Source organism: Chelonia mydas, chromosome 1 (genome assembly GCF_015237465.2).
Source record: "Chelonia mydas isolate rCheMyd1 chromosome 1, rCheMyd1.pri.v2, whole genome shotgun sequence".
Taxonomy (NCBI): domain Eukaryota; kingdom Metazoa; phylum Chordata; order Testudines; family Cheloniidae; genus Chelonia; species Chelonia mydas.
In genome coordinates, this window is record NC_057849.1 from 140,170,371 (window position 1) to 140,727,111 (window position 556,741).

General features: G+C 42.6%; 8 protein-coding genes and 3 long non-coding RNA genes across 39 annotated transcripts; 7 read left to right on the forward strand and 4 right to left on the reverse strand.

The window, feature by feature from the left end:
- Positions 1–138,241: 138,241 nt before the first annotated feature.
- On the forward strand, positions 138,242–156,292 carry PRDX4 (peroxiredoxin 4). Of its 3 annotated transcripts, XM_037901681.2 has the most exons (8): positions 138,244–138,517; positions 145,091–145,208; positions 146,379–146,495; positions 147,118–147,240; positions 151,603–151,733; positions 153,728–153,762; positions 155,818–155,864; positions 156,170–156,292. In XM_037901681.2, the coding sequence occupies exons 1-8, from the start codon at positions 138,334–138,336 to the stop codon at positions 156,171–156,173; spliced, it is 759 nt and encodes a 252-aa protein (XP_037757609.1). In that variant the 5' UTR covers positions 138,244–138,333; the 3' UTR covers positions 156,174–156,292. The 3 variants fall into 3 exon arrangements, with proteins under 3 accessions (XP_037757601.1, XP_037757609.1, XP_043393913.1); XM_037901673.2 differs by lacking the exon at positions 155,818–155,864 and having other exon boundaries at positions 138,242–138,517; XM_043537978.1 differs by lacking the exons at positions 153,728–153,762; positions 155,818–155,864.
- A 7,705-nt stretch (positions 156,293–163,997) lies between these two features.
- On the reverse strand, positions 163,998–205,942 carry ACOT9 (acyl-CoA thioesterase 9). 7 transcript variants are annotated; one of them, XM_043537979.1, is made up of 16 exons: positions 205,600–205,942; positions 202,705–202,796; positions 197,167–197,193; positions 193,465–193,510; positions 190,004–190,174; positions 189,874–189,911; positions 183,793–183,876; positions 182,552–182,661; positions 179,846–179,919; positions 177,738–177,805; positions 175,827–175,938; positions 173,884–173,974; positions 172,571–172,656; positions 171,537–171,624; positions 171,186–171,336; positions 163,998–170,892 (listed from the first exon to the last, which is right to left on the reverse strand). In XM_043537979.1, exons 1-16 carry the CDS (start codon positions 205,611–205,613, stop codon positions 170,804–170,806), a joined length of 1,341 nt encoding a protein of 446 aa, XP_043393914.1. In that variant the 5' UTR covers positions 205,614–205,942; the 3' UTR covers positions 163,998–170,803. The 7 variants fall into 7 exon arrangements, with proteins under 7 accessions (XP_043393914.1, XP_027688488.1, XP_043393915.1 ...); XM_027832687.3 differs by having other exon boundaries at positions 182,558–182,661; positions 205,600–205,937; XM_043537980.1 differs by lacking the exon at positions 197,167–197,193.
- Positions 205,943–211,600: 5,658 nt separating this feature from the next.
- Positions 211,601–216,391, reverse strand: LOC122464039. Its single transcript, XR_006287881.1, has 3 exons — positions 216,331–216,391; positions 213,144–213,230; positions 211,601–212,097 (listed from the first exon to the last, which is right to left on the reverse strand). It is a non-coding gene; the product is annotated as an uncharacterized LOC122464039 (long non-coding RNA).
- An 857-nt stretch (positions 216,392–217,248) lies between these two features.
- On the forward strand, positions 217,249–220,714 carry SAT1 (spermidine/spermine N1-acetyltransferase 1). Of its 2 annotated transcripts, none has more exons than XM_043537991.1 (6): positions 217,249–217,531; positions 217,985–218,036; positions 218,107–218,208; positions 219,531–219,632; positions 219,718–219,758; positions 220,168–220,714. In XM_043537991.1, exons 1-6 carry the CDS (start codon positions 217,466–217,468, stop codon positions 220,336–220,338), a joined length of 534 nt encoding a protein of 177 aa, XP_043393926.1. In that variant the 5' UTR covers positions 217,249–217,465; the 3' UTR covers positions 220,339–220,714. The 2 variants fall into 2 exon arrangements, with proteins under 2 accessions (XP_043393926.1, XP_037757678.1); XM_037901750.2 differs by having other exon boundaries at positions 218,125–218,208.
- Positions 220,715–226,456: 5,742 nt separating this feature from the next.
- APOO (apolipoprotein O) lies at positions 226,457–321,884 on the reverse strand. 6 transcript variants are annotated; one of them, XM_043537988.1, is made up of 9 exons: positions 321,751–321,884; positions 305,588–305,698; positions 301,336–301,455; positions 292,082–292,136; positions 285,697–285,792; positions 282,101–282,192; positions 263,434–263,544; positions 246,348–246,443; positions 226,457–227,665 (listed from the first exon to the last, which is right to left on the reverse strand). In XM_043537988.1, the coding sequence occupies exons 1-8, from the start codon at positions 321,757–321,759 to the stop codon at positions 246,375–246,377; spliced, it is 663 nt and encodes a 220-aa protein (XP_043393923.1). In that variant the 5' UTR covers positions 321,760–321,884; the 3' UTR covers positions 226,457–227,665; positions 246,348–246,374. The 6 variants fall into 6 exon arrangements, with proteins under 6 accessions (XP_043393923.1, XP_007070532.2, XP_037757712.1 ...); XM_007070470.4 differs by lacking the exon at positions 226,457–227,665 and adding an exon at positions 241,867–242,225; XM_037901784.2 differs by lacking the exons at positions 226,457–227,665; positions 321,751–321,884 and adding exons at positions 241,867–242,225; positions 321,651–321,675.
- On the forward strand, positions 293,112–316,480 carry LOC122464041. Its single transcript, XR_006287883.1, has 3 exons — positions 293,112–294,010; positions 311,716–311,719; positions 316,469–316,480. It is a non-coding gene; the product is annotated as an uncharacterized LOC122464041 (long non-coding RNA).
- Positions 321,865–352,257, forward strand: C1HXorf58 (chromosome 1 CXorf58 homolog). 2 transcript variants are annotated; one of them, XM_037901847.2, is made up of 8 exons: positions 321,865–321,992; positions 322,639–322,738; positions 327,821–327,915; positions 332,153–332,264; positions 336,782–336,913; positions 338,003–338,232; positions 348,655–348,805; positions 349,995–350,921. In XM_037901847.2, exons 1-8 carry the CDS (start codon positions 321,949–321,951, stop codon positions 350,103–350,105), a joined length of 975 nt encoding a protein of 324 aa, XP_037757775.1. In that variant the 5' UTR covers positions 321,865–321,948; the 3' UTR covers positions 350,106–350,921. The 2 variants fall into 2 exon arrangements, with proteins under 2 accessions (XP_037757775.1, XP_037757767.1); XM_037901839.2 differs by lacking the exon at positions 349,995–350,921 and adding an exon at positions 350,928–352,257 and having other exon boundaries at positions 321,867–321,992.
- An 8,570-nt stretch (positions 352,258–360,827) lies between these two features.
- On the reverse strand, positions 360,828–415,747 carry KLHL15 (kelch like family member 15). Of its 10 annotated transcripts, none has more exons than XR_006287880.1 (5): positions 396,008–396,231; positions 383,576–384,287; positions 376,088–376,171; positions 364,381–368,209; positions 360,828–364,235 (listed from the first exon to the last, which is right to left on the reverse strand). XR_006287880.1 is itself a non-coding variant. In XM_037901795.2 (5 exons), exons 3-5 carry the CDS (start codon positions 384,278–384,280, stop codon positions 367,100–367,102), a joined length of 1,899 nt encoding a protein of 632 aa, XP_037757723.1. In that variant the 5' UTR covers positions 384,281–384,287; positions 396,319–396,401; positions 415,463–415,747; the 3' UTR covers positions 360,828–367,099. The 10 variants fall into 10 exon arrangements, 9 of the variants coding, with proteins under 9 accessions (XP_037757723.1, XP_043393921.1, XP_037757754.1 ...); XM_037901795.2 differs by lacking the exon at positions 396,008–396,231 and adding exons at positions 396,319–396,401; positions 415,463–415,747 and having other exon boundaries at positions 360,828–368,209; XM_043537986.1 differs by lacking the exons at positions 376,088–376,171; positions 396,008–396,231 and adding exons at positions 396,319–396,401; positions 415,463–415,745 and having other exon boundaries at positions 360,828–365,099; positions 367,453–368,209.
- On the forward strand, positions 399,027–403,898 carry LOC122464040. The gene is made up of 2 exons (XR_006287882.1): positions 399,027–401,750; positions 403,487–403,898. It is a non-coding gene; the product is annotated as an uncharacterized LOC122464040 (long non-coding RNA).
- Positions 415,748–418,131: 2,384 nt separating the features above from the next.
- EIF2S3 (eukaryotic translation initiation factor 2 subunit gamma) lies at positions 418,132–440,532 on the forward strand. Its single transcript, XM_037901832.2, has 12 exons — positions 418,132–420,856; positions 424,172–424,235; positions 424,896–425,023; positions 425,143–425,264; positions 426,861–426,955; positions 428,700–428,858; positions 432,087–432,221; positions 433,773–433,867; positions 435,018–435,162; positions 435,684–435,853; positions 437,392–437,564; positions 440,112–440,532. Exons 1-12 carry the CDS (start codon positions 420,788–420,790, stop codon positions 440,173–440,175), a joined length of 1,419 nt encoding a protein of 472 aa, XP_037757760.1. The 5' UTR covers positions 418,132–420,787; the 3' UTR covers positions 440,176–440,532.
- Positions 440,533–478,571: 38,039 nt separating this feature from the next.
- Positions 478,572–505,157, forward strand: ZFX (zinc finger protein X-linked). Of its 5 annotated transcripts, XM_037901866.2 has the most exons (9): positions 478,572–478,708; positions 484,193–484,281; positions 484,810–485,376; positions 489,229–489,288; positions 497,218–497,367; positions 497,580–497,720; positions 497,817–497,951; positions 501,586–501,726; positions 503,704–505,157. In XM_037901866.2, the coding sequence occupies exons 2-9, from the start codon at positions 484,221–484,223 to the stop codon at positions 504,888–504,890; spliced, it is 2,442 nt and encodes an 813-aa protein (XP_037757794.1). In that variant the 5' UTR covers positions 478,572–478,708; positions 484,193–484,220; the 3' UTR covers positions 504,891–505,157. The 5 variants fall into 5 exon arrangements, with proteins under 5 accessions (XP_037757794.1, XP_037757799.1, XP_043393927.1 ...); XM_037901871.2 differs by lacking the exon at positions 489,229–489,288; XM_043537992.1 differs by lacking the exons at positions 478,572–478,708; positions 484,193–484,281 and adding an exon at positions 487,206–487,402 and having other exon boundaries at positions 485,244–485,376.
- Positions 505,158–556,741: the final 51,584 nt, after the last annotated feature.

The following is a 556,741-nucleotide window of genomic DNA, read 5'->3' on the forward strand; positions in this document are numbered from 1 at the left end:
CTGGTGTGAATGTGACAAGAGAGAACTGAATGCAGACAGCCAATAAATCTAGGTTACAGCTTTCTCTATTCCTCAGTAAGGAAAGAGTCCAGCTATTTAAAAATCTGGGCTCCACCATTTGTTACCAAATATTCATACTTGTGCAAAAAAGGACAAGAAAAGCTTTTCAAAGTCCTAAAATTTCTTAGACTTGTTTACCTCCTGCTACTGTCTCTCTCACTGAAGTAGCTCCAACTAACTCTCTTTCTCTGTCTCAAATCCTCAGTTATTTCTTTAGGTACTACCATAGCTCCTATTGATACGTTAGGTCATCCAATAAGCAAACATAAACCATAGCACATGATCTAGCTGACCATGCACAGAGCTCAAATAGCAAATACCAAAAACCAAAAACTGATTGCTTGAAAGAGCACTTGCTACATACAGCTTGCAAACATTCCAGAGGTCCACGTTTGCTCATAAAACTGTTCTTTTAACAATTATGAATAATGAACAAATCTGTAGAAATGAGAATCTATTTGTGGGCAATTTGCTTATAAAAAATAGGCCAAATAAAATGAACAAATAATTTTCCCAACAAATAATTTCACTATGTCTAATTGTGAAGATAAAGTATCTCTGTTCAGATCCATCTAAAGAGAATGCTGGCAAGATGTACAGAATACATAAAGAAGAAAGAAAGAATGCATATGATCCCAGCGTACCTCTTTAGAACCTGGCAGTTGACCTTCCCGGGCTGAGAATAATGAGCTGTTTGGATGACTAGTACTGCATACAGTGGCTGATTGTATTTTCCCCCCACAAAAAATGTAATCCAACTCTGCTAAAGAGTGCCAAAGATAAATATTGGCCATGGGAGTCTTCGCCATTAGCATCCTTTCAAGGAGCATGAAAAAGAATCAGAACATTGTAATCAAATGAATTTATGATAGCTCTTCACTTTGAATTTCTTTAGAGGAGGTTTTTTAAACCATTGCCGGGGGGGGGGGGGGTGGAAGGATCAGAAATAAAAATGTTTCAAAGCCCAGAATTTACTTTAATATATTTTTCCTTACAGACAAACTGTCCCCAGCCCCTTCTTCTTTTTCTCTTATGAAATTCCCAGTCTTCAGCTATTGTGGCTCAATAGCTCCCCTAACACACTTTTGCAATTGTAAGCACTCAGGGGTTCCACTAAAAGGGTGGCTGGATGCAGCTTCAGGACTAATTGTATCCTACAAGGTATAGAATTATGCACCAACAGCTAAAAGGACACAATTACAAGTTGAACTATTGTGACACACACTGTGTAATGTCATACAATCAAATGCAATGTTTAGTAAACATAAACCTCTTTGTCATTTTGTATTTATTTATACAGGTTTAAAAAATAAAGCACACATTTAAAAAATATAATTTCTCTACTGTATCTCTGTAATAATATGCACTTTTCTGAGAGGCTGAAAGATGGGGCAAAGATGAGTTTGAGAAATAGGGAATGACTATTAGATTGCATTAAACTGCAAAGAGAATATTTTCATTCAGCACCCTGCCATACCTTCTTTGGGGGCTGTTTCAACCTACCATGCCGAATAAGAATTGGCTTGTTGAGGCATCAAAATTCTACTGATTAGCGAGACCCTTAACTAGGTCATCACATAGAAGAGTGAAATGCTCCAAAGAAGCTGTTATGGTCCATTGGGTTGATAAAAAAAAATACTGAAGAGCTTATAAAGTTAGATTCCCCCTTCTGCTACACAGCACATGTGGGAGTAAAAGGAAAAGAAAATGGATTGAAAAGCTGTGAAGCTAGTGGACAAGGAGACACATCATGACACACTCCTTCCCCTTCCCATAAGCCAGTGGAAGTCACTCTGCAAGGACACCAAATGGTGGGCCGCCTGGAGGTTTGAGGGAATATTATGGCTTCATGAGGATGAACTTGGGGAAGATCTGCTATCTGCAGCAGGCTCCTTTCCAACTCAGCAGATTTCCAAGAGGAAATTTCCAGGGGGGTTAATACTGTTCTAAGCAGCAAACCTTCCAACCTGAGTCTTTCGCACGGCAGAGAGGATGATAAAGCACTGGGACAGCCAAGCAGCACAGGTCCTCAAAGCAGGAGGAAGACAGGGACCAGTATGGAGAGCCAGGGACTCAAAAAGTTGTCTCAGGATCCAGGGATTTAGAGCATGATATTCCTCCATAAACTCAGATTCCATGGAATTTAAAGGGGGTGCCTCTCATTCATATGAAGATTTTTTCCTATCTGTATCTTCCCACTCCCTTTCCCTTCTCTTCTCCCCCTCCCCCGCACCTGCCCCCAGCTAGCCCACCACATCTCCTTGTGGGATATACCACAGCAAAGGGAGCACATAGGTCAATTTCTACATTTACACAACAGGCCTTTCAGGCCAAATACAGCTCTGACTGAAATGGGCATAACGTCCATTGATTTCAATGGAAGGTCAATGATGTTTTTCATGCAATAGGACTGACTACATGCTCCTCTTTCCATGTGAAAAACACAAGAAAGAGTAGGGGAGCATATGCCCCAAACAATAGTATCTTAAGCACCAGTAAGAAAGCTATCACGCATGACATTTTTATTAGTACTTTTAAAAGGAGACTTACTACCTTAAAAACAAATTAAGGCCTCAATCCTGCAAACACAATGGATTCAATGGGACTACACACAGGCTTAAAGTTAAGCATGTATGTAAGTGTTTGCAGGAATCTGGCCTTAACTAAAATAAAATTAACCACAAAGAAAGGAAATTTAGAGTTGACTCCTTTATAAATCTCCTTCCATTACTCATCCCTTCAAATGCAAACACTGGCATGGGATTTGATATATAGTGGTCACCACTAAACAAAATAAACCATTATTTGCCAGTGGTTGCCATGCAGTTTTTGAGAAGCCAGTTTTTTTACCTATTCTTAGAATAAGGCCATGTCTACACTACTACTTATGTCAGCAAAACGTATGTCATTCAGGGGTGTGAAAAAACACCCCCCAAGCAACATAACTTACAGTGACATAAGGGCCGGTTTGGACAGTGCTATGTTCACTATCTATGTTGGCTTAATAAGACTAAAATAAAGAGCTCTTTCGTAGCTGGTATTTTCTCCCTGCAAAGATACTTACGGTAATGAAGTCACCTCTCAGTCTTCTTTCTGATAAACTAAATCAATTAAGTTCACTATCAGCCATTTTCTCCAGCCCTCACATTATTTGTGTGGCTCTTTTCTGTACTCTCTCCAATTTTTCAACATCCTTTTAAAAATATGGACGCCAGAACTTATGCAGTATTCCAGTATTTGTCTGGACAATGCTATATACAGAGGTAAAATCACCTCACTACTCCTACCCTATTTGTATATCCACGAATCATATCAGCTCTTTTTGCCACAGCATTGCACTAGGAGCTCATCTTGTGTTGATTGTCCACTCTGACCCCTAAATCCTTTCCAGAGGAACTGCTTTCCTGGAGAACGGCCATTGTTCTGTAGGCATGGCCTGCATTCCTTGTTTCTTGACTTATAACTTTGGATTTGGCTTCATCAAAATGCATCTTGTTTGAATGGGCCCAGCTTACCAAGTGATCCAGATTGCGCTCTGTAACTGCCCTGTCTTCATCAGTAGTTACTGCTCTGCCAATCTTTGTGTCATCTGCAAATTTTATCAGTAGTGATTTTATATTTACTTCCAGATCATTGATGGAAATAGCATTGGGCCTGGTATGGACTCCTGCAGAACCCCAATAACACCACCCCCATTTAATGATGATTCGCCACTGACAACTATTTTTAGATTCATCTGTTAACCAGTTCTTAATCCATACAACATGTGTTTTGTTGATATTGCATAATGCTATTTTTTTTTCAGAATGGCATGCTGTACTATGGCAGGTGCCTTTCATAAGTCTATCAACCAAACTTACAGTCTCATCAAAGAATGAAATCAGATTAGTTTGACAAGATCTATTTTCAGTGTTGACTGGCATTAATCATATTCCTATCCTTTAATTCTTTATTAATTGAATCTCATATAAGCTTTTCCATTATTTTGCTAGGATGACCTACAGTTACCCAGCTCACCCTGCTTGCCCTTTCTCAATATTGGCACAACATTGCAACTCTTCTAGTCTTCTGGAATTTCTCCCAGTAATCCAAGATATTAAACATTAATAACACTGGGCCAGAGAGCTCCTCAGACAGATTTCAGGAGCTCTTGGGTGCAAGTTATTGGGGACTTTTGATTTAAAAAATGATTATCCATAGCAGATTTTGTCTAACATCCTCCTCGGTTACTAATGGACTGGAAAGTACTACATCAGATACGAGTATATCATCCTGATTCTTTCCAAATACAGAACAGAAATATTTATTGAATATTTCTGCCTTTTCAGCATCATTATTCACAGTACTACCACATCCATCTAGTAATGGTCTATACCACTGTTATTTCCTTTGTTTCTGATATACTTTAAAAAAACTTGTCCTTGGCCCTGCCAAATATGGATTATTCCCTGCTGTCTTTAGCTTCCCTTATCAATTTTCTATACCTCGTTACTTCTAATTTATTCTGATTGCAGTCTGCTTCCTCTTTTTTCCATATGTTATTTTTTTTCCACTTTCCTTCTTAATCAGGATGGGCTTTCAACCAAAGTTATTTCTCTTTTTCAACTGTGGATAGACCAAAGACCTATCTATTATCAGAAATCCCTTCCACATGTAGGTACTTTTAGATAAGGATGTTGAGAAAAGGGGGTTCTGTGCAAGGATCAGGGGGTGAGGCTAAGAAGAGAAAATGAGGATTGCGTGCAAGGAAGCCCTGTGTTAGGGAGACTGGGCTCTGCCTCTGGGACTGGAATGGGGAGCACAAAACATTAGAGCTTGAACAACTCCCCACAGAGCTGCTGAGGGAGAACAGACAGGTATGCAGGAGGAGTCATTAAAGTCCAGAAACATCAGTGCTTATAAGTGACCCCCCCGACTCCATCCATCCACCTATTTATCTAGCCCCAGTCTTTCCAATATAGTCCTTCTCCCCACTCTGGACAGTGCACCTACTGTTTCCCCATCTGCCCCTTCCCAATCATCTCTATCCCTTCACAGCTCTGCTCACCCTCCTCCCAAGTTGCCTCAACCCCAGAAAGAAGCACTGTGGGAAGTCACCATTGTGTCGTGACGCTTGAGGAGACACTTGACATGTGTGAGGAGAGCACGGAGATGTGAGGGGTCACAGAAGAGTCAGTGGGTAAGTGAGAAGTTGAGGCCGAGAGCAGGGAATGGGGGAGGGGAACATCTGTATTCCTCTATCCATCATCTCCTCAATTCTAGAAGAAAAACAACGAGGAGTCCCTGTGGCACCTGAGAGACTAGCACATTTATTTGGGCATAAGCTTTCGTGGGCTAAAACCCACTTAATCAGATGCATGGAGTGAAAAATACGGTAAGCAGTATAAATATTACAGCACATGAAAAGATGGGAGTTGCCTTACCAGTGCTAACGAGGCCAATGCAATCAAGGTGGACGTCACCCATTTCCCAACAGCTGACAAAAAGGTGTGAGTATCAGCAGAGGGAAAATTACTTTTTGTAGTGACCCATCCACTCCCAGTCTTTATGCAGGTCTAATTTGATGGTGTCCAGTTTGCAAATTAATTCCAGTTCTGCAGTTTCTCACTGAAATCTGTTTTGGAAGTTTTTTGTTGAAAAAATGCAACTTTTAAGTCTGTTATTGAGTGTCCAGGGAGACTGAAGTGCTCTCTTACTGGTTTTTGAAAGTTACAATTCTTGACATCTGATTTGTGTCCATTTATTCTTTTACATAGGGACTGTCCGGTCTGGCCTGTGTACATGGCAGAGGGGCATTGCTGGCACATGATGGCATATATCACATTGGTAGATGTGCAGGTGAACGAGCCCCTGATGGTGTGGTTGATGTGGTTAGGTCCTATGATGGTGTCCCTTGAATAGATATGCGGACACAGTTGGCAACAGGGTTTGTTGCAGGGATTGGTTTCTCGGTTAGTGTTTTTGTTGTGTGGTGTGTAGTTGCTGGTGAGTATTTGCTTCAGGCTGGGGGGCTGTCTGTAAGAAAGGACTGGCCTGTCTCCCAAGGTCTGTGAGAGTGAGGGATCCTCCTTCAGGATAGGTTGTAGATCCTTGATGATGCGCTGGAGAGGTTTTAGGTGGGGCCACTTCCACCTTAATTGAATTGGCCTCGTTAGCACTGACTTAGTAAGGCAACTCCCATCTTTTCATGTGCTTTAATATTTATACTGCTTACTGTATTTTTCACTCCATGCATCTGATTCAGTGGTTTTAGCCCACGAAAGTTTATGCCCAAATAAATTTGTTAGTCTCTAAGGTGCCACAAGGACTCCTCATTGTTTTTGCTGATACAGACTAACATGGCTACCACTCTGAAATCAGTTCTAGAGGGAGGTTTGACCTTGTGGAGCAGGAGTCTGCGTGAATGCATCCGATGAAGTGAGCTGTAGCTTACGAAAACTTATGCTTAAATAAATTTGTTAGTCTCTAAGGTGCCACAAGTCCTCCTTTTCTTTTTGCGGATACAGACTAACCCGGCTGCTACTCTGAAACCTGTCAATAGTTAAGGCTGTAGCAGGGTTTCTGTTTAAAGCCTAATTTTCAAACCTCTTTGAAATCCACATGCATCATTAGATTGCCTTTAAATCTGGCATGGCAATTCAGGGTCTGGGATAGTTTTTGTGAGCCAAGTCTGCGGTCATTTTCTCAAGGACCCACCAAACATTGTGTGATTTTAAAATTAAAACCTTTGCACACGGGTAGGAGGAAGAACCTAAAACTGACAGGACTGGTCTGCCCCGTGTATGAGCTAATATCCAGCATAAGCTCTAAAATTTACAAAAAGAAGCTAGTTATCGGAGCTGGTTTTGTGTTCTGGAGAGCGCAACACCACAATGACTGAATATCTGGGTTCTACTGGGCCTAAGCACATAGTCATAATGAATAATTTATCTAATGAGTTTGGACTCTTTTCCTGTTCATAGAATATCTACAAGCAGATCAGTTTTCTCAAATATACTCAAATTATTTAATATTATTTAACAAAATTTTGATGAATTTTTTAACTCTATGGATTAACCACAGTCATTCTTTCCAATGCTTGTGCTTGTGAAATTCACTGCAGTGAAGAGATGTATACCACTTACAAGGCTTAAGTAGGACATACATGGTGCATAGGTCTGGTGGGGGGTTACTGCATAAAGGTGAAATTTACATCCAATTTTACATCTACTTGAGCTGTGTTGTGTAGTTATGATTGGTCAGGTAAGACACAAGGTTTTGTTTCTGTTCTCTGTCTGGGACCCCAGTCCTGCAAGGGTCTGAGCTTTCTGGGGCCCGTCCAGCAAAGCCCTTAAGCATGTGTTTAACTTGATGCATAAGTAGTGTCACTGCACTCAATGGGATTACTCATATGTTTAAAGTTAAGCTAATGCAGAAGTACTTCGCTGGATCATAAACAGGCGCTCAGTACCTAGAAGGACTGAGCCCTGAATGCACGTGAACATTTCTAGTGCAAATACCCACATATTTGAATTTCCACAAGTACTTGCACATGAGACTTGGAAACTGACTTTTCTGGACCGTTCATAGCAGTTCACTTCAATTTCACTAATGTTCACAAATATTAAAAGGGACATGAACATGATCCGGGGGGATACGTTTTAAAATTAATTTGCACAGAAAATGTTTAATGTTGAATTTTTTCTTCCAATCACCTCCTGCAAGGATCCAAATTTCAGTTCTCTTTCCCCACAGCTGACGTCTTATCCTACTCCCATTAGAGTCAATGGGCCTAATTTACCATTGCACTGCATCATGTGTAGTCATTTGCACTTGCTCTGTACAGGAGTAAATGAGGACAAAAAGCTCAGGGCAATGGTGAATCTGGCCCAATGGGAGTTTTTCTGTTGACTTCAGCAGAAATAATGTAAGGCTCCTGCCTGTAAAATAAAGGGCTAGTCCAAAGGGGCTTATAAGGTTTCCGGCCATTTCATTCTAGCATAAAAAATCCATCTTTATATTCTCCATGTAATGTACAGATAATTGCACTATTCCTTTAGTAGAAGGTTAGTGAGCACTTTCCCTTGAGGTTGATGGTAATCTATACACTAGCCAACAGGAGGAGCTTTCATTCGACTCTCTCCTTTAGAATTGTCTGAGATGAGAAAAATCAAAGTTGTCTCTTCCAGGAGATTTTGGGTGGCCAGTGAACATTATAAAGGTAAACATTATGAAATACATGTGCTGCAATTAGTACTTCACAGCAGCACCTGCTGTATTATATGCTTAATATATATCAGTCCATTAAACACCTCATCATATTCTTTCAGAATATCTTTTGCAACCTTTTCAGTAGATAAGTTAGATACCCTGTATTCAGGAGTTAACGTTACACAAGCTGCATTACCTGCATTTGCAGAATGCTCTTCAACCCAAGCACACTTGGGACCACCTTCTTTCTCTATTTCAACCTGCCAGAAAAAGTCATTTCCAAATGTCAAGAACACATTGATCCAGGGAAGAATGTCACTGGGAAAAGGCATGCTTTCTTTACAAGAAACCAGATGTCAGCTGAGACCACTGATCATTCTGTTACCAACCTATCTATTAAAGTTAAGTCATGTAAATCTGAATAGTGATTAGTTGGCCTAATTACAGTCAGGAGTTTGTTTGTGGGAGGAGGGGTGTCTCGGACAAAAAAAGGAGGGAAGGATGGGGAAGATCAGAGAAAAGGAAGAAGAGATTGAGGGGAGAAAAGATACTAAAAGAACACAACAGAAATAAAAAGACAAGATGGGAAACAGGTGCGATAGAGGGAAAGAAAAAGACAGAAATTACATTAGAGACAAATGTTTGGGGAAAACCAGAAAGAAAGAAAAAAGAGAAAAGATGTACCACAATATACTCTCAATGGAAAGAAAATAAGAGTGAAGGAAAGGAAAAAGGAAGAAGAAGGAAGAAAATACAAAGGAAAAATGGTAAGTTCAAAAACAATTACCACTTAAAAGAAAGTGTAATGTCAAAATCCCAGGGGTGAAATCCTGGCCCTATTGATGTCCATGGGAGGTTTGCGCTAACATTTAAATCGCTACCTGAAATCAAAGCTATGGGTCCTTGCATGTGTGTATGTCTCACCGAAGTCAATAAGAGTTGTGCGCAAAAGGACAAAATGTGAACATATGCCTTTTTTTGGCATAGAAAATGTAAACATACTGTTCTTTCCTCACCTGTACTGCTTTGCTGTCTGATTATTTGTGGCCTACGATACCCATTGGTAGTCCCTCTCCAAGAGGAAGAGAAGGCAGAAAGCACATATTGTCTGTGCTGAGCACAGTCATTAATAGACCCAGCAGCAGCACCACAGCAATCTCAGACAACTGGTCCACTAGCCTTGAGTCAGCTCTTCTGTGCTTTTTGCCTGCTGCTTGCATAATTGACCACATTTTACTTATTTATTTTGTCCATAAATACTGTTCTCAGCTGAAAAGTGTTGCAAACTCATTCACATTTCATGAATTCACAATGGGTCTTCTGCAATGTATCTGTGAAGAAAAAAAAAAACTAAAACAAAACTCTTTTTCCCCTAATTTTCAAAGGACAGTGACAAATGTCTGAATAACTGAAAATGATTCAACTATTTCATCCTTCAGATTTGCAGCTTTACCCACGTACAATGTCCATTCAAATGGCTGGAATATTACACCATGACCCCTAGAGCTAATGCATATCCAGCACATCCACTAGATCAGTGTCTTTCAACCTGTGGTCCATGGACCCCTGGAGGTCCGCAAACTATGTTTAAGGGGTCCACAAAAGGCTGTCATTACTATAGAACAGTTATTTTCAACCTATGGTCTAAGGACAGGTTTCAGAGTAGCAGCCGTGTTAGTCTGTATCCGTAAAAAGAAAAGGAGGACTTGTGGCACCTTAGAGACTAACAAATTTGTTAGTCTCTAAGGTGCCACAAGTCCTCCTTTTCTTTCTATGGTCTAAGGACTCCCTGGGAATCCGCAGACTATGACTAAGATTTCCAAGAAGGCCCATACCTCCCTTTGAAATATTTTAGGAGTCTACAAATGAAAAAAGGTTGAAAACCAGTGCCTTAGATGTCTCTGGTCTGATGAGTCGCAGTGTGGTAAGGAACAATATTGCAAAGTGTGTTAAGAACAAGGATTCAAAGTTACTGTTGCATTGACATAAATTAGAGACAATAACACCTCTCAGTGTAACCCTTTCTAAGTGTATTACCAATATACTCAAAAACACAACAGTTTAGATTTTCAAGGCTGATTTGTTAATGAGAAGGGCTAGAAACTTTTTTTTATTTTTATAGTAGGTTAGTTCTGCGGCAACCCAGCAAAATCTGCAGGAAGTCTCCAAATCTGTGAACTTTACTATTTTTTCCCTGTTTGGGGTGATGATAAGATAGATAAAATGCATACATATCAACTGGTGGAGAAGACTGGTTTTCACCTTCTTATATAGTGGGCACAGTTTTACACTTACAATTAGTTGTGACTACAAATATTTGAGGGTGCAAATTATAGTATTGAGGTATGTACCTATCTGCCTATGCAATCAGGTAGTTAGATATATAAATAACCCAGTTTGTGCCTTGTGTTGAGAAGGCAGTGTTGAGGTCCCTTTAAAATCAAGGCTTTCAAGCACAAATTAATGAAAGGAGGAGGACTTGACTCTATGCTTACACTATAATATCCTCAATGATATTTCACAAAGATGCTCACTAAGTAGAGCGACCATTCATATTTAAAGAAAATAAATAGCAACTGAATGAAAAATACAGAACAAGATTTATTTTTTCCTAATACAAATTCATATATTTGAACCACATTGTATCCTGTCATGATTACTACATAAAAACCTATTTTTATCTAATCAACTTCATAGTATCTCCTTAATAAATACGGGTTATGGGACCTTAAGTAGCAAATAAGAGATAGCCATTAAAAAAATCAGAGCAAGTGGTCATCTTATTAAGAGAAATACAGTTAATCAAAACAATTAATAAGGGTGAGGTAAGTGGAATTCCAGTTAAATGAATAAACTAAATGCCATACTCCTCCTAAGGGCACCATGATTGCACTCAAAAACCCCTCAGAGTTTCCATGCATGTTTCAATCATGATTTTACAACGCAGCAGATTCTCCGAGGTGTCACACTCAGGAAGTAGAATGTAATAATTGTGGTGAACATGAATGTGATACTAGAGTGTGCCACTTTGCAAGAAAGAACACTATGAAACATTAGTGCCAGATTTCACTGTACTGAATATTATATACTATCCATAACGTCCCATCTGCAAAATGTATAATTATTTGCACTGTGAGGAGCTCCTGGAGAGTTTGCTATCTCTCTGATCTAAACATCTTTTCTATTCCTGTCTTCTCCTTTTAATGGAGATTTCCTTCGCCAGCCTGCCCCTTTGACAATAATAATATACCATTTCCCACCAGATTTAAATGGAGAGCAGCCAAATCCCGACTGCCTTACTCATGCAAGATGACTTCAGTAGGACTACTTCTATGATTAAGGCAAGCAGGATTTGGACCCAGTCTTTAACATTTCTCTGACAGATTTCTCTTATGGAAAAATTATTTGTTGGGATTTCATTCCTTAACACCAACAAGTCCCATTCCTGCTCCTCTCTGCATGATTACAACTACAAACCTTATTACAATGTGTCTTTTTGATGCATAATAGTCCTTTCATGTACACCTGCCAGATGGGACTGTATATTAGCTCTGAAGATGGAAACGAACAAGAATCTCTGCTTGCTACCAAATTGGATTAGGAACAGCTTCTGATGCATTCCCAAGTATTCACTCTTTGTCTGGGGCTCCCTAGACATTCCAATGCAAACTATTTTCAGATTTCAGGGGAAGTGACATTTCAAAATAAGAAATTCATTTCAGAGTAAATGAGGCAAATGATCATTTGTGACAGAAATGCATTATTGTGGCACTCAAGATCTTGCTCAAACATTTCCAAATAATGAAATGTATCTAACTCAGTAACTACATTAGTTACTTTTCAAATTTAATCCTGCCACTGAACACCTACAGGTACATACTAAACAAACACACACACATGCTGTCATTCTGTCTATGTTCTCCCACTGTCTCTGTGGCACATGGGTGCTTTTCCATATACTAGTGTATACTGCACATGGTGGAGCACCCTAAAATATTTACCCGAAAACTATTAGTCATTGGACATTCTCTCAATCTTGAAAGAACATATGACGACACCGAGAGACAGCTGACAGTATCCAAGCCAGGGAGCAACTATTACATCTAAATAACACATTAAAGGAATGCTAAGGTTCCAAAGTCAAGTGAACCAAAATTAGAGAACACCAAAATTAAGCTTGCCCATACAACCTTAATTCAACCCTCTTGTGCATACGCATTATGATATCACTTTTAATTACATGATCACTTGTGATTTTTTCCACAGAACCCCTGTTTCATTCAGTGCACGAGAGGGATGGTGCTCACTAAAGAAGCAGCTACTCAATATTTTCTTTTAACCTCATTGTGCAACATATTTTATCAAACTAACAGGAGTGTTTTTAGGAGTCTTAATTAATGTTTGTAAATTGCTTTGAGATCCTTGAATGAAAGGTGCCAAACACGTATAAAAAACCCATGATTTATTATTAGATACTCCAGAACATATTAAAGATGTCTTAATATGGCCAGCTGTTTTCTCCCAAGAGGTTAATAAAAATGTATTTGTTTTAGTCCCCTTTTAAAAGTTATTTTCTAATTGGATACAGTACTGTCAATTATTCTACAGCTTATGATGTGAAAAATAAAAGGAAATATGGCTGATGCCTTTGGTGAAGTAATTATCTTTTTTGACATGTCATTAGATACGTGCTTCTTGTGTATCTGTCTTGCAGGTTAATAAAATCAGGACCAAGATGCCTTTGAGACAGGGTAGCTATTTCCTATCAATAAAATGTAATGTTGCACAGTTAATTTATAGGAAACATGGACTTTGTTAAGTGGTCTGGGCTACTCATCTCGCAATAAAGGGTTATCCAGCAACAGAAGCCGCCTTGTTGTTACGGCTCTGCTACCACAGGGTGTTTGTCCCTAAGCACTGAAAATGCATTTTATCTGAATAAAAGTTATGACCAATTTGAGGTTGTTCTGCACCAAAACGACCCACAGGATTTTGTATTTGCTTAATTATTCTCCAATTCATTTTTCATTTACAGGACTGATCATATACATCCCCAAACCCAGGAAGGATAGTGTTTGAATAATGACAGGTTTTGGTATTGCAAGCAAACTGGTATTTGTTTCTGTAAAGATTCCTCTGGTCAGCCTAAATACTCTCTTGAAGGATGATACACCTGTTAATGGACAATCTAGGAATTACAAAGACAAATGGTTTAAAGAAAAAAAAATCTGACCTCCTCAACTTCCTTGCCATCCTCGTGTATTTATATGAAGCACTGCATCCCTCTACACTTTCACTGTAGTCTGTTTGCGGAAGATGTTTATGACCCAGTCTAGCCTGTATTAAAACTAAGGGCATGTTTTAGACTGCAATCTCTGGGTGGCATTGCAGTTCACGTAGACATACCTGAGCTAGCTTTAATCTATCTAGCTTGGTTACTGGAGCAATGAAGCTGTGGAAGCACTAACTTCAGTGCAGGCTAGCCCCATAAGTCATTACCCAGGGTTCCAGGTGGGTATGTATAGCCCATGCTCGCACTGCCATGACTTCACTGTTCCGGGACCTGTGCTAGCTAGGTTAAAGCTAGCTTGGGTATGTCAGTGTGGAGTGGTTAGAGAGTCCCACAGTTACCAGAGAGGACCAGGACATACTGCAGCAGGGATCTTAGTGAACAGGGGAACTTCCTGGTTAGGGAGCTCTCTAGTCGCTACTTACAGCATGGCTCTTTGTGATTATGTTTTCGCTCTACATGGTGTCAGAAGTAAGTGAATCCCTCTCTCTTAAGAAGGAGTAAAGGAAAAGAAAGAGACACCACCACACATAGATTGCCAGCATGGTGAGTGAATGAGGAAAGTGGAAAATCAGACAGGAGACCTGTGAAAGCTGCATCAGGAAGGAGGCAGAACCTTGTCTCAGCACAGCAATGGAGCCCATAGTACAAATGCCTCAGTTAGAGAAGTTTGATTTTTGGCAAGGCAGACAAGTGGCCTTGATGGAGTTGTAGATTTGAGCAATTATGATGGGGTGTGCTCCCCACACTAGCCCTGCAAGAGCTGAATTAGACCTAGTGGGCCCAATCAGCTAATTAGGCTGCAAACAGGGAAGCTATTGGCTGGAGGCAACTAATTAGAGAGAGGCTCACCTGTGCAGGAACGGGGGGGCCTATAAAGCCAGAAAGCTGGCTGCAGTAGGGGTCTGCTGGGAATGGCTGGAGGAAGGCAGGCAGCAGCCACTCCCTAGAGTGGGAGGAAGGGAGGAAAGTTTGGAGCTGCTATGCCCAAAGAAAGGAGGGGAATCAGAAGTGTAGGAAGCAGTCCAGGGAAGGAGCAGTGAGGGCAGAAAGAGGAAGCCCAGAACTGCTGAGCTGAGGTTCCCTGGACTGGAACCCAGAGAATAGGGCAGGACCCGGATTCCCTACCAGCCATCGAGGGTGTGGTGTAGACCTGAGGCAGTGAATGGGAAGACTGCCTAGGACTGGTGATAGATTGAACCCCAAAAGGGAGAATGCTGAGTGACCTGCCGGAGGGCTAAGTCATGAAGGAGACGCTGAAGGTCCTGGAGCAAGAAGAGATGCAGACCAGAGTCGGAGTGACAGCGTGCAAACCGTGGAAGGAGGCGTCTACCTCACTAGCTAATTCCCACAGTGACCAGGAGGAGGAGGTGCCAGCCCAGCAGTGAGTATTGCAACCCTGTTACACAGATAGTTTCTGGTTTAACAGAGAAAGCACAAGAATACCAGGTGAACCTCCTGATATTTGCCCTGGGTGATGCTAATGATGGTATCCTATGTGCCTACTGCTCATTGATGAGGGAAAAGAAAGAATACTCCAAACTGAAAGAGGCTTTTGATGCCCATTTCATATTCAAGCAGAATATTCTATATGAAAGGGCCAAACTGAACAGGAGGTGCCAGCAACAAGGAGAAATAGCTGACACTCTTATTATTGCAGTTCATCGCCTTACTGAACGCTGCAAATACGGAATGTTTAAAGAATTAATACGAGTCAGAATGGTTGTTGGTATAAAAGACACCAATTTATTGGCACAGCTTCAGTTAGACTCAGCTATCACACTAGCAAAAACTATAGCAAAAGTAGAAGGCAAGAAACCATAACGAAACAGCGGTGTGACTTACATGATAGCAGCGTAGGACAGACTGCATCAGACAATAATGACACAGCAAAGAGAAAAGACACAAATGTGGAAGGAGCAGACAGATCAAATTTACAGCGTCGGAATAGCTCACAATTAGAGAGTGGGAAACCAAAGAACCTTAATAGAAGGGAAGCTTGGAAAATCTGTGGAAGATGTGGCAAGACCCCAAGCCACAGCTGGCAACAGTGTCCAGATAAAGAAACAAGATGCAGGAGATGCCACAAAACAGGACATTTAGCAATAGCAAATTGGTCATTGGGACTTGTCGAAACATTCCACGAGGGAGTGTTATCATCAGATGATGATAAGTCCATACTTCTAGGGACTCTAACCTCAATAGCACAGACAGCACTTGGTACACAAATAGGAATCTACATGGTTGAAACTTTACATTTAGAATTGATACTAGGGCAGCAATTCCAAAAAATAATTATAAATGATCTCAGGATGGAGAGCTGCAAAGATTCTACATGGGGCTAACAACACTACATTGGATGTCTGCCACCAGTTCCTTGGGAAACTGGAGAAAAGATGGAAAGGTCTTCAACAAATGATATCCGTAAGACAAGGACTGACAACTCCCCTACTAGGGTTGCCAGCAAGACAAGAACTACACCTAGCAGAGAAACTGGAATTCATTAATGGCAAAAAAAAAAAAAAAAAAAAGAACTATGCAAGAGATATATCCATCCATCTTCACAGGGCCAGGAAAGGTGTCAGGAGAGTACAAACAAAACTGACTCCCTTTGCTGTCATGGACCCATACCACTTCCCTATTTCCTTGCTAGGGAAAATCAAAGAAGAATTAAAGAGAATGGATGGCATGGGATTATTTCCCATATGGAAGAACCAACTGACTGGTGTGGGGGATGGTTGTAGCACCAAAGCCCAATGGCAAAACCTGGATTTGTGTGGCCTTTATACAACTGAATAAAAGCATCTGCAGAGAAAGACCTGCTTCCTGCAGTTGACCAGACATTAGCTCAGTTATCAAAAGTCAAAGTCTTCGCAAAGTTAGATGCTACAGCAGACTTCTGGCAAATGCCCCTTGCTAAAGAATCTATACCATTAACTATATTCATACGCCATTTGGCAGGTACCATTTCAATCTTTTTCCATTTGACATATCTTGAGCACCATAACATTTCCAGATGAACAGCTCTTGGATCTTTTGGCATGCAGGCGTGTTGGTAGATAGAGGGCAAAGATAAGAATGATCATGATGAGCGACTACATGCAGTATTGAGACACTGCCAACAAACTGGGCTCACTCTGAATGAGAAATGTGAATTTGGAAAGGAGAGGATAAAATGTGTAGGTCACATAATTAGCAAACAGGGAATTTAGCCAGATTCAGACAAACTGAAGGCATTACTTGCTTTACCTAACCCAAAGATATTCTTGCTGTAAGGATATTCCTGGGTAAAACAAATTATTTTGGGAAATTCTTACCAACTGTGGCTCATCTAATAAAATCTTTACAAGATTGCCTTAATAGTCTCCATGTGTAGATCTAGGCTAGCCCACAACAAAAATCATTTAATACAGTAAAAGAACTAATGACATCTCCACCTGTTTGTCAAATTTTGTCACAATTGTCACATTTTGACAATGTTCAGTAAGTATCGCATAACAGTAACAGCAGATGCATCTTCATATGGCTTAGGAGCAGTGCTCACACAAAAGCAGCAAGCAGGAGACCAGAGACCTGTTGCATACCCAGAAGCCTCACAGAAACTAAGCAGCAGTATGCTCAGTCCAAAAGGAAGCTCTAGCAGTCACTTGGGCCTGTGAACAGCTCAGTCCATGTCTGTTTGGCTTGAATATTAACCCAGAAACAGATCACAAGCACTTAGGGGCATTATTGGGTTCAAAACCACTGGATGTCTTTCCACTTACGATTCAAAAACGTTGCCTGTGGCTGATGCAATTTTCTTTCAACATTGAACACATACCAGGGAAAAGCAAGCATAGTTCCCCAACTGAAGAGCCACCAATGGAAGAAGATAAGGCTCTAGAGCAGTGATGGGAAATCTGCGGCCCGTCAGGGTAATCCGCTGGTGTGCCGCGAGACAGTTTGTTTACATTGACTGTCCGCAGACACGGCCCCCCGTAGCTCCCAGTGGCCGCAGTTCACCACTCCCGGCCAATGGGAGCTGCAGGAAGCAGCAGCCAGCACGTTCCTGAGGCCCACACCGCTTCCCGCAGCTCCCATTGGCCGGGAGTGGTGAACTGCAGCCACTGGGAGCTATGGGCAGCCGTGCTTGCGGATGGTCAATATAAACAAACTATCCACCACTGCTCTAGAGAGAGATGTCAAAATCTACACTGACCTTTTCTGGCAACAATTCCAGTAACTGCCATCTAACTTCAGCAATGAAATGAAATGAAATGAGAGATGAAAAACTAAAGGATGAGACTTGCCAGAAACTCAGCCAAAGAAGGTGGGTTTGAAGGCATCAACTTCCAACAGACCTACTACCATATTTGCAGGACTGAAATGACCCTCATGTGGCCAATGGCCTGGTTCTGAAAGGATAGTGCGTTCTGATCCCTACAGTACTTCAGAAAGAGATATTCTCCAAAATCCATGAGGGACACCAAGAAGTAAACAAGTGCAGGGCACAAACACAACAATCTGTATGGTGGCCTGGTCTGAGTAGGTGAAGTAATACCTTAGTAGAAGGCTGTGAGCTATTTAACAAGGGGGAGAGGGGCAATTGCCAGAACCGTTACTCTCGACATAGCTACCTGACAGACCTTGGCAGGAGATAGCAACATATTTGTATTTCGGGAAGGGACACACAGACATTATTGTAGTTAATTACTTCTCCAAATATATTGACTTGTCTATACTTACACAGCTTTCAACTGCACAGGTCATCCAGAAACCAATGTGAATACTTGCAAGACATGGAGTTCCTGAAATCTTTATAACTGATAACGGGACTCAGTTTACCTCTATAACATTCCTAGCATTTGCACAGGTCTTTGATTTTGAACTTCGTATGAGTAGTCCATGTTACTCCCAGAGCAATGGGGAGGTGGAGAGAGCAGTGCAGACTTTGTTTTTGCTAAAAACCACATCAAGCACACTTTGCATTTTAGTCAACACCACTTGGGTTTCAACTATCTCCAGAAAAATTATTACTGGGACGACAACTAAGGACACCTTTACCTGTGGCACCTATACAGCTGAAACCAAAAATTTCATGCTTTGAGTCTTATGATTTTTTGAGCCCCTTTATCTCAAAAAAGACAAAATATAGGAAGTCAAAAATATGTACCTATTGAGAGTTTGGTGGGCTCTCTGTGGTTATGTAATTTTCTAATTAACCGAAAGAAAGACATTGCATTCTTCATCATAACTGAATTCTTATGTGCCATGCTCAGCTAACTGAGAAAAGATTTACTACAGCTTCTTTAGTTCTATAACACAGTACAAGGAAGCTTTTTTAAACAGGAGAGAAATACAAAATGGCCTTTTGACATATGCTCTCAGTAATGTTCCCTTCATCCAAAACTGGGCACTTAGGGAATGGATTTTGCTAGTCCTTGGCCATTTCTGTTGCATCAGAGAAGTTCTACACAGTACCTGCTTGTTTGACGAACAAGGGCTTCTGTGAAACTAGAGGTCGTGAACTGGCTGACTGTGACCAAATTTGTGACAACCAGGATCTTCTATTGATTTGTCCAAGACTATGATCTCAATGAAACTATTCAGTCTGTTCTTGAAAAGTTTCATGAATAATTGGATCTTTGACATGGTTGCTTTAATAAAGATCTGGGTCGTTGAATTCTACTCCTGAATCAGCTGAATAGTAAAAAGTGTAGTGGGTTAGTGGTCGTCCCTCCCCTTCTGGGTCAGTGGGAGGTCACTCCACCCAGGGCTGGATTACCCAATAGGCAAACTAAACACGTGCTTAGGGCACCAGCAAAGCAGGGGGCACCAAAAAAAATGAGTTTTTTTTTAAATTTGATATTTGATATTTCAAAAAAGGAACCAAAGTGGTCATCATGGGAAAAATCAGAACTTTGTTAGACTTCCTTACATTCCACTACACACTCTTCCCCCGTTTTTCTGTTCTCTTTTCTAAACCAGGGGGGCATCCTACTAACGTAGATCGAAATAATGCAAGGAAATCAGATCCTGTCATGTATTGCAATAAATTTATGTTTTATTATTGGTATATTCTTCTGAGTTATACGTACTTGATTTGTTTTCTTTCTTTCTGATATATATATTATATACATATATACATAAAATAGTGTATGTTGCGTAATTTGGGGGGGGGGGTTAAGTTCAGATAACTGAGATAAGGGGCAGGATGAAATGTAACCAACTGAGTGGAGCACAGAAATACAAACTGGTGGAAGAAACAAAGAACTACTGAAATTTTCCAAAATCTTCCAAACCTGACTTTTTCAAAGTGAATCCATCAGAAGCAACATCTTCTCTCAGTAGCACAGACATCATTCCAAAACCTGTAGGTGTTTCAGAGACTGACCCTTCTTCTATTGGTGAAACAAACACCATTCCAGAACATATGGATGTGTCAGAGACTGTAACTGATCATCCTACTCCTGGTGGTAAAACAGACATTGTTAAGAAGGTGTGGATGTGTCAGACTGAACCTGCTCATGCTGTAAATAACAGGAGAAAAAATCCTGGTATGTGGGTTGACTTCAGTACCGATGATGTAGCTTACTGGATAGATCGTGGACCAAATGACTGTCAACACCACACTGGGCCATTTGAGAAATAATGTCGGACTTTTACCAATGGCAAACAAACAAGATATTGTTCACAAAAAATATTTTTTGCATGAAAGCGAATAGTGAGAAATACACTTGAGAATGGCTACTGTATTCACCATCAACAGGGTTTGTGTACTGTTTTGTTTGCAAATTTTTTGTATATAAACCTTCAACATCCTGGTTTGCTGCAGATGGATTTAGTGACTGGCAAAATACTGTTTTAATTGAACAACATGAAAATAGCACTACTCACAGAGATTCTATGTTGACATATTTAAATTGAAGACAGGGCTTTGCATTGACACAAAAATTGGAAGAGCAAATTAAAGGGGAGCGTGAATACTGACAACACGCCTGGCAGTGTGTTGTAGCTATTATTCAAACACTAGCTGAACGTGGTCTGCGTTTCCGGCCATCAAATGACACATTTGGATCATTGCAGAGTGGAAATTTCTTGGGATTGTTGGAGCTTGTGGCTCAGTTTGACCCATTTTTAGCAGGCCATATCTCAAAATATGGAAACGCTGGCAAAGGTAACCCATCATACTTATCCAAGACAATATGTGATGAACTCATTGGTCTAATGAATGACAAAGTTCGTTCAGCTATTGTGGATGAAATAAGTATTGCTGGGTACTTCAGTTTATCTGTCGTCTCTACACTTGATCTTTCACATATTGATCAATTGAGTATTGTACTAAGGTATGTGTCTCCCACAGATGGAAAACCAGTTGAACGATTTATAACATTCCTCAATTTGAAAAGCCACACTGGTGAAGAAATGGCAAATCAAGTACTGCATTATCCCTGCCAAGTTTGCAGAATGCAGAAGAAGCTTTTAGAACAGAACAAATATGCCATATTCATACCATGTGCTGCACACTCTCTCAATCTTGTTGGCCGCAGTGCTGTTGATGTTGTCTGGTGGCAGTACGTTTTTTCTCAACAGTCCAGTTACTTTATCCATTTTTCTCTGCCTCAACACACCGATGGGCAGTTCTTAAAACATATTTGGGCAATGATCGTGTGTTGAAATCTCTTTCTAATACTTGCTGGGAGGCACATGCAGTGGCAACAAGTGCAATTCTGGAGTCCTACTCAAAGATTGTGGATTCATTAGAAAGTACAGCTGAAGACCAATCACAAAAGGGAGAAACTATATCAGAGGCAGAAAACATTGCAAACAAGATGCAAGAACTAGAGTTTGTATTCATGTTGACCATGTGGAATGAAATTTTACAACACTTTTACCACCCAAGCTCTCCAAGAAAAAGAATTGCATTTGAAAACATATGCAGACCTCTGTCAATCATTAGCAGACCACTTACACACTTTGAGGAATGATTTCGAAAGATCTGAAGACATATCAAAAGATATCTTGCCTCATACTAACTACAAAGAAGCCCAGTCCCACAAGCGAATCAGGAAAAAACAAGCAAATGATAGCTGTGCAGCATTGAAATCCTAGAGACAAATTTCGCGTATCTACTTACTACGCTATAATTGATACACTTGAAGCTCATATGAAGAGGACAGGTGAAGCGTACAAAGAAGTATCAAGTAGATTTTCTTTTCTAAACTGTATGGACTTATCTGACAAACAATATTCACAAGTTCCCAAAAGCTAGTTGACTCGTACCCTGTTGACTTGAACATGAATCTCTGTGGAGAAGTACGGCAGTTCCACTATTATATGCGCACAAAGTTTAATGAAACAGGAAAAATGAAATTCAGTCACATTGATCTTCATAACACAATATTGAAAGATGGAATACAATGTGTATTTCCAAATGTAGAGATAGCACTATCTATTTTTCTAACATTATGATTACTAACTGCTCCACAGAACACTCTTTTTCTCAGCTGAAAAGAATAAAAAACCCTCAGAACAACAGTGTGTCAGGACAGACTTGATTCACTTTCCCTATTGTGTATGGAAGTGGACATGCTTCATTGAGTCAGCTTCAATGAACTTATCCAGAATTTTGCAATCAGAAAATCTAGAAAGAAGCTATTTTAATTTCAGCATACATGTAAGTTTTGTGTCATTTCAAAAAATAAAATTTTATTTTACGGTATAGTATTGTTTTTATTTTGAATTACATATGAATTACATAATCTTTTCAGTGCTTAGAGCCTCTAAAGGTCTTAATCCGGTCCTGACTCCGCCTCACTACATTGCTGGGCGTCGCTGGGAATTAGCTGGGCAATACACAGTCTGTGGCTCTGGCTGGCAGTCTGGTCAGAGCGGCAGTCAGTTAGGGTCTCTAGCCTGCAATCAGGGCAGAGGAGCAAACAGTTACAAATCCAAGCCCTTAGTCGGGGAGGGGACAGTAAAGAGTCTGTGGCTCAGGCCTGTATTCAGAGGTGAGGAGAAAGAGGGTCAGGCTCTGCTGCGCAGCTGATTTAGAAGTGGAGCTCTTGAGCCACCTGACGAGTTTAATGAAGACCAGAATCTTTGACAAAGCAATGGCTACTTTCATGGAGAACAAGAGCGCTGCTGCTAATCCAGCTGGTCTCTTTGAGGAAGATCCTGTTGTGTGTGAAATTGCTTTGTGAAGGATGCTATTTTTTTAAAAATGGGAAACATACACAAAAACACTGTGTTGCTTGACAGTTAAGATTGCTCTCTTGAAGTTGACCTTATTTAAGTCAATGGATCAATGCCAATTTAAACCAGCAAAGAATCAGGTCTATATTTTTTTTAAAGTGAAGTATATGGTTATATTCAAATTAGCTTATTAAATGATGCCAGGCTACAGTGACTAATTGCTTTTAACTTTCTTTCCCAAAAAAGCTGGCAATCCCAGGTAAAAACTATAGCAGACAGAGAACCCCTTCTCCTCCCACTTCCACTCACTGACCCAACTATTCACCCCCAACTCCTTCCTGTTTCCACACACAAAAAGACCTCCTAAGTTATGCAACAGGTCTCCTTCTCAACACATTAACTTTTGCCTTTAAAAAGAAAAGGGGTGGGGGGCAATAAGGGTGGTGGGGTGGAATGGAAACAGGTATAGAAATTGTCCAAGGAATTGACAAAGCATAAGAATTTTTATATTCATTTGCAGCCAGACAGCATTTGCCTGTTTTGTATAAAAAAGAAAAACTCCTGAAAACTGGGTTAATATAGATAGAAACTTAACTCTAGTTATCAACTTTGCAAATATACTTTTGGTCCATTTATATGTAGCTTCCTAGCCAGCTGTATTTTTATAGACCATCATTTAATTTTATGCACAATTATAAAGCTCTAAAGGCAAATTTAGTTGTAGCAAATAGACTCTGAACAGAAAGGAAAATACTTTCTAATATTCCATGGAAAATGATTTCCTGGTGTTTTAAAGCAGGATTCATCTAGTCAGCACCAATGTATTATGCATGAGTTACAGATTGATAGATTTTGTCTGATAGGTTGTGCTTTCTATTATATTTATATCCTCGGGGTTATTGGAGGAGTGGGGAAAGCTTAACATCACTCCACCAAAAAACTGTTTATGTAAATGGGCTTATTACATAATCTATTTGCACCAGCCAGTTCTCAGTGGAAAGAGCATTTATGCAGCCCAGTAGATTGGTTTCAAAAGGCCATGAAAATACACTCCAGGACATAATGCAGTATAATGAAAAAAAATGTCATCTTTGCTGCAAGCTATCGCAGTGGTCAACTTGTTTGTAATTAGACTTTCCATCTTTAAAAAACTACAGTGGGTTATTAACGCAACAGCCTTTGCAGCAAGTGTTTTATGCTTCATAGTTTGGCATTTTTCATGCCACTGCTAAAACGAGTCAGTATTGCCCAATTCCATCACTAAAGAAAATGTCATCAAGGTCAAATGACATTTTTGGAATTCACAAGTGGTTGTTTTTATCCCAAGAGGCAGAGAAACTACTCAAAAAACTAGAAAGAAAATCTCAAAGTGATAAATTAAGCAACTTTTTTGATTTAGTAGCTCCTCAATTCCTTTCTGGATTTTTTTTTTGGTGTGGGGGGGGAATTGTCTGGATTTTGTTCGCTTTTTTTTTTTTTTGCAGAACCTAGTAACAACTACACTGTGCCTCCATGAATTACATTTCTGCAAGTAAATGTGAACTGAACACTCAATATGATATAAAAGTGTTTTTGTCTGCAGATACTGACGTCGTAATGAAGGTTAAACTGACTGATACTTCAAGCCAGCATCTACACTTTGGGTGTCAGAGCTTTGTGAATCAATCAAAATGTGATAAGTTTTTTATTATGGATAGAAACTAGATTCTTAACATTATAATGAAATAGGATCTTTCCTTCTACTTTCCTGTTTTAACAGCAGTTGTTTATATTAGAAATATGTAGTCAAAATTGGATTTTTATGAAAAATCCCAATATTTTACTAATCTTCTGTTGGTATCAGACTGACTCCTTGGGTTTTTCATTTGCTTCTCATGAGTAATGCTGCTTACAAGGCAAGTTGTCATGTTTACCATCTTCAGTTTCCAGATTGATTTAACCATCATGTAGGGCATATTGCAGTAGTCTACGCTTGAGGCAATACAATTATAGATGATGATAGCAGGGTCTGCGACCTGAAATCATGGTAACAACAATCTGACCCACAAAAGATGGAAGAAAAGGACTGGCCTGCCTCCCAAGGTCTGTGAGAGTGAGGGATCGTTTTCCAGGATAGGATGTCGATCCTTGATAATGTGCTGGAGAGGTTTTAGCTGGGGGCTGTACGTGATGGCCAGTGGTGTTCTGTTATTTTCCTTGTTTGGGCCTGTCCTGTAGTAGGTGATTTCTGGGTCCCTGCCTCACTCTGTCAATCTGTTTCCTCACTTCCCCAGGTGGGTATTGTAGTTTTAAGAATGCTTGATAAAGATCTTGTAGGTGTTTGTCTCTGTCTGAGGGATGGGAGCAAATTCGGTTGTATCTTAGGGCTTGGCTGTAGACAGTGGATCATGTGATGTGTCCTGGATGGAAGCTGGAGGCATGTAGGTAAGTATAGCGGTCAGTAGGTTTCTGGTATAGGGTGGTGTTTATGTGACGATCACTTATTTGCACTGTAGTGTCCAGGAAGTGGATCTCTTGGGTGGACTGGTCCAGGCTGAGGTTGATGGTGGGCTGGAAGTTGTTGAAATCCAGGTGGAATTCTTCAAGGGCCTCCTTCCCGTGAGTCCATATGATGAAGATGTCATCAATGTAGCGCAAGTAGAGGAGGGGCACTAGGGGATAAGAGCTGAGGAAGCGTTGTTCTAAGTCAGCCATAAAAATGTTGGCATACTGTGGGGCCATGCGGGTACCCATAGCAGTGCCACTGACTTGAAGGTATAAGTTGTCCCCAAATCTGAAATGGTTGTGAGTGAGGACAAAGTCACAAAGCTCAGCCACCAGGTGTGCCGTGGCCTCATCAGGGATACTGTTCTTGGCAGCTTGTAGTCCATCCTCAGCCGATGCCTGAGATGATGGTTTCAGGGTTTCCAGGTTTATGGATCTTGGGTAGCAGATAGAATACCCCTAGTCAGGGCTCTGGGGGTGTGTCTATGTGGATTTGTTCCCATGCTGACGCACGGAGTTTCTTGAGCAGCTGGTGTAGTTTCTTTTGGTACTCCTCAGTGGGATCAGAGGATAGTGGCCTGTAGAAAGTGGTGTTGGAGAGTTGCCTGGCAGCCTCCTGTTCATAATCTGACCTGTTCAAAAGGAGGTGCTGTAGTCATAAACCTGGAAACCCTGGACGCCCCATCATCTCAGGCATCAGCACTCTTACAGCAGGATTATCTGGCTATTTGGACTCTCTCCTCAGACCCTACACTACCAGCACTCCTCGCTAACTTCGAGACACCACTGACTTCCTGAGGAAACTACAATGCCTTGTTGATCTTCCTGAAAACACCATCCTGGCCACTATGGATGTAGAAGCTCTTTACACCAATATTCCACATGAGGATGGACTACAAGCTGTCAGGAACAGTATCCCTGATAAGGCCACGGCACACCTGGTGGCTTAGCTTTGTGACTTTGTCCTCACTCACAACCATTTCAGATTTGGGGACAACTTATACCTTCAAGTCAGTGGCACTGCTATGGGTACCCACATGGCCCCACAGTATGCCAACATTTTTATGGCTGACTTAGAACAACGCTTCCTCAGCTCTCATCCCCTAGTGCCCCTCCTCTACTTGCACTACATTGATGACATCTTCATCATATGGACTCACGGGAAGGAGGCCCTTGAAGAATTCCACCTGGATTTCAACAACTTGCAGCCCACCATCAACCTCAGCCTGGACCAGTCCACCCAAGAGATCCACTTCCTGGACACTACAGTGCAAATAAGTGATCGTCACATAAACACCACCCTATACTGGAAACCTACTGACCACTATACTTACCTACATGCCTCCAGCTTCCATCCAGGACACATCACATGATCCACTGTCTACAGCCAAGCCCTAAGATACAACCGAATTTGCTCCCATCCCTCAGACAGAGACAAACACCTACAAGATCTTTATCAAGCATTCTTAAAACTACAATACCCACCTGGGGAAGTGAGGAAACAGATTGACAGAGCGAGGCAGGGACCCAGAAATCACCTACTACAGGACAGGCCCAAACAAGGAAAATAACAGAACACCATTGGCCATCACGTACAGCCCCCAGCTAAAACCTCTCCAGCACGATTATCAGCAATCTACAACCTATCCTGGAAAACAATCCCTCACTCTCACAGAGCTTGGGAGGCAGGCCAGCCGTCGCTTACAGACAGCCCCCCAACCTGAAGCAAATACTCACCAGCAACTACACACCAAACCACAGAAACACTAACCCAGGGACCAATCCCTGTAGCAAACCTTGTTGCCTACTCTGTCCCCATATCTACTCTAGCGATACCATAAGAGGACCCAACCACATCAACCACACCATCAGAGGCTCATTCACCTGCATGTCTACTGTTATATATGCTATCATGTGCCAGCAATACCCCTCTGCCATGTACATTGGCCAAACCGGACATTCCCTACGTAAAAGAATAAATGGACACAAATCGGACATCAGGAATGGTAACATACAAAAGCCAGTAGGAGAATACTTCAATCTTCCTGGACATTCTATAACAGATTTAAAAGTAGCTATACTTGAACAAAAAAACTTCAGAAACAGACTTCAAAGAGAAACAGCAGAACTAAAATTCATTTGCAAATTTAACACCATTAATTTGGGCCTGAATAGGGATTGGGAATGGCTGGCTCATTACAAAAGGAGCTTTGCCTCTCCTGGAATTGACACCTCCTCATCTATTGTTGGGCGTGGACTACATCCACCCTGATCGAATTGGCCCTGTCAACTCTGGTTCTCCACTTGTGAGTTAACTCCCTTCTCTTCATGTGTCAGGATAATAATGCCTGCATCTGTAATTTTCACTCCATGCATCCAATGAACTGGGTTCTAGCCCACGAAAGCTTATACCCAAATAAATCTGTTAGTCTTTAGGCGCCACCGGACTCCTTGTTGTTCCTTTTGCCTTCAAGGAATGAGGTGGACTTCCTCCACGACATAAAACTTAATCTGTTAATTCCCCATGTACTGTCTGCTCACCATAAACTATTTAGTCTAATGGATAAAGTGACGTATTTTAAAAGTACCTAGTTCAAACCCTGTAAAGATTGTAATTTTATTTTTTAAAATCTATATGCATTTTTCTCTGGTCAAATGTATTCCCATTCTTTCACTGCAACACCTGCCTTGAACAGGTTTTTGACATATATTAGAAAAATGTATATTAGCTAAATAGCTCCATATCTGTCATCACTCTTTTTCTTTCCCCTCGTCATTATGATCTGCGGATTTGGAGATTCTACACTGGATAGTAATGTCATTCTCCAAGTCACTTCTAGAATAATAAAAGCTGCAGACCTAACAACAATGCCTATACTGCGTCATTAGTACCTTTGTCTAGTCAGAATATTACTGTGTGTATTGCAGTAGTGCCTACCGACATAAGTCATAGGCCAGACAGCTTTCAGAGTAACAGCCGTGTTAGTCTGTATTCGTAAAAAGAAAAGGAGTACTTGTGGCACCTTAGAGACTAACCAGTTTATTTGAGCATGAGCTTTCGTGAGCTACAGCTCACTTCATCGGATGCATATTGTTCTAGGACTGTACGAACACAGAACAAAAAGAAAGCCAGGAATAACAACCCTGATTACTGATGGTTTCTTCCCCTGTAGTCATTAATACATGAGCCAAATTTTTCTCTCTCCACTGTCTTCTTCCCCAGTTAAATTATATATTTACACTTCTATTGCGTTTTTAATAAAATTAGCAAAAAGCTGTTAACGGTATTTAAGGCCCATTTTAACTCCAGCTGAGCCAATGGAAGGATGGATTGATTTCAGTGGGAGTTGGAGCCAGTCTACATACAGCAAGGTTTGGCAATTTAAAAAGTTAAGGTTCACCTCACAGCAATTTCAGCTTTCTACCTCCCCGTGGATAACCTGTTCTGTGTTTTCACACAAAATGTCCATCCGTCTCCTCAAGGGCCTAAAAAGGCTATACCCACAAATACGAGGGCCCATCCCTCCGTGGGACCTAAACCTGGTCTTATCAAGGCTTATGGGTCCCCCGTTTGAGCTGCTGGTAATGTGGCCTTGGTCATACCTTTCCTGGAAGGTGGCCTTTCTGGTGGCTATTACTTCAGCAAGACAGGTATTGGAGATACGTGCCCTTATGTCAGAGCCCCCGTACACAATCTTTTTTAAGGATAAGGTTCAGCTATACCCTGATCCTGCCTTTCTCCCAAACATGGTTTTGCAGTTCCACAGAAATCAGGCAAGTTTCTTGACAGTTTTCTACCCAAAACCACATGGAAACAGGAAGGAGCAATGTCTCCATACCTTGGACGTTAGACAGGCCCTAGCGTTCTACATAGAGAGGACCAAACTGTTCCAAAGATCCATCCAACTCTTCATAGCAATTGCTGACAGGATGAAAGGCCTTCCCATGTTGGCCCAGAGTATCTCGTCCTGGATCACATCATTCATTTGTACATGATATGAACAGGTGGTTGTTCCATCACCTGCTATTCTGACGACCCATTCAATTACTCTACCCTGCTGTAGCGGGGTGGTTACCCTGCTCCGCCCCTGAAGGGGTTAAAACAGCCCTGGAGAGGGCTGCAGTTGGGGAAAAGCTAGGTTGATTGGGGGAAGTAGCCACAGCTGGGGCCATGCCCCAATCAGGCCACAGCTGGCCCTATACGAGGGCTGAGGGCCAGAAGCTGGAGGAGTCTCAGTTTAGCCCTGGAGTGGGAAGGGCTAGCTGCCTGAGAGCGAGGTACCATAAGTGGAGCAGTGCTGGGGAAGGCCAAAGGGAGCTGGGGAGCTGGTAAACCCCCAGGCTGCAGGCCTTGGTAAAGGCCCAGAAAGGTACTGGGGCTGTAGAGGGGCAGCCTGGGAATAGGCAGAAGCAGCTGGTCCTAACCCCTTGCCAATGATGAGTGGCCATTACACTGCAGTCTGTCCCAGTGAGCGGGATTTAGATGATGACTGGCAGTAGCCACTGAGGCAAGGTGGGTTTAGAGGGTTTGGGGTTCCCCTGGGAGGGGAGACCCAGAGTGGGGGTACTGCTGGGGCAGAACCCCGAGGGAAAGGGGCACCGGGGTCCGGGAAGGACACGGGGCCAGCAGCAGGCGAGACACCAGCCTGCAGAGGGTGCTCCAGACTGGCAGAGCTAATTCCCGAGATAACCAGCAGGAGGCGCCACGCTGGTGAGTCATCGCCCCGCTACACATGCATACCCCACTCAATCCACCTCAAGGCTTCTCACCATCAGGGAGCAAAAAGCGAACTGGTAGATCACCTCAGCAGGTCTTTCTTCAGTCACCATGAGTGATCCCTTCACCCAGACTCAAGGCTCAAGCATCATCAGCGGCATTCCTGGCTCAAGTCCCTATCCAGGACATCTGCAGAGCAGCAACATGGTCATCTGTGCACGCATTTTTTACTCACTACACCATCACGCAACAGACCAGGGAAAATGCCAGTTTTGGTCAAGCTGATTTACAGTCAACATGTCCATGAACTCTGATGCTACCATCCTTTGTTACTGGTTGGGAGTCACCTACAGTGGAATGGACATGTGCAAGCACTCAAAAAAGAAAAAATGGTTACTAACCATTCTGTAACTGTTGTTGTTCGATATATGTTGCACATTTCCATTCCATGACCCGTCCTCCTACCCCCCCTCAGAATTGGCCAGAAAGAAGGAACTTAAAGAGGTATGGCGTCGGTCGAGCCCTTTATACTGGTGCTATGAGCGCAACACATATCAAAGAACAACCATTATGGAAAGGTTAGTAACAGTTTTATTTGTGACATACAGTGAACCGCAAATCTCCATTCCCAAATTACAGCATGGCACTGGCCACTTGCCAAGCCCCTCTCGCTTCTTCCTGAATTCACAATCTCAGCCACAGATTTTCTATTTCCTTTTGTTTACATTCCCCGTAAGTGGTCTTTTCTTAGTACCTTATTCAGTAAAGAATTTTTTGTAATAACAATTGTGGGCTCTTGTGGAGATTGCTTAATTCATCTTCAACCCTGTAAATCTGATTTCAGAAAGGTTGCTTCCTGTCCTTTTAAAGACAAATGAAAAATAATCACTTGATTTCATTGCTATAATTTTTCTTTTGCTTCTGCTTCTCTGCTACCTCTTGTGCAAAGGCCAAACATTTCCATTTTGACATCACACTGTAATATGAGAAAGGTGGTGTCCTATGACTTTTTTTTTTTATGTTTGCATATTCTAAGATGCATCTTGTTAGATCCTTTGCAATGTGGCTACTAAAGCAGGGAGAAGTCTAAAAAACATCTCTGGAAAAGTACATATTAAAATATATTTGTTCATTTTACTTTCTTTTAAAGACTTGTCAACAAATCTTCACATAGGCCTTGATTCAGGAAAGCATCCATGGGACACCTTCTTCTACCCAAAAAACCCTAACCAACCAACCAACAAAAAACCCTGAAACAAATGAACCTTAAAAAAAAAAAAAGTAAGAACATTTTAAAACCAAAAAAAAAACCCTATCCCAAGCAGAGTTTTACCCCAAAAAGGAAGAAGTCTTAGGGTATCTCTACACTGCAACTAGACACCTGTGGCTGGCCGATGCCAACTGACTCAGGCTTGTGGGGCTCCAGCTGAAGGGCTGTTTAATTGCAGGGTAGACTTCCAGCCTCGGGATGCAGCCTGGGCTCTGGGACCCTCCCACTTCACAGAGTCCTGCCAGTCTCATGATCAATAACAGGGTCAATCTGTGAATTATTTCCATTTTGCAATGGTGCATGCAATACAGCAGATCAGGAAGGTTGCGGGAATGCCCAAAGAGACTGATGGAGACATGTTAAACTATAAATAATAACATGGGGCCAGATTGCATGGAACAAGTGAATGAGAAACCTGTCCCCCTTCTTCGTATGCCTATGCAAGGGCCGTTCACAACAGCAGTCCTGTTGTCTAGGGCATGCAGGGACTACTTACGCTTGTACCCTTCGCAGAGGGCAGGACTCCACAAAGGAAAAGAGGAGGTACTGGCAGGAAACAGGGCCATCACAAGGTTCCCCTCCACACTGGCCACAGCGTGAGGTCAGCATACTGAGGGAAGCAATCTTCTCCATTGCCCCTATGTGTATGAAGCAGCACTGGGAGAACTCTCTCTGCCAGAGACACAATCCATCACCATGCTCCTCCTGGCGGGGAACAGCTCTGCACTGCACCTTCCAAAGATTTAAAAGCCACATGCTAACATAATGGTGTCCTGAAACAGTTAAATGCAACGCAGAATCATTTTAAAGTTTCAATTAGTAACTCGCACTGAGTTATCCTCAATTACTTATTAAAGGAAGAACATCATCCATATTATAAATGTTACATGAGTAAACTAGGCATATAAAAAAGTGAAATGTATTCATTGCTTTATGAACACAAACCTTCCAGAGATTGATACAAATCCACAGGATGTCCCAGAGTGCCAGAATTTGCTGTCTCATCTCCAAGATGAAAGACATGCAAAAGCATGTGTATCTAGATTGCTTCTGTTCTTAGTTACTCTGTCTCTGAGGAGATGCATGTCTGTTGCTTATTCCAGGGAAAGCCTGTGCTAGGTTGTGCCCAAGATACTTACCACTTAAAGGGCAATTTTGATTTTCTGCAAAGTACTTTAAAAGCATCAGCTATCAGTCATCAGAGTGAGATAATAAGTATTGTTATCCCAATGGTACAGCTGGGGAACTGGGACATAACAGTTAAGGCCCAGATTGATACCCTTACATTGAGTGGTATCTTATTCTGCAACCAGCCCCTTGGAAACCATTGAGACTAGCTGTGAAGAAAGGCACTCCTCCATCAGAACAAGGCTTGCTCTATCTAGCCCTGAAGGACTTTCCCAGATGACAGGAGTCACTGTGAGAACTAGGATTATATCTTTGCAGTTCCTATCTCTCAGTTTTGTGTTCAGACCACTTCTCTCTATATCAATTGCTTGTTCCTCATATGTTTCTGTGGGCTGATAGCCTGGGATGCTACAGGACGTAGGGCTAAAACATCATAATTTTGAGGTAAAGCATGTTCCAGTCTATTGTCTTTGAACACAGGCATATTTGGCATCTGCATCTAACCTAATACAGTTTTTCTAAGATGGAAAATTTCCCAGATCACCACACTTCTCAAACTTTCTTTTGCATTAACAAAAATTTTTGCTGTGGGAGTTTTTTATTTTCTTAAAATAATTATTTAGCATTTGGTTTCTTTAACATACTTCCTACTTCGGTAGAGCAGGCAAAAAAAAGAATAGCACTTTATTATGCAATTGTTTACTGCAGAGGTGAGAACTGCAGTGCGGCAATACTTTTCATAGCAACTTTGAATTCTTCTCCACAGACTCACAGAGCCAGATCTTCACATTTACTTTGCTACCATAGAGCTGCAAGTCCCGGCTAACCCTTGAATAGCTGTGCGGAGCTGGAGGGAAGGGGTGAGTAAGGAGCCTCTCCCCCTGCATGACCCATATAAGGGCTGTACAGAACTTCAGACCCTCCCAACTAGACTATTGGAGGGGGCAGCTGCTTCAACCCTCAGTTTGCACCATTCTAGTCCTTGAACTGGGAGTTATGATAAAAAGGGAGCTCTCTTTCTCTGGTCTAGAAACTCACCGCCATCACAGTATTGTGGCTACAGAGGGGCAGGGGCGGCGAGTTGTATGGACCCGTGGTGCCTGGGCTTCAGCAAATTCAGGGCCCCAGCAGGCCTGGATCCACTAATGTTCGGGGCCAGGTCTCTCCCTAAGCCCCGTCTGCTGCCTCCGCGCGCCTTCCCTGGAGCATCCCCCGGCCGTGCCTGCTAACCCGCCCGCCTCCCCGAAGGGTCCCTGCCTGCTCTGGGCAGTGGGAGGCTGCCCCCTGCAGCTCCATGCTGTGCTCCCTCAACGGCCACTGCCAGCTACAAGGGAGCAGCGCTGGGGACAGGCTGAGGCAGCTGCTGTGCCTGAGGAGGGAGGAAGCGCATGGCAGCCCCTCCTGGCAAGCAACTCCGAGGGGGGGTTAACCTGGCTGGACCTTCTGAGCAGCAGCCTGGGGGGGCTTGGGTGAGTGTCATGCTGGGGGGGCCGGGGAGGGCTCCCCCTCCCCCAGAGCTCGCTGCTGCCAGCTGGGAGGAGTCCTCCTCTCTGACCCCCTGCCCCAGCCCCAGGAAGTCTGCCTGATGCACCCCAAACTCCTCATCCCCGGCCCAGCCCCACACTCCCTGCTGCACCCCAACCCTCTGTCCCAGCCCAGAGCCCGCAACCAGCATCCAAACCCCCTCCCAGAGCCCGCACCCAGCACCCCAAACCCCCTTGCACACCCCCTCCTGCACCCCAACCCCCTGTCCCAGCCCAGAGCCCACACCCAGTACCCAAACTCCGTCCCAGAGCCCGCACCCCTCCCGCACATAAACTCTCTCCCAGAGCCTTCATCCCAAACCCCTTCCTGCACCCAAACTCCCTCTCAGAGCCTTAGGCAGGTGTGGGGGGTGCGGGCGGGACTTGGACCCGTTCTGGGCACCACCAAAAATTATACAAACCTGCCACCCCTACAGAAAGGGTAAATGAAAGCTTTCAATCACAGTGATTCAATTTCAGACAAATGCATCTTTTTCTCTGAGCTGCTTTCTTAACCCTTTCTTAGACTTTAGCATGGGAAGAGAGGTGACAAAGGAAGTATAGAAACACATCCCACCTATACCATTGCTGCACAGCCAGTCACATAAAACCTTTGACAGCCAATTACTAAGCACTCCTACAATACACATTTTATTTAATTAATCTCTCGTATATCCTGTATTCCTGACCTGAAGAAGAGCTCTGTGAAGCTTGAAAGACTGTAACTTCCACCAGTAGAAATTAGTCCAATAAAAGATATTCCGTCACCCACCTTGTCTCTCTCTTATACCCTATCCTTATCTTTTGCGATTGAACACTTACACATTCCAACGGGTTGTTTTAGCCTGTGGCAACCTGGAATTTCTGCACTGTGCTTAGGCAGGCCATTCATCTGGACAGTCCTGTTTTTGTGTGGTTTGTCCCTGCCTGGTACTGATATAAAACTGGACGTTGTTTTGTTCAGTATCACAGACTGAGGATGCCATTTTGAGAAGCGCATCCCTTTGCCCTGGGAAGGTTCCATTCACTTCTCACGTGGGGTGACGCTCTCTGCAAATGGCATCCTCTGTGCCCCATGGTGCATGCGAGATCACGGCAGTGGGGGTGCAGTCGGCGAGGGCAGGCCCACACTGTTCCCAGAAGTATCAAAATGTTGGGTATTCTGAGGATGCATCAGTGACCACCCTAACTGTGATATTATGAATATTTCCAAAGGATTCCAGTATCTAGAATGAAAAGATTTGTACTACAAACTCTGTTCTGTCCAAATTAGTTTTACAGTTTCAAAACTGAAATCCAATGTTTGAAATGGAAATATCCATCTTAAAATCTTGAAGAGTAATTGATTGATTTCTTACTAGTCTATAAACATTGGAAATCAACTTCATTTTTTTCTAAAATTAACCCCCTTTTTTTAACAGTACTCTTCGGTCCTGCAGCTACGCACGGTGACAAGATTCCCTGCCTCAGTACCATGGTAACTGGCATTTTCTACCTGACCAGACTAGGTAGATATGGGAAAGGAGAGCCATTTTCCTCTACACAGGAATAACCTAAGTAGGACAGAGGAAACTCCACGAGTTTCAGCTGACAAAGTTTCCTCTCAGTTCTTCCATCGAAAGGATGGGACATGGCTTGCTCCTCCATAGAGGAAGTGGAGGTTCTCTGATGGATTAGGATTGAGTTGGTGGAGGGAGTACGGAGACATCCCCCCTGTAGGGAGCTAGGGTGGCTTCCGTCCGAACCAGAGGGTAAAGAGCCACCCTCTCAGCCTGAATGGACAGGGCCAGACCAAGCTTACGCCAACCCCCGGAAGGGGCGGGGTGGAATAGGAAGTTCAAAGGGCAGGGCCCTTTGCCCAGTAAGGGCAGCACCAGGGTGGGAGACAGACCCAGGCTGCTGGCTGTTCCCTCCAGACCCTGCTGCCGACCCAGGGGAGGCCCTGGGCCAGGAGAAACCTGACCTGGAGGAAGGATTGAGGCGACCAGGACTGCCAGCCGCCTAGGACCTGGAGGGGCCCGGCTGTAGCCCAGGCCGGCGTGAGCCCGACACAGAGGGGGAGCTGGAGCTGCCAGCAGCGGAATACCCGGACGAGCTGGAGGGACCAGAGGGGCCCTCTTGAGAGGCCGGGCAGGAAGTAGCCCAGGGGCAGAACTGCACCGTGTGGTGGGTGTATTTGATCAGGATGGTTCCCCGCTGACCCAGCGGCGGGACCCTCTCCTCCCGCCACTGTCAGGCCCCTGGGCTGGAACGCGGTGGAGTTGGGTGGGCCTGCGTTCCCCTACCCCGGCCAGCCTGCCTCGGGGAGCAGAATACCGAACGCCGCGGACTCGGGCCGGCGCACCTTCTCCGCTAATTCCCCAGTGCCCAAAAGGTGTGACTTAGGCCTGCCAGTGGGACAGTAGCTCCCCATCGCCCCCTAGAGGATCGGTGGACCGATTGAAACCTGTCACACCCCTTTACATAGTCCAAGAAGGGCCAGCCAAAAATGCAGTTCCTGTATTCAGGAGAGTGCAGAGGCCATGATTAGTTACGCCCAGGGGTGGGAAAGAAAGGGTTAGAAAAATAAACACAGTCACGGCCCTACTGTGGGGTTCCCTGTGTACATAGCAGGAGAGACAGGATGAGAGTGAGGTAGCTGCATTCCCTCCTGGCCTGCTGGTACATGGGAAAGCCAGGTGGAAGGAGTAAGTTGCACTCTTAAAGAGGTGTAGCAGCTTGTGCCCTATTCAGAGTGCACAGTCAAGCCTTTATCCTGCAGGGAAACCACTGGAGGCAAAAGGCATCTTTCCTTGCTTCTGGCCTGCTCCTGCAAACAAGGCTCCTACAGGAACCCTACTTCTTGGATCTTCCCCTACAACAGCTTCCTCTAGAAACCTCCCTAAATTGGGTTTCCAGCACAGGTTAATACATCCTGAGAATCTGGAGGGAATGCAGCTACCTCACTCTCATCCTGTCTCTCCTGCTATGTACACAGGGAACCCCACAGTATTCCCTAGTGAGGACTTCCACAGGTCTCATATGGAACTCCCCCACACACCCCTCTTATTTTGCAGGGGGCTAATCAAATTGATAGACACATAGATTAGGTTGAGGATTTGTTGGTTTGTTTTTGAATATTTGTGAAGCCTTCTCACAAAATGCTTTAATTAGAAGTCTTGTGTCAGAGTATGTGACTCCGGCGGGCATGTCAGAATCTACAGCAGTATGTTAACTGTAACTGTTAATGGACATTGACACAAAGCCCCTATCAGTTAAAAGCTTGCCATCCACTGCATGAATTGTCACATGGTCCTCAGCATGGTTTTGGATAGAAATCTATGAGATTCAAGAAGTCGGGAACTTTATGAGACATTAAACTGGTCTGTTTCTGAAATGTACTGCCATATATGATGCTACTGCAAAAGAAAACACCACATGCAGTTAATGTAGTCTCTGTAAAACTCCCCTGTTACTAATTAATATAATAAATTACCAAGCAATCTGAATTGTGCCTGCTGGCATCAAACCCAGGACAAAGCCTCCAGTGCTGTTAATTCCCAAATTTATATTTTAATCCAGTATTGATTTGTGAGTTTCTCTCCAGTATGCTAGAATTAAAAATGGTTTTGCCTCCCACTGCTTTCTCTTGATCCCCAGCAACAAAATAATCTTAATTCATTAATAAAATCATATACAAACTATAATATGCACACACACATGCACACACAAACATACTGCATAGTAATATACACAATATGTATTTATACTCTGAACTCATCTATTTTAAATAGATAAATACTATGTATATATGTAAAGTGTGTGTATATACATATGTATGGCATCTAGACACATACTTAGTCTTTCATTAGTGGGGGGGAAACACTTATAATTAAAATGTAGGAACTGCACTTCAATTTAATTACAAAATAAGACCAATTTAAATTGGCAGGTGACAAGTGGCAATGATGAAATGAATTAGATTATTCTAAAGCATAGTACAACAAGAATAGCAGGAGCGTTGCCCTCCTGTTTGGTTCCATTTTCTCCTGTAAGAACAGAGTGTGGTATTTGGGAGGGTGATGGGGATTGTTAAAACCAACACACGTGCGCGCACACACACGCACACACGTGCGCGCGCACACACACACACACACTTTTGCTTCTCACAGTGCTGCAGAAGCTTTCCAAATGAAGAAGCTGTTTCCATGACACCAAACCCTTAATTTGAAGCCTACATATAAACAGCCTAGGAATGTGATCGCACAATGCACCATTTCATATTTATTTTATTCTTTCTAGGTTCAGCTTTGGACAGAGACAGAGAATCCACATGAAATCTAACATAAAAGTTACTCATTATAACTGGCAAACAGTCTCACCTTTACAATTCTACAAATACCTTGATTTTGTTCCCTATTAAATTTTCTGTCATGGTTAATAAATCTTTGGCAATACGAAACAAGACTAGTAGATTAATTTGACTGCTTTGTATATATGCCTCGTTCCTTTAGTCAAATTAGTCTATCCAGTGCTTATGGCTTTTTTTCTGTGTAGTCTTAGCTCAATTTATCCTTTTCCTTAATATTTGTTTTTCTTTAGGAAGCTATTTTCCCTTCTTTTTTTCCTCCTAGCAAGCTATTTTCTAGTCTTCTATCATTGCAAACATATAGTAGGAAATAGGAAATGTAAATATATATCCTCACTCATCTGAAAAGTAAATAAAGGCAAATCCTCCTCTGTACAACATTTGTAATCATAAATATGCCATCATAGGAAAGACATAATCTGAACTGAAGTACTGGCAACTGAATGACATTAATGCCAGCTCACTAAGATATGGATCACATCCTATGCCCCCAAGTCTGTCTTATTCTGTATTTCTTCAGCTTGATTTAATTTATAGTTTTGGGTTTTTTTAAAGAAAACGTAGTGTAAATATCCTCTGTTTTAAAACACTGTAACCATTTGTTTTATAAATGGACAGAATTAAGACATAAAGAATAGGAATGAAGGTATGGGTAGGATTTCCTGCACACATAGTATGCTGAGTATCACACAACTACAGATACAAATGTACTGCATTGTCAGAAACATCACGCAATAGCAGTCAAATATTATTCATGGCCTTAGCTTCATCAGCAAAGACACTTCCAGTATATACGCCCACACACACCAAGTAAACTGCTAGAGAAAGAATTTATTTCCTGAATGCATTATTCTAAATTGCTTCGAGCAGCTATGGTGGTTGAATATAGGATCCAGTGCACTCAGCTCACTGTTCTTAAGAAAAGTACAGTAGTTCAATTTCCAGCATTGCAGAGTATGTACCATACTGTAGCTGTAGTTCACCTTGCATTTCTAAACGTACATGGAGTATTTAGGTGAAAGTGGCATATTTATATCTGGACTTCATTCATAGGTTACCGAGTAACAGCCGTGTTAGTCTGTATTCGCAAAAAGAAAAGGAGGACTTGTGGCACCTTAGAGACTAACCAATTTATTTGAGCATGAGCTTTCGTGAGCTACAGCTCACTTCATCGGATGCATTCAGTGGAAATTGCTGAAGAGCAGCTATTACCTTTAGCCCAGATGTTTCTCTGCCCTGGAAACCATGGAGCAATGAAAATAATAATATTAGGAACTCATGTTAATATGAATGTTTGCAAATTGTTGCCAAAAAACTAGTGCTCAGGCTATGCGGTATCAGATCTGACCCTCAAAGGTTTCAGTAAATAATCCACAAATTCCTACAGGCATGAGAAAGGGTCATGGTCTGTGTCTCTGGGGGCGGAAACTTGTGATGACAGCTGATTGACTAATATTCAGATAACCGAGTCAATGAATTTCAGGGCTGATTAAAAATAAATTATTTGATGAATATCTGCTCATTATCCACTCAGCTCTCCTTGTGACATGCCTCCCCCAGAAATGGGGCTTGATCCAAAGGCCATTGAAGTCAATGAGAGTCTTTCTACTGATATCAATGGGCTTTGGATCATGCTATGAATGGCACAGATGCAGTTGCACACTCACCAGCAATGCATTCACAGTACCTTACCGGAAACAGCCAGGCTAGGAGTGTTTGAGACTCCTGAATGCTGCTGAAGGAGCCCCAGGTTGTAGAGATAAAACACAAACGCAACCAGCAAAATATAATGAAGGGCAGTACAAAGCTGAGCAATGTTTGCTCTTGGGAAGGTGAAGCCTTGGTGCATTCACTCCTGTACTAACACCTTTCTGTGGTAGCTCCCCAGGTCTCCTCTCTCACAGGTCTCCGAACAGCCCAAATTCACAAACCTGGCCACGCTGCAATCACCTATGTCACCTTTGCATTTCCCCTACTCCCAGGGCTGTTAAGGCAGGTTCAGCCCCCAGCCACTTGCAATTTTTCACCCAAAATATTTTTTATGCCACAAAATGCAGATTCTGGTCCATGGAAACAATATGAGAACTCAGGTTGAATTGGCCAGATTGTTCAGGTTGGGGGAAAAAAACCCTAGAAAAATTCAAAAAATTTCAAAATATTTTGATATTTTCAAAAACATTCTGATTTTGCAATGTGAAATGCCTTTTCATTTCAAAGCTGACTGCAGTTTCATGTTTTTATTTTTAAAAAGCATTTAAAAAAACAGGAAACAAAACATTTGGTTTGACTGCAAGTGAAATTTTTTTTTAGATTTTTCATTTTGGCCACTGGACCAAAAAAATCAGTTATTCGTACAACTCTAGTTGTGAGGACAAATGCCTTAAAAACCTGAGTGGGGCTCAAATGCTCCAGGAATGGGAGCCACGTAAGCACTTTAGATAGAAAGTATCAATTTGAAAATGTTTCTGTTTGTAGTCACCATTCCAAAAAGGCCATATTAATACTGGGGCAAATCTCACAGATAACCTGAACTGAAACCGGTGCCAGCAGGCGCCTGCAGAGCCCCAGTGTGGGGTCAGGGCCTCCAAATGGAAGTCCTCACTCACCACACTTGTTGGAGGTGGGAGAGAAAGGCAAGTCACAGAACAGTGGCTTCGGGTGGGAGAAGGAAATGCCCAAACTTAATTTTAAATTGAAATTGAAAACCAGCCTGTAAGAAAGAGCAGTAGTAACTAAAACAAAGAGCAGACACACCTGCTGCAGCACACAAATGGAAAGAGGCTAGCTACTGATGGATTTGAACTGTGAGGGCGACAAAGGACTTTGTAACTACACAGCAGGTTACACATAGGCTTGGCAGAATTTGATCTATTTTTTTTATTTCAAAGGAAGATATCTATCTATTTTTAAGCTTTTTTTTTTTCAATTTTTATCAGTTTTTATTTTCACAGTTGCAGGAAATTATGGGGAGTCAGACAATGGGAGAGGTCAGACAATGATTTAATGATAATAGACACTTAGAGGCAAAAAGATTCAAAAAGTCTTGTAACTGTTGAAACACAAATTGTCAATATCACGTCAGCTTTTACAAAGTAAATATCCTTAAATCAAACTCGAAGAAGTTTTCAAGCAGCATTTTTCTTACTTTGCCAGTCTGTAAATTTTGATTATCCCTGGAAATATTTTTTCATTGGCTTGTGTGTGTGCGGTGAAATCAACATTTATCTACATTTACCGATAAAAATCTAATCTTTCCAAACCTAGTTATATACCATTAGGCTCCTGCCTAGCTATTTTTAGCAACATTATTCTGAAGGGTGTTTGTGGTTTGTTATCTTCTATTTGAATGATTGTGTCTATTTTTCCTAACAAACCTGCTTGCTATATGACACAATCACCCTTGAGGAGAAATTCTGGTTTAATGTACATGTCCTGCTTATCTGCTTTAAGCCCTATTACATATTTGTTGCTCCCTTTTCCCTACCCATTGTCAGTGTGCTTACTTATCTGTCATTAGACTGAACCCCTTGAGGCAAGGATGGTACCTTCTCCTATTTTTGGAAACCACCTACAGGGACTAAATTATGGCAATTAAGTCAACCAGAATTGGCTGGTGGTGACTGTCAGATTTGAAATAATCATTGTCAGATATTCTCATCCTGGGATTTAGATATCCAGTTTTACAATTTCATAGGAGAAAGAAACAAAGAAGAGGTAAGGAGCATTAGGTCAAAGCTAGGGAACTGTGAATCCATTCTGTGAAAAAGTGCATAGAGCAGGGATCGGCAACCTTTGGCACGTAGCCCGCCAGGGTAAGCACTCAGCTTACCAATTGATCCAGATTGCTCTGTGTCATTACCTGTCCTCTTCATTATTTATCACTCCCCTAATTTTTGTGTCATCTGCAAACTTTATCAGTTGTGATTTTATGTTCTCTTCCAAGTCTTTAAGAAAACTATTAAATAGTGTAGGCCCAAGAACCCATCCCTGCAGGACTCTAGTAGAAATACACCTGTTCCATGTTCTAAGGTGCCACAAGTCCTCCTTTTCTTTTTACCTGTTCCATGGTAATTCTCATATACAATTACATTTTGAGACCAATCCAAATCTTTACCCGCTCCCCGTGTTTACTTACCTGTAAGCAGGTTTCAGAGTAGCAGCCGTGTTAGTCTGTATCCGCAAAAAGAAAAGGAGTACTTGTGGCACCTTAGAGACTAACAAATTTATTTGAGCATAAGCTTTTGTAAGCTACAGCTCACTTCATTGGATGCATTCAGTGGAAAATACAGTGGGGAAATTTATATACACAGACAACATGAAACAATGGGTGTTACCATACACACTGTAATGAGAGTGATCAGGTAAGGTGAGCTATTACCAGCGGCGGGGGGTGGGGGGGGGACCTTTTGTAGTGATATTCACGGTGGGCCATTTCCAGCAGTTGACAAGAACATCTGAGGAACAGTGCCAGGGAGGGGAATAAACATGAGGAAATAGTTTTACTTTGTGTAATGACCCATCCACTCCCAGTCTTTATTCAAGCCTAAGTTAATTGTATCCAGTTTGCAAATTAATTCCAATTCAGCAGTCTCTCATTGGAGTCTGTTTTTGAGGTTTTTTGTTGAAGAATTGCCACTTTTAGGTCTGTAATCGAGTGACCAAAGAGATTGAAGTGTTCTCCGACTGGTTTTTGAATGTTATAATTCTTGACGTCTGATTTGTGTCCATTTATTCTTTTACGTAGAGACTGTCCAGTTTGACCAATGTATATGGCAGAGGGGCATTGCTGGCAGATGATGGCATACATCACATTGGTAGATGTGCAGGTGAACGAGCCTCTGATAGTGTGGCTGATGTGATTAGGCCCTATGATGGTGTCCCCTGAATAGATATGTGGACACAGTTGGCAAAGGGCTTTGTTGCAAGGATAGGTTCCTGGGTTAGTGGCTCTGTTGTGTGGTGTGTGGTTGCTGGTGAGTATTTGCTTCAGGTTGGGGGACTGTCTGTAAGCAAGGACTGGCCTGTCTCCTAAGATCTGTGAGAGTGATGCGTCGTCCTTCAGGATAGGTTGTAAATCCTTGATGATGCTTTGGAGAGGTTTTAAATGGGGGCTGAAGGTGATGGCTTGTGGCGTTCTATTATTTTCTTTGTTGGGCCTGTCCTGTAGTAGGTAACTTCTGGGTACTCTTCTGGCTCTGTCAATCTGTTTCTTCACTTCAGCAGGTGGGTATTGTAGTTGTAAGAATGCTTGATAGAGATCTTGTAGGTATTTGTCTCTGTCTGAGGGGTTGGAGCAAATGTGGTTGTATCGCAGAGCTTGGCTGTAGACAATGGATCCTGTGGTGTGGTCTGGATGAAAGCTGGAGGCATGTAGGTAGGCATAGCGGTTAGTAGGTTTCCGGTATAGGATGGTGTTTATGCGACCATCGCTTACTAGCATCGTAGTATCCAGGAAGTGGATCTCTTGTGTGGACTAGTCCAGGCTGAGGTTGATGGTGGGATGGAAATTGTTGAAATCATGGTGGGATTCCTCAAGGGCTTCTTTTCCATGGGTCCAGATGATGAAGATGTCATCAATGTAGCGCAAGTAGAGTAGGGGCATTAGGGAACGAGAGCTGAGGAAGCATTGTTCTAAGTCAGCCATAAAAATATTGGCATACTGTGGGGCCATGCGGGTACCCATAGCAGTGCCGCTGATTTGAAGATATACATTGTCCCCAAATGTAAAATAGTTATGGGTAAGGACAAAGTCACAAAGTTCAGCCACCAGGTTTGCCGTGACATTATCGGGGATACTGTTCCTGAAGGCTTGTAGTCCATCTTTGTGTGGAATATTGGTGTAGAGGGCTTCTACATCCATAGTGGCCAGGATGGTGTTTTCAGGAAGATCACCGATGGATTGTAGTTTCCTCAGGAAGTCAGTGGTGTCTCGAAGATAGGTGGGAGTGCTGGTAGCGTAGGCCCTGAGGAGGGAGTCTACATAGCCAGACAATCCTGCTGTTGGGGTGCCAATGCCTGAGATGATGGGGCATCCAGGATTTCCAGGTTTATGGATCTTGCGTAGCAGATAGAATACCCCTGGTCAGGGTTCCAGGGGTGTATCTGTGTGGATTTGTTCTTGTGCTTTTTCAGAGAGTTTCTTGAGCAAATGGTGTAGTTTCTTTTGGTAATTCTCAGTGAGATCAGAGGGTAATGGCTTGTAGAAAGTGGTGTTGGAGATTTGCAAACTGAATACAATTAACTTCGGCTTGAATAAAGACTGGGAGTGGATGGGTCATTACACAAAGTAAAACTATTTCCCATTTTGGTCAATTTCACAGCCATGGGGTGTTAAAATGAGTCAATTTCATATTTTCATGTTTCAATCTGAAATTTTGTGCTGTTGTAACCATGTGGGTCCCGACCCTAAAGGCAGTCAGGATGAGAGAGTCACAAGGCGATGGTTTGAAGGTCATGTGTTTGCCACCTTTACTTCTGCCCTGCTGTTGGCAGGGGCACTGTCTTCAGACCTGGACAGCCAGAGAGGAAGGCTGCTGGCCCAGCGCCCAGCTCTAAAATCAGCGCCACCACCACCACCAACGCAGAAGTGAGGGTCACAGGGTATGGGGGGGGGAGTTTTACCATATGTCCGGTTTTCCCGGAAGTCTCTCACCCAAGTGGGGGGCTGACAGTTGGGCCGCAGCCTCTCCGCGCGGGGAAGTGGCAGCTGGAGCCGCCGAGCTTCCTGCAGCCGGGGAGATCCTGGAGGTCGTCTGATCCATCCCGGGAGTGGCCCCTTCAGGGGAAGAGGAAGTCTTCTCCCTCCCCATCCCCAGCTGGGATGAGCAGCTGGAGCCCTGTGCCAGGTAGGAGCCCCTGGCTGTGAGTCAGATTTCATGGGGGAGATTAGATTTCACAGTCTGTGATGTGTTTTTCATGCCCATGAATTTGGTAGGGCCCTAAATATGGCTAAATGTAAAACTATACGTCTAGGAACAAAGAATAGAGGCCATACTGCCAGGATGGGGGAATCTGTCCTGAGAAGCAGGGACTGAAGATTTAGAAGTCATGGTGAATAATCAGCTAAACATGTGTTCCGAGTGCAACGCTGTAGCCAAAAGGGCTAATGTGATCCTTGGCTGCATAAACAGGGGAATGTTGAGTAGAACTAGCAAGGTTATCTATATTTGGCACTGGTGCGATGGCTGCTGGAATACTGTGACCCGTTCTGGTGCCCACAATTCAAGAAGGATGTTGATAAATTGGTGAGGGTTCAGAGAAGAGCCATGAGAACGATTAAAAGATTAGGAAACATGCCTTATAGTGACAGACTAGGAGCTCAAATTCTTTAGCTTACCAAAGAGAAGGTGAAGGGGTGATTTCCCCTTTCTTCCTTTTTTTTTTTATTTTTGAGATAGATATAGAGACACACGACGAGGGTGAATTGAGGCAGCAGTTTCACAAGATGCCCCAAAAGCCACAATCAAGGAAGAAAGCTACATTGGTTGAAAAACTGACCTTATTTAGAGGGGAAGTGAAGGAAGCTATATATAAAAAACAGGCCATTTTTTAAACCCATATAGCTCTTCTTTGGCCAGTTGGCTGTCAATGTCGGTCAATTAGTCATCAATCAATAAAGTCTATCAACTGGTCAATTCAGTCTGTAATCTAGGAGTAACTCTTGGATGCCTCACTGAGTTCTCACATAGCAGCATCTCTGAGTAACGCTTCCTACCACCTCTGCTTGCCTAGGAAACTCCATCCCCTGCTGACAGCTGAAGACCTGGCCTCAGTTATCCATGCCTACATGATCTCTCCACTGGATTACAGCAATATACCCAGTCATGAAGACTTCAGCAATTCGGAAACTACAATGAGTTCAGAAACTGCAGCTCATCTGCTCAGCAACATAGGCAACCGCAAACACGTCAAACCTGTCCTCTGCTCTCCACATTGGATTCCCATCGAATTTCAAATCAAGTTCAAAGTGTCAGTCTTATCTGCAAAGCACTATATGGCCTGGGCCTTGGGTTTCTAAAAGATCATCTAAAATTCAGGGACTGTGGTCAGCAGCTTTGCTCCTCCCGTTCCATGGAACTCTCAGCAATAAGAGTCAAGCTGGTCTGTGTGAGCCACCTCCTCTGGGGGTGGTTCAAGAATGTGGAATGACCTCCCTCAGGAACAAAGGTCGATCACAAACCTCACCACTTTCCACTCCAAGTGCAATGTTCATTTGTTTGGCCTTGCCATCTCTAATATAAACATACAGCAATGGGTATATTTATATTCAGGGGGAGGGGAGCACACCCTACCCAAACAAGACACTATACTGCGTACATTTCTCCCTCTGGGGAGAGGAGATGTATAGTCACCTTGCTTGATGCACTAATGAAATAGATAGGGCTTAGATACTATAGTGATGAGCATGGTATAAAAACCCGAATGGAATAGATAGGCTTGGTAGAATTCAATTTTTATTTTTTTAATATAATTTCAATTGAAAATATCAATGTTTATTTGTAAGCATTTTTTTCAAAGTTTATCAATTTACATTTTTACAGTTGTGCACAATTTTGGGGTTTAAGCATTCTTTTTCTCTGTTTTTTATGCTTTTAAAGTTCCCACATTTGTGGGAACTTAAGGGAGGGAGGGTGTCCAAATAATTATTTAAGGACAGTAGACACTGAGATTCAAAAAGTTAAAGTTTTATAACCATTTAAAACACAAATTGTTAACATCATTTGACAAAATATGCAAAGTAAATAGACTTAAATCAAACTCTAATAGGTTCTCAAGCAGCATTTTTCTTATTACGGCCTATCTGTAAATTTTGATCATCATCAATGGAAATATGTTTTTCATCAGTTTGTGTGTACAACAAAATCAACATTTATCATTATTTACTGATAAAAATCTAATCCTTCCAAGCCTAAGAATAGACTAGAATAGCTTCCTCCAGCCACCATTTCTACTACACAGATGCCTTCTGCATCCTTTTCACAGTCCCTGTCAGGCTCCTTACTCAGTTCCCTCTGAGCTGAGACTCCTCCTGCTAATCTCTCAGTTGCTCACTGGAGAGACCCACCAGCAACCCTTCTCTCCAGGTCTCCTCAGTAGAGACACACCCAAACAGTTACCTTCTCACTCCAGATGTCTCTTCACTGTGGGAAAAGAAGCTACCGGACCCCCTTTCCCAGCATTCCCTGCTCTCCCAGCCTCAGTTCTGAGCTGAAAACAGTAACAGGCCTGTGCTCAATATGAGGTTGTCCTAAAAGGGCCAGCGCCTCCTGTTACAGGGCTATCGTTTGTAATGTGTTTTGGGATGAAGGGCTATTGGAAATGTAAGATAATTATTAAACCATTAACGGCCTCCTCTCAGCACAGATGACTTCAAAAAATGGAAATATTTGAGATTCCGTCTTGTAAGTAACATATGTCTTAGTCACCATCGGAGAGGAGTGAGAAAATCTATTTCCTCCAAGATACTGATACAATATCATTGCTACATCTCCATTTGCTTTGCACAAAGGAGTTGTGGAGTTTGAGTTGTAGCTATTTGCTAACCAGGATTGGACTATTTATATCAAGTTTGGTCACAACACAAATTTTCATAGCCAAGGCATAAACTTCAGAACAAAGAGATTTGTGATAGAAATGTTGACAGGCCTTTGACTATAACATCACAAACAGCAGCACTATAGCAACCTCTGTAGAAGTTCCTGCGCCCACAGAATTTCAATACAGCGCTGTCTTTTGGGAATGGTGTATTCCAGTCCCACTTGTCCACGCATGTATTGTTTTGAAGTTTAAGTGGCAACTGTCTGAATACTGAAGGATGAACCTGGACAATTACATGAACATTTTAATTAGAAGCATATCTTGCTGAAAGATTGAGAGGGGAGAAGCATAAACTTATTTGAGGATGTGGAGAGAAGTTTAAAATATTTTCCAGTCATAGAAAAGGTAATTGAATGAAGTGAAGGGGAAACAAATTCAATGTGATAATGTAATAGATATTTATTGCTGCAACCAATTGGCTTCAAGTATGAGCTTGATGCTAGAAAAGATAATTTGATAACTGGAACCTGATTTTCCCTTTTTTATTATATCAACCTCTGTTATTATGACATACCATAAAAGGAAAAAAAATCACATTATGTATTTGCTGGCCTGTGTAATAATCTTGAAAGTATGCCACAGAATTTCTACATCTCTTTTTAGTTCTCCATGATTGTCGTAGTAATGAAAGTATGCAGAAGATTAGACTGATACAGAACGTGGGGTAAACACAGTATGTGACCTTTTCTTCATGACCAGAATGCCTCTGTGACCACAGCCAGTAGGAATTCAAAGGGAAAAGGTCAAACCAGTCAAAATGTCAGAGGTAAAAAAAACAAAACAGTGCTCAGAAATAAAACTTTACCAAGTGTGAACATTCCTTACTGGATTAAAACTTGTTCTTTTAAGCTATCTGTCATATACATATGTATATGTAAATACCAGTAACACACATTCACTTCATTCCTATACAGAGATCTTGCAACAGGTTGTGGTGAAGCTAATTACTTTTTTTCCATTGTAAATAATGACTCATGCTGTCTATATTAAACTGAGCAGAGGGGGAAAGTGTGAAAGCTACTATAAAAATAAAGTACAAGGACAGACTCTGATTTACTGTGTGGGGATTTTTTTAAAATGAGTTTTTAAGTTTCTCTCTTCTTCTTGCCATAACTTTTTAGGGCCCTGTTCTGCAATCCTTCAGACAAAATTGTAGTTACAGTTGTTTTTGCCTGAGTAAGAAGTGTTGAATAGGGCAATCTACATTGTTCTCTGTGACATAGACCTGCTATTGTCTGTAGCCTTGTAATGTAAATATGTTACCACAGTACTAGTAACAAATAATATGTATGCATGGGGGTAAGCATGTGTATACCCACGCACACAAGCACGCATGTATTTACAGTAGAGGAAATGGATGATGCTCTAAAACATGCTCTGTTCTGTTTGTGTCGGACTCTCATTCTTCTATATTTTCTCCATTGTACTTCAGATCAGTGAGACCTATTGATACACTTGGGTTCATCTACACTTGTAAATTTGCTGAAATAGCTTTCTGGAATAATTATTTCTTTATAAACCCTCATATAGCCCCTCTTATTCCAGAATAAGTGCGCCTTTTTCCAATTCAACTTAACCCACTTCTCAAGTATCTACCCTGGGGTTTACTACTGAATAACTATTCCAGAATATATATACTCCAGAATAAACTATTTCAGTAAATGTACAAGGGTAGAGAAGCCCTGAATCATGGAATGGACACACATGCCTGCTAAGGAGATAAATCTTTTTCCTGAGTGTTTTCAATAGGACTCCATAGCAAGATATGAACCAATTTGAAGAATAAAACTTAGTACATGCGAATGAAGCAGACCTGTTTAAAATAATTGTGCTGGGACTTTCAAAAATACACAAGATTGGCTTAACTAGTGTAACCCTTCTGCTTGCCAGAGTTGGCAGCAACAAGGGCCGGGTTCAATATCTAGGTGTTCCGTTTCAATAACACAATGCAAAACCGGCTCGAGCCCCCACCCAGTGACCTGGGACAATTATATACCACCCCCCGGGCACCTCTAAGAGACAATACTTCCCCTCTCACAAGCACAGAGTCTGAATGTAGCAAAAGCCTTTTAATAAAGGAGGGAAACAATACAGCATTATGTTGGAGAAATACCACAAACAGGATTCATAACACAAAACCATGAGCAAAAGATCCACCCCCAAGTGGGTACTCAATGCTTTTTTTGCCTCTGTTTTCACTAACAAAGTCAGCTCGCAGACTGCTGCGCTGGGCATCACAAAATGGGGAAGAGATGGCCAGCCCTCTGTGGAGATAGAGGTGGTTAGGGACTATTTAGAAAAGCTGGACGTGCACAAGTCCATGGGGCCGGACGAGTTGCATCCGAGAGTGCTGAAGGAATTGGCGGCTGTGATTGCAGAGCCCTTGGCCATTATCTTTGAAAACTTGTGGCGAACGGGGGAAGTCCCGGATGACTGGAAAAAGGCTAATGTAGTGCCAATCTTTAAAAAAGGGAAGAAGGAGGATCCTGGGAACTACAGGCCAGTCAGCCTCACCTCAGTCCCTGGAAAAATCATGGAGCAGGTCCTCAAAGAATCAATCCTGAAGCACTTACATGAGAGGAAAGTGATCAGGAACAGTCAGCATGGATTCACCAAGGGAAGGTCATGCCTGACTAATCTAATCGCCTTTTATGATGAGATTACTGGTTCTGTGGATGAAGGGAAAGCAGTGGATGTATTGTTTCTTGACTTTAGCAAAGCTTTTGACACGGTCTCCCACAGTATTCTTGTCAGCAAGTTAAGGAAGTATGGGCTGGATGAATGCACTATAAGGTGGGTAGAAAGCTGGCTAGATTGTCGGGCTCAACGGGCAGTGATCAATGGCTCCATGTCTAGTTGGCAGCCGGTGTCAAGTGGAGTGCCCCAGGGGTCGGTCCTGGGGCCGGTTTTGTTCAATATCTTCATAAATGATCTGGAGGATGGTGTGGATTGCACTCTCAGCAAATTTGCAGATGATACTAAACTGGGAGGAGTGGTAGATACGCTGGAGGGCAGGGATAGGATACAGAAGGACCTAGACAAATTGGAGGATTGGGCCAAAAGAAATCTGATGAGGTTCAATAAGGATAAGTGCAGGGTCCTGCACTTAGGACGGAAGAATCCAATGCACCGCTACAGACTAGGGACCGAATGGCTAGGCAGCAGTTCTGCGGAAAAGGACCTAGGGGTGACAGTGGACGACAAGCTGGATATGAGTCAGCAGTGTGCCCTTGTTGCCAAGAAGGCCAATGGCATTTTGGGATGTATAAGTAGGGGCATAGCGAGCAGATCGAGGGATGTGATCGTTCCCCTCTATTCGACACTGGTGAGGCCTCATCTGGAGTACTGTGTCCAGTTTTGGGCCCCACACTACAAGAAGGATGTGGATAAATTGGAGAGAGTCCAGCGAAGGGCAACAAGAATGATTAGGGGTCTAGAGCACATGACTTATGAGGAGAGGCTGAGGGAGCTGGGATTGTTTAGTCTGCGGAAGAGAAGAATGAGGGGGGATTTGATAGCTGCTTTCAACTACCTGAAAGGGGGTTCCAAAGAGGATGGCTCTAGACTGTTCTCAATGGTAGCAGATGACAGAACGAGGAGTAATGGTCTCAAGTTGCAATGGGGGAGGTTTAGATTGGATATTAGGAAAAACTTTTTCACTAAGAGGGTGGTGAAACACTGGAATGCGTTACCTAGGGAGGTGGTAGAATCTCCTTCCTTAGAGGTTTTTAAGGTCAGGCTTGACAAAGCCCTGGCTGGGATGATTTAACTGGGACTTGGTCCTGCTTCGAGCAGGGGGTTGGACTAGATGACCTTCTGGGGTCCCTTCCAACCCTGATATTCTATGATTCTATGATTCTAAGTAAGTTTGGCAGTGTCCTTTTCCCCTCAGGGTCTTAAGTCCATCAACCCAATAACCACCCCACACACACACAGTTTCTGTCCTTGGTCAATGCAGCCCCCAGAGTTCAGAAGTTCATCTGCAGAGTTTACCTCCTGGTCTGGGTGGAAGTGGAGGGAGGTATGGGGGCCATCTTACATGCTCCGCTGCATGGGTCGACGGCCAATTGCCACACCTCTCCACAGTACTCTGCTGCAGTCTTCACCACCAGCTGCGCCTCTCCGCTAGCCATCCTGCTAGCCGCTCACCAATATGTCTTCAGGCCCCCCCACTTAACACAGCTCTCAGTGATTTCAGCTCTTAGCAACTTCAGCTCTTTCATGATTTCAGCTGTTAATAGAGGGGCCCCAGTGCTGGCACACTCAGACCACTACCCCAAAGTAGGTCTAATGCTTAGATCTAGGTATCAGTGATTTCAGCTCTGTAGTATATAACAACACCCCTAATGGAGTCAAAATCAGCTCTGTTATTACACAGTGGATTGAGGAAGAATTAAAGCAGTGTTTAGGACCCTCAAAATGGACCCATACTACCAAGCATGCATGCATACCTATCCCCAACCCCTCTCAATTTACTGGGCTTTGGAGCCCATGTCCCTTGCTAGCGAGTGCTACTTAGTTGAGGGCACATCCCTCCGTCATAAAATGCCAAGTACAGTTCTACTGTCCTTGATTCACATAACCAGGATAACAACACTTATTACTCCTGCCCCAATCACAAAGAGACTGGGGATCCCACAGCAGCCAAAGTGACCATTTGGGCAAGCAGTCCCACCATGCTAGGCGGGATGGGTGTGCCCATGCAAACGAGATCAGCCCCTGAAGTTCTTTTCCACAACTCACCACCAGATGTCAGGGTAGAGCTCATTCTGACTCTGCTTACATCAGTTTTACCAATAAAAAGCCTTTCCATTATGAGAATGACACTCACAATCCTGATTTTCTCCTCCTACCTCTAAACTTCTACCAACTGAAAGAAAAAAACCAGACAAAATTAACAAAATCTAAGAACACAAGGAAACACACTGTCCCAAGCAGACTTTTGACCCTTAAAAGGGAGAAAGGCCAAAAACTTCATGAAGTCCACCCAGGACTTGACTATTGCCATGGATTTTACATGGAAGGAGCTTGGATTCTGTGGTGATGGGCAGCAGTATAAAACCATTAGGTAGCTGGATAGATTTCAACAGGAATAGACAACCCAGAGTTTCTATATGGGAAAAAGTTAGGCCAACACTTAGTGCTTTGAAAATCCTACCCTATTACCAGAACTCCGGCTCCCTTTAAAACTCTGAGAAGAAAAAATTATTATAAAATACCCAACTTTCTACATCAGGGACAACTTTTTCCCCAGCTTCAGACCTCATGCAACCCCAATAAAGTCAGAGGAAAGTCACAGAATGTTAAGCCATGTATCTGATCCTTTATCTCCACTAAATGTATGAGCATTTACAGGATTCCCACTACAATATACTGTATCATCATTTAAATAAAATCCCAATAAATGCTGTTTATAAATCACTATATTTAGACATCATCTTTTCACTTTAGTGCTTGATACAATTCTCATTAAAGCTATTGGAGCCACCCCAAAGTTGCCAAGGGCCATACTCTACCCTGTATGGATTTCTCCCGTCTAGGACAGGAAATGCCTCAAGTTTTGACTCAGTGTTTCCTGCTCACCATTCCACAGGGAATAAGTAAGTCAGGGCTTTCACGCTCTTCCATTGAGTGAGCAATGGGCTTGGGGCCAAAGCCCTCCAGAGAGGTGGAGGCACTGTCCTCTGCCAAACTACATTTGAGCCCACCTCTCTTGGCAGCACAGTTCCTCATGGGTTCTTACTTCACTGGCTGACTCCCCCTGTAGCTGTCTCATAACAGTTATGTAGAGGGATTCCAGATATGTTAATGATATCCCATCAAAGAGCATCAAAGGGGTATGGAGGGAAGCATAGTGTGGAGAGCGGCTGCTGCCCTGCGTGACCCGTTCTGAAGAACCCCCATCTCCCTAAAAAACACAGATGACTCTTGAAACAGAAGAGCTTCTGCTGGGTACATGGAAGGGAAGGATCATGACACACAGTGTTGGGTCTCCCTCTCCCATAAGCTCCGATCAGGATTCAAGTATTTTTCCTCCGCTTGCAGAGCAGAAGTATCACCCCACAATATTAAATTCTATTTCAGAACAAGAAAACTAAAAGTTCATTTACCAGCGCACTCCTGTTTGGTTTTGTAGGGGATTCAAATGTATCCATAGTTCTAGTGTTGTAGCTATGTTAACCAAAGCCATAAGTTACTCTATTAATATTGCATGGTCAAATATATGATCTCAACTGTGTCATGTTTTCATCCTTAGGATGCAGTCATTCTTCCTAAGGATAGCTGCCATCCTAGCCGATGCCATGCCACTGCATCTCTCATTTGTGACATGACTGTTTCACAAACATCAGTCAGTCAGCACCATGTTGGACCTAGTTTTTATCTGAATACTTCCTATGCGGTCAGATGTTGCTTAGGGCATGAATAAGGTTCCACCATTCCTGCCTATCCTGGATCATTATTTGCCTGTGTCTTTGCTATAAGACCTGAAGAAGAGCTCTATGTAAGCTGAAACCTAGGGTTGCCAACTTTCTAATTGCACAAAACCAAACACCCTAGCTCCACCCCTTCCCTGAGGCCTCTCCCCCTGCCCCTTCTCTTCCCTGAGGCCCCGCCCCCTGCTCACTACATTCCCGCTCCCTCAGTGGCTCACTCTCCCCTACTTTCACTCACTTTCACTGGGCTGGGGCAGGGGTGCAGGAAAGGGTGAGAGCTTCAGCAGAAGCTGCAGGCTCTGGGGTGGGGCTGGAGATGAGGGGTTTGGGGTGTATGAGGGGGCAGGCTGGGGTGTGGGGCCAAGGAATTCAGAATGTGGGAGGGGGCTGTAGGTTGAGGTAGGGGGTTGGGGTGTGGGAGGGGGTATGGATTCTGGGCTGGGAGTGCAGGCTCTGGGGTGGGGGTGAGGATGGGGATGAGGGGTTTGGGGTGCAGAAGGGGGCTCTGGGTTGGGGGGGCTCAGGGCTGGGGCAGAGGGATAGGGTTTGGGGTTGGGGCACCCACTTACCTCAGTCAGCGGTGCAATAGGGCTAAGTCAGACTCCCTGCCTGTCCTGCACCCCAGAAGTGGCCAACAGGTCCAGCTCCTAGGCGGGGGGAGGCAGGAGGCTCTGCACACTGCTCTCGCCCACAGGCACTGCCCCCTCCCAACTCCCATTGGCTGTGGTACCCAGCCAATGGGAGTGCAGAGCCTGTGTTCCGGGCAGGGGCAGCGTGTGGAGCCCCGTGTCCCTCCTCCCCCCCGCGCCTAGGACCCGGACCTACTGCTGGCCACTTCCAGGGTGCGACAGGGTGCCAGGACAGGTAGGGACTAGCCTGCCTTAGCCCTGCAGCACCATTGACCAGACTTTTAACGGCCCGGTCGGCGGTGCTGACCGGAGCCACCAGGGTCCCTTTTTGACCTAGTCTTCCAGTCAAAAAACGGACACCTGGCAACCCTATTGAAAGCTTGTCTCTGTCCGCAACTGAAGTTGGTCCAGTAAAAGATATTACCTCACCCGCTTTGTCTTTGAAATAAAGCATTTTAAAGCGAGCAAATAGCCCCATCTAGTGTACTCATGTATTAAAGGCCCTATTCTGATCTTTTGAGTTCATGTATCCCTTCAATTATGCTGGGGGGGAAAGTGAGTGAATGTTGCTGCTCATCAAAGTAAGAGACTAGTAAATAGCCCTGTTTGAGCCAGAGTAACATTGTGCAAGCTTCATTCATGCAAACAGCTCTGTCAGTGCACCAGAACTATTGTTATTCCAGTCCTGGGTTTCTCTTGAGCAGAGACAGTTAATGGTGCCAAATTATTTCATGCTTTATGGTAATTCTGCAAGGTTTATGTCATGGCTCTTTCTTCAAACCCCACACCAGTAGTAGCAAGAGGGCTTTGGCAGATTATCTCCAGAGGGTAAATTATCGACAGATTATTTCTAGAGAGTAAATTGAACATGCTGCTACCAACCCCCTACTTAGCATAAAATACTCCAGGTGAATGGTTGTCTCCCTGGTCCTTCTAGATTAGATATACATAAAAATTGTGTGCTTCTTGAGCATGACACACATAACCCTCTCTCTGCTCCAAATTTAATTCATTTATTTTTTTAAATTTAATACACCATCCATCACTGTTAGAGCTAGGTGAATTGAATACAAAAAAAGGATTTAAAGACACATGGTTTCAATAAACTACCCTTTCGAACTACCACTCCCATGACTGTCACTCACCAGGACTTAATTACACCACATATTCATCCCAAACTGATCAAATTAACAAAAAAATAAAATAAGCCTAAAATGAAACTAAACTAAATGCAAACAGCCACAAAATCACTAACCATCACACACAGCCTTAAATCTTGTTCTCACACTCCCCATGCTCAGGTTCCTGCAGGTCACAAAGGGGAGCAAATTCCAAAGCCTTGCCACCAGCCTCAGGGTCCTATGCTAGGACCTGACAGGAAGAGCATCCCTGCCAAACTCAGCTACCTCTGTGGCGGTTACGGTGACAGGTGGTCTCTCAGGCTTGTTTAAATTAGAGTTTTTTGTCATGTTGTAATGTGTCTTCACTAACACCATTGTAAATACTAATGTAGATACTTCACAATTGTCACCAGGGCCATCCTTAGGCATACGCAGCAGAAAATTTGGGGCAACCCTGGATCTTAGTGTCCACCCTCCCGCCACTTCCTATCCCTGTTCTAATCTGACCCTTCCTGCAGGCTCCCACCACAGCTGGCTGCTGCAGCCTGGTGAGTCTTCCTCCAGAGGGGATCTAGTACTTAAAAGTGAAAAAGCCTCCAGCCTGCCAGACCTATTAGCACCACACTGAAACTGTTAAAGAGCCATTCAAGGGGTAATGAAGCCATTTCAAAGGCATTTGAAAACCCCCAGGTATAGACTGTCAGTTTTTGAATTTACTGACAAAAACAGGGCTAGTCTACACTGGTAACGCTCAAGCACTGCCGCAGCAGCACTTTACTGTGGGTTGTGTAGTCCCTGCACCAGCACTGGGAGGGAGCTCTCCCAGCGCTCTAAAAAAAACCCACCTCCACGAGGGGCGTGGCTCCCAGCGCTGCTGCACTGTCTACACTGGTGCTTTACAGCACTGAAACTTTCTGCACTCAGGGGGGTGTTTTTTCACACATCTCAGCAAGAAAGTTGGAGCACTGTAAAGTGCCAGTGTGGACAAGCCCACAGTTTACTCAGAACACGTTAGTCTACAGGACCTTAGTTTAAAATTTTCTATAAAAATATTTCATTAGTGTGTTGCTGAAGATTATAAAATCACATCTCTAAAAAATCCTTGCATAGATTTTTAGATGCACAATCTGAGTATTCATCTTTAGCCTTAAATGTTTGGATCTTTAGACATATTGTTTTTTAAATAAATCCTTCAAAATAAATCCTTATCTAAAATACACATGCGAGCCCGGGCTGCTGTCGGGCATAGGGGCACCAGTTTAATAATACTGGATAGGGTCCCATAAATCCTAAGGACGGCCCTGATTGTCATAGTTCACTCTAGACTCGGCCTTGGCAATCAGTTAGCATGTTCAACATAACCAATAACTCTACTCTACACGAGGCCTCAGGTAACCAGTTTCATCAGCAAGCAAGACTTTAAAGGATAATAGGCAGCAAGGTCTTCAATTGCTCCCAGAAACAAATAAGAGACAGAGCAGAGACTTGAGCCTAGAGGTTATGTTGTAACAATATCTGCCACACTCAGGAGGCAGGAGGGTACTTTCTGCACCAGCGGAAGTGTCTCTGTAGTCTTCAAGGGTAGCCCTAAATAGAAAACATTGCATTTGCTTAGCCTGGAGGTAACAAATGAGTGATGGACACCAAGAGGTGTGGGTCAGGGAGATGGCCATCCTGGCCAGCTATCAAAGATGAAAGGCATTATAGGCCACCACTGCCACCTAAGGATATAAGTGTAGCGATGGATCCAAAGAGGTGTAAGGAAACAAACTATTTTGACAAAAGGCATCTATCAGCCCTCAATATGTAGTGCTGTCACCACCCTACCTTGCAACTATATAATCTGCCGTCTGCCATTAAATATCATCTCTATCTTGTGACTATGACTGAGCTGCAACCTATTAGCTTTCATCAAAGTCACCATGTCAGCCAGGGAGGATGAGGTGTTACCGAGCTGTGGGACCTCTCTAAGAAGCAGTGAATCTATTCAGATGTCACACCATCAACCCCCCCAGGATCCTAGAAGCAAATCAACAATACAGTACTTTATAGTCAACAGTATCAAGTAGTCCAAGTCCACTGCCAGGGGTAGATTATTAGATGGACAATATCACTCAGCAAAGCACCTTAGAGAGGATTTCATTTTTGTAGGTTAGAAGATGGTGTACATCAGTGGGTCTCAACCAGGGGTACACATAAGCAAGTAGTGTTTAAGTGAGGGTGAAAATTGGCGGGTAAGCAAGACAAATCAGACGCCTGAAGGAGGAACAGTAGTTTGGAAAGGTTGAGAGCCACTGGTGTACATAACAAGAAAACAAAATCAATACTGTCCATCCAACTCCCATTGAGGTCAATGGAAAGACTCCCATTCATCTCAGTGGGAGTTGGATTGGGCCCTGGGTTCCATACCTAGGATTGAAACCAGACTGACAAGGATTCAGGAAGTTTGTGGATTCCAGGTGTTGCTGGAGTTGCCCATTATCAATTTCCAGTTAACCTTTAGAACTCAGTAAATTTCGGGGGGGAAATCTCTGATTCTGGATGAAGTTTGACAATTTTGTATTTGGATAAACTCATTTTGACAAATTAATAAAAATAGCTCATCTAACTGTATAATTATAATTATTAGTGTGCCCATACAACGTACCATATTCTCAGTAGGTGTACACTGTGATTTTGAAACCACCAAATGATTACTCTTATTTCCCTCAAATAGCATCAGGCGGAGTTGCTGTAAACTTCAGACTCCAGTTTCCATTCTTTAGAATTACCAAATTATCCCAGATCCTTTTCACACATTTCTCCCACCAGTCCAGTGAGCCATAACACACCTCCTATATGTGGTTGCCAGGCGTCTGGTTTTCGACTGAAACACTCAGTTGAAAAGGGACCCTGACGGCTCCGGTCATTAAAAGTCCATGCAGTGGCACAGCGGGGCTAAGGCAGGCTCTGTGCCTGGCCCCATGCAGCTCCCAGAATCGGCCAGCATGTCCCTGTGGCCCCTAGGCACAGAGGCGATCAGGAAAGCTTTGCGCACTGCCCCCGCCCCGAGCACCGCCTCTGCAGCTCCCATTGTCCGGGAACTGTGGCCAGTGGGAGCTGCAGGAGTGGCCCCTGCAGGCATGGGAAGCACACAGAGCCCCCTGGCCCCTCCGCCTAGGAGCTGGACATGCCGGCCACTTCCAGGAACTGCACGGAGCCAGGCAGGGAGCCTGCCTTAGCCCTGCTGTGCCACTGACCTGGCTGGAGCCTGCACCCTGAACCCCCTCCCGCACCCCAACCCCAAGCCCCAGTCGGAACCCCCTTGCACACTCTAACTCCCTCCCAGAGCCCACACCCCAACCCCCTGCCCCAGCCCTAAGCCTCCTCCTGGAGCCTGCACCCCACACCTCCTCCATCACCCCAACCCCCTGCCCCAGCCCTGAGCCCCCTCCCACATCCAAACTCCCTCTTTGAGCCTGAACCCCACACCCTCTCCTGCACCTCCTCCCTCACCCCAACCCCCTCCCCCAGCCCAGAGCCCCTTCTGCACCCCAAGCCCCTCATCCCCTGCTCCACCCCAGAGCTCACACCGCCAACTGGAGCCCACACCCCCTCGCACACCTCAACCCCCTGCCTCTGCCCCAGCCCTGAGCCCCCTCCCGCACTCCGAATCCCTTGGCTCCAGCCCAGAGCCCATATCTATTCAGGGGACACCATCACAGGGCCTAATAACATCAGCCACACTATCAGAGGCTCGTTCACCTGCACATCCACCAATGTGATATATGCCATCATGTGCCAGCAATGCCCCTCTAACATGTACATTGGTCAAACTGGACAGTCTCTACGTAAAAGAATAAATGGACACAAATCAGATGTCAAGAATTATAACATTCATAAACCAGTCGGAGAACACTTCAATCTCTCTGGTCACGCGATTACAGACATGAAAGTTGCAATATTACAACAAAAAAACTTCAAAACCAGACTCCAGCGAGAGACTGTTGAATTGGAATTCATTTGCAAATTGGATACAGTTAACTTAGGCTTGAATAGAGACTGGGAGTGGCTAAGTCATTATGCAAGGTAACCTATTTCCCCTTGTTTTTTCCTACCCCCCCCCCCAGACGTTCTTGTTAAACCCTGGATTTGTGCTGGAAATGGCCCACCTTGATTATCATACACATTGTAAGGAGAGTGATCACTTTAGAAAGCTATTACCAGCAGGAGAGTGGGGTGGGGGGAGGTATTTTTTCATGCTTTGTGTGTATAAAAAGATCTTTTACACTTTCCACAGTATGCATCCGATGAAGTGAGCTGTAGCTCACGAAAGCTTATGCTCAAATAAATTGGTTAGTCTCTAAGGTACCACAAGTACTCCTTTTCTTTTTGCGAATACAGACTAACACGGCTGTTACTCTGAAACCTGTCATTATACAAGGCACTGCATTTAGCCGTATGAAGTGGAAATCTATCAACTGCATGAAAAAACGTGTACAGATACAGACAGACATCATCTTCCTTTCCAAATGCAAACAGATGGACATCGTACCAAAAGGACTGAAGGTAAAAAATCCATTACAATCTACATACCACGCAGACTATGCTGACAGCTTGTGCCACGCGCTCTCAAAGAAATTGCGGAACCACCTGATCAACATCCTCTAGAGCAAACAGGGAAAGATAAAGAATGAGCTCTCAAAAATGGATATTCTCATAAAAAACTAACCTTCCACACAAACTTCCTCGTGGCTGGACTTTACTAAAACTAGACAAGCCATTTACAACACACACTTTGCTTCTCTACAAAAGAAAAAGGACACTAAACTTTCTAAACTACTACATGCCACAAGGGGCCATAGCAATGGTTCCCTCAACCCACCCAGCAATATTGTTAACCTATCCAACTATACTCTTAGCCCAGCAGAAGCAGCTGTCCTATCTCGGGGCCTCTCCTTCTGCCCCTCCACCCCCACGAACATGATACAGTTCTGTGGTGACCTAGAATCCTATTTTCGACGTCTCCAACTCAAGGAATATTTCCAACACACCTCTGAACAACATACTAATCCACAGAGACCTCCCTACCAACACTACAAAAAGAAGGATTCTAGGCGGACTGCTCCTGAAGGTCGAGACAGCAGACTGGACTTCTACATAGAGTGCTTCCGCCGATGTGCACGGGCTGAAATTGTGGAAAAGCAGCATCACTTGCCCCACAACCTCAGCCGTGCAGAACGCAATGCCATCCACAGCCTCAGAAACAACTCTGACATCATAATCAAAAAGGCTGACAAAGGAGGTGCTGTTGTCATCATGAATAGGTTGGAATATGAACAAGAGGCTGCTTGGCAGCTCTCCAACACCACTTTCTACAAGCCATTACCCTCTGATCCCACTGAGAGTTACCAAAAGAAACTACAGCATTTGCTCAAGAAACTCCCTGAAAAAGCACAAGATCAAATCCTCACAGACACACCCCTGGAATCCCGACCTGGGATATTCTATCTACTACCCAAGATCCATAAACCTAGAAATCCTGGGCACCCCATCATCTCAGGCATTGGCAGGCTATGTAGACTCCCTCCTCAGGCCCTATGCTACCAGCACTCCCACCTATCTTCGAGACACCACTGACTTCCTGAGGAAACTACAGTCCATCGGTGATCTTCCTGATAACACCATCCTGGCCACTATGGATGTAGAAGCCCTCTACACCAACATTCCACACAAAGATGGACTACAAGCCGTCAAGAACACTATCCCCGATAATGTCACGGCTAACCTGGTGGCTGAACTTTGTGACTTTGTCCTTACCCATAACTATTTTACATTTGGGGACAATGTATACCTTCAAATCAGCGGCACTGCTATGGGTACCCGCATGGCCCCACAGTATGCCAACATTTTTATGGCTGATTTAGAACAACGCTTCCTCAGCTCTCGTTCCCTAACGCCCCTGCTCTACTTGCGCTATATTGATGATATCTTCATCATCTGGACCCATGGAAAAGAAGCCCTTGAGGAATTCCACCATGATTTCAACAATTTCCATCCCACCATCAACCTCAGCCTGGTCCAGTCCACACAAGAGATCCACTTCCTGGACACTACAGTGCTAATAAACGATGGTCACATAAACACCACCCTATACCGGAAACCTACTGACCGCTATTCCTACCTACATGCCTCCAGCTTTCACCCTGACCACACCACACGATCCATTGTCTTCAGCCAAGCTCTGTGATACAACCACATTTGCTCCAACCCCTCAGACAGAGACAAACACCTACAAGATCTCTATCAAGCATTCTTACAACTACAATACCCACCTGCGGAGGTGAAGAAACAGATTGACAGAGCCAGAAGAGTTCCCAGAAGTCACATACTACAGGACAGGCCTAACAAAGAAAATAACAGAACGCCACTAGCCGTCACCTTCAGCCCCCAACTAAAACCCCTCCAACACATTATTAAGGATCTACAACCTATCCTGAAGGATGACCCAACACTCTCACAAATCTTGGGAGACAGGCCAGTCCTTGCTTACAGACAGCCCCCCAACCTGAAGCGAATACTCACCAGCAACCACACACCACACAACAGAAAGACTAACCCAGGAACCTATCCTTGCAACAAAGCCCTTTGCCAACTGTGTCCACATATCTATTCAGGGGACACCATCACAGGGCCTAACAACATCAGCCACACCATCAGAGGCTCGTAAGGAGAGTGATCACTTTAGATAAGCTATTACCAACAGGAGAGTGGGTTTGGGGTGGGGGGGGGGAGGGAGAGAAAACCTGGATTTGTGCTGGAAATGGCCCAACTTGATTATCATACACATTGTAAGGAGAGTGATCACTTTAGATAAGCTATTACCAGCAGGAGAGTGGGGTGGGGGAAGGTATTTTTTCATGCTTTGAGTGTATAAAAAGATCTTCTACACTTTCCACAGTTTGCATCTGATGAAGTGAGCTGTAGCTCATGAAAGCTTATGCTCAAATAAATTGGTTAGTCTCTAAGGTGCCACAAGTACTCCTTTTCTTTCTTCTGCACTCCAAATCCCTCATCCCTGGCCCCACCCTAGAGCCCACAACCCCAGCCGGAGCCCTCATCCCTCCCACACTGCAACCCCCTGCCCCAGCCCAGAGCGCCCTGCCACACCCTGAACCCCTCATTTCTGACCCCACCCAAGAGTCCGCACCCCCAGCCCAGTGAAATTGAGTGAGGGTGGAGGAGAGCAAATGGTGGAGGGAAGGGGGATGGAGTGACCGGGGGTGGGGCCTGGGAGAAGGGGCAGGGCAAGGGTGTTCCGTTTTGTGCAATTAGAAAGTTGCCAACGCTACTGCTACACAATGGCCATGACTGCTGTCCCTTACACATAGAACAGCCTCTTTCCTCCTTCAAGTTTCTTCTAAAAAATCACTTCTCCCAGTGAGCCTCTGACCCGAACCATCCCTCCCACAGTCTTGCTTACAAAAATATTTTTTTCTAACATGAAATATAAACCAATTCCCCCCAACCCTGAAACTGGAACTCTTGGAGCCCTGCCATTACCAACAGTGCAAATTCACATGACTTCATATTTACATCCTTCCACCAAATGTTACCCAATATATAAGGTAAGATCTTCAGGAGAGGACCTTGCCTTCTGGAATTTGTCTATAATTTACAATATCATATCTAAAGTGCTGCATTAAAACCAGTTCATGATATACACAGGCAATGCTATAAAGGTGTTAAACAGATACAGTTGAATTCAAAGGAGAGGTGAGCAAAGGAAAATAGCACCCTATTAATATGCTACACATGTGCAAAACAGCAGATGATTCCCTAAAATATGAATGAATAGTAAACTCAAACCCTTCATCCTCTATTCTAAGCAGTCATTAATACTAGTATTCTTTGTCCCCTTTCTCATTAGATTTTTAAATCCATAGATTTTAATGTCTTATGTAGTGGATTGTTACAGTGGTAGTGAACATAGTAATCTACATTTCTAAATGTCCATGACCATTAGTATATATTTCCCATCTTAGCATTGGAGTAATTATTTATATACAACTTGTAGTTTGCAAAATGTTTACAGAATTGTTTTGGGCCTGCCTCAGTGTGAGAGTCTGGACGTTTATTGGGACCGAAATTGAGAGAGTAAATTAAAGTGATGCAGATTCAGCTTTAATTTATCTGCTTTTATTTGTCAGCACATTCTTTTTCTCAAGAAGATTTAATTTAGGTGAATTCCACCCTCATTTTTAGGTGCCTCTGGATCATTAATGCTTTCCTTCTAATATCCTTCCTTCCTGTATAACCAAAAATCTTCCCATGATGTACACAACCAAGCACTCATTTTAAGAGTATAAGGAGAGAGGATCTCAACTGAGTAATGTGAAAATAAGAGTTATGAAATCTATAAATCATGGCAAAGGAGGGTCATAAATAAAGAATTACACAAAACAGGACTCCAAGCAAATAACTCACACTTTATTAGGACTCCTACTCTGTCAGCTAAGCATATCCATCACACAGCACTTCTGTTCCAGATATAGGATATAGACATTCCTTTGCAGAATCTAGATAGATAGATAGATAGATAGATAGGCTCCTCGGTGAGCTCCTCCTGCAAAATGTTTGTCCATCTCTTTAAAAAAAAAAACTAAGGGTAAAATTGGAGTTTTACCATTGACTTCACAGGGGGTAGGATGTCATCAAAGTTCTTTATGGTTCAGGAAAGTGGAGTTAAGGACTCTCATATGCTCAAATCAACCTCTTTGAAGCTAAGAGATTGCAGGTATCTCCAGGTACTGTACCCAGTAGCCTGAAGCAGTCAAGAAAACCTGTTTAGAAGAGCAGATTTCAATTCACTTTGTGCTATCCAGCTCTACTAATGCTCTTCAAATAATCTCTCAAAATCTCTAGTTACATAACTGGTGCTAACCAAGCTCTGCCAATTCTAAACAACTAAAAACAAATTATGAATCTAGCATGCACTCTGCTATGTATTAGTGTAACTACAGAGCTCACAGGAGGGCACAACTACTTGAGTGCCACTTGAGATGTGTTGAACACAGGGGCACAGTTGAGTATAGAAAAGCCAATTATCACGACTTGTTAATACTGGAAGTTCAACATTGACTTTCTAAGCCTCGCCTTTCAACAGAACATTGTTGTCTGATGCAAGGTTGTTTGAAATTCAGTACCCACCAGATTAGCCGCCAGCAGGAATGCCAAAAAGGAAATGGATACCTATAACCAGGAAAATGCCTACAACAAACATTATAATGTAGAGAATCATAGAATATCAGGGTTGGAAGGGACCTCAGGATGTCATTTAGTCCGACCCCCTGCTCAAAGCAGGACCAATCCCCAACTAAATCAGAATAGAGAATTGGCAGCATTAGAAACTCTAATCTCCTTCACCTAGAGACTTCATAGGAATGGAATAAGGCTCAAAATGGGTACATGGCACAAGTTCAATGAGAGAGAGATACACAGACAGGTCAGACAGCAGTGTAAGCTTCCCCACTACACAACATGCACAAATTCTGTTCTGGAGGGTCCACCTCTACTAGTCCCTTCTCCATGTCTAGTAGTTCCTGCTTCCTCGGACGAAAACGTGAACAAGGATGCTGATGCATGCCAATTATCATCAGTTAATTCTGAGTCTGTCTTTTCTGATTGAAAAAAAAAATCTCATTTAAAAATGATGTTGAAAATAAATTGCTCCTCTGTGGGAAACACATTCCCACTAAAATCTTCTTAACCATATGTAAATTACTAAAATTAGCATTTATATTATGGCCAACCTGTACTTTCTTCTGAATTATTTGTATGATAGAACAATCATCTTCTTCTGTATACTGGCTCCCCCCATTTCCTGTGGATATGTGGATACTAGCATGTGTGTGCGTGCATATGTGTGTGTGCATGTGAGAGAGAGAGAGAGAGAGTTAGGAATACAATTGCACAAAATATTCAGTGCAAAATTTAAAAAACGCAAACACATTTTAAAACAAGCTAGCCTATGTTTGCATTAGCAGAATTCCCAGGAACATGCAGTGTTTTCTGCTAACATTTTTTAATCAGCAACATTTTTATTGAAATTGGGCACAACTTTTTTTTCTTTTTGTGCTATCTGGCGGTCCACAAAAATTTCAAGGTGACTTTTTGTTGTGTATTTTTTTAATATTGAGCTGAAAATGGTTACTATGCATTGTGGAAATCAATTAGATGAAATCACTTTAATATATATACATATAGTCCCCTGGTTTGCTCAGCCCACTGTAACGTAGTCAGGTTTAGGACCCAGTGGAGTCCCATTTGGAGTTAGTTTTGTTTGTTTGTTTACTTTCCCTGGGGATGGGAGAATCAGCTTGTCTACTGTTCACTTGATAAGGGCTCCTTCCTAAATCAATGGGAGTCTTTCCATTGTCTCACACGCACATGGAATCAGGCCCTTGGTTTGGAGACAGTACTAGAGCCACAGTTGGAGTCTCAGAAGAGAGAGCGTAATTAATGCTTTGAGTACATTTTGAGAGCCGATGCAGAACAGACAAGCTTAGCTACTGCTAAAGATGCTGTGCAGAGTGTGCATTGGTGCATACCCTTTCAAATCTAATCTCTGCCTATTCTTTTAATTCATGCTGCTGTTGCTAAATCAATATCAGTTTTGATGTTCGGCTTCTGCTATGAACAACCTCTCCCTCTGTTCCATAATGCAAAACTAGTAAAATTTGTGGTGCAAGAATTACTGACACACTCACTTGTTGACTTGTAGATATTTGGCTAAAACAGACTCAAAGGCCACATGCCCAAGTGGTCAGTCCAGTGACTGTGTGTAGGAATGCCATCTGGGGCAGTTTTGGGAAACGAAAGACAACTAGAAGGAAGCACAGGAGCAGACGTACATCATATTTTTTCTCTGTGTCTTTTGGTCATTCCCATCTTTTCTCCTTGCAAACCAAAATGACGGGAGCTATTCCAATTTCATGTCCATTCCAGATTTCATGTACAAAAGGAGGTTTTCATGTCCACAGCTCACAGTTACATCAAGAGTATAAATATATGGCATCTCAACATACTTGTATGGCCTGGAGAACACATGCCAATTGTCCAGTATCTCAGCTTTCATTTTTTTTATATATAAGTTTCTAGCCCTCATGCTTGTGAAGAAAAGCTTCTAACTTTGAACTGAGCATAATAGATGCAGTGATGATTGCCTGAATCTGCAGGCAGCCTGAAACAATGACTGAGAAGCATGAATTGCCCTGCCTCCTTTTATGCTGATCTGACGTCAGCTCTAAAATCCAGTTGTGACATTTCAGTGCCAACATTATCAACTTTGGTGCTGATCATTTTTATAGATGGATTGAGGCATGGAGTGGGAGTGAAGATCACAAGGAGGGAAATTGCAGAGGGAACAACAGAGGAGATACAAACAGAGAAGAGGGAGAGACAGGAAGCTGGAAAAAGAAGAGAAACAGAAGGCAACAATACCAATGACCCTAAAGGGGACAATATTTTCCCACCAAGAGATGCTGAATGTGACAGTAAAATAAACATCAATAAACCATACCTAAAAGTTTAGTTACTACATTAAGACCAAATTCTCCCCTTAAAGTTTCTCTGACCTCCCACCAACATCAGTGAATTCAGGGATATACACAGTCCTAATTTGTAACCTAGCCCCAGGGCAATAATTTAACATGGGATTCAGGCCTTGACACTGAGTGAGTTTGACACCTCCTCATGGAACAGTACCATTGCAGAGACATTAAATGGCCTGAAACAAAGGTGTGAAAAATTGTGAACAAAGTTTTGAGAAAGTGTTTTTACCCACTTTCAAGCAGCTCTAGATAGAAACTAAATTACAAGATGTGAACATAAGAACAGTGATTTGTCTTAATTCTCCTTTCATTCCCAAGGTACAGCTCAGCCAGAGGCATGAGAAGTGATAGCAAAGCAGTGAGAGAGCTGAGAGTGAAGGACATGTGTGGGAAAGTGAGGTCATAGGGCGAGGTCTCAGGAATAGAGCAGGAAGTGGCAAAGCACCCAGACTGGGAAGATACTGTCTGTTGAGAGCAAGCTATGGCATGTGTTAAGGACAAGAGAGAAGTTTAATCTTGTAGTTAAAGCATAGGGCATGTCATCTGGAGATCTGGGGTCAAGACTGGATGTTTTTCTAAAAGATGCTTTAGGAATTATTTTGGGGAAGGTCCATGGCCCGTATTATACAGGAGGTCAGACTAGATAATCCCATCTGGCCTTAGAATCTAGGAAAGACAGGAAGAAGGATAGGTACTAGCAGGGAGAGATCAAGAGAAGAAAAAGGCTAAAGAGAAGAGAGGGGTAGGGAAGACAAAGGGTCTGAAACAAACCAGTGGACCTAACACCAGAGAGAAGAAAGACCCGACAGAAGGGAGGTAAGAAACAATTGTGTTTCCCCATATAATTCTTTGTAAATTAAAAGCAAGATTTTATAACCTGTTCTAAATTGAATATGTAACCCACGTAATGGAGCTAACATTTCAGTAATATATTGATTCATACTAGGAGCCAGGGTTCTGTCAGCTGGATTGTGAACCAATTATAATCTACATGGCATATTAATAAGAGGACCGGCCAACTAAAAATTGCAATAGCCTACCCTCAATATTATAAATGTGTACACTTGCAACTCCACATCAATGCATAATGAAATTCTGTAGGTCTCTGGAGTTTCTGGCCTAGTAAGGAAGATCTATAAGAGAAAATTCTGCAGTGACTGGGCAGAGAGAGAGAGAGACAGATTAGCAACAGGAAAGGAAAGGTCCAGTCCAGCAAGCTGCTGGGTGCCATTCACTATAATGACATCAAATCATATCAGATCTGTTCTGGGCATTGTGCATCACCAAAAATGGAAGCTGAAGGTGCTCTGCATCTCACAAGAAATACACATCATCACATTTCAGGATCATACCCAAAAATCTAAAGGCTTGTCTACAAAGGAAAGTTGTATTTGTTTAACTCAAAATCAGTTAAAAAACCAATTTAGTTATCTAGTGCAAAACCGTGTGTATATGTTCTTTTTTAGGTTTGAAAGGATTGGATTTTTATCAGTAAATGATTGATTTATGTGTATTTAGCTAAATACACATAAATCAATTAAAAATATTTCCATCGATAACTGAAATGTACAGATAAGCAAAGTGAGAAAAATTCTTCTTGAAAACTTACTGGAGTTTGACTTAAGAATATTTACTTCATGCATTTTGACATGTGATGTTGACAGTTTGTGTTTTAATGGTTATCAAATTTTATCTTTTTGAATCTTAACATCTACTGTATTGCCCAACCCCGCTCATAATTTTGTGCAACTATTGCAATTTAAATCAACAAAAAATTGGAAAAAAAATGTTTAAAAATAAACATCATTATCCATCAAAATTATAAAAAAGAAAAATCGAATTCTGCCATTTCAGTTTAAGAGTGTCTTATTTCAGTTTAGATTAAGTTGATAGGTAATAGACTTAAATTCAATTGATATAAGCCTCTCTTGAACTGAAATAAGAGTGTCCACACAGAGTTCTGAAGTGGCTTAATTAAATCAGTTTAAAAATACACTATTATGCCAGGTCTACACTACAGACCTGTAACAATGTTGCTCAGGGGTGTGAAAAATCCACACCTCTGTGTGATGTAGTTATACCAACCTTAACCCCCACACATGCGCACACACACACACAATTCCCACCCCTCCCATTTAGGCAGTGCTATGTCGACAGGAGAGCGTCTCCTGTCCACATAGCTACTGCCTCTTGGGAGGTAGATGAACTATGCTGACGGGAGAAGCTCTCTCATCGGCATAGTAGCATCTTCACTAAAGCACTATAATGGTGCAGCTGCACCAGAGTGGCTGTGCTGCTGTGGCACTGTATGTGAAGACAAGCCCTTAGTTAAACTGGTATAAGTTTGTGCGTAGAAAAGGCCGAAAAAAAGGTCATCTTCCCAGTGGGTTGTGTAAAGGTGGAAAGACTGTTTTTGTTTATTCTGAGCAAACTTTTGATTTCTGGAATGCATTTCTAAAAGAAAAGGAGGACTTGTGGCACCTTAGAGACTAACAAATTTATTTGAGCATAAGCTTTCGTGAGCTACAGCTCACTTCATCGGATGCGTTCAGTGGGAAGATTTATATACACAGAGCACATGAAACAATGGGTGTTACCATACACACTGTAACAAGAGAATGATCACTTAAGGTGCGCTATTACCAGCGGGGGGGGAAAAAACTTTTTGTAGTGATGATCAAGGTGGGCCATTTCCAGCAGTTGACAAGAACGTCTGAGGAACAGTGGAGGGTGAAGGGGGGGAATAAACATGGGGAAATAGTTTTACTTTGTGTAATGACCCATCCACTCCCAGTCTCTATTCAAGCCTAAGTTAATTGTATCCAGTTTGCAAATTAATGCCAATTCAGCAGTCTCTCGTTGGAGTCTGTTTCTGAAGTTTTCTTGTTGAAGAATTGCCACTTTTAGGTCTGTAATCGAGTGACCAAAGAGATTGAAGTGTTCTCCGACTGGTTTTTGAATGTTATAATTCTTGACGTCTGATTTGTGTCCATTTATTCCTTTAGGTAGAGACTGTCCAGTTTGACCAACATACATGGCAGAGGGGCATTGCTGTCATTATTTCTAAAATAGGCCTTTATAAGAGTTTTATTTAGCCTGATGGGTCCTTTCTTTGATTTCTGTGAAGCAAATTGTTTGAATATTAAAGTTTTCTGCTGATAAAAGCCCTTGAGAATTTACTCCCATTGTAAGATTTGGTTGTTGAACTGCCCATGAGGATCTACCCGCTTTCAAACACATTTTGGGTAAATATTGTGTGCATTTACTTTATAGCTGCATGTGGCCTTTTAAAAACTTTTATGAGGATTGTTTTTATATTAAAAAAAGCTACAGAAGAAAAAACCCACTAAGAACATTAAGCTACAAAAACACTGGGATAATCTTGCATAGGCCAGCAAATGCAAAAATACTGAGTTAGTTGCTACAATGTTCAACATCCCTGATTGCATCTCTAAAAGTTTCAGATTTAACTCTGGATTTTCTGGCTTTGTGAGTTTCCATAAGACTTTTACATTGGTTTGGGTGTATTTGAATACACACAAATTCCTAGCAAAAGAAGAGCATTGGAGTCCAACTTCCCAGTGGAAATACCCATTGGATGGTGCATTATCTACCTTAGGTTTTTCTCACCACATTATCTGGGGCCAGGTCTGCATTAGACATTTTTTCTAGTATAATGATGGTTAAGGGAATGATTTTCATGAAACTTTATACCAGCAAAAGCCCGAGTTTAGACACGGTTATACCAGCAAAAAAAGGTTTTTTTGTATAGCTTATTTTGTTCAGGGGACTGATACAAACTATACCAGCAAAAGCACTTTTTTTGCTGGTAGAAGTTGCATCTACACTAGGAGGGTTTGCTGGTATAGTTATAGTGGTATAACTCTATCAGCAAACTGTTTCTAGTGTAGTTGAGGGTGTCCAGTGAGTCCAGAGGATGGGGGAGAACAGGGGAAATAACACACGTGCCCCTCAGCCAGTGCAAACAGATTTCCATACACCCACATACAACAGCTTAATCTTTAGTAGCCCTGTAGAATTACGTGATTGCTCAGTTCCATAAGTTGAGTAAGTTTTTCTAGGTCAAGAATAAAAAAAAAAAAAAAGGTATAAAGGATTAAGATTTCCTCCATGGCAAATGGTGGTTGAAAGTAGAGCTGGTCAAAAATTGGATTGTTTTTCTGTAGAAAAATTTGAATTGGCCAAAAACATGTTGATTTGGAAATGCTGCCATGATGCCTCATGGGAGTTTTAGTTCAGTTGCTCTTGCTCCCGTTCTTCTCTGTTCACTGGGCTTCCTCACTGAACATAATGTTTTGGAGATAGGAAGAGGTATATCATGGGTGTCCCTGGCCATGGTGCAGCAAGAGAAACATAGTCCGACGGGGAACCCCTCTCATAGAGGAGAATGGGGACACGAGGTAATCAAACTACAACTCCCATAAGGCACCAGAGTAGCATTTCCAAATCAAACTATTAGCTTTCAGCTGAAATTTTTCAGTATCTGACTTTCCCCTGAAAACTCATAAAGTTTCAGTGGTTATTTTGCTACTTTGGTATATGCTTAAATGTATATTAACAACCATAAAAGTTACTTCCTTAATTATATGGAACAATGATGGAATAATCTCTCTTCTAATATTAAACAACAACAAAAAAGGAGTGCCAAAAGATTTATCTAATTTTGCTCAGGCTTGGAATTTAATAATAGCCTTCTTTATCATTTAATCTTCTTCAGTTCCAATTAAGTCAAGCTAAGTTTCTCCTTTAATTAAATTGCAACATATTGTATAACTTTCAGTAAAAAAAATTGGTCATTTCGATCCTGCTTGTATTAAAAAATATTAGTACTATGCAAGGTGAACAGTTTAATTATTCATTTTATGCCTTTGTTTTTCCCACAGTATTCTTTACAAGTGTTGCTGACAGAAATGTTATGTTGCTATGTTTTATAGTGTTATGAAATAATTTTAGTGATAGCATTGTAATTCCCAAAATGCAGAAATATGTATTAAATATTTATAAATGTTTAAAACTTTGATTCTTCCTAAGTCTTAAGAATTTATCTTATAATTTTGAATTCATCAGCTTTAAGATTTCATTCACATCACTGCTGAGATATTTGCCAGAGTTAATGTGATGGATGGTGCTCAGTGGTGGTGCTGCCTAGTGGGTTAGGCCTCTGCACTATACCTCTACTCTTTCCCCAAGGCCATTTTCATGCCTGTTAGCAGCCTTTTGTTTGGGGTTTGACTCAAGCATCCAGTTAGGTTGCTCCTCAGTCTTATCTCCCCCTGGTGTGACAGAGTTCCTAGGAAGATATGGGGTTAATCTATTGACTCCCATGGGTGTCCAATCCCTGCTGGGGGTTTCAAAAGGCATTTATCCTTTCTCTCCTTCTCCCGGAGGAGGAAGTCTAGAAGATGAGGGTTTTTGTGCCCTCATTAATTGGGGGAGGGAATTGGTAGGGGAGCCCTGGCCCTCCCACTCCACCAGGATCCAGCCCAAGGCCTTGTAAGGGTTACCAGACATCCAAAACCCTGGAGTTCCTACTACCCACTCTCGTGTCAAAGTCTTTCAGTCTGTCTCTGAGCTGTAAGAGACAAATTCAGCCTCTCTGGGCTCAGCAGGCAGACTCCTCTTCTCCAGGGGAAGGTTCCTGCATCACCCTTCCTCGGGAGCTCTCAGGGTAGGTGCCTCTCCCTGCCTTGTCAGGCCTCTTCTGAGCTATCTGGCTACCTCTTATGCTCCAGCTGGAGCATGCTTTGTAGGTGAGGCTGGGCAGAGTTGCCTGGGCCCAGAGTTGCTCCTTAACCCCTTCAGTTTCAGTGCAGCGTGTATACACCCCATCACAAAGCACTTACTAGCTCTTCTTTAGCCATAGTTTCAGTGACCCTGATTTTGCCCTTTTCAGACAGAAGGTATATTATAGTCAAATGGTTGTGCATCTTTCTGCATTAAAAAAGACCCAGGCTGATAGTCAAAATTGTCCTTTGATTTGCATGGATCTAAGTGTGCAGATCCTGCTGTGGAAAGGGTTTTCAGAACCATATTTTTGTCAAACATGGACTGCATTTAACTCTGACCATATCTCGGTTCTTCCTGACACACTTCAGGCCAAGTTTTCAAAAAGTTCTGCATAATAGACAAGTTGCCCAAAAGGTGTAATTCACCCATGATGCAGAGAGCCAGCGCAAGGCTTTCAGTACCATTTAATCCCTGTAGAGGGGCTGCAGTGGCGGACTGTAGAAGAAGCTGTATAATACATGGATGTCTGTATATCCTCTCCCTACCACAGAAAGAGTGTGCACGGATGGGCCAGAGGAGGGGCTGTGGATCTGTATTATTGCCAACTCATACAACAAGCTCGGAAGGCCTGACAGCTATTGTTCCATGCACAGCAGCCCTGTATCATGGCCTCCATCAGGGCAGGGGTAGATTTCACCTCACCTGTCCATTCCACTCCATACTTCACCCAGATGGAGCTCGGTTACTCAGGCTTTATGGACGTAGAATGAATTTGAACTGTGGTGCACTAAATAATCCCATCTGTGTGTGCAACTACAGGGGCAGATGGGTACCTGTGCACGCAATGTGCTGGTTGCTTTGCACATGTAGGACTGCGTGGCTCACCCCACTGCACAGGGCTTTGAAAACTTGGCACTTCATATCTCATTTTGGCTGTCTATTCCAGATCAGTTTCTTTATCAGATATAGCACAGACCAGTGTAATAGCAGATTACTATTATGGATTCAATCTCGCTGAAAACAGCATGGCCTTGTGTTTCATGCAATCCCTTCAAGTGCATGCATGGTAGTGTTATGATGGACATAACTGTCTAGAAGGGGAAGAACCCTCTGTGGAATGGCAAACAATATTCCAGTTACACAGTGAAAAGTTGCAAAGCTGCACAGACTGGAGAAAAAGAGCTAGCATGCCAAACCACCTGGCTGTTCTACAACATACCATTTTCAGGAGCTGCCCCTCCCAAACTGGGGCCTACAGCTAATTCCCTTGCACAGGCAAAAGTAAGTAGAGGGTTAAGAATGACTACTATCCTCATCACATTCAGAACTGAATGCAAAACTCATATTTTTGCCTTAGCTTTTCCTCAATAATTCTTTACATCCACATACTTGCATACAAAAACAATAATTCAAAAAACCCTCTAGAAACGAAGTTGTTTCTTCTCCTGTCTGCAAAGAAAGAGAGAGAAATTGTTTCAATTTTTTAATCTTCAGGAGGTGCTCAGATACTGTGGTGAGGTGGCTTATCGGTAGGTAAGTACGTACATAGCGGAAGGATGACGAAAATGGTCAAGGATTAACCTAACAGGAGAAAGGAAATCATTTGCCCAGATGAGAGCTCTCTCAGTGAGCATTTTCAGGAAAGCAAGCACACACACCCCAGATTCTGTGAGAGATCCCCTTTACTACACTCCATTTATATGGGGTGAGAATGGATGACCTTTGGCCATATCACTTCTGTCTTCAACCTCTTTGGCTGACAGGTACATCATGGAGTTCAGTCAGAGAGAGACTGCTTCAGGTCCTCTACATTTCTTCTCTAGTTACTACACAGAATGGTCACTGAGGAAGCCTAGTTATATATTCACATACACAAAGATACATAGTAAAATGCGGGAGAGGGCACCAGATGGGGGGGAAAAGATAGCACCCATTCAGAGATAGATACAGTACTCAGAATGCATCTTTTTTGGCAGTACCTATTCCGCACCAGACAAGTATAATTTCTGACCTGTCTCTAACTCAAATGACACTGGTGTTTGGGCTTCAGTGACCTTTATGGTAGACCATTGCATGGATTTATCATTTTAGAAATAAAAATAGTACTTCCTGTTGTTGGACAGGAACAATTTGTTCCTATCCAATACATTGTTGGGTTTATTTATTTATTTTTCTGCTCCTTTGTCTAACCATCCTTGCTGCTTTGATAACAATAACTCAAGCTGACATTATTCACACTATGTAAGATTTTCTATAATTCAATAAATTCGACTCAGCTGATTTTTCCCCTATGCCATGTAAATTCACGTGTTTTTAATCACGACTATACACCTAGGACGAGGGTTAACTTCTTTACCTTCCACCAGAGAATGTAAATGTTGCAACCAGATTTGAAACTTGTATTTCAAAAAGACATCTTAATCAGATAATTGAATAAAATCAAACAAATTTATATTTCACTTTTTTATGCATGTAAAAACAACTCCCCAATATTTGGAAGGATCCTTGGGTTTCCATATTGCCTGAGCCATTCTAGGTAAAGCCTTTATTCTTGCCATTTATATTTATCCAATTGTATCTGTATCAATATCTATCTGTATCCATTCCTTGCTCCCTGAATTTTTGCAACTCTACCTGATCTGTCACGTAGAACTTTAGTATAAGTTTTCTGAATTCTAAATCAATCACTTTATAATGGTACATGTTGCCATTTCCATCCTTGGATGTAACCATCTTAAAAAAAAAAAAAGTTGAGAAAGTCAAACACTACTGTACTATATCTACTCTTGTAAATTGTCCCGAAGTATCATTTCCATTATTATCTGGCAGATGCTATGAATGAACATCAATGATTTCTCTTAAAAATGACAGTAGCTTAATAAATTATGGAACAAGATTTATGTCACTGAGGGGCCAGTTCACTCAAAATGGCTTGTGTGTCTCAATGTGACTGGAGTTACATGCTTTTTCGATTAGAAGTCAGACTGTTCTCTGACTGCCCTTTCAGAAAGGACGTACAGTCTGTAGCTCAGACACATACAAAATGTAAATGGTTATTGTGACACAATAAGGGATGTTGAATGCTCTAATGCAAACTCTGAATGTTCTTGCATTTGATGGCTGATACAAGAATACCCCAGGGTTCTGTGGCTTAATGTTCTTAGTCTGTTTTTAACTCTGTAGTTTTAAAAAAAGAAATAATACACAAACAATCCTCATAAACATTTTTTAAAAGCTACATGCAGCCATAATGGGCTAGCTTATAAATGCGCACAATATTTACCCAGAAATGTGTTTGAAAGCTAGTAGATCCTCACGGGCAGTTTAACAAACACAACTTGCATTGGGAGTACATTCTCAGGGTCTTTTATCAACAGACTGTGCATCAAAAACTTTAATATTCAAACAATTTGCTTCACAGAAATCAAGGAAAGGACCCTCTGCTAAACAAAACTCTTACAAAGGCCTGTTTAGAAATATATTCCAAAAGTCAAAAAGGTTTGCTCGGACTAAACAAAAACTGTCTTTATGCTTTTACACAACCCACTGGGAAGAGGCATTTTCTTCAGGCCTTGTCAACACAAAAACTTACTCCAGTTTAACTAATAATGTGTTTTTAAACTAATTTAGTTAAACCACTTCAAAACTAAGTGTGGTCACTCTTATTTCAGTTCAAGAGAGGTTTATATAAATTTAATTTAAGTCTATTATTTACTAACTTAATCTACATTGAAATAAGACACTCTGAAACTGAAATGAGTGGCTACCCAGGGATTTGCATTTGTTTAATTAGGGCATGTTTACACTACAAACTTTTGAAGCTGCAAGTTACATCTCGATAAAGCTGCCACAGTTTATACATCACTTCTGCACATGCACACTTGGCTCCTTGCATCGGCGCTGCACGTACTCACCAGGAGTGCTTGTTTCCATGGGCGTGGATGGAGCCCCACTTCAGGGAAGCTAGCCCCGGCTCGTCCACTTCCACCCATCCACCCCCTGTGGCCGGAGCCCTGAGATGCCCTCACACACACACACACACACACACACACCACAGAAGGTGTAGTGCAAGAAACTGCTATCTGTAGGAATTTGCTACATCAGATAGCAGTTTTTTACAATAGCAGTTTTTTTAAATCCTTTACATATGAGTAACTGCTACATGTAGACAGGTTTCAGAGTAGCAGCCGTGTTAGTCTGTATCCGAAAAAAGAAAAGGAGGACTTGTGGCACCTTAGAGACTAACCAATTTATTTGAGCATAAGCTTTCATAAGCTTTCGTGAACTATAGCTCACTGCATCGGAATTCATCCGATGAAGTGAGCTGTAGCTCACGAAAGCTTATGCTCAAATAAATTGGTTAGTCTCTAAGGTGCCACAAGTCCTCCTTTTCTTTTTGTGGATACAGACTAACACGGCTGCTACTCTGAAACCTTACAGGTAGCAGTTTCTCATACTACGCCAGAGCCCCCACCGCCACCACTACCCAGAGGAGCCCCGAGACCCCGATCCCCAGGCCGGCCGAAGTCCCAAGCCCCTCCTACCACCACCTGCCCAAAGGAGCCCCGGGCCGGCTGAAGCCCCAAGCTCCCCCCACACACACACGCACACACACATGCCTGGAGGAGTCCAGGGCCAGCTGCAGCCGCGCCGTGCCTCCCCTCCCCTTCCCAGACCCCAAGTCGCCTGGAGAAAAGCGTCTCTCAGACTCTCCTCCAGAAGAAGCTTTTGATATGCCCCATACAGGTCCTAGGGCAGCTAAGGAGGCAGTATTTGCTGCTCAGCTTCCTGGGTTCATCAATGATCTCCCTATTACTGATGAACCCGGGAAGCTGAATAGCACATACCACCTCGTCAGCCACCCCAGAACCTGCATGGGGCATAATAAATCTAAAAAACTTCCCCCCAAAACCCTGCAACTGGGGGTCCGGCGGCCTATTACACCCACTGCCCATGCTTGTTTCTATTCACAGTGTGATGCACCATGGGTAGGTATCCCAGTGTGCAACTCGCCATGATCCAGTGCACCGTCTTTTGGAAAGTTTTGGCAATGCATGATGTGGCAAAAATGAGTCACGTAGGAATGACTGGGACTGCAGGGTCAAGTTCCCATCATGCAACTTTCTCCCCCCCCATAAGGCCATCTCTATCCCATAATTGTTGGACTATTTTTAAAATCCCACAAACCCATGCAGGACTTGTGACTGTCCACTATCTCTGACAGAAGCCTGGAGCCTGCATAGGTCTGCACTATTGTCATGAACATTGCAAGCACAGGATGTGGGATCCTCTGGCATTTGCAGAGCTGCAAGAAGAGCCACAGGGAACATGACAATTTCCTGGGAGGCAGATTGCTGTGAGACATAGTGAGAACCAATTCAAGGTTGCTGGCATTCATGGAGCAACTGCAAGTGGTGGAGCTCTGTTTCTGGGCCTGAGAAATGAACTCTGATGGTGGGATCGCACCATAATGCAGGCTTCAGATGACGAGCAGTGGCTGCAGAATTTTGGGATGCACAAGGCCACATTCCTGGACCTGTGCACTGAGCTTGCCCCAGCCCTTCATGCAGAGACGCTAAAATGAGAACTGCACAGACAGTGGAAAAGAGAGTGGCAATCGCACTGTGGAAACCTGCAACACCAGATTACTACCAGTCAGTGGGAAATTGTTTTGGAGCTGGAAAATCCACCAAATTTTAGGCCTTGAGCTTTCACCTCTCTGATGTGGAATCCTGCAATTCTCCCACCCTCAGACCAGGTCTCAGGCTATTGTACTCTGTGTACCAACTGGGATTCCTCAGCAGGACTGACTGGGTTCAAGACCCGAAAGCCTTCCCTTTAGGAGCATGGACCACTGCATGAATACAGTGACCCAAAACAGCCTTTTCCAGATGAGCAGTAGGAACACATCATAACAAGAATAAAGGGTTTATAACACAAACAGTCTTCAAGCAGATCTGTTTTACCTAAAGAATAGGGAGGCCTGGTTTCTCCCAGATACTGCACCGCTAGGGGCTGGAGGTTCACTCTGCTCCCGAGCAGAAGTCCCTGCCTCTCTCTCTCCCTTGTTCCTCATTTATTACCTACAGATTTAAAAACTAATTTTAGATATTTGTATGTCAGTACAGGGGAGGGAGGTGGTAGTCGCTAGAAAGGTACAATGATTGATGAGCTGTCTACTTATACCATTATCAATTCATTAATGACCAGATCCTCAGCAGTGGAGCTTTACCAACCGAGGATCTGTTCTTAACACCTGAAAAACATTTAACAAAGATGATTTAAATGATGAGACTACATAAAAATTTCTGGAGGTTATTCAATTCCCAGGCTTAAGTGAGGAAGGGTTTTTCTCTCTGGTTAATTAGAGCTGAGTCTAGGGGTATGTCTACACTACGGAATAAGGTCGAATTTATAGAAGTCGGTTTTTTAGAAATCGGTTTTATATATTCGAGTGTGTGTGTCCCCACAGAAGTGCATTAAGTGCATTAACTCGGCGGAGTGCTTCCACAGTACCGAGGCTAGAGTCGACTTCCGGAGCGTTGCACTGTGGGTAGCTATCCCACAGTTCCCGCAGTCTCCGCTGCCCATTGGAATTCTGGGTTGAGATCCCAATGCCTGATGGGGCTGAAACATTGTCGCGGGTGGTTCTGGGTACATATCGTCAGTCCCCCCTTCCCTCCCTCCCTCCGTGAAAGCAAGGGCAGACAATCGTTTCGCGCCTTTTTTCCTGAGTTACCTGTGCGGACGCCATACCACCGCAAGCATGGAGCCCGCTCAGGTAACCGTCACCGTATGTCTCCTGGGTGCTGGCAGACGTGGTTCTGCGTTGCTACACAGTAGCAGCAACCCCTTGCCTTCTGGCAGCAGACAGTACAATACGACTGGTAGCCGTCCTCGTCATGTCCAAGGTGCTCCTGGCCACGTCGGCTGGGAGCGCCTGGGCAGACATGGGCTCAGGGACTAAATTTTTGGTGACTTGACCAGGTCATTCTCTTAAGTCCGGCAGTCAGTCCTATTGAACCATCTTATGGTGAGCAGGTAGGCAATATGTCCTTCTGCACCGTCTGCTGCCAGCCAAAGATGTAAAAGATAGATGGAGTGGATCAAAACAAGAAATAGACCAGATTTGTTTTGTACTCATTTGCCTCCTCTCCTGTCTAGGGGACTCATTCCTCTAGGTCACACTGCAGTCACTCACAGAGAAGGTGCAGCGAGCTAAATCTAGCCATGTATCAATCAGAGGCCACGCTAACCTCCTTGTTCCAATAAGAACAGTAACTTAGGTGCACCATTTCTTATTGGAACCCTCCGTGAAGTCAACCCTGTAACCCCTCCCTGCGTCAGAGCAACGGCAAACAATCGTGCATCTGAGTTGAGAGTGCTGTCCAGAGCAGTCACAATGGAGCACTCTGATTGGGCTAAAACATTGTCGCGGGTGGTTCTGGGTACATATTGTCCGGCCCCCGTTCCCTCCCTCCCTCCGTGAAGGCAAGGGCAGACAATCGTTTCGCGCCTTTTTTCCTGAGTTACCTGTGCGGACGCCATACCACCGCAAGCATGGAGCCCGCTCAGGTAACCATCACCGTATGTCTCCTGGGTGCTGGAAGACACGGTACGGCATTGCTACACAGTAGCAGCAACCCATTGCCTTCTGGCAGCAGACGGTACAGTACGACTGGTAGCCGTCCTCGTCATGTCCGAGGTGCTCCTGGTCGCCTGTGTGAGGTCGATCAGGAGCGCCTGGGCAGACATGGGCGCAGGGACTAAATTTTTAGTGACTTGACCAGGTCATTCTCTTAAGTCCGGCAGTCAGTCCTATTGAACCGTCTTATGGTGAGCAGGCAGGCAATATGGATTGCTTAGCAGTCCTATTGTACCGTCTTCTGCCGAGCAGCCATGAGATGTGGATGGCATGCAGTCCTTCTGCACCGTCTGCTGCCAGCCAAAGATGTAAAAGATAGATGGAGTGGATCAAAACAAGAAATAAACCGGATTTGTTTTGTACTCATTTGCCTCTTCCCCTGTCTAGGGGACTCATTCCTCTAGGTCACACTGCAGTCACTCACAGAGAAGGTGCAGCGAGCTAAATCTAGCCATGTATCAATCAGAGGCCAGGCTAACCTCCTTGTTCCAATAAGAACAATAACTTAGGTGCACCATTTCTTATTGGAACCCTCCGTGAAGTCAACCCTGTAAGCCGTGTCCTCAGTCGCCCCTCCCTGCGTCAGAGCAACGGCAAATAATCGTGCATCTGAGTTGAGAGTGCTGTCCAGAGCAGTCACAATGGAGCACTCTGATTGGGCTAAAACATTGTCGCGGGTGGTTCTGGGTACATATTGTCCGGCCCCCGTTCCCTCCCTCCCTCCGTGAAGGCAAGGGCAGACAATCGATTCGCGCCTTTTTTCCTGAGTTACCTGTGTGGACGCCATACCACCGCAAGCATGGAGCCCGCTCAGGTAACCGTCACCATATGTCTCCTGGGTGCTGGAAGACGCGGTACGGCATTGCTACACAGTAGCAGCAACCCATTGCCTTCTGGCAGCAGACGGTGCAGTATGACTGTTACCCGTCCTCGTCGTGTCCGAGGTGCTCCTGGCCATGTCGGCTGGGAGCGCCTGGGCAGACATGGGCGCAGGGACTAGATTTTTGGTGACTTGACCAGGTCATTCTCTTTAGTCCTGCAGTCAGTCCTATTGAACCGTCTTATGGTGATCAGGCAGGCAATACGGATTGCTAGCAGTCGTATTGTACCGTCTTCTGCCGGGCAGGCAAGAGATGACGATGGCTAGCAATCGTATTGTACCATCTTCTGCCAGGCAGGCAAGAGATGAGGATGGCTAGCAGTCATATTGCACCATCTTCTGCCAGGCAGGCAAGAGATGAGGATGGCTAGCAGTCGTACTGTACCATCTTCTGCCGAGCAGCCATGAGATGTGGATGGCATGCAGTCCTTCTGCACCGTCTGCTGCCAGCCAAAGATGTAAAAGATAGATGGAATGGATCGAAACAAGAAATAGACCAGATTTGTTTTGTACTCATTTGCCTCTTCCCCTGTCTAGGGGACTCATTCCTCTAGGTCACACTGCAGTCACTCACAGAGAAGGTGCAGCGAGCTAAATCTAGCCATGTATCAATCAGAGGCCACGCTAACCTCCGTGTTCCAATAAGAACAGTAACTTAGGTGCACCATTTCTTATTGGAACCCTCCATGAACTCCTGCCTGAACTACTCCTTGATTTAAAGCCACCCCCTTTGTGGATTTTAGCTCCCTGAAGCCAACCCTGTAAGCCGTGTCGTCAGTCGCCCCTCCCTCCGTCAGAGCAACGGCAGACAATCATTCCGCGCCTTTTTTCTGTGCGGACGCCATACCAAGGCAAGCATGGAGTCCGCTCAGCTCACTTTGGCAATTAGGAGCACATTAAACACCACACGCATTATCCAGCAGTATATGCAGCACCAGAACCTGGCAAAGCGCTACCGGGCGAGGAGGCGACGTCAGCGCGGTCACGTGAGTGATCAGGACATGGACACAGATTTCTCTGAAAGCATGGGCCCTGCCAATGCATGCATCATGGTGCTAATGGGGCAGGTTCATGCTGTGGAACGCCGATTCTGGGCTCGGGAAACAAGCACAGACTGGTGGGACCGCATAGTGTTGCAGGTCTGGGACGATTCCCAGTGGCTGCGAAACTTTCGCATGCGTAAGGGCACTTTCATGGAACTCTGTGACTTGCTTTCCCCTGCCCTGAAGCGCATGAATACCAAGATGAGAGCAGCCCTCACAGTTGAGAAGCGAGTGGCGATAGCCCTGTGGAAGCTTGCAACGCCAGACAGCTACCGGTCAGTTGGGAATCAATTTGGAGTGGGCAAATCTACTGTTGGGGCTGCTGTGATGCAAGTAGCCCACGCAATCAAAGATCTGCTGATATCAAGGGTAGTGACCCTGGGAAATGTGCAGGTCATAGTGGATGGCTTTGCTGCAATGGGATTCCCTAACTGTGGTGGGGCCATAGACGGAACCCATATCCCTATCTTGGCACCGGAGCACCAAGCCGGCGAGTACATAAACCGCAAGGGGTACTTTTCAATAGTGCTGCAAGCTCTGGTGGATCACAAGGGACGTTTCACCAACATCAACGTGGGATGGCCGGGAAAGGTACATGACGCTCGCATCTTCAGGAACTCTGGTCTGTTTCAAAAGCTGCAAGAAGGGACTTTATTCCCAGACCAGAAAATAACTGTTGGGGATGTTGAAATGCCTATATGTATCCTTGGGGACCCAGCCTACCCCTTAATGCCATGGCTCATGAAGCCATACACAGGCAGCCTGGACAGTAGTCAGAAGCTGTTCAACTACAGGCTGAGCAAGTGCAGAATGGTGGTAGAATGTGCATTTGGACGTTTAAAGGCGCGCTGGTGCAGTTTACTGACTCGCTTAGACCTCAGCGAAACCAATATTCCCACTATTATTACTGCTTGCTGTGTGCTCCACAATATCTGTGAGAGTAAGGGGGAGACGTTTATGGTGGGGTGGGAGGTTGAGGCAAATCGCCTGGCTGCTGGTTTCGCGCAGCCAGACACCAGGGCGGTTAGAAGAGCACAGGAGGGCGCGGTACGCATCAGAGAGGCTTTGAAAACCAGTTTCGTGACTGGCCAGGCTATGGTGTGAAAGTTCTGTTTGTTTCTCCTTGATGAAACCCCCCGCCCCTTGGTTCATTCTACTTCCCTGTAAGCTAACCACCCTCCCCTCCTCCCTTCGATCACCGCTTGCAGAGGCAATAAAGTCATTGTTGCTTCACATTCATGCATTCTTCATTCATTCATCACACAAACAGGGGGATGACTACCAAGGTAGCCCAGGAGGGGTGGTGGAGGAGGGAAGGAAAATGCCACACAGCACTTTAAAAGTTTACAACTTTAAAATTTATTGAATGACAGCCTTCTTTTTTTGGGGCAATCCTCTGTGGTGGAGTGGCTGGTTGGCCGGAGGCCCCCCCACCGCGTTCTTGGGCGTCTGGGTGTGGAGGCTATGGAACTTGGGGAGGAGGGCGGTTGGTTACACAGGGGCTGTAGTGGCAGTCTGTTCTCCAGCTGCCTTTGCTGCAGCTCAACCATACACTGGAGCATACTGGTTTGATCCTCCAGCAGCCTCAGCATTGAATCCTGCCTCCTCTCATCACGCTGCCGCCACATTCGAGCTTCAGCCCTCTCTTCAGCCCGCCACTTACTCTCTTCAGCCCGCCACCTCTCCTCCCGGTCATTTTGTGCTTTCCTGCAGTCTGACATTATTTGCCTCCACGCATTCGTCTGTGCTCTGTCAGTGTGGGAGGACAGCATCAGCTCGGAGAACATTTCATCTCGAGTGCGTTTTTTTTTCTTTCTAATCTTCACTAGCCTCTGGGAAGGAGAAGATCCTGTGATCGTTGAAACACATGCAGCTGGTGGAGAAAAAAAAAGGGACAGCGGTATTTAAAAAGACACATTTTATAAAACACTGGCTACACTCTTTCAGGGTAAACCTTGCTGTTAACATTACATACATAGCACATGTGCTTTCGTTACAAGGTCGCATTTTGCCTCCCCCCACCGCGTGGCTACCCCCTCCACCCTCCCCCCTCCCTGTGGCTAACAGCGGGGAACATTTCTGTTCAGCCGCAGGCAAACAGCCCAGCAGGAATGGGCTCCTCTGAGTGTCCCCTGAAGAAAAGCATCCTATTTCAACCAGGTGACTATGGATTATATCTCACTCTCCTGAGGATAACACAGAGAGATAAAGAACGGATGTTGCTTGAACGCCAGCAAACATACACTGCAATGCTTTGTTGTACAATGATTCCCGAGTACGTGTTACTGGCCTGGAGTGGTAAAGTGTCCTACCATGAAGGACGCAATAAGTCTGCCCTCCCCAGAAACCTTTTGCAAAGGCTTTGGGAGTATATCCAGGAGAGCCGCGAATGCCAGGGCAAAGTAATCCTTTCACATGCTTGCTTTTACACCATGTATAGTATTTTAAAAGGTACACTCACCGGAGGTCCCTTCTCCGCCTGCTGGGTCCAGGAGGCAGCCTTGGGTGGGTTCGGGGGGTACTGGCTCCAGGTCCAGGGTGAGAAACAGTTCCTGGCTGTCGGGAAAACCGGTTTCTCCGCTTGCTTGCTGTGAGCTATCTACAACCTCCTCCTCATCATCATCTTCTTCGTCCCCAAAACCTGCTTCCGTATTGCCTCCATCTCCATTGAAGGAGTCAAACAACACGGCTGGGGTAGTGGTGGCTGAACCCCCTAAAATGGCATGCAGCTCATCATAGAAGCGGCATGTTTGGGGCTCTGACCCGGAGCGGCCGTTCGCCTCTCTGGTTTTCTGGTAGGCTTGCCTCAGCTCCTTCAGTTTCACGCGGCACTGCTTCGGGTCCCTGTTATGGCCTCTGTCCTTCATGCCCTGGGAGATTTTGACAAAGGTTTTGGCATTTCGAAAACTGGAACGGAGTTCTGATAGCACGGATTCCTCTCCCCATACAGCGATCAGATCCCGTACCTCCCGTTTGGTCCATGCTGGAGCTCTTTTGCGATTCTGAGACTCCATCATGGTCACCTCTGCTGATGAGCTCTGCATGGTCACCTGCAGCTTGCCACGCTGGCCAAACAGGAAATGAGATTCAAAAGTTCGCGGTTCTTTTCCTGTCTACCTGGCCAGTGCATCTGAGTTGAGAGTGCTGTCCAGAGCGGTCAAAATGGAGCACTCTGGGATAGCTCCCGGAGGCCAATACCGTCGAATTGTGTCCACAGTACCCCAAATTCGACCCGGCAAGGCCGATTTAAGCGCTAATCCACTTGTCAGGGGTGGAGTAAGGAAATCGATTTTAAGAGCCCTTTAAGTCGAAATAAATGGCTTCATCGTGTGGACAGGTACGGGTTTACATCGATTTAACGCTGCTAAATTCGACCTAAAGTCCTAGTGTAGACCAGGGCTAGGTCTTCTTGGGAAGTTTCCTTTAACTCTTTAATTTACTGCATATTTTAATGCTCAAAACCATATCTCATTTCCTCTGTAAAAAATATGGATCAAACACTGCCACCTTTACAGGTGCTTGAAGAGAGTGGAACTACTCTTTAAGTGTTACCCAATGGGAGAATGTGCAGCACAATCTGGGACTCTGGATTGATGGGATTCAATCCAGAGAATTCCCAGGCTCTCTTTTGTTACCAAAGGAAAGCCTGTGAGTTATTGGATTTCTACTGAGACCAGATAAGGGTGAGGTCATTGTTTGTTTTTTCTATCTGGCAAGATTCTGGGTGAAATCTGTACTTCATTATCTCCTATCTCAATATCTCATTATTATTATTGTATCTTGGAAATACAAACATGAGCTGGTCTCTTGAGGCACGCTAATTTTATATGAAAACAGTCAGGGAGCAACCTTCTAAATTCAATTAGCTAATAACTCCTAATAATAGGCCTATGGCGTATACCATTCCAATAAGTTATTGGAATGTACTGAGGAAAACTTTTTGTTCCACACTAGCGCTGGAAGGTGTAAATTCCAGCTCCAGGAGACCTATCCCCACTAGCTCTAATCCAGGTAACCCACTAAACATAGAACAGTAATCCCAGCCATGCGAGCAATGGGAAAGGATAGCCAATCCAAGTACCTAGCTAGGGTCTCGGACAGGATCCTACTTGGGACACCGAACCCCTCCCCCTACTCATGCTGCCGCAGCTACACTCTATCTTTAGTATGCCAGCTCCATCAAAGCTAGTGTAGGTATGTCCCCTCAAGCTCCTTCCAACTCCAGAACAGATATACAGATGGAAGAGCAACATATCACATCCGTTTTAGTTGAATATATTCCATCTAATGGAGTGATTGCATATTTCAGTTTTACACTAACTTTTCCCAATCGCAGCTTCTAACCACTCTCTCCCCAATCTCCCTCCACAACAGAGACAAAGTAGTGTTTGGAATTAATCTACAGTCAGGGAAGAACCCAACAACAACTTTTGGCCCCATTGCTCTTTCAAAGGTTTCACCCTTTTGAATGGTTTCCTTTTCTTTTTACCCTTTTGAATGGTCTGCTATAGACCACCAAATCAGGAGGAGGAAGTCAATGAGGCATTTCTAGAGCAAATAACAAATATTCAAAACATGAGACCGGGTAGTAATGAGAGACTTTAACTACGCAGACATCTGCTGGAAAAATAATAAGGCAAAACACAAAATTTCCAATAAGTTCTTGGAATGTACTGAGGAAAACTTTTCATTCCAGAAAGTGGAGGAAATAACCAGGGGGGCACCTGTTTTAGACGTGATTCTGACTAACAAGCAGGAACTGGTTGAGAATCTGAAGATTAAAGGCAATTTGACTGAAAGTGATCATAAAGTGACAGATTTCATGTTCCCAAGGAAAGGGAGAAATGAGAGCAACAGAATAAGGACAATGGACTTCAAAAGAGTAGACTTTAACAAACTCAGAGAATGGATAGGTAAGGTCCCATGGGAAGAGAATCTAAGGAAAATTGAAGTTCAGGAGACTAGCAGTTTCCCAAAGAGACAATATTAAAGACACAACTGCAAACTATCATGATCCAAAGGAAAGATAGGAAGAATAATAAAAGGCTCCATCAGGAGTTCTTTAATGACCTGAAAATTTAAAAAAAAAAAAGTCCTTCAAAAAGTGGAAACAAGGACAAATTGATAAGGATGATTACAAAAGAATAGCAAAAGAATGTAGGGACAAAATCAGAAAGGCTAAAGCACAAAATGAGTTACACCTATCATGGGACATAAAAGGAAATAAGAGGACATTCTATAAATACATTAGGACAAGAGAAAGACGAAGTGAAGTGTAGGTCCTCTACTTAGCAGGGAAGGAGAGTTAATAATGGATGACATCAAGAAGGTTGAGGCATTTAATGCCTATTTTGCTTCAGTCTTCACTGAAAAGGTAAATTGTGACCAGATACTTTACACAATATCAACAAAGGGGAAGGAATGTAAGTCAAAATATGCAAAGAACAGGTTAAAGAACATTTAGGCAAGTTATATGTATTAAGCCAGCAGAACCTGATGAAATACACCCAAGGGTACTTAAGGAGCTAGCTGAAGCAATCTCAGAATGATTAGCAATTATCTTTGAGAACTTGTGTGGAATGGGGAGGTCCCAGAAGACTGGAGAATGGCAAACATAGTACCCATCTTTAAGAAGGGAAAAAAGAGGACCCAGGGAATTATAGACCAGTCAACTTACCTTTGATACCTGGAAAATTACTGGAACAAATTATTAAGCAATCAATTTGTAAGCACCTTGAGGATAACAGGGTTATAAGCAATAGCCAGCATAGTATTGTAAAGAAGAAATCATGCCAAGCCAACCTAATTTCCTTCTTTGACATGGTTACTGGCCTAGTGGATGGGGAGGGGGGTTGTCTACATGATATATCTTGATTTTAGCAAGGCTTTTGACACAGTCCCACATGATATTTTCATAATCAAACTAGAGAAATGTGGTCTAGATGAAATTACTATAAGGTAGATGCAAAACTGGTTGAAAGACCAGGCTGAAAGGGTAGTTATAAATGGTTCACTGTTAAACTGCAGGAGGGATGTATCTACTGGGCCCCACACGTGTCTGTCCTGGATCCAGTACTATTCAATATCCATATTTCAGTAAATGACTCAGATAATAAAGTGGACAGTATGCTTATAAAATTTGCAGATGACACGAGGCTGGAAGGGGCTGCTAGCACTTTAGAGGACAGGAGTAGTATTCAAATGACCTTGACAAATCGCAGAATTGGTCTGAAATCAACAGGATGAAATTCAATAAAGGCAAGTGCAAAGTACTACACTTAAGAAGGAAAAATCAAATGTACAAATACAAAATGGGAAATAACTGAGCAGTTGGTACTTCTAATGAAAAGGATCTGGGGTTATAGTAGATCACAATCTGAATATGAGTCAACAGTGTGATGCAATTGAAAAAAAGGCTTGTACGACTCTGGAGTGTATTAACAGGAGTGTCCTATGTAAGACATATGAGGTAATTGTCCTGCTCTACTCAGCGCTGGTGAGGCCTCAGCTGGACTTCTGTGTCCAGTTCTGGACATCACACTTTAGGAAAGGCTTGAGCAAACTGGAGAGAGTCCAGAGGAGAGCAACAAAAATACTATAAGGTTTAGAAAATCTGACCTATGAGGAAAGGTTAAAAAAATGGGCATGTTTAGTCTTGAGGAAAGAAGACAGAGAGGGGACCTGATAAACACCTTCAAATATGTTAAGGACTGTTATAAAAGAGGACAGTGATCACTTGTTCTCCTCATCCACTGAAGGTAGGAGTTGGAATTATTAAATAATATTTGAAATTATTGATATTAATAAGGGAAACCATCAAACACTAATTTAACCATAAATTCCTTTATTAAATCAAAAGGCCAAAGGGCACTTATACAATTGCTCTAAACATGCCTAAAAAGCCTAAATAATAAGTAAGGCTAAGATTGTGTCACGGGTTTTTTTAGTAAAAGTCATGGACAGGGCACAGGCAATAAATAAAAGTTCACAGAAGCCTGTGCCCTGTCCCTGACTTTTACTAAAAATAACTGTGACAAAATGAGGAGGGAGGAGTCCAGCACTCACCGCTGCTGCAGCTTCAAGGTCCGCAGGTGCCCGCGGCAGCTTGGAGAGTCAAGGTCCCCGGCTGCCCGCAGTGGGTGAAAGCACTGTCTGCCGCCCTGCTGCTCGCGAGGGCTGGGAGCGCTGAGACTGGTGACTCAGAGCTGCAGGGGCTCCCCTGCCACTCACACAGGCTGGGAGCTGCGGTGGCCCCCAACTCTAAGGCCAGTGGCTTGGAGCTGCAGGGGCCCCTCCCATAGGGGCTGGAAGCTGTGGGGGTTCCCCGCTTCAGCTCAGAGCTCCGGAGCCAGCAGCCGGGAGTTGTGGGGAACCCTGCCACCTGCAGCAGCTTAGACCTCCGGGTCCCCTGCTGGCTGACAGCTCCAGCCCCACAGCCCCAGGGCTGAAGCAGAAAATGTCACTGAGGTCTCTGGAAATCACGGATTCCTTGACTTCCGTGACATAATCTTAGCCTTAATAATAAGCACTTTACAGACAGTAACAAAACATTTATAAGCATTTGATCAAGATACTTACAAACAGGCTACACCCAGGCATGCTTAGACCCATATGGGTTGGCTACAACATGGTCAGGCAGATATTAGCAATACTTCAGGAGTTTACTTTTTTATACCCTCAACAAACAAGTAATGTCATTGTCAAGGACTGACTTCTGTCTCAAATTGGCTTTTAGCTTATTTCCAGTCTTATTCCAGATAAGATTTACAATCTCCTTTCTTCCCAAGGCCTTTCCTCCCCTCCAGCTTGCTGTACAAAATTTATTCCATTGCACCTGTATTCACATAGGTATAAACACTGGTATGTGGGTTAGGAAGATCCATGTTGGCTCATTTTAAGACAAATTCTCTTTCTGTTATTTAAAAACCATCTGCAGTCATCCCTATAGGTCAGAGGCCTGCTTTTTAGAAACATTCCCTTATCTTATTAGTTATTCTTTGAACCTGACATCCTCCCTACTTCATTCCTTCTGGCCTTATAACTTATTACTTTCAAGGCCTTCCTTCTATTTGTTAATCAGGGCTTCTCTTTACAACACATATATGTCTCCTGAACCAAACTTAAGCTAACTCTAATTCTTTAATTCCATATTTTCCTATAGTAGAACAAGAAGTAATCAGACTGATCAGCAGCACAAGAGATTTAGGTTAGAAGATATTAGGAAAAACTTTCTACCTATAAGGCTAGTTAAGCACTGGAATAGGCTTTCAAGGGAGGTTGTGGAATCACCATTATTGGATGTGTTTATGAACAGGTTGGACAAACACCTGTCAGAGATCTTCTAGGTTTACTTGGTCCTGCCTCAACACAGGGGGCTGGACTAGATTACCTCTCTTGGTCGCTTCCAGCTTGACATTTCTATGATTCTATGACAACAGTTGACAGGGAAAGAGTTTGCCATTGCATTAGGACAGCCGTACAACTCTCAGGCAAGGCTCAGTGGAGTCCCCTACTGTCACTTTCAAAAGCTTGACCAATGTACTGTTTGGCAATCTGATCAGGCAGAGTAAATCAGTAATTCCATTCTGCAGCAAGGTTAGGGCCAAATGCCTGAGGCATTTTATATTCACTGAAAGAGAGCAGTTTCCTACAGAAACTCCAATGTGTCTGAAGAACACATGAAGCTCATCCATGGGGCAGTAGCAACAGGGGCTATTGGGTTGAAATGAGCCATCCAATTTCACAACCAAGTTAGAAAATAGTGATGACACTGGGTACCACTGTAATGAATTAGGACTAATCAGTGTAAAAGCTGCAAAATCTTATTGTTCTCACAAGAAGACATTGGCCTCTGGAAGGCAAACTGCAGCAACATATCAGAGAAGCAATTTTTTAGTTACAAATGCGAAAGCAAATTTCTTGCCAGTTTTACCTTGGGTCATTAGCTGAATTATAACACTTCTGTTCTTCACAACTGATTCCCACTTTAATTTGATTTTGAGCACCTGATTAAATTTACCTTCTATGCAGAAACAGACATTTAATTTAGCTCCAGTTCTGTATTGTGCTCACACTGAAATACCATTTTCATAGAAGCAGCTATAATTAAAGAGTAATTCTCTCTCCAGCAACAATATATAGGGTGGCTTGGAAGGATAAGATTTTTATTGGTAAGTGTTGGTAAACATAGATTTCACCATACACACACAAACCGACAAAAAAATATTTCCATCGATAAATGAAATTTACAGAAAGGCAAAGTAAGAAAAATACTGCTTGAGAACATTTAACAGTTGGATTTAAGGATATTTATTTTGTATAGTTTGACATGTGATGTTGAAAATTTGTATTTTAATGGTTACAAAACCTTAACTTTTTAAAAATTAATGTCTACTGTCATTAAATAATGAGTTCTGACCCCCTCTTATCTGCCCCTCCATAATTTCCCTCAAACTGTGAAAATTTAAGTTAAGAAAAATTTAAAAACATGATTAAACATAAACATCAATATTAACTGTCAAAGATGTAAGAAAAAAACAAAGCCTGCCAACGCTATATATTATATATTGTTATTAAAACCATCTGCTGTTTTGCTCAAGCTCAGAGATCTGTGAAGAGTGGAGAATAAATAAAGGTACAGTATTAAACATGCAGCAATAAACCATTAAAAACCTCCTTCAGACTGTAGCATCATCAACCGCATGTCCCCAAATAACTAGTGTGAGGGAGTGCTCAGCACAGCTTACCTTCTCTGATTTACACTTTCCACTATGTCTAAACCCACTACAGAATGATATTCAATGTGCTTCCTCAGCATGCTCTTTGTTCTTGATGTCACAATCCTCCTGAGGTTGGATCCCACATCTGAGGGTAAGGTACCCCCGGTTTTGCTATAATATTGCACCAGGTTTTTTTCATTTATTTATTTATTTAGGACACTCTGGGTTGCTGGATCAATTTGGCATTTTGGACCGAGCATTGCCACCTCTGGGACTCTTGTCAGACAATCAGAGCCACTTAGTCAACTGAGGGTATTTCTACACAGGGATAAAAGACCCGTAGGACTGCTGCAGTTGGCCCAGGTCAGCTAACCCAGGCTTGTGGGAGTCAGGCTGTGGGGCTAAAAATTGCTGGGTAGACGTCCAGGGATCCTCCACCCTCGCAGGATCCCAGAGCTTGGGCTCCAGCCTGAGCCCAAATGTCTACACAGTGATTTTTCAGCCCCGGAACCTGAGCCCCACAAGCCCAAGTCAGCTGACCTGTGCCCGCTGCAGGTTTTATATCCCTGTGTAGACATACCCTAAATGTCTGGGGTCTTTTGTAGCTTCCTCCCTGCTGCAAGTCTCCCAAACTGATGCTTTCCATCTCTGTTTTCAGCCACTAGCTGAACAAATTAGATGATAGGTCTCCCGTTTAAATGGATAATGAAGGGGTAATTTGGTTCATCCACTGACACTGATTTTGAACTTTATGATCCATAGTGGTGCTGCCCTTTGAAGATTCTGAGATCACCTCCTAGATACTATGGTGATTGACACTCTATAAATACTTGAGACAGAAGTTGCCTATTATGCTGAACTCTACTACTGCTGAAATTTTCTTTAAATAACTTCCAGTGTGATGTACCATCTGGTACTAAGTTACTCTCAGTAAAATTAATTTTGCAAATGTAAGGTCTACCATGTGTCAATTTAACTTACCATTCTGTTAACTGACTCATTCTTTTTATCCTCAGATTTCTCATTGAACATCTTCCAAAGTCTTAGGGATGCTTCGCTTGAGCAACCAGCTGTCTCAGCTTCTCAGTATAAAATGAAATTCTGAGACATGTAAAGCAAAACAAAGAGCCACTAGTAGCTTAAGTAGCACTTTACATATATAAAATCATATCTGTAAAAGAATTCAATTAGAGAGCTAATTAGAAGACACTCACACTGCCCCAAAACTACCATGCCTAGACAGATCGAGCAGCTGCAGCATAGAATGCACAGAGTTTCACAACACACTATAGACAAAGGGTTGCTTTCCAGGAGCCATCCAACAGCAAGAGGGTGTGGGAGTTAATGAGAAAAGAAAATTCCCAAGTGAGAAACTGGGAAAGAGCCCATATTATGAGGCCCAGGAGGTCTTCCATTAAAATTTAAGATCCAAGTCCTGCCATGAGCTCTGTGTAGATGGAGCTGTGCACCCATGCACTCATGGAAAGCTCACTGCAGGATCTGGGCCTAAAAATTTCCTTTCTGTGAATACAGATCATGTGTATTATGTCAATGTTAGTTCAATATTCTTCACAAAACAGCCAAAGTCCCACTATGGAAAGGAAACTATTATTGCTCACTGGGTCTTTGTCCACTAAAAAAATAAATTAAAAAAATTAACGGTAGAGGGACAAGATCAATTTTTTAAAAAAACCTCAAATGCAAAACCACCAATCAGATGCTGTTTTCCATCCTAGCTACATAGCACTTTGAAAGATTTCATTTCAAATTCAAAGCTTTGGGCCAGATCCTCAGCTAATGTAAATTAGTGTAAATCAATTGGCTTCACCGGAGCTAGGATGAGTTCTTAGTTAATTATTTTACCCTTATTTCAAATTACCACATTAACGTTTCCTGTCTGTATGTAACACGTCTTGAGCAAACAACGCATACAAGGAGTTGATATTTCACTACACTCTGGACCAGTTTCAATACTTAGTATTCAAAAAAGAAAAAAAATCAAATCAATGCTTGGAACGCAATTCCAGCCATATTAGGACAATTACTTATAGGGAGTATAGCGTGGAAGAGTAGTTTTCAGGTAATTAAACGCTGATAAACATGGTAAAGTTTCCAGCTCAGGAGCTCACTAGGCTTCATTATAGCTTTTGTTTTTCATTGTGTTTCATTGCATACCATATTTTAGCAACAGCTGACACCATTCATATTCTGAGACCTGGTATCTGTTCATTTATTTGTCTTTTTTCCCCTCCATTTTCTTTTTGTTGGCATTTTGATTTAACTTTTCATAGTCCATTGTTACCCGAATAATCCCAGTCCTGTGCTGAGCATCTTGAGACATCTGACCAGAAAAGAAACATATGCTCACTGGAATGGGATTAGAATCATTGGTGACTCTTCCTGATTGTGTTCTGTACATAGCTATGATTCTGTGAAAACGACTGTGGGGCGTGAACAACAGCACCAGGGACAATGGGGGCTGCAGGGAGCAGCCTGGGGAATCCGAGAAGGGGTCCTTAGGGAATGAGAGACCCTGAAAGAGACCCCACGAAGGAGAGTGAGGGGAGCAGAAGGGAAGGGCTGAGCTGCCAGAGCCCAGTGACGTGCGCGCCCCCACCCCCACCCCGCCATCCTGAGATTAGCCGTGCACTGACAGGCAGAGTCCAGCAACCCCTGCATCCAGGGAGAAAGCGACAAGTCCTGCAGCTGGTTCTGCTGGAGCTTTTCCAGTCCAGTCCTGAGGCAAAGACCTCCATGAGCTGAGCACAGCTCAGGCAATGGCAGCCCCACCTCGCAGCAGGCAGGGGAGTCCAGAGCACTGAAGAGGATGGGGTTTTTTTGTGGTTTCTTTTTTAATCCTTTTCAGTCAACCATTGACTAGGGGGAGAGGGGTGAGTGGACCATTCCCCCAGTAAGTACTCAGCCAGTGCATTCACCTGCTTGGGAGCTGGATCTTCTCCATTCACTAAAACCTACTGGGGAACATCTAGTGACCTTTCAAACCAGCATCTCCATTGTAGAGGAAGATTTTGGGTGTGCACAAAAAAGAAGAAAAGGGGGGTGGATGTGAACACTGCTGTGAGTGGAACTCAGAGTGAAGCTATAACCTGATAGGTGGGACATTACCCTCCTCACACAGCCTTTCTGGGGCTATCAATCCAAAGAGCCGAGTTTCACCACTGCACAAAAGGGACTGTTACCGTTTAAAGTAGGTGGAGGGGGGTTGTATGTGTACATATAGAGTAAATAGTTCCGTTTGCCTTTTCATTTGGCTGTCGGAAGTAGTGTAAGGGTTTGTTTAGTCCATTTTAAAACCTTTCAACAGCTTAGTATATTTTGAAACCCTCTAACAGGTTTTCTCCTGTTCCTGAGAAAGATAAGTCTGTTTTACTTGATTTGGTGGGGAGGGAAGTGTGTGTGTGTGTGTGTGTGTGTGTGCGTGCGCGTGCCCTTTTTAACAGTTTAATTCAAGATAAAACTACTACCCTGGTAAGGGCACCTTACTTATTTGGAATTTAGTAACTGTGTGGGAGCAGTCCACCTCACAGATGGATCTGACACAGGTCAGAGGAACAAGCTTGGAGGAAGTACCATGATGAGAGGACAATGCAATTTGGAAGCTTCCTCACCAGAGTCTCCAGTGTTCAGGCTCAGACCTGGGAACTCACGAGCCACTGTGACATCCCTCAAGGTTGGTTGCCAACCCTCCAGGATTGACCTGGAGTCTCCAGGAATTAAAGATTAATTTTTAATTAAAGATTATGTCATGTGATTAAATTTCCAGGACTACGTACAATCCAAATTGGCAACCCTGCCCTCAAGCAGGAAGGTAATCGGTTTGCAGCCTTAAACCCAATCCCAGAGTGTTTTGAAGACCCGGTAGGAAAGACCCTGCTGGAGTAGTGTCAGCGCGTCACTAGACAGATCGGGGGAAAGGAAGTCCTCTGGAGTTCCTAATGTCCCACCTGTTCCCAAAGATGGGGAACCAGGGCCAGCCTGTTTCTCTGGGTAATGCCTGGGGCAGCGAGAGACAGGTAGCTTCTCATCCCACTGAGATAACTGAGGGTGAGGTAGGGTACCATTTTACCATACTCCTTCCCCTAATCCTGTTACATCTCATATGGAGACTTCTGTTGATTTTTTGAGGGGGCAGGATCAGGGGAGTATTTTCCTTAATCTGAAATAAAAGTCATCTAGATAGATTTCTAGGCAACGAATTCTCCTAGTGAGGAAACAAACATGTACAAGGCTAGTAGTGACAGAATTACAGCTACTTCCTTTCCTCACCTCCTCCCAACAATAAAGACTCAACTGCTCTCATTATGAGGTGCATCCCGACCTACCTCATTCTTAAAGCAATCAATTTCCAGGAGCTCACTGTAATCATATCATCAGCAAAGCCCTCATTGGGGATCAACGTAGGAGGTCTGAGATCAGAATTTGAATGTGTTGAAGAATGCTTGACTGTAATGAGCCACCACTTTAATAAATAATTTGCTAAATATAAACATCCGCCATGGTGAGCTGTTCAAATATGTGTACCAAAGTAACAAGTCAGATGGGAACAGTGGGTAATTTGCAAAGTACACTACTTCTATATGCAGGGGAATAAAACCCAATAATTTGAGGTACAGTCAAGCCTGCTTAATGTCAGTATCAATTTGCTACATAAATCTGAGATTTTACCTAAGGTTTTCCAATAAGTGAACTGACCTTCCAGATGCTGAAAATGAAATCACTGAAGCAGAGGCATTTTTAAAATATATTTAAGCTAAGTAGTGAAATAATTGTTCTAGTCTGCTCATAATGTTTCTGCATATACAAACCACAACCAAAACTGAAAACATGTCATGCCTTTGTCAAGTGACAGCAGGTGAAGAGCACCTTGCATGTGGGTTTCCTACTGCGTTAGAAGAGTGATACAAAGTGAGGGGTTTTTCTTGGTGTACCTTTTTTTATACTAAACAGAGATGGTCAAACACTACACAGGCAATCTCCTCTCTCAGGAATCACAGCCAAAACACTAATGCCCAGTTCCCAGGAAGCAAATCTGCCCCAGGAATTGACATTAGTTAGAGAGGTTACGGGAGAGAGCAAATTCTTCCACTGCTTGCAATGGCTCCCCACAAAAGGAAAAACAACGCAAAACTAAAACTCCATTTCTTCAAAGACTGGACAGTGCTCACAACATAGAGGCCAGGTCTACACTCAAGTTAATTTGACACAGTTACGTCGCTCAGGGGTGTGAAAAATCCACCTGTTCAGAGGGAAAAGAAGAAGAGTGCCTTTTGAATTGAGAGAAAGGGGATAGCTCCTTTTGGAGCATATATGGGCTGGCTCAAACTGGAATGCTCCTCGGTAGCCCAGAAGAAACCTTAGATCAACTATCTGATTCTCCAGTGACTGTGACATCAACCTCGCAATGCTGGTGGAATGGGAGTTGATATGATGTTTATTCAGTCTAGATTTTGCAATTGGAAAAATGAACTCTCAAGGCAAACTTTTAATCAAACATGAAAACTGCTTAGTCCACTTTTATACAATGGCTGATTGGACTGCAACAAGGAAAAGAGAAGCTACAGGTAATGTTTTTTAATTTCTACATTTTTGTGACAATCATGGTCCAGACACCCCAAGAGGGCAACAGGGTCTGAACACCACAGAATATGCAATTGAATCAACTGGCTGTGTACAATATTATTGTGTATAAATATATGTCAAATAAGGTCTCTTATGAAAACTTGGCATGTTCTGAACCTGGTCGTCGTTATGAGATAGTGGTGGGAGTTATCAGCACCTGTCCTCTCCTTGCATAATTTGTTTCACTATCAGATTTCCCCCAAGCGAGGCTGCACTGAGTTGTAATGCCATAACCAGATTTTATTATTAAACCAAGCACTGTCTTTTCCCTTTTTACTGAATGTTAGGTTTAGTACCTTTACTACACCACCCTACTTAATTTTTTTATTTTACTATTTTGTAAAGTTTTTAACACTTGCATAAAAAAAATTTTAACTTCTTACTTTTTTAAAAAATTACTTACTTATTTTTCAAAGTGACACAGTTTTATCAGATTTCTTTTAGTGTCTTTGCACCTTTTCTTTTGCTTTTTAGACTTTTTGTTTTCTTAGCTACAATTAGTTTTTCTTTTCTTTTCTTTTCTTTTTGGTTGCCCATGGGTTTTATTTTAAAATTGTAATGACATTTAACACACATTTGCTATGCTCTACCAAGCATTCTTTTACACAGGTATTTAGAATACCTTTTAAATTTTCTTTTAAAATACCTTGTTAGACTGCATGGCAAATACCTTATATATCTCTCTATGCTTTTTTAGGCCCCCAATTTTTAAAAAAAAATGGCGGGGGGGTAGATTTTTTATTTTTTTTTTACATAACGGTTAACTTTTTTACTTTTGTTAAACAGGGCTCCTAATGTTCAGGATTAGTTTTTGCAACAAGTTTTTGACTTCTTTGTTTTGCATTTTTTATTTCGCACTCTGTGTTGTAGTTCCTTTTGTACCCAGCCCCAGTCTTCTCCTAATACTTCCCTGGGGAGTCCATAGCGACCTCCTTTAGATCTATTCCACTCCTCCAGTGCTCTGGAAACCTTCTCCAGTTTACATTTTTATCCATTGCTAAACTGCTGGGTTGTGATCCTTGACAGTAAAGCTACACATATAAGAAACTATACATTACCTGCTCCAGATGAATGGACTCTGAGTCACTATGTTGGGGTTCCCCCAATACCTCTTCCACTTGGTTCCCCAAGAACTCAGTTCAACTTCAGTCTTGTTACTCAAACTCCTTTATTTGGCATACAGTAAAGCTACACAGAGTTGATTAGACTCAAATGTACCAGGTTGGTAAAGAGTATGCCACACATCCAAAGTTACACTGAAGCTCCCTTCCTTTATATACCTTTACACATCACATTACTTTACTTTCACTATATATTGCATTACAGGTTTGAGACTGGCTTGGTTACTTTGTAGGAACCAACCCCTGTACAGCATGCTCTGTTCATGCACGATCTGTTCATGACTTTCTCTTTACCTCATCTTACGTTCCAGGCTTTATTATCCATTGTTATGTCATCCATTGTAAATGGTTTCCTGGTTCTTAACTTAGTTAGTACAGACATTCTGTTTCCATCTTGCTGATTCTTTTATCTCCCTAATCCTCCTGTCTCCCCATTCTGTTCCTGAGGGGCTGCGTCCCCCACCAGACTACGAGGCTAGCTCCAAGCACTTAGCATTGGACAACCCAAGAAAAGACAATTATGGACCATTACAGTTAAAGGTAAAACACTGAAACAACTTGAAACTGAAAAGATGACCCTTGTCATGGAAAACTAAGAAAGGAGGAAATTTTCCCAACCTGAATAACCGGAAGTCACCATGCCGAGAGGGAAGAAAACAGGCTTGTCAGCAGTTAGGAATATTAAATCCTTTATCTTAAGGAAAACTCCAAAACTTGATGTGGTAGATCCAGCATACCAAAAACGTACTAATTTTATTATTTCTGTTTGTTCATTTGTTCAATAACATTAATGGATTATTAATTTGATTACGATATTTTCTTTATCATAACTTCCCTTTGCAGGTGCCACAGTTGCTGTTTTGGTGTCATTCTTCCAAACTGAAAGAAACAGATACTATTTAAAAACTGTGGCAAAAATTATCCAGTTTGCTAAGATGAAGATATCATAAACTTCAAGGACTTAGACCTTATTCTGAACAATTCCTCAGGAAGTTTCATCAACCTAATTAAGTTTACTGCAGAACAAGCTCCAGAATTCAAGGATGCACTGAAAACTATTCCAAAAAATGCAAAGTACATTTCTGCTGAAATTCAGAATGAAATAATTGACATTAAGATGGTTATAGAAGAGATCGTTGAAGATATTCAGAAAAATTGTGATGTCAGGTGATTCTGCCTGAAATGTGACAAAAGGGGTGCTGTCAATGTAGGAAATTTGTTTTATGCTACACTAATAGCAAAAGCCAAGGAGAGACCTTATTGGAGTAGCCCAATTTCATGGCCTCACAACAAATTTTGAAAGACCTCCATGAACTGGGTCTCCATGAACTCGACTTTATGTTCTTACCTTGAGGGAACCAATGTTATGTCAGGGTGTAAAAGAGGTGTACAAATGCATTTACACCAAAATTTAAACAAGCAAATACCTTACAAGCACTGCTTGAATCACCAGTTCCATCTGGTGGTTATTCATGTGTGAGATGAACTCAGTTATAAGTCTCTATACACATTTTTTTGCAGGCATGAAGTGAGTGTGCTGTACAAAGGCCTGCACCTGCAAACACTCAGAGAAACAAGATAGACTGGTCACCTGAAAACCTAGGAAATAATCCTCAATAATGTGGAACAGATTCAGAGTATTCTGCTAAACTTTGTGAATGGATATGGCAATCTGTTCAGTGAATCAAAAGGGTTGTTGGAAGTTACAAAATCATCCGAATTCTTGGTCTTAGCTGAGGTTATGAGAATGATTTTGAAAGTTTTGCTCCTGTGAACAATTATCTTCAAAAGGAAATAATGCACCTTGCTAAAGGAGTTGAATTGATTGCTATGGCCTCTGAAGAACTTCAACAAAAGACAGACTTTTGAAAGTTTTTTCTCAGAGATTTTGTCCAAGCACCCTGTTTTGAAAGAGGCATGTAAGGAAGCACCAACTTAAATTGTGCCACCAAAAGAGCCAAACTTTCAAGATTCTAGATTTCAACTTTCAAGAGTCACAGAGCACTTAGCAGGATTCCAAAATGAAAATGAGCATAAGCAGTCCCAGATTTCTCATGAACAGATTGATGAAACCAGTGGTGAATTGCAAAGGAGATTTTCTGAGAATAGATCTGTCATAAATATAAAGGGAAGGATAAACCACTTTAAAATCCCTCCTGGCCAGAGGAAAAATCCTCTCACCTGTAAAGGGTTAAGAAGCTAAAGGTGACTTCGCTGGCACCTGACCAAAATGACCAATGAGGAGACAAGATACTTTAAAAAGCTGGGAGGAGGGAGAAAAACAAAGGGTCTGTGTCTATCTGTGTGATGCTTTTGCCGGAGACAGAACAGGAATGGAGTCTTACAACTTAGTAAGTAATCTAGCTAGGTATGTGTTAGATTATGATTTCTTTAAATGGCTGAGAAAATAGCTGTGCTGAATAGAATGACTATTCCTGTCTGTGTGTCTTTTTTGTAACTTAAGGTTTTGCCTAGAGGGATTCTCTATGTTTTGAATCTAATTACCCTGTAAGGTATTCACCATCCTGATTTTACAGAGGTGATTCTTTTTTTTTTTTACTTCTATTAAAAGTCTTCTTGTAAGGAAACTGAATGCTTTTTCATTGTTCTAAGATCCAAGGGTTTGGGTCTGTGGTCACCTATGCAAATTGGTGAGGATTTTTACCAAACCTTCCCCAGGAAGTGGGGTGCAAGGGTTGGGAGGATTTTTGGGGGAAAGATGTGTCCAAACTCCGTTTTTTCAGGAACCCAGATAAAGTTTGGTGGTGGCAGTGGAAATCCAAGGGCAAAGGGTAAAATTAATTTGTACCTTGGGGAAGTTTTAACCTAAGCTAGTAAAAGTAAGCTTAGGAGGTTTTCATGCAGGTCCTCACATCTGTACCCTAGAGTTCAGAGTGGGGAAGGAACCTTGACAAGCTCCAAGTTATATAAAAGCTTGTCAGCAATCTGTTCTACCAGCTCTCCTCTCTCTCTCTTCTTCTTCTTGAAATTGGAATCATTGTATGCTTTGACTTGCTTGGATTAGATATTGAGAAGATGAAAGTTGAAATGGCTGAATTTAAGTCACTGATAGATAAGAGACAGGGCAAAGAATTTGAAGATGTTCTAAATGCTGCCAAGGAATTAAAGGAGGCTTTCCCATGTACTTTTGAAATGTTTATAGTGGTCTTGTTATTCAGAGCATCAACTGCAGGTGGTAAGAATTCCTTTTCTTGTTTGAAAAGAATGTTATCACACTTAAGAATGAGCATGATCCATTAAAAAAAAAGAGAGAGAGAGAGAGACCTGTATCTCCTGTCATATGAAAGTGATTTGACCTCAAAACAGAAACTGGATGTCTCTGAGGAAGAATTCAGACACTATTATCAGACTTCAGCTTTAGTTGCATAAACAGTCTGTACTTTACACAGCACTTTCATGTTAAGAGCTATACTTTTATATTTCTGAATCTTTGAATGTTTTGAATGCTTGAATATTTGTTATACTGAACAATCACATAAATAGGAATCTTATTTTTTCTTATTTCACAAGAACAAAGTTTTTAAAAAGGCTTCTGACTGAGACTGCATGTTTCACTCAGTCCATGAACTTCTGAAGGCCACGCACAACTGCCTCTCTCATCATGCAGGTGCCCCCACCGTGTTGATGTCCTGGCTATGGAACTGGAGTTAGCTCTATGCATACAGGCAGGCCACAATACCATATTGAACAGGGAAACTGACTCACACATAATAGTCTTAAAAATAATGCACATTTTTCCCAGTTTGTCACAGCATGTACATAATGCTGGCTCAAGCTTTACTGGGGGCTGTCTCGTCATGAAAAGTATGACCTCCTAATTTACAGTATCCTAAATATAAACAGAACTGTATAAAGGGGGTTCAAAACAGTTCCAGTGGAAACAGGCCTTGGCCTGTCAGGGGCCCTTAAAGGGCTATGGGCTTTGGGTGGGGAAGGCAGTGACTGATTGTTTGTGGGGCCATACGTGTCATTTTTTTCTTCTGTCACAAGGCCCTAGCCTTCTCTATTTAGTGCATCCTGAATGGTGTGTTCAGGGTCCTGTTTAGTGCTTTGTAGATTTCATTGGCATCCACACCAAAACAGGGAAGAGTATTATGGAGGTCATTTTAGAGAAGCGAAAAAAGATGGTTTAGATATGGCTGATTGCAGGGGACAATGCTATGAGAACAGAGCTACCATGGATGCAGCATACAGCGATGTTCAAAACTGAATTCTGCAGGTAAATCAGTATGCACCCTTCATCCCATATGCTATCCACTCACTGAATCTTGTTGGAGAAGCTGCTGCAATGGTTGTTCCCCAAGTTGTTCTACTTTTTAAAATTATTTTAACACTGCATACCCTGTTTTCTGTTTCTACTTGTGGTTGGGATGTGTTGAAAAAGCATATTAGCATTACATTAAAATGCCGAAGTATGACAAGATGGTCAGCAAGGGTAGAGGCAATTCATCCACTACAAACTCAGGTTGTGGGCATTTTTGATGCTTTAGATGAGATCAAGGTTTGACATTATTTTATGCCAGAAATTAAGTCGAAAGCAAATAGCTTACAAATAAACATTTCAGAGTTTTCGTTTCTTGTTTTGGCCAAGGTGTGGTATATTTTCTTATAAAAAATTAACAATGTGAGCAAAAAATTTCAGAGTTAGGATCCTGACATTCAAATGGCTCATGGTTTAATTAGTGGCCTTCAAGACTCTTTGTCAAAATTAGTCTGCAAGGTTCATTGCACATAAGAAGGCTGCTTCTTCACAGTCTGAAACATTAGGAATATCCACACCGTTAAAAGAGAAATGAGTTTGAAGGAGGGAAGTCACGCCAGGCAAACTGATGAAAGGTCATCAGTCCTGAAGGGTTCTTGAATGTGAGGTTTGCAACCTCATCTTAGGATCAATATTAACACAATTGGATAATAGGATGCATAAGTACAACGGAGTCAGAGAAAGGATTGCTTTTTGATGGCCAAAAAACTAAAGTCTCATCAGTGAAGGCATACTCAAAACTTAGGAAGCAGCTACCCTGAGGATTTAAACTCAGAGTTTTGAGAATAAGACCAAGCTCTTGGCCAGTTTTTACAAGAAAATCTTTAAAGGTGACTTGAACTCAAAGGTGCCTATTGATCTCCTTAACTACATTCACAAAATGTCGTTGGATGTGAATTTCCCTGACTCAGAAACATCACTGTATATTTTTTGCTGTCTCGCTGTAATCGTGGCTGTTAATGAGAGACAGCAAAATCAAATGACCTACGAGTGTCTATAGTGAGCTCAGAAGCAAGGCAGATAGACTGTGATGAGCTAATTAATGAGATTTCTTCAGAGAAGGCTCAAAAGGTTCCTTTGCAAAAGTACTTGGTGGTTGTCGGGTTTTTTGCAGCGGACAAGCAGGGACGGGGGCAGATTTCAGTCATCAAACTGGGCCCAGAATACCCTTGGCATGGCACTGAATATAAAAAAATAAAATGGGTATTCAAGCAAGCCATGCTGGTTGTGAAAGTCCAGAATTATACGAACTTCAGTGAATTGACCTGCATTATTTTCACTGCTGGAGAAAGAGACCCGTACCACACACTCCCCACTTACAGAATCTTATGATCAAATGAAAACATCCCTCCATCCTCAAGACCCTGGGTCATAACTCCTACCCCTCTTGCCTAAAGGACTGGTTAGCACTTAATAGCACGAGTCCACAGAGCTATTGTTGAATAACACATGCAGTCCCTCCTTCTCTTGAGGGATATAACATTAATTTTCAATTTAAAACTTAGTTTCTGTTGCTCCATTCAAGGAGGGATTTTCTTCCCAGTACTTAACAATTCTGATGTCACTAGAAGGAGCTTGGTTTTCATGCCTGCTTCCAAAGCACTTTAAAAAAAAAAGAGAGAGCATGTTGATTAGTTTGATTTGCATAGTAATATTATTAGTGAGATATTGAGACACCTCATGACAGCAGTAAAGAGAATACAGAGAGACGGTCCTTTTCTTCCTACACTGAACTTTATTGGAATTAAGATTATAGCATTGTCTCTAAAGCTAAGCAGTGTGCCACTGCTCCCTTGAAGAGCTTCTGCTTAGAACCTCTGCCAGCCCCTCCAACCTGGCTACTTACTAGAGATTTTTTTTAAAAAGCATATATACCCTTATATGTGCAAAGGTGCTTCTATCCAAAATAACACCTGCACAATAAGGATAGACTCACTGCCTTTTAAATAATGTTTAGATGAAAAATGATAATTTATCCAAGAGTTTGATCTAGAGGTCCCTGGCATCTCCAGGCTCCAAGGATCAGGGCCCCATGGAGCTTGGCACTGTACACACACAGTCTAAAAAAATAGTTCTTTATCTGTTTCATGTAAAATTATAATTGCACACTGTAATGTAAAGAGCCTTAATTCTACAGCATGTACAAAATTGCATTGTGTGAAGAACATGAGATATCTGTAATATTTGTATGACTATCAAGTGACTTTCTGTTTGTTTGCAGATTATTGTGTTGCTGGCTAAGGATATAAAGTAGGAAACAGTAGACAAAGAATTTGGAAACTGTTAAAAGACAGTCCTGATGAAGATGCGGGAGAGGCAAGGGTCTGCAGGAAGCTGACAGAAGCCTGGGATAAGTTAGCCCTGAGGAAAATGCTAAGCTGTAGGTAAGACAATACCCATGTAGTCATCTTGCAGTTTTAACTCTTTTCCCTCTGATTGCTATGTTCCCATGGAAAAATAAACTAATTCTGGTGTCACTGCATTTTCCTGCTGATCACAGCTTCCAGAAGGAAGTGTCTGGCAGGCACCAAACCCAGCTGGGCCTGGTAAGGAAACACAAGTGGTAAACAGGGGTGCAGTAGCCTGGGGACCCAGTCTAAAGGTGGGATGAATCACAGGATTGCACTCTGAAAGAAGTGCAGGTGCTGGGCATGTCAAAAAGGGATGCCCATGGAAAGACTGAGGCGGGACCAAAAATACAGCTGACCCGGAACCATAACACAGTTTCAAATTGTTGTAGCAACCAGGCAAGGTACGAACAAACTTCAACAGGACTTTATTTTTAAAGTGGAAACCTCTTTACCAAGCTGTTGCTGCACCCTCGGTAGCTCTCACTCAGCTTCCTCAACTTCCCACCCCCGTTCCTGTTTCCTGTCCTTTCAGACTCCCAACAGCCAGTGCTCCCAGTTCTAATAATTACAAGCAGCATCTAAACACCACATTCCCTCCTCTCTTAAGAAACTCTCCCAATTAAAATAAATGTTGTTCTAACCACAGGAACAAATATGAAACAAGACACTATACTGTTGGCAGAAATATTACACTGAAAACACTGTGGATACTACATAACATAGTCTCTAGTCCAGACAGGTGGTCGTCAGAGTCTGACAGGCCATATCTCAAGCCCCGGTTCCAGTGCAATGTCTTGGTGTGTTGGTACTACAGTGAAGTCATGCAGAATGAAGACTGGGTGTTGGCATAATCGCCTCTTGGTGCATAGGCAGGTGCAAGATAAGAAGCATTCCATACCCACCCATCAGAAAGTCGATAGGTGTAAGGTCCCTTCTTCTTTATGATTTTAAGAGGAGCTCTGAATTTATGGTCCCCTTTGCGTAAAATTCCAGGTTTTCATATTCTAACGAAGGAACCACACTCAGACTTTGGTTCCTTAGCACCCCACCACTTGTCTGTGAAAGCCTTAGACTTTGCTTGGTTCTGTTCAACTGTTTTTCTCACATAATCCTCGCATGGGGAATCAGGTCGTGCCTTTAACAATCCAGCAATGTTCAGTTTAGTATTCATCTGTTTCCCATGCAGTAACTCTGCAGGCGATCTTTGTGTTGTGGCATGTCGTGTAGCCCGGTATGCTTGCAAGAAATCAGTAGTGAAGGTTATCCACAATCGCCCTTCCAGTTTAGCCGTTTGTAAACTCTCTTTCAAACTTGTGTTAAACCGTTCGATTTCCCCATTGGCTTGAGGATAATATAGGGATGACCTTCTGTGTAAAATGTTCTCTCTGCTAGAAAAGTTTCAAACTCCAGGGAAGTAAATTGACTACCATTATCTGAAACCAGTTCTTTGGGGTTACCTTCCCTACTAAAAACTGAAGAGAGGAACTTAATTACTGTAGCAGAAGAGATTTGCAATGTAAATGCTACCTCAGGCCATTTACTGAAATAATCGATTAAAGTGATGGCATAATGGCAGTCAATTGGAGCAGTATCAAAGGGTCCTACAATGTCAATCGGCACTTTTTCCCATGCAGATTCAGGAAGAGGAACAGGCTGTAATGGAGGGGTACATGTCACTGCTGTCTTATCATGCATTTGGCAAGTGACACAGGGTTTTCTGAGTGCTTCATTTTGAGAGTCCATCCCTGGCCACCAATACAGATCCCGTAGTCGTTGTTTGGTTCTGACAATTCCTTGATGAGTATCGTGTGCCAGGTGTATGAGTTTTGACTGTAATTCTTCTAGCACAAGGAGCCGCTGTGTACCTCGTAGCACACAGCCATCAAACAAAGAAAGTTCCTCCCAAACTCTAAAATAAGGCAGCAAAACTGGGTCAAGGTTTTTAGGGTTACTGGGCCATCTCTTTGTCAGAAATTCCTGTAGTTTTTGTTGAATTGGACACGCTGAACAAGCAGCTTGAAATTGTTCTTTTGTAACTGCAGTGAGAGTGCTTGTAATAAGTGCAACTACTACATCCTCATCCTCTGGTGGACCATCTGGTGAAGGCAAAGGCAGGCGAGAAAGGCAATCAGCTACCACATTTTGGTTTCCAGGCTTATATTCCAGTTCATAATTGAAAGAGAGTAGTCTTTCAGACCATCGAGCAATACGGTATCCTGCTCTTCCCAGTCCTTTTGTGGTGAGCAATGTCGTCAAAGGGCTGTGGTCTGTGCGCAACTTGAATGTGCAGCCCCACAGGTGAGTTCTCCATTTTTCAGTAACCCAGACACAAGCGCTTTTTTTTTTGACTGTAGAATATTTCCTCTCAGCATTACTTAGTGTCCTTGAAGCAAATGCAACAGTCCTCTTTGTGTTGTCCTCATGAAGTTGTGTGAGGACAGCCCCAAGTCCATAATCAGAAGCATCAGTAGTTACAATTGTGGGCAATGCAGGACCGAATAGTGCAAGTACTGGACTATGTACAATCAATGAGTCAGAGACGTCGAAAATCCTATGTACAATTAAGTCTTTCACCGTTTCAAAACTAGCTTGTGCATCCGTTGTCCACACTAAGGTTGAACTTCTCTGTAGTAAGTCTCGTAACGGTTCAATGACAGAAGCATAATTGGGAATGAATTTTGCATACTAGGAGGTAAGACCCAAGAAGGAATGTAAGGTTTCCAAATCCATTGGAGGAGGAGCATTTGAAATTGCCAGGATATGCTCTGGATTCAGGTTTTAGTCCAGCCTGTGAAATTGTGTGCCCCAGAAAGGAGAGTTTAGTTTGTCTAAATTTGCATTTGGACCTATTGAGCTGGAGGCCTGCTTTGCTGATGCAGTTTAGTACAGACTGCAGGTTATTGTCATGCTCCTCAGAAGTATTTCCAAACATGATAATATCATCCAGATAGCACTGAACTCCATGTTGAGTCTTCAGAATCAATTACATCATTTTTTGGCAGGCGCTTGGGGCAGATGCAAAACTGTATGGAACACGTTTAAAACAAAATAGTCCCTCATGTGTATAAATGCTGTGAGGTCTCTGCTATCTTCATGCAACATAACCTGGTGGTATGCGCTCTGCAAATCAAGAGTAGAAAACATCTTTGCTCCACGGAGTTCTGCAAATACTTCTTCTATGTGAGGAAGAGGATGGCTGTCAATTACAATAGCTTTATTTGGCTCCCTTAAGTCCACACAAAGGCGAATGCCTCCACCCTTCTTCTATGTCACTACTATAGGTGAAACCCATTGCGAGGAGTCAATCTCTTCAATAATGTCCTTTTGAACAAGTTTTCTCAGTTCCTCTGAAACAGCTTCCCTGACTGAAAATGGTAAGCGCTGTAACTTCTGTTGTACAGGCATCACATTATTCCACATTTTAACTTTATGCAGAAACCCATAAGCACAGCCAAGTTTCTCCTCAACCTGGTGTTGAGTCCCAGCTGAAACTGGTGTGTGTACCACAAGAGTGCTTTGCTGAGAAAGATCAATTCATCCATTAACTACCCTGAGATTTAAAGCAGCCAATAAATCTCTGCCAAGGATAGGAGTGCCTTTGTGGACAATGTAGAACTCTGCAGTTACACAGCAATCACCAAAAGTAACTATTGCTGGCAGGGAGCCATGTACTGGAATATGGTTTTTCAAATAGCACACCAAGTGAAGTTTGGGTTCAGTAAGAGGCACATCTTTAAAGTAATGCAAATAGATGGAATCAGGCAGTATAGATACTGCTGAGCCAGTGTCCAACATTAGCTGAATAGAGTGTGGTTTGCCTGAGGGTATAGCCGAAATGTTTACAGTGCACTTTATTTGTTCTGGAATACGTGCAGTAGTGATTTTGTCCATGCTCAGCACAGTAACATCTGGTATTATAACTGCATGCACCTGTTGATTGAACTGGCTACTGCAACATACTTTAGCAAAATGCCCAATCTTTTTGCAATAATTGCACTGAGCTACTTTTGCCAGACATCCTGTGTAGCTTGCAAGGTGTTGTTGGGATCCACAGTGAAAGCATGCTTTTACTGTATTTTGAATTTGCTGATTCAGTGGTTTTTCATTAGTTTTCCTCTTGTAATCATTTGTCTTCACAGTAGTGAACTTTTCTGCAAAGGAGTCACAGCCTGGACTGTGCCTCCTGTATCCATGCTCATTATTTTGGCTTCAGCTATAGCTGACTCAATCTGAGTAGCAATGGTTATTGCTTTTGCTAGTGTAAGTTGTGGTTCTAGAAGTAAGCTTTCTCTTACATGAAGCATGTTTGTTTTCTCAATGAGCTGGTCTCTAATCATCTCATTTGCCATATTCCCCAAATCACAAGTTACAATCAGACTCCTCAGGGAAGCAATAGACTGCATTATAGTCTCCCTGTTTTCTGCTCATGCTGGCAAAATCTGTAGCGATTACCTACTATATTCACTTTTGGCACAAAAAAATTCTTTAATGCAGTCTCATATTTATCATCTGCAAGGGGAAAAGTGTAAAATATATTCTGCCCTTCCGCTCCAAGGCAGTGGATTAGCAGAGCACGCTTTCTTACTTCAAAAATCTCTGTAGCACTGATTGCAAGCTGATAAGTTGCAAACATATGGATCCAGGCAGTAAAAGCAATTGGAGGCTCACCTGGGCTTTGCAAAAAGGGTGCAGGTGGGTTCAGAGGCAGAATATCCATCCTCGTTGCCAAAATGTTGTAGCAACAAGGCAAGGTACTAACAAACTTCAACAGGACTTTATTTTTAAAGTGGAAACCTCTTTACCAAGCTGCTGCTGCACCCTCGGTAGCTCTCACTCCAACTCCTCAACTTCCCCTCCCCACTCCTGCTTCCTGTCCTTTCAGACTCCCAGCAGCCAGTGCTCCCAGTTCTAATAATTACAAGCAGCATCTAAACACCACACAAATGAAAACTCCTCTGACACAGTAGAGTAAAATCATCTATTTGTCAAAATCTGTTTGAGAGCCTGATCATACTGAGAGCTGATGTCAGTGGTAGAGGAGGTTGGGGGCAAGATCAAATTGACACCCCCCTTCCCCCCACACACATTTTCCTTTGTTGTTGAAGCATTAATCAGAGCAGAGAAAAGGGGAGGAAGGATTTTTGGGACCCCAAAGAATTGAGGAACATGGGCAGACTGATCATTTACACCCTCCCTCAATGGAAGCTCCCCTTATAGTTTTACATGAGACAGATAAAGAACCAAGAAAATATGTTCTAGTCTGCACACATGGCCTAGCTCTAGGAGGCCTTAAATGCTACTGTCATACAATTATTATTTATTATTAATTAATTATTTGTAACAAAGTACTGGTTTTCAGACACCTGATACTGATCAGAGACTGAAAATATAAAACCAAACCACTCTTAATCCCTACCTATGTGTATGAGTGAATTAAAAATACTTTCTCATAGTACCTATTGCCAGCATTTAACTTTAATACTCAGTTTGATTAAAATTTAATTCACCTCATGCTGCCTTTTTTTTTTTCTGAAGAAAGCTTAAGTTTTAATAGTGATCGCTAAAAATCTGCCTTCAATCTAGAGCTTTCTCAGTGTCACAGCTCTGGAGCCAACAGCCAAATAGTTGTGTAAAAAATAGTACTGAAAAGCTAGAAGCAAGTGTTTTTTTTTTTTTTTCCTCAGTTTGTTGTTGCAGATCAAGTGGCCAGTATTTTTTCATCCAAGACATTTCTTCTGTGATGCAGCACAGACCCTAGGTAATTGGTTTGTTTAATAGAATGAGTTGTAAGGCTGGCTTACCCAGAACTTACTTTTCTTAGGAATACTTGCTGTCTTAAAATCTTTGAAATTTAAACAGTGCTTTTCTTCTATTAAACCAATATAAAAGCAGGATAGACTTAACACTGGCTCCCACCCAGTACTTATCACAAATGATACACATTTTGGTAAGATGGCTGTAGCCATGGAAAGACTCTGAGCTATCAATTTCAATATTAGTATTATAGTGTCACTTAAACTCAGAGAATGCCTTGCAGCATTAATGAGAGTTGTGTGCATACATCAAGGAAAAAATGTCTAGATAACGTTTTATTTTCAAATCAAGTACCAGTCAATACATGCTTTTTTTACCACAGGAACTTTTAGACTGCTGTGCTGAAGAAAATAGCCATAGCATTTTTTTAAAGCGCTAATGTGATGTATTTCATTTTATTATATACATTAAAGGACAGAGCAGCAGTTATAGGGAAGTGAGCTCCACTCCATTCCAATAAATATTTGAAAAATGTAAACTTATTCTTCTTTATTTTTTTCCATTCCTTACAGACAGATAAAAGTATAGGATAAGAACATGAACCCCTTAGATTGTAACTAGACCAGGACAGCACAGTTTAAGCGTAGCATGTTGTATCTTGAAACTGTTATGCTTTTGTTTTGTATGCTACTCCTCTAAATTTTTTAAGAAGTCTACCAGTCTGTAGAGACAGCAACCATTGTTGTTCTTACAACCGCTCTACCACCTTGTTATAGAGGAGATGTGCACGAAACTCTCTTAAAGACTTTCTTTCTGCTGATTTACTTGAACGTGAAATAAGTCTCTCATATGGGAAGGGTGTTGTCAAGGTTCCTTCCCCACTCTGAACTCTAGGGTACAGATGTGGGGACCCTCATGAAAGACCTCCCTAAGCTTATTTTTACCAGCTTAGGTTAAAACTTCCCCAAGGCACAAAGTCTTTGCCCTTTAGATTAGGTAAAACGCTGCCACCACCAAGTGATTTAACAAACAATCAGGGAAAGGACCACTTGGAGTTCCTATTTCCCCAAAATATCCCCCCAAGCACTTACACCCCCTTTCCTGGGGAGGCTTGAGAATAAACAAGATGAGCACAGACCAGCCTTGGATTTTTAAGACCCAAAAAACCCAATCAGATTCTTAAAAAACAGAACTTTATTAGAAGAACAAAAAAAGATAAGAGAACAACTTTGTAAGATCAGAATGGAAGATAATCTTACAGGCAGTCAGATTCAAAACATAGAGAATCCCTCTAGGCAAAACCGTAAGTTACAGAAAGACACAAAAAGAGGAATACACATTTCCTCCAGCACAGTGAATTTCACAAGCCAAAACAAAGAAAACTAACGCATTTTCTAGCTAGGTTATTTACTAACTTTACAGGAGTTGGAGGGCTTGCATCCTTGATCTGTTCCCGGCAAAGGTATCACACAGACAGACCAAAGCCTTTTCCCCCCCTCCAGATTTGAACGTATCTTGTCTCCCCAATGGTCATTTTGGATCAGATGCCAGCCAGGTTACCTGAGCTTCTTAACCCTTTACAGGTAAAAGGATTTTGCCTCTGGCCAGGAGGGATTTTATAGCACTGTATACAGAAAGGTGGTTACCCTTCCCTTTACATTTATGACAGGTGTGTTTTGTTCTTTACGGAGAGAAATATAAACTGCCTCTTTTTCAAACAAAGGGCATGGCTACACTTACAGATGTAGAGCGCTTTGAGTTAAACCCGCCTTCAGAGAGCACAGTAGGGAAAGCGCTGCAGTCTGTCCACACTGACAGCTGCAGGTGCACTGGCGTGGCCACATTTGAGGCACTTGCAGCGGCATTGGGAGCGGTGCGTTATGGGCTATCCCACAGAGCACCTCTTCCCATTCTGGCGCTGTGGCTTGTGGGAAGGGGTGGGAGGATAAGGCATTCAGGGTCCTGTCCCAATGCCCCATGATGCATCGGTTCGCATCTTAGCAATCCCTGTGCTTCCGTCCACATTTGGCTCCATCTTTCAACGTTTTTTGTACTGCGCGCTCTGTCTTCCCTTTCGGTCTGCGGGAATGGAGCCCGAACTGCTGAGGAGTACGCTGACGAGTCTCGCCAGCACGTCATGTTTGGCAGTTGAGTTATTCCTTATGATCCAAAGTGACCGTGAGGGCTCCGACAATATCGACTCGAGTAACGCATATGACACGAGTTTGCTTGTGGCACTCACGGACATGCTCACCACCATGGAATGCTGCTTTTGGGCTTGGGAAACGAGCACTGAGTGGTGGGATCACATCGTCATGCATGTCTGGGATGACGAGCAGGGGCTGCAGAACTTTCGAATGAGAAAAGCCACTTTCATGGGACTGTGTGAGGAGCTCGCCCCCACCCTGCTGTGCAAGGACATGAGATTGAGAGCTGCCCTGACGGTGGAGAAGCGGGTGGCTATTGCAATCTGGAAGCTGGCAACTCCAGACAGCTACCGATCTGTCGCTAACCAGTTTGGAGTGGGGAAGTCGACCGCTGGAATCGTGTTGATGCAAGTTCGCAGGGCCATTAATCGCATCCTGCTCAGAAGAACTGTGACTCCGGGTAATGTGCGTGACATTGTGGATGGCTTTGCACAAATGGGTTTCCCTAACTGCAGAGGGGCGATAGATGGCACACATATTCCAATTCTGGCATCAGCCCACCTAGCCTCCAAGTACGTTAATTGGAAGGGATATTTCTCTATGGTTCTCCGGACGCTTGTAGATCACCGTGGGCGTTTCGTTGACATTAACACAGGCTGGCACAGAAAGGTGCAGGACGCACGCATCTTTTGGAATGCTGGCCTGTTCAGGAAGCTCCAAGCCGGGACTTTTTTCCCAGACCAGAAGATCACCATAGGGGAAGTCAAAATGCCCATTGTGATCCTTGGAGACCCCACTTACCTTTTAATGCCGTGGCTCATGAAACCCTACACAGGGAGCCTTGACAGCAGCAAGGAGGGATTCAACAACAGGCTGAGCCGGTGCAGAATGACTGTGGAGTGTGCTTTTGGCCGTTTAAAGGGCCACTGATGCTCTCTATATGGGAAGCTGGACCTGGCCGATGACAGCATCCCCGCGGTTATATCCGTGTGCTGTACCCTCCATAACATTTGTGAAGGGAAGGGTGAATGATTCACTCAGGCATGGAACTCGGAGGTTCAACACCTGGAGGCTGAATTTGAACAGCCAGGAGCAGGGCTCTTAGAGGGGCCCAGCACAGGGCTGCAAGGATTAGGGATGCCTTGAGGGAGCAATTTGAGGCTGAAAGCCACCAGTAATGTCTGGTGCCCTGCATGGGAGTGAAGTGCAATGGTTCCAATGTTAGTAGGAATCTGTGTTTGCTACACTGACTTGCAGTGCCTGGAAAGATTCACTGAGAGCACTCCATGCCTGGCTAACCAAACAGGAAGGGGATTTCCAAAATTCCCAGAGAATTTAAAGGGCGGGTCTGATGGTTGGTCACCTGAGGGCAGGGCAGTAGAGTTCAAAGTGATGACCAGAGTGGCTAGAAGAGGCATTGTGGGACACTTCTGGAGGCTGATCAGAGCGCATTAACAGACCAGAGCGCCACACTGGCACCGTACAAAATGTTATTCCACTCGCCAAGGTGGAATACCAGAAGCAGACTAGCCACGGAGTCAGAGCGCTCTACGTGCCTTGCCAGTGTGGACAGGTAGTGAGCTAGTGCGCCTGGGGCTCCTCTAATGCACTGTAACTCACAAGTGTAGCCAAGCCCTTAGATGAGGGGAAGTAACAATGGATGCCTTTTTGCCTCCCAGAGTAATGTTAGTAGTTGGCTATTGAGTGGTTGGCAATTTCTATAAGCATGGGATTTAATTCACAAGCTTTCAGGTGATCCTCAGAGATCTCTGGAATCTAGAATGACAATCAAAAAGATTAGTATCTGAACAAAGCATTGAATGTTGAGTTTCCAGTGTAGAAATTTCAGCCTTGACCCATACAGAGATTATCTCAGCACTGATAAGGGATAATAAGCAGTTGACCAATAGACACTTGAGGATAAATGAACCCACTAGGGCCTGAGTCGAGACGTGCCTATGTTTTTCGGACAATGGTGCCTGATTGACGTGGTTTACAATATCTGGGGTAATCCCCCTGGCCAACAATACTTGTAAAAAATATCACACAAAGAAAGTTCTGAAACTGTAGCAACTGCACAGGTTGAACTTGAAATTTGTGGATCTCTACAATTTTATAGCAAAGCGTAGAGACGTCTGGAGAAGATGAGGATATTAACATTCCACAATGACAAGATCAGCAATTACTCATATTGGAACACGCCCCCGCCCCCCCTCCCTCCCCCCACACACTTTTTATGTACAGCACAGTGATTTCTACAACAGTAAAAAAAAAAAATCTATTTTAAGACATAAGAATGAAGGCCATTGTGCTATACACAACCAAGCTATTTCAAGACTTGCAAAAGGCCTTTTGTTTAAGTCCCCAGAAGAATGGATTACATTTTGCATTGTTAAAGCAGAAATTAGAAGCCAATATTAATTTCAATTCTCCGGATGGATCATTTTAAGAGGTATCTTTTGTTGTAAATTTCCTTCTCCTTCACCCAGAATTGTATAGCTATCTCCATTTTATTATATCCTTCTTATTGAGGGAATATTTGTGCTATTAAAATAGTCTCCTCACTCAGAAACGTAATGGAGAAGACTTGTTACTGAAAGATTTTTATGGGGTTGATTTCATTTACTGCTAGGGAGAATTCTGAGGAATCAGAATAGTGCATGTTAATGAGTATTTCGTATAGCTGCTTTTCTTCCAGCACATATCTTAGAAAAAATACTTTCTGATATTAAATAATCACTTTTTTACACCTGATTGTAGGACATTCTCTCATCTGCATTTTAAAGTGTAAAAATAACAAGATGCTGCCATCTAGTGCGCAATGCAAATGTGAGCTGCACTGCGGAGTCTACATAGTTTTGACCAAAACCATTTAATCTATTCACACATGTCCAAAACACAGACACGTTTAAATAAAGAATAATTCAGTTGTACAAAGCTGTATGTAGAAAAATGGTCATATCAGAAAAGGCTTAGCCATTCCCATGGGATTCTAATATGTATCCTTGACTCAGATGTGTTTAATCTAAGTTGACAAATTACAGCCTGTCATGAGGTACAGTAATTGCTTGCCAATGCCAGGACACTAGCATTAACATTTGCAGAGGATGTTGCTAGACAATTATTATTGTTGCCTCTTGGCCCAAGTAGTTATAAATTAGCCAATATTTAGGGCCTTGCTGGGTTGCTTCCATGAGAAGGAGAAATTGATTATATGAGACAGGTGTTTCTTTGGTGCAATCCTTTTTATTTAGACAAAGTTCTGTTTCCATTAACACAGGAGGCACAAACAACAGGAGACAGTGCCCTTGCTCACATTTCCAAGCCTGCCTTTCCAGACAGAAATGTGCCCAAAAGAAGCTCTCTCTCTCCTGGCATCCTTCCAGGGCAATGTTCACACTGCTTCCGTGGCTTTCTGGTTCCTTTTACACACACTCAGACAAACAGCTGTAACCAAATTCATGTCCCAGAATCTCCCATTTGTAACCAGTCTCACCCCCTCCCCCCCCCCCCAAACAACCCAGGCCCACATGTCTCAGCTTCTACTCAAAACTTGCCATATGGGTCTGATCTTTGGGTGGTAGCTTCTTTTCAGTTATCATAAAACAAAGAGGCATTTAATTGCTTCCTCATTTAGTATGAATGAAAGATGGCTAGCACATCCATCAGCTTCAATCAGAGCTGTGATTGTTCACAGATCAAAAATCAAACTTGCTAACAGCCATTAACACCCTCCAGTACAACACTGTTCTAGCCTGAGAGATTATGGGTGTGGGTTTCTACGGGGCTCCATTTGTATTCTGTGTCTACGAGGCTACAAGGAAAGATCATGAGATATTTCATCTGGGATGCCATCAGCATCTGGATGAAATGCAGCTCTTGTTTTTGATTGAACCTAGTTGACGTAGTATCTCTATTTTCCCATTGACTGGCTCAGATAGGGACTTGGATAAGTTGGCTGAAGTTCAAGCCAGATAAGGCAGAAGTGATGTTGCGCAGTTGAGGGAAGTGTCAAAGGTAGGCGTGGGTACCACTCATGATACTGACAATGATCTTGAAAACTCTACATGTCTCCTGTTCACACCACAAGTACTCCTGTTCTTTTTGTGGATACAGACTAACACGGCTGCTACTCTAAAACCTGTTCTGACTATGTGAGAGATCTATTTCCTCATAGGCTGCCACAGCAGTTGAGGTTATTGAAGGTGCTTGTGCTAACAAGTCTCTAGATTTGAGCAGCTCAGAGCTAGAGTCAGTGGGTTGTCGGAGGAGAGACCAAGTTGCTAGCATTCTATTTCCCCTTCCCACTAATCCAACAGAGCCATGGTCTGTTGACCTCCAGGGCATGATGTAAGATCCATGGCTTCACTCTGGCATTTGTTGCAGTGGAGAGTGTTTATGGGGGTATTTTCAGAGTCTTATCAGGCCTTCTCAGCTCTCTGTTGAACGCGTCAGTGCTCTGACACACCCAGCTGAAGGAAAACCCTTTCAGGCAGAGCTACCAATAAAACAGCCTTGGCTTAAAGTGCTGCAACCAAGCAGTTGCCTTTAATGTTTGTTCGTTAGTTTAAAGACAGCCAAATTCTAAGTCTTATTGTTTAACTGTTTACAGACTGATCCTGAGCTTACAACACTGTCTGCCTTGCTCAAGACCAGGGGTTCTCAAACCGGGGGTTGGAAGCCCTCCGGGGGTCATGAGGTTATCACATGGGGGGTCGCGAGCTGTCAGCCTCCACCCCAAACCCTGCTTTTCCTCCAGTATTTATAATGGTGTTAAATATATAAAAATATGTTTTTAATTTATAAGGGGGGGTCGCACTCAGAGGCTTGCTATGTGAATGGGGTCACCCGTACAAAAGTTTGAGAACCACTGCTCCAGACCTATAAACTGAGGCTGGAAGCGCCTGCAATGCTACATTTGACCAGAAGGGGGCATGACAAGGAGAGTGAGTTTTTTCCATAAGTCAATATAATTAGGGTTCTCAAAAATTGTTCATATGCCCAAAGAAACCTGAGTTCTTTAAAGTAGTTTTTGTTTGTTGTTTGTTTTTGTTTTAATGCAATATAACTTAGGATACAAAATAAATACACTTTTACCCTCAGCTAAAATTCTACTGATAGTTGACACTAGACCAACCAAATTCACTGGGGCAAGCACATGCCATTTATATATCTTGCAGGTCTCCCTTATGCAAGCAGAAAGCTCTCAGAAGTGGAATGTCAAACGTAGAGGGAAGCTTTCCCAGTCATGTGAGTGTTGGAAAGCACTTTGAGTTAACCTAGGACTCTCAAGAGCTAGAAGTATTGATTACTCTTCTGTGTGTGCCAAGTCAACGTTAATAAAACACTTATCTCTGTAGCAACCACATGGGCCTCTCTGTGCTTCCGATGAACTACAATACATGAGGTCAGAGCTGGCTAAGTCCCACCTGCATACAGAGGAAAAAACAAGAGGAAAGGAAGAAAGATTAAATGGAACTTCTCTTCAAAAAGGGGAGGTCTGTGTTATTTACTTCCAAGCACTGGAGCAGCCCCCACAACAGGGAGTATTTTAAACTGGGGAATAAGAGCAAACATTCTTGTTACATTCTATACTATCAAAGAGGACAGGTTTAAGAACAATCATGTTATATTTAATCAGACAGTTTACATTATTTTAGCTTATTGTCAGCATTAGCAGTGGTAAAGAGTCAGGGTGAATTTACTGTCAAAACAAATATCCTGCCTTGTAATACTTATCTTTATGTATTTTTTTCTGTCTCTTTCTGCCCCTCTTCAGAAGCACTTTGCAGTCAGCACACATGCGACTGTTCCCATCAGTCTAGCCTTATTAAGAGCCAAAAAGGAGATCACCCTTCTAATTGGTAATTTTAATTATAGTCATTCTATTCAGTCCAATAACACTTATGAAACAGCTGTTTTCTATCATCCTCTCTCCAGCAAAGTTTTCAGTATTATAGGTTTTCTCTCATGCATGATAAGCAATGTCAGATATTTGTTCAAATGCCCTTGTAGACCTATTTACAAGGACAAAACCAGCTGCCAATTGCAACAAAGTATTATTGAATATCAGGGATCTGTTCCAAGAAATGGTGACAAGCACCTTGCTACAATACACTATGCTAATTTTGTTCACAATATTTTCACATTAGGTAAACTAAAATTAAAAAGGTACTTTATTAGTACATGAAAGTGGCCATAAATTCTATAACCATATTCAGACCACTGTAATATCCTACATCCTTGTCTGTTTCAAGGACACCAACCTGGAACTGAGAAAGCAAGGGAGAGTCAAACTTGAATGGCTGAGATATGGCGTAACAAAAGCAAATACTTTCTTAGAACAGATAAGTACAGTGGGACAAATACTGCTCTCCTTCTATTACATTCAGCCAACCCTGCTGACATCAGTACAAGAGTAACCAAGCTGAATTTAGCCCATTCTTTCTACCATTACATTTTCCCACTATAAGTTAATTAGAACAGTTTAAATCTCAGTCTGTAATTCAAGGACTTCATCCCCTAGGGAAAGATTGTGGATATACCCTTTTGTTCATGGGGGGGTGGGGAGGGAGGGAAATCGCACATCAGGATCTTGGATTTCATTTACAAAATGGTTAACATTTATTCATCACTTTTAGAAAGAAAATCTTAATAGCTCTACAGTAGCCTAAACAGCTACAAAAATTCATTCTGGTAGCTTTGTCTCAATACCCTTTCCCACATCTCCATTATCTATATATACTACATTACATAGACGCACATCAATCTTAAAGGAATGCTGTGTAATTTACACAAGATTCTGCAGACATAAACAGCTTTCGCCCATTGACCTTCAGCTCTCTCTACCTACAAGAGGCCTGAGTCTCCTCTTTCTACACCAGTTTTACAGCAATTTAGCACCACTGATCTAAGTGAAAGGAGAACAGCTCAACAGACTCCATATCACCAATGTGTTTGTTTCAGAATTCACCTTTTAGTTGCTGATGTCAACATTGTTCAAAGTACATACATAATAATCCCATCCATTTTTTCTACTTAGAATAGCACAAGTCCATGGCCCTTCAAAACATCAGGAGAAGGGGAGGGGAGCAGGGATGATTTATACACTAGTCATCTTGCTAAATGCTACTTCATGGGGGTGAAGAATGGAAAGATAGAGCACAGCTCTGATATTCCCTGCAAGCAGAGATATGTCTACACTAGCACTTTTGTTGGTAAAACTTTTGTTGGTTGGGGTGTGAAAAACACACCCCGCACTGATAAAAGTTTCACTGCCAAAAGCACCAGTGTGAAAAGTCGCTATGTTGGTGGGAGAACGTCTCCCGCTGACATGGCTACTGCCGCTCGTTGGGGGTGGTTTAATTATGCCAGCAGGAGAACTCTCCAGCAGGCAGAGAGTGGCTAAACAGGAAACTTTACAGTGACACAGCTGCAGCGATATAGCTGTGCCGTTATAAGGTCCATAGTGTAGACATAGATTGTGGGGGGATCTAGTGGTCAGTTTCATTATAGGGCTCAGTCCTGCAAGGTACTCAACACTCTGGGTCCCATTCTAGCAAAGTACTTTAGCACATGCTTAACTTTAAAGAGACCAGGTTTCAGAGTAGCAGCCGTGTTAGTCTGTATCCACAAAAATAAAAAGGAGTACTTGTGGCACCTTAGAGTCTAACAAATAAGTTTTCATGAGCTGCAGCTCACTTCATCAGATGCATGCAGTGGAAAATACAGTGGGGAGATTTTATATACACAGAGAACATGAAACAATGGTTGTTACCATACACACTGTAACGAGAGTGATCAGGTAAGGTGAGCTATTACCAGCAGGAGAGGAGGAGGAGGGGGAGGGGGAGGATTTTTTGAAGTGACAATCAAGGTGGGCCATTTCCAGCAGCTGACAAGAACATCTGAGGAACAGTTGGCGGGGGGGGAATAAACATGGGGAAATAGTTTTACTTTGTGTAATGACACATCTACTCCCAGTCTTTATTCAAGCCTACGTTAATTGTATCCAGTTTGCAATGTAGACAATGGATCGTCAGTAGGTTTCCGGTATAGGGTGGTGTTTATGTGACCATCGCTTACTAGCACCGTAGTGTCTATACCGGAAACCTACTGACCGCTATGCTTACCTACATGCCTCCAGCTTTCATCCAGACCACAGCATACAATCCATTGTCTACAGCGAAGCTCTACGATACAACTGCATTTGCTCCAATCCCTCAGACAAACACCTACAGGATCTCTATCAAGCTTTTTTACAACTACAATACCCACCTGCTGAAGTGATGAAACAGATTGACAAAGCCGGAAGAGTACCCAGAAGTTACCTACTACAGGACAGGCCCAACAAAGAAAATAACCGAACACCACTAGCCATCACCTTCAGCCCCCAACTAAAACCTCTCCAACGCATCATCAAGGATCTACAACCTATCCCAAAGGACGACCCATCATTCTCACAGATCCTGGGAGACAGGCCAGTCCTTGCTTACAGACAGCCCCCCAACCTGAAGCAAATACTCACCAGCAACCACACACCACACAACAAAAACACTAACTCAGGAACCTATCCTTGCAACAGACCCTGTTGCCAACTGTGTCCGCATATCTATTCAAGGGACACCATCATAGGACCTAACCACATCAGCCACACCATCAGGGGCTTGTTCACCTGCACATCTACCAATGTGATGTATGCCATCATGTGCCAGCAATGCCCCTCTGCCATGTACATTGGCCAAACCGGACAGTCTCTATGCAAAACAATAAATGGACACAGATGAGACGTCAAGAATTATCACATTCAAAAACCAGTCGGAGAACACTTCAATCTCTTTGGTCACTTGATTACAGACCTAAAAGTGGCAATTCTTCAACAAAAAAACTTCAAAAACAGACTCCAACGAGAGACTGCTGAATTGGAATTAATTTGCAAACTGGATACAATAAACTTAGGCTTGAATAAAGACTGGGAGTGGATGTGTCATTACACAAAGTAAAACTGTTTCCCCATGTTTATTCCCCGGCCCCATACACACACACACTGTTCCTCAGACATTCTTGTCAATGGCTGGAAATGGCCCACCTTGATTATCACTACAAAAAGTCCCCCGCCTTCCCTTCAACCCCCCGCTCTCCTGCTGGTAATAGCTCACCTTACCTGATCACGCTCGTTACAGTGTGTATGGTAATACCCATTGTTTCATGTTCTCTGTGTATATAAAATCTCCCCACTGTATTTTCCACTACATGCATCTGATGAAGTGAGCTGTAGCTCACGGAAGCTTATGCTCAAATAAATTTGTTAGTCTCTAAGGTGCCACGAGTACTCCTTTTCTTTTTAAAGAGAGCCGTAATCCTTTTGATGTCAATGGGACTCTGCACATCCTTAACTGGTCTGCTGAATTGTGGCCAGAGTGTTTGACACTTTGCAGGATTGAGCCCATCATGGCTAGCTGCAACTTAAACCACCTGCCCTTGAGAAATGAGGGCACTCAAGCTTAAGTGACAAGACTAAGAAAGAGATCAGTTTCTCCCTACCTACTAACAAAGGGCTTTTTTAAAGAGATATATTCAGAGATTTGGCCATTGTCAGCCCACTGTGCAAACCCCTGATATTGGCATACATGGTCTGTTTGGGATACATTATTATTATGATTATGCCGTTAGTGTGAATGGAGCTGTACAGGCAAAAAAGACTTGTCCTTGTCCTGAAGAGCTTACACAGAACTTTAAAACAAAAATGGCAAGAGGAGGGAATAAAACTTTGTGTTGTGAGAAGTGTAAGGGAATGGGAAGAAGGGGACAACATTAACATCATATAGTGGATTAGATGAGTAATATGTTTGTCCTGAGGGGGTTGTGATTCCCCCTCCCCCCACCCAGCATGTGATTTTTTTAAAACCCCATCTTTTTTTAAAAAGTCTGTGTGCAGGACAATTCTGAAGTAGAAAGTAATAGGAATCTGGCCAAGTCATGGTGCATAATGATGGGTACACTTGTATGCTACCCTTCTTCCTCTACCACCCTGTGCAATTTCTTTTGGGTCTAGTTAGTTTTTACAAAAAGAAAAGGAGGACTTGTGGCACCTTAGAGACTAACAAATTTATTTGAGCATAAGCTTTCGTGTAGCTCACGAAAGCTTATGCTCTAATAAATTTGTTAGTCTCTAAGGTGCCACAAGTCCTCCTTTTCTTTTTGCGAATACAGACTAACACGGCTGCTACTCTGAAACATGTCATTAGTTTTTACAGATACTTTTGTTCTTTATAATTTAGTACTAGAGGTAAATTATCCTGATAGTACAGGTAGAACATATTTCCTTCATTTAACCATGAATAATTCATTTCCTGTTTTCAGACAGCTACTGCGAGCATCTGTGACCTTGTGATGAAAAAAGCAAACCATATGGCTGTCTAAGTACTTCTTTATGAGCTAAATTCATTCGCTCAGTCAATCTATATTTTTCTTTAGTTTCTCATCTAAATACACTCTTCTAGCTTAGATATATAAAGGCTTTCTTCTTTTTTTATGGATTTTTAGCAAAGGGAAAAGTGTTAATGGGCCACTTCATCTTGAATGGTTTCAGAGTAGCAGCCCTGTTAGTCCGTATTCGCAAAAAGAAAAGGAGTACTTGTGGCACCTTAGAGACTAACCAATGTATTTGAGCATAAGCTTTCGTGAGCTACAGCTCACTCGTCTCTAAGGTGCCACAAGTACTCATTTTCTTTTTTCATCTTGAATGGTCCCTTGAAATATCTGTTAACTATTTATGCTAACCAGTCTGTTCCACCTTGTATTTAGCAGTGACACTTAGGCTCCATCTACACTACAGCCCTTGCAGCAGCACAGCTGCACCAATGCAGCTTCACTGCTGTAAGGCTTGTGATGGAGATGCTCTAAGCCAACAGGAGAGCTCTCCCGTCAGTTTAATGACTCCACCTCCCACGTATGGCAGTAGCTATGTCAACAGGAGACGCTCTCCCGCCAACATAGTGCTGTCCACACTGGTGCGTAGGTCAGTATAACTTACGTCGCTCAGGGGATATTCACATCCCCCGAGCGACGTAAGTAAGTTGTAGTGTAGACAAGGTCTGAGTTAGTTTCCCTGACCTGAAGAAGAGCTCTGTGTCAGCTCAAAAGCTTGTCTCTGTCACCAACAGAATTTGGTCCAATAAAAGATATTACCCACCTTGTCTATCTAATAACAGCAGCTATAGCCAAGCATTATGCAATAAGCCTTACATGTTAGTGATCCTTATGCAATCAGCTGCCTCAAAATCTTTCCGGTAAATCTTGACGTACAACATCCTTGCTTCTGCCTTTACTAGGTAGTTTGACAGCTGTGATGAATTATGCCAAATTACGAAGTTTTTTCATGATGGGAACCAAAGTCTGCTCAGCATCAGGCAAAATGATTTTCACATGTGACTTAAGCCAAACTTGAACCAGGGTATCCAGAATAAAAAGGTAATGCACCTGTTAGCCTCAATTCTGTTTAACCATGTTTTTCTTTTTCTGCTGCCTGCATTAGATGGAACTCAGCTGTGAGGTGTCATATGCACAGCCAAGAGTTTGGATCCCCTAGCCACATGTCAAATACTGTTGTTTAATATTTGGAATGTTAGCATCGAGGGGCCTTGATACAAGTCCCATTGTGGTAGCCACTGTACAAGCACAGAATAAGAAACAGCGCCAGACCTAAAGAATTTACAATCTCAGAAGAAAGGCAGATAAAGGGCTTGTCTTAAGCCATTTTTCTCTGCACTTATACACTGTAGAACTGGTTATTTTTGGAGTAAAAGTACATCGTTTGCCATTGCATATGAAGATTAAGACAGGCAGTGCATGAAGCTAGAAATCCATTAGTCAGGGCTACGGCTCACTGCCTTCTGAATTAATGGAGCTAATCCATTGTGCCACAGCTAGCACTAGTGCAAGGCAGGGAGTCTGAGATGAGAAGGGCAGCTCCTTGGTAAATGAACATTAGAGCTGCCAGCACATGGCTGGAAGTTGAGAGAGTGGCAGTTAGGACAGGGGTACAAGAGAAAAAACTGGAATGCAATTGAAGCGAGTTGGATAAAGAGAGAAGGAGCAAATATGCTAATAGGAAGTAAAGAAGTAAGTGGGGGAAGGTAACAACAGAAAAGAACAAATGGCATTTGTTAGGGGGCTTATTCCTTCACTCACTTACTTCCTTGGTCCTTCTCGCATGAACAGAGAGCAACAATACCCAAAGTCCAAAGGTGCAAACAATTCGATGTTTATTGGGGTGAACTTCCAGCAAGCATGATTCCAGTTTCCTTCCTTAGTGTTCCCCTTCCCAGCTCTGACACCACAGAGCCTTACACCTGTGTCCCTGTTCCCATTCCTGCCCTTAGCCAAACATGATTCCAATTTCCCCACTCCCATTCCCTGTTCCCATTTCCCCCTTTAGCAAAACATGATTCCAATTTCCTTACCCCCATTCCCATTCCCATTCCCATTTCCTCCCCTCCCCCACACCCACTTCCTGATTGACTGCAGACTATATAGTAAAACTTGAGTTCTGCTTAGCTATACCTTAACCAATCATTTTACTGAAATTTAACTAACCAATCCTAACATATTGTAACATGATTATTTAACCAATTATATCCCACCACCTTAATTAGTTTACACCCAGCAAAATTAATTATACAGCGGACAGAAACAATCACAGAACCAGACAGAGATTGTACAGACAAACAATGGCAAAGTGGTAACTATAATGACAAAACAATACAGAAGTGAGGATTTCACATCTCAGCTATTGATAAGTGAGTTCTTGCCAGACAAGATGCTATCAAACTAAGTTTCCTTTTACATCTTCTAGGCACTTCCCTTTCTCTGGAGGCGATAGGCATTATCAGGACAGGACTGTATTCCTAACAGCCCAATAGCACCTTCTTTCAATGTGACTAGTTTGGAATGTGAGGAGGTGACCGGTCGCTTCCCATCTTATGGCTGCCTCTGCTGCTAAGCCAAAGGCCTTAGCCTAAGAACAGGGCCTCAGACTGTCACAGTAAGAGAAGGACCTTACACTGGCAGACAGTGATTTTGATTCTTTCTTTTATACCTCTAACTAGCCAAGTGATAAGAATATACGTAAATTCTTAGAGTATAGGCCTTTACAGACAGGCCTGAATATCTATATCCTAACAGCAGTAATTATTTAAAGGGCCACACTTTGGAAACTGGGATCAGGAGGCAATTGTGAAATATTAATAACTGTTTGCTTTCCATCTGAGGATGTTAAAGTGCTTCAAACATTAATCCTTGCATCACTCCAAGTGACTAGGTAGGTGGGTAGGCAGGAGTGAGGGAAAAGGGAGAAAGAAAGGTCCCTCTGTACTGCAGAGGGTTTTATGGGTTTTTTTTTCTTGTTTACAGTAGAAAATTTTAACTAAAACTGACATAGTCAAAGCGGTACATTGAATAAAGACTGGGAGTAGATGGGTCACTACAAAAACAAATTTCCCCCTGCTGATACTCACACCTTCTTGTCAACCGTTTGAAATGGGCCACCTTGATTCCATTGGCCTAATAAGCACTACAAATGTGATTTTTTTCCTCCCTTGGTATGCACCCCTTCTTGTCAACCGTTGAGAATAGCCCACTTCCACCTTAATTGAATTGGATCATTAGCACTGACCCCCAGCTTGGTAAGGCAACTCCCATCTTTTCATGTTCTGTGTATTTATACCTGCCTCCGTATTTTCCTCTCCATGCATCCGATGAAGTGGGTTTTAGCTCACGAAAGCTTATGCCCAAATAAATGTGTTAGTCTCTAAGGTGCCACAAGGACTCCTCATTGTTTTTGCTGATACAGACTAACATGGCTACCACTCTGAAACTCTTATTTTGGTTTCAGAATACCTTGCCTCAGTTTACCTTAACTGATCTAACCAAATGAGTTTCTAAACTGATTTAATTACAGCACTACAATTTTCTCCCATAGATAAGGCCTCAATCACGAAGATGGCTTTGTCCTTGTGTAATGTACTGTGTGTGGGTGTGGATGTGAGTGAAACTGGATCAGCCACTAGAGAGAGTGACTTAGGGTACGTCTACAGTATGAAATTATTTTGAAATTATTCTATTCGAATTTTCGGAAGCGATTTTATACATTCAGTCTTGTGTGTCCCCACTAAAGCACATGAATTCGGCGGAGTGCCTCCACAGTACCGAGGCTAGCATCAAATCTCGGAGCGGTGCACTCTGGGTAGCTATCCCACAGTTCCCACAGTCCCCACTGCCCATTGGAATTCTGGGATAAGCTCCCAGTGCATGATGGGGCAAAAACATTCTCGTGGGTGTTTCTGGGTGTGTGTCGTCAGTTGCTCCTCCCTCCGTGGAAGCTATGGCAGACAATCATTTCGTGCCTTTTAGGCGTGCAGACGCCATACTGCTTTCAGCTGCTCTTCTGCTACTATGATTCCACCTCTCATTTCCTCTCGTCTTCCTATGTAATCTCTATAATATCTACTCTTTCTCTTCCTCGTCGAGCGCTTCCACTGCTAACTCTGCTCAGCCATCATGAACCGAGCAGCACAGCTTCTGCTGCCAACTCTGCTCTTCCGCTCTTGCCGCGCTACTGTGCCTCTCCATGTTGTCTGCCCTGGGCTCCTGCCTCCTTGAAACCCACAGAAGACAACCATTTCCTGCCTTTTTTCGGCTATCGTGAACTGAACAGCACGTCTTCCGCTGCCACTGTGCTCTCCTACGTTTTGCCCCCTTTTGCCCGGATTACCCATGCAGGTGCCATATAGCAGCAAGCATGGAGCCCGCTCAGAACTTTGCTGCAGTTTTCACCATTGTAAATACCTTTCATGCATTATCCAGCAGTATGCGCAGTACTTGCAAAACGGGCAAGGAAGCGATGACAGTGTGATTACAATACCGATGAGGACATGGACACAGGCATTCCCAGAAGCACGGCATGTGGCGATTGGGAGATCATGGTGGCTTTGGGCCAGGTTCATGCTGTGGAACGCCAATTCTGGGCCAGGCAAACAAGCACAGACTGGTAGGACAGCATAATGTTGCAGGTATGGGATGATTCCCAGTGGCTGTGAAACTTTCGTATGCGTAGGGCCACTTTCATGGAACTTTGTGACTTCCTGTCCCCTGCCCTGAAGCACAAAGACACCAAAATGAGAGCAGCCCTCACAGTTGAGAAGTGAGTGGCCATAGCCCTGTGGAAGCTTGCAACGCCAGACAGCTACCGGTCAGTCGGGAATCAGTTTGGAATGAGCAAATCTACTGTGGGGGTTGCTGTGCTGCAAGTAGCCAACGCAATCATTGACCGGCTGCTATCAAGGGTAGTGACTTTGGGAAATATGCAGACCATTGTGGATGGCTTTAATGCACTGGGGTTTCCTAACTGAGGCAGGGTGATAGACGGAACGCATATCTCTATCTTGGCCCCAGGGCACCGGGGCGGCCAGTACATAAATCGCAAGGGGTACTTTTCAATGGTGCTGCAAGCACTGGTGGATCACAAGGCACTTTCACCAACATCAACGTGCGATGGCCGGGAAAGGTGCATGACGCTCGCATTTTCAGGAACTCTGGTCTGTTTGAACAGCTGCAGGAAGGGACTTACTTCCCAGACCAGAAAATTACTGTTGGGGATGTTGAAATGCCTATAGTTATCCTAGGGGACCTAGCCTACCCCTTAATGCCATGGCTCATGAAGCCATACACAGGCACCCTGGACAGTAGTAAGGAGCAGTTCAACTATAGGCTGAGCAAGTGCAGAATGGTCATAGAATGTGCTTTTGGATGTTTGAAAGCGCACTGGCGCAGTTTACTGACTCGTTTAGATCTCAGCACAACCAATATTCCAATTGTAATTGCTGCTTGTTGTGTGCTCCATAATATCTGTGAGAGTAAGGGGGAGCCGTTTATGGTGAGGTGGGAAGTTGAGGCAGCTCGCCTGGCGGCAAATTTCACACAGCCAGACAACAGGGCGATTAGAAGAGCACAGCAGAGCACGCTGCACAGCAGAGAAGCTTTGAAAGCCAGTTTCATGATTGGCCAGGGTATGGTGTGACAGTTGCGTTTGTTTCTCTTGAAGTTCGCCGCCCCTTATATATATGAAAGGAAATAAAGTCATAATTGTTTAAAAACCGTTCGTTATTGTTTGTTGCACAACACATTGAGAGAAATGAGAAGGTAGACTGGGGGAGGAGGAGGATTCGGTTAGGGGGGTGGAGGAGGAGAGAAGGACAAGTCCAGAAACCAAATCAAAATTTAGGATATGCCAGCCTTCTGGTGCTTGTGCAATCCTCTGGGGTTGAGTGTGTGGGTCCCCGTAGCCTCCTCCCCCACCTCGTGTTCTTGGGAATCTGGGTGAGGACGCTATGGAACTTGGGGAGGAGGGAAGGCAGTTATACAGGGGTTACAGTGGCGGTCTGTGGTCTTGCTGCCTTTCCCGCATTAGATCCACCATACAGTGGAGCATGTCAGTTTGTTCCCCCATGAACTTGAGCATAGCATCCTGCCTGCTCTCATCGCATGCGTCCCTCCTCTCTTCGTATTCATTGAACTCTTTATGGGACTCCGCAATTGTTTGCCTCCACACATTCAGCTGGGCCCTATCATTGCTGGAGGACTGCATGAGCTCTGTGAACATGTCGTCCCGAGTTCGTTTTTTCTGCCTTCTAATCTGGACCAGCCTCTGGGACGGAGTAGATAGGGGCGTTGAAACATTTGCACCTGTGGGAGGGGGAAAAGGGAGGGTAGCATTTTAAAAGATACATTTTAGAGAACAAAGGGGACACTCTTTCTCAGTGAAACAGGCAATTCGTAGTACGCATCACGTTCTTTCTGTACAAGGTCGCATTTTGCCTCTTATACTGAAGTGCCTGCCGCTTTGGGGTGAGTAAGCCATCACATGCGGCCTGGCAACAGAATTCAGCTTGCAGGCAGCCATGGTAAGCTCTAGGGGCACGAGGGGTTCTGCTTCTTCCACATTCATTTCAATGCTTTCAAATTGCTGGACCCCCTTTGCCATAGCAAGCAATGCCTGGTGGGTTTGCCATATAAAAGGAGGGCCTGCGGGCTCTCTGGGATGATCGCTTCACACAACCCCCACCCCTCACCCCCCGCTCACCTCCGCACCCACCGTGTGGCTCCGATGAGGCTCTGAGCAGGGATGAGCCCTTTAAACTAAAGGCGAACAGCCCAGATCGGCTGGGTTTCTTCCCACCCCCACAGCATGGCTCTGATCAGGCTCTCACTGACCAGAAGTGCCTTCTTCAGGGTCATGGTCCGGGTGCCTGCCTTGGGAGTGGAGGGAGGCTATTGGCTCCAGCGTTAAGAATAGTTCCTGGCTAGGGGGGGAAACGGATTCCCCACTTGCCGCCTGTGCACTGTCCTCCTCCTCCTCCTCCTTTTTGTCCTCCAATAACTCATCCTCCTTGCTCTGTGCAATTCCCCCCTTGCAGGTGTCCACGGACAGTTGTGGCGTAGTGGTGGCGTCACCCCCCATAATTGCATGCAGCTCACAGCATGTATGGGGCTGTGACCCAGAGTGCCCGTTCACCTCCCTGGCTTTTTGGTATGCTTGCCTGAGCTCCTTGATTTTTGTACGACACTGCTCTGTGTCCCTGGAGTAGCCTCTTTCCGTCTCTTTCCCTGGAGACTTTAGTGTACGTATTTGTGTTTCTTTTTTTGGAACATAGTTCTGCCATAACAGATTCATCTCCCCAGCATATGATGAGATCCAGTACTTCCCGTTCGGACCATGCTGGAGCTCGTCTGCAAATCCAGGACTTTGTGGTCTCTTGTGATGGTGGACTCTACATGTTTGCCTGTGATGGTGGACTATGCTCATGGTCACCTGTGCTGATGAGCTCGCCATGGTGACCAAACAGGAAATGAAATTCAAAAGTTCCTGGAGGTTTTACTGCCTACCTGGCTAGTGCATCGGAGTTGACAGTGTTGTCCAGAGCGGTCACAAGAGAGCATTCTGAGATAGCTCCCGGAAGCCAATAACATTGAATTGCATCCACAGTACCTGTAACCGGAACTGTGATCTCGATTTTAGCACTATTCCACTTGCCGAGGTGGAGTACAGAAACCGGACTAAAGAGCCCTTTAAATCGAAAAAACGGTTTGGTCGTGTGGACGAATCAGTTTTATTTCGAATTAATTCGGCTAATTCTGAAATAACCGCGTACTGTAGACCAGGCCATAGATAAGAGAAGGGACCTACTAATACTGCCAGCTAAGGGACACATTTTAAAATCTTTTAATTCTATGTTCAAGTTTATAAATGGCTGGTGTATGCAGACTTGGGCTATACAGAGTTCTAAACTGTAGAAGCTACCCTACAGAGTTCATGCAGGGGGAAAAAACAGTTGGGTGATTCCTTCTTAAATTTGGTTGCTGCTGCTTTCTGCTATCCTGTGGCATCACTTTCTGTGAAAGGTGGGTACCAGGAAACTTAACAAGGAGTGTTCCTGCTAGTCCTCACCACCAGGGCTGGCTCCAGGCACCAGCAAAACAAGCAGGTGCTTGGGGGGTACATTTCTGGGGGCAGCATTCCGGCGCTGGCCAGGCCGCCCCTAGAAATGTGCCCCCACCGCCCTAGCTCACCTCTGCTCCACCTCCGCCTGCTCCCCTGAGCGCGCCACCGCCGCTCCGCTTCTACCCCTCCCTCCCAGGCTTGCCACGCGCCAAACAGCTGTTTGGCATGGCAAGCCTGCGAGGGAGGGAGGAGAAGCCGAGCGGCGGCACGCTTGTGGGAGGTGGTGGTGGTGGTGGAGCAGAGGTGAGCTGGGACAGGGAGCAGTTCCTCTACCCCCTCCCACCCTCTCTCACCTCCGCTCGTCCTGCTCCCCTGAACGCGCTGCCTCTCCCTTACCTGAGAGGGAGGGGGGAGAAGAGGAGCGGCAGTGTGTTCAGGGAAGCAGGAGGAGCGGAGGTGAGCTAGGACAGAGAGTTGCGGGGGGGAGAGCCACAGGAACCAATGGGGGGGGAATGTGGCACGCCCGGGGGAGGAGATGGGGCCGGGGATTTGGGGAAGGGGCGGAGCCGGGGGTGGGGAGGGCATGAAAAAAAAGCAGAGGCTGCCAAAAAATTTTTTGCTTGGGGTGCCAAAAATCCTAGAGCCGGCCCTGGTCACCACTACTGTGCAGATTACCTGTGAACTCCGATTTCCACACATGTGTGTGCACGCGCACACACACACACTGAGATTTGTACAACCATAGGCTCTGATCCTTTTAACTGTGATCATGTGTAATACTGATGTAAAGTGAAAGATGGGTATTATACTAGTGAAGGCTCTCTCACTCTCTTTTGTTATATCCATCCAATTTTGGCTTGCCAGATCAGGAGACCGAAAATTAAGTTTTCTGAAAGCTAACAGTTTTCACAGTGGCGTTGTAGATTTTTTTTCACTTAACAAAACCTGGAGAAGAAACTAGATGATTCCTGGATAGATGATCCTATAAAGAATTATTTTTTCCAGATTTTTTAATTTTTATTACTATTAGGGGGGTGGCAGGTCAAGGAATGAAATTATTTGAGTTAATAAAATGTTGCTTTTCCTTTGGCCCATGTAATTTATTATATATTATCTTTAATTATCAGACATTGAATTTGTGATATTTCTCTACTGTAAATTAGCTGACAATACACATATGCTCCACCACCTTCAACTATGCTTCTTCTCAGTTAGCCTGTCAGAGTGTGAATACTAGCCAAAACAAAAGAAAAAACAAACAGTGGGTCAGCTGTTGAGAACTTGCAGAGCCAGACCTAGGGCATGACTGGAAGGGAAAGCATCTACCAATCAACATCTGATAGCTGACTGAGGAGTTGTGGAAGCAGAACAAAGGGGCATTTGTGGGAGTTAGAGGCAGTGTTTAATTTGTAATGGAAGAGGTGCCAGGGTTCAAGGAATTATTTAATTTTAAATTTTAAACTTGTTATGATTTTGAATGTGCAGTATTATTGTCATTACTTAAGTTAAGATTCTGTCACCGGTATTTTTCGTAAAAGTCAGGGACAGGTCACAGACAATAAAGAAAAATTCAGGAAAGCCCACAACCCTGACTTTTACTAAAAATACCCTGGGGGGAGGGACAAACAGAGCGCTACTGGGGCTTAGTGCTGTTCCGGGGGCTGCTGCTCCAGGGCTGGCCACTGGCTCCAGCAGCCCTGGGGCTGACCACCGGTCAGCTGTTCCGTGGCTTGGAGCTGAGTGCTGATCCGCTGTTTTGGCAGCCCCTGGGCGGACAGGTGCTCCCGCCCTGCCCCAGAAGAAGTCCTGAAGGTCCCAGAAAGTCAAGGAACCTGTGACCACCGTGACAGAATCATATCCTTAATCATTACCAATTACTATAATACCGCTGCACATTCAGTCATAACAAGTTTATTTAAAAAGAGTAGCCTATTGTACATACCAGTTGTACGTACCTAGTGTACGTACCAGTGATATTTACAACCACATATTCTACATCATTTATAAAGTAATAGCTTGTGTAGAAAAATAAATTAAAAGCAATTGCAGCAAAAAATTAAAAAATATGTCTGAATATATTCTCTGGCTACTGACCTATCCACCTTTGCTCTGGCTTTCTCCCAAGTATTATACCAGAATATTATTCTCACACCTCCCTCATTCCCTGCCCTCCTGTAACACCCTTCCCCCAACAAACACACATTCTCTACAACCATTCTTTGTTCAGTTGAAATAACGATACTTGCAGCATTATATTGTACTAATACTTAGCAACCAGGTATGGCACATCGCAATAACAACTTTTAAATAAATCAATAATCAATAAAAGTCGTTAACTAGGTCTACTTTGTCTTCTAAATTATTAAGGAACATTGTTAATAGAAATCAACAAATTATATTTTAGTATGAACCAAACAAATATAACCAAACTTAAAAAAAAAAAAAATTTTTTTCCTTTCCCTAATCCTGCAGTGATTGGGAGACGTTGTACTGGATACAGCTCTGTGGTTTACATCTCCAGGAAAGTCCATAAAATAGCTATATTTCCCTTGCTATCCTCCGATTTTCTCTCCTTGCTTCTTGTGTCATCGGCTCCTCTGCACCCTTTGTGTCATCCAGGCACGCCGCTCTGAAGCCAGCGCAGAAGTGAGGGTGGCAGGGGATGGTATTCCCACCCTTAGTTCTGTGCTGCTGCTGGCGGCGACGCAGCCTTCAGAGCTGGGTGGCTGGAAAACGGCGGCTGCTGGACGGATGCCCGCTCTGAAGGCAGCACCACTGCCAGCAGCAGTGCAGAAGTAAGGGTGGTATGGTGACGGGACCCGCAGGACAAGAGGGAGTTACTTTTCACCTTAATGTATATGAACTCTGGTTACTAGGCATGGGACCTAAGTTGAAATCCCGCATACAAAGATAGAACAGAACAGGATCAGCCCTTTACAACAGGGGTTCTCAACCTTCTTCTTTCTGAGGCTCCCCCCGACCTGGCCACCCGGGGAGGCTAACCCCCGGCCCCTCCCCTTGTGCCCAAGGCCCCACCTCTCCCCTCCCCTTCTGCCACCCCGCCTTCCCCTTTTGCCTCCCCCTCCCCCACAGGAGCCCAAAGCACCCCCACTGCAGCCCCCGAGCCCCAGTGCCGGAAGGCCGGGGGTGGGTGAGCGAGGCCCCAGCAGCCCCGGTGCGCCACAGCTTCATTGCCCCCAGCCCGGGGGCTCTAGGCAACCAGGCAGTGCAGTTGCTGCACCCCCAGCCCCAGGGGTCAGGCAGCCAGGCAGCGCAGCCCAGCACCAGCTGTCCCAGCAGCCCCAAGTCCCGGCAGGAGGCACACTGGCCTGGGGGCCCAGCCACAGTAGGCTGTTTGGGGAGGCACAGCCTCCCATTGCCCAAGATACCCAACACCCATGGGCTCGCCCCACCCAACATGCTATAAAATCTCTATGGCCATCCTGTGTCACAATAGCGGGTTTTCTGCATATAAAAGCCAGGGCCAGCATTAGGGGGTAGCAAGCAAGGCAACTACCTGGGGCCTCATGCCACAGGAGTCCCTGCTACATTGCTCAGGCTTCGGCTTCAGCCTCAGGTCACGGGACTCAGAGCCCGGGCTTCAACCCCATGCGGCAGGGCTTCGGCTTTCTGCCCAGGACCCCAGTGAGTCTAATGCTGGCCCTGCATGGCAGACCCCCCTGAAACCTGCTCACGGCCCCCCCAGCGGGCCTTGGATCCTTGGTTGAGAATCATTGCTTTACAATACACCACATAGATCCAAATCTTGCTGCACAGACCTACCTCTGTACCTTTTTATATGTGTGTGTGCGTGTGTTAGCATCCCTTATTATATGGGGAGCCCCCTGATCTGTGCATTGTGCACTCACTATAACTTTGTGAGGTGTCACCATATCAGGAATGCACACTGCTTACAAATGGATGTTGGAAGATGAAACCCTAGCCACAGCGTATTATAGCCCGAGCATAGATTCACTGCAGCTCTGTCAGATGCTTGAGGGTTCTGGCTTTCAAAAAGACAAACAAACACTTTTATAGCCTGTCATGCCAACAAAGTCTCATTGAAATGAATCACTGACTGCTGTCAATGGTGGCACAAGGATCTAGAAATAGAAGTTTTTCAGGACATTTGATATTTGAGACTGGATAGGAGAAAAGGGAGCAGCTGGAGGGGAAGGAAGAGAGGGGGCAACCTGTGCCTGTGTGTGTGGTGGGAGGGAGAGGAGGGCAGTGCATGTGTGGTGGAGGGGAGGGGAGTGTGGAGGAGAGGAGTGGGAAGGGGCTGTGTGTGTATATATGGAAGAGGAGGGCAATGTCGGGAAAGAGTGGATAGAGGCAGTGTGTGTATGGGAGAGGAGAGGACGGGAAGGCAAGGCAGGGGGAAGCAGTGGGAGTGGCTATTGTGCATGTGTTGGGAGGGGAGGTTGATGGGGTGTGGAGGTCTGGGCAGTGGGGGCAGCAATGAAAAGGAGTAGCAGGGTGTGTGAGGAGAGGAGGGCAGTGTGAGGGAAGCAGAGGGAAGGAGGCAGTGTGTGTATGGGATGGAAGGGGAAGGGAAGGGCAGTGTGAGGGAAGCAGTGGAAAGGGGGCAGTGTGCATGTGGGATGGAACGGGAAGGGCAGTGTGAGGGAAGCAGTGGAAAGGGGGCAGTGTGCATGTGGAATGGAAGGGGAAGGGAAGGGAAGGGCAGTGTGAGGGAAGCAGTGGAAAGGGGGCAGTGTGTGTATGGGTTGGAAGGGGAAGGGAAGGGCAGGTCAGTGTGAGGGAAGCAGAGGAAAGGAGGCAGTGTGTGTATGGGATGGAAGGGGAAGGGCAGGGCAGGGCAGTGTGAAGGAAGCATTGGAAGGGGGCAGTGTGTGTATGGGATGGAAGGGAAGAGGTGGCGAAGGGAAGGGAAGGGCAGTGCAAGGGAAGCAGTGGGAAGGGGCAGTGTGTGTATGGGATGGGATGGAAGGGAAGGGAAGGGAAGGGAAGGGCAGGGCAGTGTGAGGGAAGCAGTGGGAAGGGGGCAGTGTGTGGATGGTATGGAAGGGGAGGGGAGGGGAAGGGCAGGACAGTGTGATGGAAGCAGTGTGAAGGGGGCAGTGTGTGTATGGGATGAAAGGGAAGGGGAGGCGAAGGGAAGGGAAGAGCAGTGTGAGGGAAGCAGTGAGAAGGCGCAGTGTGTGTATGGGATGGAAGGGGAAGGGAAGGGCAGGGCAGTGTGAAGGGGGCAGTGTGTGTATGGGATGGAAGGGAAGGGAAGGGCAGGGCAGGGCAGTGTGATGGAAGCAGTGGGAAGGGGGCAGTGTGTGGATGGGATGGAAGGGGAGGGGAGGGGAAGGGCAGGGCAGTGTGAGGGAAGCAGTGGGAAGGGGGCAGAGTGTGGATGGTATGGAAGGGGAGGGGAGGGGAAGGGAAGGGCAGTGTGATAGAAGTAGTGGGAAGGGGGCAGTGTGTGGATGGGAGGGGAAGGGAAGGGGAGAAGAAGGGCAGGGCTGGGCAGTGTGAGGGAAGCAGTAGGAAGGAGGCAGTGTGTGTATGGGATGGAAGGGGAAGGCAGTGTGAGGGAAGCAGAGGGAAGGAGGCAGTGTGTGTATGGGATGGGAAGGGAAGGGCAGGGCAGTGTGAAGGGGGCAGTGTGTGGATGGGATGAAAGGTAAGTGGAGGCGAAGGGAAGGGAAGAGCAGTGTGAGGGAAGCAGTGGGAAGGCGCAGTGTGTGTATGGGATGGAAGGGAAGGGCAGGGCAGTGTGAGGGAAGCAGTGGGAAGGGGGCAGTGTGTGTACGTGGAGCGGGGGGTGGTGTGTGGGGGAAGGCGCAGGGAAGTGGGGAACAATGTGAAGGGGCGGAGCGTGTGTGTGTTTGTGGGCAGAGCCCCGCCCCGCGCGCAGCCCGCCCGCCCCTTGTTGGCCCCCGGCGCTGGCTGTTCCCGGGCGCGGGCGGCGGGACTTGCATTGCTCGGGCGCTATGGAGGCGGCGCGGCGCTGGCTGGCGCTGTGCTGGGCGCTGGCGCTGGCGGGGCCCGGGGCGGCCCAGGAGCAGGCCCGCGCGGAGGAGAAGTGCCATTACTACGCGGGGGGGCAGGTCTACCCCGGGGAGGCGGCCCGCGTGCCCGTCTCCGACCACTCCCTGCACCTCAGCCAGGCCAAGAGTAGGTAGCGGCGCGGGCGGGCGGGCTGCTAGGGCCGTTGCCGAACAATTTCCCGTCTCCCCACCGCAGCCTCCTCCCCTCCCCTTCCGCTGCAGCGCTGCAACCAGTGCTCGCAGTGCCGCCCCTCCTGCCCTGTCCCCCTTCGCCCGCCTGAAGGCCACAGGCTAACACCGCCCCCCCAACACACACACAGACACCCCAGGAAAAGGGTCGAGGGAGTGGGGTTCCCTGGTGGGCCCGGCAGGAGCAGAGATCCCAGCTGTGGGGCCGGGTTTCTCTGCGGCTTCCCACCGGCCTCGGTTTCCCTCCACTTGTGCAGTGGAGGCGGCGACCCCTCCCTCGCAGGGCAGCCAGCGCCCCGCTGCCTTAACGCTTGTGAAGGGGTTTGTCTGCCCGCCCCCCAGCGCAGGCCCTTGCGCAGCATCTCAGCAAAGCGGCCCTCCGAGGAGCCCTTTGTGCGATGGAGGATAAAAGTGGCCCAGGCGGGCTAACCCAGAGCTATTGGGTACAGTGCACCTTGTCTGGTATAGTGGCAACCTGTGTGTGTGTAGAGGGGGAGGGGGGATGATTGCAATCCTAAACTGTGGGCGCTTCACTTCGCTCCCACTGTTTGCTTTTCTGAGCCAGATGCACCGTTCGCTGCTGCTGGGGGAGAAAGCCACGTCAGACAAAGCCTATTGGTTTAAAGTGTGTAGAGAGCCCTGAGCAGCTCCCTCACTGCTGCGTTTAAGTAGTCTGAAGATCAGAATTTATCCTGCTTGAAGATTTTCACGGGGGAGGTATTTAGTACCATGGGCCAAGTTTTTGCAAAGTTTCCGCCTTTTCCTCTCGTTGTAAATAGATAACTGTTCTAAGTTAACATTTCTACCAAAATACAGTTTGTCAAAAGCAAAGGAGCCTGTTTGGGGAATCAAAAACCATGTCAATGGACAGCTACTAGCAGTGAGGAATATGCCACTCATTAACCCCATCTTTAGAACTAAATAGTGTATATAGACCATGTTAAACTCTTTTTTTTTTAAATAAAGGGATATTCTTTAAATAGGAGTAAATTACAGATTTAGTCCTAGATGCCAGTATGTTGGAATCTTTTTGGATATCTTGGTTGCTCATGATGCACATGAGACAGCTGGAATTTTTCAGCCTACCCCCAGATTGTGTTATGGAAGTTCTAAACCTCTGCTTCTGTAGCTTGCTTTGTGTAGCTACACTCCTGTAGCCACACTTAGCCTAAATGAACTCACTGGAGCTCCACAGCATCCACCCCATCCAAAGCCCGTGGCATAATTGGAGTGCAATTCTAGATAACTTTTCTGTTTATCAGTGAATAAATAGAAAAGTAGACTCACTCACTTACTTATTTTGTTACAGACTCAGCTTTGTTCAGAGGAGGTACTTCCATTATCAAGCAGTAGGATGGATGAACATGGACAGATTTCTGCCTAATAGAGGGCCTCTGCAGAACAAACTTAATAGGGTTTTAAACTGAATCAGACACACTGTTTTTCAAGATTTAATTTTGAACTTTGTATAGCGTGTTTTATTAGATTATTGTGAATATTCACATGAAAATCTTCATCTATTTTTGCATTTCTCCCCCTCCTTCCCCACTGAAAGTCTCTTCAGTTTGTGATGACAATCATTTGTCATGGTTGTCATCTGTACTACCATGGAGAGCTTGGGAAGGGAATCAGCAGCAGAGTAACAGATGAAACTCTTTAACAAAGGTGCTGTTTTCATTGAAGGAGCAGTAGTAAAGAATGAGGGAAGAGAAGTAATGTAAATAATATATGGAATTCTTTGGGGTTGTCATTAAGATTTAAAATATTTTATGAACTAAAGGGTCACACTGTGACTGGTGAGCTATGTGCACCACTCTGGCTTCAGTAAGTGTTCTGTGTACAAAAGAATGGTAGGATCAGACCAAAAAGTGAGCTGAATTAAAAGTCTCCTGAAATTAGATTTAGTCTGGTTGGTGATTCTGATTTTTTTGTTTTGTTTTGTTAGCTATGTTCAGAGAGCTCTCGTGTGAATTGATTGCACTGAAGATTCAGGGGCAGATAATTCTGATTGAGTTACAGTTAGGGGGTTTTCTGGCACCTGTTTAAAATGGTCACCCGTTCTTATAAATTTTCAAAAGTTTTGTAGTCAAGTGAGATTCCCAGTTACATTAATCTACAGTAGAACACTCGGCAGGAAATGTTTTTCTGATCCACAAAAGTTTGAGATTAACTTTTCATCCAGATTTAGCATGGGAAAAATGGCAGTCTCCAATGTTCACAAACAGATAATCAAAAAATGTTTAATTTGATCAATCAAAACATTGTGTTTAGATTTCAACCTTTAACTTTTGGAATAAGTTAACAAAAATTTCATATAGTCATTTCAAACTGAAATTTCTTTTCAGAAACATCAAAAATTTCAAAGTTTTCAGAAAAAATTTGAATCGGGAGATTCATTGAAACAAACCCTTTCCCACGGACAGTTTTGTTTTCCACAAATCAGCATTTTGACAAAAAATTCCTAACCAGCTCTAAATAGAAAGGTAGAGCTTGCCCACACTTGAAAATAGATAGTGTCTTCCCTCTTATCTGCAGAGATTCATTAGAAGAGTATTACTGAGAAGTCTCAAGGTTTCATAGTGAAGAATTTTACAAAACACTGACAGCAAAGTGCTTCCATAAATAAAATAAACTAGACTTGTCAAATGAAGCATCTTGTGATGGTTGGTGTGTATGGGTAATTTATAAAAATGTGTATAGTATAAGTTACAGAGAAAGACTTTGATATGTGTACCAAAATTTGTAGGCTGTGCTAATAAAAATAAAAAGACAGTACAAGTTTTCAATGCCATTATTCATTTACTAATGTAGGTATCTTATAACAAGGCTACTAAGGTTTTGATTTTTAATTTGTAAATGTCGGTAAAAGTCAAATTTACAGATGGGCAGAGTTAGAAAAATGCTGCTTGAGAACTTAGAGTTTGATTTAAGGATATTAACTTAGTATATTTTTGGTATGTGATGTTGAAATTCAAAAAGTTAAACTTTTGTCAACATCTGCTGTCACATAGTTGTGTGACACCCTCACCCATAATTTCCTCTAACTGTGAAAGTTTAAATCAATAAAAAATAATCTAAAAATATGCTTAAGCAGATATCAAAATTATTTTAAAAAAAAAAAATCAAACTCTGCCAAGTCTTCTTATTAGCAAAGCAAGGTGGGTGAGGTAATATCTTTTATTGGACCAACTTCTGTTGGTGAGAGAGACAAGCTTTTGAGCTTGCAAAGAGCTCTTCAAGTCTGGGAAACTAACTCTGAGTATCACTGAGGACAAGGTGGAGCAGATTGTTAAGTACTTATGCTAAACACACATTTCAAGGGACCACTCAAGGTGAAGTGGCCTGTTCACACCTCTCCAGTCAGAGGGAGGAGACGGGGAGAAAGCAGCTAGGGGGGTTGTAAGAACATTATGGATTATTGTAATAAGGTATAAATCCAGTGTCCGTATTCAGTCCATGTCTAGCAACGTTATGAATTTAAGGTCCTAGGCTCATCTTTTGAAAGTGTTGTGCTGTTTTCCTTTGTGGGTGAGGACTGTTAGGTCAGGGTCACTATCAGTCCTCGTCCTCAAAGGAAAACTACACATCACTTCAAAAGATGAGCCTGGGACCTTAAATTCGTAACTTTGCCAGACACGTAGGCCTGGTCTACACCTCAGAGTTAGGTCGACGTAAGGCAGCTTACATTGACCTAATTACATCAGTGTCTACACTACAGTCTTGCTCCCACCGATGTAAGTGCTCTACTACACTGACATAATCCCTCCACTTCCATGAGAGGTGTAGGGCTTATGTTGGTGTAGTTAGGGTGACGCAGTGTCCCTGTAGACATTGCAGGTTACTTACATTGGCTGCCATTCTTGTCAATTTCACGACTCCCTGCTGGAGCTGTGAAATTGATAAGAAAGCCCAGCTCACAGCTTGTGCTATCACCCTGGGTGAGTGGGGAGCTCCAGCTAGAGCCCAGTCATCCAGGCTCCTGGCTCCCCACCAGGCTACCGAGAGGGCAGCTGGGCCCCGGTGGGCAGTGGCATGCAGAGCTGGGAGCCCGTGCTCTCAGCCCCCATCATTGCCCCTCTTAAGTCGGTGGAAGCGCTCCTGATGAGGACATGCGTGCACCACCAACAGAAAGGGTAGTGTGGACATGAACCACTGCAGTAATTATTGAGGTGGCTGTAAGTCAACCTATATTAGGTCAACTTAAGTTTGTAGTGTGGACATGCCTAAAACTCATGGACTCAATATAGACACTGGATTTATGGCTCATTAAAACATTCTTTCCCTCCCCCCCTTTTCCTCCCTATGACTGGAGGGGTGTTAAGGGGCTACTTCATCTTGAGTGGTCCCTTGTTTAGCATAAGTAGTCAACACACTTCAGTCTGTTCCACCTTGTATTTAGCAGTGACACTTGGAGGCTTGGTCTACACTACATACATACTTCGGTATAACTACATCTCTCGGGGTGTGAAAAATCCACACTCCTGAGCAATGTTGTTATCCTGACCTTAACCCCATGTAGCAGTGGTGGGTAACCTGCAGCCTGTCCAGGTAATTCACTGGCGTGCCGCCAGACAGTTTGTTTACATTTGGGGCTGCCCGCAGTTCCCAGTGTCCGCGGTTTGCTGTTCCTGGCCAATGGGAGCTGTGGGAAACGGTGCGAGCCGCAGGGACGTGCTGGCTTCTGCTTCACGCAGCTCCCATTGGCCAGGAACTGTGAACTGCAGCCACTGGGAGCTGCGGGCAGCCGCGCAAATGTAAACAAACTGTCTGGCGGCCTGCCAGTGGATTACCCTGACGAGCTGCAGGATGCCCACCACTGCCATTTAGACAGCATTATGTCGGCAGGAGAGCTCACTCCCATCCTCTTAGAGCATCTTTCCCAGATGTGCTGCATTGGTGCACTAATGTAAATTTGTAGTGTAGACCTGCCCTGCGTTGGTTTCCCAGACCTGAAGAAGAGCTCTGTGTAAGCTCTAATGCTTGTCTCTCACCAACAGAAATTTGTCCAATAAAAGATATTACCTCACCCACTTTGTCTCTCTAATATCCTGGGACCACAACAGGGCTACAACACTGCATACAAACTTATAATAGTTACTGTGCTGTTGACAATAATTGTCTAATATTAATCAGCATGCTACCGTTCTCCTTTAAATCAATTCCAAACATTGCTTTGAGCCGTATAATAACTTACCCAGCAATATATGCTTGACATTTCAGTCATGTTTAAATACCTTCAGTTTGATACTGGCTCACCAACACACTGCCCTCAGGCATGGCGTGCTCAGCGTTATGTGTTTTGATATTGACAAATGCTACTTCAGTAGTGCTTTGATATTGAGAAATGCTGCTGAAGTATCAAGTCACATAACTCAATATCAAAGCACATAACGCTGAGTATTCCATGCCTGAGGGCAGTGTGTTGGTGATCCAGTATCAAACGGAAGGTATTTAAACGTGACTGAAATGTCAAGCTGATTAATATTAGACAATTATTGTCAACATTTAGGCCCTGTTTAAACTATCAAGTTTACAGCAGCACAGCTGTACCAGTGCAGCTGTGCCGCTGTAGGATCGCTTGTGTAGCTGATCTATGCTGAGGGGAGAGAGCTCTTCCATCAACATAATTAAACCACCTCAAATGAGTGGTGGTAGCTATGTTGTCAGAACATAGTGCTGTCCACACCGGTGCTTCTGTCGGTGTAACTTATGTCGCTCAGTGGGGTGTTTTTTCACACCCCGAGCAACATAAGTTATATCGACAAAGGTGCTTGTGTAGACATATCCTTAATCTTTTTCCCCTGTGTAGTCTGAATATTTTTGTGCAATAACCACTGATTTAATTTATAGATGGGTTGCAGTAGCAGACAACCTACATATTTTAAGCATTTGTGCCATGAACACATCTGTCACGTATTTCCTGCCGAATTAAATTTTAGAAAACCTTTTTGCTAAGGAGTAAAAATAATGTGAAATTGAACCACTCTTTACTCATGGCACATAAGTTATTTATAGAAAAATATAATTTACTGAAGTCTATAACTCAGTAACCATACTTCATTCAATGCAAATCAACATCCTAATTTGTGAGCTGTCATCAGGCTGTAGTAAACTTGTAGTGTGTTAAGGGGGTCATGGTAGGTGTGTGCAGCATTTTCTATCGTGCAACCTTATCCTTGGCAATATTTCAAATGGTTCAGAAATTTGTGAACATAAATCTGTTGAGTTGTATACATTTGATGCATCTTGAAATGTACTTTTTTTTTCTTTAAACACAGCATGACCCCAGTGTGGTGTGCTTTCCTCCTGTGAAAGGTTGAAATTAATAATGAATTAATAAAGTTTGATTGTGTAAATCGTGTCCTACAAAGTGTTTTTCACTATAAGGAACCACAGATATCCATCCAGAGAGAAAACTGTCCTTGGACATATGTTACCTGCTGAACAACCTCATTTATGTACACATGCTTCACTTCATTCTTCAATTTAGATCTATATTTTATGTTTCTAGTTTCCAAGCCAGCACCTTATTGGGAAGGAACAGCAGTAATCAATGGCGAATTTAAAGAGCTGAAATTAACAGATTATCAAGGAAAATATCTTGTCTTCTTCTTCTACCCTCTTGACTTGTAAGTAAAACTGATGCAGACGTACCAAGATATACACTCCCCTCTCCCCGCACTCCCCCACCCTTCCCAAATTTTGGAAGTGTGTTGATTAGAGTCAGGGAACATTAAGTTGTTGATTGCAACTGCACTTGACATTTTGTAGTTCTATAGCATTTTCCTGGGCAGTGTTTACATTCCTTGCTACCATACAACTCATTGCTCCAAATGGAAAATGAATACAGGGAAGAGTAACATTATCTCTTATCTCTTCACTTTGTATGCTTTGGAAGATATTTTGAGGGAGACTGATTTCCTCTTACAGGCTTTCAAGGACGTCATGGGATACATTTAAGTTAAATTATTGGATGGACTTTCCTTTCATTACGCTATCATAACTCCACTGCAGTCAATGGAGTTACTCCTGATTTATACCAGTGTAATGAGAGGAGAATCAGGCCCCTTGTTTTCTTGAAATGAGGAACAAAACATACAGTAAACTAATAATATTAATAATGCATATAGCACTTTTCATCTGTAGAACTCAAAGCACTTTACCAAAAAAAGGGTAAGTAGTAGAGACAGTTAGCTGCTTTGATAGTGAAAATAATTGGAATCATGGCTTATTTTCCTCCTAGCCTCAAAGCTTGAACAATTGTGATCTAAAGTGTAATTTTGTGCCCAGAAGAAGCAGGAAGAAGTCAAATGCAAAATAGCTACAACTTGCATTACTAGTTTCCAGGAAATCATGACAGCTGTTTCTCTGCAATTTGGTGTGTCATACTTTAATCCAGTAATTCCTGTACAGTTTTAAACGGTGAATAATTGTACATGTAGCTAAACTGTAAGTTGTAATATTACTAAGTCAGCACTGACTGCATTTTCAATCTTTTTATTCACAAACCACTTGCACAGGGTTTGAAGATAGATAATCCATCTGTGAACATATTTATGAATGCTGTTAGGAACGCAGTTACTTGTAAAGTGTAAATTATTTTAATTGTATATATTGGATTCCATCTGTAAATAAAAACAATAGTTGTGATAAGTAATTCACAACTTATCTATTTTATATACTGCAAACAATATTTAGCTTCTCTATAGAAACAAATTTAGCTATGTATTGAGCTAACTGAGAAATCACTCCCTGGATATTCTGAGAATTCTGAATTTACTTTGTTTTCAATTTTTTAGCACATTTGTGTGTCCAACTGAAATTATCGCCTTCAGTGACAGAATTGAAGAATTCAGAGCAATAAACACTGAAGTGGTAGCATGTTCTGTTGACTCACAGTTCACTCACTTAGCATGGTATGTAGCCTACCCATGTGTCTTTTATAGGAAATTATTGATGGATACATATTAGATTATGGGTTGCTTCCACAAATTCACATACTCTGTCTGACGCACTAATATTGTCAAGTAAATATTGAATGATAAGGTGTGAGGTGTGTTGCTATGTTGCATAAAAAGTGGTAAGTAATAAAACTAATGGTAAGAAATTCCAAAATAAAGTTTATTGTTGAAGGTGTCAAAGTAAAAGTGATGATTTTGGTGTTACCATTAGAATAAATTGTTCATTACAAATTATTCATCCAACTTTATGATCAAACGTTCTATTGGTGGATTAATACCCCCAAAAAAATCTTGCTTAGGTTTTTAATTGTGGGATTTGGAAGAAAGACAGGGTAGTTGGGCCACAAAGAGAGAAGGAGGGTGTTTCAAGTGTAAATGAAGCATAGAAGGAGGCATGAAGAGGAGAGTCAGGCAACTATAAATGGACACATTGAAGGAGTGTAGGAAGCAGGTTGGAGCAAATGAGTAGAAAAAAGAAAAACAGCTATTTCTTCTGTAAAAAAGTTGCATGAGTTATTTGTAGGTGGAATAAAAATCTCTCTGCAGAATAAATGTGCATGTCTTTTGTTTGCCAAAGGATTAATACTCCACGAAAACAAGGAGGACTTGGACCAATGAAGATCCCACTTCTTTCAGATTTGACACACCAGATTTCAAAGGATTATGGAGTATATCTAGAGGACCAAGGGCACACACTTAGGTACTACAAACCATTATGGTGCATTCTGTCTTGTTATAGCAGTGCATTTACCAGTTCCATTTAAAGGAGCACTCACTATTGGCACTTTTCTCTCCTACTATTTAGTTATATTCTATGTTCATCACAGTAGTTAGTATCTTAACATATACTGGGTCTGTTTATGTGGATAAAGTACTTTTCTTAAAAAGAAAGATCAACAGTCGAAGATGTACAATAACAAACCAAATGAACATGCATGAAGGGTGGGGAAATGAGTAGGAAGGAAAATTTTCAGAATGCTGTAAGCCACATGGGGTTAAAAAACAGCCATTTAAGCTTCCCGTTCGGAAGTTAGCATATCATTTATAGAGGCATTTTTTCCACCGACTGTTGATAACTTAGCTGAAATTGTATATTAAAGCTCTTAGTCCACAAGGAATTGTTTCTTAATTTAAAAAAAAAAATCAGAAATTAACTCTGAGATTTAAAAGTGAACTGAAATGCTTTATCCTGCCAGAATCTGAACTCCCAGTTGTGTTTTTTTCCTCCATTACTTAGTGTTTTATTAGGAGAAACTGAACGATGAACTCAAGATTTGGCAAAGAACTGTCTGTCAGATGTTTTTATTGACCATCTTGCTGCTGATCACAGGTGTACATCTTGTCTAGTGGTAGTTGTGGCATTGTTTGATACAGTACTATTTCTTGCCCATTCATTTTCAGTGTTCTTTGTTAATACTACAGATACTCATGCTTGAAACAGATCTGTCTCCCTTACAGTGCAGTTACCTGATCCTGTAGTGAAAACATCATGTGTTTTTTTTGACATTAGATCTCCTGTCTGGACAATGTTGCATATTCAGAAATGTATCTTTGCTGCAGTAAATAGGTAAAGAAGGAGGACTTAAAAGGAGAAAGATCCTACTTAAATATTTATGTCTGATTAGCTAATGCATAGAACAGGGGTCAGCAACCTTCGGCACACGGCCCATCAGGGTAATCTGCTGGCGGGCCGCAAGACATTTTGTTTACGTTGACCGTCTGCAGGTACGGCACGGCCCCCTGCAGCTCCAGTGGCCGCGATTCGCCGTTCCCAGCCACCGGGAGCTGCGGGAAGCAGTGGGCCACAGGGATGTGCTGGTCACCACTTCCCGCAGCTCTCATTTGCCAGGAACGGCAAACCGTGGCCACTGGGAGCTGTGGGGTGCCATGTCTGCGGACGGTCAACATAAACAAAATGTCTCGTGGCCCACCAGCGGATTACCCTGACGGGCCATGTGCCGAAGTTTGCCGACCCCGGCGTAGAAGAAAGTGAAACTTAAGTGGGCTTGTGTTTTGAAAGTCTAATTTTAAAGTGCTCTTACTATAGCTGCAGAAACTAGGATTAAATAGTCAATTTTCATTATAGCAAAATATTAGCGGTGGGGTTCTTCAAGGTTTTATACTTGGTCCAGTGTTTTTTAATGCTCTGTAAAGGTAGCAGAATTTTCAAGTGATAATTATTTAGGTTTGTCAAAATCGGAGAAGGATGTGAGGAGATTGAGAGTCCTAACCAAGCGAGGTGAGTGGCCAACATAATGGCAAATAAAATTCAGTGTCAATAAATGCAAAGTAACTATTCATACACCTTACAAAGGTTCTAAATCAACTGTAACAACTCAGGAAAGAGCCCTGGGCATCACAGTGACCTCTGTTAAGTGTACAACTGCATTCAAAAAAGTAAACAAGATATTAGGATGCATAAGGAATAGGAAGGAGAATAATAGGCCATTATGTAAATAAATGGTGCAGTCTCCTCTGGAGTACTGTGTGCAGAACTGATCACCCCATCTCAAAGAGGAAATCGCTGAATTAGAGGGGTTTCAGCGAAGGGAGATGAGAATGAGCAACAGCACGGGAAACATCTGCGTTGAAGAGAGACTGAAAAGACTGGTGGTATTTACTTCAGATAGGAGAAGAATAAGAGAGGACACTTTCAAAGTATATAAAATAATTAATGGTAGAGAGAGGGTAGGTCAGGAACTTTCTCCTTGCCTCACAAAAAGACCAAGGGAACATCCAGTGAAATTAGAAGGTAGCAAATTCAAAAACTGACATAAGGCAATACTTTTTCACACCATACATAGCTGGAACTGGTTGCCAGAGGAAGTCATTCGCAACATTTAAAAAGTGATTAGATACGTCTATGGATGTCAAGAATATCCAGCATTGTTATAGTTAGTACTAAAAAATTTGGAGGGATACTGTACCTCATGCTTCAGGGTTTAAAATCAGTCCTTAAATATTATAGGAATTAATGTAGGGCAAATTATCCCACATCTGCCAACTGTGAGACAGAAACCTCCCCCTGAAGCATCTGCTTCAGACCGTTGTCAGAGACAGGAAACTGACCTAGGTGGACCAAGTCTGTACATTCCTTTAATACCATGCTGTAAACACTGAGCGGGCATTATCTTACCAGGTCTAGATATTTAAGTGTAACAAGTGCTTTTGGTTTATCATTGTAATTTTTTTTACTAAGGACTGTGCAACTAGCTCTTAGCACATACATTCTTAAAGGCTGTTAGGTTCTCATTTATACAGTTCAGCGTTTTTTAATACCAGTGATCTACTTATCAAGCAGTATAGTTAAGCGTAAATAGTGTTCAAGACTTCCATATGAAGTCTAAAATCTTAAAGTGCATATAAAAAAATTCTTAAGCATCATCATATCATCACAGAAAGATGCAATCTTGTGTACTTGAACTTTCAGAAAGCCTTTGACAAGATCCCTCCTCAAAGGCTCTTAAAGTAAGCAATTATGGGAGAAGAAGGAAGGAGGTAATCTCATGGATCAGTAACTGGTTAAAAGACAAAAAACAAAGGGTTGGAATAAATGGTTAGTTTTTAGAATGGAGAGATGTAAATAGTGGTGTCCCCCAGGGATATGTACTGGGACCAGTGCTGTTCAACACATTCATAAATGATGTGGAAAAAGAGGTAAACAGTAAGGTAGAAAAATTTGCAGACAATTCAAAACTACTCAAGATAGTTAAGCCCAAAGCAGACTGTGAAGAGTTTCAACGGGATCTCACAAAACTGGGCAAGAAAATGCCAGATGAAATTCAGTGTTGGTAAGTCCAAGGTCATACACATTGGAAAGCATAATCCCAGCTATACATATAAAATGATGGGGTCTAAATTAGCTGTTACCACTCAAGAAAAAGATCTTGGAGTTATTGTGGATAGTTCTCTGAAAACATCCACTCTGTATGCAGCAGCAGTCAAAAATAGCCAACAATGTTAGGAACCATTAGGAAAGGGATAGATAAAATGACAGAAAATATTATAATGCTACTATATAAATCCAGGGTACACCCACACCTTGAATACTGCATACAGTGCTAGTCACCCCATCTCAAAAGAGATATATTGGAATTGAAAAAGGTACAGAAAAGGGCAACAAAAATTATGAGGGGTATGGAACAGCTTCCACATGAGGAGAGATTAAAAAGTCTGGCACTTTTCAGCTTGGAAAAGAGACAACTAAGGGGATATGATAGAGGTCTAAAATCGTGACTGGTGTGGAGAAAAAGTGTTACTTACTCCTTCTCCTAACACAAGAACCAGGGTTCACCCAATGAAATTAATAGGCAGCAGGTTTAAAACAAACAAAAGGAAGTACTTCTTCACACAATGCACAGTCAACCTGTGGAACTCCTTGCCAGTGGATGTTGTGAAGGCCAAAACTATAACTGGGTTTAAAAAAAAAAAAACAGAAAAGTTCATGGAGATTAGGTCCATCAATAGCTATTAGCCAAGATGCTCAGGGATGCAACCCCCTGCTCTGATTGCCACAAGGTAGGCGTGGACAACGGGATGGATCACTCGATGAGTGCCTGTTCTGTTCATTCTTTCTGAAGCACTTGGCATTGGCCGCTGTCAGAAGACAGGATGCTGGGGTAGATGGACCCTTAGTCTGACCAGTTTGGCCGTTCTTACGTTGTTACTGCTTTCTTAATTCTGACTTGACCTTACCTAGATCACAGCAAGATCTGAGAGCTCTGCAAATTGAGAGCACTTTCAATGAGAGATGGAGTTGTTTGTGTCAATGGAAAGCACCTCCTATAAATGAGGCTGATATTGAAGGACTCCAGAGGTGGGGGAGGTTAGATCCTTAATATTCTGGGTGCATTATGAATGAGAAAGTAATGCGAAGGGAGTTGCAAAGGAAATTAAAAGTTAACACAGAACCTGCACTTAACTTGCTTGTGTAGTGCTTGGAGAGATCTAGCCACTGCTGATCTCGAGTAGGCATGCTGCAATATCTGGACACCACAATAGGGCGTAATAGAGATCAATATCATTTGGTTTATATCTAAAAAAAAATTCCATGTTTTTGCAGAGGCCTTTTCATTATTGATGATAAGAGGGTCCTTCGACAGATAACAATGAATGACCTTCCTGTCGGCAGATCAGTGGATGAAACACTTCGTCTAGTACAAGCATTCCAGTACACTGACAAACATGGAGAAGGTGCCTGTTTTCAATATTTTGGCAATGGGAATTATGCTGAGGTTTTATTTAGTTTGGGAGGTGTATTTTCAGCTATTAGGAAGCGAGGCATACCGCAACATTTGATAGCTTCGTGGTTGTTATTGTGCAAAGTTTTCTGTTCTCCTCATTCAAGATTCAGTGGACCTGCTTCTGCCCTGCCTTGCACTTAGTGTAGTGAATGCAAAGTGGTTGTAACATTATTAAATCAAAACAGTAGCATTTACACTCATTTTCCACTCATAAGCAACTGCACAAAGTATGAGGCAGTGAAGAATCAGGCTCAGTATTTTAATACATTTGGACAATCTGCAGCTGATTCAAGAGGCACTGCTAGTGTAATATTAATGTTTGGTTGGGTATTTTTTGTTTTGGTTGGGGCTGTTTTTTGGGGGGGTGGGGGGGCTGGTGTCCAAAGACAAAATAGATACAGTACTTCGAGTCAGTGAAAAGCATCTTCCAAAATGGGGTTGGGTTCGGTGCCCAATGTAATGAAGACTGCAAATTCCTAGCTCTTCTCTTAAAGTAAATTATTCTTAGCTGGTGTAAACTGGCATAGCTCCATTGACTTCAGCTTTTTACCTTGACCTCAGGGAGCTGTGCCAAATTACACCAGCTGAGGATTTGGCCCACAGTAAGCTGTTCAACTTTAATAATTAACCCATGTATTCAGCTGGCTAATCTTCCTGCTGTCAATTTAAAGTGTTGGTGTTTAAAAGCAAACCTATGGAAAGTGACACAGCTGCAATTCGTTCTAGGGTTGTCTACACGGTGCGGTGATGCACACTATAGGGGTGTGCTTTCTGAAGCGCAGTAATGTGTGGCACATCAACTGGTCTGCGTAGATCCTGATGGTGCGCCTGCCAGGTTCCCTCGTGTGCTTTAACGTAGTGCAGTCTGAAACATGTTAGCATGTAATGTAACATTATCTGTATGAACAGCTCTATTTTGCAATTCAGAATTGAAAAAAACCAAATTCTGATACTTAAAAGCAATGAGTGTTTTGATGAAGGAGATAAAGTCCTTTTGGTTCAGCTTCAAATAAAGCTATATCTCACCGTACGCAATACTGGACTCTCCCTGTGAGGCATGTGGAATCCTGTTGGGTTTTGCTGGATTTCTGAGGCAGTACATATCTAGTTCATTGGACTCTGTGCAAAGGCTAGGATGAAGAATCCTCCAAGGTTTTTATTATGTTCACCACACTTCAGCTGGCAGCTCTGTCTGCAGGGGATAAAATGCCTGTGCTACTGTTGTGTAATCCCAGCCGTGCAGACAGATCCTGGAGCCTCATGGAAGCCAATGCAAGTCTGCCTGGGCATAAGGTCCGCCCACCCATATGAGGTTGCAGGGTCAGCTCCCTGGTCTCCGAAAGTGTCTCACCTAGGTTGTACGTGAACAACTGAGCAATTGCAGGAATGGCAAATTTTTATTTTGATCACCCTAATCCTTTTACTTCCTAAGGAGGGTATCAAACAAAACAGTCGCTTGCTTGAGAGAGCTTTAATTTTTCTTCATTGCCACAGTAACGCTTGCCTCCTGGCATTAGTTCTAAAGAAAGTTATACCTGTCTCCATTTCCACCTGATGGAATTGCTGCTCTTATCTTGGCACCATATGTCCTCGTGGAATGGAGATTCATCTTCAGAATGGGAGGTTCTATTCCTTTGCCAGTAAATTGAGAAGTAGACAGTAAACAGTAAAATCAAAACATACCCTACCAAGCAAGGATTTCCAGTTTTTAGTGAACGGAACAATCCAACCTGCCCTGCTAGTAGTATCAATATGAATGTTTTAGGGATACTGTCTGATGAATAAGCACGTAACGTATTTGCAGATGTTTACATGTGGCACCTTCTTGTTATATTTCTTAAAATTCAGAGATTAGTTTTTCAAGAGAATGGCCAGAAAACCAAATAAATGAGAACAATAATTTCTTTTCTACTAAGTTAATTTAATTTTTGCTTTTTTTTCCAGTTTGCCCTGCTGGTTGGAAACCTGGTAGTGAAACAGTAAGTCCGTATTTATATTCAGCATACATTTGTTATTTTGCATGATTAAATAAAATGAGGGACCCAATCCTATCTCCACTGAAGGCAAAAGCAAAATTCTCATTAATTTGAATGGAAGCACAATATCAGGCCCCGTGCATTGTGATATTTTTATAAGTTCTTAATTTGTTGTCACTGGAATTTTGAGTGATTTATTACAGTATATCAGTATATATTACAGTATATCATGTTTACAGTATTGCATTTTTCATGCAGGAAAAAAGCTAATCTTTTCACATCAGGAGTTTCCTTCTCCATCAACTTTCCAATGTATGATCAAAACCTCAAGCACCAGCGAGTTAACTAGAGGGAGAATTTCCCTCCCATCCTGCAACGCAGGTCAAGAGAGAGTTGGAACTTCTCTGAGGAAGGGGTTATCTTCTCTGTCTTACCTGTACAGTGCCTAGCATAATGGAGACTTGATCCTTGATTGGGGTTCCTAGGCAGTTCCTCAATATAAATAATCTCACTTCTCAGGCTATGTATAATTGCCCACAATTGGGCAAAGCACACTAGCACTATTAGAATTGTAAAATGGAATGCATTTTGCAGCACAGTGTCTCTTCTTTTGTTTCTTCACACTAACAAGATTATGAGCCAAAGAGCAAGGGCCCTGAATTCAGTGTGCGTTAAATCAGAACAAAGAAAATATTTTCCTAAGGCTATGTCTACACACACGTCTTATGTTGGCATAATGTGTCACTCATGTGGTGTGAATAAACCACCCCCCTGAGCGACATAAGCGCTTGTGTGCACAGCACTTTGTCAGCAGGAGAGGTTATGCCGTTCACGGGGGTGGTTTTATTATTCCAATGGGAGAGCTCTTTTCTGTTGCCATAGAGCATCTTCACCAGACGTGCCGGTACATCAGCGCCGCTACAGCGGTGTACATGTAAGCATGCCCTAAGAAACTGGGCTACAGAAGGTTGCCGGCTACAGAAGGTTGCCAGCTACAATATTACATCACTGGCATTTATTGGAAACTGCCCTTTTTTCTGCTGTTGCTTGTTTCAGCTGTTGGCACAAACAGCATTTGTAAAAAAAATTAAAATAAAAATAAATAAAAGATGCCTTGAAAGAAATTCTATAAGGTTTCAGTAGCAGCAAAAAATTGAAGTGGTCTCTGCACCTTTCCTTGAGTTGGTAATACATGACAGCAGCAAATATCACATTTTGGCAGGGCCATGAAATGTGTTCGTTCATACAGACAATGGGCTTATTTATAAACAATACAATTTTCAGAATGTCAATAGGATGCTAGTGATTTTAACTGATATAGCATTATTAATAAACTGTATTCTAGTAGCTTCTGGAGTTTCCAGCCAAGTTCAAGGTCCCATTGTGCTAGTCACTGTACTGACCCACATTAAAAGACAGTCCCTAAATTGTATCTACATACAAGATCTCAAACAGTGCATGCAGAGAGCCAAAGTGTCTGTATAATCTCTAGTAAAAGTTGCAACTGGCAACACTGAAGTGGCTAGCTTTGCTGCAGAGCAGCAGACCTCTGTATTACAGTGCGAAACAAGCAGACGCTGAGAATTATATTCATGGGCTAGTTGAGATTTGTCTTAGTGGGGAAAACTGGCTCTTTAGATTTTATGGTGAAAGCAGGTTATAGGATGGCATATGTGTGGCATTGGAAATCATGCATTCCACTACCCTGGCTAAACTGAATAATCTGTCCATTAGCAGCTGACAAGTGAGCGATTTCCCATTCTTAGAAGGGTCAAGCCTATGAATACACTTAATAAAAGGGAGACCAGTTGATAGCAGTAATAGATTACTACTTTATAGCATCTGCTGTTTCTGTACGCCTGTTGCTGACAACTGACTCATTGCTGAGAATATCAGGCCCCAGTAAATGTATAGCACTGACGTAAATATAAATAAGTTCTCTCTGCTTTCTGTGCAAAAGCTGTAGTGCACTTAAACAGCAGAATAGTTCTGCAAAGCACTCTTCAGAATATATTAACATCTGTAGCCATGCCTTCTAAATGTGTTTGATTTAATTAGATCAAACCCGAAGATGCCATGAGAGCGTGGTGGCCAAGACAAGAGCTGTAAGTAAACTCTGAGGCACTTGAGTACAGATGTTAATTTACGGAAATAATTCTAAGTTCATTTATGGGAAAATCAGAGTGGAGTACATTCTTTCAACCAGGCAGACTCTGTTTCTTTCTCAGACTCCACTTCCTACTGCCCTCCACTGTTTAGTGTTCATTAAAGATAAGCAGTAACCTTAGATATGAACAGGTGAAAGGTAATTTCTCGATGTAGTTTGTGACCATTAATGCCAGAATATGAGGTAGATAATATTTGTTCCTTTTGTTTTTAGACCAACACTTTCACTTTCTTTCTCACACAGATAATCCCAGATCCAGCTGGAAAACTGAAGTATTTTGATAAACTAAACTGAAACTTGCTTCTACTGAGCTACACAAGTCACATGCAACTTCAAGTTGTCAATAAAATTCCATTAATTTTGTTATTTCCATGAGTTTGGCTGATTTATAGTGGCTACCAATTGTATTTGCTTTCTCAAAATACAGGTATTCACTGTGCAGAGATCACCAGTAGCAGAAAGAGCTGACACAATTGGTCTTCTAGGGCCTCCTAAAAGGAGGCTAAGAATTTGAGTTTGAGTTTATCCCATTCCATCTAGTCAAGAGTTCATATGTTTAGTGCATAATGCACTGCTACAATACTGTGTAAGCAGGGAAATTGCACTTTTTAATCTTTAGTTACTTGCATCCTGTTAAAAATATAGATAGATAGATATAGTACATCATTTCCTTAGCTATATGGACTTAGCTTTAGGAATCTCATTTTGGATAGATCACTTAATTTCCACAAAAGCTTAATCCATAAAATCCTTTATGCCTTTGCTTCTTTTTCAAAAAGATACCAGAATTTCCCTCCCAGTGGTTTTCTATAAAGCCCTAACTTTCTATTTTTGATATTTTAGAAGCTGTAGCTGAGAAATTTCCACCTGCCAATTGTTCGCTATGAGTCAGAGACCATATTCCACAATTGATACAATGAGCTGTAATGAAGTCTGAAGCCAGGAATACGGTTTAAAGGAGTTAAACTAAAATTCCTCTTTGTCTGAAGTTGGAAAACATTTTAGTTTTTCTTCAGTCTAACATTAAGAACCAGATTCTCAGCAAGTGTCAGTCAGCATAGTTCAACTGAAATAAATGGAGCTACACCACTTTTAGAAAAAGATCTGGTTTTATCTGCTTAACTTTTTCTAACACTTAAAACTTTTGGGTTACATGCTAATATAAAAGGAAGATTGTAGTGTATTTAAAATTCCCATAGTCTGTGGATGATCCTCCTTTCACACTATGACCTGAATCTTTTTCCTGTTCCTCTCCAACAGTTTGCATTGCTCTTAATTTAGAGCAGGCGAATTGTGGAGTCTTGTCCAAGACCAGCATTTCTGTGCCCGGTGGATTGGATAATATTAGCCATCATAAACCTTTGGGGTTCATGTGCACACATTTCTTCCTACAAGAGACAAGAACATCACCTCTAAAACATGCTCGATCACCACCAGAACCTGAAATTCCTCCTAAATGCACATTCTCTGTATGGGTGCTCTTCCCGCACTTTGATCTCTTTAACACAAGGTCATTCATGAACCAAAAAAAAGATACCACATTGTGTGCAGTCAGTAAAGCAGCATCTGATATTATGAATAGTGTCCACCTCTCTTCCTAAAAATCGTAGTGTGATCCTTGAAAGAGTAAAAAGTGACTTTCTACATTGCCACGGAAGCTGCTTATTCTTATAGTGTCGTGTTAGAATTCGATTTTTTCATATCTACAGAATGATGATGAGGCAGCATCCCGGGCCCTGGACATCTGGATGGAATTTAATTTCACCAAACTATACAATACACTGCTCTCACCAGTGTAAATTTCTTAGATTGGGTGAACTTTTCTGTGCAGTGAACAGGTATTCATGTAGCACCTAGCACAATAGGGACTCCATCCTGTGCAAAGCCTCTGGGTGCTGTTGCAAAGTAAATAAATACATACTGGCAGGTAAAACAACCCCGCAGCAAACAAAACTTCTCCAATCCTCAACTCAGTTTCTCCCCAGATGTCTGGGAGAGAAGAGCAGCCTTGTGCCGTGGCTAAAGGCTAACAGCGCCGAGATACAGTGTACAAGACGGGAGGGAATTCAAAAGCTGAGAATGTCTTGCGGCAGCCTCCTCATTTATAACAAGGGAGCTCCAACACATTGCTGACATCAAATATGGCTGAATTGCAGAGAGGGAGAAAAGCACACACACACTATCTCAGATCTGTTAGCCTTTGCCTGTGGCACAAGACTCATCACCAAGATATCTGGGGAGAAATTGGGCTGAGGACTGGTAAGGTTTTGTTCGCAGAGGGTTTGTTTTATCTGCCAGTATCTATTATGTATTGGTTAGCCATTGCAGATGCTGGAGCACCGTTGATGTATTCCCAGTCCGAAGCCTCTCTTTATAAAGAGACCATAACATTTTGTATTAGTTTCAAGCTTCCATGTGATCTGTATGGGCAATCCCCTGTAAGGCACATTACAACAAAACAAACTAAACAACAAAGGCATGCCTAACACTGATAAGGGTTACATCAGAGGGAAAAGGTCACACTTTTCATCAGCCCAAAATGAAATAATTTGCAGTTGACCATGGCAGCTCCTGGCATCCACCAGTAGCCCAGAATTCAAAATGGATCTAATTTGTGATCATGTATTACAAAATGGTGGCTGCCCTCCTTCACTCAGAAGATATATTCATACCAGTATAAGTTTTACAAAAACTAGACAAGCCATTTACAACACAAACTTTGCTTCTCTACAAAGGAAAAAGGACACTAAACTACCTAAACTGCTACATGCCACAAGGAGCCACAACAGTAGTTCCCTTAACCCACCCAACAATATTGTTAATCTTTCCAGCTATACTCTTAGCCCAGCAGAAGAGTCTGTCCTATCTCAGGGCCTCTCCTTCTGCCCCTCCACCCCCACGAACATGATACAGTTCTGTGGTGACCTAGAATCCTACTTTCGATGTCTCCAACTCAAAGAATATTTCCAACACACCTCTGAACAACATGCTAACCCACAGAATCCTTCCTACCACCTCTACAAAAAGAAGGATTCTGTGTGGACTCCTCCTGAAGGTCGAAACAACAGACTGGACTTCTACATAGATTGCTTCCGTCAACGTGCACGGGCTGAAATTGTGGAAAAGCAGCATCACTTGCCCCATAACCTCAGCCGTGCTGAACACAATGCGATCCACAGCCTCAGGAACACCTCTGACATCATAATCAAAAAGGCTGACAAAGGAGGTGCTGTCGTCATCATGAATAAGTTGGAATATGAACAAGAGGCTGCTAGGCAGCTCTCTAACTCCACATTCTACGGGCCATTATCCTCTGATCCCACTGAGGATTACCAAAAGAAACTGCTCAAGAAACTCCCTGAAAAAGCACAGGAACAGATCTGTGCAGACACACCCCTGGAACCCTGACCAGGGATATTCTATCTGCTTCCCAAGATCCATAAACCTGGGAATCCTGGACGCCCCATCATCTCAGGCATTGGCACCCTGACAGCAGGATTGTCTGGCTATGTAGACTCCCTCCTCAGGCCCTACGCTACCAGCACTCCCACCTATCTTCGAGACACCACTGACTTCCTGAGGAAACTACAATCCATCGGTGATCTTCCTGAAAACACCATCCTGGCCACTATGGATGTAGAAGCCCTCTACACCAACATTCCACACAAAGATGGACTACAAGCTGTCAGGAACAGTATCCCCAATAATGTCACGGCAAACTTGATGGCTGAACTTTGTGACTTTGTCCTCACCCATAACTATTTCACATTTGGGGACAATGTATACCTTCAAATTGGCGGCACTGCTATGGGTACCCGCATGGCCCCACATTATGCCAACAATTTTATGGGTGACTTAGAACAATGCTTCCTCAGCTCTCGTCCCGATGCCCCTACTCTACTTGCGCTACATTGATGACCTCTTTATCATCTGGACCCATGGAAAAGAAGCCCTTGAGGAATTCCACCATGATTTCAACAATTTCCATCCCACCATCAACCTCAGCCTAGACCAATCCACACAAGCGGTCCATTTCCTGGACACTACTGTACTAATAAGTGATGGTCACATAAACACCACCCTATACCGGAGACCTACTGACCGCTATGCCTACCTACATGCCTCCAGCTTCCATCCAGGACACATCACATGATCCATTGTCTACAGCTAAGCTCTACGATACAACTGCATTTGCTCCAATCCCTCAGACAGAGACAAACACTTACAAGATCTCTATCAAGCATTCTTAAAACTACAGTACCTACCTGCTGAAGTGAAAAAACAGATTGACAGAGCCAGAAGAGTACCCAGAAGTCACCTACTACAGGACAGGCCCAACAAAGAAAATAACAGAACGCCACTAGCCATCACCTTCAGCCCCCAACTAAAACCTCTCTAACGCATCATCAAGGACCTACAACCTATCCTGAAGGACGACCCATCACTCTCACAGATCTTGGGAGACAGGCCAGTCCTTGCTTACAGACAGCCCCCCAACCTGAAGCAAATACTCTCCAGCAACAACACACCACACAACAAAAACACTAACCCAGGAACCTATCTTTGCAACAAAGCCTGATGCAAACTCTGTCCACATATTTATTCAAGTGACACCATCATAGGACCTAATCACATTAGCCACGCCATCAGGGGCTCATTCACCTGCACATCTATCAATGTGATATATGCCATCATGTGCCAGCAATGCCCCTCTGCCATGTACATTGGCCAAACGGGACAGTCTCTATGCAAAAGAATAAATGGACACAAATCTGACATCAGGAATCATAACATTCAAAAACCGGTAGGAGAACATTTCAACCTCTCTGGCCACTCAGTAAAAGATTTAAGGGTGGCAATTTTGCAACAGAAAAGCTTCAAAAACAGACTCCAACAAGAAACTGCTGAGCTTGAATTAATATGCAAACTAGATACCATTAACTTGGGTTTGAATAGAGACTGGGAGTGGCTGGGTCATTACACATATTGAATCTATTTCCCTAAAGTTAAGTATCCTCACACCTTGTCAACTGTCTAAATGGGCCATCTTGATTATCACTACAAAAGTTTTTTTCTCCTGCTGATAATAGCTCCTCTTAACTAATTAGCCTCTCACAGTTTGTATGGCAACTTCCAACTTATCTGTATGTATATTTATATTTCTTCTTACTATACGTTCCATTCTGTGCATCTGATGAAGTGGCCTGTAGCCCACGGAAGCTTATGCTCTAATAAATTTGTTAGCCTCTAAGGTGCCACAAGTACTCCTATTCTTTTTGCTGAAACCAGCCTTCATAGTTACTTTGAGGTAACAGCTGATTGGAGTACATCTCTAAGTCAAAAGCACCATGAACTTGACACACAGCGCTTCCACTACTATGCATTCCACCAATGTGTCCAAGTAGTTCAAATTGTTTCTCCGCATAAGCATTACCTTGCCATTACCGAATTTCATCTGTAATTGTGTTGCCCATTTCCCTGGTGCTGGGTGAATCTTAAGTTATTTGCTTGATTCTGAGCTAACTAAAGCAAACATGTTATTCACAAATTTTGCAACTTCACAGAATCATTAAATAGCTCCTCCTAGTGTAGAGCCTTAGGATACCCCATTAGTAAACTCGTGTCATGAAAACTGAATATTTATTCCTAGTTTTGTTCTCTCAACTAATTTTTAATCCATGACAAAATGCCACCTGTGATGGGTTGCCCTACTTTAAGGTGCCCCCTTATATATACTGGGATGCCACTGAGCCCGCCTGGGCCCCTTTTACTCTGTCTTGCTGAGCCAGGCTCTTAAGCCTCCTCTAGCACACAGGATCACACCCAGCTGCAGAAAGACACAAACACTGAGATCAGCTCTGGGAAGACTCAACTTAAAGGACTTGCACCAGCACTCAGGTGCCCACCTCCCTTGGAGTGCAGACCCAAAGTTATATTGTCTTGCGCTGTACAGAAAAATCTGCACAGTGCAAGCTCATAAAAATTCACCCTCTCCCTCAATGTGAAGAGAGGTATTGACAACTTCTTCCCCCCTCCCCCCCAGTTAGAAATTTCACAAATTGGGTTTAATAATAAACTAAACAAATTTATTAACTATAAAAGGCAGATTATAAGGGATAGCAAACAGAACAAAGCAGATTACTGAGGCAAATAAAACAAAACATGCATACTAAGCTTAAGATCTTAAAGAGACTGGTTTCAAGAAGTAATTTGTCACCCTAAATGTTATTTTAGGCAAGTTGCAGAGTTTCTGTAGCTTAGAGTTCCAGTCATTTCTTCTTACAGACTGGAACTCTGTCTCAGTCTGGACTCACCCTTGCCTTTCCCCTCAGGTTAGTTCCTTTGTCCCTTCAGGTACTTTCAGCAGTCTTTCTTCTTGGATAGACAATGGAGGAGAGTCAAGATTAACCTCCTCTCCAGCCATAAGAAGGCTTTACCTAAAGCAAGAAACCTTTGTTTGATCCCCATCCCCTACAGAGGAAAAGTACCAGCAGTGTCCAAGGTGGTATTATGTAGCTGGTGATCTTATCACTTGACCTGGTAGTGTCACAGCTACGTCCCAAGATGCCTCTCAGGAAGGAGAGAGATTAGTATCTTCACAGTCTTATTGTTTCTTCCTAATGGCCCATCAAGGCTGTGATGGCCAGGTGTCTGGTGGGTGTCTCGCAAATACACACCCAATTGCAATTGTTACATAGTCAATATTTCTAACTTTAGATACAGAAATGATACATGCATACAAATTGGATAATCACATTCAGTAAATCACAACCTTTCCAATGATACCTTACATGGGCCATCTTGCATAAAATGCTTTTTAGTTATGCCATATGCATATCATAAACATATTTCTATGAAGAACATGGGGTGTAACGTCACACCACCTACCTCTCCCCTGTGATTAGTTACCTTAATATCCATCACAAGAACCTTTAGCAAGTCAACTACCTTAAAGCAAAGCCAAAAAAAAAATTTTAAAGGTTATATGTAGTGGTCCCGTGCTATCCAGTGGGGAGGGAGGCCACTCTCCCTCACCGTGTCAGGCAACAGTAGATGGGCTCATGCCCCACTGGTTAGGGCCAAGTAATCATCAGTCTATGGCTCTCAGTCTCCTGGCAGGGCACACAACAGTTAACAGTCTGGGCTCTGACCCCCTGGGGAGCACAGCAATAAGTAATTGTTAGTCCTAGTCATAGAATCATAGAATATCAGGGTTGGAAGTCTGGGGTTGCAACTCCCAGAAAGAGATATCTGCTCCCTCTAGTGATCCAGCACCAACTGAGCTCCAGAGCTCTCCTCTTATATTTCCTGTCCTGTCCTGGTACTTCCAGCTGGAGGATGGGGCACATTTGGCTCTCCCCATCAGAGGGAGAGGCGTGGTCCCTCACTATCCAGTCCAGAGGGAGGCCATTCTGCCTCACTACACTGTACTACACAATAGCTCTTATTGACCGTAGCTGTACCAAAGGAAATGCAATACAGACAAAAATGAAGGACTGTAATGCTGCAATAAAGAGAAGAATGGGATAGCAGGAAGTACATAGTAGCTTTTAAAAAACAAAAGTTCTTGTCCATATGAATTCATTTTATTGAACAATACACTAATGATTACAGTAAGTTGTTCCCCCAAGGACTATTAGCAGTGTATTTGCTATTACTATCATTAGGCCTGTCTGGAATTGGTAGTCATTTTAAAGTAGGGGTGAGGGCTATATTTTGGTCATTTAGTTGGGATAAATATTTTATTATACAAAATAATGTAACATTTTTAACTAATGTGAAATTCAGTTTTTGCAACATCAAATATATCTTTTACAACATTATACACAGGATTTAACTCCATATAAGTTGATCTCATATGTGCTTGTATATAAACACATACATTAACATGACTTGCAAATTGTAACAAATTTCTTCTAAACAGGTAAGCTTCAGCTGGCCTAGAGTCAGAGATGGAAATACATCTCACAGATGAACTCTGAATACATGCTACCCCACTAATATGTTGAACAGGAACAAGTCTAGAGACACCCACACTTCCTGACAAAACTGAAATAACAAGATACACAAATAACGTATTTCCATTAGTTTATTTGTTAATTACAGTATACACATGGTTATTCATACATGTCTATCATTACTCTAATTGGGGTACATCTCTAAGTCAAAGTCACCAGGAATTTTATGCACACACAGGGCTTCCACACTTATGCCTTCCATTCTATTCTGCATTTGCTAGGTTGGCTTTCTGGACTTTGGCCACAGCTACTGAGGGCAGTTTTCTATTTTTTGTTTTAAAAAATTACGCTAGAGGTGAAGTTGGAAAATATGGTGCTTTATGTATATAGAGTTGCTGCTAAAGGAAAAGGATGGGGACAGGATTGGGTAGCCACTTTAACTCAGCACTGTTATGCAAGGAACAGGATTACTGTACCAAAGTTAAAGTGTAAGAATTAGGGGGCTACTGATAGGTCAGATACAGGTAGCTCTGAATTCTCAGCTTCACTACTTATTTTTTGACATCCACCCATGCTCCCTCTTATGAGGGAGGGAAACACTGGGAGAGAATTTCAGATGAACTTCTGAATAGATCAAACATATTAATTTAGAAAGGGTCCATATATATCAGGGGTTCTCAAACTAGGGGTCGTGACCCCTGAGAGGGTTGCAAGGTTATTACACGGGGGGTCGTGAACTGTTAGCCTCCACCCCCCAAAACCCTGCTTTACCTCCACCATTTATACTAGTGTAAATATAAAAAATGTATTTTTAATTTATGGGGGGGGGGGTCACACTCAGAGTTTTGCTGTTTGAAAGGGGTCACCAATGCAAAAGTTTGAGAACCACTGATGTATATCTTATTGCCCTCCTGTCTGGAGTGCAAAATGGAAGACAATAGGAAATATGTACAGTATCACAACTGATAAAAAGTATTAAATATCACCATATTGTCATAACTTAAAGTTTCAACAGAAAGTTTGGCTGAAAAGTTAGAAGTTCTATGTATGCAACAGGTAGCTAACTCTACCCGTAACTCATTCTAGATAGTGTCAGATGGCATCAGTCCCCTCAACATTTCTGGAGAAGTTGTCTAACCCTATCTTTACACAAAAAGAACAGCTTGGAGGGGAATGACCAAGAGGTAACTGTGCCAGACTGTACCACTTTTACCAAATTATGATAAATTTTATTCAAAGTATGCCTTGTGAGGTATCATTTGAAAACTCATAATTTGTTGATCATTATTATCCTGGTAAAATATGTGTGACAACATTGTATGTAGACGTATGAGATTCTACTGTAGAATTAGCAAATTCTACTGTAGAATTTAGCAAAGCTTTTGACACGGTCTCCCACAGTATTCTTGTCAGCAAGTTAAAGAAGTATGGGCTGGATGAATGCACTATAAGGTGGGTAGAAAGTTGGCTAGATTGTCGGGCTCAACAGGTAGTGATCAATGGCTCCATGTCTAGTTGGCAGCCGGTGTCAAGTGGAGTGCCCCAGGGGTCGGTCCTGGGGCCGGTTTTGTTCAATCTCTTCATAAATGATCTGGAGGATGGTGTGGATTGCACTCTCAGCAAATTTGCGGATGATACTAAACTGGGAGGAGTGGTAGATACGCTGGAGGGCAGGGATAGGATACAGAGGGACCTAGACAAATTGGAGGATTGGGCCAAAAGAAATCTGATGAGGTTCAATAAGGATAAGTGCAGTGTCCTGCACTTAGGACGGAAGAACCCAATGCACAGCTACAGACTAGGGACCGAATGGCTAGGCAGCAGTTCTGCGGAAAAGGACCTAGGGGTTACAGTGGACGAGAAGCTGGATATGAGTCAGCAGTGTGCCCTTGTTGCCAAGAAGGCCAATGGCATTTTGGGATGTATAAGTAGGGGCATAGCGAGCAGATCGAGGGACGTGATCGTTCCCCTCTATTCGACATTGGTGAGGCCTCATCTGGAGTACTGCGTCCAGTTTTGGGCTCCACACTACAAGAAGGATGTGGATAAATTGGAGAGAGTCCAGCAAAGGGCAACAAAAATGATTAGGGGTCTGGAACACATGACTTATGAGGAGAGGCTGAGGGAACTGGGATTGTTTAGTCTGCAGAAGAGAAGAATGAGGGGGGATTTGATAGCTGCTTTCAACTACCTGAGAGGTGGTTCCAGAGAGGATGGCTCTAGACTGTTCTCAGTGGTAGAAGAGGACAGGACAAGGAGTAATGGTCTCAAGTTGCAGTGGGGGAGGTTTAGGTTGGATATTAGGAAAAACTTTTTCACTAGGAGGGTGGTGAAACACTGGAATGCGTTACCTAGGGAGGTGGTAGAATCTCCTTCCTTAGAAGTTTTTAAGGTCAGGCTTGACAAAGCCCTGGCTGGGATGATTTAATTGGGGATTGGTCCAGCTTTGAGCAGGGGGTTGGACTAGATGACCTCCTGAGGTCCCTTCCAACCCTGATATTCTATGATTCTATGAATTCTGGATTCTACTAAGGCATATTCCAATTCTGGGGTAGCAGCCCAAACCAGTTCCTCAGCCAGTGTCCACAAAATCAGATGAACAATCACCTGGTTAAGTGGCCATTCTTTGTCAGAAAGAGGTGTGTGAGCAATAAATTTACATCTTGGCAAACAGACTTGCTGCCGCCTAAGCCCCAGCTCGAGATGATTCTCAAAGAAGAGAAATGCTGTAAGGGAGAACAGAGGACACAAATCCCCCTTCTCTCAGCCTCTCTCTCTCTGCTCATGGCATCAATGACACATGAAGGACCACTGAACTGGGGGAGGGGTCCCGATTGAACGAGTTCAGCCAGTAAAAGCATGTGGTGAGAAAAACCTTTGCTTTGAATTCATTTAGCTCAGGGGTGGCCAACCTGTGGCTCCGGAGCCGCATGTGGCTCTTCAGACATTAATATGTGGCTCCTTCTATAGGCAGCAACTCCGGGGCTGGAGCTATGGGCGCCAACTTTCCAATGTGCCAGGGGGGTGCTCACTGCTCAACCCCTGGCTCTGCCAAAGGCCCTGCCCCCACACCTGAGCCTGCTGTGCCCTCGCTCCTCTCCCTCCCCCCCGAAAGCCTCCTGCATGCCACAAAACAGCTGATCAAGAGATGTGGGAAGGGAGGGGGAAGTGCTGATCAGCGGGGCTGCCGATGGGTGGGAGGCACTGGGAGCAGGGTGGGGGAAGCTGATGGTGGGCTGCTGATGTATTACTGTGGCTCTTTGGTAATGTACATTGGTAAATTCTGGCTCCTTATCAGGCTCAGGATGGCCACCCCTGATTTAGCTTGTAAAAAGTCAGGTATTCATTTGTGTTTTGCCTTTTATTTCTTTCAGAGTAGCAGCCGTGTTAGTCTGTATCCACAAAAAGAAAAGGAGTACTTGTGGCACCTTAGAGACTAACCAATTCTGACTTTTATGCCTCATTACTTGTAATCACAATCTATCTTTCTGTAGTTTACAAACTTGTTTTATTGTTTTATATAAACCAGTGTGTTTGGGTTGAAATGTTTGGGAACTTCATTTGAGATGACAGGGTTTGTGCATATCATTTTCTATTAGTAAAATGACAGACTTTCTATGAGCTTATACTGCACAGAAGGAAAGAGCTGGGGAGTGCAAGATGCATATTTCTGGAGACAAGTCTAGAACAGAGAATTTGCTGGGGTCACTCTGCAATATAATTCAGGAGTGACTGGCTAGAGCACTCATCTCATTCAGCTGCGAGTGACTTTGCCTGCTAGAGGCTATGTGTGAATAGACCAGGAGTGGTTGTTTCCACAGCAAAGCAGTGTGAAAGGCACCCCAGGTTGGAGAACTGAGGGGACACAGCTGTTCAGCAGTCCAGGCTGTACCCTAGGGAATGTCACAGTAACACACTGTGCAGTTGAATTTTGTTTCCTTTTAATATTAATGGAAATGAGCTATATTAAATTCCTTTTAAAAACAATGGCCTGACTTTACTACAAGTGGAAGAGTTCACTCCAGGATTCTGAATTTCTCAAATGTTTTTATCCTCAAATAAGATCCTACTATAGTGCTTAGTTCTATCAATGTATTCCCTTATTGATTGCTGAGTCAGAGACCAAGATTACTTGTTTCTTCTAAGGGCTTCTCCAGATGGTGATGTAAATTACACTCCAGCTTGCTGCACACTAAAATCGCTTTGTGGATAAGACTCTAGACTTGCTGATTTTTAAGGCTAGCGGGTACCATTAGATCATCTAGTCTGACTTCCTGGATAACACAGGCCAAAGGATTTCACCCAGTTAACCCTGTATTGAGCACAATAACTTGTTTGGCTAAAACATCTTTCAGAAAGGCATCCACTCTGGATTTGAAGACATCAAGAGATGAAGAATCCCCCACCTCCCTTGGTAGTTTGTTCCAATGGTTAATCACCCTCACTCTTAAAAATCGGTGCCTTTTTTCTAATTTGAATTTTTGTGTAAAACTTTCAGCCATTGGTTCTTGTTGTGCATTTCTCCGCTAGATTAGATTCGTACCCAGGATCTTCTCCCTCATACACTGTAATCAAGTCATCTCAATCTTTTTGATAAGCTAAACAAATTGAGTTCTTTAAGTCTCTCTCTGTAAGGCATGCTTTTCAGTTTCCAAAATCATTCTTGTGACTCTTTGCCCCCTTTCCAATTTTTCAAAACTGGTCATAGTATTCCAGAATTGGTCTCACTACTGCCATATAGAGAGGTAAAATCACCTATCCACTCTACTCGCTACTTCCCTGTTTATACACCCATGGATCCTATTAGCCCTTTTTGCCACATCACATTGGGATTTCATGTTGAACTGCTTGTCCACTATGAGCCCTAAATACTTTTCAGTCACTACTTTCCAGGATACAGGCCCCCATTCTGCAGGTATGGCCTGCACTCCTTGTTCCAGAATGTATGACCTGGCATTTGGCTGTGTTAAAATGCATTTGTTTGAATAGGTCCAGCTGACAAAGTGATCCAGATTGCTTTGTACGACTGCCCTAACCTCATTAATTACCTCTCCACCAACCTTTGTGGCATCCACACATTTTATCAGCAGTGCTTTTATATTTACTTCTGCATCATTGATGAAAAGCATCAGGCCTAGTACTGAGCCCTGCAGAATCCCACCAGAAAACCCCACACCTGATGATGATTCACCACTGACAACTTCTTTTTGAGACCCATCTGTTAGCCAGTTCTTAATCCATTTAATATGTGCTTTACTGGTAGTGCATAGTGGTAATTTTAAAATCAATGTTGCATAGTACTAATCAAAAGTCTAATATTACATCTATTATCTATATTACTCTTTGGTGGCTCCCTTTCAGTAATTGCCTTTTACTGACTGGATGGGCTGTCTGTGTTTTGCCTCTGTTCCTTCTGATCTTCCTCACTCGGACTTGTCAAGGGTGTAACGTATATGCCAGTTTCTAGACTGCGTGCTTCCACGTGAACTTTCCCTTTTCTTCTTTTGCTGCCATGCAAGAGGTTTTTCTAAGGTACTTAAGTGGAGATTGTTCCATCTTCCTCCACAGCTATCCCATCATTGTTCTCAGCCAGATCTACATCTTCCCTTTGTAATCCATTTTACAGAGGTCCTATTATTTCTCTGAGACTTCAACTGGTGTCAGAGTCCCTCTACAGTGGAACGCTGCTTTCCATTTCATACATACAAAATAATCCTTTGGTGTAGTGCTTCATTATTGCCCACCTTAGTACCAACAAAAAACAGTCTATGGTCCAGCTGAGGATTCTTTCTTCTAGCAATACTCTCTCATCTAGTTGGAATCTTTCTGGGTCTGAGAACACTGCTATCTTTCCACCTCAGGACCTGGCCTGTAAGCTGCTCAACGGGGTCACTGGGCCCTGACTTCTGCATGGATCAGCTCAATCCACTTGCTGTTCTAGCAGCCTCCACACAAAGCTGGAACCTAATGCTCTGTTCTAAAAAGCCTGTCTTCCCCTCCACACGTACACAACACCCTGCCAATAGCCTGTACTGTATTTAACCTAAAAGCTTTCGGGAATAATTCTCTCAGGAATTTGCCCTAGTCATCTTGTGTTTACTGAACTACTTATGTAAAAGAATACAAAAAGGAGTATACGGTACTGGTGGGATCTCCCACACACAGGTATCTGTAAACTTCACATTTGGCCATTTCATTCATTGTAAAAATGAGTGTGTCCTCAAAAGAAACAGGAAACACAAATCATCAATTCTTCAAAACAAGGGCTGCAGCAACGTTGTGAGAGCCCATCAGCAGACAAATACACACCTGATTGCAAGGATTATGACGCAGATGTGCACATCACACTGTCCTTCCGCTGCCCAGATGCACCTATTCCCGAGAACCAATAGGAGGCTGATTTTAACTTAGACAGGACCCTGGGTCAGATTTGCACACAAATAATCAAACAGGATTTCAACATTTGCAGCCCTCATTTTAGAGAGATGATAGCTTTCCTGTATCAGGGACCATAACGAGACGCACAAGTGTGTGTAGGACAGAAGAGATGGGAATGGTGACAAAATTGAGACTTCTCAATGGTAGTATCCCTTTAAAGTTTTCTGGACTATGTTTTTCAATCCCTCTATGCTAACATGAACAGCCTGTCACAGCAGAATTTTAAGGTGGTATACATCTTAACTATGGAAGCTCTAAAAGGAGAGGAGAGGAGAAAGCTGTACAACATCATTGTCAGCCTACAGCTAGTTGTATAAATAGCGCTATTAAATGATTGTCTTTTTGTACAAAAACAGACCACTTTCCAATATGCCTACACCGATTACCACATCACGTAAAAGAGCAGGAATACCATCACTGATACATTGTGCATAGGAAGCTAGCAATCTTTGGCAGAGGTTTCTCCAAAGCTAACAATTTGTTATGGTGCTTCAGTAGTTTTCTCCACTTCTCTGGTTTCTTTCCTGGCGGCACTGAAGTGCCGCTTCCCATCTAAATACAACATGGACTCTGAAATGAAAGGAATAAAGAAAAGAGATAAGAGTGTTTTTAAAAAAATTGTCACTTTAAAAAAACTCAGCCTCTAGAGTATACTGGGCACTACACAGAAGACCAAGTTTGAGAAGCAATATGAAATACATTTGTATCGAATAAATACAGTTTAGTATGAAGGGGCATTTTGTGTTACTCTACCAGTAGTAGTAGTCTATTAAAAATTAAGTATGCTCCACCAGCAGACAGAAAATAGGTCTTTCCCTTCCAAGAACAAAGTTTTAATGAGATGCATTAAAACTGCCACTTACCACCATATGTTTTTGGGACAATCTGTGGTACCTCTCTTTCTGACATAAAAGTGAAATGGAAGACATTGGTAGTCTTGTGCTCTCTGGTATCTGAATCATAAACCTCGCTGTGTACTCTAATCTGGATATAGTTTTTTTCTGTAAAACAAACCTAGACAGAACAGTGGACACAGTTACTATTTTATCGTTTACACTAAAGAAAGGGGACAAGATGGAAGAAGAATTAATTCCACGGCTTGACACTGAAAGTCAGTTTCTCTTTCCTAACTCATTGTTCATTGCCAATGATTGAGAATGAAGACATCAAGCTGAATAAGCTTTATGGCTGTTTGAAAAGAGACCAACTCCTACCTGTGCAGAAAGCAGTAACAGGGATCCAATCTCAACTGGTCTTTGAAACATGATATCGTCTACAGCTACTACATAAGGTCTGGAACCTCTGGCAGAGGGGGGAAGAAAAGGCACTTTGTATTCAAGAGCAGCTACTTGTCTCTGCACAAGTTGAAACAATTTCAATTATTTTTAATGCAAAATTTATCTGAAACTGAGCCACATAAATATAAAAACCAATAAGAATTGCTAAAGAATATTGCCAGGGTGCCAAGAAGAAAACAAATATCCTGAGGGAATGCCAGCATAAAGGTGATGATACATGTACTCCTGCCGCAGTACTGGCTCCCATCCTCTTCTACTACATCTCATACTCTAGCAACATTACGTACGAGAGTCAAAACACAATTTTCTGCCTCTTTTGGTTTGTCTAGTCCTCTTCACTCAGGCCTCACTCCTTCAAAAGCTTACACACGTGCTTAACTTTCAGAATACGTGTAGTCCCAGAGACTTCAATGGGGCTACTCATGTGCTTAAAGTTGGGAAGTGTTTGCAAGATCAGGGACCTAGTCAAGTTTTTAAAGAGTAAGTGGCTGTAAGGTAAAATTCATAAGCCATTCATCAAATCACAGATGTAACAAGATGTAGTACCTACAAGAACCCATATTAGACATTTTTAGCCAGTGTGTGTATCTCCAAGAGTTAGTGATAGTAGCACAGAAAGGCACTTTAAAAATAAAACAAAATTCCATCAGTTACATATTTTCCCAGAAACAGATTGTAAAATCTGAGCTCCAGGACTCTGGTATGCAAATTTAGAGTTATTATGACAATGAAAGGTGTGTTCTGACCCTGATTAAGCTAAAGTTACAGCGGTTACTGATGTGCCCTGCTGTTAGAATAGCCATTCAAACATCAAACCCTTTTCTATCCCAACTATACATATTTTCCATTGACTGCTGAACTCTTACTTTGTAGGTCGGTTTCCCCCTACCCTATTAACAAAACACACAAAATGTTCTGGATTACACAAATACTGAAAACCTGAAACTCACCCATAGCTGCAGGCAGTAGCCCATCCCAGCTCAAATGCTTTTCTCATGAGAAACCCCCCAAAGATTCTATTGAAAATGTTCCGTTCCTGCATTTAGAAACACAAAGCAAACTGGCAACAATATGCATGTACTCACACAACACAGTGGTAAAGCCTGTCAGATTCATCTTTCTTCTTGGTTATGGAATTATACATAGCTCCTATAATGAGTATTTGGCAGCTCTACAGCACAATTAAAACATATATAGAAGTCTAAATGACTCAGCGTGCTTACTTCTTAAGAGCTCACCTCATCCAAAACAAAATCAAAAAACAAAAACAAAAAAAATTGTGGTCAGCCCATCTTAAACACTCTCTGCAGAATCTGTCAGGTGTTTTCACTTCTGTATTTGTACTACTGGAATTGTACATTTGCTAAGCCCTACAGGTAAATCTTTGTAACTTTAGGACAGTGGCTCCGAAACTTATTCCGCCGCTTGTGCAGGGAAAGCCCCTGGCGGGCCGGGTCGGTTTGTTTACCTGCCGCTTACCTGTGCCTGGCCAATGGGGGCTTACCTGGAAGCGGTGCGGGCCGAGGGACGTACTGGCCACCACTTCCCGCAGCCCCCATTGGCCAGGCACAGCGAACCGCAGCCAGTGGGAGCCGCGATCGGCCGAACCTGCGGACGCGGCAGGTAAACAAACTGGCCCGGCCCGCCGGGGCTTTCCCTGCACAAGCAGCAGAATAAGTTTGGGAAACACTACTTTAGGGTTTGCATTGCACAAATCTGTAAGCCTAGTTGGTATATTCAAATGCTAATTTAAAAAGAATCTTCTTCATGGCAGACAAAAGCTGTTAAAACAATATGAACTGTTCAGTCAAAATCTTGTGCTCTCAAATTAGACTAACTAGGGTTCCCACCTTTCTAATGGGTGGTAATCAGACCCCTGAAGCCCCGCCCCATGCTCCGCCTCTTCCCCCAGATGAAAAACCCCCAGATATCAGGGCTTGTTAAATAGCATGCAGATATACAAACCGAAACCCAGACTGTCTGGGTGAAAACTGGATGGGTGGCAACCCTAAGACTAACACTGATGGATACTGTCTCTTGATTAACACCCATTACTCGCAGATGTCTGGGGAGGAATTTCTTTATATATCTCTTCTGATAAATCAAAAGAAATGCTAAAAGTCTTACATTTAGAACTATATTTAAACATCAGAGAAAAAATACAAAAAAGCCCTAGTTAAATGTCTTAGATCCTCCAACCTTAAAGATGATTCATAACTCATTCATTATGATTTTTGTAACACATTAGTATTCCTTCAAATACCTGAGGATGGCAGATCTCCAAGCCCTTAAGTTTTGCATCTTCCATCCATACTGAACTGGGTGGTAGCACACGACTCCGAAAACTTACAGTCCTGTAGAAACAAGGGGTTTTAGGCAATACACTCAATATCCAGCTTTAATGGTGCTCAACAAGCTACAACAGCAAAAATAGAAAAACCCTTTGTGTGTGCACACACACCAAGCAAGCCAGGATTCAAATGGAAAAAATGGAAGTGCCAGTAACAGTTTCTGACAGACTTCAAAAACCACTACTTGATTAATGCAAGTGTCTAGTCTAAGGCCCCGATCCTTCAAACATGTATGCTCATATTTAACTTTAAGTGGATCATTTCAGTGGGACTGTTCACATGAATAAAGTTAGGCTCTGATGCTCAAAATGTTTATGCATATGCCTAAGGGGGAACCATTGCTCTTAAGACTATAAAAACCTCTCAAGTCCCCTGACCTGAAGTGTTTAACTAGCAAAAAACCCCAGCCAACCAAAAAAATCCATTCTACACTCCCTAAGCAATTCCTTCACCTTTTTATTAGGGCAGTGGTTTTCAACCTGTGGTCTGCAGATCCCTGGGGATCTGCAGACTATATGATTTCCAAAGGGGTCCCCACCTCCACTCAAAATTTTTAGGGGTTTGCAAATGAAAAAAGGTTGAAAACCACTGTATTAGGGTATAGAAGATGCAAGATTCCAGATGAATTAATTACAGACACATAGTTTAAGATTTGCAAATTTGTCTAGGGGATTTACACATACATCTGCTAATTTTAAATGGAAGATATGTGTAAATCAACTAAGTAGCCTTGAAAATTTCAGCCATGTAACAACTAATTTTAAGAGACATACATTGTGAATTATTGGAATAAATAAGAGCTCTACTAATGTTATTTCTATAGACATTACAGAATTTTCTTCTGTACTGTTATTCCTGCTTTGTATTAATAAAGTTAGTTCAAGACTGGCTCTGTGTGAGTGCATGTGTCTAACTCTACAGCTGTTCCTTCAGAAAGCTTAAAGATATCATGCAGATAGAGGGATTTTTAAAAAAAATTAAAAATACAAATGGTAATAAAATGTTTCCCTTACCCTTTTTTGTCCTTCCCTTTCCTCCTTTCTCTCACTTCACTTTCTGTATCTTACTTTGACTTTCCTGCTGCCTTTCCAGATTCTCGTTTCACTTCAGATTAAAAATATTACTAATTGTACAAGAATTATATTTTCAGCTTTCTTTTCCCTCTATTATCATCACTTCACTTCTTAATCTTTTCTAATTCTGCCACTTTTCAGATTATTTGCCCCCATCACATTTTTTTAAATCTTTCACTCTGGTTTTCTTGTCTATAACTCATAACCTCTCTGTATCTCTATTTCCCAGACCCCCCATAATCTGTAAAATTAGTATGCTAAGCAGTAAGTCTCACAGGGTGCCAGAATGTATGTTTACAACACACTGTGAGAATCTTGGATCAGCAGGAGCAAAATATTATTATGGCCAAGGAACACCTCTTCCCTTTAGAAGTCTAGCCAGTTATTAAGGCACAAGACTGCAATGCCAGTGCAATAGCTCCAACAGCCCAGTAGGGGGCTAAATTCCTTCTTGTGGTTAAGCATGACTATCCCTTTTTTTAAGATTATTCAATCCTGCTTTCTCAGAAGTCATCTACTGTAACCTTGTTGTTTTATTCTTGACTGCAGCTGCTGCATAGCATTAGCTTTCTTGGATGGCACAAAATTCATTCAGGAACATAAATGGTATATCAGCATATTGATGGTGCTTTGTGCCTGTATCCCAGGTACAGGAGACAGCATCCAAGTGTTTAAGTGATGGGATAGGAAAGCAAAAAGTATCTGCATTCCTTCTACAACTGAGCATTCAACTGCCACATTACCGTCCCTTCTTGCAAGTTATTAGTTCTTCGCCTACTTACCTTGTGTCAAGTGTATTAAGGAATATATTATGAACAGTGGTTCTTTCTTCTGCAGTGGGAGCCATTTTCAGTAAGGATGCAGTGCTGAAATCAACCCTCCTTATCTTGTTCACTAAAGAAAAAAAATTAATTGAGCACAAAGATAGCAGAACATCACTTGGTTTTAAATTGCTTTACAAAGGGGTCAACTCCTCTCTCCATTTTAAAATTCATCACCAGATGAAGTGATTTTTGTATTCACAGTCAGACTATTATCAGAAATTTGCTTTTAATATTTGTCTGCATTAAAGAAAAAAATATAGGGTGTAATCTGCCCCACCGAAGTCAATAGGAGTTTTGCAATTGACTTCACTGGGGCTAGAATTTCACCCATACATTTTATTTAAGTGCTTTATTTTGAAATGCTCACTTAGCTGGTGTGCCAACAGAATTTGTTGGTCTTTTAAACATAGCAATGTACTGCAGACTCATTATTCACATACTAGGATATTCATTTAACCCACTACAGACTGATTCATACTAAAAAATGCAAAGGAACTGAATACTGTGTTTGATATTTCTACTTTTTGTATCGTTGGCAGTATATATATATATATACTCTAAATATTTACTGAAGATAGTGTAGAACTTTGGAGGAAAAGGAGCTTTTAAGAGGCTTCTGGTACTTCATTTGTGTACCCTTTTAAAAATAAACAAACAGGGGACTTTAAAAAACACAGTGTAATGAGGCTTTTGCAAGGATCTGTGCCTTATACTTTTTTTTTAAAGTTGGTTTTATCATGACAAGTTCCAAGGGTCCTGATACTGCAACCCATCCCTCTTATCTCCTTCAATAGCATTTCTATGGTTCAGTTAATTAGCTGCTCATGCATCTGGATTTCCCCACAAACTCATGTGGTTACTGTGTATACGGTACAAAGAACCAAATTTATGAGGACATGAGTTATGATGAAACCAGTTATTCCAGCCCACAATTTTCAGATTTTAACTTAGTTGGCTATCTGAACTCAGTAGAGCAGTTTTGAACTCCTCTAAAACAAGGTATTTTTGAAGCAAACTTTAATTAAATAAAAATAGTCACCAAGGGTGAGTCAGAAAATGAAAAATCAGTCATACATAGTACATGCTGCCACAAACCCCAAAGATTTACCATGTACATACAGAAAGCTAACAATGACTTCCTCTCTATCTTATGTCTTGTGCAGTGAAATATACTTAGAATATAAAGGAACAGTCCAACAACTAGTCATTTTGGTTGCCTCTGGTTTTGGATGCCCAAGTTGAGATACCTGAAAGAGCTCTATTTTCAGAAGGTGATGAGCACCCAGTTGTTGAAAATCAGGCCCCTCTAAAGTGTCGAATTGGTTGTCCAAAGATTAAAGCACTGAAAATTGAAATCAATGGGATTTACGTGCACACTTAATGTTAAGCATGTGCTTAAATGCTGTCCTGAATAGGGGCTTTAATGGGTAAGATATTATGTGATTCAATTTAGATAGTATAGCCCTCGGTGTGCCACAGTCCAAATATGAAGACAAGATGCAGCAGTTCAGGAAGTATGATTTATTTAATTAACATATATACAGTTTCCTTACTCTCACTTAGTTATTCAGCACTTCTGATGTACTACAATAGCACATAAAAATTGATATGACTAGATATGGTCTAAAACAAAACCCTGTATCTGAGGTAAGCTGAGGGGGAAAATGTTTCAAAATCCAGATTCAAAATTCATGGTTTGGACTCATCTCCAGGTACTAGCAGGTGTGTGAGGTGGAATAAATTTGATCTTAAATAAATTAAGAGCAACTCTTGCTAGTAGAATTTCTGAACTCCGCTCTCTCTCGGTTACTGCAATGAATCCATACAGAGTTTCCCACTACCATAAAGTATACATGAAGTATTACATACATTCTCCTTTCCTGAAGATTTCTTCCTCCTCTGGGCCCTCAGGAATTAATGGATTAACAAATGCTGGCCTATGGATATGAATTATTTTTAAAGTGATATGCTTTAGAAAAAATTGTCATGTAAATGCACAAGGGGAAAGATCAATAGACATTCCTTCATCATTGCTTCGTCCACAAACAATCTAAGAGAGAAAGACATAGCTTTATCACAGATAAGATGACATCTAAAAGAAATAAATAAGTTTCATAGGATAGCTGGTGACACCGGAAGGTCACCCATCGGCTCTATTGCTCAGCCGATCTCAGACTGTTAACAGTTCTCTAGTAGAATTAAAAATGAGTCCTCATAGCATTTATACTTCTTAAAAAGTTAAATGATTACCAAAATTTTCATATAAGAGATTACAGCAGATTGAAACCATTTAGAAGTACAGTAAATTCAAGCTGTGATCTAGGATTGTCTAATAATTGTCTAAATAGTTGTCTAAAATAATGAAATGAAAGAACTTGAAAAAACCTGTAGCAAGCCTTCAGCCATAATTTATTCATTTCAGCAGTGGCCTTATCAGCAACCAAAAGCTGTTTACCACTTTTATACAGCTTATCAAATAAGAACATAAGAAGCTGCCTACAGTCCAGTTCATTTGTTTACTGTGCTGCATAAATCTACAATGCCTAATTATATAGATCAAATTAACATACAAATCTTTTGCATAGCAAGATGACTGTTTACTCTTCGGAGCCCTCCCTCTCCGTAATTTGGAAAAGTTACTTCTGTTCTTAAATTGTTAACTTATGTTCAGACTGGATACAAAAAGATACATATATGCTATGTTTGCATCATGCTACACTGCTGAGGCAGCTTCTCTCTGTTCCCCAGATTTACTAACTTTCCAAGCATGCTGCAAAGTCCAGGTTTTCTCTTTCTGTTCTCTTACTACAGAGGAGGGAGCTGGGCTGAGGTGGTCTTTTTATATTATTTTGTATATTTTATTTTTTGGAATAGTTACCCAGATCTGAGGTTAGGAAGGATGGTACAATGACTGGAGAACTAGCCGAGAACCTGGGTTGCCCATGGCCAATTCCTGCTCTGCCCCTGCCATCCTCTTTGATCTCAGTAAAGTTACTTACTCTCTCTGTACATCACTTTCCTGTCTGTAAAATGGGAATAATAGCACTTCCTACCACTTTAAATACATTAAAAACTGTAAGGTGCTCAGATAGTACAGCAACAGGACCCATTTAAGTACCTAGGATAGATAGATTATAAACTTGAAGAAATAAACATGTGACCATATTACTATGTCAAGGACATGGAATTATTTTAATCACAAAAATATTTTTCTATTATTATGCACACAAGAAGTTGTTAAACCTATTATGAATAGAAAGATGTACGATTTTTGAAAATTGCAAATTAAACAGGGAAGAGATAGACGTTTTAGTTAAGCCTCCCACAGCAATGCTAGTGTCCTAAAAGCCAAAAGAGAAAATGATCAGTTTGTTTGTTTTAAATGACCAAGCAAAATAATATGTGGGAAGTAAAACCAGCAAGATGGGGAAATGTAAATTAGAATTTTAAAATTCCTTCAGAATCATTAACAGTCCCAGTTATTAGTTACACAAGTTTTGGGTTGAGAGAGTCCTCTAAGGAACTCCCAGCATTTTCAGTATGGTATTAAAATTATATTTGTGAGTGACCATTTACAAGTTGGGTAACAGCCCTTCCCTCCCTTGATACAGGGACCAATTAATTCTCATGGTTACAGTAGATTCCTGGTGGACTTTTCCTTCTGGCATGTTAATCAGGTGTATTGTTTAAATTCAGGGAAACACCATTTCTAGAAATGGGTCAAATGCCAATTATAGTTTGAAAACCACCAACAGCACTCGGTGTACAGTTCTAAGAAGCTAACTGTAGACCTCCTCTCCCTCAAGCTCTCCCCAAAAGAACCTGAAAATATACTGTCTATTTCCTAACCAAAAAAAAAGGCAAGTATATGATTTACTTATAACTAAAGCACATATAAAAGTTAGAGCATTTGCCACTTTCCAACAACAACAATCTGGATTATGTGGTTTTCCCAGTTTCCCATACAGATAAATTACCTCTTGTTTTCTGGATCACGGGCCACCATGACAAAGGTTGCATCTAACACAGGGCTGTAAGTATCATCATGTAACTAAAACAGAACAAACAAAACCAGTTTTAATCTCTACAAAAGTGACGTTGTTTAACAGGCCACCCAGTTCATACTAATAATGCAGTTAAGATGTTGTTTGCTTTCACATTTCACCCCTTTCCAGTTCTCTTGCAATGGACCTAAGACAAGAGAAATGCTCAACATAATGTTCTATTTCAGCAGAACTGCAATGCAACTATTCAGCAATGATACAGGTTACACAATTAGTATAAAAATGGCAATAACTCTAGTTACCAATTAGTTCCCACCTCCATTCCCAAACAACCCCATGGAAAAATACCACAACAAAAATCCATTATCACTGCAGACTACCTGATGCCAGCACAGACAGAAATGACACATTTAGCAACAGATAATCCCTTATGCACTAACAGTTCAACAGTACAGACATTAGTTTTTAAGAGGTAAACTGGATCAAAACTGGGTTTTTTGTGTTTGTTTTTCTGAAGTGTAGGATGTATTTTGAACAATTCAATTGCCACATTAGTATTTTGTAATAGAGCTGGACAAATTCATTGTGAATAATACATCATATTCATTGGCAGCTTTTCATTGAATGGTTATGAATAAATGATTTTTCCATTATTTAGTCAGGTATATTTTTTTGTAGACTAATTGTACTCCAATTAAAGTATCTTATTTCAACACCGTTTCCAGTGACGTTCATGTATTATCTGTCTTACAATGCTAAAAAGTCAAGTTATTTTACACACTAGAAGATATCAACACAATACCTTAGAAAACTGGTCTGAAATCAACAAGATGACATTCAATAAAGGCAAGTGCAAAGTACTACATTTAGGAAGAAGTGGGGGGAAAAAATCAAATCACAGCTACAAAAAGGGGAATAACTGGCCAGGCAGTGGTGCTGCTGAAAACTTGCAATGGGTTTGTAATGTATCACAAAATGAATACAAGTCAACATTGTGATGCACTTACAAAAAAGGCTAATATCATTCTGGGGTGTATTAATGGGAATGTCATATATAAAACATGGAAGGTAACTGTACCCGTCTACTTGGCACTGTGAGGACTACGGTGTCCAGTTTTGGGCACCACACTTTAAGAAAGACGTGGAGAGAATAGCAGAGCAATAAAAATGATAAGGTTTACAAAACCTGACCTCTGAGGAATGGTTAGAAAACTAGGCATGTTTAGTCTTCAGAAAAGAAGACAGAGGGGTGGGACCTGCTAATGGTTTTCATGCTAAGGGCTGTCACCCACATAGACTCAGAGGCTTCAAAGCCAGAGGGAACCACCAGAATCATCCAGCTGGACCTCCTGCACACTGCAGGCCACAACCTCACCCACCCATTACTGCGGTAGGCCCATAACCTCTGGCTGAGTTACTGAAGTCCTTAAATCTTGATTTAAAGACTTCAAGTTACATAGAATCCACCATTTCCGCTAGTTCAAACCAGCGACTTATCCCTGCCCAACACTGCAGAGGAGACAAAAAAACCCCCACAGTCTCTGACATGGGAAAAAATTTCCTTCTGGCCCTAAATATGGTGAGCTGTTAAACCCTGAGCAGATAGACAAGATCCACTGGCCAGACACTGGGAAAGAATTCTCTGTAGTACCTCAGAGCTCTCCCCCTCCAGAGTCCCATCTCCGGACACTGGAGATATTTGCTAACAGCAGTAGTGGATGGGCCATAGGCCATTGTAGGCAATCTCATTATACCATCCCCTCCATAAACCTACCAATCTTAGTCTTAAAACAAGTTAGGATTTTTGCCCTACTACTCCCCTTGGAAAGCTGTTCCAGAACATCACTCTCTAATAGTTAGAAACCATGATGGCTGGTTTATATCCCTTTGTTCTTGTACCAACATTGGCCCTTAACTTAAATAACTACTCTCCCTTCCTGGGCTGTTACAAAGAGGATGGCAATCAATTGTTCTCCATGTCCACTGAAGGTAGGACAAGAAGTAATGGGCTTAATCTGAAGCAAGATCTCAGGGATAACTTTCTAACTACAAGGTAGTTAAGCTCTGGAATAGGCTTCTAAGGGAGGTTGTGGAATTCCCATCATTGGAGTTTTTTAAGAATGGGTTAGACAAAACACCTGTCAGGGATGGTCTAGGTTTACTCGGTCCTGCCCCAATGCAGGGGGCTGGACTAGATCACCTGATGAAGTCCCTTCCAGCTCTAAGTTTCTATGAAATCCCATTTCAATATCAATTCTAAACTCTGGCATTCTCATCTGGGTATCTTTTAAAATAAAGAAGAAAACATTTCCAGAAAGCAGGGAGGATTCCTTTGTTGGAGGAGAAAAGGAGGGCTTACAGCCTGCCATGTTGCATTAGACCAATGGTCCATCCTGTCTCCAACAGTACCAAATACTTCAGCGGAAGATATAAAACACCTACTGTAAACAATTATCCTTTGGCGAGGAGAGAACAGGGAAATATATTCTTAATCTCTGACCACTGGTAGTCATTTAGATCCTGAAGCACAGGGGTTGGTAGCCCTTCTAACACAGATGATATCCTCAGTGTAATTTAGGTTTCTAATGTTATCACTCATAATTCCTTCTGAGGTGTCCAAGGTATCTTGGGAGACATGAAGGGAGTTTTCCACTATAGAAGAAATAGAAGTCACTGAGCCCCAACCTGAAGCATGTGCATCTTCACTTCCATTGAGGTCTTCCCAACCCAAGAAACATTTCCAGTGAATTTGATATCACAATCTGGGTATATGACCTTCTTGCACAAATCTAGAATATACATGACAATGTGTTAGAACAAGATAACTGAAGTTTAATATTTAAAAAGAAAGGGTCTGGATTCTCCTAGACCACTTCACACAGAGTATGCAGCACAAAGTGGCCTTAAAATACAGCTAGAGATGACCAGTCAATATTGCACCCAGGGCAGGGCAACTCTCTGCTGGTGGAGGCAGCTCAACCAGCTTCTATACCAGCCACCCCTCCTAACACCAGTATAAGGGGAAGAAGCAGGTGTGGGCAGCACACAGAAGGAAGCAGCATGCCCGGCTACAGTAAAGTTCCACTACACACCATCCTCCACTGTATCTTTCCCTGTATCCCCAAAACTGGCTCCCTGCAGACAAACCTAAAATGCAGCTCTGATGTGGTAAAGAATGAGGGCCACAGTGTTTCCTGTTCACAAAGCAAATTTATTCTGGTATTAAATCAAGATTAGTTCTGGTTTAGAATCATCAGCAATGGACTCACACACTGTTGGTGTCACTTTTCAGTAAGATGGCAGCAAGTCATCATAATTGCCAATTGCAATTAATCCTTTTTTACAAATGGTTTAATAGATTATATATACAGTGAAAAGGGAAGAACTCCGCTCTATTCCTGGCTCTCCTGTTAGGCTGCTGGGTGACCCTGGGCAAGTCACTTCACCTCTCTGTCCCTCAGTTTCCCCATCTGTACAATGAAGATAATGATATGGACATTTATAAAGCAGTTTGAGATCTACAGATGAAAAGTGCTATATAAGAGCTAAGTTATTATTTTTAAGTACCATTAGTGTGCTGGGTTACGTACTGTACAAAATCAAAGCTGAGTCACACTGCCATAAGCCTCTTTCTTGGAAGACAAGCAACTCTGGCCTGTCAATATCTACAAGACTGACTTGACTGATGCAAAATTGAATACAGAAACGTGTGAAACATGAAATATTCACTTTTTTGGAAGGAAAGGCATCAGAAAAGGCAGAATAGTATCTAAGAAAAAATGCAACATATCAGAATTAGCAACAAACAATTTCATGTAAACAAAGGAGGAAGAAATCAGTTTCTGCTGGAGATAAGCAGTTAATTACTAAGTGTTCATAGAATAGACCATCATTTTTTAGTTGATCAAATGACCACTTACCAATTTTATCCACCAGGGCTGTAACAATTGACAAAGGAGATCTCTGAGAAGCTTCATGTTTGGTGTGAGTATAACAAATGAGAACTGTGGAGAGATCAAAGAGGTGGTCAGTTATCTGTTTTCCATATATTTTAAAAGGGATTTTAAAGAGTGGAACAAGCTTCACAATGTAGCCATTGTGATACAAAATGTAGGGCACATGTACAGTTCAAACAAAACTGAGGACAAACAAGATTACACCCTGAAGTGTAAATGAAGTAACTTAATCTGCTTACAAAACTTTATCCACCAGAGCAAGGTAATTTGGTCTGATCATTCAAGTATACCCACTCCTTAGATCAATTTCACATTGCACTGGATCATTTTAAGTGTTTATACTGTTTTGACTTGATGGAGATTTTTGTAACTGAGGGTATGCATACACTGCAAATAAAAAAGTTTGTTCTTAACACAGGTTAGTTAAAATAGCAGTAACTCAGGTTAGCAGCTTGAGTTCAAGGCTCCCCTATAGGCTTTAATGCAAGCTCCTAATCCAACTTAAAATCCAAGTTGCCACATCTTCACTGCTACTGTAACCTGAGACCGCTAACCCACGTTAAGAACACACCCTTTTTTGCTGTACAGACATACCCTAAACATATTTGTTTGCACTTTATGTGGGGATCAACGGAAAAGGAGCACTGAACTTAAAGAGAAGTATCTCTACCTTCCCAGAAAATGTGAGAGAGAACATGTACAATCTTCACTTGCTTCTTCCACAAAGTCTGTCAAGAACACCACACCACTGAAAAATCTTGAAGTTATTAGTCATGGTATAAGCATGGTCAGCAAAGATCTGGTTGTGATACAAGGACTGTCACTCTCAGATGACAAATAACAGTTTGGCAGGCCCTCAGAGCTTATTGGCAGGATTCATAGTCAGGGGACATTGAAAAAAAAATATACTAAACATTATCATCATCAAAACAAATCCCAAAGGTATGTAGTCTCCATGCAAGATCAAGTGCCACCCAGACTGATCTCTAATTAGGCCCATAAGGCAAACTGGCTGGATATTCAGTTTATGTCCATCAGTAGTGAACTTATTGCACCTCTAAAGCTTTGGGTGCCATAGTGATTGACAGGCATGTAAGCCGCATTCCTTGGTACATATGCTTTGTAATTTGTTGGTCTTCCATCCTAATAACATGTCTGAACTAAGAAAACAGTCAAAACTGAACCAGTGTTAATGGAGGTGATTGCTGGGTTCAGCTACAAATATCCTCATTGTTAATATTGTCCTGATGCTTACCATGGAGCAGTTGATGAAGACGAGACTCAAAAACAACAAATCTGGCGCTCTTCAGCCTTCATCACCACCTATGTGTCCCTGCTGTACCACAGATGGTATAATCATAGTTCGACAGAGCAATAATTTTGCAGCAAGCTCTACAGAAGCCACTGAAGGGCCTGGAACATGATGCCAGCTACTTGTATACGATCATCCACATCTTTGAAGCATCCCTCAGCACTGTTTATGATGCTTCCCTAGTTTTTGACAGTTGTTACCTGCTCAATATCCCACCCAGACAGGTTAATACTGAGCAGCTTGTAATCTGAAGTTGGAGCTGCTTAATGGTACTGGTCGGGGACTTAGACCATTGCGCACTGCTTCTTGCTTCTACACTCCTTTGTTCTCAGGCTGACCTGATGGATTGCTCCAGCAAAGGGTGGCCGTTGTACTTATATGCCTGATGGGCATTGCAGGGTTGGTGAGTAATTAATGAGTGACTTATCGCAGTGCGATTCCTTACTGGCTGTGGACATCTTACCAAGGCCAACAACGAAGCTGCAGATAATTTTTACCAGCAACAGCATGCAACTCTTAATGAAACTCCAAGAAAACATGTTCTCATGACCCCAGGCAACTTTAATGGGAAGATAGGAAAGTTTAACAACACCAGGCAAATACGCTCAGGAAATTTGGTATGGGGGAGAAGAACAGAATGGGCAGCAACAGCTGGAATCTGCAGCTGCCAATGACATGGTGGCTGCTGACTCACTCTTCTGCCACCTAAAGATTCACAAGCAGATCTGGTCCAGCTGGATGGTTTCACTAGGACTATTATTGATCGTGTCCTCATTAACAAACTTTGGTGGCCAATGGTCATGGATGTAAGAGTTTGCAGAAGTACCAAACTTCGCACTGACCTCAATAACAGCCAGTTAATGTGCTGAAAATAGTCTAATTCAACTCAAAGCTCTCACTAGAACTAAGCTTTCACACAGCTTTCTGTTCTGAACTGCTCAAGGCCATCAAAATATTAGCGATACTCATTCATCTGATGAAGAGTGGCATGGTTTCAAAACATTACGTCTTCACGTGAAAATTGGTTCCCACAGCTATGAATATTTCATAATTAGGTATATGACCTTCATGAACCAAAACCTTTACACGCTGGGCAGAACCAATACAAATACAGCAGTTGTCTAGTATCATTTTGAGTGCAAATATGTTCCCACACTTCTATCAGCAACAAACCACCTCTTTTAGCTGCAAAGCAAAAGATTAGGATCTCAATGTCTTTAAATGCTCCACGTGTGGCTCTTCAGAAGTTAATATGCGGCTCCTTGTATAGGCACCGACTCCAGGGCTGGAGCTACGGACGCCAACTTTCCAGTGTGCTGGGGGGTGCTCACTGCTCGAGCCCTGGCTCTGCCACAGGCCCTGCCCCCATTCCACCCCTTCCTACCCCTCCCCTGAGCCTGCTATGCCCTCACTCCTCCCCCTCCCCGAGCCTCCTGCATGCCACAAAACAGCTGATTGGCAGGTACGGTGAGGAAGGGGGAGGTGCTGATCAGCGGGCTGCCAGTGAGTGGGAGCGGTGGGGGAGGGAGGGCAGATGTGGGGCTGCTGACATATTACTTTATATTTGGCAATGTACACTGGTAAATTCTGGCTCCTTCTCAGGCTGGTCACCCCTGCTCTAAACCCTGAGCTACATCCCAAGTACCCTCAGCACAGAGTGGAGGTTGGTTTTGGCTGACAACCAATGAAATGACAGTCCAAGACAGGCTATCCAGGCCCCAGCAAGCATTGACCTTGCAACCCCTCGTTTACAAGGCCAATGTTCTAACCTCTGAGCTACGGAGCCAGGTTCCTTGTTAGTGCTTCAATGCCGATTTGTAAAAGCAAGGTCTGATTGAAAGGCTTCTTCTCCTGCATCTCAGCACCACCTAATGCCTCTAGAGAAAGTTCAGGGACTGCTATATATGTGGTCTCACTCCCATGCCAAACAGCTCTAATTTCTCCACACTAAACAATTTCTACTGAAAACCCACTACCTCTTCCCACTTTTCAACTTTCTCCTCAGACAAAACTACCCTATCTCCTGCTGTTTTTAAGAGAGAAAAACATTGAGTTTAATATGAATTTCTATACCTAGCTTCCTTCCTTTTCCACCCTGCATACTGTCCGCCATTACTCAAGCATCCGACTGAGAAACACACTTCTTATTCTCTTTCATTAATCTCTCCAGAACTCAGGAACTGCCATATCAAGTCAGACAAGTGAGCCATCCAGTCCTGGTACTGGCCACTCTTGGGGACAGGACACTTCAATGGAAAATGTAAAACATCTATAAAAAGGGACCTCCATTACCTGCCTCTTGGAGAATTTTTTTCCTAATTCCAGGCAGTTAGTGGTTAGTTTATGCCTTGAAACATGAAGGACTCCCTCTTCTAATTTTATTTCCTGCCCGACGTAACTGTAGATTTTCTTCCTATAAATGTCTAATTCTTTATTTAATCCTATTAAGCTCTTGTATTCAATGACATCTAGAGGCAGTGAGTTCCACTGATTAATTATGTATTGTGTAAAAATTATGTATTGTGTAAAAAGTATTTCCTTTTATCAATTTTAAATGTGTTGCAATTCAGTTTTATTGGGTATCCTCTTGTTATTGTATTAACAGAAAAGGTACAAAGCATCTTCCTAATTCTCATCATCTCAGATCTTCCTGCTGCTCCCATCTTTGCAATGCCAGAGCAGCCCAAAAACTGAGTATCTTTCCCAATGGACATTGTTTGAAAGACAAACCTCACCAGTCTTTCTCAGGGTAACCCTCGATAGGTAGCTCACATATCTTAATCACCTGAGGAAAACTGCTATGGTGACGACGCATTATAACCTTCTAGGCAAATTGGCCAGTACTTCATGAGGAGCAAATGCTAAAACTCTCCGATATTTGGTTTAGCCCTCTATTATTCTGCAGCAGAATACTGTGCCCCACTCTGGCTCCATTTGTCTCACCTCAAGTCGGCTGACACATAACTATACTCAACCATGAGCATCATAAATGGGAAGATTCAACCAATACCAGCTCCACCTAATGCCTCTAGAGAAAGTTCAGGGACACCAGCTCCCCACATACATCATAAGGCTGCTACAGACAGAATGGCTGAGAAGGTCAGAACAAACCCGAGACTACCACTATACACACCCAAGACCACCCAAGAGTGCGTTTGCTGTCGAGGAACCCATTGTGGACCCACTTGCCCTCCCTAGATTTCTCTGATGTTGAAGTGGCATGAAAAATGGTCTGCAGCTGACATCAGAAACCGGTCTCTTATAACTGACCTGACACGTGTCCCTGGCTTTGATTTGCCACACCACTCATGGGCCCTTCTGAACCAATTTGAATAGGCCAGGGACAATGTGAAACCAGCCTGCATACCGGGGGCCAACAATAAGCCCCAACTTGGGGTCACGGCCAGAGACAGATAGCATCACAAATCACTGATGACTGCTCTCTGACCAGATTTGATGGTAGTCTGAAGGCTCTGCTCTTTGCTGATGAGGCTGCCGCACAATCGCTTGGCAAGCTCCAAATCCAATAAGAAGTCCCTATTCCAGTTGGCATGGCTGATCACTCCTTAGTCTGTGATTCCATGCTTTCCTGATCCTCATGCCCTCTGGTATTCCCATCAGTGGCTCCTATTATTTCAAACACACCAGGCTAAACTTTGCAACTCCCGGGATGACTTCCAACAACTCCTGACACTGAGGAAAAAAAAAAAATCGATAGACAGCTCTTTCCCAAGAGCATTTTTCGTCATAGCTTCCCATCCCATCAAAAGCAAACCAGTAGGGCTTTACCTTCTTTTAGGAACATTTATCTGCATGCTACTCTTTAAATTTGGCATAGGCAAGCAGCAGAGCTATTCTGCCTTTGGCTACTCCTTATCACATTTTCCTCTCTTCCAACTGTATTAGATTTCACTTCTTTGTTCTTCTGGAGGTTGTTGCACATCCTCATAGACAGAACACATCGGTATAATACAGTAAAAGCAGTGTTATCCAGCACTTTATCAACCAGAAAGCTTTATAAACTGGCATTTCTGATCTTCATTGAAAGTGCAGTTTATAGTTTGGTTGGTGCGGGGTCGGCAGGCTTCCTGCTTGGCCCCATGGGACTTCCCAGAAGCGGTGACATGATGTCCCTGCTGTTCCTAGGTGGAGGAACGGCCTTGTGAGGTTTGGAGTGCAGGAGGGGGTGCAGGGCGTGGGCTCTGGGAGGCAGTTTGGGTGAAGGAAGGCTCAGGGCAGGGGCACGGGAGTGGTGGGGGGTGCCGGACCAGCCAGTGCTCACCTTGGGCAGTTCTCCGCAAGCGGCAACATGTCCCTGCTGCTCCTAGGCAGAGGTGCAGCTAGGCGCCTACACCTTGGAGCAGCAGGGACATGTCGCCGCTTGTGGGGAGCTGCCGGTGGTGAGCACCGGCCGGATCCGGCACCCCCCGTGCCCCTGCCCCAAGCCCCCTCCCTCACCCAAACTCCCTCCCAGAGCCCACACCCCGCACCCCCTCCCACGCTCCAGCCCCCTCCCGCACCCAAACTCCCTCCCTCTTAGTTATCCAGGATTTTTTAATTACCAGAACCCCCTACTTCCCCAACATGCTGGATAACAAAGCTTTTACTGTATATTGTTCTGACGTAATTCATTCCAAACAATACAGTAGCTACATCTTTAAACAGACATTTGCTATCTCTTGTTCTAATACAGTAACAGTAGATTTGCATTAAATGTAGGTATAGTTACATACCTCCTAAGCTGTCAAGATCTTCAAGAATTCTTCCAAACCTAGGACATAAATAATGAGAATTCAACTACTACATTAACAGTAAAAAAGCAATTTTTATTTTTCCATTTGCATAAAATGATTGCCTTGTTACCTCACGCTGTTATGTACATTCAAATATTTTTCTCTTAATTCAGGTTGACTTCCTAGAGGTAAAATAACCTCTATGTAGCTATCATTCATCTTCCTAGGCGGCAAGTCTTCCTGCTGTTTGGCCAATAGAATATGTAGGTCTTTTCTTTCATGCATTGCTTGCACATGGTCACTGGGAAGAAAAGAAATTGAGAACATCAGTAGAATACAGGATGCAACTCTCCCCAAAATATGCCATGCTGTAGATCAATGTTCTTGTTTGTTTGTTTGTTTTAAAAAACAGCAGCAGTCAGAAAAAATATATATAGTATACCAGGGATCACATGTCATGAGAGGAATAGAGGAGACATACAACACATCACAATCAGAAATGTTAAAAGCAAGTAAACTATGTGCAAACTTGTAATGAACAGGATGTGACGGTTTTATCAAAGAAACTATAACAGCATACTTTGCACAAGAGAGTTAAATAATTAAATAAAAATATATGTCCAATCCTAAATGATGCAAAACTTTTATAAAAAACCCTGCACTGCTTTAAAGAACACTTGATTTCAAATACTTTCTTTAAGAAAACATAATTTAACCTAATGATTTTTGTACAAATTCTTATGGCTCACATTTACTATAGCCCAATTCTTCCAACATAACAAATCTGTTAAATTTACTAGGTCCAGATTATCACTTTACAATCTGCCTCGAGTAAGGAGACCAGAGAGGGAACTATGACTCTGTTGCTATTCCCTCCTCAGTTCTTCTCCATACCCCCCCGCCAGCACTTTGTTCCAGGAGAGAAGTAACCTGCCAATGTGCTGCGCCAACAGCAGTTTACTTTCCCCTCCATACCAGCTCATCTGTGCTGGCCAGCACATTGATGGAAGGTGAACACCAAATCTATCCATTCCCCAATCCATCTATGCAGAAAAAGGCACACTGCTCCTGCAGAGCGTGCTCTCCCCACAACGCTGTCATCCATGAGGCAAATAGCCTGTACAGGGGAATAAGGAGACACCTCATCCCACCTTACTTCCCTGAAGAGATGCAGATGGCAAGTAAAACTCTTGCTCCAAACATCACTCCTTACATGAGCCTCAGAAGTTCCCTCCTCCTCAAGTGCAGCCTAACTTTAGAAAGCATATATTTTATAACTCTTCTAGAGTCAATACTAAATCTGTATAACAAATGGGTATTAAATCTGTTAAACCTATGAGAGTTCAAATATAATGCTAAAAATAGTCTCTAAAACACTAACCTGTTTCTTGGACCAGGCACGTTACACTTTTTTTTTTTCTCTCACAATGGCTCACTCACACATGTGCAGCATGATCCTTTGTGCATGTTACAATACAGTACTATGCACCATTGTGCATAGCAGAGTTGGTCCCAAATTTCTAACAAAAGTTTGGGGGTGGTTTTTTTGGACTGAAAATGCCTTTTCAAATGCAAAACCCCACACTTTTTCAAACAATTGGACTTTCTCTACCTCTATTTTCCAGTGGAAAGCGGGGAGGGGGAAGTGAGAGAGAGCTTTTTCCCTCACCAAAACCTATTTTCAAATTTTTTCAAAAATATTAAAAGATTGATTAAACATTTTAATCAAAGAAACCAAAAATTTCACAGAACATTTTGAGTGAAATGAAAAACTTTCATTGCTTTAAAAATATTGTGATATGTTACTTATTTTTTTGACCAGCTCTAGTGCTTATCAGAGTTCACAGAGCAGATAAGAAGTTACAATTCCTACCCCAAAGGGTTTATGTTAGACAGCTGTACAGACATGGAATACACCAGATTGCTAAGTGAAGATGTTCTATTCTTTAGTTTCTGTGGATTTATCTCTGGGTTGGACTATCAGTGAAAAGTTTCACGGAAGATGCAAAATTTTAAAGGAGCGATCTAAATGAAATTGATAGTCACAGGTGCAAATTCAACAGTCCATAAATATGTAGGAATTGAACAATGAGATCCAATTATATTCTGTTCTCCACCTTACTCCTACATTGCACTTTTAATAGACATATGAAAGTCTCTTTTGAAGTCAATGGCAAAACTCCTATTGCCTTCAAGGAAGCCAGGCTTTCACCCCTAAAAGTTTTAGAAAAATTCACAATTCCATATACACAGATGTAAATATTAGGGGTTATGCTGTCTATAGCATATTATAAGGAAATAATATTTCTCAAATATTTTTAAATTCTGAAGTACTACTCTTAAAATATTATACAAATACTCCATCCATGTATCAACTGCTAGGTGACAAACATTCACAGAAAGGAAATCTTGTATCTCTGAATTAGCTAAACATCTGATCAAGCACAATCATCTAATATTATAATAGGTTTCCTCCAAATCGGTCCAACCTCCTGTATCACTCATTATAAAAGCCATTTGTAAACTTTTCACATCAGCAAAATTGATACAAACAGCCATTAAGTAGAGGAGAATCTTGCATGTGTTCTGTGGTCCAGTACATGCAGCCCTAAGGTTAGATGTACAAGAATCGTAAGACCCGATCCAACTCCCATTGAAGTCAATGTGGGGGAGGGATAGCTCAGTGGTTTGAGCATTGGCCTGCTAAACCCAGGGTTGTGAATGCAATCCTTGAGGGGGCCATTTACATTTTTTTTTTAAGGGGGCCATTTAGGTATCTGGGGCAAAAATTGGGGATTGGTCCTGCTTTGAGCGGAGGGTTGGACTAGACGACCTCCTGAGGTCCCTTCCAACCCTGATATTCTATGATTCTATGATTCAGTGTGTTTCTATTGACTTTGACATGTTGAATCATATCCGTAATCTAGATTATGTAAATATATTTAATAATTTTATACACACAACAGCACAATAGAGTTGATGTAAACAGTCTCTCAATTTTTGTAGTTCACTGGGTAAGAAGAGTGTGTTCATAATCTCAAAAATACTATAAACCCTACACGTACAAGCAAGATAGCTGTATAAAACTGATCTTGTAATGTAAAATGGCACTGATTTCCACAAGAGATTCATGAACCACAATTTCATTACAACAAACTTAGAGTATATCTACACTGCAATCAATGGGTATAACTGCAGCTCATGTAACCATACCTTAGCTAGCTTAATCTGGCTAGTATGGTACCAGAGCAGTGAAGATGAGATGGCACGTGCTTCAAAGTGGGCTGTACAAGCCTGCCCAAAACCCCGGGTAATTATTTACAAGGCAAGCCAGCACTTAAGCATGCACTGCTGTAGCTTCACTGTTCTGGTTCCAAAGCTAGCTCAGGTATGTCTACACGAGCTGCCACCTCAAACTTTAGCCACTAATTTAGAATTCAGAAGCCTTCAGTTTTCATTGTTTCTTCCAGCCTTAGCCAGCTGTTTTCCCCACAAGTTAGCTGTACAATGCTGTTAACCTCCATTGCTGTGAAAGTGAGCTCTCTCAAGGGTATCAGAAATGAAAGAAAAATACATTCATGTACACTGTACCTCCAGTTGGTAGAAGCTCCCACTATAGCCCTCAATCTGCTTCGCACTGAAACAAAATCAAAGCAAATCAGTCAAGTGACAAATGTGAAGTTGCCTGGTGCTAAAAGGTGCAATCTTCATCCCAAGAACAGGAAGATCAAGCAAAGTCATGCAAACAGCGGCTTGAAAACCAGAAATTGTTGGCCAAATTCACTGCTGATTTTAGTAGGTATATCATGATCTTGAGATTAGTTAACTAGACTCTCCACAGTTTAATAATGTAATTAATCTGGATTCTTTTTATTTTAGAAACATGATTCTGTAATCAGTTGTGTACAGCAAAGACCAACAGAAAATGCCTTCAGAAAATTTACTAATGCAAATGCAAAAGTTGTTAGCGCCTTGAATAACTGAAAAAATGTGGCAGATCAATTATCAACCTGGGGAATTAGAATATGGAGCCATTTCAACCTAAACACAAACAAATCCTGGCTAATTCACAGACTGACAAGAGGCAAGACAAACCCAAAAGGGAACAGTGCAGCTGAGGAAAAAAGGAAGATTTCTCTTTTTTAATCAATAATTTCCAAACAAGGACATGCAATGTCAGCATACTTGCTTTCGCAAGCAGGGACTCATCTCCCTTGATGTAGAAACGCAGTTCTCAGCTGGGCTTACACACAGGCAGTCAATAGTACTTCTACCATTGCCTGCACCAGTGAAAAAGCTCTAGCATCTGTGGGAGGATGTGAGATTTCTTTAAATTTGGGGTGAAGAGGCAGATTAATGGTTCTGTTCTTTTCTCATTTGGGACTGCCAAGTTGCTGCTAGGTCTTCTCAAATCTAGGGACTCTACTCTTTGAGTTTTAGTTTGGTATATGCACGGTGTCTTCAGTGCCTGAACTCATGCAGCAACAGTTCATAAATTTCAGACAGTCAATGACATGAAGCAGTTTACACAAGCAGGGCAACCTTGCCTCCTTATGAAGATTTTTGAAGATTTTCCTTATGAAGGAAGAGAGAGAGGATTTTAAATTATGAAGACAGAATTAAGGACACATCAGGGAACAGTTATATAAAGAACACAAGCAAAACAGATTCAGCCACTGATAGCACAGTAGCTGATCCTTTACATTTTTTATACAAGGCAAATTAAAATCATTACACATCATCTTGCTTTGCACATTCCAGACTGAACACTCAAGGCTATTTGTATTAACAATTATCAAAAGTAGATTTTGGATTAAGGCCAATTCCATGACTAATTTTACACCAATAAACCTTAACCAAAAGAAATGCTTAAAAATTAACTAAATTAAATTAAGCCTCATCAGTGACCTATTTATATAAGAAGAGCTACTCCACTGAAGTCAATTAAATTCCACTCCTGGAGCCAGCAGTGAACTTGCCCTAATATCCATTAGAGTAAAGCAGCATTAGAATGAACACCATCACAGCATCTACAAAAGGCCTCATTTCTGTACTATTGTCCAAACTGAAAGAAAAATAAATGTTTTCACCTAGAATTTCTGTATCTTGATTTGAAGAGAAAGTTGTAGCCATTTCTAATTGTAAAGAGAGAGTGAGGCAATAAACTATTAATGACTTAATCCCCAGTCTTGCATAGATTTACATGTGCAAGTAGTGCCAATCACTTTTGTGCAACTATTTACAGATTTAAAACGCACAAGTGTTTGTAGGGTAGACAGCTTAGTACTTTCACTTTGATTACACAAACTGTAAAAGGAAAATATGCATAATGAATATTATCAAAATTTGAGCAAACCAAATCCATTATAATTTACAGATTTAAAACCAAATAGTATTTCAGAATTTGCTTAGTGAGAAAAGTCTATTATTTATCTACTCCCTTCTTCATTTAACAGGCTTTCGAGTAATTAGAGATAACGCTCCCTAAACTTCCATACTTGATTTACTATTTTGTTATATTACACACTCTAATCTCTTAGCAGTATAAAATATTAGTAAACCTTCCATGAAAGCAATTACTTTATTTGTGACAGAAATGTTATGAGATCACGAATGGAAGGGGAGGTTCCTGTGAGTCAATCCATATGACTACATGGCCCACACTATACAAAAGTTTGAGCATCCCTGCTATAGCATACTAATAAAGTGATCCTGCATCAGTTTCCACCTCTTCATTACAGCTCCACTGTAACAGTATTCACTCAAACCACAAAAGGTTTTCTAACTTTTAAAAAACAAAAATCACTAAAGCTGCTTAGTATAAATAAAAATACTATGAGTTCTCAGGTCAAGAGAGAATATTGTAAACAGCAATGAAAGTGAAAGCTGAAGTGGCTCTACAAGGGATGGTATCAAGATCCAGATTTCTTCCAATTTGAACAGATGGAAATTTAAAGTAGCCTCAGAGACAGCTGGCACCTAGGAAAACAAACCCCAATATTTCAGTGCATGTAGAGATTTTTGCACAATGTACAAGAAATGGGATCTTTGGAGACCAGAGTAGTGAAAATAGTTTGCTATCAGCACAGAGAACTCTTCCACCGACATAGTGCTGTCTACATCGGTGCTTAGTTCGGTATAATTTACGTAGCTCAGCGGTGTGGATTATTCACACCCCTGAACACCATAAATTATACTGAAGTAACCTGTAGTGTAGACAAGGTCAGGAAGTTTAGGAAGGCAGCAAGCCGGTCCCTGGAATCAAAAAAGTTGAGAAACACTGCCCTAGAGAATGTGAAGGTAATCAGAGTCTGAGGCTGTTAACATGATTTACTGGAGGCACTGAGATCTAATTTCCATTAAGAGTGAGAGTAAGTTTGCCATTAGTTTCAAGTGAGTTTCAGTATTCCCCCAAAAAAGCGCCATATTGCACAATCATTTTTTAAGCAGACCTTGCTATTGATTTCCGTGGGAGTTACAGGTACTCAGCACATCTGAAAAATCAAAGTTTTTATTTAGATGTCTAAATGAGGCTTTAGGAGTCTAACTTTAGGTGGCCAACTTTGAAAATATTGGCTTGGGTCTTTAAACAAAAGCAGACAAGAACTGATCATCTTTAAATGATCAACATTGCTTCAAATACCAAGTCAAAGATTTTCAAACTTGAGTCCCTAAAGTTAGGCTGCTAAACCCGTATTCAGGGACCTAAATAAATAACCTGGATTTTAAGAGTATTAATCAGTTACAATTCCAATTGATTTCATTGGAGGATACGGGCACTCAAAACTTTTCAAAAGTCAGGCTGCTTACATTCTTAAATACAGATATTGGAGCGTGACTTCAGGCACCTAAGTTGGAAAAATCTTATTCCAGGGGCTTTCTTAAGCATACTTCTGTTTATACTTTTTGGGCCAAATCCCGCAATCCCTACTTAGGCAAAATTCTTATTTATGTTACTGAGAGATTTACATGTATAAGAACTGCAGGATTTGTATCTTAACATATAAATGGTTTTATTACCCACAGATTTTTTAAAAATGCAAGTTATCATGCCCTTATATCAATCAGCACATTGTATATATGTCTTGTGACAATATTTCTACCAATAAGACTGGACACATTCACATATCACAGTTAACAGTTTTGATGACCACAGGGATGACTTGTGAAAGTTGACAGAGAAAAATGTTAGTTTTTGTTTTTCATGAATCCTCAGGTAAAGTTAGAGAGTAGCAAGATAGGCTTGAAGCGGTTCTGTAAATATTAAAATGCATGCTGATTACCACCACACACCATTATTCACATGAATGGGTAAATGTCCTGTGGAGTGGAAAAAACAAGTTAGATAATCAGTACCACCATAAAACAAGGGAAAGAGTATACTTCTAATCACGGGTTGTCTGGTTATTTTTCCCCTTCAAATTCCACTTTGCACATGCACATTAGTATCTAAATGTAAGCAGCTTGTCTTCATTCAGTTACATGGTCTGCAGTTAATATATCTATATGTCAGACTCAGCTAGGTTAATCCATTCCTTCACATACAGTCAAAAATATACAGCTATACAGTTTATGTCTCTACTAAAAGCTGGTGTACAATACTTGCTGCCACCATACATTTCAAATTAATTTATCAGTCATTTGCTAACAAGAAAACATGCTGCTGGCAAACACTGTCATTATTAATTTTTGTTAAGCACCAATAATGACAATAGTCCCTTCCTGCCCAGAAGAGCTTACAATCTATGGCCTTGATCCTGCAAACATCTATGCACATGCTTAACTTGACACATGTGAGGAGCCCCAAGGATCAAGGCCTCAACAGATGTAAATGAGGAAGAAAGGATGCAATAGGAAGGTCAGAGGAAGGAATAACATGGAGCATTTTTTTTTTGCGGGGGGCGGGGGGGGGAAGGATGATCTTTACTGTGTTGTTTGGTTCACCTCTTGTGAGGATACAGAAGAAATGAGTTTTGTTTTTTTGGTTTTTTTTAAACAGAAGGGATTTGAATGGAGGTCAGTGGTATGGGAAAAACAAGTTGGGGTGAGCATTCAGCACTTAGGAGACAGCATGGAAAAATAGATTAATATAGCGAATGGGAATGAAAGAAGGACAAGTTATTTAGAGGTAGCAACAGAAGTTTGCATGGTGTTTTTACAAGCAAATAAAGTTACAGGTTGAGAGTAGAACTTCACTAAGCAGTAAGTGTTATAATATACAAACCATCAATTGCTCCCCATTTTTCAGTAAACCAACAATAACAGAGTGCCCCTAGAAGCTTTTACAAAAATGTACTGTATTACTAGCTGGTACTGTTATAGCTAAATCTAAAATTATAATCACAATAAATGAACAAAGTACAATTTGCATTAAATACAACATGCAGTATCCTTGCTTTTCTTTCCCTCCTCCCCACCCCTCAATTATATGTTTGCTCATTTACTAACACAAATCTCCAACATTCAGTAACTCACAATAAATAACGGAGTCATTAGTACAAATGAGAGTTTCTATTTAGAGAATGACTGAAGGATACATAGTATCAGACACGAGCAGAATCTCAGAGGAATTATTTGTGTCTCATTTCAGTCTCTTTGTTCTGTTTTAATGTACATGTTAAAAAATAAGAATGGCCATACTGGATCAGACCAATGATCCATCTGGCCTAGTACCCTGTCTTCCAACAATGACCAATGCCAGATGCTTCAGAGGGCATGAAGAGAACTGGGCAATGTATCAAGTGATCCATCCTCTGTTGTCCACTCCCAGCTTCTGGCAATCAGAGGTTTCCGGACTCCAGAGCATGGGGTTGTGTCCCTAACCATCTTGGCTAATAACCACTGATGGATCTATCCTCCTTGAGCGTATCTAATTCTTTTTTTAATCCAGTTATACTTTTGGCCTTCACCATATTCACTGGAAATAAATTCAGTGGGTTGACTGTGCATTGTGTGAAGACATATTTCCTTTTGTTTATTTTAAAACTGCTATTGATTTCATTGGGTGAGCCTGGATTCTTATTATGTGAAGGGGTAATAACACTTCCTTATTCACTTTCTCCACACCATTCATGATTTTATAGATCTCCATCATATCCCCCTTTAGTTGTCTCTTTTCTAAACTGAACAGTCCCAGTCTTTTTAATCTCTCTTCATATGGAAGCTTAATCCTTAATCATTTTTGCTCTGTATTTTTCGCAATTCTAACGTGTCTTTTTTGATGGAGCAACCAGAACTGCACACAGTGTTCAAGGTGTGGGCATCCCATTGATTTATATAGTGGCATTATGATATTTTCTTATCACCTCTCTCTTTCCTAATGGTTCCTAATATTGTTGGCTTTTTTGACTGCCGCTGCACATTGAGCAGATCCTTTCAGAGAACTAGCCACAAAGCACTCAAGCAAGAGATCTTGGAGTCAAACAGCTAATTAAGACTCCTAGACAAATTGGAGGATTGGGCCAAAAGAAATCTGATGAGGTTCAACAAGGACAGGTGCAGAGTCCTGCACTTTGGATGGAAGAATCCCATGCACTGCTACAGGCTGGAGACTGACTGGCTAAGCGGCAGTTCTGAAGAAAAGGACCTGGGGATTACAGTGGATGAGAAGCTAGATATGAGTCAATAGCGTGCCCTTGTTGCCAAGAAGGCCAACGGCATATTGGGCTGCATTAGTAGGAGCATTGCCAGCAGATCGAGGGAAGTGATTATTCCCCTCTATTCGGCACTGGTGAGGCCACATCTGGTGTATTGCGTCCAGTTTTGGGTCCCCCACTACAGAAATGATATGGACAAATTGGAGAGAGTCCAGCAGAGGGCAACGGAAATTATTAGAGGGCTGGGGCACATGACTTATGAGGAGAGGCTGAGGGAACTGGGCTTATTTAGTCTGCAGAAAGGAAGAGTGAGGGGGGATTTAATAGCAGCCTTCAACAACCTGAAGGGGGGTTCCAAAGAGGATAGAGCTCGGCTGTTCTCAGTGGTGGTAGATGACAGAACAAGGAGCAATGGTCTCAAGTTACAGCGGGGGAGGTCTAGGTTGGATATCAGGAAAAACTATTTCACTAGGAGGGTGGTAAAGCACTGGAATGGGTTACCTAGGTGGAATCTCCATCCTTAGAGGTTTTTAAGGCCCAGCTTGACAAAGCCCTGGCTGGGATGATTTAGTTGGGGTTGGTCCTGCTTTGAGCAAGGGGTTGAACTAGATGACCTCCTGAGGTATCTTCCAACCTTAATCTTCTATGTTTTTATATGTATAGTTGGAATTACGTTTTCCAGTGTGTGTTACTTTGGATTTATCAACATTGAATTTCATCTGCCATTGTTTTGCCCAAGGTGGGTGAGGTAATATCGTTTATTGGACAACTTCTGTTGGTGAGAGAGACAAGCTTTTGAATCACACATATGCCCACTCACCCAGCTTTGTGAGATCCCTTTTTAACTCTTCACAGTCAGCTTTGGACTTAACTATCTTGAGTAATTTTGTATTGTCTGCAGACTTTTCCACCTCACTGTTTACCCCTTTTTCCAGATCATTTAGGAATATGCTGAACATATTTCAGTAAAAATCATTTACCTCTCTCTACCATGAAAACTGTCCATTTATTCCTAACCTTTGTTTCCTATCTTTTAACCAGTTACTGAGCCATGAGAGGACTTTCCCTCTTATCCCATGACTGCCTAGTTTGCTTAAGAGCCTCTGGTGAGGGACCTTATCAAAGGCTTTCTAAAAGTCCAAGTACACTATATCCACAGATCACCTTTGTCTACATACTTGTTGTCATGCTAAAGGATTCTAATAGATTGGGGAGGCATGATTTCCCTTTACAAAAACTGTGTTGACTCTTCGCCAACTTATCGTGTTCATCTATGTGTCTGATAATTGTGTTCTTTACTACTGTTTGAACCAATTTTCCTGGTACTGAAGTTAGGCTTACTGGCCTGTAATAGCCAGGATTGCCTCTTGAGCCTTTTTTTTTTTAAAATGAGGGTTACATTAGCTATCCTCCAGTTGTCTGGTACAGAGGCTGAGTTTACAGATAGGTTACATTGCACAATTAGTAGCTCTACAGTTTCATATTTGAGTTCCTTCAGAACTTAGGTGAATGGTATCTGGTCCTGGTGACTTATTACAGTTTAATTTACCAATTTGCTCCTAAACCTCCTCTACTGACACTTCAATCTATGACAGTTGCTCAGATAAATCATCTAAAAAGAATGGCTGGGATGTGGGAATCTCCCTCATATTCTTTGCCGTGAAGACGGATGCAAAGAAGTCTTTAGCTTCTCCACAATGGCCTTGTATTACTTGAGTGCTCCTTCAGCACCTCAATCATCCAGTGGCCCCACTGCTTGTTTGGCAGGCTTCCTGCTTCCGATGTACGTAAAAAAAATTGCTGTTAGTTTTTGTGTCTTTTTGCTAGTTGCTTTTTAAATTCCTTTTTGGGCTGCCTAATGGTAATTATTATTTGCATTTACTTTAGTATTAAAATTAAAACATTAATGCTTCATGTTTCATATCTTATTATTATAAGTCTGATTAAAAACAGTATTTTAATATAAAATAATACTGACGTACATTTTCATAATCCATGGTTCTGATCTGATTAAAGGATTTTCATATACTGTATAATTTCTTATGTATAAAAACTCACAGCTTTTCTGGAGGATATTTCAGTTCTATTCCTCACTTTGTCCTCTTCTTGCCCATCCTCCCCTACGATCCATATGTCCCCACCCTACAGTTACTCTCCATCCAGAAGGCATCGTCAGAGAAAAAGGAAAGGTGCCTTCCCAAAAAAGAGACATGAGCTTTCTGCTTTTCCAGGAAAAAAGGACCACACTGATACCCTGAACCCGTATGCTGCATTCAAACAGCTTTATCATTAGCTCAACATATGTGCAAGAATTTTACATAAAAGAAGCTTTCAGAAACCATGTCTTAAATAATATGAACTATACTAAGGGATATATTCTTTACAATACATCCATGTCTCTCCTTAATGGGAGCTGCATGTGAGTATTAGAAAGAAAAGTACAATGAACTGTATTTAATACTGTATTTAATGTTAGAAAAGTAGATATGTAAAAAGGGAACTTTTCTGCTTTCTCTGTGTGTTGTTGACATAGCTTTCAAAGGTTGAAAAGACATCAGAAAGTTGGTTTTCATCCTATCTACAGTGGATTCTTGGTCTGTGTAGATAACTGGGCAAAGTGAAACAGACAATGTATCATTTTTCTAGATAGATACAAGCAAGTCAGATTAGGGGAGGATAAATACTGACTGAACAGAACTAGTCAGCAACCCCAAAGCCATAAGAAACAGATAAGTAACAATAAAACAACAGTTGAAAGAAATAATGAACACATGAAAGCAATGGTTAAATAAAAGATAGCTAAGGAGGTACCCGTTACTTTTTTATTTATTTTGCTAAAACTCTATTAGAAAACATATTTAGAATGGAATGTTTGCAGATTAGGTAGTTTAAATAATTTGCGCCCATGCAATGTTACAGGACAAGGTATAAAGAATGTGTGTTTAACAAAGGGAGGTGGAGCAATGCAGAACTTATACCAGATTGGACCAGATGCCAGAAACACCTAGTCCTGGGGTATAGGTAGGCAAACAAACATTATCATTGCTCTATCTACTTTACTTATGCTTTATGCTTGATTAAGGTGGTAATATACTGTCCTAACATTTTATTATTAAAGCGTTAAACTAGTTAAGCTTAGTAACTGATAAGGACAGTGCTTTTCAACCAACAGTATAAAGGAAAGAATAAAACCCTTTAATGACATGATCTTCCAAAATTCAACCAGTTATATTACCTTCAGACATGTCTGGAGGAGACTGGAAGCCATTAGTCATGGATGTCAGTGCCCTAGCCAGAAGAGAAGGAGCCTTCCTCACAGTACACCATCTGTAGACATGAAAGGAATTAAGCATCATTCAAAATTACTGCAGTGAAAACAAATGAGAAACGTACACACTACTTCAGAGACTCATTTCATCGTTTTCATGGAATTTTTTTTCAGAAGCAATGCAATAGTTTAAACATATTATGGATGGAGTTGGCTAAATGGCAAATTGACATTTGCAGAGAATTAGTAAAAGAGACCAAGTTTGCATTACTTGTATGGTAAAAATATTTTGAGGAAGGGGAAAAAAAGTAAAGCCTAATCATGTATGTTGTTTCCCTACAGAAAGAACTGTTGAATTTTTCGTAACATTGTTTGGAAGAAGCTGCCAATGAAGCACATAAACAGTAGGCAAGATTTTCAGAAGTGCCTCATGAGTTTAGGTTCCCAATCTGAGGCACCTTAAAGGGGCTTGGTTGGCAGAGACTGCAGTTGGAAATTAGGATCCTACATACCTTGGTGGATCTGGGCCTTAATGTCTCTGGGCCTCAATTTATCCATTTGTAAAACAGGTATAGCAACATTTCTAAATCATTTTGGGATTCTTGGACATACCTAATATTTTTACAGATGTGAACATGAGTTTAAATCAGGGATCGGCAACCCTTGGCATGCGGCCCACCAGGGTAAGTCCCTGGCGGGCCGGGGACTTACCAGCAGCCAGCACGGGCCGAGAGATGTGCTGGCTGCCACTTCCTGCAGCCCCCATTGGCCTGGAGCAGCGAACCGTGGCCAGTGGGAGCTGCGATCAGCTGACCCTACAGATGTGGCAGGTAAACAAACCGGTCCACCCCGCTACAGGGCTTACCCCTGGCAGGCCACGGGCCAAAGGTTACAAATCCCAGGTTTAAATCATTTACTGTAACATTAATAGGGAAAAGTAAAATTCACTGAAATAAAAGTTTTGTTGTATTGCAGTAATACTCTAGTTTTAATTTGGAAAAGTCAAAGAAACAACAAAGGAGGCTAACTGATATTCCTAGTGAAAAAGCTATGTCATTTCAGGTCACAGTCTCACAGATTGCAAGTTGCTTAACGTTAGGGTGGATGCTCAACACTGAAATCAACTGAAGTTAGGAGCCTGGGCCAGCCCCCATGGGAGGCAGGGAGGGAGCACCACCCAGCTCCACTCTGCTCCAGCTCTTCTCCTGCCCAACCCCACCTGTGGCTCTGGGTCCTGGCTGCGGCTCTGCACCCCGCCACTGCCCCAACCATGGCCCAGCTGCGGCTCCCCTCCCAGTCCAGGCCATGGCTCCACCCACAGCCTCAGACCTCGACTCCACTCCCAGCCCTGGCCCCCGACCGCAGCCAGGCCTAGTTCCACACCTGGCCCCGCTCCCAGCCCCAGCCCCACCCCCACCCCAGTTGTTGCCCCTGGCTCCCGGCCAGGCCGCAGCTCCAGCCCCAGCCTCAGCCCCTGGCCACAACCGTGGCCCCAGCTCCCGACCATGAGTCCCAGGGGGGCATGGACATGGGTGGGGGGGGGGGGTGAGATATAAAAGGTTTGGGGACCACTGCACTAAATCTCATCTGCACTAAGAATTGCCCCAGTGGTAATGGTGGAAACTTTCTTTTAACATCCCCTACTGCAGAAACAGCCTCTGACTCCAATAGACACTTCTTTCAGCACAGTCCACAGGTGATCTGTTGCTTAACTCAGTTCACATTTCTACAGGATTTTAAAGTACAATGGCAAGTATTTTAGGAGGAAAAAAATGTTATAACATTCAAGACCATATTCTGGCCTCACTGACACTATGTACAGGCTCAGCCCATTGGCATCACTAGAGTTGAACAGGGTATAAATTCGGGCAGAATTTAGCCCCAAGCATTACTAGAAAAGGATTCAAAATCTGCCTGTTTGGTTTGTTTGCATTTCAGGTAAAACATCTTGCTTGGATTTAAACATTCCTCTACAGTGTTTTTCAACTGAAGGAGTACAGCTTTATGATAGTCCAGAACTGCAAAATTAAGTTAAATACTGGAAACGACAGTACACTCTTCAATTTTCATGATCTAAGATGAGTGAAATAATAATAAAAAAAAAAGCAACTAGCATTAATGGCAAAAAAAATGCATTTTTCAAGTTGAATTATTTAATGAATTATTTGTAAAGCAGCTAGTTTAATATCTATGTAGCCTGATTCTTCACTGCCTCGTGCACTGTGTAGCGATCTGTAAAATGCTGCCGAATCACCGTGCAAGAATCAGGTCTGTGTAGTTGAACCGCGTCGTGCCCTTTACACGAGAGCTGCAGAGTAAAGCTCGCTAGTGCACCGCTGGGATGTTGACAGCCGATCCGTGCAGCACAAACGTCAGCGGAGCATCCGGAATTTACAAGTGGGGGGAGGGGGGGGGATAAATTTTACTTTTTGATTTTTTCACATGAAGCAGCGTGGCCTGGGGACCGGAGACCAGGGACCGCCCCCCACACAGGGACGCGGCACGGTACAACCAGGCGGGCGCAGGAGCGCCCCCGAACTGTGCCCGAGCGCCGGCTAAGGCGGCTCCCTCTGCAGCCCCGTTACCCGGCTCCGCCCTCGGGCTCCGGCGCCAGCGCCGCCAACGGGCCGCGGGTGCCCCCCGCGCAACAGAGCGGCAGCCCGGGGGCTCCCTACGGGCACCCAGGGGCCAGAGAGCGGCGCCGCTCCCCGGGGGGCTCCGCTGCCCGGCCCCGGGCGCCCAGCACAGGCCGCGCTCGGCCCCCTGCCGAGCCCCGGGGCGGGGGGAGCGGCCTGTGGCCCTGGAGCAGCTCGTCCTCCCCCCGGCCCCGGCCCCGGCCCCGGCCCGGCTCTGGGCCCTCACCCGCGGGCCAGCATCCTGCCGCCGAGCGCCAAGAACCGCCGTCCCGGGGCGAGACCTCAGTCCTCCAGCACCATAGACGCGCCGCAGCGCCCCCGGCGCAGAGAGCCGCCGAATCCTTGTGTCTGTTTATGGTTCCTTCCGTCTGCCCCCCTCCCGCTCCGTGCCGAGGTGGTTCCTTCCGCCCCGCGCTGTGCCCTGGCCTCGGGTCCCCCATCGCTGGCGGCCTCGCGCGCGCGCTGGCGGGCGCTGGCCGCCGGTTCCCCGGCGCGTGCCCCTCAGGCTCCGCTCCTGTGCCTGGAAGGCTCTGCCCAGCTGGCACCTGCGTCCTCCCCCCCGCTCGCCGTACGCGGCCGTGGTGTCCTTGTTAACCCGGCTGGCGACAAACGGAGCCTGCCCCCAGTGAGCCCTGCATCCTCCTCCTTCCTGCTCTTTTGTTTGTTCCCCTCCCTCCGTTCCTCAGCACGCACTTAAAAACCAGCTCATCTGGGGCGAGCAACGAAGGAAGAAGGGCCATACTGAGTCAGACCAATGGTCCATCTAGCCTAGTATGGTGTCTAGCAGCAGCTGGTGCCTCAGAGGGCGTGAACAGAACAAGGGCAATTATCAAGAGATCCCTCTGCTGTTGTCCACCCCCCTCTTCCAGCAGTTGGAAGTTTAGGGATGCCCAGAGCGAAGGGTTACGTCTCTAGCCACCTTTTGGCTAATTGCCATTGATGGATCTATCCTCCAGTCATGAGTACAATGTAGCTGTACAGAACTGGGTGCCAGGTGTGAAAACATATGGCCCCTCATGACAAACGAGAGGTGGGGAGCGAGCCAGAAATCCCGACTGGTTAGCGCAGACTCTGTGTGTGCCTGTGCATGGCTGCACGTCCATAAGTGTTTTGAATCAATTATTAGCTTCCGTCTATCCTGGGTTCTCTGTAAATTGTGTTTTCTTCAAGCTGGCCAAACCTTCCTGTTGAGAAATAGCCCAAAACTTAGGCACCCAGTTTTGGCTCCACTGCTAGCCACACAACTTCCCCGAACCCTGTACGTGCCTAAACACATAGCCTAAGTTGTCAGGATAAAAGCTTTCTCAGTGCCTAAGTTTCTGCCTCTGAGCATCCACACTCCTCCTTCCTCTAGATGTCCAAACACTTATCTCCCGCTTATTAAGACCCGGAGCAAATCACAAACCAGGAGAAGACAGGCGTTTGACCACCTATATCATGTGCAGGGCCTAATTTAGAAGGCAGCCTCTGAGTTTGCCTACTGGATTGGGTTCCATTCAGGGTCTACTCAGAGAAGGAGATGGTACTACCTACTTTATATTTTTAATCCAGTGGTTAGAGCACTCAGGATGTGGGAGACCCAGGTTCAATTCCCCTCCCCCGCCTCTCAGGCAATCCGGGGAGAAAGTGTTTGAACATAGGTTCCCCACCACAGGTGAGTGCTCTTATGACTGGGCTATGGGAAATGCTGATGTGGGGTGCCCTCAGTGTCTCCCGTTTAAGCTGTTCTACTGTGAATAAATAATGACAGAGTGAAATAGGGGGACTGGACCCAAGATCTCCCACCACCCAAGCGATTACCTGAATCATCAGGCAACTACAGAGTCAGTCCCTCTTTCTCTAGCCCAATGGCTAGTTAACAATTTAGGCACAGTGGAGCAGCTTCAACAGAAGAGACTGAGGGAGCCCCACATCAGAATATCCTGTAGCTCAGTGGTTAGCACACCTACCTATGAGGTGGAAGACCCCTGTTCAAATCTTTTCTCTCCCTCTACCAGATAGCAGAGAATTTAACCTGGTCTCTCACATCCCAGGCAAGTGTTGTAACCAGTGGGCTAAAAGTTACAAGGTGGGAGCCATGTTTGGTCATTCTGTGTGAAGCGAGACAGCTGCCTAACTCTTTCCCACAAAAACGCCTAAGCGGCCTGCCTTCATGTGGTGGGTTCCGTTCATGGATTGCTAAGCAGAACTAGGTGCCTCTCTGCAGCCCAGTGAGTGCCTGTCTCCAAGATGGGGCAGGGCTTAGCCTCTCAGCATCTTCCATTGGCTATCTTAGGCAGCTCCCCGCATAGGTACTGGCTTCTGCTGGGTCCAGGGGATGCTCAACCCCAGGCCTCTGCCCCCACCTGTTCCTGCCCTCACGCCACCTCAGGCCCCGCCCCACCTCACACTTTCTCCCAAGTCCCCATCCCTTCCTGCCCAGTTCCACCCCCTCCCCTGAGCACGCCCCGTCCCCGCTTCTCCCCCTTCCTCCAAGAGCCTCCTGCACAACCGCGAAACAGCTGATTGTTGTGGGTCGGAGGCACTGGGAGGGAGGGGGAGAAGTTGATCGGTGGGGCCACCTGCAGGCAGGAGGGAATGGCTGCCAGTGGGTGCTAAGCACCCACTAATTTTTTTCCATGGGTGTTCCAGTCCTGAATCACCTATGGCTCCCCACCTAGTATGCTGGCTTTTGTGGACCGCATTCTGAGGCACCTATGTCTCCCCATTCATTGTACTGTACAGGAGCCTAACTCAGGCTTTGTAGATCACAGTTTTGTTCCTGTGATTCTCTAGGCGCACCTGACACACAGCATTGTACTGCCTAAGTCCCCTAGTGGATCCTACCCTTAAGCTCCTGTACACATTTCAAATAAGTTATTGAAACTACTAAGGACCTGTGTCTGAGAGATGCTGAGCTCTGACAATTCCCATTGATTTAAGTATCTCATTGGAGCCAAAGGCACATTAGTTGTGCACAAAAATATGGGCAAAAAAAATATCAGAAGCCTTGTTTGCACTTGGAGGCCGCTTTTCAACCTTTTTTTTACCCATTATTTGCACTCACACTAGGTGATTTGTGAAAATAATCAGGTACTTAACAGTTTAATGCCCCAATCTAGCAAAGTATTTAGGACAAGCAAAGCATCTAGTCATTCATAGTAATTAGCAGGATTGGGGCTCTACTTGTCAAGGCCAGGGTGTGGGTGCTCTGACCTAGGGGTTAGAGACAGAGTCAAGAAATAGGAATCAAGCCAAGAGCCAAATGCAGTGACCAGAGCCAGAAGCAAGCAAGGAGGGAGGGCTGGCTAGGACAGACTAAAATGGGGCCAGGCCCACTCACAGCTGTAGACATAAGCACTGAACAGCTGAAAACACATTGGTATTGGTGCTGCTGAGCTTAAATCCAGACCTGTAGGCTCCTTTTAGCCAATCAAGCAGGCCAGCCAATCTGGCAGTTTTGCTGAAGCCCAGCTGGGCTCATTAACCTGCCTAAAGGCTAAACTGGCTAGCCCCAGGCTTTGTTGAGGAAACTCAGTTCCATGGTTCCTGACACTACTGACGTAAGTTGTATCCCCAGAGAATTGTGGTTACAAAAATGGAAGCCAGTGCCTGAAAAGCTGCCCCTTTTATTTCCAGTTTAGGGAATAGTAGACAGTTTTATTATACAAGACTCTCAAGGTATCTACACTGCAGAATTACTGCGCCATTCAGAGAGTACTGAAGGGAAACCGCTGTTGTGTGTTCACACTGTCAGCTACCTGCACAATAGCATGTTCACACTTGCAGTGGTATTTGAAGCAGTGCACTCTGGGCAGCTATCCCACAGAGCATCTCTTCCTCTTCTGCCACTAAGAGTTGTGGGAAGACGGAGGGGGTCGCGGGGCATCCTAGATCCTGTCCCAATGCCCTGTGATGCATTGCTTCGCATCCCAGCAATCCCTGTGCTTCCATCTGCATTTGGCTCCATCTTTCAACAGTTTGTGTACTGTGAGCTCTGTTAGGATATAGATATTCAGGCCTGTCTGTAAAGGCCTATACTCTAAGAATGTAGGTGTATTCTTATCACTTGACTAGTTAGAGATATGAAAGAAAGAATCAAAATCAGTGTCTGCCAGTGTAAGGTCCTTCTCTTACTGTGACAGTCTGAGGCCCTGTTCTTAGGCTAAGATCTCTGGCTAAGCAACAGAGGCAGCCATAAGCTGGGAGGTGGCCGGTCACATCCTCACATTCCAACCTAGTCACATTGAAATAAGGTGCTATTGGGCTGTTAGGAATACAATCCTGTCCTGATAATGCCTGTCGCCTCCAGAGAAAGGGAAGTGCCTAGAAGATGTAAAAGGAAACTTAGTTTGATAGCATCCTGTCTGGCAAGAACTCACTTATCAGTAGCTGGGATGTGAAATCCTAACTTCTGTATTGTTTTGTCATTATAGTTCCCACTTTGCCATTGTTTGTCTGTATAATCTCTGTCTGGTTCTGTGATTGTTTCTGTCCGCTGTATAATTAATTTTGCTGGGTGTAAACTAATTAAGGTGGTGGGATATAATTGGTTACATAATCATGTTACAATATGTTAGGATTGGTTAGTTAAATTTCAGTAAAATGATTGGTTAAGGTATAGCTAAGCAGAACTCAAGTTTTACTATATAGTCTGCAGTCAATCAGGAATTGGGTGGGGAAATTGGAATCATGTTTTGCTAAAGGGGGAAATGGGAACAGGGAATGGGGGTGGGGAAATTGGAATCATGTTTGGCTAAGGGCAGGAATGGGAACAGGGACACAGGTCTATGTGGTGTCAGAGCTGGGAACGGGGACACTAAGGAAGGACACCCTAATAAACATCGAATTGTTTGCACCTTTGGACTTCGGGTATTGTTGCTCTCTGTTCACGTGAGAAGGACCAGGGAAGTAAGTGGGTGAAGGAATAAGCCCCCTAACAAGCTCTGCCTCTTCGATCTGCAGGAATGGATCCCGCACTGTTGACCAGCATGCTGCTTGCTCTCACTAACACGTCACAAGTGGCAGTGGAGTTATTCCTTAAACTACAAAGGCAAGAGGAGTTTGACATTGATCTTGCCACGCGTAGTAGCTACAACACAAGATTGCTTGTGGCATTCACGGAGGTGCTGGCCACAGTGGAACGCCGCTTTTGGGCTAGGGAAACAAGCACTGAGTGGTGGGATCACATAGTCATGCACGTCTGGGATGATGAGCAGCGGCTGCTGAACTTTCAGATGAGGAAAGCCACATTCATGGGACTGTGTGATGAGCTCGTCCCAGCCCTGCAGCACAAGGACACAAGAATGAGAGCTGCTCTGCCATTGGAGAAGCGCATGGCAATTGCACTGTGGAAGCGGGCTACTCCAGACTGCTACCGATCGGTCGCTAACCAGTTCAGAGTGGAAAAGTCGACCATTGGACTTTTGTTGACGGAAGTGTGCAGGGCCATTAATCGCATCCTACTCGGAAAGACCGTGAGTCTGGGCAACGTGTGTGACATTGTCGATGGCTTTGCACAAATGGGCTTCCCTAACTGCGGAGGGACGATAGATGGCAAGCATATTCCAATTCTGACACCAGACCACCTAGCCACTGAGTACATTAATCCGAAGGGGTATTTCTCAATGGTTCTCCAGGTGCTCGTGGATCACCGTGGGCGTTTCACAGACATTAACACAGGCTGTTCCAGAAAGGTGCATGACGCACGCATCTTTCAGAACACTGGCCTGTTCAGGAATCTGCAAGCAGGGACTTTCTTTCTGGACCAGAAGATGACTGTAGGGGAAGTTGAAATACCCATTGTGATCCTGGGAGACCCCACCTACCCCTTAATGCCATGGCTTATGAAGCCATACACAGGGCAACTTGACAGCAGCAAGGAGTGGTTCAACAATAGGCTGAGCAAGTGCAGCATGACTGTTGAGTATGCTTTTGGCCGTTTAAAAGCCCACTGGTGCTGCCTATATGGGAAGCTGGACCGGGCCGATGACAATATTCCAATGCTTATAGCCGCGTACTGTATGCTCCATAATATTTGTGAAGGGAAGGATGAAAGTTTAATTCAGGGCTGGACCACTGAGGCTCAGCACCTGGAGGCTGAGTTTGAATAGCCAGAGACCAGGGCTATTAGAGGGGCACAGCGTGGGACCATAAGGATCAGGGATACCTTGAGGCAGCAATTTGAAGCTGAAAGCCACTAATATTTGTTGCTATGCTCGGGAGTGCACTGCTTGTAATGCTAGGAGAATTCTGATTGGTGCAGACGATGCAATATGAAGGTTTAACATAACTGTCTGTTGCTTTTCAGGACTCTGTTTTCTTTCAATTAATAGACTAAAGATTGCTTTCAAACCAACACAATTCTTTTATTAAAAAACAACAACCAGAGGAGAGTCAAACAAAAAAAAACACATCAGCACTGAGGGGGATGGGGGAAGGGAAAGTCCCAGGAGGAGGTGGGGTCCAGGGATGGCTAAAGATTTGTGTATGTCCAGGTATCGTAACCAACCTTCTCCCTTGGATTACAGTGCAGCAGGTACTGTACTGCAGCAGGTACTGTGCTTCAGCAGGGCCAAACTATAGAGGGATGGGTGTTGAGTGCAGTGGGTATTGGGAGTCCGTAGTGCTGGACTGTGACGGGGGAAGAGTGGAATGCCGTGGGTACAGACTGGAGCCAGGAGGTTGATAAGAGTGTGTTGGCAGTGTCTAGGGCATAGGCGCCGTCTCCGGGGCAGGAGCACCCCTGGGGAAAAAATTAGGACTTATGTCAGCACCAAATTATGCCAAAATATTACAACTTTTTAGAAAACTAAAACTCTTCAGAGAGTATTTTTACCAACCAAAGGTGCTCAGATACTATGGTGTATGAAATAAATGTAAAGATCAAATAAATATTCCAAGTACATTCAGCCCTGATGTAAGCAGGCATCACTTCCCAGCTTACGCCAGGTCTCAATATGGGTTTGCCTGTTTATTTTAGTAAGTTGTTAAAAATGAAATCCTTCCTCCCTATTACAGTCATTTCTAGGAAAAGCTGAATACGTTTACAGTTATGTCATACATTACCCAACTCAAGTCCTCATTGTTTTTCCATGCTACTATATTTCACAATAGGTAACCTCTGCCTGCAGCAGTAACCAATCAGCATTCTGTCTTTGAGGGCACTGTCTGAACTTTCCAGGGCCCAATTTACAGAGGTCTAATGACATTTTTCCTTCCCACTTTTTTTCCCCTTCATTCCTTCAACATCCATTCCATAATGGCTGTTGTTGGGTCATCTTCCTAGCTCCAAATTCAGGGCCAGTACTGCCTTCACCCCTATGCAAGGCCAGAGTAAACGGGCCCTTCATGCTAACATATAGACAAAATTTTCTTGTTTGGATCCTCTGCTGAAATGAATTTTTACCTGTAATTGATTGATCTAGCAAGCCAGCTACATATGTGTTTGTTTACCACTAATCAGTATAGGGTGTAGGCTATGAGACGTAAGTATTAGTGTATCATTTTCCTTTTGTTTCCTCTTTTCTATATTTTGTACTATACACTGGCCCATAAAACTCTTTCTACCATTTCAGCACGTTTTTTTTAACCTTTTTAAATTTGAAAACAAACCATGTTAGCTGGTGTCAAGGCTGATTCCCCACTCTGGCATTTGGAGTGCAGAGGTGGGGGCCTGCAAGGATTCTAAAAATTAATATTGGCCATTCCAGGCTTGTATTAAACTCCCAAGGTTACAGCTTCTGTATGACCTTGGATGGGTAGATGCCACCACCCAAATGCAAAACCCACCTTTTTTGAATCCAGAAAGGTACACTTGGGAATTCCTTCCTGTGGGGTACCCCCAAGCTCTTTCACCCGCCCCCCTCTGGGGAAGAGCTGAGAAAGAAAACAAAGGAAATTAGCTGTTGCCCTCAGCTAATTAAACAACATATGCACAAACCTCTTAGGACACCAAAAATCCAATCCTGTCCTTAAAAAAGGTAAATTTTATTAAAAACAAAAAGAAAGAAAATACATCTGAAAACTCAGGCTATTGCTAGATTTTAAAAGAGCAATTCCAAAAATTAAGCACCCAAATTAGCTTTCTTGGGGGTTCAGCTTAAAGGTTACAAGCAAACAAAAGCATTTGGGGTTAGCACAGAGAAGTCCACAAGCCAATAAAAGAAATAACCCTAATCGCATCTTCCTAGACATTCCCTAATTTACTTACTTTTCTGAGGTTTCAGATAAGCAATCTTTAGGTAAAAAGAAAAGGAGTACTTGTGGCACCTTAGAGACTAACCAGTTCATTTGAGCATGAGCTTTCGTGAGCTACAGCTCACTTCATCGGATGCATAGCATATCGTGGAAACTGCAGAAGACATTATATACACACAGAGACCATGAAACAAAACTTCCTCCCACCCCACTCTCCTGCTGGTAACAGCAGGAGAGTGGGGTGGGAGGAAGTTTTGTTTCATGAATCCGATGAAGTGAGCTGTAGCTCACGAAAGCTCATGCTCAAATAAACTGGTTAGTCTCTAAGGTGCCACAAGTACTCCTTTTCTTTTTACGAATACAGACTAACACGGCTGTTACTCTGAAACCAATCTTTAGGTATGATCTGATGGTTTTTCATACCTGGCTTAAAACTTCTCACAGCATAACTGCTCCCCTCTTTCCCAGAGAACAACTCCACACAAAGGGAAGGGGGTTTTTCCCCCAATTTTAAAAAGTTCTAGCCCTTCCATTGGCTCTTTTGGTCAGGTGCCCACTCCTTTTCTTTCACTTGTGAGCTTGTTAACCCTTTACAGGTAAAGCAAGTAGAGAACAACCACCAAGAGGGATTCCATAGCCAACTGGTTGGCTGGGTGTCCCCCCTCTCATTTATCACAGCTGGAATAACACATAGTCAGCATATTTCAGTGGAATGGGGCATAGGTGCCAACTTCTCCTGGCGACGGTGGGTGCTCAACCCCCCACTCGGCCTTGCCCCGACTCCACTCCTGCCCCATCCCCATTCCAACCCCTTATCCAAAGTCTCCCCCCTACTCCGCTTCCTCCCTGCCCCCACTGGACTCCTTTCCCCAAATCCCCAGCCGGGCCCCGCCTTTTCCCTGCCTGCTCCCTGAGCATGCCACATTTCCGCCCCTCCCACCTCCCACAGCTTGTTATGCTGCAAAACAGTTGTGGCAAGCACTGGGAGGAGAAGCAGGGACGTCCTGAAGTTTTTTTGCTGCAGGATGGCTACCTTTAAATCTGCTATTGTGTGTCCAGTGAGATAGAAGTGTTCTCCTACAGTTTTTTTTTATATGGCCATTCCTAATATCTGATTTGTGTCCATTTATCCTTTTACGTAGGGACTGTCCAGTTTGGCCGATGTACATAGCAGAGGGCCAAACTGATGGCCAGTGGAGTTCTGTTGGTTTCTTTCTTGGGCTTATCTTGCAGCAGCAGAGCTTATCTGGCTCTGTTGATCTGTTTCCTTATTTCCTCATGTGGGTATCGTAGTTTTGAGAATTCTTGGTGAAGATCTTGTAGGAGTTGGTCTCTCTCTGAGGGGTTGGAGCAAATGCGGTTGTTCCTCAGCGCTTGGCTGTAGATGATGGATCATGTGGTGTGTCCAGGATGGAAGCTGGAGGCATGAAGGTAGGCATAGCGGTTGGTGGGTTTTCGGTATAGGGTGGTGTTAACACGACCATCACTTATTTTCACTTTGGTGTTTAGGAAGTGGACCTCCCGTGTAGATTGGTCCAGGCTGAGGTTGATGGTGGGATGGAAGCTATTGAAATCGTGGTGGAATTGTTCCAGGTCAGCCATAAAAATGTTGGCACTGAAGGACTGTCCGGATATGTGGACTCTCTACTCAGACCCTACGCCACCAGCACTCCCAGCTATCTCTGTGACACCACTGATTTCCTGAGAAAACTACAATGCATTGGTGAGCTTCTAGAAAACACCATCCTAGCCACCAGGAATGTGGAGGTTCTGTACACAAACATCCCACACACAGATGGAATACAAGCTGTCAGGAACAGTATCCCTGATGATGCCACAGCAAACTGGTTGCTGAGCTCTGTGACTTTATCCTCATGCACAATTATTTCAAATTTGGTGACAATATATACCTCCAGAACAGAGGCATCTCTATGGGCACACGCATGGCCCCACAATATGCCAACATTGTTATGGCTGACCTGGAACAACGCTTCCTCAGCTCTCCTCCACTCACGCCCTTTCTCTACCTATGTTACATTGATGACATCTTCATCATCTGGACCCATGGGAAGGAAACCCTGGAAGAATTCCACCACAATTTCAATAGCTTCCAACCCACCATCAACCTCAGCCTGGACCAATCTACACAGGAGGTCCACTTCCTCGACACAACGGTGCAAATAAGTGACGGTCACGTTAACACCACCCTATACTGAAAACCCACTGACCGCTATGCCTACCTTCATGCCGCCAGCTTCCATCCCGGACACACCACACGATCCATCGTCTACAGCCAAGCGCTGAGGAACAACCGCATTTGCTCCAACTCCTCAGACAGAGACCAAGATCTTCACCAAGCATTCTCAAAACTACAATACCCACACGAGGAAATAAGGAAACAGATCAACAGAGCCAGACGTGTAACCAGAAGCCTGCTGCTGCAAGACAAGCTCAAGAAAGAAACCAACAGAACTCCACTGGCCATCACATACAGTCCTCAGCCAAAACCTCTCCAACGCATCATCAGTGATCTACAAGCCATCCTCGACAACGATCCCGCACTTTCACAGGCCTTGGGAGGCAGGCCAGTCCTTGCCCACAGACAGCCTGCCAACCCGAAGCATATTCTCACCAGCAACTACACACCACACCATAGTAACGTTAACTCAGGAACCAATCCATGCAACAAACCTCGATGCCAACTCTGCCCACATATCTACACCAGTGACACCATCACAGGACCTAACCAGATCAGCCACGCCATCACCGGTTCATTCACCTGCACGTCCACCAAGGTAATATACGCCATCACGTGCCAGCAATGCCCCTCTGCTATGTACATCGGCCAAACTGGACAGTCCCTATATAAAAGGATAAATGGACACAAATCAGATATTAGGAATGGCAATATACAAAAACCTGTAGGAGAACACTTCAACCTCCCTGGACACACAATAGCAGATTTAAAGGTAGCTATCCTGCAGCAAAAAAACCTTCAGGACCAGACTTCAAAGAGAAACTGCTGAGCTTCAGTTCATGTGCAAATCTGACACCATCAGCTCAGGATTAAACAAAGACTGTGAATGGCTAGCCAACTACACAAGCAGTTTCTTCTCCCTTGGTGTTCACACCTCAACTGCTAGAAGAGGGCCTCATCCTCCCTGATTGAACTAACCTTGTTAACCCTAGCCTGATTCTTGCTTGCATATTTATACCTGCATCTGAAATTTTCCACTCCATGCAGCTGACGAAGTGGGTATTCACCCACAAAAGCTTATGTTCCAATATGTCTGTTTGCGTATAAGGTGCCACAGGACTCTTTGCAGCAGTTAGTGGCCCCATGCCCTGGGGCAGTCCCTGTTGTTTGCCTTGCGGGCATTTCCCTGACACCCCAGGGGGAGAGTCCCTGCCCCCAGGAGCTCGCAGGCCAAAGGCCACAGGGCCCAACCTCGGGCTGAAGTTTCTGTGGGTCAGGGAGTCAGAGTCCTTGAAGCAGAGCTCGTCCCTCCTGGAGCAAAACAGCAGCCTCAGCCCGCCAGGGGGCGCTGCCGGCCGCGCGCTCCGGCCTCACGCTGGCGAGACGCACGCGCCGCGCCCTCAGTTTCTGGAGGAGTGAGGTAATGCTTGGGTCAGGAGCGCTGTGATTGGCTGAGGGCCTGAGCGGGGGTGGGGCCATTGGCGGAGGGGCCGGAGGAGGCGGGGCCTGTTGCCGATAAATACGGGCCACCCGGGTGGCCCCCTCCACACAGCGCGGAGCCGGGACTGCGTAGTTGAGCTGGGTTTGCCGCCACGCCATGCTCGGAGCCTGACTGAGCCGCCGCGCCGGGGACACGAATGAACAAGCTGCTGCTGCTCCTGTTCACGTACCGGGTACTCGCCAGCCGGGGGGGCCGCAGGGGGAAGCGCCGCCGAAAATGGCTCCGTTCCGCATCCGTAGCGCGCGGCCCGAGGACTGCCCCGACTTGCTGCGCCTCATCAAGGTAACCGGCTGCGCGCGGGGGGGGGCGGGGCGGAGGCTGCGCGCGGGGGCGCGCGGAGCGGGAGGCTGATTGGGGGCGGGAGGCGGCGCGCGGGGCGGGCGCGGGGGCGGGGGGAGGAGAGTTTGTCATTCTTGTAATCCGAACCTTTGCACTTGTCGCGCCACGGGGGATAGAAACATCCCCCCGCCCAGCCCTAGCAGGGTTTGTCTGCCCAGCCCTTCAGCGCTGGAGCGTGGAGGACACCTTTGCCCCGCCGACTTGGCAAAAACAAGTTGTTTGCGTTCAGTTCACCTGTAACGGGCTGCTTGCTCTTCGCCCTCTGCACAGGGCAAGTGGCTTCCTCTCCGCGCTGCTTTGTGTAAACCGCATTCGGGTAGGAAATGTCTCCTCTAGACGTGGACATATATTTGTGTATCTATACTTAGTTTTTTTTAATCTGTTTTTTTTTTTTAGGAACTAGCTAAATATGAGGATATGGAGGATCAAGTAGTCCTAACTGAAAAAGGTAACGAATTAGCTGCTGTGCGTTTGATTTGATGATAGTCCTACTACAGTTCATATATAATATGTATCAGCTTATTGTTCTCTTGTAGATCTGCTTGAAGATGGCTTTGGTGACCATCCTTTCTACCACTGTCTTGTTGCAGAAGTGCCCGAAGAACAGTGGACAGCTGAAGGTAAGACTTCCTGCTACGTTTTTAGAATCAGAAATGCACAGGATGTACATAACGCATTATTTAAAGCTACTGATTATACATAAAGCTCCAGCTGTGAACTTGGGTAAGAAGAAAGAACTGAAATACAACTATTGAAATAGAAGAATCATGTTTTTCTAATGTGATCAACCATCCTGGAGACCAGGTATAATATATATGGTACTGTAATTCCATTTCATTAAATGGTTGTTCTTGTTTGACCCTAATTTACCTTAATGTAATCCTGTTGAATCACATTTTTTCTTTAATTTGTCCCCAATCTTCAGGTTACAGTCTCTAGCTTCGCCATGTACATGGCCCTTCCGTGTACATGGATGGGCGGGGAGGTAACTAAAAGATCCGTTACACAATAAAGTAGATGATCATGATACATGAGGTAAGGTCTAACAGGGACAAGTACTATTCCCAAGCATTTACCAAAAAACACACGGTAGATCAGAAATTCTGAATGCACACTCTTCGTATGAGTATGTGCAAAGCATTATGGCTAACAACATGATTTGAATTCTCAAGTTTTAGGACTGAGTGGGATGATGTTGGAAGAGGGTACCAGTTTTGCACTGACCAGTTGGCTCCTCTTACAGGGTAAGCCACAGAGTTGTTTCAAGCAAACAAGGAAAGCCGTGGGCCAAAGTAGATATCTTTCTGGTGCCCAGGATAAAGGAGACAGACTACCACTTTATCAGTGGGAACACAGTTGAGGCAGTGCCATTATGTTAACTAATGGCTGCTTGTGAGCACTCCTGGTTTTCCCACTGAGCAATTTTTGAGAAAAATTAATTGGAAGACAGACTTAAAGGTGTGTGTTTTTAGATTCTACTATTAGTGTTGTGTTCTGATTTTTAAGAAAGCAGAATTGAGTTAACTGCCACCATATTCTGAACTGCCGTGTAAAATGTAAACCAATTTACAATCCAAAGTGGACATACTGATAAATCAGTAGGGTATGTATACTGTGCGTGTAGCAGAAAGCCTTAGTTGTTGTTTGTTTACTATAACTGTAAACACTGCCTTCAAGGAACCAGGATAATCTTCATTCCACAACACAGATCTCAAGCTATCAGAATTCCTATTTTACCTGCACCTCAATATGCTTATTGCAAACTTCCATTCTTAAATCAGGCTTTTAACAGTTAATAGTTGCATGTACAGGAAAGCAAACCTAGGTGTTTAGGTTATATGCATGTAAGTTGAAATGTACTAATCTTGTTGCCTTTCAAAAAAAGGGTTTTTGTTTTGTTTTGTTTTGTTTTTTGCGGATGTAATGTAATCCTTTGTTACAGGACATCTTATTGTGGGTTTTGCCATGTACTACTTCACTTATGATCCATGGATTGGAAAACTGCTGTACCTTGAAGATTTCTTTGTAATGCCAAAGTTCAGAGGTATGTTCTAAGGAATAGCTTTTAAACGTATTGTTTATTGTATATGTGTTTTAAAAATTACAACTAACATTTCTTGACTTTTTAGGACTTGGCATTGGCTCAGAAATTCTGAAGAATCTGAGTCAGGTAAGTAGTTTTTTCTTTCTCCATTAGATTTTTAGCATGAGACAACAGCAGAGAAGGAAGTCTGTTTATCAGTTGTCTGAATTATTACCCTTTAACAGTACTTGAAAGTGAGTGATTCAGTTGCCCTAGTAAAGTGGATATATGGACTTATGGGACAGGCTTATCAGATTTTGTGAACTTCTAGTGACTTAGTATCTGATTCTTCATAAAATCAGAATTGTGATAGGGACAAAGGGGGAAACTGCTATATTTAAAACAGCTGCAAACATTTTAGTAGTGGTGTCCACTTCAGAATAAATCATATTGTTGAGGACTCTTGCCTGTCAATAGTGATTGGAAGGATAGATTTGTGTACACAACAAATAAGATTGCTATATACCTAATCAGTATACTGGTTACATGTTCATAGGTTGCTCTCAAATGCCGCTGTAGCAGCATGCACTTTGTAGTCGCAGAATGGAACGAACCTTCGATCAGGTTCTACAAGAGAAGAGGTGCTTCTGATCTGTCCACTGAGGAAGGATGGAGGCTCTTCAGAATTGACAAAGAACATCTGTTGAAAATGGCAACTGAAGAGTGAGGAATTATTCCGGCAAATGACAAATCTTATCTATGAATCATACTCTGAATAAACTCTTGCCTTGCTTTCTATACAGTTTGTAGTGGAATAAATAGTATGGACACTAATTCAAAAGCTCCATACCAGGGCTATTGTAGTATAATTGTTGCTGTCATCTGGACTTGAAACATCAATTTTACAGGAAGTGACATCTGTGAAGTCCAATTTATTTGCATGTAAACATCATCCTTCACCAGTGTGGGCTAGTGATCTTTCAATGTATATTGAATAAAACTTCATTGTTGTGAGTGTCATTCAAATGTGTACAGTGTACACACTGGCAGGGTTTTTGTTTTAATTTCCTTTTATAAAATAAAGTATAGTATTTTCACTTGAATGGCATTAGTGTAGTGTGGTTGAATTCTTACAAGTAAAGTGGCCTTCATTTGGTCACTTTATTTCCTGCAGCAATAAATAACCACTGCCTATCAGCATCACAAGGACTTGAAAGAGTTTTTCTGGCAACTAATGTAGCTACCAGCAACTACATGTCTGTCCACCCTTCCAATTTAGGATCTTGTATCTGCATTTTTCAAAACCACTTTTCCCCCAAATGAAAAAACAAAAAAAGGGCGGGGGGGCTAATATGGAGGTCTGAAGCTTTCTGTCTCTTATATTTAAAGTAATTAGAGGCAATACTGTTAATATCAGTAGGTAAAGAGGCCTTATCTAAAATACAGATTGCATTTGTTAAACTAGAATTGGCTTTTAATTCATTTAGTTGGATGGTATAAAACCCCTCTGTGGACACATCAATTCAAATCTGGTTTATACTGTTTTAACTTGGATTCCCTTCCAACTTAAGTCAATAAATCACGTTTAAATTGACTGAAGAGTATTTGTGAGCATTTTGTACCAGCTTTAACTAAATTCGTATTAAAACCAATTCAAACACAAGAACAGGTGGTGGGGTTACTTGTAACTGCTGTCCTTTTTAAAGAAGTTGTTCGAAAGATACCAAAACATGAACAAAATTATTTGTGCATAGGGCAACAAATGCCCAAAGATCGTTATCCTACTTATGCAGCTGTTCTGTAGTATAACAATTTTAAGGGGGGGGGAACTTGTGATTTTCATAAAATGAGCTGGACTCTATACCTCAACAGGCAAGCAGAAGGAAGTGAGGGTCATAATGAAAGCAACACGCCAGGATTATAGTTAAAGTAACTTCGACTTGTTTTCATTATATCTGAATGGTGCTTGGACTGGCTGAAGTACAAAACTATCAACCTCACTACTGGAGCCTTATCTACATTAGAAGGGTTTTACCAGCATAGTTAATTCAGTAAAACTCTATAGAGGTGGTTACACTGATTAGCTTAACCCTGTACAGGAATGGGAATATGTTGTACCAGTATAACTGTCTCCCCACTAGGGCTTGTGCTGGTAGATTGACTTAAAAAAAAAAAAAAACCCTCACCAAAAGTTATACCAATACAACTTTTGAGTATACAATTAGACCTTCTGTGTAAGTGGTTTTGGGACCAGAATCATCTCACTGAACTGCAGTACAAAGACCCACCTCATTCTCTTGTAGCTAGGTAACTTTTGTAACAGCCTTGTCCCTCAGGAATGGCAAGTCAAAATAAACATAAGTTTTGTTTAGTGATTCCATTTATCTGATGAAAGATTTAAAAAGGTATTTGCATTTAAATAGCTCCTCCAGCATTTCAGTCTAATGAGAACTTTCTTCTTGTATTGCAATCACTTATTTCTTTAATGTAATAAGTGTTTGGGACTAGTTAAATCTTTTTTTAAAAGAAATACAAACCTAGCCTGGACTTCTAGAAAATTAAGGCCACAATTAAAAATTCCTTTATTAATAGAGTTCAGTGACACTAGATGTAGTTTAAATAAATGTAATGAACTTCTGAATTTGACTGCTTGCTCTTAAAAATTGAGTACTCATAACATACCACAGCATGTGTGGTGTACATGCAAATAACTACTCTAAAGTATGGCTTCTGATTAATTGCTGTTAACACACACAATAAACTCTAATGGTGATTAATTGCACTTTAAATTGCACAGTTAAACAATAGAATACCAAGTGAAATTTATTAAATATTTTGGATGTTTTTCTACATTTTCAAATATATTGATTTTGATTACAACACAGAATACAAAGTGTACAATACTCACTTGATATTTTTGATGGCCAATATTTACACTAAAAATGATAAAAGAAATAGTATTTCAATTCACATCATACAAGTACTGTAGTGCAATCTCTTTACCATGAAAGTGAAATTTACAAATGTGTGGGGGAGGGGAGGGTTGCTTTGTTAATGTCTCAGGGTGTAGCAGGGCCCCCTTTGTTCCTGTCTCTGCTGAATTCAAAAACCACTCCGAGGAGACCCTCAGGTTCAACAATCACCAGTGCAGTTTATTTACAGTGTGCAATCCCACTGCCTTCTTACCACACACAGCATGGGGGTTTCAGCCTTAGGAACTTCTCAGTTGCTGCAGGCCAGGAAGGAAGAGCTACCACTTTCTGGCTTCCTTCCTCTGGGACATTATATAGCCCCACGCTAATTAGGCTGGCAGCTACTTCCCTTTTAAAAAGAAAAGGAGTACTTGTGGCACCTTAGAGACTAACCAGTTCATTTGAGCATGAGCTTTCGTGAGCTACAGCTCACTTCATCGGATGCATAGCATATCGTGGAAACTGTTTCCACGATATGCTATGCATCCGATGAAGTGAGCTGTAGCTCACGAAAGCTCATGCTCAAATAAACTGGTTAGTCTCTAAGGTGCCACAAGTACTCCTTTTCTTTTTACAAATACAGACTAACACGGCTGTTACTCTACTTCCCTTTTGTCAGGTAGAGGTTTCTCTAGCCAGCTGCAATTTACCTCCCTTAATGGGAGCTGGCATAACAGGGTAGCTCAAGGGTGCCTGCCTAGCATCCTGTCTCAATTACATAACTGCACTTAAAAACAAAACAATGTAAAACTTTAGAGCCTACAAGTCCACTCAATCCTACTTCTTGTTCAGCCAATCACCAAGACAAACAAGTTTGTTTACATTTATGGGACATAATGGTGCCTGGTTATTATTTACAATGTCACCAGAAAGTGAGAACAAGTGTTCACATGGAACTTTTGTAGCCAGCATTACAAGGTATTTACATGCCAGATATACTAAACATTCGTATGTCCCTTCATGCTTCGTCCATCATTCCAGAGGACAGGCTTCCATGCTGATGATGCGCATTAAAAAAATATGTTAATTAAATTTGTGACTGAACTCCTTGGGGGAGAACAGTATGTCCCCTGCTCTGTGTTTTACCCGCATTCTGCCATATATGTCATGTTCTAGCAGTCTCGGCTGATGACCAGCACATGTTTGTTTTGAGACCACTTTCATGGCAGTTTTGACAAAACGCAAAGAAGGTACCAATGTGAGATTTCTAATGATAGCTACAGCACTCAAACCAAGGTTTAGAAATCTGAAGTGCCTTCCAAAATCTGAGAGGGACAAGGTGTGGAGCATGCTTTCAGAAGTCTTAAAAGAGCAACACTCTGATGCGGAAACTACAGAACCCAAACCACCGAACCTTCTGGTGGTGGCGTCTGACTCAGATGATGAAAATGAACATGCGTCATCCCACACTGCTTTGGATCGTTATCGATAAAAAACGGTCATCGTCATGGAGGCATGACCTCTGGAAGGGTGGTTGAAGCATGAAGGGACATATGAATCTTTAGGGCATTTGGCATGAAAATATCTTGTGATGCTGTCTACAACAGTGCCATGCGAATGCCTGTTCTCACTTTCAGGTGACCTTGTAAACAAGAAGCAGGCAGCATTATCTCCTGCAAATGTAAACAAACTTGATTGGCTGACCAAGAAGTAGGACTGAGTGGACTTGTAGGCTCTAAAGTTTAACATTGTTTTATTTTTGAATGCAGGGTTGTTTGGTTTTTTTTTTTTACATAATTCTACATTTGTAAAGTCAAATTTCATGGTAAAGAGATTGCACTACAGTACTTGCCATGGGGGAATTGAAAAATACTATTTCTTTTGTTTTTTACAGTGCAAATATTTGTAATCAAAAATAAACTGAGCACTGCACACTTTGTTTTCTGTGTTGTAATTGAAATCAATATATTTGAAAATGTAGAAAACATCCACAAATATTGAAATAAATGGTATTCTATTATGATTTAACAGTGCGATTAATTGCAATTAATTTTTTTAATCTCTTGCCAACCCTACTCTAAAACAAAAGTTTTAGAAGAGGAAGTATTCCAGTCCACTGAATAGGTGTTGATTTTGGCTGGGATGGTCAAAAGGAGCCTAAAATAGTTATTCAGTGGGGTTTGGATGTCTAACGCTTGAGTTTCAGAGTAGCAGCCGTGTTAGTCTGTATTCGCAAAAAGAAAAGGAGTACTTGTGGCACCTTAGAGACTGTAGCTCACGAAAGCTTATGCTCAAATAAATTGGTTAGTCTCTAAGGTGCCACTAGTACTCCTTAACTCTTGGGTCTTATGTAATCCCAGTCTTTATGTACAATGTTACAGCAGCCCAAAAAAAAAAAAAAGCATGCAAGTAGATTTAGAATGTTTTGCGTGCTGTTTCCGCATCTTACTTTTCAAGAGTAGTGTCTTTCAAATCTCAGTTCCCTTTTATGTTGCTTACTTAACCTGTACTGCTGTTAGTTGCATTTGTAAAGGTGACCTGCAAAGGGTTTGTGCTCCTTTATTATGCATGATATATGAAGAAAGACTGACATTTTTGTTTGTTTGCATTATTCTGACATCGCTATTACATCATCTTTCCTGTTTTTGATGGACTGGACTGGAATACTGGGATAGAATATTTTTGAGCCCTTATTGAAAATCTTGGGATCCTAATTCTTTATCTAAAGGATTTCATCACAAGTGGGATGTCGAACCGTGGGAATAAATGGATGTTAACAATCCTCTCTCCTCCACATTGGTCACTTTTCATATCCTTGATAGTTACATCAGTCTCACTAGTTTTGTAATCCATGATATTCCAGAAGGAACAGGGTAGACTACACTGCCAATGTCAAAAATACAAAATGAAAAAAATTAGAACCTATGGGGCCTTTATAAATCCAATACAACCTCATCTGCTCCCCACCCCCACTCTTTTCTTTTGCAGTTTACCTTTCTCTATAAAACAGCTAGAAGAGCTAATTAGTACAATGCATGGGGAGACGCAAAGGTAATATTTACCCTTGACTACAGCTCTGCCAATCATATGCTAGGGAAAAGTTTTGTTATGCTCTGAGCTACCACTGTAAGTCCTATCATTAAAAATGCAACATTTCAGTGTTTCCATACTGGAGTGATGAAAGGGTGATATACAAGGCAAACTGCAGGAATTGGATTACATAACTAGAATAAATAAAGTTATGTAACCACACACAAAATAATCAAAATGCCACGCTTTCTTTGGTGGTGGGTTCTCCCCCGCCCTCTCCCCCTTCTATGAAGCTCTTCCACAAAGCTGCAGGGTTGCTATGGGCTACAACTCTTAAGAAGCCTTTTTGTCTGCATAACTTGAGAGAGAAAAATAACTCCTCTCCATCTTTTTTTTAGTCTTAACTGCCAAGTCTTTAAATTTAAAATTCAGTAACATATTCAGGTTTATCCTCATACACGTATACTGTTTTGTTCATGGGACATTTGCTGTCATGGACTCTAGCCGGTGAAGTGTTCAGGTCTGCTTTACCGGGTTGCAGACAGAATGCCAGCTATGCATGGAACATACATCTGGGGAATAATTGTGTAATTTACTGTCATACAGCAGAGAATTTTAGCATTAACTAGCTCTCTCTGCTTACTAGAGCATTGTTTCTGCTTCTTGGTTGTGAAATTTGTGAGAAATGAAATAAAATCTTATATTTGCATGATTTGAACTGAGGATGAAGTCCTGTGCAGCTCTTTCAAAGTAATCTTATTACATCATCATAACAGGAACAGATTGATCTCTGAACAGACGTTCTCTTCATAAACTATATCCAGTAAATATATGTGTGTGACACCTGGATAGGCCACACTGAGAATGCCACACAGGTTAGATTGCAAGAAATAAGGCAGACAGTCCCTCAAACTGACCTCAAAGTCCATAATTAGATTCACCAAGTCAGTAACCAAATAGCTTCTGTTGTACCACACTGGTTAATAAGCCAAACACAGTCCCCTTTACGCAATTCAGCCCTTGGTTCCCATCTAGGACAGCCAAGTCTAATATAATGAGGGATTACTGAAAACCTGATTCACCATATGTGAGGTTCACCAATTCCCAGGTCAGTATGAGTCGCAGATCTTACCTAATAATCATGCTGATGCCAGTCCTTTAGTAAATAAAACTAAAGGTTTAATAAGAAAAGGAAAAAGTTGCAAATGGTTAAAAGATCAATATGCATACAAATATGTGTAAAGTCCTTAGGTCAGTTTCGTAGCAGACATGGTGAGGCTGCTGATTTGTAAAAGTCTTTGTGGAATCAGTTTAAACAGTTATAGTCCAATAGGCAGGCCAAGTATGGAGTCTGTTCAAGTCCTTCTATGCATTTTCCAGGGTATTCCAAATTACTCTTTGGAAGCTCTCCATCTTACGATTTATACTTTCCCTGTTCAAAGTTTAAGCAGACTAGAGATGAAAGGATCCAGCCAAAGCTTTCCTTTATAGCTCTTCTAGCAGACTGACAAGTTTCCTCACAGAAGTCATCACAGCAGGGCCTTCCCCATAGGAATAATAGGTGATGTGACCCTTTGCTTTGAAGCTAATCTTCTATTTCCTATGCATATGCAGGTAAACTAGTTACATCTCTTTAAAATTCATGTATAAGTAGATTGTCTTGATTACAGTTGTTAGGCCTCCTGTTAAGTTGTTATGGGTCACACACAGGTTGGCTGGTCTGTCAGTGTCCCAATATGTCACATCATAAACACTTTAATCAGTGCCAGGGCTTTTCATGCTCAGTCCACAGCAAAGCTCTAAAGTTACCTTAATTTTTCCATGTTTTAATCACCTATTCTCAGGGTGTGAGCTATTGCCGCTACCCTGCCACCGAAGGAACAAATACTAAACTGTATGAACATACAGGCAGTAGAATGATTGCTGCTCTCATGAAACTTACAACATGCAGGTGTTGACTGGAAGTTTAAAGAATCCACCTCATTGTACCAAACTCTACTTTGCACAATTTAAATTTTGAAGATTGTTTTGCTTCCTGGCTTAAGATCTACGTAAATGCTTTGCCGAATTAGGTTTTGGAAGAGATGGTTGCAGTTCAGATAAGGTATTCACCTGTTGTGGAAGAAAACAAAATGTAATATTTCAACCAGTAGAGTTCTGTGAAACCTGGTATTGAATTTTATTACAAATTTGAAACTTACCTCAAGTTCAAAATCTGAGCCAAGTATTGTTGAACCTCTTCAGAGCTTCTGAGAAAGAATTTAGGATTTCATATAAAAAACCGCTTCCCACCCCCCTCCAAAACAAGCCATTTTCAGCCCAGGTTCACTTTCACTTTTGAGTGTTCATTTGACAGCAAAACATGAAATAAAAGACTAGGAGGGCGAGGATCAGTCTGAAAACTCAAAACAAAACAAAAAAAAACAAAAGAGGGTTGCCAAACCCTTATAAGCATTTTGTAGATTTCTGTCATTGTAAAGAGGAAATTGTGGTTAATGAAAAGAGATCACTCTTTTCACTAATTGTGTTTTCCTCCTTTACAGAGACAGGCACACGCACACAAAACCAAAAACATCACCTCCATATTGATGCACATAACAAAATTCATGAGGCGGGGCTGGGGCTGAAGGGTTCAGAGTGTGGGCCTCAGGGCTGGGGTAGAGTTTTGGGGTATGTGGGGGGTGAGGGCTCTAGGGTGGGGCTGGGGATGAGGGGTTGGGGTGCAGGCTGCCTCGGGGCTACAGCAGGGAGAGAGAACTCCCCGCAGCTCTCTGTCCCTGCAACAGCACCTTTGTTGGGGGGAAGAGGCTCCTCTCCCTGCTGCAGCAGCTCCGGTGCAGGGACTGCAGGATAGGCGTCTCTCCCCCAGCTGCAGCAGGGCTGGGGAAGAGGCATCTCTCCCTGCCGCAGCCCTGGGCGCCTGCAAGACACTTAGTAGGCTGAGGCACGGCCGCGCACCTTAGAAGGAACTTAGGCTGTATGTGATGTTATCTAAGTCCTCCAAAAAAATGTCACCAAGATCCACCAGCGAAGAGGAAAGCAGAAAAAAAAACATTTTGTTTAAAACTTGATGCTACCTTTACACATCATAAATCACTCAGCCTTTATACAGCTCAGAGACTATAGTGATCAGTGTTACAGAAATACATAGGCAATAATTTAGGAGGTGCCTAACAAAGGCTTTGCTAAGCGCCTCTGAAAAATCTCACCCCAATGATTTTTATTATAATTAAAAAAGCCAGAGATGGCTTTTGCTGTACAATTTCCTTTATTTTCTTATAGAGTTTAATTCCACACTCACCTGATATCATTATTTCTAAAGCTGATTCCAAAAGCACCTGTGTGTGTAGCATAGTGTACTGCAGTGGAAACTAACAAAAATTCCTATCAAAAGTTAAGGCTGCAGTGAATTCTGCACAGGGGAGCCCTGCACCCACGCAGAGCTCCATGCAGGACTCCATGAGAGCTCAGTGACTGGCCATGCAGAGCTCCCTGCAGGAATGGAATCTATTTTAATTAACAGTCTGAACTATTTATAAAATGTTTACTGCTCCTCTTGTGACAGAGAGTGGAGGAGAGTCAAGTTCTATTACAGCTGTGGGAAGCAGATACAGAGGAACTGACTGACTATAGGACTGGAGTGGGTGAAGTATGTATGACCTCAGTCTGGAATGGAAGACTCAGGCCTGATCTACACTGCAGAGTTAGGTCAACGTGAGGCAGCTTACGTCAACCTAATTACGTCAGTGTCTGCGCTACAGCCTTGCTCCCGCCGACGTAAGTGCTCTACTACACTGCCATAATCACTCAACCGTCACAAGAGTTGTAAGGCTTATGTCGGTGTAGTGAGGGTGACGCAGTGTCCGTGTAGACTGCGTGTAGACTGGCTGTTGGCTGTCATTCTTGTCAATTTCACAGCTCTGCTGTCACCCTGGGGCTGGGAGGGCTCGAGCTGAGGCCCGCCTGCTGCCCAGCTCCCCACAGGGAGCCTGGCTGCTGCCTGGGCTCCTGGCTCCCCACTCCGAGCCCTGCTGTCCCTCACACTGCCCCTCTCAAGTCAGTGCAAGCACTCCTGGTGAGGACGCACTCCACAGAGTGAAGGACAGTGTGGACACAAAAAACTGCAGTGACTGTATGTTGACTTAACTTAAGTTTGTCGTGTAGACATGCCCTCAGTTTCACGTGCACAGTCCCTAATTCCTGCTACTAACGAGAAGTGGTTGGCTTGGCACAGGTGACTAGCTATGGGCTATGTGGAAGCAATGATACGAAGAACAGTACATTTAAAGTGCAAATTAAATCAGGAATCATTTAGCTAAAATAGAGCTATCCCAGATACTTTGCTAGCCCTCGTTTTATTATTTTTACTTCTGTGAAATTGCTTTCAATCATAGCTCAGAAGATCAGCACGAAACCAGATAATGATTTAGTTGTTTAAGAACAAGAGTTACTTGTTGCTGAAAATTAATGGGCAGAACTGGCAGAGAAAGGCAGCACTATGCTCCATACTCAAAGAAATTACATCGACAGTAAGCCAGTTCTAAACAAAAATAGCTGGGAACTGTAAGGAAAGATTGTAGCATACGCTGCTCCTCTGTCATTACAAGACACAAACCCCTTTATACATAACTGCATATCTTTGAAAGATGGCAGGCTATCAACAAGGCGGATAGAAATGAAGTGTACGGTGTCACACAGTGGGTAGATCCAAGTGACAGCAAAGTGAGGCCCAGGTGCAGAAGAAGAGGCCTCTCAAATCCAGATATTATCAGCACAAGCCTACCCTGCGGACAGAGTGTAACCCTTGTAAAATTTCCCCTCACCCATTCCTATTTATTTCAACTGAGTTTTTGTAAGTATTATAATTTAATTTTAATCGTAGAACCCATTTTTTCAAGTTGGATCATTCTGATGATTTGCGATCTTAACTATTAGTAATTGTTTTCAGGACCCCGTGTATACCATGATTCTGCAGCCAGAGTCTGTAGCTGTGACTATAATAGAGTCAGACTGGATCAGGCCCAGGTGTAACACGCACTGACCATACTGAGAAACATTGGCTTTCTCTGAATGCTTCTTTCTGGGGTGGAATTTGACACTGATTCTCAGTCTCGGGGGTTTCAATTCCCAAAGAGCTCACGAACAAGCGTTGGGAGTCATGACAAAGGGGTGGGAGCCCTTGTATGGAAAAAGATGTCCTGGGAAAGATTGAGAACCATTGCTGAAAGGCTAGAAACAGAAGCTTCATGCCACTGGAGATGGCAGATTCACAGCTTCCTAATGGGACCCAGATTCTTGCCTGGGGAAGGCCCAAGGCATCATACTCAAAAATCATGTATACAAGTGTTATTCTGGAGCATGTTTGGAAGGTTTTTTGTTTCTGTTTTTTGACTATTGGTTCCTGGTTCAGCAGAACTCCTGGTAACTCAGACACATGACTTTACAAGTGGAGGGATACAATACAAAAGAATAAAAACCTAACAAAACAGTTTCAATAGCACTCTGTAAAGGATTCCTAAAAAAATTTTCTGTAACACACATGACGTAAAACAACCAATCATAGGATGATGTGGTGTCAAGGCATGTGTTTGGGCTGACATACCTAGCTCATTTGTGTCTTCCCCAGAGATGCTGGAACAATTTGTACCATGGGGGTGCTGAGAGCCACCGACTCAAACTGTAAACCCTGTATATGATGGAAACCACTTCAAGCCAGGGGGTGCAGCAGCATCCTCAGCACCTCTATTCCCAGCACCCATGGTCTTCCCCATTTCCATCAGTAATGTGATGATCACAAACTTCTGCCAATAAAACTTTTATACCACCATGACATGTTGAAGTTGTTACCTATGCATTACCGGTAAGTGTGCACGAGGTATGATTCTGCTCTTGCTGTGCAAACAAAAGTTCTACCGATTTAAACCAGAGTTGCAGTTTCACAGTCAGGCACATACAAGGCAACTCAGGTACGTTGATGCCCCGCCATCTCCTCAGAAATGCCTGTGCTTGTGGCACCTTAGAGACTAACTGAGGTGCCACAAGTCCTCCTGTTCTTTTTGCGGATACAGATTAACATGGCTGCTACTCTGGAATCAGAAATGCCTATTCATTTCAGTTGATGCCATGGACTTAAGTCTTTTATTCTCAATATTTTTCTGTTGAAATAAGTAACCCTATTATTGTAGCTTTCAATAAAAGCTCATTGCAACTCCCTGTAAAGAATGATGTGCACATTTACACTGCAAAGTGCAAGTACTATCCAATTCCACTAGATAATATATTTAGTATGTCCCATTTCAAAGTGGACAAAGAGCAGAGCATTATGTCCAACAGTACTTACAGATCTTTGCGCAGCTTCAGTAGATGGATTTTAGGTGTGCAGGTCTAATATGCAACCAACTAGGAAGGTCTAAAACCACATCATCGGGGCAAAGAATTGGCACCAAGTAAGGACAACTTCAAAATAAGAGGCTCTAGCTATGACTGCTCCTGACTCACCACTGACCATGATTAAAAATCTTGTGAAATTAATAGTTAGCTGGGTAGAAGTTAAGCTACAGGGAGAAGCAAAGCATCAAACCTTGGCAGTCTAAATATTGCTACCCCTTTTAACCCTAGCTGCCAATATTCAGGGTCTGGCCAGTTGTTTCTGTTAGGAGTAACAGATGATGGAGTCAGTCAGGTATTTCTTTGATGCAATCCTGTTTATTTACAAGCACTGTACATAAAGTCCTGTATTCCTGAAAACAGTAGGTATCAGAGAGCAGGAGATAAGCTTCTTTGCTCACAATTCCAAGCCTTTTTCCATCCAACACTTTACCCAAAATCTTGCTTCCTTCGATTTTTTTCAGTGTCATGCTGAAAGTGCTTCTCTGTCCGTCAGGATTTCTTGCTTCCTTCTTTGTATGCTTCTGTGGTGTTTCTCCTGCTTCTCACACGCAGCAGCAACCAAATCAATCCCCCATCCCTGCATTAGTTGTCAGACCCCCAGGAAACTCTTTGGACCACATAACCCAGCCTCTGCCTAAGCTTGCATGCAGGCCAGTCCTTAGGCAGTGGGTTTCCATTTTCTCAGCCATCACTAAACAAAGAGGCATTTAAATGTTCCCTCATTTAGCCTGAATGGATGTGCCTATCATGCCCAGCAACTTCATGAGGTGGTGTGATTACCCAAATCTCAGTGTAACAGTATTTTCCAACAAATCTATACCGATACAGCGTTTCCAACAGATTTTAACCACCCAATAAATCAATTTCAGGGGAAACACAGGAATCCGTAATAACAAAGCCTGAGATTTTCAGAAGCTACTAATGATTCTGGATCCTGTGTCTTTGCGTGTCCAACCTGAGTCACCTTTTCAGGTGGTGGGAGCTCAGCTCATTCTGAAAAATTAAGATCCTTGGAGGTTTCTCATGTTGGGCACCCAAAGTCACTAGTTACTTTGGAAAGTCTTGGCCAGTGCTCCTAAAACACCTGCTTTTATCTGTTCCTGACTGCTCTGTTACCAAAAGGGTTTGTTCACAACCTTTATTCATTGATTCAGCCTTAATGTGAACATTATGTCCCGGCAACTGAGTTCAACAGGAAATACTTTCCTTTGCTGTGGCTGGCACAAAAGTTATTATGCAACTCAGCTGTAATCTTCAAACATACATTCTGCAAATCATCTGGTGCACTCTTTTTAAAGAGATGCTTTGTCAATCCAGGCTGGAATTAGCAAAATTAGCAAAATATGGCTTGGTAGGTCTGCTTTAGTATTCAGTAACATAGATCCCGTTTTTTATGCTTGTTAGATTATAAAGAGAATAAAGGCAAAGGGGTTGCATGGGCATAAATGTGAGAGAACTGGTCCTACAGCCTAGTCAGCATTACTCCTTCTTCTTTGTCCTATGATAAGAACATATTTTATCAAGGCAGGTCAAATCGGTTCACATTCCAGGAGAATAAAGCAGATCTTTTGTGGGGGCGTTCAAAAATAGGCACAGTTTCCTAATGAATCTAAAAACTGCATCTCATTTTAAGAGGTTTTGCCAAGAAAGGGACAGGGGGAGAATTTCCCCTATTCCATGCAATAGAATGTTCAAGATAGAGCGTTCCCCTTTGAGCTTCATCTTACAATGTTAAAGCTAGATCAAGTTCTCACATTCATTATAAATATACATTATAGGCCTGGAGGAGAACTGCCAGTTTCTTGCAGAAAAAATATCTATCTGGGAAGAAGAGAAAAACTCCACTAGGTTTCCCTCCCAATTTCCCCCCGACTGCTGTCTCAGGGGCAGGGTTTGCCTTCCCACCACAAACAAGCATTCAACCTCCCCCACTCGCTGTTAAAAAAAAAAAAAGAAAAAGAAAAAGAAAGAAAAACACAACCCCACATCCACTGGAAGCACAGGGTTTTACTGTAGTGGCCCTATGCTTTTGTAGGGTCTCCTGTCAAAGCTGCCATTTTCTCCAGTTCCGTGACAGCATGGCCTGAAGGAGGGCTACGTAAAGTTAGCACAGCTTCAGCAGGTATTAATTTTTTAGCAGATTTACAGCGGGCTGCCTGAAAGGCAGTGCAGAGTCTCCTTTCCTCTCCCCGCGCAGCTGCTGGGGAAATGATCCCCTCCCCTGCACTAGAATAATCAAAAGTGCCAAGTTTCAGTAGAGGCTGCTAGAACGGGATGAGTAACCTGCTTTCTTAGAGGCTGAAGTTCCCACACAATGCACGGCCCAACCTTCAGCCTCAAAGGAAGTCTGTGGCTGCCTGCGACTGTGCTGTTGAGCCGGGGATGGGGGGTGGGGAAGAGAAGGCAGAGGGAGGTAGTCAACCTCAGTGGCAGACAGGAAAACACAGTAAATATCACAAAACTTGAATAAAAGGCACTGAACTTAAAGTTGTCCATTTTTGCTCTCGCTTTACACTCCTTCCTTCTTCCACTCGCTCTACAAGTTTGCTTTTTTTTTTTCTCTATTATTTCTCCCCCTGCACCAAATTTTTTTCCATTTATTTTCTTTGTAAAGCACCCCAACCTGTCCCCTTATTCTGGGACTGGTGTCTTAGAGGCCAGCAGGGTGTGGCCTCTTACTGCGTGCCACACCCTGGCCAAAATTCAGAAGAAATGTCTGGAAGAAACAACTGTATGACCTCCTTCCCTGAAGGATTACATGGTTACAGAAACCGACTGGGAACCGGAACAAAAGGGTTCTATTCATGGCATTACCACAGACTGGCTGCATGACCTTGGGCAAGTTGCCTAACCTCACTCTGGTTCTCCATTTGTTCCTAATGCCGCCCTGATGGGGACTCCACCCACTTGCAAAGACATCAGCATCTGGGCAAGAGTCTTCACATCTTAAGTAGGAAACATGGGTCCACTGGAAACTCACAGGGACTGTTCAGTCAGGGACCAGATTAAAGAATGTGCATTGCCTGGACCCGGGGGAAACAATTTTTACTTCATGAGAGCAGGCTTCAGTCCTTTCAGGAAATCTTACCAGGAAACTCCGAGTAACCCATCCACATAGGAGCAATGGTTACAGTCTGTGCAGCCAATACACAAATCATAAAGACATCCAGGAAGTGCATGCTTCACCCTACCTGACTTTCTTTATACTGGCAAAAGTAGGTCAACTGAAAATTAGAAACTAGAAAAAAAGGCTAAATAAATCAATCCAACAGCAATAGACTGATACTAGGGATACCCGCAACGACAACTTCACACCCTCAAACATCTCCCCTAAATAGATCCCCTTTAATTTCCAGCACCCACCCGGACATAGCTAACAATGAGTGCTCAGTTTCGAAAACCTGTTTTAAGCATACACATGTAGGGCAGCTTGCAGGCAGTAGACCCTAGGACTGCGGATAAAGGACTTCAGTGATGGGATAGCTCAGTGGTTTGAGCATTGGCCTGGTAAACCCAGGGTTGTGAGTTCAATCCTTGAGGGGGCCATTTAGGGATCTGGGGCAAATACTGGGGACTGGTCCTGCTTTGAGTAGGGGATTGGACTAGATGACCTCCTGAGGTCCCTTCCAACCCTGATATTCTATGAGGGTGGCAGGGGGGGAAACAAAGCAAGGACAGGAGACAGACGGCTGGTGAAGCACTAAGCCATTGTGTGAGGCTCTGGGGCCTATTCTAATCAAACTGCTTGCAGGCATTCCCCAGATCACTCCCTGGGCCTCAGACACCTGGCTGCACAGGTACTGAGGGGGCAGGGCAGGCAGTCCCTCTGTCCAGAGAAGGACCTCTCCTCCTTCTCTTTGGCCTGGAGCGTGGCAGCTTGCAGGCCCTTGGAGTCAATTGCGGGGGACAAGCCAGAGCCACGGAGTCTCCTGGCTGGGCCAGGCATGCCTGTTTCGGCAAGAGCAGGGGAGCTGGCTGGAGGATGACCTGCTCTAAGACTCAGAACCTTCGAGGCCTAGGAGCTCTCCAAGACCCTAACCATAGAGACTTTGCCTGGAGCACAGCCCCTAACCCACATACCTCCACAGAAATCTAGCTAGAGCACTGGGCAGTGTGGACGGAGTGGTGCCAGGGAGGCAGTCACTGCAGTCAGACGATTGTGGCTATCGGGCGGTTTGCCGGCCACTTGTTGGGTGGGTGGCAGGTGACATTACCACTCCCAAATTCTAAAAGTTCTAAAATTATGAGTCAGACTCCCCTGGGAGAATAGCTTCAAAATAATGAAATCTGGGTTATTTCTGCTTGCCTTCTGAACCATCAGCATTCATTTGGGTCGCATATCAGGCTTTTCTCCGCAATCATGAGGGCAAGAATATTAGCTCTCATTTAAAAAAATAACAAAGTGAGCCTCATGCCATCAGTTGTACGCAGGCACAGGGATTTTAAGAAAAACCACCATATATCACAGCACTCATGATAAAATTGCAAGAGTTATCAATGCCGGGGGTCGGAAGAGGGGACATGAGGAAGTGTGTGTGTGTGTGGACCATGAAAAAGGGGGAAGATGAGAGAAGCTAGGAATGGAGGGGAAAGGGAGGCCACGGGGGATACAGGAGGGAGCTTAAGGACAAATGGGACATGGACAAACTCAAAATTGGGGAACGGGAACCCAGCCAGAAACTAAAGGAGGGGGAAATGGAAACAGGGAAAGCAAGTTTATGCAAAGGAGGAAATGAATAAATATGGCAATGATAAAATGCCCTGTTTTGCATAAAATCTCCAAATTTCTGGTCTTAACTGCCTTTAGTAAGCATGGGCTCAGTACCTCTGTCCTTTCGGAAGTTCCCATCCGACTTTCCCCACACTTCTAGGCTCTCTCTCCTCAGCCATTTATTAGGGTAGCTTTTTGATTCATTCAGGTATATCTGGTGGCTATTCCCAGCCTCCTTAAACTAGGTAACTTTCTGAAAAGGTACCTTCATTACTATGGAAACTGGAACCAAAACGAGGGCTCTAGTCAGAAAGCTTTGGGAATAAGTTTGGTTTTGCAATCACTGTTTAAAAAGAAACAAATTGTAGTTACATGTCATCCCTCTCCTTCAAAACACCACAGGGAAAAACAGGCAGGGGCCCATCCACAAATGGTAAATCCTGCAGAATTATCATTAATACTGCTACTTTACACTTTCCTACCTACTAAGAGAACTGTGAATATATTAATGCTAATAAAGCACTCCATTTCTCAGATGAAAGTGCAAAGCATGATTAATACAAGAGACTGGGGTTTTATGTAAGATCTCTGAATATTTTTATTACTTCCTTATCTTGCCCAACAGAGAACTAAAATAATTTGCTCTTTGCCTTCCTGCCTCAATAGTGTTTTGAGCTATCGATTGGCTAGCCAGGAGCCGACTCTGTGATCTACATTAATATTGTAATACTTTACATTTCTATAGCACCTTTCCCCTGAGATTCTTAAAATACTTCCATTAGTCTATCAAAAAAACCCTCTGGTAGGCTAGTAGGGAGCCCCATTTTACACGTAGGAAACGGAGGCAAAGAATACATAAAACACATGCTAAGAAGCACCTTTTACTTATCCAGCCTTTGAGAAACAGCCTTTAGAAGAGTAATGCTAGCGGAAAAAGAAAACATATATATGCCATTACAATTCACCTCTTTTTCACTAGCTAAGATTTTTTTCCCTTTACTGTTCATTCCTGGAAAACGCTTCATGGCCAAAGCACAATTGCTGACTTTAGCATCTATGCATTTTGCTCTAAGGACAGATTGTACTGATCTCATTCCATGAAGGTTAACGTACAGCCAACATCTGTAAGGCCCCATGGACATATCCTTATGGAGGCTGGGTGCTGTACTAGCTCTTAAATTAGTAGGCAGCAAAAGACTGTGTATGATTTGGCTCCAGCTCCTTTTGAACTCGGCTGGCAAAGATGGATGACAGCCAAGCAGCATCTTGTTATTGTTAGGTGCAAAGGGAGAGGACCCGCGGAGGGACAATGTGCAACATACCATTTTATCAGTAACCTGGCAACTAACCACAGACACTTGAAATAAGCCATTTGCCACAGCTATTACTAGAACAGGATTCTTCAATAACTATTCAAGTTGTTTATCTTCATTTTCTTTAGCGTGCACACAATACTGTTGAGCAATATGCCTGTCTGAACTTGATAGCAGCGAGTACTGTGTGAGCAGGGCATTCCCTCCAGAGTCTCTTAATGACTCACTGAGGAGGCCCGGAGCTAGTTCACGTCTTTAGCAGGATATGGAAAGTGCGTCAAGTCTGGTACGTGATGGTAAACATGCTGCTTTGGGTCAGCTTCATTGCTTTTACTAGACAGTTTTAGTTCAAGCCATTTGCAAACAATGATTTTAAGATATAAAACAATCCAGATCAAAAACAGTGTGCCTAATTCAGCCTGGACACGAAGTAGGCACCATTCCCAATGAGCTCGAGGAAGAATCTTGTGCATTGTGTTAAGTTACAACTCTTTCTACACATGGATGAAGCAAAAGTACGATGTTCTGAACCAAGTTTATTTTTCTGATTCATGGTATAAGCTGGAAAGTACAGGTTGCACAGAGCTATGCTGTGTGAAGAAGGAAATGCTCCTTTAGTGGCTTTGTTATAAAAGGAAGTGAGGCTGCAAGTTGCTAAATGTACATAAAATCAATTTGTAAACTCAACCCAGAAGGAAAATAGGAAACTTTATTTTCTTGTCTTCTGAGTCAATACTCTGGCTAGCTTTATTATAGCATTTCATTTTAAAACAAAACAAAAAAGTCCGTTGGAAAGCGGGAGGATGCTGTTCCTACAACTTCTCCATTTGCAACTTGCATCTTTCACATTATCCTTTGACTAATAGGGGTCTGGTAAGTTGGCTCCTCCATCACTTAGCTGCTGAAAGAGAAAGAGCTTTCTGTCTCTTCTCCACCCCACTTTATGCTGCTGGCTGATGTGAAGGGGGTGTCTCTACAATCCTTCAAACCCTATCCATCTTTGTTGAGACCTCTTCCCTGTGAATGGACTGAATATAGAGAAGGAAGGCATTATATTAAGAAGCCAGTATCCAGTGTATGGGTCCTGATGTCTGTCCCAAGAAACAGTGGCAGATGTGGGTAATTTTTTCTGAAAGGTAGGATGATAAATGCTTCGCAGAAGCAGATGTTGAGCTCTGGAGTTGAATGAAGATATTTCAAGTTAACGAGTCTGGATGCACATTTCAGGCAATTCACCTTAATTGTTATCAGTGTAATAGGTCATAACAATAAGCCACCACAGTAAAGCCCACAGAGATATTAAAAATTAAAGTTACTGTACAAACACAATGGCTAAATTTTCAAATCTTAGTAACTTAAGTCTAGATCATCCCTATTATACAGGAATACCCTCAAAAATTACCCGTGTCAGCTTCTGCCATGCACAAGTGTGTGTGTTTGTCTATCTGTCCCTCCCTCCAATGGAAAAAAGGTGTCAGAATCACAACACAGATGCCCCAAAATCTGTAGATTGCAGAGGGCCATCCACATGGTGGTCCTGTTCATTTGCAGCAGCTCTGGTTCCCTCCTTGTCACTGCAGTTCCTTCACTGCTGCAAGGAAAGCTACATTTTTAACTTCAGTACCTACATCTTGATTGTGGTGAGATTTGCGACTGTTAATTTTCACCACCATTCCTTCTGTTGTTCTTTTTGCAATCTTTCATTAATTACACCCAGAAAGACATTAAACCACAGTAACTTCCATGCTGTTTACACTTGATTGTTTATCAGTCTATCCACGCATCTGTACTGAACTCATATCTGTGGTATCTGAGTATCCCAGTCCGGCTGCTAATCTTCTTCATTTTCTGTTCCTATCAATAAAGAGACTAAGCCAAGGCACCACACTTCTATTTTACCCCTGAGACAGCCAGACTGTCTGGCTGGTAAAATAGGTTGTCTCTCTTTGAATATAAAATAGTCTAAATACAAAATTACAGTGATGACTTTAAAGAAAGATCTGGAATGGCCCAGTTCCATAAGGGGTCAAGTACTCACAAATTAACTTAAAAGCAAATTATGCACCTTTGAAAAATCAGGCCAATAGCCAACAAGCAGAAAATGTTAGGGTCAGTAGCTTTAAATCCTCCACAACCTACAAATCTGAACAGAGCAGAACACAAGACATTGGTTACGTTACAGAAACAAATCAGAATCTGGGAGATGTAGGAAAATGCATTCCAGCAATGTTAGTTTCAAGCTTCTTTGGGGATTTGGGTACTATACAAAATCCTACAGTTATGGATTCTTCAAACCACCATATTCTTCAAATATGGATTCAAAGTCTCTGAATCATCTGGATATTGTTTTAAAATAATGTAACAATACCCACAGTATTAGTTTTACAGTCTGCACCAAGAACAAAGGCATTATATACTGTATGCCTAACACTGCTCAACAAGATTTATGCACCTACATCTGTTTTTCTAATTAACTGAACTGGAACTAATTGTTTTCTCTGGGAGAAAACTGCACATACAAGATGTTATTCTCCTGAACCAGAGAAGCAACAATTTGTGTTTGTACTGGAGTGGTGTGCCCCACAACAAACAACAGCGAGTGTTTTGATAGACTAATGAGATGGAAGAGAGAGTACAGTGAGGGCTTGTCTACACTTGAAACTCTACAGGGGCACAGCTACAGCACCGCAGCTGCACCGCTGTCGTGCTTCAGTGTAGACACTACCTATGCCAATAGGAGGCGGTCTCCCATCAGCGTAGGTAATCCACCTCCCTGAGAGGCAGCAGCTAGGTTGACGGAAGAATTCTGTTGGGTTGGCCTGAGGTTTTTTTTTTAAAATATGCTAACATTAGAAACACGACTTCAGTACCCAGATAAAACCAAAGATCGTTGTGCAGTTTCATGCTAAAAAAGGGGTTCCGCGTCCCTCGGTGAATTGGCACAACCACCCAATCCAGCATAAATTGCTCAAACGTGTGGAACATTTTGCTGTGACACGATTCTACTGACCTAGGTAACCATACACGCTCTGGCTGAGCTGTAGAGGTGGCCCTGATTAATATCCCCCCACAAGCTAATATTTGTATTGCAAAATTTGTGTTTTTTCATAATCCATAGAATAAACTCAGCAAGAACATTTGCCAAGTAGTAACTGAATCCAATTTGCTTTTACTCTCTTGCCTGATCTTTTTGGGACGTTAAGACATGCCAAGAACTGCATAGGGTATTTTACATATACGCCTTTGGGTTAATTTGCAAGTATTAAAGTCTCACTAACAAAGTCTAAATGCTGTGAGCTATTGACATTTCGTCAATCTTCAAAGAATCTCTGAGTATGGATATGATTAATGTACGTGGCAGCAAATAGTGAAAAGGATATCTATGGTGCACAGAACCATTTAGAAATCTTGAAAATCCTTTTGCATTCCCTTTGTTCCACAGTCTCTCCTCCGCCTGGCTGAGAATAAGGACACAGTCACCGGTTATGCTATAGCTGGTTCCCACCATTCCGATCCTCACTGAGCTGTGCATTCAAGCAAAAAAAGGAACAAACATAAACAACTCCATTCCCATCCATCTACTAGAAAGGAACTCACAGATGCTCCATTATATACCTCCCACTGGAACAGATGAGGCAGAAGATTTGTATAAAAAAGGGGGAAGACTCAGACAAAACAGAGGGTCATTGTAATTGTTTTCATTGATAATCTGTTAACCAATGTTAACACCACTGACATGCTACTTATGCTTTTTCCCCCCTCCGTTTAAAAAAATAAACATTGTTAGTTGACCCTGAGAATCACTCTAACTTACTCCTCTTCAGAAACGGTGCAAATATCAGATAAGATTAAGTTCATTTAAAGAATGTGAGAAGAGAAAGGAAAAAAAGCACGACACATTTATTTAATTTGAATTTTAATTATGTATATAAATAGTAACAAGAGATTGAGGAGTTTTGAGACTTGCTACTTGCGGTGCAGATCCTTCAGTAGGATCTGCATGGGCAGACCCTTAAAGCTCTCCGGATGCTGTTGCAGGACTAAGGCCTAAAAGTTTCCAGCTGACAAATTCTAGGCAGCGTCCATTCACAGAGAATCCATCCCAGAGTACCAGATAGTGCAAAGTCAGTCTTTCCTGAGGCAGAACACAGGTTAACTATACTTGGAATCAAAACAGATTCTTCAGTCATCTTCCTCTCTCTCTCTCTCTCTGTATATATATAGAAAAATGTTGATCTTGTCTAAATCTTCTATGCACCTGTGTCCAAAGAAGGGAAGGAAAAAATTAATACTGTAGGCTTATTTTTTGCCACTGCTGATTTGCAATTAAAAACCATACTTATTTTGGTTTGCAATTTAATCAACCATTGCTCAAGGCACATTCTAATAAATATAGATATCTTTGTAGTGCAGTGATTTACTTATTTGTATTATAGTAGAACTCATTGTGCTAGGTGCTGTACAAACCCACACAACAAGACCCTGCTGCAAGGAGCTCATACTATAACTATCACATAAGCCACAGAGAACTTCACTCCTCTGGCTGGGGAATGTTGTGACTGGGGAACATAAGGAGTGGGGAGAGCACTCTCCAACAATACATCCCAACTTGAATTTGCGTAACCAATACGTTTTACCACTGAACAACTTTTCATGCCTGTTAAATATACAGGACCTGATTCTAATCTGATTTACACTCGTGTAAACCCAGAGTAACTGCATTAAAGTTAACAAAATTAGATAGATGAAGAACCAATAGTAAACATTAATTTGGGGGATCCACCACTATACTCCCTCCCCCTCCCAATTCCCCTTCTCCAGCCCCCTACTCCTCCCTCCCTGTCTCAGCCCAAGCCCACTGCTCAGCTCCTACCAGCCCCCATGCTGTCCTCTCCCAGCCCTGCCCCCTCCTACAGCCCCCGCCACCTTTCCTCTCCCCGTCTAGCCACGATTGCTACCAGGCTGCTGACTATCCACTTTTTGCCCCTGTCTGCTTCCTCCACGCTGACATTGCCTGGTGCCTAGGGGAAGTAAAATTGTGGGATTTGGGGGTGCCTTTGGGGCACCGAGACTCTTCTCAAAACCCACCATTTGGGAAACCTTGCTAAAGGGGGTCTCCACAGCATCACTGCAAAGTCATTCTGTCCTAACAGCATAACCCAAAGAGCTGTCCTATAGCAAGTTCAGATGAGTGAGGGCAGGATTTTGCCCCGGCCTGCGGACAGCAATTCCGGGCCCCAGGGCAGAACAGTCAATGAGCCCCCTAGAAAGGGATGTGCCCGCCTGCCTGCCTTTGCCGCCACCGGTACCACCCCGTGTGCGCCTAGGAGCCAGGACTGGATTAACCTTTTGTGGGCCCGGTGCCAAACATATTTGTGGGCCCCCATGAGGGCAATGAAGCATGGCACAGGGAGGTCAGTACCCAGAGCGAGGGGCTGGCCAGGGGCAATGGGGCATGGCATGGATGGGGCGGCCCCGCTCTGTCCAGCTGAGCGCAAGAGCACTGTTTACTGACTGGCAGCCACCAGACTCCCACTGGCCCGCCCAGCCCTGTGCTGCAAGTGTGCCCCTTCCCCTTGGGGGGGGGGGGGCCCATGCCATGCCACACAGCCCCCCCACCCAACACCCCCCAACTCGCTATGCCCAGCCTCCCCCACCCACAGCCCCACCACAACTGCCCAGCGCCCTGCACACCACCATCCCTGTCCAGAACTCCCCCTGCCCACAGCCCCACCGCAACTGCCCAGCACCCCAACACACACAGATCGCCCCAACCCTGCATGACCCAATGCCCTTCCCCACAGCCCCTCCACTACAACTACACAGCACTCCACACAGACCCCCCCCACTGCCTAGCGCCCCAATACACACAGGCCGCCCACCTGCCCAGCAACCCCCAACAAACCCCGTCTAGCACTCCAAAACACACAAACCTTCCTCACTGCCCAGCGCCCCCCACCCTCTGTCTCCCCCAGACCCACTCCTCCATGCCTTGACCCCCGGCCACACTCACCAGCCCTGCTGAGTCAGCACAGAGCAGGAATCCCCTCTCCCAGCACAGTCCTAGGGGGCAGAACAGCTGAAGCTTGGGAACACAGAGCGGTCCCACCCCCTCAGGGTCCCACCCAGTCCTACTTGCCCCTTGCTGGTGCCTGCAGCAGAGGGGAGGTGTTCCCTTGCAGGGGCGGCATGGGGCAGCCAGCGACTTCCCCAGCCCGCTGCTTCTGCAGCGCAGGCCCTGCCGCCCGCCCAGGCGATTAAAAGGGCCCGGGGCTCCTTGTCACCACCATTGCTACCCCAGCAGCGGCAGCCGGGGTAGGGGGTGCCCTTTTAAATCGTCCAGGCCCCTGGGCAATTACCCTTTTGCCCCTCCCTGTCGGCGGGCCTGATTTTGCCCTATTTTAGTAGCCAGAATCAAATATTAGTATTGCAAGTGACTTAAAAGGAGAATGAAATAAAAAGAAAAAAGCACAATCTGACATATTTAAGCATATATCCTAAGCAGTGTAAGTAGAAAAAATGTGTCTTGTTAAAAAATTACAGTACTGATCTCCAGCACTGGGATTACCCAAATCTAACAAAATGCCCTGACTCAAGAAAAGTCTATGGACTCTAATCTAAGCAGTGATCACAAATCACCAGCCATTCCTCAGCACAGCTGACAACAGACACAGAATTGAGCTTTCACCATCTGGTTCCCTCAGGCCAAGGACTGAGGTTTTTAAGTGGCTCAATGTATAAAAAGTTCATTGTAGCTTCTCTACAGACAACTTGTGGAAAAGTAAGTGGTATTTCAAGGGCTACACTTCCCTCTTTTAACCATTCAAACATATTTAAAGAATTAAATGTTTAAAAGAGTTAAGTAAATAGATATGGTAAAATGGACACCAGAGACACTTCACAAATCAGGACTTTAGACACCAGCTTGCACTGGAGATGTTGTTCAAACTTATTTGCATAATGTGAGTCCAGTACTGGGACTGATAAATTTTGGGAACAGAGCTTTGAAAAATATAAATGTGTAAAGTGAACGTTAAGAGTATGATTCCCCCCTCCCTTTGCTTAGAGACAAATAATTTAGGTAAGTTCTCAAAAGGTGAAATAAAAACATCTGAAAATAGGTCTATTTGTATATAAAATAGCTAGTGGTATTGAAAGGACAATTTAATGTTTCTGATTAACCTGACACTTGCAGACTCATCTTTATATACAGAGGACATTATTCATCTTTATATACAGAAGACAATATTAACATTTTTGTAGCATTTAGATCCTTCCTAATTCACAGTGAAAAATACTTTAATTACACATCCTCTTCCTTTCTGTTTTCCCTCATGCCTCTAACTCAAGACAAACCTTTTCTCCTCTTTCTTATGTTTATTTCTATTTTAGGTAGCTAGTTTGAAAAAGATAAATACATTTTTATTGTTGTAGTTAAAGTTTGAAATAATGTCTATGAATCAGTCACTCAGTCTACTTTTGGAATTGTCAGGAGTTAGCTACAGTAATTACGAATACATTAATGGCAACATTAAAGTGCAGCTCTGCTCTTAAAAGTGACTATGTAAAAATGAGGCATTGTTATTCAAGAGATGTGTGCATTCAGTCATAACTGCAGAACCTTTGTTAGTGCTGATGACTCATGAAATTCAATGACCTCAACCTGTTTTTCAAACCTAGATGGAGTTTACAGGGCTGGCAGTTGAGGTGGGGGAGGAACATTTTGCTTGTAAACTGAGCTTATTTGATACAGAAGTCTTTGAGAAACAAACACAAACCCACAATATCACTTTTACAGTCACTTTCTAGAGTAGAATCATTCTTCTGTGTAACACAGATTAAAATGGTAGAAATGAGTGTACTGGGAGGGAAGCCCAGAGAACTGACAATGCATCTGTCAACCACATTGTCAATCTTGCAGTCAAAACCAAACCAAACATTTCTATACTGTATTTGCAAACTTCAAAGCAGCACTTAAAAAAATTAGCTGGCTATATAACTATGATATGTATATTTTAAACAGGTCCACTATCTTATCAAATAAAATATAGGGGCAGCAGAGTTTAATGCAAACCTCATTCATGCCACAGATTAATCTACATTATTAACAATAAACAGTAGTAATACTCTTCAGTTACATAGCATTTTTTGTCCTGTGATCTTAACCTGCTTTAAAAAGGTTGATTATTACTCTCATTCCAGGAATGTGGAAACTGAAGGCTAGAGTGGTCATTGCCCACAGTTATACAGTGAGTCAGTAGCAAAACCTGAATTAGAACTCAAATCACTTCCACGTCTCCTGGTCTGAGCACTGGACAATACTGCCTTCATTTGCCTAGACTGTTTTGAGAAACAATTGTGACCAATCCTTATCCCTTACCTGTTTGATGGGAAGCGATGGCGCATTCTACTTCATGGTTCTTTCTTCACCTGAATTGACATGTACCTCCACTGGCATGTCATTGTCGGCTTCAGGCTTAAAAAGAAAACACACTATTTAAAATGAAGCCCAACCCATGGTAAGCAATTCTGCCAGAACAGAAACCCTCTTCAAGAGCTAAAAAGAACAGTTACTTACCCTACACAGTAACTGTGGCTCTTCAAGATGATGTAATCAGTGTGGATCCCACTATAGGTGTGCACGCGCCCCACGTGAACAAGGCTGGGTTTTTTGAATGCTAGTGTCAGTCAGTGCATGTGTCTGTATCGCCTCAACCAAAGGCACAAAGGGCCAGGTGTCCACAACTTTCCTTCAGTTCCCTCACAAGTCAAAGCCTGTGTTGCTGAGGTCTCCAAAAAGCAGGGACAGAGGGCAGGCCATGGGATCCACACTGACTACTACACCTCAAAGAACCAGAGGTACTGCAGGGCACATAAATTCATTTTTATTGTTGTAGTTAAAGTTTGAAATAATGTCTATGAATCAGTCACTCAGCCTACTTTTGGAATTGTCAGGAGTTAGCTACAGTAATTACGAATACATTCATGGAAACATTAAAGTGCAGCTCTATTCTTAAAAGTGACTACGTGTAATTCAGTCGTATCTGCATAACTTTTGTTAATGCTCATCTCCCTCTCTGGGTATGTGTCAGTCTGGTTCTCCCTGTAGGTGGCTGGCAAGCAGTATTCTCTCCGGACATGTGAGTAAGGAGTATCAATCAAATGGCTGACTGAAGAACAACAGCTCTTTCGAACTTAGCATATGCTCTGGTTGCCATGTCAAGAGTATAATAAAAGCCAATGGGCTGCTCCACATGGCTGCCGGACAGATCTTGGAGATCAGCACTTTTCTGAAGCAGACCACGGATGTTGCTTATGCCCTAGTGAAGTGTGCCCTGAGGTTCAGCGGGAGCAGCTCACCAGCCAACTAACAGCAGGTGGAAATACACTGTGCGATCCCCTTTGAGATTCTCTGGGATGAGATGGCTTGGCCTTTCAATGTGCTGTATATGGCCACAAAGAAGCACAGAGAAAATCTGAAAGGCTTGGTCCCATGGGTGATGGGTGGAGCCCCCTTTGGGGAGGCTAGCCCCCGGCTCCGCCCCTTCCTCCCTCGACCCCCCCACCCCACAGCCAGAGCCACAAGTGCCCCCCTGATGGCCTCCCCTCTCCAGACCCCAAGCTGCCCTGGGGAAAAAAAAGTGTCTCACTTTCGCAAAGAAGCTTTAGATATGGCCCATGCAGGTTCCGGGGTGCTGAGGAGGCGGTATTTGCTACTCAGCTTCCTGGAGTCCAGAGAGATTACTGATGAACCCAGGAAGCTGAATAGCACATACCACCTCCTCAGCCATCCCGGAACCTGCATGAGCATAATAAAGCAAAAACTTCCCCCCAAGTCCCGCAACTGGGGGTCTGGTAGCTGCAGCAGTGCCTATTATACCCACTGCCCATGCTTGGTCCCGTTGATGTCATAAAGTAAGACCCTGAAAATATCAAGAGTATAAAGCTTCTTTTCTCTGGGCGAAGAGTGTGGCTTCAAGAAGAAGACTGGTAAGGTAACAGATGAGCTCAGGTGCAATTCCAAGACCACTTTAGGGATGAACTTAAAGTGTGGTTACATTACCACTTTGTCCTTGTGGAAGGATGTATCTGGTGATCCAGCCATAAAAAGTTAGTTCACTGATTCTCCATGGTGATATGATGATTACAAGAAAGAGGGTTTTGATGGTGAGTTGGTTTAATGAACACTCTGCTAATGGTTTGAATGGAGGCTCCATACACTGTAGGAGAACAACATTAAGCTCTCATATGGGAGTCGGGTCTCTAAATGGAGGGTAGGTATGAAGAAGACCCTTGAGGCACACAAGACTGAATGAGCCCATACTGGGGCATAAGACGCCGATATTACTGCAAGATGGATTTTAAGGGAGCTAGACAGTAGACCTGCCTGTATCAGGAGAAGTACATAGTCCAGAATCTTTATTGTCAGAGCCTCTACTGAATTCACATAGTTCTAGGCTGTCTATATGGGAAATCTTTTCCAATTCGAGGAACAGTTTTCCTGGTGGAAGGTTCCTACCTTTGTAAAATAATTTCCTGGTCCTGCTCATCCAGCCAACGTGTCCAGCGATTATGGGTCTGGCTGCAATATTTGACCCTGGTTCTGTGATAGCATGCCCAGACAGGTGGGAAGACATATGAGAGGCTGACTGGATATCTGACAGAATGAGCTGCCTCAGCCAGTAGGGAACTATCATGACAACTGTAGGATTACATATGGTCTTGGATATTATCTTGAGAATTAGGGGGATCGGTGGCAAGGCATTTAGGAGTCCTCAAGAACACCAGAGTAGAAAGGCATCCAGCAGGGAGCTGAAGCTCACACCTCCTTTTGGAGCATAAGTCCACGCGGATGGATAATAAGTGTGGGAATACATCTAAAATGGGAGTCCCCCACTGGTGAAATATCAGGTCCAGGATGGATTTCTGCAGTGGACACTCATGGCTGGCTACCACATTCTTGTTCAGAAAAGTCTGTTGTGTTGTTGCTGCCTCCTGGTAGGTGCAGCGCTAACGGGTCACTCTATACTGATAGCACTATTCCCAAAACTCAATTGTCTTGGGCGGGGGTGGGGGAAGGAAGATGATCAAGCCCCTCCTTGTTTGCTTATATAGCACATCAACAACATGTAGCCCCTCAGGATCTGCACTACCAAGTTCTGGAAGACAGGAAGAAAAGCTACAGCCCTCAGTTCCAAAATGTTAACATGGAGTTCAATATCATCCTGAGACCACATTTTGAAGTGGTTCAGGTGTACACCCCAGATTGTCTCTGATGCGTCTGTGTCCAAGGTCATCGTCGGAGAGAGGACTGAGAAGGGCACTCCCTTTCTTGCATGGTGACTAGAGCCACTGAACATGAGCTCCCACAGGACTTGGGGCGAGACCATGACTTGTTTGTCCAGACGATGGCTGGATAGGGAGTAGACAACCCTCAGCCATCATTGTAGAGGCTGCAGGTGAAGTCTGATAAGCAGCAGCACATACTTGCATGTGGAACAAGCCAAGGAGCCCCGGTACACAATATCATTGATCATGTCCATGTGTCCTGCACTACTGACTGAAGGAACCAGAACCTGTACTCTAGCAGGAAAACTTTTCCCAAACTGGAGTCAAGTAGAGAGCCTATGACCTACATCATCTGCACAAGTGCTAGAGACACTTCTCGTAGTCCACCAGGAGTCCCCAAGTAGAACAGGGAAGGGTATGGTCTAGGGCTGTTACAATTTCCTCCTGGAACATGCCCCGATCAGCCAAGTGTCTAGGTATAGGTTGACATGGATTCCCCGTTTCCTTAGATGTGTCACCATTATGGCCAGGCACTTGGTAAAATCTCTCGGCGCTGTAGAGAGTCCAAAGGGCAGAATCCTGTACTAATAAAGGTTGGACTCTACTGTGAACCTTGGATACTTTCTGTGGGCCAGATGGATGGCAGTGTTTATCCTGCAAGTTGACAGCCACAAACCAGCCTTGAGCTTGGAGCAATGGAAAGATGGCGGCAAGCATGACTACTTGAACCGGAGATAGCATATATATTTGTTGAGCCTTCTCAGTCTAGGACAAGATAAAAACCCCATTCTTCTTTAGAATAAAGAAATACCAGGAATAGAAGCCTCTTCCCCTGAGGAAATTCCTCTATGGCTCCTAAACAAAGCAACAAGGCCACTTCTGTTCAAAATAGGCTCTCATGAGAAGGGTCCCCAAAGAGAACATGGAAGGGGGCAGTCAGCGGAACTGGATGGGGTAGTCATAGGCATTGATGTCCAGCACGTATCTGTCTGAGGTCCAGGCACGGTGGAATGGAACAAGATGACTTCCGAATGTCGTGCTCCATGGACTAGTTCTGATGCAGCTCTCAAATGTCTCATCTACTCTGCTGACAAATCTTGGCAGAGTGTGGGGCAAAGATTGAGGAAGGTGGTTGCCCCTTGTTCTACATCAGATGTTTCTTGGTATGGAACTCTATTTGTCAGTGGTAAGGTTAGAGTACGTTGTGTCTGCCGGTGAAATGGTTGAGGGCGGTACAACTTTCAGTAAGGTGGGGAAGCATAGATCCCCAAGGAGTGTACAGTCATTTTAGAATCTCTCAGCAAACATAGGGTGCTGTCACTCCTTTCAGTGAACATTTCCAAACCCTGGAAGGCCAAGTCCTTAATTATGGCTTGTGCCTTGCAAGGGATGCTCGAAACTAGGAGCCATGACACGCTCTGCATAATCATTGTGGTGGCCACAGACCTGGCTGCAGTGTCCAAGGCATCTATTGCTGCCTGAAAGGCCATCTTGGCCATCAGCTGACCTTCCTTACATAAGAACGGCCATACTGGGTCAGACCAAAAGGTCCATCTAGCCCAGTATCCTATTTTCCAACAGTGGCCGTTGCCCAGTGCCCCAGAGGGGAATGAACAGAACAGGTAATTATCAAGTGATCCATCCCGTCACTCATTCCCAGCTTCTGGCAAACAGAGACTAGGGACACCATCCCTGTCCATTCTGGCTAATACCCATTGATGGACATATCCTCCATAAATTTATCTAGTTCTTTTTTGAACCCTGTTATAGTCTTGGCTTTCACAACGTTCTCTGGCAAGGAATTCCACAGGTTGACTGTGCATTGTGTGAAAAAAATTTCCTTTTATGATATCTTTCAGCTCCTCTCTCCCTTCATGAGGGAGCTTTGCCAGAGAGCTGTAGAGAAAGCAAGGTGACTGCAATCTGCACCAAACTCCTGAAAGGCCTTGAAATTGTACACTGAAGAGGCTACCACCTTGTCCACGGATGACGAGTAGAGGTCCTCAGAAAGTGAAAGCTTTAGATCTTGCTCCTCTCTGTATTCCAGTGACTGAGATCTCGCTAACAAAGCCTTGGGATGGGGGGGCGGGGCTCCTCCTCTTCTGCAACAGCTGGGGGATTGGTGGGCCCCCTACAGCCCCAACAGTGCCACAGTAGCATTCCATGTGTACAGATAGGGTGGCAGGTTGAAGGCCAGACCAGCGCCAATCCTGGCATTCTAGTGGTTGAGATCTGTAGAGACCCTGAGGGTCTCTTGGTGGCACCATTCAGACACCAGCAGAGATGGGTCCCTGCTGGACACCAGCAAAAAGGCATGTCCTGGGTATTGTGAGGAGTACATCTACTCCACAGTTAGCATTGATTCGAAGGCACTATGAGTGCAGGTGGTGCCGAGAGTGGCTCTGGTGCATCCCGAGTCCATCCTGTCAGTGCCACAGTCAACATCCATGGGGAGTGTTTCTGATGCCAGGCCCAGTGGAGTCTGCTCCTTTCCATCCATCTTCAATGCCCTGCAGGACTTGGTTGAATTGCCACCCAACAGCCTCCTGTCTCTCTGTGAGAAGACATCAAGCTCATGTCTCAGTGTCGGAGAAAGGCTCTTTCAGGACCCTGCTTCCATTTCTGAGATGTTGACAGCTTTGGTGCCAGGAGCGGTACTGATGCCAATGCTGATGCTGCATCTGGTTTCTCTGCAGAGGTTTTTGGAATCACCTGCCTAACAGATGGAACACTAGAAGATGCAAGCTTGAGCATAAAAGAGGTCTTTGAGATTGAAAGTGGAATCAGATCCAATTGTCCTTATATTCTAGGTCTTGAACTCAGGCCTGAAGAGCTGCTAGGCAGAGGACATCTCCATGCTGCCACTCAGTGGGAGCCACAATCAGCTTGCGCTCCACTACCCATGACCCGCTGAGGACACAGACAAAAGGAAGCCCCACTTCAAGGGGTCTGACAGACAGCAGCCCCCTGGCTCCTGACTTTCTATAAACTCAAGGGATGTTCCAGAAAGTGTCCAGCCAACAGCACAGATCTCCTGTAGCTTTCCTGACCACTCCTGCTCCATGTTCTCGAACTCCTGGCTTGAACCTCACCTCGATTTGGACCTCACCTCCTGACTCAGACCCTGAAAGTTGACTTGGACTCTGATCCTTGGTATCGACCCTGGCTTGGAACTTGACTATGAACTCCTATGCTCCTCTCAGCTTCAAGTTTGACCCTGCTCTGACCCCTATTCTCAACAGCCCTGGTCAGGATCCTGACACAGAACCACCACAGATTGCTCCCGAAGATGGGAGCTTCAGCCTCACGTCTTTCAAACTGCAGGTTCTTGCAGAGAAGCAGAGGAAGACTGAGCCCTTGCCTGGGATGTGGGACTCTCCCAAGCAGAATAGGTATATGCTGTGACCATCTTTCAGAAGAATTAGTTCATCACAGGACAGTCTAGACTTGCTTGATGCCTGCAGGTTTTGAGTCCACCGATTCTAAGTCCCTGTACGGGGGACGGTCTGTATGGGATGAGGGCTGTACAGAGGGGTCTGCTTAGCGGCTTTTGGTTCAACAAGCACTAGAACAGATTAGAGTGATCAAAATAAAGGAAAAAGTAGTTCTGAAGAGTTTCAGAAAATTTTTAAGAAGTTTGGCCAAACCTAAAGTCTAGCGGTTGCACACCAACTAGATTCCATCTCACTGGTATGGGTGATAAGAGGGAACTTAGGGAGTGTCACAGCCACCCCACTCTTTATACCCTCACATGGGAGCACAGGGCAGGAACACTGCTATTCAAAAAAAACCCCAGTCTCATGTGCACCTACATTGGGATCCACACTGACGCAAACCCAAAGAACAATCACTTCTTGCAAAATGAAATGGTCAATGAATCTAACGTTCACCTTCTCTCTCCTGCCTCACATGCAAAATTGCTCCCAAAATATTTCTAGATTTAAGTCATCCTGTGTTTGGTTTAACACTAAGTAATGGAAGAACAGTAGTTCAGTAAAAGATGCTTTAACTGATTCATTTTTGTCTGCACTAATTACAGAAGTAGAAAATTTCCCACAGATGTAGATGCCATTTTGCATTCTTAGAATTCCGTGTTGACTTATACAATAGACCCCTTTTACACTATACCCTTTGGAAGTGTGTTCTCACGCTACCTCTGCAGTGAACAGAAATTAAAGACTGAAGAAAGGCTTATTAGAGCATCTTTTCAGCCTCCCTGCCAATGCAAGAATGTTCCCTACAGCGTATATTCAAATCTAGTTTTAAATGGGTTTCACTAAGAATATTTCCATAACTTCCACTGAGAGACTATTCCACAGTCAGACCTTACTACCTGAACAAGTGTTCTGACATTAAGCTTTTGCTTTATTTATTCCATTACTCCTAGTTAAACCCTTTTGGACTTCTCTGTGGTATGAAGCTCTGCTATATCTGCTTCCAAGTGGATTTAGCCTGTTTACATCTGGTTTTAACAACCCCATCTTATGCAATTCCAAAACACTTCCAAATATAAGTGTGCTACTGTAGCATGGGGTTGAAATTTAATTTAATTTTCTCTCTATAGCAATAAAGAATATTTCACTAACCTCACCTAAATACAATTGTGAGCAACAAATTATTTGGAGCGAAGGTTTGAGACACAAATTAAAATTTCACAATACAGTTAAACTATAACGGGAGTTCACAAATAAATTCTAGGAATAAGAAACCACATTTTCTTTTACTTTTTATATCACCAAGCATGCTGTCAACATTTAATAAACAATTATGTTTGTATATCACTTCAATAGCTCTTTTGGGATGCATTAACTTTTACAGAGACACAAAAATCCCTGCCTTAAAAAGATTACAATCCCATAAGTCCTCATTCATCCACCTGGCTGGATCCTTATGCAGAACCTCATTTAAGCCATGATAGATATGTCAATATGATCAATACGGATGTGATTGCAGGAATGGATCCCAATCCTGCAAGGTTTCCCTCACGCATGGTCCTCTTGATTTGGATCAGACACTAACTTATTTCAAACAACTTGGGCTTTTCTTTTTTCTTCTCCCCCGTCCCCTAAATTGCTTTGCAGAATTTCTTCCTACCACGTCTCTCAAAGTGTTTGGAGTTTCATACAAATACACTTATAAAATTTAAGTATTGAAGCTTAGTCCAATGGTCTCAGGTTTTTATTTTCTTTATTTAAAGACATGCATTTGGGGATTTTTTTATTTTATATTTTAAAGACCTCTCCTTCCCCTAAAAAAAGAAAGCCTCCTGTTCTGACAGCAGTCACATTCTTTACATATTTAAATGAAATCTGATGACCCCACTCACCTGAAAACACATCCATAAAGAACATAAAAATAAACCTTGTAAATTACTACACTCTAAAATGTGAAATGTTTCCTCAGGGGTGGGTAAATAATTTCAGTTTCCAAATGTGACTGATGTCAGGACAGATCTCAACCACTGCTCACTCCTCAGTAAATGAACTAAAAATAAATTACTTATTGAGGGCTCTGACACTGGGTTCCCCCCCTCATTTGTTTTGTTTTTTTAAATGCCAAAACAAACAGAATTTAGGCCAATTTCTTTTTCCACAAAAGAAAAAACGAAACTCTTGGAAAAATCTGTTGACATCATACCAACCAAAAGGTTTCAGCAGATAGCTGATCTCTTACTAGACGGAAATGCCATAACACTGCATTAGCTCTCCCAAAGTGGATCTGTATATGAGCAACAACTGTGCACAAGATACACTTTTTGAGTACCAGAGGAGACAAAAAGAGTGTTCAGTGAAAGCACAGGCTGATTAATCAATGGAGTCCTTAACATGTGCTCACTCACACCCCTCTTTACATCAGACATATTCATGAGTTTTCTTTTTTTTTTTTTTAAAGGCTGTATATGACAGTATTATCTACTTAGATTTACGTTATCTTCAGGATTAAATCAAAGTAACAAATATTACCATATGCTGTGAGCCTCAAAAAGCTAACAAAGGTCAGGACAGGTTAGAACTTGGATGGCAGAGTTCCTGCAACCAACCAGATACTGCAGAAAATGGTGGTGTTGACCCAATATGTAGAATTCTGCCTTGCATCAATGGCCCCAGTCTGCTATTTAGGGGCATTGTGCTGATGGAAGTCTCGTCTTTTGACTCATATGAAATTTAGGCTCAAATTTCCAAGCTGCTTTTGAAAATGGGATTTAGGAACCTCAGCCACTTAGCCACTTTTTGCAAGAGTAGGAGTGTTACTCCCAGTGCCAGTACAGATCATTCCATTCTGGCTACCTAAATTCCCCCTACAGTTTCAGTCAGATACTATACTTTTCACTTTCTACCCTAAACTGTGGGTAGTGTTGTTATGCGTTGTTAAACATCTGCCATGTTTTGACCTTAAAGGGGCTGACGCTGTGTTCCCTACAGTGTGTACAAAAGGAAAAGAATTAAAGTGCTTTGGGATCCTTTGGGATGAAAAGCACCATTTGAATGTCAAGAGAACACTGAACAGAAAATGACTGCACAGAATATATTTGCTTTAAACCTTCAATATTTGAGTTAGCAATTAAAAGTAGGTCTCAGGACATTTTATACCCCAGATGCTAATGCCTAAGGAAGACAGACATTAACCGTCACTCAATCAATTAAAAACAATTTTTAAAAATCAATTACACAGAAGAAATAGATATAAATTATTAGAATCACTTGTGTGCATATTTTCCTTCTATACAGAAAGCGAGAGAAGCACCATAGCCAGCTATCAGAATAGTACTACACATCCAAGAGTGGGCTGCCTTTTCTAAAAATTTGTTCATAGCATTACAGTTCAGACAGAAGCAAAAGTCATAAGAACCCATGACTTTCCTGCTATCCTCCCTAGAAGCCTGTTACCGACGGCCAATCCCCGTTGCAATCCAGCATCTATACTGAGAAAACCTCATCTGCTCATGGGGGTTATATCAGACTTGATTCTTGCACCTATAGGTTCACCATTTGTTTCCTTCCTACATTTATAACTTGGAGGTCTGGCTGGACTAACAACTCTGTTTAGCAGAGTAGATACCATAATCCATGCCTTTAACACTTCAACTATTGTAATATGAAGTATTTGGAGCGAAGCGTTACAAATACTCAAGTTGAAACAGCTGCAACTACCGGCCTACTTAATATATAGAGCATCTAATCAAGAGCATGGCATCTGTGCTTTGGGATCTGTACTGGTTACCAACTGGCTTCCAAATAGAACTGATGGTGTTTATTCTAACCTATTAAATTCTATATGATACTTGGATGTGCCTACTTGAGAGACTGCCTCTCCCCCTGTGCAACACTGCTGCAGCTATAGACTGTAGCAGCCCTCGAGTTAGAATACCTTCACTAACAAGAGGGTAAAGCTGGCAGACTGATGTCCATGACTTTACTCATTTAAGGCTCAAAATAGTCTAATTTTACTTACATTTAGGGCATGCTACATGCAAGGTGTTGCTAGAATACAGGTGGCACAGGGTGGAGTTTGAGGTATTGTGGGATATGGGGCAGTATCTTATTGGGACTCTCAGTTGTTGTAAAGGGATGGAGCTGATTGAATAATATTGACAAATTATGTCATTTTCAGTGATGACAGAGTGCTAAAGTGCATATATTGTAATGTATTTTCCTAAATCAAAAGAAAAATAAAATAAAGACCAAATCCATCTTCTTACATTACTTTACTTGATGTTAATACAAGGCTCAATCTGTTTTTAAGGATTCTAAAATCCATATGCTTATTCAGATTGTCTTGCAAATTGTTCAGCCTCTGCTCCAAAAGAAGTTCCTGAAATACAGCTACCTTAAAAAGAAGTAATATCAAATTTTGTGGGGTTTTTTATAACTTTTTTTTTTTTTGCATACACCTGTGGTTCAGACTATGGATCTGATCATCCCCAAACTGATATCCCCAACTGGGGTTTGATCTCAGCTAGTGACAGGCTTTCCCTTCTGCTTTGGGGAAACAATATTTAAAAAAGACTTTTGAAGCACAAGTTGGATTTACAATGTGACTTGAGCCAAGTTGATGAACAGGAGGAAGGAATTTACATACATGTAGCAGGACAGGGGCTCTGTTGCCAGTCAGACTATGTCTACACTATAAACTTAAGTGGACCTATGTTACGTTGACTTACAGCCACCGCAGTAATTGCTGCAGTGGTTCATAACAACACTGCTCTTCTTCTGTCAGTGGTGCACGTCCTCACCAGGAGCACTTCCCACCGACTAAAGAGGGGCAGAGTCGGGGGCTGAGAGCCAGAACACTCAGCTCCTCATGTAGCTCCCTGCTGGTAGCCCAGTGCCCCACCAGCAGCCTCTCCCTGCTCAGCCTCTCAGCTCCCCTCCTGGAATGTGGCTGGACAACAAGCGCAGAGCTCCACGATGGGCACAGCCATGTTCCCAGTGGGGAGCTGGAAGCTGACACACCACGGGGGACAGCTGGGTTCCCAGAAGAGAGAGCCGTGTCCAGAGTCTGGTCAGTTGCCAGGCTCCTGGCGGGGAGCAGAGAGCCCAGGGGTGCAGACTAGCTCTCTGTGGGGAGTGAGTAGCCTGGGCGGCAGCCTGGCTTGGAGCAGTGACTGGGCAGCAGGTCGGCTGGGGAGTCAGGAGCCAGCTTTCTTGTCAATTTCACAGCTCCAGCAGAGCCGTGAAATTGACAAGAATGACAGCCAATAGATGCAAGTAACAGTGTCTACAGGGACCCTGCATGGCCCAAACTACACCTACATAAAATCTATGCCTCTCGTGGAGGTGGAGTTATGTTGGTGTATTACGACACTTACATTTACGGGAGCAAGGCTGTTGTGTGCACACTGACATAATTAGGTGTCTGTAAGCTGCTTTAAGGTAACCTAATGCTGTATGGTAAACCAGGCCTGAGTGACTCAAGTAGACATGCTGTGAGCATTGAACCCAAGTAGCACCCAGATACTGCAAGTTTGAGTACTGCTGTCGGTAACTTTCTGAGAATATATGTTGTGCACATTAGTCACTCTCCACCTGCATTCTGCAAATTTTACCCTGAGAAAAAAGCATCTGGGTTAAGAACAAATATTTCAAAGTGCTCTAAAATCCATGTGTACTCCTGCCAGATTTTGAAGGGAAGGTATATTTTGGTGTGTACAAAGAGAAAGCTTTAGCTTCCTTTTGCATAGTTATAGGCTCTTGCTATTTTCCCCAGACCAGCTTCCCTAGTTTCTTCGCAAAGTGTATATGTCTGCAGGGAGGCATTTTCCAGTTGGAAAGCATTTCTTTATATGTGTAGTACATACTTGGGCTGCTGCTCCTTCTGCTTCCAGCCCCCCCAGGCAAACACTCACTAAAGGCCATGCCCGCTGACTGTTTAAAAAGTAATACAGACCCATATCTGGGGTGAGTTTCTGCCTCCAGAGAGCCCAACCCTTTAGGTGATAAAGTCCAAAGAAATAAGATAGCCAGACTTGTAATAAAGTTAAAACGACTCCAGGCATTTATGCTGGGGTTCCAGGCTGTCCCCAGTCATCTGAAGGTGCCACCCAAATTAACACAGGAGAGATTGACAACAGCTCCAGCTCTCTTGCCCTCAGAGAAAGAGCCTGTTTATTAACCAACCCCCATTCCCAGTATACCCCATACACATTGCAGCAGCCCTTTCTAGGACTCCTCCATGGACTCCCTCCAGATGGCTGAGAGAGAAGGGAGCTTTGCTGCACCTACACTTCAAGACTCTGGTCCCAGACAGACAGACAGCCTTGGACCTCCTTAAGCCACAAACTGCCACTGGGACTACCTCCTCTCTATTAATGGCTGCTTCATTTCCTGGGTCTCTTTGCAATAAACCTCCTGGAATAGATCATGGCCCCAGAGAACTCCTTCCTCAGTCTTACAGGGTCAGTGCATCACATCAGACCCACCCTAGTTTAGTTTGTCATGTTGCTATATCTTCTGTCTCACAATAATTTTCACAACACTTTGTTAGTCTTGCAAGACTAGCTTTTTAACTGGGGTTAATCTGCAAAATATGAGATGGACGGCAATCCTATAATACAGCTGTTGGTGTTAATTCAGGGTGTGTGTGTGTGAGAGAGAGTGTGTGTGTGTGAGAGAGAGAGAGATGTAAGTACCATAGACAGATATTTAGAAGAGGCAGAGCAGCTCAGGAGCTAGGAATGTAAGACTCAAGTCTACAGATGGAATTGTCCATGAATCTTTTCAAAGGCACAGTAGCTTTACGTTATGCATCTGAACCTGTATTTCTTTAAATGGCCAGTAAAATCAAAACGGTGATCTGACACCACAGGCTCTCTCCCCTGCACATAATTCTAAGTAAACTTCTCCCTGGAAATAACTGATTTGGCTTTTTACAGGCAGCGTGCTTCACTAAACTGTCTGCATACACTTCTCAGCTGTCACAATTTGTTTAATCTGTTCTATGAGCCATACAAGATAGACACAAAGCTGTTACAGTTCACTAGTCTGTATGAAGGGTAATTGAAATTTCTATTAACTAGAAGAACCCAAGCAAAGCATTAAGATGCTTAACAGGAAACCCTCTACATAAACTTGAGGCAGGATGTAAAATACAAATTAAACATTCTCTCATAAAGTAACCACTCATTAAAAGGTCCACATTTCTTAACAAATCAATGCAAATGATCAGATACACATAGCTTTCATTTTTAGCACAATCCAGTTTCTGTTGCAATTTATGTTTGACTCAATCACAGAAAAGGCATGGCCACAATTTTGGTGCAAAAAGATAAGTCAGTCATTCTTGTGTGGCTCTGTTGAGCTGTGGCTCTCTGTTCCCTTGTGCTAATGCTGCATGCTGATTTGTTGGTTTCACTTCATTCTTCACATTTCTCCACGTTTTTCTCTGATTTAGGGTCAGGAGTTTCTTTGAAATCCTTCAGTTTATATTACAAAATTAAACTCTGTGGGCACATTTGAATACTGCAAACAGGAGGGGCCTTTTTTTAAAAAACTCTTTATGTACTTATGTTCTTCAGAAGGGGTTTTCCCACAAATCCTTACCAGCTTAACTTTCTGCTGTGATTATGAGCCTCAAAGATACAGCTTCAACACTACTGTGCTGTTAGTAGTCTTAACATTGCTTCAGAACCAAGGGAAATGATGCCGTGTGTAAGGCTAGATCTACTTTACCAGCCCTACAGTGGCACAGCTGCAGTTACGCTGCTGTAGCACTGCAGTCCAGACAGTTGCTACAGTGACAAAAGGAACGTTTCTGTCACTGTACTGTAAATCCAGCCTCTTGAGAGGTGGTAGCTAGGTCGACAGACAAATTCTTCCGTTGACTTAGTGGTGTCTATACTGGGGCTTAGATCAGCTTAACATCTCTCAGCGGCGTGAAAAATTCCTGAATGACGTAGGTAGGCCGCCTTAAGATTTAGGTGTAGATGAGGCCTAAGTCTGAATCAGAGACCTTACTTCAGGGTGACTTTGCAGTTGCTCACTGTAAGTTATACGGTCATTCTAAAAACGTCAATCTGCCCCTGCCCCATCCTCATCCATCCCTTGGTGTCCCCCCACCCCTTTTTCTAAATATCTGTCTATGGTACTTACATGCCCCCCCCCCACACTACTGATGCATCTAAGCACCTCACATTTTTCTTTCAGCGTAGTTCTCTTCAACACCCCATGACGTAGTAAAGTAGTATTTATCTGCATTGAGCGCTGAGGCACAAGACAGACTGATTTGTCAAAAGTCACCCAGGAAGTCTGTATGGAGCAGGAAACTGCACCTATGTCTCCAAGTCCCAGGCTAACCACTACACCAGTGAGTCCCAAACTTCTTCATGCCGAGACCCCCTTTGCACTCATATCTGTTAATGCAACTCCCCTGGTACTTAGTATTCATGCTGGCTTTGCGCAAACAAACACTCCATCTTAAACAGTCTACTTTGAAAACTATGGGTGGGTAGCCACGCCCAGATTAACCACTGTGAGCTTGGTGCACTTGCACAGGGGCACCAACTACCAGACTAAACAAAAAGGAGAGGCAATTGAAGGCCCAGGGGCCACATTCAATCTGCCAGATCATTTTATTTGGCCCTCCACCCCGCATGCTGGAAGGGCGGGGAATCCCCAACCTTTCCCAGTCTCACTGTGATGGTCCTGCATCCACCACATGGAGCCTGGGATCTTCTGCTGGCCATAAAAGGCATGATGCTGCCGCAAGAGCACTCTATTGCTTGGGAAGCAGACGGTGCTGCCCAGCTGTCTGCTTAAGCTTTCTTGCATTTTCTCCCCCCCCGATCTCACAGCCCCCTGGTGATCTCTGCGTCATGTCCCACAGTTTGGGAACCCCTGCACCAGACCATCCTTCCTCTCTTCAAGTACATCAGTTTCATAAGTCATGCAATGTGTTACTAAGATAATTACTGGTGTGCAGTAGCTAACCCCCAGACACTGGAGGAAGTGTTCTCCATCATTACAACTGATCCTAACACAAAGCCAATCAGAACAGAGTTCTAAGTTTGCCAAGCCACCTCTTTGTTCAAAATATTACTATTTTCCCTTAAATCATAAAGCCTCTCGCACCTCTTCTTATAGACGACCATACATACTGCAACTGCACAGCATCTGGCCAGAGGCCAGAACAAATCTTTTGAGAGATGCTAGTACCAAACTACCAACTGGGTGGCTGGAAACATGCAAGGAACAAAGGCCAACTAAGCAGTGCGGAGACTGAAGTAATTTAGGGGTTTTGGAACCTTAGTACCTTGAAGTCCAACCACCCTATACTTGGACTGACGGAGCAGAGAAGTTAGCCTGCTGAGACGGGAGTGAGAATTGGAGAAAGAAGGGACATGCATGAGTTATGAGTGGATGGGAATGTGAAATGAACCATAGCAGGGCTGGAACATAGGCTTCACTCCTCTCTGGTGGAAGGAAATCTGACACTGCTATTGGTGTTTGATTCAGGACAGAAGGGGGAAAAGAAAGAAAGAAAAATGTGATTTAATTCAAAGGAACACAAAATAGTAAACATGCAGACATTTAATAATCTTTATTAATGCTGATAATGTATTGTGAATGACATTAAGATCCCAAAATGCTTGCCATACTCTACACAAAATACATTTATCCAAACAGCCTGCTTCATCATCAAAATGCAGCCACATCTGTGGCAGGAAGCCATGATCTTTGAACAACATATAACAGGGCAGAAGGGACGTATGCTTTATTGAACTGAAAGTACAAATGAATGTTAGGTAGGTTAGAATGAATAATCACTCAATTGGATTTTAGCCAGGACCATGGGTCAACATGTTGGCTCTTGCAAAAAGTGCCAAAATATTTTAATAAATCGATATTTGAAAGATTGTACCTTCAGTAATACCGTGTTGGCAGCACTGTGACAGGGCACAGATTCAGAAGATGACTACCTCTGAAAGAATCAAACTTGTGAGAATTTATCATCAGAATTTAGGTAACTTGTCCAAAGATATTAAATAAAATAGTATATTTCTCTCTCTAAACACATATAAGCTATTTACCTCTACAAAGTACTATTTGTTTTAAGGCCTGGATGATAGGAGTGTCCAGAGTCTAGTAAAACAGTGCAAGAGGAGGTCATTATGCTGCTACATTGCCTACCAGGGTGACAACAAAGCTACCTCAATTTTCATAAATATTTACCCCCTCCCCCCAAAAAAGCAAAACTGAGAAAAGCAGTTTGATAAGGGGTTCTATTTTACTTTTCCAATGAGTTACTACTAATGAAATTTAACAATTTTAATGTTACTTTGAAGTAGAGAAAATCCTTTGAAGCAATTGGTAAACTTTTTCTTAAGGTTCAGATCTAGTCCATAAAAGTTTGCATCTGCAGACATGACAGGATCAGAATCATTCATTCACAACACTCCCCTCTTCTTTCTTAGTACCCTTAGCTGATTATATCTTAGTGGTGGAGAAAAAAAATTCCCAACAAAATTTCTGGGAAGCCTAGATTGAAACTAGTTTAAGATATTCCCAGTACTTAGAGAGAAAGTATCTTTTTTTGTCTTCAGAGCCATCAGATCAACTTTTTTTTTTTGGTTTATAAACAGAGCAATTCAAGTCTCAATCTATCATCCTCTACCCCTACCATCAATGTTGTGCCTTTAAATTATCCTCTATTTTGGAAATTAAATCCCTTTGACTTCTTACCTTGTCACTTGCTTTTTTCCCAGATTTCTTCTTTTTAGGACTATCCTTCCAGAGGGATTCTACAGCTACATATCCTTGCAGACTCCAGTCATACAACCTTGAACCAATGACCTTTAAAACAAGAGGTTAGAAGAGTAAATGAGTTTAAGAACCATCTGAGAAGGGTTTATTCTTATTACAATATAAATGGTTCCATAATCCACCAAGCCCCTTAACTGGGACTGTTTTACAAAACATTCATGCTGCTCAAGTATGGAATGTACAGCTTCACTAAAAACACACCATGAAAAGGATGACAACAAAAAATCCCCATAAAAATGGTTTACTGTGATACAGTGGTTGGAACAAAGTATAAAGAGAGGTGAATTTTAAAATAACCTTAAGCAATTCTGAAATGTAAGCAATTTGCGGGTTTTGAAACTCTAGTACACTGCATTATATGCATTTCAGATTTTGCTATTTTTAAAATAGATTTTAGTCTTTGTAATACCATTTTAGAAAGATTAGTAATATTTTCCCTATTGATTTTGCCACCATTTGATCATTTTATATTTCACAGCTTTGCTCCGACAACAGGAATCAACATAAGTAGCTCCCTTCTGATTACTTTTGTCTGTCCATCATTATCACAAATGTCAGCAAGATTACGTACAGTTCTCTGAAAAGTGTCTGTTAGTAAGCTCCTAAAGTACAAAGGAACCAGTCACGCCCACAGTTTTGGCTATGTCCCACCAAAATGGAGTTGCCCTGAGGCACTTCCCCACTCAGCCTCCTCCACCTGAGGCCCTGCCTATGTCCTGTTCCCCCAGAGAATGCTCCCTCCCACGCCTCTCTCCGCCCCCACCCCCAAAGGCCTCTTTGCCCGCACCTCTCTGCCTCTCAGGGCGCGAGCAGCGGGGGCCTTATGGAAAGCGTCAGAGAACCGTGAGCGGGGTGGGGGGGAGGGGACAGTCGTGGGGGAAAGGGGCAGAGAAACAAGAGCGGCAGGGGGCCACCTGGGAAGAGTGGGATGTGGGAGCGGGGCCTTGAGGCAGAGCATGGGAGGGGCCATGGCCTGGGCACCCTTTCGGCACTGGTGCTCCAAAAGGCCAGCGGCACGTCTTCAGAAGGAGGTGCGGTACATCCTGTTTGGGGAGGTTTAGCCTCCCCAGCCTATTACACCCGCTGTCCCTGTCTTCAGCCTAAGGCTGAAAATGAAAAATGGCCTCATACTGGCCTTCTTTCAGATGGCAAAGAACAAAAGAAATGGACATTCTGCTTGCTTAGACACTTACTAAATACAATTTTTAGACTGGAAGCTCTTCAGGGTATAGACTGTATTTTATGGTGTTCGTACAGCAGCTAGCACAATGGAGTCCCAGCAGTTAGCACAATCGAGTTCTGAATCGGACTCAGGCTCTAGAGCAGTGTTTCTCAACCAGGGGCATGCGTAACCTTGAAGGTACGCTGAGATCCTCTGGGGGAACATCAACTCATCTAGATATTTGCCAAGTTTTATAACAGGATACATAAAAAGCACTAGTGAAGTCAGTACAAACTAAAATTTCATACAGCTTGTTTATACTGCTCCATATACTATACACTGAAATGTAAGTACAATATTTATATTCCAGTTGATTTATTTTATTATATGGTAAAAAGAGAAAGTAAGCAATTTTTCAGTAATAGTGTGCTATGACATTTTTATGTCTGATTTTGTAAGCAAATAGTTTTTAAATAAGGTGAAACTTGGGGTATACAAGACAAATCAGATTCCTGAAAGGGGTACAGCAGTCCGGAAAGGTTGAGAGCCACTGCTCTAGACTATATTGTAGATTTTATGCACACAAATCACACCCTACTTTTGGAGGATTGTGGATAACAAAATTGTGTGCATGTTCCATCCAAACTGCAATGAGGAGCAACTTCTTCTCTGTGGAGTACATAAGACAGACCAGTTCTCCTTTTCTGACTGCTGTCAGATCTGCCACTCAAATCAAAATAATGAGGATTTTTAGATGCAGGGTCAGATCAACAGCTTGTCTGCCTATCTACAAGTTTCTAATGAACTCACCGCGTATTCTTGAAAGAGAGAAAATAATGCACAACCCACAGGAATCTTCCTCCTGCCTTAAAATCAAGTTGAATTTTCAAATGGTAAGAAGCAGCTGTAGCATTCCATACTCTCCGTCACCCTTAGCATGGATCCCTCTCAGACCTTCATTACAATGCACCATTAAGCTTTACTGTTTATGCTAAGAGAAGGCTTCACCGTACAACATACCCCACGTCAGTGTGTGGTTAAAGATAAACACCTTGTTACCATTTAGAATAGGAAAATGGACTAAAAAGAACCAATAACTGAGCCCAGCAGGAAGTCATATCCATACACTGTATTTACAGACAATACAATTATTTTAAAACCGGATTCACTTTGAATACAGAAAAAAATTGTCGCAAATAAGTTTTCTAGTCAGACAACTGGATCTGAGATGCAGGCTGTCTTTGAACAAATTGTCTTAAAAAGAAGAAATACATACTTAGGCTGTTTGGCCACCATGTTAAACTAGTTTAAGTAGGTCAAATTTTAGATATAAACAAGTTGCTAGTTGGCATGCTGCATTGAGAGAAATAAGATTTTTATCTGCATTTGATGGTGATACGGGCAGTAATAAAAGATAAAAAGCAAACACCCAGAGACCTGGCAATGAATGTGCTATACTTCTCCAAAATCTTCACAGGCACTGAAGGTATAAACCTTTGTACTCTTGTCTAGCTTTTGAAATATTATCTCCCAAATATTTAGACAAACTAGTAATTTGCTTCAGAACAGCTTATACTTCATTAGCAAAATATTCTGTTTCCTCTTAACATAGAATGCTGCAGATATGTGGGGATCATCATTAGAAAGCTGCAAGAAGTGCAAACTTACCAGAGTAAAAATAAAAGACACTCCTTTCATCTGTGGTGCCAGTACGAATACAGCTATCAAAACAAGATGAAGGAAAACCAACAACTGTCTGTAGGCAGCAGCTGCTTTTTCCTGGTTATAAAAATTCCTCCAGTACATGCTCTTTAATCTATACACAGCAGAAGGGCAACATGATGCAAAAAAGTGTCAATTGTGATGAAGTACTGATTTAATCTCTTATTTTGGGTCTTTGCGTTGTTTTTAAGGCCATAAGTTACTGAAGTACTCTTACAAACTCATGAATGACTGAAGATTTTCAAGCTGCATATGGGCTCAGTCCTGCATTTGTTGCAAACCTAAATATCCCAGAGTTCACTATATTTGAGTTCACGGAATTCAATGGAGTTATGAATGTAGAGTGACTGCAGAACTGGGCCTTACTTTCACATTTTGAAATTCTTTTTTGTGAGTTAGAAAGCTGGGAAAATTTCTGTCAGAGAAAAGCACTTACAGCATAAACAAAAATTGCAAGCAACAAACTTAGGGCTTCAGACAGACAGAAACAAAATGTTTCCAAAGCACAGACTACCCATTTAAATTATAACATCCAAACCTTGTCTATATGCTTTTTGCTCCAGGGGTATGTAATTTCCTTAGTGTTAGGTACAGTCCTGTAGATTTAACATTACTGTTTTTTCAAAAAATATTAGTTCTGATGGAGCTATGTTCAAGACCTTTGCCACATTCCAGTTTCTCTCCTTTTATTTGCTGGAGTTGTCACGGCAGGTAAAAGGGAGTAATACAAAATCTCAGACTTTCAACTGAGAGCTTGCAGAAGACAACAATTTCTCCAGGCCTTCAGAAAAGTATTTTAGTAACTCCAGATTTGGCTTAAACCAAAAGATGACAAAATATAGTTCCTCTTTCTTTCATTAGTGTTAAATTCCAGCATGCCAAAATATTTCCTAACTTCCACTGAATTCAACATAAAAGTGCAAATATGTTTAACTCCCCAGTAATATTTAAATAAACACTGAAAAGTCAGATTGGCAAATTGTCAGGAGAGGTTCTGAAGAAACTTGGAAGTGGGCTTACATTCTGCTGTGTGTGTCCCAAATATCTCTGGGTCTAGCGCAATACAGTAGAACCTCGGCGTTGCAAACACCTCAAGAATGGAGGTTGTTTGTAACTCTGAAATGTTGGTAACTCTGAACAAAACATTATGGTTGTTCTTTCAAAAGTTTTCAACTGAATGTTGACTTAATACAGCTTTGAAACTTTACTATGTAGAAGAAAAATGCTGTTTTCCTCCCCGCTTTTTTTTAGTAGTTTACATTTAACACAGTACTGTACTTGCTTTTTTTTTTTTTTTTTTTTTTTGTGTGTGTGTGTCTCTGCTGCTTCCAGATCGTGTACATCCAGTTCCAAATAAGGTGTGTGGCTGACTGGTCAGTTCGTAACTCTGAGGTTCTACTGTAGCCCCAAGCACATAAACAACTTTCCCCTTCTTACTGTGTACATAAGAAATTAACTACAGTATTCTATTTCAATACATACAGGTTATCAAGCAGGATTAAGGGTAATGGCTCTCTATCAGTACAGCCTCGTGGGAACCTTAATTGAGAATCTGCTGATTTTTTAGCATGTATTTTGTAACCTTTAAAAACTGTAGTCAGTTTAGTTTATTGTCAAGGGAATAAATCTTGACAACAGCTGTGCACTGGCAAAGATTTTTCCCTGCAAGAAGCAGTGAGCATGAATCAAAATGACTAGTACGTGTGCTGTATTATGCAAGTTGAGAAGACTCAATACTGAGAAGGATTATTAAAAATGACTGAAAACTCTTCTATGGTGCAGAGGTTGATTTTGGTAGTTTAGTAGCAGATGCTTTTTCCAGACTGAAGCTGAACCAGAGGTAAGTGCAAAATGCAGGTAAGTGTAACAACAGATCTATATTTTATCTTGGATAGAAAGCAGAACAGCTTTAACACATCAGTGGAAGTTCTGCCAAAGCCACAAATATTAGAACAATCTGCCCAAGCTTGTCTGCTAGGTGCAGGTCAAAGACAGCGCAACACATCTTCACAACACAGAGCTTTAGATTTTGTTCTAAGTAATACAAACAATATGCTGCAGAAGGTAAAAGGAACATCTTTCAGCAATCTTGTGATAAACAGCTACAAGTTTGTTCTCCATAAGAATGGTGCCTGGAGAAAAAGTCTTTTAGATTTCCAATTACAGAAAGTAATGCCTGGAAACTATCCCTGATCATTAAGTTTAACCATTCAACTTGTTGAGCAACTGTGGAACAGATCAGGCTGCTGCTGTACTCCCTGTGTACATGATGTTCCAGAGCTTCTGTTGCCAGTACACCTCATTCAGCAATACAAATATTGTAATTGAAAGGGATGTGACTTTTCTTATAGCCAGAGGTGCAGGACCTATATCACAAGCCCACACTGTACTCTGCTTAGCATATTTCCTAGTTCTTTGATGAGCTAACCTTTCTCCAGTGGAAAGCCTTAATTAAGAGATGAATGTGCTCCTTTGTCCTTTTAGGTATTTGGCAATATTCAACATAGCGCACAAACATCAGGACAGTGGGACACCCAAGGAAGTGCAGAGTGGTAAACTACTCAATAAGGAATAATTCACATTTTAAAAGCTAAAAAAATTACATTTTTTCCAAAGAGCCATTTTAGAAAAAAGTGTTCATGTTTGAATTGGGAAGTTTTAATTGTTCCCAAATTTAAGGTTCATAAATGTGTGAGAATCCTTTAAACAGAAGACCACGTTAACTTTATTTATGTCTTGTTAATCAATCTTAAACTTTTACTGCTACATCTTAGGTCAAATCAAGCAAGTCTTGGACTTTTAAAAAAGGTTTGTTTTAAATAAAATCATTTATATGAAGCTAGATATTTACTTTTTTAAAATCTCTTCATGATGTAAACCCTCTCAAACTCAATCCAACACCTAAAATGAGGAAGGGAAACACAGAAATGGGAGGTGAGCAAGAGGGCTGTTTCAGACATGAGGGTTGGAACAGGAACAGATGGAAAGGAGGAAGTAAAATCCCAACTCCCTCTCCCAACCACTGCTCCCCTCCCAAAACAATACACTGCAGAAGTGGTTACTTGCAACTTGAGTGCTTTGAAATGGACTCTGCATATTCACACTCATGGGATGTGCTGTTTGGTGCAGTCTGGATAGTGGTATCTTCTTGTAGCAGTGCCTGTTAGAGTGCTCATCTGCCTCTCTGACCCCTCTCCTCAGCGTTCAGAGGGGGAGGGCTGCTCCTTGCCACCTCCATTCCTTCCTACTGCTTTCTCAGCGTAAGGATTTTATGCAACTCCAAAGATGATGGGAAAGAGGGTGCAGGGAGTGTGAATATGCAGAGTCCATCTTGAAGATGTCTGGTTACAAGTGAGTAACTTCCACTTCTTTGGGTGTCCTCTACATAGTCACACCCAGGGGATGGTTTGGCATCAGTACCTCATGACTTGATATGGGGCACTCACATGACAGACTAAGGATTGGAGTGCTAGCCTACTGAACTCAGCACATGATCTAGATGCCAGATCTAGGCAATAGTGTTTTGTAAAGATATGACTAGGCAAGGGTTCTTGCAAATTTTTTGGCGGCCTCAGAGTGCGGCCACCAACTCTTGCTGGTGGCTGCACTGACACTTTTTCCTAAAATTATTTATTTTTCCTAAAGTCAATAAAGTAATATGCACATATATACACCCAAATCATTGTAATTTATTTATGTAAGGTTTGAGTTGTTGTTCTTTTGCAGACTCAGTAATGAAAATCATGCACAGTTATCTCTATTCTTTACTGGACCTAACAGAATAGAAACACAAATAAGGTGCTTTGCACGTTCTTGTCTTTTTTTATTATTGTTTCTTTTGCTTTTTTGGGAAAAGGGTTGTTTGTACAACAATTCTGAAGTAAATTTAAAAAAGCTTTGACATAACAGAAGTCCAAACAATAATGAAAAACATACCTGGGTGGCTTGGGTCTGGGGAGGGAAAGGGAGGGAAGAGGATGTACAGCTGCAGTTGCAGCTGGCCTGGGACTCCTCCCGGTAGGTGACAGGGAGCTCTGGGCTTCGGCTGGCCTGGGGCTCCTCCGGGCACATGGTGGGGCGCGTCTCAGGGCTTCGGCCAGACTGGGGCTCCTCTGGTCACAGGAGGATGGGGGGGGGGGGTGTGCTCAGGTTTCTTGCTTGTGGCTCCAGGTGCAAGGGGCTCCGGCTGCCGGGTGGCGAAGTCAGGGGCTAGCCTCCCCAAAGGAGGCTCCACCGGGTGCCCATACGCTCACTGCTCACCCCCTGTCCGCCTCTCGTGTCCCTCCTCACTCCCCCACCTGCCGCTCACCTCCTCACTCGCTTGCCACAGATATCCCCCTGCCCGCTGCGAGAACTCCTGCTTGCTGGTTCACCTCCTCACTCCCCCACTCGTAGCCAGACCCTCCTACCCCCCTCGTCACCCTGCTGCTGGCTCGCTGCTCACCTCCTTACTCCTCCGCCAGGGCCCCCCTGCCACTCACCTCTTGCCTCCTAACCCCGCCCCTCACCCACTGCTCGCCTCGCTGCTTGCTTCCTCACCCCTTCCTTACCACCTCACCTTGCTCCTTAAGTGTTGTGTGTCCCACCTGTGCAGGGGCAGCGAGTTATATGGGCCCGTGGTGCCCGGACTCCAGCAATATTCAGGGCCCGACTCCATCAACGTTTGGGACCAAGTCTCTCTCCCAGCCCCGCACACCTCCCCCAAATGTCCCCCGGCCCCCGGAGAATCCCTGCCTCAAGCTGGTGGCTGCCCCCTGCAGCTCTGCGCTGGACTCCCGCTCTGTTGGCTCCCGGCATCAACTGCTGCCACAGAGTCCTAGTGCCCCCCATCCACTAGTGCCAGGGCAGGCTGACCCTGCCCCTGCCCTTCCACCTTGGACCCTTCCCTTTTCCGGTCAACACAGGGCCACCCCCCTGCCCGCAGTTACCTCTCCCGCCCCATGCTGGGCAAGGGGAAGCCCCACCTGCAGTGAGGGGCAGCAGCAGGGGAGGAGACGCACACATGATGGCAGCCCCCCACCACAGGGGAGGCAAGGGGGCTTCCTGGACCTGAGAGGGGCCCTAGGAGCACGTGCAGAGACAGTGGTGCGAGGTGACTGTGCTGCCGGTAGGGACGGGGGGGCCCAACCCCGGAGCTCACTGCTGCCAGCTGGGGGGAGTCCTCCTCTGTGGCCCCAGCCCTGCCCCACCCCAGAGCCTGCACCCCCCAACCCTCTGCCATAGCCCTGAGCCCCTTTCACACCCTAACCCTCTGCCCCAGCCCTGAGTGCCCTCCTGCATCGTGAACCCCTCATCACCAGCCCTACCCCAGAGCCCTCACATTTTTACATTATTTTTTAAAATATATATCAGCTTACAAGGCAGGTGTGCAGATCTGTTCTGGGCACCATAAAAAGTATACAAACCTGCACACCCCTGCACCTGTGTCTCCAGAGAGGCAGCAGGAGCAACAGGGATGAAAGGGAGGGGCTGGTGCTTCCCCCCACAACACACACACTGCCCAGGAAACTGCTGTGGCCGCAGGGAAACCCCCTGGTGGCCACATTTGAGAAACGGTGGACTACAGCATCATGTGGCAGCCTTACATAGTAACATGTCTGAGGCATCCTAAGAAGTAGCTACATCTACAATGAGATGACTGTGGTCTCAGTGCAGTAGAACAGATGTAATCCAATAACCCTCTTCTGTATGTTGGCAACAAGAAGAAAGCCAAGGAAAGTATGGGCCCCTTACTGAATGAGGGAAGCAACCTCGTGACAGAGGATGTGGAAAGAGCTAATGTACTCAATGCTTTTTTTGCCTCTATCTTCACGAACAAGGTCAGCTCCCAGACTACTGCACTGGGCAGCACAGCATGGGGAGGAGGTGGCCAGCCCTCTGCAAAGAAAGAAGAGGTTCGGGACTATTTAGAAAAACTGGACATGCACAAGTCCATGGGGCCGGATGCGTTGCATCCGAGAGTGCTAAAGGAATTGGCGGATGTGATTGCAGAGCCATTGGCCATTATCTTTGAAAACTCATGGCGATCTGGGGAAGTCCCGGAAGACTGGAAAAAGGCTAATGTAGTGCCAATCTTTAAAAAAGGGAAGAAGGAGGATCCCAGTCAGCCTCACCTCAGTCCCCAGAAAAATCATGGAGCATGTCCTCAAGGAATCAATTCTGAAGCACTTAGAGGAGAGGAAAGTGATCAGGAACAGTCAGCATGGATTCACCAAGGGAAAGTCATGCCTGACTAACCTAATTGCCTTCTATGATGAGATAACTAGTTCTGTGGATGAAGGGAAAGCAGTGGACGTGTTATTCCTTGACTTTAGCAAAGCTTTTGACACAGTCTCCCACAGTATTCTTGTCAGCAAGTTAAAGAAGTATGGGCTGGATGGATGCACTACAAGGTGGGTAGAAAGTTGGCTAGACTGTCAGGCTCAACGGGTAGTGATCAATGGATCCATGTCTAGTTGGCAGCTGGTATCTAGCGGAGTGCCCCAAGGGTCGGTCCTGGAGCCGGTTTTGTTCAATATCTTCATTAATGATCTGGAGGATGGTGTGGATTGCACCCTTAGCAAGTTTGCGGATGACACTAAACTGGGAGGAGTGGTAGATATGCTGGAGGTTAGGGATAGGATACAGAGGGACCTAGACAAATTGGAGGATTGGGCCAAAAGAAATCTGATGAGGTTCAACAAGGACAAGTGCAGAGTCCTGCACTTAGGACAGAAGAATCCAATGCACCGCTACAGACTAGGGACCGAATGGCTAGGCAGCAGTTCTGCAGAGAAGGACCTAGGGGTGACAGTGGACGAGAAGCTGGATACGAGTCAACAGAGTGCCCTTGTTGCCAAGAAGGCCAATGGCATTTTGGGGTGCATAAGTAGGGGCATTGCCAGCAGATCGAGGGACGTGATCGTTCCCCTCTATTCGACATTGGTGAGGCCTCATCTGGAGTACTGCGTCCAGTTTTGGGCTCCACACTACAAGAAGGATGTGGAGAAATTGGAGAGAGTCCAGCGGAGGGCAACAAAAATGATTAGGGGACTGGAACACATGACTTATGAGGAGAGGCTGAGGGAACTGGGATTGTTTAGTCTGCGGAAGAGAAGAATGAGGGGGGATTTGATAGCTGCTTTCAACTACCTGAAAGGTAGATCCAAAGAGGATGGATCTAGACTATTCTCAGTGATAGCAGATGACAGGACAAGGAGTAATGGTCTCAAGTTGCAGTGGGGGAGATTTAGGTTGGATATTAGGAAAAACTTTTTCACTAGGAGGGTGGTGAAACACTGGAATGCGTTACCTAGGGAGGTGGTGGAATCCCCTTCCTTAGAAGTTTTTAAGGTCAGGCTTGACAAAGCCCTGGCTGAGATAATTTAAGTTGGGATTGGTCCTGCTCTGGGCAGGGGGTTAGACTAGATGACCTCCAGAGGTCCCTTCCAACTCTGATATTCTATGATTCCATGTGTATCCACCTAGATAACATCCCTCTTCTAACCCACCTAGATAAAGACTGAGGAAATAGGAAGATTTTAGGGCTGTCAACTTAGGAAATATTAGGGACTTCTGAAATACTCTAGCCCCTATTAAGAAAGTAAACAGAAGCTCTCAGTGCTTAAGGTATGTAATTTAGATTCCCTTTATGGGCATGAGATCTAGGAGAGAAAACCAGCAAGTTAATGGCTTGATTAATAGAACATTCAGAAACTATTCTGGGAAGAAATCTACGGTGAGGCCTAAGAACAACTTGACCTCTATAAAGGACAGAGGATGAGGGGGTCTGCCATGAGGGCAGGTGACTTGCTCTCTTGTCTGGCTAAAAAATGGCTACTGCAAAAGTGGCCTTAACAGATCAATGAAACAAAACTATCTGCCATGGACTCAAGAGGAAGCTTCATGAGTTGTGTTAAGATTAAACTGTGTTCCCATGGAGAACTGAGGTCTTATTGGTGGATATACTGATCACGTCTTCCATAAACTTCTGAACTGTATCACGTGCAAAGACAAATTTGTTAACTATAAATATAGGATGTGTGCCCCTGCCGCTAAGTGTACTTTCAGAGAAGATATAGAAAGATCCAGAGACTTTAAATGCACTAAGCATTCAAGAACATATTGAACTGATGCCTGTATGGGATCGACATGCTTGTCACTTATCCAGTCCACAAACCTAAACCACATAAGATAGTAACACTCTCTACTGATTGTTTCATAAAGTTAATCAGAATCTGTTCTACCACTGAAGTGCAAGACTTTACAAGGTCTGTTAGAGACCCATACCCCATACAGCTAGGTGTAGGAAAAGAAGGTTCCCAGTGATAAATCTTCTCACCCTGTTGCGAAACGCATGGCATCACTAGAAGTTTGTATACTCCCTTGGAAAGATGAAGATCTGTACATCATTGTCTCAGCCATGCTGGAGCAATTAAAATTATCCTAGCCCCATTGTGTCTTATCTTTATCACCCTCTGCGTAAAAGGAATGGGGGAAGGGAGAACCCATCCCCCAATTCAGAAGAAAAATATCCAATATGGATACTGTCTCTCTCTACTACTCTTGAGCAGAAATGGGGACCCTTAATATTCTGCTTGAGGGTGAAGGGATCTATGTCCAGAAACCTTCAATGATTGCAAATGTCTTCTCAGTTCTTTATAGACTTTTATGTAATTGCAGGAGATCTTTGCTGAGTTGATATGCTATGCTGCTGTCCTTGCCTGCTAGGGGCAAGCCAATTAGTGAGATGTTATAGTGGCTATACCAATCCTCTAATTTGACTGCTTCCTTGCAGAGCTGAGACCTGTTCATTCAGATAATACACTGCCAACACGTTGTCTGTGACAACCCACACTATTTTGTTCTGGTGGGGGGGGGGGGGAGATATGAGTGCTAGACTGATAGTTCTTAACCCCAATATGTGTATATGTAATGTATTTTCCTTGAGATCCCCAGTGAACTCGAACTGATAGATTGTTGAGGTAGACTCCCCACCAGCTCTTGGAAGCAACCAATATGATTGTCAACAACGGAGCTGGGGAGTTCAGGAATCAGGGCTTTTACTCCAGTTATTTTCTGATACCAATGAAAGATTGAAGACTTATTAGTATTAGAACTGAGGAAGCTCAACCCTCATATCAAAAGTTTTCTTTCCTGTTGTTAACTTCAGCATCTGTCAATCTCCTTCCTTTCAACCCTGGATTGATTGGCAACTCTCAAGGATGCATGCTTCCATATTTCTCAGACCACATAACCTTAAATATCTGTACTTCAAAGTTGGCCAAGGTTATTTCTAATACAAGGTCCTAACTTTTGGGCCTTCCACTGCCCCCGAGTCTTTACAAAGTGCCTATCAGTGGCAGCAGATTTTTTAAGAAGGCAGGGTGTTTTTGTTTACTCTTATTTGGATGATTGACTGCTTAAGGCCTCATTCAAAGAGGACTTTATCAAGGACATGTGTTTCACATGTTCTCTTTTTGAAAGAATAAGATTTTGATAAATATAAAAAGTCCCTTCTTTGTTATGAACAGAGAATTCCATTCATAGGAGCTTTTTCTTGATTCGTTAGAAGGTAGATCATTTCTGCCAGTAGAAAGACTTCTGAAATTTCATTCTACCATACAGATGCTACTTTAAACTATTTTTTTCCAGGTCTATTGGTCTTGAATTTCTATAGCACTGGCTGTATATGTCTTACCTTGTGCCAGCCTAAGACTTCAGTATGACTGGCTCTGAATTACAGACCAAGCACAAATAGTATGTCCAGGACATTGTCTATCCTGAAGGACATTTTACGATCTCTGACACAGTAGGTAAATGTTCTGAGGGGCTGTCATTCAACTCCCCAGCTCCTTTGTTTATTGTTCCTGCCTGAAGTAGAAACAGACATAGCGCCAGGTACTAGTGTGGGAGTAAGCTCCTTGTAAGTAGGCAGAGCAACTAGATCTTGGATTCAAAGTGTGAGCCTTTGCTTGATCACTAGGCAGAGAGGAATGCCTAGGATGGCAAGATTGAAGGTCTCCATGATGTCTGAGCAATTGTGCCAGTAATCAATTTCCAGCACCATTTCATATCTTGTAGAACAAGATGACCTGTGTACATCGTATGTAACTTTATAATCAGTCTTCTGCTATAGAAGACATCTGTAATTCTAGTGCAATTCAAGTCTTCCTAAGATTGCAGTTCCAAACTCCTATCCAACAAAGACACTATCTGCAAAGTCACCGATCCCAGCATCTGAAGAACACAGAAGAACAATCAAGCTTCATAAGGGAGCCCTACTGAGTCTTAGGGGGTAGAAGAGAAGCATCTAGGCAATGAGGAGACAACTTTTTGGTCTTTTTAGTTTATCTTGTGGAGAAGTGAGAGAAAAATGACCCAGAAGAGCTTTCTTTCCCCTCCCCACAGTGACAAGTCCACTGGACCCAGGAAACAATTTGACTGCAGATCCGTTTGCACCCAAACCACTACCATGATAGAAGCTGCTGAATGTTCTGGAAATAACTGTTCTGAAGGTTTCTTTGGATCCTACAGGAGAGGATGAGATCTCCCAGTTCTAAAATCTTGACGGACATAGTGACCAGAAACAAATCAGTTCAATTCACTAGCTGCAGATAATACTTCCTTAGTTTTAAATGCAAAATATGTTTTCATCATCTTTTTTTAAATGCATCTAGCACATTTAAGATAGTTTTATTTAATTAAACCCCCACCAAAAAAATCCCTTAAAAACGCAATTTGTGCATTTTTAATTGAATTTGAATTTCAATCCAGATAGAGCTTGACACAAATCACAATTTAAATTAATACATAAATGCACATTCACCATTTTCTACCATAATAAAAAATGTAAAATATAAGAATCTGAATAAATGTAAGTTAAGCTCTATAATTGCTTTAAAAAAAAAAAAAAACCCCAACCAGTTACCTACCTTCGAGATGTGTTGCTCATGTCCATTCTGTTTTAGGTGCGTGCCCGCCCACATGCACAGTTGTCAGAGCTTTCGGCCTTAGCAGTATCCATAGGGCTAGCTGTGGTGCCCCCTGGAGTGCTGCTCCCATGCGGTGGTATATCAGGCGCCGCCAGCTCTTCTTGCCGGTAACTCCGACAGAGGGGTAGGAGGGTGGGAAATGGATTGCACATGAGCAACATATCTCGAAGATCAACAGTTATGAAAAGGTAGGCAACCATTTTTTCTTCTTTGAGTGCTTGCTCATGTCGATTCTATTTTAGGCGACTCACATGCAGTATCCACGGAGGCGGGCTCGGAATTCACAGCTTAGCAGCTTGTAGTACTGCCCTACTGAAGCCAGCATCGTCCTGGGCTTGCTGGGTCAGGGCATAGTGGGACATAAAAACGTGGACAGATGACCAGGCGGCCATTCTACAGATGTCCTGGATAGGCACATTGGCCAGAAAGGCTGCCCAAGAGGCCCGCGCCCTGGTAGAGTGGGCAGTGACACCTTTGCTTGGTCATAGATCTCTGCCTACATTCGATTCTGCTAAGAAGAAATTCTTTGAGTGGATACAGGGCGACCTTTCATTCTGTGGATCACAGCAACGAATAATTGCATCGACTTATGGAACGGCTTGGTCCTGTCAATGTAGAAAGCCAGAACCCTTCTGATGTCCTGGGCATGTAGCCTGTGCTCCTCCTCCGACCTATGTGGCTTTAGAAAGACGACCAGTAAGTAAATGTCCTGGCTCAAATGAAACTGAGAGACTATCTTGGGAAGAAATGCCAGGTGCAGTCTTAGTTGCACCTGGCAACTTGTCCTTGTAGAGCACCTGAATCTCAGATATCCAGTGGGTCGACGTCACCGTGACCAGGAATGTGACCTTCCAGGAGAGAAGGAGGGAGCAGGAGGCGAGTGGATTGAAGAGAGGACCCGCGAGCTACAACAGCACCAGATTCAAGTCCCATGGAGGGACAAGGTCCCTGATGTGCGGGTAGAGGCACTCTAGGCCCTTAAGGAATCTGGCTGTGATATCCTGAGCAAAAACTGACCTGCCCTCAAGCGGCGGGTGGAAGGCCGAAATGGCCGCCAGATGGACCTTGACTGTTGAGAGGGACAAGACCTGGAGCTTGAGATATAGGATGCAGTCTAGAATAAGCTACAGCGCAGCCCACTTGAAACGAACACCTCTGTCTGCAATCCAGCAGGTGAACTGTTTCCAATTACCAGGTAGATCGCTCTGGTGGAGGGCTTTCTACTTCCCAACAGAATGTGCTGAACCTCAGCTGAGCACTGCTGCTCCTGTGTGTTTAGCCATGCAGCAGCCAGGCCATCAGATGTAATGCCGCCACGTTGGGGTGCAGAAGACTGCCGTGGTTCTGGGACAACAGGTCCGAACTGAGCAGTAGCTGGAACGGGTTCGCCACCGAGAGGTCCAGCAGAGTGCTGAACCAGTGTTGGCATGGCCACGCTGGCGCTATGAGGATGACCCTCGCCCTCTCCTGTTTGATTTTCATGAGAACCCTGGGTAGCAACGGCACCGGAGGGAAGGTGTACATCAGAGCCCCCGACCACAGGAGCTAAAAGACATCCAACAGGGATCCTCTGTCCATGCCCCCCGTTGAGCAGAAGATGTGGCACTTCTGCCTGGACGTGAACAAGTCCACCTGGGGAGTTCCCAGCCTGCGGAAGATGAAACTGACGACCACCGGATGAAGGGACCACTTGTGACAAGACGAGAATGTCCTGCTGAGGCGATCTGCCAAAGCATTCTTGGACCCTGGAAGGGGAGAGGCCATGAGATGGATGTTGTGCTGTAGACAGAAGTCCCAGAGCCAGAGGGCTTCCTGGCAAAGGGCAGTTTACCTGGCTCCGCCCTGCCTGTTGATATACAAGACCATAGCCATGTTGTCTGTCAAGACCTGAACCACCCTGTTTTGTATATGAAGTGGAAAGGCTTGGCAGGCCAGTCAAACCACCCTGAGTTCCCTGACATTGATATGCAGGGAACGATCATGACTGGACCAATGACCTTGAGTGCTAAGAGCACCCAGGTGGGCTCCGCAGCCCAGGTCGGAGGCGTTGGAGACAAGGGTCACTGACGAGGTTGGGGCCATAAAGGGAACTCCTTCCAACACTGACGTGGGGTCCTGCCACCAGATGAGGGACGACAGTTCGCTGTCCAGGATCCTGACCACCTGGTCCATGCTGTGCCGGTTGGGGATATGGACCAACGCCAGCTACATAAGCATATACTGCCACGTGGCCCAACAGCCTCAGGCACGTGTAGGTGGTGGTGAGAGGGTGGGCCCGGAGGCCTGCCATGAGGTCTGCCATGGCCTGGGACCGAGTCTCAGGGAGGAAGGCCCTGGTCCGAATGGAGTCAAGAACTACTCTAATGAATTCTATGCATTGTACTGGTGTTAAGGTTGACTTTTTTTCGTGTATCATCAACCCCAGGTCACGACAGATGGAACATACCAGGTCAAGAGGTCTCTGCACCTGATCCAGAGACCGGCCCCTTATCAACCAGTCGCTGAAGTACAGGTATATGTGGACACGCAACCCCAACATCTCAGGTAAGCAGCTACTGGTGCTATGCACCTTGTGAATACTCTCAGGGCCGACGCGAGACCAAAGGCCAACTCTGTAAGCTGGAAATGGCACCTGCCTAATATGAATTGGAGGAAGCACCGGTGCCCTGGGAAGATGGAAATATGGAAGTAAATCAAGGGCGGTGTACCAGACTCCTGGATCCAGGGAGGAGGATGATGGAGGCCAGGGAGACCATGCACAACTTCAACTTCTGGAGTGACTTGTTGAGGCAAGGCACGTCGAGGATGGGTCTGAGGGCTGAGAGTATAGACCAGCATTACTGGCACCCCCCACGGGTTCCAGTATGATCACTGCGGGGCAGCACGGCCCCTGTTGCAAGGAGGCTCCAGCCACCGTGCCGACGGTCTCCTGCGTCAGAGCCAAGTCACCCTGTCTCGGTGACATGCTAAAATCGTGGTCCGACCCTGACCACTGTCCCTCCAATGGACCGTTGAGGCCTGAGTCTGCCTACTGACCCTGGTATGCAATCGATATGGGTGGGGGGGTGGGGGGAGTAGCGCCGCCTGCTGGAGGAACGGTACCGGAGCCAGGGCGAACGACGCCGAGATCCTGAACAAGCCCTCCTGGATGGAGACTGAGGATGAGGATACCTTCTGGGAGAGGGTGTTCAGCGTCTAGGCAACCTATGGCCAGATGGTGATTGGTACCAGTGGTATGGGGAGTGACCCCATGAGTCCAGAGTCCCTTGCCTAGCAGGAGGGGATCTCGATGGACATCTAGGCCTTCCAGCTGGCAAGCTGCAGTGCCAGGTCTTGAGGCCACAGCGACGGGACTTGTGCCTGCGATCCAGCGACCTGTGGTGCTATGCCAGTCTATGCTGCAGCCACCCCAGTGGCTTTCCCCTTCGGTGCCACAAGCGGAGCCATGTTGGGTCACCTGGCGTGGCACCTGTGGAGCCGGTCAGCCTTGCTCTTTAGCTGCTGGGACTGCTTAGGGCACTGAAGGCCTCATAACTGGCTGGGAACCCCTGCCACTGCCTGGGGTGGATGGCAGGTCCCTGGCAGGGCTGGTGGGTCTGACTTCTGCAGTACCCCCATGACTCCGCATAGCAGGCGCATGGCTTGACAGAGGTCCTTTGCCTGAGGCCCCTCTCTCCTTTGGTGCTTCTTTTCTTCAGCCTCTTCTTCGGCGCAGGCAAAACGGAACAGTGCTGGGTCGAAGCCGTCACCGGAGGTGTCTGCTGAGGCCAAAGTGCTGGCCGTGGGTGCCGTGGTGGAGGGTTCCGACGCTGGACGGAGAACCGCCTCCATCAATAACACTCTCAAGCAGATATCCTGCTCTGTTTGGGTCTGTGGGCGAAAGTTCTTACAGATGTTTTTCCTATGGCCTTCACCCAGACACTTAAGGCGTCGGCCTGCTGCATGACACACATCTTGAAGCTGGGGGAATGGGCCATGCCCTGCTCAGGGGAAAGTCCCCACTGGGACTCTCTTGACTAACTAACACTATCAAGTAACTATCTATAAAACTATGTACAACAACCACTAAACCAGTCAATGGATATCCGCTGCTGCTCTTGCGAAGCAAGACAAGGTGGTGCAGTCAACCACCACAGGCAGTAAGAAGGAACTGAAGAGGACGCAGGGCCGGCAGCGCCTGATATATCGCCGCATGGGAGCGCCACTCCAGTGGGCGCCACAGCTGGCCTTACGGTTACTGCTAAGGCAGAAATCTCTGACAACTGTGCATGTGGGTACGCACACACCTAAAATGGAATTGACATGAGCAAGCGCTTGAAGAAGAATAAAACGTGTAGAGATGCAGTGTATCCCATCAGTGAACAAAAAGAAGCACCAAATTTAGTATAAATGCTATATTTATTTGCAAACATGTTTTAATAGTTACCAACCAATGAGAATCAACTTTTCTTTCGGAAAGTAAACAATACAAACGCAAAACATAATTAAAATTGATTATTTAAATCAAGTTTCTTGCTTAAATCAGTAATTTAAATCAAGTCACCCAGTTTATGTCCAATTTAAACTGCAAGCTCATTGGGAGAACAAATGTATCTGCCTTCATTGTAAGAAGGCCAAGCCTGCTGACAACCCTTAAATAAAAAATGCTTTACTGACTAATTTGAAGTTATGAAGAAATAAGTGACAGGAAGTAAGAGGGTTTTCCCAACCTCAAAGTGTAATCACTGACCTTTGCAATAGCAACAGCTTGTTGAGGATAATATAGCGAAGCACCAATCCCCATGAAGCCCACTGGATACACCAACCTCTTTATTTTTGAACCTGTTCCATGGAAGAAAATATTTTCTGTTAGAGTACACGTTCTCCAGAAACTTGGATAGTGTTACTGTACTTTTTATATATAATCATTCATTAGGTACATTAGAATTTACCACATCAGTAACTGTTTAGTTTAAACTACTTGCCTAAGATGTACTAGTACTGATATACTAATTTTTCACTCTTTTGAGAAGTAATTTTTAAACAGAATCTTTCAGTGAAAACTACCTCATAACTAAATCTGACGTGGGGATTCAAAAAAATCCAGTGGAATAAAAAATTGAAAGTGAAGGTTTTGGTTAAGAAATATTGCTATGAGAATTATATAAACTTCTGTTCATGAAATGAATGTAAATGCTTCTAATATGCTAAGATAGAATCCATTTGGCATATCAAGCAGGAGACGTGTTCCATAACAGAGATCAGCCTTTACCAGCTACCATAAAATAGTTCTACCACATGTACATTTGTGATATATGTTTTCTTCCTGTTGGACTCATTATTAAGGCTGCACGTCTGTCACGGAGGTCCCTGATTCCGTGACTTCTGCAGTGCCTGGTGCTGGCTCAGGGACTGCCTGAGCCGGGCAACCCCTGGGCCAGCAGCAGTTTGGGTGTGTGGGAGGGGCTGGGCAGGCAGTTGGGGTGTGGGGAGGTGCTTACATGGGGGACTCCCCTGCTCACACCGGCATGTCCCTGCACCTCCTAGGCGGATGGGCCAGGAGGCTCCGTGCACTCCCCACACCCTGTGGTTCCCGGCCAATAGGAGCTGCGTAGCTGGTGCCTGTGACAGGAGCAGCAATCAGAGCCCCCCGCCCGCCCATCCCCTAGGAGCTGGAGGGACACGTCGGTTGGAGCCCAGTAGGGAGCCTGCCAGCCCCCTCACACACACACACACACACACCCCCACCAGCAGGGGTCTCGGCTGTGTGCCACTGCCTATCCCCTACCCCCAGCAGGGGTCCCAGTCCCCCCTGCCCACCCTCCCCAGCACCCCGGCCAAGTTTTAGTTAGGAGTATATAGTAAAAGTCATGGACAGGTCACGGGCCATGAATTTTTGTTTACTGCCAGTGACCTGTCCATGACTTTTACTAAAAATACCTGTGACTAAAACGTAGCCTTACTCATTATATACTTCAAAGTTAAAACTCATTGTAAACTAGCTTTTTGACATTTCAAGCTCAGATGTGAAAATAAAGTGCTTTGATTTTTGTATTGTGAATAAGCGACTTGCATTTCAAATCAGGCCCACCCCGAAATCATAAGATGGGGTTAAAAAGATAAAATTGTGGGTTCTTTTTATTTATCTTCCAGTTATTAAGCCTTTAGGGTACCCAACGGCCATGCATTTCTTTTTTTTTTTTTTAAACGAAAATAGATTCTCAAATAATCACATGACTCCTGAAGTTGGAACTTTAAGAAAAACATCTACAATCATGATCTGGCAATGTTCTCATTTAAATAACATCACGAGTGCTAAGCAGTATGTTTGTTCACTGCCAGAGAATAATCAAAACAAATTTAATTGGATAAGTGTTAATACATTTGTCTGCTATAGTCACACATCACTTCCAGTTTCTAAATGGCTAGTTACTCACTTCCAGTTTGTTCAAAGAACATGTGAGTTTGTTCAAAATGACTGCTCGTTTCTGATTCTGTTAATAAAAAACACTATTTGGCTGTACATACCATTATCAACAATATTTCCTATCAAGTTACAACATTCATCCATATCAACATAATGATTCACCACAGAGACAGTTAAACAGTGTCACATATTAAGAACTTCTACAAAAATGAGCAAACACTAGAACCTCAGAGTTCTGAACACCAGAGTTACAAACTGATTGGTCAACCACACACCTAATTTGAACTGGAAGTACGTAAGCAGGCTGCAGCAGAGACCAAAACAAAGAAGAAAAAAGAAGCAAATACAGTACAGTACTGTGTTAAATGTAAACTATGAAAAAAATTAAGTTTAAAAAAAAAAGATTTGACAAGGCAAGGAAACTCTCTGTGCTTGTTTCATTTGCATTAAGATGGTTAAAAGCAGCATTCTTCTTCTGCATAGTAAAGTTTCAAAGCTTTACTAAGTCAATATTTAGTTGTAAACTTTTGAAAGAACAACCGTAACGTTTTGTTCTGAGCTATAAATATTTCAGAGTTATGAAAAACCTCCATTTTTGAGGTGTTCATGAGTCTGAGGTTCTACTGTATTTCAAATTCCCTTTCCTAACAAAGCACAAATATACTTTTTTTTAAGCAATGTAATTAAATGTTATATTTCTACAGTATAAAATATGAATAAATATGTTACATTACACTGTAACTTACTTCTAGGTCAGCTCTGTGTAGAGATGAGACCACAATAAAATTCAAGAACCTTGCTTTGTCAGTTAACTTGCCAATTAAGGGGACACAGTCAACAAATTTCAAAACAAAACGTTTTTTTTTTTTTTTGCCTACTGTTAAAATTAACTCCTTGTATGTGATAAAGATGAAAGGAAAAAAACCTCTCTTTTTTTCAGTTGGCTTACTTTACAGACAGTCAGCTTCATTGCTTGTTGATAGCTACAGGGCCTGGAAAAGGGTGTTCACTATATGTAATAGCATTATCAGAGCTGAAACTGAAAGAACAAGCAGCAAGCCGAGGCAGGTGTGAGCCCAGACAGCAAAAGCGGGTGGGAGAGGGAGTGGGTGCGTGAACATATTTGATTATGTAGCTTGCAGGTTCACCCAAAGGCCCTTTCTAAACAAAGAGAGGAGCACAAAAACTAATTAAAAATAATTTTGAAGAAAACTAGCAGAGGAATTGGCAGCATCCCTTTAATCCAATTAGTTCATAATTGGATGGTCTACTTAATTTCATTAAGTAAACTGTAAAGAAATAGCTGCTTATCAGTAACTGTCTTTGTAAACTGAATGATGCACACTTCAGAGATCATTATCTGCTAAATTACTACAAAGCAGAATCTTCACAGTTACAATATTGAAATGCCATGTTTAAATTAACTGAATAGTTATGACAAAAAAAGTCTGCAAACAAGTTATTAAGAAATGCATCCAATTTCCCTTACATCATTAACTAAAAATTACTTTTTTTTCCCCCCTTCAAAAAACACACCACCACACTGAGACTGGGACTGTCAGAGGTAGTGCAATTAAATCAAGAAAAAGATTTTTATAAACTGAATGCTTTAGCATTCAATTTGGTTGATAAATTGCAATTCCAGTGTTCCTATTAGATTTTATCATATTAATTACTATAAGCACCATTCAGTATTGGTGTCTTTTATAGACCAAGTTTCTGTAACCAAAAGAATCCATAAACACTGAAATTAAACAATATAAAAAAAAACTTTTGTAGCAGAAATAATGTGCAGCAAGATACATTTCTGAATCCTGATTTAATTGCACATATTGTAGTTAAAGATGTGTTCATTTTTATTGGATGTTAAATGATTTACCCCAACATCATAAAATAAGCCATTTGAAAAGAGCACCTACCTCTAGAAAGAGAGAGTCCAACAATTCCAGCAAAACCAATCACACCAAGCCTTGGGTAAAACCCTGGCGGGGGATTTTTGAGAAATTCACAACTTTCTAAAATGAAATCAGACCACAATGCATCAATGTAATGGAAAGACCTTATGATGAAAATGAACTGCTAACACATACGAGCAAGTGTTACAAAACACTATTTTACTGTCATTTGGCTCTAGTGGCAAAAAAATTAAAAGTTCTGCAATCTTCTCTATTGACACATATATGAACTACTTGTTGATTCACTGGCAGACTTGCTTCATTTATCTGGGGGACATTAATCGAAACATTATTAATGTTTCTTGAAAGTTCTAGGAGGCACATATTTTCATGCAGACTGTTACATGTTATCGTTTGCCTTTGGAAAAGAGGATCTGTTCATCGCAGCATTTTGCTTTTTCAAACTGCTTTTGTAAGGGTGTTTTAGGTGACAGACTGACTGGCACAGTTATGAGTTCTATATGCCATCAAAGCTGTGGGCTTCCTGCAGTAGAAGCAGAGTCATTTTGCAGAATGTCACAATCTAATGGTTCTAGCTACCCCTTGATTCTGTTAAAGTCCTTATTTCCCAATACAATAGAAAGATAGGTGTGGAGAAGGAAAAAAAAAATCTTTAGAGTCAGTCCATTTCAGGAAAGCGCATGTAAAAATCTTGTATTTTTAGAGTTTGCTAGAGTAATACTTATAAATAAATTTTCAAAATTTAATTTAAAGAATATATATTACATACACACACACTTTTTAACAAGGTGTGTGCGCGCGCGCATGTGTGAGAATGTGAGAGAGGAAACAGAATTTCACTATTTCCAGTGTGAACAGATATTTAAGTTTCAGAAAACAGAAAGCAGTTTTACTAAAATTTCCAAAGACTATCATTATTCAAGTGCTTCATATTAATACCTAACACTAATAAGTATTGGAAGGCAATGATCTATGAACACTCATTTATTAAGCCAGAAGGGGCTCCCCTCCCCTTGACCTCCTGCCACCCACTTAACAGAACATCAGCATTGTAGAACAATTTTTAAAATTAGTCTACTACACAAAAAATGTTTTCAGAAACTAGTGTAATTTGGAGGGAGGGAAATGAGTCCATAACTCAACTTTAGTTTATTAGGCTCTCATCAGTTGCATCAATAGTGTTGGTATTTACAAAACAGTTACATTTATATCCTGTTGCCACCTCGTTAGGCATGCAATTTCATTTCCCCATTAGCTGAGTTTCCTGCTGTTTGCTGTCTGATACAAAACCTCTTGTGGTTTTGTCATGTTATGCTTTGTTTTAGTCAGCTGACAAAACCAGGAAGACAACTGTGCATTTATTTTACTTCCTCATTCACACAATTTCAGTTAAAAATGAAATCCAAACAATTATTTTAATTTGCCATTAAAAGTATACAACAACTGCTGGAAATGGCCCATCTTGATCAACACTACAAAAGATTTTCTCTCTCTCTCCTCTGCTGGTAATAGCTCACCTTAACTGATCACTCTCGTTATAGTGTGCATGGTAACACCCATTGTTTCATGGTCTCTGTGTATATAAAATCATCCTACAGTATTTTCCACTTCATGCAGCCGATGAAGTGGGCTGTAGCCCATGAAAGCTTATGCTCAAATAAATTTGTTAGTCTCTAAGATGCCACAAGTACTCCTGTTCTTTTAACATAAAAAGATGTCCCGTCCTCCCCTGCCCCCCAACTTATGCATGTATATAAACTTAGATAATCCCTTGCTGCACCAGGCCCCAGAATTAAGGTAATTTAAAAGGTGATTCTTTTTCTTTCATCGTAACATAGGAATTGCCAAGACTAGAGCAACAGTCCAGCACCCTGTTTCTAACAGTGGCCAGTCCCAGATGCTTCAGGAGATGCAAGAAATTTATAATTATGGAATAAACTGCCTTTAGAGGAAGTTTCTATCCAGTATCACCAGTTAATAATACATCTATGCTCTGAAAACAGAAATGTTATATCTCTAACTTTATCAATTTACCTGATTCAAGGGTGGATGTAATCAATATCCATATAAATATGTTATCCTTTTATTAATTCTTGGCCTCAAAATAATCTTGAGGCAATAAGCTCCCAAGGGTTATTTGGGAGAGCGTGTAAAAGGTATTTCCTTTTGTGTGTTTGTGGCTGTTCAAGAAGATGTTCAGTTAAATTGTGTTTGTAGTACAAGAACTGGTAAATAAGAAAGGCTGATTTAGGTGCAAAATAAAGAATGATCTAAAAGCTATGACATCCTTTCTTGTGCCCCAACGCTGCGCGAGCAGATCCCTATGCCCATGTTGTGCCTCACTGAAGTCCGTTTTGGTCACCCTATCTCAAAGATATAGCAGAAATAGAAAGTAATCTAGAAAGAGGTGATGAGAAAGATCAGAAATATAAAAAGAATTCCCTATGTAGATGTTCATAAGATTGGGATAGTTTAGAGAGAGATGAGAAATGTCCAGATTCAGTTATTGAATTTAAAACAGTCAGCTCAGATTAATTTGAGAACACTGCCAAAGTGTGAGTAGTTTGTGTCTTCTCTCATGTCCCACCAACCCAGGCAACCCCATAGTGAGATTGGAGAGGTCAGATTTTGGCCAGCTAATCTTGAATGACACAGGTAAGGGCAAATAAAGCTGCCCATGAACAGATAGCATCTTGTTCGCTGCCTGGTCCAATTATCCTAGATGCTCCTGTCATAAATATAAAGGGAAGGGTAAACCCCTGTAAAATCCCTCCTGGCCAGAGGAAATCTCCTCTCACCTGTAAAGGGTTAAGAAGCTAAAGGTAACCTCGCTGGCACCTGACCAAAATGACCAATGAGGAGACAAGATAATTTCAAAAGCTGGGAGGAGGGAGAGAAACAAAGGGTATGTGGGTCTGTCTATAGTTTGTCTTTGCCGGGGATAGACCAGGAATGAAGCCTTAGAACTTTTAGTAAGTAATCTAGCTAGGTACGTGTTAGATTATGATTTCTTTAAATGGCTGAGAAAAGAATTGTGCTGAATAGAATAACTATTTCTGTCTGTGTATCTTTTTTGTAACTTAAGGTTTTGCCTAGAGGGGTTCTCTATGTTTTGAATCTAATTACCCTGTAAAGTATTTACCATCCTGATTTTACAGGGGGGATTTTTTTTTATTTCTATTTACTTCTATTTCTATTAAAAGTCTTCTTGTAAGAAAACTGAATGCTTTTTCATTGTTCTCAGATCCAAGGGTTTGGGTCTGTGGTCACCTATGCAAATTGGTGAGGCTTTTTATCCAACATTTCCCTGGAAAGGGGGGGTGCAAGTGTTGGGAGGATTGTTCATTGTTCTTAAGATCCAAGGGTCTGGGTCTGTAGTCACCTAGGCAAATTGGTGAGGCTTTTTACCAAACCTTGTCCAGGAAGTGGGGTGCAAGGTTTTGGGAAGTATTTTGGGGGGAAAGACGTGTCCAAACAGCTCTTCCCCAGTAACCAGTATTTGTTTGGTGGTGGTAGCGGCCAATCCAAGGACAAAGGGTGGAATATTTTGTACCTTGGGGAAGTTTTGACCTAAGCTGGTAAAGATAAGCTTAGGAGGTTTTTTTTCATGCAGGTCCCCACATCTGTACCCTAGAGTTCAGAGTGGGGGAGGAACCTTGACACTTCTGGTTTCCACCTTAGGGCTCTGAACCTCCGACGAGACTGCTCGGGTGTTATCCCCATTCTGACTCTCGCCTTGGATTTAAACAGTTCATACTTGTTCATGTGTTCTTTAGGCATTTCAGCTGCCACCTCAGCTAAGGGTCCACTGAGCTGCGGCCTCAGCTCTACCATGTATTGGTCAGTAGAGATGTTGTACCCAAGGCAGGCCCTTTCGAAGTTTTCTAGGAAGGCCTCAGTATCATCGCCTGCTTTGTAGGTGGGGAACTTTCTGGGATGGGAAGTGGTACTTGGAGAAGGATAGCTAGGGTTTGTTGGGATATTCTCCTGAGCCTTTATCTTCTCTATCTCCTCCACATACTTCCTCTCTTTTTTCTTCTCCTCCAGTTCTTTGTCCCTTGCTTCCATAGCTCTCCTGTGAGCAGCCGCTTGGTGTTGTTCTGCCTCTTTCGCTGCCTCCCTTTCTTGTTCCTTCTCCTCCTTCTTCAGCCGCATGAGTTCTATCTGTCTTTCATGTTCCCTTTGTCTTTCCTCAGCCTGAAATCTGGCTAATTCCAGCCGTAGTCGAGCCGCAGATTTTGTCATTCTAACCTCTCTGTTTTTAACTAACTTTACACCCGAGGTTTAGAAATAAACAAAAAAAAAACTTGGCTGTAAAATTTTGCTGTGCTGGAATAGAATACCTATTCTCTGATAGTGATTGTCAGCCTACAAAAAAAAAAAAAGACAATTCCCTTGTCTCTGCTCTGGGCCCAAATCAAAGCAAAAACTTCCAGCTACTTTGAAACCTGTTTACCCAGCCCAAAGAAAAACCAAGTTTCCTTTTTAAACTTGTGCTCCTTGTAAAAAATCAAAATCCAAAAAAAAAAAAACCCTTGCCACTTTTGTCTCCAGGCAAATGGGTAGAACACCCCCCCTTCTATTTACTTTTAGGGAAAAAAAAAAAACTCTGGGTTGGAAGACTGTGAATTTCCCTGCAGGAGTTAAGTACCCTGCCTCCAGGCAAAGAAAACCTGCAATTCACAAAGATAATCCCCTTTTGTCTCTGCTTGGCCACAAAGCAGAGAAAAAAAACAAGCTGCTTTCAGTTTCAGCTGCTTCTGGACTTCCTTTCCAAAGGAAAGAAAAAAAAAATCTCCTTTTTTAAAATCTGTATTTCTAGTTCAAAAAAAAAATCTCAACTGGATCTCAAAATGATTTCAGGTTAATCCCACCACTCTGCCACCATGTCAAGGTTCCTCCCCCACTCTGAACTCTAGGGTACAGATGTGGGGACCTGCATGAAAAAAAACCTCCTAAGCTTATCTTTACCAGCTTAGGTCAAAACTTCCCCAAGGTACAAAATATTCCACCCTTTGTCCTTGGATTGGCCGCTACCACCACCAAACAAATACTGGTTACTGGGGAAGAGCTGTTTGGACACGTCTTTCCCCCCAAAATACTTCCCAAAACCTTGCACCCCACTTCCTGGACAAGGTTTGGTAAAAAGCCTCACCAATTTGCCTAGGTGACTACAGACCCAGACCCTTGGATCTTAAGAACAATGAACAATCCTCCCAACACTTGCACCCCCCCTTTCCAGGGAAATGTTGGATAAAAAGCCTCACCAATTTGCATAGGTGACCACAGACCCAAACCCTTGGATCTGAGAACAATGAAAAAGCATTCAGTTTTCTTACAAGAAGACTTTTAATAGAAATAGAAGTAAATAGAAATAAAAAAAAATCCCCCCTGTAAAATCAGGATGGTAAATACTTTACAGGGTAATTAGATTCAAAACATAGAGAACCCCTCTAGGCAAAACCTTAAGTTACAAAAAAGATACACAGACAGAAATAGTTATTCTATTCAGCACAATTCTTTTCTCAGCCATTTAAAGAAATCATAATCTAACACGTACCTAGCTAGATTACTTACTAAAAGTTCTAAGGCTTCATTCCTGGTCTATCCCCGGCAAAGACAAACTATAGACAGACCCACATACCCTTTGTTTCTCTCCCTCCTCCCAGCTTTTGAAATTATCTTGTCTCCTCATTGGTCATTTTGGTCAGGTGCCAGCGAGGTTACCTTTAGCTTCTTAACCCTTTACAGGTGAGAGGAGATTTCCTCTGGCCAGGAGGAATTTTACAGGGGTTTACCCTTCCCTTTATATTTATGACAGCTCCTTTAACTGATACTGTGGATGTTCTTTACGTGGTCCCATTACTTGGAGCCTGTCCACACCATGGATGCTGCAGGTGTTCCTGTATAGTGCCATAATGTAGTCACTTGCTACAGAGACAGAAGTGGTTTTTCCATTGCTGTAGTTAATCCACCCCCTAGAGAGAAAGGGGCGAGAATGACCTAGCTGTGTGTATGCTGGGGCTTTGGTCAGTTTAACTACATCTCTCAGGGTTGTTAATTTTTTTTACACCCCTAGCTCAACCCAGCTACGTTGCTTAAGTTTTTGGTGTAGACCAGCCCTTACTCTTGCACTGTTTACGAGAGACACAGGACTATGCTTTTAATTATCAAATGCATAATACCATGATGCTCAACAAAAGAAATCCAATAAATCCATAGCACAAATAGCAGAAAGATTTGAAGTTCCTTTACTCACACAATGTGCTGAACAATGTTTAAGGGAGCTTTGAGCTAAGAGAAGGCACATGTAACCATAGCCATGCATCATAATTTTTCCCCATCAAGCACCTCACCTATTAGTAAAGAAAAATGTAAGCTGATTTACCTCTACCACGTTCAACAGTTCTTTCTACTTTGGGCATAGCTTTAGTGTAAAGAGCCTTAAAAAAAAAAAGAAGAAGATGATTAAATATACAATAGCAAAACAGAAGTAACTTGATTAATAACCTGATGAAGAGCAACAACATTAGTTTTATACATTCCATGTCAATTCAGGCACAACAGCCTTGTATGTTCGAGACTGTTAAATATGCTTGCAGGTCTTTTTATTCAGGATCAAATCAGCAAACAAAATTAAGCATTGTTTTCTGCCAAAACTGAACGATCTCACAGTCAGCATAGAGTATTCGGAAAACTAAAGGGACTTCTCTGGTACATATGTGCAGTTCTGATTTTATCCATGCTACCAAGACCTCTTCCCTTCTGTCCCCTTCTCCACTCCCAGTTCTGTTTGCCTAGTTTTACACTTGACATTAAACACAGCAAGGAATATTTTCATCTGTAAATTCTGAATGAAGATGGCGTCCACTGCCTCAAAAATTAAGAGAAGACAAAAGTTAGCACTACACCAAGCTCCTGATCATAGAGCAGAAATTAAGGAATTATGCAGCTGCTCTCCTACCACACCATGCTCGGGTATCTTGGCATATCCATGCATTACGAAATAAATGAGTTATCACAGAAGAAGGCGGCCACATAGCTATACAATAACTCATTGCTAGTGATCCATGGAGACACATTACTGATTTTGAATGCAATTATTTTCTCTTTTGCCAGACTAGATTATGACAAATCGGTATAACAGTATTCTTGGAGGGTATGAGGGTTAAACACACACGCACACCAATTTAATTCATGAAAAAAATGAATTAGTCCAGAGGCTCAGTGCTGGAGCTACTGACAGTTGTCCCAACTGCAGGAATAACTTCAAGACTTCTCCTGTACTGGAAGCACTCAGCTCACGAAGCAAGAATTCACACTGCTCTTATTCTTCAGCTACTGAGAAATTTAATCATACAAATGCACTGAAGCCTGCCTTGACAGAAGCAGAACATCTTAATATTTACAGGGAGATACTGCACAAAACTACCACCAGAGAGGTAAACAAATCAATAGGTAATACACACATGCATAGAGTTAAGATGTAGAGAACAATCTTGCAATACCGCTTAAATAATTTTACACCCTAAATTTCAGGTACAAGGAAATGAAAGCACTAAATTAGTATACTGGGTAAGGGAACAATATCTTTAGGACTCTTATTTCTTTATTTGCAGCAGTAACAACAACAAAATCTACCACGGAGAAAGAGTTCACATGGGGTAGATTTAAGCATAAATAAATCAGTTTATGAGAGTTGGTTATGCTATCAGCTGGTACAAAAGAGCAAGGTCTAAAGGTTTTATACCATGTTAATAAAAGCCTGAACTTCTGTCATGCAGAGTATGATGCTCTCTGTTTTACAGCTTTGAATAGTTAAAGTAGCCTTTTAAACAATTTTTCTAAACAGTTAATTATCAAAGGCATAAAATGGTATATGAATCTACTCAAAACTGGTTTTCATGTTTTTCTGGGATTAAAACAATTTTTAAATATCATCTGAAAGAGCCCCCCCCCCCCAAATGCTACTTTCTGTAACACAATGGGAGAAAAACTCTCCTTGAGATCAAAGTAGTCTAAATCAAGTCCATAAATCTTGCACTTTCCTTGCCTACTGCGTCAACTATGTCTGTTAAAAACACCACAGTATGGTGATATTGCAGACAGGAAAGCTATCAGTCACGAAGAAGTGGGCAATACATACCGCACCATAGAATCAGAGACTTTAAGGTCAGAAGGGACAATTACGATCATCTAGTCTGACCTCCTGCACAACGCAGGCCACGGAATCTCACCCACCAACTCCTGTAACAAATCCCTAACTTATGTCTGAGCTAATGAAGTCCTCAAATCGCAGTTTAAAAGACTTCAAGGTGTGTCATACTATATAAATTATTACTATGTAAACAAAAATAAGGCAGGGTAGGAGATTAACAGACCACAGAGCTTTACAGTACAGAACAGTAAATACTCTCAGTCAGTCCAACTGAACTTCCAGACAGGTCAGCCCTCTCTGAAGTTCCACTCCCAGCATGATGTTTACACTGGTTGTTCCAGGCAACCAACAGAACACAGGAATTTAAAGAGGTCAGACCCTGCATCTAAACAGCCATAAGCAGAGAGCCTTTCAGATCCCAGTTAACATGGGAGCCCAAATACCACAGTAACGGGTATGACACATCAGGGATTCTCTCAGTGTCAAATTGGAAAACCCATTTTATTTTGAAAAGGCTATGCATTTCAATCTCCATTTTGATTGGCACCTTTAGTGTGGCATTGTTGTGCATCCATTTTGTAACAGGGATTTGACAACTCAGTGGACAGGCTATCTAGCAAGCTGTGACAGAGGAATCAAGGGACATTGACATTGAATGGTTGTACCCTAGTGAAACAAAGATTTGCTACCAGAAGACCAATGACTGAATGAGACTCTACCCAGAACCCATGAGGGGGACAGGCATAGCTTAGAGCAGGGACCGGCAACCTTCGGCATGTGGCCCACCAGGGTAAGTCCCCTGGCAGGCCGGGCCAGTTTGTTTACCTGTCACATCCACATGTTCGGCTGATCACAACTCCCACTGGCTGCGGTTTGCCACTCCAGGCCAATGGGGGCTGCGGGAAGTGGTGCGGGCTGAGGGGTGTGCTGGAACTTATATTAATGGGATCATTCTAACCAAGGGACTCAGGACATTCCAATCTTTTGGAAGCAACCAGAGACTTAAGACAGCAGTTTATTCCATCACTGCTACAAACCTGATCCAAGAACTTTGCAATTATTGTATGTATTTGATTCCTTTGACCATTTTAACTCTCACCTCTTTCTTTTTTTCCCTCTTATAAATAAACCTTTAGACATTAGATACTAAAGGATTGGCAACAGCGTGATTATTGGGTAAGATCTGAGTTATATATTGACCTGGGTTTGTGGCTGGTCCTTTGGGATCAGAAGACCCCTTTGTTTGATTAAATTGGTTTTCAATAACCACTCATCATTAAGCCTAGTGTCTGGATGGTGATACAAGGACTGGGATACCTAAGGAGACTGCATTTCTGACTTCTTGTTAGCCAAAGTTTACTTTTGTTGCTGACTAGGTATATCTTATGGAAGAATAACCACCAGTTTTGGGGTGCGTTTGCCCTATTTCTTAGCATTTTGTCCTGAATCTGGTATTTTCAGTTGTGACCCACTGAGGCACAGTGACAGCTGGTGAACATGTTTAAACAACAGGGAGCTCCAGAGGGCTGTGGCACTGGTTCTGGGGTCTACACAGCCAGATTGCAGGGTCCCATTGCCAAGAAGGGTATCTGACACACGCTTGAGTGACATGGGCTAGGAAGAATGATCAGTCACTATCCAGACCAAGGAAGTTTAGAAGCACATGGGATTCAGTTGTTCAATCCTATCGTAATGAACTGGTGCCTACTCAGAGAGGAGGGCTGGGGCCACGTTCTGACAGAGAACACTCACTTTTATCTGTGTATTTCTAAATTGGGAAGTGGGGGTTGTTTGATATCTCTCTCTCAAACAGGGTTTTCCCCCGTCAAACCTGGGATCTCAAACAGTTTTCTAAATTTGTTCTTGAAGGCATTTCAATTAATTTAATAAGCCTTTTTGTATGAAATATTTTTTTAAAAAATTAGATGCAATAAATTATAAAAACACTCATAACTGTACAATTCCACAAAAAACAAACATATGCAAGTTTGATACACAGGGTAATGCTCAACGAGTAAGACAGCAGTCTAACACTTTCTCCCATCCTCAGTATTCAAAGAAAGTCCTCAGTCTCTCAGATTATCTGGTGGGGGATGATTCTTTCCCAGACATTCCACCACGTTTTTAGGGGAGTATATTTCTTCTCTTTCTTGCAGAACTCTGACTTGATGGGTCAACTTTTCCAATACTAGTATTTCCCCTACTTTTTGCAACCAGTTAATTGATTTCTCTTTTACCACCTTGCAACTGTGATACTTGCTGCAGCTAAGAGATGGGTCATAAAGTTCTTTATGGCTTTCAGACAGTGCAGAATTTTCACAATTATGCCAGTTATCTGACAGCTGGCAACCAGCGTTCCTTAGTAGAGTTCCCAATCTCTATCCAAAATGTCCTAATTTTTTGACAGGTCCGTCATCTGTGAAGACGCCCATTTCATTACATGCTCGCAAGCATCTGCCCATCCCTGTACCATAGATGCATTTGATTTTAAGACAGGTTAGGTACCATTGGTCCCTCAGGTTCCTGACACACTGATCCATGTATGTTCCCAATCTTTGTTCTTCATTTCCATACCCAAGTCCATGTTCCACGTTTTTATGAATGTGCGGTCTTCCTCTGATGATGTCACACAGTTTGGAGTGGCTCATAACCGTGAAAGCCAACTTCAGGGCAGACCTTCTCCACTCCCTTGAGCTGAGGGGCAGGGAGGGGGGTGTACTCACTGACTGAGGATGCTCCTTTTGGTGCTCCAGTACTTTGAGCTGTAATATATAAGCTTCCATCTGTTTCTGGTGTGCCCTCTCCTCAGCTTCTAGTTAGCACACCAAAGACATGGAACTTCTCGAACTGTTCATTAGCCATGCATCTTTGGTGGGCTCTCTCCTCAGCCTCTTCATTGGCTTTGACTGCTGCTTGAGTTGCCTCAGACTCCCTGATGCACAGCTCTGCCATCATTCTCTCGTGCTTATGTTCTTTCTGTGACTATTTGTTAACCTTTAAAAACTCTCAATACCAAGTTTACACTTTCAAAAGTGCTGGGTTATGATCTATAAGACAAACTGACCTGTGGCATGTGAATCCTGCCAAGACTACTCAAATTATCACGTTGTCTGTAGTGGCTCATGACTCAGGGAAGACCGCCAAGAAGCAGGGCAGACAATCCAAACTGGTTGTATGTTCTATAATTAGATTTCACCAACCCAGTAACAAGTGTGAACTCCTAAAGCACTATAACAATATTACCATGGAGTCAAAAGATACTCCCCTCGGGCATTCCAGTCTATCTTGCCACCCAGACAAACTGGATTTAGTGACAGGCAATCACTTTACACCAAAACAAACAAACAATAATGTTCAGGATACTCCCTCTACCAAAGGACCAGTTACTAACTCCTGGTCAATTTGCACCTTAGATCTCACACCAAAGACAACACCTGTAGCCAATTCTATAGTAAGCTATCTAAGGATTTATTAACTAAGAAAAGAAATGAGAGAGTTATTATAACGTTAAAGCAGGCAAGCATATATACACAAATGAGTTACAGTCCATGGTTTTAAAAGGTGAGAGATGTAGCAATCTGTCAGCTCTGAATGTCTTTTAGGGCTAACCCAAGTTGACCCTGGGGATCTCTGCTTTGGTTTTGTAGCTCTAACTCAGTGACAGTCCAAATAGCAAAAGAGAGATGAAAAATTTTCTTGGCAGGCAGCTATTTTTATTTCCTTCTTCCAGAATTCAAGCTGATGGGACAAGACCTTTTGCAAGCAGCCTCTTCATTGGAAGTAAAGGGCAATTAAAGTCTTCATATTGTGATGTCTCACAATGGCTCATTTAGTTTTGATAGGCCTTCTTGATGGTTAGGAGATATCCCTCCTGACTGAGGGGGGGACAGTTTTAGAGCAAACAGTTTTTAGTTACAAACCAAAAACTTAAATATTATCTTATGTGATAAAGAAATTATAAGTGAGATTAACACATGCAACAATTTACAAGCATTTCATAATGTCTAAACACGTTGTTATAAATCCAATACCCATCTTAACCATACTAAACACAGGTGCAACAGACTGGTTTCCAGCAATGAATTAGTCAGTGCTTGGCTGAGGTCTAAAACCTTGGCAAGAGCCAGCACCCAGTCTGCCAGTATCACAGTGACAACTTAAAATAACTTCATCTAAAGATGGAAAGTAGACGCTTGTGTTTCATAGGTTCGATGAGTAATTTTTCAAAATCTGTCAATTTTTTTTTTGCTTATGATCGTTTTTGGAAGATTGTGGATTGAAAACTTTCTCAGTTGCAAATATTCATACCGCAGAACTTTAATATCTTCTGCAAGCTGTTGAAGCTCTTCAAACCATCTGAATGTAGCTTCTCTGAATACTTGACCAAATCTCATACTATCAATAAGCTCCCAGGACATGTAGCTTCCCAGAATTTTATTAGAGTTGAATTCAGTGTTTTCAGCTATGGACAATGGGTAAGGGCTTAGTTTTTTTTGTTATCCCGTAGTCTATTGCTGCTCTCAAAAAAGGGTGGATGTTGGTTTTAGCCTAGAGATTTCCTTTATCCCAAGGATCATAAGAGTCTGACTGTAGAACAATGTACCTGCTCTCTCATATATTTATTATGGTTGAAAGTGATCCAAATTTCTTGCACAAAAATACAGTTTAATGTTTGAAAGCACCACTCCCCCCTTTTGCCAAGATCTTGGTAGCCTATTTGACTTATCTTCTTGTATCCCCAAATACACTTGTTTTACATGGATTGCTAATCTTGAAGAGGTTTCCCCGGGATGACGATCGGCAACATTTGTAAGAAAAAAAATTGATTTGAGGAAAGATATTCATTATGATTAACATAATTTTACCTAGCTATGAGATTCCATAGTTTGACCAAATTTCTAAATCTGTTCGAATTTCTTAATCAGAGGGTTGAAATTGTTATATTTCATGCCCTCTGATTAAGATCCTGCCTTTTTTTTTAAATACATGTACTCCTGTGTATTTTAATGATGTGGTCATCCATTCATATATGTGCGTCCCCCTTTTTTCCCCATCCCCGCCTTCAGGTCAGGGTGCATGTCAACATCCAGAAGTTCAGAGTTATCGTAGTTTACCTTAAAACCTGAAACTTTACCCAATTTCAGTATCTCCTCTCGCACATCAGGTAATGTCTCAGAAGAGTTTGTCACAAATGCCAATGTATCATCTACATCCGTGGTTCTCAAAGCTGGTCCGCTGCTTGTTCAGGGAAAGCCCCTGGCGGGCCAGGCTGGTTTGTTTACCTGCCGTGTCCGCAGGTTCAGCCGATCGCGGCTCCCACTGGCCGCAGTTCACCGCTCCATGCCAATGGGGGCTGCAGGAAGAGCGGCCAGCACATCTCTTGGCCCGTGCCACTTCCCACAGCCCCCATTGGCCTGATCTACATAGAAGGTTAGATTATGCTCCCTGGGTTCTCTGTATATTCCATCCATTTGGATTATTTCTACCTGTGCAAACAGCTTCAAAACCATAGCAAAGAGAAGAGCCAGGAAGGTGCATCTCTGGCATACACACCTAAAAAGGGGAAATCTTTCCGATACGTGTACATTAACTCCTGTTGCGGCATTTGGATGAGTACAGAACAAATATCCAAAATCTGGGGCCTAAGCCAAATGCCTCCAGGGTTAAGGTGCCCTTCAGAAACTGCCAATTCACTATCAAAAGCTTTTTCGCATCTAATGATAAAAAGTGGAGTTCTTTGGTTGATTCAGATAAAAAAAATGCCAAGAACTCTGAATGTTGTCTGTCAACTGCCTATTTAACACAAGACTGGTCTGGACTGTCTATATAGAGGAATGGAGATTCCCCCCCCGCCCCAAGTTTATTTGCTTCAAATAGATCTCAGTGTCTTGATTTATCAAAGAGATGGGTCTTTATAACATGCAACTGAATAGGTCTTTACCAGAATTTGGTATTACTACAATTTGTGCATCTCACCAGGTATTGGCGGTCTTAAATAAAATACTGAAAGAGGAAAAAGACCCTAATAGTGGTTGTGCTAGCTGTGCTCTGAAAAATATGCAGAAATCTAGGGGGAAAACCATTCAGGGCCTTGGGAGTTATCATTTTCAAGTAATTTCAATAATTTATATAATTTCATCAGGTTTAATCTCCTTGTCTGATCTATTTCAGGTAGCCTTGCATTAAATGAGATAAGCTTTTGTTTGTTTAGGAACAGATGGCCCCAATGCAGAGTCTCCTATATAAATCTGCAAGTGTCTTTATGTCCTTGAAACCTGTTTCTCGTTCATTTGGATTCTTCCAGATTGGAGGCATGCATTTATTATCTGATGTATTTTTTAAACCTGTTAGCAAGTAGCCAATTGCTTTTGTTGCTTTTTTGTGATAGAGTTGTATTGTAAATCTGGCTGCCTTTTCAGCCTGTAATAGGCCTCGTTTACCTCTGGCTTCAATTAATTACTTGTTTACTTTCTGGGATTGGTCTGATGTAGATGCTTGAGCCTTTCTACTTATGTTGTCATACGTCTCTTCCTTTTTAACATAGGATTCTTTGTTTATCAAGGTACGTCTGGATACTGCTTTAAAAGAGTCTGAATGAGTGGTCTTTATGTATTTGTCTCCTAAATGGAATGGTATGTGCTTAGCAATAATGACTGCTGCTCCTCTTTTGTTTGAAGTAGCAGGGGAGACATGTGGGGTGGGGAACCAGTTACACTTAATATATTTCCTTTGTCCTTCCTTGAGCTGTGTTTTTGGTAGGAAAACACCACGGGTGCCACAGCTTTAAAAGCCTGAAGGGCCTCCTTTTTTAATATTGTTGTTCAGTCCTTTAACTTTTATTGTATATAATTTAATTGTACTTGAGAGAACAACAGAAAACCTAGGTGAAAATGATCTGTACAGAGAACAATGCTTTGCATATGTTATACAATTTCTACATTATACGATTTATTATGTACATTGTAGTAATCTAATTTCCTCCCTCCCTTTTCCTGCTAACTGCCACAAAAGGCAACAACCTACACAAAGAAAGGGGAGTTGGGGGTTGATAGTAACTCTGCTATTTTTCAGGTAAGGAGAAATTGTTTAAAAAAAAAAAAAACCCTTAAGATTTGGGGTTGGTGGGGGGAGGTTTTTGCAGCTCAGACAAGGGAGATCAAGGTTGAGTTTAGAAGTTTGGGGGGGAAGGATTCTAAAGTTTTTTTTGTGTGTTTTTTTCCCCCAAAAAGGGGTACAAGATTTGGTGAAATATACCATGCACAATGGCAGAAAAAAAGAACGATTTCTTTTTCCAGAAACATTTCCTAATGACTAAAATATCCTTAAATATTCAGACCCCTCAGAGATGTCTTTCTACTTTTTTTTAAAAAGCAATTCACGAATTCAGATCAAGACAGGTTTTAATGTCCTGTCACAAGCAAAATCCTCAATCATCCTTAACTATGGAAACATACCAGTACTTCCGTAAGATAAAACAGCTATACCTGACACCAGGCTGTATATGGCTCCACAGAATGCCGCAGATATGAGATCCCCTCTTCCAATTGTGTTTGTGGTTCCTCCACATATTTAGACTCATGAGTTGGACAGGAGTAGAGTGAAAGCTGTGAATATTTGCAAACAAGAGGTTAAAAAGGTAGACTTGTACAAGAAGGTCATCAGAGCAGGAGCTGCATAATTCAACAGTGGCTAGCACAAGACAAGACATAATAAAAAATACAGTCAAGCTGTGAGAACTCTATGTGAACTAATGAATAATTACACATCATGAGGAGAGCATTACTAATTGCTCCTTTGTTCAGCCAAACAAGTTGATGGCTAATCCAATTACAGGTCTAAAAACAGAACAACAGACTCATTTGGTCCCAAAAAACACATACACAATTGTGAGAAGTGTTTCCTACACTTAACCAGCAATATTGGTTCTCAGCATTTGTATTAAGTGTACTAGATCTTAGAGCAGTCATTTTCTATATTTATCCAAGCCATTATTAAAGACTTAAAGTAGTTTTTAAACTAAGTTTGGTGGACTTTTTACTTAGCAGAGAATTTGAGATTTACAGAAAATTGTACTATGGTCTTGGATGTTGCAATTGTCACCTACAGCAGTAATGGACAGCATTAGCAACACTGTTGTGAATGACATAGGTGGGACATCTAAAGAAGTAGTATTTACATAATGAAGACACACCTAATATCATTAATAAGGCTACGATTTAGTCATGGGTATTTTTAGTAAAAGTCACGGACAGGTCACGGCAATAACCAAAAAGTCACAGCCACTGATCTGTCTGTGACTTTTACTAAAAATACCCATGACTAAATCTTAGGTGCTGGGGAGGAAGGGATGCTCCAGTGGATGTTGCTCCTCCTCTGGGTGGGGGGCAGCCTGGTGTGCCCCTGCTCCCAGACCACTGCTCCGGGGCAGCACCTGGGACCAGTTGCTTGGGACTAGTTGCCGGGGGGCCGCCGGAGCAGTGGCTGGTGCGGCTGGCCCCAGGGCCGCCCCAGCTGCTTGGAAGGCCATGGGATCAGCCACACCAGCCACTGTGGAAGTCACAGAGTTCCCTGACCTCCGTGAAAGACTCACAGCCTTAGTCATTAGATATTAGCCTTTTTAAAAAAATGTTAACTTGTCACACTAGCTGAAGACTGATATCTTAATACTCATTCTATTTTACATGCTATTGTCGTGGCTTGTTTATTTTCTTAAATATGAGCTACAGCAGTTTTGGCAGAGATTTACAACCAGTTTATTGGAATGCACGGGAGAAAATGCATGTAGCTGTTTTAAATATACTGTATATATTCGATCATAAGCCGGTTCATTTATAAGACGACTCCTCCAAGATGGATAAGTAAAAATGGAAATTTTTTATGACCCATTCGTAAGCCGACCCTATAATTCAGGGGTCGGCAAACTTTGGCTCCCAGGCCATCAGGATAAGCCACTGGTGGGCAGAGACGGTTTGTTTACCTCAAGAGTCCACACGCACGGAGGTAAACCTAAGTAAACAAGCTGTCCCGGAGTGCCAGCTGCTTACCCTGACAGGCCAGGACAGCAACTGGTGGGGAAATTTGGGGGGAGGGGAAGAAGCTGGGGGTCAGGGGAGTAATCGCTGTGATCACCCTCCACGTGACCCTACCCCTAGCCCGGGACCCCCACTCTCCCCATCTCATCCCTTCCCACCTTAGCTGGGGCGGACCAGGGGAGGATGTCTCTAGCCTGGCCAGAGCTGCTCTGGCAGGCCAGACCAGGCGGCGCATCCGCAGCATGGTCCGGTGGGCTAGGGCAGGTGGCACGGCCGCAGCGTGCTCCAGTGGGCCAGGAGGCGCGGCCACAGCCTGCTCTGGTGGGTGGGGCTGCGTGGTGTGGCTGCAGCATGCTCTGGCAGGCAGGCCGGGCGGCAAGGCCACAACGTGCTCTGGCGGGTAGGGCCAGGCGGCACGGCCGCAGCCTGCCAGCTCCAGAGCTGCAGCTACTTTGGAGGCTGGGGGGAGAGCAGCGTGGCCAGAAGCGGAGAGACTCTGGCCCTGCCTCTTCCCTTCTGGCTGTGCTGCCTCTCCTTGCCCCGAATGTTGGTGCGGGGGGGGGAGGGAGGAGCTGTGTCCCACCTCTCCCGCTCTATACCCGTTCATAAGCCGACCCCCTTCTCTGATGCTTCCATTTTTTACTAAAAAAATTCGGCTTATGAACGAGTATATACGGTAATTAGTAGTCTTTTTAAACAAAGTATGAAAACACTTATTTTCCTAAAGTAATAAGAAACATGAATTGCAGATTTGCTGACATAATACACAAGCAGCTTGACAGTCATTTCATTCTAAATCTTAAATTCAGTTCCTCATAATACTTTCCAGTAAGCTCCTTTTTAGGTTGATATTTCTCATACCTAGTCTTACCCCAAAACTACTTTTATTTAAGCCCTTTTAATTTCAACAATTCAAAAGCCATTTTTAGTTGTAGGAAAGAAAAATACTTTTGACATTAAAAAAATTAGGAACATTTTGCACTCTAATAATTCTTTTAAGTAAATGCAACATGCGGCAGTAGCCAAATCTTTACTGGAAAGATCCGCACTCCTGGCTGGAGCAGGACAGCTGTGCAACGATAACGAATTTTAAAATAAACACTGTCCAATATGTCTTTTGGTTACATCTGAAAGTATTAGAGCTACTGATGGTTTCTCAGGAACACTGAGGTTTGCTGTATAGTGTTATGAGCTGGGTTAAACCTTGTTGAAACTGATGTGTGAATGCACCCTTCCGTTAAGACAGATGTTAGAGACAAGGGGTCACTTAGAAATAAGGCACAATGAAGTCTGCCCAGAAACTAGCACCATGTGCATGGAGGGTTCCACGGGGTATTGTTCTGACCAGTTACATGTGTCCGTGGAAAACAGTGCAAGCTGGATGACTGAGAGATAGAAGGGGAGACAAGAAACAAAAAGAAAAGGAGTACTTGTGGCACCTTAGAGACTAAACAATTTATTTGAGCATAAGCTTTCGTGAGCTACAGCTCACTTCATCCGATGAAGCTTATGCTCAAATAAATTGGTTAGTCTCTAAGGTGCCACAAGTACTCCTTTTCTTTTTGCGAATACAGACTAACACGGCTGTTACTCTGAAAAAAGAAACAAAAAGACTCTGAAGAGGGCAAGAAAGCCAAGCACCAGTTTAAGCACAGAGTGACTCTTGGAGAAGCCTAAAGAGATCTTTTGGGTCTGGTGCTGGCTAAACAGACTTGGGGCTGTAAGCAAAGAAGCTATCCCCTGGTTTGTTTTGTTCCCCCTGCATTTGGAGAAGCAGCACTTTTGTACATTCCTTGTGAATAAACAAGATGGCATCAAAGAATATATCATATTCCATGATCAGTTTCTATTTCCAACTGGAACAACTTACAGGGCCTCAAATTTTGACTAGCCATTCAGATCAAAAAAGAGGTAATGGCCAATCAATACGCAGCTTTAGTGTATAAACAAATATGTTTTTAATAACAGCTATCCAGATGAATGCATAACTAAAGTGCCCATAGGCTGTTATTTCTGTAACCCTGCTTTCCACCCTGATTTTTTTTTCCATTGTTGTTCATTGTATTTTGTCCATATTTAAGCCCTGATCCTTCAATGCAAAGTCTGGGGATCCCTATACACATGTAGAATTGCAAGCTGGTAGGTTGCATTGCAGGATTGTAAACCAGAGAGGGCAGGGACCATGTTTCATCTCTACAGTGAATTTTAGATACAGCTGTATTTTAAGATAGACAGGCTTTTGGCTTTGTTGCTTTACGTAAGCCTGCAAATGAAAGCCAACAGAAATCATATGAACAGCACACAGTGTCTGCTGGAGAAAAAGCAGGAGATAAAGACATTCCTGTGGATTAGATATACTAGTATTGGCAGCTTTCTTAAGACAGAAAGCTACTCAACGAAAAATATTTTATTAGAGGTTTTCAGATATGGAAAAAGACTATTTTGTACATGAGCAAGTCTGAAAATGTCAAGCAGGCCTCAAAACATATAGTTAGAAAAAGTAAAAACAGAGCTTACGGACTTTTCCATTGCAAGTTTAAATTAATAATGCTTTTTTCCTTGTAATATGAAGTCAGACATGCAAACATTTTTGCCCTCCCAAAGTAAATGATCTTACTCTGTTAGAAATGTGCTTCTTAATCTGCTAACATTACTCCATCACCACCAAAACACTATGAATACAACCAGAACGCCAGAGTCTTACCTCATCAATTTTTAGCAACTCTTTTTTTGGATTTTCCTTCTCCGAGGATGAAGCATATACTTGGATGGCCAGCAAGCTCAGGCTAGCAGGTGCAGCCCCCAGACGCATTACCTAAACACAATATATGATTATACACAGTTTATGCACTCAGCTGGAAACACGCTAGACAAGTATGTTTGAATATTTTCCATACACAGAGCTATATGCACAGCACATATAAACCTGAGTTGTGGTCAGTGGCAGGGAGTACTGGCACTAAAGAATGCAACATGCTCAACACTAAGAGCCAAAATACTCAGAAAATCAGGTGTAGAGTTGCATGGCACAATATCTAGGAGTGTACATTTCCTGCATTTTCACCTCATAAGATTTCCCCACACACACACACTTGAATTACAAAATTATGGCCAAATTTTGAATTGTAAGTACCTGAAGCCATGCTCCTAAATTTATAATTCACCCAATTTTATTGAAGTGGCGATTTGGAGGGGTCATCACATTTCCTTTAGTAGAACCTGCTCAGCACCTGTGAAAGACAGCCCACTTCTACTAAGGTGCCAAAATACGAAAGTTCTGACACATAATCCCAGCCATCTCAGTGACTCAGAAGTACCTCCTACCTACACTCACATAGGATCCTTGAATTAAGAGTGCTACAGACAGTGCTTAATTTGGAGGGGGTGGGGGGTGTGTGTGCCAGGGCTCAAGCAATTTTTTTTACTTTTATAACTGATGCAGCAAGCTCAGAGCTGCTGTGGCTATGAACTGTCCACCCTAGAGGTGCCGGGGTTCAGCCCTGGCACAAATTAAGCACTAGCAACAGAGGTGACGTTGCCAGCTTCAAGTAAGGAGGAAAGACTATGCTACTTTTTGAAAAGCCTTTGTATCTGAATACATAACAGGACTACCATCTTGAAAGCAGATCTTTCCCATTTCCAGGATATGTGCTGCAATGCATCTTTTAAACAGACAGCAAAGAGTGATGGAGTTTAAAACAGAAACAAATGGAATATGCAGCCAGTCAAGATGACCGTGAATTGAAACTGGGAGCAAGGAAGATATTTTTCCAAGAGATATATTTGTCCCCACAACTAGCCCAAAACAAGAGGTTTAATCCAAAAAGCTGGTTAACCAATACGACAGGGGTGGCCAACCTGTGGCTCCGGAGCCACATGCGGCTCTTCAGAGGTTAATATGCGACTCCTTGTATAGGCTCCAGGGCTGGAGCTACAGGCGCCAACTTTCCAATGTGCTGGGGGGTGCTCACTGCTCAACCCCTGGCACTGCCACAGGCCCTGCCCCCACTCCACCCCTTCCTGTCCTCTCCCCTCAGCCTGCTATGCCCTTGCTCCTCCCCTCTCCCCCAGAGCCTCCTGCATGCTATGAAACAGCTGATCGGGAGGTGTGGTGGGGGCTACCAGTGGGTGGGAGGTGTGGGGAAGGAGCTAATGGGGGGGCTGCTGACGTATTACTGTGGCTCTTTGGCAATGTACATTAGTAAATTCTGCTCCTTCTCAGACTCAGGTTGGCCACCCCTGCAATACAAGCTCCTTACATAGTCTCACATTCGTATATTGCTTTTCACAAATAAACTTGGGGCTGGTCTACCCGTGAACTTGCACTGGTACAGTATAATTAAAGATGTGATGTTGCACCAATTTAGTTAAACTAGTGAAATGTTTATGTTTTAATAATGGTGAGAATAGCAGCCCTTAATAACAGTGCAATACCTTAGATGCATGCTCCTCACTCAGCTCTGTCACTGCTGGTGGCTGAATTTTTAGATAAGAAAGTGTACCAAAGTATGTAGAGAATATGTATTTATTACACCCCCCCCCCCCCAAGTGTTTTTAAACCAAATTTCTTCCATCACATCAGAGACTGAGTGCTGACTGAGGACCATCACAGAATAAGGGTTGGAAGGGACCTCAGGAGGTTGTTTAGTCCAACCCCCTGCTCAAAGCAGGACCAATCCCCAATTTTTGCCCCGGATCCCTAAATGGCCCCCTCAGGCATTGAACTCAAAACCCTGGATTTAGCAGGCCAATGCTCAAACCACTGAGCTATCCCTCCCCCCAAGTTCAGTTTAAGTTTGAAGATTTTTTTTTTATATAAATAAAAAAAATGCCAGCAGCAACTACTCTGTAATTATCCATATATCAGATAACATGTCAAACTGATAGACACCATGGCCCCCAGGAGAAGGCAGCTCACCAGGACTCAATGCAGTGGAACAAGCCATATGTGACTCTTGCTCTGCCACGTGGTCTAGAGATGGCTGGCACTGCCCTAAGTGAATGTAGTATCAGCCCAGAAGAGGCCAGAGCTAGACACGGTAGGAAAGGTGCTGAATACCAAGCAAGGTCTGCCTGAGAAGCTTCCGTCCACCCCTTGAGAAATAAAGTTCCTCTATACCAAAGTCAATACACCCTTCAGCATAGCTGCTCTGCAAGGTGGAGGGGAATGCAAACTGGCCCCTTGTGTAACAACGGGGGTGAACCTGGCACACTATATTTTCTGTGCTCTAACATCTCAAAAAACAACCAAATAGAGCCTTAGCAAACTTCTTAAAGCTTTTTACTCATGTGCCAAGACATCATGTGAGAACTAGCTCATAGGATCATATATTTTTCAGGTATTTTTAAGTGTTTGAAGGAGAAGGTGGGGGGAGGAGGAGGATAGAAAAAACTGCTGCTTACAATGAAAGTGCTTTATCAGCCATAACTAGTGCCTTGCTAGCACAGCTCTATATCAAAACAATACTCTTGCCAGAACCATGAACTCTGTTACACAGCAGAGCAAAGATGTGACCTACTTTGTTAATAAAAAACATTTGCTTAAGCTAACAAGAAGCCTTTACACACACATTAATAGGCCTTGACAAGAATATAAATAATATTTAACCCATGATTAATTCTAGGGTGTACTCCTTCTGGACTACTTGGAAGTTGTATGTTATTTTTATTTTACTGCAAGCCTATTTTGCCACTAATCAGACAAAAATCCAAAGTGCAATTTCATTTGTAAGTACTGCTTCAAGAAAGGTATACACACTGGGATTTTTCAATAACAGTTTTTCCAAAACCATAATGAACAATTCAAATATTTAAAGTTAGCATATGTTTCACACAAAGTAGTAATAAACTAAACAGTTTTATGGTGAGCTACTAAACCATGAACTACACTTCAAAGAAGTCAGTAACTAGGGATAAACTCCTTTGATATAAAGCTTCAAAAATGCAACTCCAAAATGGTTCTCCACTTCTCTGATAAACTATGCACAAAATCTAATTTTCCTCTATTTAGCATGTGCAGATACAATGTTTGTGCCTTCAATCCAATCTCCTCTGCAATGAGTCTTCACTGTAGAAACATCCCATATTTATACAAAAACAAGCTGCTTTCACTGCATTATCTTTCAATTTCTTAATGACAACTCCAACGTAAGAAAACAAATTAATAATCTACTGTACTGTTAGGCAGCAGAACAAAGTTTAAACAAGTAGTTATGTATTTATAGAAGAGAAAAATGAGTATTTAAATTTTCAAGTAGTCTTCTTTCAAGTAGTCTCCAGCCAGTGCTCTGTATTTTCATAGCTAATAAATAAATAAATAAATAAGTGACACATGTTGCTTTTGCAAATTGTGAGCCAAGTTCAGCTTTATTTGTAGAGCAAACTATATCAGCAAACTTGTGGGGGAAGGCTATCATATTTCATCTTCCATTGTTTTGTTTTACTTTCTACAGTCTCAAAAATATTTAACAATTTAAAAAATTCCCATAGGAAAAACAAATCCTATTCTGCCTCACAAGATAAACAGGAAAAAGGAGCTAAGGGACAAAGTGGAGCTTTTTTCTGTGATGATTTCTTCTACATAAATTTCCTAGGGCTTTTCTACACAAACACTTAGCTTGGGGCAAGCTGGAGTGTAAATCTACCCCACACCAGCCTGCCATATACTAAGGGTCTGTGTGGACTCTGCTGCTGCACACTAAAAGTTCCCTAGTACTCTTTGATCTAACCCATTTCAAACCGGGATAGATTAAAGTACACTAGAGAACTATTAGTGCAGAGCAGCAAGATCCACCCGAACACAGTGCACTGGAAGGTAGTGCAGTGTACATTTGCACGCCAGCAAACCATATGTTTGTGTAGACAAGCCCGTAGGCTGCTGGATTGCCTTTGTTTTTTTTAAACTGTCAGCTTCTCAAGACTGGAGAATCTTAAATGCACTCCTAATGAAGGGTGGGCAATCACTGCCCTAGTACACAGAGAAGGTGTTCTTTCCCTCTTGTGTCCTGGAGTACAAATATCAAGAAGGAACTAATGGCTATTTCCCCATTGCCTGAAGTCAGAGGGCTGGTTTTAGACACTGGGATTTGCCCACTTGTGATGGTAATATCCAAAATGAGACAGATACTCCATAATTATCTACCATGGATGTATCACACTTCCTCTAAATTAAACATCTGTACTAGCAGATCTGTACAAACATCTATCAGAGAGGATACTGAACTGGATGCACCATCATGTGACCTAGCATGCAGATCCTATGTTCCTAAAATATCCCTTCAAACATTCATTTTCTGCACTAACCACTGAGATTGGTCCTGGATTTGTGCTGGAAATGGCTCTACTTGAGGATCACTTTAGATAAGCTAAAAAGAAAAGGAGTACTTGTGGCACCTTAGAGACTAACCAGTTTATTTGAGCATGAGCTTTCGTGAGCTACAGCTCACTTCATCGGATGCATACGAAAGCTCATGCTCAAATAAACTGGTTAGTCTCTAAGGTGCCACAAGTACTCCTTTTCTTTTTACGAATACAGACTAACACGGCTGTTACTCTGAAACCTTTAGATAAGCTGTTGCCAGCGGGGGAGTGAGGTGGGAGGAAGTTTTGTTTCATGGTCTCTGTGTGTATATAATGTCTTCTGCAGTTTCCACGATATGCTATGCATCCGATGAAGTGAGCTGTAGCTCACGAAAGCTCATGCTCAAATAAACTGGTTAGTCTCTAAGGTGCCACAAGTACTCCTTTTCTTTTTACGAATACAGACTAACACGGCTGTTACTCTGAAACCTGAGATTGGTGTGTCATTATAGCATCCTCTACTGGCATTCGCTCCCCCCCCCCGCTGTAAACAAATTCTGAAAGATATGTTTTGAAAGAAAACTGATAACTCCTACAAACAAAATAAAACAGACAAATAATTGTATGGCCAAGAGTGTAACACAAATTAAGTGCTATTTACATAAGCCAAATTGTCAAAGTTGGAATCCTGAAATGGACTTTATTTTCAGAAACACTTAGTACCCACAACACTCCCCACTGAATTCAAGGGTAGATGTCAGTATTCAGACCCTCTGTAAATCAGGGTACTTCTATTTAGGTGCTTAACTTTAGACAGCCAGGTTTGAAAAGTTTGGTCTTTATAAGTACCTATTACATCTTTAGGAAAAAGCTGGATGGCTTGGAAAGCAGAAGTGAATTCAATCATTTATGATCTGGTTGCTTACTTATTCAGCAAACTAGACATGATGCCATATTTGAAACAAATGACTTTTGGGATGGAAAGTTTTGCCTTCTCACCCTCTCTTGCTAAAGGGAAAGTAGAAGCTGGAATTTCACAGAACCAAAACACTTTATACCCGCCCTGTGTAGGAAAAGAGAGACATACATACCAGCCACCAAACAACTGTAATTTTAAAACAAATTTTGTTATCTTTTTAAAAAGTCATTTGATATAAAATGTTTTACACTGACATTTTAAAGTTAAAGTTTTATTTTAAACATTAATTTGGCAAGAGTATCAGTTTCAAGAGCTCCAGAGGCAACTAATACATATCTTCTTGCCCTGAAAGAAGAAACAAAATATTCAAAAACAAAGGGGAATGTTCAAACTACTAGATTTAGGTCAGGCAACAGTTTGTTCACCCTCCTTCTTGTAAAGAGATCAATTACCAAGTACTATAACTTCAGAGGGGGTAGCCGTGTTAGCCTGTATCAGCAAAAATAACGAGGAGTCCATGTGGCACCTTAGAGAGACTAATAAATTTATTTGGGCATAAGCTTTCGTGGACTAATACCCACTTCATCAAATGCATGGAGTGAAAAATACAGTAGGCAGGTATAAATATAAGAAAGCAAAGGTGCATGAAAAGATAGGAGTTGCCTTACCAAGCGGTGAGGTCAATGCTAATGAAGCCAATTCAATCAGGGCGGATGTGGCCCATTCCCAACATTTGACAAGAACGGGTGAATATCAACAGAGGGAAAAAATGTACTTTTTGTAGTGACCCAACCACTCCCATCACCTACTAAAACCTCTCTAGCACATCATCATGGATCTACAACCTATCCTGGAGGACGATCCCTCACTCTCAGAGACCTTGGGAGACAGGCCAGTCCTTGCTTACAGACAACCCTCCAAACCTGAAGCAAATACTCACCAGCAACCACACAACAGAAACACTAACTCAGGAACCAATCCCTGCAACAAACCCCGTTGCCAACTCTGTCTGCATAGCTATTCAAGGGACACAATCATAGGATCTAACCACTTCAGCAACACCATCAGGGTGTTCATTCGTTCACCTGCACATCTACCAATGTGATATATGCCATCATGTGTCAGCAATGCCCTTCTGTCATGTACATTGGCCAAACCGGACAGTGTCTAAGCAAACAAATAAAGGGACACAAAGACATCAAGAATTGTAACTTTCAAAAACCAGTAGGAGAACACTTCAATCTCCCTGGACACTCAATAACAGACTTAAAAGTGGCCATTCTTCAACAAAAAAAACTTCAAAAACAGATTTCAATGAGAAACTGCAGAACTGGAATTAATTTGCAAACTGGACTCCATCAAATTAGGCCTGAAAAAAGACTGCGAGTGGCTGGGTCACTACAAAAAGGAAAATTTCCCTCTGTTGATATTCACCCCTTCTTGTCAACTGTTGGGAATGGGCCACATCCACCCTGATTGAACTGCCCTCATTAGCACTGAGCCTCCCGCTTGGTAAGGCAACTCTCATCTTTTCATGTGCTGTATATTTATACCTGCCTACTGTATTTTTCACTCCATGCATCTGATGAAGTGGGTTATAGCCCATGAAAGCTTATGCCCAAATAAATGTGTTAGTCTGTAAGGTGCCTCGTTGTTTTTACTATATTCTTGTAACACAAAGTTTGTGTTCTACAATTACATGTGTAAATTAGAGATCAAATCTGCTGTTGCAAGCAATTCGTTCTACTGAGACTGTAGGCAGAAAGTGATTATGTAAAGATCAAGGGGAAAAAACAGCAGTTCAACATGTGATATGAATCTAACCAATGAAAAATAATTTCTAGTTTAGCTGCTCTAAATTTATCAACATAGTACAGTTTGCTCAGCTTTGGACTTGAGAATTTTGTCCTAAAATACCTAAGAAAGTTTATTTTTCCTTTACTTACCACTAGTTTCTTCATTTATATACCAAGTAAATTCTTAGATCAAGTGGTTTGATCTAGTGTAGTAATTTAATTGGAAACAAACTATATACATTTTACATTACGTTCGTTTTTCTGACAGACAATAACTGGCAATTCTTTCTTGTCCTAACTGTAAAGCTACAACAAACAAAATACCATGCAGGCATATTAGCCAAGAGCAAATGGTCTCCTTAGAAAGTAAAAGCACCGAATAAATGTTAACAGGTTTTAAAACAAAACCCCATACTCTATAAGTATCAAAAGACTTAAATATTCCAAAGTTTGGAAATAGCACGTGTATTCTGAGAAAAGAAGAACAGACAGCAATGGAAATGCATGCATTTAAGAAGCAGAAAAACCTCAGAAAAAATATGCTGTGCTGTTGAGGTTAAAAACCCCGACTTATGTGTACTTTGAACCAGTACTGAATGTAGATAACTAGAAGGAAGGAAAATGTAATTAAAATCTTAACGTGTATTTAGTATATTTGTACTATTTATATTTTGATATAGTCGGTAAAGAGAGCTCAAGGATAACAGTAATTAACTTGGAGTAGCGAAATTAAAAATCAGTCTGAGCCTGAATCATGACTACCTAACAAGAAGCTGTTTTCACAGTGAAAAGCAACAGCAAAATAACATGCTGTTAAAAGTGGACAGATAATTCCAATCTAGCAGAGCTTTGGACTGTAAGTCACTGGAATTCAAACAAAAATTAATGAGTTACCACACACAACCCCTCCATTTTCTGGAGTGAATTTTACGAGTGATTTTACAATTTTAAGGCTTTCACTTCTAATGCCAGCTTTGCTGATTATCATCACTTGCAACTATGGGGCATCTACAATATAACCTCAGAGTTCCAAACACCTCAGGAATGTAGTTTGTTCGTAACTGAAATGTTCTTAACTCTGAACAAAACATTATGGTTGTTCTTTCAAAAGTTTACAACAGAATATTGACTTAATACAGCTTTGAAACTTTACTATGCAGAAGAAAAATGCAGCTTTCCCTTTATTTTTTTAGTAGTTTATGTTTAACACAGTACTGTCCTGTATTTGCTTTCTTTTGGTCTCTGCTGCTGCCTGATTGAGTACTTCCAGTTCCAAATGAGGTGTATAGCTGACCAGTCAGTTCGAAACTCTGGCGTTCATAACTCTGAGGTTCTAATGTAGTGAAAAATATAGCTTACAAGGGAAATTAGTGCAAATCATCCATTCAAATGACTGTAAAATTCACAAGTCCCCGCTTGACTTGGTATGAATAGAGCTAGTCAGGAATTTTCTGACAAGACAGGTTGTCATCAGAAAATACCACTTTGTCAAAACCAAAATGTTTTGGAAATGTATCTGTTTCATGGAATCATAGAAATTGTAGGGCTGGAAGGGATCTTGAGAGGTCATCTAGTCCGACCCCTACACACGGAGGCAAGATTAATTAAACATAGACCTCACTGACAGATATTTGTCAAACCTGTTCTTAAAAACCTCCAATGAGCAGGATTCCACAACCTCCCTTGGTAACCTGCTCTATTGCTTAACTAGTCTTATAGTTTGAAAGATTTTTCCTAATAGCTATCCTACATTGCTCTTGATGCAAATGAAGCTGATTATGTCTTGTCCTACCCTCAGCGGACATGGAGAACAACTGATCACCATTCTTTTTATAACAATCTTTTACATATTTGAAGACTCAAGTCCTCACCTTCGACTACCTTCTTTTCTTTAGGCCAAACAAACCCAACTTTTTCAAGAGCCAGGTCTATGCTACAAGTTTTGTTGGCATAGCTATGCCATGCAGGGTGTTAAAAAACAAAGAAACAAAGAAACATCCACCCCCTAGTCACCATAGCTATGCCAAGATAAGTGTGTTTCTGTTGGCCCAGCTACTGCTGTTCCTGAAGGCGGTATTATACCAGGAGCAAACCTTTCTTCTGTCAAACTATGCTGTATCTACAGCCGGGGTATCTGCTGATATAGCGACACCAGTACAGCTGTATTGGCAGAGTCCATGTAGCACAGACCAGCCCCTTTCCTCAGGGGTCATATTTTCTAAATCTTTTATCATTTTTGTTGCTCTCCTTCTGGCAGAACCCTGCCTAGTTTCCTGCCAGCTTCTCAGGAGCCCCAGGTCTTCCAGGGTCTGCAGCTCTGGGGCAGCTCTGCTATGTGCTGTGCCCCAGGACCCGAGAACTTTCAGGATCCCTGCAGCACAGCTGCAATGCCAGATCCAGAGTGAATAAAAATCAATTATTTAAAAAATAAAAAAATAAAAAATAAAAAAAATTGGATTTTTGAAGAAAAGTTTTGTAAATGAATCCCAATAGTTCATGGATTAGGGACCCAATTTTATGGGGTTCTAGGGGCTTCTGTACAGATTATGTACGTTAATCTTTCTGTCTAGAAGATACCATCAGAGATGCTTAGTTTTGCAGTTCTCAAACTGTGGATTTGTCTCTCCAGAGATAACAGCAAAAATGTTTTTAAATAAATAAATAATATATAGAGGTGAGAAATAACACACCTCAACCCTATTGTACCTCTGCAAATTTGTGTACATAGAATCAATCCCTTACCTCTCTCTAAAAGTGCAAAGTTTCAAAAAGTTCAATGAATAGAAGATTGTTGGGGGCAGAGTACATCTGGACAAGGAGAAGTCTGGAGATAAATGTGAGAAGGGAGGGACAGGCAGTAGAAACAAAAATGAAACTGTTTGAGCAGAATATTCCAGAAGTCTTGAGGTCTTTCTGAGTGCAGCCTTCATTAATTTGAGATCTACCATACCATTCTCTCACTAGAAGGGAAAACCTATAAAGGCAGCGGGCCGTAAAAGAGACCCAGTTTGGGAATAAGAACCCTTTAAGAAATATATGTTTGCTGATGATGTTTTAAAGAAAGTCACACCAGTGAACTAGTGGAAGTCACTTTAGTGCTTGGATTCAAAGACTGTTGAAGTGATAATCTCACTTTTAACAGTGGTAGCTTCTTCTGCTGTAGAAATAATATTTTCTTCCTTTGGACTAATTCATTCCAAATTGAGAAATTGTTTGGGACCTGAAAAAGCAGGGTTTTTCTTTTCCAGATTATGAACAAACAGGAAAATGAAGGTGAAGACGATTGAGTTAGCTGCAGAAGCCAATATTTTAAGTTTCTCATTTTGACCTGGCTGACGTAGTCCATTTATTTTTTTAAATGTTTCATGTAACTATTTTAGTTAAAAACAAACCTGATTTTAAAAAACTTGAATGTTTAACTAAAAGACAAAAATTCACATACTTGTTTTGTTAAAATATTATGTGTTTGCTGTTGAAGAAAAAAATACAGAATACATAACATTGTTGTTTTAGTTAAATAAAATAATTTAAATGTCTGTCTGGTGATGTTCTCCTCATACAGCATGGCAAGAAAATCCTCCAAATATTAATTATTAACCTGTCAAATTGGAGATAGTTCACCCCCCAATGACCTCATAAATATCTGCTTCAATTACCTTTGGTAAATGAAATAACCAAATAATTATTCATTTTCTGTTATAGCTGTAAAACTAATCTGAAGAGTTTTCAGAATAAAGCACTTTAAAAATGTATAGTGTGTACCTTCTAAAAATGAAACCTACATCTCTCTCTGAGTTGTGAAGAATATATATTAAGGCTGTAACAACAAACAAGAATGCACTTTTATGTAGAAATAGATGATTAGATTGAGTCTTCCTGACTAGTGATTTAAATCATGATTGATTTAAATCAAATCTACCCTGCCTGGCTCCAAGGTAAGGAGTCTTGAAGCCCTGAGAAACCCTGCTCAGAGTTTCCTGGTAGAAGCCTAGAAGCCCTCAGAACCACAGCTGAGCTGGAAGCCTCAGAACTTGGGTGCCTACTCTCCCAGATTTAAATTCCTTTCACAATTTTTGAAGCCAAAAACATTTAAATTATTTCCAAAAGAGTTTAAGATTCTCCCCTTTTGTGAGAAATTTCAAATTCTACATTTCGCTGCAAAACAGAACTAAATTTGTTTTCAAAATTTTGGAATTTCCCACAGAAAGAAATGTTGGCTTTCAGCCAGTTCCACTTGTCAATTCCTACTACTTGTCAATAGATGGCACTAGAGACCATTGCTGTCACATTGAAAAAATAGGTTTCAGAGTAACAGCTGCGTTAGTCTGTATTCGCAAAAAGAAAAGGAGGACTTGTGGCACCTTAGAGACTAACCAATTTATTTGAGCATAAGCTTTCGTGAGCTACAGCATCTGATGAAGTGAGCTGTAGCTCACGAAAGCTTATGCTCAAATAAATTGGTTAGTCTCTAAGGTGCCACAAGTCCTCCTTTTCTTTTTATTGAAAAAATATAGGTTTCAGAATAAACAGCGGCGTTAGTCTGTATTCACAAAAAGAAAAGGGAGTACTTGTGGCACCTTAGAGACTAACCAATTTATTTGAGCATAAGCTTTCGTGAGCTACAGCATCCGATGAAGTGAGCTGTAGCTCACGAAAGCTTATGCTCAAATAAGTTGGTTAGTCTCTAAGGTGCCACAAGTACTCCTTTTCTTATTGAAAAAATATACACATTTTAATGGCAACATTTACAAGTGTGGTTTCTGTAGCGAATCTACTTAAGATTGTAGATTGCTAAATGAAAGTGAAAATGCAAGTCATATGACATCTTGAATCTGTAATTAAATTATTATTTATCCTAAACACTGATAATATGCTCAGCAATGCACAATAAACCCATTAAATATTTCATTTTGAGGTCATCGATTAGCTATAATTCAACACCATACTGGATGTTTTAGGGTACTACTCTGTGGAACATAATAAAGTTGTGCAAAACTCTGTGGGCTTTGTGACATCATGAGTTTTAAGATATCTGGGGGAATGTGACAGTAAATTACATCTATTGTGTTCTATTTAACTTTTTTTTTTGGTCAAGAACCTTATGAACTCTCTGAAACCTATGAGCATATATCCTTTCTGGACATTAACTGCAGGCATAACTGTAACACATTCTCTCTTTGGACACGAACACTCACGGTACTCAAGCTATTTACAAGCTCCTGTTAACTAACTCCCAATAGCTCACACTACCTAACTAAAAAGATCACATAAGGAGAGTTATGAAAGTTAGAAAGAACAATGTCTAAAATGCTATCCTGATATATCTGACCTGACAAAATTATGTTAAAATATCATTATGAGCAACAGGAGTCTTGTAAAACATTCAGTGTAACTAATGTGAAATTAATCACTTTAAAAGTCAGTTATCTTCAGCTAATTCTGCAGCACTAGTTATAAAAAACATTCCCAAAGCTGTGCTAGCCAAAGTTGTAACTGGATACATGAATAAAAATGCTTCAGGCACTACAGAGGATAGTAAACAAAGACATGGACATGTTAATTTCCATACAACTGAGTAAGAAAAAAAGTTGCTAAACAGAAAATGACAAAAATGGGAACAACAATGTTTTGGAACTCTCTAGAACATTGTAAACAAGCAAGTAGAAAGTAAAAGATAGGCACTGAAAGATTTGTATAGTACATTCATAAATTTCTAAAATCTTGAAAACTATTTCAGTATTTAAGGGGTGATCTTTGTAGTTCACTAGTAGTAAGAAATATACTGTAGAAATGTCTTGGTCTACGCTACAGTCAGGTCGATGTAAGGCAGCTTACATCGACCTAATTATGTCAGTGTACACACTACAGCCATTGTAAGTGCTCTACTAGTCTGACATAACTCCACCTCCATGAGAGGCACAGGGCTTATATTGGTGGTGTTAGAGCAATGCGGTATCCCTGTAGACGCTATACTTACACTGGCTGTCATTCTTGTCAATTTCATGGTCCTGGAGCCATGAAATTGACAACAAAGCTGGGCTGTCACAGCTGCAGGGAGCCCTGGTGCTTTACAGAGGCTCCCAGCTACCCCCTCCCTGCGAGGAATGCTGGTACTGCTTGGAGGCTCTTGGCTCCCCACTGCTAGGAGCCCAGCTCCCCCTCCCCCCAGACTCTCAGCTGGGCTCCCAGCGGGGAGTTCCATGTCCTGAGTCTGAGCAGCTCCCAGCAGAGAGCCTTGCGGGAGCCCAGGTTGCAGCCTGGTGGGGAGCTGGGAGCCGGGCAATCACATGGTCCTTTAAGTCTGTGGAAGCACTCCTGGTGAGATTACACACTATTGACAAAAGGAAGGTAGCATGGATATGAAACACAGCACTATCACTGTTGTGGTTGTATGTTGACCTAACATAGGCTGACATATTTTTAGTATATATGTGCCCTTAAACTTCAAACTTGGCAGTTTCACACAATATGCTAAGTCAGGATATTTCCCAGTGCTGCTGTATTTTCTTTTGAATACAACCAAACTATTCTAAAAAGAAAAAGGAGTACTTGTGGCACCTTAGAGACTAACACGGCTGCTACTCTGAAACCAAACTATTCTAATTCACCTCCTATTAATTTGTGCTGTTTATTACATTTGGAGCAACAGGTAAACAAATAGCTACTCTGGAGGGATGTGTTCTGTAACCAGCCAATTCTGGAAAGGCTACATATGCATAGAGTTAAACACATGTTGAAATTTACATAAGAATGGACACACTGGGTCAGATCAATGGTCCATCTAGCCCAGTATCTGGTCTTCTGACAGTGGCCAATGCCAGGTGCTTCAGAGGGAATGAACAGGACAGACAATCATCAAGTGATCCATCCCCAGCTTCTGGCAAACAGAGGCTAGGTGGTGTTGCATCCCTGCCATCCCTGGCTAATAGTCATTGATGGACCCATCCTCCATAAATACATCTAGTTCTTTTTTGAACCCTGTTAAGAGTTTTGACCTCCACAACAACCTCCGGCAAAGAATTCCACAGGCTGACCGTGCGTTGTGTGAAGAAGTACTTCCTTTTGTTTTAAACCTGCTGCCTATTAATTTCATTAGGTGATCCCTAGTTCTTGTGTTGTGAAGGAGCAAATAAACACTTCCTTATTAACTTTCTCCACACCAGTCAAGATTTTATAGATCTCTGCCATATCCCCATTAGTTATCTCTTTTCCAAGATGAAAAGTCCCAGTCTTATTAATCTCTCTTCATACAGAAGCTATTCCATAGTCCTAATAATTTTTGTTGCCCATCTCAGGACCTTTTCCAATTCCCATATATCTTTTTTGAGATAGGGCAACCAGATCTGCATGGGATTTATATTATAGAGGGATTATGATTTTTTAATCTTATCTCTTCCCTAATAGTTCCTAACATTGTTAGCCTTTTTGACTGCTCCAGCATCTCGAGTGGATGTTTTCAGAGAACTATCCACAGTGACTCCAAGATCTCTTTCTTGAGTGGTGATACAAAATGATGGGATCTAAATAAGGTATGTATAGCTGGGATTATGTTTTCCGATGTGCATTACTTTGCATTTATCAACACTGAATTTCATCTGCCATTTTGTTGCCCAGCAACCCAGTTTTGTGAGATCCCTTTGTAACTCTTCATAGTTTGCTTTGGACTTAGCTATCTAGAGTAATTTTGTATCACCTGCAAATTTTGCCACCTCACTGTTTACCTCTTTCTCCTGATCATTTATGAGTATGCTGAACAGGCCTGGTCTCAACAGACTTCTGGGGGGGACAGCACTATTTACCTCTCCCTATTCTGAAAACTGACCATTTACTCTTATCCTTTGTTTCCCATCTTTTAATCAATTACTGATCCATGAGAGGATCTTTTCTCTTACGACTGTTTACTTTGCTTAAGAGCCTTTGGTGAGGGACCTTTCAAAGGCTTTCTGAAAATCTAACTACACTATATCCACTGAATCACCCTCGTCCATATGTTTGCTGACCCCCTCAAATAATTCTAGTAGATTGAAAAGGCATGACTTCTCTTTTCAAAAATCATGTTGACTCTTCCCCAACAATCCTGTTTGCCTCTGTGTCTGATAATTCTGTTCTTTACTACATTTTCAACCAATTTGCCTTGCAAACTCACTGTTTCCAAACCTGTGCTTGAGCATACATAGACGTTGTGAAGCCAGGCTCACAATAGAGGAGGGACCAGGTCTCACAGCCATGTTAATGCCTCCCTCCTGCTTGTGGCGCTACACCTGCAGCACCTGCCTCAGAGTCTATTGGCTGGCTCAATTCACTCGGCTGCAGTGAATTGCAGAATTGAGACCTCAAATAAAACAACAAATGCTACAAGTTATCAGATGCCTAACGTCAAAGGATTTTGCTTGTCACAGCTTTAGCCTGTAGAGCTCTCTGTTGACAGGCTGCACGTAATAATAAAGCGCCAAACAGCCCGTACCCAATATTTTCAAACGCGATTCACGCCCCTGTACTAAAGCGACGGGTGCCCTCGGCAACCCCCAGCGAGCACGGGCTGAACTCCCTGACGTAGCAGCCAGTTGAGGAGGGGAGCAAACGCTTTGCATGGGGACCTGGGGCGGATCTGTAACTAGGCCACGGGCCATCCCGTGCACACGGGGAGACGGCCCGCGGGTGCCCGCGCCCCGGCTGGGCTGCTCCCGCTAGTTCGCGCCAGGTCACCCGGCGGGAGCTGGCGGCAGCGGCGGCCGTGCCAAGGCGTCGCTCACCCTGCTCAGCGCGCCGGGCAGGCGAGGGCCTGAGCCCGGCCACGGGCGGCAGCGGCGGGGGTATCCCTGGCGCTGCGGCCCCGGGACGGGACTTTCTCACCTTGAACATCGCGGCGCCGCTCCCAGCCGCGTCGCTGCGCGATGATGTCAGAGCCGCACAGCGCACGCGCCGCTACGGAGGCCTAACGACAAAAACGGCTGGGAAAGGGGTGGGGATGGCGTGGTTCCCTCTCCCCCCTCGTCCCGGTCTCCGGGCAACAGTGACGCGGGGGCGGGACCTGTGAGGAGCCGGGTCGCCATGCTGAGCTGGGCCGCGCGCCGGGCAGAGTGTCCCTCGCGGCCGTGAGTAACCGCGGCGCCCCTCGCCCCGCGTGTCCGGGAGCCGCCCGGCCTCGCGCCCGCTGCCCGCAGGAGGGAGGCGTTAGCGGGGCTGTGAGATCCGGCCCCGCCATTGCGAGCCCGGGGTCACCGCCACGCCGTGCGGGCGCCCAGGCTGGGGCTTGGAGACAGCGAGTCCGCTCCGCGCTCGGCTTACGTGCTCGGGGGGGGGACGACGCGCACCCCTGTGTGCTGTCTGTCCCCACAGCTCGCTGCCCCCAAAACGGCCCTGGCGGTGTCACCCCGGATCCGCCTTTAGGGACCCCGCTGCTGTGAGCTCGGGTGACCATATTTCCCAAAGCGAAAAGGGGGCACCTCCTACTGCTCGCCTGAGCGCCCCCCCCCCGTCTGCCCCCTCCCCCCGCGCGTAGCTGGCATCGCCACTCGCCCCACCCCCGCACCCCACTTTTTTGACAAAAATGGGCAGTTGCCCTGTTTGCTGTTGCCAACTGATCAAGTCGGCAGGAGCACACTGAACAAATGCCCACTTTTGCAAAGTCGGGACGGCTGGGACAGGGCTTAAAAAAAGGGACTGTCCCGGCCAAAACAAGACATTTGGTCACCCTACTGTGAGCGCAGGGGCTGGTGCTGATCTCGTGTCTCCTGTCAGGGCGGAAGAAGAGCTCGCAGCTAAAATCCTCCAGAGAGCCTGGTGGAGTCACATCGACAGGAGGCTGTTCAGGCTGCTAACACACACCATCCGGGCCGCGGTATGCTCCTCTGGAAAAACACTGCCCGTCCTCGCTGTAAACTACCCGGGGCTTTCCTACGGGGGGGGGGAAACTTACCAGCACAACTCTACCAGTGCCTGGGATACTGCTGTGGCAGTTACACCACTCCAGCTCCCTAGGGAGACACACTTCTTGTGGCACGAGCTCAGAAAGCAGTATAAACCAAATTGGAAAAAAACCCATCAAGGAGTTACACTGGTATAACTAAAACAATGAGGAGTACTTGTGGCACCTGAGAAACTAACAAATGTATTTGGGCATAAGCTTTCGTGGGCTAAAACCAGCCCACGAAAGCTTATGCCCAAATAAATTTGTTAGTCTCTAAGGTGCCACATATACTCCTCGCATAATGACAGGTTTCAGAGCAGCAGCCGTGTTCGTCTGTATCCGCAAAAAGAAAAGGAGTACTTGTGGCACCTTAGAGACTAACAAATTTATTTGAGCATAAGCTTTTGGATGAAGTGAGCTGTAGCTCACAAAAGCTTATGCTCAAATAAATTTGTTAGTCTCTAAGGTGCCACAGGTCCTCCTTTTCTTTTTACATATACACCTCGTTGTTTCTGCTGATACCGACTAACACGGCTACCATTCTGAAACTGGTATAACTGGTGGTATAGTAATATCTTAATACTTATGTTGGTAAATTCTCGAACAGTGCATTATATAACCATAGATTATCTTCTCCAGGGTAATGCAGTTAGGGTAAAAGGCACTCCTGTGCAAATAGCCAGCACAAAGTCTATGTACCCTTTAAAACCCACTTAATCCCTCTCAAAGTCAGATTCAGGACTCACATAATTTGTCAGACCACTCTGTTTATTAGCAAAGCGCTTTGCCAGTGCACCCAGATATGTGAGCCCCCTTCTGAGGCTCAAGCTAACTTATTTATACAGCTAAGCCAAAGCCAATTTAACATAAGAGACAAAATGAAGCAGAAACTGACAAATATACATACATATCTTATTTGCATACTAACGTTTACCAATCTCCTAGCTCAGTAGGAGCTCTAAGTTAATTAGTTTGAGGACCCATTGTCTCACAGTCCTTAATGTTTCTCTTCCTGACAACTATATTTCAACAAACCCTTCAAGTAGCATTTCTTTAATGAATTATAATTTCAATATAATTCATTCTACTTTCACATCCCTCAGAAGTGTTCTAGCCCTCTTCCTAGGGATGCACAACTGTTTGCTGTAAACTTCACATAGTCTCTATTGATCTATCCAGGCATACGATGTCAATAATTTTTATAAAGTTTTTAGAGTATACATGTGCTGTCCATAAAAGGGCCTACAGTACGTAAGAAATTGCTGTTTTTTAAGGCTTCCAGTTTCCCAAATAAGGATCTAACTGATCTTATATCCAGGTTTTTCTCAAAGAGAAACCAGCCTGAAGTATCACTGTGCCACTGTCCAATTTGAAGCACCAAAGACAAAATGAAAAGGAGTACTTGTGGCACCTTACAGACTAACAAATTTATTTGAGCATAAGCTTTCGTGAGCTACAGCTCACTTCATCGAATGCATTCAGTGGAAAATACCTGGATGAAGTGAGCTGTAGCTCACGAAAGCTTATGCTCAAATAAATTGGTTAGTCTCTAAGGTGCCACAAGTACTCCTTTTCTTTTTGCAAATACAGACTAACATGGCTGCTACTCTGAAATACAAAATGGTGATTGCCACAGTCTCTTCTCCTTGCTCATAATTCATGGCTCCATTTTATCACATGAACACATCAGATGAATACTTACATATGCTCAGGAAGATTCCCCCTACTCTGCCAAAGGTGGAATAGGCTCCTGACTGATCCATCCCTTCTGAAGAGGAAAGTAGTGTTTCCTGGAGAAACAGTACCCAGGTCCAAATTAACCAGTAGGCCCAAAACATTTGGCCTTAGGACCCTGAATTCCAGTGGAGCCCTACGCTAGAGTGATGAAACCCCTCAGCTGTAGCTTTTGGAGTTAGGGTAGTATCACTCTTCTGAATCTGCTATGCAGGCAAGCAGACAGGCTCGCTCCTATCTTCTTGGACAGTTCTCCACATTCTTTGCTCTCACTGTCTGTATGTCTTACACTGAGCAGAGCAAATATTTGAGTGGATTCAGAAAAGCTGTTTTTTTCATCCTGCAATAATGTCACTCCATTGAATGGAATAAAAGGCAAGAGACATGGGGAGGTTGTTAAAGGGCTTATTCCTTCACCCGCTCACTTCCCTGGTCCTTCTCGCATGAACAGAGAGCAACAATACCCGAAGTCCAAAGGTGCAAACAATTCGATGTTTATTGGGGTGAACTTCTAGCAAGCAATGATTCCAATATCCTTTCTCAGTGTCCCCCTTCCCAGCTCTGATACCACAGAGCCTTGCCTGTGTCCCTATTCCCATTCCCTGTTCCCACTCCCCACCCCTTAGCAAACATGATTCCAATTCCCCCAACCCCATTCACTGTTCCCATTCCCCCCTTACTTCCTGATTGACTGCAGACTATACAGTAAAACTTGAGTTCTGCTTAGCCATACCTTAACCAATCATTTTACTGAAATTTAACTAACCAATCCTAACATATTGTAACACGATTATCTAACCAATTATATCCCACTACCTTAATTGGTTTACTCCCAACAAAATTAATTATACAGCAGACAGAAACAATCACAGAACCAGACAGAGATTATACAGACAAACAATAGGGAAGTGAGTAGCAGCAGTGTTAGTCTGTATCCGCAAAAAGAAAAGGAGTACTTGTGGCACCTTAGAGACTAACAAATTTATTTGAGCATAAGCTTTCGTGAGCTACAGCTCACTTCATTGGATGCATGCAGTGGAAAATACAGTGGGGAGATTTTATATACACAGAGAACATGAAACAATGGGTGTTACCATACACACTGTAAGGAGAGTGATCAGGTAAGGTGAGCTATTACCAGCAGGAGAGAAAAAAACCCTTTTGTAGTGATAATCAAGGTGGGCCGTTTCCACAAAGTAAAACTATTTCTCCATGTTTATTCCCCCCCGCCTCCCACTGTTCCTCACATGTTCTTGTCAACTGCTGGAAATGGCCCACTGCATGCATCCAATGAAGTGAGCTGTAGCTCACAAAAGCTTATGTTCAAATAAATGTGTTAGTCTCTAAGGTGCCACAAGTACTCCTTTTCTTTTTATAGGGAAATGGGGACTACAGTGATAGAACAACAAAGAAATGAGGATTTCACACCCCAGCTATTGATAAGTGAGTTCTTGCCAGACAGGATGCTATCAAACAAAGTTTTCTTTAAATCTTCTAGGCTCTTTCCTTTTTCTGGAGGTGACAGATTGGATCACCTTTTTAACTGCCAGAACTACCTTATTTCAGTGTGACTGGTGAGGATGTGACCGTTCCCTTCCCAGCTTATGGCTGCCTCTGCTGCTTAGCCAAAGGCCTTAGCCTAAGAACAGGGCCTCAGACTGTCACAGTAAGAGAAGGCCCTATACAGGCAGACAGTGATTGTGATTCTTTCTTTTATACCTCTATAACTAACTAAATTATAAGAATACACCTAAATTCTTAAAGTATAGGCCTTTGCAACAGGCCTGAATATCTATATCTTAACAGAGGTGTTCAGAGAATTGGGTGGAGGGAGAGATTGATGATAGTTTAAGAGAAGAGGAAAGACAGATGAAGAAGGAAAAAAGATGAGCACCTCGACAGTTTTGGGATTTTTTTAGTAAAAGGGACGAGCTAAAATTGTATGTGAGATGTATTTCCTAATATTTGTTTCAGAGTAACAGCCGTGTTAGTCTGTATTCACAAAAAGAAAAGGAGTACTTGTGGCACCTTAGAGACTAACCAATTTATTTGAGCATGAGCTTTTGTGAGCTACAGCTCACTTCATCGGATGCATACTGTGGAAGCTGCAGAAGACATTATATACACACAGAGACCATGAAACAATACCTCCTCCCACCCCACTCTCCTGCTGGTAATAGCTTATCTAAAGTGATCATCAAGTTGGGCCATTTCCAGCACAAATCCAGGTTTTCTCACCCTCCGCCCCCCCCCACACAAACTCACTCTCCTGCTGGTAATAGCCCATCCAAAGTGACCACTCTCTTCACAATGTGTAAGATAATCAAGGTGGGCCATTTCCTGCACAAATCCAGGTTCTCTCACCCCCTCACTCCCCTCCAAAAACCACACACACAAACTCACTCTCCTGCTGGTAATAGCCTATCCAAAGTGACCACTCTCCTTACAACGTGCATGAAAATCAAGGTGGGCCATTTCCAGCACAAATCCAGGTTTTCTCACCCCCCCACTCCCATACACACACAAACTCACTCTCCTGCTGGTAATAGCTCATCCAAAGTAACCACACTCCCTATAATGTGCATGATAATCAAGATGGGCCATTTCCAGCACAAATCCAGGTTTTCTCACCCCCACCCCCAAACACACACAGAAACTCACTCTCCTGCTGGCAATAGCTCATCCAAACTGACCAGCAGGAGAGTGAGTTTGTGGGGGGGGCGGAGGGTGAGAAAACCTGGATTTGTGCTGGAAATGGCCCAACTTGATGATCACTTTAGATAAGCTATTACCAGCAGGAGAGTGGGGTGGGAGGAGGTATTGTTTCATGGTCTCTGTGTGTATATAATGTCTTCTACAGCTTCCACAGTATGCATCCGATGAAGTGAGCTGTAGCTCACGAAAGCTCATGCTCAAATAATTTAGTTAGTCTCTAAGGTGCCGCAAGTACTCCTAATATTTGTTGTCCTTATTGAAAACTACTTTGGATTTTTTGTAGTGCAAAGCTGAGAAAATAAAACTTATAACATTGGAAAGGGAGGGCAAAAAGATAAGAACTTCAGCAGAGAAAAGGATAACATTGGGTCAAAGAATAAAATGAGTCATAAAAAAGAAACAATAATAAATATTGCAATTCTATAGTAACTGCCATCTAAGAATTTCAAAGCACTTTAAAAATACTAATTAACACTCTACTCCCATGTGAAACTGGTGTGGGATGTGTTATTATAGGAACCAAAACTGCTCAATTTTATTGAATAATGCCTGCATCTATTTCAGGAGCATTGCATTACATATGAGATTGTGAGGAGAGTGAGTCCTTTAGAAGCTGAACTTATAAAAGATCCTAGTATGCAGTGTAAAGTCAGATTCAGGTAAAGTAGTCAGATTTATTTATTCAACTCAGCATATATGATGATTTTTTCTAAAGTTAACCAAAAGTGCCATCAATTGTTTTTATTATAGTGTCACACTAGCAATGTTAGAGTTGACAGGGCAAGTTGTCTAAGTACAGTAATACTCAAACAAATGCCTTTTGGGCTAATATTTCTCATGTATTTTTACCTCACAAGTGAGTATTTTTGGAAAGTTTGATAAAGTTTTAATTGTTCATCTTAAAGTCACAGAAGCGCAGAGTGGGGGAAATGAATGTTTTTTGTTTGCTTTGCTTTTTTGGGATGGGGGTGTTATTTTTGCAATACAGTAGAACCTTAGAGTTACAAACACCTTGGGAATGGAGGTAGTTCGTAACTCTAAACAAAACATTATGGTTGTTCTTTCAAAAGTTTACAAGTGAACATTGACTTAATACAGCTTTGAAAATTGACTATGCAGAAGAAAAATGCTGTTTTTAATCATCTTAATTTAAATGAAACAAGCACAGAAACAGTTTCCTTACCTAATCAAGTCTTTTTTTAAACTTTCCCTTTATTTTTTTAGTAGTTTATGTTTAACACAGTACTGTACTGTATTTTCTTTTTTTTTCTTCTTTTTTTTTTTTTTTGCTGTCTGATTGTGTACTTCCAGTTCCAAATTAGGTGTATGGTTGATTGGTCAGTTCGTAACTTTGATATTCATAACTCTGAGGTTCTACCGGAAGTGATTGTTTTTCTTGTTTTTGAAAAACTGGATTTTTTTGATATGTGGTGATTAACTTTTCATATTGAAAGCCAGACAGGTAAGTAGTCCTATGTATAGTAGAAATATGTCAGATACCTTTATTGCACACCATAAGCTATGATTTCTTTTTAAAAATGCAAACTTACTATGGACTTGGATCTCATCTAGAATTAGTGCTTAATACATGCCTGAGGAAATGTAATTTAGAAATAAAATGATCTATTCTGCATGCACATATCATTATTTTTGCTATTTTTCTTTTGTACAACACACCAACATGCAGCACTCCAGATAGAAATATATGATATTTTTAGACATGCAAATAAACACTCTGGGCATAAGTTGTGACCTGTGTGGAAATTGACATTAAAGAGGAAGCTGGTGGTATTTGCAGTTTCCACTACTGCCTCCATAGCTTCAGGCAGAGGAGAGCAGCTTTAAATTGCAGTCAGGCTTTCACAGAGAGCCTTTCCCAAGTGAAGCCTGACCGGGGATGAGCTGACTCAGCATATTCACTAGCTGCATTGTTCATGTCCCTTCTCTGGCTAGTCTGCACTAACCAAGTACAGGTGCCTCAACAAAGGGGTATGATGGATACCTTGCATTTCTGCAACTCCCATGCCCTCTGGACAGATTTACTGCCTTCAGTTGCTCTGCATACAAAATCTCAATCTCCTAATGTTTATTCATTGTGTGATCAATCTAACAAATGCATTTGATTTGAGTTTGTCCTTTAAAAAATTAATTAAATGCAAATAGCCATTAATATCCAGACTTGTTTCTACATTTAAATAAGATGGTTTAAATGAATTCTAGTGTTTAGCAATTTTTAAACTGTGTCAGCATTTCAATTATATTATTCCATTTTGGCAGGAATTAAGATTCCAATCCTGCAATTTACAACAAGTAGGTGGTCTGACTAAGGTTGTCAGGCATCCAGTTTTTGACCAGAATGCGCAGTTGAAAAGGGATCCTGGCGGCTCCGGTCAGCACAGCTGACAGGGTTGCTAAAAGTCTAGTTGGCTGCAGGCCAGCAGTGGGGCAGGCAGACTCTGTGCCCAGCTCCACACGGCTCCTGGGAAGCGGCTGGCATGTCCCTCCAGCTCCTAGGCAGAGGGGTGGTCCGGGGGCTTTGTGTGCTGCCCCCACCCACAGGCACTGGCCCAAGCACTGGCTCCACAGCTCCCATTGGAGCTGCCGCTTCCTGGGAGCACCTGAGGTCAGCACCACGCGGAGCCCGCACCCCGAACTCCCTCCCGTGCCCTAATCCCCGTCCTAGCCCTGAGCCCCCTCCTGCACTCTGAACCCCTCAGCCCCAGCCCAGAGCCCCTCCTGCCCCCAAACTCCTGGCCCCACTCCAGAGCCCGCACCCCCAGCCGGAGCCCTCACCCCCTCCTGCAGCCCAACCTTCTGCCCTAGCCCGGAGCCCCCTCCCACACTCTGAACCCCTTGGCTCCAGCCCAGAGCCCCCTCCTGCACCCCAAACCCCTCATTCCTGACCCCACCCCAGAGCCCAAACGCCCAGCTGGAGCCCTCAACCCTCCCTGCACCCCAGCCTCTGCTCCAGCAGGGTGAAAATGAGCAAGTGAGTAAGAGTGGGGGAGAGTGAGTGACCGAGGGAGGGGGATGGAGTGAGTGAGGGGCGAGGTCTCAGGGAAGGGGCAGGGCAAGGGTGTTCTGTTTTCTGCAATTAGAAAGTTGGCAACTGAGACCTGACGATGTGTTGTAAAATGCTGGTTTGAGGCTTTGCTTTGTAATTCTATAATAAAATTCCTTCCAAGCTTCCCTCCCAAGGGTCTCCAAGCTTTGGGCCCAAATCTTGTTCCATTCAAGTCAAGGAGAGTTTATCAAGGTTCTGAACACCCTGCAGCTTCCACTGGGGTCACTGAGGTACATAAATGTGGATTTAGGAAGCTAACTTTAGTCCTTTTTTAAGAACAAAAATAAGAACAAAAAACCCTGGACTTTGGCCTTTGACATAGCAACCATTTAGCACAATTGGACAAATTCTGGTTATTTTGATAAGTTGTCCCTGTTACTAGTTTGGAAGGGATTCCAGGGATGATTTTTTTTTAACATATGAGTCTGTTTTAAATGTATATAAAGAACTGAACGCAGCTAAAGCACACTTTACAAAAACACACTGGGGTCATGCTGTCTTCATAAAATAGATATGTGACCATGCATGTTCATGCATTAGATTGTTTCATGAATTTGGGCAGCTGCAGAATGCAGATACAAAAAGAGAGTTAAGATACCATGATTTGGTATTTCCATACTGTCTAAAACAGAGGTGGGCAAACTACGTCCTGCCCGGCCCTTGAGCTCCTGGCCGGGGTGGCTAGTCCCTGCCCCCTCCGCTGCTGTTCCCCCTCCCCTGTTGGTACGCCGCCATGCAGGCAGCATGGCTTGCACCCGCCCACCTCCCAGGCTTTCCAATAAGCCTGTCCTGCTTCTCTGAGCAGCATGGTAAGGGGGTGGGGGGAGGGAGGGTTGGATAAGGGGCAGGAGCTCCCGGGGGGGCAGACACGGGCGGTTGGATGGGGCAGAGGTTTGGGGGGGAGCAGTCAGGAGACAGGGAGCAGGGGGGGTTGGATAGGGGTTGGAGGGTCTGGGGGTCCCGGGGGGGGGGGCAGAGAGCAGGGGGGAGTTGGATGGGGGTGGGGTCCTGGGGCGGCAGTTAGGGACGGGGATCCCGGGAGGGGGCAGTGAGGGGACAAGGAGTGTGGGGGCTTGGATGGGTCAGGTGGGCCTGTCAGGGGCGGGGGTGTGGATAGGGGTCGGGGCAGTCAGGGGACAGGGAGCGGGTGGGTTGGATAGGGAGTGGGGTCCCGGGGGGGGGGGGGGGCGGTTAGGGGTGGGGGGTCCCGGGAAGGGGCGGTCAGGGGACAAGGAGCGGGGGGCGGGGGGGTGTTGGATGGGTCGGGGGTTCTGAGGGGGGCAGTCAGGGGGCGGGAAGTGGGATAGGCCCTCCATACCGTTTCGCAACCCCGATGTGGCCCTCGGGCCAAAAAGTTTGCCCACCCCTCGTCTAAAGTGTAGGGTTGTGTTTTTTTTTTGTTTTTTTTTAAATGTTTACCACAACTTCACATTTCCTAGCTTTTCAATTTTTTCCCCTAAAGCCTTAACTGTCAAGTTTTCCCCCTCCTCTTAAATTATATATTTATTTCCAACCTACAGCCTAACAATATTTTTTGTGTTTGTGTATATTAATATAAATGAATTCAGGTCTGGGTTTCCCCAGCATAACCTAGGATGCTGGAGCCCGAGTCAACCTGGAGGGAGGGACAGTGGTGCAGGTCACCGCAGCACCTGTGTACCGGCAACCATGTTTATATTATTTGGGTTTGTTATCCTTAGAGTTTTTAGAGGATTATTGGAGATCTTGAGTACCAGTGTTTTTTAACTAAGAGTTTATCCCTTCCAGTTTAAACAATAAGGAATCTGCTCTTTATAGTGCCAGATAGTTAACTTTGTTTTTTGTTTCTTTAGGTTTGCTGGTCATGAGTTTCCACCTTTCATTGTGTTCAAGATTTTTCGCCATACTGGAGGCCAAGGCAGCAAGTACATAAGTGGAAAAAGAACAATAAGTCCAGCAAGTGAGGTGACTTACTTTATGTGATCGTTTTCTCTTCACTCCATCTATACCTTGGCTCTGAATTTTATTTTGTAAAATCCTATAACATCTTTATCCTCAGTTACACATATCTCCAATTCTAACAAGCAGACACTTCATTCCTTAAACAACATTACTTTTGTTAGCAAAGAAACAATGATTCTTTCAGTATAGTATATAAAAACTCTTTGTATATCTATGCCCATATTCTCTATTTGGATTAATTTATTTCTAGGAAATGTAGTCACTACAGGCACTGTTCTGTATAGCTGTCTTTTACAATTCTTTTGTCATTCAGTTCTGCCTTTATTTAATAGACATTAAAACTATATTTTTAGGCCCCTGAAATTAGTTAAGTCAAAAGATTTGTTTTTATAAATTTGCTGAACAGGATTCTGTTAACCTTGTTCTTTTGACAGGTTATCCTTGCAGTGATGATGTACTTAAAAAAAAAATCACAACTTCTGATGCATTGAACAATAAGTTGTATTCTATATAGATTTCTATACTATGCTCATCTCTGTAGTACGTAAGTGCCTATAAAGATAAGATGTGCACACTTCGATTATAAGCTCTATAGGGTATGTTCTGCATTTTTGTTCTGCATTTGAAAATTGCTTAGCACAGTGGGCTCCTGGTCTACGACGGTGCTACAGTAATACAAATAATAATAATAATACAGTGTTTTTCTTCTTCAAGCAGTCAAGCAAGTCCACACTCTAGTGTATGTTATTCCTGTAATACAAGAAGCAAAAATTATTTTGGACCAAAACAAGAAGAATCCTGTAGCAATTGTGTGGTGCAGTTAGGGTGACCAGATCGCAAGAGTGAAATATCAGGACACATTGGGCGAGCGGTTGGGAGGAGAACGACACAGGTGCACAGCCCCAACCGGAGCCATGAGAGGGGACACGTGGGGGTGGGCCCATGCTGCACCACACAGCTCCCCTGCCCAGCACCCTCTGATCCACTATGCCCAGAGCCCCCCCCACAACCCTTCCACCACAAATGCACAGTGCTGTGCACACACACCCCTGCCCAGCGCCCCCCTGCCCAGAGCCCCACCACAGCTGCCCAGCACCCCACACAGAACCCCCCACTCGCTTGTTTCCCAAAACACACAGATTTCCCCTCCATTCCTTCCTCCCTCCCAGTGCCCTTCCCCACAGCCCCACCACCACAACTATACGATGCCCCACACAGACCCCCACTGCCCAATGCCCTGACACACACAGATCTCTCCCACTGCCCAGCACCCCCCAACAAGCCCCCACTTCCTAACATCCCAAAACACTCAAACCTCCCCCACTGCCCAGCACCCTCCACACACATTCCCAGACACTCACCATCATGCCCTGCCCCCTTCCCTGGCCACACTCACCAGCCCTGCTGGGAGGTCTCTGGCTCCTAGGGTGAGAGCGGCAAGGGGAGTCTCCAGACTCTCCACGTGCTGCGCCCGCCACAAGCACAAGTTCCGTGGCTCCCACTGGCTGGAAAAAACGCCAGTGGGAGCTGCCGGAGCTGTGGAGGGCTCTGTGCCCTTTCTGGCGCCTGCAAGCCCCGCCCCTGCAGCACACGGGTGCCGGGAGCTACCCCAGGAAGCGGTGAGCGGCGGTGCCGTGGCTGTGGTCCGGACGGTCCTGATATTGGGACAAAGTGCGTCCTGACGGATGTAAGGTCAGGACGCGGGACAAATCTTCTAAAATCGGGACTGTCCCGATAATATCGGGACGTCTGGTCACCCAAGGTGCAGTTTGGGTTTCAGGTTGGATTTCTGAAGACACATACTAGCATTTTCTTTCTTTAAAACTGCCTATTCTTTATTGACTGTATTGTCTTGAATAAAGGAGGTTTTAAATCCCTACCAGGTACATCAAACATTTTTGACTTAGTGTATTAGAGCCTTTGATTGTAGGAGAATCATAATTTGAAGAATGCTTCAATAATCTTCACCTGTTCTCTCACCACTTTCTTCTGTTTGCTTGGAAAGTCAACAAGGCAGCTAGTAGAAGAATGTAGACAATGAGAATGGTACAGATTTGCCATGTATCTGCCAACTCTTTGGAAAGTATGTAGTGCATGACAAATCCTTGAGGAAGATTTGACAAGTCTGCTGCAGCTGGTTGAACTGTATAACAGAATGGTAAATAGAATTCCATGTTAATAAATGTGAACTAGTGCACACTGGAGGAAACAATTTAAACAGGGATTTCTGACCTTTCACATAAATACCCTTATCACTGTATTATGGGAAATTCTTATGTGGGTCTGTCTCAATCTCTCTTATTAAAGCCGTTCCACTTGGTATTAAGTATGCATTGGGCCAGAAAGATAGAGTGAGGATAACTCTATAGTCCAGTGGTTAGGGCAGTCATCTGAGAGGTGGGAACCTCTTCTCATCCGGCAGAGAGGGAGCTGAACTGGGGTCTCCCACATCCCAGGTGAGTACCCTAACCACTGGCTATAACTCATGATTATAAGGGAGGCTGCTGCCTCCTCTCTCTCCCCTCCCAAGAGTTTTGTGTGGAATTAGGCATGCTCTGAACACACCTACTAGATCAGACCCTACAAGCAAAAGGTGGGAGGATGTCTGTTTTCATCTGGTTTGAGGCTCATGCTGGGGCTTAGAGATAGGTACTGGACATCTGCCTGAGACAGCAGTGCAAATGCCCAGAGGCAGAAACGTAGGTATATGGGAACTCTTGCAGTGAAAATTTAGGTGCCGAGTGAGTTTAGGCACCTATGTGGTTAGGCGGCAGTAGAGCAGAGGTTTTGTGGATCTGGGACTTGGGTACTTCAGTCCCTTTGTAGATCTGGGATTGTCTAATTTGTGAACATCAACTGCCAGAATCTTGGATCACCATTGGCCTCAGAGCAGGCTGCTCACCTAGCTGTCCAGTTAGAAGAAACACACTGCCAAGGTCGATACCAAACTAGAGGAAAGGGTTTAAGGACACAAAATGACCACACTGGTGTTTCAAAAATGATGGAGTAAAGAAGAGTCCCATAAACTGCCTAAATTGGTCTGTAGGCACCACCCTAAAAATCCAAATAGTGAAATACTGCAGAAATTAACACTCAGATGCAGTAGTATATTTTACAGAAGTTCTGTCATTCCATCAGTGCTACTTGATATAGTTTACTGCATCATGACATTACACCTCATTTGATGTGTTATGTCTTAGCATAATATTTATAGCACAGCATAAGTCAGAAATGCAAGTGGTCAGTACCTACTGATCTTCCAGCCTATTCAGTTTAGCTTATATTTAACAGGAGTGAGAACATCTTTATATTTTAAGCAAAGAGGCCCATGTTTTAGGTTTATTCCACCCAAGTAAGGAAACAGTTGCTTTGTCATTATAGTGTGATTGACTAATTCAGTAACTCATGAATGAATATAATTTCCTTTTTGTGAAATGAAGGAGGGTGGCAGCTTTGCAAGAAAGATTTTTTTCTGGTGTTTGCATGTAGCTTTCATTTGTAATTTTTAAAAAATTATTCTTAATTCCATCACCTTTGGTGCCTGCTGTGGAAGCAGTTCCTCAGCACTCTTAAAACAGAAAAACTGGGTATAACCAATGCAATTATTTTTATATATAATAACTTTACCTTTCTTATAACATCTTTAGTACCAAGAGATCCTAGTAATTATAGATATACAGCATTGAAATACAGACATTTCTGTGAGAGAGGGATGTTAAAGTTCTAGTGTCTACTCCAAACTACTATTATGTTAAAGCTGTTTGAAAAAGTTTGCAACATTTAGAAGAATCCATTTTTTTATATTGGCGAAGTGGGTTTTTTTTTATATTCAAAGGGGCAGATCCTCAGCTGATCTGTCACAGCTCCATTGGCTTCAATAGCGCTGTGACAAGTTATACAAGTTGAGGATGTGGAGCAAAACCTTCTGAATCAGTGCTAAACGGAGTCTCAAACTTAAACAAACACCACCCTTAGGCAAAAATCAGACTTGACAAATTTCAGCCACATAGATGAAGGTTTTAAAAAGCTATAAAGTTACTTTGTGCATCTGGGGGAAGCTGCTAAGTCACTAAGCATTATTTTCAAAGTTGTAACTGAATTGTTTCACCATTATGCTGACCACTATTTTTTCATTGTTTATTTGTATTCCTCTGTCTGTCTGTATCCATTTGTTGTCTCTTGTCTTATACTTAAATTGTAAGCCGGCTGGGGCAGGGACTATCTTTTCTATTTGTACAGCACCTAGCACAATGGCATTCTTGGTCCATGACTAGAGCTTCTAGGTGCTACAATTGTACAAATCATAGTATTAATAATGCAGAGTTAGTGGACAATCCATCTCCAATCTCTGTGAGTTTTCTGTGTACTAATTAGCATGCCTTGTTTATTTTAATTTTTTGTTGAGCACTGGGATTTCGGGAACATTAAGACTTTTCCCTGAGTTGAAATATGAGCACTCTAGGAATTTTGTGTGCGTGTTTTTGGTTTTTTAGCTACAGTGTATTTCCTGTTTTTTATAGGCAGCAGTTGATGCTTGCAGGTTGATGGGACATCGGAAATATTATGATCAAATGATACAGGATGAACTTCAATACCAAAACCACAAAATAATAGATGAAACAGACGTTGCTACAGTGAAAGATTACATGCAAGTAAGAAATGTTTTCAAATATTTTCTTACAGGCTTTGGTAATGAAAAAAATACTTCTTTTGGGGAAAAAATATTATGACGTGATCTAAAATGTAGATAGTGACTATGACTGCAAGACTAAAATTTAAAGACCTAATTCTCAACAGCTTACACCTTGTGCAGCTATTTACATCAGCTCAAAATGAGCGTAAAGGGTACATCAAGCACTTCTGTGTGAGTGCAGAAATCTGATTTGGTAGCGTTTTACATCCACCTTGAACAGATGTAAATGACTCTACAAATTACAAGGCACTGGAAAATGAAGCCCTATGATTGTGAAGCTCCAGAGAAGTTATTGAAGTTGTATGGATTAGGTCCTATAATGTATGCAGTCAGGGTTACACAAGGATGGTAGAAATCTTTAAAAGATCACTCTGATAACTGTGATACTCTTTAAATGGAATAAGTGAGAAGAGAATCAGTACCATTCTGTTTTTTTTAGACCAGTGTTAGTATATTGATTTTGATGAAATTACGGCTGATTTATAGTACTATAAGTGAGAGAAGAATCATCACCAAGAAGTGCTGATGCTTGAGTAGTGCAATGAAACCTTTTCTGGTTAGTTCCTATTTTTAAAAAATTTAGGGCCAAATCCTGGATGACTGGCTATGCCACCCAGATCTAGGAAGGATGGTGGCATGTAAACATTGCTATGAACAATACTCTAATTTCAAATAATTATTTGTTACGATTGAGCAGCGAAGGAACTCAGACTATTAATGTACATATGCATATTTTTGTGATCACTTTAAATTTACTGATTATATTATAATTTTATGTATATTTATGTAATGGAGGTAGATATAGATATCCAGAGAACAGATGTCATTGTATTATAGGAATTTTAAGGCAGAATAGGTCATTACAGGGGTTCCAGCCATTTGATTTACTCTGAATAAGGTTTTCTTTAATGTGCAAGTTCATCATTAAAATGATTAATGAGGATGAGAAAATAAGAATAGCGGAGACTTGGGACCCCAATAAAATGAATTAGGTTTTCATGCAAGTATTTATTTTATAAATTACTATTATTATTTTGTGGCCTTATAGTACATCAGTAACCTGGATGAGACCCCAGCATACTTTGGTGGCAGGGATAACTGCTGGAGAAAATTGTCTCTGGAAAACTTTCCCAGGACAATGATAATGTATGACATAATGGATTATGCACAGTCTGGGACACTGTCAAACCGACTTAAGGAGAAACTGACATTTCTGCTCCTGAGGCCACAGAATGAAGAGATACGGCATGATCAACTCATGACTGTTTCTCGAGTCAGGTAAAAAAATACCCAACAACTTATCCACAATAACAAGCTTAATTTTTATTTTGAATTTCTATACTTTATACTTTATTTTAAGGCTCTCAAAATACATATTAATTAATGACAGGTTTCAGAGTAGCAGCCGTGTTAGTCTGTATCCGCAAAAAGAACAGGAGTACTTGTGGCACCTTAGAGGCTAACAAATGTATTAGCGCATAAGCTTCCGTGGGCTACAGCCCACTTCATCATATGCATAGAATGGAACATATAGTAAGAAGAAATGTATATACATACAGATAAGTTGGAAGTTGCCATACAAACTGTGAGAGGCTAATTAGTTAAGATGAGCTATTATCAGCAGGAGAAAAAAACTTTTGTAGTGATAATCAAGATGGCCCATATAGACAGTTGACAAGAAGGTGTGAGGATACTTAACTTTAGGGAAATAGATTCAATATGTGTAATGACCCAGACACTCCCAGTTTCTATTCAAACCCAAGTAAATGGTATCCAGTTTGCAAATTAATTCCAATTCAGCAGTCTCTCGTTGTAGTCTGTTTTTGAAGTTTTTTTGTTGAAGAATTGCCACTTTTAGGTCTGTAATCGAGTGACCAAAGAGATTGAAGTGTTCTCTGACTAGTTTTTGAATGTAATAATTCTTGACATCTGATTTGTGTCCATTTATTCTTTTGCGTAGAGACTGTCCAGTTTGGCCAATGTACATGGCAGAGGGGCATTGCTGGCACATGATGGCATACATCACATTGGTAGATGTGCAGGTGAATGAGCCCCTGATGGCGTGGCTAATGTGATTAGGTCCTGTGATGGTGTCACTTGAATAAATATGTGGACAGAGTTGGCATCGGGCTTTGTTGCAAGGATAGGTTCCTGGGTTAGTGTTTTTGTTGTGTGGTGTGTGGTTGCTGGAGAGTATTTGCTTAATGTTCACAAAACACCAATGACCATTTTACAGATGGGTAAACTGGCACAGAGGAGTTTAGTGACTTGCCAAAGTTCATACGTTAAGTCAGTACGGAGTCAAGGATAGAACCCAGGAGATACTCCTAGTGCTTTTTATTATCTACTAAATAATATTGTTTTAGAGATTGTCCAATAAGTCAACATTTTAATCTTTAGTAGAAAAAGATCTGCATGATCATTTACTGGCAATATAACAACAAATATGTGCCACAAATCTCAACATATAGTGGAGAAAATTGGATTTTCTTTTTTATTCCTATTTAAACTGCTGTTACCATTTTGTAACTTCTACCATTAAACATCAATGTGTTTCTCACTAACACATACTGGGAAATAATTAGTGTCAATACGCAGGGGCTGCCATGTCTTAATATACTCTTTTAAATCACATATCTACGTGATTTTAAAAGAGGCCTTACCCCAAATCTTTTCTCTAAGTATGTTCACTGAAATGGAAAACACAACACTGAGTCATGTCATTCTTGTGTTGATTGTCAGCACATCTTTTTTTAAACTTCCTTTTCTGGTCTTTTTAAAGTTAACTGATGTTTTGAGCTTTTTTCATTTTAATTAAAGGAATACTGTCAAAATTGGCAGGCCTCTGCCTGTCCCCTAGAAAAGTTATGTTGTCAGCTATATTACTGTATTGACAGCCATAAAGTATGAAGTCATCTGTTCAACCAGTAGTTCACAGCATAGGTGTAGGCAGTGATCATGCAAACTTCCCTGTGATTCCCCACCAATATACCTCAAGTATTTCAAAGGGACCATGTCTACTCAGTGAAATGGTAGTTGTATTTCTATTCCCATTCAGTTATCATTTCTATTATTTATGTTGTGGCAGCACCCAGTATGCTTAGCTGCTTCCCTCAACACAGATGATGACAGTCTCTGCACTGCAGAGTTTATAATCTAAAATTATAAAGGCAGATGAAGGGTGAAAGAAATGTATACGTCATGCAAACAAAGTAATCCACCTGATGACAGACACACATCTAACTAGTCACGCTTTTATTTTGATACTTTTTGTCTAGTTAAATGCATTACATTCTTGGCATCCCACCTCCTTATCTTTCCTCCACAGCAATTCCCAGCTTTAATTCCAGAGTTCTTATGCCACTCCCTCCCTGCATTCAAACCCTTTCCTTTGCATAATTGAATAGCTCACTTACAAGGTACATAGATTGTTGACACTACTAGCAAGAGTGTCAATTAGTGCCACAACTGGTAATTTTCTAATGTGGTCATCTGTGCATTAATAATTAGAATGAGATCATATTGCTCACTGAACAGCTTTCTGATCATGGCAACTGGCAACCATGCAGTCCAACTCCTTGCGAAGGTCAAGGGAGTCTTAGGGTACGTCTATGATATGAAATTATTTCGAAATTATTCTATTTGAATTTTCGGAAGCGATTTTGTACATTCGGTCTTCTGTGTCCCCACTAAAGCGCGTGAATTCGGCGGAGTGCGTCCACAGTACTGAAGCTAGCATCGAATGTCGCAGCAGCAGTGCACTGTGGGTAGCTATCCCACAGTTCCCGCAGTCCCCACTGCCCACTGGAATTCTGGGTTAAGCTCCCAGTGCATGATGGGGCAAAAACATTCTCGTGGGTGTTTCTGGGTGTGTGTCGTCAGTTGTTCCTCCCTTTGTGAAAGCTACTGCAGACAATTGTTTTGCGTCTTTTTGGCGTGCATACGCCATACTGCTTTCAGCAGACGGTGCACTGCTGCTCTTCTGCTACTATGAATCGTCTTCCTATGTAATCTCTAGTATCTACTCTTTCTCTTCCTCATCGAACGCTTCCGCTGCCACTCTGCTCTCCTACGTTTCATGCCCTTTTGCCAGGATTACCCATAGAGGCGCCAAAGCCATGGAGCCCACTCAGATCTCCACTGCAGTTTTGACCATTGTAAATACCTCGTGCATTATCCAGCAGTACGTGCAGTACTTGCAAAACCGGGCGAGGAAGCGACAACAGCGTGATTACTATACTGATGAGGACATGGACACAGATGTTCCTAGAAGCACGGCATGTGGTGATTGGGAGATCATGGTGCTGTTGGGCCAGGTTCATGCTGTGGAACGCCGATTCTGGGCCCGGGAAACAAGCACAGACTGGTGGGACCGCATAGTGTTTCAGGTATGGGATGATTCCCAGTGGCTGAGAAACTTTCATATGCGTAGGAGCTTTCATGGAACTTTGTGACTTCCTGTCCTCTGCCCTGAAGTGCAAAAACACCAAAATGAGAGCAGCACTCACAGTTGAGAAGTGAGTGGCCATAGCCCTGTGGATGCTTGCAACACCCGACAGCTACCGGTCAGTCAGGAATCAGTTCGGAGTGGGCAAATCTACTGTGGGGGCTGCTGTGATGCAAGTAGCCAACACAGTCATTGACCAGCTGCTATCAAGGGTAGTGACTTTGGGAAATGTGCAGACCATTGTGGATGGCTTTAATGCGCTGGGGTTTCCTAACTGCGGCGAGGTGATAGATGGAACGCATATCCCTATCTTGGCCCCAGAACACCGGGGCGGCCAGTACGTAAACCGCAAGGGGTACTTTTCCGTGGTGCTGCAAGCACTGGTGGATCACAGGGGACGTTTCACCGACATCAACGTGAAAGGTGCATGACGCTCGCATCTTCAGGAACTCTGGTCTGTTTGAACAGCTGCAGGAAGGGACTTACTTCCCAGACCAGAAAATTACTGTTGGGGATGTTGAAATGCTTATAGTTATCCTCGGGGACCCAGCCTACCCCTTAATGCCATGGCTCATGAAGCTGTACACAGGCACCCTGGACAGTAGTAAGGAGCAGTTCAACTATAGGCTGAGCAAGTGCAGAATGGTCGTGGAATGTGCATTCGGATGTTTGAAAGCACGCTGGTGCAGTTTACTGACTCGGTTAGATCTCAGCACAACCAATATTCCAATTTATTTGAGCATAAGCTTTCGTGAGCTACAGCTCACTTCAAAGCTTATGCTCAATAAATTTGTTAGTCTTTAAGGTGCCACAAGTACTCCTTTTCTTTTTGCGGATACAGACTAACACGGCTGCTATTCTGAAACCTGTCAATATTCCAATTGTAATTGCTGCTTGTTGTGTGCTCCACAATATCTGTGAGAGTAAGGGGGAGACGTTTATTGTGGGGTGGGAGGTTGAGGCAACTCACGTGGTGGCCAGTTTTGCACAGCCAGACAACAGGGCGATTAGAAGAGCACAGCAGGGCACGCTGCACATCAGAGAAGCTTTCAAAGCCAGTTTCATGACTGGCCAAGGTACGGTGTGACAGTTGTGTTTGTTTCTCATAAAGTTACCCGCCCCCTATATATGAGAAAGGAAATAAAGTCACAATTGTTTAAAAATCATTCTTTATTATTTGTTGCACAAAACATTGAGAGAAATCAGAAGCTAGACGGGGGAGGGGGGTATTGGGTTAGGGGGGTGGAGGAGGAGGGAAGGACAAGTCCAGAAACCAAATCAAAATTTCAGATATGCCAGCTTTCTGCTGGTTCTGCAATCCTCTGTGGTTGACTGTGTGGGTTCCCGTAGCCTCCCCCCCCCAGTGTTCTTGGGCATCTGGGTGAGGACGCTATGGAACTTGGGGAGGAGGGAGGATGGTTATACAGGGGCTGCAGTGGCAGTCTGTGGTCTTGCTGCCTTTCCCGCATTAGATCCACCATACAGCGGAGCATGTCAGTTTGCTCCCCCATGAGCTTGACCATAGCATCCTGCCTGCTCTCATCGCGCACGTCCCTCCTCTCTTCGTATTCATGTAACACTTTATGTGACTCCACAATTGTTTGCCTCCATGCATTCAGCTGGGCCCTATCAGTGCGGGAGGACTGCATGAGCTCAGCGAACATGTCGTCCCGAGTTCATTTTTTCCACCTTTTAATCTGGACCAGCCTCTGGGATGGAGTAGATAGGGGCCGTGTTGAAACATTTGCACCTGCTGTGGGAGGAGAAAAAGGGAGGGTAGTATTTTAAAAGATACATTTTAGAGAACAAAGGGGACAGTCTTTCTCAGTGAAACAGGCAATTCATAGTACACAGCACATTGTCTTTCTGTACAAGGTCGCATTTTGCCTCTTATACTGAAGTGCCTGCCGCTTTGGTGTGAGTAAGCTATCACATGTGGCCGGGCAACAGAATTCAGCTTACAGACAGCCATGGTAAGCCCTAGGGGCACGCGAGGTTCTGCTTCTTCCACATTCATTTCAATGCTTTCAAACGGCCAGGCCCTCTTTCCCATAGCAAGCAATGCCTGGTGGGTTTGCCATATAAAAGGAGGGCCTGTGGGCTCTCTGGGATGATCACTTCACACAACACCCTCCCCCACCCCACCCCCCGCCACCCACTGTGTGGCTCCGATGAGGCTCTGAACAGGGACGAGTCCTTTAAACTAAACGTGAACAGCCCAGAGCGGCTGGGTTTCCCCCTATACCCCACCTTGTGGCTCTAATCAAGCTCTCACTCACCAGAAGTGCCTTCTCCAGGGTCATGGTCCGGGTGCCTGCCTTGGGAGTGGAGGGAGGCTATTGGCTCCAGCGTTAAGAATAGTTCCTGGCTAGGGGGGGAAATGGATTCCCCACTTGCCGCCTGTGCACTGTCCTCCTCTTCGTCCTCCAAAAACTCATCCTTCTCGCTTCGTGCTACTCCCCCCTTGCAGGTGTCCACAGACAGTTGTGGGGTAGTGGTGGCATCACCCCCCATAATTGCATGCAGCATGTATGGGGTTGTGGCCCAGAGCGCCCATTCGCCTCCCTGGCTTTTTGGTATGCTTGCCTGAGCTCCTTGATTTTTGTACGACACTGCTCTGTGTCCCTGGAGTAGCCTCTTTCCGTCATGGCCCTGGAGACTTTAGCGTATGTATTTGTCTTTCTTTTTTTGGAACGTAGTTCTGCCATAACAGCTTCATCTCCCCAACATGCGATGAGATCCAGTACCTCCCGTTTGGACCATGCTGGAGCTTGTCTGCGAATCTGGGACTGTGTGGTCTCTTGTGATGGTGGACTGTGCTGATGGTGACCAAACAGGAAATTCAAAAGTTCCCGGGGCTTTTACTGCCTACCTGGCTAGTGCATCAGAGTTCAGATTGTTGTCCAGAGCAGTCACAAGGGAGCATTCTGGGGTAGCTCGCGGAGGCCAATAACGTCGAATTGCATCCACAGTACCTGTAACCCGGAACTGCGATCTCGATTTTAGCGCTACTCCACTTGCCGAGGTGGAGTACAGAAATCAGATTAAAGAGCCTTTAAATCGAAAAAACTGGTTTGGTCGTGTGGACGGAATCAGATTTATTTTGAAGTAACTCGGCTAATTCCGAAATAACTGCATACTGTAGACCAGGCCTTAGACTATGTCTATATGGCCCCACAGTTTGGAGCATGGGGCTGTGAATTGCAACATCCACTCGCGCAGTGGTTCTAAAACTTTTTTTTTTCCACAGACCACCTGAAAATTGTGAGGGTCTCAGCAGACCACTTAATGGTCTTTCCAAATGTTGTTTGTACCATTAGCTAACTATTGTAAAGCGCTTTGGATAAAAGTGCTATATATAAAAAACTTTAATAATTTAATTATTTTTTTTTGTTCTACAAATAAAAGCACACAACTCATTTTAATATCAGTAGTCTTACCTTTCTAATGTGATGGCTGTGCCTTCTCTCCCCTGCTGCGGCAGCCCCCAAGCTGGGGCTGGGAAGGAGGGGGGCCTCTCCCGCTCTCCTCCACCACGGCAACCCCCGAGCTGGGGCTAGGAAGGAAAGGGGTCTCTCCCTCTCTCCCCGGCCACAGCAGCCATGGAGCTGAGGCTGGGAAGGAGGGCCATCTGTTCCCGACATCCGCAACCCTGGAGATGGGGAAAGTCGCTTCTTTCTCTGGCCGCCGCAGCCCTGCACGTCCCAAATTCGCCCCACCCCTTCTTCTAACCCCATTGCCCCCTCCCAGCTACCCCTATTCCCCCCAAGGCCACCACCTCACCTTACTTGTGCATCTTCTCCAGGATCCAGGCACCTAATTAGTGAAGCTATGCCTGCGCAGCTCCACTAATTAGGTGGGTGGCCCTTCATTCTTTTGTGTGCGGCTACCCAGGCACATACCTTAGAGGGAACTATCCGCGGACCACCTGAATGGAGCTCGCAGACCACTGGTAGGCCATGGACCACAGTTTGAGAACCTCTCTGCACTAGCGGGTTGTGCTGTAACTCCCCCAGGTGGCTGCTGGTGGCACAAACTAAAAGCTATCTAGTTCATGTTAACATATTCCTCTAAGTACTAAGTTAATGTGAACTAGTTAGGCATTAACACTTGTATGTATATCAGGGGAGTTACAGCACAGAATGCTATTGCGTGCTGCGATCCACACCCCCTTAGTCTGAACTGCAGAGCTGTGTAGACAAGCCCTTAGAGTTTAGTGGAGTTGGATCAAGCTGCTTCTTTGGATTTGAATTTACAGCATAGCTGAGAGGCTCTGCATCCCATTAGCAGCCTCTCAAGTCATCCAGAGTATTATGGTTATCTTTTTAATTTCATAAAAATATAATTTAAAAAATCATTTTCAAACTCAAACCTATTCCTCAATAGTTTGTTTCCTAGGAACAGGAAAATTGAATATTACCTTTAAATAAATCATAAACATAAATATGTTGATTGTGTTAGGCACTCACTGATATAACAATCTACACTGGAAATGCATACACACACTTAAATATATGATGGTGCCTGCAGATCTATCCATTTCTGCTCTGTCGTTCAGGAATGCAATCCTTTCTTTACTATTAAGTGCTACCTTTTTTATGACCGTGTAACTTTAGGCTGAATTACCATGTTCAAGTTACTTTTGACTTTGAGTTTGACTTTCATGTCTTTTTTCAGAAATTTTTGCTAGTGCATATATGTACTCTGATCTCTCAAGGATTTGAATATGTTGGCTATTACATGCTAAAAGTGTGTTGAGTGCCCTACAGACAACTAGTCTCCACTGTAAAGCACTTACATTCTAAAACCCAGATTATAAAAATTCTGTACTTATTCTCATGCTTAACTTTAAGCATGGGAAGAGTTACATGGAAGTCAATGGAACTACTCCCATGCTTAAAGTTAAGCATGTGTTTTAAGTGTTTGCAAGTTTGGGACCTAAATAAATACATCTAGAGAATGGATGGGGAATGTCACAGTAATGATTGTTTCCCTGTGTCTTACTGGTTCCATGATACTTTGTTGTTATCATCAGTTACATTTCCTTGAGAGGTGGGCTAGGGTTTATAGGCCTTGTTAACTAAGTTTGTTTTAAGGAGGTCACCTTGAAGGAGGAGAGGGTTGAGACATGACTGAATAGGCTAGGAAAGGAGTTTTAGTCATCGGGGCACATGGAAGAAGGTACAGAGATGAGAGTTGGAAAAGGAAACAAAGGGTTGTTAATCATGTGACTTGGGCAGAAATACATGAGTGAGATAAAGGAAACGAGCAGACAGGTAGGCAACAGGGTTGCCAACCTTCTGATTGCAGAAAACTGAACATCCTTCCTCTGCCCCCTTCCCCAAAGCCCCACCCCTACCCCACCCCTTTTCCAAGGCGCCACCCCCCCACTCACTCCATCTCTCCTCCCTCCCTCCCTCACTCGCAGTGGATTGGGTTGCGGGAGGGGGTGAGCGCTCTGGCTGGGGGTGCAGGCTCTGGGGTGGGGCCAGGGATGAGGGGTTTGGGGTACAGGAGGGGGCTCTGGGCTGGGGATGGGGGGTTAGAGTATGGGGTGTGAGGGCTCTGGGTTGGGGCTGGGGCTGAGGGCTTGGGGTGCAGGAGGAGGCTCCAGGCTGGGGCTGAGGGGTTCAGAGTGTGGGAGGGGGTGTGGGCTCCAGGAATGAGTTTGGGTGTGGGAGAGGGCTCAGGCAAGGGGTTGGGGTGCAGGAGCGGGTTCAGAATGTGGGCTCCGGGTGGCGCTTACCTCAGGCGGCTCCTGGAAGTGGCTCTGCGCACTGCCTCCATCTGCAGGCACCGCCCCCACAGCGTCCATTGGCCATGGTTCCCGGCTAATGGGAGCTGTGGAGCTGGCGCTGCAGGCAGCGTGCGGAGCCTCCCTGGCCGCCACTGTGCTTAGGGACATGCGGGCCGCTTCCAGGAGCCGTGCAGAGCCAGGGCAGGCAGGGAGCCTGCCTTATTTCTGCTGCACCGCTGACCAGACTTTTAGCGGCCCAGTCAGCAGTGCTGACCAGAGCCACCAGGGTCCCTTTTCAACTGGGCGTTCTGGTCGAAAATCAGACTCCCAGCAGCCCTCATAGGCAAAAGCTACATTATGGAGAAAAAGTACTGCTATACTTCCATTTGTATCACAAAGCTGATTTTTTAAAAAAGTATCTCCTCTAATTTTAACAAAACTGCATTAATATGGACTGAATACATTTGTGTGCTTATTGGGTTTTTTAAGGAAAGTCTGGTGGTAGACCAAGTCTTGGAGAGATAGGAGAGCTTGAAAAACTAGAGGTATTTATCTTTTTGAAAAATGGTTTTGTTTTAACCATTTGTTTTAACCATTCTTAACTCCAAGAAAGGTAAGCTAGTTCTAGAAACTCAAGTTTGAAGTATTTAGGTATGTCTACACTGCAGAGAAAAACCCACGGCACTGAATCTCAGAGCCTGGGTCAGTTGACTCAGGCATGCAGGGCTTTTGCTGTGGGGCTAAAAATAGCTGTGTAGACATTTCTGCTCAAGCTGGAACCTGAGCTCTGAGACCCTCTCCGGGTTTCAGAGCCTGGGCTCTAGCCCAAGTGGGATTGTCTACACAGCTATTTTTAGCTCTGCAGCCTGAGCCCTGCAAGCCCAAGTCAATTGACCTGGCCTCTGACACTCAGCACTGTGGGCTTTTCTTTGCAGTGTAGACATACCCTTTGGCTTCAGTGAGCTCTGAGGCTTCTGACTGTTTTTTAGGAAAGACTATTTAGTTAGGCACAGTCTACAAAATTGTAACCTCTGTGAGGTCTAGAACATAGCCACAAGACAGGAACTTTAGAGGCCGGGAGAGGGGATAGTGAGGAGGAAGGTCTGTGTTTCAGAAACAAAATTGCCAGATTGCCTGATGCACCCATTATACCATCTTTGAGGTCTGACGTGTGCACTCCAATCTCATGGAAGCTGTGTCTGGGGACACTAATACCTCTGGGCTCTGCTATGCAGAAGGATTATGGGATGTACTAAGAGAAGTGGGGTTCCGATATAAAGAAAAGATTCTGAGGATTTAGAACTAAAGTAGAATTTTCTATTTTTTAAACATATTCTAACCATTTTTTCCTGAAATAATGGATATGGTTTCATAACTTGCATTCATGTATGTGGTCTAGGAGGTTTTGGTTTTTTTAATCTTTCATTGGTTTAAGCATTCAGCGGAGCACCAAATATGACATAACTTTCAAGATGTTTCATATTTAGGTTCTTTACATAATTCTCACGTTTTCTAGGTCTCCTACACCTTGTCCTCCAACAGCCACCTCTTCATCTAGGTCTTATCAGCCCTCTTCACTGCCTAGACCTTCAGTACGTCGTTCTCGCCAAGCTCGACAGAAAGTAGCAAAAATGAAAAGAGTTCATGCACTTGAAAAAGAAAGAGAGGTAAATCAATCATTAGTGATACAAAATAGAAAACACACAGAATGTTTTTTTCAGGAGAATACTCCACCAAGTCTGTACAGGAAATATTCACTGGCCTGCAATTATAGGCAGGTACCCAGGCAGCATGGGGGAGGAAGCCCTCTAATTCAAATACAGCCTGGACAAAAACCAGACCTAAAGCGTTGCAGGGACTAAAGGCTGGGAGCTGCAGAGAGGTGGGGCAGGAGGAAGAAAATCTGATAAGGAGCAGGAGGTGGGACTGATAGGGCAAAGAGACTGGGAAATAATGGGGTGGGAGAAAGTAGAGAGATGTGACAAGCAGCCAGGATGCAGGGGGAGATCTGGGCCTGGCTGGATACAGATACTGAACCAAAGAGCTGAGGGAGGTTAGACGAGAAGGGCAGGAAGGGAGACTGGAACTGGGAGCCAGTAGAGAGACAATGTGGGCAGGCAACTGGAGGCTGGGGAGAGGGAGAGAGACAAGTCAAGGAGGGGGGAGGAACTGGGACTGGCTGGGCAGGGAGCTGCTGGCAAGAAGTCTGGAGGGGTGAGACTAGGACTAGGAGCAGAAGTCTGAGGCTGGGAAGATTAGGTTAAGAGACTAGGACTGGGATGAGGAGCTATGGTGGTGTAGAGAAAGAACTGAGAGTGACTGGTTGGAGGGGATGGGGCAGAATGGGTCAAGATTGTGGGGGGGAATGGGCAGAAGAGTCTGTACCCGTAGTGCACACTTCCCTCCAGAATCTGGAATGGACCCCAAGATTCCTGAGTCTCAGCATTCCTCTGCTGTCAGCAAATATCTGTGAAATTCAGTGACAAAATGTCCAATTCCCTTCTAGTCTCAGCACCCTCTAGTGCTGGTCTTAATAGAGGATAAAAAACCTACTATTGCTATCGGTTACTCAGCTCAAATGGCAGAGGTCTTTGCTATGGATCTAAGGTTTCAACACCGCAGCTGTCAATATAATGCCACCTAATGGAATTGCTGTTTTTTCTGTTTGCTTTTTTAGACATCTAGGAAATTATAGTCAAAAGAGCTATCCTGAAATATTATTAGGGTTGCAAAGTCCAGCACACAAAAGTTAGGAAATGTCAGAATTAAGGTTGCCTGTGAAACCTTAATACACCCCTTTGTGTGTATGCAGTGTGATATAGTGTTTAGTTACATGATCACACATTTATTCCACAGGACCCTAGCCTCATTCCGTACATACGATGGACAGAAGTATCCTTCAACTCAGTGGTTAGAGTGCTCACCTGCCGAGTGGATGATGTGGGTTCATATCTCTGCTCCACATAAAGCAGAAGAGAGATTGGAGCCTGGGTCTCCTAATCCTGTGTGAATGCTCCAACCACAAGGCTACAGCTTAGAACATTTTGTGAATCTAGCCCTTCATTTCCTTTTGCTCTTATTAAAAAGGTTAAAAATACCCAAAATGTTTCACTTCAAAGCAAACAAAAAAACCCCAACATTTCATTCAACCCACATTTTTTCCCAACTTGTTTGATTCACCAATTTTTTTTTAAATTTCAGTTCAACCCAAACCAATAATTTTTTTCAAACTGCAACCAACCAACCAACCAAAAAAAAAAAAAAAAAATCAGTTACTCATCCAGCTCTAGTCACAAGTCTTTCTAGCTCTTCATCATCCTTGCTTATAGCCTTCCCTCCTGACTCACAGTCCCTTGCAGTCCTAGCTTGGGCTTCTCACCCAGTAGGCACCTTCTGCCTAAGAGCTTGGGAGAGTTGTCAGCTAACTCCCCAAACACTCTCCCTCTCTCGCCTGAGTTTCGACTGAGACATACTAATAGTATATTTATTTCTTAAAACTGTTAAATACACTTAAATATTTATTTCAACAAAACCTTTTAAACTTATCGTCCTAACATTCATACTGTGAATTAGTAACTGCAACACAATCCTGTCACAGAATTCGCTCCTCTCGATTTGAAAAATGCATGTCTTGGCTTTGCTTTGGCATTCATGTAACAGTGAGAAATAGCAAATCTCTAATGTTGAGTTCTGTTTGGTGTATCTGAATTGACTGCAAAGCTATATGATGTGATCTGTAGTAGACAGTTCTTCCTGTTTTGATATAATCGTGTGTATAATGTTGTTCAGGAACAGAAATTGGATGTTACAAATAGAAGCCACTTAACTGAACATCAAGAAACTATGACTGCATCAGTTGAAGACCTTGAGGATCATTCTGTCTTTTCTGATGAAGAGTGGGAGCAAGAGGCAGCTAAATTGTATGCCTGGTCTCAGGCATTATCTCTTGAAGACAATGGAGAATCTTCACTCACACCTAATTTCTGAATTTTACTAATGGTTATTTCACATTAGCAGTAGTGGTAAACAGAAAACATTTTCAAGTCTTTCCTACCCTGCTGTAAATATGTTGCAAATTTTGATCATAGAGAACATGGGATTACATACATATAATTGCTTTTACCTTGGCTGTAACAGATTTAGAATTTGAGCTACGTACAGGTTATCTGTGAACATTGTATGTTTTGTGTACAATGTATGATTACAGTAATTGTTTTTGCTGTGCCATTGTTTATTTCATTTTCATTATGGAATGGTACTAAGTGGTGAAGATTGCATCCCACAATAAGCTCAATTTCCAGCCTCTGCTCCCTACTTCCCAAAATGAAACCAGTCTGCCTGAAAATTCACATGCAGCATTTCATTCCAGGGTAGAATTTTTATGGGAAGGTTGAAATGAAATCCTGAAAGCAATATTAAAGTTATAGGGCCAGATACAGGGCCATATTAAGGTTCTTTTGTACAGCTCTGGGAGCAAAGCAACTTTAAAGCCATCTTAATCAATTATATGGAGATTCTACCAGCAAAGGACAATCCCCAAATGATGTGGAGCCAGCAAGCCAGCTTTGTCACAGCTTGCTGGTACTCTCATAATGGACATGTCCATGCCCTTTTTCTTGATGAAGAAAGTGAGAAAATGTAAAGAACTAATACTACTTGACCCAAAAACTTTATTCCATTTGAAACCTGGACACTTTTTAATTAAACAAAAACTATATAAAATCAATACGCTATTTCCATTGCAGAACAAAATTATGGGCACAACTAAGGTTAGGTGAGTGATGTAAATTTAGTGACTTTTTTGGTAAGGTGTAGAATTTCTGTAAAGAAAGAAGGGGTTGTTTATTTTGATTTTTTGAGTGCTACCTGAACTGCACTGAAAAGTACTTCCTGAAGGTTTTTTGTTGGCGAATTTAGTTTACTTAAATGTATTTAGAGCTCAGTCTTGTTCCTGTTGACTTCAGTGGGTATAGTATTGAGCCAATTAAGCCCAATCCAACTCCACTGGGAATCAACGGAGAAATTCTCATTCAGTTCACTGAGAGTTGAATCTAGTTCCATACGATTTAAGAACATAAGGATTTGTTCAATTAAAAACTGAAGTTCAGTTTCACCAGCACCTGTTTTCTCCTCTTGAGTACTGTTTTACAGTGTTTGGGTAACCTTTCACAAAAAACAGCAAGGAAAAAATTATGGGTACTTGGATAGTGAGAAGAATGCCTCCCATACTTCATAACTGGCACCAAATGAACACTAAGTGTCGAAGCAATTGTTTTTATATTCTCGAATATACTGTTGTATTTTGATATTTCATGGATGCAAGGCCTAAGGTTATTTTCAATTAACACTAAACATAATTTGACTACCTAAAATGAAGTCTCTAATCTGGGGACTAGCTGAAACATATGATGATATTACTATTGTTCAGCTACAAATCCTTCACAACTCCTAAAGCAGCTCTTCAGTTTTGCCTAAATTTTTCAGTATTTAGGTTGATTGGAAAATTATTCAGATTAAGACGTTGCTTTGCTGTTTGTAACTAGACTTAATCCTAACCAGTAATACTGCAGACTAATTTGTATGGCTTCCACTGGAATGTGCCACAGGGACCATAGACTCCAATGTAAATTTGTCCCAATTTTAAATTCCAAAAGAGACTAATTGTCTCTTGCTCTGAGATACATAGTAGAGGAGAAGATGGCAATATAGTCTTTTCACTTTGCACATTTATGTTGGATAATTTTCCATGGCTTGCTCAGACTCAGAAAATCAGTGGTTTTTAAAAATGTGTTAACGTGTTTTATTCTGGCATAAAAGAGTGGCTTTTTGCTGTGTAGCTTGCCACTTTGGAAGCAGTTTAAGCTACTGAAAAAAAAACCACTCTTACTCCAGAATAAGAATGTCCAGTGGTGGAGTTATACCGGTATAACGATAGTGCTTCAGGGCATAGCTACACTTGCAGATGCAGAGCGCTTTGAGTTAAACCAGCCTTCTTAGAGCGCAGTAGGGAAAGCGCTGCAGTCTGTCCACACTGACAGCTTCAAGCACACTGGTGTGGCCACATTTGGGCACTTGCAGCGGCATTGGGAGTGGTGCATTATGGGCAGCTATCCCAGCATGCAACTAGCTGCAACGTGCTTTTCAAATGTGGGGGGGGGGGGGTGGAGTGTGACAGGGAGTGTGTTGTGAATGTGCGGGAAGAGAGAGTGGGTTTTTGGGGGGGCTGAGAGCATGTCAGCATGCTGTCTTGTAAATTCAGACAGCAGCAGACCCCCCCTCACCACTCCCCCTGCCTCTCTTTCTCACACACAGTATTCCACTCTAATGGTTGCTTTATCTCAGAGCAGATGAGCAGCCGGCTGTCAGAAACGGAGCTTTCAAAGGGCATTGCCACATTCCTACACCTGATTCCAAACAATGACAAGAGTGGCCACGTGACTTAAGGGGATTATGGGACATTTCCGGAGGCTGATCAGAGCACAGTAAAGCAACACCTCATTCACACTGGCGCCACGGCGCTCCAGCGGGGGGCACAGCAAATGTTATTCCACACGCCGAGATGGAGTACCAGCAGCGCTGTAGCCGTGGAGTCAGAGCGCTCTACGTGCCTTGCCACTGTGGACAGGTAGTGAGCTAGTGTGCCCGGGGCTCCTTTATTGCGCTGTAACTCGCACGTGTAGCCAAGCCCTTAGTTATGGTACAGCTATAACTAAAAAAATCTCCCTTACACAAACCTTAATAAAAGTATCTAAATCTCCTAATCAGCTTTGAAACTCTCAACTTTGATTTTGGAAATGAAAAACTGTTTCTAGAAGTATTAAGTGAAATGCTGTAACGATACCACCTTAGACTGTGATAGCAGCATATTTCACAAGCGAGGCAGCGTTAGGCATAATCAAGATGTAGATAGGTCCCCAAGAAAATCAAAATACTGCAGAGGAAATACAATGATGATGTTGCAACTGTCTGAAGCTTTCCCTTCCATCACTAATGAGCCACTGCATCAGCACACTGCTAGGGGAATTGTGGGCAGGCTGCACAGATATTTTGGGGGTCCCAGAGCAAAAACTCAGGCCCTCCTCCACCTAAAAAAAAAATTATTTTGGGGGAGAACGAGGGACAGACCTTGAAGAGTAAGTCTGCCCTGCACTTATCCCACAGCAGCAGCTTGACTCCTGTCCCACAGTGCTGGGCCCTGCTCCAGGTGTTGTGACCTGGCGTGTAGGATACAGCTCCACCCACGTTTGGCCCAGCTGCCCCTCCATCACCACATGTCAGAGAGTGGCATTTTGACCCGGTATGCGGAGTCACATCACCACTCAGGTTTGGCCTGGTGCCCCCGCCTTGTGACAGGGGTGGGGAGGGTGATCAGGCCAAACCTGAGTGGCACTCTGTCCCTCCTGCCAGCTCACAGGACCACTCCGAGGGCCCTCTCAGACAGGGGCCCCAGGGAAAACTTCCCCTTTTGTGCGTCCTTCCCTCCGCCCCCCGCAATTGGTCCTGACTACAAGATGCTCTTTAATATGAGCTGTCAGGTTGGTGGTAGTCAAGGTAGGGGCCTCAAGCTAGTTCCTAAAAAAGTTGTGAATTCATAATCCATGGGAGTGTCATGCATCTGCCATTCTGATTTTTCATTTTTGCTTTCTCTGTCTCCTTTTCTGAGACAACACAGATACGATCTCTTTCTCACCTGGTTGCTTCCTCCCCTAAACTTTAATTTTCCCCACTAATAGTAGTAAGAATCAGGGAAGATGAAAGTGCCACAAGTATTGTTTTTAAAGGTGAATAGTACAGTGTTTTAGCATGGGGCAGGGTCATGTTAACTACATCAGTTAATCATGTTACAATGGGGTCCCCCCAACCTAATTCTAATTATAATGTAGATAGGGCCTAAACTGAATGAACTTGCTTAAATTAAATCAAGAACAAAGAATCTGTGGATAATAGGGCTGTCAGTGAACACTAAAATCAGGAAGTTTTTCTTTCATAATAGCTGAAAATGGCTTGCCTAGGAGAAATATTAGGAGCTGAGAGAGTTGGACAGATTATATTAATAGAAGCTAGGTGTTACAGTCTCAGTTTCAAGGTAGGTGATCCTGTTTTCCCATGAGGTCCCTTGAGGGCAACCACTTAAAGGTTTCTGGCTTCCAGCTGTCACTTTTCCTGAGTAGATATCCACAATCTCACTCCCTTTCTGACTGGGGGGTTTTATGGCTGCACAGGTCTTTGCTTACACTGCGATAACCCCAGCAAGCCAGACTGCCTAAAAAGTCTGGTGGCCTGCATTTTCCTCTCCCTCCAAAGGCTACGAAGGGTGTGTTACAAGTTACCACCCAGCTCTTGGTGAGTAAGCACCTTTATTAAGGTGAAAGCATTACAAAGGAAAAAATAAAATTAAAAAAATAAGTTCTTATATGCCTGCTAAAAGTTTACCAGAGGTCACCCATCAGTCTTATGAGGTCCTCACAGGTCAAGTCCTTCCACCCCTTCTGAAAGGACTGCCCTGCAGTCCCAGACAGTAGGTCCTGTCCATTTGCTGGATCAGAAAACAAGCCCCGAGTCAGTTTCAACTCAGGCTATTTATCCAAAGCTCCTTTCTTTGGCTATTGGTCTCTGGAGAATCCAATTTGACCCAATATATACGAGCCTCCCCAGCTAGTAGCAGTACTTTTCTGAGGGAATTACAGCCTGGTTGGATTTGCCTTAATCACAAACCCACTGTTTTTACTTCCTGGAGGAGCTGTGGAAGTCCTCTCCCTGGAGTAGAACACAATCATACATAAACCATTCATTTAAAACAATGAATCCCAAGGACACTGCATGGGGTAGCAATATGTGTCATAGTAATAAAAGAAAGTGATAGCTGATCCTCCAATACTGTACCAAGGACATTTTTTTTAATAGTAGCTAAATCCAAACTGAATATGTAAAAATGGTACTTTCTTACTAGTAGATTGGATTCATGTATGTGTATTCAAACTCATACCCTCTAAGTGCAATTATTAAATTAATCTTTTTCTCCTTGTTTTTGTCCTGCTGAGCCAACACAGCGAGCTGCAATTCTTTTCCTGGTTGGGCCTTATCAAGAGCTGTAGGGAAGCAGACCCCTGCAAACCCACTGAAAATAGTCTTTGACCACAAGGCCGGTAGAACCTTGTTTTCCATGTATCATTGCCAGTAATAAATTAACCTGGTTAACTATCAGATCCCAGGTTGAGTTTGCAGGGCTAACAGCAAGTAAAAATGTTTTTCTAGTGAATTGAGTACAACTGGTACAATTTTGAAAACAAATAAACAATGTCCTTTCTACACAGTTGATATTCAAAGTAGAACCACACTTTAGTTATCAAGAGCCCGATCTTAAAATTGAACCCTTGGGCTATTGTTACTCACTCCTAAAAGAACATCCCCGTCCCTACTACTCTACATCTTTAATCCGTTAAAATAAAAAAAGGCACAGAATGGGCTGCAGCCACATCGACGAGCGCCAGAGATTAAAATCAGGTATGTACCGCTAAGGGTAAAGTCTGGTAGGCAGCAAGCCGTAAACCCATGCATTAGGCCATAGCAATGTGATATCCTTTATAGCTGAAGCTTTGTCTCTTGCCGGGCATCCAGTACTGTTCGTTCCTTCAGTTGGACAACAAATTTGCACCAGTTTTGATCACCTGTATTTTAGTTCTGCTGTATAATAGCGCTGCACATTCGTCTGAAACATTGTGTAAAATCCTTAAGTTGGCAAACGCTTATTTGTCACAACCCAAGTTCTGAGGAGACTTTCATTCAAAAGCAGACTAGACGTGGAGCCTGACTGCTAGAAGTTGAGAGCGTGAAGCTGGAAATGCTGGTATGCTTGTGACCATTTTTCCAGAATGTTAGCTGAAGTACTGGGAATAGCCATCAGAATTCCAGTTTCTCATCTGAGAGTGGAGACATTTTAATTCTTTTGAGTCAAGCTAATGTGGGCAGTGAGGTGGTTCCCCACATCCCCCTCCTCTCCGTTGCAGCTGTGGTAAATGTGACAGTGGGTGTTAGTACTCACCATAGCTCCATGTAGTGCCACCCCCCTCTCACCATGGGGCTTGAAACCAGCGATGATACCCTTCCTTGAAAAAGACGTGCTGTAGCCCATCCAGCGCTTTAGAGACTATGATCACATCTCCAGCACCTGACTGGCAGGTACCTCATGCCTTCATTATTGCCAGATGTAGACGAATCAACATGTAATATCTGGTCTTCGCCAATGAACCCCATCCATGCAGCCATAATACCATAACACACACCTAAAACCAACGTTAACCAGTTGCAAAGCAAGCTGCAGGATCCATATGTTGTAGGAAATGTTACCAGCACGGGCAGCTGCTGAGTTCTCTGCTTATTCTATCTAGCGTATGTAGAGAGCAGCACTCACTTCTAGCCCTCCCTGCTTGCCTCAGTTAACTGTAAAAGAGTTGTGCTTACCCATGGAGGGGAAAAAGTAGCAAAAATTAGCAAAGAATACTGATTTTTTGAAAGTGCCAAAATACACAGACAGCTGTAGAAAAATAATATGCAGTTTCTGAAAAACTACATCTTCAAGTAAGTGCCTGTCTCATATACAACAGAAAGCGTCTAAGGTCTTTTGCATTAGCTATGAAAACAATCTAAGGGGGCGCTATAAAGTGAGAGTCCTAAATTTTGTATGATCAACACTTTGGTGTTACTACAGTTGGCTTTCCTGTATCCTCCCTCCCCTCCAAATAATTTCACTAGTTCTTGTTTTGAATGAGGTAGTATTATTTGATAGCTTAGGTGTGCAAATTTCTCTTCTCTTTCAGAGGGGGAATAGCAGAAGGTTAGGTCTCATTATGCCAGTTTCTAATTTCAGAATTCTAGTCTCAGCCACATGTAGACAAACTCCACTGAAATATACTGGAGTTGTGCAGCCATAGCTGAAAGAAGTTAGTCAATTATATTTATGTTGTTACTAATAATAGATAATGCAGCACTGTATCTGAAGTTGCATCAGTAAAATAAGCATGGCTAGAAGTGGCTCTGACCACTCAGCTTTCTTTTTTCACCTGCAGTCTACAAATTGTAAGTAACTAGATATGCAAATAGAGGCATTGGATTAGGATTTGTCACAAGACACCCAAGTGTTATCTCCTGTATTCCATTTATGGCAGCAATGTTATTGTTCAAAGATTCCCTTCTGCATTATAACCAATGATTATTCCTCCTCTGAGTTTTTAAATTTTAAAGATTAACTTTTCAGTTCTTTTATTGAGATTGTGATTCCATGAACAAACAATTAATGTTCCCAACAGCATGGAAGAGAGCCGAGATGGAGTGAGCCAGATTGCTTGGATACAGAAAGCATCAGGGCCTGTCTCAAGGGATTCACATTTTTTTCCTGCACAGACAAAATCTACACTGTGGAAGGTAGCTGGTGGAGTTCATAGGGAGTGAACAGAGAGAGTCAGAAGTATGTCTGATCTAGGCTATATTTGTAGCATAGTCTCTGTGTGTAGCCCAGAGTGTCTTCCCTTGAAGGAGAAAGACACATGCAAAGGTGTAATATCACATCTATTTAAATAAAGGAGACAAGTAATGATGCCCCTGATAAAGCACAGCATGATATGGAAAGAGGAAGAGAGCTGACAATTGTATATACAAACTTATCAAATATGTGTTTCCTACAAATGGAACATTTCTATTATTGTCTTGATATTTGCTCAGCATTTCTGGAAATCCCTGACTAAGACATGTTATCAAGATTGTCTTTATATGGCTTATCAGTCCTTGAGGAACATAAACTAACCTTGCAATGTTGATCAGACAACACAATCCTTTGAGTTTCTCTTACAATCTCACTTCATTCTAGTTTACCAATGCAACACAGATCAGTGGGAATAAATAGGTGCCCATAGATGCAGTGGACAGGGCAGCACCCACCGCCTAAGGTAGAGAGCTGAAATGCTCTTTGGGGCTGGAGCTCCACTTTCCTACTTTATGTATAACGTACATGGAGTGGGAAGCAGAGTGCTAATCACAGGAATTGCTGATGGACCCGATTGGGTGGTTTTGGAATAGCATGGAATAGCATTCCCAAGTAGCAGATAGGGAATCAGTACTGGCCATGAGTATGAAGTACTGTATAGAAGAGAGGAAAAGCAGTATTAAGTTCAGACACTGCACTTTATTTTACTGGAGATTGGGGCTACATATACTGAGCTGCTGCAGTAGGGTAAATATATCAAGTAGCTGAATGAGACTAGCAGGCAGAAGAATGAAATTAAGAAATGAGTGGGATAAGACAAAAGGGGAAGAATAAATCCCAAGAGGGTGGGGGGGGGGGGGGGGGGGGGCGAGAGAGAGAGAGAGAGAGAGTTCATCCTGGTACATGTCAGTCACAAAACAGGAGCGTGCCCTCCTTAAGAGGCAACTGAGGTATCAAAAAGTGGCAATATGACATGAAAGATCCGAGGGAGGAACATTGGAAAAATTAAAATGGAAAAAGTTAAGGTGACAAAGAAGGATGAGGAGAAAGGAAGGGGGACAAACAGAAGGGACACAGACAAAAAGGAGCTGAACAGAGTCTTGTAAAATACTGTGGGGTTTGGTTTTGTTTTTGGACAGGGAGAGATCAGATTTGGAAAGTGAAGTGAACAAGACTGACAGCGAAGGCCGCTACTCAGGCTACCTGAGCAGACAAAATGGAGAGACCATAATATTTACTTTTAGTAAATTAAAGTACATTTTGATCTTTATTTTCCAACACTGACAGAACATTGACCTACTTTAAAAAATTTATTAAATGAATGCTGAAATGTACATGGAATCTTGCTGATGGAAAATCTTCAGTTCTTTTAAATCAATTAGCCTTCTGTGATCATTGGGGCTCCAAAAGCTTGTTATCCTAAAACAGACTGAACATATTGATAACTGAGAAACATTGTTGGGTGATAGATTCTCTTCCCTTCTTGGTCTCTGGTTTGGATATCCAGGTTGGCTTTATTTTTATTTTTTTACGTTAATAAAGTAGTTACAGGTCTAGATATTTAGTTACAAACATAGTCCTTGATAACTCTCTTTAGATATTGTTGTTCACTATATCTCATTCTGATAGATTCCTGTATATTGTCCAAACCCAAGATACATTTTTGTCTAAACAAAAACCCAAAGGCAATAATAATGAGCCATGATGACAGACAAGAGAGCTGGGTTCTAGAAAATTTAGCAGTCACATCCTACAGGAGCAATCAAGGATGAGGAAACAGCAACTTTGAAAGACACATTAGTCTACACTTGAAAAAGCTGGTCTGAACTGGTAGAGCTTTTGACACAGTACAGGCCTGATCCAATGCCTAGTGAAGTCAACTGAAAGGCACCATTGTCTCAAATGGGGATTAGACTAGGCCCTAGAGCACATGAACACACGAGAATATGTCTTGGGGATGTGTGGGGGATTTGAAAGAGGAGGATTATAAAAAACCACCAAAAGGCAACGCCTGTACTCTGTACAAACATATTCAACTTGACTTATTGAAACTTTTTAGGGTGTTAATACAGCTTTGTGAATTGCATTTTTTTTTTTTTTTTTTTTTTAAGATAATACTTATCCAATTGGATCCACAAGTCTTGGGTGCAAAAAAAAAGATCTCCAGGTATACTGCATTTAGTTATTGCAGAGATTACGCAACCGTGTGCTTAAAGATGAAAAATATTTTATTTACACTTTTCTTATACACAGTTTGTACATTTTTTCAGTTTAAAAACAGAACAGAGCACATACACGTCTGAACATATTGTATCCATAGCTAGGAAAAGTTAACTTCTGCCAAAAACCAAAGGCTTTTTAAAATAGTTATAAAAGGCAAACCTTAAATTATTCTAAGAATTTTATAGCAGCCTTGGGGTGAATATTAGACAATTAACCAAAAATGTACATAAAAACTCTCTATATTTGTTTTTAAACAGGCAGACTACTTCCAATTGCTACAGCACACACAGAAGAACTCGCAAATAACTTTTTCCATCAACTTACTGGAAACATTCTTTTCAAAACACAACCATCTCATACAGGACTGGAAAGTTATGAAACTACAGTGAAATTACATTCTTCAATTTATGAGAATTCATTTTTTAAAGCTCTGCAAAATAATACATAGGAAAAGAGAAAATCAGACTGGGAGGTTTGCTATTCCCTCCATCTATTCCCATGACCTGCATTAAATGTTAGTTAGGAGGGTTCACTGAGGAAATAAAAACCTTCTATAAAAGTATAGCTATTACTGCAGTTCTATGTAACATTTCATTTTTTATGTTTACACCAACCTTTCTTTCCCCCATGCGCTATATAAGGAATATCACTTGCAAGTAGAAAGTGGTTTTCCCCCAGCTACCAACTCAATTATAATCTAAATATTATTTGAATTTGGTACTGCAAACTTTTTTAAAAAGCACAGAAACATGTGCTGAAATTTGGGGAGAGGGGAAGTCCAGGGAAGCTGTGCTCAGCAGTCTATTTTTCTGCCACCTGTTTAACAGTACTATATTTTGTTAAGATTACAGATGCCATCAGCATAATTTTTTTAGTTTTACTTCAAATGTAGTGTGTACTTGTTTTAACAGCTTACACATGCTGAAACTGTAGATTTAGCAATCCAAGAAAAATAAAATACAGATGCCATAACAAAAGTAGTCACTAGTGTTTATTTTAAACTTTTTCAGATTGTCTTACAAACATTAAAATCTCAAACTGTTACTTATAAAACATTGGAAAACTTAGTTTTAAATAGCTAACATATCTTTCCTTTTGTGTTTCCTCCTTTACCCTTTCCATACAACTTGAGTGTTTTAACTGTGACATAACATGCTTACTAGAATAAATTCACAAGGTACTATATTGGACAGAGGTAGAGGGAAAGTAAATTCTCTCTAAGGCTCCAATCCTACCGACATTTTGGCACACGCTTAACTTGACATGTGAATAGACTTTTAAATAGTTGGCATAGCTTTTAATTTTACTTCAATGGACTACTCATCTATGTAAAGCTAAAAACATGCCTATGTCTGAAGAATTGAAGCCCAATTCCCTATTTTTTTTGTCAAGAAAAAAATATTTCAATAAAGGCAAAACATTCCTGTCAATGACATCCCCATTTTAAAAATGCATGATTTTTCTTCAGTTAGTCCTTTATGAAACAAAAGACATAAGGTGCAGAATTGTGTATTTCAGAAAAAGCAGCTGATGATATACCCTCAAGCCAACCCGCACTTTACGAAGTGGTCACGTTGAGTTAAAGACCAGTATTGGTAATGTATGGTTTTTAACCTAATTTAATTTGTACATTTAATTTTATCCTTTGCTTCCTGAGTGTAGGAAGAAGCTCCATCTTGGATGTGGATGATTATTATATTATCAGTAAAAAGGCAGCATTTGCTTCTGCAGAAAGAAGGTCCCAAGAGCAAGATGACAGGACTGCATGTCTCAGAGCCCAAAGGTTATGCCTATGCAGAGATAAAAAACTCACAGCTGGCCCAGTTCAACTGACTTGGACTTGCGGGGCTCAGGTTCCAGGGCTGAAAAAAAATCTCTGTATAGAGTGGAAGGTCCTAGAGCTCGGGCTTCATCCTGAGCCCAGATGTCTACACAATGATTTTTAGCCCTGCAGCCTGACCCCGAGTCAGCTGACCTGGGCTAGCTGCGGCCATGCTATGGGTCTTTTATCCCTATGTAGGCATACCCCAAGAGTGTTAAAGTCACAAACCACTAGGACTAGGAATTAGTGACTGCTATATAGCACTGAAAAGCAGGGATTTTAAGCTTTCCAATGGCATAAAGCATACGAAAGTAGACAGCAAAATCATCAGGCCTTGAATTGCCACAGGTCCCTCAGGCTAGTGAGCTTTCTGAAATAGTAGTTGCCTCTTTCTACAGAATCAGTAATTGCCTCCTTCCAGCTGAATCTATACAGCCAGACTTTCACAAGTGCTCAGCGCACCCAGTGCTAATGGCTTAATTTTGAAAATCTGGCCACTTACTTTGGTGCTTAAATAGGTACTGAGTTCTTTTGCAAACTTGCCTGGTATTGAGCATGCTGGGCTCCCAATGAGAACTGATGGTACTCAGCACATTTCATGAAGTGCTCAGCACTTTGCAGCTTCTGGCCCCTAATAAGAAAACAGGGTTCCTCCTAGAACCAGGAAGGAAACAGACAGCTAGACAAGAACCCAACACGAACTTTTTTTTAAATTGAGAAACAGAGATTGGACTAAGTATGTCTGTCCCTTTTTACAACGTTGAGTACTGTTGCTGTTTAAAAGCAGGCTGTGTGCCAAGTTTTAAAAAGTAAAAAAAAGGAATGGGGGAGATAAATGAGCAATTTTACTATAAAGGGTTAGGGTTTACCTTTCTCCTCATTAACTAGGGGCACATTTAAGTGGCAAAAAAAACCCCGAGTTAATATAATAATCATATTCAAAAGATCTCAATGATGACATGCAAGTCTCTGATTAACTAGCCTTGATTTTTTTGTTTGTTTTTGTTTAAGCACTGACAAAGGAGCATGGGTACTAAAGGCAAATGCACACAAAATGGTTTAGTGAAAAAGAAAACATCCCTCTAAGCTATATCAAAAATTAATTTTTTTTCAAAAGCTACATCACAATGTAAAAGATAATGTGGATTAATTATATATTTATTGACTGAAATAATGAGCATGGTAGAAATGTATGTTACAAAACATTCTCCAGCCTCCCAGACATTCTGAACCAAGCAAATTCCAATAATTCTCAAATGTTTACAGCCAACACATCAGCTGAAGATGAAACCAATAATTAGTTCAAGTTAGAATTTCACAAAGTAACTAGTATTACAGGCCTTAAACAAGATTGTAAAAACTGGGTGCCTGAAGTTAAATATGGTCTAAGGGGCATAAGCACCTAATAACTAGCCTTGTTTTCAAGAGTACCAAGCATCCAGCATTCCCTTTGCCTTTAGAGGGAGCTGCAGGGTGCTCAGCATTTTAGAAAAATCAGGCCACTTACGTAGGTGCTGAACTACAGATTTAGGAACATAACTTTAGATACCCATTTTTGTAAAATCTTGGCCTTCTCTCTTTAGCCTAAAAAGAAAAGGAGTACTTGTGGCACCTTAGAGACTAACCAGTTTATTTGAGCATGAGGTTAGTCTCTAAGGTGCCACAAGTACTCCTTTTCTTTTTACGAATACAGACTAACACGGCTGTTACTCTGAAACCTCTCTTTAGCCTGTTATACTTAAATCATGGAAGACCAAATTTCCAGATCAACAATGGTTCCCCAGCTCACCCCTAGGTAGCAGGGTGAAATGCTCAATATTACACATGATAGGCTTGTACAAGCCTACCTAGACAGCAGGACTACTAATCTTTGCTGTCCCATTCACATAACAACATGTCAGAAAATGGGCTAAGTAACAAAAAGATCAAAACAGGAGTAAAAATAAGATAACTTGTCTTGAACCCTGATTCTGCAATAAAATATACACAGGCAGAAACCCTGCACCTGAGCAGGGCCCATCAAAAAGTCAATGGTGCCCCGCCTGGCAGCAGGGATCCATCTGCACACATCTCATGGCAAAGGCTGGAGCCTTGGCTTATACCAGAAAGGTTGTAGTTCAAATTACTAAGTGAAACAAATTAAATTCTGTACTTGTAAATTGAAAAATATAGGAAAATAATAAGCAAAGAATTACATTTAACTGCAAGCTGTGGTCTGCACCAAAAGACTGAATGTGAACATTTGGTCCAGCCATCTCTGACTTAGACATCCTTTATCATTCCAGCTATGGTGGTGTAAATTCTCTTTTGATCAAAGATTACAGTAACCAACTCTGCTTTGCTAAATTATTGCTAATTAAAAAAATAAAATCTGCTAACTTGCAATGTAACTCCATGTCCTCCCATCTCTCTCAATCCAGAACTTGAAAGAACATTACTACAAGAAAACAAAGATACCATTAAATGTCAGCATGGTGCATTTCACAAAACATTTTAATATCCATTATTCATTTCTAATTTCATTTAGCCAAACAAACTTGTTGCTATTTATCATAGCAAATTTAGGGTGTATTTGGTCCCTTATAAGTGCATTCTTTTGAACTCCCTGAGTACTGTACATTCCTTTTCTACAGTGACTTCTGGCTGGGAGATGCTGAAACAGAAATGGATTCTCAACCATTACTGCATATCTTGTAAAATCTAATGTTACAGAGTTTCATGTCAGCAGATGATTTTACAAGCTTACATCAGCAGTCTGTCCCTGCATATTTGAGCTCAGTGTTGGCCTCAAATTTTAGAGAGGAAATCTTTTCCCTCTTGACTCCAGAAGAGGCTAATTTCACACCAGTGTGAAAGAACTAGGATTTTAATGCTTTACTTTTATAATAGTGTTTATCTTGGTGGAGAGTCTCACCAATCTACAGTCAGTAAAAGTCAACAAGTTAACAAAGTGCTCAAACATGGTGCAGTTATTCAAGCCCTCTTGGATCACAAGTCTTATTTCAGGAAGTATGAGGTCAGTAGCTATAGGTTTGTATTTTAAAGGTTACAGAAATGGTAAACATTGTCCCCAACTGCCTAACCCCATATTTTTAGAACATAGCAGTTCATATCAGTTGATGCTTCAAAAAATATTAGATTACATCACTTCAACACAACTACAAGCGATGCCATTCCTAAAAATAAGAGTATATCCAGGTCTGACAAAAAACTGCAGGTTAGTGTAGTGTTCATGCTTGCTTACGGACACATTTCTGATTTCTATTAAAAACAAGGCAACACATTCAAAAGCGAAGGACTGTAACTGGGTAAGGTGTATTTACTTTTTTAAAATAATATATAAAATGTCAAACTGTTAACAGTTCATTACATATTATTAATATAAAGAGTTTAAATATTACTGAATGAATCAGTGTATACCAAAGACAGGCTTCTTTGATACCAAACTAGGCCTCCAGTTACTTAAGGACTGTGTAATGTTTAATTCAAGAAAAAATGCTATCATCTCTAAAATTCAACAGACACGGCTGAATCTGTGCCCTGGTTAAAAATATAATACCCTAATTGCACATAAAAAGATGCATTGTATATAGATCTTACAGGGTATGCATGTGTGTGTGTATATATTTTACTCACCACCAAACACAATGCAGACAATAGAAGGCAGCATAGAAATAGTGTTTGAGTATAAAAATGCTTCATCAGTTTAACAGGAAATGTATAACTTGCATTTTTTGGCAGACTTACTGATACTACTGTACAAATCCAAGGAAAAGCCATGCACAAAGGTTAAGATCATTTTAAAATGTACTTACGGGAAAAACAAACAAACTACCAAACTGGACTGTGAGTACTCATAAATGGAGAAAATAAAATGTCCACCACAACTTACAGGAACAAAATGAAACCCTTGTCACTAGAGTTTAAGTCAGGTATTCCCCCAGTAAGGCTGCTGAATCCTATCCTGACACTTAATGAAAATTAAAATGTACAATATATATTCTTCTGTCCCCCTTCTCCCCATAAGTAGATCATTTTATTCAACTGGTTCCAAGAAGGATGCTGCTGTGATGGCCATTATACAGAATAAACTTATTGCATGGACATAAAAGGCCACAAAGAAAAAGGAAAAAAGTAAACACACTGAAAAATAGATTTTTCTTCTCCCCCCCTCCACTCCACCTCACATACAGCAGTGTTTGTTTAAAAAAAATAAAAAGCAAAACGTTTACAATACGAGTCCACAGTTATTGGCATTTCTAATAAACTTGGTAGGTGCATTCCCTGTACATCCCGTTTCTCTATGCATCTAATAGCTTTTTTACATACAAGCCAATGTCTTTAAATGAATTAAATCTGCTTTGTTTTCCTGTCAAATTAGACATAGTGTTTTGTGTTTCATTGGGGTTGGGAGGGTGTTTTGTTTTGTTTGTTTTTTTAGTTGCAACGTCTAACATGCTCCAGTACATATTCGGGAAAGTGCAGGCTGCAAACTTGTAAACCATCCAGCTTGCAGGGCATTCTTGGGTATTCATCTTCTTTCCATTTGTTTTCCTCTGGATCAAAGGTGAGAATTGAATCACTGTAATGACCATTGTAACAAAGGCCTCCAAGAACCATTATCTGTTTGTCCAAAACAGCTACACCATGACCACTTCTTCCAATTGGCATAGAAGCCAAAATAGTCCACTGATCAGTATCTGGGTCATAAACCTCTGTAGAAGGACACCCTTGTGACTCAAAGGAGGCCCTCAAGATCACACAAACACCACCAAAGACATAAAGCTTACCATTATAGGAAATCATTTTGTGAAAGCATCTTGCATAATTCATTTTGCATTTGTTCTCCCAACAATTTGTGACCACTTGAGTTCTCCTCGTTCGTTGTTCCACCGTCCCTTCTTTACTGGGGTCAAATACACACACCTGCTTAGAAGTGGAAGATGAAGTAATTCCCCCAGTGATATACAACTTGTTACTGAGTACAGTTCCTTCATGACCATATTTATTGACTGGATAGGGATCCACAAATTCCCATTTGTCTGTAGTGATATCATACCGTTCAGTCGAGTAAAATGTTTCATCCCTTGTTCTCCCAGCAACCGCATAGATGTATCTCCCAATAACACCAACAGCAAACTCTGAGCGTGGAACAGACATGTCTGCCATTCGCAACCAAGTATTTTGTCTAGGGTCATACCTAAATACTTTGGAGGAAGCATGAAACTCACCATCTGGGCCCAGTTCTTCCCCTCCTAACAAGAATACAAAGTTATTGACAATGGCAAGGCAGTCTGGTCGTAAAGGTACTTGAGGGCCCTCTAGTTCCCACCAGACCCTGGGTTTGTGCAAGAGAAGAATTTTGCTATTTACCATGCTGTGTCCTATCATTCCTCTAAATACTGCAGTCTGGGGTTTGGCAGAACGAATACGGTTGGATTTCATTTCCATCAAAGGCTGCTGGTGAACACTATGAAAGTAATTCATGGCTTGGTCAACTTCATGCCGCAGCTGCCGAGAGTATCGATAAAACTCTGATGTTTTTACCTATGGATACATTTTTAAAAAACAGTTAAAATGTTGACCAAGGAAAAACAGCATAGAGAACCATTTAATTACCGTAAATCATTAAAAGATTATGCTTAATTTTATTCTGAGAAACCTGAAGGACAATTATGTTCAAGTATTGAGACAGATAAGCTACATAAACTGTGTACTTAAAATGTATGCAGAGGCAACACATTATTTCTTCCCCAAGATATTATTGAGGTTGAGACAGAGGCCAAAGATTTCAAAACCTACTCCCTAAACCCCATGCGCGTACCTAAATAAAATTGGGTTGATTTTCAAAAATTCTGAGCACCTTCAATCCCACTGACTTTGACTGGAGTTGTGTCAGTACCTCTGGAAAAAAAGGCAGCTCACTTTTATTTAAGTGTCTAAATATAGGAGATAAGCATCTACATTTGAAAATGTTGATAGTTCCAAGCTTCCAATTTTTCTTACATAAATAATAACTGCAAAGCAGCACCAGGTGGTGCTATACTTCCCGCCAGACCAGAAAAGGGGGGGCAGAGGGGGGGAAAATCAGTGTCACTACTGGATTACATGACATAAAATGCAATTTGGAGACAAATGTTATTATACCTTCAGAATCAAGTAGATGTTTACTTCATAATTTTGTTAGCTTTATATTACTAATGTCTCTCTTCCTTTCATTGTAAATAAAAAAATGCCACTACAAGGGGCATAATTGTTTTTTCCAATCTTTTGGGTCTTTACTATACTAAATTATATGGACATAGGTTTCAAGTGTCTGTATAATATACATATGTGTAAATTATTAATATTGAAATACATGCACACAAACTTATCTGTAAAATAGCAATATTAATTGCCTGCTTTTGTAATTCACTTTCAGATCTATGGATTAAAAGAACTATAAAGTGCTAAGTTTTTCTACTTATGCACACTATTTTATCAAAGAAAAACAACCTATATTAAAAGAAATAATACATGGGTCTTCAGAAGGGTTAGAACTTTCATACCCACAGCACAGATCTCTACCACTTCAGCCAACAGAGCAACAAGTAGAGATTAATATATAGTTCTACTGCTATGTGGACCACCCATTAGAAAGAGATGAGACACACTTTGCCAGTGGGTTTCGTGGCTATTTGCTGACAGCAAAGGAATGTTGGAACTCAGGAAATCTTGATTCTATTCCAGGTTCTGGAAGAGTATTCTAGTGGTTACAGACCCTACTGTCCCGCCTCAGCCTGTCCTCTTTTCTTCTATCCTTGCTTCCTCTGCTCTATCACCCCTACAGCCTAACCCTGTCCCTCTTGTTCCTATATCCCCACAGCCTCCACCTGCTACCCTATCCATATTCTCCTCTTGCCTCTGCATTTGAACAAGTCAGTCTGATTCCTCCTCCTCCTTGTTGCTGCCTAGACATCAACAGGGGCAGCCTTAAGAGCATAACACAGTCATTCTCCATTCTCAGTTTTAGTGCCTGCCACCACTGTGGCCCTCAGTTGTTGGAAAGAGCAACTGCAGAAAAAGTCTCATTCAGCCTGGCAGCCCTGGAATGGACCGTGCTCAGTCACTTTGTGCGGATGGTGCATTCTCAGTTTGGTCAGCACATAGAAGCCGTGTGGGAATGAAGTATGTTCAGTGCTGATAATTTTAGGAGAATAATGCTGCCAACCTTTCACAAACGTCTATTGAGCATGTCCAGACATTTTTCAGAGGCCAAGCCTGACCAAGTATAGGTGGATTTTTATGGGGACTGCAAAAGGCACACCTCTTGCACCAGAATGACCCCTCTGCTAAGTTTCAAGTCCCTCCTCTCCTAAGTATGGAGGCTTGAGGCCTTCCTTAATGAAATGGCTGTATAATGTACTTTTACCTCTCATTGTTGGAAATCTCATTGTTAGAAATAGCTGAACTATTTTTGTTTAAACATTCCCAAACAAATTTAGCCTGGGGCAGATATACAACACGGAAAACAGTTTGGCAAAGTTATAAGCAACTAAAAAGCAAGGTCTTACAATAGAAAATGTTAGGTAAACTCAGCTATAAGCAGTGCTACCATCTCCACCTGTAATATATATAAAACATGTACGTAACATATACATCCACATGATGACTAGATCCGTGTGATAAACTGCATTTATCATGCACCTTCGCTCACCTCACCTGCACTTTGCCATCTCCATCACTACTTATACTGAGATTCCAAACTCTGAGCAGCTTCAAAACAGAAATTCAAAAGTCAGCCTGAAATAGAATTTTCTCTATCCCTCTCAAATTATACTAACCCAAAGGCCAAAATGCCCAAGATCAGAGACAGATTGAAGGGTTTAAGGTCTGATATCTTGCAAACCCCTCCAGGGCTGGAAATGGGAGCCTTATGCCATCAGAAAGGAGAGATTCCCAGCTTCCCACTGAGGGACACAGAACTTGCAAGGTCCCAAAATATCAGACTTAAAAGTTGTGACTCGTTTTTCTTGTAAATAAGTTACTTTAGATTAGAATAATTTCATAGGCATTTTAAGTGTATTTGTTTTAATTTTTCTTCTCCCTCTACGCTGTGTACAATTAGACTCATGGTAACTCAACAGTCTCAATACAATTTTTAAAATCTCTCCAAAACTGTTTTTCAGCCAGATGTGGAATATAGAGGATAAAGATTTTATCAGGACTCATTTGGATGACCTGCATAGCTCACCTGCAATTTCCTCACTCCTGAGTAATGTGGCCATTCCAAGTTAATGAAACCTTTATACCACAGTGCCATGTATGCCATTTTACATAAGCACATATTTATAATATGCATACATAAAATGCCTGAACATGAACATTATGCCCATTATAGAAGAATTTAACTTGAGATTCCTTTGCTTGTTTCTATAGTAAGTATCTCCAAGCTGCATGTCCAATCATCTTGTGACTACAGAATTACAGAATGCGAAGCTACAAAACTTACATTTAGAAAAATTCAAGAACTTGGATCCATGCTGATCCTACCTAACTCAGTATGAATAGTCTGCCATCTAAATGTAAGATATGAGATTTTATAAAAGCTAATATATATATAAAAGTTATACAGATCTAGAAAATGCTACAGATTTGTATAGGAGTATGCAGAATAGCTATATTTTGTATCGAAGTTTAACCTCAAGAAAGGAAGCAGTTTTTCAAAACCAATATTTCAACACCAAGTTATCTTTGCTATTTTAAAAATGTAAAAAGACCAAAGAAATGAAACTCTCAGATACTTCCCTCATTCTTTCAGTACAATGGCTGAATTTTAAAAAAATAAATTTTCAGGTAACGTGAATACATAATGTGCATTAGCTGCTCCCATTAATTTTAAAAGAAAGCTGAGAAACAACAAAATTTGATTACCAATACATTTTTTAACAAAACCAGTTATGTTGGAGTAGTTAGTGTACTTACTATGAAAATTTGAAGAAAGGTAAAAATAAGTGAATACCAACAGCAGATATTATTGTATTTAAAAATACAGTGCTATCAGATTACCCACTGTTTGGATACTTGCACACTGATAAAAGATCAGAAGAAATACAACACCTGGGAATACTAGGTTTTCTTCTTATTTCCTCTCTGACCCTCATTATTGCCTTTTAAGCAACAGAATAAAAATATTCAAAGGATATTGTAAAAGCAGCATCTTGTTTAACAGCTTGTATATAGTGATGTCTGTTACAGAAAATATACCTTCCTCCCATTCATCTCAACAAGAGGCAGGATTATGAGAACAGTTTGGATTGATGATGTAAAATGGTTTGTGGTGATACTAGCTTCCACAGAAGATACCGCCCTCCCCTAAATTTCAGTGCAGATCTAGATCATTGCAGTGCTACTTTTCATCAATACGTCAAGACAAAGGAGTATTTGGGAAAAAATGAGTATCAGAAATAAAACAGGAAAAGGAAGACCCTGCAGGATCAACACATATGGATTAAAGGCAGCAGCAAAGCAAATCAAGCAAAGACTGACAAAAATAAAACCAGACAAAGGTTAATAAGTTTGTCATACTTATACTATAGAGTAAGATGAAAAAATAGGACATAGTTGGGAAAACCTTCATCTAGCCTCTCTCCTAAAGGGAAACAAATTACAGGTATACATAACCAACAAGATGGTTTTACCATATTTTTAAAATATCTTTGTATATAGTTAAAAAAGGAAAGTGATGTACAAGTATTAATGAATTTATCTTACCACTACTCTGAGAAGCATTATTACCATTTTACACATATGGAAACAGAGGCAGAGATAATTTAGAGTATGTCTACACTGCAACGTAAGCCTGCACGTAAGCCCTGACTCAAGCCTAACCCCCCACCCCTGCCATTGCGCTAACCCAGGTCTCGGACCCAGGATCCAAGGACCCTGCAGGGCTGGAGGGTCCAAGCTCAAGTTAGCCAGGATTCAAGCCATTTGCTTTGTAGCGTAGATGCAGCCCTGCTTGACTCAGATTCTGGGAGATCTGTGCTCACCCTCCCCTGCAGCACACTTTTCCATGCTCCCCCACAACTCTGCCCGCACATTCATTTCCACTTTCCAGGACTTCTCGTTTCCCCTTCACTCCACCCCCTCGAACAACTTTCACAATAGCTGGACCTACAGACAGTTGTCAAAGTCTGTCCTTCCCTAGCTCCTCCTATCCCAGCAGGCATCTATGTGTTTGTGTGTGCTGTTTCTTGTTTAACAAAAGCAAAGCTTTTTAATGGTGAATCGTCTTTATTTTCTTTCTAAAAATTGAGATTGCAGGCACTACTAGTACCTGCACAGGCATTGTAATCATTCTCTTACAGGAACACAAGACCCAAAATGACACCATTGCGTCCTAGGAAATCTAACACCAGTGACAGAGATATACATTACTGGTACTCATTGTCAAAGTGCTGCCTCAAAGCCTCCCTCATTCAAACTGCCACCCCCCCCCAGCTCCGGGCTCCTATGAAAGCCCTAGTATCTGGCTGCTCCAAATCAGCAGCTAAGGGTCTGCCTCAGCATTGCACCCCTGAGCAAACCTTTCACCCTTAGCTTCACAGAGATTATGCAATGTACAGCATGCAGCTATGACCATTGGAATATTATCCTCATTAAGGTCTAGCCTGCCATAAAGGCATCGCCAGCGCGCCTTTAATCTGCCAAAGGCACATTCAACGGTCATCCAGCACCTACTCAGCCTGTTGTTGAACCGCTCCTTACTGCTCTTCAGGTGTCCTGTGTAAGGTTCCATGAGCCACTGCTGTAAGGGGTACACCCAGTCTCCCAGGATCACTATGGGCATTTTTAAACATCCCCTCCAGTAATCTTCTGGTTTGGAAAAAGTCCTCGCTTGCAGCTTTCTGTACAGGCCAGTGTTCCTAAAGATGCATGCGTCATGCACCTTTTCAAACCACCCTGCGTTGATGTCAGTGAAATGTCCTCAGTGATCCACAAGCGCCTGCAACACCATGGAGAAGTACCCCTTCCTATTGATGTACTCTGTTACAAGGTAGTCTGGTGCCAAAATTGGAATGTATGCACCATCTATCGCCTCCCCACAGTTAGTGAACCCCATTTCTGCAAAGCCGTCCACTATTTCATGCATATTTCTCACAGTCACAGTCCTTCGTAACAGGATGCCACGTATTGCCTTGCACACTTGCATTAATGCAGCCCCAGCGCTTGACTTCCCCACTCCATATTGATTGGCGACCGACCGGTAGCAGTCTGGAGTCGCCAGCTTCCACACAGTGATTGCCACACACTTCTCATACTGAGAGGACTCATCCGATGAAGTGAGCTGTAGCTCACGAAAGCTTATGCTCAAATAAATTTGTTAGTCTCTAAGGTGCCACAAGTACTCCTTTTCTTTTTGCGAATACAGACTAACACGGCTGCTACTCTGAAAGCTCTCATTCTGGTGTCCTTGCACCACAGGTCTGGGGCAAGCTCTGCACACAGTTCCAGGAAGGTGGCTTTCCACATCCGAAAGTTCTGCAGCCACTGCTCTTCATCCCACACCTGCATGATGATATGATCCCACCATTCCGTGCTTGTTACCCGAGCCCAAAAGTGACAGTCTACCCTATGCAATTGCTCTGTAATGCCAAAAGCAATCTAAAGTTGCTCCTATCCATGTCACTCAGAATGTCGGGTGCCTGCAAGTCTTCAGTTAGGAACTTGATGATGAACTGCACTGCCATGTCTTCATGACAGTTAACAGAGCATAGAAGAGCAGTTCAGGATCCATTCCTTCTCACAAAGATGCTGGGGTGCACAGCAGAGAATGGCCGCTGCAGAAATGCCACGAAAGAAATCAGGAAGCCCATGGAGTGCTGGGACATAAATCAATGCATCACAGGACATTTAGCCAGATCCCAAGCTGTGCTGCGACCCACTCCGCCTTCCCACCACACCTTGCAACAGAAGGTGTCAAGCTGGACTGTGGGATAGGTACCCACAGTGCAGTGCTCACACTGTTGACAAAGGTGCTCCCAATCTGTACGTGATCTGCCAACAGAGGGAGCAAGTGTGAACATGAAATTCCGATTTTTATTATGTCACCTTTTGGGTGTCAACAACACTTTTGTCAACAAAAATTGGTAGTGTAGACATGGCCTTAGTCATTGTTCCCTTCTTTGTTGCTTGTTTCTCTTTCCTCCAATACTCCACCCTCATATCTTTAGTTCTCTCGTGCCCCTATTTTCTGTGGCTATCCAAGCCACTCTGCCCTGGATGCCCAAGATGAAAGGCACAGAAGCAAAAAAAGAGACTATTAAAATTAAGTGAGTTTTTACTAAAGTGCTCTTCTGGACAAAAATATTTTAAAATAGGCGACTTGCTAAAAAACAACACTTAAATTGAAGCATCTAGTTCACAGGAATGCTAGGCCCTGGAATTACTGTTAATATTTACATTTGCAATGCTGGCCAAGTATCTTTGTAAAGAAAGGAAGATTTCATTAGGTTATTTTCTAAACCATGGTAAATCTCTAGTTATACAAATAGATAAGATAGCATATCTGACAACGCAAACTATAAACTGGGACGTTTGGTGAGAAAAACAGGGACATATTTTAGTTCTATCAAAATACATTGGACTGGGAGAGGTTCTCCTGTAAGCGTAGACTGGGTTAAATGATTAGTGTTCTGCTGGGAACATGGGACTGAGACTTAAACAGAAGATGTTGGAGAGCAGATATGCATGAGAATTGACACAGTTGCTTTGATGTTATAGCTTCCATATTCATCCCATTTAGGGTTCTACCACCAAATAATTCCTAATTTTCCTTGCCATGAAATTTCAATATCTAGTTGACATAATCCTTTGAAACAGTGTATATGTTACTCATACACTAGTTCATACAACAGAAGAATATTTTCCACTCATAGTTGTAATATTCCTAACAGTGAACCTGACTATTAAGCTTTTTAAAAATCCATTTTAAGGATATTCATCTCCTCTATGTATAAATATTGGATATTAATATTTGCACACAATACACAGTCAGATCAACATCTATACTGAGCTGAATGACATCCTGCTCACTCTAAGAACATTTTTCATTTTCAACTACGTTTTCTGCAACTCATCTGTTTTATCAATTATAATCTTAGAAATGCACGAACTGAACGATACCTCCGCTTTATCTACGAGAAATCAGTAATGAGATGCATAAGTTTGTACTTCCAGATTGCCTGTTTCATGTCCATCCCAAGTCAATGGTGAGCTAAAGTTGCTGCCATCTAACTACTGTTTGGTCGTCTGTGTGTAATGAGATGATGGGTGGATTCATTTCAGCTCCTATAAGTGCACACCAAAAAATAATCACCATTGTTTGTACTATTTGCCTTCTTTTTAGCACAGAGGCCAACTATTTAACAGGTACAGAACTACCTTTCTCATACTAAAAGGTGGCTCCTCCAGGACAGGGTCTAGCCACATTGGCAGGTTAGAATGGGAAAACACGCCACACCTGTTCTGTGGGGAAACAAAAGACTGTCAAGCCAGAGTTCTCCAAAAGCATTAGAAAACTTAAAAGAAAAAAAACCAACTCCACTATTAGAGATCTGTTATTCTAGAAATACTGATGACATAAGAAGAATAAGTAGGGCTGGTGGGGCCACTTTACCAAGTATCCTAACTGAAACTTACATAATTGAGTTACATAATTATATTTACATACTAGAGAGACAAGAACTCTAGAAATGCATATAGTGACGACAGATTAATTTCAGACAACTTTACTGTTGTGTAATGTATAATAAAGAGCTCCATGTATGAGATTACGTTGATTGGTCAAAGCTTCAAGAGGAAACAGTGCAAGCTGTGTTTGCCCCCTCCATATAAAAGAGTTTCCTTTCTTTTTATTTCGAGGGGTGTTTCGTTAGATCCTTTGGTGCTTTCTGGATGTTCTGATAGCACAGTGGCCATTTTTTTTTTTAAATAAAAAAAAATTGGATTTTTTTGATTAAATGACTTTTGAGGAAAAAACCTATCTAAAGATAGTTTTAATTCAGATACATTATAGATCAAAGATATCTCATCATGAAATAGGGATTATAAATCCTAATTCTGTAGTATGAGACAATATATTGATGTAATGTTTAAGAAAAGTTTTTTAAATGAGTTCCAATAGTTCATGGATTAGGGACCCAATCTTATTGGGTTCCACAGGCTTCTGTACAGAAAGATTAACCTAAATAATCTATCTACCCAATGGGGCTCAGTCTAGAAGATACCATCAGAGATGCTTAGTTTTGCAGGTCTCAAACTGTGGATGTGTGTCACCTGAGGTAACATGCTTGTTAACAGCAAAAATGTTTTTAAATAAATAGTTATATAGAGGTGAGAAATAAAAGACCTCAACTCTATTGTCCCTCTGCAAATTTGTGTACACAGAGTCAATCCCTTACCACTCTCTAAAAGTGCAAAGTTTCAAAAACGTCAATGAATAGAAGATTGTTGGGGGCGGAATAGATCTGGACAAGGAGAAGAAGTCTGGAGATAAATGTGAGGAGGGAGGGACATAAGCTTTTTTGTTAAAATATTATACGTTTGCTGTTGAAGAAAAAAATCCAGAATACTTAACATTGTTGTTTTAGTTAAATAAAACAATTTAAATGTCTGTCTGGTGATGTTCTCTCCTCCTAATACAGCATGGCAAGAAAATCCTCCAAATATTAATGATTAACCTGTTGAATTGGAGATAGTTCACCTCCCAGTGACTTCAAAAATATCTGCTTCAATTACCTTTGGTAAATGAAATAACCAAACAATCATTCATTTTCGGATATAGCTGTAAAACTAATCTGAAAAGTTTTCAAAATAAATCACTGTTTAAAAATGTATAGTGTGTACCTTCTAAAAATGAAACCTACATCTCTCTCTGAATTGTGAAGAATATGTATTAAGGTTATAACAACCAACAAGAATGCACTTTTATGTAGAAAACCATGATTAAATCGAGTCTTCCTGACTACTGATTTAAATCATGATTTACATCAAATCCACCCTGGTCCTAAGCCATTAATAAAGCAATGCAAATTTACCTGTTTCTTTACACATAAAATATTTCAACTTATTTTTTATTTATTTTGTACAGATGTCAACCTTGCCATAATTAGCTGTACCTTTGTCACTTGTGTGCTGTATTATTCACTGTGATCTAATTGGTGCTACAGACAACTAAAACTCCAGCTGATGGAGAATACAGTGGCATGCTTACCTAACAGTGAAAAGAACATGTTAGGGTTGTATTCTGGAAATTTATATTAGTTTCTAGATGCAACTCATGGAATTGGTTTCCATGAAAAACTATAAAGCCCTTTATTATGCGGTCATGAATGCCTTGGAGATGGCCTCTTTCCTTGTATTTTACTATGGCAGGCGTTTTGGTTTGTCAACTGACAAGGTAAAATATAAAGAGGTCATATCTACAGCATGCAGAACGCATACCATGAAACTCTTTATAGACCACAACCACCAGCAGCAATTACACCTATACATGAATTTGAAGACCTGTAAACTCTGGGACAAAAGTGTAAGGTGCTCTCTGAGGGCCACAGGATACTCAAACGTACGTCCCTAAAAGAGTTTGATTGGGGGAAGAGCAATTTCAGAGGTGAGCCCTCAAATCTAGCATTTGCTTTCCCTGGGTCTGACAAAGATCCATTCTGCTAATTTACGAAGTATAAGCTTTCGTGAGCTACAGCTCACTGAGCTGTAGCTCACGAAAGCTTAAGCTAATAAATGTTAGTCTCTAAGGTGCTACAAGTACTCCTTTTCTTTTTACAGGGTATGTAAGGCTTGACAAAGCCCAGGCTGGGATGCTTTAGTTGGGCTTGGTCCTGCTTCGAGCAGGGGGGTTGGAGCAGATGACCTCCTGAGGTCTCTTCCAACTCTAATCTTCTATGATTCTCTGTCTACACAGCAGCTAGACACCCGCGGCTGGCCTGTGCCAGCCAATTCGAGATTTGAGACTGTTTCATTGCTGTGTACACTTTCAGGCTTGGGCTGGAGCCTGAGCTTTGGGACCCTCCCACTTTGCAGGATCCGAGAGCCTGGGCTCCAGCCTGAGCCCAGAAGTCTACACAGCAATGACACAGCCCTGCAACCTGAGCCCTGCAAGCCTAAGTCAGCTGGCATTAGCCAGCTGCAGATTTTTCTTTGGTTTGTAGACATACCCATAGAGCACACTGCAAACCCTATCAGTTGGTAATCAATGGGACAACTCATAATTAAAGTTAAGCTTGCATATAAGTGCTTTGTAATATCAAGACCAGACTGCTCAGCAACTTGTAGAATCGGATACTTAGTCTTCAGTATTAGTGGGGTGGAAATGCATTAATCTAATGTGGTTTTACAGTATTGTTGTAGCAACGTTAGTCCCAGGATATTAGAGAGACAAGGTAGGTGAGGTAATATCTTTTAATGGACATCCTGAAGGAAATCTTTCTTGAACCCACTCTTCTGGCCTTTGAACCATCCCCCTACCCAACCTTGCCAAGCTCATCATCAGAAGCAAGCTCCCCACATACCAGGACACACCAACTCAGAACGGCACCAGACCCTACCATAATAGATGTAAAACACGAACACATATCTACACTACTATGAAGATCAATACCTCCCATAACATATCTTTCAAGAACCATGGGTCCTACACATACTTATCAATCTGTGGTATACCTTATTCAGTGCACTAAATGCCCCAATGAGAACCAGACAACTATTACACCCTTGAATGAACTCACACAGAAAAATAAAAAAAGACAAAAAAAACATACCCTATCACCCGTGGGTGAGCACTTTTCACAAAACATTCACTCCATATCTGTCCCCTCAGTTCTCATCTTCAAAGAAAACCTGCACAACACCTTCAAAAGAAGAGCCTGAGAACTTAAATTCATAACTTTGTTAGGGTTTGTACACACTAGCGCTTACTTTGGTATAACTGAAGTTGTTCAGGGTTGTGGAAATGCCATCCCCGACCCGCGAGTGACGTAACTTACACTGACCTAAACGTCAGCGTGGACAATGCTATGTTGGTGGGAGAAGCTCTCCCGTGGATATACCTATCACCTGTGGGGGAGACTGAGTAATTGTATCAATGGGAGAGCTGTCTCCCATTGGCAGAGAGCATCTGCACTAGCAGCGCTACCGCTGCACGGCTGTAGCGATTCTAGTGTAGTCTAGCCCTTAGACACTAAGGTTATGTCTTCACTAGCAGTGTTAAAGCGCAGCTGCGTGGCTGTGTAGTCACGGCACCAGCGCTGGGAATAAAAAAAACCACCCCCTGAGGGGAATAGTTACCAATGCTAAGTGCACTGTCTACACTGCCACTTTACAGCGCTGAAACTTGCAGCGCTCAGGGGGGCATGTTATTCACACCCCTGAGCGAGAAAGGTTCAGCGGAGTAAAGTGGCAGTGTAGATAAGGCCTAAGTCTTTATCTACACTGGCAAGTGAAAGACAAAACTTTTGTTGTTCAGAGGTGTTAAAAACACACACACACACACACACACACACCCCCAAAAGACAAAAGTTTTGCCAAGGACAAGCGCAGGTGTGAACAGCGCTTTGTCAGCAGGAGCCCTGTCCTGACAACAATGCTAACGCTGCGCTGCTCGTTGGGGGTGGAAGTTTTTTTTTTGTCAGCAGGAGAGCTCTCTTCTGCCGACAAACAGAGGCTACACTGCGTACCTTTTAGCGGCACGGCTGTAGCTGTTGCTAAAAGCTGCGTAGTGTAGATGGACAGCTTAAAAATCATGGACTTAATAAAGGACGCTGGATTTATGGCTCCTTACAACAATCTATAACCCAGTAACCCTCCTTTGGGCTACAACTGCAGAGGTGTTAACTGCCCACTTCTCCTTGAATGTTTTTTTATAATGACTTAAATCCTTATGCTAAACAATCTGTTCCACCTTGTATTTAGTTCCCACACTCTATGTTTCCCAGACCTGATGAAGAGCTCTGGGTAAGAAAAATCAAAAACTTGTCACTTGGTCCAATAAAAGGTATTACCTCACCTACCTTGTCTCTTTAATCTAATGGAAACATTTAAGTTATTTTTAAAAAACTGTATTTAAGTTATATTTATTCTGTATATGCCTTCAGGTTAGTATAGGCACATAATGTAAATTATAGGCTTCAGAGTAGCAGCCGTGTTAGTCTGTATTCGCAAAAAGAAAAAGGAGTACTTGTGGCACCTTAGAGACTAACCAATTTATTTGAGCATAAGCTTTCGTGAGCTACAGCATCCGATGAAGTGAGCTATAGCTCACAAAAGCTTATACTCAAATAAATTGGTTAGTCTCTAAGGTGCCACAAGTACTCCTTTTCTTAATGTAAATTATGTAAACTATACAATTATTACAATCCGTTCAGAAGAAAACAAAATGAAAATGTAGCAAACATTTCTAATATAATTAGCTGTCTCTTATACTTAAAAAAAAATCTGATAAATTTAGGCATTAGTGCTCAAATATACATTTTTACATAGAAAGGGCCAAATCCTGCAAACCTCTGTTCACCCACGTACTCCCACTGAAGTTTTGGAACTACTTAAGTGAGATAATCTAACTGAGAACAGGTTTACTGGATAAATAATGTATTTACCAGATGCCAAGACCAAAGTTGAACTACAAAACAAATTACATACCAAAAAACCCCACATTTAAATATATTCATTGAAGAAGAATTTGGCAAAAACAACAAAACTCAAAGTTATGATGGACCATACAAAATTCATGTCATGGTGAAGAACAAAAAAAACCCTCACATCAGCTTAATTAAAGGATTCTTGTTTTGCATACCCGTGCTTTTACTAACTTGTGTCTCTCAGCTACACTGAGATTTTTTGGGGGGTAATTTTCTATTATTGATAAATACTTCCTCTTTCAGAAGCTTGAAATGTTTTTTACACTATTAATTTGGCAATTAACGGATCCTCTTCTGATCTTTGAGGCTATATATATATCTGATATGATCAGTGAAGTACTTTGGGATCCAAAGAACTATAAGTAAATTATAAACAACAAAATTGTTAGCAAATGTTAATGGGACTACATGTAGCGTGCAAAATTAAGCATATCTGTAAGTCTTTGCAGGATCAGGACTTTTACTCCTGATTTCTGAATATTTACTACAGGTGCTGATGCACAAGACAAAAAACCCACTGCAAGTGTCAGTTTTCAACTGCAGGTTAAAAAAAAAAATCTACATTTTATTTGTAAATTGAACAAATTCAATATGGAAAGGAACACCAAGTTGTTATTTCAAAGTTTGTTTTCAGAACTGTACACATTTTGTGCAGACAACAAAAGTTTAAATATTAATAAAAAGAAAAGGAGTACTGGTGGCACCTTAGAGACTAACCAATTTATTTGAGCATAAGCTTTCATGAGCTACAGCTCACTTCATCAGATGCATAAAGTGGATGAAGTGAGCTGTAGCTCATGAAAGCTTATGCTCAAATAAATTGGTTAGTCTCTAAGGTGCCACCAGTACTCCTTTTCTTTTTGCGAATACAGACTAACACGGCTGCTACTCTGAAACCTTAAATATTAATGAAGGCCCATTCTGTACTATACATTTTCATACAGCAATACAAAAGAATATTGACTTTAATTGAGTAAAAAGAATAGATTTAAAAAAATATTTTAAACTATTATCAAGTAGAATGATAGGTATTTTGAAATTAAAGTCTGATGATAAGAACAGTGTTTATTCTATACCGGACCCTTTTGGCTGATAAGTGGTGACTGAATTTGGAGAAACTTGCTCCTTGCTTGTTGCTGCTAATGTACTCAAAATTCTATTTCCTGAGCATGCATAACTGTGTTTATAGTGAAATAGAAATCAACAAAGCAAAGTGACAGCAGGAACAGATATCATTCCATAGATCAAATTCTACTCACTTAATTGAAATTGCACTTGTGTAACCAAGAGGAGAATAAGAGAGCAAGAATATCAGTTAATTGCTGAAATAGGAGCGCTCTAAGTATTTTTTCTGCCCAATAAAAGCAATGACTTTTTAAAAATTCTCTCAGTAAATGAATTTTTTAAAAAAAGTTATGCTGGTCCAGATCTACCGTCAATCTCTCCAGCTCCATTGAAGTCTGTGGAGTTATGCTGACATAAAAAGATGAGGATCTGACACTTGCATACATGTATGTATGCATACAATCTCAAAGTTATTCTCCCACAATAACTGCTTTAGTGACTTTGGAGCCTAAATACCATTGCCTTTCAATGAGACTTAGGGACTTCTGAAAATTTCACCTTACCATTTTAACATAAACCAAATGTTGAGTAATAGGTATACAGTTGTCTTCTTTTATAACCTTCATTTATAGCACCCATCAACAAAGTATCTAGTGACCTCAATTAAAATGTAGATTTTTAAAAAACATGTACACAATATCTATCTAAAACTAAAAGTCAGTCAGAACTGCTTTTGATTATGCTAATGCCCAGTTACAATAATATAGGCCCTATCCACTTTGGGCCTCTCAAGAGTTAAAAAAAAAATAATAATCAAGCAGCAAGATGTGGACAGCAATAAGAATGACTGAAATAAACTAAACTTCATATGGATGAACTTACTTAAAATGTCCTCATTATAAGAAATCATTTACAAACTAACATGGTAAACCTACCAGTTCTCCAGTTATAAAACATGCTATTTTCTAAAAGTAGAAGACATTATTTTCAGATATTAGATCCTCTGTATGCGTTATTTGCCAGGGGAAGAAAAAAAAAAAAGTCAATGCTCTGTCTTTTCCCCCCCGTCCTAACACATTTGGGAATCTTACCTATTTAACGGCATGCTGCCCTAGCTAAATGATGAATCCTGCCTATTGCTTTCAAATGCACCAACCTTCTCAAAAACACTGGATGGTGTCATCAAACAAAACCTGATGTTCTGAATGATGGCGTCGGTATGTCTCCAGCGTCTTCTATCATGCCGCAGCCAAGCCTGAACAGCCTCGTACAGCTCTATCTCTGGAAACCTGCTCAGATGATCGTTATCCAAATAAGACATAAGCTTTTCAAAGCTCAGATAGGACAAGAAGTCAGGTCTGGACATGAGTGGCACAAAGTTCTCTAGCAGAAAGGAATCCAACTTTTCCCTGACTCCATCGATGTTTACACCAAAATCATCTAAGAGTCTCATAATTTCTGCACAGTTTTCTAAGCAGATTTTTGCTAAAAGAAAAGAGCAGCAGAACTTCACCACCTCTATGAGCTGAACATACATGGCAGCCTGCAGAATCTCGTGAACAGTGTTCATGCTCAGTTCAATGTTTCCGTAGTACATGAATTGCAGGACGTGCCTGAATCCTGTGGCAGTCAGACCTTTCAAATGGATTTTATCTTGATCTCGCTCCCTCATGTCAGCTGTGAACATAATCCTGAAGTAATCACTCTGGGTGGCAAGCAATGCTTTATGGGCCTGAAACGGGTGGTCTTCAATGACAAGAGTGACGTCAAGAAGCAATCCCTCCTCATACAGTGCTCTGAACCCAGCAGAGACACTGGTATCATGGATGGAGGAGCTAAACCCTTCCAAGTCCCCTGCCATGAATCACCTGAAAAAAAGGAATCAAAGCAGAAAGTGTTATTTCTAAGAGTTTATATAATACAAGCTTTTCCAGACCAGATGAACCTTAACATTAATATCAACGTGTTAAATGTCAATGAAAATAAATTATCTACGATAAAAATGTCTATGTGGTCCACCCTTTGCAGAAAACATCCATTTTTAAATCACTTAAATTGATTTAAGGCTGTAAAACAAAAACAAAACAAAAATGGAGCTAGAACAAGTTTCTAGATATTAAGTGTAAGATGATACATTTATTTCAAATTTCTGGTGCTAAAAGCAGATTAATGTGCAAATGAGATAATACTATACATATTCTATTGATTTTACATCACTCCATGGTCAGATAATTATGTAATGCCTCCAAAAGCTAGTCACATTGCACGTTTCTTTCCACAGTGATCCCCAAAAGGACATATCACTGGAGAGCACAAAAACACGTAAGACATTAAAGGCTTCTGAAAGGAAGAGAAACTTCTTCATCTTAAAAAAATAAGACTCAAAAGGCCTTTACAAAGCAATAATTTTTAAAAGCTTATTATAGTAGAAGGTAAAAGTATTTCAATTCTCTCTATTAGGTTGTTCATGGAAATAAAGCATTTTGCACTTTGATCAAGTGATTTAGTCTCTATCTTCCCCCACTGTAAAATGGAGATAAAAAATAATTATCTACTTCATAGTGCTACTTGTGAGGCCTAACTAGATAACAAGTCTGGTGAAGTGCAAAATATTAAGGCCATCAGAAGCACAGTTGAGATTAGAACTCAGCAAATACTTCCCTACATGTTGGGGGGTTGCTAAGGCTCAACCACATATTAAGCACTTGATGCTTCTCTGATGGAAGGCATTACATATGTGCTAAATATTTAATGGCAAAATATACATGGGAGTAGGAAATTCTGAAAAGTAAGAGTATGATGGGACACCACCTTATAGGGATTTGGGAAGACACCTGGTCAGGGGGGAAAAAAAAAAAAGACCTTATTCAATATTTAGGATTTACTTAAATGGGCAAGAGTTTCAGCCTTAACACTGAAATTTCTGGCTTTTTCCAGTTTAAGACAAGCCATTAACTTTGATGTGTGAATGTTTTTATATTAAATTTAATAAAATTGCCCTTAACTCTGAATTTCCTGCAACAGTCATTACATTACATTAGTTTTCTGTATTTAATTTAAAAATTAAATCGGTTGTTGGCACAAATTATTTAAAACAAACATATTTTAGGTTACAGTGGTTATAAATTTAAGAAACCATTAATTATTGAAAATTATTTCTATAAAACTTTAAAATTACCAAACTGATTATATTTAAATATTATGAAGACACAGAAATAGCTTACACCTGGTATGCCAAGTGTCACAGTTTAAGACCAGTGGTCATAATTAGGGCCCTACCAAACTCATAGCCACGAAAACGCATCATGGACTATGAAATCTGGTCTCCCCCATGAAATCTGACTATTGTAGGGGGTTGTAGTATTCCCACTCTTCCTTCTCTGCTGCTGCTGGTGGCAATGCTGCCTTCACAGTTGGGCATCCAGCCAGCAGCCGCCACGTTCTGGCTGCCCAGCTCTGAGATCAGCGCAGAAGTAAGAGTAACAATACTGCAACCCCCCTACATTAGCCTTGCAACAGCCCTGCCCTCACCCCCGATACCCTCTTTTGAGTCGGGACACACACACCCCCAGTTACACCACCAAGAAATTAAGGATTTTTTAAATCCTTTCTTTGTGAAATTTACCAAATGGATTGTAAATCTGATAGGGCTCTAGTCATAATGTTGTCACCACTCTAAGCCTTACGTCTTGAAAATTAAAAGAGGGGATTCTGTATGCAGCTCATCATCCCCATTCCTTAACTGATAGCACAGAATGGAAAAAATGCAGCCACCCATTTGCCTACCTCAAGTTCAAATGAGGAGTGGGCATTTACAGCCCTGTCCAAAAACATTAGTGCTATTCCCACATTGTTGGATCCTGCTGGCAATCTTCAGGCACAGCTGTACTGATCACAGACGTGTGCTCTACATGAAATACGGGTTAATCCCTGAACCCTACTAAAATTTCCATTAACAAGAGTAGCAGCAGCCGAGTGAAAATTACAATTATCCCAGTAAGTTTCCTTCCACTATTCATGATGGGGACAGGCTACATTCAGGGCAGTGGAGGAACAGGTATGATCCCCCCAAAGCCAATCAACAGAGAGAAGCTATACAGTCCATTGTCACCCCAACATCTATAACCACGAGACATCATACCTCTGCCTCTGTTGCTCCTGTGTATAGCATATCCCCACCAGCAAAATGAAAACAACTGAAGTCATGTTATTTTCCCTCCTCTGCTGCTCCTACGAAGGAAAACTACTGTGACAAGCAGCTGAGAAAGACCACTATCGGGTGTGGGAAGGGGGGGGAGAAAGAACCATGTCCCAAGCTCCTCACCCCCACCAACACCTCAAAAGGAAAGGAGCACAAAACAGAAACAACAGAAGTCCTCTCCCCAACTCCTACCCTCACATCCTCTAAAATACAGAGGCAGAAGGAGCTGAAACTCACACAGATGAGGAATGCATGAGAAAGTGAAAGAAAGAATGAGGGGAAAGAATTTGCCCAGCAAAAATTAAGGAAAGTTCCACTGGATGGTCAATAGCAGCACATATTTGTCTGGTAACAACCTAATCCAGGGGCGGGCAAACTACGACCCACGAGCCGAGCCGTTTTAAGCCGGCCCCTGAGCTCCCGCTGGGGAGCAGAGTCTAGGGCTTGCCCCGCTCCAGCCAGGGGAGCCGCACCATGTGGCTTGGTCCCGCTCCAGCCGAGGTGGCGTGGCGTGGCATGGCATGGCTTCACTCCAGGGCGCAGGGTTGGGGGCTGCACCACACAGCTCCTGGAAGTAGCTGCATGGCCCCACTCTGGTGCTCTAGCATGGTCGGGGGTTACTTGGAGCTTGCATCCCTGAGCCTTTCACCACACCCCAACCCTCTGCCCCAGTCCTGATCCCCTTCTCACTCTCCAAACCCCTTGATCCCAGCACGGAGCACCCTCCTGCATCCCCAACCTCTCATCCCCAGCCCCACCCCAGAGCCTGCACCCCCAACCAGAGCCCTTACCCCCTCCCGCACCTCAACCCCAATTATGTGAGCATTCATGGCCTGCCATACAATTTCTGTTCTCCAATGTGGCCGTCAGGCCAAAAAGTTTGCCCACCCCGGACCTAATCCCTCACTCTGTGGACAAAGTATGAGAGAAAACAAAGAATCCCTTAGGAAAGGGCTTTCTCAAACCACCCTCTGGCCAAAGGAACAGCGTTAGTAGGCTCTATGGCTGCATCAGGCTCACCCTCCTTGGTTTAATACATAGGTATCTAGATGTAGGGTCTCTGGAGTTAGAGAAGGAAAGAAATGGGTAACAACAGGGTGCCTTGAAAGACTTCTTCATGATGCTCTAAAGAAAGCTGGAAGACAATTAAACAAGAAGGGTGAAAATGCACAGGAAGAAATTGGCAAAAAGAGGAGGGACAAAAAATGCACCACTTTCAAAGGAGCATTTGCTGATTTGCCCAGAGAGTTTCAGAGAAAAGAAGAGGGAAACATGCTCCTTACATTTTAGCATAGTTATTACATTCAGGATTTTCACCCATCCATCCAACTGTGATCGTTAAATAGTTAAGTAACTGAAAGCACTTGGAAATAGAGTACCCCCTTTAAAATTCTGAATTTACTCTATTTGAAGAGCAGGATGGGTGAAGGTGAGGTGGAAAACTTCCCCACAATACATAAAAAATAAGCCTGTCTTCAAAGAGTAACTGCTAAAATTCCACTGATATCTTCGGGTCTTTCAAACATCTGCCATCCTGTGAAAATGAGAGGGTTCATTTCCATTTCTAGCCTAAGACTCAATAACGTTATGCAAGCTGCCAAACACTCTATTATTACCTAATGTTTCAAAAAGAGTTTAATACTGCGAGTGATGCTTTAAAAAAAAAAAGTAGACCATTTAACAGACAGATGAAGGATTATTTTTAGTAAATCTTCATTTACCTATCCCAAAATACTTTGCCTTCTGCGTGTCAGATACTATTAAACTCACTTGTCAAGCCTGTAACCAGATTTTTAAGAAAAGTGGGAGAAAAGATATTGAAGGAGACTTCTCCATCTTAACACAACGTAAAGAAGCCTCAGAGCCCCTCTAGTCTCTCACAGTTTGTACGGAGAGAGTGGAAAGAAAAAAATAAAAGCTATGCATCTTCTACCCCATTAAATACATATCTTGCCACATAGCAACACATTTGAATAGGTATGCAGAGCCCTATTTTTTTTAGCACAGACCTACAAAAAAAATTCTCTGTACCACTAACTTATAAATAGCAAAAAACATGGGGTGGACTAATGGGTAGAGTCAGGGACAATTCAAAGAAAGTGAAATTGCTAAAAATTTCATTTATATTGCTGATATCCTCAGTCTAAAGCAAACAGCAATAATATACTGGTAGTTTAATTAAAACAAAGTGATGTAAAAATTCCAGATGCAAGTATTTTTCCAAATAATTTTTCCATTCCTCCCACACACATACTTGCAAATTTATATGTAATTCTATTTGCTATTAAAGTACTGCAGCCAATTTCTCAGAAGACAATGACAAAATGAACTTTTTCACATTTTCAATAAAAATGCAATTTAGATTTCACTTTACAGAGCGAATTGGTTAGGTGGAGGAAATGTGAATAGGTAGTGGTGATGGTGGGGAACTTTCTCCCCCCCCACCCACTACCCGCCATGAGACACATGTGCTTCTGTCTAAAGGCAATATGTAGTCTAATATATTCCAATACCATTCTATCACAACAAATAATTAATCCTCTTCTCTGAAGTAATTTCTTCCCTTTCCTGGTTATTTACAAAGGTGCACTTTTCATTTCCCCCATCAAAGAGGGGTCAGTGATATCACAGCAAGTGACCTCTAAATGCAGCACAGGAAGAAAGAAAATCAAAAGGGAAAAACCCTTAACCTTATTAGCTTTTCAGACATTTTTCACCTTTTGCATATTATTCAGTACATAGACTACTTCCGCTGTGACTGGAAAAGCATTGCTTTTCTTGGCACACCTATCAAAGCTGTAGAATAAAGATGAGAAGTCAAGCACTGAAGGCATTGCTCCAGATTTTAATTTTTTGCTGCTGATTGTAAAGAATTCCCCTTCATCCCAATGATCCTGGAGCTCATAGTCACAAGTGAAAGAAGAAATGGAGATCAATTCCATAGAGTCTACTGACAAGGGAGTTCAACCAAGGATAAATTTGGCCTACAATCTGTTTTGTCGTCAAATTCTTCAAAAACCAGAGTACTTCCTAGAAGTTAGCTTACAATAAATAAAGGTTCATGTTTTTTAAATGTTGTAATCCTGTATGTATTTTCCAGGGAAATTTCTTGTTTTAGGAAGGTGCTAACAATGGCCAGTGTAGGATTACAACACTTCAGTTGAAGGGCAGATTTCCTTTCCCCTTACTTATGTATTATACAACAATTCAGTTGAGCGAGACTGAGGAAGAACTAGTAAATTTCGAGTTTATTAATTAAGAGGGAATGTTTCTTTTTTCTACCGCCAAGAAATTCTGAAAAAGCATCAATCTGAACACTTGAATATGACTAACACCAAAATTCTCTTTTACTATAACATTATGCCCAAAACCATTACACAGGAAGATATTTCACTAGCTGCACTGCTAACTATTTTTTGGAAAACTCAGTGGAACAACAGATTTAGAGTCTATTCTATATTTCTCCACCTTCCATCAAAAGCCATCTAGTAAAATTTAAATATACTTTTATGATATACACATAGTGAAACTCCTTTTGAATTTAAGACTTAGGCTCAGTTTTCAAAAATGAATGCATTTACCTAATTTGTCAGCAAAAATGCAGTATTTCCCTGAGTGGTCAGATGTATACAAATGTATGTGAAAACAGGATGTGTATAGTTATATTTGTATGCGCAAATTAGACATTCATAATTACACACATCTTTGAAAAGAAGGCTTGCGTCTGCTGTAAACCGATAAACTTTAAAAATCCAATTACAAGTACATAAAATTAAGAATTGATCTGTATTTTATCATTGGTGTATGTGTCACTATAAAGCATTGTCTACGCTACAATTTTTCTTCAAAATTTCTCACTGGTGGCAGCAACAGCTGGAGTGACATAGTAGGGAAAAGAGGTAACTGGGCTACACTAGTGCTCTTCATTGCTACACAACCGAAAAACTTCACTATTTACAGTGGCAGGAAATTTGAAGTAAAATGTTAGCGTATACACAGGCTAAGAACCTGTGAAAATTAATTTCCGTTTCAGGGACAGTTCAGCCTGCACACACTAGGGTTCTCAATTAGATTTTGGCAAAATACACATTGAGCCTGGGTAAAATTTTCAAACATGCCTAAGTGACTTAGGAGCCTACAGTCCCATTTTCAAAAGCAACTTAAACATTTGGGAGCCTAGATCTCACTGAAAGCCACTGAGACTAACGCTCCTAAATGCCTAAGTCAATTTTAAAAATGGGACCTAGATGCTTTTGAAAATTTTACCCACATCTTATAAACACAGATTTAGCCGAATTAAAGTTAGCAATGGTGGAAAATTTTCAGATAATTGCCCAACTGCACATGGGACCATTAGGCTTATGTTTGAGGTACTTCCAAAACCCATTACATAACATGGATTGTGTCCAACATGGTTATATATCATAAAACTACTATACTAGAACCCTGCTGAGGGAGGGAATAGTCTATATCATCATTTGAACAACTGTGATAGCTGGGTGAAAAAAGTTGTTTAAAAATAAACTTGGCTGCAATGGACACAAAATGCTACATTCCTAGGGGTAAAGTTTTCAAAAGATAAGCAACCTAGGCATTTTTTTTAAATTTTACACATTGAAATTTTTGGAGTTTCATATTATAACCCAGTTCAGTCTTGCCTGCACAGCTGGAACTAAACCACGTTATAGTCCCAAAAAGATCAGAACTGCAATACTGGTTGATTATATGGTTCTAAAAAGTCTGGACTTTGGGTAAGAGAAAGGATATTATCACATGGTCAGACCACTTCCATCTTATAACATGATTCACAGCACATTAAAATTTGCTGCAATAGATGGGCCTTTAAAACCGTATTTTAAGATAATAAAAAGAATGGTTCTGACAGAAATGGTTCAAAACACAGCTGTAACTATGGGCCAACCAATCATCAGTAGTTCCCAGTCCAGTCAGAACTTCCCCTAACTCTGCACCTTGATCAACCAAAGCTTCTGTCTCATTAGCTTGCATTACAAGAGCTCGGCAGATATGAAATTTTAACTTGAAATGACCATGTTATTAATATCTACCAGTGAAACAGTGATCCAACTGAAGTCAATAGGCGTTTTGCCACTAATTTCAATGGGGACAGGATTTCATCCTAAACAACATATGTTGTAGATTACAGCCAATGGTATTTGCCTTCCTTTAAATTATTTAGGTATCGGACATGGCATAAAACTGTCCAGCAAAAATTTATTTATTTAATGTTTGCATATTCGCGAAGCCAGGCAATGAACGTCACAATCAGATCTAACAGTAAATTAGTGATAGTCAAAAAGTGATCCTTTCAATGTGAAGTTTCAGAGTAACAGCCGTGTTAGTCTGTATTCGCAAAAAGAAAAGGAGTACTCGTGGCACCTTAGAGACTAACCAATGTATTTGAGCATAAGCTTTCGTGAGCTACAGCTCACTTCATCGGATGCATACTGTGGAAAATACAGAAGATGTTTTTATACACACAAACCATGAAAAAATGGGTGTTTTTCTTTCGCCGCACCCTACTCGCCTGCTGGTAATAGCTTATCTAAAGTGATCACTCTCCTTACAATGTGTATGATAATCAAGGTGGGCCATTTCCAGCACAGCCTCAGAAACAACTCTGACATCATAATCAAAAAGGCTGACAAAGGAGGTGCTGTTGTCATCATGAATAGGTCGGAATATGAACAAGAGGCTGCTCGGCAGCTCTCCAACACCACTTTCTACAAGCCATTACCCTCTAATCCCACTGAGAGTTACCAAAAGAAACTATGGCATTTGCTCAAGAAACTCCCTGAAAAAGCACAAGATCAAATCCGCACAGACACACCCCTGGTACCCCGACCTGGGATATTCTATCTACTACCCAAGATCCATAAACCTGGAAATCCTGGGCGCCCCATCATCTCAGGCATTGGCACCCTAACAGCAGGATTGTTTGACTATGTAGACTCCCTCCTCAGGCCCTACACTACCAGCACTCCCAGCTACCTTCAAGACACCACTGACTTCCTGAGGAAACTACAATCCATCGGTGATCTTCCTGATGACACCATCCTGGCCACTATGGATGTAGAAGCCCTCTACACCAACATTCCACACAAAGATGGACTACAAGCCATCAAGAACACTATCCCCGATAATGTCACGGCTAACCTGGTGGCTGAACTTTGTGACTTTGTCCTTACCCATAACTATTTTACATTTAGGGACAATGTATACCTTCAAATCAGCAGCACTGCTATGGGTACCCGCATGGCCCCACAGTATGCCAACATTTTTATGGGTGACTTAGAACAACGCTTCCTCAGCTCTCGTCCCCTAACGCCCCTACTCTACTTGCACTATATTGATGACATCTTCATCAACTGGACCCATGGAAAAGAAGCCCTTGAGGAATTCCACCATGATTTCAACAATTTCCATCCCACCATCAACCTCAGCCTGGACCAGTCCACACAAGAGATCCACTTCCTGGACACTACAGTGCTAATAAGTGATGGTCACATAAACACCACCCTATACCGGAAACCTACTGACTGCTATGCCTACCTACATGCCTCCAGCTTTCACCCTGACCACACCACACGATCCATTGTCTACAGCCAAGCTCTGCGATACAACCGCATTTGCTCCAATCCCTCAGACAGACACAAACACCTACAAGATCTCTATCAAGCATTCTTACAACAACAATACCCACCTGCAGAAGTGAAGAAACAGATTGATAGAGCCAGAAGAATTCCCACAAGTCACCTACTACAGGACAGGCCTAACAACAGAACGCCACTAGCCATCACCTTCAGCCCCCAACTAAAACCCCTCCAACGCATTATCAAGGATCTACAACCTATCCTGAAGGATGACCCAACGCTCTCACAAATCTTGGGAAACAAGCCAGTCCTTGCCTACAGACAGCCCCCCAACCTGAAGCGAATACTCACCATCAACCACACACCACACAACAGAACCACTAACCCAGGAACCTATCCTTGCAACAAAGCCCGTTGCCAACTATGCCCACATATCTATTCAGGGGACACCATCACAGGGCCTAATAACATCAGCCACACTATCAAAGGCTCGTTCACCTGCACATCCACCAATGTGATATATGCCATCATGTGCCAGCAATGCCCCTCTGCCATGTACATTGGTCAAACTGGACAGTCTCTACGTAAAAGAATAAATGGACACAAATCAGATGTCAAGAATTATAACATTCAAAAGCCAGTCGGAGAACACTTCAATCTCTCTGGTCACTCAATTTCTGATCTCAAAGTGACTATCCTTCAACAGAAAAACTTCGAAAACAGACTCCAACGAGAGACTGCTGAATTGGAATTAATTTGCAAATTGGATACAATTAACTTAGGCTTGAATAGAGACTGGGAATGGTTGAGTCATTATAAAAAGTAACCTATTTCCTCTTGTTTATTCCTCCCCCTCCACTGTTCCTCAGACGTTCTTGTTAAACCCTGGATTTGTGCTGGAAATGGCCCACCTTGATTATCATACACATTGTAAGGAGAGTGATCACTTTAGATAAGCTATTACCAGCAGGAGAGTAGGGTGGGGGGAGAGAAAGCCTTTTGTAGTGATAAACACCCATTTTTTCATGGTTTGTGTGTATAAAAACATCTTCTGTATTTTCCACAGTATGCATCCGATGAAGTGAGCTGTAGCTCACGAAAGCTTATGCTCAAATAAATTGGTTAGTCTCTAAAGTGCCACAAGTACTCCTTTTCTTTTTTCAATGTGAAGTTGTCATTAACAAAAAATTATCCAAATTGCAACATTTAACTATGCAATTTGATCTAACATTAATAAAGTAGCAAGACAAACCTTTGATACCTAGTAGCCCTGAACATCTAAATTGATCAGTTTATACTTACAAACTTAAAGGTCTGAATTGTTAACGTATGGAAATGTACTAGTATAATAAAAACCACAAAATTCTGACTACTACTACTGAAAACTAACTTTACAAAGTACAGAACAAAATAAAGGACATTCATTCCATCTTAATTTAATGCAAACTTTGTACATAGTTTTTTCTTCATCCTATAGTTGTTTTATATTTCCCCAGTTCATTTGGAAGGGGCAACCCTAAGAATTTTTAAAAAGCAACAGTAACCTACTCTGGTATTTATTTAAATGCTTTGATAATATTTGCTAATCCTACAAATCACATGATATAAATTAATACAATTTTTACCCCTCACTGATTACTGAGCAGACTTTTTTTTTTAAAAACACACATCTATGTTTTTGGGAGACTCCTACAATTTATGTATCTGGCATATTTAATACAATTCCTGAATCAAACCTCAAATATCAAGCTGCCCCAATGTACAGAGTCGCAGTTTTCAGAGCCAGAAGATGGGTTACTTACGAATATAAAAATCTTTTGATTCTTCCATCAAGGGGCAAGCATTAGACTAAATGCTAATTAGTGATCTCAGTCCACTTCCTCATGGACAAATTTTTGGAACACAAAGCCCTACACCAGAATTGACACCAGTGAGCAACCCTGTTGCTAACTTCAGCACACAGGCCTGGACTGAATGAACATGGAAACTGAACTAGAACAGACTGCTCCAAAAGAGGGTGCACGTTGGAAGGGTGGGCGTGGGAAGCCTATATACTGCTGTTGGCCCCGCCACATGTGTTTCGTGGAAAGGTAAGTTCAGTCTGCAAGACTTTTCCCGTCGCTAACTAACCTCACTTTAAAACAGGGAGAGATTTAAAACGAAAACACAAACTCAGCAGTAACCACTTCATGTCCTCCCCACACGCTGTGCTCGCCATTGACGATTTTCCAGGGAAAAAGACTGATCACCAGGCCAGTCTCTCTCTGGAAATAAAAGGTATGGGGAAGGGGAGGGAGAAAAGAGAAAGCCCTAGAAAGGGGCATCTATTCTCTGGCGACACCTTCTAAGCGGCAGGAGAGCCAGGTCAGAGGAAAAACACCACCGGAGGCCGGGCGGGACGCGCACGCACCCTGCCGCAGCCGGTTACACTACCCCGAGCATCCCCCGCTCCCGCTACCAGAGCTACCCTAGAAACACCCACCAGGATTATCCTCTTCCCGTGTGCTGCTGCTGCTGGAGACACGCAACAAGCCTCCCTCCACCCCTCGCACGGGGCGGCGGCAGCAGCAGGCGGCTGAGCGAGCGGGGGGCCGGGGGGAGGGTGTCCTCTTTTGCCCAGCCCATCAGGGACGGGGCTGGAGAGAAAACTGGGGGGCGGCGGAGAGCGGGGGGGAGAAAGGAGTGTGAAGCGGCGCGGAAGCGGCTCTACCCCTCGGGCCAGCAGCAGCAGCGGGGGGAAGGGCAGAAGGGGGGACCCGGCAGCGGCGTCACCTACCTCTCAGCAGCAGCAGCACTGAAGACGCAACTCCGCCCGCCCAGCCTGCAGAGCGGGGGGTCTCGGTGTGACATAAAGACGGGGGAGGAGGCGGCGCGCCCCGGGGGGCTGAAGCGCGGGGCAAGGGCTGAGGTGACGCCCGCGGCAGGGTGGGGGGCGCGCGCCTGCGCCCCTGCTCCCCGCTACGCCTGCGAGGGAGGCGCCGCCGGCACTGCCCAGGCGCCAGCGCTCCCGGCCCCTCGCTCGGCCCCGGCCTCGCCCCCCGGACCCCTGCCTCGCCCCCCCCCGCCAGCTCGCTCACACTTGTTTACCTCCTTCGCTGCCTAGCACAGGCACGGGCGCCATCTTCCCCCAAGGCCAGGCCCCCTGGCCACGTCACTTCCGCCGCCGCCACCTGCGGGAGAGCGGGAGGGGGCGGGATCAGCAAGCGACAGCGGCAGCCGCCCCCCGCACCTGCCCCGAGAGCTCCGCCATTGCCACCCCTCCCCCTTCATTACCTCGCGCGGCATCGTCACTGTCACCCTCTTCCCTGCCTCTTATTGCCTCGACACTGTCACCCCCACCCCCTTCATTGCCTGCCACTGCACGGACGCTGTCACCCCCACCCCTTCACTGCACCCCACCACCTCTTTACTGCCTCACTGCAACGACCTTGTCAGCCCCCCTCCTCATTGCCTCTCTTTGCACCCCAGCATCTTCATTGCCTCACTGCCCCATCACTGTCACCCCCACCCCTTGACTGCCTCCCATGCCCCATCACTGTCACCCCATCCCGTTCACCACCTCTCACTGTCACCCCCACCCTTTCATTGCCTCTCTGCACCGTCACGGTCACCCCACCCTCTTTACTGCCTCACTGCCCCATCACTGTCACTTCCACCCCTTCACTGCCTACCACTGCCCCATCACTGTCACCCCATCTCCTTCACCGCTTCTCACTGTCACCCCCACCCCTTCACTGCCTCTCACTGCACCCCCACCCTTTCATTGCCTCTCTGCACCGTCACGGTCACCCCACCCTCTTTACTGCCTCACTGCCCCATCACTGTCACCTCCACCCCTTCACTGCCTCCCACTGCCCCATCACTGTCACCCCATCTCCTTCACCGCTACTCACTGTCACCCCCCACCCCTTCACTGCCTCTCACTGCACCCCCACCCTTTCATTGCCTCTCTGCACCGTCACGGTCACCCCACCCTCTTTACTGCCTCACTGCACCATCACTGTCACCTCCACCCCTTCACTGCCTCTCACTGCACCCCCACCCTTTCATTGCCTTACTGCACTGTCACTTGCATCCCCACCGTTTCACTCATTTCACTGCGCACCCACCTTTCATTGCCTCACTACACCACCACTCTCACCCCCATACTTTCACTCATCTCACTGCACCGTCATTGCCACCCCTTTTTACTGCCTCTCACTGCACCACTGCCATCCCTTCACTACCTCCTACTGCACCTCTACTGCCACCCCCACCTTGCACTGTCTTCCACATTGCATCTCTTACTGACACTCCCATCTCATTCATTGCCTCACACACTGCACCCCATCCCCTTCATTGCCTAAACCACACCGCCACTTCCATCCCTACCCCTTCTCTGCCTCGCTCTGCACCGCCATCCCCACCTCCTTCACTGCCTCTCACTTCACTCCCACCCCCTTAATTGCCTTTTACTGTACTGTCACTGTCATCCCCACCCCTTCCATGCCTCGCACTGCACCTCCTATTGCTACCCTATCCCCTTCACTGCCTCACAATGCACCTCCTACTGCCACACCACCCCATTCATTGCCTCACAGTTTGCCCCTTTATATGCCATACTTCCTACTGCCATCCCATTTACTGCTTCATACAATGAACTTGCCCCCCACATCCCATTCACTGTCTCTGAGTCTGCTACTACTGTACCTGCCCCATTTTCTGCTTCACACAATGAAGCTACTCACCCTTACTCCATTCACTCTCTCATGCAGTGAGGCAGGACTATAAGCCCACTCTCAGTGTCCCAGAAGGAAGCTACAGTTTCTACCATTTACTGTCTCACACAATAGATGTACTGACCCACATTCACTGTTTTACAATAAATCTGCTGCACTCAGCTCAGACCCACATATGTTCAGTACTTCAGCAAAGGGAGGCTGGAATAGAAAAGAAATAAAAGGGAACTGAACTGTTGCCCTTCTTCTTGCCCCTAATACTCCTTCAATTTTGTAAGAAGGTGAGTGGGAGAAACAATTTTTTTAATCTGCCTCTTACTAAGATTTTTCCAGTATCTGTCAAGCTGAGGTGTGACATGCTTTTTGTGTGTCTCTCCTACATAATATGAAGGAAGACCTCAAACTTGAAGAAAAAAAGATCTGATAAACGTTGACAAACTTCACTCTCATTGTTTTTTAAAAATAGCTTCTCCTTCGTATTGGAAAAGCCTGGACAAATTTGTGTCTCCACTGACAATTCATATATATCATTGTAACAGAGTAATATTTAAAAAGTGCCTCAAAATGAGTATTCTCAGCAGTGTAGGAGACTGGGCAGGGAAGGTCTCCCTATTTGGGGCCATATCTAGCTACGACTGAAGTCAATATGAGCATTCCATTTATTTCAGAAGTTGGATAGGTCTCTTAGGGTTAGACTTAAGCACATGTGTAACTTTACTAAGGTAAGCAGTCCCATTAATTTAAATGGGACTATTCACGTGAGTAAAGTTACAGACATGTAAAGTGCTTATAGGATTAACATAACCGATTAATTCTAAAGCACTGTTAACAGTTTCTGGTGATGAGGAGTTTATTTGGCATCAATGAACATTTATAGTCTCAGAATTTCTTTTTCTCTATAAAAAGAAAAGGAGTACTTGTGACACCTTAGAGACTAACCAATTTATTTGAGCATAAGCTTTCATGAGCTACAGCTCACTTCATCGGATGTATATATTTCTATATATATTTCTATATTTCTTCATACTGTCAACCTCCCACAATACAATGAATCAACAATAACAAAGCAAGAATATTTAATAGTTTTATTTTTATTATGACATCTACAATACATTCATCCTTAACATATGATAATTATTATGTATTTCCATTCCAAAATTTGATAGATACATTGACAGGGATTAAATTATTTATAACATCTTCTTTATTCAACCAAAAATGCAGCATATGATTGTTTCTGGAATTTTCATACTCTATTTGCATCGTTGTATAAACTATACAGTTAAATGATTTAAGAGGCAACTTTATCCATTTAGAATGGAATTCTACACCATCTGTAATATTGCAAAACAGTGATTACACCTGCACAGAAATACACATTGGTAAGGCAACTACAATCAAGTGTTGCATCATATTCCCCCAACATTTTATGCATCCAGGTTACATGTTTCAACTGTGGTTTTCCCAGCAGTGAGATCATTTAAAGAAAGTTATATTTGCACCACATAGAGTTTTGAAATATTAGATATGAAACAATAATATTTTCCATTTTATGTACAAAATTATCCAAATGTATTGCAGGGTAATATACGTTTTATTTTCAGTAGCAAGATCTTCACTTATAACTTGTTATAATGATCGTTACCACGTTTGCATTTGTTTTCTTTAAAGAAAGACTATCAACAATACACTTCCTCTTCTATGTATAAAAGAATTAATTTCCCACAATTATTTTGGAAAAGGAGAGTGTTAAAGGGGGAGATTAAAACTTGGCTAAAGCCAGGTAATGTACGCCACCAGTTTGTGGTAGCTTCCCCCATCACATCTCAATTTTAGAGCCTGCCTGTGTATTCTCAAATATCCATATTGTCTCCATTTACTTCAGTTAGTTACACACGTGGGCCCCAATCTTATGTATGTGAGTAGTCCCACTGACTTCCAGTTACAAATGTGTGTATGCAAAATTGGAGATAGGAGCACATGCAGAATCAAATTTTTCAGACTGCCAGTACAGCTAAATTATATGGTAGTCATGTAATGTAAACAAATGTCCACCTGGAATTCAAATCTCTAGGGCCTCCCATAGGAAACCTAGTTTTTGCTTAATAAAGAATAAAGGATTAGGATCTAGATTAAATTAACAGTATATATAAATAATACACAAGATGACACGTGAGCACACAGCAATAATTTCAAGGCAGTGCATACGGTTTTAATTTTCCATTCTGTACTTCTTACTGTGGTGGATTAACAAAATGGGGTTTGAAGGGGAAAAGAGAAATCAATTATTTCACAAGAGAAAGGCAAAGTGTAAGGGTTGCCAGTTTTGGCTTCAATCTTGCAATCAGATCTGTTTAGGCAGACCCTTGTGTTTATATGACAGATCCTATTGCAAGATCAAGGTAGTTTGTTAGTTTGTTTTTATTTTTCAGCATCTGAGTTGCTGTACCCAATTCTGAAAAGGTTTTGGGCTTTTTGAGATTGTTTTTTAAATATTCCATATGAAAGATACTGTTAGGATGTAAACTGTTTATTCCTGGGGCAGGGATGTCTTCTCTTATGTTCTATGCATTACCAACCACATACAAGTAATAATCGAAATACTAAAAGAAAAAAGTTGAAATTTAGAAGTGATATCAATAGATGGCCGGTAGAAATTACTAGGATATATTTGTTTAATTGTATCTTATAATTACAAAAAATAAAATGTCCTGATACAGTCTAGATGTGCACATAGCTATAATGTGTGTAACTACCTGTTGCTATCATTTTTATCTTCATGATCCCTCCAACAGTTCATCCTATTGTTTGTTACGCCCATCTATTGAATCTTGACTTAAACTAGTTCCTAGGCTTGCCACAGTCACATTTCCACTGACAGACTTTAACACCTGCATTGGTCTAATTGAAGAATAGGAGCTTATTTGTGTGCAGCACACAGCAAAATGGGTCTTCAATTCTCTAGGTGCTAAAGTAAGATAAATAAATAATAAAGTGCCCAATCAGTAAGGAATTAAATACAAAAGATAATCACCTTTGAAATAATAGTCTTTTAGCTGGAATGTTTAACAATGCTCATTTAATAAACATCATTTACGTAATGTAATGTAGACCTGTTCATATAACCAAACTAAAACCATACACCTTTACTTACTGTATAAGAAAATTAGCTTATTTCCCGTCAAATGCTGTCCCTTTACTGCATTTAGATATTCTGTCCCAATATGTGATTTTTAACACAAATTTGACACATTTCACTGCAATTGCTGTTTCAAAAAGAGCAACATCACGTACTTAGATGGTAAACTCCTTGGACAGGGACTCTTTGTTATGTGTTTTGTACAGCACCTAGCACAATCCGGGGGCCTCCTCCGACTGAACTCCCGGGGTGCTGCAAGTACGCCACCGCACTCAGCCAGCGCCCCGCGCATGCGCAGTCGGTCTACCGCTCGCTCTCTTGCGACACGCGCACGTGGGGCGCCTCTCTCTCTCGATGCCGGTTGCATCACCCGGCTTCGGGGTCCTTCCTGAGGCTGCCCGTCGCTCGCCTGCGCCACTGCCGCGCTCCCCTGGTGCCCCCACCGGAGCAGCGAAGACCAGAGCGGGACGAGACTGGGCCGGGTGCTTCCCGCATAGCCCGCGGCGCCGGACTCGGAGCGGGCGGCGCCCTCCAGCCCGTGTAGCGCCGAGCTCAGGCGGCCGCGTAGGGCTCCTCACTTCCTCTTGGGCAAGATGGCGGGGGACGAGGCGGGATTGACTCTGGGGCAGCCGCACCTCTCCCGGCAGGACCTGGCCACCCTGGTGAGACCCGAGCCCGAGGCTGCGGGGCCCTGTTCGCCCGGCGGCAGGAGCGGGTCGGGGGGGGGTCCAGCGCGCGCGCGGCCTGGCTGGGGATGCGCCGGGAGCCGCCCCCTTAGCGAGCCGCCGGGCTGCGGGGAGGGGACCCAGGGTCGGGCAGCGCCGGGAGGGGGGGATTTATGCCACCGCCTGCCCCGTCCTGTGGGGAGTGGGGACGCGTCCGGTGGGCGCTGCTGCTGGGGAGGGGGGCGCCCTGTGGCGAGGGGCGGGGAGCGTGGAGCCGGCTGGTGATGAATCTTGGCCGAGCGGGGGGTGGGTTGTAAAAACGTCGGAGACCAGAGTTTAACCCCACCCCACCCCACCCGGCTCCCCGGGAGAAATCTGCAGCTTTTGTTGTTTCTGAGGCTTGATGCCCGATGTTAGGCCTAATGTAGGTGTTTAGGTAGGCGTGATGGAGACCGTAGATAACGAGGAAGGCGACGTGTTGCTGAGCTTGTCTTTTGTCTTGTGTAAGCATCGTCAGTGTCAGTACCTTTATCTGCCAACCTGTGTGTGTGAGTGACTACGGTGCTCTTGGATAGTGCTGACTAGACAGTAATGAAAATGGAAGTCGTCTACCCCGGGAAAATATAGTACTTAGTGACGTTAAAAGTTCGGCGGGAATTGTTTCTGTGGGCCCAGTTTAGACCAGTCCTTTGACACTCTGTTGAGACTACCGAAATGACCAGTTATAGTCTCCTTTCAATGTGGCTATCTGTCTATTAGTTGATTAACCAAGATTATCCCACTTATTTCATATAGGTTACAGTAGGTACATCGCAAAAAGAAAAGGAGTACTTGTGGCACCTTAGAGACTAACCAATTTATTTGAGCATGAGCTTTCGTGAGCTACAGCTCACTTCAGTTGCTACCTACCTGGGCTTTAATTTAGCTGGTGGCCTCCCTGTTTACCCCTTGGGCTAGTCTCCCTTCTTATATAATAGTCTTCAACAGTTCATAAGTACATATTCATAAGCTCTTTGGGGCACGGATTCTTTCTTTTATGTTATATGCAGCCCCGAGCATGCTGGTGCTCAACAAATAATACATTCTAGTGTAGTGATGATCCCTTTATGAGGGTCCTATATTTTCCCCAGTTCTCACTGATAATGACATTGTGAACTGAAAAGATGGATGATCGTTGTTGCTGGGAGATCAGATTGGAAAGGGTCTTGAAATTTCAAGTCCTTTCCTAAATTTTGGTTTCATATTTGTACTCAGATTTGTAAAGGGCTAGTTTAAATCCAGTTCTAGGCTCCAGTGTTGACAAAATTTATACACACGCTTAACTTTATGCACTGTGAGCAGTCTTAGTGACTACAAAATTTACCTCCCTTCAACTTGTCATCTTCCTACACAGTGCCATCTGCAGGGCACTTCCTATACTTACTGACTTAAATGGGACTAGTCATGGCATCTTAAGTAAGCATAATGACAGATTTTTGAGTCGCAGCCGTGTTAGTCTGTATCCGCAAAAAGAGCAGGAGTACTTGTGGCACCTTTAGAGACTGACAAATTTATTTGAGCATAAAGCAACAACAAAAAAACTTAAAAAACAGACTGAATTGGAATTAATTTGCAAACTGATTTTTGCTAAAAGAAAAGAGCAGCAGAACTTCACCACCTCTATGAGCTGAACATACATGGCAGCCTGCAGAATCTCGTGAACAGTGTTCATGCTCAGTTCAATGTTTCCGTAGTACATGAATTGCAGGACGTGCCTGAATCCTGTGGCAGTCAGACCTTTTCAAATGGATTTTATCTTGATCTCGCTCCCTCATGTCAGCTGTGAACATAATCCTGAAGTAATCACTCTGGGTGGCAAGCAATGCTTTATGGGCCTGAAACGGGTGGTCTTCAATGACAAGAGTGACGTCAAGAAGCAATCCCTCCTCATACAGTGCTCTGAACCCAGCAGAGACACTGGTATCATGGATGGAGGAGCTAAACCCTTCCAAGTCCCCTGCCATGAATCACCTGAAAAAAAGGAATCAAAGCAGAAAGTGTTATTTCTAAGAGTTTATATAATACAAGCTTTTCCAGACCAGATGAACCTTAACATTAATATCAACGTGTTAAATGTCAATGAAAATAAATTATCTACGATAAAAATGTCTATGTGGTCCACCCTTTGCAGAAAACATCCATTTTTAAATCACTTAAATTGATTTAAGGCTGTAAAACAAAACAAAACAAAAATGCAGCTAGAACAAGTTTCTAGATATTAAGTGTAAGATGATACATTTATTTCAAATTTCTGGTGCTAAAAGCAGATTAATGTGCAAATGAGATAATACTATACATATTCTATTGATTTTACATCACTCCATGGTCAGATAATTATGTAATGCCTCCAAAAGCTAGTCACATTGCACGTTTCTTTCCACCAGTGATCCCCAAAGGACATATCCACTGGAGAGCACAAAAACACGTAAGACATTAAAGGCTTCTGAAAGAAGAGAAACTTCTTCATCTTAAAAAAATAAGACTCAAAAGGCCTTTACAAAGCAATAATTTTTAAAAGCTTATTATAGTAGAAGGTAAAGTATTTCAATTCTCTCTATTAGGTTGTTCATGGAAATAAAGCATTTTTGCACTTTGATCAAGTGATTTAGTCTCTATCTTCCCCACTGTAAAATGGAGATAAAAAATAATTATCTACCTCATAGTGCTACTTGTGAGGCCTAACTAGATAACAAGTCTGGTGAAGTGCAAAATATTAAGGCCATCAGAAGCCACAGTTGAGATTAGAACTCAGCAAATACTTCCCTACATGTTGGGGGGTGCTAAGGCTCAACCACATATTAAGCACTTGATGCTTCTCTGATGGAAGGCATTACATATGTGCTAAATATTTAATGGCAAAATATACATGGGAGTAGGAAATTCTGAAAAGTAAGAGTATGATGGGACACCACCTTATAGGGATTTGGGAAGACACCTGGTCAGGGGGAAAAAAAAAAAAAAGACCTTATTCAATATTTAGGATTTACTTAAATGGGCAAGAGTTTCAGCCTTAACACTGAAATTTCTGGCTTTTTCCAGTTTAAGACAAGCCATTAACTTTGATGTGTGAATGTTTTTATATTAAATTTAATAAAATTGCCCTTAACTCTGAATTTCCTGCAACAGTCATTACATTACATTAGTTTTCTGTATTTAATTTAAAAATTAAATCGGTTGTTGGCACAAATTATTTAAAACAAACATATTTAGGTTACAGTGGTTATAAATTTAAGAAACCATTAATTATTGAAAATTATTTCTATAAAACTTTAAAATTACCAAACTGATTATATTTAAATATTATGAAGACACAGAAATAGCTTACACCTGGTATGCCAAGTGTCACAGTTTAAGACCAGTGGTCATAATTAGGGCCCTACCAAACTCATAGCCACGAAAACGCATCATGGACTATGAAATCTGGTCTCCCCCATGAAATCTGACTATTGTAGGGGGTTGTAGTATTCCCACTCTTCCTTCTCTGCTGCTGCTGGTGGCGGCAATGCTGCCTTCACAGTTGGGCATCCAGCCAGCAGCCGCCACGTTCTGGCTGCCCAGCTCTGAGATCAGCGCAGAAGTAAGAGTAACAATACTGCAACCCCCCTACATTAGCCTTGCAACTGCCCTGCCCTCACCCCTGATACCCTCTTTTGAGTCGGGACACACACACCCCCAGTTACACCACCAAGAAATTAAGGATTTTTTAAATCCTTTCTTTGTGAAATTTACCAAATGGATTGTAAATCTGATAGGGCTCTAGTCATAATGTTGTCACCACTCTAAGCCTTACGTCTTGAAAATTAAAAGAGGGGATTCTGTATGCAGCTCATCATCCCCATTCCTTAACTGATAGCACAGAATGGAAAAAATGCAGCCACCCATTTGCCTACCTCAAGTTCAAATGAGGAGTGGGCATTTACAGCCCTGTCCAAAAACATTAGTGCTATTCCCACATTGTTGGATCCTGCTGGCAATCTTCAGGCACAGCTGTACTGATCACAGACGTGTGCTCTACATGAAATACGGGTTAATCCCTGAACCCTACTAAAATTTCCATTAACAGGAGTAGCAGCAGCCGAGTGAAAATTACAAGTATCCCAGTAAGTTTCCTTCCACTATTCATGATGGGGACAGGCTACATTCAGGGCAGTGGAGGAACAGGTATGATCCCCCCAAAGCCAATCAACAGAGAGAAGCTATACAGTCCATTGTCACCCCAACATCTATAACCACGAGACATCATACCTCTGCCTCTGTTGCTCCTGTGTATAGCATATCCCCACCAGCAAAATGAAAACAACTGAAGTCATGTTATTTTCCCTCCTCTGCTGCTCCTACGAAGGAAAACTACTGTGACAAGCAGCTGAGAAAGACCACTATCGGGTGTGGGAAGGGGGGGGAGAAAGAACCATGTCCCAAGCTCCTCACCCCCACCAACACCTCAAAAGGAAAGGAGCACAAAACAGAAACAACAGAAGTCCTCTCCCCAACTCCTACCCTCACATCCTCTAAAATACAGAGGCAGAAGGAGCTGAAACTCACACAGATGAGGAATGCATGAGAAAGTGAAAGAAAGAATGAGGGGAAAGAATTTGCCCAGCAAAAATTAAGGAAAGTTCCACTGGATGGTCAATAGCAGCACATATTTGTCTGGTAACAACCTAATCCAGGGGCGGGCAAACTACGACCCACGAGCCGAGCCGTTTTAAGCCGGCCCCTGAGCTCCCGCTGGGGAGCAGAGTCTAGGGCTTGCCCCGCTCCAGCCAGGGGAGCCGCACCATGTGGCTTGGTCCCGCTCCAGCCGAGGTGGCGTGGCGTGGCATGGCATGGCTTCACTCCAGGGCGCAGGGTTGGGGGCTGCACCACACAGCTCCTGGAAGTAGCTGCATGGCCCCACTCTGGTGCTCTAGCATGGTCGGGGGTTACTTGGAGCTTGCATCCCTGAGCCTTTCACCACACCCCAACCCTCTGCCCCAGTCCTGATCCCCTTCTCACTCTCCAAACCCCTTGATCCCAGCACGGAGCACCCTCCTGCATCCCCAGCCTCTCATCCCCAGCCCCACCCCAGAGCCTGCACCCCCAACCAGAGCCCTTACCCCCTCCCGCACCTCAACCCCAATTATGTGAGCATTCATGGCCTGCCATACAATTTCTGTTCTCCAATGTGGCCGCCAGGCCAAAAAGTTTGCCCACCCCGGACCTAATCCCTCACTCTGTGGACAAAGTATGAGAGAAAACAAAGAATCCCTGAGGAAAGGGCTTTCTCAAACCACCCTCTGGCCAAAGGAACAGCGTTAGTAGGCTCTATGGCTGCATCAGGCTCACCCTCCTTGGTTTAATACATAGGTATCTAGATGTAGGGTCTCTGGAGTTAGAGAAGGAAAGAAATGGGTAACAACAGGGTGCCTTGAAAGACTTCTTCATGATGCTCTAAAGAAAGCTGGAAGACAATTAAACAAGAAGGGTGAAAATGCACAGGAAGAAATTGGCAAAAAGAGGAGGGACAAAAAATGCACCACTTTCAAAGGAGCATTTGCTGATTTGCCCAGAGAGTTTCAGAGAAAAGAAGAGGGAAACATGCTCCTTACATTTTAGCATAGTTATTACATTCAGGATTTTCACCCATCCATCCAACTGTGATCGTTAAATAGTTAAGTAACTGAAAGCACTTGGAAATAGAGTACCCCCTTTAAAATTCTGAATTTACTCTATTTGAAGAGCAGGATGGGTGAAGGTGAGGTGGAAAACTTCCCCACAATACATAAAAAATAAGCCTGTCTTCAAAGAGTAACTGCTAAAATTCCACTGATATCTTCGGGTCTTTCAAACATCTGCCATCCTGTGAAAATGAGAGGGTTCATTTCCATTTCTAGCCTAAGGCTCAATAACGTTATGCAAGCTGCCAAACACTCTATTATTACCTAATGTTTCAAAAAGAGTTTAATACTGCGAGTGATGCTTTAAAAAAAAAAGTAGACCATTTAACAGACAGATGAAGGATTATTTTTAGTAAATCTTCATTTACCTATCCCAAAATACTTTGCCTTCTGCGTGTCAGATACTATTAAACTCACTTGTCAAGTTTGTAACCAGATTTTTAAGAAATGTGGGAGAAAAGATATTGAAGGAGACTTCTCCATCTTAACACAACGTAAAGAAGCCTCAGAGCCCCTCTAGTCTCTCACAGTTTGTACTGAGAGAGTGGAAAGAAAAAAATAAAAGCTATGCATCTTCTACCCCATTAAATACATATCTTGCCACATAGCAACACATTTGAATAGGTATGCAGAGCCCTATTTTTTTTAGCACAAGACCTACAAAAAAAATTCTCTGTACCACTAACTTATAAATAGCAAAAAACATGGGGTGGACTAATGGGTAGAGTCAGGGACAATTCAAAGAAAGTGAAATTGCTAAAAATTTCATTTATATTGCTGATATCCTCAGTCTAAAGCAAACAGCAATAATATACTGGTAGTTTAATTAAAACAAAGTGATGTAAAAATTCCAGATGCAAGTATTTTTCCAAATAATTTTTCCATTCCTCCCACACACATACTTGCAAATTTATATGTAATTCTATTTGCTATTAAAGTACTGCAGCCAATTTCTCAGAAGACAATGACAAAATGAACTTTTTCACATTTTCAATAAAAATGCAATTTAGATTTCACTTTACAGAGCGAATTGGTTAGGTGGAGGAAATGTGAATAGGTAGTGGTGATGGTGGGGAACTTTCTCCCCCCCCACGAGACACGTGTGCTTCTGTCTAAAGGCAATATGTAGTCTAATATATTCCAATACCATTCTATCACAACAAATAATTAATCCTCTTCTCTGAAGTAATTTCTTCCCTTTCCTGGTTATTTACAAAGGTGCACTTTTCATTTCCCCCATCAAAGAGGGGTCAGTGATATCACAGCAAGTGACCTCTAAATGCAGCACAGGAAGAAAGAAAATCAAAAGGGAAAAACCCTTAACCTTATTAGCTTTTCAGACATTTTTCACCTTTTGCATATTATTCAGTACATAGACTACTTCCGCTGTGACTGGAAAAGCATTGCTTTTCTTGGCACACCTATCAAAGCTGTAGAATAAAGATGAGAAGTCAAGCACTGAAGGCATTGCTCCAGATTTTAATTTTTTGCTGCTGATTGTAAAGAATTCCCCTTCATCCCAATGATCCTGGAGCTCATAGTCACAAGTGAAAGAAGAAATGGAGATCAATTCCATAGAGTCTACTGACAAGGGAGTTCAACCAAGGATAAATTTGGCCTACAATCTGTTTTGTCGTCAAATTCTTCAAAAACCAGAGTACTTCCTAGAAGTTAGCTTACAATAAATAAAGGTTCATGTTTTTTAAATGTTGTAATCCTGTATGTATTTTCCAGGGAAATTTCTTGTTTTAGGAAGGTGCTAACAATGGCCAGTGTAGGATTACAACACTTCAGTTGAAGGGCAGATTTCCTTTCCCCTTACTTATGTATTATACAACAATTCAGTTGAGCGAGACTGAGGAAGAACTAGTAAATTTCGAGTTTATAAATTAAGAGGGAATGTTTCTTTTTTCTACCGCCAAGAAATTCTGAAAAAGCATCAATCTGAACACTTGAATATGACTAACACCAAAATTCTCTTTTACTATAACATTATGCCAAAACCATTACACAGGAAGATATTTCACTAGCTGCACTGCTAACTATTTTTTGGAAAACTCAGTGGAACAACAGATTTAGAGTCTATTCTATATTTCTCCACCTTCCATCAAAAGCCATCTAGTAAAATTTAAATATACTTTTATGATATACACATAGTGAAACTCCTTTTGAATTTAAGACTTAGGCTCAGTTTTCAAAAATGAATGCATTTACCTAATTTGTCAGCAAAAATGCAGTATTTCCCTGAGTGGTCAGATGTATACAAATGTATGTGAAAATAGGATGTGTATAGTTATATTTGTATGCGCAAATTAGACATTCATAATTACACACATCTTTGAAAAGAAGGCTTGCGTCTGCTGTAAACCGATGAACTTTAAAAATCCAATTACAAGTACATAAAATTAAGAATTGATCTGTATTTTATCATTGGTGTATGTGTCACTATAAAGCATTGTCTACGCTACAATTTTTCTTCAAAATTTCTCACTGGTGGCAGCAACAGCTGGAGTGACATAGTAGGGAAAAGAGGTAACTGGGCTACACTAGTGCTCTTCATTGCTACACAACCGAAAAACTTCACTATTTACAGTGGCAGGAAATTTGAAGTAAAATGTTAGCGTATACACAGGCTAAGAACCTGTGAAAATTAATTTCCGTTTCAGGGACAGTTCAGCCTGCACACACTAGGGTTCTCAATTAGATTTTGGCAAAATACACATTGAGCCTGGGTAAAATTTTCAAACATGCCTAAGTGACTTAGGAGCCTACAGTCCCATTTTCAAAAGCAACTTAAACATTTGGGAGCCTAGATCTCACTGAAAGCCACTGAGACTAACGCTCCTAAATGCCTAAGTCAATTTTAAAAATGGGACCTAGATGCTTTTGAAAATTTTACCCACATCTTATAAACACAGATTTAGCCGAATTAAAGTTAGCAATGGTGGAAAATTTTCAGATAATTGCCCAACTGCACATGGGACCATTAGGCTTATGTTTGAAGTACTTCCAAAACCCATTACATAACATGGATTGTGTCCAACATGGTTATATATCATAAAACTACTATACTAGAACCCTGCTGAGGGAGGGAATAGTCTATATCATCATTTGAACAACTGTGATAGCTGGGTGAAAAAAGTTGTTTAAAAATAAACTTGGCTGCAATGGACACAAAATGCTACATTCCTAGGGGTAAAGTTTTCAAAAGATAAGCAACCTAGGCATTTTTTTTAAATTTTACACATTGAAATTTTTGGAGTTTCATATTATAACCCAGTTCAGTCTTGCCTGCACAGCTGGAACTAAACCATGTTATAGTCCCAAAAAGATCAGAACTGCAATACTGGTTGATTATATGGTTCTAAAAAGTCTGGACTTTGGGTAAGAGAAAGGATATTATCACATGGTCAGACCACTTCCATCTTATAACATGATTCACAGCACATTAAAATTTGCTGCAATAGATGGGCCTTTAAAACCGTATTTTAAGATAATAAAAAGAATGGTTCTGACAGAAATGGTTCAAAACACAGCTGTAACTATGGGCCAACCAATCATCAGTAGTTCCCAGTCCAGTCAGAACTTCCCCTAACTCTGCACCTTGATCAACCAAAGCTTCTGTCTCATTAGCTTGCATTACAAGAGCTCGGCAGATATGAAATTTTAACTTGAAATGACCATGTTATTAATATCTACCAGTGAAACAGTGATCCAACTGAAGTCAATAGGCGTTTTGCCACTAATTTCAATGGGGACAGGATTTCATCCTAAACAACATATGTTGTAGATCACAGCCAATGGTATTTGCCTTCCTTTAAATTATTTAGGTATTGGACATGGCATAAAACTGTCCAGCAAAAATTTATTTATTTAATGTTTGCATATTCGCAAGCCAGGCAATGAACGTCACAATCAGATCTAACAGTAAATTAGTGATAGTCAAAAAGTGATCCTTTCAATGTGAAGTTTCAGAGTAACAGCCGTGTTAGTCTGTATTCGCAAAAAGAAAAGGAGTACTCGTGGCACCTTAGAGACTAACCAATGTATTTGAGCATAAGCTTTCGTGAGCTACAGCTCACTTTCTGTATTTTCCAAGTATGCATCCGATGATTTTTTATACACACAAACCATGAAAAAATGGGTGTTTTCTTTCGCCGCACCCTACTCGCCTGCTGGTAATAGCTTATCTAAAGTGATCACTCTCCTTACAATGTGTATGATAATCAAGGTGGGCCATTTCCAGCACAGCCTCAGAAACAACTCTGACATCATAATCAAAAAGGCTGACAAAGGAGGTGCTGTTGTCATCATGAATAGGTCGGAATATGAACAAGAGGCTGCTCGGCAGCTCTCCAACACCACTTTCTACAAGCCATTACCCTCTGATCCCACTGAGAGTTACCAAAAGAAACTATGGCATTTGCTCAAGAAACTCCCTGAAAAAGCACAAGATCAAATCCGCACAGACACACCCCTGGAACCCCGACCTGGGATATTCTATCCTCTACCCAAGATCCATAAACCTGGAAATCCTGGGCGCCCCATCATCTCAGGCATTGGCACCCTAACAGCAGGATTGTTTGACTATGTAGACTCCCTCCTCAGGCCCTACGCTACCAGCACTCCCAGCTACCTTCAAGACACCACTGACTTCCTGAGGAAACTACAATCCATCGGTGATCTTCCTGATGACACCATCCTGGCCACTATGGATGTAGAAGCCCTCTACACCAACATTCCACACAAAGATGGACTACAAGCCGTCAAGAACACTATCCCCGATAATGTCACAGCTAACCTGGTGGCTGAACTTTGTGACTTTGTCCTTACCCATAACTATTTTACATTTAGGGACAATGTATACCTTCAAATCAGCAGCACTGCTATGGGTACCCGCATGGCCCCACAGTATGCCAACATTTTTATGGGTGACTTAGAACAACGCTTCCTCAGCTCTCGTCCCCTAACGCCCCTACTCTACTTGCACTATATTGATGACATCTTCATCAACTGGACCCATGGAAAAGAAGCCCTTGAGGAATTCCACCATGATTTCAACAATTTCCATCCCACCATCAACCTCAGCCTGGTCCAGTCCACACAAGAGATCCACTTCCTGGACACTACAGTGCTAATAAGTGATGGTCACATAAACACCACCCTATACCGGAAACCTACTGACTGCTATGCCTACCTACATGCCTCCAGCTTTCACCCTGACCACACACACGATCCATTGTCTACAGCCAAGCTCTGCGATACAACCGCATTTGCTCCAATCCCTCAGACAGACACAAACACCTACAAGATCTCTATCAAGCATTCTTACAACAACAATACCCACCTGCAGAAGTGAAGAAACAGATTGATAGAGCCAGAAGAATTCCCACAAGTCACCTACTACAGGACAGGCCTAACAAAGAAAATAACAGAACGCCACTAGCCATCACCTTCAGCCCCCAACTAAAACCCCTCCAACGCATTATCAAGGATCTACAACCTATCCTGAAGGATGACCCAACGCTCTCACAAATCTTGGGAAACAAGCCAGTCCTTGCCTACAGACAGCCCCCCAACCTGAAGCGAATACTCACCATCAACCACACACCACACAACAGAACCACTAACCCAGGAACCTATCCTTGCAACAAAGCCCGTTGCCAACTATGCCCACATATCTATTCAGGGGACACCATCACAGGGCCTAATAACATCAGCCACACTATCAAAGGCTCGTTCACCTGCACATCCACCAATGTGATATATGCCATCATGTGCCAGCAATGCCCCTCTGCCATGTACATTGGTCAAACTGGACAGTCTCTACGTAAAAGAATAAATGGACACAAATCAGATGTCAAGAATTATAACATTCAAAAGCCAGTCGGAGAACACTTCAATCTCTCTGGTCACTCAATTTCTGATCTCAAAGTGACTATCCTTCAACAGAAAAACTTCGAAAACAGACTCCAACGAGAGACTGCTGAATTGGAATTAATTTGCAAATTGGATACAATTAACTTAGGCTTGAATAGAGACTGGGAATGGTTGAGTCATTATAAAAAGTAACCTATTTCCTCTTGTTTATTCCTCCCCCTCCACTGTTCCTCAGACGTTCTTGTTAAACCCTGGATTTGTGCTGGAAATGGCCCACCTTGATTATCATACACATTGTAAGGAGAGTGATCACTTTAGATAAGCTATTATCAGCAGGAGAGTAGGGTGGGGGGAGAGAAAGCCTTTTGTAGTGATAAACACCCATTTTTTCATGGTTTGTGTGTATAAAAACATCTTCTGTATTTTCCACAGTATGCATCCGATGAAGTGAGCTGTAGCTCACGAAAGCTTATGCTCAAATAAATTGGTTAGTCTCTAAAGTGCCACAAGTACTCCTTTTCTTTTTTCAATGTGAAGTTGTCATTAACAAAAAATTATCCAAATTGCAACATTTAACTATGCAATTTGATCTAACATTAATAAAGTAGCAAGACAAACCTTTGATACCTAGTAGCCCTGAACATCTAAATTGATCAGTTTATACTTACAAACTTAAAGGTCTGAATTGTTAACGTATGGAAATGTACTAGTATAATAAAAACCACAAAATTCTGACTACTACTACTGAAAACTAACTTTACAAAGTACAGAACAAAATAAAGGACATTCATTCCATCTTAATTTAATGCAAACTTTGTACATAGTTTTTCTTCATCCTATAGTTGTTTATATTTCCCCAGTTCATTTGGAAGGGGCAACCCTAAGAATTTTTAAAAAGCAACAGTAACCTACTCTGGTATTTATTTAAATGCTTTGATAATATTTGCTAATCCTACAAATCACATATAAATTAATACAATTTTTACCCCTCACTGATTACTGAGCAGACTTTTTTTTTAAAAACACACATCTATGTTTTTGGGAGACTCCTACAATTTATGTATCTGGCATTTAATACAATTCCTGAATCAAACCTCAAATATCAAGCTGCCCCAATGTACAGAGTCGCAGTTTTCAGAGCCAGAAGATGGGTTACTTACGAATATAAAAATCTTTTGATTCTTCCATCAAGGGGCAAGCATTAGACTAAATGCTAATTAGTGATCTCAGTCCACTTCCTCATGGACAAATTTTTGGAACACAAAGCCCTACACCAGAATTGACACCAGAGAGCAACCCTGTTGCTAACTTCAGCACACAGGCCTGGACTGAATGAACATGGAAACTGAACTAGAACAGACTGCTCCAAAAGAGGGTGCACATTGGAAGGGTGGGCGTGGGAAGCCTATATACTGCTGTTGGCCCCGCCACATGTGTTTCGTGGAAAGGTAAGTTCAGTCTGCAAGACTTTTCCCGTCGCTAACTAACCTCACTTTAAAACAGGGAGAGATTTAAAACGAAAACACAAACTCAGCAGTAACCACTTCATGTCCTCCCCACACGCTGTGCTCGCCATTGACGATTTTCCAGGGAAAAAGACTGATCACCAGGCCAGTCTCTCTCTGGAAATAAAAGGTATGGGGAAGGGGAGGGAGAAAAGAGAAAGCCCTAGAAAGGGGCATCTATTCTCTGGCGACACCTTCTAAGCGGCAGGAGAGCCAGGTCAGAGGAAAAACACCACCGGAGGCCGGGCGGGACGCGCACGCACCCTGCCGCAGCCGGTTACACTACCCGAGCATCCCCCGCTCCCGCTACCAGAGCTACCCTAGAAACACCCACCAGGATTATCCTCTTCCCGTGTGTGCTGCTGCTGCTGGAGACACGCAACAAGCCTCCTCCACCCCTCGCACGGGGCGGCGGCAGCAGCAGGCGGCTGAGCGAGCGGGGGGCCGGGGGAGGGTGTCCTCTTTTGCCCAGCCCATCAGGGACGGGGCTGGAGAGAAAACTGGGGGGCGGCGGAGAGCGGGGGGGAGAAAGGAGTGTGAAGCGGCGCGGAAGCGGCTCTACCCCTCGGGCCAGCAGCAGCAGCGGGGGGAAGGGCAGAAGGGGGGACCCGGCAGCGGCGTCACCTACCTCTCAGCAGCAGCAGCACTGAAGACGCAACTCCGCCCGCCCAGCCTGCAGAGCGGGGGGTCTCGGTGTGACATAAAGACGGGGGAGGAGGCGGCGCGCCCCGGGGGGCTGAAGCGCGGGGCAAGGGCTGAGGTGACGCCCGCGGCAGGGTGGGGGGCGAGCGCCTGCGCCCCTGCTCCCCGCTACGCCTGCGAGGGAGGCGCCGCCGGCACTGCCCAGGCGCCAGCGCTCCCGGCCCCTCGCTCGGCCCCGGCCTCGCCCCCCGGACCCCTGCCCCGCCCCCTCGCTCACACTTGTTTACCTCCTTCGCTGCCTAGCACAGGCACGGGCGCCATCTTCCCCCAAGGCCAGGCCCCCTGGCCACGTCACTTCCGCCGCCGCCACCTGCGGGAGAGCGGGAGGGGGCGGGATCAGCAAGCGACAGCGGCAGCCGCCCCCCGCACCTGCCCCGAGAGCTCCGCCATTGCCACCCCTCCCCTTCATTACCTCGCGCGGCATCGTCACTGTCACCCTCTTCCCTGCCTCTTATTGCCTCGACACTGTCACCCACCCCCTTCATTGCCTGCCACTGCACCGACACTGTCACCCCCACCCCTTCACTGCACCCCCCACCTCTTTACTGCCTCACTGCAACGACCTTGTCAGCCCCCTCCTCATTGCCTCCTTTGCACCCCAGCATCTTCATTGCCTCACTGCCCCATCACTGTCACCCCCACCCCTTGACTGCCTCCCATACCCCATCACTGTCACCCCATCCCGTTCACCACCTCTCACTGTCACCCCCACCCTTTCATTGCCTCTCTGCACCGTCACGGTCACCCCACCCTCTTTACTGCCTCACTGCACCATCACTGTCACCCATCTCCTTCACCATCACTGTCACCCCACCCCTTCACTGCCTCTCACTGCACCCCCACCCTTTCATTGCCTTACTGCACTGTCACTTGCATCCCCACCGTTTCACTCATTTCACTGCGCACCCACCTTTCATTGCCTCACTACACCACCACTCTCACCCCCATACTTTCACTCATCTCACTGCACCGTCATTGCCACCCCTTTTTACTGCCTCTCACTGCACCACCGCCATCCCTTCACTACCTCCTACTGCACCTCTACTGCCACCCCCACCTTGCACTGTCTTCCACATTGCGTCTCTTACTGACACTCCCATCTCATTCATTGCCTCACACACTGCACCCCATCCCCTTCATTGCCTAAACCACACCGCCACTTCCATCCCTACCCCTTCTCTGCCTCGCTCTGCACCGCCATCCCCACCTCCTTCACTGCCTCTCACTTCACTCCCACCCCCTTAATTGCCTTTTACTGTACTGTCACTGTCATCCCCACCCCTTCCATGCCTCGCACTGCACCTCCTATTGCTACCCTATCCCCTTCACTGCCTCACAATGCACCTCCTACTGCCACACCACCCCATTCATTGCCTCACAGTTTGCCCCTTTATATGCCATACTTCCTACTGCCATCCCATTTACTGCTTCATACAATGAACTTGCCCCCCACATCCCATTCACTGTCTCTGAGTCTGCTACTACTGTACCTGCCCCATTTTCTGCTTCACACAATGAAGCTACTCACCCTTACTCCATTCACTCTCTCATGCAGTGAGGCAGGACTATAAGCCCACTCTCAGTGTCCCAGAAGGAAGCTACAGTTTCTACCATTTACTGTCTCACACAATAGATGTACTGACCCACATTCACTGTTTTACAATAAATCTGCTGCACTCAGCTCAGACCCACATATGTTCAGTACTTCAGCAAAGGGAGGCTGGAATAGAAAAGAAATAAAGGGAACTGAACTGTTGCCCTTCTTCTTGCCCCTAATACTCCTTCAATTTTGTAAGAAGGTGAGTGGGAGAAACAATTTTTTAATCTGCCTCTTACTAAGATTTTTCCAGTATCTGTCAAGCTGAGGTGTGACATGCTTTTTGTGTGTCTCTCCTACATAATATGAAGGAAGACCTCAAACCTGAAGAAAAAAAGATCTGATAAACGTTGACAAACTTCACTCTCATTGTTTTTTAAAAATAGCTTCTCCTTCGTATTGGAAAAGCCTGGACAAAATTGTGTCTCCACTGACAATTCATATATATCATTGTAACAGAGTAATATTTAAAAAGTGCCTCAAAATGAGTATTCTCAGCAGCGTAGGAGACTGGGCAGGGAAGGTCTCCCTATTTGGGGCCATATCTAGCTACGACTGAAGTCAATGTGAGCATTCCATTTATTTCAGAAGTTGGATAGGTCTCTTAGGGTTAGACTTAAGCACATGTGTAACTTTACTAACGTAAGTAGTCCCATTAATTTAAATGGGACTATTCACGTGAGTAAAGTTACAGACATGTAAAGTGCTTATAGGATTAACATAACCGATTAATTCTAAAGCACTGTTAACAGTTTCTGGTGATGAGGAGTTTATTTGGCATCAATGAACATTTATAGTCTCAGAATTTCTTTTTCTCTATAAAAAGAAAAGGAGTACTTGTGACACCTTAGAGACTAACCAATTTATTTGAGCATAAGCTTTCATGAGCTACAGCTCACTTCATCGGATGTATATATTTCTATATATATTTCTATATTTCTTCATACTGTCAACCTCCCACAATACAATGAATCAACAATAACAAAGCAAGAATATTTAATAGTTTTATTTTTATTATGACATCTACAATACATTCATCCTTAATATATGATAATTATTATGTATTTCCATTCCAAAATTTGATAGATACATTGACAGGGATTAAATTATTTATAACATCTTCTTTATTCAACCAAAAATGCAGCATATGATTGTTTCTGGAATTTTCATACTCTATTTGCATCGTTGTATAAACTATACAGTTAAATGATTTAAGAGGCAACTTTATCCATTTAGAATGGAATTCTACACCATCTGTAATATTGCAAAACAGTGATTACACCTGCACAGAAATACACATTGGTAAGGCAACTACAATCAAGTGTTGCATCATATTCCCCCAACATTTTATGCATCCAGGTTACATGTTTCAACTGTGGTTTTCCCAGCAGTGAGATCATTTAAAGAAAGTTATATTTGCACCACATAGAGTTTTGAAATATTAGATATGAAACAATAATATTTTCCATTTTATGTACAAAATTATCCAAATGTATTGCAGGTAATATACGTTTTATTTTCAGTAGCAAGATCTTCACTTATAACTTGTTATAATGATCGTTACCACATTTGCATTTGTTTTCTTTAAAGAAAGACTATCAACAATACACTTCCTCTTCTATGTATAAAAGAATTAATTTCCCACAATTATTTTGGAAAAGGAGAGTGTTAAAGGGGGAGATTAAAACTTGGCTAAAGCCAGGTAATGTACGCCACCAGTTTGTGGTAGCTTCCCCCATCACATCTCAATTTTAGAGCCTGCCTGTGTATTCTCAAATATCCATATTGTCTCCATTTACTTCAGTTAGTTACACACGTGGGCCCCAATCTTATGTATGTGAGTAGTCCCACTGACTTCAAGTTACAAATGTGTGTATGCAAAATTGGAGATAGGAGCACATGCAGAATCAAATTTTTCAGACTGCCAGTACAGCTAAATTATATGGTAGTCATGTAATGTAAACAAATGTCCACCTGGAATTCAAATCTCTAGGGCCTCCCATAGGAAACCTAGTTTTTGCTTAATAAAGAATAAAGGATTAGGATCTAGATTAAATTAACAGTATATATAAATAATACACAAGATGACACGTGAGTACACAGCAATAATTTCAAGGCAGTGCATACGGTTTTAATTTTCCATTCTGTACTTCTTACTGTGGTGGATTAACAAAATGGGGTTTGAAGGGGAAAAGAGAAATCAATTATTTCACAAGAGAAAGGCAAAGTGTAAGGGTTGCCAGTTTTGGCTTCAATCTTGCAATCAGATCTGTTTAGGCAGACCCTTGTGTTTATATGACAGATCCTATTGCAAGATCAAGGTAGTTTGTTAGTTTGTTTTTATTTTTCAGCATCTGAGTTGCTGTACCCAATTCTGAAAAGGTTTTGGGCTTTTTGAGATTGTTTTTTAAATAATATTCCATATGAAAGATACTGTTAGGATGTAAACTGTTTATTCCTGGGGCAGGGATGTCTTCTCTTATGTTCTATGCATTACCAACCACATACAAGTAATAATCGAAATACTAAAAGAAAAAAGTTGAAATTTAGAAGTGATATCAATAGATGGCCGGTAGAAATTACTAGGATATATTTGTTTAATTGTATCTTATAATTACAAAAAATAAAATGTCCTGATACAGTCTAGATGTGCACATAGCTATAATGTGTGTAACTACCTGTTGCTATCATTTTTATCTTCATGATCCCTCCAACAGTTCATCCTATTGTTTGTTACGCCCATCTATTGAGTCTTGACTTAAACTAGTTCCTAGGCTTGCCACAGTCACATTTCCACTGACAGACTTTAACACCTGCATTGGTCTAATTGAAGAATAGGAGCTTATTTGTGTGCAGCACACAGCAAAATGGGTCTTCAATTCTCTAGGTGCTAAAGTAAGATAAATAAATAATAAAGTGCCCAATCAGTAAGGAATTAAATACAAAAGATAATCACCTTTGAAATAATAAGTCTTTTAGCTGGAATGTTTAACAATGCTCATTTAATAAACATCATTTACGTAATGTAATGTAGACCTGTTCATATAACCAAACTAAAACCATACACCTTTACTTACTGTATAAGAAAATTAGCTTATTTCCGTCAAATGCTGTCCCTTTACTGCATTTAGATATTCTGTCCCAATATGTGATTTTTAACACAAATTTGACACATTTCACTGCAATTGCTGTTTCAAAAAGAGCAACATCACGTACTTAGATGGTAAACTCCTTGGACAGGGACTCTTTGTTATGTGTTTTGTACAGCACCTAGCACAATCCGGGGGCCTCCTCCGACTGAACTCCCGGGGTGCTGCAAGTACGCCACCGCACTCAGCCAGCGCCCCGCGCATGCGCAGTCGGTCTACCGCTCGCTCTCTTGCGACACGCGCACGTGGGGCGCCTCTCTCTCTCGATGCCGGTTGCATCACCCGGCTTCGGGGTCCTTCCTGAGGCTGCCCGTCGCTCGCCTGCGCCACTGCCGCGCTCCCCTGGTGCCCCCACCGGAGCAGCGAAGACCAGAGCGGGACGAGACTGGGCCGGGTGCTTCCCGCATAGCCCGCGGCGCCGGACTCGGAGCGGGCGGCGCCCTCCAGCCCGTGTAGCGCCGAGCTCAGGCGGCCGCGTAGGGCTCCTCACTTCCTCTTGGGCAAGATGGCGGGGGACGAGGCGGGAGTGACTCTGGGGCAGCCGCACCTCTCCCGGCAGGACCTGGCCACCCTGGTGAGACCCGAGCCCGAGGCTGCGGGGCCCTGTTCGCCCGGCGGCAGGAGCGGGTCGGGGGGGTCCAGCGCGCGCGCGGCCTGGCTGGGGATGCGCCGGGAGCCGCCCCCTTAGCGAGCCGCCGGGCTGCGGGGAGGGGACCCGGGGTCGGGCAGCGCCGGGAGGGGGGGATTTATGCCACCGCCTGCCCCGTCCTGTGGGGAGTGGGGACGCGTCCGGTGGGCGCTGCTGCTGGGGAGGGGGGCGCCCTGTGGCGAGGGGCGGGGAGCGTGGAGCCGGCTGGTGATGAATCTTGGCCGAGCGGGGGGTGGGTTGTAAAAACGTCGGAGACCAGAGTTTAACCCCACCCCACCCCACCCGGCTCCCCGGGAGAAATCTGCAGCTTTTGTTGTTTCTGAGGCTTGATGCCCGATGTTAGGCCTAATGTAGGTGTTTAGGTAGGCGTGATGGAGACCGTAGATAACGAGGAAGGCGACGTGTTGCTGAGCTTGTCTTTTGTCTTGTGTAAGCATCGTCAGTGTCAGTACCTTTATCTGCCAACCTGTGTGTGTGAGTGACTACGGTGCTCTTGGATAGTGCTGACTAGACAGTAATGAAAATGGAAGTCGTCTACCCCGGGAAAATATAGTACTTAGTGACGTTAAAAGTTCGGCGGGAATTGTTTCTGTGGGCCCAGTTTAGACCAGTCCTTTGACACTCTGTTGAGACTACCGAAATGACCAGTTATAGTCTCCTTTCAATGTGGCTATCTGTCTATTAGTTGATTAACCAAGATTATCCCACTTATTTCATATAGGTTACAGTAGGTACATCGCAAAAAGAAAAGGAGTACTTGTGGCACCTTAGAGACTAACCAATTTATTTGAGCATGAGCTTTCGTGAGCTACAGCTCACTTCAGTTGCTACCTACCTGGGCTTTAATTTAGCTGGTGGCCTCCCTGTTTACCCCTTGGGCTAGTCTCCCTTCTTATATGAACTGTTGAAGAGTATTATAAGTACATATTCATAAGCTCTTTGGGGCACGGATTCTTTCTTTTATGTTATATGCAGCCCCGAGCATGCTGGTGCTCAACAAATAATACATTCTAGTGTAGTGATGATCCCTTTATGAGGGTCCTATATTTTCCCCAGTTCTCACTGATAATGACATTGTGAACTGAAAAGATGGATGATCGTTGTTGCTGGGAGATCAGATTGGAAAGGGTCTTGAAATTTCAAGTCCTTTCCTAAATTTTGGTTTCATATTTGTACTCAGATTTGTAAAGGGCTAGTTTAAATCCAGTTCTAGGCTCCAGTGTTGACAAAATTTATACACACGCTTAACTTTATGCACTGTGAGCAGTCTTAGTGACTACAAAATTTACCTCCCTTCAACTTGTCATCTTCCTACACAGTGCCATCTGCAGGGCACTTCCTATACTTACTGACTTAAATGGGACTAGTCATGGCATCTTAAGTAAGCATAATGACAGATTTTTGAGTAGCAGCCGTGTTAGTCTGTATCCGCAAAAAGAGCAGGAGTACTTGTGGCACCTTTAGAGACTGACAAATTTATTTGAGCATAAAGCAACAACAAAAAAACTTAAAAAACAGACTGAATTGGAATTAATTTGCAAACTGGATACAATTAATTTAGGCTTAATTGCCTAAGACTGGGAGTGGATGTGTCATTACACAAAGTAAAACTATTTCCCCTTGTTTATTTCCTCTCCTACTGTTCTTATAAAGTGCTGGAAATGGCCCACCTTGATTATCACTACAAAAGGTCATTCCCTCACGACACGCTCTCCTGCTGGTAATAGCTCACCTTTGCTGATCACTCTTGTTACAGTCTGTATGGAACACCCATTGTTTCATCTTCTCTGTATATATAAAATCTTCCCACTATATTTTCCACTGTATGCATCCGATGAAGTGACCTGTAGCTAACGAAAGCTTATGCTCTAATAAATTTGTTAGTTTCTAAGGTGCCACAAGTACTCCTTTTCTTTTAACGGATACAGACTAACACGGCTGCTACTCTGAAACCTGTCAAATGAATTTGTTAGTCTCTAAGGTGCCACAAGTACTCCTGTTCTTTTTAAGTAAGCATGTGAGTGTTTCTTTGAACAGTCTCATTAAATGGACAAAATCTGTTTTACGGTGAAGAAGAAAACTTACTAAATGTGTGACTTCCTTTAAAATGTTATGAGTAAGTTCAAGCTCTTGCGCAATTAATGCTAAGTGTAAATTTATTTCCATGCTGTACACAGAGCTAACCAGACCTCCCTATATAAAGAGCATCAGTGCCCACAATGTACAATCCACATCAGCATTCTCATATGTGTATATATATGGATGCATATATTTCATTGCACTAACATACGAACAGAGGCCTCAATCCTGCACTGAGATTTGCTCATACAGAGCTCTGTTGACTTCAGTGGAGCTCTGCATGTGTACAACAGTGCACTTGGAGGGCCAAATATCAGAGAAGTAGCCGTGTTAGTCTGTATCCACAAAAACAACGGGGAGTCTGGTGGCACCTTAAAGACTAACAGATTTATTTGGGCATAAGCTTTCATGGATCACCCACATGGAACTCAGTATTTGGTCAGGACCACATCAGTTATAAACAGTTTCAAAAGTAAAATAAGAGGACACTCACATGGATGTCATCACTTGCCTAATATAATTCATAGGTATTTTATAGTTTAAATATTCTTTTTGGACTGTGTAAGAACAGCATTTATAAGATAAAAGGCTTTGTTATAGAGACAGGAGATTTTGGATGACAGAATTTTTCCATGCTACACCAGGTGGGAATAAACTGATTGGGGGAAAAACAGCTTTTTAAAATCAGTCTAAATTTACATTTGTTTTACTTGTTGCCAATATTTCCTCTAATTTTTTACATCCATGTGCGGAATTAATTTTGTTATGTGCACAAATATGGAGGTGATGTGAGGCGGGGGTGGGGCCAAGGGGTTCGGTATGTGGGAGGGGGCTCAGGGCTGGGGAAGAAGGAGGGTGGGGGCTCTGGCTGGTAGGGTGGGACTGGGGATGAGGGGTTTGGGGTACGTGAGGGGGCTCATGGCTGGGGCAGAGGGTTGAGGTGTGGGGGAGTGAGGGCTCTGGGGTGGGGATGGGAATAAGGGGCTTGGGGTGTAGGCTGCCTTGGGGCTGCGGCGGGGAGAGAGGACTTCCCCCTCCCCCCAGCCCTCTCTTGCTGCAGCAGCCGGGGAGAGCGCCTTTCCTCACTTGCTGCGGAGCCATGCAGCTTGGAGAAAACTTATCTTGTAGCCTAAAAGTTTGCTTGAAATCTGTTCCATATAGAATGTTACCAAGCTGACGCCTCTCTCGCCAGAAGTCATCAGCCGTCAAGCTACGATTAATATAGGTAAGAAAAACAAAGTTAATCACAAATGCTTTTGTAACACATTCTTGTTGTCATGCATAGTGTTGAAAAGTCTTAGTAAAAAATTCTGCGGGGAAAATCCAAACAAAAAACTGTTCTAATGAAACAGAGAACATTAATAAACACTTGTATTGAAAGTTTTAAGCAAACTTTTAGTAAGCAAACTGCCTAAACTAACAGGCAGTGTTCTTTTAAATAGCAGTGTTAACAATCACAAAAGGAGACATGTCAAATCCTTATTACATTGAAAGATGGCCACTACAGTACAAGATGACTACTGCAATATAAGATCTTGGGAATGAAATGTTTTTAGTTAAAGGGGAAGTGTATGTTGGTGTTGGTGTTAGGAGTGCTCTCAAGCAAAAGGTGCTTTGCCTGAGTAAAGACCAGATCTTGTAATGAGCTCCATGTGGATGCAAGCGTCTGTCCACAGAGAGCTCATTTAAAGATCAGTCAGTTACTGTAGCAAGTTGCTGTAAAAAGCTAGTTAAGAAATCTGTACATGCTTACAATGGAAGCTCTGGATCCACAAGCTTCAAGGACTTACAGGTGTCCTGTGCAAACTGGATCCTTGATATTGATATTGAAAGTTTGACAAGTCTCTCTAATTGTGTGTGATTAATGTTTGCTTTTAAAATGTAGGCACAATTGGTCATGTGGCCCATGGAAAGTCAACAGTAGTAAAAGCTATTTCTGGAGTTCACACTGTTAGATTCAAAAATGAACTGGAAAGAAATATCACTATCAAGCTGGGTTATGCCAATGCTAAGGTTAGTCATTACTATGAATCTAAATGTACCTATTTTGACTCTTTTGTTAACTGTGTGAAAGTACTTAAATGACCACTGCTAGGTTAAACCTGTTTTTCACCTTTTTTTTATACTTCCAGATTTACAAACTTGATGACCCCAGTTGCTCCCGACCAGAGTGTTACCGGTCCTGTGGAAGTAGTACACCAGATGAGTTCCCTACAGATATTCCTGGGACCAAAGGGAATTTTAAACTAATCAGGTGACTGATCCGAATTCGGTGATTTTCAGTTGCTCTTGCTTTGTCCATGGTTCCCTCAATATAGTTGAAGTACACTTCAAGCGATTGTTTAAAAATGGTACCTTGTTTCTCCATAAGTCTGTTTGTATATTCAGTCCTCTGTTTACTCAAGTGATAAATAGTTTTTACTTCTATTACCTCTGAGGAGCCAGTACAGTTGAGAGAAGGTGCCATATTTTATTTGGGCTTGCTCATCATTTACAAAGTTGCAGTTTGCTGAGCCCAACTTCTGTGTTGGCATTTCTAATATACCCGTCACTGTAGTATCTAGAGATCTGAAGAGTATGAGGTTGCACAGATGTGACTGAAGGCATAATTTGACCTGCAGAATCTTTTACTGGTGATGAGACACAACAGAAAATAAGTCTAATTTTCCAATACTATATTGCTTACAGGGCTGTTTGAATAAAAAAGGCATCCTTTGGCTTGTAACCTGAATTAAATTTAAGTCAGAGGTGTGAACGAATTTAAAGTTTATTTTTAGACTGTAACCTAATGTAAATTGTATATCTTTGTCATTTTCCCCCCAGAGATAGAAAAATAAGAGTTTTTAAACTGGAGCTATGAAAACTTGAGCCTTAACTTGAGATCATCTTTGTGTTAGGAGAACGATGGGAGAGAGACTTGTTTATACAATTCCTGATAAAGTGTAACATGGTCAGAATGCAAGTTTAAAAGTTTCAGGAGTTATTTGTGATGCTTCATTGGGATTATTCAGATGAAAATAATCACAAGGGTGGCTATCAAATCAGACCTTAATCTGTACTTAAGTGTAGGGGACAGATCCTCATAACTGAATTTCCTTGCTTTTTCACATACCCTTCAACCTGAATACTTGTTCTAATAGAGTATTTTGGTGGGTTGTGACAGTTAGAAAGCTAGCACTAAACAAATCATTAAACACTGGTTTCTTTGACATACTGCTTATTTTACCTACTGTAATTTTTTAAAATATTATCGCTGAAGTGGCAGACAATTCTTTTTCTGTGGCATGTTGTCAAATAATAAAGATTACCCCATTAAATACAGACAAGAACTTGAAATGCCCCCATTATTGTAGCCTACACAATGTAAACTCAAAGATTGAGTCTGGACAGTTACAGGTCAATCTTAGAGATACGGTGCAGTTCTGGCTACGTTCAGAATGAACATGCCATAACCTTGCAAGGAGGGAAATGGGGAGAGAGCTTTTAGAAGAGATAAGAAGTGAAAAAGGGGAATGTTCTAGTCCAGCATGGATCTTCATAGTCTGACACATTTAAACTATGCATGGTTGGTTTGTAAGTTTCTGAAAGACAGAAATTACATCCCATAAAAGACATGTAGTACTGTCACCATTTTTCTGAAACTTAAAATTTCAACAAGTAGATAGTTCATTTAGTTATGTTCATATGAACATAGTTCCAAAATGTCAACTTTCCATGTTTGTCTTGAAATAATATGCAGTTTTTGTACGTACCTTAACTGTGTGCCTACTGGTCACTTCATGCAAACCAGTCAGTTTAATTGGCGATAACTGGCTTTTGTTGTTTTGTGTTTACCCTCCATATGCAACAGGCATGTCTCTTTTGTCGATTGTCCGGGCCACGATATCTTGATGGCTACTATGCTGAACGGTGCGGCAGTTATGGATGCAGCACTGCTTTTGATAGGTAATATTTGGGGTGGGGAAATTGAGCCTCTTTTATAACATAACAATACAACAACTTAATATTGACATTAAAATAATACAAAGGGTAATGGGCGACCAGCTGTTACAAAAATTTTGAATGTTATTGAGTCTTGTGTAAAGAGATAAGATTTTAAAACTACGATTGTAGAAAGAGAATATCGTGCCCTCTAAATAGATACGTCTGAAATTGTGGAACAGAATTTGAGCACTTTGACTCGTCCAATAGCTGAAGCGATATTTGACTGTTTGGATAATGGCAGAGGAGTGGTGGGTTAAGATGAAATTTTGGGACTGTTTTTACTTGTACAATAAAGTTAGATTTTCATGTTTGGAGATGCTTAGGCCTATTTGAGCAGGCTTGCTTTTCTCTCAGTTGTTTTATCTGCCCTTTCTATTAATTTAAATATGTAGTACTGATGCTCGAAAGAGAGTGGGGTGAGGTGGGAAGCAATGGTAAGTTCATTGTGATGTGGACAGAATCAAAGGACCCCATTTGGGCCATTCTTTCTGTTGATAGACTGATTTAGGAAGAACTTTCACTAATCTGACTTGAGCAGGTGTGTAAAGTGTGTGAAATAAATTAAACTTCATTTTTATAAATGTGCAGAATAGTATAATAATTCAACTACGAATTATGTTACGTCTGGTCAGACCACATATTATTTGGGAAACGAAACAATAATATACCCAAGTTAGCATTGTTTTAAGTGTCTGAATAGCCATGAAATATTTAATAATAAGTAGTAATTAGTCTTTTTGATCTATAGCTCACCAAGGCACTTCACAAAAGGTGGTGACCACTGTCTTTCTTTACACAGGGGGTAACTGAGGCACAGAGAGGTTAAATTACTTTCCCATAGCCATACAACAAGTCAATGGCAGAAGTAGATACAGCAGAACCCAGTTTATCCGATCTAATTGGGACTGGGGTCAGATCGATAATCAAAAATTCAGATAATCCGGAGAATGGGAGAGTGCGAGGTTGCAGTGCCATCTAGCAGCCACACGAAAGATTGCCCACTTCTTGATCTGTGTGTACTGGTTGTTGGGTTAATACGGAGAGCCAGATAATGAGGGGTTGGATAAACGGGCCTCTACTGTATATGTCTTAGCAGAACACACTCACCATTTGTCTCTGTGCGTACACACACACAATCTGCCAAATAAAACTGCCCAGTGTCAAACTACATACAACTCAAATGTAAAGTTGAGATATATATTTAAACATAGTTCCCAGTCACCTTTTCTGACAAAGACGTGAGTGGATGGATATCTATATACCCCGGAAATCCAATGAACTCTATTTTCAGAACAAAGGGACAGGAGAATTAATTTCTAGTTATCAGAGTCCTCCACTAATGCCTCCTCCCCCCTCAGTCCCCATATAGTAGATCAAACCCCCAGTGAGCTCAAATATTGTAACAGCACATTAGGGGAAAGATGACTTTCTGGGAAGTAGAACCCAAACAATATTGATAACCTTAATAGCCATGTGCTTTCTGAATTTTTGGTTTGTCATTAAAGTTTAGGGCTCTTGGCATTTTTGTGTCTGAGATGAAGAGAATGCACTAAACCCATAAGCAATTAAAAAAATTAGCAACTTGATGACTTTTAAGCAAGCAATATTTTTTCAAGCACACAATGAGGTGGTAGATGTTCACACAGTTTTGTGTATCCTTATTATAGATGACTGTACATAATCACTTTTTCCACTCCCCTTCCAGCTGGTAATGAGTCATGCCCTCAGCCCCAGACCTCTGAACATCTAGCTGCTATAGAAATCATGAAATTGAAACACATTCTAATTCTACAGAATAAGATTGACTTGGTAAAGGAGAGCCAGGCTAAAGAACAGTATGAACAGATTCTTGCATTTGTACAAGGTAAGTTTCCAGAAGCAGAAATGCAGTCTTGCTGGAAGTTCTATGTAATTCTTCAATGCTGGGAGTTAGGCTGACATGAAAAGCGTTATCTGGTCAGGACAACCTGATGTCCAACTCAAAGAATTAGCAGATGAGTCAGGCTTTTGTAGCTTTAAAAAAAAAAAAAAAAAGGTTGTGTAATGTTTTGTTTTCTAGATATTTCAATAAGATTTTTCTTTCAAATATGAATTTAGTAGCATTATATTCTGCTTCCACGCTGCTACAATTAACGGATTTTAAGGGTTGTTCCTAAACACACAAACTGGATGTAAAATGACTTGACTTGAACCTGAGTCTCCCACATCCCAGATGAGTGTCCTAACTACGGGGCTGAAGAGTCAGTCTGTCTTTCTCAATACATATTTAGTTATACAAATGAAACTGCTCTAATGGGATCAGGCAGAGCAGGGACTTGAATCTGGGTCTTCCACGTCCCAGGTAAGTGCTCTAACCAACAGTTTTGTTGAAAAATTCCCAATGAACTCTGTTAATCAGTTCCCCCTCTCAACTACTTCTATTCCACTGTTGATAGCCTGCCTATCTCCACTCTCCTTATCTCAACCATTGGGCACCTTGAATTCTAGCCAGTCCTCCCTTCTCGCACCCCCTCCCCCCATTCTTTCTCACACATTTCCTTGGGTCTCCCTTTACGCACAGTCCATTCACCGCCAGATGTCTACTTGAGTTGAGTTACTCCCTTGCTGCAGGCCCACTGAGCTAAACTATGTATCTTGGGGTTTTATACTGCTACCCATCGCTGTAGTATCTGAGCGTCTCCCACATAGAACCAGTAGCAGTCACTAAGTCTCTAGTGGATTTCAGAGAGGCTCTGGCTCCTCTTCCGCCTTGTAAACCCCATCTTATTCTCATGCTTCCTCTCCATGCCATGAGCTTCCTACCATGCTGTTGCTGTGGTGCACTGGGAGCCAAGGCAGCAGCTCTAGGGGAGCTTTTCAGGTGTAGAAACCTTGGCTCAGAAATCTTGGGCTTTTACCCCATGAGCCTTGGACCCAAACTCCACACACCCCTGCAAACCATCCCATCCCTCTGGTTCCCCAGCGCCCTCCTGATTTTTATTTCCCATCTCCCCAGAACCTCTGCCGCTTAGCCTTGCTCCTTGGCTCAATGGGGGTATTTGCAAAACCCAGCTGTGGAGGCAGGTTAGCAGCATCAGAAGATGGATGTGGTTGACAGGTCTGATCAGTCCTGTTATAACCTTTGTGTAGTTCAAAATTGTTGGCTTGTGTCAGGGACACAACTTCTCATGTGTTTAAAATCTCATAAGTGGCCTAAATGCAAGGTACTTTTGTGTGTGAATTTTGAAGTTTGTGGAGATTGAGGTTATTTCGCTAGAGAAAGTCAAGCAAATGTGACTAAGCCAGGGAGAAAGTTCAAAGAGAGAGCAATTTTAAAATGTCTCTTTTTCAAATTTAGTAATATTTCACTAAAAAAAACTGTAGAACATAGTTGTCCAAAGAATTATTGTACCAAATTTGAAAGCTAAATTAAATCAGTAAAGTATGAATCAAGCATTTTAGTCTTGCTTTATGCGCAAAACTCATTGCAATCTTAATTATGGAATTGCTACTGATGCATCAAATATTTTAGATCTCTCATCCTCCATAGGATATCTCAGCTCTGTTCTTTCACTGCATCTTTGCCCTAACTGCTTGTTCTGTTTCCTCTAATTTTTCACAACCCGCATCCAGAGAGAGGTTTCCCAGCTGTGGTCTGTTTACAGTCCCCACAAGTTGCTGTGTTTGTTAGAATGCAGTCTGGCCAGGTCGTAAAAAGTAAAATGTAGGGCTTACCTCAGTATAACTTTAGTTGCTCAGGGGCATGGAAAAGCCACCTCCCTCAGTGACGTCAGTTACACTGACCTAAGCTCTAGTGTGGACAGCACTATGTCGGCAGGAGAAAGTCTCCTGCTGACGTAGCTACCGCCACTTGGGGAGGTAAGATAATTATGCTAACAGGAGAGCTCTCTCCCGTCTTTATAGAGCATCTGCACTAGCTGCGCTGCTGTAGCAATTCTAGAGTAAACTAGCCCTTAAAGTCTAGTGGGCATGGGGCTACGGCAGGGGCAGGCAAACGTTTTGACCTGAGGGCCACATCGGGTTTCCAAAATTGTATGGAGGGCCAGTTAGGGGAGGCTGTGTCTCCCCAAACAACCAGGCATGGTCCGATCCCCGCCTCCTATCCAACCCCCCCCTCCCCCTGCTTCTCGCCCCCTGATGGCTCCCCCGGGACTCCTGCCCCATCCACCACTCCCTGTCCCCTGACCAACCCCCTCTCTCATTCCTGACTGCCCCCCAGGGACCCTTGCCCAATCCAACCCAGCTGTTCCCCACCCTCTGACTGCTCCACCCTCTGACAACCACCCCGAACTCCGCTGCTCCCTATACAACACCCCTCCATGCCCCCCCGCTCCCTTACCACGCTGCCTGAAGCACCGATGGCTGGCAGCGCTACAGCTGCACCGCCCAGAGCACTGGGTCAGGCCATGGCTCTGCAACTGCGCTGCCCGGCTGCCCAGAGCATTGTGTCGGCGGCGCAGTGAGCTGAGGATTTGGGGGTGGGGGAACAGCGGGGGAGGGGCTGGGGGCTAGCCTCAGGGGCCAAGCAGGAGGATCCCGCAGGCTGGATGTGGCCTGCGGGCTGTAGGTTGCCCACCTCTGGACTAAGGGATCTAAGTCCAAATTGGTTTTCATGAAGAATCTGTTTTTTACCTCTGTGGTAACTCTGCCCCTTCAGTGCCTACATGCACAATTGTATTCCTCCTCTCCAGTAGGTATGCTGCTTATCTCAGGTTAAGAGGCTGAAACTTATGTCATGCCACTCCTGATCATCAAGCAGGAAGCAGATTGTTCCTAGAGTAAAACACTGCCTCAAGAGCCCACTTGGAGAACAAACTATATAGGCCTCCCACACAGAAACTCACAGAACTCCCCGTAGGCAATGTACAAGCCATATTGTACTACCTTGAAAAGTAGTTGTGGCTTAATATGAAAATAAATATGACCTGACGCTTTTGTCATGTTGTTTTTATGGACTTCTGGTTTGGGGAAATATGTAGAAATCGTCCCTGAAATTTCATTTGTGATTTTAGTGCGTCATGAATGCTCATATACGCTTTGGTATACGCAACATAAAGTCTGATGTAAAACAACTCCATTTTTTTTGTTGTAGGTACAGTTGCAGAAGGAGCTCCTATTATTCCAATCTCAGCACAGCTGAAATACAACATTGAGGTGGTTTGTGAGTATATAGTAAAGAAAATTCCAGTCCCATTGCGAGACTTCACATCAGAACCAAGACTTATTGGTATGTAAATGTTTAAAGCTTACCTATATGTTTAACCACCCTTTCAGACAATGCTAATATTGGGGGCATGCTCTAAAGAGGGTATGAGGACATTTAGCACGCTAGCAATTTCAAGCCTCTCTATTTCCTGAAATCTTAAATATGAGTGTTGTCTGTGTGTGTATATATACAATATGACTATATATAAATGAACTGCTTTGATTTGGGCATTTTAAATGTGGATATAATATGAAAACGGCAGTGAAAATGATTAATTTATCTTAGAAACAAGGTAGATGAGATAAACTTTTATTTTACCAACTTCTGTTCGTGGAAGGTACAAGCTTTCGAGCAACACAATGCTCTTCTTCAGGCCTGCGGAAGGAAGCAGAGTGATTTCTAAATCAGATTTGCTCTTTATACATTAGATTACTCTGACAACTTTGTGGTGTCTGGAAAATCAAGCTGCATTCTGTTGCAGTTAAAACTCTTGGGAATAAATAGATATGGCTTGAAGACAGAAGGGGTGGATATGCTGGCACCCTTCCCCCCCCCCCCCCCCCCCGGTCAGTTTTCCAAGTGGCACACTTCAATATTATGTTATGTCACTTGGGCATAAATGTTAAAGCATTGGATTTTGTTCATTTCTAAAACATCTTCCTATTCAGTTCATCCACTCTAGATGTATTTTACATAAAACACTGAAATCTAGAGTGTATATGTATATAGAACTTAACAAAGTCGGTCTGTTAGAAATTAGGCTAAAAGCAAAGGTCATTTTCTCTTACAAGTGTTAGGATTTCCTCCAGTATTCTATAGGTGGTCAGCCTTTTTAAAAAGGATCTGATATATAATTCAGTTTCTGAATTAAACAGAGAAGCCCATAATAGAATTTAGAAAAAGCTTCTCCTATTGAAGACAGTGGCAAAACTCCCAGTGGGACCGTGATTAGGTCTTTTATTTTAAAGCACGCATTTCTTTCATTGCCTTTACGTAAATCTTAAGCATGCAGGAGGTTAAATGTTGTATTTTCACTTCCGAACACTATAAATTGGAGAACGGTGCCTAAAGAATACTTTTTACTTTATTTTGTTTGTAATACTTTCTTAGAAGCTTGTAAATAATCTTTCTCTGGTTTAGTCTTCTTCTACTTGGCGAATAGTTTGTTTTCTAAGAAAGTTGGATGTAGCATTACTTCCTCCTTTATGCACTGATATCTCTAATGTTTGCATGGCTTTGAGAATAATTTTTAAATACCAATTAGTTTGTGATAAATGTATTTACTGAGAACTAAATTAATTAAAATTGCATTTTAAAGTACAGTGGATATTCCTTGCCAGAATGCGTTAACATGTTTTGGGTTTAACCAGCTTAATTTGACCCATGGTTCATGTAGTATTTAAAAACTTATGAAAAAATTGCATGCAACAGACTGCATAGCATGGTGAATACAGGGAGGTATTTTCATTGTTTGGAGTAGATTTTAAAAAAAAGACAAGAATTGTAAACATCACATAAGTGTCACTAGTCAAGCTTCTATATATCTTAATAATGGATTTGTGTGCTTTTCAGTAATTAGATCTTTTGATGTCAACAAGCCTGGATGTGAAGTAGATGACCTTAAGGGTGGTGTAGCTGGCGGTAGTATTCTAAAAGGTGTATTAAAGGTAATAGCTACTCTTCCGCCCCCCTGTCCTCCAAATACCTCATTAGTTATTATAATGTGTAGACGCATAATAGGTGTTTCTTTGTGGTCAATACAAAGCAACTTAAAGGTATATAGTCAGTTTTAAAAAATTAATTAAAATTAGCTTCAGGTACTACCCGCACCTGAGTTCCCCTGTCTTTGGTTATGGTTTCACAGTCCTGTTTTAAAATGTTTTCCTTTTGCCTTGTTGCTGTTTGAAAGTTAAACAGAAATGGGAAACAATGAAACTGACCATGCCCAATCCTCTCCCTCTCTCCTATGCCCCCCCTCAAAAACAAAAACAAAACAAAACCCTTTATTGGTTATAGTTAGGTTTTTACTAGTAACAAAATATATATATTTTTAATTGACATAAGTGATTTTTTTCCAAAGTTGATGGTGGTGTCCGTTTCTATTCCTTGCAATGAATATGAGGGTGCAGTTTCCCCTTCTTGCATGTGCATATTTATTTAGTAAATCATTTAAAAAAGGTGGAGTTTGAGCTGTGCTGATAAATCTAAATAAAGTTAAGGAGTGTGTGCTAACTATGCACTCAGTCACCACATTAAAAGTGAATATGACTGAATACTCAGCTTTTGTATGGAGTACTATCAACAAGTTTTCAAGTCTTTTTTGTCTATTAAAAATAACATCCTTGATTATTAAACTGGAAAGTTAAAAAATCAAGTTTATGCACCACTTATACAATTTGATCTTCTATGTTCTTTTGCTTGAACAGTGAAACTACATTGGTGCACTGTCTGGTTTTTCATACACTAACTCAGTAATATAGTGTTTGGGATTGCAGTACTATTAGAAAACATTTAAATTAAAATAAGTTAGAATTTAAATGTTGGGCCTAAAACTAAGAGTGATCATCTAATAAATCAACTTTTTAAAGTACGTTTGAAGGTAGTGTTAACTACCTTTTTATTACCTGTGTAGTACAGAGGTTTTTAAAAGTTGTGTTGATTTTCCAGGTAGTACCACTATTATTCTGTGATGCAACGGCCAAGTGCTGTTAATATTAATGTAACTGTTGGAAAAATAACTCTTCTCTCCCACCACCAGCTAGCTTTTTACTCTGGTGAAAAAGAAACATCTAACCATTTTTTCTCCACTATACTTAGGTAGGCCAGGAACTTGAAGTCAGACCTGGTATTGTATCCAAGGACAGTGAAGGAAAACTCATGTGCAAGCCAATCTTTTCCAAAATTGTATCACTTTTTGCAGAACACAATGATCTACAGTATGCTGCTCCTGGAGGCCTAATTGGTAACAATGTTTTTTTAATGAAGAGATTTTTCTCCTCATGCCTGTTTTTGAAAACTTAGATGGTTTCAGATAACAGTACACTTCCTGGGAAGAGGGGGGAATTTATTGGAGTTTACAGGAAATTCTAATGTGTGACTCCTACAGCAATTGTGTACCTTTTAATATATATGTAATGAAGCTTTATAAAACAGTGCCAAATAGTGTAAAATTTAGTTATTTATCTAAATTACATTGGTTAGCTCCAGCAGGCTTCTGTATTATCTGTGCTGCCACCAGCATGATGAATCCTGGGGCATTGTATCACGGCTGGTTAGAGTTCACAGATCCTAAAAAAGAGTAAATAGGTGAGTTCAGTTCTTAATGTGCTGAACGCCCACCTCCAGCTGGGTAGTGGGGATGTTTAGTATGTCACTAAGAATAATGGTTAATTTCATTTGTAGGTCTCCTTTAAATGTATTTGATGCGTATAAATATGATTACTTTTTCAATTATTCCTCAGAAGTTGTCTTGTTCTGAAATAGGTGTTGGCACTAAAATTGACCCAACTTTATGTCGGGCTGACCGAATGGTGGGGCAGGTTCTTGGTGCAGTTGGAGCACTCCCTGAAATATTCACAGAGCTGGAAATTTCCTATTTCCTGCTTAGGCGACTCCTAGGTGTGCGCACTGAGGGAGACAAGAAAGCTGCAAAGGTTAGTATATTTGTACCTGTTCTGTTAAAAGGACATTATCATGGTACTTGTCAGACTTTTTTTTGTTTTGAAGCTTTTACTCTGTTAACCCCCTGGAAATTAATTCCACTGAGATGTAAGTGTTTATATTTATGCATGCTTTCATCTTTCCTTTCTTCCTGGTTTCCATACATAATGTTTGCATTTCAGAGGGGAAAAACAATGGTACATGTCCACTTAAATACTATGTAAGAATGCCTTTCACAGGGGGAGGAAATTCATATACTGGTAACCTAAAGAAATTTGAAGCCTTGTGATTCTTAAAGTTGGCCCTTCTTCCAAAGATGCTGGTAATCCTTGTTCCTTCCCCCTTGTTGTTCTCCATTCATCGGCTGCAAAACTTGTCATGCATGATCCTGCTAGTTTCATGTACATCCTAATACTTTGCCAGTCTAGGGATGTGGTGGATTCTCCATCACTTGAAGTTTCTAATCCTAGACTAGATATCTTTCTAAAAGGTATGCTATGGCTCAGGAGTTGGCAACCTTCGGCAAGCGGCCCATCAGGGTAATCCACTGACGGGCCACGAGACAGTTTGTTTACGTTGACCGTCCGCAGGCACGGCCCCCCTGCAGCTCCCTTTGGCCGCAGTTCAGTGTTCCCAGCCAATGAGAACTGCGGGAAGCAGCGTGTACTGCTGGGACGTGCTGGCTGCCACTTCCTGCTGCTCCCATTGGCTGGGAACGGCGAACTGCGGCCACTGGGAGCTGCGGGGGGCCGTGCCTGCGGACGGTCAACATAAACAAAATGTCTCGTGGCCCGCCAGTGGATTACCCTAATGGGCTGTGTGCCAAAGATTGCAACCCCTGCTATAGCTCAAAAGTTGTGGGCTTGATACAGGAATTACTGGATGAGGTTCCATGGTCTGTTTTGTGCAGGAAGTCAAACTAGTTGATCATTATGATCCCTTCTGGCCTTTAAACTATGAAAACTGCTTCACGCTGATTTATTTTATTGGTAAATTAGGTGTTGCCATCATTTTGGATTTTCTCTTTGTGACTGACTCTGGATTGAGCAGTTATTTTGGTGGTTGTATTTGGTGAAAGGAGAGAGGCACAAGGATCTGTTTTATATTGATGTCAATTGTGGGGTAAAAAACTTTAGCTTTCTATATAGTTTATGCAACCTTAAAACAATTATTATTTCCCAGAAAAAGGCAGACTGATTTTTGTAGATGAGTCTGAGGCAAGTAATCTGGAGTATTATTTGTGCTGAGCCTTTTTATATTTCTCCTACATTAGTAGGAAAATGAGACACTTTATCATGTGTCTAAAAATGGACATCGTTTTATCATATTCATGTGCAGCATGGTCCTAGACATTTGGTGCTTGCCTCCCTTTCTGTTAGTATTTTTCTTTGGTAACCTAGCTGTAGCAGTCAGATATAAAATCTTTTTTTTTTGTCTTCATTTAAGTTATTGGCTGCAAAATGCTATTAACTTTATAAGTTATTTGCATATTTAAAGTAAAACTTACAGAATTCTTTATATCTTCTTTCAGGTGCAAAAGCTATCCAAGAATGAAGTTTTAATGGTAAATATAGGATCCTTGTCTACTGGAGGAAGAGTTAGCGCAGTGAAGGCTGATTTAGGCAAGATAGTGCTAACTAACCCTGTGTGCACAGAAGTAGGAGAAAAAATTGCCCTTAGTCGAAGAGTTGAGAAACACTGGCGGTAAGTTGGCAGTACGGTGACAAAATAACCCCTTGATACTACTGTGTTGCACTGACACCAGTACTATCTGCCTCTGCTGTAGAATTCCTTTGTTCCTCTAAATTCTCTAAGCACCTAATCACTATTTCTATGGGACACTTTTTTCAAAAATGTTAAGTGAAATAGTGAAAAATTAAATACTTTATAGATTGTGCGCGGCTTAACATAAATGCACAATAAACCTTCTGATGCCATGAGTTGTGACTTGATAACACAGTCATACCACAGTAATATTAACAGCAGGAACTTTAACCCAGTGATGCCAAAGACCAAATAGAAATTAAGGATACATTTAAGACTGGGTTTATCTTAAAGCAGTAATTCTCAGCCTGTGGGCCTGGGCTCAGCAGTTCCAGCTACATTTGACTGCCAGTGCCGCTTTGCAAAGTGTGCGTGGTGGGGAGGACAAGGGAACAAAGGGACACTGATCTCCAAGGACCTTTTTCTCTGGCTCCCGTGAGACTGGAGGTATCAATTTTATTAGTCAACACAGATTACAAGAATAATGTGGCTGGTGGGGCACCCAAAAACATCCTGTAGCAGGATCCCTAAAGTTGAGGAGCAGTATGGCTGGTGGCTCCTTTTTAAGCTTATTTGCTTCGCTTCTCTTCAAGCAACTGCCCACCTAGAATGTATATTCTCTGAAAATAAAGCTAGTACAGAAACACTAAGCAATCCTGTCCCCTACACCCCCTGTGTGGACCTCGCACTGCGGTAAGGAGAAAAAGGTATGTTAACATACTTCCCAGTAGTTCTGATCTGGCTGAGACATACTGGGTTTTGAACATCTGTTCCGGGAAATAGTCATGGCCAGTTTTCTGGATCACTGTGGCAGGCAGTTACACCTTGCTAGCTGTTTCTGTAACTCTCTCAGCCGGTCAGCTCAGCAGCAGGCAGAGCTGGCAGCCAAATGCCTTCAGTAGAGAGGTAGCTAGTGGGGGTTACTGGAGTGGCTACTAAGTAACGAGGAGAGGAGCACACACTTTCTGAGCAGATAAGGAAGGAATGAGCACCAAGAGAGAAATGGGGGAAGCTGAAGGGGAGCTATGTGAATAGAAGATGAGCAACATTTTCCAGCAATGACATGTCAAATCTGTGGTTTGGTAGCTGCTGGGTTCTTTAGGTATTTTGGTGCAATTTTTTTCTGTTTTTTCTTCCCTTCTTTCAAACAAACCTGTATTTCACCAAAATGCTCACAGATCTCTCTTGTTGTTGGGGATGGCACTCTCAAGTGCACTTTTATTAGAATTGTTTGTGGCACAGTTTTCACATGTGGCCAACTATACTGTAGTAGAAGGGAAAGGAGAAAAAACAAAACTAAGCAAGGAAAGAAACAGAGGGGATGTGTAAAGAACAAAGAAATTGGGAAGGTTCTAATTAGGAAGAAAAGAGTGGGGACAGCTGGTACAGAGGAAGGGGAAAAGAACTCTGCCTCTTACACTCCCTTCCTCAGACTTTCTAGGGAAGTGAATGAGAGAACAAGGAGAGGGGCAGCTGGGATATAGTGGAAAGTAAAATCACATAGAGAAAGAGGCACAGGGGTTAAAACTGGGAGAATGGACAAATAGGCAAAATGCAGCAACAACACCAGGGACATGTGGGGCCTGAGTGTGGCTTTGCCACAGCTGTGGGCTCCAGCCTAGAAAGGCTTGAAATAATGGATTAATTACTTCAATTCCATTTTTATCAATGTATGCTGTTCTTCTGGGAATTGTTCCGAAAGATGTGAGAGCCCAGAGTTACGGCAGACAAGTTCAGGACTAAGATCAGGTTCTTCCATGGCTCCCTTCAAGGAGTTGGGAGAGTCTTAAAGGCAGTTGCATCGATTATATGTGCTGTCTCTTGGCTGGAAAAGTGATATTGCAGTCTTTTTAAAAGCTTTCTCTGAAGCTGCATCTTGAGCTAGTGGAAAGAATTAGTGGATTTTTTAAAACGCAGTGGGTGTGTAAGGGGAAGTACTAAGAGGGAAGATTTTTTTCTATTACCCAATACAAGTGGTAAAAACAATTTTGAGAATTATGTCAACTTGGTGTTCAGGTTACACCCTCAGTGAGAAATGTTGACCTCAAAAATTGAACTATTATATTCCTTTTTTTGCAAGGTGTTCTCATTTCCCTTTAAAAGTAGTGTAACGCTTTATGCAGGTTGGAAAGCAATAAAGCTATCGACACATTTTCATTTGCAGTTAACTAGACGATTATGGGCAAGTAGAACCTTTGTGTGTGCACTTCTGTTTAACAGCACATTTTAAAAAATGGTCCCATAGCTTAAGAAAAAGTCCTTTGCTTATGGTCTCTCCATTATCCTCCCCTCTCCTATGCTTCCAGCAGCCAGTCGTCTTTAAGATTTTGCGGTGCAGGGGAGGGAAGGGGGAGTTCAGAAACTTCTGAAACCTGTGTGAGTACTCCTAATACAAACACGACTACAGGGTTTATATAGAGCTCTTGCCATTTGCATTTTGAATATTTTCTAAACACAATTACAAATAACTTGTTTTTCATTTTTCAGTTTAATCGGCTGGGGTCAAATAAGAAGAGGAGTGACAATCAAGCCAACAGTTGATGATGATTGAAAAGTAAAAACAAGTGTGTCATTTTGAGAGATGGAATGCCTATTTCCATATACTGGGGGGGTACATTTTTGGAGTGAAATTTGTTACACAACTCCCATTGCTCCAGACATTTTACTGGAAATTTACCCTCTTACTAAAATACTAGTCAGTATCTCCAATGAAAGGGTAAAAAATTGTCATAGAGGTGGATCTAATAATCCACATTTTAGCAGAAACTAATTGTATGTGTTTCATGCCATATCTAATTTATGTTAGTTTGTGTTTGAGAAGATTGTTTAATATCACTCAAGTCACCCCCAATGTAAAACACAAACCATAAAATCTGTTTTGAAATAAAATATTGCTTCTTATTTTTCATTAATTCTTATCCTTCGTAGTGAAAGGCTGCAAAGATTGTTCAAGCAGTACAAGAATTTAAAAAGAAAATAAACTCTCCTTGAAGACCAATTCCCTGTTTTTGCGCCGCACCTAGTTTTGTTAAGTCTCTGAGTTCTTCACAGCAGACATTTCTTAATGTTTCCAATTCTTGCTTTGTGAATGGTGACTTTTTTATATTTTGCAATTAGGCTGCTAACAGTGATGACTTATTAGTCCTGGAAGACACAAATTCAAGAGGAATTACTATTGAAACATACAAAGGGGAAAACACAAGAAACTCCTAGGAAGTGGAAATACTGTTTTAAATCTTATTTCAAAATGTTTCCAGTGGTCAGACAACCCATGTAAAACAGCTACTGTTTGACATGATAAAGTTCTATATAGATGGACAAATCCTTCTACAGGAGGCGCTTACCTCCTAACTCAGTGGTTTTCAACTGTTTTTTCATATGCGGACCTCTAAAAAAATTTCAAATGGAGGTGCAGGCCTCTTTGGAAATTCAGCCTGTGGTCCGTGGATCCCTATCATAGAAGTCTTAGACTGAAAACTGACTGAGCAGAATTCAACTATAAACGTTGCACATGCTCGGCAATACATTTGACGCGGCGTCAGCAAGGGCACTAAACTTTGGGCTTCTAAGGTAATGACGACACTTCTGGGTTTTGACCTGTAGGTGCGGGTATTCACATACTTTTGATTGATCAGAAAAACGGAATGTCTTTTCTGGGGTCTGAAACTTTCTTTTCATAGTCACCCCTTCGACAGAGTCTGTGGACCCCGAGGGGTCTGTGGACCACAGGTTGAAAACCACTGTTTTAATTTATTCAGCTATTAAACTAGCTTGTTCTATTGGGTAAATATTTGATATGATTGATCTGAAATTATTAGAAATGTCTATGAAGGTTAGTAGAAGTGGATGTTTGTTCGTTTGTTTAAAAAATACCAGCTTGGTGCAGATGACACTTGCAAATGTCAGTTGAATGCAAAGTATAAAGTCACTTTCTCAATTAGCCACTTGAAGTTTGACAAATTCAGGAGAAAACACGTTGTGTATTTAAGTTTAAAGTTGGTTAATCTGATTCTTTGAGACACGAAATAATTCTTCTGACACTTCATTCATTTAGGTAATATTGCTTTTCTTCATTTTGATTTCACTTGCGATAAAGTGCATAACGCTAGAGGTACATTTTATATTATATAATACAGTAAATGCTCGTTAGTAGCAACATATCCGTGCCCTTTTGCTATATTGCTCCTATGTGACTGTTGCTGTTATGAGGAGTGTCGTCTAACCGAAGGTGTATGAAGAGTTAAGGGTGTTTTGGAAGGGGTGGGGCAGCCATGTTGTGGGGGAAGGAGTTGTGGAGTGGGGGAACCCCAAGTTTGGGGGGAGCGGGTCAGGGAAGCTCTGGGTTTAGCTGAGGAGCCCCCAGTTGGCAAAACAGCTGAGTGAGCTCAGCTACCAGGGAAAGGGTGAGGATGCTCCAGCTGGCAGTTTCATGCTCCACCTTGGTAAGAGATGATTTAGTTCGGGTTGGTCTTGCTTTGAGCAGGGGGTTGGACTAAATGACCTCCTGAGGTCCCTTCCTACCCTGATATTCTATGATTCTATGAAGAGATGGATGCCTGGGGAGGGCATCGTGAAATCTGCAATGGAGGGGGGTGACTCCTAGCACAGACAGCGGAGACTGGAGTGGGAGCGGAAGGGAACAGGTTAGTGCCCTGGAGTGGAGACTGAAAGCGGGGGCGTGTTTCCTGATTGCCCCCCCCCCCCCCCCCACTGCAAAACAGAACACCCTCACCCTGCTGCCAGCAACAGAGATGGAGGACACAGCTCAGTGCATGGGGGGGGGGGGGTTGCCAATACCACTATGAAATAGCAATCCCCCCTCCCCCTGGCTGCAAGCCAGATGCCGAGGAAGGGAGGAGGAAACCTTCCAGCTGCATGTCTGCTGCTCCCCCAACCACAGCTCCCCCCCGCCCCCCCGAAAATCCCTTTTTTCCATACCCTGCCCACAAATGCCCTCCTACGCATGCTGTCCACTCCGGCTCTGTCAGGCAGGGCAAGTGGACAGGGCTGTGTGCTGTAGAGGTGTGCTGAAGGGCCTGGATCGGCTGGGGAGTGAAAAGATGCAGTTTGGGGTGCAATGCCCCGACGTGCCCCCCCGGGCCCCCAGTCTCCACTCCTGGATGTGATGTCATAACAGTACAAATGTTGCTATGCAGCGGCTATGTTGCTGTTACCAAGTGGACAATTCATGGTAGGGAAAGGGGTCCCAGGGGAAATGTTGCTTGTAAGAGGCAGCATCTGCTGTATTAGCTAGGCAAGTCAGTCCTGTTTTTATTTGCTTTCTTGGTTTTGATAGCTTTGTATTTACTTTTTTCAATCATTGTCTTACTAGTTAAACTGGCCTGTGAGGATGCAATTTGGGCTCTATTCCTGGTCTCCCACATATATGCTTGTAGCCTTGATCCAAATAATAGAATATTTTTTACTTTGTTTCTAATTTTGTAAAATATTCTTCTACCTCACTGGTTGTTGAAACTAAATTTACTAATTTTTGTACTGTATTTTGAGAGACTCAAATGAAGAACACAAAATTAGTGTAAAATGTTCTTTGATTCTCCATACTCTTGCCCAACATGTGGTTCTACACAACAGTAACAGTCTTTGAAACAGCCTGAAACGGTGACTGACACAGCATTTTTCACCCTTGAGTTATTTCTGCAACCCTAAATACTGAAACTTGGTTGTTAGTATGGGGAAGAGAAACACCAAAAAGTGGAATATGCCACCAGCACTGTGTAAGTCCACCATATTGCTGTGAACACATTCAGCTCTGTTGTACAGTTGGAAAGAACCCTGGGCCAGATTTTTAAAGGTATCTAGTAGGGCAGTCAAGCGATTAAAAAGATTAAACAGATTAATCACACAATTAAACAATAATAGAATACCATTTATTTAAATATTTTTGGATGTTTTCTACATTTTCAGATTACATGATTCAATTACAAAACAATACAAAGTGTAAAGTGCTCACTGTATATTTTTGATTACAAGTATTTGCACTGTAATAAAAATAAATACTATTTTTCAATTCACCTAATACAAGTACTGTACTGCAATCTCTTTATCATGAAAGTTGAATTTACAAATGCAGAATTATGTACAAAAAAAGTGCATTCAAAAATTAAACAATGTAAAATTTTAGGGCCTGCAAGTCCAGTCAGTCCTACTTCCTGTTCAGCCAGTAGCTCATACAAACAAGCTTGTTTACATTTGAAGGAGATAATGCTGACCACTTCTGGTTTACAATGTCACCTGAAAGTGAGAACAGGCTTTCTCATGGCACTGTTGTAGCCAACATCGCAAGATGTTTATGTGCCAGCTGTGCTAAAGATTCATATGTCCCTTCATGCTTCAACCATCATTCTAGGGGACATGTGTCCATGCTGATGACGGGTTCTGCTTGATAACAATCCAAAGCAGTTCGGACTGACGCATTTTCAATATCTGATTCAGATGCCACCAGCAGAAGGTTGATTTTCTTTTCTGGTGGTTCGGGTTCTGTAGTTTCCACATCAGAGTGTTGCTCTTTTAAGACTTCTGAAAGCATGCTCCACACATCCTCCCTCCCAGATTTTGGAAGGCATTTCAGATTCTTAAACCTTGAGTTGAATGCTGTAGCCATCTTTAGAAATCTCACATTGGTACCTTCTTTGTGTTTTGTCAAAAATACAAACAAAAAGTTGTAGATACCTAGATGGCTAAAAGACTCTCTTCTATAAAATAAAAATTAACATGTCTAAACACCTTCAATTAAAAAATATATTGAAAATGATTATTACATTAGTTACTAATGTTCAAGATGTAATATAGTACTGCCTAATTTATCCACACAAGGATACATTCAGAGTACTGGTATTTTTCAGATACTACAATCACTGGTTAGCCCTGTGCTTCAAATACATGTCTTTTTTCTTTAGGTCAGCGCTGCAGATTTTAGATCTAAGTTTCTTGACATTATTCCTGCTAATACTGGATTTTACTTGAAAGTTAGTGGGCATTTTTTTATATTACTGATCAGTTTTTATTCTCTCTCACATGCGGCTGTAAAGAAACCAGGTAGTCCCTTGTGATTTGCATGGCTGGGAACAGGATGGAGTGGAGAAGGAGGTGAGGTTTGGTGTGTTGCCGTGAGACATTTGCATGCAAATAAGATGAGCTTGCCCCTACAAGAGGCAACCAGTTTGCAGTGTCAGGGCTGAGCCTAATGTAAATAGAGACAATGTAGCTCTTGACTTGCATTTGGATTTAATGTCTCATTCTTTTTATTTAATTCTTTCTGGTGATACTGAAAATATGCCAACTCCAGTATGTTTATAATGATTGAGGCTGTTTTAAACAATGCTTGCTTTTCTGGGTGCCTTGTGATTTCTGGAAAGGCATTAAATCTTTTAGAAAGTTTGGTAGAAGGATATTGAAGCTGCTAGGAACATTGCATTTTGAAAGCAATAAGATGTCATGCTGAGGATGGAAGTTTTATTTCTATATTTCAAGCTATGCACACTGCATTCCTGATCTGTGTTTTGTGAATAATCTTTATCCATGGTCACAGAATATCTGGAACGTAGAACTTTATTTTAGGATCTAAATTTTGCAGAGTGCTAGACTCCAAAAATTATTTTTGGGGATTCTCACGTACACAAGTAAGTGGTTTAGGTTTGTCACTTCATAGGCAGGGCTGTATTTGAGATTAATAATTTCTTAGTTATAGTAAATACTCGATATTCCCTACTAATTATTTTAGACCATCTCTTTGTAAGGAAGACCTACTGTGTACCCTTAATGTGTGCCAGATCATGGGATTTTCTCCTTAAACTAGCAAATGCTTACTGTAATCCATATAGTTACATCTGTTTTCTTCGCCCATTACTTCTCTAATGCTTTTAGATAACAATAGATTTTGGCAAAGAAGGTTTGTATAAATCCATGGTTTTCATTTTCATTACTTGATATAAAAGTCTTTAGCAGAAGTTATAGTATAATTATTCTTTAACTGATGAGCAAGAGAAAGTTGAATCCTTTAAATACCAACAGGTACTCTGTGTTTAACAGCCAGAAAATGCAAAGTTGCAAAGTATTATGGCCTATGACACCTGGCAAACTCCAAATATACTGGTTTCAGAGTAGCAGCCGTGTTATCTGTATCTGCAAAAGGAAAAGGAGTGCTTGTGGCACCTTAGAGACTAACAAATTTATTTGAGCATAAGATTTCGTGAGCTACAGCTCACTTCATATCCGATGAAGTGAGCTGTAGCTCACGAAATCTTATGCTCAAATAAATTTGTTAGTCTCTAAGGTGCCACAAGTACTTCTTTTCTTTTTCCAAATATACTGTAGCCATAGATAATTAAGATTCAGATAATTGTCTGCCATTATCATCTATGCGGATATTTTTGAGAATTTGTAATGTTCTGTAAGAGAAAAGGGGATGTTTGTTTAAAATATAAATCTGTTTTTATCCCTTCAGGGTGGTTCTTCTATGAATGATACCTTTGTCTGTATGCTGAGGAAAAAATGTGGCAGGCTCCAATATAGAAAAAATTCGTTAATCTTATCCTGTGATATAGACACAGAGTGAAATCCTGGCCCCACTGAAATCAAGATTTCACCCCAGATCTACAGTATGGGCAGAGAGGTCTGCAGAACCAAGGGAGTTTAAATTACATTACCTCTTATTGGCCAGCTGAAGACCAGAGAAAAAGATGCACTTGTGTATTTGGCCATTGAAGGATGCTTTTGGATGGAGAATTTTTTTTTAATTTTTTTTTAGAAAGACATTTAGATTCTGTCATATAAAATACTTTTAGATACTTGGTTTTGGGACGGTGGCATGATAGTGATATTTTGTTCCCCCTATTTTGGTTCTGGGATGGTTAGCTCAGTGGTTTGAGCATTGGCCTGCTTAACCCAGGGTTGTGAGCTCAATCCTTGAGGGGGCCATTTAGGGATCTGGGGCAAAAATTGGGGATTGGTCCTGCTTTGAGCAGGGGGTTGGACTAGATGACCTCCTGAGGTCCCTTCCAATCCTGATATTCTATGATAACACCTTACCTGTATGCTGAAGGGTTGCTCCTGGCCAGGAAATCTAGCAGGCTAGTCAAGGCTAATAGGATCCTGCCCTCTCCATCAACCAACTAACACTAGTTCTAACACTGATGTAGCCACTGATCACAATGTGTCCTTACTTAAGGTTGGGTTCAGTTTTTATTTAGAGGAAGAGAATGTTAGACTGGCACTGTGCTTTACAAGAGAGAGATAGGAGTATTCCTATCCTTAGTCTGCTCACCAGCTCCTCTCTCTCTCCTAATGCTGCCACCCCATAGAGGTAGCTGAAAAGAGGGCAGCCTCCTGCTCCCTTCCTAAACATGCTGTGTTTAAAAATGTAGAAAATCCTGATAAAGACTTTACTTTAAAAGCAGTTAAGGTTCCCTAAGTGTGACTTCCATTGTATGCAAACCCTTAAATGTGAAGAAGTGGTGGGTTACCCTCTTGGTCCCTCAGTCTCAGCTTAGCTCCACACCTACCCTCTTACCACCTTCTCCTGTCCTGTCCCCCTTCCCTTCCCTTTCTTTCCATGTGGCCTATCCATTCCTAACTAAACCCCTCCCCCACAAACAAGTGGAACTAACACGGTGCTGACATCACACTGTTCACTTTGTGTGTCATACTCCTTCCCCTACCCTGTCTGTCTTGTCTACTGTATTTAGATTGTAAGCTTCTCAGGGCAGGGACCATCTACTAATCTCGGTTTGTGCAATGTCTAGCACAATGGGGGCCCATTTTTTGGTTGGCCCTGAGATACTATTGTAATAAAGATGATTATTAATCATTTAGCTGTACCTTAATGTCTACCATCCCATTTCCCATGAGACTCCAGGTTTTCACAAGGAATTTCATTTTGTCTTTCCACGGATAAGGAAACACACTACACCCAAATCTCCGTGTGATAATGCAACCTACAACCTTAACTATGATCTTGTACTTCTTCTCCCTCAGCTAACACATGACCATAACCTGTGTACATATGTCAATACTATATATTTGCAAATGTTGCTTTAGTTGTAGTTAAGGCAGAAACTTTCTCCATCACCCATTTGCCCTTTAACAGTACACTCTACAATATTGCAAAGTTAAAATGGCCACTAGACCATGGTTCCTCTTCTTAATCATTTCCCTTAAGCTGGAGATCTTGGCAGAGTGTTGTATTCTAAACTAAAAGGGACCAGTTTTAAGGATATCTGTGGAAGTCAGTAACTGCATTTCCTGGTTTGCTGAATTTTGTGGTTTGTATTTTCTAGCCCTGAACTTTTTGGGGGAGCATTTCTTTCTTTTCTTTCTTTCTTTCTTTTTAAAGGCTTGAGTTCAATGTTATGAAATCTTGTGTGTAAGAAAGATACAGGGAGAAGAAGGTACTATTGTGTGATATCAATGAACTCCACCTTAATGAAGCTTTCTGTAAGCGACAGTATCAGGAACAGAACTGTTCAACATATTTATCAGTGGTTTTGAGTTTAAAGGGGATAACAAGGTGGTGAAATCTGCCACTAACACAAATCCTGTTTACAATAATATCTAAGAAGGGTGATGAGAGTCAATTGACCAAATCAAACTTTAGGATTTTGCAGCATGACAGGTTAAATTTTAATTTGGAAAAATGAAAGGCAGTACACATTGTGAATAAACTTCTTTACATACAGCTAGCACCACCACTTTTCTATAAAAAGGTATAGAAGCCATCATGGATAGAGTCTAGCTCAGTGGTTTGAGCATTGGCCTGCTAAATCCAGGGTTGTGAGTTCAATCCCTGAGAGGGCCATTTAGGGATCTGGGGCAAAAATTGGGGATTGGTCCTGCTTTGAGCAGGGAGGTGAACTAGATGACCTCCTGAGGTCCCTTCCAACCCTGATATTCTATGATTCTATGGAAATGAGCATAGTATACATATCAAGGGAGAGAAAATAGCCCAATGAGTAGCTCTCCAAATGATGTGCAGAAACTAAATAGGCCAATGGAATGCTTACATGATGTAGAAAGGAGATAGGAGGTAACTTTATATAAAATACATGTGCATTTTGTGTACGGTGTTTATTGCTGACTACCTCACCTCAAAAAAGACAAGTAGATACTGAGAAAGTCAGTGTAAATGATTAATAGAATGTCTGGCTGGGCTTTATGAAAAGATTGTACAAAAATTTGGATTTGAGTTGTATTTTAGAACTATTTAGCCTGGAGATGCATGAGAGATTATTGTAATAATAACAAAGAGAAAGCAAGACAGTTGTTCCTTTTATTCAGTTGGTTCCACAATACAAGAATAAAGGAAAACCTGAAGAACAAAGTATATACACATCACTGAAGCTGCTTAAAACAAATCTACCTGTATAGTCAAAGTATGAGATTCACTGTAGTAGGAGATATCCTGTTATAGGAGATGTTTCCTGATATTTGATTCCTTCTGTGTTAAGAGACACAGGACTTTGTATATTCCTTATAAAGAAACAAAATTACACTTAAGAAATACCTGTTCCCAATTTCTCCTTCTAAGTCCCTGAAGTTTTGGCTTGCTCCTTGGGTCGAAAGGGTTAACTATGCATTGGTGAAACAAGCAGCTGTTTGAGCAAGATGAAATTCAATTACTTCCTTAAAAGGATGGACCTACATACCGTCCCTTCTTTTATGGGAGATTCACTAGTTAAACTTGTTGGAGTGGAATTCATTTGAAGTAATCTGAAAGTTATGGATGAACAGCAATTCTGAGTGACTTACTTTACAAATAGTTACCATTGCCTTGTCTCTGACCCCATTTTTCTTGGCTTTGGGTCACAGAACTTGCTAGAGTGGTACACACTGTGGCACTACAAGTGGAGATTGGTGGCGGTTGTGGGGTTTGAGATGCTGTGCCATATTTACTGCTGGCCCATATTAAACAGAGCATTGTTAATGGAAACAATGCTGACTGGAAATGTTGTGCCAGTCTGCATTACTTACAGATGTATCACAAGATAATATGACATAACAGAGGCTTTCATTACAAGGGATTTGCACATATCTTTTGCACTGATATATTGTAAGAGTCCATCAGTCAGCATTTCTCTCATAAACTCCAGTATTTAGAGTTTTGATTTACATGGGAAACAAAATATATCCAACCAAAACTCTCACCATGTACTGACAGAGTCCAGACTGGATTTTTAATAGAAGTTTTAAGTGATTCTGTTAAATATATTCAAAGTTAAAAGCATTTTAAAATTTCATATTTTTTAAAAATTGCACTAGCTTTGTATTTGTCATCTTCCTCTGGTTTAATATTAACAGAAGTGGAAACGTAAACTTTCCACACTTATGCACACTTTGATAATATCTCCAATAGTGGCTAGGTGAGAACGTGAACTTTATCCAATATATTATTTGCATGCTGGTTTCACATCAGTTCTCCCAATGCCTAAACTATACATCCTCAGTGAGTTCTAAATCAGTTCTCTGTAGTGCAGTGCTAGGACTAAATACAGACTTGGGTTTAATATCAGCTTCTCTTCCTTACTGTAATGGCTCGACTCCACACCAGCTCTCTCCTTAGCATTACGAGGGGTGTATGCATCTGTGATGACATTCATATCAGCTGTCTCCTTATTGAAATGCGCAGTCTATATGTGTGCAACTAGTCTTACATGAGTTCTTCCATTACTATAATTAAACTGGCACAGCTGGTTTAATATCTGATGTTCTCTTACTGAATGCAGGAGTTACAAATGTATTCTGGTTTCACATCACCACTCCCATTATTGAGAGGTCTGTTCATGCGCAATAGGTTTCACATAGACTCTCCAGCTCCATTATACTGGCACAATATATTAATACTTGTTTCCTATCAGCCTCTCATACAAAAGCTCTGTGTAATAAAAATTTTATAAATCACTTTCATATATAATAGACATATATAATGGATGTCAGTCACAACACTCAAATCCAAGTAAAACATCAAAATACTCTTTCCCAGAAAAAAGGGCAATTCAAATAAAACAGCTCCTAACATGGTCAGCATGACACAGGGATGGGAGGTTCACGGAAGAATTTTAGTGCCTGGGGTGAGAGAGCCTGTCACAAACATGAATTTATACCATTTGTTTAAATCTATATGTAAGCAGTGTCAGGATGAGCTCCACCCTGACATCTGGTGGTGAGGTGTGGCAAGTTGTGGAAAAGAACTTCAGGGGCCGATCTCATTTGCATAGGCACACCCACCCCGCCTAGAATGAGGCCATAGCTGCCCAAATGGTCACTTTGGCTGCTGTGGGATCCCCAGTGTCTCTGTTATTGGGGCAGGAAGAATAAATTGTTATTACCCTGATTATGGGAACTATGCTTGGAACTGTACTTGGCCTTTTGTTATGATGGAGGGACTCACCATCAACTAAGTAGCACTCGCTAGGCAAGGGTCATGGGTTCCAAAACTCTGTGAAGGGAGAGAGGCTGGGGACAAGTATTAATACTGGGTGGTATGGGCCCCTTGGTGAGGGCCTTACATGCTAATTGCACTTCCTCCTCTCTCCCTTGTGGAATATCAGAGCTAATTTTGATTTCATTAGAAGTCTAGTTACAGGCTGCTGAGCTCACTTTAGGCTAATAGTGCACCAGCACTGAAGCTCCCCTACTACAAGCTGAATTCACTAAAGAGCTGAACTGACTAAGAGCTGAAATCATTGAGTGTTGTGTTAAGTAGTGGGGGAGCCTGAAGATATATTGTGAAGCAGTTTGCGAGATGGCTGGAGTGCCTTGTGGACAGGCTGGTGGAGCAGTTCATAGGACAATGGGAGCTGCTGGTGGGACGCGGAGCAGTTCGTGGATCGACTGGTGGAGCAGTTTGTGGGACGGCGGGAGCTGTGTGTGGGCCGCAGAGCAGAGCTGAGCGAAGCAGTTCGTGGGGCGGCTGGCGGAGCGGAGCGAAGGCCTATGGAGCTGTGGGGTGGTCAGCTTCAGATCATGTAAGGTGCCTCTTACCTCCGCCCCCATCTCCACCCAGGTTGGGAGGTAAAGCTCTGTAGATAAACTTTTGAACTCTGGGGCTGCCCTGACCAGGGACAGAGACTTTTGGGTCATTGGACTTTTGGGACTTTGGATGATTTGGGGTTGCTGGACTCAAGAACCAAAGGGAAAGGGCATGCCCCAATTTGCTTGGGGTGGGGTTTTTTTTGCTCATGGGTTGTGTTATGAATCCTGTTGGTGGTGTTTCCCCAACATAATGCCACATTGTTTCTCTCTGTTATTAAAAGGCTTTTTGCTACACTCAGATTATGTGCTTGCAAGAGGGGAAGTATTGCCTCTTGGAGGTGCCCAGCGGGGGTGGTATATATTTGTCCCAGGTCATTGGGTGGGGGCTCGAGCCGGTTTGCATTGTGTTATTGGAATGGATCCCCTAGATATTGAACCCGGCCCTTGTTGCTGCCAACTCTGACGGGCAGAAGGGTTACGTATATTATTTAAAGAGTAATACAGTGTGCACTGCATTCCTGGTAGTTGATGTTGCACTCAAGCTGAAGTGTTGAATTGGAAACAAAAATACACATAATACAAACTACTTTCAAGTAAAATGTTAATATACGCACATTACAAAAGAACATGCAAATATATAAAACAAAAGATCACTTTTTAAATTCAAGAGGCAGCTTTTTATTTGTTTTGTTCTATTTCAATATATATGCAACACCAAGATACACATATATAACTTGAGACTAAGCTGTCTTCCAAAGACTCATATTCTAGAGTCCTAAATATCATACATGTCAAAACCCTGCTGGAGGGGAGGGTTTTTCTCCCCTCTATGTCTGAGTCTCATATTTCTTAAAAAAGAACAGGAGTACTTGTGGCACCTTAGAGACTAACAAATTTTTTTGAGCATAAGCTTTCGTGAGCTACAGCTCACTTCACTAATGCATCCGATGAAGTGAGCTCACGAAAGCTTATGCTCAAAAAAATTTGTTAATCCCTAAGGTGCCACAAGTACTCCTGTTCTTTTTGCGAATACAGACTAACACGGCTGCTACTCTGAAACCTGTCATATTTCAGAGTTCACATTGAGGAAAGGTATTGTGGCCACCAGGCAGTGTTATATGATTGCAACCTTAACTCCTCAAAGTTTTCTGTCTATTGTCTTATGAAAGGCTTTACCAAAGGCTTTTAAAAAGTTCAGATAAATTATGGCAACCAGTTCCTTTATCCACTATTCTGTTGACGTATTTAAAAAATTGTAACAGATTAGAGAGGCGTGACTTCCTTTGAAGAAACTGTGCTGTTTTCTCTATCATAGCATGTGCATCTAAACATTTTATAATTCTTTTTAAAATTATTGTTTCGACCAATTTAGCTCATGCTGAAATAAGGCTTACTCCTGCAAATTTCCTTCTGGAGGTTCTGATTCATTTTCCTCTCTGGTTTCAGTTAATAGTGTACTAAATAATTATGAATCCCCAACATAGCCATGAACTTTGCAGGCACAGAATACTGGAGCTTCAGAATTTTTATCTTGAGATCTTCTCACCTCCTGTGAGACTGTTTGGCTGGAACTGGGTCTGGGAAAGTTGAACTTTGTTTCCTTCAAATAGTGGTTCTGGTTGCCGCTAAAATTCCCTCTTTGAGCTGAAATTTTAGCAATAAATATCTTTTCTATTTTGTTCATTGCTCCTATGTTTGTTTTGTAGAAACCTTTAACCCATTGTAAATAATATCAAAATCTAATATGGAATAATTATTTTCACTAGAGTAATTATGGTAGTATAATTATGCCTTCTCTAGGAACCCAAAGATTCAGATATTTTTGGCATGGTCTTGGTTTCTCCTTATTTCTGTCTGTCTGATAGAGCATGGTGTTTCTGGTTCTGATGCAGCAAAGCATGTACGCATGTACTTAACTTTAAGCATGAGTGGTTCCACTGCTGTCAATGGGACTACACATGTGCTTAAAGTTAAACATGCGCTAATGTACTTCGCGAATTGGGATCCTAAATTCTTTCCACTCATTTAAAAGCTTGACTCTTCTTCACATGCTGCCTACTTGATGTCATTTCTACTCAATCTAGTTTACATTTTCACCTAAAGGATTTATTTTTGTAGCTAAAGCTTCAAGTTTGTCTTCTAAAGAAGATTTTATTTTTGGTGAAGGCCATTTATTTGAGCATTTAAGGTCAGCTTTACAAGAGGTATTGAGGTGCCTAAAGATGAAGATAGTCACCTAATGGGTGCCTGAGGGTAGGTCTCTACTGCTCTAAAATTCCTGTGGCACCAAGTCTCACCATGTCTCACCAAGCCAGGGTCAGATCACTTGGGCTTGCAGATCTTGGGCTGTGGTGCTATAAAATTGCAGTGTAGATGTTCAGGCTCGGGCCAGAGCCCAGGCTCCCTCCCCCATCTTGGAGACTCAGAGCTTGGGCTCCAGCCCGAGCCCCAGTGTCTACACCGCACTATTATAGTCCCACACCCTGAGGCCTTCAGCGGACTTGTGCCAGCAGTGGCCATATCAAACGTCTTTTTATCACAGTGTAAATGTACGTGTGTGTGTGTGTGTGTGTGTGTGTCACCCAGATTTGCTGCTTGGTCTGTATTGAGCATGCTCAGTAACATTGCTGAAGTCAGCTGCCCTCACTCTGCTCCCTTTCTCTCCCTCTTCCCCCGCTATCCGGGTCTGTCTCAACAGGGGTTGTCAAAACAAGGGTTGTCTCTGGGTGTGTAACTAACTCCCATTGATTTCCCTTTGAAAATCTGGCCCTTAAGTGATTCTAAAAACATTCAGATCTCTCCTAGGCTAGTGGGGGAAGGAAGAAACAAGCTGGTTTCTTATAACAGCCCTATACTGCTATGGTTTTATACTAGAAAAACTCTTTTGGATTGATTGTGCTCTTTGCTTTGGCTATGCCTTCTGGTCCTCCAGATCCAGATAAGAATCAGAGTTCCTGCAAGACTTAAAAACTTATTATACTGGAGGTTATCAAGCCAACATGCTGTGTTTACTCAATAGCTTACCCGAAGTATTGTCTTCCCTTATGCGTACTAAGCTCTGTCCCTGACTTCAACAGCATTTGAAAGATTGTAGGGAAAGGGTATCAGTGTTAGCAGTAGAGAAACTGACACTGTTTGCATTTTCATAGCACCTTTTATCTGAGGATCTCAAAGCACTTACTGCGCCTCACACCACGAGTGCCAGGTTGATGTTATTGGAGAAAAAAATCTGAGAGAGACGTTATAACAGGGTATTGCAATAATAAAGAGTTAAAAAAATTAAGTTACAGTTGTCAGCTTAAATCATACCTAATGCTATTTTATGGTCAAATTCTGTTCCCATTAAAATCCCACTGGAAACAGGATGTGTCCCTTAATGTAATGTTTGTTTTGTAATGTCTAGCTGTCTTGCTAAATCATTTATTCATGAAACAGGGAGGGACGAGCACAATCATATTTCGTAATACAACGTTTATTCAGTCATCCCAGCAGATAGCCCTTGGGGCTATTTATTACTTTCTCAGCCAGGTATAGAAAAGAAAAATACATTTAACTGCTAGAACCTTCTCTGGGTTTTCTTTCTCAATGCCTGATGTCTGCCTGTCTAAGACAATACTGTCTTGCAGCAGTTCGCTTAATTAAATAGGCATTCCTGCCTTCAACTTGAGATGTGCAGGCTCCCCAGGCTGTTCAAACTGTGAGAATACCAGGTTTGAGCTGCGGCCGACGCGCGGGCAAATGCGGCAGGGTAGACCAAACGTGAGTCAACTGAACAATTATTTTTTTCTGAACGTTACTGTTAGATTTTAAAGAAATAGATCATTTAAACCTGGAGGACATTCTTGCCAATATTTTATATATCTATACGATCACACGCGCGCACACACACAAACCCTACTTTCGAAGAAGATGACAGTTGCCAAATCAAGCATTCAGAAGTTGGCAAGTACCAGAATTCAGGTTGTCCGTGCAACCTTAAATTGGCCCCCTTTTGCGTATTTGTTATGATGCCGTCTTTAATTACAGGATCACGCACTAGTTTTTCCAAAGGGCCTCTTGCAATATTCCATGCACAGGACAGATGGTGCTCAGTTAAGGAGCAGCTATTCAATATCATGTTTTCTCCTCATTGTGCAACGTGTATCCCAGGCCTTATTTATTGCAGAGTGTTCAAACCTTTATTATTATTAATTTACACACGGGTTTTTCTAGGGTGCTTATCACTGTAGCATCTGAGGGTCAGCCTCACAATAATACTTAGGTGCCTCCCTGTCTCTTTAGGCCCCTAAGTTCAACGTTTGGGCACCACTGATAATTTCAAAACCACCGCTCAGCAGCCACCTAAAGGTATAGGTGCCTACAGTCAGTGATGAGCTGCCAAAATCTTAACAACCGGTTCCCTCCTCACCCCATGAGGGCGTCGTGGCCCACCCCAGCCCCCCGGGGACTCCTGCCCCATCCAACCCCCCTGCATTCCTTGACCCCCCACCCCCGGACCTCTGCCCCATCCACCCCCACCCCCTGTCTGCCCCCAGAACTGGGCAGGAGGGTCTCGTGGGCCACCGTAGTGGGTGCCCACCCCGCCCCTAAGAGTCAGAGGGACCTGCCAGGAGGCAAGGTGGGGAGTCCCGGCAGTGCTTACCTGGGGCAGCTCCCAGAAGCAACCAGCAGGACCTTCTGGCTCCTAGGGGCAGGGGAGCGTAGCTGGGGGGAAACATGGGGAGCAGCTGCTCCCCCCACCGATCACATCAAAAGTGGTGCCTTAGGCGCCGACTTCATTGGTGCTCCAGGGCTGGAGCACCCACGGGGAAAATTTGGTGGGTGCAGAGCATGCACCGGCATCTCCCCGCCCGGCCCCAGCTCACCTCCGCTCCGCTCCATTCTGCCTCCTCCCCTGAATGTGCCACCCCGCTCTGCTTCTCTGCCCCCTCCCCCAGCTTTCCGCGAATCAGCTGTTCGCGCGGGAAGCCTGGGAGGGCTGAGAAGCAGGCGGCGGCGCGCTCAGGCCCAGGGAGGTGGAGGTGAGCTGGGGTGGGGAGCGGTTCCCCTGCGCCCCCCCCCCCAGGTTACCTGCTGTGGTGAGGTCGGCCCTCCTTGCGCCCCCCCGCCCCAGCTCACCTCCGCTCTGCCTCCCTGGGCCTGAGCGCGAAGCCACCGCCTACTTCTCAACCCTCCCCGGCTTCCCGCGCGAACAGCTGATTGGCGGGAAGCTGGGGAGTGGGGTGGAGAAGCAGAGCAGGGTGGTGCGTTCAGGGGATGAGGCGGAGCAGAGGTGAGTGGGGGCCGGGCGCGGGGCGGGGTGGGGTGGGGAGCTGCCGGTGGGTACTCTGCACCCATCAGATTATCCCCGTGGGTGCTCCAGCCTCGGAGCACCCACGGAGTCGGTGCCTAAAGTGCCACTTTTGGCCGGTTGTTAAATTTAGAAGCCCTTGAGGGACAACTGGTTCTAAAAGGGCTTCTAAATTTAACAACCGGTTCTAGCGAACCGGTGTGAACCGGCTCCAGCTCACCACTGCCTACAGTCTGCTAGGTGCCTTTGGGTATACCTCCACTACAGATGCTACAGTGCCATAGTGTAGTCATTTGCTACAATGATAGAAGGGATTTTTCCATCACTGTAGTAAATCCACCCCCTTGAGAGGCAGTAACTAGCTACACAGAAGTAGTCTTTCATTGACCTAGTGGTGTCTCTTCTGGGTCGTAGGTCAATTTAACTGTTTCTCGCTGGAGTATTAATTTGTCACACCCCTGAGTGACACAGCTAGGATGACCTAATTTTTAGGTGCAGGCAAGACCTGAGTTTCTGAGGTACATATATGGAAAGCCACATAGGTCCTGCCACTGCTCCCAACTAACAAGCTGCTTGGCGCCCCTGCTCATGCCTAAGCCCTGATGGAATTCTCTAAATGCGCCTTCCCCAGCCTAGCTTACCTGTGGGGCCTGATTCACTGGGCGTGCTCTGAGCAGCACACCTAACCTGCACGAAGGACAGCAGGGGTGAGCATGTGAGGAATTGTTGGAGTGACTGGCTAGCTGTATCCCAGCATATCCAATAGCCCTGTGCAGTAGCGGATTAATGATTTTGCCACCCCTAGGCACAGAAATAATTGCTACCCCCTCCCAGCTCTCCTCTGCTCCCCCTCCGCCTCCTCCGCTGAGCTCGCCACCGGGTCCTGCTTCTCCCCACTCCCTGCCAATGCTTGTGCGAGAAACAGCTTCGCGAAAGAGGGGGGAAGAGGGGGAACACGGCGCGCTCAGGAGAGGAGGCAGGGCTGGGGCGGGGATTTGGGGAAGTGGACCAACAGGGGCAGGGAAGGGGTGGAGTTGGGATGGGGCCAGGGGTGGAGGGCGCGAACCGGCACCAGGGGAAGCAGCCTCTGGCTGCAATTATAAATTTGCTGCCCCTGCAAATTTTTTGGCCTAGGCATTAATATGCTGCTGGCCCTGTGGTTAGGGCACTCACCTGGGACTTTGCAGCAGGGACTTCAATCCCGATCTCTCATATCCTATGTGAATTCCCTAATCAGCAATTTGTTTAGTAACCTGGGGTAGGGCTCTCTGTCTCTTGCATTGAAGCTGTTCTGCTCTGTATAACTAGTTAAATATTTATTGGAGTTAGGGACTTGATAAACCTGGCTTACCCACATCCCTAGTGAGTGCTTTAGCCACCAGGTTATAGAACCATTCTCTTGCTTGTCCTTTCTTTCTCTCTTAATGTATATATAATTATTTAATACAAAGTGTAACAAGTCCAAGAGGAGAGACTGAGAAAGCTCCACTCTAGAATAGCCAATATCCTGGGGGACAGGGCACTGAGAGAGCAGACCTGGTTCAAGGACTTACTCCATATCAGGCAGAACAGAGATTTTAATCACGGGAGTGCTTTAACCCCTGGGTTATTGGATCTGGGTAAGTGTGTTTCTTTTGAGAGAAAGGGCTGACCTGATTTAGGCATCTATCTCCAGAAGAGGGTTCATAGCTGAGAATCCTGAGCAGAGGTAGGTGCCTCTGTTCAGTCTGTAATGCAAATAATTAATAAGTACCTTTGTGAGCCCTAAGACCTACCCCCTTCCTCTGCATTTCTTGCCCGCTAGCTCAAGCAGCTCCTCGTTCAGCCTGCTGGTTTCTGAAAATCCCTAACGTGGACACCTAACTCTTCCCATACTTTTGTAGGGAGAGCCTGGGTGTCTGCATTTCAATGGACAGCCGGGAACCTAGGATTAAGTGTGCCAGTGCTCACCATTGCAACACCTAAGTATCTTTTGGATTTAGCCCTACATCTCTTTTGAAATTCCACCCAACAAAAAAATAAAATGCAAATGCACGTGTATATAATGAATATGTATGATTGTATCCCTCTTCTCAGCACGCACCATGTATCACTTGTCTTTTTAGATTGTAAGGCCTTCAGGCTGGGGAGTTTTGTACATATATATGTTTGTACAGTGCCTAGCACAACGGGATCCAATTTTACTGGGCTTCTGAGACCTACAATATGTAGATAGGAGAATACTTACATACTTGCTAATGGTCAGCAGGTTCAGCCATTAAAGTCAGGAGCTTTGCTGTTGATTTCAGGTCATTGTCAGGCCCTATATGGTTATTGGCATGTACACTGTGGTTCCCAGAACTATAGAAAATTCATGCAGATCATCAAAATACGTGGCTTGCTATTGCAGCTTTGAAAACTTCTGTATTGACTCATTCTTAGTTAGAAGAACATTGGTAAATTGGAGCAGATTGACATAGGATAGTTTCTGAACAGACTGTGGGCAACATCCTATTTCCCATTACAAGCAAAGCATGACTCAACTGTTTGACTTTTCAAAGCCTCTAACAGAGATCTTAAATGTTGTCTGTCTAGCACAACCCCCCTCCTGTGAAAGAGCCAAAAAGGAATTTATTTCCCCACAGCATATATATGCATTTGCCATGCTGAAAGAGTCCCTTATGAGCTTTCTTTGTGTGCTCTTCTGAGTCCCACAGACAGACTAATAGTAAAATAGCCAAGACAAGCTTTCTTTATTTCCCTCCTGCCCTTGGAACATTATAAAATATCAACATTTACTTATTTGAGCCTTTCATTCACCTTAATTTGGCCAGGCTGCCCATACCACTTTCCATCAAAAATACAAATATGGGATATTATAACTCTTCATCAATGTTTCTCGTGGTAAGAAGGCATCCACAAATGGTCCAATTATATTATATTTGAATAGTGGGGAGGAGGTTGGAGAAGGAGCATTTTTATAACTACTGTGATCTTTGGCCAAAATTTTAAAGCTTGGATGCCTAAAATCTCTTTGTGAATCTGAATGTATCACAAATATTAATGACTTTATTTTCATAACATTCCATGAGATGAGAGGTTATTATTATTATCCCCATTTTACAGATAGGGAACTAAGGCACAGAGAGATTAAGGTCAAAAGTATCCATTAATTTTGGGGGCCTAATTTGAAATGCCTAGGACCTGATTTTTCAGAATACATTACATAGCACTTTATATATTGAAAGCACAGCTTCCATTGATTTCAGTTGCTGTTGTGAGCGCTCTGCACTTCTGCAAATCAGGCCCCAGGGTCTCAAGTCAGACACCCAGAAAATGAGGTGTACTCAGTTAGTGACTGCCTCTGAAAAGTTTGGTTTAAGTGATTTCGGTAGTATCACACAGGAACTCTGTGGCAGAGGTAGAATCCAATTCTCCAGAGCAGCACTCAATGGTCTTAACCATAAGACCATCTTTTCTCTTCCTGCAATCCTTCACCTCATTCACTACACACCTTCCAAATTCTGCAAAATAATTAGGTAGGGGTCTTACGAACAACACCTTTCCTAGACAACCCTGATTCATCCCCAGATCAGATCAATTCTGTGAGTGAATGAGGCCAGGGTCCTGTGAAAAAAATAGTATGTGATCATATAATTAAAGACTGTATCATAATACATACACACCAGGGGGCCAAATTAAGGTTGCACAGGTAAGTTCAATTTTGGCATTTCCTAAGTTCTGAATGCCTGACTTTGCAACCTTAATGTTCTTTTAACATATACATTTGTGTGTGTAGGTGAGTGATTTACTAATTTAAAAAAACCCTGGATAACAAATTCCATCAAGAGGCATGATATAGACTCCCCCCCTCCCCCTTTGGGTCATCAGCAGGGTTGGAACCTTTAGATCCACCACCCAGATCTCTGCTAGTTGAGCTGATGGAGTAACTGAAAGCAATAGTAGGCAGTTGTTATCCTCTCTGTGGACCAGCACTAAAGGGGGATGAGACGCACACACTTTGATAGTGGGTTTCACAGATATTTACTGACAGCAGAGGAATGGTGAGACTCAGGATAGGACTACACTGCAGACTTACGTCAGTATAACTCTGTCATGCAGGGGTGTGAAAAATCGACACCCCTGAGCGATGTGGTTATACTGACCTTAAGCTCCCATGTAGACAGTGCTATGCCATTGGGAGAGCTTCTCCTGTCAATATAGCTACCACCCCTCAGGGAGGTGGGTTAACTACGCCAACAGGATAGCTCTCTCCCGTTGGCATAAGAGCATCTTCACTTAAGCGCTACAGCGGTGCAGCTGCACCTATGCACCATTTTACGGGTAGACCTGCCTTCAGGAAACTTGTGTTCCTTTCCAGGCTCTGAAGGGGAGTGTTCTCCAGTTGGCACAGACTTTTCTGCCCATTCTCCCCAAGCTTGACCCCTTCTGTTCCATTCCCTCAAACCTGTTCCTGTCTCAGTCCTTTCTGTTCCCCACCCTGGCTCCTCCTCCCAGTCTAATTTTACTCACCTAGAAGTCCCCATCTCCACTCCACAGACTTCTGACCATAGTCCCAGTCTCATTTCCCAGCAAGTCCGAGTCTCACTCCTCCAGATTTCCCACCCCAGTCCCAGTTTCCCCCATAACTCCCAGGGCCAGTCTCCTTGCTCAGCCAGTTCCTATTCCTCCCCTCCCAGCTTCTCATCTGATCTCTCTCCCACACCCTGGCTTCCAGTCAACCACAGCCCATCTCCACTGGCTCCCACTTCCAATCTGCCTCCCCAGGCTTTTCGTCCAATCTTGGTGTGCCCTCCCCTACGCATCCCATGCTCCTTGTTCTAGTCTCTTTGCCCAGCTAGTGCCAGTTCCCACCTACACCCTGGATCTTCATCTCCTGGTCCTCCCTCTGCCCCACTCATTCTCAGTCCCAGTCTCTCCCAACCCTAACTCCCAGTCCCAGTTTCACTTTTCTCCACTGCAAGCCTCTAGTGCCAGCCTCCCACCCCAGACTCCTTGTTCCAATCTACTCCCCACCATCCCTCCCTCAAGTCTGGCACTTGTCCCCTTTCCATTTCAATCAGGCAGCTTGCTTCTCCACTCTGCCTGGGCCCAGCAGGGACATCACAAAGAGCACAGGAGAGACAGTCTCCTTGCTCTGAGTTCAGGTGCCAGCATTAGGAGCTGAAAGGGTCACAGAAGCCTAGAGCTGCAATTGCAGGGAAAGTCCTGCTCAGTCCTCTGCTGTTCCAGGCTGGAGCATGCTGTATGGATGGAACCTTCAGAGATTTTAGCTACTAAAAACTAACCATTCTTACAGAGCCTGAGCAAACTACAATTTCTCAAAAGTCTTGTAATTTGGCCAAATTTGGGTGGAGTTCCATGGAAATGGTAAAGGTGTATCTCTGACACAATGGCCCCCTTGCCAAATTTTAAGTCCTCATTCTAAAGCATGGGGGCACTTGAGCTTTTCAAAGAAAAGGTTGCCAGTGTTTTTAAACATTGGCAAAACAATTTATTTCCCCCTAGGCTCATTCTCTGAAACATCTGAACCATTTTGGTTGAAATTTTCTAGAAAAGTTCAGTCTAAGGCAGACATCCAATATGGGAAATTTCAGCCCCAGCAGTTAAAATTTGGTAAAAATTATAAGCAACTGAAAAACAGAGTCTTATAATGGGAAGTGTCTGGCAACCTTAAATAGGTGGTGACTACCAGCCATGCCACTAATAATTTTATACACAGAGAACAAGTGGCTTGTGCAAAGTCACAGAGGAAGTTTGTGACAGAGATTTATGTGACACTATGCCCCCATATTCTTCATAAAGATATTGTTATGATATGATTATGGCATAACTATGAGGTATTTTATACAAGATAGGTCATGTGAGGTATCACTGAAAAGGTTATGATTTACTGAATATGATTATCCTACTTGAATGCATGTATCATTTTGGTATCTGAAGTTAGGAAAATTGTCTATGCATCTATTACAAGTGTGTTTACCCTGGGGGAACGCTCACTCGACAGAATGCAATCAGTCTAGATGGCTGGCTGGGAAGGACCATTAGGGAAAACAGTAGGACTCTGATGATGCTAATCTCCCACCAGAGAGTTGTGATGTTTAGATGTTGCTTGTAATTGTTAGAATTGGGAGCACTGGCTGTTGGGAGTCTGAAAGGGCAGGAAGGAGGGGGGAGGAGTTGAGAGCTGGGAGAAAGCTACAGAGGGTGCAGCAGCAGTTTGGTAAAGAGGTTTCCACTTTGAAAATAAAGTCCTGTTGAAGCTTGTTAATACCTTGCCTGGTTGATACAACATTTTGGCAATGAGAATGGATCTTCTGCCTCTGAACCCACCTGCAGCCTTTCTGCAAAGCCCAGGTGAACCTCCAATTGCTTTTACTGCCTGGATCCATATGTTTGAGACTTATCTGCTTGCAATCAGTGCTACAGAGATTTCTGAAGTAAGAAAGCGTGCTCTGCTAATCCACTGCCTTGGAGCAGAAGGGTAGCATATATTTTACACTTTTCCCCTTGCAGATGATAAATATGAGACTGCACTCACTGCATTAAATAATTTTTTTGTGCCAAAAGTGAATGTAGTAGTTAATCACTACAGATTTTGCCAGCGTAAGCAGAAACCAGGGGAAACTATAATGCAGTATATTGCTTCCCTGAGGAGTCTGATTGTAATTTGTGACTTTGAGACTATGGCAGATGAGATGATTAGAGACCAACTCATTGAGAAAACAAACATGCTTCATGTAAGAGAACGCTTACTTCTAGAACCACAACTTACACTAGAAAAAACAATAACCATTGCTACTCAGATTGAGTCAGCTACAGCTGAAGCCAAAATAATGAGCATGGATACAGGAGGCACAGTCCAGGCTGTGACTCCTTTGCAGAAAAGTTCACTACCACTGCAGACACACAATTGCAAGAGAAAAAGTAATGAAAAACCACCGAATCAGCAAATTCAAAATACACTAAAAGCATGTTTTCACTGTGGATCCCCACAACACCTTGCAAGCTACACAGGATGTCCGGCAAAAGTAGCTCAGTGCAATCATTGCAAAAAGATTGGGCATTTTGCTAAAGTATGTTGCAGTAGCCAGTTCAATCAACAGGTGCATGCAGTTATAATACCAGATGTTACTGTGCTGAGTGTGGACAAAATCACTACTGCACATATTCCAGAACAGATAAAGTGCGCTGTAAACGTTTCCGCCATACCCTCAGGCAAACCACACTCTATTCAGTTAATGTTGGACACTGGCTCAGCAGTATCTATACTGCCTGATTCCATCTATCTGCCTTACTTTAAAGATGTGCCTCTTACTGAACCCAAGCTTCACTTGGTGTGCTATTTGAAAAACCATATTCCAGTACATGGCTGACTGCCAGCAATAGTTACTTTTGGTGATTGCTGTGTAACTGCAGAGTTCTACATTGTCCACAAAGGCACTCCTATCCTTGGCAGAGATTTATTGACTGCTTTAAATCTCAGGGTAGTTAATGGACGAATTGATCTTCCTCAGCAGAGCACTCTTGCGGTACACACACTGGTTTCAGCTGGGACCTAACATCAAGTTGAGGAAAAACTTGGCTGTGCTTATGGGTTTCTGCATAAAGTTAAAATGCGGAATAATGTGATGCCTGTATGACAGAAGTTATGGCACTTACCATTTTCAGTCAGGGAAGCTGTTTCAGAGGAACTGAGAAAACATGTTCAAAAGGACATTATTGAAGAGATCGACTCCTCGGAATGGGTTTCACCTAAAGTAGTGATACAGAAGAAGGGTGGAGGCATCTGCCTTTGTGTGGACTTAAGGGAGCCAAATAAAGCTATTGTGATTGACAGCCATCCTCTTCCTCACAAAGAAGAAGTATTTGCAGAACTCTGTGGAGCAAAGATGTTTTCTACTCTTGATTTGCAGAGGGCATACCACCGGGTTATGTTGCATGAAGATAGCAGAGACCTCACAGCATTTATTACACATGAGGGACTATTTCGTTTTAAGTGTGTCTTGCATCTGCGGTGTGTCTTGCATACGGTCTTGCATCTGCCCCAAGTGCCTTCCAAAAAATGATGTAATTGATTCTGAAGAATCAACATGGAGTTCAGTGCTATCTGGATGATATTATCATGTTTGGAAATACTTCTGAGGAGCATGACAATAACCTGCAGTCTGTACTAAACTGCATCAGCAAAGCAGGACTCTAGCTCAATAGGTCCAAATGCAAATTTAGACAAACTGAACTCACTTTTCTGTGGCATACAATTTCACAGGCTGGACTAAAACCTGATCCAGATCATATCCTGGCAATTTCAAATGCTCCTCCTCCAACAGATTTGCAAACCTTACGTTCCTTCTTGGGTCTTACCTCCTGGTATGCAAAATTCATTCCCAATTATGCTTCTGTCATTAAACCATTATGAGAATTACTACAAAACCGTGAAAGACTTGATTGTACATAGTCCAGTACTTGCACTATTCAGTCCTGCATTGCCCACAATTGTAACTACTGATGCTTCTGATTATGGCCTTGGGGCTGTCCTCACACAACTTCATGAGGACAACACAGAGAGGACTGTTGCATTTGCTTCAAGGACACTAAGTAATGCTGAGAGAAAATATTCTACAGTCAAAAAAGAAGCACTTGCTTGTGTCTGGGCTACTGAAAAATGGAGAACTTACCTGTGGGGCCGCACGTTCAAGTTGCGCACAGACCACAGCCCTTTGACGACGTTGCTCACCACGAAAGGACTGGGAAGAGCAGGATACCGTATTGCTCGATGGTCTGCAAGACGACTACTCTCTTTCAATTATGAACTGGAATATAAGCCTGGAAACCAAAATGTGGTCGCTGATTGCCTTTCTCGCCTGCCTTTGCCTTTGTCTTCACCAGATGGTCCACCGGAGGATGACGATGTAGTGGTTGCGCTAATTACAAGCACTCTCACTGAAGTTACAAGAGAACAATTTCAAGCTGCTTGTTCAGCGTGTCCAATTCAACAAAAACTACAGGAATTTCTGACAAAGAGATGGCCCAGTAACCCTAAAACCTTGACCCAGTTTTGCTGCCTTATTTTAGAGTTCGGGAGGAACTTTCTTTGTTTGATGGCTGTGTGCTACAAGGTACACACCGGCTCTTTCTGCCAGAATAATTACAATCAAAACTCATACACCTGGAACACGATACTCATCAAGGAATTGTCCGAACCAAACAACAACTATGGGATCTGTATTGGTGGCCAGGGATGGACTCTCAAAATGAAGTACTCAGAAAATCCTGTGTCACTTGCCAAATGCATGATAAGACAGCAGTGACACGTACCCCTCCATTACAGCCTGATCCTCTTCCTGAATCTGCATGGGAAAAAGTGGCAATTGACATTGTAGGACCCTTTTGATACTGCTCCAATTGACTGCTGTTATGCCATTACTTTAATCGACTATTTCAGTAAATGGCCTGAGGTAGTGTTTACATTGCAAATCTCTTCTGCTACAGTAATTAAGTTCCTCTCTTCAATTTTTAGCAGGGAAGATAACCTCAAAGAACTGGTTTCAGATAATGGTAGTCAATTTACTTCCCTGGAGTTTGAAACTTTTCTAGCAGAGAGGAACATTTTACACAGAAGGTCATCCCTATATTACCCTCAAGCCAATGGGGAAATCGAACGGTTTAACAGAAGTTTGAAAGAGAGTTTGGAAACGGCTAAACTGGAAGGGCGATTGTGGATACCATTCACTACTGATTTCTTGGAAGCACACTGGGCTACACAACATGCCACAACACAAAGATCACCCGCAGAGTTACTGCCTGGGAAACAGATGAATACTAAACTGAACATTGCTAGATTGTTAAAGGCATGACCTGATGCCCCAAACAAGGATGATGTGAGGAAAAACAGTTGAACAGAACCAAGCAAAGTCTCAGGCTTTCACAAACAGGCGGCGGGGTGCTAAGGAATCAAAGTGTGAGTGTGGTTCCTTCGTTAGAATACAAAAAGCTGGAATTTTACGCAAAGGGGACCGTAAATTCACAGCTCCTCTTAAAATCATAGAGAAGAAGGGACCTTACACCTATTGACTTTCTCATGGGCGGGTATGGGATGCTTCTTATCTTGCACCTGCCTATGCACCAAGAGGAGATTATGCCAACACCCAGTCTGCATTGGATGACTTCACTGTAGTACCAACACAACAAGACATTGCACTGGAACCGGGGCTTGAGATATGGCCTGTCTAGTCCAGACGGGTGGTCATCTGGGTCTGAGACTGTTATGTGGTATCCACAGTGTTTTCAGTGTAATATTTCTGCCAACAGTATAGTGTCTTGTTTCATATTTGTTCCTGTGGTTAGAACAATAATGTTTGTTTTAATTGGGAGAGTTTCTTAAAAGAGGAGGGAATGTGGTGTTTAGATGTTGCTTGTAATGATTTGAACTGGCTTTTGGGAGTCTGAAAGGACAGGAAACAGGAAGGAGGGGGGAGGAGTTGAGAGGCTGGGAGAAAGCTACAGAGGGTGCAGCAGTAGCTTGGTAAAGAGGTTTCCACTTTGAAAATAAAGTCCTGTTGAAGCTTGTTAGTACCTTGCCTGGTTGATACAACAAGAGCCTTCCTGGTAAGCCTTCCTGAGGACATTACAAACAGCCTCTGTCTCATGGCTGCTATGGCCTTACAGAGGCATGTGACCAAGTCACTTGGTACTGGACTCCATCATAATACTAGTGTTTTTCCATTGATCTGGTGTGAGAATCAAACAGTGAGACACAAAGTTCCTGCCATATGCTAAAGCTATTTGAGGCAGGGGAGTGACATCATTGTGGTTCGTTCTTCACTGACTCTGCACCCAAGATGACTGTTGTAAACACTGAAGAAACAAAGCATGAACTGGGGGGAGAAGGGCTGAACCCAGGCTAGAGAGTTTGTGAAAGGAGTACCTGGAGTTTTAAGCTGCAAGCAAGTGTAGCTTGCCCTCAAGAATCTCTGCAAACTGCTTTAAGACAACATTTACTGTGATAATTACCTACTTATAACCAATTTCTTTAGTATATTAAACTTAGATTGCATTTTGTTTTATTTGCTAGGTAATCTGCTTTGGATCTGTTTGCTATTCCTTATAATCACTTAAAATCTATCTTTTGTCTTTAATAAACTTGTTTTGTTTTGTCTAAGACCAGTGTGTGGAAAACATTACTGGGAGAGCAGGGGAAAAGCTGTTGCATATCTTCCTCCACATTGAGGGAGGGGGCGAATTTAATGAACTTACACTGTACAGTTCCCTGTGTAGCACAAGACAGTGTAATTTTGGGTTTGCCCTCCAAAGGGGCGGGGTGCACTTGAGTAACTGGGCAGTTCCTTAGCTGAGCCTTCCCATGCAGAACTGATCTCAGCATCTGTGTGTGTAGCTGCAGCTGGGTGTGTCCCTACCAGTATGTGTGCTAGTAAAGTGCAGTCTGAAGCCTGGGAAAGGGCTTGGCAGACTGGCCTCAGCAGTACAGTGTAAAAGGAGTTGAGGCTGGTGGGTCAGGTGGACTCAGTGGTACCCCACTTTCCAAGTGGCACCCCGAGGGGGAGAAAACCTGTCACAACTTGAATAGTAAAAAAAACCGATAAGTACTTGTGGCACCTTAAAGACTAACAAATTTATTTGGGCATAAGCTTTTGTGGGCTAAAACCCACTTAATTGGATGCATGCAGTGGAATATACAGTAGGAAGATATATACACAGAATACATGAAAAAATGGGTGTTGTCATACCAACTCTAACGAGACTAATCAATTAAGGTGGGCTACTATCAGCAGGAGAAAAAAAAATCCACTCCCAGTCTTTATTCAAGCCTAATTTAATGGTGTCCAGTTTGCAAATTAATTCAAATTCTGCAGTTTCTCATTGGAGTCTGTTTTTGAAGTTTTTTTATTGGAGAATTGCCACTTTTAGGTCTGAAACTGAGTGACCAGGGAGACTGAAGTATTCTCCGACTGGTTTTTGAATGTTATAATTCTTGACGTCTGATTTGTGTCCATTTATTCTTTTGTGTAGAGATTGTCCTGTTTGGCCAATGTACATGGCAGAGGGGTATTGCTGGCACATGAACATCTACCAATGTGATATATGCCATCAGGTGAACGAGCCTTTTATGGTGTGGCTGATGTGGTTAGGTCCTGTGATGGTGTCCCCTGAATAGATATGTGGACAGAGTTGGCAATGAGCTTTGTTGCAAGGATAGGTTCCTGTGTTAGTGTTTTTGTTGTGTGGTGTGTGGTTGCTGGTGAGTACTTGCTTCAGGTTGGGGGGCTGTCTGTAAGTGAGGACTGGCCTGTCTCCCAACTTGAATAGTGTTTGTTTATATCTGACAGTGTGCTTGGTACTTTACAGTACACAACAATAAAGACCACAGTGAAGGACAGTGTCTTTGATCCCCTCTGAAATTAAAGCCAAGTACCTGTCTTAAAGATTGTATAACTAAAAAATATACTTCTGATGGGGATTATTTTTGATATCTCATGATTTTATACACCATCTATCACCATAGTATCTAAGCAGATATGGCCCAGATCCACAAAGGCATTTAGGTGCCTAATTCTGATTGATTTTAATGGGAGTTAGATGCCTAAATACCTTGAGGATCTGTGCCAAGGTCTTTTTGCAGGGAACTCTGCGTGGGCACCATCTACTCCAGCTATGTCATGTAAGCAATCTGCAGAACATTGTGACAGGCTATTAAAAGGTGCAGTAGTATCAGGTAGTATTAGCACTGAGATGGGGCCTCCATCCATTGCCACTGCTGTATTTTCAGCCTCAACATTTCAAAAATCCTGAGTCAGGCCTAAAGAAGTAATGAGATTGGCTTAAAATCATAAGAATGACTAACAGTAATGAAAATTGTGTTATCTTATGGTTTCTGAGCCTTTAGGGTTCATGCATTCATGAGGATTACAACCATGAGGATTAGCAATTTACTTATACAAAAGGAAAGCTTAGATTCTCAAGTAATCACTGGATTCCAGGAGCTGGAACATTAAGAAAAACACCAAATATCAGGAGGCACGCAATAAAATTGCAAGAGTGGCAATGCAGCATTATTATTTTTTATTTCTGACTGTGATAAGGAAATTGGACAGTTTTTATTTTGACTACCTAAACTTTCTATATGAGGCAAGATCTCTATTCTGTTTCTTCCAAAGGACCTAAAACCTTGTCAGGTCTTTTTAAATATTCCAGTTATTAAAATCTGGTAAAGTCTCTAGCACTTACTGGAATAATCTGTTACACAGTGAAAGTCCTGTAACCATAAGTACTTATTTAATATAGGGCTGTCAATTAATCGCAGCTAACTCATGCGATTAACTGAAAAAATTTAATCGTGATTAAAAAAATTAATTGTGATTAATCACACTTATAAAAATACAATACCATTTGAAATATATTAAAAATTTTTGGATGTTTTTCTACATTTTCAATATTGATTTCTATTACAACACAGAATACAAAGTGCACAGTGCTCACTTTATATTATTATTTTTTATTACAAATATATTTACTGTAAAAATGATAAACAAAAGAAATAGTATTTTTTTTAAATTCACCTCATACAAGTACTGAAGTGCAATCTCTTTATCGTGAAAGTGTAATTTACAAATGCATTTTTTTTTGGTTACATAACTGCGCTCAAAAACAAAACTGTAAAACTTTAGAGCCTACAAGTCCACTCAGTCCTACTTCTTATTCTGCCAATCACTAAGACAAACAAGTTTGTTTACATAGGCCGCAGATACTGCTGCCTGCTTCTTATTTACAATGTCACGTGAATGTTAGAACAGGCGTTCGCATGGCACTTTTGTAGCAGGCGTTGCAAGGTATTTACATGCCAGATATGTTAAACATTTGTATGTCCCTTCATGCTTCAGCCGCCTTTCCAGAGGACATGCTTCCATGCTGATGATGCTTGTTAAAAAAAGAATGCGTCAATTAAATTTGTGACTGTACTACTTTGAGGGGGGAATTGTATGTCACCGGCTCTGTTTTACCCACATTCTTCGTATATTTCATGTTATAGCAGTCTCGGATGATGACCCAGCACATGTTCATTTTAAGAACACTTTCACAGCAGATTTGACAAAACGCAAAGAAGGTACTGATGTGAGATTTCTAATAATAGCTACAGCACTTGACCCAAGGTTTAAGAATCTGAAGTGCCGTCCAAAATCTGAGAGGACGAGGTGTGGAGCATGCTTTCAGAAGTCTTAAAAGAGCAAAACTCTGATGCAGAAACTATAGAACCCAAACCACTAAAAAAGAAAATCAACCTTCTGCTGGTGGCATCTGACTCAGATGTTGAAAATGAATGTGCATCAGTCCGCACTGCTTTGGATCGTTATCGAGCAGAACCCATCATCAGCATGGAAGTATGTCCTCTGGAATGGTGGTTGAAGCATGAAGGGATATATGAATCTTTAGCGCATCTGGCAAATAAATATCTTGCAACGCCAGCTACAACAGTGCCATGTGTACACCTGTTCTCACTTTCAGGTGACACTGTAAACAAGAAGCAGGCAGCATGATCTGCTGCAAATTGTAACCAACCTTGTTTGTCTGAGTTATTGGCTGACCAAGAAGTAGGACCGAGTGGACTTGTAGGCTCTAAAGTTTTATATTGTTTTATTTCTGAATGCAGTTTTTTTGTACATAATTCTACGTTTGTAAGTTCAACTTTCATGATAAAGAGATTGCACTACAGTATGTGTATGAGGTGAATTGAAAAATAATGTTTGTGTTTTACAGTGCAAATATTTGTAATAAAAAATAAATATAAAGTGAGCACTGTACACTTTGTATTCTGTGTTGTAATTGAAATTAATATATTTGAAAATGTAGAAAGCATCCAAAAAGATTTAAATAAATGGTATGCTATTGTTAACAGTGCGATTAATCACGATTAATTTTTTTAATCGCTTGACAGCCCTAATTTAATACACAGTGAAAATCATTCTACTATTACAAAACACAGTTACTTCATATTCATTGTAGCTGTCACGTGTGCGTGTGTGTGTGCATGCGTGTGTGTATTTGGCATTTGAGGGGAAGAGGAGTTTTAGGGAGAGCCAGCCTTCAATTATTTGCCTGGAGTTTTTTAAGTATATTAGGAACAAAAGCAATCCTAGGAATGGTATAGGTTCATTACTAGATGGCAATGGAAACATTGTGAATAATGATGCAGAAAAAGGAGTAGTGTTCTGTATTTTGGAAAGAAGCAGGCTGAGGTACTCGTATCACATGAGGATGATGAAGAACTTGCCAGTCCATTAGTACCTGAGGCTTTTACTGGCATAGCTATGTCAGTGTGAACCCTGGTTGACAGAGCTGTGCTGGCAAAAGCCCCTAGTGTAGATGCAATTACACCAGCCAAATTGCCCTTTTGTCAGTGTAGCTTATTTCGCTCTGGGGAGGCTGGAATACACTGTAACAGCAAAAGTGCAGTTTTGCTGGTATAAACTACATCCTCACCAGGAGCACTTTGCTAGTAAAGTATACTGATGTAGTTATACCAGCAAAATGCTCCTAGTGTGGACCTAGCACAAGAGGACATTAAACAACATCAGCTAAGGACAACTATTTTAAAATCAGCAAGCCTAAGTAACTTGCATCCAAGAGTCCTAAAAGGATGCCATAAACATGATTTCCATGGCAAGTGATAATGTGGACATCACTTCGAATGAGAAAAAGAGGGCTATCTAGAGAAGCATTACGCAGAGCAATACAGAAAGAAGTAAAATACATCAACATGACACTCAGAAGCCTGAACAGACCAACCCAAGACTGAAATAAATGGCAGAAACTCGTGGATGCCCTGTGCACTTGAGGATGCAGGAGGATGAAGAAAGAAAAAGAATCCTAAAAGAGATAGCTGAAGAGATCTCTGCCCCCTGGGATTGTTAATTTTTAATAAATCTTGGAATACTGGGGAAATTTCAGACGATTAGAAGAATGCTAACGTGCCAATATTCAAAAAGGGCAAGTAATGTGACCTGGGTAACTGTAGACAATGTTAGCTGACATCAATCCCAGACCAAATTATGGAAAAGCTGATACAACATTCAATTTATAAAGAACTAAAGGATAGGAATAAAATTAATGCCAGTCAACATGGTGTTATTGAAATAAGTCTTGCATTCATTGATGAGATTACAAGTTTGGTTGATAAAGGTAACTCCGTAGATATAATATAATTTCTGACTAAAAAATTATCGGTATACAGTATCAATAAATCAGGTCAAATGGATTAAGAACGGGCTGACAGATCTCAAAAAACAGTTGTCAATGTAGAATCATTATTGAATGGGGGTATTTCTAGTGGGGTTCTGCAGGGATTGGTAATAGGCTTGATGCTATTCAACATTTTCATCAGTGATCAGGAAGTAAATATAAAATCATGGCTGACAAAATTTGTGGATTACACAAATACTAAAGGAGTGGTGAATGAGAAAGGGCAGTCATGCTGAGTAATCTGGATCACTTGGTAGACTACATTTTAATACAACCAAACACAGGCGCAAACTTCTTCTCTACCCACGGGGTGCTCGACCCCTGCCCCCCAGACCTGCCCCCATTCCACCCCTTCTCCCGAGGCCCCACCCCACCTCTTCCCACCCCTGCTCCACCTCTTCCCAACCCCTCCCCCAAGTGCACCCACTTCTCCCTCTCCCTCCCAGTGCCTCCTGCTGTTCCACAGTATGCAGGGGGTGCTGGGAGGGAGGGGAGGAGCTGGCTGCCGGTGGGTGCTAAGCACCCGCTAATTTTTTTCCCTGTGGGTGCTCCAGCCTATGCAACCAAATGCAAAGTTATACATCTAGGAACAAGGAATGCAGGCCACACCTACAGAATGGAGAACTGTATCCTGGAAAGCAGTGACTCTGAAAAGGATTTAGAAGTCATGGTGGACAAGCAACCCAACATGAGCTCCCTGTGTGACGTTGTGACAAAAAGGACTAATGTGATCTTTGGATGCATAAACAGACGAATAGTGAGTATGAGTAGGGAGATGATTTTACTTCTGTATATGGCATTGGTAAGACCATACAATTTTGATGTCTTTTTTTTCAGAATGTTAAAAATCTGTGAGTGTGCAGAAAATAGCCACAAAAATTATTTGAGGGCTGGAGAAAATGCCTTACAGTTAGAGACTGAAAGAGCTTGATCTGTTTAATTTATCAAAAAGAATACTGAGAGGTGACTTGACTATAGTGTATAAATACCTTAACGGGGAGAAAATAGTGAGTACTAAAGGACTTTTTAATCTAGTGGAAAATGGCATAACAAGAATTAGACTTTGCAGGTTGAATTGCCATCTCACCAGTTTACACAGGGTTATAGTATTAAATAATATCTAACATCCATCTGGCACTGATTACTTGGCAACTTGGGTAAATATAATGCTGTGCAATGTCTGAAGCCCCTTGAAAGTCTCAAATTTACAACAGTGACCATCAGTACACCACCAGTGTAATCACTAGAACCAACTACCAAGGGAAGGCGTGGATGCTCTCCATCTCTTGAGGTTTTCAACCAAGTTTGGATACCCTTTTAGAAGATATGCTTAACCAAATACAAGCTTTGGTTTAGTCAAACACAAGTTACCGGTTCAATACAGGGGTAAGTGTGTGAAATTTAATGGCCTATGCTATATAGGTCAGACTAGGTCTCATATTGGTCCCTTTGAGCCTTAAACTCTATGAATCTACTGTGGAAAGGAATCTGTTTATATGGTAAAGTCCCCACCCTCTGTTGTAACCATAGCTTGCCGCAGGCAAGTTTGCAAATATAGCTACCATAGGTCAGTACATAAACCCTTACATCACTTAGGGCAGTAGTTCTCAAACTTTTGTACTGGTGACCCCTTTCACATAGCAAGCCTCTGAGTGTGACCCCCCTCATAAATTAAAAACTTTTTAATATATTTAATCCCATTATAAATGCTGTGTGCAAAGCGGGGTTTGGGGTGGAAGCTGAGAGCTCACAACCCCCCATGTAATAACCTTGCAACCCCCTGTGGGGTCCAGATCCCCAGTTTGAGAACCCCTGACTAAGGCGGACATGAAGACATGTTCTGGGTGATGCCAACAGAAGAGGGGATGGAATTCTGGAATCAGAAGGTTCCATGGTAGTTAGTGATGACAGTTAGGGGGTACCCCAACCCCACCAGAAGAGCTCCAGTGGGAGGGAGGGAGCAGATTCCTCTGCAGGAAACAAGCTGCTGCTGCTGCTTGTGGGTTGCTGTGTAGAAGCTAGTGCCAGTGTTCTGTAACCAGGGGGGTTCCAGTGCCAGAGTTCTGTTAACAGGGCTGGGGGTTTCACTTGGTTTCTCTTCATTTCTGTGAGAAAGTTCAGGAAGGGGAAAGGGGCTTATTTCAGAACAGCCAATCTCTCCATGGCATGCAGAATAAATGCAGCAAAAGGGTTACAGGAAAATACCCACAGGTGAACAGGGACCTGGATTCGGGTTCCCACCACACTTCTAGCATTCAAGGTTCTGCATGGCACCCATGTATCCAGCATAAGGGTAGGTTGCTCGCTAAGTGTCTATCCTGGCCATGACCCAATCATTTGTGCCTCCTGCCTCTGTGAGGGTATAACCCTGATCTGCATCTTGGACACTTACATGGAAATGGTGAATGGCAGGGCAACTTAAACATCCTCATTAGACTGCCGACTTTATGACCTAAACACTGGGAAGGGGGCCGGGGGGTGTCATATTGCTGTTCATTGTTATAAAGCTTTTGATACCAGAGCCACATACAGAGTCTGTAAGAAAATGGAAAATATTTTTTTGGGGGAAAAAAAAATGTTTGCAAATTTTCCCCACTTCCTGTCATTTTGTTTCAGTAGGCATTTTCTGACCAGCTTTATTGTACATGGTTCATTTCAGAGGGAGTTGCTTTAGTGGACTATCCAGTTAACAATCGGTTACCAATTTAAGGTAGAGCAATACCAAATCCACTTAGCGGTAGATTAGTAAATCTAAGATCATCTCTTTCAAAAATTGTTCTGGTATTCTGACCTCTCCGATCCCAGCAATATTTACCTGTGTGGAAAGCAGGATTAGTTTACATGAACACATTATCCTTCACCACCTATTGCCAAAATAGGCTTTTAAAAAAAACCCAATTAGCTTAGGCCCCAGTACTACAATTTATTGTAAGCAGGTGCAGCAGTCCAGCTACATGCAACGAGCAGAATCGGCACCTTAATGCAATTTAAAGGAATTATTTCTATGAAGTAGTGTGCTTTCGCCTCCATTTTTTAACTTGTGACTTTCACACATTTGGATCTTATACAGTTCAAAGTACATATCCACTGTATACTAAACCGAGAAACTAATTTGCGAGTGTTATTTAAACTGTTTTTGTAGCTTGCATGTTGATATGTGAAAGACTAGTGCACAATTGTTAAATTGCAACAAACTGGAAAAAGCCAAAAATATCGAAGTTAAAGGCAGCATCAACTCTGTCTTAATTCTGGCAAGCATATTGCCTAATAGTGTCTCTGGTATTTACTGGTTTGTAGCACTTGCATCACCACCAACATAAAACTTGCACTTGTTTGCATTTTTTAAACTACTGTTAAAAGTTGCATTTATAGTACTTGATTACTATAAGAGACAAATATATTTGCGTAATTGTCCTACCAGTTTCTTTACTTTGTGCATAGTCTATTTCAGTTAGTCACGCCCTTAACATATGTGAATACTCCCCCTGAGTTCAGTGGGCCTACTCATGGGTATAGAGTATGTCTACACTATAAACAAAAGACTCGTGGCAGTGCATTTCAGAGCCTGGGTCAGGGATCTCAAACTCAAATCACCACGGGGGCCACAGGAGGACTTGTACATTGGCCCAAAGGCCGCATCTCTGAAATCTTTTCATACAACGATACAAAAGTATAGTAAAAAATGAAGAGCAATATAGTATGCTATTAAAAGTCAAGGTATTAACTTTTTAAAAATTGTAATGTGAAGAGGAGTTTCAATAAAATATAAACACCTGTGACTATTCCTTAGGTGGTCAGAGGGGAGCGTGGCTCCTATGGCGGGCCGCAGGAAATAACTCTGTGGGCAGCGTGGTTGAGACCCTTGGCCTGGGTTAACTGACTTGGGTTGTGGGGCTAGCACTATAATACAAAAATAGCAATATATACATTTGGGCTTGTGTGGGAGACTGGGCTCTCTGAAAAACCAGGGCAGTGGGTCTCAGACCCTGGACTGTCCTGAATGTCTACATTGCTAGTTTTAGCCCTGTAGCAGCCCAAGTTAGTGACCAGGCTCTGAGACTTGCTATCCCAGTTCTTTTTTGCAGTGTAGAGGTACCCAAAGTTATTCATATGGGTAAATATTTACAGGGTTGGGGTCTTTGCTTACTCATCTTTGACATAGCAACAGTGCATTTTTTAAATCAGAACAGCATTTTAATAAATATGATTGTAAAACTTTAAAATTGGCAGTACTCAAAATTACATTTAACTCATTTTTGCTGTGTTAACATTTTTCTCCCCATACAAGTTTATACAAATGCACAGTATAGGGTGACCAGATGTCCCGATTTTATAGAAAAAAAAAGAGTACTTGTGGCACCTTAGAGACTAACATATTTATATGGGCATAAGCTTTCGTGGGCTAAAACCCACGTCATCGGATGCATGCAGTGGAAAATACAGTAGGAAGATATATATAAACACGCAGAGAACATGAAAAAATGGATGTTGCCATACCAACTCTAATGAGACTAATCAATTAAGGTGGGCTATTATCAGCAGGAGAAAAAAAACTTTTATAGGGATAGTGTTTTTAGATTTTTTTTCTTCTGTTCTTATAGGGGAAACCACCACCTATGCCAGTTCTTTACAGGAAGATACAGGACACATACCATGTGTATTAAAAATCCTCAGGGAAAGTAATTACTCCTACGTGTGCAAGAAGCCACTTTCAATATGTAAAGGTCGGGGTTCGGTTTCAGTCCTATTTACAAGACACAACATCACACCAATCCCATTGTAGAAGCGAACGGATCGATTTGTTTTCCACTAGGGCTCGCTTGGAATTATCCCGGGCCAGCCTCTCTCCTCCCGAGCTCCGCTACTCAATCCGATTTTATTTCCACATGCAAAAAAATACAGAAGCGCCCCTCCCCCCAAAATAGTAAAAAAAAAAAGAAAAAAAAAACACCCCAAAAACAACCCCTTTAATTTCCCCTCAAAACGGGGGGGGGGGGCAAAGTTTCCAGGATGGGCTGAAAATATATTTTGGGGGACGGGGGAGCCAGGCCAGCCCCGTGGGTCAGTGCCAGAGACTGGAGTGGGGGTGCCCAGGCCCCGCCAGGCAGGGGGCCCGGGCCACCAGCAGCTCCCCTCTTCCCGGACCGCGCTGAGCGGCTCTGAGCCCCGAGCGAAATTTTACGGCCGAGCTAGAGCGGAGGAGGCGGCAGCAGCAGGAGGAGCCGCCGCCCTCCTGTTCGTCCTCCCCGGCAACGGCGCCGCCGACTCCCGGGCCCGCTCCGCTGCCCGCGGCCCCGGGCGCTTGGCCTGAGGAGCGGCGCAGGCAGCGGCGGCGGCGTCTCCCTTCCGCATTTTCCTGGGTCTCTCTCGGGCAGTGACGTGACGTGCTGACGGCGGGCCCGGCCCGGGGAGCTTGGCCGCTTCCACTCAGCTCCGAGCTCGGCCCCTCCCTCCCCTCCCGCCCGCCCCGCCGCAGCCACCGCCGCCGAGCTCGGCCCAGTCGCGCTGCGAGAGGCCGCCCCGAGCCGAGCGCCGCCGCCCGCCACCCCGCACGGTAAGCAGCGCGGGCCGGGCCTTCTCCTCCCCGTGCCCGCACCAGGCCGCGGCGCGGCGCCGCAGTGCAGGCCCGGAGGAGGCCGCAGCTAGGCCGCGCCAGGGCTCCGGCAGGAGCGGGCCGTAGGGCCGCGAGCCGAGCTCTCGCCGCGCGGCTGGGTGCGGCGCAGCCGGGGCCGGGCCGTGTGGGGAGCAGGGTCTGGGCCGGGCCGGGCCGGGGGGCGGCGGGGCCAGGCCGCGGGCTCGGCCGTGGGGGGCTCTCGGAGCCTGTGGAGGAGGAGACAAGATGGCGGCGGGGCACAGAGGCTGCGAGAGGCGGGGGCAGGGCGCCGGCCGCCATCTTGAATTAATCGCTCGTCCCAGCAGCCAGGCTTCCCCGCGTGCGGGCCGGGCCAGCGAGGGCGGCCCCAGCCCCCCATGCCGGGGCTGGCGCTGGCGCTGTCCGCCCCCGGCGGCTTCCTGGGCCGCTGCAGCGCCAGGGCCGCCAGCAATGGCCCCCGCACTGCGGAGGGAGGAGGGCGCCCGCCCTGCCGCCGCCGCCGCCCTCGGGAGGGCGCAGGGCAGGGCAGGGCGCGCCGCTCTGCAGCCCGACACGCACCCCTCCCCCCTGGCGGTGCCTGGAGCGCGGCAACGCTGCCTTGTTGCGAGCGCCGAGCGGGGGCCCTCGGCACGGCTCCCTGCCCAGCCAGCGGGCTCTGCGGGCGAGGGGGAGCCCGGGAAAGGCTCCCTTCCCTGGGAAGAATGGCTGCCTTCCTAGCGGGGGCTGTGAGTTCTCCCCCAGCCCCGGCTGTAGAGCCCCCTTCAGTGAAGAGTTTCAAAGAGATACTCGGGGCTAAATGTTTCCCCGATTTTAGGCTTTATTAAAATCAGCACAGACGTTGTCTGACCCAAAACATCCCCCGTGGCCCTCTTTTCTTAATCCAGAGGAAACAGCCTTTTGCCCAGTGTCTGCGAATCCAACATCCAGCACTGAGTTAGTGCAGGAGAGTGAAAATGAGTTTGGAGCCTGGCTGTAGGCCACAGGGAAACTATGCTGGTTTTGCTGCCCAAACTGAGGGAGATGCAGAAAAAGAAACAAGCAGCTAACGATATTTGGAACATTTGTCATGGTTTTAGGACTTACTTGTGAAGTTGAGCCCTTGCTTTATAAAGTTGTAGTTTTGAACATGATTCTTCCTTTGTGTGTGTGTTACATTCTCAGTGATCAAGTCAGGCAGAGGAACCCGGTTTCAACACAGTAATAAGTTGCTGGTAGGCTAAGGCATTGGACTGCTCAGGGCTTTAACCCAATTATGGGGACACAATTAGATCCCATCTACACTACATTTACTACACTACTTTTAAAACTGGGATGTGACCAGATCAGGGAAAATCTTGTAATTGGTTCTCCTGACTCAATTATACTTCTGATGTAGATGGGGGTCTTTCACTGGGGATGGGAGGTAAGGGATTTTGCTGATTGTTCTTAACCAGTGGAAGTGGGGTCAGGATTTTGTTGTGCTTTTAAGAAATTCTGTACAGGGATGAGGGAGATTTTGCTATGTGTATTGGTATTTTTATGGGAATGGAGGTGGGTGAAGGATTTTTGTGTATTACTCTCATCCGTAAGGATGGAGAAATGATTTTGCTGTATCTTAGGGTTTGTCTACACTTAATATACTAGTGGCATTCTTGCAAGTGCAGTGCTGTAGTACTTCAGTGTAGACGCTACTTATGCTGACAGGACATAGTCTCCCATCCACGTAGGTAATCCACCTCCCTGAGGGGCAGTAGCTAGGTTGACGGAAGAATTTTACATGTGAATTTAAGGTTAACTTAACTACGCTGCTCAGGCATGTGGATTTTTCACACCCCTGAACAAAGTAGTTATGTTGACGTAATTTTCTAGTGTACACCAGGCCTTAGTCTTCCCCCTCTCGCTTCTTTTGGAAGCGGGTTGGGTAGTGGAATATGTGTGTTTCAGTGGCATATTATAATCTCACTCTCTCCTGCACATGTTCTTTCTCCGTTCATGGCTTTCTTGAATGATTGTATTTAAAGTCAGAGTTATGGGGAAAGATGTAAATAACATCTGGGGAAATGAAGGGTTTTTTAGGGTTTTTTTTATTGAATTGCCAGCATTTTAATATAATTTGTATTCCAAATATATTTTTTCTTACCTGTTCTCATATCAGAAATTTGCCTTGATTTTCATTTGCCCAAATAAAGCTATATTGCTTATATAAGCAGATATAATAAGCATCCTGTTAGCGCTGTCTTTATAATTTAGCTTTACAGACTAAACTATATAATATTTAAGATAATACTTATTCTAGAACCACATGAAACTGACTTAGTCCCTGATCCTGCAGTTGGATTTGACTGTGCAGGCGGATCTGTATACCTGCAAAGAGGCTTTTTGAAGCCGTTGAGGTTCCACATGTGTGCAGAAGTCTCTGCATGGATCTAGTTGTAGGATCGGGGTCTTAAAATGTATTAAGGCAAATCTTATTTATTCCAGTAGAGGCTAGTTTAAAAAAAAAAAATCATAAAACTTCTATGTTGTACAAGTTACAAGTGGTAGAAAATCTATCCTTGATTCACCCCACTAAATCTTAAAAATCCACTTGCTTGGAAAGCTTTCTCAGATGACTGAAATCAACATTTGCAGAATGTAAGATAACATTTGCAGAATTTCTGATCTCAGTGGTTGAGCATGAACAGAGTGCAAACAAATATAATGCTGTCTTCCTGAATTTGCAGATGGACAGCTCTAGCATCTCTACTGTTGTTGGTATCTTTACTAAGTTGCATCAGGGTGAGCACTGACCAGAGACTTGTCAGTTTTTACTGTTACTATTCAGAATCTATGGGCAGCCTTGAGTAGTTATGAGAATCAGGTCAATTTCACTCTTTTGGAACTTAGAACAGTAGTAGAGAAAAGCAATGGAGTTATTCCTAGGAGAGAAGGACCCAAAAGGAGAAGCTGAGTAATGGAGACCTCCCTGTGCAGTAGCCAGAAATTTGAGGGAGGGATAGGATAACAGATGGATAACATCCTTCGCAGGAGCAAGGAGGCCGTGGCGTGGGAGTGGGGAATAGAAAGTGTGAATGCTTCTTCCAGCAGCCAGTGGGAATTGGGGCTTCAAAGTCATCAGACTCTAACTTATCAAAGGTTAATATGTATGACAAGATGGAGTCATTAAGTAGGGTCCATAAATAATACTTCTACTTGGCATTGCTTTGGGACAGAGCAGGTCACTCCGTCTTCTTTGTCAGTTTTTGGCTACCAAGTTTAGTTCTTGCTACTAGGTGTCTGATAAATTTACAAGTTCTGTGTGGGTGCATTAATGAGGGGGATGCATAGGGGGGTATGTTAGAGAGGGTAAGTTAGAAAAGAGCAATAAATGACTGGGGGTGTAGTATGATAAAATGTAGGTAAGACAGTAGAGAACATAATGTAGGGAAAGATTGAGAGATCCAAATGGGTGGAGAAAGAGAGAAGGAAAAGAAGCAACCATAAGAAGGCATCACAGGAAAACATACTATTGTAGGAAAGAAATTCTTAATAGACTTAATAGACCTGAACTTGTTTAATTACTAAAGCTGAACAAATTTGGGACTGGTGATTAATACTTGTATAAATGTTTATCTTAGAATACCTGGGGTGCTAGAGTTCTTGCTTTTCTATGATAACAAAAGTTGACAAATCTGATGTTTCCCAGATCCAGAGTTAAAAAAGTTTCTTCCTGATGAGTATTTGGGGTCCTAGATCTGTGGAGGGATCTGCTTGGGCAGAGTGCCATTGACATAATATCTTAACATTCAAAGTGGCCTGATTGATCTCAACAGAACTCGATAACAATCTGTCAGTGCAGATCCCTTTTCTTCGACTAGAGTCCTCCACAGTCTATTCAGTGTAGATCTCTTTTCAAAATCTAGGATCGTTCAACTGGACTTTTCCAAGTAACAAAGGAGTCCATGAACAAAGTATCATTATTACCTCAGACTGCAACTGCTGTTCTCATAGTTTAATTTCTGGCTACACTCCCTCTCCTTCACCCCCCCACTCCCAACTTGTTTACATTATTTTTCTTAACAGGAGGATTTGTTAGCTGGGAGTAGCAGAGGATTAGGTTGTGCAAGGATGGGGTTGAAATATATTTGCTGCTGGGTGTGTGTGTTTGGAAATGTTTGTTTGTTTATATTTCAGATAAACTCCCCCATGCAAAAACTTAATTAATATAAAGGAAAGATGGAGAATGAAAACAAATTGTTGACGTTTTCAGTTAAGGTTTCCACAAAAATCTTAACTCTTTATATTGGGCTCATGCATTGTAATAAGGCATTATGGTGATAGTGGGGGGTTCCTGCCCATTATTGGCAAAAGTGTTTGGAGGGAGGAACACCACATGCCTTCCTCCTACTGACATAATTCTTCCTATTGGAAGAAGTCTTCAAGGAGATTCTGTGGCCTCTCCCTAGTCTTACCACATCAAATCCCCCTAGCTTGGGATTTGTACTGGCTCTTATTTTGGCCAGACTGGTTTGCTCAACCCTAATTCTAAAGCATATATGCAAGGGGGCAGAGTTAAGGTTAGAGTGGTAAATTGTAATGAGAATTTCTTAACCTTTTAGTATTTAGATTTTTGGGGGGATAGGGTGATTTAAGATCTAATCAGTTACTATTCATCAAAGAAGTTTTGACGCTGTATCAAACTATAGAGAGTTGATAGAATTCTAAATTTGATAGTGTTTGAGACCAGATGGTGTTTTTAGTCTAAAAGCAAATGGGTGACGCTTCTCCGGGGAGCCTCTGCATAATCTCACTGATGAGATTCAAAGTGCCTGTGACATGGGGGTCTGGAACCTTGTGGCAATAACCATATGGGACCCTGAGGGAGGTATGAAATGCAAGCCCTAGCTACCTTAGTTCCTTTCTGACTGCCAAAGGCTGTGAACATAAGGGACCCCAGAGCAGTGTCCATTTCTGATTCTATTAGACATCTACCTTTACTCACCTTGAGTAATTTTGTAATCATTAGTAATTTGAGAACTCCTCAGCCCATCATCCATCTGGGTTGTACTGCTTACCAGTCTCTCATGAGTGGAAATTTGCAGAGGTTTCCCTCTTTGGGGAATATCTGTATGTATTCGCTTTCTCTGCCCTTCTTCCTCAGAGTTTTCTATACCTCCTTGAAGTATGAGGTTCAGGAAAAATGAACGGAGGTGTGTAGGGGTCATCTACGCTTTGTTCAAGCTCTGAATGTTCAGTCACATGAGATGCTTTTGGGAGCCCTAAAGGGTATGGCTTTCCAGAGATTTAGGAACCGCACAGGCAACTTGGGTGAAATCTTGGCCATACTGAAGTCCAGGGGCATTTTGCTTTTGACCTCAATGGGGCTAGGATTTCGCTTCTTGAATAAGAGTGTGAGATATGCATAGGGAACTCTCTGAGAACTACAGTTACTGGGCAAGTAACCTTTCTCTTCTTTATTTTTTTCAGGCACTGTGACTGATGAGAATTAAAGGCCATGGATGAAGATGGACTTGAACTGCAGCCACATGAGCCAAACGCGTTTTTTGACCCAACAGGTCTGACAGGAGATAAAGCATCTGAGGCCCTTCATGTTAAACATAAAATAGATTATAACCAGTCCGTTGTCGTTACTGAATGGTGCTGGGCTGTTTTGTTATTATTTTTGGACTGAATGCTGTACTTGTGATTTTATTTTTAGTTCAGAACAATGTAACTAAAATGTACTGGCTACAGGATACTCTGAAAGGAGAAGTGTTTGGGGGTTATGGCAGAGGCTCAAAAATGGCTGACCTTACCCATAACAAAATTTATGGTCTCTTTTAGTTGAATGCTAGAAAACTGGTCTATGTTAATTTGTCAAAGAAATGCCAGTGGCTAATAAGAAAGTAAGTTTTTTAGTGCTTTTTCAACTACCATGTCTTTCTGTAAATAGATATGGTCAAAGATACCAGAATGCTTGTGGTAGATAGATATGTTGTTTATAAGCTGAAGACAAATTGTAATAATTTGCAGCTGATAAATATCAGCCATGTTCCTTGAATTACTGTGGATGTTTTAAACATTGGTTTAATTATATTTTTCAGGGTCTGATGCAGCACATATGGATGGAGATCAGATTGTTGTGGAAGTGCAAGAAACAGTATTTGTTTCAGATGTGGTGGACTCAGACATAACTGTGCATAACTTTGTTCCTGACGATCCAGATTCTGTAGTCATCCAAGATGTCATTGAGGATGTTGTTATTGAGGATGTTCAGTGTTCAGATATCATGGAGGAGGCAGATGTGTCTGAAACTGTCATTATTCCTGAACAAGTGCTGGGCACAGAGGTAGCAGATGAAGTTTCTTTAGCACACTGCACTGTTCCAGATGATGTTTTAGCTTCTGACATAGCAGCAGCAGCATTGTCTATACCAGAACATGTACTGGCAAGTGAATCAATGCATGTACCTGAAGTTGGGCATGTGGAACATGTGGTTCATGATAATGTTGTAGAAGCAGAAATTGTCACCGATAGTCTGGGAGAAGATGTAGTTTCTGAAGAAGTGTTGGTAGCAGACTGTGCCTCAGAAGCAGTGATTGATGCCAATGGAATCCCTGTGCAGCACCAAGATGATAAGGGCAACTGTGAAGATTACCTTATGATTTCCTGTAAGTTTATGGGGAAAGCAGTAAAAGATAGAGTGAATGACATTGACTGGGGTGCTGTTTGAAAATTTTTGTTCCTTTTAAATAATGCCAGAGAGAAAGAGAGCTTTCTGAAATGTTTATAAAAACGAAGTCTCATAAATATGCATGAATATTTTCTGTTATAATTGTGTTCCTGCTGAGGTGGTTTATTTATGAAGCTAATATAGATAAAGTAATTTTTCCAGCTATCTGATTATTAAAATAAGCCTTTTAAAATAAAATACTCATGTATTAGTTTACAGAACAATATTTTATGTGAATACTTTCTGTAACATGTAAAATGCCACTTAATAACAACTATAGGAAATAAACCTGGCATTGCTCCAGCATATACATTTAGACAAATGTATATGTTGCAAAATCACTAAGAAAGCAAAAGAATGGTTTCACATAAGTGGAAGAGGGACAGCCACAGAACTGTTCTATTTTTCTGCAGTTTGAAAAATGTCTTGCATCTGAAATACTATCCTTAGTGTTTTTGCTAAGCTCCTCTTTTAGATATATAAATACAGGTAGCAATAACTTTTTTCTTTTCTATTATAACATGTTTCTTCTCTTGAATAAACTGAACATGTGAAGGTACACTATTAGCAAAAAGGACAGCCACTATTGCACATATTTGGGAAGCTCCCTTGAACTCAAGATTTTGGTTTTTGAATATTTTTAAGCCCCTTTGTACCAGTAGAATGGTCTATTAGAGTTGCAATATTGAAACAGGAGTGTGGGTGTGGGAGGGACACCACCAAATCATAAAGTTAATTCCTCTGTGGGAAATAAGCCTTTGCTCAAACTAACACTGAGTTTAATGGTGTTATCTGATTAACATTCTTGGGTCCTATATAATTTATGAAAGATATTAAACAGGTTTTTGTCGTAGAATCATTGAAATAGAACAGACATATTGTATCATTTAGCCCATTTACATTGACCCTTGCAGGATTATTTGTTTTATCTAGATTTTAATGACTCAAATAATGGAACTTAACTGACGTCATATATTGATTGATTCTTGCTTTGTTTCCAGTACAGGTTCTTTGACTAGTTCTTCATTGTCTGCATGTTGTTGTTTGAATATTTCTTTTTTTAATGGAATTGTAGTTTGTTTTGGCTTAACTATAATATCATCTTCTGCACTCATAGATTTGAATATTTCTTCTCCTTGCCTCCATGATCACTTGATTTCTTAATTCCCTAACATTTGACTTCCTAGTGTTGAATACCCTTGTGTAGCTGTGTTTTAAAGTAATATGGAGATCGACTTAATGGTCCCTAACTAAGAAACCATCCTTTTGTACTTCTTAACTGTAGAGAGATTGAAAACATGAGATAACCTCATCATGTTTAACAGAACCAAGATTTTTTATTCTTAGTCAGTTACTTCCACTTGGTGAGAAGTAGATCCAGGGTGGTTCCTTCACTGACTTGATTCTTTACTTTCATTGCTATTAAATGCCAGTGTGTTTTTAAATATTTTTGTAATATATTTGTCTCTTCTAGCTCAGGTACTTAAGTAAATTTAAAATTTTATATTCACCCTTTGTTGCAAAGCGTATCTATTGTTTTTCTTTATATTTTGAATTGAACGTACATTCTAGAATTTGAGTTAAATGAAAGTTTCCTCCATTACCTTCTACTGTATTTAAAGCCTGCCTAACAAGTTCTACTGGTTTTGAAGTCAGGAGGTTAGTAATCCCTCTTAAGTGGAGATTGTCTAATCTAAATAGTCACTTCATTATAGAAAAAAAATCAAATGATCTTTAAATTCAAAACCCTCCTCTTTACGTCTACAGTGTATGTCTGTCTTGGTCTTCAGGCTCAATCTTCTCCATTCTTCAGTTGCACTTGGTACCAGATGGCTCTCAGAGAAGATCACCACCAACATCAATCTCACCTTTAATTCCCCCCCCCAAGTCCCAGAGATCATCCTTGATTCTGTCACAACTTTTTGCACTTATATTTATCTAAATTATGCATCCTGGGCAAATGGGTGAGTAGAATTTTGTGAGGTTGACTTAATCTAAGGTACCTGCATCATAGTATCTAAATGCTGCCGGTTTCCATGTGTACTACAATACATGAACATTTGCCTGTTTTCCTCGGAATACTTTTGCCCATCACTTGAGAGGCAGAATATTACTCTGTTCACTTTATATGGGTCACAAGTTACCTGTCCCATATTCTTCATTGGAATTCCTAGGTAAGATCACTTGCCACCTTCTTTCTGTCGGTTGGTTCCCTTTCATTGTTTTCCCTTTGCTGGATAGGCTACTCTTTGTACCTGGCTTCTTCTTAATCTGATCATCATCTCATTTTTCAAGATTGGTTTAGCTGTTGCTCAGGTGAGAATGGTTGAATGAGTGTCTAACAATTGAATAAAGAAAAGGAGTACTTGTGGCACCTAAGAGACTAACAAATTTATTTGAGCATAAGCTTTCGTGAGCTACAGCTAAGTGAGCTGTAGCTCACAAAAGCTTATGCTCAAATAAATTTGTTAGTCTCTAAGGTGCCACAAGTACTCCTTTTCTTTTTGTGGATACAGACTAACACGGCTGCTACTCTGACAATTGAATGGCTCCACACATGCTTTTCTTATTCCTTCTTCCTCTCTTCTCATTTATGGATTGAACTGCATTTTCTTTTCTGATAGTACCTGTCTTAGTGATCTACATTCTGTGAGACTTTTTCCTTCAGCAAATTTATCTACTGTTTGAATCATCCTTTTCCCATTACAAATGGAATCTAGCATGTAAATGAGACTGCCTTGATTTCCTTGGATATTGCTTCCAAGATAATGCTTCTTACCACTAGCGATGCTCTCTTTTTGTGTAGATACTCTGTCTTTGCCCTCAGAAACTCAGTTGTTTGTTCTGAACTGGGTCCTGGCTATTTATACCTAACTCAGCTCTGCCTTTGGATCCCTAAGCAGAGAATGAAAACCACTGCCAGCTGTTAAGCAGCATGGGAAAGGATTCCAAGAGTTTTGATAAACCACACTTTTCCTTTTATCCATGCCAGAAAAAGTCATTTAAGGAGGACTTTTGAGATATCTTGGCCAAAAGGGGACAGATTATGGACAGATACACATCAATCCAACTCCTCTAGCCATAGACCGAAATTATGATTTGGAAAGCCATTTCTCCCTAAATGGAAATGTAGCATTTTAATAAAATGTTAAAAAATGGCCATAGACAGAAGGATGTTGGAGTTTATCTTGGAGGACAGTACCTTAGAGCTGGACATCCAACTGAAATTAAGGTTTCTACATTCCGGATTTTACTCAGTTCGTCAAAGCAGGAGACATGCAATTAGCTTTTTGTCGCTGAACAGGGGCAATAGAAACAGCTCCATCAGAAGAGAAGTTGTGCTGGATGTTCTCAGTATATTTTGTACAATAAGAATGGTAAAATATAAATAATCAATATGGGAAATCTGAAGAAATGAAGGCTAATCTAGGAAACTTTGTATTGGTCCAGTATGCCGCAAATCTAGGAAATTGTATGATGTCAACAGGTATAGCAGGCACATTACGTTCACATCCTAATCAGGCCTAGAGTAAGAAATATTTGATTCATGTACCAGAACCAACATTTTCAGTACAGGACCTTTTCAGAACCAAGGGTATTCACAAAGATGGTAACAGTGATTGTATAATTACTTAGGTTTAGAAGGGGCACATTCTCCCCCACCCCCCTGGATGATATTTTTATAAAGTCAAGAGCAATGGACCTAGTCAACAGAACCATAATCCATATGGCTTCAGTAGTGAAGAATCATGGTTTTGTAGCAGATATAAAAAATGTTTTTGTTTTACAGGCTGTCTTCATCAACAACCTGGGAGTAAAGAGCTATTTTCTCTTGAGGAGATTCTTAAAGGTGCAAGACATAATAATAGTTTTTTCCCTCAAAGTAACATTTGCTGTCAGACCCTATCTAACCATTATAATGGTACTGTGCATAACTGTCCTGCCCAAGAATGTTTGAGATCACTGTGTGTTGATCATAAGGTGGAAGACATTAGGATACATTGGTAAGAGTTATATTCAAGAGCTTAGTTTTTACTGTGCGGGGTAGACAGGAGCCAAATTATGGGAATTGGAGCTACTTTGCTGCAGAGCCCACCAAGACCGACTAATGACAGATATCAGCCTTGAGTCTTGGGAAACTTATCTATGATAGAGTTCTGTTTCTTGGGATTGTAGGAAGTTCGCAGTGTCCTCTTACCATTAAAGAAATGTCAGGATGGCCTGGCATTGTGTTGGACACCATCATAACTGTGTTCTGTGTGGAAAAGAAAGTGGGCACAAGATATACTAGTCTACATCAGGAAGTAAAATTGCCACTTTCAGTGAACAGAAAGTCTGGCCTTTCAAATACAAATAAACAGTGTAAATGTTCAGATTGAGCAGAAGGTCAGTTTGGGAAATACAGCCTGTATAGGAACCTACTTGAGTATAAACATTATGGAAGAATGCAACAACCTTTTGCGTTAAGGAAATACTAAACTAAGCAAGTTGTTCTAGAAGCTGGCAAACAACTTATCCTAAGTATTTTGTCTGTTATCTGTGATACTGAGAATTTTTGGCAACGTAAGGACAGAACTCACGTTCTTATTGTTCTACACTGACTTGGGGCCAGATTCTTATCTTAGTGAAATTGATGTAAATATGGAGTAATTTTTTTGGATTCAGGGGCTGGATTGATGATGCATTTATTGATGAGTATGTACATGTAAAAGGATGGCACCTGAATTGTTCCCACTTTGTATATTTTTGGAATAGAGAAATGTAAGAAGATTATACCATTTGGTCTTTCCAGGGTCACATTTTGACATAGTATGTAGTGCAATTCGTTCATATATAAGAATTTTTCATTTTAGATTTAATGTTTGGTGGGAAGCAAATGCTGTAGTAGAATGATGATGATGGGCGATCATTTGTTACTGAGTATGATCATCTTCCATGGGAGTTATGGGTCCTCAGGTGGCTAATAAGGCCAATCCTTGAACCACATGTTCTATTACAATGAGGACAGATGTTTTCAGGCTCAGCAGGAGGCTGTTGATCATGACTGGAGACCTGTCTCTCCTTCCTCCTGTGCCTCTTGTCCTCTTCGGCTTGTCGGTGAGCAAGTTCAAAATGCAGGGGACCATCACGTAGGACTTCACTCCATTTTAAACAATCCTGGGCAAGTGTCTCCCAAGTATCAATGTCAATATTAAATTTTTTTAGGTTGTCCTTCAGCAAGTCCTTATAACGCTTCCGTTGTCCACCACGTTACAGTAGTAGTATAGTAGACAATTATATATTAATAACATTGAATTAATCTGTTAAGCTATATTTTGTTTTTCCTTGTACTGCTCTTAGTCATTCCTTTATTACCTCTTTGTCTTACTGTTATTCTTCCAGATGGAGACTATCTAGATATGCTTTAGATTAGGGGTTCTCAAGATTTTTCATTTTGTGGACTACATTAACAGATTATTTTATGGACCACTTCTACGTTTGTGCACAATTGTGCAGTCCACCTTCCTCTTCCATTTGTGATCACACAAAATCACTGTAGCAACTATAGCAATTGAATACAAAAAAAAGTAACATTAGGAAAGTGTATTTTTTGCCATTTTTTAAAGTAAATTTAGCAACTGGAAATGAGAAAAGAGCCAGCATCATGTGATCGGTGAGCTCTCTGAAGACCACCAGCAGGTGCCTTGTGGACCATAGTTTGGAAACTTCTGTTTTAGAAAAAGTATCTAGTTTCTTAGGTTATCTGTTTTGTTTTGCTTTTATTTATTTTCTTAGAGAAGCAATCTCCACCCAGAAGTAAAATTCTGGTATAGAGGAATCAAAACATAGCCAGTTCATTTACTAAGTTTTTATAAAGTTTATCAGATTTTAGTTAATATTTATAAAAGTTACATCTTACAGCTTTGGAGTAAAGTAGTTCTAGCTCTTCTTTTCAGTAACATGGGTTGTGATCAGTTTAACAAGGGCCCAGTGTACTTACTGGGAAGGCCACAATCCTTTAGTAAAAACTGGTGAGCGTGCATTCTTTGAGAAATTAAATTAACAGATAGGAACACATTTTCCTTTTTTACTTCTAGGAGGGAGAATATAAGAAAATGGCAGCATCCTGTGTTTGGCGCATTCATGGGTAAGACAGGTATGGGGTAGTACCCATAGATAGGTCCTGTATTTGAATTAAAAATTCAGTCATCTAAGAGGCTTCACATTTTAAACATTGACCAGGTTGATGTTTGTAAACCTCATTTTCTCTAACTGAGATTGAGAAGAAAAATACAGAAAAATGCGTGGAAATTGTTCATTTAAAAAAAAATTCACTATGTAACCAAAATAACATTTTTAGACTGCACCCTAAAATAAGTAATTACAAGGACGATACCAAAGCCCAAATAAACCAGTATAGATAGATGCTTCAGTGTGGCAGGCACACTACATGTCTTGATCGCTAATCAACCACCCAGCTACACTGTGGATTGCAGACAATGGCCAGCAGCTGCAGCCAAACTATATTTCAGTGCAAACATGCTTTATAGTTAGAGCCAATTGGAGAGGGAAATGGTGTTATTCCTGCTGGGATATATTTTTGTTTCCCCCTTGTTTCCATCTCACCTTCTGATTTCCTTTTCCTTTTTTCCTTGTTATCTCTGATCTTGTCTTCTGTTTTACTCTTTTCTCATCCTTTCTTCCCCATTTTTCTCCTATTGAACTTAGTGCACTGTCTATCATATTTTCTACTCTTTTCCTCTAATCTGCCAAGCACTGCTAGCATGTTAATGCTGCGGACTCTCCCAGAAATGTGTGGGAATTTTTCCTCCAAGGGGAAAATTTGGTCTTACATTTCTACACGTACTCGCATTTAAAAAGTTTGGCATGTTTTTGTTTTGTTTGTTAAATAGGATTATTAAAGGATACTTACATTAAATAGGAATCATATCTGAGGTTTTTATATAATGTAAAGGGCAGTCAGGAAACAAATTATAATTTTGTATGTTGAAATATGCACCAATTGCCTTAAAATTACATCTTTCACAAAGATTACTCTCCAGCGTAGGAAGACCTTATCCATTGTCTGGAGGAGAAGCAACTGAGTTTCTGATTCATAAGCCAGAAACCTTCTCTACTACAAATATTATTTAAAAAACAAAAAACCACCAGACTCTACAATTAGAAGTTTATTGTTTTAAAACAAAAACCAAAAACAATCCCTGCCCAACATAGTATTCTGGGCTGTAGAACTTTCAGTTATTTTTTTCCTTGTTAAGGACTTGTCCCTGCATCCGTTTAAGTCAGTGGCAAATTTCCCATTGACTTCAGTGGTGCAGTATCAAGCCCTATTGATGAGAAAGCACAATATAGACATGATGGACAGTGCTGATAGCCAATCCAGAAGGGAGTAATTAAATCCAACAGAAGGAACAAAACAAAAAGTATGCTTGAGGAATGATAGCAAAACATTTTCCCCCCCTATGCCAGAATTTTATTTATGGTTGGGGGTCTCATGTATATTCCAAGGAATTTTTTATAAAAGTGCATCCAGGTAGCAGAGAACATCTACTGTAAGGTTGCATTTTCAAAGTGATCTGTAATAACATATCACCATAATGTCTTACCTTTTTTCTCCATTTAAAAGATTCTGAGTTTCATTACAGCTATGTTAACAAGGACATTGTCTCTTGATCTAGGATCTTGTTCCTAAAGGCATTTCAGATAGTACTCTTGGTTTTCTGGGACTTTGGAAGCTATATATTGTGCAGTGTTCATTCATCATTCACTTGAAAAAATAGTGTTTGGTGCATTCCTGCTGCCAGTTCTAGTGATGGGACTAGTAGATTAAAGAACATTTTGTAATGTAATATAATGCATAATATTCTCTGCAAATAGTGATAGCTACTAATTTACATTCCTTGTTGAGAAATTTTATGCATATGTAAACATATGTATAGTACAGATGAGAGACAGAATACATAGATTGTATGTGGTATAAAGGTTTTATGTTGACATAATTGCACAATAATAATAATAATACCTAGTCTTGTATAGTGCTTTGCATCAGTATATCTCAAAGCACTTTACAAAGGAGGTCATCATGATGCTCAGGATGGCTGCATTGTTCATGAGTGGCAAAACCATGATTGACTAATGAAGATAATTCCAGATGAGCCAATAAGACTTTTATACCATGTCATCATGTACTCTGTATATGCCACATGTTACAGAAAGCTATTAGAAAATTTTTAGCATTTTAAAAGATTTTATTGGTACTGTTTTGCATTTCTTTTCCTCTAAACTTTGTGCCTTTTGTTACCATGATTCCAAACTATACATGACTTTAAAGGAGCCATAAAAACCTCAAAAAGAGACTTAAAGTATTTATTGTAGATAACATAATATATTTTAAGTCCAGTGCTTTGGACTCTGCCAGTGCTAGAAGAAAATGTCGGATCCTGTTGGAAAGGGGAAGTCCCTGTAAGGTTGTGAGATAGTGGCCTTTGTAAGCCTGTGGAAATTAATATTTTTGGATAAAAGTCCACATTTGGGCAAAGAAACATTTTGTTATGATATGTGTTTTTAAAAGATGTCAGATTTCTGAAGCTGCTTATGAGATTGCAAGTGTTAGAAGTGTACCAGTACTAGTGGCTTAGTGGGCACAGAGCAGGTGAGTAAAATCTGCATGAAAAATAAATTTATCACATGAATGTGGGTATGTGTGTGTGAACTATATTTTCATTCTGGTGCTTGGAGGAAGTCCGTTGAGGAGCAGCCATGGAACAGGCACAGTCTTCCTTTAAGAGATTGTTGTGTAGTGAATATAAAATAATACTGGGGAATGGATATAGGACTGTAATACTACATACAATTTAAATTCCTTTCTGTAGGGAAGTTAACAGGAATTGATGGAATCAGAATTTGTCAGTGTTAGAGTGGCAATTCATTAGTTTGAAACTGAACTTGGTCCCTTCTTTTATTAGCAAGCAGGGTCTGGGATTGCTTAAAATACTTCTTCTTGGTGAGTGGGAAAAGACAGATCTAATGTTTTTGTGTTGTTAACCCCTTTTCTAACCAACTAAAGGAGCAGTATTAACAGACTTAGAAGGGAGGTAGGCCAAGTTCTCAACTGAAGGGACATCTGTAATGTGTGGCCTTATGGGAGAGGACTAAAGGACAGCTCTTGATGGGAAGGGAGTTAATAGCTTGTTGGATGTGTGTGTAGAGGGGAGAACGTCATTAAAAATTGAAGAAGTGTATGAAACCTGGGCTGTAGAATAAGTACTACTATGCTGTTTTTTCCCCTCTTCTTACTGCAGTTTGACAACCATCAGGAAGTATCCCAAAATAACATTCATCTTCTCTTTGCTCCAAATTGTGGTACTGGTTCTCTATATTAGTGGTCATGGAAGGGCAACCTAGAGAAGTTGTGAAGCAGTTTTGTGTTCTTCACTGTGGCTGTTTCCTATCTCTTACTGCCTTCATCACCAGTATATTTTGGCTAGCTTGGGTTGAAATAGGGCATAAGAGCTGCCCTTGTTTCATCAAGTAGTGCAAGAACTCAAAAAGTAATAACAGAATGTTTTTTAAGTACATCAGAAGCAGGAAGCCTGCTAAACAACCAGTGGGGCCCCTGGACGATGGAGATACAAAAGGAGCACTTAAAGATGATAAAGTCATTGTGGAGAAACTAAATGAATTCTTTGCTTCAGTCTTCACGGCTGAGGATATTAGGGAGATTCCCAAACCTGAGCCGTCTTTTGTAGGTGACAAATCTGAGGAATTGTCACAAATTGAAGTGTCACTAGAGGAGGTTTTGGAATTAATTGAGAAACTTAAAACAAGTCACTGGGACCAGATGGCATTCACCCAAGAGTTCTGAAAGAACTCAAATGTGAAATTGTGGAACTATTAACTATGGCTTGTAACCTGTCCTTTAAATCTCCTTCTGTACCCAGTGACTGGAAGATAGCTAATGTAACGCCAATATTTAAAAAGGGCTCTAGAGGTAATCCAGGCAATTACAGACCAGTAGGTCTAACGTCAGTACCGGGCAAATTAGTTGAAACAATAGTAAAGAATAAAATTGTCAGACACATAAATTGTTGTGCCAAAGTCAACATAGTTTCTGTAAAGGGAAATCATGTCTTACTAATCTATTAGAGTTCTTTGAAGGGGTCAACAGACATATGGACAAGGGGGATCCAGTGGACATAGTATACTTAGATTTCCAGAAAGCCTTTAACAAGGTCCCTCATCAAAGGCTCTTACATAAATTAAGTTGTCATGGGATAAGAGGGAAGATCCTTTCATGGATTGAGAACTGTTTAAAAGACAGGGAACAAAGGGTAGGAATAAATGGTAAATTTTCCGAATGGAGGGGGGTAACTAATGGTGTTCCCCAAGGGTCAATCCTAGGACCAATCCTATTCAACTTATTCATAAATGATCTGGAGAAAGGGGTAAACAGTGAGGTGGCAAAGTTTGCAAATGATACTAAACTGCTCAAGACAGTTAAGACCAAAGCAGACTGTGAAGAACTTCAAAAAGATCTCACAAAACTAAGTGATTGGGCAACAAAATGGCAAATGAAATTTAATGTGGATAAATGTAAAGTAATGCACATTGGAAAAAATAACCCCAACTATGCATACAATATGATGGGGGCTAATTTAGCTACAACTAATCAGGAGAAAGATCTTGGAGTCATCATGGATAGTTTTCTGAAGACGTCCACTCGGTGTGCAGCGGCAGTCCAAAAAGCAAACTGGATGTTAGGAATCGTTAAAGGGATAGAGAATAAGATGGAGTATATCTTATTGCCCTTATATAAATCCGTGGACGCCCACATCCTGAATACTGCGTACAGGTGTGGTCCCCTCATCTCAAAAAAGATATATTGGCATTAGAAAAGGTTCAGAAAAGGGCAACTAAAATGATTAGGGGTTTCGAACAGGTCCCATATGAGGAGAGATTAAAGAGGCTAGGACTTTTCAGCTTGGAAATGAGGAGACCAAGGGGGGATATGATAGAGGTATATAAAATCATGAGTGGTGTGGAGAAAGTGAATAAGGAAAAGTTATTTACTTGTTCCCATAATATAAGAACTAGGGGCCATCAGATGAAATTAATGGGCAGCAGATTTAAAACAAATAAAAGGTTCTTCTTCACACACCGCACAGTCAACCTGTGGAACTCCTTGCCTGAGGAGGTTGTGAAGGCTAGGACTATAACAGGATTTAAAAGAGAACTGGATAAATTCATGGAGGTTAAGTCCATTAATGGCTATGAGCCAGGATGGGTAAGGAATGATGTCCCTAGCCTCTGTTTGTCAGAGGGTGGAGATGGATGGCAGGAGAGAGGTCACTTGATCATTACCTGTTAGGTTTACTCCTTCTGGGGCACCTGGCATTGGCCACTCCTCGGTAGACAGGATACTGGGCTGGATGGACCTTTGGTCTGACCCAAAGTATGGCCATTCTTACGTTCTTACGTAAGAATGCTGCTGCTATTTTTTCTAATAGGGTGATGCAGATTATCACTTTTACCTTATCTAGAAGATGAAAATCTTGCGTCTTGGATTTGCTTCTGTCTCTCACTCGCGCTCTCTCTCTCTCTCTTTTTTTTTTTAAGGAATCTTAAGCAATTCTTTGTGTGGCTTCTTCCACTACAGCGTCAAACCAGTAAATTTATTTTCATTTTTAACCATTTTCAAACTGAAATGATAAAGTGAATCCTCTCTCATTTGCAGCTGTTTGTATAGATTGTGTGATCATAATATAATTTGTCTTTGTAGTGGATGATACTGGAAAGATAGAACATGAAGGTTCTGCTGAAATTACCATGGAAGCAGAGTCAGAAAGTGATCCGTGTAAAGTGGACAGCATTTGTCCAGAAGTCATCAAAGTATATATCTTCAAAGCTGATCCTGGAGAAGATGATTTAGGTAAATCAGCATGGTCATTTTGGAATATTCTAACTTCGCTTCTGAAATCCTGTATACTCTGAGACTATGGCTTTTCTCAAGTCATTTGTGAAGAGCCATGGATTCTAAATGTTAAAGAATATAAACATTTTTTATATTATTTTTCAGTTTAGAATGTAATTTGATAGAAATGTACTTTAAAAAAACACTTTTATTCTGGTCGTCTTAATTAGGAGGCACGGTAGACATTGTGGAGAGTGAATCTGAGAATGATCATGGAGTGGGACTACTTGATCAAAACAGTGTTCGTATTCCAAGAGAAAAAATGGTTTACATGACTGTAAATGATTCTCAGCATGAAGATGAAGATTTAAGTAAGTAGGTGGCCTTTTTTTGCGGACAGGGTTTTTATTTTCAATTATGTGAAATTATTATTAATGCTGTTTATTCTTAATTTCCTTTTCTCTTAGATGTTGCAGAAATTGCTGATGAGGTTTACATGGAAGTGATTGTAGGGGAGGAAGATGCAGCAGTGGCCCATGAACAGCAAATTGATGACACTGAAATTAAAACTTTTATGCCCATAGCTTGGGCAGCAGCTTATGGTAGGTCATGTACAAGCACTTCTTCAAGGGTGGGATTGGTGGTAGCAAAATATCTGAAAAAGCATTTACAATCAGAATGTCATAGAATCATAGAATATCAGGGTTGGAAGGGACCTCAGGAGGTCATCTAGTCCAACCCCCTCCTCAAAGCAGGACCAATCCCCAACGAAATCACCCCAGCCAGGGCTTTGTCAGGCCTAACCTTAAAAACTTCTAAGGAAGGAGATTCCACGGCATTGTGTGTCGTACAGTTCCAAAATGCTGTCACCCATAAATCTCTAAACAGATTCCTGAAAAGGAAGATGAAAATTTTAAAGCAAGCCTCTCTGTTTCCATTTTAACAGGCATTTCCTTCATATAAATAATGTAGAAGGAGGTACAGCAAGAAGTACACAGGCTTCCAGCTGAAAAATTGTATCTTGAGTACCTCTGGCCTTCACAGTTTTGGTGTACAATAAAGGCTGGCTTGGAAATAGAAAAATGAATATTTTTGTCAAAAGTGACAACCAGGAGAATGTAGGATTCATGTAAATCTTAGCTGAGAAGCAGTGTTAACATGTGACTTTATTTTGGGGTGCCTGGATGAGTACATAAATATATAGTCTGGTACTTGGAAAATGAAATACCTTTAAAAAGAAAGCAGGAAGCGGACACTGTTACTGTACTTTCCATTTAAATAATTCTTGGGTAGAACTCAGAGTTGTTCTCCAATTTTTCAGGATTGTTGTTCTTGCTTATTGGTATATGGGCACTAGTTGAGATCTGAACTGACTTTTCTCCTTGTTGGAGTATATCATTTATGTATTTAGGTTATAGAAGCACCCAGGTACCTCATCAAGATCGGGACCCTGTATGCTAGGTGCTGTCCAAACACATAGTAGGAGACAGTCCTTGCCCCAAAGTGTTTACAATATAATTTTAAATAAATTGCTACAAGTGGTGTAACAAACTAAAAAATGAAGGATAAAGGCAACGGTGATAGGAACACATGGCTAAGTAGCTGTGTGAGTCATTTAAAAAAAAAAAAATCCCTTCTGTATACCTACTTGTCCTTTATTAATTGGACGTTTCATATAGTTCTCACAGTTGAAGTGAATGCTGAGGAGGGATTTGAAGAACAACAGGGTAATGACTATACAAATTAATTTAGAGATGACAATCGAGGCTGGCATTATTAGCGACCTGGAAGAGATGAGGTGAGGGATAACACAGTAAGATAGAAGAATGGATGTGTGGTTAGGGACAGCGTACTGAAGGACCTTAAAAGATGAGAAGAAAATTGAATATCTGATGGGAAAGGGATGCCAGTGGATGTACTCAAAAGAGGAGGAGCAATATGGGCAGAATCTTAACCCCTATGTGGATGGACTTGAGTGGACTGAAGTGGATTTTCCAGGATAGAAAAGGAGGAGATTGCATTAGTAAAGACAGGAGATGATTAGGGCTTGGGTGAGAGTATTAGTTGTTCAGACAGAAAAAATTCTAGATCTTAAAAATGTTTTTGAGGAAGAAGCAGCAAGATTTGAACATATTTTTGATGTGTGGAGCTAGAGAGAGAGTGGAATAAAAGATGACATCTCGATTACAGATCTAAGTGACATGGAACATGGTGATGATGTCAGTAGTGTCAGAGAAAGGGGGCAATGAAATGCTGAGGAAATGATTGGAAAAGATGAAGAGAACCAGGAGAAGATGGTGACATAAAAGGCAAGGAGAACAAATTTGTCAAGAAGGAGAATGTTTGTTAAAAAGTGCTGAGAGATCATTGAGGGTAGAGTTGAGACCTTTGATTTGGCCATGAAGAATTCATGCGAGACCTCAGTGAGTGCAGTTTCAATGGGGATCCATAATGGAGTTTGAAGAACTTAAGTCAACAGTTGTAGACAGCATATTCAATGAGTTTTAAAGATGAAGGAAAAAAGGGAGGACTGTAGTCAGAAAGAGAGGTGAGACGTCTAAAGTGGAGATTTTTGAGGACGTGGGAAACAGTAGTGTGCTTGTATTGTCAGGATGTGGGATCTGATGGGAGAGGTGAGAAAAGGGGAGTGGAAGGCATGGGTGTCACTGGGGCAGGTTGAAGGGGGCTTAGAGGAGATCAGATGAGAAACCTCAAAGTCAATGACAGGTTCAAAGGAGGAGAGCGTGATGGAGATAATGTTACTGGGGAGGTTTAAAAAATAATCACATTTTATTATTTTTTTGCTACAATGTGGCAGAATCCAGTGGCTCTACTACTTTCCATTCTAGAAAGTAGGGAAAACAGTTTCCTGTATTTGAGAACATTTAGATCCAATTTTGTCATGTCATAATCTGTAAGGACTCTTGTGTACATACTTCAGTTATGTTTTATTGTCAGATGTGAAATTGGTTCTCCCTTCCAAAAGCATTTGTCACCTGCCACACAGACTCTTCAGCCCTTTCTCTGGCTTTCCTCAGCTGATACATGAAGTTCAGAACCCTCAGGTTATGCATGAGTCTGTTCCTGTCTACATTTTTTTCTCTCATTCATTCCTAAACACCCACTTCAACTCTTTACTTTTATCTAGCTGCTTCCTTTGTCCTCTTCCCATTCTTGTCTTCATGCCTTCTTATATGCTACCTCTTCCATCTTGAACTGCCTCCCTCTCCTGGAGCATAAAGAGACCACTCTTTGTGAGACCGCTTCTTAAAGCTTACATATTCCACAAAATCTTATCAATGTTAAACAACCAACAAAAGATATGTTGTTAAATAAAAAACAAATCTTGATGATTTCACTTGTAGTTAAACCCATTATCTGGTGCGTTATATGTCATTCTGTTTATATGTACTGTTTGTATATTTAGAATGTAAGCTCCTTGGGGCATGGGTGGTATCCTCCTCTTTTTTTATACAGTGTTGAGCACACTGTTCATGCTCACTAAAATTAATTTGTACAAGGTTAAATCTCCGGATTTGTGTAGAGTGTGAGTTATGTATATTCATGTTGTTCTAATTCTTATTAAAGTCTCTGGCACATTCAGCAATGACTCCCAAATTAAAGGTCCAATCCTGCAAATCCTCTGCATATGGAACTTTCATTATCTTCAGGTCAAGTCAGTTGGCTTGAACAGGATGAGCATTCACACACACAGGTCTTACAGGATTGAACCCTAATGGAATACTGGATATCAGGTATAAATCGTGTGACTTGCACATGTTTCCTGAGATTATAAATTGTGTGATTTGCATGTTTCCTGAGATTAGAAATTCTTTGTACAGAATTACTAACCAGAAATGTATGGGAAAATCTTTTCTTAAAATGCAATATTGAGATTAGAAAGAGAGAAACCTTTGTGAAATGGACTTCTGTTTTCTTCTGTAAACTACATTGGATTTGAATCCAGATCCTTCCCCATACAAATCCAGTACCCGCACCATTCAGTTTATACTCAGTTACACAGTTGTTTTAGTCCTAGATTTTGTCGTATACTGAGAAGAGTGCTTGTGGATCAATTAATTTGAATGACCTTTTGGTTTAACAACATTACCATAGTTTAGATAAGTTATTGAGTTAAAATATTCTCTTGTCTATTTTTCATTTATCATTATATTTTCTATAGTCCAAATAAATTTTAGAGTGACTATGGTAGATCATTTTAATCTATTTTATTAGGTAATAATACTGATGGGATTGAAAGCCGGAATGGCACCGCAAGTGCTCTCTTGCACATAGATGAGTCTACTGGACTTGGGAGACTAGCTAAACAAAAACCAAAGAAAAGGAGGAGACCTGAATCCAGGCAGTACCAAACAGGTGAGTACTTAGATGCTCAGGTAATTTAGTGATAGGGCTATAAAAGTACCTCGATAGAGACATATGGATACTCATAAACAAATGTGCATTGCCACTGAGGACTTGAAGACACAACATTCTGTAGAGAGAATATGGTTACTTCGCTTCTCGGATTTGTTGGCAAGATGTTCAGCTCGCATACCCAACTTGTATTTTCTTTTTAAAATTCTGAAATAAAAATGTTAGGAAAACTTAACTTCACAGCTTCAAATGGAAGTGAATCCTTCTCAGGCAAAACAAAAGCAATTTTGTGGCAAAAAGTTAAATTCTTATACATTTAACTTGTTAAACAAATTTGAATTGACTAGCATATATAACCTTTTTCAAAAACTGATCTTGGCCAAATAAAATATTGCTGTAAATGGTACTTTTCTAAAAATCTGGTTATCCTTTTTGTATATGCAATAAACTGAATAAAGTTAGTTATGGCAGTTAATTTAACAAGTAACTAAAGAAGTTTGAGTATCATAAGTTACTTTATCTATAAAGTATAAATTCTATACATGTTCTCTCATGTCTCTTAAACTTACTATAATTATGAAATAAGTTGCCCTAATGGTCTTTTCAGAATCTTTACTTGAAACCACAAGAGCAGCTGCATGGTGTTGACATTAGTAGGTTTCTACCTTCACTGAATTATTTATTTTTCCAATGAAGTAAAAAGAGTACCTCTCCATTTATTTAGGTGTTCTTGACTTAAAATACAAATATCAAAAATTCCTTTCCATTGTAACTAAACTGCAGCAGTTCCATTTCGTGTAGCCCCCAAGTAGCAGACCAGGCGAATTAACGGTTGAAACAATCCTTCCTTTTGCACCACCAACTACCCTGTTAATCCTCCCTTATTTGGGGGAAAATGTGCTTCACAGAGTTCCAAAAGGTAATCAAATGCAGGCTAATTTGGACAGAGCTGAGGGAATGAGTTCCAAAGCTGAGGAGCCCTTACATAAAATGTTGTCCCATCGACCCACTCTCATTCATACCAAGAGGAGTCCAGCTTGAACATCTCTCCTACTTGTAAGCATGACATATGGCATGAGGAGGGAGGTAGTCTCTCAGATATGTAGGTTTTAGCCCTGTTTAGTGCAGGTCATGTGGCACCAATGTAATATGCTCACAGTGCGATGTTCTGCTTAATAAGTGAGCTGATGAGTTTTGTACCAACTGCAGTCTGAGGGTGGTTTTATGTGTAAACCTATGTAGATTTCATTATAATAGTATAATCTTGAGAAGAAAGACATGGATGACACATGTAAGTTCTGCTTCCGAAAGAAATGATTGCTAACTCCTTGCCATTTGTATATGGAAAAAAATCTATCCTGTCCACTGCTGCTATCTGATCTCACAGCAAACAGAATGTACAGTATATTATAGAAATTATATTGTATAGGAGTGTTTGTGGTGTGAATGGACTTTATTCATTTTGTTAAAAAGTATAACTTTGAAATCTGGAATGTTATGGGGATCATAAATAGTTTGCTGTGTGAGATTGTGTCATTGGTTCATAGTTGTCCTTTAACATAAATTTTCCAATTTTTGATTAAAATGTATCAATTCTGATTAAAAGACAATTTTGAGAGAATGTTGAAGGATCTGTAATCACTGACATGTTAACTTATTCCTTATTGAGTTTCTACAAATTTCTTTCGTGTAGTCTGTGACATTGATTCATTGGTTGTAAAGATACCCTTCTCTCTGTATGTTTCATACTTGACAGCAGTGCCAAATGCTGAAGTTTTGAGTCTGCACTTGTTAGTGTTGGGAAATTCTGATTATCAGTGCTATAGAATTAGTGCAGAATAGTGGTTAAAGTGAACTTAATAATAATGGAAGTAACTAATTTGGATTTATTTAACAGTACTACTTATTGTTACGTAATTAAATGATTTGAAGTAGAATGTTTGATGGTCAATTTTATGATACTTTGTTTATTTTCAGCAATAATCATTGGCCCTGATGGTCATCCTTTGACTGTCTACCCTTGCATGATTTGCGGAAAGAAGTTTAAATCCAGAGGTTTCTTGAAAAGGCACATGAAAAACCATCCAGAGCACCTTCTTACGAAGAAGAAATACAGATGCACGGACTGTGATTACACTACCAATAAAAAAATAAGTTTACATAACCACCTGGAGAGTCACAAGCTGACTAACAAAACAGAAAAGCTTATTGAATGTGATGAGTGTGGGAAAAGCTTCTCTCATGCAGGAGCTTTATTTACTCACAAGATGGTGCATAGGGACAAAGGAGCCAACAAAATGCATAAGTGCAAATTCTGTGATTATGAGACAGCAGAACAAGGGTTACTGAGTCGTCATCTTCTGGCTGTCCACAGCAAGAACTTTCCTCATATTTGTGTAGAGTGTGGCAAGGGATTTCGTCATCCATCAGAGCTCAAGAAGCACATGCGGATCCATACTGGTGAAAAGCCATATGAGTGCCAGTATTGTGATTATAGGTCTGCTGACTCTTCTAATTTGAAAACTCATGTAAAGACTAAACATAGTAAGGAAATGCCATTCAAGTGTGATATTTGTTTTCAGACTTTTTCAGATACCAAAGAACTGCAGCAGCATATACTTATACATCAAGAAAGCAAAACACATCAGTGTTTGCATTGTGACCACAAGAGCTCAAACTCAAGTGATTTGAAGCGGCATATAATTTCAGTACACACAAAGGATTACCCTCACAAGTGTGATATGTGTGATAAAGGCTTTCATAGGCCCTCAGAACTGAAAAAACATGTGGCAGCCCACAAGGGTAAAAAATTGCACCAGTGCAGACATTGTGACTTTAAGATTGCGGATCCGTTTATTCTAAGTCGCCACATTCTCTCAGTTCACACAAAGGATCTTCCATTCAGGTGTAAGAGATGTAGAAAGGGGTTTAGGCAACAAAATGAGCTTAAAAAACACATGAAAACACACAGTGGCAGGAAAGTTTATCAATGTGAGTACTGTGAGTATAGCACTACAGATGCCTCAGGCTTCAAACGGCATGTTATTTCTATTCATACAAAAGACTACCCTCACCGTTGTGAATACTGCAAGAAAGGTTTCAGAAGGCCTTCAGAGAAAAACCAGCACATTATGCGGCATCACAAAGATATTGGGCTGCCTTAAAGTCTCTTTTACAGACTTATGGCTTGGAGTTGTAAAGGATATTGCTTTTCAGGCAGTCAGCTTATTTTAAAGCCAATCACCTGCGATCACAAAAAAATAAAAAAATAAAAAATACTGTGCATTTGATTTATTGCTGTATACAAATAGGATTATTGCTTCTAGTTGACTTTTATACATTTTGTTCAATAGCGTGTTCTAAATTCTATTCAGTTTGTTTAATAAATGAGGAAAAGATGGCAACAATAAAGTTGCATTTAATAAAGTAAACCCTGTCTCATACTGAATTTTTCAACCGTAATAGCTTATTTAAACATTTATCTTACTGACTTTGTTGGTACTCACATTGTCCATGTTAATGCAGTTTTGTTGTGAATTTTAAAAATATTTTAAATTTTCTCTTGCTAAAATTGTCAGTCATGTACAAAATAACATGGAGAATTTTAATGTCAAGAATAATGTTATTAGGGCCAACCTATTTGTCTTATTTAGTGTATACATAACTTGTGGCAAATTAAACTTTACATTTGAACAGTTATATTTAATATTACTGAACAAAAATACATTTTGCATTTTTATTCAGGTTTCCTTTACAAAGGATCTCATTCCTCCCTTTATAAAAAGTAAAAATTATGGTTGGGGGCATTTTTTCAATACTTACACTTTTTGGAGTAGGAATTTATTCATAAGTATTATGTTTATTCTCTGTGCTTCTTTGTCTTTGAATGGTTATGTATCACAAAAGAGTTTTGGTTTTCTGAACTTCCTGCTGACTACCATTGGAAACATAAAATATAGCTCTTCCACTTACCTGGATAGGCTGCAACTTCTTGTGTACACAGTTAAGTGTACCCCAGTTGAATATGATTTTATGTATAACAACATGAAACAGCAGTATTTGGGTTAAATCACATTTTTGCTGGGAATTATTTTAGTTTTATTCTAAAGTCCAACAGATGTCTCAGACAGTTTTGCAAATGTATTATTTAGAGAGAGAACTTCAAGTAGGAAATAGTAGGAGCAGATGATTTTTAAGGAACAGAGATCCAATTTTCATGCAGATATCCTTAATAAAATAAATTATGACAGAGGCAGAACTGTTTCTAAATAGAACATTTTTCATGAACCATCAGCAGCTGTGCTAAGCTGTTATTTATTAAATAATTAGTATCCAGAATTAACCTAGTTTTTCTAGTCTGTTTATAAACAAATGGAAGAGCATTACAATTGTATGTAATCTTACCACCTGAAGTCTGTTACTAAGATAAAGCTGCAATGCAATATTGGTTACTAATTGCTGTGTAAATGTATAAGATACAAAGTCATGTATCTTGAGACGACAAAAGGTAAAACAAAACTGAATTGCTTAAATACAAGTCATGTATTAGGGCCTGATCCTGGAGTCCTTATTCAAATTCCCACTGAAGTAAGAGGTTGATTGAGTAAGGATTGTAGGATGTGGCCCCAAATGACTATAGGATTAGACAGATTCTGCAAGCATTAATCCCACCAAGTAGCACTTACTGATAATAGTTCCATTATCTTTAATAGGTCTACTCACTGGGAGCAAGGGATGCAGAAGCTGGCTCTCAGTCCTTAATCAGACCCATAGTGAATGAGTTTTCCTCTTTCAGATGCTTATGTCCTAAATCTTTACTATTTTGTTTTCTTAACTGAGAACTGCAACTATCGCTCAGCCAGTCCATATGTTTTATTGTAAGTGTAAACACTTGAGTTTAACTTGGACTTGTCTTTTCAGGCAAGGCTAATGCTTTCTAATGCTGTTTTTCCCCACACTTTTTTGTGATGTCTGATTAATAGTGCCAGATGTACTGATCCAGTCCTACATTGGCTAATGTTGCTAATAATAAAGAGATCCTGATCATTTCACGTGTAACTGGTGAGCAGACTCCTGTGCCTGACTTCATTGGGAATCTATGTGGTCACAGCAGTCTGCCTGCAAGCTGTATATTACAGGATCAGGTCCATAGTATGTGAAAACTTGGTGCACGTTTTCCATTGAAATCTTGCAAAATGTCTTTGTTCAGATTGATTTTTCTGTGTAAGTGTTTTGCAAGTGGAAAGCTGAAAACTATAAATTCCACATAAATTCCCACCATATTATTGAGAAGTTCTAGCCATTTTGAACTATATATTTTTTAAATAAGCTGAAAGACAAAGAACACAAACACTTTTACACACTTTATTTCTCTTATGTAGTCTGGAATCATACACACTTTTTTTAAAGCACAATACTGAAACTTTTTTTTTAAAAGAGTAATTAAAGGTTTGGTCAAGTGGATTTTGTAAAATGTATTTGTCTGTATAAAGAGAAAATGAAATTGTAGTTATTGTTAATGTACTGACATTAGTTACAGCTAGTTTTAATTCTTAAATAATTTGATTAGCATATGCTATAAAATGGATGTTTCAGTTAAATGTTTTTAAAAGGTACCGATTTTTACAAGGACACAATATAAATTATTGTTCTGTAGAAATGCCCTGTTACATATTGTATGTCCCTCCCTCTGTACACTTTGTAAAAAAGAAAAAGAAAAAACAAAATACATAGAATCATATAGGGATGTGTGACATTATTGTAATTGTGTACTTGATAATAACGTGAAAAAATAAAAATCAGAATATTTTCTTGTTAACGAACGTTTAGTTTACTTGGTTCCAGTACTAAGTTATTACTTAATGATACACACTTAAAAAAAAAATCTAATAATTTAGCATAAATGTTTATTTTTATCCCCCCATTTCTCAACTTGTGTGCAGTACTGGATACAAAGTGTTTAAACAGTTTACATTTGTGAAGCAAATAGAATGATTGATGATCCTTCATTCTTGGGCATTGATCATTTCTTATGCTTAGGTTACAGGTACTTTGAGACCCTAAGAGGGCAGGTCCTCTGAGTTCACTTAACTTCTATTTCCATTTAGTTAAAATGATTAATTTCTATAAAATTGTTTGTTTTTAAAATGTCAGTCTCCTCCAACGAAGTGATTGAGGACTAAGTGAAGTTCTACTACAATATCCAGACAATGGATAATTTTTATTTTGTTATTTTCCAGAAGGAACAGCATATGCAGCTATCATAATTAAACTAAATGGACCACACACAAACAACATCTAGATTACAGAGAAGGTAAGAAACACTTATCCACTGGGGGACTAGAGAGAACATGTCTAATAATCAAAATGCCAAACACTTCAAACTAGTACTCTTTAACAGGACTCTTACTGATGGATGACTTTGTGTATGGATGGAGATCTAATCAATTGTCTTGGCCATCACAGGAAGAAAAACCAAGACACCAAGAATATGGTTTAACTAGGCTGCAACCAGACATGACAAACCCGTGGGTGTAGTCACTCCAATCCTGAAGGGATGGGATTCTAATTTACCAGGAGAACCTCAACAATATGTGGTCTTCTACATCATGAACTGGTTTTCTTTTCCAAGGTAAACTTCCTGTGAAGAAAGAATGGCCTGACACACACAGGTTTCTGCACTATGCTAGTCTGTAGCTTTGACTAGGCCAATCCTCGCTTCCTTACACTCTGGTAGTATAATTCACTGTGGTTTTTTGATACTCAAGATCCACAAACAAGACGTAGGCATTGCAACATCTTTCTTTTAGGTTCCCTGCTGCCTAGTAGAATCCAAAACCCTGAGTTAGGTGCCCAGGCTCCCCATACAAGGCATGGGGATAATTGGATGCCTAAGAATGGCATTCACAAAAGCCAATAAACTGAACAGCTAATAAGCTAGCCAACAACAAATCCTGAGGAAAGGAGTGTGACCTAAGCTCCAACCCTCAAAGAGAGTTAAGTGGACACTTTCTCCCACTTGTGATTCGTAGCCATGTGCCCTCTCCTGAAGTTTCTGTCCTAATCGGTGGGCTATGGAGAATTCTTAGGTGGGGCTCCCTCAGTTTCTCCTGTTGAAGCTGTTCCACTTTCTATAAATAATTAAATAGTCAGAGGAACAGGTTGGAACTTTGGTCTCCCACCTCCATGGGGAGTGCCCCAACCACTGGGCTATAGTCATTCTCATGCATGGTCTGGTCCAATGACTATGTAGTTCATACAAATTGGAACAGGTTCCCACAGGTGAGCAGTAGAAGCCCAGTATGGCCTAGTGGTCGGGACATAGAAAACCTAGGTTCAAGTCCCTGCTTCACATCAAGCCAAGGGGGATTTGAACCTGAGTTTCTCATCGCCTGCATGAGAGCTCTAAGCGTTGGGTGATCATACATAAAGGGAGCAGTGACACCACCACCATTTTGTGTGGGGGCTCAATCTGGTAAGCATGCTCAGAGCATGCCTACCACATCAGCCAAGATAGGTGGGGCAAATGCCTACTTAGGCAGAAGTGAGGTGCTGGGCATCAGGACTGAGTTGGCTTGCATGCTCACCAGCAGAAATTTAGGCATTAATGGGACTTGGAAACTGATGCACTTAGGTGCCTGTGGGGTTAGCAGCTAAAGGGTGGTTTTGAGGATCTAAATTTTGGATTTAGGTGCCTAAATCCTTCATGGGTCTAGCCCTCGGAGTCAGGGTTTCAGATCTCTTTTGCCCATACAACCCCTTTGTAGACTCCTAAACTTCCAAAGTCTATCTGAATCCTCCCTTGCTGACCTTTAATTGCTGTGATAGAGACCATCCCTCCAATAGCCTAATTAAAACCCACTGCCAGGCTTCTGGTAATTGGTATCCTTCTGTAAGGTGTGCTGCTCAATAAACAACCCAAAATAGCATGTGATGCCAGCCCATGGTGTACCAGCTATACCACAGCATATGGTATGCAGTTGGGAAATAAGTCAAAATATGAGAGGTTGCACATGTGCTCTCAATTGGAGTTGAGTCAATTCCTCAGCCTACATCAGAATGTTCATGGAGCTAGTTGCTTTGCAGTGAGGTAAAACTGGTCACGTGCCAAGGTTCTAGTGGCCTAGCTGGACCTGAATAGGCTCCTTGCTGGCTTCCAGCTGCAAGTCTCACCCTCTGCCCACCTCACACACTAAGTGACTTGAAGAACTGGCGGTTATCAACATGGGCCACTGCCTGGTATTTTACTTCAGAATTGCCTCTCTTGCTCCCGACCTTGTCCCTGAAGATAGTGACTGACACTATGACAAGAAAGCCCTTCAGAGAAGTATGTCTTTTACTAGCTTCTCTGATACAATCAGCACCATGTGCCCTGGTGGACACCCGAGACCCAACGCCAGCCCCCCCCACCCTTCCACATCTGAATTAGGTTTCAGGTTCACTTCTGGCATCCAATCTTCTTGTCAGAAGAAATCCTACTGCACTGATTCACAACTGTCCAGCATTCAATAAATTCTCCATTCCTTGATTTGCCCTTAATAGTAAATTGGGTCTGGCCATGGTAAGCCACGGTAAAGAACAGCTTGGATTCTTTAGGACAGATCATATTTTGGGCATAGAGAAATACTAGGACAGAATTATCTATTGCTTCCAGTATCCTCTCTGACAGTGATCAACAGTAGACACCTCAATGGAAAGCATGAAACTCCTACAATATATCGAACTGCACAATACTACACCCTAAGCAAAAATTTCCACTACGTTGCCATTCAGCAGCAGCTATCTATATCACAGCATGTACCTTTTGAAGAAGCAGCATCTAGTGATTTATAGGGATGTTGAAGATGGCTCTTCACAGCTCTTGAACCAAAAGTACCCCTCCCCTACTCCTGACATACGTTCTTCAGTATGTTCCTCTTTTGTAGGCTTGTCTCATTTACTGGTGCTGAGGTAAATGTATCTGATCAAGATCTGTGGACATCTAGTGGGAGGAACCGACCACTATGACATGGTAAGTAGTATCTGCTCACAGGACAACTGAATTTGGATTTCTCTAAAAAGAAAACTGTCTGGCAGGAATAATGCAGTGGGGGAAGCAGTGGTGTTGAATTGCTAAGTTAGGCAGTATTCATTGGAAAAGGTGAGCCTAAAGCTTCTCTAGAAATGAGCTGCTGCAGTTCTGTTACAAACCAGGCTTATTCAGATTGCCTAACTTCCTGGTGGCTGTTGCACCTGTGACGTCTTAAAGTAACTACAGCTGAGTTTGTGAGGGCCTAATGACATAATTCGAGGGAAACAGCTGACAGATTGTCTTCCTTCCTCTGGATCAAGTTGGAGAGAAGGAACACCTGCCTGCTTGGCAGGTATGAGAGTTTCTATCACCATGAGTGAAAGAAGAAAAAGGCTAAAGTAAGGCTCGCTTTTTTAACTAAAAACCTCTTCTTCCAACTGAGAGCTCTTAACTGAGCTGCAGATGTGACACACTATACAGTCCACTGGTTTAGCCCTTAATTAGGGCTAAGTTTGAGCTGCAGAGAGGCACGTATCTCTGCAAACAATCCACAACCTGAGAGAAGATGGATGCTTGGCTATCCAAGTCATGTGAGGGGGGTTTGAGTGGGTAGGTGTTCTGGAAGAGAACGAGAAGGAAGACCTCCCTATAGCCTTCAGACTAGTGGATAGGTACCCAGGTACAGGATGTGTGAGACCCCTTGTTTGAGGCCCTCTTCCTCCTGAGTAGGAGAAGGGATTTGAACAGGTTTTGGTCACTGTGATGGAATTCAGTTCATGCAATCCAAACCGGTAAGAGGTTGTGTCATCTCTTGCCCTGCAGCCCTGGCTGCCTCACAATGCTTTGGTGTTGTAGTTCCCAGGCTGGGATGCTCACAACCAGCCACCAAGCATGTAGGTCACACTCTGAAGCAGAGGCGGATTAAGGATTTCTGGGGCTCTGGGTCAGAGCAAGTTGGGGAAGGGGGGCCCTTCCTATCCCTTCCACCTGTGGTTCTGCATTTTCCATATGTGACTATGCCCACTGCCCTTCCCCTGGCCCTGCCCCTGTTCCACCTAGGGTCCCCCCCCCATTCTGTCCCCCACTGCAGCCCCAAGCCTGGAGAAGCTCTGTCCCCCCGCCGTGGCCCCAGGCCACAGCAGGGAGTGAGAGATCCCCCAGCCCTGATGCTGCAGTGATAACGAGAGCTTCTTCAGTCCTGGGGCTGCAGTGGGGATTCTAGTGCTGGGGCTTCCCCTACGGCCCCCCAGCTTCTGCCAGAGATGAGCTTGGGGAGGGGGCTGGGGGCTTTCCCTGCCCCACGCCTGGCACTGCTGCTGCGGAGCAGGGTCTGGGATTGTGGGGGTTCCCCCACTGCTGTACCTGGCGTGGCCACCAGGGAATGGGGTTGGGGCAATGCGGGGGCTTCCCCCACTGCTTCACCCGACAGGGGTGCTGGGGTTCCCCTGCTGCTGCTGTGCTAGGCTGCCATGCCCACCCGGCTCTGTTGCCCAGGAACAGGGTTGGGGCGTGGGGGCTTTTACTGCCTGCCCAGGGCTCTGGGCCTCCCCCTTGGCATGGGTCCTGTAGGCCCAGTGGCTAATCTGCCACTGCTCTGAAGCATGTGTATGCTTAGCCTTGATTCAGCAGCTCTGACCCCAGTAGCCTGTCTATAGCCCCAAAGCCCCACTCTGGCTTCCACCAGCCTTAGTTACAACCAGCAAGGTGACCCCAACACACTCCCCATCCTGAAATATCCCCAAATAGTGTACTCTGCAATGTCCAGCCCTCTCCTGCACAGTCCAGAGAAACGCTAAAGTCTGTTTGTTCCTCTAAAGACACAAAACCCAAGAGCTTGTCACATTAACTGGAGTTAACATTTATTTTAATTGAAACACAGCACTGGTGGTTTAGATTACTAGTAAACAAATGTATTAACGATAGGCCATAGGCTAAGTGATGCCAAGTAAAAGGAATAAAGTTAGCAAGGGTTACAAGCAAATAAAAGTGAAAATGTGCATCTAAAAGTCTAAAACTTAATCTAGCAAGGTACAGGCTTCATTCAAATTGGTTTCGCTTGCCAATATTCTTTCTTCCCAGCCATGGCTGACTTTCCCTCTGTCACGATCTTCCACAGAAGTACAAGGTGCTTGCTTAACTTTTCTTTCTAGGTGGAAGATCTCTACCTACGTAGGTTTCTCACCTATATTCAGCTCCCAGAAACTTCAACCCCCCTTTTTGGTTGAAGGACCCACCTTTCTCAGCTCGCAAGTACTCTATTCCCTTGGGTCTGTCTAGGGATGGATGCCAAAGATGTCTTCTGTCCTTGCTTATATCTTCCAAAGTTTAGTGACTTTGTTTCAAGAGGCAGGATGACTTCATGCTCTTCTTCCCTTCCTGGGGCTTCCATTGTTTTAATTCTACGATCCTTAATTTACATAGGGAGACAGCTGTGACATTCCCTTTCTGTCTGGGCAGATTGAACAGCCTAATATCAATGAGTATCCATAATTCCTTTTAGAGGTTTAATATATACCATTCACAATTACATTAATCACCAGCATCATAGGCTTTCAGAAAAGACGGCACTCTGCACACTTTGATAGTACAGCAATGTTATATACAATCAGTTGATTCAGTTGCTTATCACTTGTGGTTCATCCCCCTGTCTTTATAGACTAGTAAACCTTTGCAATGGATTCTTCTGCAAAGTAAATTCCAAACCAAGCCTCTCTCCCCAGCTAGATGTAGATGCCATGCTGTCTCTTCCCACACTATTAGTGAGAGGTTTGCCTCCACCCCTTGTGACTTGATGGGTGTGTTTACGCTACACGTATATAGGTTTTCATTGTCTTTCAACGTACTTTGGAAGTAACTCCCAGGTGGGCAAAACACATTCCTTTGTTTAGGGCAGACCTGTTTAAAACTCCCCCTGACATACCTGATTTACACATATTTTAGTTATAACATATATAACATAGTTATAACATTTTAGTCTAACATATTTCCATAACTCTTAATACCCTTTGCGTACATACTTCATGCAAGAATATTAACAATCAATGAGTTGTTAGTTTTCAAATGACACCTGACAAGGCACATTTTGTAAAAGATGGTTCCAAGCCTGTGTAGGGTGTGACTACAGGGAGCTTAGTGTCCTGGTCACCTATCTTCTGAGTGCCCTAACTGCTAGGCTATGGAGTATTCTGTGTCTCCCTCAGTCTCTCCTATTTAACTAGGTCCACTTTCATTAAATATAAATTGGGCCAGAGTTAGAGTTAGAATGACTATAGCCTAGTGATTCAGGCACTTACCTGAGAGGTGGTAGATCCCTGTTCAGATACCAAGTCCTTATCAGGCAGGGGGGACTTGAACTGGGGAGAGGTGGTAGTCCTGTATCCTGGGTTATTGTCCTAACCACTAGCCTAAAGGTTACAAGGGAACACATCCTCCTCCAGTTGTCTTGTGTGAACTAGCCTGAGTGGTCTGATCGGGTAGGCATCCTTTGAGCATGCCCACAGGATCCAGCCCCCGCACATGACTTAGGCAGCTAAACACCTATGAATTGCTCAGGGGCTTAAGTGGGATGTAGGTGTCCAGGCAGCAGTGAGCAGAGGCAAGAACTTAGGCACCAGGTGAGTTGAGGAGCCAACAGCATTAGGAGCAGCGGAGTGGGAGTTTTGTGGATCACAGTGGTGCCCAAAAATGGAAGTTAGGCACCTAAGCGGATTGCACTCCTAGAATATAAAATTATTTCAGTTTACGCAGAAGGTCTCTTGCAGTACAGAGCCCTGTGACACTATGGGGGTCAGAAAGTTGATTAAGTACTGATGCAATGAGAAGAGTGCCATAAAGTAGCACAATTTCTAGTAGCCGGTCCCCTGATCCCAGGGCAGAGGAAAATCGCTTATCTAACTCCTGACCAGGCCTGATCCTTTTTCATTCATGAAATATAACCAGCTCACAATCCAGTGATTGGAGTTAGTGTTAACAGGATCAGCAGCAATAAATCCTAACTTTACTTCTTTTAATGGGACAGTTTCTGTAGAAGAGGAGCTTGTGCTTAATGTTAAATATTTTTTCTCCTCAGAAATATATCAAAATGTTTCCAGTAAACACTTGTTTCAGAGGAAGGGCTCTCTTTAAAAACAAAGGATCTTAAACTCCATTAGCCAAAATCTTATGCATGGCTTGTGCAGTTTTGCCAAAAGCTGAATTATGAAATTCTGATCTCAGACAGGCTGATGTGGATTGTTTCTTAAAATAAATTAATGTGCTCAAGTATGTTGTGATACAGCATGGCCAGAAGGCAGCAGGAGAGTGATATAAGAGAGATATGTAAGTCCCAGGATGAGGAGAAGCCTTATTTCCTGTAGAGGGAAGAAAGGTTTCTGTAGATTAATTAAAAGCACCTGACACCAATTAGAGCACCTGAAGCTAGTCACCTGATAAAAACCACCTGCTTCAATCAGCCAGGGGAAGGAGCTGGAGCAGGAGTGCAGTTTGGAGGAGTTGAAGTAGAGGAGAGTTTGGAGAAGTGCCGTGGCTGGCTAGAAGACCAAGACCCTAGGTAAAGAGACACCCAGCTTGTGCAGAGAGAGAGGGGACAGGAAGCCCCACAAACTGAAGAACAGGAGAGGGAAGTAGCCCAGGGGAAGGAAGCACTAGTTCAAGTGGTTTACCACTAGTCCTAGGGCCCCTGGCCTGGGACCTGGACTAGAGGGTGGGCCCGGATCCCTCCCTCTCCACAACCCTTCTCTGGGTTACTAGTGGGACAGTAGATACCCTAGTTCAGGGGCAGGAAACTGTGCTCCGAACCCCCCGCAAGAAGAGGAAGCGCGGGACCCATCATAATCATACCGGCAATTTGCCACAATGTGTAAACAATAATTATTTTATTAAGTAAGTGGAGGATGAAAGACCAAGTAAGGATCCTTAATTTAATCTGGTAGACTGCAGAAATCTGAAAGTCTTTTCCACTAGGTGGCAATACAGTATAAAACTACACACAAACAGCTATATAGTAGTTTTGTTTCTTAATAGGTAGATGGCATTAGTTTACCAGCTGGCCCAGCCAAAAATACAGGAAGCGGATGATTTAATCTCTTTATTTAGAGGATCCAATGGAGCTGGTATTTGATACACTGTTTGCTCAAGGATACTTATTTTTTTGTGGTGTACTTCCTAGAGAGGCAGAAATTGCCAGAAGCCTAATTTCAAATATTTTCTACTTCCCAACAAATGCTTTTAAATTTTGGCTTTCTCTCTTTCTTGTCAGTGGACATGATGCAGTGATTGGTATAGTGAACTGTGACTCGGAAGACATCTAATCTTGTGTCTGCCACAAACGTGCTGTATGACCTTTGGGGAAATCATCTAAGTGCCCTGTGCCTCAGTTTCCCCATCTCTCTAAAAAATGACAATAATAGGGCTGTCAAGTGATAAATTAATCATGATTAATAAAATAGATTGATTAATCGTGCTGTTAAAAATAATAGAATACCATTTATTTAAATATTTGTGGATGTTTTCTACATTTTCAAATATATTGATTTCAATTACAACACAGAATACAACATGTACCACACACACTGTGAGTAGTGCTGGCTGCAATCCCATGGTTTTCAAGAAATCCCCTTGGGGTAGAAGCCCCATTCAGTGTTCTCTGAGCCCTGCCTCTTCCTCAGCAGGATAGCTGTCTCTAGGCTACCTTATTCTCCAGTGACAGTGGCTCTGTGCTATCTGCCTCCAAAGGGGAGAGAAGGATGGAGCAATCTTCAGCTGCCAGAACAGCCTGTCAAGCTGCTCTAAAGTACTCCAGGTCCCAGACTGGCACAGAACTGGCTCTAGGATCTGCGGACATGAAAGGCTCTTTTGTATCCCCTCTCTTTGTTGTGCCCAGCACTTACTGGGTGCGGATGAGAATTTTGTCCCATGTGTCTTGCACTAAGAGCCAAATTCTGCTCCCCTCGCTCCCCTGAATAGTCTTATTAAAGCCAATCAGACTACTTGCATAAGGCAAAGGTGATTTTTGGCTCAAAATGTGTAATGTGCTGTGTGAATTTGGGGCATCATGTATTACTTTTATTAAGACTTGAACAGCTGTACAGATCGTAGTACAATGACAGTTACCCCACACAAATGTCTCATAGTACCTGGTCTATTTAGGAAGTGATGATTGCAAGGTAACCTTGAAACCTCACATGACCTTGTTGGTAGATTGCTCGGCTTGTAGGAAACGTGGCAGTGTCATCCCCTAGATGACCTAGTTATACTAGTGCTCAGAAAGAAGTAAATGAACACAAGGAACATAAAATGCATCCAGAGTAGTAGTGAAGTATGATGCAGTGATGGAACCTTGGGCAAATCCCCCTAGACCAAGTTCCAAGAGATTAGCACCTCAGAAATATCATTCACAATTCAGGGGGAAGCTCAGAAGTATCAAAGATGGTATTTAACTGAGCTCAGGTAAGCACACTGGGTAAAATCTGCTGACTCCATGGAAGTGAAAGATGACAGCAGAATATCAATCTGTGGAAAAACAAGTGCACGTCAATGCTCCCAGTTCACTGGCAATGAATGTTAACAAGTGCAAAGCTAGAATGGAATTGCACGTTGCATCCATCGTACAGCCAACTGAGTTCATCACAGCTAATGTTATTACAGTGAATACCAAATGAATTAATAATGATTCACCGCTTAATTTCCTTTTCACACCCCCTCCACCTTTTCTTTAGCTTTAACAAACTGGGCTGGAGCCAACTGCAATGACAGTTTAGTAGTGACTTTAAGCACCATGTATGCTGCTATTGTGGCAATTTAAATTGTCACTTTCTATTAAAAGGTCTAACTCCAAATGGTTTTATCTGAAAGCGTGCTTCACTGACAGTGCAATTAAACAAAGAAATTCTTTTCTTGGGATGTCAGCGCAACCACATTTTAAATAAGGGTTCGGCAGCACCTCACTAATTTAAACTACAGTATAGCTTTCGACTGAAGAATAATACCTGATTTGGGTCTTTTTTTCCCCCCATACTGTGCGACAGTTTCAATTATCACTGTAACAGACTTCAAGCAGGGAGCGTGCCAAGGGGATCTAGCAGTCTTTAAAAGCCCCCTTTTCTTCAGGACAAATGTAAATAGTGAAAATTCATTATCTCAAGATGTACCTGTAAAAAGATATTTTCCCTATTCGTAAAGAGCTCTTCTTAGTTGTAGTCTCCCCTGCCCACAGAACAGTTCGTAATAGCAATTTTTTATTTGGCATATATTTTATTTTGTATCTGTAGTTATATCTATTGCCTTTTAAATTTTAGAAATATGCCACATATGATACATACTATGTATTTTAATAATAATTTTCATGTATTAAATACTTTTGATCTAAGGATCTTAAAGTGCTTTACAATGAATATTATTTTATAGGTGGCAGCATAGAGATTAAGCAACAATTCCAGGGTCACACACCAAACCAGTGGCAAAGTGGAGAACAGAATCCAGGACTCCTAACTCCCACTCCCCTGCTCTAACAAATTTACTGTGCTTTGCCTTTTGGGGTAGGTGTATTTTAAGTTCTTCTGGTACAATCAGGGAAGAAATTTCAGAGGTGTTTGTGTGTAAAGAATACATTTAACAGCTTAAATGGTATACACAATATTAAAACAATAATATTAATAACATGTTTTATCAGCCTGGTTTATTTCCCTTACTCCTAGAGCACAAATAGTGTGGAAAATATCGACACTTTTCTTAGATAGATACTACATATCCGAGAGAATCACTCAATTGCAATCTTTGGTGTTTGTGCCTTAAATTAGAAGTTGAAGAATATTTGAACAGCAGCAATGGTGGGTATTTAATTTTAATGTCCTTTAAGCTTTGTCAGTATATCTTGAGTCCCTTGTGTCATGTCCAATATGCTTTCTCTGCAGTATATTAGACTTGCTAGAGAAAAATGAGTCATAACATTTAAGCTCCCTCTGTTACATTCTCAGTTGTTACAGTTATTGCTCTGAAGGACACAGATCGTCATCTCGAGATGACTCTCTCTTTATGATGGTTATGGATGGGATTTTTACGTCTACACAATTACATTTCTAATCTCAGAGCACTCCACATTTGATCACTTTACTGCTATGAACAAATGCAGCAATGGAGATTGATTCATATCTCACCCTTACAAGAATAATATGCAACATAAAATTCATTTTCTTTACAGAATTATGAACATTTTCTGTTTGCTATTTTCCCCTTTCTGGAGAACCGACCAACCAAACACACCTCTCCAGGAAACAAATAAGTCAAAGGAGGACTAACTGCATGGCCAAGTGTCCTACAATAGAACAAAGGAGTCATTTTGGTTATGCCTGAAAATAAAGATATTGGCAATGAGATTTAGACTGAAGCTTTCTCCAAGGACAGAGAGAGAGTGTGTGTGTGTGTGAGTGAGTGAGAGAGAGAGAGGACACATGCCTGAACACAGGGCAAGATACCTGAGGGAGGATGAAAGGAGCTTGAAAAAAAAATTATCTATCTATATATGTGGTGGCATTTCTAATGCATGGTGCAATAGTATCTAGCGTCCCAGATCCTCAGGTGTATTTAGTAGCCGAACTCCCATTGAAATCAATGTGCATTACATTACACAATGCATTACCCGGTTAGGTGCCTAAATATTTTTGAGGATCTGGGCCAACGTGCTAATAACAATACTTGCCCTTCTGTAGCCCCTGAAGATCACAAGACAGCATTAATGCAAGCAGTCTCCCACCACTTTGTAGGGCACCTGAATATGCCCATTTTACAGATGAGGAGACTGTGGCAAACAAATGTTGTAACTTGGCCCGGGGTCCAGAGAGAGGAGTTCTATATGTAACTAGTTACAGACTTCCTGGACACTACAGTGCTAATAAACGATGATCACATAAACACCACCCTGTACCGGAAACCTACTGACCGCTTTTCCTACCTACATGCCTCCAGCTTTCACCCTGACCACACCACATGATCCATTGTCTACAGCCAAGCTCTGCGATACAACCGCATTTGCTCCAACCCCTCAGACAGAGACAAACACCTACAAGATCTCTATCAAGCATTCTTACAACTACAATACCCACCTGCGGAAGTGAAGAAACAGATTGATAGAGCCAGAAGAGTTCCCAGAAGTCACCTACTACAGGACAGGCCTAACAAAGAAAATAACAGAACGCCACTAGCCGTCACCTTCAGCCCCCAACTAAAACCCCTCCAACGCATTATTAAGGATCTACAACCTATCCTGAAGGATGACCCTACACTCTCACAAATCTTGGGAGACAGGCCAGTCCTTGCCAACAGAATGCCCCCCAACCTGAAGCAAATACTCACCAGCAACCACATACCACACAACAGAACCTATCCTTGCAACAAAGCCCGTTGCCAACTGTGCCCACATATCTATTCAGGGGACACCATCACAGGGCCTAATAACATCAGCCACACTATCAGAGGCTCGTTCACCTGCACATCCACCAATGTGATATATGCCATCATGTGCCAGCAATGCCCCTCTGCCATGTACATTGGTCAAACTGGACAGTCTCTACGTAAAAGAATAAATGGACACAAATCAGATGTCAAGAATTATAACATTCATAAACCAGTTGGAGAACACTTCAATCTCTCTGGTCACACGATTACAGACATGAAAGTTGCGATATTACAACAGAAAAACTTCAAAACCAGACTCCAGGGAGAGACTGAGGAATTGGAATTCATTTGCAAATTGGATACAATTAACTTAGGCTTGAATAGAGACTGGGAGTGGCTAAGTCATTATGCAAGGTAACCTATTTCCCCTTGTTTTTTCCTACCCCTCCACCCCAGGGTTCTTGTTAAACCCTGGATTTGTGCTGGAAATGGCCCACCTTGATTATCATACACAGTGTAAGGAGAGTGATCATTTTAGATAAGCTATTACCAGCAGGAGAGTGGGGTGGGGGAGAGAAAACCTTTTGTAGTGGTAAACACCCATTTTTTCATGGTTTGTGTGTATAAAAAGATCTTCTGTACTTTCCACAGTATGCATCCGATGAAGTGAGCTGTAGCTCACTAAAGCTTATGCTCAAATAAATTGGTTAGTCTCTAAGGTGCCACAAGTACTCCTTTTCTTTTTGTTACAGACGATAGCCCTGATTTTGCAATTCCATGTTCACAGATGGATCTGTGTGCTCACGCAGTGCCCCACTGAAATCGGCAGGTGTCTCTTTCTGACCTATGGGCTCCTCGGTACTTGTGAGAATCTCTTCCCCCCCCCGCCCCCCAGTTATTTAATAGATATTCCTTACCTTAGCCCTCTAACAACTAACTGAGCAGCCTACTCGGCTTAATGCCACACAGTCCTAACTCCCTGGCGCTCACTGCCACTGTCTTTCACGCTCCCTCTGTCTGGATCCCCTCTCTGCTCTAGAATTACACGCAGTTAGCAAATGGATAGGTTTGATTTGGGATCTCTCCAGCCTGTCAGTGTCTCTTTAATGCCGTGTCTCAGATGCCGTCTCTTTGTCTGGATTTTACAACTGACAGGTGATGCTTGTGCCTGTGTTTTTATGGCAATTGAATACTATTCCTGAAGGAGTATAGGGTTGGACTGCACAATGTGTGAATTTGACAATTTTGCCATAACAAATTAAATTTAGTTGCAAGGATCAGTTCTGAGCTGTAACATTTAAAGAACTTGCCAATGTTAAACTAAGTTAGCATCCACAGCTGCACAATCCAACCAGGACTGAGCTATCCTCATGATTTTTTCTAGTCGCAGGTAGAAATCTGCTAGTATATTAGGGCTGTAAGGAATAGCCAGTGAGGATCTGTCAAGAACAAATCATGCCAAACCAACCGAATTTTTTTCTTTGAGAGGGTTACTGACCTGGTGGATGGGGGGAAACAGTAGATGTGATACTCTTGATTTAGTCCTAAGTGGTGCACAGGATCTGGTCCAAGAGGTGATAATAGCTGAACGGTTTGGCAATAGTGACCATAATGTCACAGGTACTGATTTTCCAGTGCACCACCCCTGGATCTGCCCCAGGCCCTGTCCCCTACTCCATCCCTTCCCCCAAGGTCCCACCCCCTCCCCTGAGCACACTGTGACCTTCCTCCCAGCCTCCTGCACTCCGCAAAACAGCTGTTTGCAGCGGGCGGGAGGCGCTGATCCACAGGGCTCTCCAGCAGGCAGGAGGCACTTGGGGGGCGGGGGGATGGAAGCTGATAGAGGGGCTGCAAGTAGGTGCTCAGCTTACACCCACAGAGTCGGTGCCTATGCATAATGTAATTGAATTTAACACCCTTGTGTGGGATGAAGCCTACCACAATAGCATTTAAGTTCAACAAGGAGAACTACACAAAAATGAGGCAGCTAGTTAAATGGAAATTAAAAGGAACAGTCACAAGAGTGAAATGCCTGCAAGCTGCATGGAAACTTTTAAAAATCACCAAAATAATAGAGGCTCAAATTAAAGGTATACCCCAAATAAAAATAAACAATAAGAGGACCAAAAAATACCACCATGGCTAAACAGTAGAATAAAAGAGGTGGCGGGAGGTAAAAAGGCATACTTTAAAAACTGGAAGTCAGATCCTGCTGAGGAAAATAGAAAGGAGCATAAACTCTGGCAGGTCAAGTGTAAAAGTATAATTAGCCAGGCCAAAAAGGATTTGAAGAGTAACTAGCAAAAGACACACAAACTAACAGCATAATATTTTTTTAAGTACATCAGAAGCAGGAAGCCTGCTAAACAACCAGTGTGGCCACTGGACATTAAGGTGCTAAATGAGCACTCAAGAAAGACAAGGCCATTGAGGAGAAGCTAAATGAATTCTTTGCATCAGTCTTCATTGCAGAAGATGTGAGGGAGATTCCAACACCTGATCCATTCTTTTCAGGTAACAAATCTGAGGAACTGTCCCAGATTGAGGTGTCTGTTCCAAAACCTTCTCTACCAATTGATAAATTAAATGGTAATAAGTCACCAGGACCAGATGGTATTCACCCAAGAGTTCTGAAGGAACTCAAATATGAAAGAGCAGAACTACTAAGTTTTGTGGGTAACCTATCACTTAAATCAACCCCTATACCAAATGACTTGAGGATAGCTATTATGACAACAATTTTTTTTTTAAATGGCTCCAGAGGCAATTCTGGCAATTACAGGAACATAAGACTAACTTCAGTACCAGGCAAATTGGTTGAAACTATAGTAAAGAAAAGAATTACCAGACACATATATGAACATGACGTGTTGGGAAAGAGTCTACATGTTTTCTGTAAAGGGAAATCATGTCTCAGAAACCTAACAGAAATTTTGAAGAGGTTAACAAACATGATATGATGGGATAGCCTAATTTTGGCAATTAATTGATCTTCAACTATTAGCAGTAGATATACCCAGTGGCTTGTGATGGGATGTTAAATGGGGTAGGATCTGAGTTACTACAGAGAATTCTTTCCTGGGTGGCTGGCTGGTGAGTCTTGCCCACATGCTCAGGATTTAGCTGATTGCCATATTTGGGGTCAGGAAGGAATTTTCCTCTAGGGCAGATTGGCAGAGGTCCTGAGGGTTTTTCACCTTCCTCTGCAGCATGGGGCATGGGCCACTTGCTGGAGAATTCTCTGCACCTTGAAGTCTTTAAACCATGATCTGAGGACTTCAATAGCTCAGACATAGGTTAGGCGTTTGTTACAGGAGCGGGTGGGTGAGATTCTGTAGCCTGCATTGTGCAGGAGGTCAGATTAGATGATCATAATGGACCCTGCTGACCTTAAAGTCTATGATTCTATGTGGACGGGGTGATCCAATGGATATAGCATACCTGGACTTTCAGAAAGCCTTTGACAAGGTCCTTCACCAAAGGAAGTGAAGCAAAGTAAGCAGTCATGGGATAAGAGGGGAAGGTCCTCTATGGCTCAGTAACTGGTTGAAAGACAGGAAACAAAGGGTAAGAATAAATGGTCAGTCACAGTGGCCATAATGGAGAGAGGTAAAAAGCATGGTCCCCCAAGAATCTGGACTAGGAACAGTGCTGTTCAACATACTCATAAATCATTTGGGAAAAGGGGTAAACAGTGAGGGGGCAAAGTCTGCAGATGATACAAAATTACTCAAGATAGTTAAATCCAAAGCGGACTGTGAGAAGTTACAAAGGGATCGCACAAAATGGCAGATGAAATTCAATATTGATAGATGCAAAGTAATGCACATTGGAAAACATAATCCCAACTAGACATAAAAAATTAGCTGTTACTGCTTAAGAAAGAGATCTTGGAGTCATTGTGGATAGTTCTCCAACAACATCTGCTCAATGTGCAGTGGCAGTCAAAAAAGCAAAGAGAATGTTAGGAACCATTACGCAAGGGATAGATAATAAGACAGTAAATATCAGCAATGTCACTATATAAATCCATGGTCCGCCCACACCTTGAATACTGCGTGCTGGTCTGGTTGTCCCATCTCAAAAAGATAAATTAGAATTGGAAAAGTACAGTAAAGGGAAACAAAAATGATGAGGGATATGGAACAGCTTCCACATGAGGAGAGATTAAAAATATGGGAATTGTTCCACTTGGAAAAGAGATGACGAAAAGGGGATGTAATAGAGGGGTATAAAATCATGAATGGTGTGGACAAAGTGAACAAAGGAAGTGTTATCTACTCCTTCACAAGAACCAAGGGTTACCCAATGAAATTAATAGTCACCAGGTTTAAAGGAAACATAAGGAAGTACTTCTTCCCACAGTGCACAGTCAACCTGTAAAACTCATTGCCAGGTAGGGTGACCAGACAGAAAGTGTGAAAAATTGGGACTGGGGCGGCGGTAATAGGAGTCTATATAAGAAAAAGACCCAAAAATTGGACTGTCCCTATAAAATCGGGACATCTGGTCACCCTATTGCCAGGGGTGCTGTGAAGGTCAAAAGTATAACTGGGTTCAAAAAAGAATTAGGTAAGTTCATAGAGGATAGCTCCATCAATGACTATGAGCCAAGATGACCAGGGATACAACCACATGTTCTGGGTGTTCCTAAACCTTGACTGCTAGAAGCTGGCACTGGATGACAGAGGATGGATCATTCAGTAATTGCCCTGTTCTGTTCATTTCCTCTGAAGCATCTGGCTCCAGCCACTGTCAGAAGACAGGATATTGGGCTAGATGGACCATTGGTCTGACCCAATATGGCCATTCTTATAATATATCTTGATTTTAGTAATGCTTTTGGCAGAGTCCCACAGGACATTCTCATAAACAAACTAGGGAAACGTGATCAAGATTAGTGCTATAAGGTGGGTGCACAACCTACTGAAAGAGTAGGTATCAATGGTTCACTGTCAAACTGGGAGGGTGTATCTAGTGGTGTCCCACAGGGGTGAGTCCTGGGTCTGGTATTATTCAATATTTTCATTACTGACTTGCATAGTGGAGTGGAGAGAATGATTATAAAATTTGCAGATGACACCAAGATGGGAGGGGTTGCTAGTACTTTGGCGGACACTATTAGAATTCAAAATCACGTTGACAAATTGGAGAATTGGTCTGAATCCAACAAAATGAAATTCTATAACAGATAAGTGCAAAGTAGTTCACTTAGGAAGGAAAAAAATCAAATGCACAACTAGAAAATAGGGAACAACAGGCAAGGTGATAGTACTGCTGAAAAGGATCTGGGGTTAGAGTGGATCAAAATTGAATAGGAGTCAACAATGTGATATAGCTGCAAAAAAGGCTAATATCATTCTGGGGTGTATTAACAGGAATGTCGTATGTAAACACAGGAAGTAATTGTCCTGCTCTACTTGGCACTGGTGAAGCTTCAGCTGGAGTACTGTGTGCAGTTCTGAGTGCCGCACTGTAGGAAAGATGTGGACAAATTGGAAAGAGGCCAGAGGAGAGCAACAAAAATGATAAAAGATTTAGAAAACCTGACCCGTGAGGAAAGGTTAAAAAACTGGGTATGTTTAGTCTTGAGAAAATAAGACTGAAGGGGCCCTGATAACAATCTTCAAATATGGTAAGGGTGGCTATAACGAAGATGGTGATCAATTGTTCTCCACCTCCACTGAAGGTAGGACAAGAAGGAATGGGCATAATCTGCTGCAAGGGAGATTTAGGTTAGATATTAGGGAAAATGTTCCAACTATAAGGGTAGCTAAGCTTTGGAGTAGGCTTCCAAGGGAAGTTGTGGATTCCACATCACTGGACGTTTTTAAAAACAGGTTGGATAAACACAACAGGGATTGTCTAGGTTTTCTTGGTCCTCCCACAGTGCAGCGGGCTGGACTTGACTTCTCAAGGTCCCTTCAAGCCCTACATTTCTATTATTCTGTATTTTTATTCTTATTGATTAGTATATATCTGAATATGGTTATATTTATATGCACATGTGCCTGTAGGCATATGGATGGTTATTTGAATGATTGTGTATATACAATATACATGGATACACAGGCATGCAAAAAACTATACTGAGGCACTGTCAAGGTTCATAGATTCATAACTTCCAAGGCCAAAAGGGACCATTGTGATAATCTAATCTGACCTTCTGTATAGCACAGGCCACAGAACTTCCCCAAAATAATCCCGAAAAGATGATTTAGAAAAACACTCAATCTTGATTGAAGAATGGTCCGTGATAGGGAATCCACCATGATTCTTGGTAAATTGTTCCAATGGTTGATTACTCTCATGTTAACGTAGACCTTATTTCCAATTTGAATTTGTATAGCTTCACTTTCCAGCCACTGGATTATGTTCTACCTTTCTCTGGTAGGCTGAAAAATAAGTATTAAATATTATTAAATATTTGTTTCTTATAGACTGTGATCTAGTCATCCCTTAATCCTCTCTTCATTAAGATTCTCTAATCCTTTAATCATTCTTGTGGCTCTTTGCTGAACCCTCTCCAGTTTATCAACGTCCTTCTTGAATTTTGAACACCAGAACTGGAGACAGTATTCCAGCAGCGGTCTTACCAGTGCTAAATACAGAGGTCTCTCTCCTACTGGAGATTCCCCTGTTTGTGCATCCCAGGATCGTATTAGCCCTTGTGGCCACAGCTCATGTTCAGCTGGTTATCCACCATGACAGGTAAGCATTCAAAAGTCAAGATATTCCAATTTTATGGTTTAAGATGCAAAATTATTTTTGTCTCCTTGTATATTACACCGTATGTGGTATGATAGTCTTCAACTATGTGATCATGTATTACTTCTCTAATACAATACAATACAAGTGTTTGTGCTGGGAGAACTGCGGGGGGAGAGAGGAGAAAAGGTGTTGGAACTCCACCTTCACCTTAGCAGATGCTGCCTGTGCTCACTATAGCCCCAGTTCAGCAAGGTACTTCAGCATGTGCCTAACTTCAAATGTGTCAGTAGAGCATCCCACTGACTTCCTTACAGAATCATGGGCTATAATAGAATCTCACGGGATCCCAAATCGCTCTGTGACCTTTGTATATAGAAATAATTTTATTCTACACTGAAATGCAGCCACTTCTGGGGTGAAAAGCAACCTGGATATAGAATGCCCTACCCAATGTGAACTGCAGACAGCATGCAAATAACTGCATCAAAACATCCCTGTTTTGGATTCAATCCCTCCCAGACCTAGAGGGGAAATCAGAGCAAGTTAATACAGGCTGAGGCTGTAATAAATTAATAATCATATTAATAAGGCCTGATGCTGTGTTTTGGGACAATATAACCCCAAGCTTTTTAAACAGGGGATGCATTATACAATTTTTTAAAAAAGGACAGATTGAATAAATAATGCAAAAATATTCCAACACTTTAAAAAATTTTTTGCTTCTATGGCATTTTTTCCTCAGTATTGCCAGCTCCAAGTGTTCAAAAATCATGACTCAGCACCCACAACCAAATGATTTAAAAAAAAATTGGGTTCTTTTTATTTGCCCTCTGATTTTTGAATCTTCGAACTTCAGGAACTGGGGCTTTAAGAAAAACACTAAGCATCACGAGACTTCTGATAAGATCGTGAGAGCTCGTAATATGATTTTCTGTAATTATTCTACTCAATGGGTTTTATGGACAGGAATATTTTTAGCAACAGTAACTTCAAAGCAAATATTGAATAATATTTGTGGAAAGTAACTTTAGAATTTGTGAGAGTATTCACATTGGAAATCTGGCTATGAGAACTGCACTCATCCAGTGAGAAAACCAAAATATATCATGTAACCTGTATGTTCAATAAAAGTACCATGTGATTCAAAATTTGCATCCCTGCAACTAATTGCTCACAATCTGCAAAGTGAGAATTAAATGCCAGTAAGTAAATATGAGAAAATTGTAAACTGCTTGTGGACAATTTGAGGACACAAAAAGGAAGCAAATACCATTCAGTAAATTATTGTATCTAAATTATTCCCTTGGGTCTACATTTTTGAAGGCTAGATGTATAGCATATTATCCAACCATCAGGAAGAAGTGAGGCATGCTGGAAGAGCTGCGAGATTGGTGTGGACAGCTATGTGAAGCTGCCAGATGGCTTGTCAAATGCAAAGAGAGAGGAAATTGGTGGCAGGAGGAGATAACATAAGTGGTTAGTGGAGGTAAATGAAAAATAAGGTGTTTGAGTAGTTGAGAGCTAATAGATGCTACCATGGGAACCAACAGACAAACAGCATACTTGGGTCTGAGCTGTATCTCATCAGGTGCAAGTTAAACATTAAAACAATCGTTGATCCCACAGAATGAAAAGATTTTAATAAAATAAAGGATTAGGGAGCAATGACGTTGGGAATATGAATGATGTATGAAAATACACAATGAATGCCTAAGACTCAAGAGAAGAACTGCACAAAGGAAGTATATGTAGCTACTGGCTTATGGTAAAAATCACTTTTATCTGTGTCAGGTTTCAGAGTAGCAGCCCTGTTGGTCTGTATCTGCAAAAAGAAATGGCATACTTGTGGCACCTTAGAGACTAACAAATTTATTTGAGCATAAGCTTTTGTGAGCTACAGCTCACTTCATTGGATGCATTCAGTGGAAAATACAGTGGGGAGATTTATATACATAGAGAACATGAAACAATGGGCGTTACCATACACAATGTAACGAGAGTGATCAGGTAAGGTGAGCTATTACCAGCAGGAGAGCAGGGGTGGGGGAGAACATTTTGTAGTGATAATCAAGGTGGGCCATTTCCAGCAGTTGACAAGAACGTCTGAGGAACAGCAGGGGGGAGGGGGAATAAACATGGGGAAATACTTTTACTTTTACTTGTGTAATGATACATCCACTCCCAGTCTTTATTCAAGCCTAAGTTAATTGTATCCAGTTTGCAAATTAATTCCAATTCAGCAGTCTCTCGTTGGAGTCTGTTTCTGAAGTTTTTTTGTTGAAGAATTGCCACTTTTAGGTCTGTAATCGAGTGACCAAAGAGATTGAAGTGTTCTCCGACTGGTTTTTGAATGTTATAATTCTTATAATGTTTTTGAATGTTATAATTCAGATTGACAGAGCCAGAAGATTACCCAGAAGTCACCTACTACAGGACAGGCCCAACAAAGAAAATAACAGAACGCCACTAGCCATCACCTTCAGCCCCCAACTAAAACCTCTCTAACGCATCATCAAGGACCTACAACCTATCCTGAAGGACGACCCATCACTCTCACAGATCTTGGGAGACAGGCCAGTCCTTGCTTACAGACAGCCCCCCAACCTGAAGCAAATGCTCACCAGCAACCACCCACCACACAACAGAGCCACTAACCCAGGAACCTATCCCTGCAACAAAGCCCATTGCCAATTGTGTCCACATATCTATTCAGGGGACACCATCACAGGGCCTAATCACATCAGCCACGCTATCAGAGGCTCGTTCACCTGCACATCTAACAATGTGATATATGCCATCATATGCCAGCAATGCTCCTCTGCCATGTACATTGGCCAAACTGGACAGTCTCTACGTAAAAGAATAAATGGACACAAATCAGACGTCAAGAATTATAACATTCAAAAACCAGTCGGAGAGCACTTCAATCTCTTTGGTCACTACTTTGCTGAATCTGAGATGCAAGCTTTCTTGGGAAAAGAAATGTAACTGTTAAATGTCACTGACACACAATACATCTGTTGTGGGGTTTTTTTCTTTCTTTTTTTTTTTTAAAGCATTTATTTTCTCAGGAATTCTAGTAGCAACAGAGGAAGATGCTGCTGCTATAAATTTCACTGAAATTAGATGATGAGATGTAGGAGGAATGCCTAACAGTTATTTTGAAAATGATTCATGAAAATCAAAGCTGCCAATAGTACATTTTATAGCAGCTGAAAAGTATAATGAATGTAGGCCATACTTACACAATGGGAAACCCTACCCTGGGAAGCAATGACTCTGGAAAAGAGTTGGGGGTTGTCAAGGTTCCTCCCCCACTCTGAACTCTAGGGTACAGATGTGGGGACCTGCATGAAAACCTCCTAAGCTTACTTTTACCAGCTTAGGTTAAAACTTCCCCAAGGTACAAATTAATTTTATCCTTTGTCCTTGGAATAACCACTGCCACCACCAAACTCTAACTGGGTTTACTGGGAAACGTAGTTTGGACATGTCTTTCCCCCCAAAATCCTCCCAACCCTTGCACCCCACTTCCTGGGAAAGGTTTGGTAAAAATCCTCACCAATTTGCATAGGTGACCACAGACCCAAACCCTTGGACTTTAGAACAATGAAAAAGCATTCAGTTTTCTTACAAGAAGACTTTTAATAGAAATAGAAGTAAATAGGAGTAAAGGAATCACCCCTGTAAAATCAGGATGGTAGGTACCTTACAGGGTAATTAGATTCAAAACATAGAGAATCCCTCTAGGCAAAACCTTAAGTTACAAAAAAGACACACAAATAAATTGGTTAGTCTCTAAGGTGCCACAATTACTCCTTTTCTTTTTGCGAATACAGACTAACACGGCTGTTACTCTGAACACAGAGAAATAGTCATTCTATTCAGCACAATTCTTTTCTCAGCCATTTAAAGAAATCATAATCTAACGCATACCTAGCTAGATTACTTACTAAAAGTTCTAAGTCTCCATTCCTGTTCTATCCCTGGCAAAGCAGCACACCGACAGACCCTTTGTTTCTCTCCCTCCTCCCAGCTTTTGAAAGTATCTTGTCTCCTCATTGGTCATTTTGGTCAGGTGCCAGCAAGGTTACCTTTAGCTTCTTAACCCTTTACAGGTGAGAGGATTTTTCCTCTGACCAGGAGGGATTTTAAAAGGTTTACCCTTCCCTTTATATTTATGACACGCCCCCCAAATCTCAGCTAGGGTGAAACACTGGCTGGGATTTCTTCCTGGAGCTCTAGGAAAAACAGAGTTAATAAGACACATGCATCTCTAAATATACTACCAAGTACATAAAGACTAACAATATTTTCCACATCTCAAGGACGATTTTAACCAGTTGATGCTGGGAAACTTTCACGGGAGAGTGCATCAGCCACTTTGTTAGAAGCTCGTAAGATGTGTTGGATGTCGAAATCAAAATCTTGGAGAGCTAAACTCCACCGAAGAAGTTTTTTGTTATTTCCCATGGTGGTATGAAGCCACTGTGGTGCAGCATGGTCGGTTTGCAGGTGGAAACGCCGTCCCCAAACATATGGGCGTAGCTTTTCCAGAGCGTAGACAATGGCGTAACATTCTTTTTCACTGACTGACCAGTTGCTTTCCCTCTCAGACAGTTTTTTGCTGAGAAACACTACAGGGTGGAATTTTTGATCAGGTGCTTTCTGCATTAAAACTGCTCCCACACCACGCTTGGATGCATCTGTGGTTACTAGGAACGGTTTGTCAAAGTCTGGGGCCCTTAGTACAGGGTCAGACATGAGAGTCGCTTTAAGCTGGTTAAAGGCCTTCTGACACTTTTCGGTCCACTGAACGGCATTTGGCTGTTTCTTTTTGGTTAGGTCTGTCAGTGGGGTGGCGATTTGGCTGTATTGAGGTACAAATCGTCTGTAATAACCGGCCAAGCCTAAGAAGGATTGAACCTGTTTCTTTGACTTTGGGACAGGCCACTTTGGATAGCATCCACTTTGGCCTGTAGGGGGCTGATAGTTCCTTGACCCACCTGGTGTCCAAGGTAAGTCACTCTGTTTAGGCCTATTTGACACTTCTTAGCCTTAACAGTTAGTCCTGCCTCCCTTATGCGCTCAAGGACTTTTTGTAGATGTTCCAGGTGGTCTGCTCAAGAATCCGAAAATATGGCCACATCATCAAGGTAGGCGACTGCATATTCTCCTAATCCCGCTAGGAGACCATCTACAAGTCTTTGGAAGGTGGCAGGTGCATTTCGCAGCCCGAAAGGGAGTACATTAAATTCATACAGCCCGAGATGTGTGGTGAAGGCTGACCTTTCCTTGGCAGATTCATCTAGCGGTACCTGCCAGTACCCCTTGGTTAAGTCCAAGGTAGAGATGAACTGGACCCGTCCCAGTTTCTCTAATAGTTCATCTGTGCGTGGCATTGGATAGTTGTCTGGGCGAGTTACAGCATTTAGCTTACGGTAGTCCACGCAAAAACGCATCTCCCTATTTGGTTTGGAAACTAGAACCACTGGAGATGCCCATGCACTTCCAGAGGAGCAGATTACACCCATCTGTAACATATCCTGGATCTCCCGTTCTATAGCAGTTTTAGCTTGAGGAGACACCCGGTAAGGTTGGACTTTAATTGAGTGAGCATGCCCGTTCAGTCAGTCCTGGGGTGGCTGAGAACGTCGGCGCGTACGTAGTGCACAGCTCGTTGATCTGCTGTCGCTGCATACGCCCAAGGGTCATGGAGAGGTTCACCTCTTCCACACCACCAGCACTTTTCCCTTTGTAGTAGACACCTTCAGGCCATTCAGCGTCCTCTCCTCCCTGGGCTGTAAACTGACAAACCTGTAATTCGCTGGAATAAAAGGGCTTTAGAGAATTAATATGGTACACCTTAGGCTTTTGGTTGGAGGTGGGGAATGCTATGAGATAATTAACAGCTCCCAGGCGCTCCTGGACCGTGAATGGCCCTTCCCACGATCCTTCCATTTTATGGGCCTGGAGCGCCTTTAAGACCATGACCTGGTCCCCTACTTTGAAGGAACGCTCTCTGGCATGTTTATCATACCAGGTTTTTTGCTCTTTTTGAGCATCCTGTAAGTTTTCGTTAGCAAGGGCTAAAGAGGTTCGGAGGATGTTTTGTAGGTTGGTTACAAAGTCCAGAATGTTAGTTCCTGGAGAAGGTGTAAATCCCTCCCATTGCTGCTTCACCAACTGTAATGACCCCTTAACCTCACGGCCATATACAAGTTCAAATGGGGAAAACCCTAAACTGGGATGTGGTACAGCTCTGTAGGCAAAGAGCAACTCCTGCAATACTAGGTCCCAATCATTGGAGTGCTCATTTACGAATTTACGTATCATGGCCCCCAAAGTTCCATTAAACTTCTCCACCATGCCATTTGTTTGATGGTGGTAAGGAGTGGTAACCAAGTGATTTACCCCATGAGCTTCCCAGAAGTTTTCCATAGTTCCTGCCAGAAAATTAGTCCGTGCATCTGTGAGGATGTCGGAGGGCCAACCTACCCTGGCAAAAATGTCTGCTAGTGCCTGGCACACACTTTTAGCCCTGGTGTTGCTTAGAGCTACTGCTTCCGGCCACCGGGTGGCAAAATCCATGAAAGTCAGTATGTACTGCTTTCCTCTGGGTGTCTTTTTTGGAAAAGGACCCAGAATATCCACAGCTACTCGCTGAAATGGAACTTCAATGATGGGGAGTGGCTGGAGAGGGGCTTTGACCTGGTCTTGGGGTTTTCCCACTCTTTGGCATACTTCACAAGACTGGACATAGGTAGAAACATCCTTGCCCATTGCCTCCCAGTGGAATGACCCCCCCAAACGGTCTTTGGTCCTGTTCACCCCAGCATGGCCACTAGGGTGATCGTGGGCTAAGCTCAAGAGCGTGGCCCGGTATTTAGTTGGAACTACCAACTGTCTCTGAAGATTCCAGTCTTCCTGGTGTCCACCAGAAAGAGTTTCCTTGTATAAAAGTCCTCTTTCTACAACAAACCTGGATTGATTAGAAGAGCTGAGAGGCGGTGGGTTGCTCCGTGCCGCCGTCCAAGCTCTCTGGAGGTTTTCATCTGCTTCCTGTTTGGTCTGGAACTGTTCCCTTGATGCTGGAGACATCAGTTCCTCATTGGATTGTGGACCTGGGCTTGGTCCCTCTGGAAGTGATGTAGGGGATGGAGCTGTTTCCGTTGACTGTGAACCGCTCTCCGCTGGTGCACTATGTTCGGATTCAGGCTCCGGCTGAGCCTCTTGTGTAGGGTTATCGGCTGCTGCTGGTTCAGGTTCGGTGGGGCCCTCTGGTGTTGAGGTTGCAAGTACTGGATTCAGTGCTGGCAAATGGTCTGGTGCTGGTTGTTCCGCTGGTTCCGGTTCTAGGATTGGTTCCGTCTGGGTCTCTGGGACTGGATCCACTACTGCTGTTGCAGACATTGACCTGGGGTCCGGGTCCATCACCTCTGACCGGGTCCTGATAGAAGTTTCCGGAACAGAACTAGGCCTCACGGCTTGTTTAGCCTGGCTACGGGTGACCATTCCCACCCTCTTGGCCTGCTTCACATGATTGGCCAAGTCTTCCCCCAACAGCATGGGGATGGGATAATCATCATAGACTGCAAAAGTCCACGTTCCCGACCAGCCCTGGAACTGGACAGGCAACTTGGCTGTAGGGAAATTGAAAGAGTTGGACTTGAAGGGTTAAATCGTCATTTGGATCTCTGGGTTGATTAAATTGCGGTCCACTAAGGAAGCATGGATAGCTGACACTTGTGCTCCGGTGTCCCTCCACGCGGTGACCTTCTTCCCGCCCACACTCACAGTTTCCCTCCGCTCAAAGCGTATCTGGGAGGTATCTGGGCCTGCGGACCTCTGGTGTGATCCCGGTGCAATGAACTGTAATCTGTTGGGGTTCTTGGGGCAGTTGGCCTTTACATGCCCCAGCTCGTTACATTTAAAACATCGTCCAGCTGACGGGTCACTGGGGCAAGGTGGGTTGCTGGAGAACGGGGTGGTGGGATGATAAGGTGTCTGGAAGGTTCTTTGGGAGGTAGGTGGGGCTTTGGACGGCCCCCGGTAATAGGGTGTGGTCTGGGATTGTCCCTTCTGGTCTCCGCTCCAACTGTGACCAGTTTTCTTCTTCTCTGCCACCTCCACCCATCTGGCTCCAATCTCTCCTGCCTCGATTACAGTTTTGGGCTTCCCATCTAGGATGTATCTTTCTATTTCCTCAGGAACCCCCTCTAAGAATTGTTCCATTTGCATTAGGAAGGGCAAATTTACTGGAGATTCAACACTTGCTCCTGATATCCAGGCATCCCAATGTTTCACAGTGTGGTAGGCATGTCGGGTAAATGACACGTCTGGTTTCCACCTTAGGGCTCTGAACCTCCGACGAGACTGCTCGGGTGTTATCCCCATTCTGACTCTCGCCTTGGATTTAAACAGTTCATACTTGTGCATGTGTTCTTTAGGCATTTCAGCTGCCACCTCAGCTAAGGGTCCACTGAGCTGCGGCCTTAGCTCTACCATGTATTGGTCGGTAGAGATGTTGTACCCAAGGCAGGCCCTTTCGAAGTTTTCTAAGAAGGCCTCAGTATCATCGCCTGCCTTGTAGGTGGGGAACTTTCTGGGATGGGGAGTGGTACCTGGAGAAGGATTGCTAGGGTTTGTTGGTATATTCTGCTGAGCCTTTACCTTCTCCATCTCCAGTGCATGCTTCCTCTCTTTTTCCCTCTCCTCCTCCACTTGCTTCCTCTCTTTTTCCTTCTCCTCCCCGACATGCTTCCTCTCTTTTTCCTTCTCCTCCTTCTTCAGCCGCATGAGTTCTATCTGTCTTTCATGTTCCCTTTGTTTTTCCTTAGCCTGAAATATGGCTAATTCCAGCTTTTGTCGAGCCGTGGATTTTGTCATCCTAACCTCTCTGTTTTTAACTAACTTTACACCCGAAGTTTAGAAATAAACAAACAAAACTTGGCTGTAAAATTTTGCTGTGCTGGAATAGAATACCTATTCTCTGATAGTGATTGTCAGCCTACAGAAAAAGACAATTCCCTTGTCTTTGCTCTGGCCCCAAATCAAAGCAAAAAACCTCCAACTCCTTGGAAACCTGCTTACCAGCAGCCTAAATGAAAGAAAATTCCTTTTCAAACCGGTGCTCCTTGTAAAAAAATCAAAATCCTAAAAAAAAAAAAGTCCCTGCCACTTTTGTCTCCAGGCAAATGGGTAGAACAGCCCCCCTATTTACTTTTAGGGAAAAAAAAAAACTTCTGGTTTGGAAGACTGAATTTCCCTGCAGAAGTTAAGTACCCTGCCTCCAGGCAAAGAAAACCTGCAATTCACAAAGATAATCCCCTTTTGTCTCTACTTGGCCCCAAAGCAGAGAAAAAACAAGCTGCTTTCAGTTTCAGCTGCTTTCTGGACCTCCTTTCCAGCAGCCCCAAAGGAAAAAAAAATTTCCTTCTTAAAATCTGTATTTCTATTCAAAAAATCTCAAATTGATCTCAAAATGATTTCAGGTTAATCTCACTACTCTGCCACCATATCAAGGTTCCTCCCCCGCTCTGACCTCTAGGGTACAGATGTGGGGACCTGCATGAAAACCTCCTAAGCTTACTTTCACCAGCTTAGGTTAAAACTTCCCCAAGGTACAAATTAATTTTATCCTTTGTCCTTGGAATAACCACTGCCACCACCAAACTCTAACTGGGTTTACTGGGAAATGTAGTTTGGACACATCTTTCCCCCCAAAATCCTCCCAACCCTTGCACCCCACTTCCTGGGAAAGGTTTGGTAAAAATCCTCACCAATTTGCATAGGTGACCAGACCAGAGGAGACAAGATACTTTCAAAAGCTGAGAGGAGGGAGAGAAACAAAGGGTCTGTGTCTGTCTGTATGCTGCTTTTGCCGGGGATAGACCAGGAATGGAGTCTTAGAACTTTAGTAAATAATCTAGCTAGGTATGTGTTAGATTATGATTTCTTTAAATGGCTAAGAAAAGAACTGTGCTGAATAGAATGACTATTCCTGTCTGTGTGTCTTTTTTGTAACTTAAGGTTTTGCCTAGAGGGATTCTCTATGTTTTGAATCTAATTACCCTGTAAGGTATCTACCATCCTGATTTTACAGAGGTGATTTCTTTACTTCTATTAAAAGTCTTCTTGTAAGAAAACTGAATGCTTTTTCATTGTTCTCAGATCCAAGGGTTTGGGTCTGTGGTCACCTATGCAAATTGGTGAGGATTTTTACCAAACCTTTCCCAGGAAGTGGGGTGCAAGGATTGGTAGGATTTTGGGGGGAAAGACGTGTCCAAACTACATTTCCCAGTAAACCCAGTTAGAGTTTGGTGGTGGCAGTGGTTATTCCAAGGACAAAGGATAAAATTAATTTGTACCTTGGGGAAGTTTTAACCTAAGCTGGTGAAAGTAAGCTTAGGAGGTTTTCATGCAGGTCCCCACATCTGTACCCTAGCGTTCAGAGCAGGGAAGGAACCTTGACATGGTGGCAGAGTGGTGGGATTAACCTGAAATCATTTTGAGATCAATCTGAGATTTTTTTGAACTAGAAATACAGATTTTAAAAAGGAAAATTTTTTTTCCTTTGGGGCTGCTGGAAAGGAGGTCCAACTGAAAGCAGCTAGTTATTTTTCTGCTTTGGGGACAGAGCAGAGACAAAAGGGGATTATCTTTGTGAATTGCAGGTTTTCTTTGCCTGGAGGCAGAGTAATTAACTCCCGCAGGGAAATTCACAGTCTTCCAAACCAGAGTTGTTTTTTTTCCCCCTAAAAGTAAACAGGGGAGGGGGGTTGGGGTGTTCTACCCATTTGCCTGGAGACAAAAGTGGCAAGAGTTGTTTTTTGGATTTTGATTTTTTTTTTTTCACAAGGAGCACAAGTTTGAAAAGGAATTTTTTTTTCCTTTGGGCTGCTGGTAAACAGGTTTCCAAGTAGTTGGAGGTTTTTTGCTTTGATTTGGGGCCAGAGCAGAGACAAAGGGAATTGTCTTTTTCTGTAGACTGACAATCACTATCAGAGAATAGGTATCCTATTCCAGCACAGCAAAATTTTACAAGCCAAGTCTTGTATATTTTATTTCTAACCCTCGGGTGTAAAGTTAGTTAAAAACAGAGAGGTAAAGATGATAGACACCAAGGCACTATACAAATAGGAGTTAGCCAAACTGGAGACAATGAAAGAAACCGAAAAAGTTCTAGAAGCTGCTCACAGGAGAGCAATGGAGGCAAAGGACAAAGAGATGGAGGCAAGGGACAAAGAAAGGGAGGCAGAGAAAGAGGCAGAACAACACCAAGCGCCTGCTCACAGGAGAGCTATGGAAGCAAGGGACAAAGAAATGGAGGCAAGGGCCAAAGAACTGGAGAAGAAGGAAAAAGAGAGGAAGCATGTGGAGGAGATGGAGAAGATAAAGGCTCAGCAGAATATACCAACAAACCCTAGCAATCCTTCTCCAGTTACCACTTCCCATCCCAGAAAGTTCCCCACCTACAAGGCAGGTGATGATACCGAGGCCTTCTTAGAAAACTTTGAAAGAGCCTACCTTGGGTACAGCATCTCTACCGACCAATACATGGTAGAGCTGAGGCCGCAGCTCAGTGGACCCTTAGCTGAGGTGGCGGCTGAAATGCCTCAGGAAAACATGAACAAGTATGAACTGTTTAAATCCAAGGCGAGAGTCAGAATGGGGATAACACCCGAGCAGTCTCGTCGGAGGTTCAGAGCCCTAAGGTGGAAACCAGACGTGTCATTTACCCGACATGCCTACCACACTGTGAAACATTGGGATGCCTGGATATCAGGAGCAAGTGTTGAATCTCCAGTAAATTTGCCCTTCCTAATGCAAATGGAACAATTCTTAGAGGGGGTTCCTGAGGAAATAGAAAGATACATCCTAGATGGGAAGCCCAAAACTGTAATCGAGGCAGGAGAGATTGGAGCCAGATGGGTGGAGGTGGCAGAGAAGAAGAAAACTGGTCACAGTTGGAGCGGAGACCAGAAGGGACAATCCCAGACCACACCCTATTACCGGGGGCCGCCCAAGGCCCCACCTACCTCCCAAAGAACCCTCCAGATACCTTATCGTCCCACCACCCCGTTCTCCAGCAACCCACCTTGCCCCAGTGACCCGTCAGCTGGACGATGTTTTAAATGTAACGAGCTGGGGCATGTAAAGGCCAACTGCCCCAAGAACCCCAACAGATTATAGTTCATTGCACCGGGATCACACCAGAGGTCCGCAGGCCCAGATACCTCCCAGATACCCTTTGAGCGGAGGGAAACTGTGAGTGTGGGCGGGAAGAAGGTCACCGCGTGGAGGGACACCGGAGCACAAGTGTCAGCTATCCATGCTTCCTTAGTGGACCGCAATTTAATCAACCCAGAGATCCAAGTGACAATTCAACCTTCAAGTCCAACTCTTTCGATTTGCCTACAGCCAAGTTGCCTGTCCAGTACCAGGGCTGGTCAGGAACGTGGACTTTTGCAGTCTATGATGATTATCCCATCCCCATGCTGTTGGGGGAAGACTTGGCCAATCATGTGAAGCAGGCCAAGAGGGTGGGAATGGTCACCCGCAGCCAGACTAAACAAGCCGTGAGGCCTAGTTCTGTTCCGGAAACTTCTATTAGGACCCAGTCAGAGGTGATGGACCCGGACCCCAGGCCAATGTCTGCAACAGCAGTAGTGGATCCAGTCCCAGAGACCCAGACGGAACCAATCCTAGAACCGGAACCAGCGGAACAACCAGCACCAGACCATTTGCCAGCACTGAATCCAGTACTTGCAACCTCAACACCAGAGGGCCCCACTGAACCTGAACCAGCAGCAGCCGATAACCCTACACAAGAGGCTCAGCCGGAGCCTGAATCCGAACATAGTGCACCAGCGGAGAGCGGTTCACAGTCAACGGAAAAAGCTCCATCCCCTATATCACTTCCAGAGAGAGCAAGCCCAGGTCCACAATCCAATGAGGAACTGATGTCTCCAGCATCAAGGGAACAGTTCCAGACCAAACAGGAAGCAGATGAAAACCTCCAGAGAGCTTGGACGGCGGCACGGAGCAACCCACCGCCTCTCAGCTCTTCTAATCGATCCAGGTTTGTTGTAGAAAGAGGACTTTTATACAAAGAAACTCTTTCCGGTGGATACCAGGAAGACTGGAATCCTCAGAGACAGTTGGTAGTTCCAACTAAATACCGGGCCACGCTCTTGAGCTTAGCCCACGATCACCCTAGTGGCCATGCTGGGGTGAACAGGACCAAAGACCGTTTGGGGGGGTCATTCCACTGGGAGGGAATGAGCAAGGATTTTTCTACCTATGTCCGGTCTTGTGAAGTATGCCAAAGAGTGGGAAAACCCCAAGACCAGGTCAAAGCCCCTCTCCAGCCACTCCCCATCATTGAAGTTCCATTTCAGCGAGTAGCTGTGGATATTCTGGGTCCTTTTCCAAAAAAGACACCCAGAGGAAAGCAGTACATACTGACTTTCATGGATTTTGCCACCCGATGGCCGGAAGCAGTAGCTCTAAGCAACACCAGGGCTAAAAGTGTGTGCCAGGCACTAGCAGACATTTTTGCCAGGGTAGGTTGGCCCTCCGACATCCTCACAGATGCACGGACTAATTTCCTGGCAGGAACTATGGAAAACCTCTGGGAAGCTCATGGGGTAAATCACTTGGTTGCCACTCCTTACCACCATCAAACAAATGGCATGGTGGAGAAGTTTAATGGAACTTTGGGGGCCATGATACGTAAATTCGTAAATGAGCACTCCAATGATTGGGAGCTAGTATTGCAGGAGTTGCTTTTTGCCTACAGAGCTGTACCACATCCCAGTTTAGGGTTTTCCCCATTTGAACTTGTATATGGCTGTGAGGTTAAGGGGCCATTACAGTTGGTGAAGCAGCAATGGGAGGGATTTACACCTTCTCCAGGAACTAACATTCTGGACTTTGTAACCAACCTACAAAACATCCTCCGAACCTCTTTAGCCCTTGCTAACGAAAACTTACAGGATGCTCAAAAAGAGCAAAAAACCTGGTATGATAAACATGCCAGAGAGCGTTCCTTCAAAGTAGGGGCCAGGTCATGGTCTTAAAGGCGCTCCAGGCCCATAAAATGGAAGGATCGTGGGAAGGGCCATTCACGGTCCAGGAGCGCCTGGGAGCTGTTAATTATCTCATAGCATTTCCCACCTCCAACCGAAAGCCTAAGGTGTACCATATTAATTCTCTAAAGCCCTTTTATTCCAGCGAATTACAGGTTTGTCAGTTTACAGCCCAGGGAGGAGAGGACGCTGAATGGCCTGAAGGTGTCTACTACAAAGGGAAAAGTGCTGGTGGTGTGGAAGAGGTGAACCTCTCCATGACCCTTGGGCGTATGCAGCGACAGCAGATCAACGAGCTGTGCACTACGTACGCGCCGACGTTCTCAGCCACCCCAGGACTGACTGAACGGGCATGCTCACCCAATTAAAGTCCAACCTTACCGGGTGTCTCCTCAAGCTAAAACTGCTATAGAACGGGAGATCCAGGATATGTTACAGATGGGTGTAATCTGCTCCTCTGGAAGTGCATGGGCATCTCCAGTGGTTCTAGTTTCCAAACCAAATAGGGAGATGCGTTTTTGCGTGGACTACCGTAAGCTAAATGCTGTAACTCGCCCAGACAACTATCCAATGCCACGCACAGATGAACTATTAGAGAAACTGGGACGGGCCCAGTTCATCTCTACCTTGGACTTAACCAAGGGGTACTGGCAGGTACCGCTAGATGAATCTGCCAAGGAAAGGTCAGCCTTCACCACACATCTCGGGCTGTATGAATTTAATGTACTCCCTTTCGGGCTGCGAAATGCACCCGCCACCTTCCAAAGACTTGTAGATGGTCTCCTAGCGGGATTAGGAGAATATGCAGTCGCCTACCTTGACGATGTGGCCATATTTTCGGATTCCTCGGCAGAACACCTGGAACATCTACAAAAAGTCCTTGAGCGCAAAAGGGAGGCAGGACTAACTGTTAAGGCTAAGAAGTGTCAAATAGGCCTAAACAGAGTGACTTACCTTGGACACCAGGTGGGTCATAGAACTATCAGCCCTCTACAGGCCAAAGTGGATGCTATCCAAAAGTGGCCTGTCCCAAAGTCAAAGAAACAGGTTCAATCCTTCTTAGGCTTGGCCGGCTATTACAGACGATTTGTACCTCAATACAGCCAAATCGCCGCCCCACTGACAGACCTAACCAAAAAGAAACAGCCAAATGCCGTTCAGTGGACCGAAAAGTGTCAGAAGGCCTTTAACAAGCTTATAGCATGTCTGACCCTGTACTAAGGGCCCCAGACTTTGACAAACTGTTCCTAGTAACCACAGATGCATCCGAGAGTGGTGTGGGAGCAGTTTTAATACAGAAAGCACCTGATCAAGAATTCCACCCTGTAGTGTTTGTCAGCAAAAAACTGTCTGAGAGGGAAAGCAACTGGTCAGTCAGTGAAAAAGTATGTTATGCCATTGTCTACGCCCTGGAAAAGCTACGCCCATATGTTTGGGGACGGCGTTTTCACCTGCAAACCGACCATGCTGCACCACAGTGGCTTCATACCACCATGGGAAATAACAAAAAACTTCTTCGGTGGAGTTTAGCTCTCCAAGATTTTGATTTCGACATCCAACACATCTCACGAGCTTCTAACAAAGTGGCTGATGCACTCTCCCGTGAAAGTTTCCCAGAATCAACTGGTTAAAATTGTCCTTGAGATGTGGAAAATATTGTTAGTCTTTATGTACTTGGTAGTATATTTAGAGACGCATGTGTCTTATTAACTCTGTTTTTCCTGGAGCTCCAGAAAGAAATCCCAGCCAGTGTTTCACCCTAGCTGAGATTTGGGGGGCATGTCATAAATATAAAGGAAAGGGTAAACCCCTTTAAAATCCCTCCTGGCCAGAGGAAAAATCCTCTCACCTGTAAAGGGTTAAGAAGCTAAAGGTAACCTCGCTGGCACCTGACCAAAATGACCAATGAGGAGACAAGATACTTTCAAAAGCTGAGAGGAGGGAGAGAAACAAAGGGTCTGTGTCTGTCTGTATGCTGCTTTTGCTGGGGATAGACCAGGAATGGAGTCTTAGAACTTTAGTAAGTAATCTAGCTAGGTATGTGTTAGATTATGATTTCTTTAAATGGCTGAGAAAGAACTGTGCTGAATAGAATGACTATTCCTGTCTGTGTGTCTTTTTTGTAACTTAAGGTTTTGCCTAGAGGGATTCTCTATGTTTTGATTCTAATTACCCTGTAAGATATCTACCATCCTGATTTTACAGAGGTGATTTCTTTACTTCTATTAAAAGTCTTCTTGTAAGAAAACTGAATGCTTTTTCATTGTTCTCAGATCCAAGGGTTTGGGTCTGTGGTCACCTATGCAAATTGGTGAGGATTTTTACCAAATCTTCCCCAGGAAGTGGGGTGCAAGGGTTGGTAGGATTTTGGGGGGAAAGACGTGTCCAAACTACGTTTCCCAGTAAACCCAGTTAGAGTTTGGTGGTGGCAGTGGAGATCCAGGGACAAAGGATAAAATTAATTTGTACCTTGGGGAAGTTTTAACCTAAGCTGGTGAAAGTAAGCTTAGGAGGTTTTCATGCAGGTCCCCACATCTGTACACTAGAGTTCAGAGTGGGGGAGGAACCTTGACAATTGCTACCGCACCAATCGTGTGAAAAAGGAGTAAGCTTGGAAAGACATAAACGTGACTTGCAGTTTTCTTGTAGCCGCGTTGGTCTCACAATACTAGATAGACAAGGGTGGATGACGTAGTACCTTTTATTGGACCAACTTCTGTTGGTGAGAGAAACACAACTGACCTGAAGAAGAGCTCTGTGAAGTTCTAAAGCTTGTCTCTCTCACCAACAGAAGTTGGTCCCAATAAAAAATATTACCTCGCCCGCCTTGTCTCTCATAAATGTGACTTGGAAAAAATATCCTTTCACTAAACCTTGGGCAGCAGCAGCAGCATGATCATTAGCAGCCATTTTTTATAACCAGTCAAACAAACACCACTTGAGTTCAAGCAAGGCTCACTGTTTTATCGCACAATGTCCAGACACTGGGGAGGGAGCACCACAGGGCATATTTCCCTGCTCTATCCCCTACTACTCCATCATTTCAGATTGCTTTGTGGATTTGATGGGATTTACTAGGTCTGTATCCCTGTAATCAATGAGTGCAGTGCTGTACATGTTACCCGAGACAAAAAGAACCTTCCTAACTTGTTACTCAGAGAGCTGCAAGTAGAAGCCAGCCCCAGATTTGGGGTTAGTGATTAATGCAAAATGCATCACATGCATGGACAGTAAAAGTGCTCTCCTTAATCTGAACATTATATCCAGAATGCAGAGTAGGGCTAGGATTTATTACCATGGTAGGGTTACATTTTCTCACAATAGTGAGATCAAGCTTTGTTCAAAGTGCAGGACCACGCCCAGAACATGTAACTCTGAAAGTACAGTATATCAAATATGAAAATCAGCTATTTGCCCTTTCCCAAGAGCAGTCTGTTTAAATTGTGGAGGTTTGGGAAGTGCTAGTGTGAAGCATTCTACACATTGGACAACTGATGTTTATGGCTAGTAAAACCTAGTAGGGGGTGCTGAGTCCTCTGGCCTGGTATTGGAGACTATGATTGCTTCCTTGTGGAAGGGAAGGTGCCAGCATCCCCCAAGTAAGTAGTCATCAGTTCCTTCCTCAAGAAACCACGTCTTGGTTAAAACAGTTTAGCTACAAGCCAAGGTCTATAAAGCTCTGTTTAGTTTTGGTCCTGGCTCCCTAAGAACCTTATATACAACAGTCTTCCTAAGCCATTTTCACCAAAAAGCTGTTCACAACACTGAACGTTTCAGTCCCACAGATGACTGGGGTATGTGTATTGAAAGAGAATGTTGAATTAACATTTGAACTAAAGTCAACAAAATTAACCTATGTTAGCTGCGGAAGAAAAATGCTTTAAAATAAAACAGAATTTAAAGGCCAGCCCAGATAGTCACGTAGGGTACAATAGCAGTTCCATTTATTCCACTGTCATTTTTGGCAGGTGTTCTCTAATTTAATTAATGCATAATCTTCAATGTCAAGGGACTCTGAGTACTAATGCTGCTCACAGTATTCCCTAGGCAGTGTTTCTCAACAACCGGTCCATGGACCGGCGCTGGTCCCTGGGAGATCCCTGACACAGTTTAGGAAGGCAGCAAGCTGGTCCCTGGTATTAAAAAGTTTGAAAAAGAGTGCCCTAGACAGAGCTACATTAGGAGAGTAGGTGGCATCTTTGTGGCATATTTACTGAAACCACCAGAAATTAATTGCCATTTATATCTTTGTGGAGGAGGCCAGAGGAAAATGAAACCTGTAAATGTAGAAATGATACATGATGCACTAGCTCTATTTATTTTTCAAAAAGTTGGTATTAGTCTAATCTTTTAGTTATTAGGTAATGAATTTTTGCATCCCTTTGTGCCTTTTACACCACCTAGACTGATTTGTAGCTGCAGAGTCTGGCATCTAAGTGTGCAAGAAGTGATCTGATCTGTGTCCATCCCTTAACCAGCATAAACCCAGGATCACATACTGGGCATTGTCTCTTAGCAATGGTGTAAATAAGGTTTCAAGTAGTATACTTCAGAATAAACTATCAGGCCAACTCCCTCCCCCCAGGAACCAAATCTAAAACACCTATTTCCTGTAAGCTCTATGTCCAATACATTTCTTGGGGAAAATATTTATTAGGCTGTGAGGGATACAAGTTTATTTGAATAGCTATAGAAAATTCATGCCTACTTCTTGCAACAAAGAAACATTCATTTGTTAATAGCACATTCTATTTGCAAAGCTTTGCAAACATTGATGAATTGAGCCTTGCAATTCCTCCGCAGTGTAAGCAAGTATTATTGGAAACTGAGGCACAGACAAGTTACATGACTTGTGCAAGGTTAGGTAGGAAGTCATTTGGCAGAACCAGGAACAGAACATAAATATTCTGACATGTAGGCCTGCGCTGTAACCACAAGAGCATTCTTCATCTCCTAATACTTGCAGATAGAGTGGAGATGCAGGACTGGAATTTATACACCAAGAGCTTCTTTTCCAACAGAAAGTTTACTGATTGACAATTCATCTAATAACACATTACTTTATTTCTTAAATTATTTTTATTGATTTTCATAAAAAAGACAATGAGAAGTATAAGAAGATAAATGACTTACAGCTTCTGTGTTTCCAACTACTGCATGGTTCACTTCTGAGTTAGCAGCCAAAGAAAAAACAACTTATCACTTTAGAGAGCAATTACTATATATGAATTTGAAGAAACTGGGACCTCATTTCTAGATGCATATGGATGCTATGATAGGGTGTCCACCCCACACAGGCCCAGAGGGCTAGATCATGATGAGGGTACACCCAGAGTTACTGAGAGAGAGAGAGAGAGAGGGCGTCAGTATGAGCAACTGATGGAAGGGGGCACCATACGGAGCAAAAGCTAATTCCCAGACCCAACCACGAGGAGGTACACCTGTGGTGAATGGGGCCCCTTTACAGTCAGATACAAATGGTGAGAGAGCTCAAAGAATGCGAAACCTCCATTCCACTTAATCCCTCTGCTTTTTCCCTCCTGCCAGTCCCCTCCTTTCCATATTCGTGTATGTCTTCTCTTATTTTATTACCATTGCCTGCATCCTAACGTGTCTATTGTAGTATTGTCTGTTCTTGCTGCTTTGACTAGCTGTAAAATTGCTTACTTCTATAATTCTACAGCAAATACTTAAAGGCACACAGCTTGACTGTGTAATATTGAGAAAACAGTAGCCCAAATCATACTCTCTGATGTGTGTACACAATTTGCACTGAGGACAAAGAGAGTTGTGGGTAGAGCTACACAAATCTTCCCCATTATATTCAATACAGCATTTTGTGACTTTTTCATAAATGTTTTTTTTTTTAAGGCCAGGATGGACAAAAGAATGACCACACTAGGTTAGACCAATGGGCCATCTAGCCCAGTATCCTGTCTTCTGACAGTAGCCAGTGCCAGATGCTTCAGAGGAAATGAACAGAACAGGGCAACTGACTGATACATTTCTAGTCTTCCCTTCTGTAGAACGCAGACCATAGAATATCATCTAGCCTGTTACCCTTATAGTGAGTCCAATAACTTGTTCGACTAAAGCAACCTTCTAGAAAAGCATCCAGTCTTGATTAGAAGAGGGAATATTACAGGGTGCTGGAGGGGGATATTTTTGGGATGCTGGAGTGTGTACTGGAAGAGGGCATTTGGGTGGTGGTGGAAGGGGCTGTGTAGGCCCCTCGCCCGACCCAGATACCTGTGCCCACTTTCTCCCAGAGCTCAGCCACTGGGCCAGACATCCGCACACCCTCCCCCCTGATGTCCCCCTGTCCAGATGACTACACCCCCAGCCCCGCAAAGCCCAGCCACAGGCTCCGCTCCATGCAGCTTCATTACTGTCCTGCTGGGCAGAGACGACCCATACCAGCTGATAGTGGGGGGTGGGGAGCAGAATTTAAAGGTTTGGCCACCCCTGGATCAGCTCAAGGCATGCTTCCCCCAACAATCTCCCCCTTACCCTCAGTCTTCCCTCCCAGAAAGCAGTGGCCTGTGGTGTGCAGCTCATTAATACATTATTCTGTGCAAATTCTGCATTGCACAGTTACACAGAATTCCCCCAGGAGTAACAATGTGTACTTTACCATAGTAACTGAAGAAAAACATCACTTCCTCTGACCTATCTAAGTTGCTGATCACTGATTACGCACCTTACTACCAATTTTGGATCTTAATTTTACAAATTTCCCCATCAGCTTCTCTAGTCCAGTGTGAAATGCTGTGGATTTCCTTAGTGTCCCTGTATCATTTCCAATTGCTCAAGAATTACTTTTAAAGAATCAGTCAAGACAATCATTTACCAAACAGTGGTTAATATGTGACTCAGTCTTGTGCATGTTGCTTGGTTTGATTGGGCTTGTTTATACTTGCAGCCTTATATTGAGATTTGTGTGTGTGTGTGTGTGCCCGTCCAAATAAAAGAATACCCCAGTGTTTAACAAAATTGATTTACCATTTTGTGAGTGAGAAAGTCAAAACAATGTTCAGCTCTGCATTTAATGGCAGCTTTTGCTCTCTCTGCCATAACTACAATAGAACCAAGATCACCTGATATGTTTTTGGCATCAACAATCATGGGCACTGGAACAGGGGGGACCAGGGGGCCATGGCCCTATCACTTTTTATTGGCCGTAAGTGTGAGCAATGGGGGGGAGAGGGAGTGAGCGGGGGGGGGCATTTGAGGGGAAGAGGCAGCATGGGAGTGGGGGCCTCAGAGGGTACGGGTGGCAAGGGGGGGCCCCCCACTTTTAGGGAGTTTCTGCCACTCCAGCATGGGATTCAATAACTCCTGGAGCAGCATAGAACCATGGTTGATGTACTGAGGTTGATGCAGTCAGGGCCGTCCCTACCCATACGCAAAGTACACAGCTGCGTAGGGGCACCAAATTTCCTGGTGCCCTGAGCAGTTGTGTGCTGCTCCAGCCCCTGCCCCGCTCTTCCTCCTGGCCCCCGTCCCTGCTCCGCCCCAGCCCCACCTCTTCCCACCCCTGTTCCGCCCCAGCCCTGCCCCGACTCCACCCCTTTCCCAAAACCCCCACCCTGTTCCGCCCTGCCCCTTCTTGTCCTTGCTCTGCCCTGCCCCACCTCTTCCTTTGTGTGAGCAACAAGAGTGATGTAGTGGTGGGAGTCTGCTATAGACCACCGGACCAGGAGGATGAGGTGGACGAGGCTTTCTTCCGGCAACTCGCAGAAGCTACTAGATCGCACTCCCTGGTTCTCATGGGTGACTTTAATTTTCCTGATATTTGCTGGGAGAGCAATACAGCGGTGCATAGACAATCCAGGAAGTTTTTGGAAAGCGTAGGGGACAATTTCCTGGTGCAAGTGCTAGACGAGCCAACTGGGGGGGAGCTTTTCTTGACCTGCTGCTCACAAACAGGGAAGAATTAGTGGGGGAAGCAAAAGTGGACGGGAATCTGGGAGGCAGTGACCATGAGTTGGTTGAGTTCAGGATCCTGACACAGGGAAGAAAGGTAAGCAGCAGGATATGGACCCTGGACTTCAGGAAAGCAGACTTCAACTCCCTCAGGGAGCGGATGGGTAGGATCCCCTGGGGGACTAACATGAAGGGGAAAGGAGTCCAGGAGAGCTGGCTGTATTTCAAGGAATCCCTGTTGAGGTTACAGGGACAAACCATCCCGATGAGTCGAAAGAATAGTAAATATGGCAGGTGACCAGCTTGGCTAGGTGAAATCCTAGCGGATCTTAAACATAAAAAAGAAGCTTACAAAAAGTGGAAGGTTGGACATATGACCAGGAAGAGTATAACAATATTGCTCGGGCATGTAGGAATGAAATTAGGAGGGCCAAATCGCACCTGGAGCTGCAGCTAGCAGGAGATGTCAAGAGTAACAAGAAGGGTTTCTTCAGGTATGTTGGCAACAAGAAGAAAGCCAAGGAAAGTGTGGGCCCCTTACTGAATGAGGGAGGCAACCTAGTGACAGAGGATGTGGAAAAAGCTAATGTGCTCAATGCTTTTTTTGCCTCTGTCTTCACTAACAAGGACAGCTCCCAGACTGCTGCGCTGGGCATCACAACATGGGGAGTAGATGGCCAGCCCTCTGTGGAGAAAGAGGTCGTTAGGGACTATTTAGAAAAGCTGGATGTGCACAAGTCCATGGGGCCGGACGAGTTGCATCCGAGAGTGCTAAAGGAATTGGCGAATGTGATTGCAGAGCCATTGGCCATTATCTTTGAAAACTCGTGGCGAACGGGGGAAGTCCCAGATGACTGGAAAAAGGCTAATGTAGTGCCAATCTTTAAAAAAGGGAAGAAGGAGGATCCTGGGAACTACAGGCCAGTCAGCCTCACCTCAGTCCCCGGAAAAATCATGGAGCAGGTCCTCAAGGAATCAGTCCTGAAGCACTTACAAGACAGGAAAGTGATCAGGAACAGTCAGCATGGATTCACCAAGGGTAGGTCATGCCTGACTAATCTAATCGCCTTCTATGATGAGATTACTGATTCTGTGGATGAAGGGAAAGCAGTGGATGTATTGTTTCTTGACTTTAGCAAAGCTTTTGACACGGGCTCCCACAGTATTCTTGTCAGCAAGTTAAAGAAGTATGGGCTGGATGAATGCACTATAAGGTGGGTAGAAAGTTGGCTAGATTGTCGGGCTCAACGGGTAGTGATCAATGGCTCCATGTCTAGTTGGCAGCCGGTGTCAAGTGGAGTGCCCCAGGGGTCGGTCCTGGGGCCGGTTTTGTTCAATATCTTCATAAATGATCTGGAGGATGGTGTGGATTGCACTCTCAGCAAATTTGCGGATGATACTAAACTGGGAGGAGTGGTAGATACGCTGGAGGGCAGGGATAGGATACAGAGGGACCTAGACAAATTGGAGGATTGGGCCAAAAGAAACCTGATGAGGTTCAATAAGGATAAGTGCAGGGTCCTGCACTTAGGACGGAAGAACCCAATGCACAGCTACAGACTAGGGACCGAATGGCTAGGCAGCAGTTCTGCGGAAAAGGACCTAGGGGTTACAGTGGACGAGAAGCTGGATATGAGTCAGCAGTGTGCCCTTGTTGCCAAGAAGGCCAATGGCATTTTGGGATGTATAAGTAGGGGCATAGCGAGCAGATCGAGGGACGTGATCGTTCCCCTCTATTCGACATTGGTGAGGCCTCATCTGGAGTACTGTGTCCAGTTTTGGGCCCCACACTACAAGAAGGACGTGGATAAATTGGAGAGAGTCCAGCGAAGGGCAACAAAAATGATTAGGAGTCTGGAACACATGACTTATGAGGAGAGGCTGAGGGAACTGGGATTGTTTAGTCTGCAGAAGAGAAGAATGAGGGGGGATTTGATAGCTGCTTTCAACTACCTGAGAGGTGGTTCCAGAGAGGATGGTTCTAGACTATTCTCAGTGGTAGAAGAGGACAGGACAAGGAGTAATGGTCTCAAGTTGCAGTGGGGGAGGTTTAGGTTGGATATTAGGAAAAACTTTTTCACTAGGAGGGTGGTGAAACACTGGAATGCATTACCTAGGGAGGTGGTAGAATCTCCTTCCTTGGAAGTTTTTAAGGCCCGGCTTGACAAAGCCCTGGCTGGGATGATTTAGTTGGGGATTGGTCCTGCTTTGAGCAGGGGGTTGGACTAGATGACCTCCTGAGGTCCCTTCCAACCCTGATATTCTATGATTCTATGATTCCCGCCCCTGCTCCGCCCCAGCCCTGCCCCCCTCCCCTGAGGACTGCAGTAGGGCCGGGCCTGCACTCACTGGCAGCGGGAAGTGCAGCAATCCAGCCCCAGCTGTGCCCCCGGTGAGTGCGGATCCCCCCTGCCCCCCAAGCCAGCCTCACCTCCGCCCGCCGAGGCCTGGGGACCCACACACACCCCTCCACAGGGGGGCTGCATAGGGCCCCAGAATAGCTTGGGACGGCCCTGGATGCAGTGCGAGTGTAGACACTGTGTTATTTATGTCAACCCTAACTGTCCTCCAGCAGCTGTCCCACAGTGCCCCACACTGACCTCTCTGGTCACCATTGTGACCTCCACTGCCCAGGGGTCACAGAGGTGGGAAGCCCCCCCCCGCCCTTTCAAAGCCCTGTGACTTTTTGAAATTCCTTTTCCTGGTTGCCTGGCTTGGTGAGCACACCTAGCAGCTCTCCATTGTTGAGCCAGCTACGCTCTCAAGATGTGTTCCTGCCGGGAGCAGACAGGAGATATTGGATCTGCTGGGCTTCTGGGGAGAAGAGGATGTGCAGGCACAGCTATGCACCAGGTGTAGGAACATCAACCTCTATGAACAGATTGCTCTGGGGATGCAGGAGCAGGGGTATGACAGGGATCAGCAGCAGTGCCATGTGAAAGCCAAGGAGCTGTGACAAGCATGCAAGGCGGCCGGGGAGGTCAACAGGCGATCTGGTGCTGAGCTCCAGACCTGCCGCTTTTACAGAAAGCTGCATGTCATCCTCGGCAGAGACCCCACTACCACCCCCCCAAAGCACTGTGGATACCTCCAAGCATAGGTGCTGACTCCATGGGTGCTCTGGGGCTGGAGCACCCATGGAAAAAAAATAGTGGGTGCTCAGCACCTAGTGGTAGCCCTGCAGATCAGCTCCTCCCCCTCCTTGCCAGCACCTCCCGCCCACTGTGATCGGCTGTTCAGCGGTATGCAGGAGGCACAGGGAAGGGGAGGAGCAGGGGCAGACCATGCTCAGGGCGGGGCTGGAATGGGGCAAGAAGAGGTGGAGCGGGGGTGGAGTGGGGAGGGAAGAGGCGGGTGGGGCCTTGGGGGGGAAGGGGTGGAGTGGGGGTAGGGCCTGGGGCGGGGTTGGGGTCGAGCACCCCCCAGGAACTCACAAAGTCAGCATCTTGGCCTCTAAGGAGCCTGAGTCATAGGCCCCCGGCTGGAAACAGAGAGGAGGACAAGATGATGGATAAGAAAGAGGAGGAGGTAGAATATGGGGGACAAGCAATCAGGGGATCCAGCTGGACAGCGAGCCAGGACCTGTTTTTGACTCTAACACAGTCCAGCCAGGGCTGCCCATCGAGCAAGGGCAAGCCCAGTGCAGGGGAAGGAACCTTGGGTAAGCGTGTGGATAAATCTTTCAGTTACAGGGACGGCCCCCCCAGGGAATCAGGACAAATCTTTTGACTTTTCATTCATTTACTCGTGCTAGAAGAGGCAGTGGCACAACCAAGAGAAGCAGAGTTGTTCTCTGCTTTTCATTCCCCTCTCGAGTTAGGCAGGGGAGCCTATGCAGAGCAGTTTGTTTATGGACACACCGGGATGTCCCTTGAATCCTCCTGAGAGATCTTGATGAAACTTTCATGGAGGCACTCTGCAGTCCTCTGCCCACGGTTTCTAGGGAGGGGAGCTTCTTTTCTTCTCCACAGTAGGACACATTCCCACACCACGCAGCCATAACTTCAGCAGGCATCATTGCAGTACACAGGCTAGCAGCATACAGGCACGAGATGCCAGCAGCAGCTGTGCTCGTTCTGCATTCAGGAGTGAGACATCAGCTAAAATCACCACCGCCTGTGGAGAACAGTGCCACTATTCAGTGTCATTACCCTATACTACTAGAATCATACAACTGAGCAATTCCCTTCTCATGTCCCCAGTCCCCAGGGGCTCATACTCAGTACTCACCATGGCTGGTGCTGTGACTGGTGCCGTGCACAAACAATCCCAAGCAGAAGTGAGAAGGTTGTGTTTAAAACTTGTGGGGAGCAAGGGTTGTGAGTTCAGCATTTTCAGTTTCTCATTCTGCAGTGAATATGCCGACAATGGTACCTGTGTGTGTGTTATCTTCAGCTGCTGCCACTGCAGCCTTCAGGGTCTCCCCCCTACACCTGCTGAACACCTGAGCCAGATAAGGAGGAGAAAAAAAGAGGACTTAGGATGACATGTTCCAGGACATCCTGCAAGCCACTGCTATTATTATGCCTGGATGATTCCATTGCAGTGCTGTGATTCAATCTACCTTATTAGCACTTGTGCAGTATAAGACACAAATATGTAATGAGATAACCATACTTTGGGCAAAATCCTGTTCTGCGTGACACAGATGTGCAGATAAGTTCATGGTGGATAGGTCCATCAATGGCTATTAGTTGGGATGGGCAGGGATGGTGTCCCCAGCCTCTGTTTGCCAGAAGCTGGGAATGAGCGACAGGGAATGGATCACTTGATGATGACCTGTTCTGTTCATTCCCTCTGGGGCACCTGGCATTGGCCACTGTCAGAACACAGGATACTGGGCTAGATGGTCTGACCCAGTATGGCTGTTCTTATGACATTGAATCAGGCCAAGGTGGCAGCTTGTTTACTGCTTCCACATCCCTGTTGCCAGGATGGATCTGCAAAGCTTCCACCGCTACCCCATACCCTAATGCTATCATAGGGGCAAGAGTTCCCTTTTATTTAAGGTTACTTCATAGAGCTGGGGGAAAGGAGAGGCATGGGCACCAATGCAGAAATCCTCTTGGTAGCTGTTGTTTTGTAGAGTCTACCTTTTACAAACTTCAGTTAGGCAGAGTCAGGATTTCCTTATTACTTACTTTGTGCCAGGACTTGCCAGGGCTGAGCCCCAGCACCTCGAGACTTGGCAGCTCCTAGCCCCGGCACCTCTGGGCTTGCCGCATCAGTTATGAATGTAAAAAAATTGCTTGAGCCCCAGCACCTCTTTCATTACAAATTAAGCACTGGACAAGTGACAATATTCCAGGGTAGCTAATTGGCTAACTCTTATGCATAGGCCAATCACATTTGTACATCTTAATAAGGCAGGAAAGGCTCTAACGCAATATGTTTGCCATAGCTGTAATATTTTTCTGTCTGTTCCACATTGGTATTGGAATCAGCTTCATATGCTAACACTGACACAACCAACCATAAAACTTCCACCCATGTGGGTTGTCCGAGCAACTGTTAAAAAATTTCTTTTTAAATATGATAAAAATAATATAAAATATACATGTGTACTCCAACTCCTCCACTGGGCACCATTATTTGAATCTGAATGAAATCAAACAAGAAACAATGTTCTTGTCTAATTCAAGCAAGGAATTCATATAAGTGGGATTTTTCATCCATATGTTCAATGAATGCAGGATGTTGCCAAACATCCAGGGAACAGATGGACCCCCATTGACTCTTCTGAGAAAGAGCATTCAAAAGCCCAAGGCCAGCTTTCCATGTCAGCAAACACAGAATTGCACTTTCAGTCATGTTTTACCACATGTGATTGTCTTAAAATTTCCTGATGACACAACTTCAGTAAAAAGGTCTGCTGAGTCTGCTGGTGTAGCCTGGGAGGGAAAGCACGATATTTGAGTGATTATTTTTCCCTCAGCGGGGCAATTACTACTTCAGGGTGTCCTGGCATCTTTTCTCTAGAAAAGAGATACTGAGATGGCTAGGATTTCTTTGATGTCTGAAACTTTGGGAAGTCTATAAATACAGCTAAGATACCACCTGCCTACTGCTGCTTGATGTCACAAAATTCCCCCCAAATACAAAAGGGGCCACGTCTTTCCATTACATTTAAATGGTGATGATCTACTGAAAAAGGGTGGGAACAATAATAGTGAGGATTCAGTGAAAGTGGATTGTTTTGGTTCATCAGCACCATACGTACCTTTCTACTGATGACAGTAGTGATTATCAATAACAGTAACCATTGACTTGTGGTCTCTACTATCTTGCTCCCAAATGCAGCTGTTAGGCTTTTCAGAAGGCATCCACATCTTCTCATCCAAGTGTCTTGCCTGACATATCAGTCTCTTCAGTAGTTCAGCATTTAGGCCACATTGATTGTAGTTCTTCTCTGTGTGTGCGCCTTAATTGGTTGCACTTTGGCTCCTGGGCCAAGTTGTCCAATTCATTCTGTCCTCCATGGAACAGGAAATCCCATGAAGGGGCTGGAGCTGTCTCTGGAGAGGCCCTGGGTCTCTGCACAGATTCCAGGGATCCTACCTCTTCCTTCTACTAAGCCACTGCTCCTGAAATACTTCCTCAAGGAGAGGCTGCAGGTTCTACAATTTTCAGAATGGAGAGAGGTAAATAGTGGTGTCCCCCAGGGGTCTCTTCTGAGGCCAGTCCTATTCAACATATTCATAAATGATCTGGAAAAAGGGGTAAACAGCAAGGTTGCAAAATTTACAGATGATCCAAAATTACTAAAGATAGTTAAGTCCCAAGCAGACTGCAAAGAGCTACAAAAGGATCTCTCAAAACTGGGTGACTGGGCAACAAAATGGCAAATGAAATTTAATGTTGATAAATGCAAAGTAATGCACATTGGAAAGCATAACCCCAACTATACATATTAAACAATGGGGTCTAAATTAGCTGTTACCACTCAAGAAAGAGATATTGGAGTCATTGTGGATAGTTCTTGGAAAACATCCACTCAATGTGCAGCAGCAGCCAAAAAAGTGAATATAATGCTGGGAATAATTAAGAAAGGGTTAGATAATAGGACAGAAAATATCATGTTGCCTCTATGTAAATCTATGGTATGCCCACATCTGGAATACTGTGTGCGGATGTCGTCACCCCATCTCAGAAAAGGTATGTTGGAATTGGAAAAGGTTCAGAAAAGGGCAACAAAAATGATTAGGGGTACGGAACCGCTTCCGTATGAGGCGAGATTAATAAGACTGGGACTTTTCAGCTTGGAAAAGAGACGGCTAAGGGGAAATATGATTGAGGTCTATAAAATCATGACTGGTGTAGAGAAAGTAGATAAGGAAGTTTTGTTTACTACTTCTCATAACTCAAGAACTAGGAGTCACCAAATGATATTAACAGGCAGCAGGTTTAAAACAAACAAAAGGAAGTATTTCTTCACACAACTCACAGTCAACCAGTGTAAGTCTTTTCCAGAGGATGTTGTGAAGGCCAAGTTTATAACAGGGTTTGAAAAAGAACTAGATACATTCATGGCGGATAGGTCAATGAATGGCTATGAGCCAGGATGGGCAGGAATGGTGCCCCTAGCCTCTGTTTGCCAGAAGCTGGGAATGAGTGACAGGGGATGGATCACTTGATGATTATCTGTTCTGTTCATTCCCTCTGGGACACCTGGCACTGGCCACTGTTGGAAGATAGGATACTGCGCTAGATGGACCTTTGCTCTGACCCAGTATGGCCATTCTTATGTACAGTGCAGAGAGGGCTCCACAAAGGAAATGACTCTGCCTCAGGCTATGTTAATGTTTTTGTGGATTTCCTGCATGATGTTGGCTGTTTGGTAGGAAGGATATGCTTCATCTCTGAATTCTCTTCCAGCACCTCACCT

What these genes read in the sequence shown, in the direction of transcription:
- PRDX4 (XM_037901673.2), top strand. Translation starts at nt 138,334, where the DNA reads ATGGAGGCGGCGCGGCGCTGGCTGGCGCTGTGCTGGGCGCTGGCGCTG. An exon ending in CAGTTCACTCACTTAGCATG is followed by an intron (nt 146,496 to 147,117) that starts GTATGTAGCCTA and finishes TGTTTGCCAAAG; the next exon opens with GATTAATACTCCACGAAAAC. An exon ending in GGAAACCTGGTAGTGAAACA is followed by an intron (nt 153,763 to 156,169) that starts GTAAGTCCGTAT and finishes TTTCTCACACAG; the next exon opens with ATAATCCCAGATCCAGCTGG.
- APOO (XM_043537988.1), bottom strand. An exon ending in AGTTGCTAAAAATTGATGAG is followed by an intron (nt 301,456 to 305,587) that starts GTAAGACTCTGG and finishes AAATATTCACAG; the next exon opens with CTTTCACTCTACTCCTGTCC. An exon ending in AAGCTGTTGCTATTGCAAAG is followed by an intron (nt 263,545 to 282,100) that starts GTCAGTGATTAC and finishes CTTGTTTTAAAG; the next exon opens with GTCATTGGTTCAAGGTTGTA.
- EIF2S3 (XM_037901832.2), top strand. Translation starts at nt 420,788, where the DNA reads ATGGCGGGGGACGAGGCGGGAGTGACTCTGGGGCAGCCGCACCTCTCC. An exon ending in TCAAGCTACGATTAATATAG is followed by an intron (nt 424,236 to 424,895) that starts GTAAGAAAAACA and finishes TTTAAAATGTAG; the next exon opens with GCACAATTGGTCATGTGGCC. An exon ending in TTCTAAAAGGTGTATTAAAG is followed by an intron (nt 433,868 to 435,017) that starts GTAATAGCTACT and finishes CACTATACTTAG; the next exon opens with GTAGGCCAGGAACTTGAAGT.
- KLHL15 (XM_037901795.2), bottom strand. Translation starts at nt 384,280, where the DNA reads ATGGCAGGGGACTTGGAAGGGTTTAGCTCCTCCATCCATGATACCAGT. An exon ending in CATCCAGTGTTTTTGAGAAG is followed by an intron (nt 376,172 to 383,575) that starts GTTGGTGCATTT and finishes GTTTCCCCACAG; the next exon opens with AACAGGTGTGGCGTGTTTTC. An exon ending in CACCTTTTAGTATGAGAAAG is followed by an intron (nt 368,210 to 376,087) that starts GTAGTTCTGTAC and finishes ATGTATCCATAG; the next exon opens with GTAAAAACATCAGAGTTTTA.
- C1HXorf58 (XM_037901839.2), top strand. Translation starts at nt 321,949, where the DNA reads ATGCTGAGCTGGGCCGCGCGCCGGGCAGAGTGTCCCTCGCGGCC. An exon ending in CACACACCATCCGGGCCGCG is followed by an intron (nt 322,739 to 327,820) that starts GTATGCTCCTCT and finishes CATCTATTTCAG; the next exon opens with GAGCATTGCATTACATATGA. An exon ending in CAGTGAAAGATTACATGCAA is followed by an intron (nt 336,914 to 338,002) that starts GTAAGAAATGTT and finishes GTGGCCTTATAG; the next exon opens with TACATCAGTAACCTGGATGA.
- ACOT9 (XM_043537979.1), bottom strand. An exon ending in CTTAATACACTTGACACAAG is followed by an intron (nt 173,975 to 175,826) that starts GTAAGTAGGCGA and finishes TTGTTTCTACAG; the next exon opens with GACTGTAAGTTTTCGGAGTC. An exon ending in TGTTACTGCTTTCTGCACAG is followed by an intron (nt 171,337 to 171,536) that starts GTAGGAGTTGGT and finishes TGTTCTGTCTAG; the next exon opens with GTTTGTTTTACAGAAAAAAA.
- ZFX (XM_037901866.2), top strand. Translation starts at nt 484,221, where the DNA reads ATGGATGAAGATGGACTTGAACTGCAGCCACATGAGCCAAACGCGTTT. An exon ending in CGCGTTTTTTGACCCAACAG is followed by an intron (nt 484,282 to 484,809) that starts GTCTGACAGGAG and finishes TATATTTTTCAG; the next exon opens with GGTCTGATGCAGCACATATG. An exon ending in AGCTTGGGCAGCAGCTTATG is followed by an intron (nt 497,952 to 501,585) that starts GTAGGTCATGTA and finishes CTATTTTATTAG; the next exon opens with GTAATAATACTGATGGGATT.
- SAT1 (XM_043537991.1), top strand. Translation starts at nt 217,466, where the DNA reads ATGGCTCCGTTCCGCATCCGTAGCGCGCGGCCCGAGGACTGCCCCGAC. An exon ending in AGAACAGTGGACAGCTGAAG is followed by an intron (nt 218,209 to 219,530) that starts GTAAGACTTCCT and finishes CCTTTGTTACAG; the next exon opens with GACATCTTATTGTGGGTTTT. An exon ending in TTCTGAAGAATCTGAGTCAG is followed by an intron (nt 219,759 to 220,167) that starts GTAAGTAGTTTT and finishes ACATGTTCATAG; the next exon opens with GTTGCTCTCAAATGCCGCTG.